Source organism: Pinus tabuliformis, chromosome 4_2 (assembly GCF_031772625.1).
Source record: "Pinus tabuliformis cultivar Carrire ecotype Pingquan chromosome 4_2, CPIR1, whole genome shotgun sequence".
Lineage (NCBI taxonomy): Eukaryota > Viridiplantae > Streptophyta > Pinopsida > Pinales > Pinaceae > Pinus > Pinus tabuliformis.
This window is the reverse complement of record NC_142304.1, coordinates 246,330,374-246,907,089: the sequence shown is the minus strand read 5'-3', so window position 1 is coordinate 246,907,089 and position 576,716 is coordinate 246,330,374. Positions and strand designations below refer to the sequence as shown.

General features: G+C 38.5%; 1 pseudogene; it reads left to right on the top strand.

The window, feature by feature from the left end:
* Window positions 1-351,068: 351,068 nt before the first annotated feature.
* Window positions 351,069-354,669, top strand: LOC149168950 (peroxisomal adenine nucleotide carrier 1-like; annotated as a pseudogene).
* The last annotated feature ends 222,047 nt before the right edge of the window (window positions 354,670-576,716 follow it).

The following is a 576,716-nucleotide window of genomic DNA, read 5'->3' as shown; positions in this document are numbered from 1 at the left end:
TGTTTGAAGATTATGTTTGTTTTTCCTCAGTTCCTCCATGGCCTTTTCTGTGGCTTTCAACTGAAGCTGTAACTGCTCCTTTTCCTCTACTTCTTTCTTTAGAGTTTCATACACAATTTCCACTTTCTTGGAAATGTTAAGCATTGTCTTGTACATTTCTGTTTCATCCTCTACCATTGCATGTTCCATTGTTCACATTGCAATTCACATCAACACAAAGCCCTTCTTTGATACCACTTGATCTAGGTCCGGTGCAAAGAAGGACCTTTCCAAGACCTTTTACTTTCGTGATGTGTTAAAATTGCTTTTTAAAAGAAAATTAAAAAATACAGCTATAGATTGTAAAGAAGAGTAACATAACCATCATCAGCACATGAAAACATAAGCCGTTGTTAATGGGGTTCATATAGGAGGGACTACATCTCTGGGCCCCAGGCAAGATGGTGTAGGCCGCTGCATTATGTGTTGTCAAAATAAGTGATGTACACAAGAGGTGATGTCTCGATCATACAAGGAAGAAGGCCCTCATGCAGGAGTGCCTCTAGGAGATGTTCTACAACTAGAACTCTCAATCAAAAGACTCCTATCAGTATGATGCAAAAACATGCATGGTGTGCATCTCGCCAACAAGGCACAAAAGGGATGTCAAAGAAAAACACATGCATGATGAAAACAAGAGTATCCCAGCAACATACCACAAGGGATTTGAAAGCATAACATAAAGAGTTATGACAACAAGTATATCATATAGAAAGATTTTGCATAACATAAAGCAAGGAATCATGACAACATGAAATAAACAAGATCCTGCATCAATATCAATCAAGGATTTGTAGCATAATGTAAAATAAGAAATATATGAATAAATCATATACCTCACACCAACCATGGGCCATATGAAGATGTGAATGAAGAAGTGGATAAAACAATCCACGGTGAACATAAAGAAGAAATATATGAATAAATCATATACCTCACACCAACCATGGGCCATATGAAGATGTGAATGAAGAAGTGGATAAAACAATCCACGGTGAACATCTGTTCACATTATCAATGCATAGGCACAGTCTGCTACCAATCTGTTATGACCTCATTATGAATGCCCATATGAGGAAGCACTGCTTTGAAGTAATTGTCAAAGTGTTGAAGCTTGCTGGAACACTCGTCTCACATCATCAATATTCAAGAAGGATAAGTTATCAAATAAGAATCGATCAAAGAAGAATTAATCAACAGATGAAACGATCACAAGAATTAGTCAAAGAGGCATTGATCCAAGATCAAGAAGAATCGATCAAAAGATGAATCGATCACAAGAAGAGGTAGAACTGCTCTGGCTCTCGGCTTTTGTAGCTCTTGGCTATCTGGTTTCATAGCATACTGGCTATGTCGTTGTCGCTCTCGATTTGCCTGAATTTCATGTGATGTGCCTCTATGGCTATCTGCGCTACGTATTAAATGGCTCTGTGGCTTTTTGGGGTTTAAGCACTATGCTAGCTTCAAGCTCTCTCTGGCACGTAGGCTCTCTAGCTTCTTACTCACAACCTTTCCACACAGTCTCTTGGGCTTCCCATCATATTGCCCTCACCCATTGTTTACACAGTCTTTCGCCTTCCCTGACTCTCTGCATCCATGCTCTAGGCTCCATTAACAGGATTTTGGGCTCTCCAACACAGGTTCTCTTCCTCTGGCCCACTCCCCTGGCTCTCTAATACCCATTGTGTTTTATAACATGTTTGGGACATGTCCATATCAAAATCAGGGTCATTACTATTCAGAATGGAAGCTGTTTTCTTAGAAGCATTGACAGTTGCAATAATCGTAAAAAATATTCCTCTTATCATTTTACAACGATATGAAAAAAACCCGAAAAAACACTAAAAATATTTTGAAAAATCAGACAGTTCAGATTTCAAAATTTATAAAATTGGACTTATAAATTTATCGTGTCCGGGATATATCACAAGTCAGGATCGGAAGGCACCGATCGACGATTGTCGACGTCGCTGACTAGATATGGACCGTTGATCGGTTCCAGATCGAACGACTACGATTTAATCACTATATCATTATCGTTGTAGCCCGAGTCCTTCACCAATACATGGCATGTGCCAATGATGGTCGTTGATCCCTCCAATCATTGATATCGGTGATCGCTAATCATAGGGTCTAAAGTCCCATTCATCGTTGATCGCATAACTGTAAAGCACTGATATCGCATCTATCAGGCCCCCGACTCTGATATCGGAGATCACTGATTGGGGGTCCTAAAGGCCTATCTTAAGTCTGCCCTTTGGACTATGCCGATTGTGATTTTCCTCTTAAGGCATAAAGTCTAATTTTTATGGAAAATCCTCATTTTCTTGAGGATCAAGTTGAACTTCTTTTCGCGATAACTTTGTCATCCAGACTTGGATTGACGAACCATTCACACCTCCATGATCAGGAAGATGAGCTCTTCTATTTGGTCCTAGTTTGACATCATTTTTATCACTTTGATTTTTGAGTGTTTCCATGCCATGGTGTCTGAAGATCCACCTGGATCAACTATGGCATACAATCTGGAGCTTCATGTAGCTTCCTAAGTGCACTGAGTTTTCCATGTTTCATGTTTAAAGAAGGTTATAGGAGATATTTCCAGAACTTGACGAGGAAGGAAAAATCATATTGGAACCTGAAGAAATCACATAAACAAGAACTTGACTACTACGAAATTGATCAATTTCAGAGTATTTCATCAAGTGGAAGGACTTACCCGCTGACGATTCCACATGGGAGGATGATAATTTTATATAGAAGCATCCAAAACTACTCAAGTGTTGAGGACAAAACTTTTTTGAATGAGAGGGGCATGCTAGGTCCCTATAATACTAGTGATTCCCCCATTACTATTGTCATTGTAGCCTTTCAAAATTCAAGGTATTTTTGTTGCTTGCATGAAACTTGGGAATGATATATTTAATAATTGATATACTCTGCCAGATGTCTTATTTATAAATACCTAAACCGCCAATTTGAATTCTGATTTGTTTCCTAAAAATTTGAGATTTAGAAAATTAAATGTCCTTTAAATCTAAGATGTGTTTGAATCTTTACTTTAATGTTCTACTGCATAGAGATCAAAATGTTTTCTCTTAAAATAAATTAGTTTTATAGAAATCAAGGCAATAAATCTTTGACTATTGATTTTATGCCTGGGAAACGTTTCCACCTGTGTTCTTTGAATGCTCAAAACCTGAATGAAGATCTGAAGTATACTTCTTGGAATCTTGTAGTTGTAAAAATAAACAATGGAAAATTTTCCAGAAGTTTGAAATGTTCTCATGCTCTTGAGAATTCACACTAATTGTTGCATTGAGTATTAATTCAAGGGGTTTTTCTTCCTATACTTTCTCTATACTGCTTTTTAGGAAACTCGTACGTTCTTTCAACATCTTGACATTCTTTGGTATGAATTTTCTTGTAATAAATTTATGGAATATGATAGCTCCAGAACTTAGGCCTTTTTCAAATTGCACTTGTTGCAAAGTCATTTGTATATTCTTAGTGTCTACTTTGATTTAGTTGTAATAGCCCTTAAAACAAATCCTTGGACTATTTTAAATAGTAGTGAAGCCCCATGATCAATCCCAATTTTGGTATACTATTGCATCTGTAGTATTAAAGTATGTATATGGTATGCCTTTGGCACAAGCTTGATCAATAGAGCTAATACAACGCATAACAATGGACCTGAGCTCATTTTGAGATGCAACTTTTAGAAATCAGTATTCTAAATCCATTCACTAGGGAATGTAATTGTTCATCTATAAATTCCATCTTGTGAAAAATATTCATAACAGTATATAAAACTAAAGATGAACCCACTACTAAGGATACTGCAGAAATATCACCATAGGAAAAAGAATCGACTGTGAAAATGCTTCTTGCCATGAATTCATAAAAGGGAACCAATATATTAATTTTTTTTTAATTGCAACGACCATTTCCACACTTCCACTCTTTTGTATTGAAAGAACCAAAAATACTAGCTCTTTCCATGTAGCACTATTGATAAAATGATCATTGATGAAGCTTTCGGGTGCAAAACTTAGAGCTACACCAATTTATTCTCTCCTCTGCCTTCCCACTGCAATGAGTTCATCTATGAAAATAATACAGGGCACATTTTCCTTTGCCATGTTGAAAATATCAGGAACTCTACAGGCTCCTACTCCTATAAACACCTCTATAAATTCAAACCAAGAAATAGAAAAGAAGGGGACCCCTACTTCACCAGTGATTTCCTTTTGCCAACAATGTCTTTCTAGTTCTAGGGAGACCTACCAACAAGACCCCCTTAGGAATTTGCGCTCCCATTGTAGTGAATTTCTTTGGTTTCTTAAAAAATTCTACTATTTCCTTGAAATATTGTTTGGCTTCATCTACACTAGAAACATCAACAAAGGTTTTACTATTATTTGGTTATATATCAAATTTAACTTTTGACCTTCGAAGACCCAAAGGAAATCCAGGTCCTCCACAGTATAAGAAATATTTTCTTAAAAAAACCAAGAACCTTGATTGTGGACTTTCCCTATCAATGTATCTAGTGCAACAACCGTGGTTGAAAATCCATGTTAACAAATATAAGGCCATGGTCCTGGGAGACATATTCCAAGCTAAATGCGGGGCAAAAACATCCTAGTGGTGTGTCACATTAGTTTATTATGGTTAAGGAAATTGGAAAAGATAATGTCAACGGCTTTGGAAAGGTAAGAGGCATCATTTGGAATTTTATTTATGAAATAATGGAAATTAGGAGAAAAGGAAGGTGAAAGGTCACATGTTGCATGTGTAGAGAAGAAAGAATGAAAATAATGGAAATTGAAGAAAAAGAACCCTCATTGATAAAAAGGATTCTGAGGATCAGTTGGTAGGCTTGGTTAATTCAGATTTGGAGCTCTCTCTCTATTATAGCCCTCTCTCATACTCTTGGACCACTTAGATTTATTGGAGAACTCTTGGAGGAGTGTGGAATACTTGGATTTTTGGAGTATGAAGGAAAAGAAAGAGCGGGAAAGTGCAAGAGGATATCAAGATCAACAACTACGACAAGTTTTTCTTGTAGGTACTAAGTTGCATGTATTTTTTCCTCACTAGTTTTGGCATGCATCGCATATGCATGTTAGGTCCCTATAATACTAGTGATTACCCCATTACTGTTGCAATTGCATCCCTTATTAACATTTTTGCACCCCTATTGTCCCCATATTTTTATTACTGTGCCCCATAGAATCCCTCTATTGTTATTTTGTGGCTTTATATTATTATTGTTAGGTCGGCTGGGTTATATTAAGACTCCTTACACTTCTATATATAGAAAGGAGGTTTTGTCATTTGAATAATCCAAGAATTTTTCATTTGTGTAATGTAAAGGAGGTTGCCTCCTCGAAGAGGCTGAATTCTAAGGTGTTAAACTATCTTTTCTATCTTTTTGTGAGCTGGTTTCATAACATTTGGTATTAGAGCTTTGGATTCTAGGGTTTTGCTGCTCCAAATAGGTCATCGTGACATTTTCTCTGTAAGTTTTTTTCTGTGATGTTTCAGAAGCTAAAAACAAAAAACATTTGAGAAGAAATCGCACTAAACCTCAGGTCCAAATTTCAGAGCTTTTCGTGCTATATTTGCGGAGATATGATCTGAGAAAGTTGGTCTTTTTGCAGACTCTTGAATTACATTCCAAACAGGTGACCTAGGGAAAATAGACATAACTTTCTCTCTGAGGATCGGATTGAATTTTCGTAAGAAGCTACAGTAGGAGGATGGACTGTAGTTGCTTATATATATTTTTCATAGCCAAAGGTTGAAACAGGGACACGTGGCATGTTGTACAAGTTTTCTCTACTAAAGTAGTCTATAATTAGGTCACTGTGGGAGATTTGGCATAACTCTTCCTTGGAGAATCCAATTTAGATCAGACTAGTGGCATTGGAAAGAGGACATAGAGGGCTATTGTAGGTCACAATTTCAAAACTGGATGATCCAAAATTACAAAGATACATCAGAGCCAATATCAATCTCCTTCAAAGTGAAAAAAGGTGTGTAGATTTTTTTAAATTTTTTCTTAAGCTTGTTTTGAAAAACTATTTTGAAGAATTCAAAAGGCATAGTAGAGCATTATTATCAATAACTGATTCCCCAAGGAAATAAAATGCAAGCACCTAGTAAGCAACCTGAAAGCACTAGCATGACTCATGAAGAAGAGGAAGAAATGCTACATGATGTATCAAAATTACAAGACCAAGTGCAACAAATGTCACTCTCACAAAAGCTAACAGAGGCTAAGATAAATGGCGTGGAATCTAAGATAAAGGGTGCAGAAGCTAAGATGAATGGCACGGAAGCTAAGATGGACGATTTGAAGACAAATTTGAAGACAAACATGGAGGAATTGAAGATAAATATGAATACGTTGCTACAAGAAATGGTCACTAATGGTGAAAGGGTAGTAAAGGAAACTCATGATGAGAACAAAAGAAATGTTAATCATGATTCCATAGACTCTAATGTTGGATTGAATACCCACCATATTCAAAAAATTGATACGAGGAAGTTTGATGGCAAGGACCCCACAACATGGATATTACAGATGGAGCAATTTTTCGATCTCAATAATGTGCAAAACACACAAAAGGTACGTATTGCAACTTTATATCTGGAACCAAATCAGTTTGTATGGTATCAATGGCTTCGCTCTCGTAAACAAATTATCACTTGGGAAATTTTTACAGAAGAATTGACAGCACATTATGAGGATACAAAAGGCAACACTTTTTTTAGCCAATTGATAAGTCTCAAACAAAAGGGTTCAATAATGAAGCACATTGAGGAGTTCCAAAAATTGAACATAAGAGTAAAAAATATTCCAGAGGAGCATAGGATTGATGTGTTCATAGGGACTTTAAAGGATAATATCCAACATGATGTTCACCTTTGGGAACCTAATTCATTAGAGAAGGCATTCAGGTTAGCAAGAAAAATGGAAAGCAAAATTATGGAAACCAGGAAGCATACCACTCACAACTATAAAGATGGAACTGTTGTTACCCCTAGCCTTCCACAACCTATAAGGTTGACACGACAACAATTGGAAGAAAAAAGAGCAAAAGGGATTTGTTATAGTTGTGTTAGCAAATACACTAAAGTTCATAAGTGTGCTGAGAAGAAATTATTCTACATAGATTGTGAAGAGGAAGAAGAAAAGGAGCAAGAAAGGTCAAAAGAAGAGGATATACTCCAGGAAAAAAGCCTAGATAAAGAAGAAATGAATCCAAACATATATTGTAATCCATTGGCTGGAATTACCACTCCTCAAACCATCAAGATAGAAGGAGAAATCAAGAAGAAAAAGGTAGTAGTGTTGATTGATTCAGGAAGTACCCACAATTTTATTCATTATAAGCTAGCAAAAGAATTGAATTGCTTCCTATATCTAGAACCAGAGTGTCAAGCGATGCTTGCAAATGGAGGAACGATAAATTGCTATAGAAAGTGCCATAATATCAAGCTATCCATGGGAGAATATGTATTGACGAGCCCAATGCTTTCCATTCCAATGGGAGGTGATGATGTTGTACTAGAAGTCTAATGGCTATAGTCCTTGGGTACAATAGCTTTTAATTTTCAGGAACTTTCAATGAAATTTTCCGCGGAAGGAAAGGAAGTTGAATTAAGGGGTATTGCAAGGAAACCGGAAAAATAATCAGCTCTAACGGTATGACAAATCTTCTAAAAAAGGAACAAAGAGGTGTAATTGAACAATTATGTTCACCAGATGTTTCCACATCAGAATCATCTATTTCTCCAGATCTCGAAAATGTCTTGGACAATCATTCCAAGGTATTTGAGACTCCCAAAGGTCTCCCACCTATTCATGATCATGATCATGCTATTTATCTGATTCCAAGAAGTGTTCCTCCAAACATCAAGCCGTACAGATATCCCTATGCCCAAAAGAGTGTCATCATGGTGGTAGTTGACAGACTTACCAAGTATGCACACTTTTGTGCATTATCACATCCATTTAAAGCTAGTACAGTTTCTACTGCATTTATGGAAACAATTCAAAAGCTACATGGAAACCCAAAGATTATTGTAAGTGACAGATATCCCATTTTCACTAGAAATTTTTGGACAGAATTATTTTCTTGTCTTGTTACTCAGTTAGCTCATAGCTCATCTTATCATCCTCAATCTGATGGGAAAACTAAGATAGTAAACAAATTTTTAGAATGATATCTTCGTTGTTTGTCACTGATAAACATACACAATGGGTCAAATGGTTACCTCTGGCTGAATGGTGGTATAACACTTCCTTCCATACAGCAGCAAAAATGACCCCATTTATGTCACTTTATGGATATCAGCCACCATCCATCACATCATATTTAAGAGAAAATTCTAAGGTTCAAGTAGTGGAACATCACATCGAACATCAACAACAAGTCCTCAAACTCTTAAAGGATAACCTCGTGTTGGCACAAAATATAATGAAACAACAGGCAGATGAACATTGCAATGAAAGAAGTTTTGATGTAGGTGATTGGGTATTCCTACGGCTACAACCATATAAACAAATGTCCGTCAAGCAAGCTAAGAAGGATAGTAAATTATCACCAAAGTATTATGGTCTGTACAAGGTGTTGCAAAAGATTGGTACTATGGCATACAAATTGGAGCTTCCTGCAGCGTCTTGAGTGCACCCAATTTTCCATGTTTCATGCTTAAAGAAGGTTATAGGCGACAAGCTCCCAGTTCAAATATTGCCAGAACTTGACGAGGAAGGAAAAATTATATTGAAACCAGAAGCAGTCACAGAAACAAGAACTCGACAGCTATGAAATCAATCAATTTCGGAGTATACCATCAAGTGGAAGAACTTATCCGCTAAAGATTCCACATGGGAGGATGCGAATTTTATACAGAAGCATCTAGAACTACTAAATCGTTTAGGACAACACTTTTTTGAAGGAGAGGGGCATGTTAGGTCCCTATAATACTAGTGATTACCCCATTACTATTGCAGTTGTATCCCTTATTAATATTTTTGTGCCCCTATTGTCCCCATATTTTTATTACTGTGCTGCATAGAATCCCTCTATTGTTCTTTTTGTGGCTTTATATTATTGTTAGATCGACTGGGTTATATTGTGACTCCTTAGACTCCTATATATAGAAAGGAGGTTTTTTCGTTTGAATCATCCAAGAATTATTCATTTGTGTAATGTAAAGGACGTTGCCCCCACGAAGAGGCTGAATTCTAAGGCGTTCAATTATCTTTTCTATCTTTTGTGAGCTGGTTCCATAACAATGCATGTGGTTTATTGCTCATGATCTATCATTGGCATGGACGATTTCCTGGATTCACAGTGCATTTTCTTAGCCTTGCCATTTGTTGGATATCCATGGAGTTGTGTGCTCATTTATTTTTTTCTGGTTGGTCATCATGTTTCCTTTAGCTTGGGTTGAGTAACTAGTTATTGGAGCCTTGGTTGGAAAAATGCTCTGGAGTCCTATTACAGCTTGTGTTGAGTTACTATTCCTAGAGCCTTGGTTGGAAAAACACTCTCGATCCCTTGTTGGGTTGAGTTAATAGTCCTCGAGCCTTGGCTGGACAAACACTCTCGAGCCCAGTATCAGCTGCGGGTTAAGTTACTAGTCCTCGAGCCTTGGTTGGAACAAATGCTTTAGATCCCTAGAAGTTTTGGGTAGAGACTAATTTAGTGATGGTTGTGATGTCTGACTGTGAGGTGGTTTGGCCTCTCGAAGCCCCAAATGGTTTGATTGATGTGTTTGATGAGATCCCACATTCATGCTTGGAATATTGCACAAGGCTGATTGGATGAAGAGGGATCTGGCTCAGCCAATCTGCAGTCGGGTGGAACATATTATTCCCACACCTAGTTAATATATGCATCATTAATATGAGGTCATTTCTCCTCGTTATTTCATGATTATTTTACTGGTTCATATGTGGATTCTATGGCTAATGTATCCTTTATTTTGTTTGCTATTATGCTCGTTACAAGCATGTAGTATGATAGTGATGATGCATTTCTCTCCTCATGCTTTGATTTGTAAATTAATGAACAATGTATCTATGACCTATTATATTATATTGCAGCTAATGATATAAGGGAACAATGGTTCTTGTGATTCTCATATAAGAATGAGACCCCTATGCTTAGATCTGTTGTTTAAACATGTAGATTACATATTTGACTAAATTCTTGTTATGGCTAGTATGTTTTGAGTAAAGCCGTTGTTCAAGTAATTGAATTTGTATCATTATGCAGTCTTTATCTTTCAATTCTAAAAGTTTCATTAAGTTCTAGGAAGTGACCTAGGCTCTGGACTTGAAAAAGTGGCACAACTCTCAGAGATGCGGGAACATGTCTAAGGAGAAAAATCCCTAGACGTATGCATGAGAAAAGTCCCAGGCTGTGGGAACGTCCAAAGCCTCTTGGAAGCATGCATGCCCATATCAAGGGATCCTTTTTAGTTTTAATGGTCTAAAACCTTAATGGGACCTAGGGCCTGGTTACCTAAGAGGTTGGGATGGTTCTTGGGAGTCCTATTGCTGATGTGGATGGTTTGTATGGTGTGTTTTCATTGATTCCACTTCCTTAAGTTGACTTAGGATGTCGAATTAGATCATGGTAACTTCTTATCACATGTTTACCCCGATTGTTGAGTTACTTGTGTAGATGTGGGATGAGGGTGTTGTGGAGTTGTATTAGAGCATGGTTCACCCCTTAGACTGGATGGAAAACGTGTTGGTCATGCATTTATGCCAGTTGCATATTTGTTCCTAATGATTGGAGTGCATGTTCTTGTTTCTTTTTCATGGTGTTGATCATGGTTACAGTTATGTTACCATGTGAATATTGACAGTGTTTTCTTGGGGTGTGTCATCGTGAGTGTATGGTTGTATATTCATTTGTTATGCATGTCAATGTCTATATTTTTTTATGCATGCATTGTCATGGTTATGGTTATGCATGTTTACTAGGTTAGAAATGCATTGTGAAGTCATTGTATGAAATTAATTCATCAGGATAATATTTGTATGTTATGATGCTAATATGTTGGCTAAGATAGAGCAAGAGATGTAGACCATCAAAGTGAAGTTGCAACATTGGACCTCAAGGCTAGATCATTGTGTCATATAGGTTTGTATGTTGGGCATGCTAGTATGTAGGTTGAGGATTGTTATATGCATTATGGTTATGAGTATGCCTTTCATTCTATTGATGTTATGGTAACATATATGATAGATGCAAGTCGATTAGTGTAGTCATATGCACATGTGTCAGATAGTCATGAATGATAGTAACATGCGGTTTCATGCATTTCTATTATTGTTTTATGTTAGATAGCTTGATGATTAGGTTATATGTTTTTTATGAGATTGATATATAACTTGTTGTTGTTATATTGTAGTAACTTGATGATTATGGTTATTACATTAAGAACTTGATGTTATATGCATGATACTAATTTCGATTGGCTTATGCAAATGGTAAGGGTTATGACATTCATGTGTGTGCTAGTATGTTGTGATATTATATCATACTAATCTAGACTGACCATGTAGATGTCATTATTATGTATTAATTATAATTGTTTATGAGTTTATGATGTGAGCATGTTATCTAGTGTCTATTATGGATATCATGACCTTATTTGTGGTTGAGTGGATGTGTTGTGAAGTTATATTATGCTAACTATATCGATTTTGCAGACAATATAACCTCCCCTGAGATACATTAAAGTATGAATTTACTTTTTGTGTCTACTTTGTTTTTTAATTTTGATTATCTCATATTTTTGTTGTTTGAGTGTTTGTGTCTATTATGTCATCTATCTGTTGTTGAATGTTTGATTAATCACATGATATGAGTATGTGTCTATAATATTTCTTGCCGAAATGATATTGTTTTAAGATGGTTGTGGTAATACATATGTATTGAGACAGTTGATATGTACTTGAGTGTAAGTAGGTGATATTTGTAGCATTATGTATTATGACTAATGAATGTGAGTTGATTTTGATTATTACATTGTTGTTAGACTTTGTGAAGGTTGATTTCCAGGCAATAGATATGTTCCATTGATATTTGGAACACGTTATCGACATCTGTGAACAGTTTCAGGAAACATGTTTGGTATTAGCATGACAAAGTAATAGTTGAATTTTTTATATAACTATCCATTGTGTGACGTGAGAGTACATAGTAAGACTTATTTACAGCAAGGTAATAGTAAAAGAAAGGAAGTAGGTAAGAATTCCTCTAGTTATGTTTGGAAACCTTAATTCCAAATGAATTATTGATTTCCATGCATGAAGTCTTCTTAACCTTGATTTTATCTGACATTATGTCGAGATATGTTGTATTCATGAACATGTAATTGATAGGTATATTAGCTAGTTTCTAGTTATAGCTAGGTTTGTCTAGGAATTGGAGTCCCATGAGAGATCGTATGTATGTGTTTAGTTACAGGTCAGTGTCCTTGGTTTAACAAGATAAGGTAACTAGTGTATTGTTATGTTTATTTATGAATTGAGGTGTTATAGACATTTTTGGGCACTGCAAACCCAACCATGAAATGTCCATAAACCAAGGGCTCCTAACTCCCTAAAAGTGTTGTTCTAACCCCTAAATGAACAAGGTCAACTGATTACAGCTTCTCCCATAAGTTCTCCATGAAAAACTGCTCAGAATTGGTCAAAACAGGATCATTTCAGCTGCTCCACAGGCCAAGTGCGTTGCATCTAACCTAAGTACGCTGTGTGGGTGTGTTGCATTTCAAAAAGCCCTTCTATGGGGTGCGATGGGAGAGAAATGACAAATGGCATTGTCATTCCGCGAGGTGGAGAGGCAATGGAAGCTTCCAGAAACTTCTCCTGTTACACTTGCCTCTCTGAATTTGACCAAGGATGAGTAAGAGATCATCACTCTCCAAGTGGAAGAAAGAACTATCAGAGGGAAGACACTAATCAAATCATAACTGACTCATCTCCCTTACAGATATCTATATATGGATCCCTCATCCCAGATATCCAGAGGCTGGAGTTTTGCATATTGTAAGGAATTGTTGTTGGTTTCTTGAGACAAACATCAGATTGTTGGGTGATCTAAGCTTTGTATGAGGTGAAGAGGGGCTTCCTTGCTGAGAGGTTGATGCCGGGTCAGAACAACTGGTTGTAACTCCTCTTGGATTTTTCTTGTTTATCAAGAAATGCTATTCAAGTTTTCCTCCATACTCTTGTGTCATTTATGTTTGCTGCATTTGTATAGTCAATTTCCATCTGATCCTAGATTGTTTATGATTATAGATCCATGTCTTTGTATAGTGCTATGCTACTGTGACCTTATAGGTACTCTGTGAAGCTGGGCGTGCAAGGGAACAAGTAGCGAAAGACTATCAAGGAAGAGAGGAATCAAACAAGGAGATTAGCGCAAGACAGAGGTTGGTCTTCTATGTTCTTCTCTATTTGTACTTTATAAAGGAAAAGTGAAAGTAGCTTTACTTTGTTTGTTTCTAAGGTAGCTATCACACCTTAGTGGGATAAGCAGTTCTGAGTAGACACTTTTCCCTATAACAAAATGGCGACTCGACTGGGGACGAATTAGTTTGTTTGTTTATCTTCCTTGTTGTCTATTTCATAAACTTACAGACGGAGTTTGAAGTCATGCCAGGTAGCATTCGAACTGCATTTGCCATAGAAAATGCAAAGTAGATAAATGCCACTTCAGTCCATCTTCGGGATTTGTTTATGATTTAAACGACTGATTCACAAACTCTCTGATTGCCCTTGTGATAGCTCCTAGATCCTCCTTAGATCTACCCCTGATTGTTGAATTACTGATTACCTTTTGCAAGACCAAAACCCATGAACTGAACTACAAATTGTGACCCGGAACCTAAGCAAAGTCTCTTTTCTGACCCAATGCAGGTACTGTTCTGAGAATCTAAAATTCAGCGCACTTCCCGAGTGTAGAAGGTGCGCTGCATTTAAAATTCCCTGTGTTACAGGTGCGCTGATCAGGCAAAGCTTTGTGCAGTTTTGGTTTCTCTGATTCATTCTTTCCAGTTCTATTCATGAATTTTGCTTCCTGTGATCAGTATATCTCTGTTTGAAACCCCTTTTCCTTGTTGTTATTCTGCCTCCTTTGTACAAAAGAACTGTAAATGTTTTTGTGTGTTTGTTGAGTCATTATCAGTTCTCCTTTGCAAAAGTAGCATAATCGTACTGTCGTCCTTTGATTTGAAAGTGTCACAAGTGTTGATTTCAATCATAGGAAAGAGTTTGATTGCTATTGATAGTCGATTATCCTGTTACTATTTTTTTTGGTCTGAATTTGTAATTTTTCTAGTGTAAAAAACAAGTATTCATTTCAAAATCGTAAGGTGTTGTGATCGTCTCCATTTTTGATTTCGAAAAGAAACTTGTTGATATTTGTCATTGGAAAAGAAATTCAGATTTGTGCATAAACTTTCTTCTTATCATTCATATACTAAGAAAGTCAAAAACAAATACATGCATATGCATTTGCATTTAGACAGTCTGATTGGTTTTATTTTGGAAAGTGCATTTAGAGTGTGTTCTTTGCTCTTTGTGAAAGGATTCTGTCTTTATTTCCTTAGTAGCTAGGATTTTCATTGCACAAAGAAGATAAAAAGATTGTTTATCGTCTTAGATTGCATTTTAGGAATTACATCTACATCTCGCGGTGAACCTGAAAGGCAAACTTCATAAACAAGATCAACTATAAAATAAATTCAATGAATCTAACAACGCCTTGGAACCTAACGCACAACATTTAGAAGTCTAGGCTAGAGACGTATTCCGGCGTCGTAAAGCCTAGTAACTGTTGTTCTCACTGATGGTTGGGTGATTCCTCCACTTTGAGACGATAAGTGACAGTACGGACTTGTGCTCCCACGTACCATCGAGTATATTTTTGGAGACCACAATAGGCTTAATCCTTTATCCATAGGAAGCTGTGTCTGTGCCCTATCGATCGCAATGCACTGAACATAGAATTTGGGAAGATTGACTGCCGCACCGTAAAAGGTATTCTGTAGTTTTGCGATTGGTTTGGTAATCCATCTACCTAGATTTCCATAGCAGTCCCTTTCGTTCCTTTTCAGACTCTTTAACAGAAAATGTCCATCTGAGCACTTGTCACTTCAGGCTCATTAAAAATCGAAGGAGACTAGAGTCATCTTTTGTTTTTTCTCGACTCTTAAAAATTGAAAAAACAAGTTGTGTCAAAGCGTCTAGAATTTATTTTAAACAGAATATTCATTACCCTTTCCTACATTGATCTTGGGTTGAGAAAATGGAATCCACCAACCAAGGAATTCCCCTTGGAGGAAATCCTAGTCCCTTCTCCTCTTGGGGAGATGTTGGTGCACCCCATATGGCCACATTGTCGCTTCCAGGACTGACAATCGGCTTGCCTGTATGGCTCTTCTCAAGCTCTGTCATTCAGAACACCACAATTCTTGAACAATCGAGTCAGCAAATAGACGATTCCAGAGTTACCCACCAACCTTCTACTTCCTCCAATTCTTCCTCTCCTCCTTCCTCTTCACTTGATGGGGCTGGTAAAGCCAAAAGTCAAGTACCTGAGAAGAAGAAGGAAAAGAAGAAGAAAGAGAAGAAGAAGAAGGAGCCAAAGGCGAATGGGGGCAAACGAGCGTCGTCTAGCGAAAATCCACACACTGCACCGACCAGGCCTAAATCGCCATGTGTCATTTGCAAAGGAGACCACTATCATAGAGATTGTCCTTGCATCCCTCGGATCTTAAGCGACTGGTATCCCCGTTTGCACAACTCGGTGTCGTCAACCTCTGATGATCATGTTGAAAACACACCGTCGACTAGTGAAAGTGAAACCCTAGGACAAAAAGGAAAATATAGATTTCCTTGTAAACTGTGCGAAGGCGATCATGCCATCCACTGTTGTCCCTTCTTAGACGAGGCTAAAAGAGTTTTGGATGATCGTCCGATTTCACCGTTACGACTTCCTCCTGGATATAAAAAACTCTTGCCGAGTCCGTCATTAGTTGAAAATCCGGCTGGCCCGCTCAATTGGTCGGCTGAAGCATCTATCATTGAAGACAAACTATCTGAACCCATACCATACGAAAGTCAAAAGGTCAAGGCGGCAGTTGACCCGGTCTTGCCTTCTGAGGTTCCATCTTCAGATGATACAGTCACCGAAGAGAACAAGGATGACATCATCCAAATTCTTTTCGTAAGCACAGACTCCAATGAACATGGGGGAAATTTACCCGTTCCTTTACCGTAGGAAGGAAGTTCATCAAAGTCATACCCGACCATCTATTCGGTCCCACCTCCAAGCAACCTAGTTGTCTCCTTTGATTGGAATCAACTAGGCAGACCCCGTCTACGAGCTAGTGTACCATTCCGAATCATTGTTCAAATATATAGAATGGTTATGGCTGGTACCATCATAGATGAAAGGGCTTCTGTGAGTATCCTTTCCTTGACTGCTTGGAAAGCACTTGGTTCGCCATCGCTTTTGCCTGAGATGAGAAATCTAACAGCCTTTGACAAAGGAACCAGTCGACTGTTAGGGATCCTTCCCAATGTACCCATAACATTGAGAAGGAAAACCGTTCAAATGAACGTAAAGGTAGTTCAAGGACCCCTGTATTATAATCTACTCCTTGGACGAGACTATACTTATTGCATGGGAGTGATTATCTCCTCACTCTTTAGAGTAATGTGTTTTCCGCACGAAGGAAGAGTGGTCAAGCTCGTAGACCAGCTTTCATTTCCCGGATCACACAGAGCATATAGTCATATACCATACCTAAATGGTCTTTTCAAGTAAGAAATGTCTCAACCTCCAGTCCATCCGCCTGATGAGCGCGAGTGATTCAGGGGACATGACTGAAACCCAGGGGGCATGCACCCTGGCCTGTTTCAGCAGGAAAACTTCGGGTATAGGGTAGGTTTCCGTGAGAAAATATGACTAGTTTGTACTCCATCCGTGATTGGAAGAGGGGGTTATTCTAGAATAAGATTCTCTTGTCAAAGTTATGTGGGTTGGCAAGCATCGCCACTCACCTTTGTTTATTTAGAGAAACATTGCCGAAGAAGTGTTTTGTTTACGCCATAAATAGAACAATCTTTGGTAACCTGTAAGAGGTAGACCTCTCCTAGTAAAACAAATGTTTTAATGGAAGGAAGAAGGGGTAACCTTGAAACTCTATTTTATACTTGGGGGCGTGCAAACCTTTTGGCATGCAAGTGAAGAGCGACTAATTTTTTTTTTATTTGTAGGTCCTCTAACCCTTTAAACTCGTAGGATTGGTCGTTTCCTAACTTGCATAAAAAAAGGATGTGGGGCAAAACTCTAAAAGTTGTCGTTTTTATATATGAGACATTCTTATCACACGACTAGATTAATCGAGTAGTTTTAGCACGGGCTTCATGCTCGTTAAAAAATAAACATAAGCAATGAGCACATGTTCCTCCAGAGTTTAAGCTCGTTAAAAAATGAACCAATTTCCAGTAAATAACCATCGTGAATGTAATACCTCAGCCTTTAAAGCCTTGGTCGTGTTTGCACCATCACCTTCACTATTGCATTGGCCGATCATTCACCTCCATTTGATTGTTTACCCATTTTGAGGAACAACTGTGAAGAGTGATCATATTAGCCATCCTTGTAACGCTATCGTGATTGGAAAATTACAAGCCTTACCTGGAATGAGTTGCTACCCATTTTATCACTCGTTCCTCAAAAGATGAGTCTTCTTTAAGTTGTCTTCAATTGACTCGTAAAATATGAAAAGATTGCCGAGCCATTGGCCTCTCCAGCTCGTTAAAGGGATCGGAAGTGCTATCCCTCTTCTAAGTTTTAATCTTTTTGGACGTGAGGGATTATTACACAAAAAGTTCGAGCGCTTGTTTTGTTCGGCTCGTTAAAAGTATCAAAAATTCATCCCTTCTGTATTGTTTTATACATTTTCGGACTTAAGGGATTAGATGACAAAAAAGGAATTTTGGAGTTTCCTTTACGTTCCTTTTCAGACTCTCTAAAATTGAAAAGGACTGAGTTATCTTTGTCGTTAAACTCGTTAAAATTTTAATAGCGACAAACTTGTCTATAGACGAGAACGCGTTTCACTATCGCTAGGCTCGTTAAAACATAACGATGGGTTTGCCCGAAGGGCAAATTATAGAACAAGCATATGTTATCCTCCTCAAGCTTGATAAAAATAAAGAGGTACTGGTCAACAATGACTGTTGTAGACATTTTTGTGCCTTACAACATCGAGCATGAAATGTCCATAATCCAAGGGATCCAAAGTCCCTAAAAGAGTTGTTCCTGCCCCTAAAGGAACAAGGTCAACCAATGACAGCTTCTCCCAGAAGTTCTCCACCAAAAAAAACTCAGCAACAGTCAATTCAGGATCAATTCAGAAGCTCTTCTAGCTACCTGCGTTGCAGTGCACCCCAATACACTAGCTGGGTGCGTTGCAACGCACCTAAATGCACTACCAGGGTGTGCTGAGCGGGAAATGACAAATGGCAAGCTCATTCAACGAGGTGGAAAGACCATGGAAGCTTCCAGAATCTTCTCCAATGACACTTGCCTCAATGAATTCAACTAGTGATGAGTAAGAGGCTCTCAACCTCCAAGTGGAAGCAAGAACTGACAGAGAGAAGCCACAAGTCAAAAAATAAGCTGACTCATCCTCTCTCCTTACATCTATATATGGATCTCTCACCCAGAGGTCCAGGAGGTTGGAATTTTGTACTTTGCAGAGAATTGCTGTTGGTTTGAGATTGAGATTAGTACATTGGGTGCTTTATGCTTTGTTGGAGGAGAGGAAGGGATTCCTTTGCTGGGAGGTAGATGCTGGATCGGGACTCACTTGGTTGTATCTCCTCTTGGACTTTCTTATCATATCAATAAAGCTATTTGAGTTTCTCCTATATGCTTGTATATCAATGATGTTTTGTTATATTTTCATATTTAGTTTATATCTGATCCTAAACTAGTTATGAATGTAAATCTATGTCTTTTGTAGTTTTCCTCTCTTGTGATCTTGCAGGAACTTGATGAAGCTGGACCAGTGAAGGAGTAGGAAGTGGGAAACAAGAAAAAGAGGAGAGTGATTGGATCGACAAGCTAACGAAAGACACAGGTTAGTTACATCCTTCTTCTCCATTTACATTTCATAAAGAAGAATACTCAGATAGTTTTCCTTGTTTGTTGCTAAGGCACTATCACACCTTAGAGTGGGATAGGGGCATTCCAAATTGGATACTTTTTCCAACAAAAAATTGGTGACTCCGCTGGGGAAAGTATCTTGTTAGTTTATTTGTGTTTCTATTTTTGTTCATCTCATAAACTCAAGAGTGCCGAATCGAACTGCATTTGCCATTTACAAATGCAAAGTAGAGATCTGCTACTCTAGTCCATTCACTGGGCCTGTTTATGATCTAAACAATTGATCCACAAGTACTTTAACAACCATTTGTGATATATTTTAGTCCTCCTTTAAATCATCCCTCTAATTGTACCTAATTGATAGCTTTTATCCGGCCAAAAACCGTAGATTAAACTGCAAACCGTGACCCAAAACCCAAAAACAACTCTCGTTTCTGCTTCAGCGCAGACTCTGTAAGGAGGTTCTGCATTTCAACGCAGGTCCCGAGAAGGCTACCTGCGCTGAAGTTTAGTTTCTCTGTGCTGAGGGTGCGCGATCAGCCTTTGCCTTGTGCAGATGTGGTTCCCTGCTTCCTTTTGCTCAGTTTTATATTTGTTTTTTGCAGCCTGTTATCAGTGTGTGTACCTATCTAAAACCCCTTTTCTTTGCCTCAATTCTGCTTCAGTTGTATAAATAAACTGTATTTGTTCTTTGTGTATTTGTTACATCATTTGCAGTTTCCCATTACAACAGTAAACTAGTCATACTGTCGCCCTTAGATCTAGACCTGTCGTAAGTGTCGTTTTGATCTTAGGAGTGAGTTTGTTGCTGTTCACAGTTGATTTAGCTTTTACTTTTGTCTTTTGGTTTGAATTTATGCATTTCAAGTGTCGAAACAAGTAAATCATAAAGTGTCGTAATCGTCTTTTTGATTTCAAAAAAGGAACTTGTTTGTGTTTTTCACTTGAAATCGAATTCAAATTTGTACAACAGCTTTGTTTTTAGGAATCAATATTAAGAAAGTGAAAACAAATACATGCATATGTGCATTTTCATTTTGACAGTTTGTATGTTGATTTAGGGAAGAGTGCATTTACAGTGTGCTCTATGCTCTTTGAGAAAATATTGTGTCTTTCTTTTCCCCTTGTAGCTAGGATTTTCATTGTTGAAAAGATATAAAAGCTTGCTTATCATCTTTAGACTACATTTAGGAATTGTATCATACATTTCGTGGTGATCCAAAAAGGAAAACTTCTAAGAAAGATCAACCTAAAATAAATTGAATGAACTTAATAACGCTTTGTAACTTAACGCACAACATAGAGGTCTAGGCTAGAGACGTGTTCCGGCGTCGTAAAACCTAGTCACTGGTCGCCTCACTGATGGTTGGGTGATTCCTCCTGAGAGACGATAAGTGCCAGTACGGATTGTGCTCCCACGTACCATCGAGTATATATTGGGAGACCCCTATAGGCATAAAACCTTTATCCATAGGAAGCCGTGTCGGCCGCCCTACTGATCGCAATGCACTGAACACAGCATTCGGGAAGATTGACCGCCCGTACCCTAAAAAGTATTATGCGGTTTTGCGAAAAGTTTGGCACACCCTCTACCTAGAACTCCAGAGCAGTCCCTTTCGTTCCTTTTCAGACTCCTTAACGGAAAAGGTCCATCTGAGCACTTGTCACTTCAGGCTCATTAAAAATCGAAGGAGACTAGAGTCATCTTTTGCTTTTTCTCGACTCTTTAAAATTGAAAAAGCAATTTGTGTCTAAGCATCGTTAAAATTTATTTTAAACGGAACAATCACCCCTTTTTCCTGCGTTGATCTTTAGGTTGAGAAAATGGAGCCCACCAACCAAGGAATTCCCCTTGGTGGAAATCCTAGTCCCTTCTCCTCTTGGGGAGATGTTGGTGCGCCCCATATGGCCACATTGTCGCTTCCAGGACTGACAATTGGCCTGCCAGTCTGGCTCTTCTCAACCAATGTCGTTCAGAACACCACTATTCCTGAACAGTCGAATCAGCAAATAGACGAGTCCAGAATTTCCCACCAACCTTCTACTTCCTCTAATGCTTCCTCTCTTCCTTCCTCTTCGCGTGACAGGACTGGTAAAGCTAAAAACCAAGTTCCTAAGGAGAAGAAGGAAAAGAAGAAGAAAGAGAAAAAGAAGAAGGAGCCAAAGGCAAATAAGGGAAAACAAGTGTCGTCTGATGAAAATCCACACACAACACTGACCATGCCTAAATCGCCATGTGTCATCTACAAGGGAGACCACTTTCACAGAGATTGTCCTTGCATCCCTCGGATAGTAAGGGACTAGTCTCCCCATTTGCACAATCCGGTGTCGTCAACCTCTGATAGCCATGTTGAATGTACACCGTCAACTAGCGAAAGTGAAGTTCCTGGACAAAAAGGGAGGGCTAGACCTCCCTGTAGACTGTGCGAAGGCAACCATGCCCTCCACCGTTATCCCTTCTTAGACGAGGCTAAAAGAGTCTTGGAAGATCGTCCGGTTTCACCGCTACGACTTCCTCCTGGATATAAACAACTCTTGCCAAGTCCTTCGTTAGTTGAGAATCCAGCTGGCCCGCTCAAGTGGTCAGCTGAGGCGCAAGTCATTGAAGATGAACCTACTGAATCCATACCCGACGAAAGTCAAAAGGTCGAGGCGGCAGTTGACCCGGTCTTGCCTTCAGAAGTTTTATCTTCAAATGATACAGTCACTGAAGAGGATAAGGATGACACCATCCAAATTCTCTTCATCAACACAGACTTCGATGAACATGGGGGCAATGCACCCATTCCTTTATCGCAGGAAGGAAGTTCGTCAGAGCGATATCCGGCCGTCTACTTGGACACACCGCCAAGCAACCTAGTTGTGTCGTTCGACTGGAACCAACTAGGCAGACCCCGGTTGCCAGCAAGCATACCATTCCGAATTATCGTTCAAATATACATAATGGTCATGGCTGGCACCATCATTGATGAGGGGGCGTCTGTGAGTATCCTTTCCTCTATTGCTTGGAAAGCGCTTGGTTCGCCAGCGCTTTTGCCTGAAATGAGAAATCTGACAGGCTTCGATAAAGGAACCAGTCGACCTTTAGGGATCCTCCCCAATGTGCCTATCACATTGAAAGGGAAGACCGTTCAAAAGAACGTGATGGTCGTTCAAGGACCCTTGGATTATAACCTACTCCTTGGACGATACTATATATATTTCATGGGAGTCATCGTCTCCTCACTCTTTAGAGTAATGTGTTTTCCACACGAAGGAAAAGTGGTCAAGCTCGTGGACCAGCTTTCATTTCCCGGATCATGCATCGCAAATAGTCATATACCATCCCTAAATGGTCTCTTCACGCAAGAAATGTCTCAACCCACAGTCCGTCCTCCCGATGAGTGCGAGTAATTCGGAAGGATATGACTGGAACCCAGGGGGCATGCGTCCTGGTCTGCTTCGGCAGGAAAACTTTGGGTATAGGGTCGGTTTCCACGGGAGAATATGACTAGTCCGTACCCCGTCCGTGATTGGAAGAGGGGTTGTTCTAGAATAAGATTCTTTTGTCAAATTTATGTGTTTGGCGCTCGTTTTCACCCACCTTTGTCTATCTCGGTAGACGTCGCCGAAGAAGTGTTTTGTTTGCTGTGCAAATGAGACAATCTTTGGTAACCTGAAAGAGGTAGGCCTCTCCCGGTTAAACAAATGTTTTTCCTGCAAATTGAGGGGTAACCTTGAAATCGTACTTTATACCTGGGGGCATGCAAACCTTTTGGAGTGCAAGCAAGGGGCGCCTATTTATTTTTTAAATTTTTAGGTCCTCCCTTTAAACCTGTAGGTCTAACCGTTTAAACTCGTAGGATTAGTCGTTTCCGAACTTGCATAACGAAAGGATCTAGGGCAAAGCTTTATAAGGTGCAAGCCCCATAAAAAATGGCATCTTCAATGAGACATTCTTATCATATGACTGGATTAATCGAGCAGTTTTAGCGTATAGTTCATGCTCGTTAAAAAATAAACATAAAATTGAGCAGTTTTAGCACATAGTTCATGCTCCTTAAAAAATAAACATAAGATCGAGCAAGTGTTTCAATCCGCGTTTAAGCTCCTTAAAAAATGAACTATCCTCCGGTAAATAACCACCATGAATGTAACATTATCAGCCATTAAAGCCTTGGTCGTTTTTGCACCGTCACCTCCACTTTTCCATTGGCCGATCATTCATCTCCATTTGATTGTTTACCCATTTTGAGGAACAGCTGCGAAGAGTGATTTCACTAGCCATCCTTGTGACACTGCCGCGATTGGAAAATTCCAACCCTTACCTGAAATCAGTTGCTACCCGTTTATCACTCGTTCCTCAAAAGACGAGTCTTCTTTAAGATCTTTTCATCTGATTCGTAAAATATGAAAAGATTGCCGAGTTTTGGCCTTCCAGCTCGTTAAAGTGACCGGAAGTGCTATCCCTCATCTAGATTTTAATGTTTTTGGACCTGATGGATTATTGCACAAAAAGATCAAGTGCTTGTTTTGTTCGGATCGTTAAAACTATCGAAAACTCATTCCTTCTGTATTGTTTTATACTTTTTTCAGACTTAAGGGATTAGATGACGAAAAAGGAACTTTGGAGTTATCTTTACGTACCTTTTCAGACTCTCTAAAAATGAAAAGGACCGAGTTATCTTTGTCGTTAGACTCGTTAAAAAACATTAATAGTGACAAACTTGTCTTTAGACGAGAACGAGTTTCACTATCGCTAGGCTCGTTAAAACATAGCGATGGGTTTGCCCAAAGGGAAAATTATAGAACAAGCATATGTTATCCTCCTCAAGCTTGACAAAAATAAAGAGGTACTGGTCAGAAATGACTGGGGAAAATTGGGAAGAAACTCAAAGAACCTTTATTGGTAGCAAGTCGCTCTTGAACATGACACTTCCACTCTGTGCCTGAGTCGGGTTGGGTTGTTTTATTCACCGGTCACATCACCATGGTTTCGCCATACCATCCACCTTTGGGGTAAATGCTACCGATCCATCACACAAGTGTCGCCGATATGTTCAAGAGAAGTCATCCAGAGAAGTCAACCGTGTCTCATCCACTACCATACATTATCCTTCATCCTTTCATGACCACCACCCTGAACCATATATCATCAGATCGTTTTCACCTCCATCAAAATCATTTGCTCCGTTCCGTGTCACTGATGTGGGATACATTAAGGCCCTCCTTTGACGGATCACTTCCTGTCGACATCAGCTCATTATCCAAGAAGTTGATCTAGGAACACCCCATTTAGTACTTTGAAGCTTGCATGCCTCAATGGCAAGTTTCTCACTTCCGGCGACAGGTATACATCAATGACCTTCGACCGAAAGATTTTGCGTGGTGTTCGACGCCAAGTCCTTTTTCACACCACGTGAATTGTACTGCAGTACCTTGAGGGTCATTATCATTATTGGTGATTCCTCTCGCGCTTGTTAATAGTTCACATCATTGACTGGTAATCAAGCGATGTCTTTCCATGTTCGACTTCATAACATTTCTCACATGGATCGACTTGTACTTAGAGTGAAGATCGGACGAGATTGAAGACCCCGGATCTAGTTTCATCCATCTGGGCTGCGATATATATTCAGGAAAAATAAATACATTGACATGTACAACATTATAGCACAGACAATCATCCTACCAAAAGGATGATGATTTCATCAAAATCATCAGTCTACCATCAGACGATTGTCAGTTCTATGTACAGAAAAATGAATTTATAAAGCTGAGCATGGGAATGACCGCCTCAGCTAGATCATGAAAACAGTATGAAAAATAATGTATTGTATTGTATCTTATTATAGGTCTCCTCCCAGCATTGAAAGAACTTTGGATCCTCCTAATAAAGCATTTCACCCGATAAACGACCTCATACTTTAGGGGGCAACTGTTATAGACATTTTTGTGCCTTATAGCATCGAGCATGAAATGTCCATAATCCAAGGGATCCAAAGTCCCTAAAAGAGTTGTTCCTGCCCCTAAAGGAACAAGGTCAACCAATGACAACTTCTCCCAGAAGTTCTCCACCAAAAACAACTCAGAAACAGTCAATTCAAGATCAATTCAGAAGCTCTTCTAGCTTCCTGCATTGCAGTGCACCCCAGTACACTAGCTGGGTGCATTGCAACGCACCTAAATGCACTCCTAGGGTGCGCTGAGCGGGAAATGACAAATGGAAAGCTCATTCAACGAGGTGGAAAGACCATGGAAGCTTCCAGAATCTTCTCCAATGACACTTGCCTCAATGAATTCGACTAGTGATGAGTAAGAGGCTCTCAACCTCCAAGTGGAAGCAAGAACTGACAGAGAGAAGCCACAAGTCAAAACATAAGCTGACTCATCCTCTCTGCTTACATCTATATATGGATCTCTCACCCAGAGGTCCAGGAGGTTGGAATTTTGTACTTTGCAGAGAATTGCTGTTGGTTTGAGATTGAGATTAGTACATTTGGTGATTTATGCTTTGTTGGAGGAGAGGAAGGGATTCCTTTGCTAGGAGGTAGATGTTGGATCGGGACTCACTTGGTTGTATCTCCTCTTGGACTTTCTTATCATATCAATAAAGCTATTTGAGTTTCTCCTATATGCTTGTATATCAATGATGTTTTGTTATATTTGCATATTTAGTTTATATCTGATCCTAAACTAGTTATGAATGTAAATCTATGTCTTTTGTAGTTTTCCTCTCTTGTGATCTTGCAGGAACTTGAGGAAGCTGGACCAGTGAAGGAGCAGGCAGTGGGAAACAAGCAAAAGAGGAGAGTGATTGGATAGACAAGCTAACGAAAGGCACATGTTAGTTACATCCTTCTTCTCCATTTACATTTCATAAAGAAGAATACTCAGATAGTTTTCCTTGTTTGTTGCTAAGGCACTATCACACCTTAGAGTGGGATAGGGGCATTCTGAATTGGATACTTTTCCCAACAACAATGACTAGGGAAAAATTGGGAAGAAAACTTGAAGAAAATTTGTTGGTAGCAAGTCGCTCTTGAACATGACACTTTCATTCTGCATCCAAGTCGGGTTGGGTTGTTTCATTCACCGGTCGCATCACCATGGTCCCATCATACCATCCACATTCGAGGTTAATGCTACCAATACATCACGTCAGTGTCGCCGCTATGTTCAAGAGAAGTCATTCAAATAATTCACCTGCGTCTCACCCACTACAATACATTTATGCTCCATTCTTTCATGACCACCACCCTGAACCTTATATCACCAAATCGTTTTCACCTCCGTTAAAATCATTTGCTCCATTCAGTGTCATTGATATGGGATTCATTAAGGCCCTCCTGTGACGGAGCACTTTTTTCAACATCAGCTCATTATCCGAGAAGTTGATCTAGGAACACCCCATTCAGTACTTCGAAGCTTGCATGCCTCAATGGCAAGTTTCTCACTTCCGGCGATAGGTTTACATCAATGACCTTCAACCGAAAGATTTTGCGTGGTGTTCGATGCCAAGTCCTTTATTCACACCACGTGAATTGTACTGTAGTACCTTGAGGGTCATTATCATTATCGGTGATTCCTCTAGTGCTTGTTAACAGCTTATATCATTGGCTAGTAATCAAGTGATGTCTTTCCATGTTCGACTCTAGAACATCTCTCACATGGATAGACTTGTACTTCGAGTGAAGATCGAACGAGATTGAATACCCCGGATCTAGTTTCATCCATCCGGGCTGCGATATATATTCAGGAAAATAAAGACATCAAATGTACATCATTGCTGCACAGATAATCATCCAATCAAAGGGATGATGGCTCTATCAGAATGATCAGTCTACACTCAGACGATTGTCTGTCTTATGTACATGAAAATGAATTTATAAAGCTGAGCATGGGAATGCTCGCCTCAGCTAGATCATGAAAATATTATGAATATAATGTATTGTATTGTATCTTATTACAGGTCTCCTCCCAACTTGAAAGAACTTCGGATCCTCATAATAAAGCATTTCACCCGACATCTAAAGATTAACGACCTCATGCTTTAGGGGACAACTGTTATAGACATTTTTGGGCACTGCAACCCGAAGCATGAAATGTCAATAAACCAAGGGCTCCTAAGTCCCTAAAAGTGTTGTTCTAACCCCTAAAGGAACAAGGTCAACTGATTACAGCTTCTCCCAGAAGTTCTCCATGAAATATTGCTCAGAATTGGTCAAAACAGGATCATTTCAGCTGCTCCACAGGCCAAGTGTGTTGCATCTCACCTAAGTACACTGTGTGAGTGAGTTGCATTTCAAAAATCCCTTCTATGGGGTGCGATGGGCGAGAAATGACAAATGGCAGTGTCATTCCGCGAGGTGGAGAGGCAATGGAAGCTTCCAGAAACTTCTCCTGTGACACTTGCCTCTCTGAATTCGACCAAGGATGAGTAAGAGATCATCAATCTCCAAGTGGAAGCAAGAACTATCAGAGGGAAGACACTAATCAAATCATAAGCTGACTCATCTCCCTTACAGATATATATATATGGATCCCTCATCCCAGAGATCCAGAGGCTGGAATTTTGCATATTGTAAGGAATTGTTGTTGGTTTCTTGAGACAAACATCAGATTGTTGGGTGATCTATGCTTTGTATGAGGTGAAGAGGGGCTTCCTTGCTGAGAGGTTGATGCTGGGTCAGAACAACTGGTTGTAACTCCTCTTGGCTTTTTCCTGTTTATCAATAAAAGCTATTCAAGTTTTCCTCCATACTCTTGTGTCATTTATGTTTGCTGCATTTGTATGGTCAATTTACATCTGATCCTAGATTGTTTATGATTATAGATCCATGTCTTTGTATAGTGCTATGCTAATGTGATCTTACAGGTACTCTGTGAAGCTGGGCATGCAAGGGAACAAGGAGCGAAAGACTATCAAGGAAGAGAGGAATCAAACCATGAGATTAGCGCAAGACAGAGGTTGGTCTTCTTTTTTCTTCTCTATCTATACTTTATAAAGGAAAACGAAAGTAGCTTTACTTTGTTTGTTTCTAAGGTAGCTATCACACATTAGTGGGATAAGAAGTTCTGAGTAGACACTTTTCCCCGTAACATGAGGGTTATGTTTTTATGGCAGTATGATACACGGGATTGCATGGAAAAAGAGACTGCCATGAAATTTGAAGAAGGATCGGGTTGAGATTTCCTTGAGAACCATGGGATTAAGTCATGGAGTTTTTTTCTAGTGTTGTGATTTTTTCTTTGTGATTTGTTGTGTTTGATTACATCTTTGGTATGTGGTGTGCAAAGCATTGCCGCTTTTTTTGTGGGGCTATATTGTTATCAATTTTCATGGTTTTCTTCTTGTTTGTTTATTGCTTTTCGTTTCAAGTTTGAGCCTTGGGAATTGGTTGGGAAAGTGGAAAGTTAGAGGAGCTTGGGGAGAGTTGTGTCAAACCTAATAGATAATGAAAGAGTCAGATAAAGCTTGTGCATGTGTAATGGAAGATGAATGTAAGAGTATGATAGTCGGCTAAGTTGGTTGGGTCCATTATTGTAAATGGACAATAGTAGAGCAGTCATGAAAAAGATAATCAAGAAAGGTAAGGTGAATGGATTTGAGATATCAGATGGCTTGGCTATGTTGGGAACTACTCTTCTCGATGTTGTGCATTTGTTGAATGGAGAAAGGGAGTTCTCTTAACCTTGAGCTTATGATATCTAGTAATTATGTTGTGATCATGATTATGCTGATGTCTATTTATATGTATATGTATATGTATGTATGTATGTATGTATGTCATGTATGTCATGTCTAACAAGGTCATCCTGAATTGTTTTTATGCTAATTTTCATATGTATATGTTTGTATGTGTGCATATCATTGTCTCACAGTATAATTAATGTTTATGCTAATTTATATATATGTATGTATCTATGTATCTATGCCACTGTTAGACAAGGTCATCATGGATTATTCTTGTGGAATAATTATTGCTTATGCAGGTGAATGTCATGAAGAGGTTCCTAGTCTTACGAGGAATTAAGTGGGAAGAGTATGCTTGATAAATTTATGAGGTTAGTATCATGTGGATATGAGTTGATATTATGTTATTATAGTATGTTTATGTTAAGGACAGGCTAGACCAAGGGATATCAGTCAAATGAAAGCAACATGGTATGTGGCATGTTGGGACAAGCATGGATAAGACACTGGAAGCAAGGTTTCTTGGTAGAGACAATGTGGTTTTGGATGTATGGTACTATTGTTGTGCATATGTTGTATATGATGTACATGTTGCATAGGTCATGTTGTGCACATGTGATTTTGTGTATATATATTGTGTATACATATTTTTTATGAAATGTTATGTATAGGGTGGTATAGATAGTGTTGTGTTAATATTCCACATGCTGTGCTAGGTATAGATGGTGTTATGTACATGTTGGATATGTGGTGATGTGTACATATTGTACAATGTGCATGATTGATATGTGGTGTTCTGTGCATATGGTTCTTTGTGCATGTTGGATATGGAGTTGTGTGCGTAGGTTGTTATGTATAAGTTGTATATGCAATGCTATGTACATATGGTTCTGTGTGCATGTTGGACATCTGGTGCTATGTACATATGGTGTTGTGTGCATGATTGTACAAGTGGTGCTGTGAACATGGGGTGTCGTGTACATACTGTACATGTGGTGTTGTCTGTAGGTGGGATGTGTACATGTTATGGATAGGGTCTTGTGTACATGTGGTGTCGTGTACATGTCATGCATGTGGTGTTGTGTACACATTTTACAGGTGGTGTTGTGTACATGTTGTGGAGGCGATGTTGTGCACATGTGATGTTGTGTACATGTTTTGCAGGTTGTGATATGTATAGGTGGTACTATGTACATGTTGTACATATGGTACTGATGTACATGGTGTATTGTGTGCATGTCATACATGCTGCGTTGCAAGCATGCAATACTATGTATGTGAATTGTGTAGTCCTGGTATCATGACATGTGTATTCGTTGTGTTGTACTCTGTGTACATATATGTATTTTGTTGTAAATAGGGTGTAGGTGTATGTATTGTGTGGTGGTGTACACTGGACGTACGAGTATGTATTGTGTTGTCTTGTACACTGGGTGTAGGTGCATATATTGCATGGCATTTTATGTCACGTGTGATTGTATGTGTGTGATGCACATTATGTGTATGTGCACATGGTTGAGGAAAAGGAATTGCATGTTTGTCAGGTGTGGAAATAGATCTGAAGTGCATACTGAATACGAACAAAGGTAGAATCTAAGGATTGATTAAAGGATAAGTATCAACATTTTATTTTAGTTTTATTATGCATGTGATTTATGATTCTGATATATGATGTTTACATGTGATCTAGAATTCTGGTTTATGATGGTTACATGTGATTTATTATTTTGATCTATGATGGTTGTGTTTTGAGATAACCTGATGTGATATGTTTATACATGATTACTTGGTCAAATATGATAGTTTGACTTGTTATGATAGGAAACGAACACAATTGCAAGTATACCTTATTGGCGGGCCACCAATGAGGTATGATTTGAAGTTATTTCAATATATGTTAAATCTAGTGGAAATTATGTGCTTGGTAGAGGAAAGTATGAAATACTTGGTTGGGTGGTTGAAACTAATGACAAGTATTAGCAACAAAAACAAAAGGAATTGGAACATGAAAAAGTATGCTAGTAAAGCATTCACAAGTAGGGCCATTGTGCCACACTGGCATCCAATAATGTCCATTGATTTCCATGAGAATTCTATGACTGGTATGATGGTTTTAAGGCAGGGATATTCCTTGGTTTTTGGACCTTTCGATGTGAGTAAACCTTGCTGAGGGATGGAATGCTTGCGATGGGGGTGCCAACGAAACTTAGAAGGTGTGTGAATGTATGGAAGGGGGTGATCAGATTGTATGATGGACTATGTAGTAGAGAAGGGAAGGTTAGGGACATATTTTTTTGGTCATTAGAATTGCCAAATGCAATCAAATGCACATTGTGAGTGTGCCATAGAACAATGAGCCAGTATTTTCTCGTTGAGAGGAAAAGTCGCATTGGATTATACTACTGGACATTCGATGAAATTGTTACTTTGGTAGTGGATTATGGACTTCTTTGGAAGGAGGTGAATCCTATTGGGTTGTGTTATATTCTTTCCATGACTAGCCCACCTAGTTAACCGGGGGGTTAGAGGGGGGGTAGAGCCCCCCCTTCGTTGTGTCGAGTGCGCAGTGGGGGGGTCATAGTGGGGTTTGAGGGGGGCGGTTAGCCCCCCTTTATGGGGTATGGGACAATAGCCTGGGAAATTCTTTTGGACCCTATATTAGGTTGGGTGGACCTACCTATGGTTTTGTGCATGGTTTTCACACATGGTTTTGGATGCGATGGTTTTCGGTCCATGGTATTGGATGCTTTCGCATGTATAAATATGTATTGTAACATTGAAAGGATCATAATGAAAAATCAAGCTTGTAGTCCCAATTTTGGGATCCAGGGAAAAATCTCTATGTATATGTGTTTTATGTGTTATGCTCTCACATTTTTTATTTTCTATGTTTTAATAAATTGTATGTAGGTAATTTCTCTACGGGGTTAAAACCTACATTTGGCATCAGAGTTATTTTGGCTTCAAGGGGACGCCTTTGTTGCTGAGGGGTTTCTCTTAGGCCTGTGGTAGACCATATTCAGTGGGAGATCTGCGAGATCGATTCTAGTGGTGAAAGAAGATGGGGATCAATGGAAAGATCGAGATTGAGAAATTTAATGCTTAGAGTTTTGAGTTGTGGAAACTCAAGATGGAGGATCTATTGGTGCATAAAGGTCAGTGGATCATGGTAGATCTGGGTACTAAACCAATGAGAGTGTCCAATGAAGAATGGAAGTGGTTGGATCAGAAGGCAAAGAGCACAATACGATTGTGTGTCTCAGATTAAGTATTGTTGAATGTATCAGGGGAAGCTACGACTAAGGTTTTGGGAGACAAGTTACGGACTTTGTACCAATCTAAGTCTCTAGTGAATAAATTGTTCCTACGGAAAAAGTTATATAACTTGAGTATGAAAGATGGAGACTTGGTGACAGAGCATCTGAATGCATTTAATACTGTGGTAAGTCAGTTATTATCTATTGATATTAAAATTTTAGATGAAGATAAGTGCATCATTTTGTTGTGTTCTCTACCGGATTCATGGGATAGCTTGGTTATTGCAATAGGTAAAAATGTAACTGCCTTGTAGTTTGATGAAATAGTCTCATCCTTGCTGAAGGAGGAGATGAGACAGAAAGATATGGAGAGCCATAATGGTGATGCCTTGTTTGTACGAGGACGGTCCCACAATAGAAACAAAAATAAGTCATCGAGTGGGAGATCTAAATCTCCAGGAAAACCTGTAAAGGTGGTTTACTGGAAATGCGGAAAGGAAGGACACTACAAAAGGGATTGTAAATATAAATCTCTTGAAAGAGGAAAGGGGTCTGATGATGCTCCTTCTGCAGTGGAGAAAACCACCTCAGATGAAGGTGGGGATGTGTACTTGGATTCTTCAAGTACACATGTAGATCATGAGACATGGTTTATTGACTCAGGTGCATCCTTTCACTTCATTCCCCATAGAGAGTGGTTCTGCAAATATGAGAAATACGATGGTCATGATCTCTTCTTAGGGGATGATAGGAAGGCTAGAATCATTGGTCATAGAAAAGTAAACTTGAATTTGCAAGGTGGAAGGGTTAGAACACTTTCGGGTGTTTTGCATTATCATACATTGGCCAGAAATTTGATTTCTATAGGCAAGCTGGATGATACAGGTGTAAAAACAATGTTCGAGAAAGATACTTGCAAGCTCATTCGGGGAGCACTGGTGATGTGCAGGGAGTTCGGATTGGAACTCTGGACAAGCTGAAAGGAAGAATTATTGTTGATGGGTGCAATAGTTATGTGGTTCCTAAAAGTGGAGAAGAAAATCTAGTGGTATTTGGAGAAAATCCCATGCTATGGCATCAAAGTCTTGGACATATTGGAGAGAAGGGCCTTCGAGTACTTCAAGGTAAAGGTATGGTATAAGGTATGACTAATATCTCTATGGATTTTGATTTCTGTGAAAATTGTGTATATGGGAAGTAGAATCGGGTGAGTTTACCTTATGGTGGTAAGAGGGCGAAACATATATTAGAGCTTGTGCACAATGATGTGATTGGACCTATGAAGCTTCCATCACTGGGTAAGTCTGTGTATTATGTATCATTTATAGATGACTTCTTAAGGAATACATGGATATATTTCCTCAAGATTAAATCTGAAGTCTTTGACAAGTTTAAAGAATTTAAGGCTTTGGTGGAGAACGAGGCAGAGAAGAAGATAAAGTTGCTCAAGACAGATAATGGTGGAGAGTTTTGCAGTAAGGAATTTGAAGAATTCTGTAAGAAGTGTGGTATAGCATAGCAAAAGACTACTCCATACACACCTGAGAAAAATGGAGTTGCAGAAAGAATGAACAAGACATTGATGGAAAGGGAAAGAAGCATGCTCAGTGATGCCTAGTTAGGATAAGAATTCTGGGTAGAGGTGGTGGAGACAACATGTTACTTGGTCAACAGATCACCTTCATCAACATTGGAGGATAAGACTCCACAAGAGGTATGGATTGGTAAGAAACCCTCTCTTTCACACCTTAGGGTATTTGTATGTGATACAGAAAAGAACCAAGTTGGATAGTAAATCCGAAAAGTGCATGTTTATTGGGTATAAGTATGGTTTAAAGGATTATAAGATTTGGAACCCAGTAACAAGGAAGGTTGTGTACATCCGAGATGTGGTGTTCAGAGAGGTGAAAGATGTTATTAAACATGAAGTCCCATCAAATGAAACTAAGAAGATAGAGTTTGAGCTTAAGGAGGAAGAATCAGACTCTACAACAGAGGAGGAATCAAAAGATGAAGAGCCACAAACTCCGGGTGTGAGAAGATCAGTTCGAGAAAGAAGGAAACCATAAAGGTATAGTCCATCTGCTTTCTGTTCAAAATTTTCTTTATTTATTACTGATGATGATCCCATAAATTTGAAGGAAGCAGTAGATTCAGAGGATGATAAACTCTAGAAAGAGGCCATGGTTGATGAAATGGCATATTTGCACAAAAATGAGGTTTGGGATTTGGTGGAGTTGTTGAATTGAAGGAAACCCACTGAAAACAAATTGGTGTTCAATATGAAGACAAATGTAGAAGGAAAGGTGGAGAAATACAAAGCTCGGTTGGTAGAAAAATGTTATTCCTAGGTGCTGGGAATTGATTTTGGTGATATTTTTTCTCTTCTTTCCCAGGTAGCTTCTATTAGATTACTTTTATATGTTGTTGCTGCTTTTGATTTTGAGGTATAATAGATGGATGTGAAGACATAATTTCTTCATGGGGATTTCAAAGAGGAGATCTACATGAAGAAACCTAAAGGTTTTGCGGTGAACGGTAAGAAAGAATTGGGATGCAAGTTAAAGAAGTCTTTGTATGGGTTAAAATAGTCACCAACGATGTGGTATCAGAAATTTGATACATTTATACAGGGACTTGGCTTCACCAGAAGAAAAGAAGTCCACTCTGTGTATTTTAAATTTTTTGCTAACCGTGTTATTTATCTTCTCTTGTATGTGGATGATATGTTGCTAGTTGGAAATGACAAATAAATTATCCAGGATTTGAAGACCCATTTGTCCTCCAAATTTGACATGAAAGATCTTGGTGCTGCAAACTATATTTTGGGCATGGAAATTAAAAGAGATTGGGCAAAGAGGAAACAATGGTTAAACTAGAGGAAGTATGTCGACACAATACTGTAGAAGTTTAATATGGAGGATAGTAAACCAATGAAGGTTCCTATTCCTGTAGGTGTAAAGTTATTTGTCGAACAATGTCCCAAGACATAAGAAGAGGAATAGGATATGTACCGTGTTCCATATGAAGTGTAGTCGGTAGCTTGATGTATGCAATGGGCTATACTAGACGAGACATTGCACATGCAGTGGGAGTATTGAGTATGTTTATGTCAAAACTAGGGAAGGAGCATTGGAAAATAGTGAAGTGGGTTTTCAGGTATTTGCGTGGAACTAGTGATTATGGATTGTGCTACCAAGGAAGACGAGGATTGGACATAGTGTTGGATATTCATGGATTTGTTGATGTAGACTGGGTTGGAGATCTGGATTAGAGAAGATCTACAAGTGGGTATTTGTTTAAGCTATTTGGAGATGCAGTCAGTTGGATGAGTAAGAAACAATCTATAGTGGCACTATCAACTACAGAGACAGAATACATGGCAATCACTCATGAAAGCAAGGAAGCAGTTTGGTTGCAGAGATTTTGTTCAACTATGGGGTAGTATAGGGAGCTATAAGGATGGACTGTGACATCCAAAGTGTAATTTTCTTGGCAAAGGACCCTGCTTACCATTCAAAGACAAAGCACATTGATGTTCAGTATCACTTTTTGAGGGATATGATAGAAGTCAAAAATGTGTTGCTAGTAAAGGTGGACACTTTGAAGAATATTGCAAATGCATTGACAAAATCTATGAGCTCTAAGAAGTTCCCTTGGTGTAGAGAAACAATGGGCATTTCAGGGCTGGATAAATTACTAAGCTCTCTTGTGGCCCCATGTGGAAAGAAAACAACAAGTGGGAGAATGTTGGGTTGTGTTATATTCTTTCCGCAACTGGCCTACCTAGTTAACCGGGAGGTTAGAGGTTCGGTGACGCCCCCTCCTCATTGCACCGATTGTGCAGCAAGGGTTTTGAGGGGGGCGGTTAGCCCCCCTCTATGGGGTCTAGGGAACCACGCCAGGGAATTTTTTTTTGGACACTATATTAGGTTGGGCGGACCTACCTATGGTTTTGAGCATGGCTTTCGCACATGGTTTTGGATGCGATGGTTTTCGTTTCATGGTATTGGATGCTTCAACATGTATAAATATATATTGTAACATTTAAAGGAACATAATGAAAAATCAAGCTAGCAGTCCCGGTTTTGGGATCCAGGGGAAAATCTCTGTGTATATGTGTTTTATGTGTTATGCTCCCACCTTGTTTATTTTCTGTGTTTTAAGAATTCGTATGCAGGTAATTTTTGTATGGGTTTAAAACCTACAAATCTTGCTACTAATTTGAGGATGGAGGTGTGAGCCTCTAGATCCCTTTTTTCTAGATGCAGGCATCATATCCTTTTATTTTTTGGTTGAGAAAATGTGCACATGTGTATATGTGTATGTTATTGTAAATATTATATCGAGTTGGTTTATAAAGCTCAATGGATAGTATGGCTATTTGCTGGTTGAAGAAAATATGCTTAAGTATATGTGGTTGTTATTGTAAATATCACAATGAGTTGTGTTATAAAGCTTCAATAAACAATATGGTTTTCATGTTTTACCAGATGTTCATTGTAACAAGTTGTGTCATGAATCTCTTGGGTAGTATGTTTTTTTCTCCGGACTTGTTGATTATTAGTTTCATTAAACACTAAGGACGGTGTTCCCCTAAGAGGGGGGGGGTTCTGTGAAAACCCTTGCTAAAAATCCATGTGAACAAATATAATACCATGGTCATGTATTCCAAGTTGAATAGTGGGAAGAAGCATCCAAGCAGGGTGTCACTTCGGTTTATCATGGCTAAGGAAATTGGCAAAGGAAATGGAAAAATCTTTGAAAAGCTAAGAGGCATTAATTGGAATTTAATTTATGAAATAAGGGAAATTAGGAGAAAATGAAGGTGAAAGGTCACAAGTTGCATGTGAGGAGGAAAACCAAAGAAACTAATGGAAATTGAAGAAAATAGAGGCCTCATTGATAAAAAAAAGCTTTTGAGGACTAATGGGTGGGCTTGGTCAGTTTAGTTTTCGAGCTCTCTCTTGGAGGAGTGTGGCGTACTTAAGGTTCTTGGAGCACTCTTGGAGGAGTGTGGTGTACTTAGAGTTTTGGAGCAAGAAGGCAAAGGAAGAGTAGGAAAGAAGAAGAGGACATCGGGATCAACAACTACACCAAGTTTTTCTTGCAGGTACCAAGTTGCATGTATGCTTTCCTCACTATTTTTGGAATGCATGGCATATGCATGTGGTTTATTGGTCATGACCTTTCATTGGAATGGAGGATTTCCTAAATTTGATAGTGGATTTACCTAGCGTTGCCATTTGTTGGATAGCCATGGTGTTATGGGTTCATTTATTTGTTTTTCTGGTTGGTTCTCATGCTTCCTTTAACTTGGGTTGAGATACTAGTTCTTGGAGCCTTGTTTGGAAAAATGCTTTGGAGCCCTGTAATAGCTTGGGTTGAGTTACTAGTTATGGGGAATTTTTTGGAAAAGTTCTCTAGAGCCCTTGGTGGGTTGTGTTACTAGTTTTGGAGCCTTGGTCCAACAAACACTTTGAAGCCCTGTATTAGCTATGGGTTGAGTTACTAGTCCTAGAGCCTTGTGTGGAGCACTGGAAAGGTATGTTTTTGACGAACAATTTAGTGACTTTTCAGTAACAATTGTAACCCTTTCTGCATAATGAACTTAAAGAAATAAAGAATTTTAATAGAATGTGTGAGAATTAGTATGGAAAGCTTAATCGCTGATAATTGTTATTTTTCCATGTAGGAAAGGGTGGAAACGAAGGGCTGCCATTCGAAAGGAAAAGACAAAGGAGGAATAACTGCTGTCCCTTTAGAAGGGAACCAGATGCGAACGAGATCGAACAGATCGAAGCAGAACGACCCAGGAAAGAAAGAAGGGTTATCAATTCGGCGGAACAGGGAAAGAAAAGTAAAGGATTAATGGCTTGGCGAATCCCTCAGGATCTTTGATCCTGACGGATCGTTGTTTTGCTTATTTTTGCTACCTAGATACCTCCGCCATTACTTTTATAAAAAGGAACAACATCGTTAAGCAAAGCGACTTTTTTTATATATGCAACTGTGAATTTCAGACTCAACTTTCATCATCGAATCTCACTAAGACTTGGTTTGTTGTACATTTGTTGATGCATTAATATAAAAGACTTGGTGTTTATTTCGTCTCTGCGTCTGGAGTAATCTAAGGCGGTGTACCATTGGAAGCTAAGGGCCCGACTCTGAAGGACACTTGCTTTTGTATCATTATAATTTGGTTCCTGCGTGGTTTGTTTATCTTTATAGTTTGGTAATCTGACATGTTTTTCATATGTTATTCCATGCTCTGTTACGATTAATTCATTAATGGTTTCTTCAAGAGATTTATGTAGTGACTCTGTATTGTATGAGTGAATCTTTTCAGAGTTGATCGCATGTTATCAATCTAAGCCAACTATTTCTATTACAGAGCTTTCATATTGAATATTGCCGTATTGGATTCATTTGAAATCTCAATTATTGGAATCCGGAAATAGTGTTATTCTATTTGGAAACATAGTCATCTTCTCTTTAATCATCAGATTGCTATATTAAGCGTGTTGTGTATATATGGTTGATGATTGTTGTTCCATAATTCATTTGTGGATACTGTTCCATAAAGTACATTCCATCGAAGTTTCTTTAAGAGAGGAGACTGCTATTTTATTATAGAGTGTGAGTTTGGTTCAATAGAACAAGTTTAGTTTGGACTCGTGAGGCTTAGTTCCATTTATTGCTGTTCCATTTCAGATTTGTTGATCCATTTCCTGTTTGCTGATCCATTTTACTTTCTGTCGTTCCATTTACTTGCAATTGCTGTTTTGGTGTGAGAGAAGGTCTAAGGTTGTAGTGAGCCTCAGCAGTCGCTGCCTAGCTCCCAGACCTATGGTCCATGCTCTAATTTCCTTTCCATCAGTTTCTAGAGGGATGGGTTATTGCTTCTGCACCCTTGACTGATAAGCTGCCTTGTGTGATTTTATTCTTTTAGAGCAATTTAGTCATACTTTAGCATCCGTTTACTCTTGTATTTTTTGAACACTGTACTACTAAGCATTACTCTGACGAATAGCCTTGGATTGAGATACTCTTTGCAATAACGAAGCATTCCCGGATTGACTTATTAATGTGGCATAACTAGAGGTGAAAGAGACCCTTGTTACAACTCTACATTTTGGCGCCGTTGCCAGGGAAAGAGTATAGCCATTTGTCTTTTACAGAGTAGTGTACGAGTCTGCTAGGGGAGAGTTGGATTTTAAAAACGGAAGGTAAGAACCTGCGTACGGAGCATGTAAAAGCCCTACTCCACCGTCCGCTTTCCTGGCAGAATTGTGGGTTGAATAGAATCTGGTAGTTTATAGAGTGCATGACTAAGTAGAAAAAGCCAGAAAAAATTATCAAACCTCCGTTCAAACCCAAAAAAGCCAAAGGGCCGGTGACCCTTGGCCAAACAACCTTCATAGACGAAATATATAAGAAAACTGAATCTCAGCCATCAGCAGGGTTCAGGAAAACCAATTCTAAACAACCTACTAGCTCCCTTCAGGCCGCAGGATCACCATCTGTAGCCTTCGCTGAGGTGCATAGTCAGACTGATGAACAGGACTTTCAAGAAATTGAAAATTCTATTCCAGAACGACTGCAGGAAGGGAATCTAAGCAATCTTTGTGAAGGAGAAGGGGAAACAGGAGAGGTTGAGGAGCCAAGATCTCCTCCTAGGATAATTCAGCCATTAAAAAGCCCAGATAAAGGAAGCACTGCAAAACTCATTGTTGAAAGGATTCAATCTCCTCAAGCAACAAGGACTCTCGTTATTCCAGACGAAGGAATTGCTATTAAAACAATCCCTTTTAAGGCCGTTCCTTCTCCGCCTAAGAATACCCTCTTAGAAATCCCAGAAGGTTACTGGCACATATTCGATCCCATGGCACAGAATCAGCCAAACACTCAAACTTCTACATTGCAATATCCTATAGTGGATTCCGCAGCAAATGCTCCTATGAAAGCAATTCCCCTTCAACACATTCCTACATTTCACGGACTTACATCAGAGGACCCCGATGCATTCTTATTTGAATTTGATGTGTTATGTAGGGGATATGATTACACCACTGACCCCCAGAAATTAAAGTTGTTCCCCTCCACTTTGAAAGGAGTAGCTTTAAGATGGTTTATGGGTTTAGGTGGTGGGGTTATAAATAACTGGGAGAAAATGAAAGAATCTTTCCTAAAGAAATATCAAGATTACTGTAGGTCTAGAGAACTGAAAGATGAAATATTTCAGATGACAGCTAGACCAAATGAAACACTAGAAGAATATGTAGAACGTTTTCAATATAATTTACAAAGATCTCCATATGCATCACTACCTCTGCTTGATAATGTGTTAAAAACAGCATTGATTAGAGGCATGAAGGAACAATGGATTGAAACATTAAATATCATGGGAAAAGGGGATATTTATCAAGAAAATTTTGTTGACATCATCGATTTATGTATCAGGAGCTCGAGAGGTAGCACAAGGATAAAACCAGCAGAATATGATCGGTTTGTCAGAGATAACAAAATATCAACAGAAGGAGTAACACGTGTAGAACTTGGAAATTTATTAGAAAATTTTAAAACTGATATCCTGGGGACATTGACTACACAACTTGATATTGTGCAGGCTAAACAGAAGCAGATAGAGGCAGAACATAATTTGGTGATCTTCTGCCCCCGATGTAGAAGAAAACATAGCCACAAGGAATGTCTACTGGATGTAGTTCAGACATGTGCTATCTGTACAAAAGATCACCTTACTGAGAGTTGCCCCTCACTTCCTGGATTGAAGGAAGTATATAAGGAAGCAGAAGAAGAGCCAGAATCAGCATACTTCATTAACCAGCGTCGCCAATGGCAACCAAGGAAATCAGGTATGTTTTCAGACCCAACTTCTTCTTTTCAGCCTCCACAGTATAACGCTCAGCAATATAGTATGTGGAAAAACCAATCTCAACCCCCATTTCCGAACTGGTCATCACAACCGTTTCCTTCTCCAAATCCATGGATGAATCAGCCAAGCCAATTTGGTTGGTCGAATTTTCCTTACGCCCCACCATATTGGCAGAATAGCTCATATCCTCCACAATGGACCCCCCCTACTTCACAAAGTTCACCCTGGCAGACAAATTGGCCAAGATCGACATATCAGCCAACAGGAACTATTCCGCTCCCTCAACCGACTCTGCCAGCTTTGCAACAAAATCCCCAGTCTAATCTGAGACCGCAACTCCTAGCCCAACCCAATCCTAATCCTAATAATAGGCCGGTCCAATCCCTCCAAATTATAGAATTAGCGGAAATCGGACCTGAACTGAGGGAGTGCAATGATCTTCAGTTAAGATCTGGACGTATAATAGAAACAAAGGGAGATAAAACAGTTCACATTGAAGATCAGTTACCAATAGAACAACCGTTACAACAAGAGGGTGCAAATAAGGAGCAGACTCATCATCAAGCGAATACACCCTCTCCTCCCTTCCCAGAATGATTAGTCATACCACGACCTGTACAATATCCAGACTTTGACATTCTGGGAGAGTTACAAAACCTGTACATAAGAATTCCTTTCCTCCAAGCCATTCAAGACATCCCTATATATGCAAAAACTATAAAAGAATTGTGCATAAAAAAACCAAGGAGGAATGTAACCACTAACCCAAGAGTCCAAGTAGTCGGTACTTTATCTGACCTGTTATCAGGAACACCCATTAAATATGAAGATCCAGGAAATCCAATCGTAACTGTTCAAATCTATGGTCAGACTCTGACTAATGCTTTAGTTGATTTAGGAGCTCCAATAAATATTTTGACAACTTCTACTCGCCAAAAGCTTGGTATTACATCGGTAGAACCCACTTCTACTTTGTTAGAATTGGCTGACCGATCTGTAGTTCGACCAGAAGGAACTCTATACGATGTCATGGTCTCTATAGATTCTTGGGAATACCCAACTGATTTCCTGGTAATTAATCCAAAAACCCGACTGGATGGACACCCGCTAATTTTAGGTAGACCTTGGCTTGCTACTGCCGATGCTTACATTGGTTTCCGGCAGGGGAATATGACCATAACCAGAGGACCAGATATTAAAAATCTAGTTCTATACCCTCCAGCACAGCCAAGTCTAACAATATTAAAAACTAACCAGCACCCTGTATCATACCTTACTGACAATATCAGATCACCATTGACTATACAGAAGGCCCTAGACTTTAAAGACCAAACAGAAGACGATGCTATCAATAACTTCATTAGTCAAACTGAATCTAGACCTCATACACAGTGTTTCATGATAGAAGCTGCATTCGATAGCGAACTAGAAGAAGATCCCTTGAAAGATACACATGACCAAACGATACCTGTGACTTCTGTTGCCAATAGTAAGGTAGTGGAAATTGAACCGGGAAAAACTCTAAACATCAATGCCAACCTTACATCGGACCAAGAAATAAAACTCATCCATCTGTTACAGAAGCATCAAGAAGCATTTGCATGGGATTACCCTGATATGAAAGGGATTGACCCCCAATTGTGCACCCACCATATTTATATAGAAAAAGATGCAAGACCTGTCCGTCAACCGCAAAGAAGACTCAACCCTCATCTAAAAGATGTTGTAAAAGCAGAACTTCAGAAGCTTTTAGATGTTAATTTTATCTATCCTATTTCTGATAGTAAGTGGGTCTCTTCACTTGTGGTTGTACCCAAGAAGAATGGGAAATGGAGGATTTGCGTGGATTATGTTAACACCCAGGTTGTTCCCTTTGACTCCCAAGGGAATACGGCCGGGCTAACCACTAACCAATCTTTGGATTACAGCCTCTAGCCAAACTATAATAAGAGAGGGCTCTCTCTTTATGATTTGTCTCTGTTTTGATAGTATTTCAGGCTAGCTATGATGTTCAGGGTTTTGTTTTATGTTTTGGTTGAGGGATGTCTTCTGCATCTAAAGTGTAAGTTTTCAGGCAGCATTAATCCATTGGGCAATGGAGTCTGTGGCTACAGGTTATCTGAAATATTGAGTTGAGTTGCTGGAATTACAGGGCCATTTAAATTCTTCATGAAACAGCATTGAAATTGTGATGGTGAAGTGAACATAATCAGTGAAAAGCAGTTAAGAATTTTTCACTAGGCTGGGTGTGAGAAAGAGATATGTTGCACAGGAGCAAAATTGAATTCCTGAAACAACAATCACTGTGAAAACTATAGTTTGAAAGTGCAGCAATTAAGAATTACACCTTATGACGATAACTGAAGAAAACATTCATAACAGCATAGATTGAGCTCAGGGTATTCTGTGAATAAGTCCTGAAACTATTCTTGTTCTATGCTATTAAATATAGAACACAGAGACATGAATGAGCTATGAAAAGATAACAAAAACAAATAACGAAGAGTTTTGAGAAAAACTTATTGAAACATGAAGAACGTAGGAATCCTATAACAATCAGAACAACACCACAATGCCTTAGATAACGCAGAGCTTTGGAAATTACATCAGCTTTTGTATTAATCGTCTGGAAATTTATAGCATAAGAAACTCTTGAAGAGAGATCAACAAAAACCCCCGCAAGCTTATGCGAGGGGGAAATATATACAATTGGTTATACAAAATATCTGAGCATTGAGTTATCTCAGAAATGAATGCGTTTACCAACTTTCAAGATATTAGATAAGAAAGTTATTACATCATTGAATACAAAGTCAGTGCTCTTTATGTCTGTCAGAAGATATTTTGACCTTAGGAGGCCACTGAGTCGGTTTGAACATTCTGCTTTAATGCTGGAAAATGTGCCTTTATGGCTGTCGTGCTGTAGCTTTTCGGCCCTGTCACCTGTTAGCTGTCTATGTTGCTTTGCTGGCCGAATAGTTCTGCTGAGTTGGCTCAGCCTTTACCTTTTCATTCATGCTGACTTTACCAATTTTTTCTGTGCATGATCACTTATGAATTTGAATAATAAAAACAAAACTTGATTTTACAGGCTCTGGATTACAATATCAGCTGTATCATTTTGGTCCAGTATTCCTGTGTGGGAAATTGGTGTCTCAAAATTGCATCTAATGTCTCATCTACCTCTGTGTACTTGTAGAAATTGGGAGGCACTTCAAACAGATGTTTGATTTCATCCATGATAAAAAATAAGTTCTCTACTCTGTTGTAGAGACTTTGTCCTGTTGCTGGCCTTGTTTCCTCTGAGGTGCTGGCCTTTTCTGTGATCTGACTTGTGGAAAAGGTGTTCACCCTCTTGGCATACTGCTCATGTGTAAGTAGTTTTCCTGCGCTGTTCAGTAAGCCAGGAAGACCTCTGTTTTGTAATGCCACAAATTTTTCCATGAATCTATTGACCTCTGTCTGCATGTCCTGGGTCCTTCTATCTAGTGTCTGCACCAGGCGTCTTAGTGTTAGGACCCTTTTTATTAACAAAATAGTCTCAGTCCTGTTGGAGATTCCCATAGTTGCCAACTGAGCACTGGTTCTGTTGTTAAGAACATTGATCATTCTATTGGCAACCTGAGGCATATTGCCTAGAGATGCCCTAGCTCTTTGGATTTCCCTATGTGCTTTTGCAATGAGCTCCATCTTCTCATGAATTATCTCAATAAATTTCCATTGGTCAGTGATGGATTGGCCAATATTGGTCCATAGCACTGTTTTGAGCTCAGCCACTACTTTATCCAGTTTGAGCTCATTTTCTAGCTCCTTTATCTTCTCCTTGAGTGCCTTTATCTCTCTCCCTTTCTCAGCCACATTTTGTTTTGATTTATCATATCTTTCATTTACCTTGGCTAAATTCTCCCTGGCCTCATTTAGTTCTGTCATTTGGGCTTCCAAGGCCTGAATTTCATTCCTCAGCTTTTGCATGTCCAGGCTTGGGGCCTGCTCTGTTGTTGGTGCTGGTGCTGAGGTAGAAGGTGATGCCTGTTCTGTTTGTTGAGTAAGGGGAGCAGTAGTTTGAGGAGCTTCCTCAAGGTTAATTATTTTTGGAGGAGGCTGAGATGTTTGCCCTCCTTCCTTTTGTTGTAATGCTGCTTGCAGTGCTGCCTATGCAGCCTCTGATTCTCCCAGCTTCTCTTGTGTCTGGATCAGCTGTTTGTATAAAGACACCAGCAAAGCTGCAACATCTTGATCATGTCTTAGCTGGGTCACTTCTTCCGTTTGAGGGTGAATAGTTGCTGGGACTTTGATCTTTTTCCTCAATGCTGCCAAGTCCGCATCCCTCAATTTCAGTAATGCTTGTATGCCCTTGATGTCTTTGGGATCATGCCCAATTTCTATGATTATATCTTCTAAGGCCCTGATCCTGTTTCCCTTTGCTTGAGAGGAAGCTCTTTCCAACTCCAGCTGGGCGGTGGTGTTGTTTAGGCTATTTTCTAGCCTGTAGTTCACCAGAGTCCTGTCTGCCAAGGAGGCATACACCATCTCACCCGTTTGCTTGTGTAGTTCAATCTGATCCATCGGGTGGATGTCCTTGGCAAAGACCTCAAGATTGGTCCTCAAGTAGTCTGCAGGGGACTGTGGTTGCAATGCAGTTGGCATGAAGTGACTCATGATCATCTTGCCCTCATTGACATCATATGCGGACATAAGTCTTTGCTGGTTAGTAGGAGCCATCTTCAACAAATGATTATATAGTTGTATTTTAATTGGCTCACTTCTCCTCTTTATGTCAATGAACTGTTGTTTGATGCCCAGTTCAACTTCTCTTTGGTGGCTTGAGGAGCTGACTTCTCCTCCCACTGTTCTGTCTTGTCCCTGTTGAAAGGAACTTGCCGATGCTTCTCTACTAGGTGGGCCCATGCCCAGAGACTGCCCTGTTGGCATTTCCTCCTCTGATAGGGGATTCATTCTATGTCTTTTTTCTCCCTGATTGGTGGATTCTGTGAGGGGAGTTTCTCTGTCCCTCTTTCTAATTATATCCTCCTTTTGTGGGGTTTGGAGGACTGAGGTTTCAGTGGTTGTTTCTTGCCTGGGAGGTACAGTGTCCTGAGCCTGCTGCTCAGTGGAAATTGGGGCCCCAGTTGCCTTTTCTTGCTGTAAGGGCTGCTCTTTCTCTTGCTGCCCCTGTTCTTGCTGTTGTACCTGCTGCTGTTGCTGTTCTACCTGCTGCTGTTGCTGCTGCACCTCCTCATGAGGTGGTTGTTCTGGTTCCATTTCCTTTTCCTTGCCTTTGGTAGAGGTTTTCCCAGTAGCTTTGGCTTTTTGCTGATCTGCTGTGGAGGAAGAGGCAGCTGCTCCCTCTTGACTGCTTGGAAGATTGAACACCTGTGAACAAAGTTCTAGGTCAACCATCTTTTTCAGATTTCTTAGTGCTCTCTGATTTAACTCTTCTTGTGTGAGAGGCTCCTCTAAGGTTCCCCTCCTCCACTTTATTTGATTTGCATATTTTTCTATATGAGGGATCCTTACGTTGTCATAACTGGCCAACCTATATTTGACCCTTCTTAGGCTTATGAAGTGAGCGGGGTCATATGGTTTCCAAAGGAAACTAGTTTGCAAGCCAAGTGATTGTAACATTCTATCTGCCTCTTGCCAACCTTCCTCCCTTTTGTTGTAGACAAAGTGGCCTAATTGGTTCTTGACCTTGAGCTGTGCTTTCTTGCCTCTGCCTGAAAAGTGTATCACATCAGCATTCCCAAATTGCCTGAAGTATTCCAAGGCAAATAGTCTCATGGGCACATATTTGGGCAATCTTTATGGGGGCAACACAGACCCATATATCCTTATAACTATGTGGTTCTCGTAGAAGTACCAGTCCCCAATGTTTTATAATTTAGACAACTGAAGTACCCTTTGCATCTCATCAGTTAGTCTTGGAGGGGGTGAGCTCATCAGTAGAGACATGGCTGGGTGGATGAAGAGATCTATGAACTCACAGTAAGTATATGTAGAGTGAGCTCTGTGATGGAAGACAGAGGACCAATAAACCACTGACCTTGGATTGCCTTGGGCATCCACTCTTTTCACAACAAAAGAAAACTTTTCATGTTGATAATATAGGATTAAGTGGTAGATGTAAGAGGTGTATCTGAACACCTTTTCTCTTGCCAAGTTCATCAACTGCTTATGTATTTTATCAGAGATATAGGTGGCATAGTCATAGCAGATTGGAGACTTGCCAGGAGCGAACATGAGCATGACCACCAGCACAGTTTCATCAACATATTCAATTGAATTATAGCCCGGAATGGGACTAATCATGTCTGCAAGATCTCTACCCAATTGGTTGAGGTATACTTGGTTGAGAGGAGGATTCTTCACAGTGTCAGAGTCAATGTACAGCTGATTGAGTTTGGTGACCTGAGCATCTATCAATCTAGCTCCTTGATTTATCAAATCTATCAGTGATAAAGGAACTAGTTTCTTCTCAGTCCTGAAGTGCAGCATCTCTTTGATAGCTTCAGGGGTAATATAGAAAACAACTGAGCTTGAAGGGTCAAGCACAGCCCTTTGAGTGGGGTCATATCATTCGGCACATAGGTGAATGAGGTCAGGGAACTGTCTGACCTGAGGGAGTTTGGAGATGGGGAGGAAAGAATCCCATATGCCCAGTACATCTGTTCCACTCTCATGTTTAGTCTTCAATTCATTTATCAGGTGGATGTGGAACTTGGTTTTCGACAGCATTTCCTCTGATATTTGATAATCCAAGTCTACTAGAGGTTGCCATTCCAATTCTCTCTGAGGGGAATTTAAAGGAGCAATGTTCAAGGCTACAGGAGCTACTGGTGCATCCATGGTTTCTTTTAGGATTGCTGTTTATAGACTGGTGTTACTGTGCAGAGCAACACAAAAGAGTTTTCTTTGACAGAGAAATGCGAATTACTGAGGAACAGAGGATAGAATAGTCAGTTACAGCAATTGAAATGCTGCTCAAAGCATTGATAAGACCAATGTCTAACCTTAATCTCTCTTTTACAGCAAATTGGTACAGTTTGGGTTAGCAGTTCGCGATTGCGTGAACAGAATGCAGTTCTTATAAAAACTTGGGTAAACGAGGCTTAGCTGGTGAATTTCTACCTTATAGGTGAAAATGGGGACCAAGCACAGGGGATTTGCCGGTGAATTATATGTTTCTCAGTGTTTTAAGCTTTTTATGGCAATTCACAGACGAAACCAGGTGCAAGAAGGATTCACAGGGATAAATACCTGGTATACAGAGAACAATGGTCACGAATGCAGGTGGAAATGGCGCGCCAGCGGTCTTCAGGTCGAATTCAGCAGGTTGGCGTGCACTTGGACGTGAAATTCATGCAGAGAAAACAACAGTGTTTTTGGCAAAAAGTGCAAAAAACGCGAAAATTTGGCCAAAATATGGATTTTTGGGACATTGGCGCCTTTTTTGGATGACGTCAGCATGACGTCATCAGGTGGGGTCAAGGTCGGATGACGTCAGCATGACGTCATCGGGTGACGTGGCGGCATACGAGAGGTCCACGGGGATGGTGAGGTGGCGGACAGGTGGAGCAAATGGCGGACAGGGCGCTGACGCGGTGATGACGCTGGCGGTGACGCTGGCAGGTGGGTTCACCGAAACCGGAAGTAGTTAGCGGTTTCATATCGCACCGCCTTTCATACGGACGTGGAATTGTCAGAGGTACCTCTGATACGATGTGGGGGAGATGCGTGGCGGAGGCCTGATGTCACCCTCTGACAGATTTCGGAAGCTATTGTTTGGACGTCGTGGCCGGTCCAAAATGTACGAGGGCCGTCGGATGAAAAGGGCCCGATCCGACGGTTGACGGATCGCAGAGGTGGCCGGATGATACGGATGGGGGCGGGATTAAAATAATATTTCTTTTGGAGATTGAGCCCGGCGGGAACCTTTGGAATATTTGGCGGATTTGTATTGTTTTTTCAATGTTTTTTACAAAAATGCGCATAGCGCTAAGACTTTGGGTAAATGGGAAAAAGTGGGTTTTTATGTGTATTTTGCAAATGAAGCGGGTTAGGGGTAAAGAGGGGTTTATCACAAGGTTTCTTAGCAAATGAAGGGTTTAATGGGTTAGATGACTTCTGAAGGGGGAAAGAGGGGTAAAGCTTAGAGCTCTTAAACTGACCAGATGTCAATTTAATCCCTGATAGTGAACATATGGCTATAATGCCAAGGGGAGGGATATTTATACAATGCTTGGGGTTTATACACCATAGTGTTATAATAGTAGGGAAAGGGTAACATAGGGGATTTAGATAGTAGAAGTTAGGGGTTAGTATGGATGAACAGGTGAATGAGGAGTGATATCACTAAGTTTATTTGAAAACCACTTAGCTTAGAGAGTAGATCAAAATGAAAAGAATTTTAGACAAGAAATGTGGCTTTTAAAGGAATAAGAACCACCATAAGATCTCAAATTCTTCCATGAATCCCAACTGATGAAGGGATGTTAGTAGTGAATGGGAAAGGGGTGAATGGGAAGTTAGACATGCTCCTTTGCTTTGCTGCACATGATGTAGAAGAGGAGCTTCTCCATCGACTAATATTCCTTTGTGACTACGTTATCAAACACTCAATTGACAGGAATGACATTTCTGCAACCCCATCTGCCTACCCATCTACTTGCCTAGCATTTTTTGTTTCTTCATGTAGGGTGCACTTAGACTTGTAGACCCTTATGTGCCTTTTCTTTTCTTTGGCTTTTTTCCTTTTGATTTTCTATCTAAGGCTACCCTTATTGCTTCCAAGGTCCCAGATTAAGCAGTTGGGAACCTTACTTCTCTACCTAGCTACTGGTCTGCCAAGATTAAACAGTTTGGACAGACTTCTTCCTCTATTCTACAATAGAAAATTGAAACATGGCATGATCCAGATTAGGCTGTTGGACCATCCATCAAAATTGGGACAACATCAAGCTATATACACACATTGTTTTCTCTTGGAAATATGGGATCTTTGCATCACCAAAGCAGAGCATATTTGGACCTTTCATTGCCAATCATGAAATATGAAACCTATTTATATAGGTAGCTAACAGTGGCTCCACATGGGGATGGTTTTTTCATTTGAAAGACAAAGAACAGCAGGTCAGAGAGCCTTGGCCTTTGACTTCTTGTATCAAAACTTGAAGTATCCCTCCTTGAAAACCCAAAATTGCGCTCTTCCTATTTTGGTTAAAGTCTAAACTTATTTGCCTTTTGCTGATAACTTAAAAAACTTTGAGAAACTGCATTTTTACATGTCAACAGAAAGTAATATATACACCTGGATATGTACAAGGGAAACTTAGGCTGTACTCATGGATGGTAGTCAAAATAGTGCTTCAACATCATGCCATTTACAGGACCTTCATCCAAATCAGCTTCATCAAGACGTTTAAGGAAGTAAGTATTGTTTCCTTGTACTGTTTGGACAGCAAATGGTCCTTTCCAAAGGGAATCAAACTTTCCATGTTTTCCTTTGTCTTCCCTTCTTGAATCCCATTTGAGGACTTTGTCACCAACGTTGAAATCTTCTGCCTTGGTCCTTCTATCAAAAGCTTTCTTTAACTTTTCTTGTAAAACTTGCACTCTGCTGTAAACTTGATCTCTGGTTTGCTGCAAACATATTATTTGATTTACCCTTCTCTGCATATCATTTGGTTCAGCTTGACTTTCTTGAAGTATTTTCATAACAGGAACCCCTAGTGATGAAGGGAATTTGGCTTCTAGTCCATAGACTAACTCATATGGGCTGACCCCAATTGATCTCTTGGTTGTTAGTCTATCTGCCCATAAGGCATTCACAAGCTTCTTATGCCAATTCTTCTTATTTTCTTCCAATACCTTCTTTATGATGTTTACAAGGCTTTTATTTGATGACTCAGCAAGGCCATTTCCTTGGGGATAATATGCAGTAGAATGGCCCAAGGTAATGTGAAATTTGTGGCAGAAATTCACCATCTTTTTTGATCTGAAGGCAGCAGCATTGTCTGTTATTATCTTATCAGGACAACCAAATCTAGAAAGAATATTGGTCTCAAGGAACTGAATGATAGTGGAATCATTAGCTTGTCTGCATGGAACAACTTCAATCCATTTAGTAAAGTAGTATGTAGCTGTTAGAATCCATCTATGTTGGCCTGAAGATGAGGGATGAATTTCCCCAATGAAATCCAAGCCCCATTGTTGAAAAGGTCTCTCTGTTGCAATAGGCCTCAAGGGAAGTGGCAGTAACTTTCTCTTTCCCTCAAACACTTGACATTTATGACATGAGGTGGTGAATTTCTTGACATCAGAGAAAACAGTGGGCCAATAGTAACCAGCCCTCAGTATCTTATCCACAGTGGACTTCCAATACAAGTGTCCACCACAGTCACCTGCATGAAATTCTTTGGTGACATTGTTAGTCTCATTCTCAATCAGGCAGTTTAACAGTATACCCTCATGGTTTTTCCAAAGCAAATTGCCATCCATGACACAAAATTTTGAGGCTTTCATTTTTAGGAACCTACACTTAGTTCTGGACAACCCTGGTGGAGCACACAGGTTTTGTAACACATAACATATATCAGAGTACCAAGGGGATTGTTCAAAGGCTACATTGATCTTTGGAGTCGCCAGCTCCAGTTCATTGTCCAGCTGGTTTATGTCTAGGGCTTGGAAATTTGCTTCTGTCATTAGTTTGGCCAAACCTTGCCCTTTTATTAATTTTGTAGGTTTTATTTCAATATCAAATTCTAAGATGTTGGCTATCCATTTTCCTCTTCTGCCCTCTAGGTTTTCTTGAGTAAGTATGTCTTTTACAATGGGACTTGGCACATAAGCTATACCATGGGAATAAAGGATGTAAATCCTAAAGTATTTAATGGCCTTGACCAAAGCATAAGCTTGTTTCTCCATGATCTGATATTTCAGAGATGCATCTCTAAGAGCTCTACTGAAGAAAGCAATGGGTTTCTCATTTCCTTGGTCATCTTTCTGTAACAAAACAACAGCAATAGTATGCTGGGAGGCAAAAGAGAAAATGATAAATTCTCTGTCAAATTGAGGATTTGTTAGGACTAGAGTTTGGGTAAGGGCCAATTTTATGCCTTCAAAGGCTTGATTTACTTCCATTGTCCATTTCACTTTTGAATCCTTTTTTAGCATGTTGTTCAATAATCTGATCAGTTCTGCTAAATTTGGGATAAACCTCCTTAGGAAATTGATCTTCCCTAGAAAGGCTTGCAATTCTTTGATGTTTCATGGGTGAGGCATTTGCAAGATAGCTTGTATCCTGTCTCGGTCAATTCTGATGCCATCCTTTGAAATGATATGCCCTAAGAGCTTTCCTTCTTCCATTCCAAACAGTGATTTCTTTGGATTCAAGGAAATTCCATATTTCCTACATGTTAGGAAGATCTGTCTCAAGTGTTTCAAATGTTCTTGGTCTGATTATGAGAAAGGTGTGAGGTCATCCAAATAAATGACAAGGAAGTCATGAATCTCTTTGGCAAAAGCAATATCCATTGCTCTTTGAAATGTTGCCCCTGCATTTTTCAATCCAAAAGGCATTTTTACGTATTTGAAAGTTCCCCATGGGGTTGTGAATGCAGTTTTGTCTTGATCATCAGGGTGCACTAGGATTTGATTAAAACCTGAGAATCCATCAAGTAGTGAGATCCTTGAGGCTCCTACCACTCTTTGGAGAATGTGATCCATCTTAGGTAAGGGATAATTGTCTTTGAGGGACACTTGGTTTAGGTTTCTAAGATCAACACAAAGTATTATTTCACCAATTTTCTTTCTTGTAGGCACCAAATTTGAGATCCAATACGAAAACCTTATTGGTGCTATGATACCAGCCTTAAACATTTTTTGTACCTCTTTCTCAATTGCAGGGAGGAGCATAGGGTTTATTCTTCTCAATTTTTGCTTAAATGGCTTTTGATTTGGCTTGAGAGGGATTGTGTGTTGGATAACAGAGGTGTCATAGGATTTTAAGTCCTCATAACTCCATGCAAAGACATCCTGGAACTCTTTGAAAAGGTCAATGTATTTGGGCTTCTGATCAGGAGGTAGGGATGCAGACAATTTTATTATCTTGGGCTTTTCCATGGTTCCAATGTTGCATTCTTCAATGGCAGAGTTAAGGGGCTGCATTTTTGGTTTTCTAGGGACATCATTTGAATCAAAAATATCCTCTAGTGGAGTTAGGCCTTTTGGAAGAAAATTATCTTTCAACTGTATCACTTCAGCTTCAGCATCAGCCACTTCTTCACAACTGATTTGTTGAATTTCTTGTATGTTGTCTTTGTTGAAAATTGTTGGTTGTAGGATTTGATTAGCAGTTTTAGGTGATATTGGCCTGTGATTCTGTTGATCAGGTATTTGTGATTGACTTGCTCTTTCAAGTATTTGTGATTGACTTGCTCTATCAGTGTCAATATTTAGTCCTACAAATTCTTGTTGCAAGGTCAAGAAATTATTTATTTGTGCATCATCTTCAAATACTTGCCAGTCCTTGACATTGTTTGGGACAGAAGGTCTGTCTTTTACCTCAGCTGTAAAGCAATGGTGGGGCTCAAAAGGTAGCTTGCAGGTACTTGCAAATGTGGCCAAGCTATGGGCATGCAGCTTATGGGTTCTGGGAATCTTGGTAATCTGAAATTCAGTGAAGGACTGCAGTAGTTCAGCAGCAGCAGATTTATAAGATCTCAGTCTTTTATCATTAGTAACAAAATTTCCCTTTACTTGTTGGATGATCAAGTCTGAATCTCCCATAATTGAAACCTTTATGGCTTGTAAGGATTTTACTAGCTTAAGGCCTAACAAGAGAGCTTCATATTCTGCCATATTGTTGGTGCATTTGAAGTTTAACCTATAGGCTCGGCCCTCTGCATGACTATTTTGTTTATTATGTATCCAAACCCCTGCTCCTGCCCCTAATTTGTTGACTGATCCATCAAATTCAAGGAACCATAGGATCTCTTGTTGTAGGGGAGACTTAATCACTTCTCTGTGATCTGGGATTGTGAGTTGAAGTTCAGGTTTTTCATTTAGTTTGTCTTTTAGGACAGTCTCCTCTCTTGGTTGGATCAGCCTGATTTCTAGAGCAGCAACTTTGTTTAATGATTGATCAGCCATTATTTCTGGGGTAACAGTTTGTTGATTAATGTCCTGCTCTTGTTTTAGGTGTCTTGGTTTCATCATTATTTGTAAGACCTGTATTATCGTTGTAGAGAATGTATGAGTCTATATCAGAGTGAACAGCATATATGGGGAAATTTTGAGGTTTTTCTTCACTGTTGACCATGTATTTCATAAGTGTTTCTCTGTATAGTCTTTTTGGTTGCCCAAAGACAGAGATAGTGGCATATGACATGTCTAACTGCAAATAACCTTGGAGTTTAGCCCCCCATGACCTTGATAACAGCATCCCATATTTGGGTGGGATATCAGCAACTACAACATCCATCAGGATTGTCTTATTGGGATATTGGACGAGTGAGACACAGAGATCTTTTATGAGACCTAAACACTTAACTTGGCTGGAGTCAAATGAGAATAGGTCCTTATATGGTCTTGTAATATCTAGATTCAATCTTTCCATGACTGATTTAGGCATCAAGTTGTGAGAGGCACCTGAGTCAAACATTGCATTGTGTAATATCTTATCATGAACATGTAAACTGACATAAAAAGGTAGGATACTTGCAACAGTTGTCTTTCCATCGAATTCTGGACCGAAAAGCAATTCTGGGGTGTCATCTAACACATTTACATTATCTTTATTACGAGTTAGCTGAAGGGATTTCTTGATTTGGTTCCTATAAATGTCATGTTTTGCCAGTTCTGAAAGGGGAACAGCTACCTTCAATTTGCCAATTTCAACTTCTAAGTCAAAGGGCCTTTCAGGTTGGATCCTGGTGGTGTGGGTGGCAGCCTTTTCCTTGTTCACCAGTTTTTCTTCTTGATTCTTATCTTGATCTTGAGGCTTGTCCTTGTTACTCATTTCTTGCGGAGTGTTGCTTGGATTGGGCTGCAAGGGTGATGTAGCCATAGGCTGCTGTTCAGTTATTTCCTCAACTATCACCTCATCTGTAATTGGACCAGTTTTGTTACTTGGTTCTGTGAAAATGGATTTCTTAGGCTGCTGGCTATCCTTTGTTTTTTCAGGTTGTGTTACATTTATAGTTCTACTCCTTAGCTTATATTGTTTATGAACTTCATAAACAGCTGTGTCATAGCCTTGTTTAAAGTCAAATGATTCACCTGACCTGGTTTGGAATTGTTGAATGTCATCATCCTTATGATCCTCTTGACTTAGAAAAACTTGCTGCTCATCATTCAGGCCCATCAGGTTGATGTGGGTGTCATCTGTTTGTTCATCTGAAGTGGATGCCTCAGTATAGTTTTCCTGGAAAGGAGGTCTTATGTCTGGGTCAGAACCGGTCTTGCCAGCGTTTTGGTTTTGATTTCTCCTAAAGTTTGGATTCTTGTTAGGGTTGTTTTGTGGTGCTTCCCATGATGATTTTCTCTCAACTGATTCTACTCTATCCCCAAACCTCTTCATACCAGTGAGTATTGCATCCAGTTTTTGATCAAAGGCTGAGGGTTCATCTTTGAAGGCGGTTCTCTTTTCCAATCTTGCCCTATTTCTCTTGGCAATTAGGTTAGCCTCCACTGTGACATCAACCTTCTGGGCATCTTCAAGGGTTTCAGGGGCTCTTTCCTTCAACTGATATGCCATATCAGGGTCAAAACCATCAGGAAATTTGTACAACGCTAAATCAAGAGGAGGTCTTAAATTCTGTGGTATTGCATTATATACATTGTTGAATCTTGCACAATACTCCAAGACAGTCTCTTGGGGACCTCTTTTGATTGTATCATATTCACCAAGTATGTGCAAGGGATCTTTCTTCTTCTCCCATATATTAGTAAAGGCTTGATAAAGCTCATCAAGAGTTGTGATGGTATTTGCAGCTAGTGATCTAAACCAAGTCCTTACATCCCCTATCAAGCTCTGAACAAAGATTCTCATTCTCACACTATCATCATCTATTTCATAGTTCTCAAAATGGTCTTGCATCCTCTTGGCATGCTGAATTTCTGTGAAAGGGCCAGTGGAGTCAAAATATGTGATCTTGGATTGGTACTCATGAGGCAGAGCTGCAGCATTAGCAGGCAACTGCAGGGGTGCATATCTATTTGCCATGTTTACATGATTTATAGGCTTGATTGGGACAACTGGGATAGCATGAACGACTGGTACTACAGGGGTGATGGGAACGGTGGAAACCAAAGTGTTGGTCAAGGGGATATGTGCAGTGGATGGAGGTGTGAAAGGAGGACTTTGAGAGGTATATGGTGAACTGGGGGAATCAAGGGTAGATCGAAAAAGAACCTTGATTGGAGTTGGAAGTGGTTCCGGGTAAGCTGTCTCAGGGCTCAAATCAGTAGGATCTCCTTGCCTTTGCTGCCTCCTGATGATTTTGGGGATTGTATTGGGGTTTTCAAAAATAGCTGGTGGATTAGGGTTAGGTTTTTACCTAGTGTGCCTAATTTCCTTTTTAGGAGCCATCTTCTGAACTTCTTTTTGGTATTTTTAGGATATTTTTAGGATTGTTTTTAAGGGACTGCTCAAGCTTTTTAGAACCACTGTCTATGGGTAGACAACATTTGAAAAACAATATGCTCAATTCCCCAGCAGAGTCGCCAATTATGTTAACACCCAGGTTGTTCCCTTTGACTCCCAAGGGAATACGGCCGGGGTAACCACTAACCAATCTTTGGATTACAGCCTCTAGCCAAACTATAATCAGAGAGGGCTCTCTCTTTATGATTTGTCTCTGTTTTGATAGTATTTCAGGCTAGCTATGATGTTCAGGGTTTTGTTTTATGTTTTGGTTGAGGGATGTCTTCTGCATCTAAAGTGTAAGTTTTCAGGTAGCATTAATCCATTGGGCAATGGAGTCTGTGGCTACAGGTTATCTGAAATATTGAGTTGAGTTGCTGGAATTACAGGGCCATTTAAATTCTTCATGAAACAAAATTGAAATTGTGATGGTGAAGTGAACATAATCAGTGAAAAGCAGTTAAGAATTTTTCACTAGGCTGGGTGTGAGAAAGAGATATGTTGCACAGGAGCAAAATTGAATTCCTGAAACAACAATCACTGTGAAAACTATAGTTTGAAAGTGCAGCAATTAAGAATTACACCTTATGACCATAACTGAAGAAAACATTCATAACAGCATAGATTGACCTCAGGGTATTCTGTGAATAAGTCCTGAAACTATTCTTTTTCTATGTTATTAACTATAGAACACAGAGACATGAATGAGATATGAAAAGATAACAAAAACACATAACGAAGAGTTTTGAGAAAAACTTATTGAAACATGAAGAACGCAGGAATCCTGTAACAATCAGAACAACACCACAATGCCTCAGATAACGCAGAGCTTTGGAAATTCCATCAGCTTTTGTATTAATCGTCTGCAAATTTACAACATAAGAAACTCTTGAAGAGAGATCAACAACAACCCCCGCAAGCTTATGCGAGGGGGAAATATATACAATTGGTTATACAAAATATCTGAGCATTGAGTTATCTCAGAAATGAATGCGTTTACCAACTTTCAAGATATTAGATAAGAAAGTTATTACATCATTGAATACAAAGTCAGTGCTCTTTCTGTCTGTCAGAAGATATTTTGACCTTAGGAGGCCACTGAGTCGGTTTGAACATTCTGTTTTAATGCTGGAAAATGTGCCTTTATGGCTGTCGTGCTGTAGCTTTTCGACCCTGTCACCTGTTAGCTGTCTATGTTGCTTTGCTAGCCGAATAGTTCTGCTAAGTTGGCTCAGCCTTTACCTTTTCATTCATGCTAACTTTACCAATTTTTTCTGTGCATGATCACTTATGAATTTGAATAATAAAAACAAAACTTGATTTTACAGGCTCTGGCTTACAATATCAGCTGTATCATTTTGTTCCAGTATTCCTGTGTGGGCAATTGGTCTCTCAAAATTGCATCTAATATCTCATCTGCCTCTGTGTACTTGTAGAAATTGGGAGGCACTTCAAACAGATGTTTGATTTCATCCATGATAAAAAATAAGTTCTCTACTCTATTGTAGAGACTTTGTCCTGTTGTTGGCCCTGTTTCCTCTGAGGTGCTGGCCTTTTCTGTGATCTGACTTGTGGGAAAGGTGTTCACCCTCTTGGCATACTGCTCATGTGTAAGTAGTTTTCCTGCGCTGTTCAGTAAGCCAGGAAGACCTCTGTTTTGTAATGCCACAAATTTGTCCATGAATCTATTGACCTCTATCTGCATGTCCTGGGTCCTGCTATCTAGTGTCTGCACCAGGCTTCTTAGTGTTAGGACCCTTTTTATTAACAAAATAGTCTCAGTCCTGTTGGAGATTCCCATAGTTGCCAACTAAGCACTGGTTCTGTTGTTAAGCACATTGATCATTCTATTGGCAACCTGAGGCATATTGCCTAGAGATGCCCTAGCTCTTTGGATTTCCCTATGTGCTTTTGCAATGAGCTCCATCTGCTCATGAATTGTCTCAATAAATTGCCATTGGTCAGTGATGGATTGGCCAATATTGGCCCATAGCACTGTTTTGAGCTCAGCCACTACTTTATCCAGTTTGAGCTCATTTTCCAGCTCCTTTATCTTCTCCTTGAGTGCCTTTATCTCTCTCCCTTTCTCAGCCACATTTTGTTTTGATTTATCATATCTTTCATTTACCTTGGCTAAATTCTCCCTGGCCTCATTTAGTTCTGTCATTTGGGCTTCCAGGGCCTGAATTTCATTCCTCAGCTTTTGCATGTCCAGGCTTGGGGCCTGCTCTGTTGTTGGTGCTGGTGCTGAGGTAGAAGGTGCTGCCTGTTCTGTTTGTTGAGTAAGGGGAGCAGTAGTTGGAGGAGCTTCCTCAAGGTTAATTATTTCTGGAGGAGGCTGAGATGTTTACCCTCCTTCCTTTTGTTGTAATGCTGCTTGCAATGCTGCCTGTGCAGCCTCTGATTCTCCCAGCTTCTCTTGTGTCTGGATCAGCTGTTTGTATAAAGACACCAGCAAAGCTGCAACATCTTGATCATGTCTTAGCTGGGCCACTTCTTCCGTTTGAGGGTGAATAGTTGCTGGGACTTTGATCTTTTTCCTCAATGCTGCCAAGTCCGCATCCCTCAATTTCAGTAATGCTTGTATGCCCTTGATGTCTTTGGGATCATGCCCAATTTCTATGATTATATCTTCTAAGGCCCTGATCCTGTTGCCCTTTGTTTGAGAGGAAGCTCTTTCCAACTCCAGCTGGGCGGTGGTGTTGTTTAGGCTATTTTCTAGCCTGTAGTTCACCAGAGTCCTGTCTACCAAGGAGGCATACACCATCTCACCCGTTTTCTTGTGTAGTTCAATCTGATCCATCGGGTGGATGTCCTTGGCAAAGACCCCAAGATTGGTCCTCAAGTAGTCTGCAGGGGACTGTGGTTTCAATGCAATTGGCATGAAGTGACTCATGATCATCTTGCCCTCATTGACATCATATGCGGACATAAGTCTTTGCTGGTTAGTAGGAGCCATCTTCAACAAATGATTATATAGTTGTATTTTGATTGGCTCACTTCTCCTCTTTATGTCAATGAACTGCTGTTTGATGCCCAGTTCACCTTCTCTTTGGTGGCTTGAGGAGCTGACTTCTCCTCCCACTGTTCTGTCTTGTCCCTGTTGAAAGGAACTTGCCGATGCTTCTCTACTAGGTGGGCCCATGCCCAGAGACTGTCCTGTTGGCATTTCCTCCTCTGATAGGGGATTCATTCTGTGTCTTTTTTCTCCCTGATTGGTGGATTCTGTGAGGGGAGTTTCTCTGTCCCTCTTTCTACTTATATCCTCCTTTTGTGGGGTTTGGAGGACTGAGGTTTCAGTGGTTGTTTCTTGCCTGGGAGGTACAGTGTCCTGAGCCTGCTGCTCAGTGGAAATTGGGGCCCCAGTTGCCTTTTATTGTTGTAAGGGCTGCTCTTTCTCTTGCTGCCCCTGTTCTTACTGTTGTACCTGCTGCTGTTGCTTTTCTACCTGCTACTGTTGCTGCTGCACCTCCTCATGAGGAGGCTGTTCTGGTTCCATTTCCTTTTCCTTGCCTTTGGTAGAGGTTTGCCCAGTAGCTTTGGCTTTTTGCTGATCTGCTGTGGAGGAAGAGACAGCTACTCCCTCTTGACTGCTTGGAATATTGAACACCTGTGAACAAAGTTCTAGGTCAGCCATCTTTTTCAGATTTCTTATTGCTCTCTGATTTAACTCTTCTTGTGTGAGAAGCTCCTCTAAGGTTCCCCTCCTCCACTTTATTTGATTTGCATATTTTTCTATATGAGGGATCCTTACGTGGTCATAACTGGCCAACCTATATTTGACCCTTCTTAGGCTTATGAAGTGAGCGGGGTCATATGGTTTCCAAAGGAAACTGGTTTGCAAGTCAAGTGATCGTAACATTCTATCCGCCTCTTGCCAACCTTCCTCCCTTTTGTTGTAGACAAAGTGGCCTAATTGGTTCCTGACCTTGAGCTGTGCTTTCTTGCCTCTGCCTGAAAAGTGTAGCACATCAGCATTCCCAAATTGCCTGAAGTATTCCAGGGCAAATAGTCTCATGGGCACATATTTGGGCAATCTGTATGGGGGAAACTCACACCCATATATCCTTATAACTGTGTGGTTCTGGTAGAAGTACCAGTCCCCAATGCTGTATAATTTAGACAACTGAAGTACCCTTTGCATCTCATCAGTTAGTCTTGGAGGAGGTGAGCTCATCAGTAGAGACATGGCTGGGTGGATGAAGAGATCTATGAACTCACAATAAGTATATGGAGAGTGAGCTCTGTGATGGAAGACAAAGGACCAATAAACCACTGACCTTGGGTTGCCTTGGGCATCCACTCTTTTCACAACAAAAGAAAACTTTTCATGTTGATAATATAGGATTAAGTGGTAGATGTAAGAGGTGTATCTGAACACCTTTTCTCTTGCCAAGTTCATCAATTGCTCATGTATTTTATCAGAGATATAGGTGGCATAGTCATACAGATTGGAGACTTGCCAGGAGCGAACATGAGCATGACCACCAGCACAGTTTCATCAACATATTCAATTGAATTATAGCAAAGAATGGGACTAATCATGTCTGCAAGATCTCTGCCCAATTGGTTGAGGTATAATTGGTTGAGAGGAGGATTCTTCACAGTGTCAGAGTCAATGTACAGCTGATTGAGTTTGGTGACCTGAGCATCAGTCAATCTAGCTCCTTGATTTATCAAATCTATCAGTGATAAAGGAACTAGTTTCTTCTCAGTCCTGAAGTGTAGCATCTCTTTGATAGCTTCAGGGGTAATATAGAAAACAACTGAGCCTGAAGGGTCAAGCACAACCCTCTGAGTGGGCTCATAGCATTCGGCACATACGTGAATGAGGTCAGGGAACTGTCTGACCTGAGGGAGTTTGAAGATGGGGAGGAAAGAATCCCATATGCCCAGTACATCTGTTCCACTCTCATGTTTAGTCTTCAATTCATTTAGCAGGTGGATGTGTAACTTGGTTTTCGACAACATTTCCTCTGATATTTGATAATCCAGGTCTGCTAGAGGTTGCCATTCCAATTCTCTCTGAGGGGCATTTAAAGGAGCAATGTTCAAGGCTACAGGAGCTACTGGTGCATCCATGGTTTCTTTTAGGATTGCTGTTTATAGACTAGTGTTACTGTGCAGAGCAACACAAAAGAGTTTTCTTTGACAGAGAAATGCGAATTACTGAGGAACAGAGGATAGAATAGTCAGTTGCAGCAATTGAAATGCTGCTCAAAGCATTGATAAGACCAATGTCTAACCTTAATCTCTCTTTTACAACAAATTGGTACAGTTTGGGTTAGCAGTTCGTGATTGCGCGAACAGAATGCAGTTCTTATAAAAACTTGGGTAAACGAGGCTTAGCTGGTGAATTTCGACCTTACAGGTGTGAATGGGGACCAGGCACAGGGGATTTGCCGGTGAATTATATGTTTCTCAGTGTTTTAAGCTTTTTATGGCAATTCACAGACGAAACCAGGTGCAAGAAGGATTCACAGGGATAAATACCTGGTATACAGAGAACAATGGTGACAAATGCAGGTGGAAATGGCGCGCCAGCGGTCTTCAGGTCGAATTCAGCAGGTTGGCGTGCACTTGGATGTGAAATTCATGCAGAGAAAACAACAGTGTTTTTGGCAAAAAGTGCAAAAAACGCGAAAATTTGGCCAAAATATGGATTTTTGGGACATTGGCACCTTTTTTGGATGACGTCAGCATGACGTCATCAGGTGGGGTCAAGGTAGGATGACGTCAGCATGACGTCATCGGGTGACGTGGCGGCATACGAGAGGTCCACGAGGATGGTGAGGTGGCAGACAGGGGGAGAAAATGGCGGACAGGGCGGTGACGCTGGCAGGTGGGTTCACCGAAACCGGAAGTAGTTAGCGGTTTCATATCGCACCGCCTTTCATACGGACGCGGAATTGTCAGAGGTACCTCCGATACGATGTGGGGGTGACGCGTGGCGGAGGCCTGACGTCACCCTCTGACAGATTTCGGAAGCTATTGTTCGGACGTCGGGGCCGGTCCGAAATGTACGAGGGCCGTCGGATGAAAAGGGCCCGATCCGACGGTTGACGGATCGCAGAGGTGGCCGGATGATACGGATGGGGGCGGGATTAAAATAATATTTCTTTTGGAGATTGAGCCCGGCGGGAACCTTTGGAATATTTGGCGGATTTGTATTGTTTTTTCAATGTTTTTTACAAAAATATGCATAGCGCTAAGACTTTGGGTAAATGGGAAAAAGTAGGTTTTTATGTGTATTTTGCAAATGAAGCGGGTTAGGGGTAAAGAAGAGTTTATCACAAGGTTTCTTAGCAAATGAAGGGTTTAATGGGTTAGATGACTTCTGAAGGGGGAAAGAGGGGTAAAGCTTAGGGCTCTTAAACTGACCAGATGTCAATTTAATCCCTAATAGTGAACATATGGCTATAATGCCAAGGGGAGGGATATTTATACAATGCTTGGGATTTATACACCATAATGTTATAATAGTAGGGAAAGGGTAACATAGGGGATTTAGATAGTAGAAGTTAGGGGTTAGTATGGATGAACAGGTGAATGAGGAGTGATATCACTAAGTTTATTTGAAAACCACTTAGCTTAGAGAGTAGATCAAAATGAAAAGAATGTTAGACAAGAAATGTGGCTTTTAAAGGAATAAGAACCACCATAAGATCTCAAATTCTTCCATGAATCCCAACTGATGAAGGGATGTTAGTAGTGAATGGGAAAGGGGAGAATGGGAAGTTAGACATGCTCCTTTGCTTTGCTGCACATGATGTAGAAGAGGAGCTTCTCCATCCACTAATATTCCTTTGTGACTAGGTTATCAAACACTCAATTGAAAGGAATGACATTTCTGCAACCCCATCTGCCTACCCATCTACTTGCCTAGCATTTTTTGTTTCTTCATGGAGGGTGCACTTAGACTTGCAGACCCTTATGTGCCTTTTCTTTTCTTTGGCTTTTTTCCTTTTGATTTTCTATCTAAGGCTACCCTTATTGCTTCCAAGGTCCCAGATTAAGCAGTTGGGAACCTTACTTCTCTACCTAGCTACTAGTCTGCCAAGATTAAACAGTTTGGACAGACTTCTTCCTCTATTCTACAACAGAAAATTGAAACATGGCATGATCCAGATTAGGCTGTTGGACCATCCATCAAAATTGGGACAACATCAAGCTATATACACACATTGTTTTCTCTTGGAAATATGGGATCTTTGCATCACCAAAGCAGAGCATATTTGGACCTTTCATTGCCAATCATGAAATATGAAACCTATTGATATAGGTAGCGAACAGATTATAGAGAGTTAAACAAAGCCACACAAAAAGACCATTTTCCCCTCCCATTCATAGACCAAGTATTGGACACTTTAGCGGGAAAGAAATTCTTTTCTTTCCTGGATGGCTTCAGTGGATACAATCAGATTTAGATTTCCCCTGAAGACCAGGATAAAACTACCTTTACTTGTCCTTGGGGAACGTTCGCCTATAGAGTTCTACCCTTTGGCCTATGTAATGCTCCTGCCACATTCCAAAGGGCTATTCTTAGCATCTTTGCAGATCTAATAAATGATGGACTTGAAGTATACATGGATGACTTTACACCATATGGAGATGATTTTGATCCAGCTTTGGACACTCTAGAAAAAGTCCTACAGCGTTGCATTGCTACCAGGCTTTCTTTAAGCCACGAAACATGTTATATGATGATGAATGAAGGGATTATTCTAGGACATTTTGTCTCAGCAGCTGGCATTCAGGTAGATCCGACCAAAATTCAAATACTTTTGCTTATCCCCACCCCCACTACTCAGACAGAGGTACGCAACTTTCTTGGATTTTCTGGGCATTATAGACGATTTATAGAACATTATTCACACATTGCTGCAGCTCTATATGCACTAACTGGTAATGTTGATTTCATGTGGACAGAGAAATGCGATCGCGCTTTCCAGGAATTAAAGAAGCTTGTATCAACAACTCCAGTCCTTCGAGGACGAAACTAGAATTTACCATTCCAAATCTCATCTGATGCCTCAGACACAGCAATCGGTGCAGTCCTTGGGCAGGAGGAGGATAAAAAACCATATGCTATTTATTATATCAGCAAAAATTTATCCCCTGCTGAATTAAATTACACTGTCACCGAAAAAGAATTCCTCGCTGAGTTCGATATCACAATCAAGGACAAACCCGGCAAGGAAAACCATGTAGCTCATTTTCTCTCATGAATACCAAAATCAATTGAGGCAGCAGCAGTGGAAGATCAATTTCCGGATGAGCACCTGTTTGTTGTTTCTGTTCAAACACCCTAGTATGCTGATGTTGCCAATTACCTTGCAGTAGGTAAGCTACCAAAACACTTAATCCCTAATGAACGTAAGCAGATTGTTCAGAAGAGTACTCGGATTTCGTGGACCGGGAGTTATTTGTTCCACACAGGGGCAGACATGCAAATTAGGAGGTGTATTCGAGAAGATGAAATTTTCGACATCTTAAAAGCTTGTCATGACGGACCATGTGGGGGACACTTTTCCGAAAAAAGAACAACACATAAAGTATTGCATATGAGATACTACTGGCCTACAATTTTTAAGGATTCGAAGAAATTCGTTCAAGCCTGTGACAACTGCCAGTGGGCAGGACGACCTGGTCAAGCCGACGAAATGCCTCTGAGGCCACAATTAGTCATTGAACCATTTGAATGATGGGCTCTTGATTTCATTGGACCCATCAACCCATCATCAAATCAGAGAACATATATCTTGGTAGCCACAAAATATGTTACTAAATGGGTTGAGGCCGAACTGTTGCCTAGAGCTACAGAAGATTCGGTAATACAGTTCATGTTCCATTTGTTTGTACATTATGGCCTTCCGAGAGAAATAATTACAGATGGAGGACCACAATTTGCTGGAAACAAATTAGCCGCAACACTTAACAATTATCATGTCCAGCATAAAATTACTACCCCATATCACCCGCAGGCGAATGGGCAAGTAGAAAGTAGCAATAAGGTAATAGAATCAATTTTAACAAAAACCATTGCTTCAAATAGGCGTGATTGGGCCGCCCGACTACCTGAAGCACTCTGGGCTTATAGAACCACATGGAGAAGTACCACAGGTTATTCACCCTATCAATTAGTGTTTGGGAAACAAACTATTTTCCCCATAGAATTCGAAATCCAAACACTACGAACTGCACAAGAAGCTGGCCTAGATTTAAGTGAGGCACAAATCAATCGACTACAGTAGATTAACGAATTGGACGAAATAAGGCTCTCTGCATTACAGAATACAGCACTTATTGTTGTTGGGAAAAGTATCTACTCAGAACGCCCTTATCCCACTCTAAGGTGTGACAGTGCCTTAGCAACAAACAAGGAAAACTACTTTCATATTCTTCTTTATGAAATGTAAACGAAGAGGAAGGATGAACTAACCTGTGCCTTGCGCTAGTCTGTTGATCCAATCGCTCTCCTCTTTGTTTGCTTCTCGCTACCTGCTCCCTTACTTGCCTAGCTTCACCAAGTTCCTGCAAGATCACAGAAGAGGAAAACTACACAAAGACATAGATTTACATTCATAAATAGCTTAGGATCAGATTTAAGCTAAACATGAAAATATAACAAAACATCATTGATACACAAGCATGTAGAAGAAACTCAAATAGTTTTATTGATATAATAAGAAGATCCAGGAGGAGATATAACCAAGTGAGTCCCGATCCAGCATCTACCTCCCAGCAAAGGAATCCCTTCTTCACCTCCAACAAAGCATAAATCACCCAATGCACTAATCTCAATCTCAAAACCAACAACAATTCTCTGCAAACTACAAAATTCCAGCCTCTGGATCTCTGGGATGAGGGATCCATATATAGATGTATGCAAAGAGGATGAGTCAGCTTATGTTTTGACTTGTGGCTTCTCTCTGTCAGTTCTTGCCTCCACTTGGAGACTGAGAACCTCTTACTCATCCTTGGTCGAACTCAGTAAGGCAAGTGTCATTGGGGAAGATTCTGGAAGCTTCCATTGTCTGTCCACCTCGCGGAATGACACTACCATTTGTCATTTCCTGCTCAGCGCACCCTGGTAGTGCATTTAGGTGCATTGCAATGCACCTAGCTAGTGTACTGGGGTGCTATGAAACAAAGGTAGCTAGTGGAGTAGCTGAAATGATCCTGATTTGACTGATTCTGAGTAGTTTCTGGTGGAGAACTTCTGGGAGAAGCTGTAATTGGTTGACCTTGTTCCTCTAGGGGTAGGAACAACACTTTTTAGGGAATTTGGATCCCTTGGATTATGGACATTTTATGCTTAAAGCTGTAAGGCACAAAAATGTCTATAACAGTTTCCCCCTCAAGTATGAGGCCGTTTATCGGGTGAAATGCTTTATTAGGAGGATCCGAAGTTCTTTCAATGCTGGGAGGAGACCTGTAATAAGATACAATACAATACATCATCTTCAGACTATTTTCATGATCTAGCTGAGGCGGGCATTCCCATGCTCAGCTTTATAAATTCATTTTTATGTACATAGGACAGACAACCGTCTGATGGTAGACTGATGATTCTGATGAAGTCATCATCCTTTTGGTAGGATGATTATTTGTGCTGCAATGTTGTACATGTAAATGTTTTTATTTTTCCTGAATATATATCGCAACCCGGATGGATGAAACTAGATCCGGGGTCTTCAATCTCGTCCGATCTTCACTCGAAGTACAAGTCGATCCATGTGAGAAATGTTTTGAAGTCGAACATGGAAAGACATCGCTTGATTACCAGTCGATGATGTAAACTGTTAACTAGCGCAGGAGGAATCACCGATAAGGATGATGACCCTCAAGGTACTGCAGTACAATTCACGCGGTGCGAATAAAGGACTTGGCGTCGAACACCACGCAAAATCTTTCGGTCGAAGGTCATTGATGTATACCTGTCGCCGGAAGTGAGAAACTTGCCATTGAGGTATGCAAGCTTCAAAGTACTGAATGGGGTGTTCCTAGATCTACTCCTCGGATAATGAGCTGATGTCGACAAGAAGCGATCCATCAAAGGAGGGCCTTGATGTATCCCACATCAATGACACGGAACGGAGCAAATGATTTTGATGGAGGTGAAAACGATCTGATGATATATGGTTCAGGGTGGCGGTCATGAAAGAATGAAGTATAATGTATGGTAGTCGATGGGACACGGGTGACTTCTCTCGATGACTTCTCTTGAACATGTCGGCGACACTTATATGATGGATTGGTAGAATTTACCCCAAAGGTGGATGGTATGGCGAGACCATGGTGATGTGAACGGTGAATGAAACAACCCAACCCGACTCAGGCACGAAGTGGAAGTTTCATGTTCAAGAGCGACTTGCTACCAATAAAGATTCTTTGAGTTTCTTCCCAATTTTTCCCCAGTCATTGCTGACCAGTACCTCATTATTTTTGTCAAGCTTGAGGAGGATAACATATGCTTGTTCTATAATTTTCCCTTCGGGCAAACCCATCGCTATGTTTTAAAGAGCCTAGCGATAGTGAAATTCGTTCTCGTCTAAAGACAAGTTTGTCGCTATTAATGTTTTTAACGAGTTTAACGACAAAGATAACTCGGTCCTTTTTATTTTTAGAGAGTCTGAAAAGGAACGTAAAGGTAACTCCGGAATTCCTTTTTCGTCATCTAATCCCTTAAGTCCAAAAAAGTATAAAACAATATAGAAGGGATGAATTATCGATAGTTTTAACGAGCCGAACAAAACAAGCGCTCGATCTTTTTGTGCAATAATCCCTCAGGTCCAAAAAGATTAAAATCTAGAGGAGGGATAGCACTTCTGGTCGCTTTAACGAGCTGGAAGGCCAAAACTCAGCAATCTTTTCATATTTTACGAGTCAGATGAAAAGAGCTTAAATAAGACTCGTCTTTTGAGGAACGAGTGATAAAAAGGGTAGCAGCTGATTCCAGGTAAGGTTTGGAATTTTCCAAGCACGGCAGTGCCACAAGGATGGCTAGTGAAATCACTCTTCACAGCTGTTCCTCAAAATGGGTAAAAAATCAAATGGAGGTGAATGATTGTCCAATGGAAAAGTGGAGGTGACGGTGCAAACACGACCAAGGCTTTAATGGCTGATAATGTTACATTCACGGTGGTTATTTAAGGGAAGATAGTTCATTTTTTAACGAGCTTAAACGCGGATTAAAACACTTGCTCGGTCTTATGTTTATTTTTTAACGAGCATGAACTATGTGCTAAAACGGCTCGATTAATCCAGTCATATGATAAAAATGTCTCACTGAAGATGCCATTTTTTATGGAGCTTGCACCTTACAAAGCTTTGCCCCGCATCCTTTCTTTATGCAAGTTCGGAAACGACTAATCCTACGAGTTTAAAGGGTTAGAGGTCCTAAAAATTTAAAAAATAAATAGTCACCCCTTGCTTGCATGCCAAAAGGTTTGCATGCCCCCAGGTATAAAACAGAGTTTCAAAGTTACCCCTCAATTTGCAGACAAAACATTTGTTCTATCAGGAGAGGCCTACCTCTTACAGGCTACCCAAAGATTGTTCTATTTGTGCGGCAAACAAAACACTTCTTTGGTGATGTCTACCGAAATAGACAAAGGTGAGTGACTTCGTCTGTCAACTCACATAACTTTGACAAGAGAATCTTATTCTAGAACAACCACTCTTCCAATCACGGACGGGGTACGGACTAGTCATATTCTCCTGCGGAAACCTACTCTATACCCTAAGTTTTCCTGCCGAAATAGACCAGGATGCATGCCCCCTGGGTTTCAGTCATATCCTTCCGGATTACTCACGCTCATCGGGAGGACGGACTGGGACTTGAGACATTTCTTGCGTGAAGAGACCATTTAGGGACGGTATATGACTATTTGCGATGCGTGATCCGGGAAATGAAAGCTGGTCCACGAGCTTGACCACTCTTCCTTCGTGTGGAAAACACATTACTCTAAAGAGTGAGGAGACGATGGCTCCCATGCAATAAATATAGTCTCGTCCAAGGAGTAGGTTATAATCCAAGGGTCCTTGAACGACCATGACGTTCATGTGAACTGTCTTCCCTCTCAATGTTATGGGCACATCGGGAAGGATCCCTAAAGGTCGACTGGTTCCTTTATCAAAGCCTGTCAGATTTCTCATTTCAGGCAATAGCGATGGTGAACCAAGCGCTTTCCAAGCAATAGAGAAAAGGATACTCACAGACGCCCCCTCATCAATGATGGTACCAACCATGACCATTCTGTATATTTGAACGATAATTCGGAATGGTATGCTTGCTGGCAAATGGGGTCTGCCTAGTTGGTTCCAGTCGAAGGATACAACTAGGTTGCTTGGAGGTGGGACCGAGTAGATGGTCGGGTATGGCTCTGATGAACTTCCTTCCTACGATAAAGGAATGGGTGGATTGCCCCCGTGTTCGTCAGAGTCTGTGTTGATGAAGAGAATTTGGACGGTGTCATTCTTATCCTTTTCAGTGACTGTATCATTCGAAGATAAAACCTCTGAGGGCAAGACCGGGTCAACTGCCGCCTCAACCTTTTGACTTTCATCTGACATGGATTCAGTTGGTTTATCTTCAATGATAGACGCTTCAGCCGACCACTTGAGCGGGTCAGCTAGGTTCTCAACTAGTGATGGACTTGGCAAGAGTTTTTTGTATCCAGGAGGAAGTCGTAACGGTGAAACCGGACGATCATCCAAAACTCTTTTAGCCTCGTCTAAGAAGGGACAACGGTGGAGGGCATGTTCGCCTTCGCACAGTCTACAGGGAAATCTAGCTTTCCCTTTTTGTCCTGGGGCTTCACTTTTGCTAGTTGACGGTGTGCTTTCAACATGGCCATCAGAGGTTGACGACACCGGATTGTGCAAACGAGGAGACCAGTCCCTTAGTATCCGAGGGATGCAAGGACAATCTCTGTGAAAGTGGTCTCCTCTACAAATGACACATGGATATTTAGGCCTGGTCGGTGCTGTGTGTGGATTTTCATTAGACGACACTCATTTTCCCTTATTCGCCTTTGGCTCTTTCTTCTTTTTCTCTTTCTTCTTCTTTTCCTTCTTCTCCTTAGGAACTTGGTTTTTAGTTTTACCAGTCTCGTCAAGCGAAGAGAAAGGAAGAGAGGAAGAATTAGAGGAAGTAGAAGGTTGGTGGGTAACTCTGGACTCGTCTAACTGCTGATTCGACTATTCAGGGATAGGGGCGTTCTGAGTAGATACGTTTCCCAACAAAAAAATGGCGACTCCAATGGGGATCGTGTCTAGTTAGTTAGTTTGTGCTTCTCTTGTTGTTTGTTTCATAAACACAGAAGTAGCAATCGAACTGCATTTGCCATTATCAAATGCAAAGTAGCTGCTACTTCAATCCACTCACTAGGATTTGTTTATGATTTGAACAGCTGATCCACAAATGCTCTAATTGCCCTTTGTGATAGCTCTTAGTCCTCCTTTAAATCATCCCTCTGATTGTACCTTACTGATTGCTTTTACTCGGCCAAAAACCATAGATTAAACTGCAAACCGTGACCCAGAACCCGGATAGAAGTCTCGTTTCTGCCCCAGCGCAGGCTCTGTGAAGAGGTTCTGCATTTCAACGCAGGTCCCGAGAGGGCTACCTGCGCTGCAATTCAGTTTCTCTGTGCAACAGGTGCGCTGATCAGCCTTTGCACTGTGCAGCTGAGGTTCTTTGCTTCATTTTGTTCAGTTTTATCTCTGATTTTTGCAGCCTGTTATCAGTGTGTGTACCTATCTGAAAACCCCCTTTTCTTTTCCTTAATTCCGCCTCAGTTGTATAAAAGAAATTGTATTTGTTTTTTTGTATTTGTTACGTCATTTACAGTTTCCCATTGCAAAAGTAAACTGGTCATACTGTCGCCCTTAGATCTAGATCGGTCGTAAGTGTCGTTTTGATCTTAGGAGAAAGTTTTTTTGCTGTTGACAGTTGATTACGCTTTTACTTTTGTCTTTGGTTTGAATTTTTGAATTTCTATTGTCGAAACAAGTGTTTACTTCAAAATCATAAAGTGTCGTAATCGTCTCTACTTTTTTGATTTCGAAAAGAAGCTTGTTTGTGTTTTTCACTTGAAATCGAATTCAAATTTGTACAACAACTTTCTTTATAGGCATCAATATTAAGAAAGTGAAAAACAAATACATGCACAAGTGCATTTGCATTTTGAAATTTTGTATGGCTTGATTTAGGAAAAGTGCATTTACAGTGTGCTCGTTGCTCTTTGAGAAAAGATTGTGTCTTTCTTTTCCCCTTTTAGCTAGGATTTTCATTGTTGAAAAGAGATAAAAGCTTTCTTATCATCTTTAGACTGCATTTTAGGAATTACATCTACATCTCGTGGTGATCCAAAAAGGAAAACTTCTAAGAAAGATGAACTTAAAATAAATTGAATGAATCTAACAACGCTTTGGAACTTAACGCACAACATAGAGGTCTAGGCTAGAGACGTGTTTCAGCGTCGTAAAACCTGGTAACTGTTGTCCTCACTGATGGTTGGGTGATTCCTCCACTGTGAGACGATAAGTGCCAGTACGGATTGTGCTCCCACGTACCGTCGAGTATATATTGGGAGACCCCTATAGGCATAAAACCTTTATCCATAGGAAGCCGTGTCAGCCGCCCTACTGATTGCAATGCACTGAACACAACATTCGGGAAGATTGACCGCCCGTACCCTAAAAAGTATTCCGCGGTTTTGCGATTGGTTTGGCACACCCTCTACCTAGATCTCCAGAGCAGTCCCTTTCGTTCCTTTTCAGACTCCTTAACGGAAAAGGTCCATCTGAGCAGTTGTCACTTCAGGCTCATTAAAAATCAAAGGAGACTAGAGTCATCTTTTGTTTTTCTCGACTCTTTAAAACTAAAAAAACAAAGTTGTGTCAAAGTGTGTTAAAATTTATTTTAAACGGAGTATTCATACCCTTTTCCCTGCGTTGATCTTTAGGTTGAGAAAATGGAGCCTACCAACCAAGGAATTCCCCTTGGTGGAAATCCTAGTCCCTTCTCCTCTTGGGGAGATGTTGGTGCGCCCCATATGGCCACATTGTCGCTTCCAGGACTAACAATTGGCTTGCCAGTATGGCTCTTCTCAAACAATGTCGTTGAGAACACCACTATTCCTGAATAGTCGAATCATCAGTTAGACGAGTCCAGAGTTACCCACCAACCTTCTACTTCCTCTAATTCTTCCTCTCTCCCTTCCTCTTCGCTTGACAGGACTGATAGAGCTAAAAAACAAGTTCCTAAGGAGAAGAAGGAAAAGAAGAAGAAAGAGAAAAAGAAGAAGGAGCCAAAGGCGAATATGGGAAAACAAGTGTCATCTAATGAAAATCCACACACAGCACCGACCAGGCCTAAATCACCATGTGTCATTTGTAGAGGAGACCACTTTCACAGAGATTGTCCTTGCATCCCTCGGATACTAAGGGACTGGTTTCCTCGTTTGCACAATCCTGTGTCATCAACCTCTGGAGATCATGTTGAAAGCACACTGTCAACTAGTGAAAGTGAAGCCCCAGGACAAAAAGGGAAAGCTAGAATTCCCTGTAGGCTGTGCGAAGGCGACCATGCCCTCCACCGTTGTCCCTTCTTAGACGAGGCTAAAAGAGTTTTGGATGATCGTCCAGTTTCACCGTTACGACTTCCTCCTGGATACAAAAAACTCTTGCCAAGTCCATCACTAGTTGAGAACCCAGCTGGCCCGCTCAAGTGGTCGGCTGAAGCGTCTATCATTGAAGATAAACCAACTGAATCCATACAAGATGAAAGTCAAAAGGTCGAGGCGGCAGTTGACCCGGTCTTGCCTTCAGAGGTTTTATCTTTGAATGATACAGTCACTGAAGAGGATAAGGATGACACCGTCCAAACTCTCTTCATCAACGCAGACTCTGACGAACACAGGGGCAATCCACCCATTCCTTTATTGTAGGAAGGAAGTTCATCAGAGCCATACCCGGCCGTCTACTCGGTCCCACCTCCAAGCAACCTAGTTGTATCCTTCGCCTGGAACCAACTAGGCAGACCCCGTTTGCCAGTAAGCATACCATTCCGAATTATCGTTCAAATATACAGAATGGTCATGGCTGGCACCATCATAGATGAGGGGGTGTCTGTGAGTATCCTTTCCTCTATTGCTTGGAAAGCGCTTGGTTCGCCATCGCTGTTGCCTGAAATGAGAAATCTGACAGGATTTGATAAAGGAACCAATCGACCTTTAGGGATCCTTCCCGATGTGCCCATAACATTGAGAGGGAAGACAGTTCACATGAACGTCATGGTCGTTCAAGGACCCTTGGATTATAACCTAATCCTTCGACGAGACTACATTTATTGCATGGGAGCCATCGTCTCCTCACTCTTTAGAGTAATGTGTTTTCTGCACGAAGGAAGAGTGGTCAAGCTCGTGGACCAGCTTTCATTTCCTGGATCACGCATAGAAAATAGTCATATACCGTCCATAAATGGTCTCTTCATGCAAAAAATGTCTCAAGTCCCAGTCCATCCTCCCGATGAGCGCGAGTAATTCGGGAAGCACCTATGATCAGATTTAAGCTAAACATGCAAATATAACAAAACATCATTGATACACAAGAATGTAGGAGAAAATCAAATAGTTTTATTGATATAGTAAGAAGATCTAAGAGGAGATACAACCAAGTGAGTCCCAATCTAGCATCTACCTCCCAGCAAAGGAATCCCTTCTTCACCTCCAACAAAGCATAAATCACCCAATGCACTAATCTCAATCTCAAAACCAACAACAACTCTCTGCAAAGTACAAAATTCCAGCCCCTGGATCTCTGGGATGAGGGATCCATATATAGATGTATGCAAAGAGGATGTGTCAGCTTATGTTTTGACTTGTGGCTTCTCTCTGTCAGTTCTTGCTTCCACTTGGAGACTGAGAGCCTCTTACTCATCCTTGGTCGAACTCAGTAAGGCAAGTGTCATTGGGGAAGATTCTGGAAGCTTCCATTGTCTATCCACCTCGCGGAATGACACTGCCATTTGTCATTTCCCACTTAGCGCACCTTGGTAGTGCATTTAGGTGCGTTGCAACGCACCTAGCTAGTGTACTGGGGTGCTATGCAACGCATGTAGCTATTGGAGCAGCTGAAATGATCCTGATTTGAGTGATTCTGAGTAGTTTTTGGTGGAGAACTTCTGTGAGAAGCTGTAATTGGTTGACCTTGTTCCTCTAGGGGTAGGAACAACACTTTTTAGGGACTTTGGATCCCTTGGATTATGGACATTTTATGCTTAAAGTTGTAAGGCACAAAAATGTCTATAACAGTTTCCCCCTAAAGTATGAGGCCGTTTATCGGGTGAAATGCTTTATTAGGAGGATCCGAAGTTCTTTCAGTGCTGGGAGGAGACCTGTAATAAGATACAATACAATACATCATCTTCATACTATTTTCATGATCTAGCTGAGGCGGGCATTCCCATGCTCAGCTTTACAAATTCATTTTTATGTACATAGGACAGACAATCGTCTGATGGTAGACTGATGATTTTGATGAAGTCATCATCCTTTTGGTAGGATGATTATCTGTGCTGCAATGATGTACATGTCAATGTTTTTATTTTTTCTTGAATATATATCGCAGCCCGGATGCATGAAACTAGATCCGGGGTCTTCAATCTCGTCCGATCTTCACTCGAAGTACAAGTTGATCCATGTGAGAAATGTTTTGAAGTCGAACATGGAAAGACATCGCTTGATTACCAGTCGATGATGTAAACTGTTAACAAGCACGAGAGGAATCACCGATAAGGATGATGACCCTAAAGGTACTGTAGTACAATTCACGTGGTGTAAATAAAGGACTTGGCATTGAACACCACGCAAAATCTTTCGGTCGAGGGTCATTGATGTATACCTGTCGCCGGAAGTGAGAAACTTCCCATTGAGGTATGCAAGCTTCAAAGTACTGAATGGGGTGTTCCTAGATCTCCTTCTCGGATAATGAGCTGATGTCGACAAGAAGCGATCCGTCAAAGGAGGGCCTTGATGTATCCCACATCAATGACACGGAGCGGAGCAAATGATTTTGATGGAGGTGAAAACGATCTGATGATATATGGTTCAGGGTGGCGGTCATGAAAGAATGAAGTATAATGTATGGTAGTGGATGGGACACGGGTGACTTCTCTGGATGACTTCTCTTGAACATATTGGCGACACTTATATGATGGATTGGTAGCATTTACCCCAAAAGTGGATGGTATGGCGAGACCATGGTGATGTGACCGGTGAATGAAACAACCCAACCCGACTCAGGCACGGAGTGGAAGTGTCATGTTCAAGAGCGACTTGCCACCAATAAAGATTCTTTGAGTTTCTTCCCAATTTTTCCCCAGTCATTGCTCACCAGTACCTCTTTATTTTTGTCAAGCTTGAGGAGGATAACATATGCTTGTCTTATAATTTTCCCTTCGGGCAATCCCATCGCTATGTTTTAACGAGCCTAGCGATAGTGAAACTCGTTCTCGTCTAAAGACAAGTTTGTCGCTATTAATGTTTTTAACGAGTTTAACGACAAAGATAACTCGATCCTTTTCATTTTTAGAGAGTCTGAAAAGGAACGTAAAGGTAACTCTGGATTTCCTTTTTTGTCATCTAATACCTTAAGTCCGAAAAAGTATAAAACAATACAGAAGGGATGAATTTTCGGTAGTTTTAACGAGCCGAACAATACAAGCGCTCGATCTTTTTGTGCAATAATGCCTCAGGTCCAAAAAGATTAAAATCTAGAGGAGGGATAGCACTTCCGGTCGCTTTAACGAGATGGAAGGCCAAAACTCGGCAATCTTTCCATATTTTACGAGTCAGATGAAAAGAGCTTAAAGAAGACTCGTCTTTTGAGGAACGAGTGATAAGACGGGTAGCAGCTGATTCTAGGTAAGGGTTGGGATTTTCCAAGAACGAAAGTGTCACAAGGATGGCTAGTGAAATCACTCTTCGTAGTTGTTCCTCAAAATGGGTAAACAATCAAATGGAGGTGAATGATCGGGCAATGGAAAAGTGGAGGTGACGGTGCAAACACGACCAAGGCTTTAATGGTTGATAATGTTACATTCACGGTGGTTATTTACCGGAGGATAGTTCATTTTTTAATGAGCTTAAATGCGGATTGAAACACTTGCTCGGTCTTATGTTTATTTTTTAACGAGCATGAACTATGTGCTAAAACTGCTCGATCTTATTTTAACGAGCTTGAACTATGCGCTAAAACTGCTCGATCTTATGTTTATTTTTTAACGAGCTTGAACTATGCGCTAAAACTGCTCGATTAGTGGTAGAACACCCCTATCCCACTCTAAGGTGTGACAGTGCCTTAGCAACAAACAAGGAAAACTACTTTCGTATTCTTCTTTATGAAATGTAAACGAAGGGGAAGGATGAACTAACCTGTGTCTTGCGCTAGTCTGTTGATCCAATCGCTCTCCTATTTGTTTCCTTCCCGCTACCTGCTCCCTTACTTTCCCAGCTTCACCAAGTTCCTGCAAGATCACAGAAAAGGAAAACTACACAGAGACATATATTTACATTCATAAATAGCTTAGGATCAGATTTAAGCTAAACATGCAAATATAACAAAACATCCATGATACACAAGCATGTAGGAGAAACTCAAATAGTTTTATTGATATAATAAGAAGATCCAGGAGGAGATACAACCAAGTGAGTCCCGATCTAGCATCTACCTCCCAGCAAAGGAATCCCTTATTCACCTCCAACAGAGCATAAATCACCCAATGCACTAATCTCAATCTCAAAACCAACAACAATTCTCTGCAAAGTACAAAATTCCAGCCCTCAGATCTCTGGGATGAGGGATCCATATATAGATGTATGCAAAGAGGATGAGCCAGCTTATTTTTTGACTTGTGGCTTCTCTCTATCAGTTCATGCTTCCACTTGGAGACTGAGAGCCTCGTACTCATCCTTGGTCGAACTCAGTAAGGCAAGTGTCATTGGGGAAGATTCTGGAAGCTTCCATTGTCAGTCCACCTCGCAGAATGACACTGCCATTTGTCATTTCCTGCTCAGCGCACCCTAGTAGTGCATTTAGGTGCGTTGCAACACACCTAGCTAGTGTACTGGGGTGCTATGCAACGCAGGTAGCTAGTGGAGCAGCTGAAATGATCCTGATTTGACTGATTCTGAGTAGTTTCTGGTGGAGAACTTCTGGGAGAAGCTGTAATTGGTTGACCTTGTTCCTCTAGGGGTAGGAACAACACTTTTAGGGACTTAGGATCCCTTGGTATATGGACATTTCATGCTTAGAGCTGTAAGGCACAAAAATGTCTATAACAGTTGCCCCCTAAAGTATGAGGCCGTTTATCGGGTGAAATGCTTTATTAGGAGGATCTGAAGTTCTTTCAATGCTGGGAGGAGACCTATAATAAGATACAATACAATACATCATCTTCATACTATTTTCATGATCTAGCTGAGGCGGGCATTCCCATGCTCAGCTTTATAAATTCATTTTTATGTACATAGGACAGACAATCGTCTGATGCTAGACTGATGATTCTGATGAAGTCATCATCCTTTTGATAGGATGATTATCTGTGCTGCAATGCTGTAGATGTCAATGTTTTTATTTTTCCTGAATATATATCGTAGCCCGGATGGATGAAAATAGATCCGGGGTCTTCAATATCGTCCGATCTTCACTCGAAGTACAAGTCGATCCATGTAAGAAATGTTTTGAAGTCGAACATGGAAACACATCGCTTGATTACCAATCGATGATGTAAACTGTTAACAAGCGCGAGAGGAATCACCGATAAGGATGGTTACACTCAAGGTACTGTAGTACAATTCAGGTGGTGTGAATAAAGGACTTGGCATCGAACACCACGCAAAATCTTTCGGTCGGAGGTCATTGATGTATACTTGTCGCCGAAAGTGAGAAACTTGCCATTGAGGTATGCAAGTTTAAAGTACTGAATGGGGTGTTCCTAGATCAACTTCTCGGATAATGAGCTGATGTCGACAAGAAGCGATCCGTCAAAGGAGGGCCTTGATGTATCCCACATAAATGACAGGGAACGGAGCAAATGATTTTGCTGGAGGTGAAAATGATCTGATGATATATGGTTCAGGGTGGCGGTCATGAAAGAGTGAAGTATAATGTATGGTAGTGGATGGGACACGGGTGACTTCTCTGGATGACTTCTCTTGAACATGTCAGCGACACTTATATGATGGATTGGTAGCATTTACCCCAAAAGTGGATGGTATGGCGAGACCATGGTGATGTGACCGGTGAATGAAACAACCCAACCCGACTCAGGCACGGAGTGGAAGTGTCATGTTCAAGAGCAACTTGCTACTAATAAAGACTCTTTGAGTTTCTTCCCAATTTTTCCCCAGTCATTGCTGACCAGTACCTCTTTATTTTTGTCAAGCTTGAGGAGGATAACATATGCTTGTTCTATAATTTGCCCTTCGGGCAAACCCATCGCTATGTTTTAATGAGCCTAGCGATAGTGAAACTCGTTCTCGTCTAAGGACAAGTTTGTCGCTATTAATGTTTTTAACGAGTTTAACGACAAAGATAACTCGGTCCTTTTCATTTTTAGAGAGTCTGAAAAGGAATGTAAAGGTAACTCTGGAATTCCTTTTTCGTCATCTAATCCCTTAAGTCCGAAAAAGTATAAAACAATACAGAAGGGATGAATTTTCGATAGTTTTAACGAGCCGAAAAATACAAGCGCTCGATCTTTTTGTGCAATAATCCCTCAGGTCCAAAAATATTAAAATCTAGAGGAGGGATAGCACTTCTGGTCGCTTTAACGAGCTGGAAAGCCAAAACTCGGCAATCTTTTCATATTTTACGAGTTAGGTGAAAAGAGCTTAAAGAAGACTCGTCTTTTGAGGAACGAGTGATAAGAAGGGTAGTAGCTGATTCTAGGTAAGGGTTGGAATTTTCCGAGCACGACAGTGTCACAAGGATGGCTAGTGAAATCACTCTTCGTAGCTGTTCCTCAAAATGGGTAAACAATCAAATGGAGGTGAATGATCGGCCAATGGAAAAGTGGAGGTGACGGTGCAAACACGACCAAGGCTTTAATGGCTGATAATGTTACATTCGTGGTGGTTATTTGTCAGAGGATGGTTCATTTTTTAACGAGCTTAAACACGGATTGAAACACTTGCTCGGTCTTATGTTTATCTTTTAACGAGCATGAAATATGTGCTAAAACTGCTCGATTAATCCAATCATATGATAAGAATGTCTCACTGAAGATGCCATTTTTTATGGAGCTTGCACCTTACAAAGCTTTGCCCCGCATCCTTTCTTTATGCAAGTTTGGTGACGACTAATCCTACGAGTTTAAAGGGTTAGCCTACAGGTTTAAAGGGAGGACCTAAAAATTTAAAAAATAAATAGCCGCCCCTTGCTTGCACTCCAAAAGGTTTGCATGCCCCCAGGTATAAAACAGAGTTTCGAGGTCTCCCTCTATTCGAGCTAACAAAATATTCATTTTATCAGGAAGGGCCACCCTTTATTCGAGCTGACAAAACATTAGTTTTATCAGGAAGGGTACTACCTCTTACAGGTTACCCAAAGATTGTTCTATTCGCGGTGCAAACAAAACACTTCTTCGGCGATGTCTACCGAAATAGACAAAGGTGAGAGACTCCGTCTGTCAACTCACATAGCTTTGACAAAAGAATCTTATTCTAGAACAACCCCTCTTCCAATCACGGACATGGTGCGGACTAGTTTTCCCGCGGAAACCTACTCTATACCCGAAGTTTTCCAGCCGAAGTAGACCAGGACGCATGCCCCCTGGGTTTTAGTCATATCCTTCCGAATTACTCGCGCTCATCGGGAGGACGGACTGGGACTTGAGACATTTCTTGCATGAAGAGACCATTTAGGGACGGTATATGACTATTTGATATGCGTGATCCGGGAAATGAAAGCTGGTCCACGAGCTTGACCACTCTTCCTTCGTGCGGAGAACACACTACTCTAAAGAGTGAGGAGACGATGGCTCCCATGCAATAAATATAGTCTCGTCCAAGGAGTAGGTTATAATCCAAGGGTCCTTGAACGACCATAACGTTCATGTGAACTGTCTTCCCTCTCAATGTTACAGGCACATCGGGAAGGATCCCTAAAGGTCAACTGGTTCCTTTATCAAAGCCTGTCAGATTTCTCATTTCAGGCAACAGCGATGGCTAACCAAGCGCTTTCCAAGCAATAGAGGAAAGGATACTCACAGATGCCCCCTCATCTATGATGGTGCTAGCCATGACCATTCTGTATATTTGAACGATAATTCGGAATGGTATGCTTACTGGCAAACGGGGTCTGCCTAGTTGGTTCCAGTCGAAGGATACAACTAGGTTGCTTGGAGGTGGGACCGAGTAGACGGCCGGGTATGGCTCTGATGAACTTCCTTCCTGCGATAAAGGAATGGGTGGGTTGCCCCTGTGTTCATCGGAGTCTGTGTTAATGAAGAGAATTTGGACAGTGTCATCCTTATCCTCTTCAGTGATTGTATCATTCGAAGATAAAACCTCTGAAGGCAAGACCGGGTCAACTGCTGCCTCGACCTTTTGGCTTTCGTCTGGTATGGATTCAGTTGGTTTCTCTTTAATGATAGACACTTCAGCCGACCACTTGAGCGGGCCAGCTAGATTCTCAACTAACGAAGGACTCGGCAAGAGTTTTTTATATCCAGTAGGAAGTCGTAACGGTGAAACCGGATGATCATCCAAAACTCTTTTAGCTTCGTCTAAGAAGGGACAATGGTGGATGGCGTGATCGCCTTCGCACAGTTTACAGGGAGATCTAGCTCTCCCTTTTTATCCTGGGACTTCACTTTCGCTAGTTGACGGTGTGCTTTCAACAGGGCCATTAGAGGTTGACGACACCGGATTGTGCAAACGAGGAGACCAGTCCCATAGTATCTGAGGGATGCAAGGACAATCTCTGTGAAAGTGGTCTCCTCCAAAAATTACACATGGCGATTTAGGCCTGGTCGGTGCTGATTGTGTATTTTCATTAGACGACACTCGTTTTCCCTTATTCGCCTTTGGTTCTTTCTTCTTTTTCTCTTTCTTCTTCTTTTCCTTCTTCTCCTTAGGAACTTGGTTTTTAGCTTTACCAGTCCCGTCAAGCGAAGAGGAAGGAAGAGAGGAAGAATTAGAGAAAGTAGAAGGTTGGTGGGTAAATCTGGACTCGTCTAACTGCTGATTCGACTGTTCAGGAATAGTGGTGTTCTGAACGACATTGGTTGAGAAGAGCCATACTGGCAAGCCAATTGTTAGTCCTGGAAGCGACAATGTGGCCATATGGGGCACACCAACATCTCCCCAAGAGGAGAAGGGACTAGGATTTCCACCAAGGGGAATTCCTTGGTTGGTAGGCTCCATTTTATCAACATAAAGATCAACGCAGGAAAAAGGGTATGAATATTTCGTTTAAAATAAATTTTAACACGCTTTGACACAACTTTGTTTTTTCTGTTTTAAAGAGTCGAGAAAAAACAAAAGATGACTCTAGTCTCCTTCAATTTTTAATGAGCCTGAAGTAACAAGTGCTAAGATGGACCTTTTCTGTTAAGGAGTATGAAAAGGAACGAAAGGGACTGCTCTGGAGATCTAGGTAGAGGGTGTGCCAAACCAATTACAAAACCGCAGAATACTTTTTAGGGTACGGGCGGTCAATCTTCCCGAATGTTGTGTTCAGTGCATTGCGGTCAGTAGGGCGCCCGACACGGCTTGAAATATGTGCTAAAACTGCTCGATCTCATGTTTATTTTTTAACGAGCTTGAACTATGCGCTAAAACTGCTCGATCTTATGTTTATTTTTTAACGAGATTGAACTATGCGCTAAAACTGCTCGATGATAAGTTTGCAATCACTCCATCAAAATCATTTGCTCTGTTCCGTGTCATTGATGTGGGATACATCAAGGCCCTCCTTTGACAGATCGCTTCTTGTCGACATCAGCTCATTATCCGAGAAGTAGATCTAGTAACACCCCATTCAGTACTTTGAAGCTTGCATACCTCAATGGCAAGTTTGTCACTTCCGGCGACAGGTATACATCAATGACCTTCGACCGAAAGATTTTGCATGGTGTTCGACGCCAAGTCCTTTATTCACACCACGTGAATTGTACTGCAGTACCTTGAGGGTCATCATCCTTATCGGTGATTCCTCTCGCGCTTGTTAACAGTTTACATCATCGACTGGTAATCAAGCGATGTCTTTCCATGTTCGACTTCAAAACATTTCTCACATGGATTGACTTGTACTACGAGTGAAGATCGGACGAGATTGAAGACCCCGGATCTAGTTTCATCCAACCGGGCTACGATATATATTCAGTAAAAATAAAGACATTGACATGTACAACATTGTAGCACAGATAATCATCGTACCAAAAGGATGATGACTTCATCAAAATCATTAGTCTACCATCAGACGATTGTCTGTCCTATGTACATAAAAAATGAATTTATAAAGCTGAGCATGGGAATGCCCGCCTCAGCTAGATCATGAAAGCAGTATGAACATAATGTATTGTATTGTATCTTATTACAGGTCTCCTCCCAACATTGAAAAAACTTCGGATCCTTCTAATAAAGCATTTCACCCGATAAACGGCCTCATACTTTAGGGGGCAACTGTTATAGACATTTTTGTGCCTTACAGCTCTAAGCATGAAATGTCCATATACCAAGGGATCCTAAGTCCCTAAAAGTGTTGTTCCTGCCCCTAAAGGAACAAGGTCAACAAACTACAGCTTCTCCCAGAAGTTCTCCACCAGAAACTGTTAAGAAATAGTCAAATCAGGATCATTTCAGCTGCTCCACTAGCTAGCTGCATTGCATAGCACCCCAGTACACTAGCTAGGTGCATTGCAACGCACCTAAATGCACTACCAGGGTGCGCTGAGTGGGAAATGACAAATGGAAGTGTCATTCCGCGAGGTGGACAGACAATGGAAGCTTCCAGAATCTTCCCCAATGACACTTGCCTCACTGAGTTCGACCAGAGATGAGTAAGAGGCTCTCAGTCTCCAAGTGGAAGCAAGAACTGACAGAGAGAGGCCACAAGTCAAATCATAAGCTGACTCATCCTCTTTGCATACATCTATATATGGATCCCTCATCCCAGAGATCCAGGGGCTGAAATTTTGTACTTTGCAGAGTGAGTGGATTGAAGTAGCATCTACTTTGCATTTGATAATGGCAAATGCAGTTCGATTGCTACTTCTGTGTTTATGAAACAAACAACAAGAGAAACACAAACAAACTAACTAGACACGATCCCCAGCGGAGTCAAAGTCCCTAAAAGTGTTGTTCCTACCCCTAGAGGAACAAGGAATTCCTTTTGGATCCTGGGAATGCTCGCCTCAGCTAGATCATGAAAATAGTATGAAGATGATATATTGTATAGTATCTTATTACAGGTCTCCTCCCAGCATTGAAATAACTTCAGATCCTCCTAATAAAGCATTTCACCCGGTAAACGACCTCATACTTTAGGGGGCAACTGTTATAGACATTTTTGTGCCTTACAGCTTTAAGCATGAAATGTCTATAATCCAAGGGATCCAAAGTCCCTAAAAGTGTTGTTCCTACCCCTAAAGGGACAAGGTCAACCAATTACAGCTTCTCCCAGAAGTTCTCCACCAGAAACTACTTAGAATCAGTCAAATCAGGATCATTTCAGCTGCTCCACTAGCTACCTGCGTTGCGTAGCACCCCAGTATCTACTCAGAAAGCCCCTATCCCACTCTAAGGTGTGACAGTACCTTAGCAACAAACAAGGAAAACTACTTTCGTATTCTTCTTTATGAAATGTAAACGAAGAGGAAGGATGAACTAACCTGTGTCTTGTGCTAGTTTGTTGATCCAATCGCTCTCCTCTTTGTTTGCTTCCCGCTACCTGCTCCCTTACTTGCCCAGCTTCACCAAGTTCCTGCAAGATCACAGAAGAGGAAAACTACACAAAGACATAGATTTACATTCATAAATAGCTTAGGATCAGATTTAAGCTAAACATGCAAATATAACAAAACATCATTGATACACAAGCATGTAGGAGAAACTCAAATAGTTTTATTGATATAATAAGAAGATCCAAGAGGAGATACGACCAAGTGAATCTCGATCCAGCATCTACCTCCCAGCAAAGGAATCGCTTCTTCACCTCCAACAAAGCATAAATCACCCAATGCACTAATCTCAATCTCCAAACCAACAGAAACAAAATGGCGACTCCGTTGGGGACCATGTTTAGTTAGTTTGTTTGTGTTTCTCTTGTTGTTTGTTTCATAAACACAGAAGTAGCAATCGAACTGCATTTGCCATTATCAAATGCAAAGTAGCTGCTACTTCAATCCACTCACTAGGATTTGTTTATGATTTGAAGAGCTGATCAACAATTGCTCTAATTTCCCTTTGTGATAGCTCTTACTCCTCCTTTAAATCATCCCTCTGATTGTACCTTACTGATTGCTTTTACTCGACCAAAAACCATAGATTAAACTGCAAACTGTGACCCAGAACCTGGATAAAAGTCTCGTTTCTGCCCCAGCGCAGGCTCTGTGAAGAGGTTCTGCATTTCAACGCAGGTCCCGAGAGGGCTACCTGTGCTGCAATTCAGTTTCTCTGTGCAACAGGTGCGCTGATCAGCCTTTGCACTGTGCAGCTGAGGTTCTTTGCTTCATTTTGTTCAGTTTTATCTCTGATTTTTGCAGCCTCTTATCAGTGTGTGTACCTATCTGAAAACCCCTTTTCTTTGCCTTAATTCTGCCTCAGTTGTATAAAAGAAACTGTATTTTTTTTTTGTGTATTTGTTACGTCATTTACAGTTTCCCATTGCAAAAGTAAACTGGTCATACTGTCGCCCTTAGATCTAGATCTGTCGTAAGTGTCGTTTTGATCTTAGGAGAAAGTTTGTTTGTTGTTGACAGTTGATTACGCTTTTACTCTTGTCTTTGGTTTGAATTTGTGAATTTCTAGTGTCGAAACAAGTGTTTACTTCAAAATCTTAAAGTGTCGTAATTGTCTCTACTTTTTTGATTTCGAAAAGAAGCTTGTTTGTGTTTTTCACTTGAAATCGAATTCAAATTTGTACAACAACTTTCTTTTTAGGCATCAATATTAAGAAAGTGAAAAACAAATACATGCACAAGTGCATTTGCATTTTGACAGTTTGTATGGCTTGATTTAGGAAAAGTTCATTTACAGTGTGCTCTTTGCTCTTTGAGAAAAGATTGTGTCTTTATTTTCCCCTTGTAGCTAGGATTTTCATTGTTGAAAAAGAGATAAAAGCTTGCTTATCATCTCTAGACTGCATTTTAGGAGTTACATCTACATCTCGTGGTGATCCAAAAAGGTAAACTTCTAAGATAGATCAAATTAAAATAAATCGAATGAATCTAACAACGCTTTGGAAATTAACGCACAACGTAGAGGTCTAGGCTAGAGATGTGTTCCAGCGTCGTAAAGCCTAGTAACTATTGTCCTCACTGATGGTTGGGTGATTCCTCCACTTTGAGACGATAAGTTCCAGTACGGACTTGTGCTCCCACGTACCGTCGAGTATATATTTGGAGACGCCTATAGGCATAAAACCTTCATCCATAGGAAGCCGTGTCGGCCGCCCTACTGATCGCAATGCACTAAACGCAACATTCGGGAAGATTGACCGCCGTACCCTAAAAATTATTCTGCGGTTTTTCGATTGGTTTGGCACTCCCTCTACCTAGACCTCCAGAGAAGTCCCTTTTGTTCCTTTTCAGACTCCTTAACGAAAAAGGTCCATCTGAGCGCTTGTCACTTCAGGCTCATTAAAAATCGAAGGAGACTAGAGTCATCTTTTGTTTTTTCTCGACTCTTAAAAATTGAAAAAACAAGTTGTGTCAAAGCGTGTTAAAATTTATTTTAAACGAAATATTCATACCCTTTTTCCTGCATTGATCTTTAGGTTGAGAAAATGGAGCCTACCAACCAAGGAATTCCGCTTGGTGGAAATCCTAGTCCCTTCTCCTCTTCGGGAGATGTTGGTGTGCCCCATATGGCCACATTATCGCTTCCAGGACTGACAATTGGCTTGCTAGTCTGGCTCTTCTCAACCAATGTCGTTCAGAACACCACTATTCCTGAACAGTCGAATCAACAGTTAGACGAGTCCAGAGTTACCCACCAACCTTCTACTTCCTCTAATTCTTTCTCTTTTCCTTCCTGTTCGCTTGACAGGACTGGTAAAGCTAAAAACCAAGTTCCTAAGGAGAAGAAGGAAAAGAAGAAGAAAGAGAAAAAGAAGAAAGAGCCAAAGGCGAATAAGGGAAAACAAGTGTCGTCTAATGAAAATCCACACACAGCACCGACCAGGCCTAAATCACCATGTGTCATTTGTAGACGAGACCACTTTCACAGAGATTGTCCTTGCATCCCTCAGATACTAAGGGACTGCTCTCCTCATTTGCACAATCCGGTGTCATCAGCCTCTGGAGATCATGTTGAAAGCACACCGTCAACTACTGAAAGTGAAGCCCCAGGACAAAAAGGGAAAGCTAGATTTCCCTGTAGACTGTGCGAAGGCGACCATGCCCTCCACCATTGTCCCTTCTTAGACGAGGCTAAAAGAGTTTTGGATGATCGTCCGGTCTCACCGTTACGACTTCCTCCTGGATATAAAAAACTCTTGCCAAGTCCGTCACTAGTTGAAAACCCAGCTGGCCCGCTCAAGTGGTCAGCTGAAGCGTCTATCATTGAAGATAAACCAACTGAATCCATACCAGATGAAATTCAAAAGGTCGAGGCGGCAGTTGTCCCGGACTTGCCTTCAGAGGTTTTATCTTCGAATGATACAGTCACTGAAGAGGATAAGGATGACACCGTCCAAATTCTCTTCATCAACACAGACTCCGACGAACACGGGGGCAATCCACCCATTCCTTTATCGTAGGAAGGAAGTTCATCAGAGCCATACCCTGCCGTCTACTCGGTCCCACCTCCAAGAAACCTAGTTGTATCCTTCGACTGGAACCAACTAGGCAGTCAGTGTTTGCCAGCAAGCATACCATTCCGAATTATCGTTCAAATATACAGAATGGTCATGGCTGGCACCATCATAGATGAGGGGGCGTCTGTGAGTATCCTTTCCTCTATTGCTTGGAAAGCGCTTGGTTCGCCATCGTTGTTGCCTGAAATGAGAAATCTGACAGGCTTTGATAAAGGAACCAGTCGACCTTTAGGGATCCTTCCCGATGTGCCCATAACATTGAGAGGGAAGAAAGTTCGCACGAATGTCATGGTCATTCAAGGACTTTTGGATTATAACCTACTCCTTGGACGAGACTATATTTATTGCATGGGAGCCATCGTCTCCTCACTCTTTAGAGTAATGTGTTTTCCGCACGAAGGAAGAGTGGTCAAGCTCGTGGACCAGCTTTCATTTCCCGGATCACGCATAGAAAATAGTCATATACCGTCCCTAAATGGTCTCTTCACGCAAGAAATGTCTCAAGTCCCAGTCCGTCCTTCCGATGAGCGCAAGTAATTAGGAGGGATATGACTGAAACCCAGGGGGAATGCGTCCTGGTCTGTTTCGGCAGGAAAACTTCGGGTATAGGGTAGGTTTCCGCGGGAGAATATGACTAGTCTGTACCCCGTTCGTGATTGGAAGAGGGGTTGTTCTAGAATAAGATTCTCTTGTCAAAGTTATGTGAGTTGACAGACGAAGTCACTCACCTTTGTCTATTTCGGTAGACATCGCCAAAGAAGTGTTTTGTTTGCCACACAAATAGAACAATCTTTGGGTAGCTTGTAAGAGGTAGGCCTCTCCTGATAGAACAAATGTTTTGTCTGCAAATTGAGGGGTAACTTTGAAACTCTGTTTTATACCTGGGGGCATGCAAAGCTTTTGGCATGCAAGTAAGGGGCAGCTATTTATTTTTTAAATTTTTAGGACCTCTAACCCTTTAAACTCGTAGGATTAGTCGTTTCCGAACTTGCATAAAGAAAGGATGCGGGGCAAAGCTTTGTAAGGTGCAAGCTCCATAAAAAATGGCATCTTCAGTGAGACATTCTTATCATATGACTGGATTAATTGAGCAGTTTTAGCGCATAGTTCAAGCTCGTTAAAAAATAAACATAAGATCGAGCAGTTTTAGCACATAGTTCATGCTCGTTAAAAAATAAACATAAGACCGAGCAAGTGTTTCAATCCGCGTTTAAGCTCGTTAAAAAATGAACTATCCTCTGGTAATAACCACTGTGAATGTAACATTATCAGCCATTAAGGCCTTGGTCGTGTTTGAACCGTCACCTCCACTTTTCCATTGGCCGATCATTCACCTCCATTTGGTTGTTTACCCATTTTGAGGAACAGCTGCGAAGAGTGATTTCACTAGCCATCCTTGTGACACTGTCGTGCTTGGAAAATTCCAAACCTTACCTGGAATCAGCTGCTACCCTTTTTATCACTCGTTCCTCAAAAGACGAGTCTTCTTTAAGCTCTTTTCATCTGACTCGTAAAATATGAAAAGATTGCTGAGTTTTGGCCTTCGAGCTCGTTAAAGCGACCAGAAGTGCTATCCCTCCTCTATATTTTAATCTTTTTGGACCGGAGGGATTATTGCACAAAAAGATCGAGCGCTTGTTTTGTTCGGCTCGTTAAAACTATCGAAAATTCATCCCTTCTGTATTGTTTTATACTTTTTCAGACTTAAGGGATTAGATGACGAAAAAGGAATTCCGGAGTTATCTTTACATACCTTTTCAGACTCCCTAAAATGGAAAAGGACCGAGTTATCTTTTTCGTTAAACTCGTTAAAAACATTAATAGTGACAAACTTGTCTTTAGACGAGAACGAGTTTCACTATCGCTAGGCTCGTTAAAACATAGGGATGGGTTTGCCTGAAGGGAAAATTATAGAACAAGCATATGTTATCCTCCTCAAGCTTGACAAAAATAAAGAGGTACTGGTTAGCAATGACTGGGGAAAAATTGGGAAGAAACTCAAAGAATCTTTATTGGTAGCAAGTCGCTCTTGAACATGACACTTCCACTCCGTGCCTGAGTCAGGTTGGGTTGTTTCATTCACCGGTCACATCACCATGGTCTCGCCATACCATCCACTTTTGGGGTAAATGCTACCAATCCATCATATAAGTGTCGCCGACATGTTCAAGAGAAGTCATCCAGAGAAGTCACCCGTGTCCCATCCACTACCATACATTATACTTCATTCTTTCATGACCGCCACCCTGAACCATATATCATCAGATCGTTTTCACCTCCATCAAAATCATTTGCTCCGTTCCATGTCATTGATGTGGGATACATCAAGGCCCTCCTTTGACGGATCGCTTCTTGTCGACATCAGCTCATTATCCGAGAAGTTGATCTAGGAACACCCCATTCAGTACTTTGAAGCTTGCATACCTCAATGGCAAGTTTCTCACTTCCGGCGACAGGTATACATCAATGACCTTCGACCGAAAGATTTTGCGTGGTGTTCGACGCCAAGTCCTTTATTCACACCACGTGAATTGTACTGCAGTACCTTGAGGGTCATTATCCTTATCGGTGATTCCTCTCGTGCTTGTTAACAGTTTACATCATCGACTGGTAATCAAGCAATGTCTTTCCATGTTCGACTTCAAAACATTTCTCACATGGATCGACTTGTACTTCGAGTGAAGATCGGACGAGATTGAAGACCTCGAATCTAGTTTCATCCATCTGGGCTGCGATATATATTCAGGAAAAAATAAAAACATTGACATGTACAACATTGCAGCACAGATAATCATCCTACCAAAAGGATGATGACTTCATCAGAATCATCAGTCTACCATCAGACGATTGTCTGTCCTATGTACATAAAAATGAATTTATAAAGCTGAGCATGGGAATGCCCGCCTCAGCTAGATCATGAAAATAGTATGAAGATGATGTATTGTATTGTATCTTATTACAGGTCTCCTCCCAGCATTGAAAGAACTTCGGATCCTCCTAATAAAGCATTTCACCCGATAAACGACCTCATACTTTAGGGGGAAACTGTTATAGACATTTTTGTGCCTTACAGCTTTAAGCATGAAATGTCCATAATCCAAGGGATCCAAAGTCCCTAAAAGTGTTGTTCCTACCCCTAAAGGAACAAGGTCAACCAATTACAGCTTCTCCCAGAAGTTCTCCACCAGAAACTACTCAGAATCAGTCAAATCAGGATCATTTCAGCTGCTCCACTAGCTACCTGCGTTGCATAGCACCCCAGTACACTAGCTAGGTGCATTGCAATGCACCTAAATGCACTACCAGGGTGCGCTAAGTGGGAAATGATAGATGGCAGTGTCATTCCGCGAGGTGGATAGACAATGGAAGCTTCCAGAATCTTCCCCAATGACACTTGCCTCACTGAGTTCGACCAAGGATGAGTAAGAGGCTCTCAGTCTCTAAGTGGAAGCAAGAACTGACAGAGAGAAGCCACAAGTCAAAACATAAGCTGACTCATCCTCTTTGCATACATCTATATATGGATCCCTCATCCCAAAGATCCAAAGGCTGGAATATGGTACTTTGCAGAGAATTGTTGTTGGTTTTGAGATTGAGATTAGTGCATTCGGTGATTTATGCTTTGTTGGAGGTGAAGAAGGGATTCCTTTGCTGGGAGGTAGATGCTGGATCGGGACTCACTTGGTTGTATCTCCTCTTGGATCTTCTTATTGTATCAATAAAACTATTTGAGTTTCTCCTACATGCTTGTGTATCAATGATGTTTTGTTATGTTTGCATGTTTAGCTTAAATCTGATCCTAAGCTATTTATGAATGTAAATCTATGTCTTTGTGTAGTTTTCCTCTTTTGTGATCTTGCAGGAACTTGGTGAAGCTGGACAAGTAAGGGAGCAGGTAGCGGGAAGCAAACAAAGAGGAGAGCGGTTGGATCAACAGACTAGCGCGAGACACAGGTTAGTTCATCCTTCCTCTTCGTTTACATTTCATAAAGAAGAATACGAAAGAAGTTTTCCTTGTTTGTTTCTAAGGCACTGTCACACCTTAGAGTGGGAAAAGTATCTACTCAGAATGCCCCTATCCCACTCTAAGGTGTGACAGTGCCTTAGCAACAAACAAGGAAAACTACTTTCATATTCTTCTTTATGAAATGTAAACGAAGAGGAAGGATGAACTAACTTGTGTGTTGCGCTAGTTTGTTGATCAAATCGCTCTCCTCTTTGGTTGCTTCCCGCCACCTACTCCCTTACTTGCCCAGCTTCACCAAGTTCCTGCGAGATCACAGAAGAGGAAAACTACACAAAGACATAGATTTACATTCATAAATAGCTTAGGATCAGATTTAAGCTAAACATGCAAATATAACAAAACATCATTGATACACAAGCATGTTGGAGAAACTCAAATAGTTTTATTGATATAATAAGAAGATCCAGGAGGAGATACAACAGTTGCCCCCTAAAGTATGAGGCCGTTTATCGGGTGAAATTCTTTATTAGGAGGATCCGAAGTTCTTTCAATGTTGGGAGGAGACCTGTAATAAGATACAATACAATACATCATCTTCATACTATTTTCATGATCTAGCTGAGGCGGGCATTCCCATGCTCAGCTTTATAAATTCAATTTTATGTACACAGGACAAACAATCGTCTGATGGTAGACTGATGATTCTGATGAAGTCATCATCCTTTTGGTAGGATGATTATCTGTGCTGCAATGTTGTACATGTCAATGTTTTTATTTTTTCCTGAATATATATCGCAACCCGGATGGATGAAACTAGATCCGGGGTCTTCAATCTCATCCGATCTTCACTCGAAGTACAATTCGATCCATGTGAGAAATTTTTTGAAGTCGAACATGGAAAGACATCGCTTGATTACCAGTCGATGATGTAAACTGTTAATAAGCGCGAGAGGAATCACCGATAAGGATGATGACCCTCAAGGTACTGTAGTACAATTCAGGTGGTGTGAATAAAGGACTTGGCGTCGAACACCACGCAAAATCTTTCGGTCGAAGGTCATTGATGTATACCTGTCGCCGGAGGTGAGAAAATTGCCATTGAGGTATGCAAGCTTCAAAGTACTGAATGGGGTGTTCCTCGATCAACTTCTCGGATAATGAGCTAATGTCGACAAGAAGCGATTCATCAAAGGAGGGCCTTGATGTATCCCACATCAATGACACGGAACGGAGCAAATGATTTTGATGGAGGTGAAAACGATCTGATGATATATGGTTCAGGATGGCGGTCATGAAAGAATGAAGTATAATGTATGGTAGTGGATGGGACATGGGTGACTTCTCTGGATGACTTCTCTTGAACATGTCGACGACACTTATATGATGGATTGGTAGCATTTACCCCAAAAGTGGATGGTATGGCGAGACCATGGTGATGTGACCGGTGAATGGAACAACCCAACTCGACTCAGGCACGGAGTGGAAGTGTCATGTTCAAGAGCGACTTGCTACCAATAAAGATTCTTTGAGTTTCTTCCCAATTTTTCCCCAGTCATTGCTGACCAGTACCTCTTTATTTTTGTCAAGCTTGAAGAGGATAACATATGCTTGTTCTATAATTTGCCCTTCGGGAAAACCCATCGCTATGTTTTAATGAGCCTAGCGATAGTGAAACTTGTTCTCGTCTAAAGACAAGTTTGTCGCTATTAATGTTTTTAACGAGTTTAACGACAAAGATAACTCGATCCTTTTCCTTTTTAGGGAGTCTGAAAAGGTACGTAAAGATAACTCCAAAATTTTTTTTTCGTCATCTAATCCCTTAAGTCTGAAAAAGTATAAAACAATACAGAAGGGATGAATTTTCGATAGTTTTAACGAGCCGAACAAAACAAGCGCTCGATCTTTTTATGCAATAATCCCTCAGGTCCAAAAAGATTAAAATCTAGAGGAGGGATAGAACTTCCGTTCGCTTTAACGAGCTGGAAGGCCAAAACTCGGCAATCTTTTCATATTTTACGAGTCAGATGAAAAGAGCTTAAAGAAGACTCGTCTTTTGAGGAACGAGTGATAAAAAGGGTAGCAACTGATTCCATGTAAGGTTTGGAATTTTCCAAGCACGGCAGTGTCACAAGGATGGCTAGTGAAATCACTCTTCACAGCTGTTCCTCAAAATGGGTAAACAATCAAATGGAGGTGAATGATCGGCCAATGGAAAAGTGGAGGTGACGGTGCAAACACGACCAAGGCTTTAATGGCTGATAATGTTACATTCACTGTGGTTATTTACCGGAGGATAGTTCATTTTTTAACGAGCTTAAACACGGATTGAAACACTTGCTCGGTCTTATGTTTATTTTTTAACCAGCATGAACTATGTGCTAAGACTGCTCGATTAATCCAGTCATATGATAAGAATGTCTCACTGAAGATGCCATTTTTTATGGAGCTTGCACCTCACAAAGCTTTGCCCCGCATCCTTTCTTTATGCAAGTTCGGAAACGACTAATCCTACGGGTTTAAAGGGTTAAAGGTCCTAAAAATTTAAAAAATAAATAGTTGCCCCTTGCTTGCACTCCAAATGGTTTGCATGCCCCCAGGTATAAAACAGAGTTTCGAGGTCTCCCTCTATTCGAGCTGACAAAACATTCATTTTATCAGGAAGGGCCACCCTTTATTCGAGCTGACAAAACATTCATTTTATTAGGAAGGGTAATACCTCTTATAGGTTACCCAAAGATTGTTTTATTCGCGGTGCAAACAAAACACTTCTTCGACGATGTCTACCGAAATAGACAAAGGTGAGAGACTCCGTCTGTCAACTCACATAACTTTGACAAAATAATCTTATTCTAGAACAACCCCTCTTCCAATCACGGACGGGGTACGGACTAGTCATATTCTCCCACGGAAACCTACTCTATACCGGACGTTTTCCTGCCGAAGTAGACCAGGACGCATGCCCCCTGGGTTTCAGTCATATCCTTCGGAATTACTCGCCCTCATCGGGAGGACGGACTAGGACTTGAGACATTTCTTGCTTGAAGAGACCATTTAGGGACGGTATATGACTATTTGCTATGCGTGATCCGGGAAATGAAAGCTGGTCCACGAGCTTGACCACTCTTCCTTCGTGCGGAAAACACATTACTCTAAAGAGTGAGGAGACGATGGCTCCCACGCAATAAATATAGTCTCGTCCAAGGAGTAGGTTATAATCCAAAGGTCCTTGAACAACCATGACGTTCATGTGAATTGTCTTCCCTCTCAATGTTATGGGTACATCGGGAAGGATCCCTAAAGGTCGACTGGTTCCTTTATCAAAACCTGTCAGATTTCTCATTTCAGGCAACAACGATGGCGAACCAAGCGCTTTCCAAGCAATAGAGGAAAGGATACTCACAGACGCCCCCTCATCTATGATGGTGCCAGCCATGACCATTCTGTATATTTGAATGATAATTCGGAATGGTATGCTTGCTGGCAAACGGGGTCTGCCTAGTTGGTTCCAGTCGAAGGATACAACTAGGTTTCTTGGAGGTGGGACTGAGTAGACGACCGGGTATGGCTCTGATGAACTTCCTTCCTGCGATAAAGGAATGGGTGGATTGCCCCCGTGTTCGTCGGAGTCTGTGTTGATGAAGAGAATTTGGACGGTGTCATCCTTATCCTCTTCAGTGACTGTATCATTCAAAGATAAAACCTCTGAAGGCAAGACCGGGTCAACTGTCACCTGGACCTTTTGACTTTCATCTGGTATGGATTCAGTTGGTTTATCTTCAATGATAGACGCTTTAGCCGACCACTTGAGCGGGACAGCTGGGTTCTCAACTAGTGACGGACTTGGCAAGAGTTTTTTATATCCAGGAGGAAGTCGTAACGGTGAGACCGGACGATCATCCAAAACTCTTTTAGCCTCGTCTAAGAAGGGACAACGGTGGAGGGCATGGTCACCTTCGCACAGTATACAGGGAAATCTAGCTTTCCCTTTTTGTCCTGGGGCTTCACTTTCACTAGTTGACGGTGTGCTTTCAAAATGATCTCCAGAGGTTGATGACACCGGATTGTGCAAACGAGGAGAACAGTCCCTTAGTATCCGAGGGATGCAAGGACAATCTCTGTGAAAGTGGTCTCCTCTACAAATGACACATGGCGATTTAGGCCTGGTCGGTGCTGTGTGTGGATTTTCATTAGACGACACTCGTTTTCCCTTATTCGCCTTTGGCTCTTTCTTCTTTTTCTCTTTCTTCTTATTTTCCTTCTTCTCCTTAGGAACTTGGTTTTTAGCTTTACCTGTCCCGTCAAGCGAAGAGGAAGGAAGAGAGGAAGAATTAGAGGAAGTAGAAGGTTGGTGGGTAATTCTGGACTCGTCTAACTGCTGATTCGACTGTTCAGGAATAGTGGTGTTCTGAACGACATTGGTTGAGAAGAGCCAGACTGGCAAGCCAATTGTCAGTCCTGGAAGCGACAATGTGGCCATATGGGGCGCACCAACATCTCTCCAAGAGGAGAAGGGACTAGGATTTCCACCAAGGGGAATTCCTTGGTTGGTAGGCTCCATTTTCTCAACCTAAAGATCAACGCAGGAAAAAGGGTATGAATATTCCGTTTAAAATAAATTTTAAGACGCTTTGACACAACTTTGTTTTTTCAGTTTTAAAGAGTCGAGAAAAACAAAAGATGACTCTAGTCTCCTTTGATTTTTAATGAGCCTGAAGTGACAAGTGCTCAGATGGACCTTTTCCGTTAAGGAGTCTGAAAAGGAACGAAATGGACTGCTCTGGAGATCTAGGTAGAGGGTGTGCCAAACCAATCACAAAACCACAGAATACTTTTTTAGGGTACGGGCGGTCAATCTTTCCGAATGCTGTGTTCAGTGCATTGCGATCAGTAGGGCGGCCGACACGGCTTCCTATGGATAAAGGTTTTATGCCTATAGGGGTCTCCCAATATATACTCGACGATACGTGGGAGCACAATTCGTACTGGCACTTATCGTCTCAGAGTGGAGGAATCACCCAACCATCAGTGAGGACAATAGTTACCAGGCTTTACGACGCTGGAACACGTCTCCAGCCTAGACCTCTATGTTGTGCGTTAAGTTCTAAAGCGTTGTTAGATTCATTCAATTTATTTTAAGTTGATCTTTCTTAGAAGTTTTCCTTTTTGGATCACCATGAGATGTAGATGTAATTGCTAAATTCAATCTAAAGATGATAAGAAAGCTTTTATCTCTTTTCAACAATGAAAATCCTAGCTACAAGGGGAAAAGAAAGACACAATCTTTTCTCAAAGAGCAAAGAGCACACCGTAAATGCACTTTTCCTAAATCAAGCCATACAAATTGTCAAAATGCAAATGCACTTGTGCATGTATTTGTTTTTCACTTTCTTAATATTGATGCCTAAAAGGAAAGTTGTTGTACAAATTTGAATTCGATTTCAAGTGAAAAACACAAACAAGCTTCTTTTCGAAATAAAAAAGTAGAGATGATTACGACACTTTATGATTTTGAAATAAACACTTGTTTTGACACTAGAAATTCACAAATTCAAACCAAAGACAAAAGTAAAAGCGTAATCAACTATCAACAGCAAACAAACTTTCTCCTAAGATCAAAACGACACTTACGACAGATCTAGATCTAAGGGCGAGAGTATGACCAGTTTACTTTTGCAATGGGAAATTGTAAATGACGTAAGAAATACACAAAAACAAATACAGTTTCTTTTATACAACTGAGGCGGAATTAAGGCAAAGAAAAGGGGTTTTCAGATAGGTACACACACTAATAACAGGCTGCAAAAATCAGAGATAAAACTGAATAAAATGAAGCAAAGAACCTCAGCTGCACAGTGCAAAGGCTGATCAGCGCACCTGTTGCACAGAGAAACTGAATTGTAGCGCAGGTAACCCTCTCAGGACCTGCATTGAAATGCAAAACCTCTTCACAGAGCCTGCCCTGGGGCAGAAACGAGACTTCTGTCCGGGTTCTGGGTCACGGTTTGCAGTTTAATCTATGGTTTTTGGCCGAGTAAAAGCAATCAGTAAGGTACAATCAGAGGGATGATTTAAGGGAGGACTAAGAGCTATCACAAAGGGAAATTAGAGAATTTGTGGAGTTGCCATTTTGTTGTTGGAAAAAGTATCTACTCAGAACGCCCCTATCCAACTCTAAGGTGTGACAGTGCCTTAACAACAAACAAGGAAAACTACTTTCGTATTATTCTTTATGAAATGTAAACGAAGAAGAAGGATGAACTAACCTGTGTCTTGCGCTAGTCTGTTGATCCAATCGCTCTCCTATTTGTTTGCTTCCCGCTACCTGCTCCCTTACTTTCCCAGCTTCACCAAGTTCCTGCAAGATCACAGAAGAGGAAAACTACACAAAGACATAGATTTACATTCATAAATAGCTTAGGATCAGATTTAAGCTAAACATGCAAATATAACAAAACATCATTGATACACAAGCATGTAGGGGAAACTCAAATAGTTTTATTGATATAATAAGAATATCCAGGAGGAGATACAACCAAGTGAGTCCCGATCCAACATCTACCTCCCAGCAAAGGAATCCCTTCTTCACCTCCAACAAAGCATAAATCACCCAATGCACTAATCTCAATCTCAAAACCAACAACAATTCTCTGCAAAGTACAAAATTCCGGTCATTGGATCTCTGGGATGAGGGATCCATATATAGATGTATGCAAAGAGGATGAGTCAGCTTATGTTTTGACTTGTGGCTTCTCTCTGTCAGTTCTTGCTTCCACTTGGAGACTGAGAGCCTCTTACTCATCCTTGGTCGAACTCAGTAAGGCAAGTGTTAGTGGGGAAGATTCTGGAAGCTTCCATTGTCTGTCCACCTCGTGGAATGACACTGCCATTTGTCATTTCTCGCTCAGCACACCATGGTAGTGCATTTAGGTGTGTTGCAACGCACCTAGCTAGTGTACTGGGGTGCTATGCAATGCAGGTAACTAGTGGAGCAGCTGAAATGATCCTGATTTGACTGATTCTGAGTAGTTTCTGGTGGAGAACTTCTGGGAGAAGCTGTAATTGGTTGACCTTGTTCCTCTAGGGGTAGGAACAACACTTTTTAGGGACTTTGGATCCCTTGGATTATGGACATTTTATGCTTAAAGCTGTAAGGCACAAAAATGTCTATAACAGTTGCCTCCTAAAGTATGAGGTCGTTTATCGGGTGAAATGCTTTATTAGGAAGATCTGAAGTTCTTTCAATGCTGGGAGGAGACCTGTAATAAGATACAATACAATACATCATCTTCATACTATTTTCATGATCTAGCTGAGGCGAGCATTACCATGCTCAGCTTTATAAATTCATTTTTATGTACATAGGACAGACAACCGTCTGATGGTAGACTGATGATTATGATGAAGTCATCATCCTTTTGGTAGGATGATTATCTGTGCTGCAATGCTATACATGTCAATGTTTTTATTTTTCCTGAATATATATCGCAGCCCAGATGGATGAAACTAGATCCGGGGTCTTCAATCTCGTCCGATCTTCACTCGAAGTACAAGTCGATCCATGTGAGAAATGTTTTGAAGTCGAACATGGAAAGACATCGCTTGATTACCAGTCGATGATGTAAACTGTTAACAAGCGCGAGAGGAATCACCGATAAGGATGATGACCCTCAAGGTACTGCAGTAAAATTCAGGTGGTGTGAATAAAGGACTTGGCGTCGAACACCACGCAAAATCTTTCGGTCGAAGGTCATTGATGTATACCTGTCGCCGGAAGTGAGAAACTTGCCATTGAGGTATGCAATCTTCAAAGTACTGAATGGGGTGTTCCTAGATCTACTTCTAGGATAATGAGCTAATGTCGACAAGAAGCGATCCGTCAAAGGAGGGACTTGATGTATCCCACATCAATGACACGGAACGCAGCAAATGATTTTGATGGAGGTGAAAACGATCTGATGATATATGGTTCAGGGTGGCGGTCATGAAAGAATGAAGTATAATGTATGGTAGTGGATGGGACACGGGTGACTTCTCTGGATGACTTCTCTTGAACATGTCGGTGACACTTATATCATGGATTGGTAGCATTTACCCCAAAAGTGGATGGTATGGCGAGACCATGGTGTTGTGACCGGTGAATGAAACAACCCAACCCGACTCAGGCACGGAGTGGAAGTGTCATGTTCAAGAGCGACTTGCTACCAATAAAGATTCTTTGAGTTTCTTCCCAATTTTTCCCCAGTCATTGCTAACCAATACCTCTTTATTTTTGTCAAGCTTGACGAGGATAACATATGCTTGTTCTATAATTTGCCCTTCGGGCAAACCCATCGCTATGTTTTAACGAGCCTAGCGATAGTGAAACTCGTTCTCGTCTAAAGACAAGTTTGTCGCTATTAATGTTTTTAACGAGTTTAACGACAAGCATAACTCGGTCCTTTTCATTTTTAGAGAGTCTGAAAAGGAACGTAAAGGTAACTCCGGAATTCCTTTTTCGTCATCTAATCCCTTAAGTCCGAAAAAGTATAAAACAATACAGAAGGGATGAATTTTCGATAGCTTTAACGAGCTGAACAAAACAAGCACTCGATCTTTTTGTGCAATAATCCCTCAGGTCCAAAAAGATTAAAATCTAGAGGAGGGATAGCACTTCCGATCGCTTTAACGAGCTGGAAGGCCAAAACTCAGCAATCTTTTCATATTTTACGAGTCAGATGAAAAGAGCTTAAAGAAGACTCGTCTTTTGAGGAACGAGTGATAAAAAGGGTAGCAGCTGATTCCAGGTAAGGTTTGGAATTTTCCAAGCCTGGCAGTGTCACAAGGATGGCTAGTGAAATCACTCTTCACAGCTATTCCTCAAAATGGGTAAACAATCAAATGGAGGTGAATGATCAGCCAATGGAAAAGTGGAGGTGACGGTGCAAACACGACCAAGGCTTTAATGGCTGATAATGTTACATTCACGGTGGTTATTTACCGGAGGATAGTTCATTTTTTAACGAGCTTAAACGCGGATTGAAACAATTGCTCGGTCTTATGTTTATCTTTTAACGAGCATGAACTATGTGCTAAAACTGCTTGATTAATCCAGTCATATGATAAGAATGTCTCACTGAAGATGCCATTTTTTATGGAGCTTGCACCTTACAAAGCTTTGCCCCGCATCCTTTCTTTATGCAAGTTCGGAAACGACTAATCCTACGGGTTTAAAGGGTTAGAGGTCCTAAAAATTTAAAAAATAAATAACCGCCCCTTGCTTGCACTCCAAAAGGTATGCATGCCCCCAGGTATAAAACAGAGTTTCGAGGTCTCCCTCTATTCGAGCTGACAAAACATTCATTTTATCAGGAAGGGCCACCCTTTATTCGAGCTGACAAAACATTCGTTTTATCAGGAAGGGTACTACCTCTTATAGGTTACCCAAAGATTGTTCTATTCGCGGTGCAAACAAAACACTTCTTCGGCGATGTCTACTGAAATAGACAAAGGTGAGAGATGTTGGGAAAAGTATCCAATACGGAATGACCCTATCCCACTCTAAGGGTGATAGTACCTCAGCAACAACCGAATGCAAAGCTATTCAAGATTACTTCTTTATGAGATGTAAGAGAGGGGAAAAGAGATCCACTAACCGTTATCTTCCGCTAATGGTTGATCCAATCTCCCCTCTTCGCTGCTTGCTCCCAGCTCCTTGCTCTTTCACTGGCCCAGCTACACAAAGATCCTGCAAAAGCACAAGAAAGGGAAACTACAAGAAGCATACATCCATAATTGATTCAAGGATTAGAATAAATCAAATATACAAGCATCAATACGCCACAGAGACACAAGCATATAGAAGAACCTCAAATGCTTTATTAATGGAAGAAGTAAAGTTCTGAGAGTGTTACAACCATAAGAGGCCCAATCCAGCAACACCTCCCAGCAGAAAGAAATCTCCTCTTCACCTCCTTCAAAGCAATCACCCAATAGTTCTATGCACAAACCAACAGCACTTCCTTACATTCACAAGATTCCAGCCTCCCTAGACCTCATGAGAGAGCTCTATATATAGGAGATTTGGAGAAAGGATGAGTCAGCTTGAGGCTGGCATGAAGCTGACTAGTGTCCTCTCCCACTTCAGTTATACTTCAGTTCTTGAGTCCACTTGGAGTTTCTTGCTTCCACTTGGAGATCTAGACCCTCTTACTCATCACAAGGCGAATTCCCTGATCCAAGTGTCATTTTGGAAGCTTCCTGGGCATTTGACACCTTGCAGAATGACTGTGCCACTTGGCCAATCTCGCCCAGCGCAGGTAGCCTTCATTACTTTTGACATTCAACACAGGTACAGAGTGGAGCAGTTGACATTCAGCGCAGATGCTCAGTGGAGCAGCTGACATGATCCAGAAATAGCTTGGTTTTGAGTGTTTTCAGGTGGAGAACTGATTTTCAGTGCTGTGGTTTGTTGACCTTGTTCCTCTAGGGGTAGGAACAACATGTTTAGGGACTTTGGATCCCTTAGATTATTGACATTTCATGCTTCATGCTGTTAGGCACAAAAATGTCTATAACAGTTGCCCCCTAAAGTATGAGGTCGTTTATCGGGTGAAATGCTTTATCAGGAGGATCCGAAGTTCATTCAATCGCTGAGAGGAGCCCTGTAATAAAATAAAATACAATACATTATTTTTCATTCTGCTTTCATGATCTAGCTGAGGTGGGCATTCCCATGCTCATCTTTATAAATTCATTTTGGTACATAGAATAGACGATCGTCTGATGGTAGACTGATAATTCTCTGCTGAAATTATCATCCTTTGAGTAGGATGATCATCTGCTGCAATGATGTACATAACAAATGTCTTTATATTTCCTGAATATATATCGCAGCCCGGATGGATGAAACTAGATCCAGGGTCTTCAAACTCTTTCGATCTTCACTCTAAGTACAAGTCGATCCATGTGAGAATTGCGCTGAAGTCGAACATGGAAAGACATCGCTTGATTACCGGTCAATAATGTAAACCGTTAACAAGCGCGAGAGGAATCACCAATAATGACAATGACCCTCAAGGTACTGCAGTACAATTCACATGGTGTGAATAAAGGACTTGGCGTCGAACACCACGCAAAATCTTCTGGTCGAAGGTCATTGATGTATACCTGTCGCCGGAAGTGAGAAACTTGCCATTGAGGCATGCAAGCTTCAAAGTACTGAGGGGGTTGTTCCTAGATCAACTTCTTGGATAATGAGCTGAAGTCGACAAGAAGCGATCCGTCAAAGGAGGGCCTTAATGAATCCCACATCAGTGACACGGAACGGAGCTAATGATTTTAGTGGAGGAGAAAACAATCTGTGAAATATGATTCAGGGTGGCGATCATGGGTGGATGAAGGATAATGTATGGCAGTGGATGGGACACGATTGACTCTTTCTGAACAACATCTCTTGAACATATAACGACACTGATGTGATGGATCGGTAGCATTACCCCAGATGTGGATGGTTTGGCGAGGACCATGGTGCTGAGACCGGTGAATGAAACAACCCAACCCGATGTGATACGGAGGACAAAGTGTCATGTTCAAGAACAATTTGCTACCATTAAAGCTTTGAGGTTCTCCCAATTTTTCCCCAGTCATTTCTGACCAGTACCTCTTTATTTTTGTCAAGCTTGAGGAGGATAACATATGCTTGTTCTATAACCTGCCCTTCGGGCAAGCCTATCGCTATGTTTTAACGAGCCTAGCGATAGGGAAACTCGTTCTCGTCTAAAGACAAGTTTGTCGCTATTTAATCATTTTAACGAGTCTAACGACAAGGAAAACTCGGTCCTTTTCAATTTTAGAGAGTCTGAAAAGGTACAGAAAGTTAACTCCAAAATTCCTTTTTCGTCATCTAATCCCTTAAGTCCGAAAAAGTATAAAACAATACAGAAGGGATGAGTTTTCGATAATTTTAACGAGCCGAATAAAACAAGCGCTCGACCTTTTTGGGCAATAATCCCTTAGGTCCAAAAAGATTAAAATCTAGAAGAGGGATAGCTCTTCCGGTCATTTTAACGAGCTGGAAGGCCAAAACTCGGCAAACTTTTCATATTTTTCGAGTCAGGAGAAAAGAGCTCAAAGAAGACTCGTCTTTTGAGGAACGAGTGATAAACAGGGATAGCGGCAGATTCCAGGTACAGGTTGGAATTTTCCAATCACGGCAGTGTCACAAGGATGGCTAAGTGAAATCACTCTTCGCAGCTGTTCCTCAAAATGGGTAAACAATCATATGGAGGTGAACGATTGGCCAAATGGAGTGGAGGTGGCGGGTGCAAACACGACCAAGGCTTTTATGGCTAATAAATTTACGATCACAATGGTTATTTACCGAGATGGGTTCATTTTTTAATGAGCTTGAATGCGCCAAAACACTGCTCAAAAGCTTATGTTTATTTTTTAACGAGCATGAACTATGACACTAAAACTGCTCGGATCTCGCTTTTCTATTTTTTAACGAGCATAAATTCCGCGGTAAAACTACTCAAACATATGGTCAAATTTTGATTCTTTACCATTACTAGCTTTTCTCTTTTCAAATATAGTACTGCTTTTTCAATTGCTGCAACAAACTTTGTTAGAAATGAATAATATTTGCATGAAAATGAGATTATAACCCTAATATTTCACTTTAAATTGTGTAAAGAGCCATTAAAAGGTGTTTTTACCTCTCATTTACCATTTCATTTGCATTTGGTTTGTTGGAGCTCTGGAGGTGCCTCTTCCCCATTGATTTTTACCAGCTGATTCCGGGAGATTCTGTGGACGATTTTCGGCGCCGTCTGGACCAGGTAGGAGCTGAACCCTAGCTCTTTCTTTTCATGGTTTCATTTTCCTGTTTTTTTCCTGTTTTCTGGTCTTTCTGAGCCCCAGGGGTTTTGCCAGGGCGCCCTAGGATCAGCGCAGGTTTCCCTTTCGAAACCTGCACTGAAGGTCAAGCTGCCTTAGGGCAGCCTGACCTTCAGCGCAAGTGGGAGACTTCCTGTCTGCGCTGGGCTCAAAAAGACTGAGTTCTAAGGTTATTTTTGATGATTTTTTCGCCAGTTTTTCATCAAATCAGGAATTCACTCTTTCTCTTGTTTGCTTTGCAGGGAACCTTGAACAAAATGTCCCTTACATGGCGAGAACGAGAACATGAAGAGGAGGGCATGATTGCCCTCCATGACCCGGTCACGGTGAACGCGCTGCGAAACTGTGGCCTGCTGAAGTTCTTCTGTATCTCTAGCATGAGAGCACAAATTTCTTTACTACAGTATATGCTTGACACTTGGGATCCTGTTAACCAAGTGTTTCAGATTAGGGGAAAGACCATCCCCTTGACTATAGAGGACATGTACTTCTTGACTGGATTGTCAAGACGAGGTGGCCCCATTTCCTTATTAGGTACGGCCCGGGGGACTGATTCCACCAGAGATTATGTCCGTCAGTATTGCAGGGAAGGTTCTCAGCCGAGCAGAGATGGCAAGATTGTTATCCGTGAGATTACTGATCGGGCTCTCAGGTCCATCCTGTTCACTATTGGTAGGATGGCCGGCAGCGCAGCTCTACATGTTGCCAACAAGTCTTATATGCAGCACGCCTTGGAGTGTCTCCAACCAAAAGTATTTAACTGGTGTGATGCAGTACTTGTTCAGATGAAAAGTCAATTGACCAAGGTAAAGGATGGGAAGCTGAAGAACTTTGGATTCGGTTCTATTCTGACTGCCTTCGCCTTGGAGAAAATCCCACTGATGCAGCCTCAGTACATCATACTTGACTTGCCTTCTCCGACCGAGCCACGCATGCAGAGGTGGGTTGACCACATGTCTAGGCATGCAGGTCAACCTCAGATTACTTTTACTGAGGCCTTCTTTATGTGGTTCAAGCGCCAGGAGATGGCGTTTTCTGAGTATCCATATGTGGGTATGGATTTCCGAGGTGATCCGGATTTCGTGTTACCGGATGGCGAACAGTGGGGTGCCATTGGTAAATTCCTTGACCATATTACTGTTTATTGTTCTTACTCATAATGTTGCTGTACTTCATTTTATCAAGACTTTTAATTGTACTCTTGGGTGCATGCAGATATTGGTCCTGTTCGTCCAGCAGTTCGTCCGAGATCGCCACTGCTGCCCCGGCAGGGGAGCCTGCTAGGAGAGTTGTTATTCACGATCTTGACGACACTGAGACCCTTACAGCTGTGCAGGAGCAGGTTGAGAGCCTTACTCGTGGCCTTCCTGATGTACAGATTGACGAGTTACATTTACAGCTGCAGCGGCATACCATTGGTGTGCCTAGACGATGGACTCGTCTCTTGCGCATGATTGCACAGGCCGTGACGTACTATCATGAGCACCACTAGGCTAGGGTGCCCCCTAGCATCTTTTGAGTTTTTAGGTCATATGACCAATTTTGTCTTGGTTACAGAACGTTATGTATGAACTGTATATAAACAGCTTAAATATTTTGATTTTCGGGCTTTATTCTGGTTGATTTACGTGATCCATATGTACAATCTTTGATGATGTGTCCTTTTTATAAATGTTGCAAATGTCTATCTAACACATAGTTCGCTAATGAGTCAGTTAATGTGTTTAAGTTTCTTGAAATATGTTGATATTGAATTGAATCAAATCGTCTTTCCAAGATCTTAACCCTTAGGAACATGCGATAAATAGCTAGATTGCGAACAGAATATATACCATTGAGTTGTAGTATTACGAGCTGTGAGTCTAGCCTGACAATTAGTCGGCGTATGCCACGTGTGATGGCATCAGAGAGTAGTTCTATCAACGCGCTATACTCAGCGATGTTATTCGTTGATTGCCCAATACATACACCTCTGAAACTTACTAACTCGCCGCTTGGATAAAAAATGGCCCAGGCTGCGGAGGATAGGTTCCGCGAACTACGACTCGCTCTGTCGGCATATCCAACACATGTCTCTAGAAGGTTCGACATCTGCAATAAATGAAAAGGTGGATCACTCGACCAGGACAAACACTTTAGCGAAAACAAAATACAACAAAAGCACGCAGGTTAGTATTTAAGCATAGTAACACTTGAGGTACAACCCGTTGCGGGGCTGCGCCAGTGGAATTCCATCGTAATCCATTAACATGTAGGCTCCTTTTGCTAACACCCTTTTAACAATATAGGGGCCCATCCATAAGGACTTGAATTTTCCTGCTCCCAATTTATCGGATTCTTGGTCATAAAGCAAGACCAAATCACCTTCTGAGAAGACACGGGGTTTGACATTTTTGTCGAACTGAGCCTTGACTCGTTTCTTATGAGCTTCGTTAGCCAAAGCGGCATCACGACGGGTTTCATCCAACTGGATTAATTCCAAGAAACGAGCCTCTTCTTCTGAGGTCCTAGGGAGAAGATCGATTGCGAGTTTAAGCGACGAAATTTCGCACTGGATTGGTAAGACTGCTTCCAGGCCATACACCAGTTGAAAAGGTGTGAACCCGGTCACGTTCTTTACCGACGTTCGGTAGGACCACAAAGCTGAGTATAGGATTAGGTGCCACCTTCTTTTGTGAACCCCGATCATCCTTTGCAACATATGCTTCAGGACCTTGTTGATTGACTCAACTTGTCCGTTGGCTTGCGGATAATATGGGGTAGAGCTGTCGTGAGATAGCCCTAGCTTGGCAGCTAATTCGACCATCATGTGATTGCGAAAATGCGACCCATGATCTGTAACTATAGCATGTGGTACACCGAACCTGGCGACTACATGATTAAAAAAGAAAAGGGCAGCTGTTTCACCAGTGTTATCCAATGTAGGCATCGCCTCAGCCCATTTGGTAAAATAGTCGACAGCGACTATAATATACCCGTGCCCCCCGGTCGAGGTGGGGTTACATTGCATGAAATCGATTCCCCACTTGGCGAAGGGCCCAACAGCAACTATCGGCTGTAAAGGTGCGGGTGGTCGTCTGGTTTTGCTATCAAATATTTGACAAGCATGGCAACTTCTGACTGCGCTTATGCAATCCTTGAACATGGTTGGCCAGAAGTATCCTGCTCGTAAGATTCTTTGTGCTGTTGCATATCCAGACTGATGCCCCCCACACGCGCCTGAATGACAATCATTCAGGGCTTTTTCGGCCTCCTCATGGGTAAGGCACCTCCTCAGAACTGTATCGACACCACGACGGTAAAGTGTATCACTGACGATCATGTAGTCTTTTTCTTGGTATCGTATACGTTTTTGTTCGGAGCGAGAGGTGTTAGGCCTGAACCTTTCTGTTTGGAGATAAACTATGATATCTCCATACCACTCATCGCTTACAGATATCAGAAACAAACTTTCGTCCACGATCGACTCTTCCGATGTTTCATCGTTGGACGATGATGGGAGATCGCATAATAATTCTGCGAAAACTAGAGCTTTCTTTGATTTGGATTTCACAAATTCCAGATCAAACTCTTGAAGGATTACTATCCATTTTGAATATTTGCCCCCCAGCAACTGTCGCGACAGTATATAAGTCATGGGGTTGCAATCTGACAAGATGGTAGTTTTCCGAAAGAGGACATAATGTCGAAACCTTTGAATCGCTTGAACAGCTGCAAGCGCTAGTTTTTCCACATAAGAATATTTACTTTCTGTATCATTTAAGTTTTTACTTAAATAATAGATAGGATGTTCAATTCCATCGACTTCTTGAACTAAAACCATCGCAATGGTCGTATCCGCTGCAGCTAGATACAGGTTAAAATCTCTTTAATAGTCTGGGGCGTACATTAATGATGCTTTTACTAGACAATCTTTCAGAGCATCAAAGGAGGGTTGCGCCACCTAGTCCCAGACAAAAGGTACATCCTTTTTCAAAAGATGAGTATAACCCTTAGCAAGTTCTGTGTAATTTGGAATGAACCTCCTCAGAAAGTTTGCTTTCCCTTGGAGTTTCTGAATCTGAAGCAAATTTGAAGGTGGAGGCAAATTAATGATTGCCTGAACCTTACAAGGGTCGAGACGAATCCCATCCTTAGAGACTATAAAGCCAAGTAAACGACCAGAACCGACGCAAAACACACATTTGTGCGGATTGAGTCTTATCTTGTAGTGTCGGCAACGTAGAAATATCACTCTTAAATGCTGCGGATGATCAGTCCGCTTTCGCGAATGAGCCGGAAGATCGTCGATATAGGGTTGAACAATGTTCTTGATGTCATGGAAGGCATAATTTATTGCCCTCTGAAACGTCGCCCCTGCATTCTTTAAACCAAAGGGTAATTTTCGATAAGCGAATGTGCCCCACGGACAAATAAATGCAGTCTTTGACTGGTCCTGTGGGCGGATATTTATTTGATTATACCCGGAAAATCTGTCCATAAATGAAAAGATTTCACATCCGGTGCATTCATCAATTATCTGGTCGATGAAAGGTGTAGGGTAGTTGTCCTTCGGACAAGCTTGGTTTACATCCCTATAATCAACACACACTCTAATCGTCCCTTGTTTTTTCATAACAGGGACAATATTCGATACCCAATTGGTTAGAGGAACCGGGTAGATGAATCCAGCATGGAGGAGTTTTTCAACTTCCGCCTTAATGGCAGCGGCTTTCTTCGGGTGCACTTGCCGAAGTCGTTGTCTTACTGGTTTGACATCAGGATACATTTTAATTTCATGTTCAACGATACTCGAGTCAATGCCCGACATTTCATCATATGACCAAGCAAAGACATCTCTAAATTCGCGAAAAAGAGCGTTATATATTTCCAGTTCTGAAGGGGAACAACCTTTGCCGACATAAATATTCTCTACAACATCTGTTTTAGTCGAGATATTTATGGCTATAGTCTCCTCAATATTGGATAGGTTTCGCTCGGAATCCACCGTATTTACAGTATTTGTTAGGAACTCAAATACTGAAGGGTGATAAAGGTCACTTTGAGTATCTTCTTCATATTCCGGAAGAAGGGAACGATGGTGGTGATCATTCCATGGTGCCCCTTTAATCATCATTGATTGTAAGATTCCTTCGTCAGTCCCATGTACTTTCGACCAAGGATCTAATGGGGTTCCATGTTCTCTAGACCTATCTACCCAAACGCTTGACGAGCGTTGATTTGGGCTCGCCTCCCATGCTTGAAACATTGATTTCTACAATATTTCTAAAGGGCTTGGGGGAAAAACCATTGAATGATCCATGTTGACCTTCGTGGAAGATATCATGTTGCAGGTCGCTACAAACGGTACATTTCCTGTATAAATAGGAGGTGGTAGCGCGAAAGTTCCCATCAATGTGGGGTCTTTCAATAATCCTACTCCGATATCTTGAATTGAATGGTTGCTCTCATGGATCATGGGAATGCTTCCTGTAACTTGCGAACCATTAGGGAGGAAATTCTGTTGGTCGACGATCGTAATCCCTCCTTCAAATGGGAATGCGATCTTCCTAAAATAAGTCGACACGACAGCTGCCATGGCATAAATCCATGGTCTACCCAGTAGGATGTTATAGTCAATATTTCCATCAATGACTTCTACATCAATTTCTACTGTTTTTCCTCCTAGTTCAACTTTCAAGTTATTAAGGATACTGTAAGGGGTATAAGTCCTTCCGTCGAAAGCTTTTAATGTCGTCGAAGATCGCGACAAGGTTGGAGATCCTAAAGTTTTCCAGCAACTCATTGACATAATACATGTCGAGGCTCCCTCATCAATTATTCTTCTGTGAACAGTTTTGTTGAGCGCTTTCACTTGAATAAGGAAAGCTAGCTGAGCTGGTAACTGAGGATCATATCCCTTGTGATCAAAGGATACAAGATTGGAATCCTTAGGATCAACCCCACCAATTGCCGATAACAACGCCTGCCTTTGGGTTGGACAATTTTGTAGTACTTCAAGAGTCGACATAGCGGATGGCGATTGGGCCAAATCTTCCACTATGTTATAATGCTACGCCGCTCTGGCGCGAGGATTAAATGTCGACTTGTGCACTACACCCTTTGGCGGTTTTATTGTTAATTCAAGGATGGTGGGTGTTACAACTTCTGTCGAAGTTGTTGTCGAACTACTTGGTTGATCTTTACCTTTTTCGTTTGACACCTGAGGATTCCCATAATCTTTGTTCCTTGTCGAAATCAAAGCATCATTCTGCTGTTTCGAAACCGACAACATAAGGACTTGCGACGGGGAAGCATTTCCACTATCAACCAGATTTTGACCTGGGTTGGGAAATGGATCAGTTAACACAGCTGAGGTTTGGGAACTTTTAAAGAACCTCTTTAATTCAGCTTTGAATGGGCAATTCTTTGTGGTATGATCCTTATCATCACATATTAGACATGGATAATTTTGTTTCCCTTTGCCAGGAGGGTTTGAAGAATTTTTTCCAGGGGATGACTCACCCTGTTTCTTCTTCTTCCCTTTGTTTTGCTTCTTCTTGCTTCCTGGTTGATTGGTTTCTTTGCCTTTATCTTCCGATACGGCATTTACTTCCGAAGCAAGAATTTCTTCTTTTGCATTTTGATCCGAATTCTTACAGGCTTTCTTTGACGAAGCCTTTATCGATTTTGCGTTTGCTGTGCCAATCACGCCATCACCGGCATGAGAGTCACTATTTGATTTATGAGGGGGAGGAATTGAAAATTCCGGTCTAGGGGCGTCAGGTATTTTGTCATAGAGCGTGCCGGACTGAGTATAAACTAAGTCCAAATATTGCGCACGAGCAATGGCCTGCTCCTCTGTTACGACTCCCCCCTTGGCCACATCTTCCGTAATAACCGGAAGTAACGACTTTATAAACCATTCAGCTAATAGCTGATCGGGAACATATGTTTTCACCATCCTACGACGACGACGCCACTCATGTATATGATCAGATATATGTGTAGCAGTTGTCTGTTTGAAGTTGGTTAATATTTCTGTTCCCGTTTCATACCTTATCGGTAATTGAAAATGGGTCAAGAAAGTCGTGGCTAGGGAACTAAAATTGTCGAAAGAGGCTCTTGGCAATTCAATATATCATTTAGCCGCTGGACCTGTCAATGTCCTCTGAAAAAGGCGAAGTCTTATCGAATCGTCGTTAAGGGTGTTCGAAGAACACCACAGATGAAAAGTCATCACGTGATTCGACAGGTCTTCACCTGGATTTCCATTGAATTTAGGAATGTCAGATGGAAGTTTATGAGGAATCGCTGGCCACCAAGGGGCATAAGCAATCAGATCGTTCGTTAACCGGTGTAAATCGGGTAACTCTAAAGTTGCCACGAATGGTAACTGTTGATTCAGGTTAGGCGAAGCGTAACCAGGGTATGATGGAATTGCTTGAGCAGTGGGTCTTTGCATACCAGCATAATGTAATTGATGTTGGTATGACTGATACGGTTGGTGGACTTGACCACTATAAAGTGGTTGGTTTTGACCGTTTTGGATATACGGTTGTCCACTGTTCGCAAAGATCTGCTGCTCAGAACCTTGGTACACTAGTTGGAATTGCGGTTGTTGGTATTGTACAAGCCATGGTTGTGACGCCATGTTCTGTTGTGCCATGCTAACCATTGGACCAAGGTGTGGGGTAATTGTACCCATTTGTACTTGTGTTGTCCCACCAGTTGGCGATTGTGGTTGTGACCCATGGTCAAGCGACTGTTGGATTACAACCTGAGAAATCTGAGGTTGACATGTAACAGGTATCGCTTGAACTTGCGACACGGTTACAATAGCCGATGTGGTTGGGATGTTCGTCACAGGTACACACTGTTGCATAGAATATACAATCCTTGGTTGTTGAGGTAGCATAGCTACCCAACTACTTGATGCAATTCCAGTATAACCTGAATACTGTTGAGAACTGCCATATGGATATCCTCCCGGAGGAGGTAATGAAAGGGCATACTGCCCCCCATATGGTAGCAATCCGGAACTCAGAGGGATTGTTAGTCCTTGAGGACTAGATGGCCCAAATTGACCTCCATGAGGATCAATCTGTCGAGCCTCAACATAAGAGTTGCCGGGTATTACTCTGGATGAACAGACTGGAACGGACCATACTGTCGAAATAGTCCCTTGGTGGACTCCTTCTAGCTGTTGAGAGCTAGTTGGGACAGCTGGTATGCCGGCAAACATCGTTGGAGTGATGACAGGGGCTTCTGCTGTCGCTGTGTCATTTGACACAGTCCTAGATGATGACGATTGTTCAGACATTTTAAGTCTATCCAATAGATTGCCTAGCGATTCTACAGGGACTTCTACTTGTGGTGGATTAACCTCTGATGAAGGAAAGAGAGTGACCCCTACTCCAAAATGGGTTGGAGTACTTGCTTACGGATCCTCTGCAATTTCCTCTATCGCAATCAAACCCGGTGGAAGAGGGAGACCGTCAGGTCCGTAAAATATTTCTGGTGCCGAAGAAGTGGTTGCTTCGACAACGACAGTTGTTTGAGGAACAAAACTTTCTGGACCGGTTACCGATGGAACTGGTTCAGTTACACAAGTATTTGCCCCTAGACTAGGATCAGTATTACTGTCATTCTGTGGCTGTTGAACTTCTTCTATAGAGGCAGGGTTCCCAGAAATGTTAGGAGTAACCAGAACCTCAGATGTAGTTGGAACACTTGCTCTAACTTTCAAAGGAGATTTTGAACCGGTTAAACGAGTTCGCTTTGCCCGTACTGTTTTCGATTCCGGGGACAAAGACGGTTGACTCGTAAGCCTCCGCGAACGACGGGGTTTCAATTGAATTTCTTCCACGATTGCGGATTACTCGATCAACTAAGATATTAAAAGGGGAAATTTGTGTTTCCGAATTGAATGAATTTTATTAGACGCTTTTAGACACAACTTGCTTTTTCACTTTTTAAGAGTCGAGAAAAAGCTAAAGATGACTCTAGTCTCCTTCGATGTATTAACGAGCCCGAAGTGACAAATGCTCGGTTGGACTTTTTCAGTTATAGAGTTTGAAAAAGGCCAAAAGAAACTGCTCTGGAGATCTAGGCAGAGGGTGTGCCAAACCTTTCGCAAAACCACAGAATACGTTTTACGGTACGGGTGGTCGATCTTCGTGAATGCTATGTTCACTGCATTGCGATCAGTAGGGCGGCCGACACGGTTTCCTATGGATAAAGGCTTTATTCCTATAGGGGTCTCCCAATATATACGCGACGGTACGTGGGAGCACAAGTCCGTATTAGTGCCACCGACTCTCAGGAGGAATCACCCACCTTCGTCGAGATCGACAATCACTACGTTTAACGACGCCGGAACATGTCTCTAGCTTAGACCTCTAGATGTTTGCGTTATGTTTCAAAGCATTGTTAGGTTCATTCAATATATTTTAAGTTGATCTTTTTAAAGTTTGCCTTTTAAGGTTCACCACGAGATGTATTGATACAAATTCCCAAATGCAGTCTAAGATGAGAAGCAAGCCTTTTTCAATCTTTTCGACTTATGAAAATCTTAACTACTGAGGGAAAAGAGAGACAAAATCTTTTCACACAGATCAAAGAGCACTCGCTAATGCACTTTTTCCCTAAATAAACATACAAACTTATATGCAAAATGCAAAGATGCAGGTATTTCTTTTCTCTTTCTTAATGTTTGTGTAATGCAAAAAGAAAGCTGTTGTATAATTTTGAATTCAATTTCAAGTGAAAGCAAACAAGCTTGTCCAAAATCAAAAGACACCTTAAGATTTACTTGTTTCGACACTAGAAATATATAAATTCAAACCATATGACGAAAGCAAAAGCTCAATCAGCTATGAACAGCAAACAATCTAACTCTTCAGATCAAAACGACACTTTATCACAGGTCTAGATCTAAGAGGTCACAGCAAGACTAGTTCGCTTTCGTTATGGGAAACTGTAAATGTACAAGAAATGCACAAAGAAAAAACACAGTTTCTTTATACAACCGAGGTGGAATAGTGACAAGGAAAGTTGGTTTCAGATAGGCACACTGACTGGTAACAAACAACAAAAACAAGAGTGAAAACAGGGCAAGAAACAGCAGGAAACCCCAGTAGCACAAGGCAAGACTGGTCCAGCTCAGGTGGGACACTGCCTGTTTGACCTTCAGCGCAGGTAGCCCCTTCGGGAACTGCACTGAAATGCAAACAGCCTTTGTACAGCCTGCACTAAAGAACGAAACTTTCGTTTCTCTTGGTTTCCGGGTCACAGATTGCTCAAAAATTCACAGTTTTTGCTCAAATTAGAAGCTATCAGTCAAGGACACACTAAGGGATGACAAGGAGGATGAAAAGCTATCACTAAGAGCTTATTAGAGTCCTTGTGGATCAGCTCTTCAAATCATAAACTTGCCCAGAAACTGAGCTAGAGTAGCTGCCCTCTACTTTGTATTTGAAAGATTCAAACACAGTTCGATTCGGTACTCCCTTTGTTTATGAAATGAATAGCAAGAAACACAAACAACCAACAAGATACGATCCCCAGCGGAGTCGCCAATTTTTTGTTGGGAAAAGTATCCAATACGGAATGACCCTATCCCACTTTAAGGGTGATAGTACCTCAGCAACAACCGAATGCAAAGCTATTCAAGATTACTTCTTTATGAGATGTAAGAGAGGGGAAAAGAGATCCACTAATCGTTATCTTCCGCTAATGGTTGATCCAATCTTCCCTCTTTGCTGCTTTCTCCCAGTTCCTTGCTCTTTCACTGGCCCAGCTACACAAAGATCCTGCAAAAGCACAAGAAAGGGAAACTACAAGAAGCATACATCCATAATTGATTCAAGGATTAGAATAAATCAAATATACAAGCATCAATACGCCACAGAGACACAAGCATATAGAAGAACCTCAAATGCTTTATTAATGGAAGAAGTAAAGTTCTGAGAGTGTTACAACCATAAGAGGCCCAATCCAGCAACACCTCCCAGCAGAAAGAAATATCCTCTTCACCTCCTTCAAAGCAATCACCCAATAGTTCTATGCACAAACCAACAACACTTCCTTACATTCACAAGATTCCAGCCTCCCTAGACCTCATGAGAGAGCTCTATATATAGGAGATTTGGAGAAAGGATGAGTCAGCTTGAGGCTGGCATGAAGCTGACTAGTGTCCTCTCCCACTTCAGTTATACTTCAGTTCTTGAGTCCACTTGGAGTTTCTTGCTTCCACTTGGAGATCAAGACCCTCTTACTCATCACAAGGCGAATTCCCTGATCCAAGTGTCATTTTGGAAGCTTCCTGGGCATTTGACACCTTGCAGAATGACTGTGCCACTTGGCCAATCTCGCCCAGCGCAGGTAGCCTTCATTACTTTTGACATTCAGCACAGGTACAGAGTGGAGCAGTTGACATTCAGCGCAGATGCTCAGTGGCGCAGCTGACATGATCCAGAAATAGCTTGTTTTTGAGTGTTTTCAGGTGGAGAACTGCTTTTCAGTGCTGTGGTTTGCTGACCTTGTTCCTCTAGGGGTAGGAACAACTTGTTTAGGGACTTTGGATCCCTTAGATTATTGACATTTCATGCTTCATGCTGTTAGGCACAAAAATGTCTATAACAAGAGACTCCGTATGTCAACTCACATAACTTTGACCAGAGAATCTATTCTAGAACAACCCCTCTTCCAATCACGGACGGGGTACACACTAGTCATATTCTCCCACGGAAACCTACTCTATACCCGAAGTTTTCCTGCCGAAGCAGACCAGGATGCATGCCCCCTGGGTTTCAGTCATATCCTTCCCAATTACTCACGCGCATCGGGAGGACGGACTGGGACTTGAGACATTTCTTGCGTGAAGAGACCATTTAGGGACGACATATGACTATTTGCGATGCGTGATCCAGGAAATGAAAGCTGGTCCACGAGCTTGACCACTCTTCCTTCGTGCGGAAAACACATTACTCTAAAGAGTGAGGAGACGATGGCTCCCATGCAATAAATATAGTCTCGTCCAAGGAGTAGGTTATAATCCAAGGGTCCTTGAACGACCATGATGTTCATGTGAACTGTCTTCCCTCTCAATGTTATGGGCACATCGGGAAGGATCCCTAAAGGTCGACTGGTTCCTTTATCAAAGCCTGTCAGATTTCTCATTTCAGGCAACAGCGATGGCGAACCAAACGCTTTCCAAGCAATAGAGGAAAGGATACTCACAGACGCCCCCTCATCTATGATGGTGCCAGCCATGACCATTCTGTATATTTGAACGATAATTCGGAATGGTATGCTTGCTGGCAAACGGGGTCTTCCTAGTTGGTTCCAGTCGAAGGATACAACTAGGTTTCTTGGAGGTGGGACTGAGTAGACGGTCGGGTATGGCTCTGATGAACTTCCTTCCTGCGATAAAGGAATGGGTGGATTGCCCCCGTGTTCATCGGAGTCTGTGTTGATGAAGATAATTTGGACAGTGTCATCCTTATCCTCTTTAGTGACTGTATCATTCGAAGATAAAACCTCTGAAGGCAAGACCGGGTCAACTGCCGCCTCGACCTTTTGACTTTCGTCTGGTATGGATTCAGTTGGTTTATCTTCAATGGTAGATGCTTCAGCCGACCACTTGAGCGGGCCAGATGGGTTCTCAACTAGTGACGGACTTGGTAAGAGTTTTTTGTATCCAGGAGGAAGTCGTAACGGTGAAACCGGATGATCATCCAAAACTCTTTTAGCCTCGTCTAAGAAGGGACAACGGTGGAGGGCATGGTCACCTTCACACAGCCTATAGAGAAATCTAGCTTTCCCTTTTTGTCCTGGGGCTTCACTTTCACTAGTTGACGGTGTGCTTTCAACATGATCTCCAGAGGTTGATGACACTGGATTGTGCAAACGAGGAGACCAGTCTCTTAGTATCTGGGGGATGCAAGGACAATCTCTGTGAAAGTGGTCTCCTCTACAAATGACACATGGCGATTTAGGCCTGGTCGGTGCTGTGTGTGGATTTTCATTAGACGACACTTGTTTTCCCTTATTCGCCTTTGGCTCCTTCTTCTTTTTTTCTTTCTTCTTCTTTTCCTTCTTCTCCTTAGGAACTTGGTTTTTAGCTCTACCAGTCCCGTCAAGGGAAGAGGAAGGGAGAGAGGAATAATTAGAGGAAGTAGAAGGTTGGTGGGTAACTTTGGACTCGTCTAACTGCTGATTCGACTGTTCAGGAATAGTGGTGTTCTGAACAACATTGGTTGAGAAGAGCCATACTAAGAAGCCAATTGTCAGTCTTGGAAGCGACAATGTGGCCATATGGGGCGCACCAACATCTCCCTAAGAGGAGAGGGGACTAGGATTTCCACCAAGGGGAATTCCTTTCACTCTCACTCTGAACAGAAACGTATATGATACCAAGCAAAAGACTACATGATCGTCGATGATACACTTTACTGTCGTGGTATCGATACAGTTCTGAGGAGGTGCCTCACCCATGAGGAGGCCGAAAAAGCCCTGAATGAGTGTCATGCAGGGGCCTGTGGGGGGCATCAATCTGGATATGCTACAACACAAAAAATCTTACGAGCAGGATACTTCTGGCCAACAATGTTCAAAGATTGCATAACCACAGTCAGAAGTTGCCATGCTTGTCAAATTTTTGATAGCAAAACCAAAAGACCACCCGCACCTCTACAGCCAATAATTGTTGTTGGGTCGTTCGCCAAATGGGGCATCGATTTCATGACATGTAACCCCACCTCGACCGGGGGGGCATGGGTATATCATAGTCGCAGTTGACTATTTTACCAAATGGGCCGAGGCGATGCCTACTAATCCTGGTGGATATTGGTGGCCACCTGCCAAGTCCACCTGGACCCCCACCTTTGTCTTTCTCAGCATTTTCAGTTTCCTTAATTGTAGCACAACTTACTATTTTTAGCAGTTTTTCGGGTCCTGAACTTCCGGAGCCGTTTTGAGGCCCTAAACGACGTTTTTTGGGGAATCCAAGGGCAACATGGGTGCATGGCATGGACCGATGTTGCCCATTCCAACAATGATAGTTCTCGGATAGATCTTTCTAATGAGCTATTGTACGCATCAAACGGAGATCATATGCCAAAGTTACGACCCCGGGATGTTGATGTACCAATTTACCCCCAAACGGGGCCCACAGTTTGGCGTTTCATCTCCTAGGGCAAGGTTTTTGAATGTTAAGGGTTTTCCATTGTTTCTCAACAATAAATAGGCCTTCGAGCCTCATTGTAACACAGTTCAGAGGCATGTAGCCATCACATCTCTTCTCAGAGATAAGCTACCATCGCCCTAGCTGGTTTATTTCCATTTCTGGTTGTAAGCATATTTCAGTATTTTCCATTAATGAAATGAATTATTATTTCTATTACATCTTTGTGTATATGGTTATCTCTGTGATTTGTTGCGTTCTTGTTTAAATCCGGATCAGTGGTATCAGAGCGGTCTGCTTTTTCTCTGTTTTTCTTTGCATGTCCCCAACAAGGTCGGGATATAAGGAGTTAGGGCTTGAACTGGTTGAACCTTTTCAAGACCAGCCTCGCAAATCCCGACGGCCTCCCATGGCGGACGAGAAGAAAGACGAGGGGGTAGGAGATCCCATCAAAATCTTGCTTGAAGAAGCCCTCGAGCGACAACGGAACGCGATGATGGACAGCTTTGCCCAGATCCTTCAGCGGCTACCCAGAAGCAACGCATCGGCTTCCAGTAGCTACTCTGGAAACGCCACACCCTTCAAGGTACAAGTTAATTTTGAAATCCCCATATTCGAGGGTCAGATAGATGCAGATGTCGTAGATAAATGGTTAAATATGCTCGAGGGTTATTTTTCTGTTCATGAATTTTCGAGTCCGGAAAAGATTGTTTTTGCTCTTCTCAAAGCAGCCCCCCACGTCAAGGACTGGTGGGAAACCTACTGCGAGCAGAAGGATGAAAGTACTGGCTCACTATTTTCAGCCGCACCCACCTGGGATTCGTTCCGGGATGCCATCAAGGAGCAGTACTACCCTGTCGGAAGCTATGAGGATGAATACATAAAGTGGACCACGCTGCGGTAGGGAAGGGACCAAGACGTGCCGGAGTTCACCAATCTTTTCCATACCCTTCGCACAAAGTTGGGTATCAAGGATTCAGAGCAACATTTGATACTCAAGTACCGTGGCTGCTTGCACAAGTACATCCAGGAAGAAATACAATTCCTAAACATCCCCTCGCTCGGCGCAGCATACCGATATGCCGTCAAGGTCGAGCAGAAGTTTAAACAAAAGAAGCGAGACTTTGGATCTGCGAATCCAAAGCAGGGGAAAGGTGCCCCTAAACCACAGAACAAAGGACAAAGCCAAGGCGGGACAGCCTAAGACAACCAGCCAAAGCCGCAAGCAAAGAACAACGCCGCGAAGCCGAGAAAGGACACTGGAAAATGGTGCGAGTTCCATAAGAGCTCCACTCACAACACAAGTGAGTGTCGGGCCAAGCAGTCACTGGTGGCTGAGCTAAAGGTTTCAGAATCATATGCATGTTCCGACTCTGAGTCAGAACCTGATAAGGGTTATGAAAAAGGGAAGCAGATCATTGATGCGGATCCCAGCGCCACTGTTTCTACCACAAAGATCCAGAAAAATGAACCCGAAGATCCAGAGGAGGAGGAGCGTCTCTTCCACTCCCAGATGTGGGTAAAGGGCTCCCCGATACAGTTCATTGTTGATAGCGGGAGTCAAAAGAACCTCATTTCGGTAGAGGTCGTGAAGCGGTTGGGCTTACCGACCACAGCACATCCACAACCATACACCATTGGGTGGCTTCACCAAGGACGAGATCTTCGCGTGAGCCAACAGTGTCGCCTTCCATACAACATCAAGCCCTTCACGGATGAGGTATTGTGTGACATTGCCCCCCTTGAAGTTTGTGATGTATTACTAGGACAACCATACTTGTGGAAGCGACATGATGTGTATGAATCAAGGCCCCGTGCTGTTATTATTACATTGGGAAATAAGTTGTTCAGGATACCAGAGGTAGCACCACCTGCCGCCATCTCTTTGATTACTGCAAAACAATGCAGTAAGATCATTTCCAAAACCAGGAAATTTGTTTTCCTGATGATACGCCCTCAAGGAAAGAGGAAGACAGTGGCCGCGGCCTCTAAATGGGGTCCCTCTGCACGACAACTACAGATGGACAAGGTTGTGGAGGAGTACGAGGACATCTTCACCTCCACGGCAGGGGTTCCTCTGCACTGTCAGGTCAAGCACTCCATCGATCTGACCCCAGGTGCGTCGCTACCCAATGGACCAATTTATCGGCGCTCCGTTCTGGAGAACAATGAAATCAAGAGGCAAATTCAGGAGCTCCTGCAGAAAGGTCACATCCGTCCGAGTTCATCGCCATGTGGGAGCCCGATCGTGTTGGTAGAGAAGAAGGATGGGACGTGGAGACTCTGTATTGACTATCAGGAGCTGAACAAGATCACTGTCCGTAATAGGTACCCGATCCCGCGGATTGATGACGTCCTAGACCAACTAAAGGGGGCGAAATATTTCAGCAAGATCGATCTGAAGTCAGGATATCACCAGGTACCAATCGAACCCTCCGATGTGTGGAAGACTGCCTTCAAATCCAAGGAGGGCCTCTTCGAATGGTTGGTCATGCCTTTCGGATTGACGAATGTTCCTGCAACCTTTATGAGGCTAATGGATGACATATTGCGGCCATTCACTAACTCCTTTGTAGTAGTATACTTGGATGACATTCTGATCTTCAGCCAGAGTTGGGAAGAGCATCTCCACCACATCGGACAGGTTCTCCAAACACTGCGACAACACAAGCTATGTGCCAATTTGGAGAAATTCACTTTTGGCATGACCCAGGTTCAGTATCTGGGATATATCATTGATGAACAGGGGGTGTATGTCGATCCAGCCAAGATCCAAGTCATTCGGGATTGGCCCTCTCCAACCACTCTAACAGAGCTCCGCAGCTTTCTAGGTCTGGCTAACTTCTGTCGCAGGTTTGTGTTGGGGTTTTCTCATATTTCTTGGCCCTTGAGTCAAGTCACCAAGGGCGGGGTGAAAGCAAAATTCTTTTGGTCTGAATCTCAATAGAAGGCATTCAGGGAATTGAAGGATCGCCTCTGCACAACACCAGTGCTCACGTTACCAGATTTACAACAACCATTTGAGGTCGAGACAGATGCCTCTGACTATGCTATTGGGGCAGTCCTTACTCAACATGGACATCCAGTGGCATATCACAGTGAAACACTTTCAGACACAGTCCGGAAGTACCCACTTATGATAAAGAGATGTATTCCATTGTACAGGCCTGTCGACAATGGAAGCATTACATTTTGGGGAAGGAAACGGTCATACACACAGACCACCGACATCTGCAGTTCATACAGACCCAATGGAAATTGCAGAATGATCGCCATCAGAAATGGTCTACATACCTGCAACAGTTTCACTTGAATATCAAGTATAAAAAGGGCAGCACCAATAATGTTGAAGATTGCCTCAGCCGGCCACCGATCATGGCACTAACCACCGTGCTCAACTCTTGTGGGCACGAGACTGCTGATTGGCCACTTCTCTACAAAAGAGACCCAGAATTCGGCCACACATACCAGACACTCTTGGAGGGTCGGCATGTTGCAGATTTTCACCTCCAGGACGCCCTATTATTCCACCTCGGTCACCTTTGTGTTCCTTCAAGCGAGCGTGCCAAGATGATTTGGGAAGCACACTACAGTCGGGCTACTGGGCATTTCGGGGTCGAGAAAACAGTGGCAGTACTGCAAAATTATTTCTATTGGCCGAATCTTCGACAGGATGTTGGGAAGTACATCCGATCATGTACTGCCTGTGCCATTGCCAAACCAACCATTAAGAAGCACGGCCTCTATACCCCGTTTCCTACCCCTAGTTGACCTTGGGAATCCATCTCCATGGATTACATGTCAGGCCTCCCTTCCACTAAGCATGGAAATGACTGTGTCTTTTTGGTCGTCGACAGGTTCTCGAAGATGGCCATTATGATGGCCTGCAAGAAGAATATCATAGCAGAAGCCACCGCTAAACTCTTCTTTGAACGAGTGTGGGTGCACTTTGGGATCCCACAGTCTATCATCTCAGATCGGGACAGTCGGTTTCTCAGCACATTTTGGTCTAGTCTCTGGTCAATGCTGGACACCAAACTCACGAAGTCCACAGCCTTCCATCCTCAAACTGATGTCCAGGCAGAGGTTGTCAACATGATGATTGTGCACATTCTGCGCATGTATAACTCAAAGCATCCACGCACATGGGACGAGAGCCTCCCCTATGTTCAGCACAACTACAACCGAGCTCTTCACAGCTCCACTGGCCATAGCCCTTTTTAGGTGGGTTTGGGATTCCAGCCACTATGCCCCATTGATGTGGCCATGCCCCTTGCAGCTACTCACATGAATTCAGCTCATGTGCAGTCCGAGATAGATAAGACCACCAGCTTCATTGAGCGCATCCAACATATTCGCCAGCAGGTCCATGACATTCTTGAGAAATCAAATGCCAAGTACAAGCAACGACATGATCAACATCGGGTGCCACACAAGTTTCAGGTGGGCGATAAAGTCTAGTTGCATTTGCAAAAGGAACGCCTTATTGGAGCCTATCGGAAATTGAGACCACTCCGATATGGTCCTTACACCATTACTAAGGCTATGGGAGACAATGCATTTGAGCTCAGCATTCCCCCATTCCTTGGCCTGCACCCAGTGTTCAATGTGGACCGCCTTCGGCCATACTTTCCACCATTGCTAGACACATCCGACATTGCAGAACAGCTCAAACCCACAGAATTAAATCCATATTGCATGGAACAAGCTGCAACTGATCGGATCATGGACACACAGATCAAGAGCACTCTCCAACAGAATATCCAACTGTATCAAGTTGTCAAAGTAGGCCAACTCCTTCAGCAGGGCAAGTGGCTCACCAGGGAACAAGTTCAGCAGAAGTTTCCTCATCTCATGGAGGAGCTCAACGCAATGGGGACCATTGCTTCCTAAGGGGGGAGGAATGATCCAGGTGGATATTGGTGGCCACCTACCAAGTCCACCTGGACCCCCACCTTTGTCTTTCTCAGCATTTTCAGTTTCCTTAATTGTAGCACAACTTAATATTTTTAGCAGTTTTCGGGTCCTAAACTTCCGGAGCCGTTTTGAGGCCCTAAATGACATTTTTTGGGGAATCCAGGGGCAACATGGGTCCATGGGATGGACCGATGTTGCCCGTTCCAACAATGATAATGCTCGGATAGATCCTTCTAATGAGCTATTGTACGCGTCAAACGGAGATCATATGCCAAAGTTACGACCCCGGGAAGTTGATGTACCAATTTACCCCCAAACGGGGCCCACAGTTTGGTGTTTCATCTCCTAGGGCTAGGTTTTGGAATGTTAAGGGTTTTCCATTGTTTCTCAACAATAAATAGGCCTTCGAGCCTCATTGTAACACTGTTCAGAGGCATGTAGCCATCACATCTCTTCTCAGAGATAAGCTACCATCGCCCTAGCTGGTTTATTTCCATTTCTGGTTGTAAGCATATTTCAGTATTTTCCATTAATGAAATGAAGTATTATTTCCATTGCATCTTTGTGTATATGGTTATCTCTGTGATTTGTTGCATTCTTGTTTAAATCCGGATCACCTACATTAGATAACACTGGTGAAACAGCTGCCCTTTTCTTTTTCAATCATGTAGTCGCCAGATTCGGCGTACCACAGGCTATAGTCACGGATCATGGATCGCATTTTCGCAATCACATGATGCTCGAATTAGCTGCCAAACTAGGATTGTCTCACGATAGCTCTACTCCGTATTATCCGCAAGCCAACGAACAAGTTGAAGCGATCAACAATGTCCTGAAGCGTATGTTGCAAAGGATGATCGGAGTTCACAAAAGAAGGTGGCACCTAATCCTGTACTCAGCCTTGTGGGCTTACCGAACATCGGTAAGGAATGCGACCGGGTTCACACCCTTCCAACTGGTATATGGCCTGGAAGCAGTCTTACAAGTCCAGTGCGAAATCTCGTCTCTTAAACTCGCAATCGATCTCCTCCCCGAAACTTCAGAAGAAGAGGCCCATTTCTTGGAATTAATCCAATTGGATGAAACCCGTCATGATGCCTCTTTGGCTAACGAAGCCCATAAGAAATGAGTCAAGGCGCAGTTCGACAAAATTGTCAAACCCCGTGTCTTCTCAGAAGGTGACTTGGTCTTGCTTTACGACCAAGAATCCGATAAATTGGGAGCAGGTAAATTTAAGTCTTTAAGGATGGGCCCCTATATTGTTAAACAGGTGTTAGCAAAAGGGGCCTACGAGTTAATGGATTATGACAGAATTCCACTGGCGCAACCTCGTAATGGGTTGTACCTCAAGCGTTACTATGCTTAAATAGTGACCAATATGCTTTTGTTGTATTTTGTTTTCGCTAAAGTGTTCATTTTGGTCGAGTAATCCACCTTTTTACATTTATTGCAGATGTCAAACCTTTTGGAGACATGTGTTGGATATGCCGACGGAGCGAGTCGTAGTTCGCGGAACCTGTCCTTCGCAGCCTGGGCCATTTTTTATCCAAGCGGCGAGTTAGTAAGTTTCAGAGGTGTATGTATTGGTCAATCAACGAATAACATCGCTGAGTATAGTGCGTTGATAGAACTTCTCTCTGATGCCATCACCCATGGTATACGCCGACTAATCGTCAGGCTAGACTCACAACTCGTAATACTACAACTCAATGGTATATATTCCGTCTGAAACCCGGCCATTTATCGCATGTTCTTAAGGGTTAAGATTTTGGAAAGACAATTTGATTTGATTCAATACCAACATATTTCCAGAAACTTAAACACATTAACCGACTCATTAGCAAACTATGTATTAGATAGACATTTGCAAAATTTATAAAAAGAAACACATCATCAATGTTTTACATGTGGATCATATAGCTCAACCAGAATAAAACCCCGAAAATCAAAATATATATATATATAGTTGTTTATGGTTTACATATAATGTTCTGTAACCAAGACAAAATCGGTCACATGACCCAAAAACTCAAAATGCTAGGGGGCACCCTAGTCTAGTGATGCTCGTGATAGCAAGTCACAGCCTGTGCGATCATGCGCAAGAGACGAGTCCATCGTCTAGGCACACCAGTAGTATGCCGCTGTAAATGCAAAGGTAGCTCGTCAATCCTCACATCTGGAATACCGAGAGTAAGGCTCTCAACCTGCTCCTGCACAGCTATGAGAGTCTCGGCCACATCAAGATCATGAAGGATAACCCTCCTGGCGGTCTCTCCTGCTGGGGCAACGGCTGGCACTCTCAAGCGAACTACTGGACAAACTGGACCAACATCTGCATGCACACATGAGTTTGATTAAAGTCTTGATAGAATAAAGAACAAAGACATTATAAATAAAAATAGTAAACACTGATATGGTCAAAGATTTTACCAATAGCGCCCCACTGCTCGCCATCCTGCAGTACTAAATCCGGATCACCCCGAAAGTCCATGCCAGCATATGGATACTCGGCATAAGTCATCTCCTGACGATCAAACCACCTGAAGAAGGTATCAAAAAATGAAATCTGAGACTGGCCAGCATGCCTAGACATATGGTCAACCCATCTCTGCATACGTGGTTCAATAGGATAAGGTAATTTGAGTGCAATGTATTGCGGCTGCATTAGTGGTATCTTCTCCAAGGCAAAGGCGGTCAAAATAGAACCGAACCCAAAGTTCTTCAACCTCCCGTCCTTTATCTTGGTCAACTGATTTTTCATCACAAGAAGTACTGCATCACACCAGTTGAATATTTTCGGTTGGAGGCATTCCAAGGCATGCTGCATATAGGATCTATTGGCTACATGAAGAGACGCACTATCGTCCATCCTACCAAAAGTAAACAGGATAGACCTAAGGGATCTTTCAGTGACATCACGAATGATGGTCTTGCCGTCTTTACTTGGCTGAGATCCTTCCCTGCAATACTGGCGGACATAATCTCTCACAGAGTCACTCCCTTGGGCCGAACGTGACAAAGAGATGGGGGCACCCCGCCTCGACAAGCCAGTCAAGAAGTAAATGTCTACTGCAGTCAAGGGGATAGATTTGCCCCTAATCTGGAAAACTTGATTGATAGGATCCCAAGCATCGAGAAAATATTGCAGTAGGTTGATCTGCTGTCTCATGCTAGAGATGCAGAAGAACTTCAGCAAGCCACAGTTCCGCAGCGCGTTCACTGTAACTGGATCATGTAGGGCAATCATGTCCTCTTCTTCATGTTCTCGTTCTCGCCATGCAAGGGTCATTTTTCTTTGAGATCTCTGAAAAACAAACAAGAGAGGAGTTAGATCCTGATTTTGATGAGAAACAGGCAAAAATTTTCATCAAAAACTGTGCAACAAATTCCTTTTCTGCGCCCAACGCACCTGCAGCAGTGTTCCACCTGCGTTGAATGTCAAACTGCCTTCATACTGGTCAACATTCAGCGCAGGTTTCGATATGCCCAGGGTGCGTTGATGGCAGAACGAACCCATCAAACCCCAGGGGCTCAGAAAAGCAGAGAATGAAGCACAGAATGCAGAAAGGAAACCATGAAATGAAAGAGCTCAGGTTTAGCTCCTACCTGGTCCAGACGGCGCCGAGAATTGTCCACAGAATCTCGCAAAATCAGCTGATGAAAATCAAGGGGGAAGAGGCACCTCCAAAGCTCCAACAAACTAAGTTCAAATGAAATGGTAAAATGAGAGGTAAAAACACTTTTTAATTGCTTTTTACGTAATTCAAAGTAAAATATTAGCATTTTAATCTCATTCCCAAGCAAATGTTGTTCATTTCTAACTAGTTTGATGAAGCAATTGAAAGTACAGTACTATCTTTGAAAGGACGAAGCTATTTATGGTTAAAAATCGAAACTAGACCATGTTATTGAGCAGTTTTAGCGCATAGTTCAAGCTCGTTAAAAAATAAACATAAGATCGAGAAGTTTTAGCGCATAGTTCAAGCTCGTTAAAAAATAAACATAAGATCGAGCAGTTTTAGTGCATAGTTCAAGCTCGTTAAAAAATAAACATAAGATCGGGCAGTTTTAGCACATAGTTCATGCTTGTTAAAAAATAAACATAAGACTGAGCAAGTGTTTCAATCCGCGTTTAAGCTCGTTAAAAAATGAACTATCCTCTGGTAAATAACCACCGTGAATGTAACATTATCAGCCATTAAAGCCTTGGTCGTGTTTGCACCGTCACCTCCACTTTTCCATTGGCCGATCATTCACCTCCATTTGATTGTTTACCCATTTTGAGGAACAGCTGCGAAGAGTGATTTCACTAGCCATCCTTGTGACACTGCTGTGCTTGGAAAATTCCAAAACTTACCTGGAATCAGCTGCTACCCTTTTTATCACTCATTCCTCAAAAGACGAGTCTTCTTGAAGCTCTTTTCATCTGACTCGTAAAATATGAAAAGATTGCCAAGTTTTGGCCTTCCAGCTCGTTAAAGCGACAGGAAGTGCTATCCCTCCTCTAGATTTTAATCTTTTTGGACCTGAGGGATTATTGCACAAAAAGATCGAGCGCTTGTTTTGTTCGGCTCGTTAAAACTATCGAAAATTCACCCCTTCTGTATTGTTATATAAATTTTCGGACTTAAGGGATTAGATGACGAAAAAGGAATTCTGGAGTTACCTTTACGTTCCTTTTCAGACTCTCTAAAAATGAAAAGGACCAAGTTATCTTTGTCGTTAAACTCGTTAAAAACATTAATAGCGACAAACTTGTCTTTAGACGAGAACGAGTTTCACTATCGCTAGGCTCGTTAAAACATAGCGATGGGTTTGCCCGAAGGGAAAATTATAGAACAAGCATATGTTATCCTCCTCAAGCTTGACAAAAATAAAGAGGTACTGGTCAGCAATGACTGGGGAAAAATTGGGAAGAAACTTAAAGAATCTTTATTGGTAGCAAGTCGCTCTTGAACATGACACTTCCACTCCGTGCCTGAGTCGGGTTGGGTTGTTTCATTCACCGGTCACATCACCATGGTCTCGCCATACCATCCACTTTTGGGGTAAATGCTACCAATCCATCATATAAGTGTCGCCAACATGTTCAAGAGAAGTCATCCAGAGAAGTCACCCGTGTCCCATCCACTACCATACATTATACTTCATTCTCTCATGACCACCACCCTGAACCATATATCATCAGATCGTTCTCACCTCCATAAAAATCATTTGCTTCGTTCCATGTCATTGATGTGGGATACATCAAGGCCCTCCTTTGACGGATCGCTTCTTGTCGACATCAGCTCATTATCCGAGAAGTTGATCTAGGAACACCCCATTTAGTACTTTGAAGCTTGCATACCTCAATGGCAAGTTTCTCACTTCTGGCGACAGGTATACATCAATGACCTTCGACCGAAAGATTTTGCGTGGTGTTCGACGCCAAGTCCTTTATTCACACCACGTGAATTGTACTGCAGTACCTTGAGGGTCATCATCCTTATCGGTGATTCCTCTCGCGCTTGTTAACAGTTTACATCATCGACTGGTAATCAAGCGATGTCTTTCCATGTTCGACTTCAAAACATTTCTCACATGGATCGACTTGTACTTCAAGTGAAGATCGGACGAGATTGAAGACCCCGGATCTAGTTTCATCCATCTGGGTTGCGATATATATTCAGGAAACAATAAAAACATTGACATGTACAACATTGCAGCACAGATAATCATCCTACCAAAAGGATGATGACTTCATCGGAATCATCAGTCTACCATCAGACGATTGTCTGTCCTATGTACATAAAAATGAATTTATAAAGCTGAGGATGGGAATGCCCGCCTCAGCTAGATCATGAAAATAGTATGAAGATGATGTACTGTATTGTATCTTATTACAGGTCTCCTCCCAGCATTGAAAGAACTTCGGATCCTCCTAATAAAGAATTTCACCCAATAAACGGCTTCATACTTTAGGGGGCAACTGTTATAGACATTTTTGTGACTTACAGCTTTAAGCATAAAATGTCCATAATCCAAGGGATCCAAAGTCCCTAAAAAGTGTTGTTCCTACCCCTAGAGGAATAAGGTCAACCAATTACAGCTTCTCCCAGAAGTTCTCCACCGGAAACTACTCAGAATCAGTCAAATCAGGATCATTTCAGCTGCTCCACTAGCTACCTGCGTTGCATAGCACCCCAGTACACTAGCTAGGTGCGTTGCAACGCACCTAAATGCACTACCAGGGTGCGCTGAGTGGGAAATGACAAATGGCAGTGTCATTCCGCGAGGTGGACAGATAATGGAAGCTTCCAGAATCTTCCCCAATGACACTTGCCTTACCGAGTTCGACCAAGGATGAGTAAGAGGCTCTCAGTCTCCAAGTGGAAGCAAGAACTGGCAGAGAGAAGCCACAAGTCAAAACATAAGCTGACTCATCCTCTTTGCATACATCTATATATGGATCCCTCATCCCAGAGATCCAGAGGCTGGAATTTGGTACTTTGCAGAGAATTGTTGTTAGTTTTGAGATTGAGATTAGTGCATTGGGTGATTTATGCTTTGTTGGAGGTGAAGAAGGGATTCCTTTGCTGGGAGGTAGATGCTGGATTAGGACTCACTTGGTTGTATCTCCTCCTGGATCTTCTTATTATATCAATAAAACTATTTGAGTTTCTCCTACATGCTTGTGTATCAATGATGTTTTGTTATATTTGCATGTTTAGCTTAAATCTGATCCTAAGCTATTTATGAATGTAAATCTATGTCTTTGTGTAGTTTTCCTCTTCTGTGATCTTGCAGGAACTTGGTGAAGCTGGGTAAGTAATGGAGCAGGTAGCAGGAAGCAAACAAAGAGGAGAGCGATTGGACCAACAGACTAGCACAAGACACAGGTTAGTTCATCCTTCCTCTTCGTTTACATTTCATAAAGAAGAATACGAAAGTAGTTTTCCTTATTTGTTGCTAAGGCACTGTCACACCTTAGAGTGGGATAGGGGACCATGTCTAGTTAGTTTGTTGGTGTTTCTCTTGTTGTTTATTTCATAAACACAGAAGTAGCAATCGAACTGCATTTGGAATTATCAAATGCAAAGTAGCTGCTACTTCAATCCACTCACTAGGATTTGTTTATGATTTGAATAGCTGATCCACAAATGCTCTAATTGCCCTTTGTGATAGCTCTTAGTCCTCCTTTAAATCATCCCTCTGATTGTACCTTACTGATTGCTTTTACTCGGCCAAAAACCATAGATTAAACTGCAAACTGTGACCCAGAACCCGGATAGAAGTCTCGTTTCTGAAGAGGGCTACCTGCGCTGCAATTCAGTTTCTCTGTGCAACAGGTGCGCTGATCAGCCTTTGCACTGTGCAGCTGAGGTTCTTTGCTTCATTTTGTTCAATTTTATCTCTAATTTTTGCAGCCTGTTATCAGTGTGTGTACCTATCTGAAAACCCCTTTTCTTTGCCTTAATTCCGCCTCAGTTGTATAAAAGAAACTGTATTTGTTTTTGTGTATTTCTTACGTCATTTACAGTTTCCCATTGCAAAAGTAAACTGGTCATACTGTCGCCCTTAGATCTAGATCTGTCGTAAGTGTCGTTTTGATCTTAGGAGAAAGTTTGTTTGCTGTTGACAGTTGATTACGCTTTTACTTTTGTCTTTGGTTTGAATTTGTGAATTTCTAGTGTCGAAACAAGTGTTTACTTCAAAATCATAAAGTGTCGTAATTGTCTCTACTTTTTTGATTTCGAAAAGAAGCTTGTTTGTGTTTTTCACTTGAAATCGAATTCAAATTTGTACAACAACTTTCTTTTTAGGCATCAATATTAAGAAAGTGAAAAAACAAATACATGCACCAGTGCATTTGCATTTTGACAGTTTTTATGGTTTGATTTAGGAAAAGTGCATTTACAGTGTGCTCTTTTCTCTTTGAGAAAAGATTGTGTCTTTCTTTTCCCCTTGTAGCTAGGATTTTCATTGTTGAAAAGAGATAAAAGCTTGCTTATCATCTTTAGACTGCATTTTATGAATTACATCTACATCTCGTGGTGATCCAAAAAGGCAAACTTCTAAGAAAGATTAACTTAAAATAAATCGAATGAATCTAACAACGCTTTGGAACTTAACACACAACATAGAGGTCTAGGCTAGAGACGTGTTCCGGCGTCGTAAAACCTGGTAACTGTTGTCCTCACTGATGGTTGGGTGATTCCTCCACTGTGAGACGATAAGTGCCAGTACGGATTGTGCTCCCACGTACCGTCGAGTATATATTGGGAGACCCCTATAGGCATAAAACCTTTATCCATAGGAAGCCGTGTCGGCCGCCCTACTGATCGCAATGCACTGAACACAACATTCTGGAAGATTGACCACCCGTACCCTAAAAAGTATTCTGCGATTTTGCGATTGGTTTGGCACACCCTCTACCTAGATCTCCAGAGCAATCCCTTTTGTTCCTTTTCAGACTCCTTAACAAAAAAGGTCCATCTGAGCACTTGTCACTTCAGGCTCATTAAAAATCGAAGGAGACTAGAGTCATGTTTTGTTTTTTCTCGACTCTTTAAAATTGAAAAAACAAGCTGTGTCTAAAGCGTCTAAAATTAATTTAATTCGGAAACATATTTCCCCTTTTGTATTTTAGTTGATCAAGTAATCCGCAATCGTGGAAGAAAGTCAATTGAAACCCCGACGTTCGCGGAGGCTTACGAGTCAACCGTCTTTGTCTCCAGAATCGAAACCAGTATGGACAAAGCGAACTCGTTTAACCGGTTCCAAATCTCCTATTAAAGTTAGAACAAGTGTTCCAACAACATCCGAGATTCCGGTTACTCCAAACATTTCTGGAAACCCTGCCTCTACAGAAGAAGTTCAACAGCCACGGAGGGACAGTGATACTGATCCTAGTCTGAGAGTAAACACTTGTGTTACTGAACCAGTTCCATCTACAACCGGTTCGGAGAGTCTTGCTCTTCAAACATCTGTCGTTGTCGATTCAACCCCTTCTTCGGCACCAGAAATATTTTACGGACCTGACGGTCTTCCCCTTCCACCTGGTTTGATTGCGATCGAAGAAATTGTAGAAGATACTCAAACAAGTACTCCAACGCACTTTGGAGTCGGGGTCACTCTATTTCCTTCTTCATCAAAAGTGGGTCTACCACCAGTGGAAGTTCCTGTAGAATCGCTAGGTAATCTTTTGGATAGACTCCAAATGTCTGAACAACCATCAACATCTAGGACTGTGTCGACTAACACAGCGACAGCAGAACTCCCTGCCGTCACTCCGACAATGTTCGCCGGCATACCATCTGTCCAAACTAGCTCTCAACCGCTAGAAAGAGCCCACTCAGGGGCTATTTCGACAGTATGGTTCGTTCCTGTTTGTTCCTCCGGAATAATATCCGGCAACTCTTATGTTGAGTCTCAACAAATTGATCCATTTGGAGGTCAATTTGGGCAATCCAGTCCCCAAGGGTAGACAATCCCCTTGAGTTCCGGATTACCACCGTATGGGGGGCAGTATGCCGTTTCATTACCCCCTCCGGGAGGATATCCATACGGGAGTTCACAACAATATTCAGGTTACACTAGAATCACCTCAAGTGGTTGGGTACCTATGCTACCTCAACAACCAAGAGTTGTGTACTCAATGCAACAATGTGTACCTATATCGAACATCCCAACTACACCAACTATTGTGACAGTGTCATAGGTTCAAACACTGCCTGTTGTATGCCAACCTCAGATTTCTTAGGTTGTAATGCAACGACCCCTTGACCCTGTGACTCAACCACAATCGCCAACTCGTGGGGCGACACAGGTCCAGATGGGTACAATTACCCCACACCTTGGTCCAACGGTTAGTATAGCGCAACAACACATGGCTTCACCACCGTGGCTGGTGCAATACTAACAACCACAATTCCAACAAGTATACCAAGGTTCTGAGCAGCAAATCTTTGCGAACAGTGGACAACCGTACATTCAAAACGGTCAAAATCAACCATTTTACAATGGTCATGTTCACCAACCGTATCAGTCATACCAGCATCAACTACATTATGCTGGTATGCAAAGGCCAACTGCTAAGGCGATTCCATCGTATCCTGGGTATGCTTCACCTAACCTGAATCAACAGTTACCATTCATGGCAACTTTGGAGTTACCTGATTTATACCGGTTAAAAAACGATCCAATTGCTTACGCCCCTTGGTGGCCAGCGATTCCGCATAAACTTCCATCAGATATTCCTAAATTTAATGGAAATCCGGGTGAAGATCCATTGAATCACGTGATGACATTTCATCTATGGTGTTCATCAAACACCCTAAACGATGATTCGATAAGGCTTCGCCTTTTTCAGAGGACATTAATGGGTCCAGCGGCAAAATGGTATATTGAATTTCCTAGAGCTTCGTTCGACAACTTCAGTACCTTAGCCACGACTTTTTTAACCCATTTTCAATTACCAATAAGGTATGAAACGGGAACAGAACTCCTTACCAAATTCAAACAGACAACGGCCACTCACATATCTGATCATATACATGAGCGGCGACGTCGTCGCAGGATGGTAAAAACGTATGTTCCCGATCAGCTATTAGCTGAATGGTTTATCAAGTCGTTATTACCTTCCATCACGAAAGATGTGGCAAAGGGAGGAGTCGTAACGGAAGAGCAAGTTATAGCTCGTGCACAATATCTAGACTTAATCTATACTCAGTCCAGCACGATCTACGACAAAATACCCAACGCCCCTAGACCGGAATTCTCAATTCGTCCTCCTCCTAAATCGAACAACGACTCTCATGCCGACGATGGCGTGATTGGCAAAACAGACACGAAATCAACAAAGGCTACATCTAAGAAGACCCGTAAGATTTCAGATCAAAATTCAAAAGACGAACTTCTTGCTTCGGAAGTAAATGCCGTATCGACAGATAAGGGCAAAGAAACCAAGCAACCAGGAAGCAAGAAGAAACAAGGCAAAGGGAAGAAGAAGAAACAGGATGAGTCATCTCCTGAAAAACCTTCTTCAAACCCTCCTGGAAATAGGAAACCCTCTACAGGATGTCACATATGTGATGAGGATCATTGGACGAAAGAATGTCCATACAAAGCTGAGCTTAAAAGATTCTTTAAGAGTTCGAAAACCTCAGCAGTGTTAACTGATCCGTTTCCAAATCCAGGAACAAATCTGGTTGATAGTGGAAATGCTTCCCCGTCTCAAGTGCTAATGTTGTCGGTTTCAAAACAGCAAAATGATGCTTTGATTTCGACAAGGAACAAAGATTACGGGAATCCGCAGCTGTCGAACGACAAGGATAAAGATCAACCAAGTAGTTCGACAACAACTTCGACAGAAGTTGTACCACCCACCATCCCTAAATTGACAATAAAACCGCCAAAGGGAGTAGTACACAAGTCGACATTTAATCCTCGCGCTAGAGCGGCGCAGCATTATAACATAGTGGAAGATTTGGCCCAATCGACATCCGCTATGTCAACTCTTGAAGTACTACAAAATTTCCCATCCCAAAGGCAGGCTTTGTTATTAGCCATTGGTGGGATAGATCCTAAGGATTCCAATCTTGTATCCTTCGACCACAAAGGATAAGATCCTCAGTTACCAGCTCAACTAGCTTTCCTTGTTCAAGTGAAATCCCTCAACAAAACTATTCATCGAACAATTATTGATGAGGGGGCATCTACATGTATTATGTCGATGAGTTGCTGGAAAACTTTAGGATCTCCAACCTTGTCGCGATCTTCGACGACGTTAAAAGCATTCGACGGAAGGACATATACCCCATATGGTATCCTAAATAACTTGAAGGTGGGACTAGAAGGGAAAACAGTAGAAATAGATGTTGAAGTCATCGATGGGAATCTTGATTACAACATCCTACTAGGAAGACCGTGGATATATGCCATGGCAGCTGTTGTGTCGACCTATTTTAGAAAGATTACGTTTCCCTTTCAAGGGGGGATTACAGTCGTCGACCAACAAAACTTCCTCCCCAATGTTTCACAAGTAACAGGAAGCATTCCCATCCATGGAAGCCCCCATTCGCTTCAGAATATCGGAGTAGGCCTACTAAAAGATCCTACACTAATGGTAACTTTCGCTCTTCCACCTCCAATCAATCTGGTGGAAGTAGCGTCGATAGGAACCTGCAATATGATATCTTCCACAATGATCTCAGAAAACGATATCAGCATGGATCATGCAATGGTTTTTCCCCCAAGCCCAAAAGAAATATTATAGCAATCAATGTTTCTAGCATGGGAGGCAAACCCAAATCAATGCTCATCAAGCATTTGGGTAGATAGGTCTAGAGAATATGGTACCCCTTCAGATCCTTGGTCGCGAGTGCATGGAACCGACGAAGGAATTGTACAATCAATGTTGATTGAAGGAGCCCCATGGAGTGATTGCCACCATCGTTCCTCTCTAGGAGGAGATACAACCAAGTGAGTCCCAATCCAGCATCTACCTCCCAGCAAACGAATCCCTTCTTCACCTCCAACAAAGCATAAATCACCCAATGCACTAATCTCAATCTCAAAACCAACAGCAATTCTCTGCAAAGTACAAAATTCTAGCCTCTAGATCTCTGGGATGAGGGATCCATATATAGATGTATGCAAAGAGGATGAGTCAGCTTATGTTTTGACTTGAGGCTTCTCTCTGTCAGTTCTTGCTTCCACTTGGAGACTGAGAGCCTCTTACTCATCCTTGGTCGAACTCAGTGAGGCAAGTGTCATTGGGGAAGATTCTGGAAGCTTCCATTGTCTGTCCACCTCGCGGAATGACACTGCCATTTGTCATTTCCCGCTCAGCACACCCTGGTAGTGCATTTAGGTGCGTTGCAATGCACCTAGCTAGTGTACTAGGGTGCTATGCAATGCAGGTAGCTAGTGGAGCAGCTGAAATGATCCTGATTTGACTGATTCTGAGTAGTTTCTGGTGGAGAACTTCTGGGAGAAGCTGTAATTGGTTGACCTTGTTCCTCTAGGGGTAGGAACAACACTTTTAGGGACTTTGGATCCCTTGGATTATGGAAATTTCATGCTTAAAGCTGTAAGGCACAAAAATGTCTATAACAGTTGCCCCCTAAAGTATGAGGCCGTTTATCGGGTGAAATGCTTTATTAGGAGGATCCGAAGTTCTTTCAATGCTGGGAGGAGACCTGTAATAAGATACAATACAATACATCATCTTCATACTATTTTCATGATCTAGCTGAGGCAGGCATTCCCATGCTCAGCTTTATAAATTCATTTTTATGTACATAGGATAGACAACCGTCTGATGGTAGACTGATGATTCTGATGAAGTCATCATCCTTTTGGTAGGATGATTATCTGTGCTGCAATGCTGTACATGTCAATGTTTTTATTTTTCCTGAATATATATCGCAGCCCAGATGGATGAAACTAGATCCGGGGTCTTCAATCTCGTCCAATCTTCACTCAAAGTACAAGTCGATCCATGTGGGAAATGTTTTTGAAGTCGAACATGGAAAGACATCGCTTGATTACCAGTCGATGATGTAAACTGTTAACAAGCGCGAGAGGAATCACCGATAAGGATGATGACCCTCAAGGTACTGTAGTACAATTCACGTGGTGTGAATAAAGGACTTGGCATTGAACACCACACAAAATCTTTCGGACGAAGGTCATTGATGTATACCTGTCGCCGGAAGTGAGAAACTTGCCATTGAGGTATGCAAGCTTCAAAGTACTGAATGGAGTGTTCCTAGATCAACTTCTCAGATAATGAGCTAATGTCGACAAGAGTCGATCCGTCAAAGGAGGGCCTTTATGTATCCCACATAAATGACACGGAACGGAGCAAATTATTTTGATGGAGGTGAAAACGATCTGATGATATATGGTTCAGGGTGGCGGTCATGAAAGAATTAAGTATAATGTATGGTAGTGGATGGGACATGGGTGACTTCTCTGGATGACTTCTCTTGAACATGTCGGTGACACTTATATGATGGATTGGTAGCATTTACCCCAAAAGTGGATGGTATGGCGAGACCATGGTGATGTGACCGGTGAATGAAACAACCCAACCCGACTCAGGCACGGAGTGGAAGTGTCATGTTCAAGAGCGACTTGCTACCAATAAAGATTCTTTGAGTTTCTTCCCAATTTTTCCCCAGTCATTGTGCTGCCACGTACCATCGAGTATATATTGGGAGACCCCTATAGGCATAAAACCTTCATCCATAGGAAGCCGTGTCGGCCACCCTACTAATCGCAATGCACTGAACACAGCATTCAGGAAGATTGACTGCTCGTACCCTAAAAAGTATTCCACGGTTTTGCGATTGGTTTGGCATACCCTCTACCTAGATCTCCAGAGCAGTCCCTTTCGTTCCTTTTCAGACTCCTTAACAGAAAAGGTCCATCTGAGCACTTGTCACTTCAGGCTCATTGAAAATCGAAGGAGACTAGAGTCATCTTTTGTTTTTTCTCGACTCTTTAAAACTGAAAAAACAAAGTTGTGTCAAAGCGTGTTAAAATTTATTTTAAACGGAATATTCATACCCTTTTTCCTGCGTTGATCTTTAGGTTGAGAAAATGGAGCCTACCAACCAAGGAATTCCCCTTGGTGGAAATCCTAGTCCCTTCTCCTCTTGGGGAGATGTTGGTGTGCCCCATATCGCCACATTGTCGCTTCCAGGACTGACAATTGGCTTGCCAGTATGGCTCTTCTCAACCAATGTCGTTCTGAACACCACCATTCCTGAACAGTCAAATCAGCAATTAGACGAGTCCAGAGTTACCCACCAACCTTCTACTTCCTCTAATTCTTCCTCTCTCCCTTCCTCTTCGCTTGACGGGACTGGTAGAGCTAAAAACCAAGTTCCTAAGGAGAAGAAGGAAAAGAAGAAGAAAGAGAAAAAGAAGAAGGAGCCAAAGGCGAAAGGGAAAATGAGTGTCGTCTAATCAAAATCCACACACAGCACCGACTAGGCCTAAATTGTCATGTGTCATTTGTAGAGGAGACCACTTTCATAGAGATTGTCCTTGCATCCCCCGGACACTAAGGGACTGGTCTCCTCGTTTGTACAATCCGGTGTCATCAACCTCTGGAGATCATGTTGAAAGCACACCGTCAACTAGTGAAAGTGAAACCCCAGGACAAAAAGGGAAAGCTAGATTTCCCTGTAGGCTGTGCGAAGGCGACCATGCCCTCCACCGTTGTCCCTTCTTAGACGAGGCTAAAAGAGTTTTGGATGATCGTCCGGTTTCACCGTTACGACTTCCTCCTGGATACAAAAAACTCTTGCCAAGTCCGTCACTAGTTGAGAACCCAGCTGGCCCGCTCAAGTGGTCGGCTGAAGCATCTATCATTGAAGATAAACTGACTGAATCCATACCAGACGAAAGTCAAAACGTCAAGGTGGCAGTTGACCCAGTCTTGCCTTCAGAGGTTTTATCTTCGAATGATACAGTCACTGAAGAGGATAAGGATGACACCGTCCAAATTATTTTCATCAACACAGACTCCGACGAACACGAGGGCAATCCACCCATTCCTTTATCGCAGGAAGGAAGTTCATCAGAGCCATACCCGGCCGTCTACTCAGTCCCACCTCCAAGCAACCTAGTTGTATCCTTCGACTGGAACCAACTAGGCAGACCCCATTTGCCAGCAAGCATACCATTCCGAATTATCGTTCAAATATACAGAATGGTCATGGCTGGCACCATCATAGATGAGGGGGCGTCTGTGAGTATCCTTTCCTCTATTTCTTGGAAAGCGCTTGGTTCGCCATCGCTGTTGCCTGAAATGAGAAATCTGACAGGCTTTGATAAAGGAACCAGTCGACCTTTAGGGATCCTTCCCGATGTGCCCATAACATTAAGAGGGAAGACAGTTCACATGAACGTCATGGTCGTTCAAGGACCCTTGGATTATAACCTACTCCTTGGACGAGACTATATTTATTGCATGGGAGCCATCGTCTCCTCACTCTTTAGAGTAATGTGTTTTCCGCACGAAGGAAGAGTGGTCAAGCTCGTGGACCAGCTTTCATTTCCCAGATCACGCATCGCAAATAGTCATATACTGTCCCTAAATGGTCTCTTCACGCAAGAAATGTCTCAAGTCCCAGTCCGTCCTCCTGAAGAGCGCGAGTAATTCGAAAGGATATGACTGAAACCCAGGGGGCATGCATCCTGGTCTACCTCGGCAGGAAAACTTCGGGTATAGAGTAGGTTTCCACGGGAGAATATGACTAGTCTGTACCCCGTCCGTGATTGGAAGAGGGGTTGTTCTAGAATAAGGTTCTCTTGTCAAAGTTATGTGAGTTGACAGACGGAGTCTCTCACCTTTGTCTATTTCGGTAGACATCGCCGAAGAAGTGTTTTGTTTGCACCGCGAATAGAACAATCTTTGGGTAACTTGTAAGAGCTAGTACCCTTCCTGATAAAACGAATGTTTTGTCAGCTCGAATAAAGGGTGGCCCTTCCTGATAAAATGAATGTTTTGTCAGCTCGAACAGAGGGAGACCTCGAAACTCTGTTTTATACCTAGGGGCATGCAAACCTTTTGGAGTGCAAGCAAGGGGCGGCTATTTATTTTTTAAATTTTTAGGACCTCTAACCCTTTAAACCCGTAGGATTAGTCATTTCTGAACTTGCATAAAGAAAGGATGCGGGGCAAAGCTTTGTAAGGTGCAAGCTCCATAAAAAATGGCATCTTCAGTGACACATTCTTATCATATGACTGGATCCTGAGTAGAGTGGGAAGGATATGACCCTCAAGGTACTGCAGTACAATTCACGTGGTGTAAATAAAGGACTTGGCGTCGAACACCACGCAAAATATTTCGGTCGAAGGTTATTGATGTGTACCTGTCGCCGGAAGTGAGAAACTTGCCATTGAGGTATGCAAGCTTCAAAGTACTGAATGGGGTGTTCCTAGATCAACTTCTCGGATAAAGAGCTGATGTCGACAAGAAGCGATCCGTCAAAGGAGGGCCTTGATGTATCCCACATCAATGACACAGAACGGAGGAAATGATTTTGATGGAGGTGAAAACGATCTGATGATATATGGTTCAGGGCGGCGGTCATGAAAGAATGAAGTATAATGTATGGTAGTGGATGGGACACGGGTGACTTCTCTGGATGACTTCTCTTGAACATGTCGGCGACACTTATATGATGGATTGGTAGCATTTACCCCAAAAGTGGATGGTATGGCGAGACCATGGTGATGTGACCGGTGAATGAAACAACCCAACCCGACTCAGGCACGGAGTGGAAGTGTCATGTTCAAGAGCGACTTGCTACCAATAAAGATTCTTTGAGTTTCTTCCCAATTTTTCCCCAGTCATTGCTGACCAGTACCTCTTTATTTTTGTCAAGCTTGAGGAGGATAACATATGCTTGTTCTATAATTTGCCCTTCGTGCAAAGCCATCGCTATGTTTTAACGAGCCTAGCGATAGTGAAACTCGTTCTCGTCTAAAGACAAGTTTGTCGCTATTTATGTTTTTGACGAGTTTAACGACAAAGATAACTCAGTCCTTTTCCTTTTTAGGGAGTCTGAAAAGGTATGCAAAGATAACTCCGAAATTCCTTTTTCGTCATCTAATCCCTTAAGTCCGAAAAAGTATAAAACAATACAGAAGGGATGAATTTTCGATAGTTTTAACGAGCCGAACAAAACAAGCGCTCGATCGTTTTGTGCAATAATCCCTCAGGTCCAAAAAGATTAAAATCTAGAGGAGGGATAGCACTTCCGGTCGCTTTAACGAGCTGGAAGGCCAAAACTCGGCAATCTTTTCATATTTTACGAGTCAGATGAAAAGAACTTAAAGAAGACTCGTCTTTTGAGGAACGAGTGATAAAAAGGGTAGCAGCTGATTCCAGGTAAGGTTTGGAATTTTCCAAGCATGATAGTGTCACAAGGATGGCTAGTGAAATCACTCTTCGCAGCTGTTCCTCAAAATGGGTAAACAATCAAATGGATGTGAATGATCGGCCAATGGAAAAGTGGAGGTGACGGTGCAAACACGACCAAGGCTTTAATGGCTGATAATGTTACATTCATGGTGGTTATTTATCGGAGGATAGTTCATTTTTTAACGAGCTTAAATGCGGATTGAAACACTTGCTCGGTCTTATGTTTACTTGTTAACGAGAAGGAAGTATGTGCTAAAACTGCTCGATTAATCCAGTCATATGATAAGAATGTCTCACTGAAGATGCCATTTTTTATGGATCTTGCACCTTACAAAGCTTTTCCCCGCATCCTTTCTTTATGCAAGTTCGGAAACGACTAATCCTATGAGTTTAAAGGGTTAGAGGTCCTAAAAATTTAAAAAATAAATAGCCGCCCCTTGCTTGCATGCCAAAAGGTTTGCATGCCAACAGGTATAAAACAGAGTTTCAAAGTTACCCCTCAATTTGCAGACAAAACATTTGTTCTATCAGGAGAGGCCTACCTCTTACAGGCTACCCAAAGATTGTTCTATTTGCGGTGCAAACAAAACACTTCTTCGGCGATGTCTACCGAAATAGACAAAGGTGAGAGACTCCGTCTGTCAACTCACATAACTTTGACAATAGAATATTATTCTAGAACAACCCCTCTTCCAATCACGGACGGGGTACGGACTAGTCATATTCTCCCGCGGAAACCTACTCTATAACCGAATTTTTCCTGCCGAAGCAGACCAGGATGCATGCCCCCTGGGTTTCAGTCATATCCTTCCGAATTACTCGTGCTCATCGGGAGGATGGACTAGGACTTGAGACATTTCTTGTGTGAAGAGACCATTTAGGGATGGTATATGACTATTTGCGATGCGTGATCCGGGAAATGAAAGCTGGTCCACGAGCTTGACCACTCTTCCTTCGTGCGAAAAACACATTACTCTAAAGACTGAGGAGACGATGGCTCCCATGCAATAAATATAGTCTCGTCCAAGGAGTAGGTTATAATCCAAGGGTCCTTGAACGACCATGACGTTCATGCGAACTGTCTTCCCTCTCAATGTTATGGGAACATCGGGAAGGATCCCTAAAGGTCGATTGGTTCCTTTATCAAAGCCTGTCAGATTTCTCATTTCAGGCAATAGCGATGGCGAACCAAGCGCTTTTCAAGAAATAGAGGACATGATACTCACAGACGCCCCCTCATCTATGATGGTGCCAGCCATGACCATTCTATATATTTGAACAATAATTCGGAATGGTATGCTTGCTGGAAAACGGGGTCTGCCTAGTTGGTTCCAGTCGAAGGATACAACTAGGTTTCTTGGAGGTGGGACCGAGTTGACAGCCGGGTATGGCTCTGATGAACTTCCTTCCTGCGATAAAGGAATGGGTGGATTGCCCCCGTGTTCGTCGGAGTCTGTGTTGATGAAGAGAATTTGGACGGTGTCATCCTTATCCTCTTCAGTGACTGTATCATTCAAAGATAAAAGCTCTGAAGGCAAGACCGGGTCAACTGCCGCCTCGACCTTTTGACTTTCGTCTGGTATGCATTCAGTTGGTTTATCTTTAATGATAGACGCTTTAGCTGACCACTTGAGCGAGCCAGCTGGATTCTCAACTAACGAAGGACTCGGCAAGAGTTTTTTTATATCCAGGAGGAAGTCGTAACAGTGAAACCGGACGATCATCCAAAACTCTTTTAGCTTCGTCTAAGAAGGGACAATGGTGGATGGCGTGATCGCCTTCGCACAGTTTACAGGGAGATCTAGCTCTCCCTTTTTGTCCTGGGACTTCACTTTTGCTAGTTGACGGTGTGCTTTCAACATGGCCATCAGAGGTTGACGACACCGGATTGTGCAAACGAGGAGAACAGTCCCTTAGTATCCGAGGGATGCAAGGACAATCTCTGTGAAAGTGGTCTCCTCTACAAATGACACATGGCGATTTAGGCCTGGTCGGTGCTGCGTGTGGATTTTCATTAGACGACACTCATTTTCCCTTATTCGCCTTTGGGTCCTTCTTCTTTTTCTCTTTCTTCTTCTTTTCCTTCTTCTCCTTAGGAACTTGGTTTTTAGCTCTACCAATCCCGTCAAGTGAAGAGGAAGGGAGAGAGGAAGAATTAGAGGAAATATGGTGGGTAATTCTGGACTCGTCTAACTGTTGATTCGACTGCTCAGGAATAGTGGTGTTCTGAACGACACTGGTTGAGAAGAGCCATACTGTCAAGCCAATTGTCAGTCCTAGAAGCGACAATGTGGCCATATGGGGCGCACCAACATCTCCCCAAGAGGAGAAGGGACTAGGATTTCCACCAAGGGGAATTCCTTGGTTGGTAGGCTCCATTTTCTCAACCTAAAGATCAACGCAGGAAAAAGGGTATGAATATTCCGTTTAAAATAAATTTTAACACGCTCTGACACAACTTTGTTTTTTCAGTTTTAAAGAGTCGAGAAAAAACAAAAGATGACTCTAGTCTCCTTCGATTTTTAATGAGCCTGAAGTGACAAGTGCTCAAATGGAACTTTTCCGTTAAGGAGTCTTAAAAGGAACGAAAGGGACTGCTCTGGAGGTCTAGGCAGAGGGAGTGCCAAACCAATCGCAAAACCGCAAAATACTTTTTAGGGTACGGTGGTCAATCTTCCCGAATGCTGTGTTCAGTGCATTGCGATCAGTAGGGCGGCCGACACGACTTCCTATGGATAAAGGTTTTATGCCTATAGGGGTCTCCCAATATATACTCGATGGTACGTGGGAGCACAAGTCCGTACTGGCACTTATCGTCTCAAAGTGGAGGAATCACCAAACTAACAGCGAGGACAATAGTTACCAGGCTTTACGACGCCGGAATACGTCTCTAGCCTAGACCTCTAGATGTTGTGCGTTAAGTTACAAAGCGTTGTTAAGTTCATTGAAATTATTTTAGGTTGATATTTCTTATGAAGTTTGCCTTTTGGGTTCACCACAAGATGTAGATGTAATTCCTAAAATGCAGTCTAAAGATGATAAGCAAGCTTTTATCTCTTTTCAGCAATGAAAATCCTAGCTACAAGGGGAAAAGAAAGACACAATCTTTTCTCAAAGAGCAAAGAGCACACTGTAAATGCACTTTTCCTAAATCAAGCCATACAAACTGTCAAAATGAAAATGCACTTGTGCATGTATTTTTTTTTCACTTTCTTAATATTGATGCCTAAAAATAAAGTTGTTGTACAAATTTGAATTCGATTTCAAGTGAAAAACACAAACAAGCTTCTTTTCGAAATCAAAAAGTAGAGACGATTACGACACTTTATGATTTTGAAGTAAACACTTGTTTTGATACTAGAAATTCATAAATTCAAACCAAAGGCAAAATTAAAAGCGTAATCAACTGTCAATAGCAAATAAACTTTCTCCTAAGATCAAAACGACACTTACGACAGATCTAGATCTAAGGGCGACAGTATGACCAGTTTACTTTTTCAATGGGAAACTGTAAATGACATAATAAATACACAAAAACAAATACAGTTTCTTTTATACAAATGAGGAGGAATTAAGGCAAAAAAAAGGGGCTTTTAGACAGGTACACACACTGATAACAGGCTACAAAAATCAGAGATAAAATTGAACAAAATGAAGCAAAGAACCTCAGCTGCACAGGGCAAAGGCTGATCAGCGCACCTGTTGCACAGAGAAACTGAATTGCAGCGCAGGTAGCCCTCTCGGGACCTGCGTTGAAATGCAGAACCTCTTCACAGAGCCTGCACTGGGGCAGAAATGAGACTTCTATCCGGGTTCCGGGTCACGGTTTGCAGTTTAATCTATGGTTTTTGGCCGAGTAAAAGCAATCAGTGAGGTATAATCAGAGGGATGATTTAAAGGAGGACTAAGAGGTATCACAAAGGGAAATTAGAGCATTTGTGGATCAGTTTTTCAAATCATAAACAAATCCTAGTGACTGGATTGAAGTAGCAGCTACTTTGCATTTGATAATGGCAAATGCAGTTCGATGGCTACTTCTGTGTTTATGAAACAAACAACAAGAGAAACACAAACAAACTAACTAGACACGCTCCCCAATGGAGTCGCCATTTTGTTGTTGGGAAAAGTATCTACTCAGAACGCCCCTATCCCACTCTAAGGTGTGACAGTGCCTTAGCAACAAACAAGGAAAACTACTTTCGTATTCTTCTTTATGAAATGTAAACGAAGAGGAAGGATGAACTAACCTGTGTCTTGCTCTATTCTATTGATCCAATCGCTCTCCTCTTTGTTTGCTTCCCGCTACCTGCTCCCTTACTTGCCCAGCTTCACCAAGTTCCTGCAAGATCACAGAAGAGGAAAACTACACAAAGACATAGATTTACATTCATAAATAGCTTAGGATCAGATTTAAGCTAAACATGCAAATATAAAAAAACATCATTGATACACAAGCATGTAGGAGAAACTCAAATAGTTTTATTGATATAATAAGAAGATCCAGGAGGAGATACAACCAAGTGAGTCCCGATCTAGCATCTACCTCCCAGCAAAGGAATCCCTTCTTCACCTCCAACAAAGCATAAATCACCCAATGCAGTAATCTCAATCTCAAAACCAACAACAATTCTCTGCAAAGTACAAAATTCCAGACTCTGGATCTCTGGGATGAGGGATCCATATATAGATGTATGCAAAGAGGATGAGTCAACATATATTTTGACTTGTGGCTTCTCTGTGTCAGTTCTTGCTTCCACTTGGAGACTGAGAGCCTCTTACTCATCCTTGGTCGAACTCAGTGGGGCAAGTGTCATTGGGGAAGATTCTGGAAGCTTCCATTGTCTGTCCACCTCGCGGAATGACACTGCCATTTGTCATTTACCACTCAGCGCACCCTGGTAGTGCATTCAACAATTCTCTGCAAAGTACAAAATTCCAGACTCTGGATCTCTGGGATGAGGGATCCATATATAGATGTATGCAAAGAGGATGAGTCAACATATATTTTGACTTGTGGCTTCTCTGTGTCAGTTCTTGCTTCCACTTGGAGACTGAGAGCCTCTTACTCATCCTTGGTCGAACTCAGTGGGGCAAGTGTCATTGGGGAAGATTCTGGAAGCTTCCATTGTCTGTCCACCTCGCGGAATGACACTGCCATTTGTCATTTACCACTCAGCGCACCCTGGTAGTGCATTTAGGTGCGTTGTAACGCACCTAGCTAGTGTACTGGGGTGCTATGCAACGCAGGTAGCTAGTGGAGCAGCTGAAATGATCCCAATTTGACTGATTCTGAGTAGTTTCTGGTGGAGAACTTCTGGGAGAAGCTGTACTTGGTTGACCTTGTTCCTTTAGGGGTAGGAACAACACTTTTAGGGAATTTGGATCCCTTGGATTATGGAAATTTCATGCTTAAAGCTGTAAGGCACAAAAATGTCTATAACAGTTGCCCCCTAAAGTATGAGGCCGTTTATCAGGTGAAATGCTTTATTAGGAGGATCCGAAGTTCTTTCAATGCTGGGAGGAGGCCTGTAATAAGATACAATACAATACATCATCTTCATACTATTTTCAGGATCTAGCTGAGGCAGGCATTCCCATGCTCAGCTTTATAAATTCATTTTTATGTACATAGGACAGACAACTGTCTGATGGTAGACTGATGATTCTGATGAAGTCATCATCCTTTTGGTAGGATAATTATCTGTGCTGCAATTTTGTACATGTCAATGTTTTTATTTTTTCCTGAATATATATCGCAGCCCGGATAGATGAAACTAGATCCGGGGTCTTCAATATCGTCCGATCTTCACTCGAAGTACAAGTCGATCCATGTGAGAAATGTTTTGAAGTCGAACATGGAAAGACATCGCCTGATTACCAGTCGATGATGTAAACTGTTAACAAGCGCGAGAGGAATCACCGATAAGGATGATGACCCTCAAGGTACTGCAGTACAATTCACGTGGTGTGAATAAAGGACTTGGCGTCGAACACCACGCAAAATCTTTCGGTCGAAGGTCATTGATGTATACCTGTCGCCGGAAGTGAGAAACTTGCCATTGAGGTATGCAAGCTTCAAAGTACTGAATGGGGTGTTCCTACATCAACTTCTCGGCTAATGAGCTGATGTTGACAAGAAGCGATCCGTCAAAGGAGGGCCTTCATGTATCCCACATCAATGACACGGAACGGAGCAAATGATTTTGATGGAGGTGAAAACGATCTGATGATATATGGTTCAGGGTGACGGTCATGAACGAATGAAGTATAATGTATGGTAGTGGATGGGACACGGGTGACTTCTCTGGATGAGTTCTCTTGAACATGTCGGCGACAATTATATGATGGATTGGTAGCATTTACCCCAAAAGTGGATGGTATGGAGAGACCATGGTGATGTGACTGGTGAATGAAACAACCCAACCCGACTCAGGCACGGAGTGGAAGTGTCATGTTCAAGAGCGACTTGCTACCAATAAATATTCTTTGAGTTTCTTCCCAATTTTTCCCCAGTCATTGCTGACCAGTACCTCTTTATTTTTGTCAAGCTTGAGGAGGATAACATATGCTTGTTCTATAATTTGCCCTTCGGGCAAACCCATCGCTATGTTTTAACGAGCCTAGCGATAGTGAAACTCTTTCTCGTCTAAAGACAAGTTTGTCGCTATTAATGTTTTTAACGAGTTTAACGACAAAGATAACTCGGTCCTTTTCCTTTTTAGGGAGTCTGAAAAGGTACGTAAAGATAACTCCGGAATTCCTTTTTCGTCATCTAATCCCTTAAGTCCGAAAAAGTATAAAACAATACAGAAGGGATGAATTTTCGATAGTTTTAAGGAGCCGGACAAAAAAAGCGCTCGATCTTTTTGTGCAATAATCCCTCAGGTCCAAAGAGATTAAAATATAGAGGAGGGATAGCACTTCCGGTCGCTTTAACGAGATGGAAGGCCAAAACTCGGTAATCTTTTCATATTTTACGATTCAGATGAAAAGGAATTAAAGAAGACTCGTCTTTTGAGGAACGAGTGATAAAAAGGGTAGCGGCTGATTCCAGGTAAGGTTTGGAATTTTCCAAGCACGATAGTGTCACAAGGATGGCTAGTGAAATCACTCTTCGTAGTTGTTCCTCAAAATGGGTAAACAATCAAATGGAGGTGAATGATCGGCCAATGGAAAAGTGGAGGTGACGGTGCAAACATGACCAAGGCTTTAATGGCTGATAATGTTACATTCACGGTGGTTATTTACCGGAGGATAGTTCATTTTTTAACGAGCTTAAATGCAGATTGAAACACTTGCTCAGTCTTATGTTTATTTTTTAACGAGCATGAACTATGTGCTAAAACTGCTCGATAACATGGTCTAGTTTTGATTTTTTACCATAAATAGCTTTGTCCTTTCAAAGATAGTACTGTACTTTCAATTGCTTCATCAAACTAGTTAGAAATGAACAACATTTGCTTGGAAATGAGATTAAAATGCTAATATTTTACTTTGAACTACGTAAAAAGCAATTAAAAAGTGTTTTTACCTCTCATTTTACCATTTCATTTGAACTTGGTTTGTTGGAGCTTTGGAGGTGCCTCTTCCCCCTTGATTTTCATCAGCTGATTTCGGGAGATTCTGTGGACGATTCTCGGCACCGTCTGGACCAGGTAGGAGCTAAACCTAAGCTCTTTCATTTCATGGTTTCCTTTCTACATTCTGTGCTTCATTCTATACTTTTCTAAGCCACTGGGGTTTGATGGGTTCGTTCTGCCATCAACGCACCTTGGGCATATCGAAACCTACGCTAAATGTTGACCAGTACGAAGGCAGTTTGACATTCAATGCAGGTGGAACACTGCTGCAGGTGCGTTGGGCGCAGAAAAGGAATTTGTTGCATAGTTTTTGATGAAAATTTTTGCCTGTTTCTCATCAAAATCAGGATCTAACTCCTCTCTTGTTGGTTTTTTAGAGATCTCAGAGCAAAATGACCCTTACATGGCGAGAATGAGAACATGAAGAAGAGGACATGATTGCCCTACATGATCCGATTACAGTGAATGCACTGCGGAACTGTGGCTTGCTGAAGTTCTTCCGCATCTCTAACAAGAGACAACAGATCAACCTACTGCAGTATTTGCTCGATGCTTGGGATCCTATCAATCAAGTTTTCCAGATTAGGGGAAAATATATCCCCTTGACTGCAGTAGACATTTACTTCTTGACTGGCTTGTCGAGGCGGGGTGCCCCCATCTCTTTGTTAGGTTCGGCCCGAGGGAGTGACTCTGTGAGAGATTATGTCCGCCAGTATTGTAGGGAAGGATCTCAGCTGAGTAAAGACGACAAGATCATCATCCGTGATGTCACTGACAGGTCCCTTAGGTCTATCCTGTTTACTTTTGGTAGGATGGCTGGTAGTGCGTCTCTTCATGTAGCCAACAGATCCTATATGCATCATGCCTTGGAATGCCTCCAACCAAAAATATTCAACTGGTGTGATGCAGTACTTCTTGTGATGAAAAATCAATTGACCAAGATAAAGGATGGGAGGTTGAAGAACTTTGGGTTCGGTTCTATTTTGACCGCCTTTGCCTTGGAGAAGATACCACTGATGCAGCCGCAGTACATTGCACTCGACTTACCTTCTCCTATTGAACCACGTATGCAGAGATGGGTTGACCATATGTCTAGGCATGCTGGCCAGTCTCAAATTTCGTTTTCTGATACCTTCTTCAGGTGGTTTGATCGTTAGGAGATGACTTATGCCGAGTATCCATATGCTGGCATGGACTTCCGGGGTGATCCGGATTTAGTACTGCTGGATGGTGAGCAATGGGGCGCTATTGGTAAAATCTTTGACCATATCACTGTTTACTGTTTTTATTTATAATTTCCATGTGCTTTATTCTAACAAGACTTTAATAAAACTCATGTGTGCATGCAGATGTTGGTCCTGTTCATCCAGTAGTTCGCCTGAGAGTGTAGCTGTTGCCCCAGCAGGAGACGCCGCCGGGAGGGTTATCCTTCGTGACCTTGATGTGGCCGAGACTCTCACAGCTGTGCAGGAGCAGGTTGAGAGCCTTACTCTCGGTATTCCAGATGTGAGGATCGATGAGCTACCTTTGCAGTTACAGCGGCATACTACTGGTGTGCCTAGACGATGGACTCGTCTCTTACACATGATCGCACAGGCTGTGACTTGCTATCACGAGCATCACTAGACTAGGGTGCCCCCTAGCATTTTGAGTTTTTGGGTCATGTGACCAATTTTGTCTTGGTTACAGAACATTATATGTAAACCATAAACAGCTATATATATATATATATATATTTATTTTCGGGGTTTTATTCTGGTTGAACTATATGATCCACATGTAAAACATTGATGATGTGTTTCTTTTTATAAATGTTGCAAATGTCTATCTAACACATAGTTTGCTAATGAGTCGGTTAATGTGTTTAAGTTTATGGAAATATGTTGGTATTGAATCAAATCAAATTGTCTTTCCAAAATCTTAACCCTTAGGAACATGTGATAAATGGCCGGGTTTCGGACGGAATATATACCATTGAGTTGTAGTATTACGAGTTGTGAGTCTAGCCTGACGATTAGTCGGCGTATACCATGGGTGATTTCATCAGAGAGAAGTTCTATCAACACGCTATACAAAGCGATTTTATTCGTTGATTGACCAATACATACACCTCTGAAACTTACTAACTCGCCGCTTGGATAAAAAATGGCCCAGGCTGCGGAGGACAGGTTCTGCGAACTACGACTCGCTCCGTCGGCATATCCAACACATGTCTCCAAAAGGTTTGACATCTGCAATAAATGTAAAAAGGTGGATTACTCGACCAAAATGAACACTTTAGCGAAAAAAAAATACAACAAAAGCATATTGGTCACTATTCAAGCATAGTAACGCTTGAGGTACAACCCATTACGAGGTTGCGCTAGTGGAATTCCGTCATAATCCATTAACTTGTAGGCCCCTTTTTCTAACACCCGTTTAACAATATAGGGGCCTGTCCATAAAGACTTAAATTTACCTGCTCCCAATTTATCGGATTCTTGGTCGTAAAGCAAGACAAAGTCACCTTCTGAGAAGACACGGGGTTTGACATTTTTTTTGAACTGCGCCTTGACTCGTTTCTTATGGGCTTCGTTAGCCAAAGCGGCATCACGACGGGTTTCATCCAATTGGATTAATTCCAATAAATGGGCCTCTTCTTCTGAAGTTCTGGGGAGGAGATCGATTGCAAGTTTAAGAGACGAGATTTCGCACTGGACTGGTAAGAGTGCTTTCAGGCCATATACCAGTTGGAAGGGTGTGAACCTGGTCGCATTCCTTACCGATGTTCGGTAAGCCCACAAGGCTGAGTACAGGACTAGGTGCCACCTTCTTTTGTGAACTCCGATCATCCTTTGCAACATATGCTTCAGGACCTTGTTGATCACTTCAACTTGTCCGTTGGCTTGCGGATAATACGGAGTAGAGCTGTCGTGAGACAATCCTAGTTTGGCAACTAATTCGAGCATCATGTGATTGCGAAAATGCGATCCATGGTCCGTGACTATAGCCTGTGGTACGCCGAATCTGGCGACTACATGATTGAAAAAGAAAAGGGCAGCTTTTTCACCAGTGTTATCTAATGTAGGCATCACCTCGGCCCATTTGGTAAAATAGTCAACTGCGACTATGATATACCCATGCCCCCCAGTCAAGGTGGGGTTACATGTCATGAAATCGATGCCCCATTTGGCGAACGGCCCAACAACAATTATTGGCTGTAGAGGTGCGGGTGGTCTTCTAGTTTTGCTATCAAAAATTTGACAAGCATGGCAACTTTTGACTGCGGTTATGCAATCTTTGAACATTGTTGGCCAGAAGTATCCTACTCGTAAGATTTTTTGTGCTGTAGCATATCCAGATTGATGCCTCCCACAGGCCCCTGAATGACATTCATTCAGGGCTTTTTCGGCCTCCTCATGGGTGAGGCACCTTCACGGACCTGTATCGATACCACGACGGTAAAGTGTATCACCGACGATCATGTAGTCTTTTGCTTGGTATCGTATACGTTTCTGTTCAGAGAGAGAGGTGTTAGGCCTAAAATTTTGGGTTTGGAGATAAATTATTATATCTCCATACCACTCATTGCTTGTAGATATCAGAAACAAATCCTCATCCACGATTGATTCTTCGGATGTTTCATCGTTGGACGAGGATGGGAGATCGCATAATAATTCTGCAAAAACTAGAGCTTTCTTTGATTTGGATTTTACGAATTCCAGATCAAAATCTTCAAGGATTGCTATCCATTTTGAATATTTTCCCCCCAGCAACTGTCGCGACAATATATAAGTCATGGGGTTGCAATCTGACAGAATGGTAGTTTTCCGGAAGAGGACATAGTGTCGAAATATTTGTATCGCTTGAACAGCTGCAAGCGCTAGTTTTTCAACATAAGAATATTTGCTTTCTGTATCATTTAAGTTTTTACTTAAATAATATATAGGGTGTTAAATTCCATAGACTTCTTGAACTAAAACCATTGCGATGGTTGTATCTGCTGCAGCCAGATACAGGTTAAAATCTCTTTGATAATCGGGGGCATACATTAATGGTGCTTTTATTAAGGAATCTTTTAAAGCATCAAAGGAAGCTTGCGCAACCTGATCCCAGACCAAGGGTACCTCCTTTTTCAAAAGACGTGTATAACCTTTAGCAAGTTCGGCGTAATTTGGAATGAACCTCCTCAGAAATTTTGGTTTCCCTTAGAGTTTCTGAATCTGAAGCAAATTTGAAGGTGGAGGAAAATTTATGATTGCCTGGACCTTGCACGGGTTGAGACGAATCCCATCCTTGGAGACTACAAATCCAAGTAAACGACCAGAACCGACGCAAAATACACATTTGTGCGGATTGAGTCGTATCTTGTAGTGTCGGCAACATAGAAAAATCGCTCTTAAATGCTACGGATGATCAGTACGTTTTCACGAATGAGCCAGAAGGTCGTCAAGATATGGTTGAATGATGTTTTTGATGTCGTGGAAGACATAATTCATTGCCCTCTGAAATGTCGCCCCTGCGTTCTTTAAACCAAAGGGTAATCTTCGATATGCGAATGTGCCCCACGGACAAATGAATGCAGTATTTGACTGGTCTTGTGGGCGGACATTTATTTGATTATACCCCGAAAATCCATCCATGAATGAAAAGATTTTGCATCCGGCGCATTCATCAATTATCTGGTCGATGAAGGGTGTAGGGTAGTTGTCTTTCGGACAAGCTTGATTTACATCCCTATAATCGACACACACTCTAATTGTCCCCTGTTTCTTCATAACAGGGACAATATTCGATACCCAATCGGTTAGAGGAACCGGGTAGATGAAACCAGCATGGAGAAGTTTTTCAACTTCTGCCTTAATGGCAGTGGCTTTCTTGGGGTGCACCTGCCTGAGCCGTTGTCGTACCGGTTTGACATCTGGATACATCTTAATTTCATGTTCAACGATACTCGAGTCAATGCCTGGCATTTCATCATATGACCAAGCAAAGACATCTCTGAATTCACGAAACAGAGGGTTGTATATTTCCAGTTCTGAAGGAGAACAACATTTGCCAACATAAATATTCTCCACAACTTCCGTTTTAGTCGAGATATTTATGGCTATAGTCTCTTCAATTTTGGATAAGTTTCGCTCAGAATCCACCGTATTTACAGTATTTGATAGGAATTCAAAAACTGAAGGATGATAAAGGTCATCTTGAGTATCTTCTTCATAATCCGGAAGAAGGGAACGATGGTGGAAATCCTCCATGGGGCTCCTTCAATCAACATTGATTGTACAATTCCTTCGTCGGTTCCACGCACTCGCGACCAAGGATCTGAAGGGGTACCATATTCTCTAGACCTATCTACCGAAACGCTTGATGAGCGTTGATTCAGGTTTTCCTCCCATGCTAGAAACATTGATTGCTATAATATTTCTATTGGGCTTGGGGGCAAAACCATTGCATGATCCATGCTGATATCGTTTTCTGAGATCTTTGTGGAAGATATCATATTGCAGGTTCCTATCGACGCTACTTTCGCCAGATTGATTGGAGGTGGAAGAGCGAAAGTTCCCATTAGTGTAGGATCTTTTAGTAGGCCTACTCTGATATTCTGAAGCGAATGGGGGCTTCCATGGATCATGGGAATGCTTCTTGTAACTTGTGAACCATTGGGGAGGAAGTTTTGTTGGTCGACGATTGTAATCCCCCCTTGAAAGGGAAACACAATCTTTCTTAAATAGGTTGACACAACAGCTGCCATGGCATATATCCATGGTCTTCCTAGTAGGATGTTGTAATCAAGATTCTCATCGATGACTTCAACATCTATTTCTACTGTTTTCCCTCCTGGTCCCACTTTCAAGTTATTTAGGATACCATATGGGGTATATGTCCTTCCGTCGAATGCTTTTAACATCGTCGAAGATCGCGACAAGGTTGGAGATCCTAAAGTTTTCCAGCAACTCATCGACATAATACATGTAGATGCCCCCTCATCAATAGTTGTTCGATGAACAGTTTTGTTGAGGGATTTCACTTGAACAAGGAAAGCTAGTTGAGCTGGTAACTGAGGATCGTATCCTTTGTGGTCGAAGGATACAAGATTGAAATCGTTAGGATCTATCCCACCAATGGCTGATAATAAAGCCTGCCTTTGGGATGGGCAATTTTTTAGTACTTCAAGAGTCGACATAGCAGATGGCGATTGGGCCAAATCTTCCACTATGTTATAATGCTGCGCCGCTCTAGCGTGAGGATTAAATGTCGACTTATGTACAACTCCCTTTGGCAGTTTTATTGTCAATTCAGGGATGGTGGGTGGCACAAATTTTGTCGAAGTTGTTGTCGAACTACTTGGTTGATCTTTATCCTTGTCATTCGACAGCTGCGGATTCCCGTAATCTTTGTTCCTTGTCGAAATCAAAGCATCATTTTGCTGTTTTGAAACCGACAACATTAGCACTTGAGATGGGGAAGCATTTCCACTATCAACCAGATTTGTTCCTGGATTTGGAAACGGATCAGTTAACAGAGCTGAGGTTTTCGAACTCTTAAAGAAATTTTTAAGCTCAGCTTTGTATGGACATTCTTTCGTACAATGATCCTCATCACATATGTGACAACCTGTAGAGGGTTTCCTATTTCCAAGAGGGTTTGAAGAAGGTTTTTCAGGAGATGACTCATCCTGTTTCTTCTTCTTCCCTTTGCCTTGTTTCTTCTTACTTCCTGGTTGCTTGGTTTCTTTGCCCTTATCTGTCGATACGGCATTTACTTCCGAAGCAAGAATTTCGTCTTTTGTATTTTGATCTGAAATATTATGGGTCTTCTTAGATGTAGCCTTTGTCGATTTCGTGTTTGTTTTGCCAATCACGCCATCACCGACGTGAGAGTCGTTGTTCGATTTAGGAGGAGGAGGAATTGAGAATTCCGGTCTAGGGGCGTCGGGTATTTTGTCGTAGAGCGTGCCGGAATGAGTATAGATTAAGTCCAGATATTGCGCACGAGCTATAACTTGCTCTTCCATTACGACTCCCCCCTTTGCCACATCTTCCGTGATGGAAGGTAGTAAAGACTTGATAAACCATTTAGCTAATAGCTGATCGAGAACGTACGTTTTTACCATCCTACGACGACGTCGCCACTCATGTATATGATCAGATATGTGAGTGGCCGTTGTCTGTTTGAAGTTGGTGAGGAGTTCCGTTCCCGTTTCATACCTTATCGGTAATTGAAAATGGGTTAAAAAGGTTGTGGCTAAGGTACTGAAGTTGTTGAACGAAGCTCTATGCAATTCAATATACCATTTTTCCGCTGGACCCGTTAACGTCCTCTGAAAAAGGCGAAGCCTTATCGAATCATCGTTTAGGGTGTTTGATGAACACCATAGATGAAATGTCATCACGTGATTCGATGGATCTTCACTCGGATTTCCATTAAATTTAGGAATATCTGATGGAAGTTTATGCAGAATCGCTGGCCACCAAGGGGCGTAAGAAATTGGATCGTTTGTTAACCAGTGTAAATCAGGTAACTCTAAAGTTGCCACGAATGGTAACTATTGATTCAGATTAGGTGAAGCATACCCAGGATACGATGGAATCGCCTGAGCAGTTGGCCTTTGCATACCAGCATAATGTAGTTGATGCTGGTATGACTGATACGGTTGGTGGACATGACCATTGTAAAATGGTTGATTTTGACCGTTTTGAATGTACGGCTATCCACTGCTCGCAAAGATTTGCTGCTCAGAACCTTGGTATACTTGTTGGAATTGTGGTTGTTGGTATTGCACCAGCCACAGTTGTGAAGCCATGTGTTGTTGCACTATACTAACTGTTGGACCAAGGTGTGGGGTAATTGTACCCGTCTGGACCTGTGTCGCCCCACGAGTTGGCGATTGTGGTTGAGTCACAGGGTCAAGGGGCTGTTGCATTACAACCTGAGAAATCTGAGGTTGGCATACAATAGGTAGCGTTTGAACCTGTGACACCGTCACAATAGCTGGTGTAGTTGGGATGTTCGACATAGGTACACATTGTTGCATTGAATACACAACTCTTGGTTGTTGAGGTAGCATAGGTACCCAACCACTTGAGGTGATTCCAGTGTAACCTGAATATTGTTGTGAACTCCCGTATGGATATCCTCCCGGAGGGGGTACCGAAAGGGCATACTGCCCCCCATACGGTGGTAATCCGAAACTCAAGGGGATTGTCTACCCTTGGGGACTGGATTGCCCAAATTGACCTCCAAATGGATCAATTTGTTGAGACTCAACATAAGAGTTGCCGGATATTATTCCGGAGGAACAAACAGGAACGGACCATACTGTCGAAATAGCCCCTGAGTGGGCTCTTTCTAGCGGTTGAGAGCTAGTTGGGACAGATGGTATGCCGGCGAACATTGTCGGAGTGATGACAGGGAGTTCTGTTGTCGCTGTGTCAGTCGACACAGTCCAAGATGTTGACGGTTGTTCAGACATTTGGAGTCTATCCAAAAGATTACCTAGCGATTCTACAGGAACTTCCACTGGTGGTAGACCCACTTCTGATGAAGAAGGAAATAGAGTGACCCCGACTCCAAAGTGCGTTGGAGTACTTGTTTGAGGATCTTATACAATTTCTTCGATCACAATCAAACCAGGTGGAAGGGGAAGACCGTCAGGTCCGTAAAATATTTCTGGTGCCGAAGAAGGGGTTGAATTGACATCGACAGAAGTTTGAAGAGCAAGACTCTTCGAACCGGTTGTAGATGGAATTGGTTCAGTAACACAAGTGTTTACTCTCAGACTAGGATCAATATCATTGTCCCTCTGTGGCTGTTGAACTTCTTCTGTAGAGGCAGGGTTTCCAGAAATGTTTGGAGTAACCGGAATCTCGGCTGTTGTTGGAACACTTTTTCTAACTTTAATAGGAGATTTGGAACCAGTTAAACGAGTTCGCTTTGTCCGTACTGGTTTCGATTCTGAAGACAAAGACGGTTGACTCGTAAGCCTCCGCGAACGACGGGGTTTCATTTGACTTTCTTCCACGATTGCGGATTACTCGATCAACTAAAATACGAAAGGGGAAATATGTTTCCAAATTAAATGAATTTTAGATGCTTTAGACACAACTTGTTTTTTCAATTTGAAAGAGTCGAGAAAAAAAAAAGATGACTCTAGTCTCCTTTTATTTTTAATGAGCCTGAAGTGACAAGTGCTCAGATGGACCTTTTCTATTAAGGAGTCTAAAAAGGAACGAAAGGGACTGCTCTGGAGATCTAGGTAGAGGGTGTGCCAAACCAATCGCAAAACCGTAGAATACTTTTTAGGGTACGGGTGGTCAATCTTCCTGAATGCTGTGTTCAGTGCATTGCGATCAGTAGGGCGGCCAACACGGCTTCCTATGGATAAAGGTGTTATGCCTATAGGGGTCTCCCAATATATACTCGATGGTACGTGGGAGCACAATCCGTACTGGCACTTATCATCTCACAGTGGAGGAATCACCCAACCATCAGTGAGGACAACAGTTACCAGGTTTTACGACGCCAAAACACGTCTCTAGCCTAGACCTCTATGTTGTGTGTTAAGTTCCAAAGCGTTGTTAGATTCATTTGATTTATTTTAAGTTGACCTTTCTTAGAAGTTTGCCTTTTTGGATCACCACGAGATGTAGATTTAATTCCTAAAATGCAGTCTAAAGATGATAAGCAAGCTTTTATCTCTTTTCAACAATGAAAATCCTAGCTACAAGGGGAAAAGAAAGACACAATCTTTTCTCAAAGAGCAACGAGCACACTGTAAATGCACTTTTCCTAAATCAAGCCATACAAACTGTCAAAATGAAAATGCACTTGTGCATGTATTTGTTTTTCACTTTCTTAATATTGATGCCTAAAAAGAAAGTTGTTGTACAAATTTGAATTCGATTTCAAGTAAAAAACACAAACAAGCTTCATTTCGAAATAAAAAAAGTAGAGACGATTATGACACTTTATGATTTTGAAGTAAACACTTGTTTCGACACTAGAAATTCACAAATTCAAACCAAAAACAAAAGTAAGAGCGTAATCAACTGTCAACAAAAAACAATCTTTCTCCTAAGATCAAAACGACACTTACGACAGATCTAGATCTAAGGGCGATAGTATGACCAGTTTAATTTTGCAATGGGAAACTGTAAATGACGTAACAAATACACAAAAACAAATACAGTTTCTTTTATACAACTGAGGCAGAATTAAGGCAAATAAAAGGGGTTTTCAGATAGGTACACACATTGATAACAGGCTGCAAAATTCAGAGATAAAACTGAACAAAATGAAGCAAAGAACCTTAGCTGCACAGTGCAAAGGCTGATCAGCGCACCTGTTGCACAGAGGATCTGAATTGCGGCGTAGGTAGCCCTCTCGGGACCTGCGTTGAAATGCAGAACCTCTTCACAGAGCCTGCGTTGGAGTAGAAACGAGACTTCTATCCGGGTTCTGGGTCACGGTTTGCAGTTTAATCTATGGTTTTTGGCCGAGTAAAAGAAATCAGTAAGGTACAATCAGAGGGATGATTTAAAGGAGGACTAAGAGCTATCACAAAGGGAAATTAGAGCATTTGTGGATCAGCTGTTCAAATCATAAACAAATCCTAGTGAGTGGATTGAAGTAGCAGCTACTTTGCACTTGATAATGGCAAATGCAGTTCGATTGCTACTTCTGTGTTTATGAAACAAACAACAAGAGAAACACAAACAAACTAACTAGACACGCTCCCCAGCGGAGTCGCCATTTTGTTGTTGGGAAAAGTATCTACTCAGAACGCCCCTATCCCACTCTAAGGTGTGACAGTGCCTTAGCAACAAACAAGGAAAACTACTTTCGTATTCTTCTTTATGAAATGTAAACAAAGAGGAAGGATGAACTAACCTGTGTCTTGCACTAGTCTGTTGATCCAATCGCTCTCCTCTTTGTTTGCTTCCCGCTACCTGCTCCCTTACTTGCCCAGCTTCACCAAGTTCCTTCAATATCACAGAAGAGGGAAACTACACAAAGACATAGATTTACATTAATAAATAGCTTAGGATCAGATTTAAGCTAAACATGCAAATATAACAAAACATCATTGATACACAAGCATGTAGGAGAAACTCAAATAGTTTTATTGATATAATAAGAAGATCCAGGAGGAGATACAACCAAGTGAGTCCTGATCCAGCATCTACCTCCCAGCAAAGGAATCCCTTCTTCACCTCCAACAAAGCATAAATCACCCAATGCGCTAATCTCAATCTCAAAACCAACAGCAATTCTCTGCAAAGTACAAAATTCCAGCCTCCGGATCTCTGGGATGAGGGATCCATATATATATGTATGCAAAGAGGATGAGTCAACTTATGTTTTGACCTGTGGCTTCTCTCTGTCAGTTCTTGCTTCCACTTGGAGACTGAGAGCCTCTTACTCATCCTTGGTCGAACTCAGTAAGGCAAGTGTCATTGGGGAAGATTCTGGAAGCTTCCATTGTCTGTCCACCTTGCAGAATGACACTGCCATTTGTCATTTCCCACTCAGCGCACCCTGGTAGTGCATTTAGGTGCATTGCAATGCACCTAGCTAGTGTACTGGGGTGCTATGCAATGCAGGTAGCTAGTGGAGCAGCTGGAATGATCCTGATTTGACTGATTCTGAGTAGTTTCCGGTGGAGAACTTCTGGGAGAAGCTGTAATTGGTTGACCTTGTTCCTTTAGGGGTAGGAACAACACTTTTAGGGACTTTGGATACCTTGGATTATGGACATTTCATGCTTAAAGCTGTAAGGCACAAAAATGTCTATAACAGTTGCCCCCTAAAGTATGAGGCTGTTTATCAGGTGAAATGCTTTATTAGGAGGATCCAAAGTTCTTTCAATGCTGGGAGGAGACCTGTAATAAGATACAATACAATACATCATCTTCATACTATTTTCATGATCTAGCTGAGGCGGGCATTCCCATGCTCAGCTTTATAAATTCATTTTTCTGTACATGGGACAGACAATCGTCTGATGGTAGACTGATGATTCTGATGAAGTCATCATCCTTTTGGTAGGATGATTATCTGTGCTTCAATGCTGTACATGTCAATGTTTTTATTTTTTCCTGAATATATATCGCAGCCTGGATGGATGAAACTAGATCCGGGGTCTTCAATCTCGTCCGATCTTCACTCGAAGTAAAATTCGATCCATGTGAGAAATGTTTTGAAGTCGAACATGGAAAGACATCGCTTGATTACCAGTCGATGATGTAAACTATTAACAAGCGCGAGAGGAATCCCCGATAAGGATGATGACCCTCAAGGTACTGCAGTACAATTCACGTGGTGTGAATAAAGGACTTGGCGTCAAACACCACGCAAAATCTTTCGGTCGAAGGTCATTGATGTATACCTGTCGCCGGAAGTGAGAAACTTGCCATTGAGGTATGCAAGCTTCAAAGTACTGAATGGGGTGTTCCTAGATCAACTTCTTGGGTAATGAGCTGATGTCGACAAGAAGCGATCCATCAAAGGAGGGCCTTGATGTATCCCACATCAGTGACACGGAACGGAGCAAATGATTTTGATGGAGGTGAAAACGATCTGATGATATATGGTTCAGGGTGGCGGTCATGAAAGAATGAAGTATAATGTACGGTAGTGGATGGGACACGGGTGAATTCTCTGGATGACTTCTCTTGAACATGTCGGCGACACTTATATGATGGATTGGTAGCATTTACCCCAAAAGTGGATGGTATGGTGAGACCATGGTGATGTGACCGGTGAATGAAACAACCCAACCCGACTCAGGCACGGAGTGGAAGTGTCATGTTCAAGAGCGACTTGCTACCAATAAAGATTCTTTGAGTTTCTTCCCAATTTTTCCTCAGTCATTGCTGACCAGTACCTCTTTATTTTTGTCAAGCTTGAGGAGGATAACATATGCTTGTTCTATAATTTTCCCTTCGGGCAAACCCATCGCTATGTTTTAACGAGTCTAGCGATAGTGAAACTCGTTCTCGTCTAAAGACAAGTTTGTCGCTATTAATGTTTTTAACAAGTTTAACGACAAAGATAACTCTGTCCTTTTCATTTTTAGAGACTCTAAAAGGAACATAAAGGTAACTCCAGAATTCCTTTTTCATCATCTAATCCCTTAAGTCTGAAAAAGTATAAAACAATACAGAAGGGATGAATTTTCGATAGTTTTAACGAGCCGAACAATACAAGCGCTCGATCTTTTTGTGCAATAATCCCTCAGGTCCAAAAAGATTAAAATCTAGAGGAGGGATAGCACTTCCGGTCGCTTTAATGAGCTGGAAGGCCAAAACTCGGCAATCTTTTCATATTTTATGAGTCAGATGAAAAGAGCTTAAAGAAGACTCGTCTTTTGAGGAACGAGTGATAAGACGGGTAGCAGCTGATTCCAGGTAAGGGTTGGAATTTTCCAAGCACGACAGTGTCACAAGGATGGCTAGTGAAATCACTCTTCGCAGATGTTCCTCAAAATGGGTAAACAATCAAATGGAGGTGAATGATCGCCCAATTGAAAAGTGGAGGTGATGGTGCAAACACGACCAAGGCTTTAATGGCTGATAATGTTACATTCACGGTGGTTATTTACCGGAGGATAGTTCATTTTTTAACGAGCTTAAACGTGGATTGAAACACTTGCTCTGTCTTATGTTTATTTTTTAACGAGCATGAACTATGTGCTAAAACTGCTCGATCTTATGTTTATTTTTTAACGAGCTTGAACTATGCGCTAAAACTGCTCGATAACATGGTCTAGTTTTGATTTTTTACCATAAATAGCTTCGTCCTTTCAAAGGTAGTACTGTACTTTCAATTTCTTCATCAAACTAGTTCGAAATGAACAACATTTGCTTGGAAATGAGATTAAAACGCTAATATTTTACTTCGAACTACGTAACAAGCAATTAAAAAGTGTTTTTACCTCTCATTTTACCATTTCATTTAAACTTGGTTTGTTGGAGCTTTGGAGGTGCCTCTTCCCCCTTGATTTTCATCAACTGATTTCGGTAGATTCTGTGGACAATTCTCGGCGCCGTCTGGACCAGGTAGGAGCTAAACCTGAGCTCTTTCATTTCATGGTTTCCTTTCTGCATTCTGTGCTTCATTCTATGCTTTTCTGAGCCCCTGGGGTTTGATGGGATCGTTCTGCCATCAACGCACCCTGGGCATATCGAAACCTGTGCTGAATGTTGACCAGTATGAAGGCAGTTTGACATTCAATGCAGGTGGAACACTGCTGCAGGTGCGTTGGGCGCAAAAAAGGAATTTGTTGCACAGTTTTTGATGAAAATGTTTGCCTGTTTCTCATCAAAATCAGGATCTAACTCCTCTCTTGTTGGTTTTTGAGAGATCTCGGAGCAAAATGACCCTTACATGGTGAGAACGAGAACATGAAGAAGAGGACATGATTGCCCTACATGATCCAGTTACAGTGAACGCACTACGGAACTGTGGCTTGCTGAAGTTCTTCCGCATCTCTAGCATGAGACAGCAGATCAACCTACTGCAGTATTTGCTCGATGCTTAGGATCCTATCAATCAAGTTTTCCAGATTAGGGGAAAATCTATGCCCTTGACTGCAGTAGACATTTACTTCTTGACTGGCTTGTCGAGGCGGGGTGCCCCCATCTCTTTGTCAGGTTCGACCCAAGGGAGTGACTCTGTGAGAGATTATGTCCGCCAGTATTGCAGGGAAGGATCTCAGCCGAGTAAATACGGCAAGATCATCATCCGTGATGTCACTGATAGGTCCCTTAGGTCTATCCTGTTTACTTTTGGTAGGATGGCCGGTAGTGTGTCTCTTCATGTAGCCAACAGATCCTATATGCAGCATGCCTTGGAATGCCTCCAACCGAAAATATTCAACTGGTGTGATGCAGTACTTCTTGTGATGAAAAATCAGTTGACCAAGATAAAGGACGGGAGGTTGAAGAACTTTGGGTTCAGTTCTATTTTGACCGCCTTTTCCTTGGAGAAGATACCACTGATGCAGCTGCAGTACATTGCACTCGACTTACCTTCTTCTATTGAACCACGTATGCAGAGATGGGTTGACCATATGTCTAGGCATGCTGGCCAGTCTCAGATTTCGTTTTCTGATACCTTCTTCAGGTGGTTTGATCGTCAGGAGATGACTTATGCCGAGTATCCATATGCTGGCATGGACTTCCGGGGTGATCCGGATTTAGTACTGCCGGATGGCGAGCAGTGGGTCGCTATTGGTAAAATCTTTGATGATATCACTGTTTACTGTTTTTATTTATAATGTCCTTGTGCTTTATTCTATCAAGACTTTAATCAAACTCATGTGTGCATGCAGATGTTGGTCCTGTTCGTCCAGTAGTTCGCCTGAGAGTGCCAGTCGTTGCCCCAGCAGGAGAGGCCGCCGGGAGGGTTATCCTTCGTGACCTTGATGTGGCCGAGACTCTCACAGCTGTGCAGTAGCAGGTTGACAGCCTTACTCTCGGTATTCCAGATGTGAGGTTCGACGAGCTACTTTTGCAGTTACAGCGACATACTACTGGTGTGCCTAGACGATGGACTCGTCTCTTATGCATGATCGCACAGGCTGTGACTTGCTATCACGAGCATCACTAGACTAGGGTGCCCCCTAGCATTTTGAGTTTTTGGGTCATGTGATCGATTTTGTCTTGGTTACAAAACATTATATGTAAACCATAAACAACTATATATATATATATTTTGATTTTCGGGGTTTTATTCTGGTTGAGCTATATGATCCACATGTAAAACATTGATGATGTGTTTATTTTTATAAATGTTGCAAATGTCTATCTAACACATAGTTTGCTAATGAGTCGGTTAATGTGTTTAAGTTTCTGGAAATATGTTGGTATTGAATCAAATCAAATTGTCTTTCCAAAATCTTAACCCTTAGGAACATGTGATAAATGGCCGGGTTTCGGACGGAATATATACCATTGAGTTGTAGTATTACGAGTTGTGAGTCTAGCCCGACGATTAGTCGGCGTATACCATGGGTGATTTCATCAGAGAGAAGTTCTATCAACGCGCTATACTCAGCGATGTTATTCGTTGATTGACCAATACATACACCTCTGAAACTTACTAACTCGCCGCTTAGATAAAAAATGGCCCAGGCTGCGGAGGACAGGTTCCACGAACTACGACTCGCTCCATCGGCATATCCAACACATGTCTCCAAAAGGTTTGACATCTGCAATAAATGTAAAAAGGTGGATTACTTGACCAAAACGAACACTTTAGCGAAAAAAAAATACAACAAAAGCATATCGGTCACTATTTAAGCATAGTAACGCTTGAGCTACAATCCATTACGAGGTTGCACCAGTGGAATTCCGTCATAATCCATTAACTCGTAGGCCCCTTTTGCTAACACCCGTTTAACAATATAGGGGCCCATCCATAAAGACTTAAATTTACCTGCTCCCAATTTATCAGATTCTTGGTCGTAGAGCAAGACCAAGTCACCTTCTGAGAAGACACGGGGTTTGACATTTTTGTCGAACTGCGCCTTGACTCGTTTCTTATGGGCTTCGTTAGCCAAAGTGGCATCACGACGGGTTTCATCCAATTGGATTAATTCCAAGAAACGGGCCTATTCTTCTGAAGTTCCAGGGAGGAGATCGATTGCGAGTTTAAGAGACGAGATTTCGTACTAGACTGATAAGACTGCTTCCAGGCCATATACCAGTTGGAAGGGTGTGAACCCGGTCGCATTCCTTACCGATGTTCGGTAAGCCCACAAGGCTGAGTACAGGATTAGGTGCCACCTTCTTTTGTGAACTCCGATCATCCTTTGCAACATACGCTTTAGGACCTTTTTGATCGCTTCAACTTGTCCGTTGGCTTGCGGATAATACAGAGTAGAGCTGTCGTGAGACAATCCTAGTTTGGCACCTAATTCAAGCATCATGTGATTGCGAAAATGCGATCCATGATCCGTGACTATAGCCTGTGGTACGCCGAATGGTGACTACATGATTGAAAAAGAAAAGGGCAGTTTTTTCACCAGTGTTATCTAATGTAGGCATCGCCTCGGCCCATTTGGTAAAATAGTCAACTGCGACTATGATATACCCATGCCCCCCAGTCGAGGTGGGGTTACATGTCATGAAATCGATGCCCCATTTGGCGAACGACCCAACAACAATTATTGGCTATAGAGGTGCGGGTGGTCTTTTGGTTTCGCTATCAAAAATTTGACAAGCATGGCAACTTCTAACTGCGGTTATGCAATCTTTGAACATTGTTGGCCAGAAGTATCCTGCTCGTAAGATTTTTTGTGCTGTAGCATATCCAGATTGATGCCCCCCACAGGCCCCTGAATGACACTCATTCAGGGCTTTTTCAGCCTCCTCATGGGTGAGGCACCTTCTCAGAACTGTATCGATACCACGACGGTAAAGTTTATCACCGACGATCATGTAGTCTTTTGCTTGGTATCGTATACGTTTCTGTTCAAAGTGAGAGGTGTTAGGCCTAAACTTTTGGGTTTGGAGATAAATTATTATATCTCCATACCACTCATTGCTTGTAGATATCAGAAACAAATTCTCATCCACGATTGATTCTTCGGATGTTTCATCGTTGGACGACGATGGGAGATCGCATAATAATTCGCAAAAACTAGAGCTTTCTTTGATTTGGATTTTACGAATTCCAGATCAAACTCTTGAAGGATTGCTATCCATTTTGAATATTTGCGCTCGAGCAACTGTCGCGACAATATATAAGTCATGGGGTTGCAATCTGAATGAATGGTAGTTTTTCGGAAGAGGACATAGTGTCGAAATCTTTGTATCGCTTGAACAACTGCAAGCGCTAGTTTTTCAACATAAGAATATTTGCTTTCTGTATCATTCAAGTTTTTACTTAAATAATATATAGGATGTTCAATTCCATCGACTTCTTGAACTAAAACCATTGCGATGGTTGTATCTGCTGTAGCCAGATACAGGTTAAAATCTCTTTGATAATCGGGGGCGTACAATAATGATGCTTTTATTAAGGAATCTTTTAAAGCATCAAAGGAAGCTTGCGCAACCTGATCCCAGATGAAGGGTACCTCCTTTTTCAAAAGACGTGTATAACCTTTAGCAGGTTCGGCGTAATTTGGAACCTCCTCAGAAAGTTTGTTTTCCCTTGGAGTTTCTGAATCTGAAGCAAATTTGAAGGTGGAGGAAAATTTATGATTGCCTGGACCTTGCACGGGTCGAGACGAATCCCATCCTTGGAGACTACAAAGCCAAGTAAACGACTAGAACCGACACAAAATACACATTTTTGCGGATTGAGTCGTATCTTGTAGTGTCGGCAACGTAGAAAAATCGCTCTTAAATGCTGCGGATGATCAGTCCGTTTTCGCGAATGAGCTGGAAGGTCATCAAGGTATGGTTGAACGATGTTTTTGATGCCGTGGAAGGCATAATTCATTGCCCTCTGAAATGTCACCCCTGTGTTCTTTAAACCAAAGGGTAATTTTCGATATGCGAATGTGCCCCATGAACAAATGAATGCAGTCTTTGATTGGTCCTGTGGGCGGATATTTATTTGATTATACCCCGAAAATCCATCCATGAATGAAAAGATTTCGCATCCGGCACATTCATCAATTATCTGGTCGATGAAGGGTGTAGGGTAGTTGTCTTTCGGACAAGCTTGATTTACATCCCTATAATCGACACACACTCTAATTGTCCACTGTTTCTTCATAACAGGGACAATATTCGATACCCAATCGGTTAGAGGAACCGGGTAGATGAAACCAGCATGGAGAAGTTTTTCAGCTTCTGCCTTAATGGCAGCGGCTTTCTTGGGGTGCACCTGCCTGAGCCGTTGTCGTACCGGTTTGACATCTGGATACATCTTAATTTCGTGTTCAACGATACTCGAGTCAATGCCTGGCATTTCATCATATGACCAAGCAAAGACATCTCTGAATTCGTGAAACAGAGTGTTGTATATTTCCAGTTCTGAAGGAGAACAACATTTGCCGACATAAATATTCTCTACAACATCTGTTTTAGTCGAGATATTTATGGCTATAGTCTCTTCAATGTTGGATAAGTTTCGCTCGGAATCCACCGTATTTACAGTATTTGATAGGAATTCAAAAACTGAAGGATGATAAAGGTCATCTTGAGTATCTTCTTCATAATCCGGAAGAAGGGAACGATGGTGGCAATCACTCCATGGGGCTCCTTCAATCAACATTGATTGTACAATTCCTTCGTCGGTTCCATGCACTCGCGACCAAGGATCTGAAGGGGTACCATATTCGCTAGACCTATCAACCCAAGCGCTTGATGAGTGTTGATTCGGGTTTGCCTCCCATGCTAGAAACATTGATTTCTATAATATTTCTATTGGGCTTGGGGGCAAAACCATTGCATGATCCATGCTAATATCGTTTTCTGAGATCTTTGTTGAAGATATCATATTGTAGGTTCCTATCGACGCTACTTCCGCCAGATTGATTGGAGGTGGAAGAGCGAAAGTTCCCATTAGTATAGGATCTTTTAGTAGGCCTACTCCGATATTCTGAAGCAAATGGGGGCTTCCATGGATCATGGGAATGCTTCCTGTAACTTGTGAACCATTGGGGAGGAAGTTTTGTTGGTCGACGATTGTAATCCCCCGTTGAAAGGGAAACGCAATCTTTCTAAAATAGGTCGACACAACAGCTGCCATGGCATATATCCACGGTCTTCCTAGTAGGATGTTTTAATCAAGATTCCCATCGATGACTTCAACATCTATTTCTACTGTTTTCCCTCCTAGTTCCAATTTCAAGTTATTTAGGATACCATATGGGGTATATGTCCTTCCGTCGAATTCTTTTAACGTCGTCGAAGATCGCGACAAGGTTGGAGATCGTAAAGTTTTCCAGCAACTCATCGACATAATACATGTAGATGCCCCCTCATCAATAATTGTTCGATGAACAGTTTTTTTGAGGGCTTTCACTTGAACAAGGAAAGCTAGTTGAGCTGGTAACTGAGGATCATATCCTTTGTGGTCGAAGGATACAAGATTGGAATCCTTAGGATCTATCCCACCAATGGCTGATAACAAAGCCTACCTTTGGGATGGGAAATTTTGTAGTACTTCAAGAGTCGACATAGCGGATGGCGATTGGGCCAAATCTTCCACTATGTTATAATGCTGCGCCGCTCTAGCGTGAGGATTAAATGTCGACTTGTGTACTTCTCCCTTTGGCGGTTTTATTGTCAATTCAGGGATGGTGGGTGGTACAAGTTCGGAAATGGCTAATCCTACGAGTTTAAAGGGTTAGAGGTCCTAAAAATTTAAAAAATAAATAGCCACCCCTTGCTTGCATGCCAAAAGGTTTGCATGCCCCCAGGTATAAAACAGAGTTTCAAAGTTACCCCTCAATTTTCAGACAAAACATTTGTTCTATCAGGAGAGGCCTACCTCTTACAGGCTACCCAATGATTGTTCTATTTGTGCGGCAAAAAAAACACTTTTTTGGCGATGTCTACCGAAATAGACAAAGGTGAGTGACTCCGTCTGTCAACTCACATAACTTTGACAAGAGAATCTTATTCTAGAACAACCCCTCTTCCAATCACGGACGGGGTATAGGACTAGTCATATTCTCCCCCGGAAACCTACCCTATACCTGAAGTTTTCCTGCCGAAACAGACCAGGACGCATGCCCCTTGGGTTTCAGTCATATCCTTACGGATTACTCGCGCTCATCGGGAGGACAGACTGGGACTTGAGACATTTCTTGCGTGAAGAGACCATTTAGGGATGGTATATGACTATTTGCGATGCGTGATCCGGAAAATGAAAGCTGGTCCACGAGCTTGACCACTCTTCCTTCATGCGGAAAACACATTACTCTAAAGAGTGAGGAGACGATGGCTCCCATGCAATAAATATAGTCTCGTCCAAGGGGTAGGTTATAATCCAAGGGTCCTTGAACGACCATGACGTTCATGCGAACTGTCTTCCCTCTCAATGTTATGGGCACATCGGGAAGGATCCCTAAAGGTTGACTGGTTCCTTTATCAAAGCCTGTCAGATTTCACATTTCAGGCAATAGCGATGGCGAACCAAGCACTTTCCAAGCAATAGAGGAAAGGATACTCACAGACGCCCCCTCATCAATGATGGTACCTGCCATGAACATTCTATATATTTGAACGATAATTCAAAATGGTATGCTTGCTGGCAAACGGGGTCTGCCTAGTTGGTTCCAGTCGAAGGATACAACTAGGTTACTTGGAGGTGGGACCGAGTAGACGGTTGGGTATGGCTCTGATGAAATTCCTTCCTGCGATAAAGGAATGGGTGGATTGCCCCCGTGTTCATCGGAGTCTGTGTTGATGAAGAGAATTTGGACGGTGTCATCCTTATCCTCTTCAGTGACTGTATCATTCGAAGATAAAACCTCTGAAGGCAAGACCAGGTCAACTGCCGCCTCGACCTTTTGAATTTCGTCTGGCATGGATTCAGTTGGTTTATCTTCAATGATAGACGCTTCAGCCGACCAATTGAGTGGGCCAGCTGGGTTCTCAACTAGTGATGGACTTGGTAAGAGTTTTTTGTATCCAGGAGGAAGTCGTAACGGTGAAACCGAACGATCATCCAAAACTCTTTTAGCCTCGTCTAAGAAGGGACAACGGTGGAGGGCATGGTCGCCTTCGCACAACCTACAGGGAAATCTAGCTTTCCCTTTTTGTCCTGTGGCTTCACTTTCGCTAGTTGACGGTGTGATTTCAACATGGCCATCAGAGGTTGACGATACCGGATTGTGCAAACGAGGAGACCAGTCCCTTAGTATCCGAGGGATGCAAGGACAATCTTTGTGAAAGTGGTCTCCTCTACAAATGACACATGGCGATTTAGGCCTGGTCGGTGCTGTGTGTGGATTTTCATTAGACGACACTCGTTTTCCCTTATTCGCCTTTGGCTCTTTCTTCTTTTTCTCTTTCTTCTTCTTTTCCTTCTTCTCCTTAGGAACTTGGTTTTTAGCTTTACCAGTCCCGTCAAGTGAAGAGGAAGGAAGAGAGGAAGAATTAGAGGAAGTAGAAGGTTGGTGGGTAACTCTGGACTCGTCTAACTGCTGATTCGACTGTTCAGGAATAGTGGTGTTTTGAACGACATTAGTTGAGAAGAGCCATACTGGGAAGCCAATTGTCAGTCCTGGAAGCGACAATGTGGCCATATGGGGCGCACCAACATCTCCCCAAGAGGAGAAGGGACTAGGATTTCCACCAAGGGGAATTCCTTGGTTGGTAGGCTCCATTTTCTCAACCTAAAGATCAACGCAGGAAAAAGGGTATGAATATTCCGTTTAAAATAAATTTTAACACGCTTTGACACAACTTTGTTTTTTCAGTTTTAAAGAGTCGAGAAAAAACAAAATATGACTCTAGTCTCCTTCGATTTTTAATGAGCCTGAAGTGACAAGTGCTCAGATGGACCTTTTCCGTTAAGGAGTCTGAAAAGGAACGAAAGGGACTGCTCTGGAGATCTAGGTAGAGGGTGTGCCAAACCAATCGCAAAACCGCAGAATACTTTTTAGGGTACGGGCGGTCAATCTTCCCGAATGTTGTGTTCAGTGCATTGCGATCAGTAGGGCGGCCGACACGGCTTCCTATGGATAAAGGTTTTATGCCTATAGGGGTCTCCCAATATATACTCGACGGTACGTGAGAGCACAATCCGTACTGGCACTTATCGTCTCACAGTGGAGGAATCACCCAACCATCAGTGAGGACAACAGTTACCAGGTTTTACGACGCCGGAACACGTCTCTAGCCTAGACCTCTATTTTGTGCGTTAAGTTCCAAAGCGTTGTTAGATTCATTCGATTTATTTTAAGTTGATCTTTCTTAGAAGTTTGCCTTTTTGGATCACCACGAGATGTAGATGTAATTCCTAAAATGCAGTCTAAATATGATAAGCAAGTTTTTATCTCTTTTCAACAATGAAAATCCTAGCTACAAGGGGAAAAGAAAGACACAATCTTTTCTCAAAGAGCAACGAGCACACTGTAAATGCACTTTTCCTAAATCAAGCCATACAAACTGTCAAAATGCAAATGCACTTGTGCATGTATTTGTTTTTCACTTTCTTAATATTGATGCCTAAAAAGAAAGTTGTTGTAGAAATTTGAATTCGATTTCAAGTGAAAAAAACAAACAAGCTTCTTTTCGAAATCAAAAAAGTAGAGACGATTACGACACTTTATGATTTTGAAGTAAACACTTGTTTCGACACTAGAAATTCACAAATTCAAACCAAAGACAAAAGTAAAAGCGTAATCAACTGTCAACAGCAAACATACTTTCTCCTAAGATCAAAACGACACTTACGAAAGATCTAGATCTAAGGGCGACAGTATGACCAGTTTACTTTTGCAATGGGAAACTGTAAATGTTGTAACAAATACACAAAAACAAATACAGTTTCTTTTATACAACTGAGGCGGAATTAAGACAAAGAAAAGGGGTTTTCAGATAGGTACACACACTGATAACAGGCTGCAAAAATCAGAGATAAAACTGAACAAAATGAAGCAAAGAACCTGAGCTGCACAGTGCAAAGGCTGATCAACGCACCTGTTGCACAGAGGAACTGAATTGCAGCGCAGGTAGCCCTCTCAGGACCTGCGTTGAAATGCAGAACCTCTTCACAGAGCCTGCACTGGGGCAGAAACGAGACTTCTATCCGGGTTCTGGGTCACGGTTTGGAGTTTTAATCTATGGTTTTTGGCCGAGTAAAAGCAATCAATAAGGTACAATCAGAGGGATGATTTAAAGGAGGACTAAGAGCTATCACAAAGGGCAATTAGAGCATTTGTGGATTAGCTATTCAAATCATAAACAAATCCTAGTGAGTGGATTGAAGTAGCAGCTACTTTGCATTTGATAATGGCAAATGCAGTTCGATTGCTACTTCTGTGTTTATGAAACAAACAACAAGAGAAACAAAAACAAACTAACTAGACACGCTCCCCAGCGGAGTCGCCATTTTTTTGCTGGGAAAAGTATCTACTCAGAACGCCCCTATCCCACTCTAAGGTGTGACAGTGCCTTAGCAACAAACAAGGAAAACTACTTTCGTATACTTCTTTATGAAATGTAAACGAAGAGGAAGGATGAACTAACCCGTGTCTTGCGCTAGTCTGTTGATCCAATCGCTCTCCTCTCTGTTTGCTTCCCGCTACCTGCTCCCTTACTTGCCTAGCTTCACCAAGTTCCTGCAAGATCACAGAAGAGGAAAACTACACAAAGACATAGATTTACATTCATAAATAGCTTAGGATCAGATTTAAGCTAAACATGCAAATATAACAAAACATCATTGATACACAAGCATGTAGGAGAAACTCAAATAGTTTTATTGATATAATAAGAAGATCCAGGAGGAGATACAACCAAGTGAGTCCCAATCCAGCATCTAGCTCCCAGCAAAGGAATCCCTTCTTCACCTCCAACAAAGCATAAATCACCCAATGCACTAATCTCAATCTCAAAACCAACAACAATTCTCTGCAAAGTACAAAATTCCAGCCTCTGGATCTCTGTGATGAGGGATCCATATATAGATGTATGCAAAGAGGATGAGTCAGCTTATGTTTTGACTTGTGGCTTCTCTCTGTCAGTTCTTGCTTCCACTTGGAGACTGAGAGCCTCTTACTCATCCTTGGTCGAACTCAGTAAGGCAAGTGTCATTGGGGAAGATTCTGGAAGCTTCCATTGTCTGTCCACCTCGCGGAATGACACTACCATTTGTCATTTCCCGCTCAGTGCACCCTGGAAGTGCATTTAGGTGCGTTGCAACGCACCTAGCTAGTGTACTGGGGTTCTATGAAACGCAGGTAGCTAGTGGAGCAGCTGAAATGATCCTGATTTGACTAATTCTGAGTAGTTTCTGGTGGAGAACTTCTGGGAGAAGCTGTAATTGGTTGACCTTGTTCCTCTAGGGGTAGGAACAACACTTTTTAGGGACCTTGGATCCCTTGGATTATGGACATTTTATGCTTAAAGCTGTAAGGTACAAAAATATCTATAACACTTATTCAACAGCAGCGAGCTAAATGGCATGATGCACTTATCAAGAACAAAGTCTTTCACGAAGGAGACTGGGCTCTGTTATATGACTCTCGGTTTCAGGATTTCCCTAGGAAACTGCAGACTCATTGGTTGGGGCCATACGAAATCCAGAAAGTACATGATAATGGGACCCTTACTCTCATCACAATCAATGGTTCTGGATATGAATTCAAGGTAAATGGCCACCGAGTTCGTGTCTATCGCAGGCCACTCACTCAGGAATCCTTCTGTCAGCAGCTACGTCAAGACACTGACATGGAAATTTTAGGAGAGGAAGTAAAATCTTCCTCACCTATAATTCAGTAAGGAACGCATTTTTTGACTTGTACATAAGTTCTTGTATATACGTTTTCTTAACATTTCTTTGATCTTTCTTTTTTAATTTTTCTTTTTACAGTCAGCGTGTCTTTGCTGTTCCTTTTCCAAAAGGAACAACAGTTGCTTGTTTTCGTGTTTTTGCTGTTCCTTTTTCAAAAGGAACAACATTTCTGAGTTTTTGCTGTTCCTTTTCAAAAGGAACAACATTTCTGAGTTTTTGCTGTTCCTTTTCAAAAGGAACAACATTTCTGAGTTTTTGCTGTTCCTTTTCAAAAGGAACAGTGTTTGTGAGTTTTTGCTGTTCCTTTTTCAAAAGGAACAACATTTCTGAGTTTTTGCTGTTCCTTTTTCAAAAGGAACAACATTTCTGAGTTTTTGTCGTTCCTTTTCAAAAGGAACAACATTTGTGAGTTTTCGCTGTTCCTTTTGAAAAGGAACAACATTTGTGAGTTTTCGCTGTTCCTTTTCAAAAGGAACAGCATTTGTGAGTTTTTGTTGTTCCTTTTCAAAAGGAACAACATTTGTGAGTTTTTGTTGTTCCTTTTCAAAAGGAACAACATTTGTGAGTTTTTGCTGTTCCTTTTCAAAAGGAACAACATTTGTGAGTTTTTGTTGTTCCTTTTCAAATGGAATAGCATTTGTGAGTCTTTGCTGTTCCTTTTCAAAAGGAACAGCGTTTGTGAGTTTCTGCTGTTCCTTTTCAAAAGGAACAACATTTGTGAGTTTTCGCTGTTCCTTTTCAAAAGGAATAGCATTTCTGAGTTTTTGTTGTTCCTTTTAAAAAGGAACAACATTTGTGAGTTTTCGCTGTTCCTTTTCAAAAGGAACAACATTTGTGAGTTTTCGCTGTTCCTTTTCAAAAGGAACAACATTTGTGAGTTTTTGCTGTTCCTTTTCAAAAGGAACAACATTTGTGAGTTTTTGTTGTTCCTTTTCAAAAGGAACAACATTTTTGGGTTTTTGCTGTTCCTTTTCAAAAGGAACAGCATTTGTGAGTTTTTGCTGTTCCTTTTCAAAAGGAACAACATTTTTGGGTTTTTGTTGTTCCTTTTCAAAAGGAACAGCATTTGTGAGTTGAAAAGGAACAACATTTGTGAGTCTTTGTTGTTCCTTTTCAAAAGGAACAACGTTTGTGAGTTTCTGCTGTTCCTTTTCAAAAGGAACATCATTTGTGAGTTTTTGATGTTCCTTTTCAAAAGGAACAACATTTGTGAGTTTTTTCTGTCCCTTTTTAAAAGGAACAGCATTTGTGAGTTTTTTTTTGTTGTTCCTTTTTCAAAGGAGACAACACTCATGATCTTCGGCTGTTCCTTCTCAAAGAATGACATCTCAACTATTTGTTTGCATGGATTCTTCTCTTTCAAAAGGAACACCATAGCCATGTTTTTGCTCTCTGTGATGATTCATATTGAAGATGCTTTTTGCCCATGTTCTCTCCAGTCTTTAAGATACAGCTATGCACTTATGCAATGAACATAAATTACGACATGCCGAAGTCAGCAGATCATAAGATCGCTATCTTTATAGAGCTTAGTATTGATAAGAGGAAAAGAGGGGGGACATACTTACTTCTCATCTCCGTTGTCATTGACTTATTCCCATTGTTTTGGTTGGTTATCTTTATCATAGCGATTTCCCTAAAAATTTTCTCTGATTATTACTCAGGAATAAGAACAGAGGATTTATATCTTCCTGTTGGGATGATAAGACTTCTTCCACCATTCCCACTCTTAAGGAGTGTTGAACCACCCTTATGTGTAAATAAATAAGAAAAAGTGCTTTGCAAAGAAAAAATGATGAATATGGATTATTAATTGTCAAATGTAGGATAGGGGGTCTCATCAAGAGCCAGCCTACCATGATCATCAGGTTGGAAGCGAAGTGGCATTCCCAGTATGGCCACCACACCAGGGATATGGTCCAAAAGGTACACTAAATAAACAAACCTTGGAACAGGGGGTCTCATCACGAGCCGGCCTGTCCACGTTTTTCACCTTCCTTGTGAATGGCATTATGGCTACCTGGTTACCAAGCCAGCATAATGGCCTGCGTTTTGACAAAATACTCTTTATACACACAAAGGATCATGGTTCCGGGGGTGAAATAAACAACTCTGCCAACGTTATGAACACCTGTCGGCAGCAGAGCTCTATTAATGGTATCGAAGTCATAATGGTTATACCAACAGGGATGATATTAATACCTCTTTGTCTCTTCTATCCTATGAATAATTCATATTTTATTTCCCAATGAACATATCGCACGAACACTAATTACTACCAATCATGGCAAAGGAACTGACAATGACCTTTGGGGATTTCGTACGATTGACAGACGTCCCATCCCTCGGCCTCGCATCATATTACGTAGGCTCTTATGTAAAACGCAATCCACCTTTTTGCCTCGATTTCGGTATTTCGTTGTCCATCTAAAATATGGTGTAATTTTATATGCTGTTCTTTTATGACTGGTTACATGATGGCTTCTGCTCCTCTATTTGATGACTGGGGCAACCTATCACATCACGGGGGGAAGGTAATCTCATTACTCCACGAGTTACGTGTCAGCACACCATTCGGGGTAGATAGTGTACGAAGGTATGGCATGGTTTAACGGTATGATAATTCTATTTTACGCAAAGTTGCCATCCACAATCCATTTTTGTTGCATACTCTGTTTTTTTCGCGACGATCACCTTCTCTGCGTCTCAAAACAGCACAGGCAGTTGCTGTTCCATTGGAAATCCTTAGTGGAACCATGGGAGGAAAGGCAGTCCGAAGCGAACCTCAGGAATTGACAGCCTCTGCTGCTGCCTGGGAGATCCTGGAAAAGGCTGGATGGCTGAATTATTTCAGTCGCCTACAAGAATCAAACGAGACAGTGGCGTTGGAATTTCTGCAAAACTTGCAGGAGGACTACTCCATAGTAAGAGAAAGGCGGATAGCGGTCACTGACGATGTAATTGCAGAAGTCTCAGGACTACCAGCCACTGGACCTGTATGGACGCTGAGGAAAGAGAGACTACAAAAGATTATGGAGATTTTTCAGGATGAAGGCCAAAGCTTGACAGTGAAGGGGAAGGGAGTTCTGCCAGCAACGTTAGGAGAACCCTGGACCGAACTAGCAAAGATAGTACAGAGCTACATTACTTGCGAAGGAAGGAAAGACGTGGTAAGACCACGTCATCTTAAACTCTTAGCTGTTTTGAAAGAAAAATGTTCTGTAAATCTGCCTGCACTTTTAAATTCACTATTGCATGATGCGGCCCGAAGCCTGAAAACGGCACAGCACGTAGAAGCAGTTGTTAGCCACCATGGATTGATTCGATTGATAGTGAGCCATAGTGTCACTCAACAGCAGAGTAGCTGGGAGGAGCTCATTGTATTGATTGAAGGGGGATTGGCTGCACCATCCCCAAAACCTAAACATTCCTCTAGCACACCGGAACGATCAGAGAAACGCAGAGAAGTGGCAGCAGGAAAACGTGTTGCTCCAAAACGTAAGCATTCTTCAAGTACACCGGAGCGACCAGAAAAACGCAGAGAAGTGATAGCAGAAAAACCTGTTGCTTGTACACCTGAACAACCTGAGAAACCAAGAAAATCAGTTCGGCTAGCTCAAATATGAGGGAGGCTGGAAACGATTCGGGAAAGCACCAGCCAACCAATTGAGATTATAGACGAACCTCCAGAACCAGAAGGAGGACCTTCCAAAGAAAATGTTGGACAATCTGGGGCGAGGCTGAGCAAGCCAGAGAAGAAGGTGAGGAGGTAGAAGTGCACTCCGAAACAGAAACAAAAGCTGAACACTCCAAGGCAGTCACTGAGCAGGACAATCGGGAGGAGGAAGTAGTACAGCCAGAAAGCAGCCCGCTGCGAGACCCTGTGGGCGAAGAAGAATTGGCCGCAATCCTGGCCAGTATGGGGGAATATGGCCAACCCTCCAGCCCAGCAAGTCCTCCCGATGGACCTCCAAAGGAATACATACCTGAGAATTCACATGCAGAAGAGGAAGGAGAAGAAAACCCGCCCGTTCATGAGGAAGAAATAAGGGACACCAACCGGGAACAATCTGTTTCCAAGGCACCAGAAGAAATTCTAGACAGAGTATGAGCAGATTTAAGGGCTAGTCGTAAACCCTCTGCTGAGGCAAGGGAAATCAAGAAATTAAGGAGGAAACAGCAGAGGTTACTGAACACTATAGCCCGGCTCCGACAGCAAATTCGGATTCTGAAAGCCAGTCTGAGGATACGAAGGACCACAAGGAAAAGAAAGAGGACCACTGTAGCAAAATCCTGTAGAAAAAGAAGACGAAGGACTTATAGTTGCCCTGTTGGTCGAAACCCGGCTGGAAGACCTACTGCTGTTCCAATTGTCACTGAAGAATAGACTGTTGTTCCAAATGACGCTGAGGAACAAACTGTTGTTCCAATTGTCACTGAAGAACAGACTGTTGTTCCAAATGACGTTGAGGAACAAACTGCTATTCCAATTGTCACTGAAGAATAGACTGCTGTTCCAAATGATGTTGAGGAACAGACTACTGTTCCAATTGACACTGAAGAACAGACTGTTGTTCCAAATAACGGTGAGGAACATACTACTGTTCCAATTGATAATGAAGAACAGACTGCCATTCCAATTGGGGTAGAGGGACAGGATGATGTTCCTTTAACAGAGGAACCACAACAACCTTTCATTCGTGTTAAGAAAGAAAAGGAGAATAAGGAGATCCAAACAGAGGCACCGCCCTCAGGGGTGATCCGGGTTCTGAACTCCAAACAGTATAACAAAAAGGTTCAGGTAAAACTCCTGGCCTCCACGGCCCTATGGAAAAAGGATCTAAAAACAAGAACCTTGCACAAGATGATGAAGCAAGCTCAGCAAGAAGCTGAACAGCTGAGGGAACAAACAGTCCCCCAGGAGAAATATGAAGAGTTGCAACAACAACTTTGGGATATTAGTCAGTCCGAGAGCCAGGCCTTCGAAGGTTGGCAAAAGGAGCAAGAAAAGGTTGCAAAGGTAACTCGTCGATTAGATATTGTTGTTAGGAAGTTGGACACTATGTGTTCTTTGTATAATGACGTTCTGGCCTGTAGGGCCCCTGCTAAGAACTATGCTTTATTTTTGCTTGAACGATATTTACGATTAAAGATCAACGCTGTCAGGGCAGGTGCCCCTATACAAATCAATACTGTTAATGATTTCATAGATTGTTGCAAGCATTATGGAATTAAGATTCAAAGATTATTATGTGAATTTTACCTACATAAACGCGTGCTAGACCAGGAAACTGATTTAAATCCTGGTCCTTTTGTTGGGGACATACAATTGCAAGCCTTCGTTTAATTCGAGGTTAATCAACTAAAATGGCTCAGGGTTTATAACACTTTTCAGAGACAGGAAAATAGCCTAGACTTGTGGGTAAGAGCCGATCCTAGAGACCCAGTGCTATTATGGAGAGCACATAGGAAACTTATGAGAACCCCAGGTGTTATGGAGACATTAGGACCCATGCATGAGGACCTCATCCGGCAAAATTTGGAATATTTTCTGACTATTAAAGACCTCGCCATCGATGCTGCAAAATTCCGATACCAGACTTCGAACCCAAACATCCAGCTCAGGGAACCGTTCAGATATGAAAATTTTGAGCTAGCTGCCAGCCGATTGAACCTTTATGGCGAGCGTATTTTGCAAGCAGGGCCATCCTGGTTAGGGTATCGATTTCGTAGTCCAATCATTTGGCACCCTGAACCCGGATATCAGGCCTTGTATGAAATGCCTGAAGATCAAAAAAATCAGTTCTTTGATGATCTAGTTGCTCACCACGGTTGTAGGCCTCCACACGAGGTTCCCTCTCTAGCCTATTCTCTTACCGCCTTGGATGTCAACTATAATGTTTTCATGAGTGCATGAAACAAGGTAAGCAGGGGGGTGTGTGGAGCACTGGAAAGGTATGTTTTTGACGAACAATTTAGTGACTTTTAAGTAACAATTGTAACCCTTTCTGCATAATGAACTTAAAGAAATAAAGAATTTTAATAGAATGTGTGAGAATTAGTATGGAAAGCTTAATCGCTGATAATTGTTATTTTTCCATGCAGGAAAGGGTGGAAATGAAGGGCTGCCATTCGAAAGGAAAAGACAAAGGAGGAATAACTGCTGTCCCTTTAGAAGGGAACTGGATGCGAACGATATCGAACAGATCGAAGCAGAACGACCCAGGAAAGGAAGAAGGGTTATCAATTCAGCAGAACAGGGAAAGAAAAGTAAAGGATTAACGGCTTGGCGAATCCCTCAGGATCTTTGATCCTGAGGGATCGCTGTTTTGCTTATTTTTGCTACCTAGATATCTCCGTCGTTACTTTTATAAAAAGGAATAGCATCGTTAAGAAAAGCGACTTTTTTTATATATGTAACTGTGAATTTCAGACTCAACTTTGATCATCGACTCTCACTAAGACTTGGTTTGCTGTACATTTGTTGATGCATTAATATAAAAGACTTGGTGTTCATTTCATCTCTGCGTCTGGAGTAATCTAAGGCGGTGTACCGTTGGAAGCTAAGGGCCCGGCTTCGAAGCACACTTGCTTTTATATCATTAGAATTTGGTTCCTGCGTGGTTTTTTTATCTTTATAGTTTGGTAATCTGACATGTTTTTCATATGCTATTCCATGCTCTGTTACGATTAATTCATTAATGGTTTCTTCAAGAGATTTATGTAGTGACTCTGTATTGTATGAGTGAATCTTTTCAGAGTTGATCGCATGTTATCAATCTAAGCCAACTGTTTCTGTTATAGAGCTTTCATATTGAATATTGCCGTATTGGATTCATTTGAAATCTCAATTATTGGAATCCGGAAGTAGTGTTATTCTATTTGGAAACATAGTCATATTCTCTTTAATCATCAGATTGCTATATTAACCATGTTGTGTATATATGGTTGATGATTGTTGTTCCATAATTCATTTGTGGATACTGTTCCATAAAGTACATTCCATCGAAGTTGCTTTAAGAGAGGAGACTGCTATTTTATTACAGAGTGTGAGTTTGGTTCAATAGAACAAGTTTAGTTCGGACTCACGAGGCTTAGTTCCATTTATTGCTATTCCATTTCAGATTTGCTGTTCCATTTCCTGTTTGTTGTTCCATTTTACTTTATGTCGTTCCATTTACTTGCAATTGCTGTTTTGGTGTGAGAGAAGGTCTAAGGCTGTAGTGAGCCTCAACAGTCGCTGCCTAGCTCCCAGACCTATGGTCCATGTTCTAATTTCCTTTCCATCAGTTTCTAGAGGGATGGGTTATTGCTTCCGCACCCTTGACTGATAAGCTGCCTTGTGTGATTTTATTCTTTTAGAGCAATTTAGTCATAGTTTAGCATCCGTTTACTCTTGTATTTTCTAAACACTGTACTACTAAGCATTACTCTGACAAATAGCCTCGGATTGAGATACTCTTTGCAATAACAAAGCGTTCCCGGATTGACTTATTAATGTGGCATAACTAGAGGTGAAAGAGACCCTTGTTACAGCTCTACACCTTGGTTAGAACAAATGCTCTAGAGCCTTGAAAGGCTTGGGTAGAGACCAATCTCATGATGGTTGTCATGTTTGATCGTGAGGTGGAACCACTATTTCATGTGTTGAGGTGGGTTGGCCTCTAGAAGCTCTAGATGGTTTGATTGATGTGTTTTGTGATATCCCACATTCATGCTTGGAATATGGTATGGGGGTGATTAGATGAAGAGAGATCTGTCTCAGCCAATCTATGGTTGAGTGGAACCTGGTAGTCCCATACTAGGTTGGATTTTGCATCATTAATATCAGGTTATTTCTCCTTGTTATTTCATGAGTATCTTATTGTTTCGTATGTTGATTCTATGGCTAATGTATCCTTCATATCTATGTTGCTATTATGATGGTTATAAGCATGCATTATGACAATGATGATGTATGGTTGTCCTCATGTTTGTATTTGTAAATGAATGCACAATGTATCTATGACCTAGTACATGATATTGTGGCTAATGATATAATGGAGCAATGATTCTTAGTGATTCTCAGATAAGTATGAGACCCTTATGCTCAAATGTGTTGCTTAAACCTACAGATTACATATTTGTGACATTTTTGATGAAATGTCTATTATGGTTAATAGGGGTCTAGTCAAGTACTTATTCAAGTTATTGCATTCATATCATTATTCAATTGTTGTCTTTAAGTTATAAGAGTTTCATTAAGTTTTAGGCAGCGACCTGGGATTCATGCTTGAAAAAGTGGCACATATCCTGGAGACATAGGGATAGTTTTGAGGAGAACATTCCATGGATGGATGCATGCCCATGTTGTGGGAGTGTCCAGAGTCTCCTCAACGCATGTACGCCCATATCAAGGGAGTGTCTGGGGTTTTAATGGTCTAAAAACTTAGTGGGACCCATCACCCTATTACTTGAGAGGTTGCGATGGTTTCTGGAAGTCTTGTTGCTGATGTGGAAGGTCTACATGGTTTGTTTCTATCAATTCAACCTCCTTGAGGTGTCTTAGGAGGTCGAATTAGATCATGGTAACTTCTTGTCATATGTTTACCCTGGGTGGTTGGTTACTTGGGTAAATGTGGGATGACGGTGTTACATCTAGGCCCATAATATTGTGATGGCCACTTAGCAAACTTTCTTACACTTTTAACCATTCATTGTCCCAAAAACTTGAAATGGATCGAGAAAGGGGTCCCAGGGGTAGCTAGTTTTTGATCAGGGGTTGATGCAATTCATTTGAGCTTCTAACATAAAAAAATGGCATTGGAAAAATAAACATTACAGGCCCCCCGATGTTAAAGCTCGGATGACTTGGGAGGCCTTCAATTGAATATGAACCATTGATATTTTTAGCACCAATCTTCATCATTGAAAGTGGCCCAGACATTAGCTTATGTGAAATTTATTTTTACGACATATGTGGGATATATCCCACATCTACTAGGTTGAAAACTCAATGGAATTTATATACACTAGAAGTTGGATACATTATTGATGTCTTGAGTACTAGGCCCCTTGTCAGCCCTTTCCATCGCTCGACACCTATGTTGGATGCTAACTTGAATTATAGTGAAATTTGTGATTTCTTGGAATTTGATTTCAAATGGAGACTGGGTTCCAAGCCTAGTACTTTTAAATGCATAAAATTAATATTTTAAATAAATAATTTTATAAAAATATAAGATTATATTTTTATAAAATCAAAATTGTTTTTAAAAATAACCCAAAAGCTTATTAAAAACATTTTGTCACATACATTTTCATATTCCCAAGAATCTAGTTAGGAAATAAATTAGAAAATTAAAAAAAAAAATTGTAGCCTTTCTTTGACAAGAAAAACCAACAACGGGCTACAAGAAGAGACAGAAATTATGTAGTGAGTTTAGATTGGATTGTGCTCTTGTAATTGAGATTTTTGCAGGGTTGCTGAAGTTTTTTTGATTTTTGTTAATGAGTGGTCACACACTATTGTATGGTAAGTCCATGAAGAGATTCGAAAGCTACAATAGACTATATATAACTTGAAATTGGAGTAATAATAATGAGTTTTTTTCTTTCTTTGCACTATTGCAATTAAACTACAAACTTGTTAATAGTTCTTTCATATTGTTGTTATTATCTTGATTTAAATTTTTCTCTCATTAGTATTTTGACTATGAGTATTAATACTGATATAATTCTCATTTGTTTCATAGTAGTGAAGACCTTATTTGATGCTATCTTGACAAGACTAAGAAGGGTTTGAATCAATATTGTTAGAAAATCCATGGAGACCAATTTACAATGATTAAATAATTATTTGTATATCAATCGCAAATTTGTCTTGTTCTTATTTTATGTTGAATAAAATAAACTGCTTTTTTTTTATATAAAGCTTACAGTGGATTTCTTTAACACGATTGTATTTACATATATGCCTGAGACATTTCAATAACTATTTATTGAAATTATCTCATTGCATATTTTCCTAAATGGCCTATTGGTCATTAAATCATTTTGATAACTTGCAGGTCAATATGAATTTTAGATGTAATTATAGTCCCCTCCCATTGTTAGATACATTTAGCACTTGTCTAGGAGTTAAGTTTCTCTTCTCCTTGTCGAGATAAGTTTTCCTTTCCTTTTGCATCATAGGAATTAGATTGCATTTTAATACTTTTATTCTTTCAAGTCTCCTTTTGTACGACCAAGTTTCACTAAGGAAATATTGAGCCCTAGTTTCAGTCACTTCAAAGGGCATCATATTGTCTAAAAGAAATAACCTACAAATGATCCCTCTCCCTTCAGTTTGTTAATCAAAACCATCATCATTCCTGAACAAACTAAGGGTCCTCATTGTGCATATTGTACATATTAGGATAGTATAGGCTAGGTTAACTTAGGCTAATCTTAGGGTAACTGGAGACCCATTAAACCAATCAATATTTCCACTTCAATTGAAAGGAGTTTATTTAGGACTTTGACCAAGAAATTCCTTCTTTGTTGAGACATGACACTTCTAGGCCTCAAAATATTTGGCACTACAAAGAGGGCCACATATTTATACCTTTCTGAAAGTTTATCTATCTAATTACAGCTCATCCTTTGGGTCATGCATTTAGTACAACTGGACCTACTAGAGGTTTTCTTAAGAAACCATCCATATCCTTGATTAAAGTAGCATATGATGGTGAGGATGGTGTTACTTTTGTAGATCATGTTTCACAATTTTTGTCAAACGTAATTATTTTAATACCACTAGTGATAGAGAGATCTACAAGTTATTCACTCTTATGTTTAAAGGTCAGATTACAAGATGGTATGCCACACTTCCAGACAAATCCATACATTCTTTGGAACATTTTTATTGAAAATTTTCTTTTATCACATCAGTTTTATGAATATGATAGTCTATGTCAGATATAGGAACTCTTATGATGCAATAAAATGAATCGATTGATGAATTTTATAATAGCTATAAATCTCTTTGCTTTAGATTTCCCCTTAAAGATCCTCCTTATGAAGGTGCTTTATTACAATGTTTTCAGTTTCTTGTTTCTTCTTCCAGTAAATATAACATATCAAAAATATAAGAACAATATGTTCTTGATCTCTTTCTTAATCCTGTTGGACATTCTAATCAATCTTAGGCAATCACAGTAGGAATTATTATACCTCAAGTAATTGAATAATGAACAATGTGATAATCCTCCTTTGAAGGAAGACTCAATACTATCAGAATATCTACCTTCACTCCATATTGGTAAACACATCGATAGTGAGGAAAATCATATGGATGATATTAATATAATTTACTTTGGAGTCTACTATGTTTTGTACCCAGACCTTTTCTCATATCAGAGTACAAATCATAGTGATATTATAGATATCTCTGATGAAAACCTTCCTTCAACAGGTTCAATTTTATTTGAGGAGCATACATCTTGTGAGGAGGATTATTTTCTTATCAAGAATTATTATAAATTCCTTATCCTTTTGATGATTCCACTTGTTCAAATCCATTAGGTTATCTCCAAGAAATAGAAGTCATTTATGACAGATTTTTTTAAGTTGATTGTTTTGACTGTTAATTTTTCTTAGGGTGACGTTGTTCTTCTCTATGATAGTTGCATTGCATCATAAACACATTAAGTTCAACCCATATCATCATTACATTATTCATATCTACACCATTATATATCAACATATGCAATTACATAGAAGGAAACAACGTCATCATTGTCATCAATGCAACAGAATATAAAAGGAACAGTAGAATAAAGCATGCACATACTTAGAGGCAACAAGATTGGTTGAAGACCAGGGTAAAACCCACTATGTGGAAAACCCTTGCAAATAATCTTCTTCTTAGATCGTCATCAAATGATGCAACAAAAGAGAGTAAAATGATCCATAAATTTGTCTATGCAACAAAACATTAATGATATCTATGAAACAGATCTAATCATGCTAGGAATGAGACCCCTCATAATGATGTTTGTAATGTACTATCACAAACTAATGTCAACTGATGTATAATGTTTTCACTGTGCCAAATACTGATGAGTATTGTTGTGACTGTCAATGAGTCCAATAAATATGTTTACAATGGAAACTAACGAATTAGATATACAGATCTACAAATCTGCATAAAATTAGAGAGAAACCTAGATTTGCCTGGTCACTGAAGCGAATTGATGCCAAGATTACAAAACCCTAGATATGAACTCGGTCTGCGTCATCAACACTATCTATGAGTGACTAAAACTTCTCGGTTACTCTCATGAATATAGTATGTCAGTGAATGTGACTATAGAGTCACTATGAGGAACCTAATACTGAACTAAAAATACCAAAATTCATTCCCTAGCTGAGTGGCTCAAGTGACCTTGATGTCTTGGTCACTCCTAGGGTTACCTGTGTGAGAGACCAGGGACCAGAACCTTTTGATCTACCTCTGAACCCAGAGTCACTCCCATAATACTCTACACTAGCATCCAAGGGCGTATAGTCACTCTCATAGGATTGTGTGCCAACGAAAAGGGACCAGAAGACCTTGTTCTATGCCAACGACCGAGATCCATAAGACCCTAACCCATAGTGAACCTTTCACCTACAATTTTAGACCCTTGAGCAAAATCCTTCCATCAAACATGTGCGAAATAAGACATAAGAGAAGAGAAGATGTGTCCAAGTGTTCTCTAGGTCTCTTGTATTTATAGGATTTCGTGAGGGGTCACTTGGGGTTAAGGCTTACTTAAGTAGTTACTCATGTGGTTAGGGTTGACCCATTGGATAATGTATGTATGAATAAAATAATTCATAACCCAACTTTTTCTTAACCAAATTGGGTGATCTTCAAATTGATTTTGGTCCTCACAAAAAGAGGAATCCAATGAAATCATTATCTCGGTCATTTGATCTGTCCAAGGTGGAATTTTAATGTAGTTACCAAAATTAACAATCCCTTTAAAATAGGGAGAATTCCACCTGCCAATATTTTTCCATATAACAATATTCCATTCTAGAATCTTCGAGTGTCATCACATATCACCGCGGATCATCTTTTTCATGTAGTCATTGTGCCATGTCTGGATATCAAGTGTCTTATGATCACAAATCATCATTGTACATCTCGATCTATCCTTTGTATATTTTTTCTTATCTCTTGATTTTTCCTGCTCATGTGTTGAAAATTATCGGATGTAGAAGAGAAAAAATTTGACACTAGAGGAAATCTCAAGCTACCACCCTGTATCCATGAGGATTGTATCTGGAATGTCTTTCGGTGGGCTACTATCTAGAATTTTTTCATAAGAAAGAATATCATTAGAGAGAACATCTCAACTTGGAATCACATCGCGAAGCAATAACTTCCACCCATACCAAGCAATAAGATACCCCATCACATATGGGAGTAAATTCTAGACCTTGTAATTTTATCGGGGAGCTATACCCTCGACCTGAAATCATATTGGGTCATCTAAACCCATCCTATTTCCTATTGATCTTCCCATCGATGACCCCAAATAGTCACGTGGTAGAAAATATGCATCATAATCACCTTGTGATCTAAACCCTCAAGCATACCCTCAACTCATTGGCTAGAAGAGGAGTAGTATTACTAGCAAGCCCTACTTGTGGGTATGATGCCAACTAGGGTATGCCCTCCTAAGATAAGATAGGGTGAGCTTCAACTCCAACCCTATGGGTAACAAATAGGAGTAACTCCCTATATAGATAGGGTAATTCCTTATTTTCCAGAGTTCCCTCAACCTTAGGAGCTCCCATCTCGATTCCTCACCCTGGGAGATCAAAAAGGGTAGGAAGAGTTGGCTCAGTTTCCTCAATCAACGTTGCCCCTCATTTGAAGGGGATGGTCTTTGAAAAACAAGATTCATTTGAGATAATTTTTTCCATTTTCTTTTCTCAATAGAATTTGTTCCTTGTTCATACAAAAAATTAAATTAAATATCATTTCAGATCATATATAATCACATAAATCACAAAAGGATACCGTAATCAATACCATAATCATCCTCCCTCTCAAGGAGGTGCCAACCGCAAGCCTCATCTTGTTTCAAACAACTTTATTGTCTCAATATATGAGAGTATCTCGGTCAAAACTATAAATATGGGACTTATTGCCAATTTGATCATCACAATGCATCCATGGTAGCCATGTCATATCCATATCATGCCCAAACAACTCTCTAAGGAACTTTTGTATCCTTCCAAACAACTAGCCACACTAGCAACTTCATGATCAAACTCGGTCATGTTATGGACCTCTCATCCAATATATCATGGAATATCACATACTAAAGAAGCATCCAAATATGCTTATTAATAATAATCTCAAATATCAACAATACATCTATGGATATACATATCATAGGATAAATATCAAATGAAGATATTTCAAAGCATGCTCAGTGGAAACTCTATGTGAGTAGAGAAACTCACTCATGAATTCATTAAGGTTTTATGCACATCATACATATATAGATGGATGTTCAAAACATAACATCAATGCTTCAACCATCAAATGCCATGTCAATGTCAATAATGTTATGAACCAACTCACAAAAAGGTAGAAAAGATAGATCAATGAGTTCAAAATCAGCCTCTTCGTGGGGGAAACCTCCTTTACATTACACAAATGAACAATTCTTGGATGATACAAATGACTAAACGTCCTTTCTATATATAGGATTTTGAGGGGTCACAATATAATCAAAATTGACATAACAATAATAACATAAGGGCACAAAAACAACAATAGTGGGCTTCTATGGGGCACACTAATGACAATATGGGGACAATAGGGGCACAAAAATAACAATAAGGGCTACAATGACAACAGTAATGGGGCAATCACTAGTATTATAGGGAGCTAACATGCCCCTCTCCTTCAAAAAATTATTTTCCTCAACGCTTGAGTAGTTTTGGATGTTTCTATATAAAATTCTCCTCCTTAGTAAGTGCTTCCACTTGATCAAATACTTCGAAATTGATCGATTTCATAGCTGTCAAGTTCTTGTTTCTATGGCTACTTCAGGTTCCAATATGATTTTTCCTTCGTCTTCAAGTTTTGGAAATTTTTCTCGAACTTGGATCTTGTCACCTATAACCTTCTTTAAACATGAAACATGGAAAACTAGGCACACTCGGGAAGCTGCAGGAAGCTCCAATTTGTATGCCATAGTACCAATATTTTGCAACACCTTGTATGGACCATAATACTTTGGTTATAATTTATTATCCTTCTTGGCTTTCTTGAGGAATGTTTGTTTATATGGTTGTAGCCATAGGAATACCCATTCTCCTGCATCAAAACTTCTTTCGCTGCAATGTTCATCCTCCTGTTGTTTCATTCTATTTTGCGCCAAAGTGAGGTTATCCTTTAAGAGTTCAGGAACTTGTTGTTGATGCTCGATGTTATCTTCCACTGCTTGAACCTTAGAATTTTCTCTTAAATATGATGTGATGGATGGTGGATGATATCCATAAAGTGCCATAAATTGGGTCATTTTTGCTGTAGTATGGAAGGAAGTTTTATACCAGCATTGAGCCAGAGGCAACCATTTGACCCATTGTATTTGTTTATCAAATAGAAAGCAAGGAATATATCCTTCCAAACATTTTTTTACTATCCCAATTTTCCCATCAGATTGAGGATGATAAGATGAGCTATGAGCTAATTGATTACTGAGACAAGAAAATAATTTTGTCCAAAAATTTCCAGTGAAAATGGGATCTTTGTTGCTTACAATAACCTTTGTGTTTCCATGTAGATTTTAAATTGTTTCCATAAATGCAGTAGAAACTATACTGGATCTAAATGGATGAGATAATATACTTGGTAAGTCTATCAATTACCACCATGATGACACTCTTTCCTTTGGACTTGGGTAAACTTGTGATAAAATCGATTGAAAACTCCTCCCAACATTGGCTTGGAATGGATAAAGTTTGTAATAGACCTGGGGTCTTAATTATTTCAAATTTATTTTGTTTTGAATATCCAATTTAAGGCCATCCCAAAAAAATTCCTTCTTAACCCTGTGGTAAGTTTTTAAAAATCCCGAGTGCCCTCCTAAGGGAGAAGTGTGAAATTCCATAAGAATATTTTTTTTGAGTGGGGAATTATTACATAGGTATAAGCAATCTTTGTACCATAACGAACCGTTTTTGCAACTAAATGTATTAGATATAATGGGATCTTTTTGTAACATTTTAATGAGTGCCCACACTTCTTCATTCTTTCATTCATCCCTTGCTTCATTTATCTAATCTAGTTGGATAATAGGAATGGAGCAAAGCAATGATTCCACATCCTCATCCTTTCTTGAGAGTGCATTTGCCACAAAATTTTGCTTCCCTTTTTTGTATATGATTTCAAAATCATAACTGTCACACGGAATCTGTCAAGGGTGCGGACACGACTGACCTTCCTAGAAGTCTAAGACATTCTAATGACAAACAAGACAAAATGGAGTGATCTTTCTCTAAATACACCTTTTACAACATGAAAACTACAAGTGTTTAGGCTTACCTTATTCCAAAACGCTGTTGTTGAAGTCCGTTCTTGACGATCCGGATGAGCTCCTCCTTCAAGTCAATTCCTGCAACCACAAACAATCAAACAATTACCAAGCACTTGCATTTCATATAATAAAACATATATTCAACATGCAGACCAAGGAACACATGAAATAACTCATTAACACAAGCTATTGAGAAAAATAAACCAGTTTGTATTAATAACGAAACAAAGAAACTCTTACAACCTGGCCTTGGTGTTGTGCAAGTTCCTCCCAGGGTCCATCAAGGGTTTTCCTCTACTTTGACAAAGCTCACCCTCTCCCAAGTAGAATCAAGTGAAGACAATCTCTCCTCACAAAGGCTCTAATGGAAGACCTAAATCCTGCAGCATTTACCCAAAGAAAATGTATAGCTCCAACCTCTTCTCCTTCTGGCTCAATGCCTTTATTTATAGTGCTGTAAAGAGGTTATTCAGGTCCACTATCAATGGGATCATCCCCCTCTTTGGGTGGGATAGCTCCCTTATTGATGGGATAAGTTCCCCCTTAATAGAGATACATGAACCAACTGGAGGCGCATCCATTTCATCAAACCGACCTCTAGAATGTTCTAGAAGTAACCACAAGTAACTTTTTCAAGATAAAACTCGCGCATTTTGCCTTTTACAGAGGGACGCACCTGTCCCTTAACATACAGAGCGTCCATGGACGCAGATTTTGTGAACATGGTCAGCGTCCCCGCAGGTAAGGCTAGAGAGAACCTGCGACCCCAGAGATAAACATAGTTTTTACAAGACTTTCTCTCTTCTTTGAGTTTGAGATGGATAACAGAGGCATGAGACTTGCCTAAGAGGGTAGCATGACTGTTGATTTGAGCCATACTAACTGTAAGTAGTCAAGGTGACATTTTTTAGTGTAACAGATTGCCCCCTAAAGTGCGAAGCCTGGAATAGAATAGGGTTTTGTAATTCTAGGAAGGGTGAAGCGCTTTATCATTTCAAGGATTGCCTTGTGGATGGCCTGGTTGGAACCTGCAATTTTCAACACAAAATACATGGATAAGATTATATCATCACTGAGGTAGGCATTCCCATACTCAGATTCAAAACTTTAACTAATGGACTAACTATTCTGATACAGGAATGATCTTGCAGTACATCATTTTTATAGACTTTTGTAGACACAGTATGGACGCAGCCATCTGTTTATGATTAGTCTACATAGATAATGAATACAAAACTCCTCGCAGCCTGGATGGTAGAAACTAGATCCAGGGTCTTCACTTCTACTTCCCGAATTGGTACGATTCTAGCCATGTGATTAAATGATTCGATGTCGAACATGGTAGAAACCACTTGATTACCAGTCAATGATGTAAACTGTTAACAAGCGTGAGAGAAACCACCAGTAATGTCAATGGTTCTCAAAGTACCAAGCACAACCCGTGAAATGTGAATAGATGTTTTGATGTCGAACACTTCACGGAATCCTCTGATCGAAAGTCAATGATGTAAACTGACGTCAAAGGCGAGAAACCTGCCATTGATGCATGCAGACTTCAAGGTACTGTCGATTCCTAAGTCATCTTTCTAGATAATGTGTCGATGTCGATAGAAAGCGACCCGTTGCAGGCAAGCCCGCAACACGAAATCATTGTTCAAGTTGAAGAAATGTTGCTGTAAGGACTGACTCAGGGATGGTCAAATGGATGACAAGTATTTTGCAGATGAAAGTTTTTGCTTGCAGACCTCTTGAACACATAACGACACAACAGATGGCTTGGTGACGTATAACTCAAAGTTAACCCCTGGAACCCGGTTAAAGACTTTCAAAGTGATTTGGTCAACTGTGAGGTAAAAGATTTCCCAACCCAGGTGAATGAAAAGTGTCGTGTTCAAGAGTGGTAATAAAGTTTCTTTTGAGACAAAAGGTGACAAACAGGTTCATTCTTCTCTCTTTTCCCCCACCATTTCTGGCAAGTACCTCTTTATTTTTAACAAGCTTGAGGAGGATAACATATGCTTGATTATAAGCTCATCCTTCGGACGAGTCCAACCTAGTTTAAATTCGAACCCTAGGAAGGAGTGGTTCGTTCCTGTTTGTAATTGAACAGGTCCTCTACTGTAAAAGTTTAACGAGCCCAGTATAGGAGAAACTCGGCGTTTTTCAATTTTAGAGAGTCTGAAAAAACTAAAGGAGACTCCACGTTGAACTTTTTCGTATATTTGTGTCCCTCAAGCCCGAAAAAGTATAAAATAATACCTGGGGGAACCGCTTGATCTTGCGACCAAGGAGTACTTTCATAATAGTGTCGTTGACCTGAAAAGTAAAAAGCGATCAAGGACACGTCGTTTTATTTCCTTATCGAGTTCGAAACGACAAAAACCCGGCAATCTTTTCCTGATTTTGCGGTCAGAAAAGAGCTAAAAGGGGACCGTCTTTTAATTCCGTTTTAACGAGTGAAAAAGAAACACTCGGCGATCTTTTCATGTTTTAGGAGTCAGAAAAGGGCTTAAAAGATGACTCTGATATTTTTGTTTGTGAAAAATTACAATTTCCCTCGAAATCCCTTTGTCCTGCACAAAAGCAACACATTACTCATACCTGTTTAAAATAGGCAAAAATACATTCAAAAACATCTTTTCATGGTAAAAAATGAACTAATTCATCCAAAAAACCTATAAAAAGACCTTTTACCATGTCATTTTTACCGTTTCACTGTTGAGGTTGAAAAAGGAGCTTTTGACAAGAAACTTCCCGTGGTCGCTGCGGAAAATCTGACCGTCGGAATCGAACGCCGTCTCATCCAGGTATTTTACACATCCTACTCTGCATTTCTATCCGTTTAGAATCAATTTTTAGGTTTTAGTTTCATTTTTTGGGGGGGTTTTGGTTTTGGAATGCGCCTCTCGGCGGACGCAGGTGCCCTTCGGGTGACCTGCGTCCCCCGACTTTTTCTCATACGGGAAAACGGTCGGAAGACGCAGCCCGCCTTCAGGCCAGCTGCGTCCGGGCGCCCTGTGCTACAAAGCCGGGGTGCGTCCTCCGAGAAACGCGCATTTCAAAACCCCAACTCTCTCAAAAAACCACCAAAAATTCCCAAATCAATTTCTAATTGCTATTTTTGATATGCAGGGCATTAATCATGTTAGACTGGAGAGAAAGAGAGCATGTAGAGGAAGATGAAGCTGCAATAAATCATCAACCTTCCCTGGATGCCCTAAGAGCATGCGGATTATACAAATATTGGACCATACCGGGCATGAGGGGCCAGGTAAGATTCTTGGAATGGCTGGTTGAGCGATGGAACGTACAAGAACAATGCTTTTACATAGGAGGGCACCAGCTCGAGATAGAGCCCTCGGATGTATACTTTCTCACTGGCTTGCCAAACAGAGGTGAGCAACTCAGTCTTGCGGGGACTAGGCCGGGTGGCCAATCCCTTGATAGTCTCCGCGAGGATTGGTGCACACGTGGGGCTCACCATTCAAAAGGCATAGAGATAAAACACATCACTCTACCGGAACTCAAAGTCATAGCGTTCACGGTTACCAGAATTTGCGGCGCGGCCGCTTTACACATTGCTTCCGGATCCCAAATGCGGATGGCAATTGACTGTTACCAAGGCACCATTTTCAACTGGTGTGAAGCTGTGTCGGCTCATATGAAGAGCCAACTGACCAAGGCAAAGAACGGACGACTAAAGACTTTTGGATATGGGCCTATAGTCGTGAGCTTTGCCTTGGAGAGAATTCCAATGCTGATCCCTCAGCAACTCACTGTTGATATCTTGGGTCCTCAGCAGCCAAAGCTGATACGATGGGTTGCGGTGATGGCCCGGCATCCTGACGAGGGTGCGACAGTAGTTCGATTCTCAGATAGTTATTTTGACTGGTTAGAGGGCCAGCTTTTTGTGATACAGGACTTTCCGTATGCCGGAATGGATTTCAGAGGTGATCCGGACATGGTTCTTCCACAGGGAGAACAATGGGACGACAGAGGTACTTTTTATTTTCACAAGTTTTCTAGTTATGTATTTTTTGTATTTTTTATATATATCGTCTCAAAACTAATAGTAAACTTTTTCAAAATGCAGATGTTGGTCCACAGCGTCCAGCCAACCTCCGGCCTTATGATAGACTACATCCAGCTGCACCGGTACCGGCCCCACAGGATGCGACAGCAGAAGTACTAGCTGAGTTGGAGCATGATCTAGAGCGTCTCACGGCAGATATACCTGAGACTACTATGGACGACATTCCTATCAGGCTTCAGCGCTTCGTAGTCGCGGTCCCTGGACCGTTTAGGAGATTTTTGCGTAAGGTAGCCCGCGCAGTGGTGTCGTACAGAGAGCACCACCAGTGATTGACTAGTCACTTTTGTAGTCACATGTGACATTTTTGACTTTTTGTACTATCATTTTGCCGATCATAAGGTGTTTTAAACCTATGATCGAAGACGATGTATATATTTTTTGACACACTTCTATCTATATATATCACTATTACCGGCTTATCTTGTTTAACATATGTGATGAAATGTTTTTAAATTTACTTGCATGATTATCGTAAATGTCTGTCCAACATTCGAGAAGCAATTGCATCTGCTAATGTATTCAAAGACCTTGGAATATGTTGATATTCAATGTAATCAAATTCACGTTCCAAGAGACGCACTCTCAAAAACAACCTTAATAACACAGGATTTCTAATGGCATAAACTCTATTAAGCTGTAATACAACAAGTTCAGAATCTAACCTCACTATCAAACGTCGAATTCCAAATGAAATAGATTCGGATAATAATTCAACCACTGCACTGTATTCTGCAATGTTATTCGTTGTTTGACCGAGGCTTACCCCATGCATAGAAACTAACTCGTCAGAGGGCGAATAGATAACCCAAGCTGCGGAAGAGATATTCCGTGTATTACGACAAGCACCATCAGCAAATCCAATGTATGTTTGGAGAGGCGTCGACATCTACAATATCAAGAGTAAAACCAAGATAAGCCAGAATAATGACGAAAAACCACACTCGCTAAGCTAAGCACACTGACTAAACTAACACACTTGCTAGCTAGAAAGGAAATCTAACCTATCTAAAAATTTCTCCATACCCATCATTTTAAGCATAATACCTCTTTAGGTAAAGTCCATTTCTGGGTTTACCCAAAGAGTCCCCATCAAAATCAACTAACTCATAAGCCCCTTTTGCTAGCTTTCGCTTTACAATGTAGGGCCCATGCCACATGGGAACGAATTTTCCGGCACCTAGCTTATCGTTAGCTTGATCATATAATAGTACTAGGTCTCCTTCCGAAAAACTTCGAGGGGTTACATTTTTATCGTACTGAGCTTTCATTCGTTTCGCGTGAGTCTCGATAGCTAAAGTAGCGTCACGTCGAGTCTCATCTAATTTAGCCAAGTATAATAACCGTTTCTCCTCTTCGGAAGTAGCTGGAAGTAATTCGACAGCCATTTGAAGTGATGGGATTTCGCATTCAATAGGTAACACAGCTTCTAAGCCATAAACTAGCTGGAAAGGGGTGAAACCTGTTGAATTTTTCACTGAAGTTCGATATGCCCATAGCGCCGAAAATAACATGTTATGCCAATTCGTTCGATGGATACCAATGATCCGTCGAATCATGATGACTAGAACTTTGTTGATTGACTCAACCAAACCGTTGGCTTGCGGATAATAAGGAGTAGAGCTATCGTGGCGCAAACCAAGCTGGCTTGTAAGCTCAGTCATCATGACGTTTCGAAAATGGCTCCCATGGTCAGTAATGATTGCTTGTGGGACACCAAACCTAGTTATGATATGATTGAATACGAAAACTGCAGCTGTCTTGCCGCTTGCGTCGAATGTAGGCATCGCCTCGGCCCATTTTGTAAAATAATCAACCGCGAGGATGATATACGCATGCCCCCCGGCCGAGTGAGGGTTACAAGTAATAAAGTCAATGCCCCATTTGGCGAATGGACCAGCGGCAATTATAGGGTGGAGAGGAGCAGGTGGAGCGCGCATCTTTCGATCAAACACTTGACAGTTGTGGCATGTTCTGACAGCAAGGATACAATCTTTAAACATAGACGGCCAGAAATAGCCAGCGCGCAACACCTTCTGAGCTGTGGCATACCCAGACATATGACCGCCACATGCTCCAGAGTGACAATCATTCAAAACTCTCTCAGCCTCTTCGTGAGTTAAACAACGTCGAAAAACTAAGTCTGCCCCCCGGCGATAAAGTGTATCTCCAATAATTCTGTATTGCTGGGATCGAAACCGAATTTTTCGACGGTCTTCCTTGGAAGCTTCAGGCCGAAAGGTTTGGGTTTGGAGATAGATGATTATATCCCCATACCACGGATCTAAAGTGCTAATAAGAAACAAAGATTCGTCCGCAATGGACTCCTCTGCCACAGTCTCTGTGTCAGCACTCGGGAAATCACACATCAATTCCGCAAAAACTAAAGATTTCTTAGACTTGGACTTCTCGAACTCCAAGTCGAACTCTTGCAGGATAACAATCCATTTAGAGTACTTGCCCCCTAGCAGTTGTTTTGTCAAAATATAAATCATAGGGTTGCAATCCGAAATAACTGTAGTCTTGCGGAGAAGAATGTAGTGACGAAAACGCTGGACAGCTTGAACGGCTGCCAGGGCCAATTTCTCCACATGCGAATATTTTAACTCAGTGGGATTTAAGGTTCTACTAAGATAATATATCACATGCTCTGCTTTGAATTCATCTTCTTGAACTAACACCATTCCAATGGTGGAATGCGAAGCTGCGAGGTATAAGAAGTAGTCCTGGTTGTAGTTGGGAGGATGCAATAACGGTGCATGGGTCAACGCGTGTTTCAGTGCATCAAAAGATTGTTGGGCAATCTCGTCCCAAAAGAATTGTGCGTTCTGTTTCAACAACCGTGTAAAACCTTTAGTGACCTCGGCGTAGTTTGGGATGAATCGGCGTAAAAAGTTCGCTTTCCCTTGCAAACTTTGGAGTTGGCGCAAACTCGAAGGAGGAGGCAATTTGATGATAGCCTCGACTTTCGAGGGATCGACGCGAATGCCGGCTTTTGAAACAACAAATCCCAGCAATCGACCTGTTTCTATACAGAAAACACACTTGTGGGGATTCAACCGAATTCGATAATGCCTACACCTCATAAAGATTGCTCGTAGGTGGACAAGGTGATCAGCTCGTTGTAAAGAATGAGCAGGCAAATCATCGAGATAGGGTTGCACAATGTGCTTGATGTCATGAAATGCATAAGACATCGCCCGTTGAAAAGTAGCGCCGGCGTTCTTAAGCCCAAAAGGTAATTTGCAATAAGCAAATGTCCCCCATGGACAAATGAATGCCGTTTTTGGTTGATCGGCAGGTAGAATATTGATTTGATTATAGCCTGAGAAACCATCCATGAAGGAAAACATCTCACTTCCGGCACAATCATCAATAATTTGATCGATATAAGGCGTAGGATAGTTGTCTTTTGGACAAGCTCGATTGATATCCCTATAGTCGATACAGATTCTTATTGTTCCTTGTTTTTTATTGACGGGAACAATATTCGATACCCAATCCGTTAACGGGATCGGATAAATGAAACCTGCTTTCAACAGCTTTTCGACTTCTGCTTTAATCGCAGCCGCTTTTCGAGGGTGAATCTGACGCAACCGTTGCCGAATGGGTTTAGCATCCGGGTAGGTTTTGATTTCATGAACAACAATGGCAGGATCAATTCCCGGCATTTCCTCGTAAGACCAGGCAAACACGTCGCGGAATTCTTGGAATAGGGCCTTGTAAGTTTGGATTTCTTCTTCAGTACATGCGGCACCTATATGAATGTTCTCCTCGATTCCGGGCTTCACTGAAATATCAATGGGAATAGTACGAGAAATATTCCCTAAATTCAGCTCTGAATCAGAATGTTTCGTTGGATCCTGAGCGTCTTTGACATATTCAGCGGTAAAGATAGATGAAAAATCATTTTCAAATGCATCATCCTTAGGTAAAAACGAAGATCTGTGATGGAGATCTTCCCATGGTAGATCATCTACACTTAGGATTTCGCGAAGTTGTTCGTCAGATGACACTTCTTCGGGAAACGTTATCCGTTCTAAGGGTGAGGTGAAAAGTGACTCTTCACTGACCACATTCATTTGGTCGGTTTCGGTTGAATGAAAGTCGGTAAAAGACATAAGAGCTTCATAAGCAATCTCATACGGACTCAACGGCATAACATCACCGAGTGAGTCTAGCTCAGAGTCAGAGGGAACATACCAAGGATCATCATAAATAATGTTTTCTGACGTGATCATATGAATTGTTGCAAACGAAGGGTCTGCATTGAGTGGAGGGAGAGGAAAAGTTCCCAGTAAACCGGAATCCTTAACTAAACCTACACCAATGTCCCTATAAGGGATTGTCGTTTTACCAACATGCTGGATAGTTTCTAAAGAGGTTGGGTCGGATGAAAAGTATGTCAGCTGATCAATAGTCACGATCTTACCGTTATGTGGAAACTTAATGACTCTGAAGACCGATGAAACGACCGCTGTCATAGCATATGACCAACTTCGACCCAAAAGAAGGTTGTAGTCTAGAGGGGCATCAACCACTTCCACATCCAGACTAACGGTTTTACCTTCGACCCCTATAGGCAATTCTTGTAGAATACCAAACGGACGGAACCCACGGCCATCAAAGGCCTTAAGGATGGTGGGGGATTGGTTCAACGAAGGAGAACCAAGCGATCTCCAACATTGAATCGACATAATACACGTAGAAGCTCCCTCATCAATCACAGTCCGATGAATAGGCCTGTTTTTGACTATCACTGGAATTTGGAAAGCCATTTGATGGGGGAGACGCGGTGTACTACTTTCTAGATCAAAGATCATTAGGTTCGGGTCCTGAACATCGACAGCTCCAATAGCCGACAAAAGCAATTTTCGTTGCGCTGGACATGATTGCAGCACTTCGAGTGCCGACATTGCTGAAGGTGAAACAGCTAAGTCTTCAACAATGTTGTAATTCTGGGCTGCTCTCGCATGTGGATTGAAAGCAGACCTTCGAAGTACACCCTTGGCGGGCGGCTTAATCACTAAGTCTGGGTTAGGTTTTTCGATCTGTAGTGGATCGGAACCAGGAGCTGAGGTTGATGGGTTAGAGTGAGAAGATTCTGCTTCCTTACCATCAACAGGAGCCTTACTACCATAATCTTGCGATCGAGTCGCAATCCTGACATGAGACATCATCAAAATGGGTTCTTCACTGGCATTCGAAGAAGAACCTATCATCTTATTCTCCTGCTCTGGAAATGGATTTTTTAACACAGCAGGAGTGGGAGAACCTTTGACTATTTTCACTACCTCGGCCCGATGAGGGCAGTCTCTCGTAAAATGATCTTCTTCACAAATAAGACAAGGATATCGAGGTTTGCGTTTTTCGTCATTGGTTTCCGACTTTTCCGTTTTCTCCTTTGGAGCCTTGTCTGCTTTAGCCTTCTTCTTTCCTTTCTTCTTTCCACCGTTTTTTGATTTGGCCGTAGATGACTCTACAGCGTGAATGTCGGCGGTAAGTTCAGGAGGAGAAGACTCTCCTGTCGGAGAATCAGGCAAAGTGATAATTGGAGTATTGGAGGCCTTGGAAGACTTCTTCTTACTCTTCGTAGTCACGATACCAATCATACCATCAGCGGCATGAGATCCCGAAGGAGCAGCAGCGATTTGGTTTGACTTTGGAAGATCCGGAATTTTCTCGTGTAACGTACCCGACTGAGTGTAAACTAAGTCAAGGTATTGTGCCTGAGCAATGACTTGCTCCTCAGTAACTACTCCGGCCTTAGCTACATCTTCAGTAATTCTTGGTAATAATGATTTGACAAACCATTCAGCTAAGATTTGGTCCGGGATAAAAACTTTCACTAATCTCCTTCGACGTCTCCACTCATGGATGTGATCAGAAATGTACGTGGATGTCGATTGTTTTAGCGAAGTTAATAATTCTGTACCATTATCGTATCTGACTGGTAACTGAAAATGAGTTAAGAACGAGGTAGCTAACTGGCTAAAGTTGTAAAAAGAGGCCCGTGGTAACTCAATGTACCACTTGGCTGCGAGACCAATGAGTGTACGCTGGAAAAGACGTAAGCGGATGGAATCATCTGAGATGGAATTTGATGCACACCAGAGGTGGTAAGTCATCACGTGATTAGACGGATCCTCTCCAGACTTACCTTCGAACTTGGGTATATCGCTGGGCAACTTATTTGGCATTGGCGGCCAGAACTGAAGATATTGAATTGGATCGTTCGTTAGGCGCGTCAAGTCGGGTAAATCTAAAGTCGCAATAAACGGTAACTGCCGGTTAGGATCTCTAAAACTCTGAGTCACAATACCAGCCCCAGGAGGAGGATATCCAGGATAACTAGGAACAGGAGTCGCATTTGGGATATTATATCCTCCTGGAAAACCAGGATTAACCGGACCGTACTGGGGTTGCTGAGGTGGTTGATAAGTGTACCCAGGATACGGTTGATACTGGTAAACCGGTTGTTGGGCAGCTTGCCCAGGTTGATACTGTCCCTGGTACGGAGGTTGAACAAATTGAGGTTGAGTAGTAACAACCGTACTTGTACCAGGTTGGCCTGCAGGCATCTGGACTGTGGTTTGAACCGTGGGTCCAGACAACGGTACAGATGTCTGAGGAGTGGTTACAGGGACAGTAGAAACCGGAGCTGCCGATACTCCAGAAGTAAGCATGGTAGATGAAGCGGTAGTTGCTGCAGCCGTGTGAGGTGGAGTACCAGGTGCAATTGGCGGCTGAGTAACTACGGAAGTTACAGGGGTCTGAACACTTGACTGGACAGGTTGCGGTTGCTGGGGTGGACCAGGAACTGCAGGTTGTCCTGCTTGAGGTACCGACTGTATACTTGGTTGCGACATCTGTTGACCCTGTGACGGATCCCATGTTAACATTCCAGGGTATTGACTCGTAACAGGTTGAGGATACTGAGATCCATAGCCGTATTGAGGATAGGGTTGATAACTGTAAGGTGCAGTCCCATATGATTGCCCTTGAGGTGGTTGATAACCTTGACCAGGGTATTGACCCGTAGGTTGATAACCTTGAGGTAAATACGAATACTGGGGTTGACCTTGACCTTGAGGTTGGTATCCTTGAGGTTGATACCCTTGGGGTTGATACCCTTGGGGTTGCCATCCTTGAGGTTGCCATCCTTGAGGTTGATATTGATACTGAGGTTGACTTTGGGGTACATATTGAGGCTGGGGTTGATACCCTTGAGGTTGCCCCCCAGTCACGAATGAAGTACCTTGAGGTTGCCCCCCAGGCATTAACGAAGGTTGCCCCCCAGGCGGTAATTGGCCACCTTGAGGTTGGTTAATGGGAGTTGAACCTGACATCATATAAACGTCACCTATACTCAATGGTACATTACCACTGTTTCCAACTAATAACCCATGATCAACGGGTTGAGGAGATGCTCCCGCAAAGGTACCAGAAAGTGATTGATACCCAGTAGGAACAGAAGGACCGCCATGTAAAAATGATTCAGGACTTTGTGAAAACACAGATGACTGACCAGACATATTTACAGGAGAATGAATTCCTCTAGGTGGAACCGGAGTACGAGGTGTAGAAAAACCTACTGAGTTGTCTAAAAAATTGGTTAATGCAAGGTACCAAGATTCACTTCTAGGAGGACTGTAAAAGATGGATTCACGCTCCCTTAGATCAAGGGTAATTAGATCTTCAGAATCAGAAACGCCTATTTCTTCCTCTGGAACAAGTTCTTCTATAGCAATTAATCCAACAGGAAGATTTTCGGTGATAATTCTTTCTATTCTTGGTGAATCAGGAACACTAGGAGTTGGAGTAACAGGTTCTGAAATTTCAGGTTCTTCGCCTGTTTCACTGGCAGATGAAAAACTACCAGCAAGCTCGGAAACTGTAACAGCTTCGGGATTGTAACCTGTTTCTAAACTTTGGTAATCTGGATGGACTACCAAGGAAGATTCTCCTTCTTCAGGTGATCCTACTCTACTGCCACTAGGAGGAGTTACAAGGACCTTTAACCCTTCTAAATGACCCGGAATGTCTTCAGGAGATTCACCCCGCGATTTACGGAGTTTTCTTAACAAATCTATTCCGGTAACAATCTCAGGAGACTTGCCCCGAAGTCTACGGGACTGTCTCGGTAATTCCGCCACAATTAAAGATTTTAACTACAACACACGAAAACAAAGTAAAAAATTTCAAATCAAACCACCTAAAGTCTTCTAAAGAACCAAACAAATTTGAAGCACACGCCTAAATAATCTAGAGCGTCAAACCACACACAAACAGTAGTCTTCCGGACCAAAAGCGCTAGTTGGTGATTAGGCCCAACCTCGCAGGATTCAGTACAGAAATGGTGGGTGGAACAGTTACCCCGGCAACCTGCTTAATGAATAGACTGGACCAAGTTCCTCCACTTTAACCGTCTCGAAGTGAAGCGAACCCCCCAGAAAATCCAAGTGAGTATAACCGACGTCTGCTCCAGGTACAGTGGGACCTTCCCTCCACCGTCACCTTGGGTAGAATCCTAGATATTATGGCCACTAAGGTTACCAATCACAACAATTACACCTGGGGGAACAGTCTAAACTCCGACAGCACGCAAGGGCAGAGTAGCAAGCTCCAATCCCCTTACCGGCTCCTTGACAACAATCCAAGGTTTACCGATAAGTGACCCCTGGCTCCTCGACAATGGTTAATCCGAGGTTTACCGTTTGTAATACGTACTGCCTGGCGTCGTTCCCAACGAGGGAGGAATGATCCCCTCACTGGTTCGGACACGAGCTCGTGCTTCTCCTTTAAGAGGAGCTTTCCCAGAATGTAACTGAAACAATTGGATTTGTTCTACTCAAGATAGACTATCTGTTTGGTTTTGTAGTCTTGGAGAGTTAAGTACTCACCTACTCCAAGACCCTAGCCTAAGCTATGTTGGTGCTTCAGAGCCCTAGAAAAATAAAGATTACTAGATTGATTTTAATTTAAGCGTTACTTTTAAGGTTGTTTCTTAAGTCAAAAGGTGATGGAAGTGAAACTAGTGGTGTGTTGACTCGACTCGAAACCACTACAAAATGCACCTAGAATGATTTATCCACTACTTTACTTTTTCGATGAATTGCTTAACTAAAAAGTTGAGAGAATGCAATCTTTATAAAAGCAACTTCTTAATTGAAGACAATCAAAGAAACAATTCGTTTGTCTTTTCCAAGCATAAAAACATAACCTCTCTTTACATGCACGAAAAAACTCTTTTCTTCTTTCGAAAACAAAAAGCTACTTGAAACAAGACTTTTTAAGAAGATGTTTTTGTATTTTTCTTTTAATAAAGCAAATAAATCTAATATAACCAAAAATCAATCTTAACAACTCTTAAAATCTATGAAAATGCACTCATAAGCAAACTAAAGGCAAATTTACTCTAAGCAATCTTAACGAGGCCAAAACTAACAATGATTATTTCTAAGGTGTTTTACTTGATCACAATCAAATCAAGGACTAGCTTATTGCAGAATCAAAAACTAGCCAAAACAAAACTCTAATCTTTTTGTTCTTTTTGTAAAATGGAAATCAATACTTTATAAACAAGTAATTCGAAATTTGACCCAAAACAACTCAAATGGCAAGTTGCTCACAAAAGGAGACTTTACGACAGGCCCGACTTCTAAGAAGGTTGACTAACCAGAGAGATCTAAGGCTGGACAACTTTCTACTATCAAAGTCACTACAAAGCCTTTCCAAAAATCAAACCCTAGGTCTAAACTTCGTTGAAAACCACTAAAACACTCAAAGCTCACAAAACTAGTTCAGGTGAAAATTCTTGACAGGGTACTAAAGGATCTGGGCAGAAAACACTAAGGAAAAACAAAATCTAAAAGCAATTTAAAGCAAAAATGGAATTTTCTTAAAGTTTACAGGAAGACGCAGGCAACCCGTTGTCACAGGTGCGGCCCCGCTCTGTGCAGACGGCAACAGCGCGTCCAAAGACGCACTGTGCAGTACTCAGTGGGTGCGTCCTTCTGGAAAAATGAAGAAAAACCAAATCTAACTAAATCTAAAGCTAAGCCACCCAAATACTAATTCTCACAGTCAAAAACCAGAAAATAAAAATGATTTTCTCAAAGCAAAGTTCATATAAAGGAAAAGACTCTCTCATTAATGGATTCCCCAGCGGAGTCGCCAATTTGTCACACGGAATCTGTCAAGGGTGCGGACACGACTGACCTTCCTAGAAGTCTAAGACATTCTAATGACAAACAAGACAAAATGGAGTGATCTTTCTCTAAATACACCTTTTACAACATGAAAACTACAAGTGTTTAGGCTTACCTTATTCCAAAACGCTGTTGTTGAAGTCCGTTCTTGACGATCCGGATGAGCTCCTCCTTCAAGTCAATTCCTGCAACCACAAACAATCAAACAATTACCAAGCACTTGCATTTCATATAATAAAACATATATTCAACATGCAGACCAAGGAACACATGAAATAACTCATTAACACAAGCTATTGAGAAAAATAAACCAGTTTGTATTAATAACGAAACAAAGAAACTCTTACAACCTGGCCTTGGTGTTGTGCAAGTTCCTCCCAGGGTCCATCAAGGGTTTTCCTCTACTTTGACAAAGCTCACCCTCTCCCAAGTAGAATCAAGTGAAGACAATCTCTCCTCACAAAGGCTCTAATGGAAGACCTAAATCCTGCAGCATTTACCCAAAGAAAATGTATAGCTCCAACCTCTTCTCCTTCTGGCTCAATGCCTTTATTTATAGTGCTGTAAAGAGGTTATTCAGGTCCACTATCAATGGGATCATCCCCCTCTTTGGGTGGGATAGCTCCCTTATTGATGGGATAAGTTCCCCCTTAATAGAGATACATGAACCAACTGGAGGCGCATCCATTTCATCAAACCGACCTCTAGAATGTTCTAGAAGTAACCACAAGTAACTTTTTCAAGATAAAACTCGTGCATTTTGCCTTTTACAGAGGGACGCACCTGTCCCTTAACATACAGAGCGTCCATGGACGCAGATTTTGTGAACATGGTCAGCGTCCCCGCAGGTAAGGCTAGAGAGAACCTGCGACCCCAGAGATAAACATAGTTTTTACAAGACTTTCTCTCTTCTTTGAGTTTGAGATGGATAACAGAGGCATGAGACTTGCCTAAGAGGGTAGCATGACTGTTGATTTGATCCATACTAACTGTAAGTAGTCAAGGTGACATTTTTTAGTGTAACAATAACCCAACATCTTTGTGACCCATTTTTTCTACTCTTCTGAAGATAATCATTTTTCTAAAAAGTATTTAAGACTATCATGATCCATTTTTTCCTTGAAGTGTCTTCCCATTAGGTAGGGTCACCATTTCTTAAGTGCATGTAGTATTGCCAATATTTCCTTCTCATAAATAGCTTTGTGTAAATACTTTACTTTGATTAGACAACTTTCAAAGGCAATGGGTCTTTCTTCTTGCATTAAAACAACACCAATTCGATTTCCTGAGACATCACATTCCACAATAAAGGTTGTTGTGAAGTCTGGCATAGCTAATATTGGTGCTTGGCACATTGCCTCTTTAATATGTTCAAAGGCCTTTGCTGCTTTTGGAGCCCGTGAAAATGCATCTTTCTCCAATAATGTTATTATAGGTTCTTCTATTCTCCCATAATTCTTAACAAACTTGCGATAATACCCTGTCAACTAAAGAAATCCTCATAGATTCTTTATGGATGTGCGGATTTTCCATTCCTTAATGGCTTTAATTTTGTTGGGGTCTACCTTAACACCTTCATGAGATATAATATGACCCATATATTCCACCTCTTCTACTCCAAAGAAACATTTGGAACTTCTTGCATATAATTGTTTCTCCTCTAATAGTTTTACCACCTTGTCAACATGTTGAACATGATCCTCCCAAGACTTGTTGTAGATTAGTATATCATCAAAAGATACTTGGAAAAATTTTCTAGGGAAGGGTTTGAAAATGGAATTCAAAAAACCTTGAAATGTAGAAGGTGCATTGGTAAGGCCAAAAGGCATGACCAAAAATTCATAATGACACTCATGAGTTCTAAATTTTGTTTTGGAAAGTCTTTAGTATTCATTCTGATTTGATGATATCTTGAATGAAGATCCAACTTGCTGAAGTAAATTGATCCATGCAATTCATCCAATAATTCATCAATGATAGGAATGGGAAATTTATCTTTAATAATGAGCTTGTTGATCTCCCTATAATCCGAACACATGCACCATGATCCATCCTTCTTGTGCATGAATGCTACTGGAGCAGAGAAATAACATTGATTAGCTTGAATTATACCAGACTCTAGCATTTTTGCAACCATACGTTCGATTTAACTCTTTTAGGAATAAGGATATCTGTAAGGACTGATGTTTGGAGGAACACTTCCTGGAATCAAATGAATAGCATGATCATGACCAGGAATAGGTGGGAGGCCTTTGGGAGTCTAAAATACATTGGAATGATTATCCAATACCTTTTTGAGATCTGGAGAAATAGAGTATTTGGATGTGGAAACCTAGTGAACATAATTTGTAATTACACCTCATTTTTCTTTCTTTAGAAGCTTTGTCATTTGATTATAATATTTCCGAGTTTCCCTGTGATACCCCTTAATTCAACTTCCTTTCTTTCTGAAAAAAATTTCATGAAAAGTTCTTGAAAATTAAAAGATATTGTACCCAAGGATTGTGGCCATTAGACTCCTAGTACAACATCAACACCACCCATTGGAATGGAAAGCATTGGGTTATTCAATACATATTCTCCCATGGATAGCTTGATATTATGGCACTTTCTAGAAAAATTTATGGTTCCTCCACTTGTAGCTATCACTTGAAACTCTGGTGCTAGATATAGGAAGCAATTTAATTCCTTGGTTATCTTACAATGAACAAAATTATGGGTACTAGTCATTTACCCTTATATTCAATTTTTTTAAGTCCTCAATATGCTCCATCATTAAACCCTTTTGTTTGAGATTTATTAATTGGCTAAAAAAGGTGTTTCTTTTTGTATCCTCATAATTTTCTATCATTTGTTCTAGAAATTTCCCATGTGACAATTTGTTTACGAGAGCAAAGCCATTGATACCATACAAACTGATTTGGCTCCAAATATAATGTTGCAATGCGTACCTTTTGTGTGTTTTTCACATTATGGAGATCAAAATATTGCTCCATCTGTAGTATCCATGTTATGAGATCCTTTCCATCAAACTTCCTCATATCGATCTTTGAAACATGGTGGATCTTCAATACAATGTTAGAGTCTATGAAATCATGATTACCATTTCTTTTTTTCTCACAAGAGTTTCATTTACTGACCTTTCACCATTAGTAAAAAATTCTTGTAGCAACTTTGTCAAATTTGTCTTCAAATATTCCATTTTCCCTTCCAGCTTAGCTTCCACATCATTCATCTTAACTTCCACGCCTTTCTTTAAACCATCCATCTTAGCTTCCATGTCCTTAATATTAGCTTCCATGCCTTTCTTTAATCCATCCATCTTATCTTCCACGCCATCCATCTTAGCTTCCACACCTTTCTTTAAACCATCCATCTTCACTTCTGTTACTGTTTGTGAGAGTGAATTTTGTTTCACTTGGTCTCATAATTTTGATATATCGTGGTGCATTTCTTCCTCTTCTTCATGAGTCATGCTAGAGATTTCAGTTTGCTTACTATGTGTTTCCATTTTCTTTCTTCACGGAATCAATTAATGATAATTATGCTTCACTATGTCCTTTTAATTCCTTCAAACTAATTTTTCAAACCAAACTTATGCAATATTTAAAAAAAACTACACACATTTTGAGGATCTCCAAGGTCTGAAATTATGAACTACGGCAAACCTCTGAGTCCTATTTCGAACGCACAAGTGTGATCGAAATTGGATTCTCCAAGAAAGAGTTATTCCCAATCCCCCAAGTTGACCTGATTATACACGTTTTCAATAGAGAGAACTTGTACGAAGTGTCACGTGTTATTGTTTCCACCTTCAGATATGAAAACGATGTACATAAAACTACAGTCCATCCTCTTCTGTAACTTCTTACCAAATGTAAATCTATTACTCAGAGAGAAAGTTATGATGCTTTTCCCAAGGTCACCTGTTTGGGATGTAATTTGGGAGCCTAAAAAAACCCTAACTTCCTTAGATCATATCTCTGTAAATATCGCAAGACAAGATCTGAAATTCAGACTCGAGCATCATCGAGATTTCAATTCAAATGGGTATTTTTTATCTTTTGAAACATTGCATAAAAGAAGTTATAGAGAAAATGACACGATGACCTATTTTGAGCAATAAAACCCTAGAATCTAAAGCTCTCATACAAAATGTTATGAAGCAACTCACAAAAAGGTAGAAAAGACAGATCAACAACTTCAAAATCAATGTATTTGAGGGGGAAACCTCCTTTACATTACAAAAATGAAAAATTCTTGGATGATACAAATCACTAAACCTCCTTTCTATATATAGGAGTCTAAGGGGTCACAATATAATCAAAGCTGACATAAAAATAATAATATAAGAGCACAACAATAACAATAGTGGGATTCTATGGGGCACACTAATAATAATATGAGGACAATAGAGGCACAATAATAACAATAAAGGCTACAACGACAATAGTAATGGGGGAATCACTATTATTGTAGAGACCTAACAAACAACATCTTGAACTTCAAATTAGAGTATCCAAGAATTTTTATTTTCATTATTCAAAACATGTTCTAATAGGTTTGCAATATTGAGTTTATTTCCCAAATAATAGAAATCAATTTGTCATGCCACGATACATTATTTTAGGCTTCATAAACCATCTCCCTCTGATTAGATCATCAAAGGCTCATCACCTGTCACAAGTAGATCATCAAGATATAAAATCATAATATACATCATCTTGACTTCATCATATAATTGTCAAATCTAGACATATATGGATTGCAATGCACTAAGCATAATTCCTAGCTATGTCAACATAATCATCCTTACATAAATCAATGTTGTACCATCAATAACAAAGTAAAATCATCAAATTTTACAAGCTAGATCACGACCATTATCAAATTCATCATTATCATAGTATTAATACTTTCAACCAGGAGACAGGTGGAGCTCATATCAAATCATGCCAACAAGCCATGTATTATCAATCCTAACTTTATCAATTCATTCTCATAAGCATAACATAAGTCATATTGTCAGTAGATGAAAATTCATACATCAAGGATGAGTGGTTCCATTTTTTTCATGCCAAATCACAACTCTCATGATTCCAACCATTGTGCTAAGAATAAGGAGGCCAATCTCGAAATACCCACATAAGTCATCATTCCCTCATAGTATCTATATAAGAAAAATCAACAATCCTCATATTAGATCACTAGTCATTAGGCCAGGTCCAAATTTCTATCATAGGAAGATTTATAGTCAAATCACATGTCAATCATCAATTCAAAGTTATTATCACACTTATAATCATCCTTATTAGCAGAAACATAGTGACATATCTATATGTACGTCTCGGTCATGTTCAGTCTGCATGTTCAAGTTATGGAAAAAATTCAACATTTTCTTGTTAACAGATCTTGTTGTTATTTGCACATTTGTGGTCCTGATATCTTCCAGGTGACTATCTCATTTCATGCACAATACTTCATTATATGATCAAAAATTTAACCCAACAACTTCAGAAATCAGTTGACAGTGGTATAATATGTTAGAGATACTTGATTCAAAATTCAAACAAGCTCAAAAAGCTTCAAATGGTGGTAAAAAAATTCAAACCTATTTTCGATCTCTCCAGGTTAGAATGGGAGTGACTTCATCTTCCTTGACGTTGTCTAGGCCTTAGCATGTGTGCATCCAAGAACGAGATGTCCTAGATCTATGACTGCGTCTGGAGAAGAAACCTTAATTTTTGTATGGGATGAGAGTTTACTATAGATGAATACTATCAGATGCACATAAATCATACTTCCACAACATAGAATACATATAGTAGTAAGGCTAATAATCTTGAGAAGAGATTATCCCTTTGAATGGGGATCTGCATCATTCATATTCATTCATGTAATTAACCTGTCTCTAGTAGAGTCATGCAACAATAGATCTATTAGATCATAAACATATATCTATCATGGCAATCAACACCATGACATAAATATTTCATCAAGTGATTAGACTCAAAGCAACAGATAGATGCAACATCATATCTCAAAGATTATGAATACAATACCATTTTTTGTCAAGTCACTCCATCAAGTTACTGCATCCAGTTTAACCATATTCCATCAAGAAAATACCATAGGAAGTAAGAGATATGATATATCAATATTACAGTTATACCTCTCACATAAAGGTTTCCTTGCACTTCATGACCAATGAGATCATATTAGGTCATTCAATACATATTTATCAAAACAACAAGAATGCTAATCTCTCTTTCCATATACTTTCATCATGCTTTTCAAAAGAATTACTAGAAAAGTCATGTATAGGAGTCAATGAACTATCCTTCTATATGAAATCCATCATGACAAGTATCAAGAGTATCATTTTCTAGAGCCAAGGTGCTAGCCTTCTATATGGGATCAAGATATCCAATAGATAGATCATAGATGTTAGCCAAACATTAAGCGTATCAACGTGTTAATATTAGATAGCCTCATATAATTCAATAAGATAAAAAAATTCAACACCATGTTCATATTTTCATGATAGGAAACATAGATCCAGGTTACTTTCATATATGTGTATGAGTCGTTAAATAAAGATACATTCTCATCATACCTTAGGGCTTACCGGGCTAATAGCTGAGACATACCGTGCATGCCTTGTGGTATTACATGTGCACCTCTTCATTAGACATAGGCCACTTGAAGAAATTTGTCACCTTTTCATCAAGTACCTCTTTGTCTCTTTTTAGATCTGCATCTCAAAATGATCCTCAAGAAGGATCTACACATAACATCTCATCAAGGAGGTAAGAGACATCCATATATATATATATATATATATATATATATATAGATATATATGCAGGAAGTACAAGAAATAACATAATAATAAGATCCATAAGTCTATCAAGTAGGAAGCACCAAAAGTCAAGAAACACTTATCTTCAATAAGAGGTGATCCTCTCCCTCTTGAACCAATCTTCAAGATCCATGAATGTCGATGGTCCATATACCAATTTTGTCTTCGAGTATCCAACCAGATCTGCTAGGGATTATCCCATCTAGGGCATCATACATCAAATCTCAAGTCTTTTCCATAATCCATGGTTTTTCTCTCTAACCCTAACCTCATAGAATCTATCAAACCCTAATCATAAATATGCTTAGGGTTTTCTTAAAACCCTAGAATTATTCTAGGTCTCCACTATCCTCTTCTTTCTTCCATCAATGATGTCATCACTGGGGTGATCTCCATGGATTTGCTTCAGCCCATATCTAATCCCATGTTAATTTTTCTTAGGGCGACATTGTTCTTTTCTATGATAGTTGCATTTCATCATAAATACATTAAGTTCACCCCACATCATCGTTACATTATTCATATCTACACCATTATATATTAGCATATACAATTACATGTAAAGAAACAACATCACCACCATCATCAATGCAATAGAATATAAATGGAATAGTAGAAAAAACCATGCACATACATAGAGACACCAGAATTGGTTTGAGACTAGGGAAAACCAACTATCGGGAAAACCCTTTCAAATCCTCTTCTTCTTAGATCATCATCAAATGATGTAGGAAAAGAGATTACAATGATCCATAACTTTGTCTATCCAACAAAAGGATAATGATATCTATGAAACAAATATAACCATGCTAGGAATTAGAACCCTCATATTGATGGCTATAATATACTATCACAAACTGATGCCAACTATTTTATATTGTTGTCATTGTGCCAAATACTTCTGAGTACTATTGCCACTATGAATGAGTCCAATACATATGTTTGCAGTGGAAACTAAAAAATTAGATCTATAGATCTACAAATATTTATACGAGTAGAGAGAAAATAGGATCTACTTGATCACCGAATCTAGTTGATGCCAAGATGTAAAAACCCTAGATTTGAATTGGATCGCCCTCATCCACTGTGTGTCAGTGACTAAAACTTATGGGTCTCTCTCACGAATATATTATGCGAGCAACTGTGACTGCAGAGTCACTCCTAGGAGGTCTCTATGCGTGCTACTCTCACACTGAACTGCAAAGACCCAAAGTTTCTCCCTACATGAGTTCTGTGAGTGAACCCGATGTCCTTGTCGCACCTAGGACTACTCTTTGTGAAGGATTGGGGACCATAACCTTCCGATTTACCTCTCAACCCAGAGTCACTCCCATAAGCCTCTGTTCCACCATCCAAGGGTCTATAGTCTCTCTCATAACCTTGTGTTCCAGTGACTAGGGACAAGAAGACGTTGTTTTGTGCCAGTGACTAGGGACAAGAAGACATCGTTTTGAGATCCAGAAGACCCTAACCCAGAGTGAACCTTCTGCCTGTAATTTCAGACCCTTGAGTGAACTCCTTTTGTTGAACCTGCGCGAATCAAGACAAAAGAGAAGAGAAGACGTGTCCAAATGATCTTGAGGTCTCTTCTATTTATAGGATTTCCTGAGGTGTCACTTGGAGTTAATATTGACCCAAGAAATTACTCATGTGGTTAGGGTTGACCCATTCCTTAATGTATGTATGAATAAAATAATTCATAACCCAACATTTTCTTAACCAAATTGGGTGATCATTAAGTTGATTTTGGTCATTTCGAAAAGAGGAATCCAGTGAAATAATTATCTTCATCATGTGAGTTGGCAAAGCTGAAATTTTACAACAGTTTCCAAAATTAACATGAACCACTTCCAATAAAAAATGACTCAAATTTAGATCTGTCAATAGATTCATCTTTTACTATTTCACTTCTTTTGATAGATAAACACAACCTTTTATTTTATGATGTACTTGATCATCAACTTTCCAATCATTTTCATATAAATAATCCTATGGAAGCTTGTCACAATAACATCTCTTTGCCTTATCTTCCTAGTGCTGAATCTAACTATATGTATTCCAGTTCTCTTTATAATTTTAATGTCACTAGATTAGATAATCATGTATACACTACTAACATTTTTCAACAATATTTGACATCCAATGGTGTATCATCCCAACTAACCCTGCCAATTTATTCTCCTTGGAATTCTCTTCAAGAGGTATCAAGTATTCCCTCTAACCTCTATCATCCTTTCGACATATTTCTCTAGAAATCATTTCAAGTGAATGTTATTATACATATTTTTTCCTTTTATAGCTTCTTAAGCGTAGATGTACAAAGTTGCATTTTTATTTCTTATATCTTTTTTCTACTACCTTTACTGGCGCATGTTATATCTCTAATTGTAGGGACAAAGCTTATACAATGGTTGCATTGGAAATATGCCTATACTTGATCGGTTTTCCCGATGCAAATTTTATATATAGTGTATATAGTAGGATTATAATTAGTTTTAGAAGAGTTTGATTTTATAATATTTCACATTCTGAATAAAGCAATCATGGTTAATTAGGAATTTAATCAACATAAAGATAATTATTTTTATTCATTTGATGCTTTATCTTTAGATATTAGCCTTAACAATCCTATCTATTTATAATGAATGAACATAAATATCTTGGTGATGACATCATAAACACGTTTGTATACACGATTTCACCATAGTAAGGATTTGGAAAAACCTTATTAATCACAACTCTACAAGACACATGTATTACCATCTCAACCTATCAAAACATGAATGTAAGTTTTTGTTGCTTTATCTCCTCTTGTTTCCCTTTTAAGGCTTAACAATTTGATTTTGGCTTTACTTAGTGTTATTTCCTTTTGTTTTTTATTATTTTTTTCTTGTATACATTTCCTTTTATGGTTTGTATTCAACCTTTTATATGGAGGAACCTTATTTCAAAGAAACACTATTTGGTCTGCAGGAGGAAATACTCACTCTTTATCTATAACTGGATATAAGTTTCCTACTCCTAATATCTTAATCATTTGTCATGGGGAACATAGATTCCTGGTTCAAGTAGTTTGAGCCCATTAAAATAGATGAACAAATGGTCAACAATCTGAATTTTGAATCCCTCCCATCCCCCTCCACATATATAAACTACTCTACTTTGGTAGATGAGAATAGGTATAAAGAGGACAATCTTAAGTAGGTTTCCATCTAGCTTTTAATGCATATCCTTGTGTACCATCATACTCTCTTCACCTAATTGCAAAACAAGAAATACTAAAATAAATTCTGTAAATTATAATCAAAAGGGTGGTCAAAAGAGAGCCTGTAACACCTTGCTCCAATAATTTCCCAAGCTAATCAGTTCATTGAGCTAATTATGTGACAAATAGTTACTATGATATGATTCAAATCCCCAAGTACAACGAAAGAAGTGGGACCGATATACCTAAAACCAAGCTAACCTTCCTTAAGAGATAGACGACCTGAGTGGCTAACCAATCACTCCAGGTGCCCAACCGCTAATTTAGCTTTCTTTTTAACTAAAATAGACCCCCATCCACTCCCATGAAAATCCTTCCATGTGACTAAAATCCTCCAGCTACTCCCACAACAATGCCTCCATGTGACTGCAGTGCTTCTCAGGACGTTTTGTGCTAGCGACCCTAAAATCTGAGCCATTTTTTAAGGGCTAGGACTCAGGCCTCTGCCTAGAAATTGATGAAATTATCATAAATGATAAATAATTATAAGACAAGGCATCAGAAACAAAACTTGAGCAAGGACCTGACTTGACTCATCCTAACCGTGACAAGAATTTCATCAAACACATCATGAACATGAAGTTAACAGGTCATTAAAAAATATGAACATAGGTGTTATAGACATTTTTGTGCCTTACAGCATAGAGCATGAAATGTCAATAATCTGAGGGATCCAAAGTCCCTAAACATGTTGTTCCTACCCCTAGAGGAACAAGGTCAGCAAACCACAACACTTCAGATCAGTTCTCCACTGAAAAACACTCAAAAACAGGTCAATTTTGGATCAAAGCAGCTGCTCCACTGGGCATCTGCGCTGAATGTCAACTACTCCATGGTGTACCTGCGCTGAATGTCAACTTCATCAAAGGCTACCTGCGCTGAGCGAGTTTGGACATGTGGAGGAATCTTTCCTCAATGTGTCAGTGCCCAGGAAGCTTCCAAATTGACACTTGGATCAGAAGATTCGCCTAATGATGAGTAAAGAGGTTCTAAAACTCCAAGTGGAAGGTAGAATCTCCGAGTGGACTCAAGAACTAAAGAACAACTGGGGTTGAAGAGGACAACAGTCACACATCAAGCTGACTTATCTTCACTCCAAAACTCTATATAAGGATCTCATCCCATGGGATCTGGAGGCCGGAATTTTGTGCAAAGAATTGCTGTTGGTTTACAGTTGAGAGTATTGGGTGATTGCTTGAGGGAGGTGAAGAGGAGATTTCTTTCCATCAGGAAGGTGATGCTGGATTGGACCTCTTATGGTTGTATCACCGCCTGAACCTTACTTTCTTCCATTAATAAAGCATTTGAGGTTCTTCTATTCGCATGTGTTTCAATGGTGTATTGTCTTACTTGCGTATTTGATTTATGCTAATCCTTGAATCAATTATGAATGCATGCTTCTTGTAGTTTCCTTTTCTCGTCTTGTTTGCAGGATCTTGTGTAGCTGGGCCCGTGAGAAGACAAGGAGCTGGGAGCAAGCAGCAAAGAGAGAAGATTGGATCGACCATTTGCGCAAGACATCGGTAAGTGGATCTTTTCCTTTCCTCTTTTGCATGTCATAAAGAAGTAATCTTAGATAGCTTTGCTTTGACTGTTGCTAAGGAACTATCACCCTTAGAGTGGGATAGGGTCATTCCGTGTTGGATACTTTTCCCCACAACAGACTGGCGACTCCGCTGGGGATCGTGTCTTGTTGGTAGCTTGTGTTTCTTGCTATTCATTTCTTAAACAAAGGGAGTACCGAATCGAACTGCATTCGAATCATTCGAAGGCAAAGTAGAGGGCAGCTACTCTAGCTCAGTTCTGGGCATGTTTATGATTTGAAGAGCTGATCCACAAGGACTCTTATTAGCTCTTTGTGATAGTGTTCATCTTCCTTTAATCATCCTCTAGTGTATACTTGACTGATAGCCTCTGATTTGGCCAAAAACCATTGATTTTTGAGCAATCTGTGACCCGGAACCAAAGAGAGACGAGACCTTTCTCTTCAGTGCAGCTGCAGTGAAGGCTACCTGCGCTGCAACGCAGGTCCCGAAGGGGCTACCTGCGCTGAATGTCAAACTGACAGTGTCCTACCTGCGCTGAACCAGTTTTGCATTGTGCAACTGGGGTTCCCTGCTTTCTGTTGCCCAGTTTTCAGTATTGTTTTTGCAGCCTGTTGTCAACCTGTATACCCATCTGAAACTATCTTTCTTTGCAATCATTCCGCCTCAGTTGTATGAAGAAACTGTGATTGTTCTTGTTGTATTTCTTATATTCATTTACAGTTTCCCATAACAAAAGTGAACTGGTCTTGCTGTGGCCTCTTGAATCTAGACCTGTGATAAAGTGTCGTTGTGATTCTAAGAGCTAGTTTATTGCTGTTCATAGTTGCTTGAGCATTTGCTTTCGTTATATGGTTCGAATTTCAGTATTTCTTGTGTTGAAACGAGTGAATCTTAAGGTGTTATTTTGATTATTGGACAAAAACTTGTTTGCTTTCGCTTGAAATTGAATTCGAAATCATACAACAACTTTCTTTTTGTAATACATCAACATTAAGGAAGGAGAAAAGAAATACTTGCATTGTGCATGTGCATTTTGACAGTTTGCATGTCGATTTAGGAAAAGTGCATCAGTGTGTGCTCTATGATCTGTTTGAAAAGATGATGTCTTTCTTTTCCCTCAGTAGTTAAGATTTTCATAAGTTGAAAGAATTGAAAAAAGCTTGCTTATCATTCTTAGACTGCATTTAGGAGTTGTATCATACATCACGTGGTGATCCATAAAGGCAAACTGCTAAGCAAGATCAACCTAAAACGAACTGAATTTACATAACAACGCTTTGAAACATAACGAAACACAGTAGAGGTCTAGGTAGAGACGTGTTCCGGCGTCGTTAAACATAGTGACTGTCGATCTCTACGAAGGTGGGTGATTCCTCCTGAGGGACGATAGCACTAATACGGATTTGTGCTCCCACGTACCGTCGCGTATATTGGGAGACCCCTATAGGAACAAAGCCTTTATCCATAGGAAGCCGTGTCGGCCGCCCTACTGATCGCGATGCAGTGAACACAGCATTCACGAAGATCGACCACTCGTACTGTAAAACGTATTCTGTGGTTTCACGAAAGGTTTGGCACACCCTCTGCCTAGAACTCCAGAGTAGTTTCTTTTGGCCTTTTTCAAACTCTATAACTGAAAAATTCCATCCGAGCATTTGTCACTTCGGGCTCGTTAATACATCGAAGGAGACTAGAGTCATCTTTAGCTTTTTCTCGACTCTTAAAAAGTGAAAAAGCAAGTTGTGTCTAAAGCGTCGTCATATAAAATTCATTCTAAACGGAACATAATCACCCCTTATTCCTGCGTTGATCTTGAGGATGAGAACATGGAACACGCCAACCAAGGGATTCCACATGATGGGAACCCTAGCCCTTTCTCCTCTTGGGGAGAAGTTGGTGCGCCCCACATGGCCACGTTGTCGCTTCCAGGACTGACAATTGGCCTGCCAGTTTGGCTATTCTCAACCACTGTAGTTCAGACCACCACGGTTCCTGAACAGTCGAGTCAACAGTTAGACTAGTCTAGAGCTGCCCTACAGCCTTCCGCTTCTTATAGATCTTCCCCTGATCCTTCCTCTTCGAAGGGTTGAGCCGCCGAAAGCCGAGCTCCCATAGAGAAGAAGAAGGATTCCGATCCTTCCTCTTCGAAAGGTCGAGCCGCCAAAAGCCGAGCTCCCATAGAGAAGAAAAAGGAGAAGAAGAAGAAGGAAAAGAAGCAGAAGGAGCCAAAGGCGGCTGGGGGCAAGCAAAAGACATCTAACCAAAATCCACACACAGCACAGACCGAGCCTAAGGCACCATGTGTCATATGTGAAGGAGACCACTTCCACCGTGATTGTCCCAGTATCCCCCGAATACTAAGGGACTGGTCCCCTCGTTTGCACAGTTCGGAAGCATCAACCTCTGACAGCCAGGTTGAATGCTTACCATCGATCAGCGAAAGTGAAGGTTCTAGACGACGAAGGGGAATGAGATTCCCCTACGAACTATGTGAAGGCAATCACACCGTCCGCCGTTGTCCCTTTTTAGACAAAGCAAAGAGAGTTTTGGAAGATCAACTGGTTGCACCGTTGCTACTTCCCCCTGGATATCAAAAACTCGCGCCAAGTCCTTCGTTGGTTGAAAATACAGCTGCCCCGCTCGTGGGGCCAGCTGAAGCATCAGTCACTGAAAATGAACATACTGAATCCGGACCAGACGAAAGTCCAAAGGTCGAAACGGCAGTTGACCCGGTTCTCCCTTCAGAAGTTTCGTCTTCAAATGACACCATCACTGAAGATTCATCCTCAGCTGACACCCTCACCGAAGAGAGTAAGGATGACACCATCCAGATTCTTTTCATCAACACCGATTCTGATGAGCATCAGGGCAATGCGCCCACTCCTTTACCGCAGGAAGGAGCATCATCAGGATCATATCCGGCCGTATATTCGGTCCCACCACCAAGCAACCTGGTTGTGTCCTTTGATTGGAACCAACTAGGCAGACCCCGGTTACCAGCCAGTATACCATTCAGAATTATAGTCCAAATATACAAAATGGTGATGGCTGGAACTATCATTGATGAAGGGGCATCTGTGAGTATCCTATCCTCTACTGCTTGGAAAGCACTGGGTTGCCCGGCGCTTTTGCCTGAGATAAGGAATCTCTCGGGTTTCGATAAGGGAACCAGTCGACCATTAGGGATTCTACCTAATGTGCCTATTACCTTGAAAGGGAAGGCTGTCAAGATGAACTTGATGGTCGTCCAAGGACCCTTGGATTATAACCTACTCCTTGGATGAGACTACATATATTGCATGGAAGCAATAGTCTCCTCACTCTTTCGAATAATGTGTTTTCCACACGAAGGAAGAATGGTCAAGCTCGTAGACCAACTTTCATTTCCGGGATCACGCATCGCAAATAGTCACATACCTATCCTGAATGGTCTATTCAATCAAGAAAGGTCTCTACCTCTGGTTCTTCTTCCTGATGAGTACGAGTGATTCGGGAAAGTAGGGCCGGAACCCAGGGGGCATGCATCCTGGTCTGCTGGGGTCAGAAAAAACCTTGGGTTTAAAGTAGAATTTCCGCGGGAGAATATGACTAGTCCGTACCCCGTCCCCTCCTTCATCTTCGTAAGAGTAAGAGCCGGCAAGAGAGTCCGGCTCTCATGAGGAAGAAGGGGTAGTCAGGAATGGGGTTGTTCTGGAAAAAGATTCTTTTGTTAAAGTTATGTGGGAGGACGGGGGCCCGTTACTCACCATTGTCTATCTTTAGTAGGCATAGCCGAAGAAATGTTTTGTTTGAAAGATTAACGGAACAATCTTTGGGTAACCTGAAAGAGGTAGGCCTCACCCATTGAAAACAAGGGTTTTTTAACGGAAAAGTAGGGGCGACCTTGAAATTAGACTTTATACCTGGGGGCATGCAAACCTCTTGGAATGCAAGCACGGGCGACTTTTTAGTTTTTAGGTAGATCTAACCCCTCTAACCCGTAGGATAAGTCGATACCCAGCTTGCATAAAGAGAGTATATGGAGCAAAGCATAGCGAGATGAAGCTCCTTAAAAAATAGTGAGCAACCTACCAGGAGACCTTCCTACTTTATGACTGGTAAAAACGAGCAGTTTTGGCAAAGTTCATGCTCGTTAAAAAATAAACGCAAAAAAGAGCAGTTTTGGCAAAGTTCATGCTCGTTAAAAAATAAACGCAAAACCGAGCAGTTTTAGCAAGAGATTCATGCTCGTTAAAAAATAAATGCACATGTGAGCAAGCTTCCCCCAGAGTTCAAGCTCATCCGGAAAAAATGAACCGGTAAATAACCATTTGAGACCGTAAATTCATCAGCCATAAAAGCCTTGGTCGTGTTTGCACCGTCACCTCCACTTTTCATTTGGCCGATCATTCACATCCACTTGATTGTTTACCTATTTTGAGGAACAGCTGCGAAGAGTGATTTCACCTAGCCATCCTTGTAACACTGCCGTGATTGGAAAATTCCAACCTGTACCTGGAATCTGCTGCTATCCCTGTTTATCACTCGTTCCTCAAAATACGAGTCTTCTTTGAGCTCTTTTCACTGACTCGTAAAAAATGAAAAGTTTGTCGAGTTTTGGCCTTCCAGCTCGTTAAAAGGACCGGAAGAGCTATCCCTCCTCTAAATTTTAATCTTTTTGGACCTGAGGGATTATTGCACAAAAAGATCGAGCGCTTGTCTAGTTCGGCTCGATAAAGATATCGAACATTCATCCCTTCTGTATTATTTTATACTTTTTCGGACTTAAGGGATTAGATGACGAAAAAGGACCTTTGGAGTTAACTTTATGTACCCTTTTTAGACTCTCTAAAAATGAAAAGGACCGAGTTGTCTTTGTCGCTAGGCTCGTTAAATATTGAATAGCGACAAACTTGTCTTTAGACGAGAACGAGTTTCCCTATCGCTAGGCTCGTTAAAACATAGCGATGGGCTTGCCCGAAGGGCAGGTTATAGAACAAGCATATGTTATCCTCTTCAAGCTTGACAAAAATAAAGAGGTACTGGTCAGAAATGACTGGGGAAAAATTGGGAGAACCTCAAAGCTTAATGGTAGCAAGTCGCTCTTGAACATGACGCTTTTGCCTCCGTAAAAACATCGGGTTGGGTTGTTTTCATTCACCGGTCCCTTCACCATGGTCTCGCCATACCATCCACATTTGGGGTAATGCTACCGATCCATCACATCAGTGTCGTTATATGTTCAAGAGATGTCATTCAGAGAGTGTCAACCGGGTCCCATCCATTGCCATACATCATCTTTCATCCTTTCATGACCGCCACCCTGAATCATATTTCACAGATCGTTTTCACCATCATCACAATTACTAGCTCCGTTCCGTGTCACTGATGTGGGATTCATTAAGGCCCTCCTTTGACAGATCGCTTCTTGTCGACATCAGCTCATTATCCAAGAAGTTGATCTAGGAACACCCCCTCAGTACTTTGAAGCTTGCATGCCTCAATGGCAAGTTTCTCACTTCCGGCGACAGGTATACATTAATGACCTTCGACCGGGAGACTTTGCGTGGTGTTCGACGCCAAATCCTATATTCATGCCACGTGAATTGTGCTGCAGTACCTTGAGGGTCATCATCATTATCGGTGATTCCTCTCGCGCTTGTTAACAGTTTACATCATTGACTGGTAATCAAGCGATGTCTTTCCATGTTCGACTCCAAGAAATTCTCACATGGATCGACCTGTACTTAGAGTGAAGATCGGACAAGTTTGAAGACCCCGGATCTAGTTTCATCCATCCGGGCTGCGATATATATTCAGGAGATAAAGACATAGACATGTGCAGCAGATGATCATCCTACTAAAAGGATGATAATTTAAGCAGAGAATTATCAGTCTACTATCAGACGATCGTCTGTTTATGTACAGAAAATGTATTTATAAAGCTGAGCATGGGAAATGCCCGCATCAGCTAGATCATGAAAGCAGTATGAAAAATAATGTATTGTATTGTATTTTGTTACAGGTCACCTCCCGACGATTGAATGAACTTCGGATCCTCCTAATAAAGCATTTCACCCGATAAACGACCTCATACTTTAGGGGGCAACTGTTATAGACATTTTTGTGCCTTACAGCATAGAGCATGAAATGTCAATAATCTGAGGGATCCAAAGTCCCTAAACATGTTGTTCCTACCCCTAGAGGAACAAGGTCAGCAAACCACAACACTTCAGATCAGTTCTCCACTGAAAAACACTCAAAAACAGGTCAATTTTGGATCAAAGCAGCTGCTCCACTGGGCATCTGCGCTGAATGTCAACTACTCCATGGTGTACCTGTGCTGAATGTCAACTTCATCAAAGGCTACCTGCGCTGAGCGAGTTTGGACATGTGGAGGAATCTTTCCTCAATGTGTTAGTGCCCAGGAAGCTTCCAAATTGACACTTGGATCAGAAGATTCGCCTAATGATGAGTAAAGAGGTTCTAAAACTCCAAGTGGAAGGTAGAATCTCCGAGTGGACTCAAGAACTAAAGAACAACTGGGGTTGAAGAGGACAACAGTCACACATCAAGCTGACTTATCTTCACTCCAAAACTCTATATAAGGATCTCATCCCATGGGATCTGGAGGCCGGAATTTTGTGCAAAGAATTGTTGTTGGTTTACAGTTGAGAGTATTGGGTGATTGCTTGAGGGAGGTGAAGAGGAGATTTCTTTCCGTCGGGAAGGTGATGCTGGATTGGACCTCTTATGGTTGTATCACCGCCTGAACCTTACTTTCTTCCATTAATAAAGCATTTGAGGTTCTTCTATTCGCATGTGTTTCAATGGTGTATTGTCTTACTTGCGTATTTGATTTATGCTAATCCTTGAATCAATTATGAATGCATGCTTCTTGTAGTTTCCTTTTCTCGTCTTGTTTGCAGGATCTTGTGTAGCTGGGCCCGTGAGAAGACAAGGAGCTGGGAGCAAGCAGCAAAGAGAGAAGATTGGATCGACCATTTGCGCAAGACATCGGTAAGTGGATCTCTTCCTTTCCTCTTTTGCATGTCATAAAGAAGTAATCTTAGATAGCTTTGCTTTGACTGTTGCTAAGGAACTATCACCCTTAGAGTGGGATAGGGTCATTCCGTGTTGGATACTTTTCCCCACAACAATAGGAACCTCATACTTATCTGAGATTCATATGATGCACTCTTAAAATAGATGCATTGTAATGTATTAGGTCATTAATTCATTAAAATTTCATCTACTAACCAAAACATGTTGACAGCCTATTGTAGCAGCTACAATCACCCTCCAAAATGTTTCCTTAGCTTCGTCTTGGAGCCTCCCTACCAACCATCCTCAACAACATGTCTTGCACTATCAAGTACACAAGCTTTAGTGGTTTTCTAGTAGATTTCTTGTCTATGCATGATAGCTTGTTGCATCCCCCTCACAGGTTGTTTCTCCAGACTTGGTCCAGCTGTAGGATGAGCATCTCCCTCAAGGAATTGGGCAGTTCTGGAGGGGAACCAACCTTCCCTCCAGAAATTATGCAATCCTAATTGGCAGCCTATTGGGTTCTAGAACTGCATAATTCTACCTCTCAACCTTCACTAGAAAAACTGTGCAATTTGTCCTAGCAAGATTGCCCAGCTCAGAAATTGCGCAATTCTAGGTAGCAGTTAGGTGGTCAGCCTAGAAATTTTGTAATCCTTCTGGGCAGCTAGCCTAGCTCCCTCCCAGAAATGTGAAAATTCTCTCTTAAGTCAGGAAGGTTGTTGCATGTGCCATTGGGTTGACTGGTTCCACCCAGGACTAAGAAAACTTGACTTGCATGCTTGGGCTGCTTTTTCCCGAAATGGAAAAAAGAAACATGCAAAAAGAATCCCTAGATTTTAGGGATCTATTTTTAGCACCTAGAGGTTACATGCAAAGATTGTTTTAGAATCTTTCCTCCAAGTGTTGTTTTCTCCTAGATTTGTGGCTTGCACATCATGAGCCTCAAACTTATTTATTCGATGCTTCATAGCTCACTTATTCACATCAATCTTGAAGCTCTCACATCCCAAAGCACATCCAGAATTCTTCGACACATCCAACTCAACTATTTATAGGTAAGTCCTCTTAACTTGTCTTTTGCAGCATTTCTGTCACTTTTGGTGTTTTTGCTTGTGTGAGTGTTATTTTCTTGATTTATATGAATGCTTGCTAGCGTTTTCAAGGATATTATCTCGTACTAGAACCATTTCAATTTTTGTTAGCAACTCATTGATGTCACATCCATGACACTGTTTTTCTCGAACGGTTGTCGATTCGGTGACTTGATTTACAAACATGCATGTTGTTCCATGTTCTGAATATTTCATTCACTATTTGCATGCGCAATCATTCACTCCTAATTACACCCAGTATCGCCATGGATTCATATTCAAATTTTCTTTCAGTTGCCCGTCGGTGGGTTGGGAAAACTTGGCCCGAACTCTGCTTCCCCAAGACAACATTACGTAATACTGAGAGGGAAGGATCTATCTTCCTCTCAGAAAATGTGCATTTATTCCTAGTGGCTATCCTCGAGTCTTGCATCACACAATTCCGAGAGGCAGTGACTGCTGGTCAAGAAAATTGTGTAATGCAATCACTAGGCTTGCAAACCTTTGCCATCTAGAATTGTCCATTGCTCAATCCTAGCAGTAAACTGGCCAGTCAAGATTGCGCACTACATAATTCCAGTAGCCAACCCACCTCCTAGTAGCCCAAACTACCTTTTGTGCAGTTCTAGTAGCCAGTCTCCTAGCCTCCCTGGAAAAGTTATGCAATCCTTGCTAGTCAATCCCCAGGTATGTTGCATGACTTTCCTTAAGTTTTCTTTGGTTTCAGCTGAAAGATTTCTTGCCGTGCATGTCAATATGTCTCCAGATATAGCAGGTGTTCATCTGCCTATCAATAGTTTAGGATCAATGGTCTCTAAAAGAGTAGGATCAAAGGACACTGACAGAAGTGCAACTCGAGCAGTATTTGAGCGAGTGTCTTCAAATTTGTCAATCTATGAAGAAACAAAGCTAATTGTAGACAAGGAGATCAAGTTGAAATCGCAAGAGGTGAATGGTGCATTTGCAGGCACATTTGGGGAAGAACTCATAGACCACCAAGTATATGTGAACATTCACATGTCCTACTTGTACCAGATTTCATGCAGGTATCTCGTGTTCCCATGCACAGACATGATACGTTGGATCATCTTGCACATTGATCCTGAGACGCTGACATTTAGTAGTGTCAGTGCGACGAACATTGCTACCTTCGCAACACATGATTATGAATAGATGTATCATATGTTGAAGCTAGTGATCACCATGGAGACACCCTTTAGCATACCCAACAACAATGCCAACTCCATGGACATATTGAAGAACTAGTTGAAGGATCTGGCTAAATTTAGGACAACACCCAACCAGGTCTACAAGACAGAGATACTGCAAAAAGTGTATCAATACTTGGTCATCTTTTCATGTCGTTTGTATGACCAAGAGAGAATGGAAACCTTCCTATAGAGTTAGGTGATCGCGTTGGAACAACTAGCTAGAGAAGATAAAGCATGAAACTGGTCCAACATGTTGTCTCACCAGCTGAAGGAACAGGTAACAAGAGCTCGACAGCCACCCAAAATTCAGCAGGCATAAATATACATGTCTCCTTACATCTTGGATGCAATTTACCTATCAGGAGTTCTTAGGCTTGAAGTGAGCATGGACATCAGTAGAGATATCTATGAACACTTATTGTAATATGTTGTCTGAATGCAGCTTCAGAAGGGTTATCACACAGTTGTCCGATCATTTTTTCACCTCGGTGTAAAATATGATATTTTAACAAGATCCACCTTACATGTCGAAAGCAACAATGGAGGCACTGATTCATATAGGATATTGGTATGCCTCACCGTCCAAAACCTTCATACAAATGTATAGCACAAAGAAGCCTCTATATGTTCTACCAAAGCTTCCTTGGACAAACGCATCATGCAGGAAGTATCATATCATATCTCAGTAGGATTGACAACTAGGATGCACCGGAAGAGGAAGGCACCTTTACTCGCTCTTCCGTTGCGGATCCGGTTAAAGGAGATAAGGAATTTTTAAGCATGTGGATGTCGAAGCAAAGGAGATCAAGAAATATCCATTTGATGCTTGAAGCTACAATCCATATGACCCACATTGTCTTGTAAAAGATCACTACATGGGAGTACAATTTCAGTGGATCCACGGGGCATGTCATTTGGCAGTGGAAGATCCAAGGATATATTGTTATAGCTTCTCCAGGCCTAATGAACCTGTCAACATCGTTGTGGAATGGTTAGCGAAGCAGCATCCCGGAGATCACCTGCAACAACAGGAGCATAGGTCAACATACGAGTGCACGACAAGGGAAAGAGGAAGATTGTCGATAACATGGAAGAGGAATAAAGTTGTAAGTTCATAGAAAACCCACTTGTACAGAAAGCATCTTCGGAAATAGAGGCAAAGAGGAAACAATGTGATGAGGAACGTGCAAAGGCAGAGAGAAAAATGGGGAATGGAGGAAATAGAGAAGGAGTTGCATGAGTTGAAGGAGAAACTCTAGAAGGAACAGGAGCTGCGTAGACAAGAGAAGGAAGTGTAGCAAGAATAGATACAAAAAGCGGTGCAACATGTAAAAATACATGAAACTACACCCGTATAGGTAGTTGACTCATCCGAATAGTTGGCATTAGGCAGACAGGGTGAGCCATTGTATGAGCACGACTTTGCTCAAGAGTTTGAACAAGCACTTGAGCATATGGATATGAACATGGAGCAACTGGAGTTAGAGCAAGACATCAACCTCATGCCTCACCATGAAGAGGCTCACCCACTAACTTCAGCATATCTAGAAGAGGAGCAAGTACCAAGTGATGAAGGAGACACTGAAATCCTTGGTGACAATCCAAAGGGAGAAATGCACAACATCTCATTCGATGAGTTGCGACATAGAGTTGTGCAATCTCGTAGAGTATCAACTCCAGATGATCACACATATCCTACACAGTTTGAGGAGTGAGTGATCATGTGTGACGTGCGTAAACATCCAACAACGTTGGCTGATGCCACCAGAGCATATTTCGAAGTCACTAGCTTGAGTGTTCACTTCCTAATAGATGAGAATGAGTGAATGGATAAGGAGCTATCGATGGCCAAGCAGGGAGGAGAATCGGTTACAGAATCCGCCCAAGCAGAGTTGAAGAAGGAAATACTGGATGAAGTATTGTCCCTTGACATAGTCATGCGGGTGTTGTATTCCAAGTTTGGTACCATGCATAAGGAAGTTGTCCATATCAATGGTTGGCAGCAACGATGTGCTAGGAGAGCACATATCTTGTCGAATGTACATGCTATTGTTGATTACATGGAAATATGGAAACTGAGATATAAGGGAGCCCCACTACACTTTCCTAATATGATGAATCCCAGAGCAGTCGAGATAAAGGCACTCATATGGAGTCAGATTCGGAACTATGAAGCTCTCCCATAGCTCATAACTAGTCTACAGGCTTCCCATGCACAGGTATTCAGGAGTATGGATGTTGTTGTGCAAACACATGTGATCCCATCTATTGGGACACTCACCCAGGCGAAGACAAAGGCACAGGTCCAAATGGAGCTTGACTTATACTTTGACGAGTTCATGCATATAGACACTAACCTAGACTTGGTGTTCAATGCAGAGATCATGCACAAGTATGTTGCTGGTCTGGAGACATTCAAGACAAATGATGCGCATCCTATCAGATGATTTGGACAGAGGAGCTCGAGCATTGTACTCGGATGCTATGGAGGCAAGAGTTTATTTCTAGAAAGATGTCACCTTAAAGTACACGGACACCATCATAGACTACTAAGATTGGCATCAGTTCACTATTGTCGACCACCATGAGGATGTTGAATGGTTGGTCTTCTCACAGTTGTCCGAGTCACAGTGATGTCTTGGATGGCTTGCTTAAGCCTATTTTGTCTCAAATAAGTACATGTGTAGAGTGTATGTAATGTTGTGTCAAGTGTAGGTTCAAGTGTTGATAGTTGGATGTAACAATCATAGAGTAGGTGAAGATTCATGAGGGTAGGTGAACTGTCACAAAGAGGAATGTCAAGGGCCACCCCACCCTTTACTATATATAGTCCCTCATAACTCATTGTAGAGGCTTTTGGTCAGCCAGGCTTCTGATAGGAGTATCTTAGAGAGAGTTTGGATAATATTTTAACGAGCCTTGCCTTCTCCACTATGCAGAGCTAGTATATCTCTTTGGAGGAGCAGGCAGTTGTGACTGTAATGTTTCGTTATCGCAACAAGTGGTTCGACATGGATGTATTGTATTACTGGAATTTACACTTCGTATTGTATTCCAACTATCTTTTTTACTCTAAATGATATATGTAATTGTTTGCTTAAACATGCATGTATGGAATATTCAATACAAGTATGTATGAATCTTACTAAAATATGTTGATTCGTTTGACCATCACTTTGGTTTTCTCTCTAACATGATTTCTAGTCTGTGATGCATCTTTGCTCATGTGTTCCCTTCCAAGCTACATGATATCACAGGTTTCCAAGGGGAACACTCACCCCACTTTCCGTTTTTTAGAACTGTTCATGCACCTTCCTTGACTCATGGTAGCTGTCACACCCTTGCTACCAATAGGGACATCTTACATGCCTCTTTGCGAAACTGCGGTCAAGGCGATACCATATGACCCACTGTTAGGACTCCTACAACAAATAGTCTGAGGTCTAATTGGGACTTCTTACAAGGGAGATCCTGTGACATGTTGGCAGGTCCAACACCATCAATAGAGACATAACTGAAGACTATCATAAAACCATACTTATAACCAGCATATAACTGGATAAATAATAACAATAGAACAACCATCAAAACCATATAATAAAAAGCACATTTACACACAAAACATAAGAGGAAAAGAGATCTTATTAACATATGCAAATCTATCCATGTTAGGGACTTCCACGTATCACATGACCATAGATTGGGATGAACCAAATCTATATTTTAGCCAATCACCGATGGGCCATATTCCAAGCATGAATGTGGGATCTCATGGGCTAATCAATCATAAACAAACCATGAATTCCATAGCTAAAACCTCCTCAACCCTCAACCAATCATTCCACCTCATGGTTGGACATCACTTACCATCACCAGATTTGTCTCTACCCAAGCTATCCAAAACTTTAGAGCGTTTGTTCCAACCCATCTTCCAGGACTAGTAACTCAACCCACAGTTGCCACCAGGCTCCATGGAATTTGTCCGGTGAAGGCTTCCAAGACTAAGAACTCAACCCTACAAGGGCTTTAGACCATTTTTCCAATCAAGGCTTTGAGGAATAGTAACTTGACCCAAGTTGTTACAAGGATTCTAGAGCGTTTGTTGAACCAAGGCTCCAGGAACTAACAAATCAACCCAAAACCATAAGGAACATCAACACCAACCAAAAAATAAAATATAAATCGTAAAGAACCTGACTATCCAGGAAATGGAAATGATAGGTAAAACCGTTATCAATCCTAGCAATCCTCCATGCCAATGATAGATCATAACCAAGAAACCACATGCATGTGCCACACATGCCAAAACTACCAAGGAAATCATACATGCAACTCTGTACCTATAAGAAAAAGCTATTGTAGCTACCGAGCCTGATGTTCTCTTGTGCTTTCCTACTCTTACTTTGCCTTCTTGCTCCAAATCCCATGTAAGACAAACTCCTCCAAGACTCCTCTAAGAAAACTATAAGTGTCCAAGAGTATGAGAGAGATATAATAGAATGCGACTGCCAAAGAATGAACTAAGGAAAGCTATGTAGTGATCCTCAGAAGCCTTTTCATTAATGAGGCCTATATTTTCTTTGTTTTCCATTACTTTCCTTCAATTTACTCCTAACATGCAACTTATGACCTTTCACTTTCCTTTTCTCCTATTTTCAATTATTTTCATAAATAGAATGCCAATAAATTTCTCATGCCTTTCCAAAGACTTTTCCATTTCCTTTGCTAATTTCCATAGCCATTAATTAATCACAAGTGATCCTCGTCACTATGTTTTTTCCCAACATTCAGCTTCGAATATGTGTCCCATGACCTTTGTTATTATTTTTCCTTTATTAACTTTATTACATGGATTTTTAACTTGGGGTTGTTATGTACTCCTTTCCCTTATGGGAACACCGTCCTCGGTGTTCAATGAAACCTACAACTAGCAATACCAGTGAAAAGAAAAACATACTACAAATGGATATTTATAACTAATCTTGTTGCTGTATTTACAATGAAAAACCTGTGGAAAAGCAAACCAACATGACAACCATACCTCTTATTGGAGCTTTATAACATAACTCATTGTGGTATTTACATCCATATACATATATACATATACCAAAACTTATTTTCCTCAACAGGAAAACAATGAAGAATACATACCTCACATCTGATAAACTATCTCCCATGTATCTTCATCAGGACCAAAGTACTTCCACTGTAGTTTAACTTGCTTGCTTGCTAGGTTCCAGAGCATGAGCATCTTTCTCTGTAAAGAGAACTGAGGTCCCAATTGGAATTATCCTTCTAGTTCCACCTGTAATACATACCAATTAGTAACATTATCAACTTATTTCACATATCTTTTAAGAAATGAAACATGGAAAACATCATTTACTTTCATTGTCGAAGGAAATGCAAGTCGATTGGCCACTGGTCCAATCGTTTCAAGGATTTCAAAAGCCTGCAATACAGATGCCCCATATTTACACATGATCCAATCCTCAAGGATATATTGTTGACATTGATGTGAAAATACACATGTTCCCCAACATGAAACTCCTTAAACAACCTATGCTGATTTGCATAACTTTTCTTCCTATACTATGTTGCCTTTATATTCTTCTTGATTACCTGCATTTCCTATTCCATCTCTTCCAACATGTCCAATCCTATTAATACCTTGTTCATTGCATCACTCCAACTGATGGTTTTATTAAAAATACGCCCATAGAGTGCCTCAAACAGACTCATCCTTAGTGACTCCTGATACCCATTGTTATAAGAAAACTCAACTAGTGGAATATACTCTTCCCACTTCTGCTACTGATGTGTCACATAAATCCTCAACATGTCCTCTGTAATTCTATTGAACCTCACTGTCTGTCCATCTGTTCGTGGATGATAAGCTGTGTTGAAGGCCAACTCTATACCCAAACCTGCAAATAACTCCTTCCAAAGCTGGGAAGTGAACCTAGCATCCCTATCTAACACAATATTCTTTGGTACTCCATGCAATCCTACTACATTTCGGATGAACACGTATGCTACATCATTATCTGACTAATTAAACTTCACTAGAATGAAGTGTGTTACCTTTTTCAACATCTCCACTAAAACCATGATACAATCATGTTGTCTAGATGTCCTCCACAAACCTGTAATCAAATCCATGGAAACTACCTCCCATTTCCACTATGGGATCAAAATTGGCTATAGTAAATCACTTGGATGCTTACACTCTCTTTTTACTTGTTGAAATTCCAAGCATTTAAAGATCAAATCTACCACTTCCTTCTTCAAATTCGACCAATAATAGAAATTCTTCAACACTATCAATATATTATGATATCCCAAATAACCTTAATATGGCTTAGTGTGAAATTCTCTCAAGATAAGCTTCTTGAGCTCACTTTTGTCCGACATATAGGTACTGTGAGATGATAGTCCACATCCTGGTCACTTGCATCCTTATGTAACCTGTGCCTAAGATCCCTATGCTTGTCATCCCATTGTCCTTCCTGAAAAATCTAATCATGTAGATTTGTCCCATATGAACTCATAGCTGAGCTATTTGATTTACATGTACCCTTTTTCTAAGAGCATATGCAACCCTGTTTTACTTTCCCTTATTGTACTTGATCTCAAAGTGAAACTCACTAATCATGGCCAACCATCTAGCTTTCCTGGCATTAAAATTTGGTTGGTTGAATAACTATCATAGTCCACTATGATCAATGATCAATACAAACCCATGCGAAGAAGATAATGCCCCCAAATCTCAAATCATGGATGATTGCTACCAACTCAAGATCATGTGTAAGATAATTTTTCTTGTTCTCATTTAGTTTCCTTGATTCATAGCACACTACTTATCCTTACTACATCAAACCTCCACCAAGTCCTCTTTTGCAAGAAACTATACACACCACGAACTATTTATATGGATTTACAATTTTTAGAACTGGAAATGGCTCAAAAATAGATACACATTCTTCTGTCTATTCAAATTTCTTACTTTTCCTGATGAACCTCCTATGATAGCCTACTAACCCCATGAATGATTTAACCTCATCCACACTCCTAGGAGTTTCTTATTCCATGAAAGTGCTTAGCTTTTCCAGATCCACTACTATGCCTTCCTTGGAAACAAAATGCCCCAAGTAATGTAACTTTATATGAAATAAGTTTCATTTTCTAAGCTTGGCATACAAATAATGCTCTCTTAGAAATATTAACACTGCTTCTAAATGTTCAACATCCCCTTCCTCATTCTTAGAAAATATCAATATATCATCAATGAAAGAAATAATAAACTTGTCTACATAAGGAGACACATGACTATTCATCAAGCACATAGAAGTAGTTGGAGCATTAGTCAAATTGAAAGGAACTACAACAAACTCATAATGCTCATACTTGTTTTGGGAAGCACTCTTGTAAATATCCTCTTCTTTGATGTGTACCTGATAGTATCTTGATCTCAAATCAATCTTTGATAACACTGTTGCTCCATTCTATTGGTCAAACAAGTCATCAATCCTTGGAAATGGATACCTGTTCTTGATGATCACCTTGTTCAACTACTTGTAATCAATGCATAAGTTGAGAGTACCATCTTTGTTCATCACAAACACCACTAGTGCACCCAAAGGCAACACACTTAGCCTAATGTATCCCTTGTCAATCATTTCCTTGAAATGCAACTTCACTTCCAACAACTCTGGTGTGGTCATCTTGTATGGTTCCTTTGATGTTGTTGTTTCCCCTGGTACTAACTCAATCAGAAAGTCCACTTCCCTATGAGGCAGTAATTATGGACTCTCTGAGGGAAATACATCCTGAAATTTTTGTAGAAATAGGTACCTACTCAAAAATTCTACACCTTCAACATCCTTACCTTTGTCACTGGAAATATGTATTGTAAATAATACACACCCTTTCATGTGACTGTGCTTTACCTAAATAACTGTCACCATTCTAACCGATGTTTCCTTCTTACCCTGCAAGATCCTATGTTTTGCATTGTAATCCAAGAACTCAATAGCCTTGTCATAACAATCCACCTTGGTTCTATGAAGATACAACCAGTCCATACCTAACAACATATTGTATGATCCTAATCGAATCACATTTAAATGTGTTGATGTAAGCATATCATTCTATTCAAATACACAAGCTTTTACCCAATGATGAGATCTCTTCTTAGTACCTTTATCCAATTGCACTAACCAAGACTCTATATGTACTTCTTTATTCAAACCACACTTATCTACCAGGTTAAGATTAACATAACTATAATTAGAGATCAATGAAAATACAAATGACTTGATCACAAAGCTTATCATCCATCTCAATAATAGATGCTTGGTTATCCACCTTCCTATTATCCAACACTGCATAAATTCGAGGAATACTCTGTCAAACATCCTCCACTATCTGTGCTTCCTGAGAACTATCGATTTGTGTTGTACCACCCTGATGCTATGAACAATATCTCCTACCATTATCTTTGCCACAAGTCTAACACTGTAAAGGATTCCTGCCATCACCCTTGTTATGCTCCTCAAACAAAAATACTTGCCCTCTATCATATGCATTAAAATTATTAGGCAATGCTACATTCTATTTATTACCTATGTCCTGAGGTCTTGTTCGATTCCTATCCCATTTTCATTTATTCTTCCCAATACCCTTCCAATCCTACTTAGTTTCATATATGCACTTTGATTGCTCATAACAATGCTTTATTTTTTTGATGGATTCCTTTAATGATTTAGGCTCATCAAACTCAATCTTGTCTTTGAACGCTACCGGTAAACATTTCTTCTCTTTATCCTCCTTAAGATAAGGCACTTACCTTAATAACTCCAAGAATCAGCTAGTTTAGTCCTCATCGGTAATGGATTCCATCTTCAACTCATAGAATTCTTTTTCCCTATCATCATAGTATCTCTCAGATAGATACTTCTTCTTGAAAGGTCTCTCAGACACTCTCCAAGTCAACTCCTCTTCATGAATACCTTTGATATTATTTATATTTTACCACCAAATGTATTCTTTACCTTTAATACTGAACGTAGCTATTATGGCCTTCATGTTCTCCAAGTAATCATGTAATATAAAGAAATTATTCATCCCAAGAAACCATGCTTCTATATCTTGTGAATTCTTCATTTCTCAATCAAATGTCTGTGGATTTTCCTTCTTGAACTCATCCAAAAAATATCCCCTTTCACTCCTCCTATAAAGATGATAGTGATGATAACCATGGTACCTATCTGAACTAGAACTAGATTAAAGTCCATGTCCATTTCCTCATCTATCAGGTGTTTCCAAGAACCTGTCATCTCTAACCATGTCATCTTTATCTAAGTTGTGCCTACCCTGAGACTTTCTACCATATGCTCCATGTCTTGTTCTGGACGTGTCCATGACTTATCCTAGGTTGTCCCTATCTCTACAAGTCTTACAAGTTGTGAAGGATGACTATATTAACCTCTACTTGTTTCTCTTATGCCTTGGAAAATATCTCTTGTGATTGAATGATTATGCCATTATCTTCTTTGCAGCTTCTTATTTCTTCCTTCAAAAATATCAAGGTGCCTATTATGTGAGGGGAGTACTTGTCAACATGATTCTCATTAGATCTGTAGGGAGAGTCTCGGGCACTGTAGTCCACCATTTTCTAGTCATCTTTGATGTTCTTCTTCTTACAAGTATATCATGTCAGCTAAACCAAAAAATAAATATAACCAACATACCTCATTATAGTTCAGGGGAGGATATCTGGTTTGCAAGATCAACTAGATTATCAAAATACATGTATAATCATAATCGTAGCAGTATATAGACATCATCTCAATCATCATCCAGTTACCATGCATGATGCCATAACTATAAACCAACTAGGAACAATTCATACAAAACAACATATAGACACTAACATGCATAACCAATGCATATACAATTGACATGATTTCACGACAAATATATACCAATAACAACATCATCAACTTCTACATGACAACAAAACTATCACAATGACTACTGCCATGTATACATAATAAACACATATGCCACAAGCATAATGAACACATATGAAACCAACATGTATTCATGATAAACACATTCCACCTATCCAGTCCATGGGTTGAAAAATGATCTGATACCACTCTATGGTATCGGATATCACCCAAAGAGAAAGAAACTCGCTCTAATACCACTTTGTAACACCCTCCTCCCACACTTACCCAAGATAACCAATTCACTAGGGTAAATATGTGAGGATGAGTTACCATGATATGATTCAACTCCCTATGTACAGTTAAGGAAGTGGAATCGACAACCGAAAACCAAATTGACCTTCCTAAGGAGCTACAAGACCCCTAGGGGTTAAAAAACAACTCAAGGTGCCCAACCACTGAGATAAATTTCATTTTAACTGAACTAGAGCCCTAGTTGCTCCCATGAGAATCCCCCCATGCAACTGAAATCCCCTAGTCACTCCCACAACAAGGACACCATGTGATTTCAATCTTTTTCAGGCATTCATTAGGGGAATTTTGAGGTATAAAATGGGCCTCCTAAAGAAAGTATGAAATAACAGTGGAAATAATAAAATAAGATTAGATTACATCATCAAAGCTTAGAGGGAAAAAAGAAAAAACTATTTTTCCAACTCGTATTTTCAACTTATCTCCCTATTAGTCTACTCAAATTTCAAGCACAAACACTTGCTGGATGAAAATTTGATTCCTCATCCAAGGAGTACGCATGTTTCATACTTTCTATGGACCCTACTACACGAAAAATGAGCAATACATTAAAAAACATAATTAGAATCACATTTTTCATGTAGCAGGGACCATCGAAAGTATGCAACATGGGTACTCCTTGGATGAAGAATTAAATTTTGCATCCAATAAGTACTGTCGCCAAAAATTTGAATAAAACCTTAAGGAGATAAGTTGAAAATAGAAGTTGAAAAGGTAGTTTTATTATTTTCTAATATTCTTACCTTTTTACTCCAAAAATGGTGAATCATCCCCCATGACTGACAACATCATATTGAATCATATTGGTTCTTATAAAGATTATTTTGGTTGTACATTTTTCTTAGGAGGCCCATTTTTGTCCTCAAAATTCCCTTAATGTCAGTGCGAGTGAGCCTGAAATTTGAGCCACGTTTTCAGGGCGAGGACTCAGGCCTATGCCCAGAAATAAATGAAATTCTAAAAAATGATAAATAACAAGAATACAAGGCCTCATACACAAAACTTGAACAAGGAACTTAGCTGACTCATCCTAATCGTGGCAGGAATTTCATCAAACACTTCATGAACATGTAATGTATAGGTCATAAAAACACATTTGAACATAGATACCTCATACTTATCTGAGATTCGTCATGAAGATCTGATTCCCTCTAATTGTAGATTAATTATCATATATTAGGTCATTCATTCGTTAAAATTTCATATACTAACCAAGACATGATGAGAGCCATAACTATAGACTGCTATAAAACCATACTATAACCAACATATACCTAGATAAATAATAAAAATAGAACAACCATATAAACCAGAGAATAACAAGTACATTTACACACAAAACATAAGAGTAAAATTTCTCTTACTAATATATGCATATCCAACCAAGTAATGGACTTCCACATACCACCCGACCATAGATTGGCTTGAACCAAATCACTCTTTCAGCCAATAACCATCGTGCCATATTCCAAGCATGAAGGAGGGATCTCATGGAATAACCAATCAAAACTAAACTAGTGCTTGAAAAGGCCAAACAACCTCAACCCTTAAAGAGTGATTCCGCCTCATGGTTGGACATCACTAGCCATAACCATATCGATCTCTACCCAAGTTGTCTAGGGCTCTAGAGTGTTTGTTCCATATTCTAGGAATAGTAACTCAACCCACAACTGTTGCAGGGCTCTAGAGAAGTTTTCTAATCAAGGCTTACAGGACTAGTATCTCAACCCACCAAGGGCTCTAGAGCATTTGTCCAACCAAGGTTTCGAGGACTAGTAACTCAACCCAAGCTATTATAGGGCTTCCAGACTATTTTTCCAACCACCACTCTAGGAACTAATAACTCAACCCATGATCGTAAGGAGCATTAGCACCAAATAGAAAAAGAAAAGATAAAACCCACAACACCATGGCTATGCAGGAAATGGAAATGCTAGGAAAAACCACTATTAATCTAGACAATCCTCCATTTAATTGAAAAATCATAAATAAGAAACCACATGCATGTGCCATGCATGCCAAAACTAGCAAGGAAATCATACATGCAACTTGGTACCTACATGAAAAACCCATTATAGCTATCGATCTTGATGTCCTCTTAAACTTTCCTACTCTTCCTTTGCCTTCTTCCTCCAAATCCCAAGTATGAGACACTCCTCGAAGAGTGCTCCAAGAAAAATTTGTGTACAAGAGTATGAGAGAGAGACAGAATATAATGAGAATCCCAAATAATGAACTCACAAAAGTTGTGTATTTATCCTCAATATTATTTGTATTAATGAGGCCTCTATTTCTTAATTTTCTAGTGTTTTCCTTCAATTTCCTCCTCACATGTTGTTACACATAATTATGAAACATTAGGAAAATTACCATCGGTTTTGGATCTTTCTCTATCCACAAATGTGTTACAAAGCATTCACCTGCAAGGTTAGAATTGAATTATCCCAAAGAAAGTGGAATTCCTAGATCCCAAGGTACAAAACCCTGTTTTTGGCTTTCTACACAGTTCCCTATTCAATGTTTGTGCATACGGAGAGGAGTACATTAGGAGTTCTGCATAAGTGTTCAATGTGTTACACTGTGACCTGTGAACATGACTTAACACATGTAAAAATAGAAATTAAATTCTAGAAGAATTGTTGGTAGTATCAATCCCAACCAACAGGATTCAGATGGTTTCCTATTCATTCCTGATCCCTCCCATCATGTAGCAAATCCCTCTCTTTGTGGAATCCCTGTCCCACCATTAATGGATCACATCCCTTCGAAAATGGATACCAAACTTCCCACTCTTGGCCTATAAAGCTAGCTCATACCTCCTCAAGGGACGTGTAACATGAAGCCTACATGGTTGTAAGGCTATTTTCCATTTTATTAATATAAAGGAAATTGTTCTCTCTAAATCACATCTTTGTTGATATAATCTATAGGATTCCTTGATCACCTACATAGATTGTGATTGCATATTGATCAATTTATGATATATGATTCCTTAATTAGTTCATTTATCTTGTTGGCTTGTTGGGGTTTGACCCAGGTTCGGAGGTGATTTAGCCAAACAAATCATAGAGCTAATGGCCCTTTCGGCAATAGTCCATGGAGTACGGATTGAGGTCTCACCCGAAGTTGTATGGGAGGGTGCTAGAACCAGGTTTATGCACCTTGGAGATGTCTGATGCTTTCAAGTGGTTTTTGGTTCGACCCTGCGCTCATGTCGCTACACACACTTACCTGTACCTCATAGCCTAAGATGCTGCCTCCGCAGAGCCCTACTCAGAGGCCAAACAATGTTATTACCAAATTCCTTACTAGTAATCCTATCCGAGTTGATTAACTTATCTTATTTCTATGCTTTCAGTTATACTTAACAATATTCACAATTCATACAAGTGTGCGCAGTAAATAAATAGTATAATTGCAATTCATATCCAATAGATAATAACCCAAGACAGATACACGTAATTCAGATAAAAATTCTCTTAATTATTCTCTTCCTTCAGTTACAGACTCTATTCTACCCTGCGCACTCAGCTGCAAGCGTCCGCACATGCATGGTCAGCATGCATGGTCACCAAGACTCTAAGACCTCCATGGTCAGCATGCATTCATGCATCTGCACATGCATCCCCTGAATTTGTGTGAGCTTCCCTTCAATATTTTCCATAATTGTGAAGGCCTCGTCAATCCATGGCTGAACGCGTGCTTTGAGAACTACTTACTTATGGTGCACCATGTCCACCTGCTCCTTTAATTCCATGGCTTGCTACATCCTCACAAGCTACTGAGTGAGGACTACTATCTGCGTAGTTCCTCTGATGTTATCGTACTACTGTTGGAGTTTGCGTGCTTCTGTCTCCAGGGATTGGATGTTGGGGTCCTCCTGCAAAGTTGTGAGGACCTCAAGTTCCTGTTCCAACATGTTCATACAGTCACGCGCTACACCTCCAATTTCTTCCAACCCTGCTGCAATAACGCTGGCGTGTTGTTCTCAAACTTCTTGGGAGTGGAAGGTTGCGCCTTCAACTGCAGCTCGATGATCTGAAGATTCAGCTCCATCTAAGCCTTTGTCATCTCTTCTCTTACATCATGAACTCCACTTGCCAAACTGTGGATCGACACTTCTACTGGTAGATCTACTACAATGGTTAGCTCCAGGATGCATCAGCAAGAATCATCTATCATGTGCACCAAATGTTGATTCTGCGACACCAACTCGTCACGCTGCAAGCTGAGCTATTCTATGTTTATTTTCTGCTCGCTAAGAACTTGGATTACGTAGCTCTCCCTGACCCGTAGCTTTGCCGTTATCCCATCTTGTAACTCATACAACGTATCCCAAGGAAGGGCAGCCAGGTTAAGGCCAATGTCTTTCATCATGCTAAACGACAATCGATCCATCGCATTGGACAACACTAGAGCTCCCTTGGGAAACACTATTGTATTCGCCATCCTTGCGCACAAAATTTGCTCTACTGCTAAAGTTCCTGCTACGACGTGTGTTGATAGAGTACCTTCTTGAGGGGGCTACACATCTAAATCTTGTAGCTGTGCTTGAGGGCCCCCAACAAAGTCTTATGCTCCTGCGTGAACTCCTGAAGCACTTCACTTATGAAATTGTAGACCATCTCACCGATGTCATGGAGATCACCTTCAGTTAAGGTGATCAGTTCAATGGCCAACTTCGAGGCCTTGACCTTGTTCTTTGGGCCCGATATCTCTGCGATGCACATGCGTTTTAACTATGTGGACGTAGCCCCTGTGTGCATGATCCCTTCTACTATTTCTATTTCCTCTGCCTCCTCCCCTGAGGACATTGCTTGGCCCTCATATGCCTGTGTTGTTGCTGCCTCTGTAGCCTATGCTGCTGTTGCTGCTTCTGCGACATTCTTTTGCTCCATGGCTTTCTGTGTTTCTATTTTCTAGGTCTGGAGCGTGCCATTCGGGAGGTCATGTCTCCAAGACAATAAAAATCGCATCGTCAGTGGCTACAAATGGTAGCTTCATCCACTGCTTCATTGGATCATTTCACTCCCTAATATAGATGTTGTGCATATCAACTTTGAAATCTACAAAACTATGCAGACTATTGTGCACCATTAGTGACAGGTGCGACCTCCGATTAATCCACATCCGAATGATCGCCTCCATGAGTACCCAAAATTTTTTTGTGTCTCGAATCTGTTTCGCATCCTTCGTGTTCTAGACTGAAGCATACTTCTTGGCCTCTGGTAACTCTCTGTCAATGCTGGGAAATTGACTGTCCTCCGGTAGTTCTACCACTACTATTAATATGGATAAGAGCAATGACGTGTAGTGGAAGGTCTTACCCTGCTCCTGGGCTTCACGATAGTTTACCAAAAATTCCTTGCAGAGGAATTTGGCCGAGTTGAATTGGACCTCCTCCATGCACTGCTCGGCCAGTGCGACCACCGGTGCTGTCACCTCATGGGTGCGACATTTTCTCATTATTTTATCAGCCAGGAGTTTAGTTTCTATGTGCACCCCCTTGTCCTTGATGGTGGAGATGATGTAGCCCCTCTTATTTTTCTCCAACTTATACTTTTCCTTCATGGCTTCTACGAGAGCCAAATCGCTAGCTTTTTTGTCTATAGTTGCGAGGGCGTTTCTCTTACAGGGGTGTTGAGAGATACGATCAATGTGGTCTGTCGTGATGGGAACAGTTTCCTCCAGCCATAGTGATCCAGGCAGAGCAGCTGTCTAATGATGAAAATGGTGATGGGCGCATGGTGGAAATGTGTTATCCATAATAAGTGTAGCAACTCGACCTTTTCCACACCCCGCAGTCATTTCCATGGCTCTAACATTATCACCGCACCCTCAAAGTTCTGCTTCATTAAGTTCACGATCTCTAGGTGTGGAAACTTCTCACTGTCAGCGAGGTCCCAGTCTTCAAATTTCATGGTTGGTACGCATCTTAGGAGTGTTCCCTCAAATCCAATGCCATCAGGGAGGAGCGGGGTCTGGAGTGAGCTTTTTGTTTCGTCCAGGTCCTTTGGCACTTTGGTTTTCCCTTTCAGTGGAGGGACATACATTGGTAGTTTTGTTGTAGAGTGCAATGGTTGGATATCCTCCTCCATGTCTTCATCTTCCTCTGCTGCGGCAATCATGGCTCGCAAGTCTTCTTCTTCCTCGACTTTTTCTATTGTTACTGCCTTCCCCTTCTCTTCCATGGATAGTTTGTTGTGCCACGGATTCTTTTGGGACATGCGTATTGAACCCATCACCTGTTTATCCTTCTTGGGCCTCGGTGTTCGTGGTAATTTGGGGATTTCTGTCACCACCCCGGTGCCTTCTAGAACATCCTCCACCATGTAGGTCTACGCGGCCTTGCTGGCAAGTACCTCTTCAATTCCAACCCATCCTTAGTGGTCGTCATCCTTTCTAGGTTGTATTCTATCTCTCGTGAACTTAGGGGCTCAATTATCCCTCGGCTCTCAACGCTTTGTGCTCTGCTCAAGTGCTCAATTGTCAAATGACCAAGTGTCGCTCACTACTATACTTTTGAGTTTTATAGCACCTTTCGAATTCGAATTCAACCGTTCCCCCCAATTTCAGGCCATTAATGCTTAATTGGCGGTAATTTTTCCCAAATCTTTCCCATAACTCACATCTTAAATGCCTGCTGCCCACTCCATTTGACCTCAAATCGGGCATCTCATCATGGATAGTGACACCAACAGTCACTTCCCAATCAACCTATGCGTCAGCACAACCCCGTGTGCGTGGTTGTGAACCCTGTGACGTTTTGACTCTACGCGCATTTCCAATATCGTGCAACTCCCAAGCAGAATAGTTTATAGTTCGTGCTCCCTTTCAATTGCTTGGAGCACTAAGACCGTCCCTCTGATGGCTAGTTAGGTGTTCGCACCACCCATGTGGGGCTCCATCCCATCCTCCAGCATGGTTTGCTGAGAATCCTTATCTCCCATTGTGGTGACCGGCATCACACATTCTACTATTTGCAATGTGCTACCCTGGTTAGTGTGCTTGGAGATATGCGGTCCCAGCTACGGTAGTGGACTAACCAGTTCTCAGCCATAGTCCTTCAATTTGTCAGTATGATCATATGCACCTTTCCTTGCCATCCTTGGTGTATCAACAAGAAATGCTTCCTTTATTTCATTTTCTATCCTCTTGACCTCTGCTTCCATTAAGGTGCTTTTCTCTCTTAGCCATACCCGATCTTTTTCAAGTTTGTGATGTCTAAAGTTTCCCCGTCAAATCCCTTCTTGGAGTCTTATATGTTCTACTGTGTGTAAATGTGTGATTTACTCATTTCGATCTACGCGGATGGTCATATCTACGGGTGTTGTTACGCGAGGACGCGGCATGCTGCACAGGGATTTTAGCCCTTGTTTCATACTTCGGCTTCGGAACTGCTCTTGCGGTCAGGGTTTTGCACATGGTCCTATAGGCCCATCGAATTGTTGGTACGCGCAGGTCCCAGTTAGTGCATTTGACATGGTGGACCTTGTTCAATACTTCACAAACCTTGTCAATGGCTTCCCCATGGATAATTTTTGGTGTGCTTCGTCTGTCCTGCTTTTGCTTGTTGTTCCTATTTTCGATCGTGAGAGTGGTATGCATTTGTGCGAACTGTGTACCATATGCCTGTATCGATCTGGAAAGGTGGGTGTGCGGGCTGTTTTGTCCATCCTTCCTGGCTTCCATCCGCATATGAGGCTTCCCAAATCATAAGTGCATCATCTTTCTGCATTTGTGCCAGTCCTTGAAACTCTACTGGTGTGTATGCCACCACCTTGTGGGTGTAGCGCGTATTGCCCATTTCAGAGCATCGAACGGCTACGGTTCTGGCACTTTTCTTTCGAATTCATCCAAGAATTCATCTACTATTGTCAGCCCATCATACATAGGGAGATCCCTTACCTCTGTTGTCATGCAGTGTAGTGATCTTACCATCATGTTGTAATTGAGTGTGGTTACCTCGTGTAACCGATTCTGCCATCGTTCTGTTTCATCATACGAATATGATGTTCAGGAGCTTTCATGCTCCCACGAAATCCCGCCATCTACTGTAGGATTCACTGAAACCTATCCCCAAGTGGTTATCTTGTATATATAGTCTATCTCATCATCGTACACTGGCTATGTGTAGCGCGATCCTTCCATAGGGTCTAAAGGTACCACTACATGTAGAGACGTTTTCTCAAACCTCATTTTGAGCTTCTTTAGATTTATCACTCCATTCCTATGAGTGGTCCAAACTATTGCCAGTAGCACAGGATAGGGGATTTTTGTCATCAATAATCTCTATCACCTCGAAATCTGCCAGCGCGCTCGCACCTTTAATGTCTACTCTTATCCCTTGCAATCTTCCCATCGATAGGATTTTTTGCTAGTTCACCATTCACAATTGAATAAGAGACAATTGTAACGTGGGTCTACCCATGCATTCCCATGTTTGATTTGGTAGTACATTCATGTCTGATCCAAGATCCAAAATTACTTTATCCATTTCATACTCCCTGATTTGCGCAGTCAATCTCATTTCCTATCCTGTTCACTATGTGTGCTTTCCGAGCATTCACACTACGCGTGGTTCTCCCGACCCAATGCACCTAGTGATAAGTTCCTGTAGTCCCTTCACTTCTTTTCTTTCATGCAACAACTTCATACATGTCTCCAGAATGGTAGTGATCATTGAAGGATCCATCTTCGACTCTAGTTGATCCTTACTACCTGAAGTGGAGGCCTTCGTGAAGCTCTTCTTAGCTTCCATGAATGTCTCCTTTGCATGTCCCAAATCAAATTCAATTTCATTTGTAGGAGCCTTGCAAACCCACACACTTTCTCCAGGCTGCTTACCTTTGTCATCCCCTATCTTGATGCTACTTCAGAGCACTATGTTTAGGTTCAGGTCATCTTCGCACGGCTCAGACCTCATCATTTGCAAATTATGAGTCAGGGGAGGCTAGAGTACTCCTTTATTATGCAACCTTGCTATTAGTGTAGGGCAGTCCTCTGTCTCATGATAAAATTGCATACAATATAAACATGATGCTCTTGTCAGATTTGTACAATCACGGGCATAATGCCCTACGCTTCTGCAATTGTAAGAAATCAATTATCTGTGACCCCTTCCTAGTCTCATTCCACCTCAACCTCGTCTGCGCTGCTGAAATCTATTGCGCTATCCCTGTACTTGGATTGAAGGCTCACATTTTGCTCTACACTCTGTAGGCAGGAGTCTGATCCATTGTCAGCTTGTAACTTCTGCTAGTGCACTCATCTTGGCCTATCGACCTACAGAAATTATAGAACAATTGTTGGGACATCTGCATATACATCTGTAATAGGTGACAATTATCTCTAGCGTGTTTTCCTCCTATCTAAGAAATCACACACCATAATGCAGGCAGTGCGCTTGGCCCTGCTTGTGCCTCTAGTCTTAATGGCATCAGCCATCCTCCCGTCAAGTAGTTTGCGAAGACTGAACAATGGTGCTTATGATGCCCCTGGCCTTTGCATTTTATGCACCATACTTCCTCGCGCGCTTTTGGGCGAGTTGTCCTGTCCTGTTTTAAACTATGGATTTCCAGACACAAATTTTGCAGTTGCGCGTGGATTTGTTGAACTCCCAAGCCCAGATCTTGTATTGGGGTCTCTGCAGTCTCATTGCAATATCCAAAGCCTCGACCTGGGTGGATAACTTCTGTTGCGACAACGTTGTTGTCAAATGCACCGTTAGTGACACTACAAACCATGCATAGTGATGTCCATCTGTCAAGGTCATGTTGGCTTCATGAATCATACTCTTTATTCTCTGATCCAGATCCCATGGGGTCTCACATGGAAGCATCGTGATTTCCTTAAACCCGATAATCGATTGTGTCTCTGACTTTTGCATGCTAAATTCTCTATTCAGCGTAGCCTAGATATTTGCAATCCCTGCATTTGGATGGTCATTAGAATGCTTAATGTATCATGTTAGTGCATGATCCTGCAACACGCTTATGAACGTTGCCTTCTTTATATTTTCATCCATGACTCCTTGTGCTTCCCATACAACTTTTACTACGAACCAAAATTGCTCCGGATCTTTGTTCCCTACTCCTTTGAATACTGACAATTTTATCACGCTTGCCATATTGAACTGTGATGGTGGCGGAGGTGGTGTGGGTGGAGATGGAGGTGACGATGGTGAGACTGGTGGTGGTGTAGGTGGAGGTGGTAGGTGTGGAATTCGCTGCCTTATCAGACTGATTACGCTTCTCAGAGAAAATTTCGCGAGCTCTTCCTTGCTTTCTCACCGAGGCGAAATCAAGGGGCTATTTTCTATCTCTATGCTACCTTCATTTCTATATATCCTCCCACTTCATGTAGCCCCAAACATTAATTTATTCGCATAACCTGCTTTTCACACAATAGCATTTTAATCCAAGTGTTCAAAGATTTAATGTACTTACCTCACCGTCCTTTGAGGAAGCGTCATCTCCAAGAATCAAGTGGAAAATGATCATGTGATGACCCAAGTCCTCGATCCCTTTTATATATATATATATATTGATCCTTAAAAAAAAACCCTTGAAGTTACCTGATGCATTTAAAAATCTTAAATGTTCTATTTAAAAAGATCAAGAATTCAGAAAATTAATCTAACTATGTGAGGGTTTCTTCAAAATTATTTGGTGTAAATTCTTCATTTAAAATATACTCAAGACTAAAAACAAAACACAAATGTTGAAGTGCACATTTTGAAAATTAAATACAAAATTTTCTAAAACATGTGAGGTTCACCAAGTTGTGCTTACATAGTGGGGGCACGCTTAGTATGTAATTGAAAAAAGCACACGGTCATTAAAAACATCACATTTATAACTAAAAATACACACATATCAAAGATATATTACAATGTCTATCGATAAATTTTGATGGAGAGCTTCTTAACACCAATTCATATTTCACAACAAATCTTGAATTAGCATTGCCCCATACAATAGATCCGTAGACATCCTATTAACATTTGGATAATGTCTTATGCTAAATGTTTGAAATTGACTACCAATATTTTTTGCTTCTCCATGCAGTTGTTTTAACCTCTCCTTTTTGAATTGGTACATGCCTTTCATGTGGTTGCACACAAGTTTAGAATTGGTCTAGGCTACAATTCCATTGGATACATACTCCCTAGCTATTCCTAATCCTTCTATCCATGCAATATAGTATGCTTCATTTTTTTTGTCTTTCTAGGCGCATTCCTTTTCTTTTGGAGGAATTTTTTCCTCACTATATTGCATAGCACATAAGTAATCATTGCTTGCCTTGGACTAGGATAACAAGAAACTTCTATGCATATTGTGCATCATTCAACAATGTTTAATGGGTTTTTTTTTTTATCTATGTAAAAACCAAATTCAGTAAAATGAATAATATATTTATTTATTGCAAATTCCTTATTTTATGGGAGAATGATAAAAAATAAATATATATTGTGATTGAATGATGGAATACTAAAAGAAGGATTTAGCCTATAAACTTATATCTAATACCTTTTATATCTTATATGATGATTAACACCAACAAAGGAATATATGATGAGGTCAAAACATAATGACGAAGAAATCATTATATAGACTTATGTGGGTGCATCGAGTTGGGTATGAAAAATGGATAGTTAGGACTTCTTTCCCAATATGCATATCATATCCTAATGTGTATATGTTGAGTTATATTTAATTTTCTAGTTATGATGATAAGTATCTCCTCTTTAAAAGCGCCAAGCACACCTTTGTTTACCCTTTTTTCATTTCATGGACATCTATCCCATGGTCTAAAAACGAAATTTGTCCTCTATTGAGATCATCACCACACAATCCCTCTAAAGTGGGGAACTAATGGCATTTATTCTTTTAACATCCCAGACCAAGACAAGGGGAACAATTATAGGAAATGACAAAGGGGAGTATAATTATAGTTAATTAAACCTATATATGCCAAGACATCTATCCTTTTTGGTTTGGAGGTAGAAACAAAAGTATAAAGGGAATGGTTTAAAACCACTCTGCCAATTATATTATGAGGAAGGATAAAGGGAATGGTTTCAACCCATGCTTGAATAAATATCAAATATATAAATAATGAATCACTTCCTAATGTGAAGTTTAATTGATGGAAAAATACACACTAAAAATGAATGATAAAAATATCAATTGAACAAAACAAAATTGTGATTCATGAGAGTTTTTAAATATGAATATTGGATATGGTCATTATTGATACTAAGATATTATATAACATTAGTTTGACACTCTATTTCCATGTTATTACAAAATAGTAATGGTTAATACCATCTAAAGCCTAGTTTTGCAAGTAACAATATTTCATTATGTGGCCTGACATACAATATTTAAGGCAATGTCAGTTTTTATGATGACTCAAATGAAAAGATATTGTCAACTTATTTTTAAATTTTATTTTTTATCTAATTTGTTAAGATATTTTATAAATGAATTGGAATATATTTTCTCTACTAAAAAATGGATTGAATGAGATTCCTCTCACTTTATGCTATTTTGACATTAATTGAAAATTAATTAGTGGAAAGTAGTGTCCTATGAAGGCATATTGCGCATCACTATTTATGTCTAAATTCACCATGACAATATGTTTCCATGTTTCCATTAGTCTTTCATTGGGATTTGTGTTGGGATATTCTTTGAAATTTTATTATATCATCCATAACAATTTCCATGGTTATAGAAATCTATATTGATGTTTTCTAATGAAATTTACACATGTAAGACTACAATGATAAACATGATATAAGAAGGAAATTGCAAAACAATATTTACATTATATATAACATCACTAAAATTAACATGACAATATTTTCCCAACACAAGAAACACTAGTCATAAATATTTGTCCAACGTAAATAATTTAATTACAAAATTTCACCTAAATATGTAAAGAATGAATCACTTCCTAATGTGAAGTTTAATTGATGGAAAAATACATACTAAAAAAATGAACGAGAAAGCTATCAATTGAACAAAATGGAATTATGATTCATGAGAGTTTTTAAATATGAAGATTGGGTATTGTCATGATTGATACTAAAAATATATATACCATTAGTTTGACACTCTATTTCCATATTATTACAAAACAGTAATTGTTAATCCCATCTAGAGTCTAGTTTTGGAAGTAAATGATATTTCATTATGTGGCCTCACATACAATATGTAGAGCCTCATGATTGTTTTGTTTTTGACACCATTTCCATCCATTTTTTCTCTTTTCATCAGTCCTATCAACTCAAATAAACAGTAAAATTATATAATTTGAAATGGTATGGAACTCAAATGTCTTATCTTTCATATTTATTAATGTGGCTTATTATTAAGTTAAGGATTGTAATAGTGATGAAATTAACACAAATCTGTAGTTATTTTATGGTTCTGCAGGCATCTCCATGGTTTTCCATATTCCAGTATGCTAGCCAAGTAAATAAGCACATGGGAAGATAGGGATTGATCTCCTCCTATTTTCTCGAGCTAAATCATCTAGGAAATCACCTAGTGGTGCAGTCAAGGAAGCAGGTCAACACATGGATGAACAGAGAAAAAAGAGTTAAAATCAATCATGACTCTCTTATTTTATTTCTGAATTGAAAATCACTGGTAAATGTTAAAGCCTCCATTATTAGATTAGCATTTAGATTAGGATTGGTTTTAATCTTTTAAGTCATGAAAGTCTCAAAACTATTAAGCACGAATGCTTTATATATATATATATATATATATATATATATATATATATATATATATATATATATATATATATATATATATATATATGTAAACATAAAACATTACAGAAACATATATGTAATTTTTGATTGACATTTTAAAGTTCCATGACTCTGTTCCTTTTTAATTGAAGAAGCATTCTCATGAATATCATGCACAGTTAGTTGTTGAGATAAAGTTATAAAACCTGTTGTTTTGTGGAGGGTCCCTGCAGACAGTCGAGGTTCATTTTCTTATTATTCAGTTCAATTCATTTCATTTTTGATTTCCAGAATTGCATTATCGTAGTTTCATTTCTTTGTAATTACTTGTTTATAGTTTTTCATTTGTTGTCTCTCAATTTCAAATCATTTGTATGCTTTCTAAAATAGGACTATGTACATAATCTCCTTCCTTTCATAAGTAAATATGTTTTTTTAGATTGCATTCATTCTGCTTTTATTTTTATTATTTCAAGTAAGATTGTTAATTGCAGTGCATAAATCTTAATATACATTTCTTTATAAATTTTATCCTTGAATAGAAGTAATTCTTCTTTAGAGTCAAGGTAATCATCTTTCTAGAACATTAGTTTAGGTAGCTCTGATTTTATCATTTTACATAATATCTAACAATAGTGAGTTAAAGAGGATAATCATAACTTGTCTTATTTTCCTTTTCATGAGTTGATTGTATTGTAAACCTTTAGTTTTCTTTACGAACATAGGAACAAAGAAAATCCTTAAAACCTTCCACAATCATTATCTTAGTAAACTCAAAAAGGCTTCTAGCATATATAGTGCACCTGCACTTCAAAAGTTTATCAACTCCGGTCAATAATTTATGTAAGAAGTTTAAGAACATTTAATTGAATAAAATTTTGGGCGCCATTTTTGGGGAAAAGTAAACAGAAGTCTTGATTTATTTAAAGAAAAACATAATATGCATAAGGAAAGAAACTTTAGGGGTATCTGTGTAGGTAGAGGAAAGAGCTTAATCCCAACAACATCATTTACTCCACCGCGAACTCGTAGTGCCACACCACCCATACAAGCTTAAATTCCATCCAAAAAAGGCAAACATAGACTTCCTAAGATATTAAGATCTGAAATCCAACTGAAAGATTCACCAATTTCATCAACAGAAGTCATAATCAAAGAATATTCCATATCCCCAACAATAAGAATAATTTTCCTATCTTCAACTGGGGAACAACTTCTAGCTCAAGAGTTGGAAGTTCCTACTGAAGAAGAGGAAGAAAAAACCCACTTCAAACCATTGATAGAGGAACCAAAGGAACTAGAGGAGATTGGCAAAATAATCTTAGAATCGGAATCAAATCCTATATTAGTTCTAAAGCATCCATTATGGCTATAGAAGGGGAAGGAGAGGTGAATAATTTGAATGGTGAACAACCTAGAATTGCAGAAGGAAGAGTAGATGGAAGAGATGGAGGAAAATGAAGAGGAGAGAATATAAATCTAGAACATTTTGAATTTACAATCCTCAAAGAAGATACAATTATAACAATGAAAAATATCTCACCCTCTATCCTTCCAAACTTTCATGGATTAAGTAGTGAAGGACCTGAGACATTTCTCTTTTGAATTAGAAGTCATGTATAGATCATATGATTATCTAAATGATGCTCAAAATTTGAAATTATTCCTTGCAACCCTTTAGGATGCAACATTAAAATGGTTTATGGGTTTAGTAATAAAATCCATGAGAACATGGGAACAAATGAAAACTACAATCTTAGAGAAATATAAGGATTAATGTATGCCCCATAAAATTAAAGATGAAGCCGTTAAAATCATACAAAAAAAAAAGATGAAAATCTTGAAGATTTCATTGAAAGATTTGCTTATAATGTAAAAAGGGCAAACATGAATAATCTAGATGAGGAAACTTTGAAATATTTCTTATTAAAATCAATTCGAGATGAATGGATTCATCTCCTCAATCTAATGGGTAAGGGATACATTTTGGAGTTATCAATAGGAAAGAATGGTGAGTTATGCATACACATTTCAGGAAGAAAAGTAAGAACCAGGAAAAATCCAAGAGATCCTCTTCTATCAAGGATTAATAAATCTACAACTCAGAAAATAAGTAGAGAAAAGTTAAGAAATTTTCTTGATAAATTAAAAAAAATATTTTAGGGAGTCTCGGTGAACAAATTGACACCCTTAAAAAAAAAGAGGCAAAACGTTGAAAATGTTGCATTATGCATTTTTTGTCCTAAGTGTAGAGAGAAACACGCCTTTAGAGAATGTTGTCTTGATTTAAAAAGTATAGAAAATTATGTTATTTGTGTGGAAAATCATGATACAAAATAATGTCCCTCAATACTAGGTCTTAAAGTTTTTTATCAAGAAGAAGGAGTATCAAATCAGGTAGACTCTCTATGTTTTATTGTTAAAAGACGTTGGCAGAATCCACAACAAATATAGCTCAAGGTTTTAATCCTCAACCATTTGCATAATCTTCACAAAATAATTGGACTTCCATAATCCATTAGAAATCTTGGCCACAACCTTGGTCATAAGGATGGGAAAATCCTTATGGAAAATTCCCTTAATATCCTCAATATCCACAATTTCAACAACCATATCCTACTTTCCCTCCACAATATTATCCTTAGCATGTTCAACAAACTCAACCTCACAATTTGAATCCACAACTTTCATTACCATTCCTCAAAGACCAAATCAATTTCCTTCCTAGCCACTTCCAAATCCAAATAATAATAAAAATTTACAACCTCCTTACAATATGGAAGGAAAAAAATTTCCAAACCTGCATGATAACTCCACTAGATCTAAATAATGTTCAACTTAGATTTGGTAGAATATTAGAAAAGAAGTCCCCCTCATTTGTTATTCAGGAAAGGGAAAAAGAAAAGATCGTTGAAGAATAAAAGTCTCTTAACAATAAAAAATAAGAAAGTGAAAAACAAGATCTTCTAACAAATCCAAATAACTCAATTCTTATTATGTAACAACCTTCAGTATCTATTTCAAAACTACCCTTCCTTGAAAGATTAAAAATTTCTGAAGGAGTAGTGAAACAATTTTTATTGCCTGATTATGACATGTTAGATGAAGTGAATAATGTTTGCATACAGATTCCTTTGCTTCAATCTCTTAATGAAATACCAATTTTCACAAAACAAATTAGGGACTTGAGCATAAAAAAACCTAGAAGAAAGAGAAAAGAAATCAAAAGAACCTAACTTGTTGGAAAAATTGTAGATGTCATGATGGGTAAAACAATAATTCAAAAATATCTTGATCCAGGAAGTCTAATTGTGAAAACACACATCAATGGTATAGAGATCCCAAATACATTTATTGATCTAGGAGTAATCATCAATATCGTGAGCAAACAAACCTTGAATTAACTAGAACTTTCAAATCTTCAATATACACCTACACTCTTATAATTGGAAGATAGATCTGTAATCAACCCTGATGGTGTATTAGAAGACATATACATATCGTTATATTCTTGGGAATATCCTATTGATTTTATCATTTTAACACCCAAGAATAACATAGGAGGGCATCCATTGATTATAGGTAGACCATGGCTAGCTACAATCGATGCTTTCATCAGTTGTAGATCTCATGATATGTTCATTTCTAATGGTCGTACAACAAAGAAATCCACACTGTATCCATTAGAAAAAACAATAGAGGTTGAAAATTAAGAAGGATAGATGATGACTTCAATATAAGACCAACATTTGTTGTTTCACAATTACATGAAGAAGAACAAATTTTAAATTTAATGGAAAATAATGAATCTTCATTATATTGTGAATCTAGTCAGAGTTTTCAAGAACAATACAATATTGAAAAGTTATCATCTCGTCAACTATCCTTTCCCTATATGGAAAAATTTGGACATTCTACAATTGAAATATTTCTAGGAAAAACTTTAAATATCAATAGTAATTTGGAATAATTTCAAAAGAAAGAATTAATCAAGATGTTACATGAACATTCATTTTCTTATTCATGGGAATATACTGAAATGAAAGGAATTGATCCTAATACTTGTAAACATCATATCTACATTGAAGAAAATACCAAAACAACTTGAGAACCTCAAAGAAAAATGAATCCAACTTTAAGGGATATTGTTAAGGAAGAACTACAAAAATTGTTTAATGTCAATTTCATCTATCCAATATCAGTCAGTTAGTGGGTTTCACCCTTAGTAATTGTAGCTAAAAATAATGGAAAATGGAGAGTGTGTATTGAATATAGAGGATTGAATAAATCCACTTTAAAATATCACTTTCCACTTCATTTCATAGATCAAGTTTTAGATACATTGGCAGGAAAGAAATATTTCTCATTTTTAGATGGTTTTAGTGGATATAACCAAATCCAAGTAGCCCCGTAAGACCAAGATAAAACCACCTTTACCTTCCCATGGGGAACTTATGCTTACCGAGTACTTCCCTTTGGATTATGTAATCCCCCTGCAACATTCCAAGGAGCAGTATTAGGCATTTTCTCTGATATAATTCATGATTGTGTGGAAGTGTATATGGATGATTTTACAATTTATGGAAAGTATTTTAAAGAATCTTTTGAAAATTTGGAAAAATTTCTCACTATATGTAAAGAGGAAAATATCTCATTAAGCCATGAAAAATGTTTTATGATGTTTACTGAGGGAATTGTTCTAGGACACCATATTTCAGGAAATGGAATTAGAGTGGACAAATCTAAAGTAGAAGTTATTTCTAAATTATCAATTCCAACTTGTCAATGAGATGTTATAAGTTTTCTTGGTTTCACTGGTTATTATAGAAGATTTATATAAAACTTTACAAAAATTTCATCCCCACTTTTCAAGCTACTCACGAAAGACTATGAATTCAATTGGAATTATGATTTCCAAAAGGACTTTGAGTCATTAAAAGATAAGATCTCTGAAGCAGCCATTCTTAGAGGACCAAATTTGAAATTACCTTTTTGTATCTCAACTAATGAGTTAGATACAAATTTGGGAGTTGTACTAGGACAAAAAGACTTAACTCCATATTCCATTTATTACACCAATAAAAATTTGACTCGTGCATAATTAAATTATACTACCACAAAATAGGAATTTTTAGCTGTTATTCATGCCATCAATAAATTTAGACATTATGTTACTAACTATGGAACTTTTGTACATACTGATCATTATGAAATTATATACTTAATGAGTAAATAAATCATTAATGGTAGAATCACTAGATGATTTTTATTGATACAAGAGTTTAATATTACTATTTTGGATCGAACTAGGAAACAAAATGCAGTTGCTGATTTTTTATCAAGGATTCAAAAGGTTAACAATGATATGCTTGTATTATCTACTAAATATCCTTGCTTTGCATATATTGCTAACTATTTGGCTACAGGAAAATTACCATCATACTTGTCAACTCGATAAAAAAGAAGGTAATTCAAATTAGTGCATCTTATTCATGGGTAAACGAAGAATTGTATAAAACAAGTCCAAATTTGATCATCCGAGGGTGTGTGAGAGAAGATGAAGCACTAGACATATTGAAAGCTTGTCACGGTGAGCCATGTGGAGGAAACTTCACTAACAAAATAAATCCTTACAAATTCCTTCTCTTAGTAAGTTATTTGCCTTCCCTTTTTAAGGATACCAAAGAGTATGTTAAGAGATGTGATAGTTGTAAAAGGATGGGGAAGCATGTTCCTTCTAATGAGAAGCCTCTACATGTTGAGGTACTTATTGAGCCTTTTGAAAAATAGGCTCTGGATTGTGTTGGTCCAACCAATCCACCTTCGAAAAAAAAAGGTACATTATTGTTTGCACTGATTATGTTACAAAATGGGTAGAACCTAAAGCACTTATTTTTGCTACTGAAAATGTTGTAGTTTCATTTCTTTTTGAGGATATATTTACTCATTTTGGTGTTCCAAGATAAATTGTAATAGGTCAAGGTACTCAATTTACATACATGTTGGTACAAAAGATAATGGAGGAGTACAAAATCAAACATCGAAAGTCTACTCCATATCATCCTCAAGCAAATGGATAGGTGGATTCCACCAATAAAATCATTGAAGAAATTCTCACCAAAACTGTGCATCTGCATAGAAGAGATTGGGCAGAAAATCTTCGAGAAGATTTATGGACATATTGTACACATGGAGAAACACTACATGACATACCCATTATGAGCTTGTATATGGAAAACAAGTCCTGTTTCCTATTGAGTTTCAAGTTAAAACTTTCAAGACAACAATCAAATTGGGCCTTGATCTTTCAGAAGTACAAAAACAAAGAATGGAGCAACTTAATGAACTTCATGAGATAAGAAAAGATGCAATCCAAAGAGCTAATATAGTTCAACAACAAAGATCCAGATGGCATGAAAAATATATCAAAGAGAGAAAATTCCAACTAGGATATTGGGCATTACTGTTTGATTAAAAGTTCAAATATTTCCAAAGGAAATTTCAAGCTCGTTGGCTTGGGCCTTATGAGATTGAAGCGGTCTTTGACAATGTTGCAATTAGAATCAAAACTATTGATGAAAGGATCACTTTTCTTTTGAATCGTCATCGATTGAGAATCTATCATAAGCCATCGACCAAGCAAGAATTTATCAAAAGTTTGAAATATAATACTCAATTAAAGTTGGTGAAGAAGGATTTTCCTTATTTTCCAACTTGATCTCGAAAAAATCTTTTTCTTTATAATTATTCAAAAAAAATATATAAACTTGAAAACCAATAATGGTTCGCATGTTTATACAGAAAATATAAGGTGAAAATCAATTCTTGTCACCTTAAATTTTCTTTACATCTGTTCTAAACCCATTTTCTTTACGTCCCACTCTTTTCTTTTTGAAGATAAAATAGCTACAAAATTGTTGAGTTTTTGCAGCTCCGACAGATTTCTGTAGCCAATTTGAAAGAGATTTATGATGGAATAGTTTAAATAGTGATTGACTCCCTTCACTGCAAGGCACCTAAAGACAATACAGAAAATAACAAACAAAGGTTAGAAAGCAATAATTCAAAGGTATGCATTTCTTTAATTTGACAATAGGGATCAAAACATTAATTGTATGAATTATATAGAAATCATACTAGTAAATTCAAAATCATTATTACTAAACATTGATAGTATCGTGTCAAATCGGATCTAATCTGCCATTCACTCCTCATCATTATACCTACACTCTAACCCAAATCACGATTTTTATCGATTCAATCGCCCAAATCAAGCTCATTCATTCTCTCAATGGCTAGATTATATCACACTTCTTCATATTCATTCAACTCATACTCTCATCCTGATTAATATGAAACACTATGAAACCCTCGTACCCTATAAAACAAATAGTCTAGAGACAAAGCTTCTCATCCATGGGAGTTATAGTGAAAACAGAATCAACAGGAAGAAATTTTTTAGAAGGATATCCACAGACAAGGGAATTGTTGTAGAAAGTACAGTGGCTGGAATTTGTAGAGAAATTTAACAGATTCCACAAGGAAGTAACCAAGTCCTTTGCCAGAGCCTTTGATGGAGTGGAAGTCAAGATAGGGGAAATAAAGTTTACAGTGACATAATCCTTTGCTGACAAAGCTACTGGATTACCTCAAATTGGAGAAAAATGGTTTAAAAACAGAGGTATTGAGAGATAAAACTAGAAAGTTTTTCTAAAGAACCTAGCATGGAAACCACCATTTTCAAGAAGGGCATCCTAAGCACAACATTAAAAAGTAAGTGGAGAAATTTTCTTCTAATAATTCAAAAAATTGTTACTTGTGAAGGGAGGTTTGGATGCATGTTTTTCTACGATATTCAACTGCTGATGAATTTTATTGAGGATAATGAAATAAATCTTTCATATTTATTTCATTTTCAAGAAGGGCATCCTAAGCACAACATTAAAAAGTATGTGGAGAAATTTTCTTCTAATAATTCAAAAAATTGTTACTTGTGACGGGAGGTTTGGATGCATGTTTTTCTACGATATTCAACTGCTGATGAATTTTATTGAGGATAATGAAATAAATCTTTCATATTTATTTCTTAATAGCCTAAGAAATATGTCAGGCAATGTCCAAAGGAAAATTCAGTTTATAGGAAACACTATGTACCACCATGGTCTCATTAAAATCCTTGTTCAATTTCATCTTAGGGTTATGGGTGATAATTGGGAAAGCTTTTTAGTGAGGAACAATTTTGTTGGGTGTGGAGCCTAATTATCTTCTTTATTCAGAGGTATCATTGCATTGGACCCTAGTTCATAATGTGGTGGCAACGTCACCCATAAATGTGCACTGCTAGGGGAGTCTGGGGGGGTGACGACAATTATTTAGGATCCCCCATGGTAGGGGATTAGGGGAAGCACCGCCGAAGCTAAAAATAGATGTAAACTTGCCTTGTAAAATGTTCTAATTTTGTAGTCAATATGGGCCATTCATTAGTCGAAGATATGATGGTAAAAGTTATGTTTGATTTAGGGTTTTTTCCCTAGAATGCAACCCTTCGATATATATGATTGAATTGTATTGCGTTTATGTAGATATGTATTTTGAGTGAGAGAGAGAGAGGAGATTGTGTGAGAGAGAAGAGGGTGTTGGCATTATGACATAGGTTTGGCACTATGACACAGGTGTTGTCCTTGATGGCAACTCACTTAGATGGCATATCACTGTTCAGGCTCTCAGAATGAAAGAAAAAGAGGTATACGTAGGTTCCACTTGATGAAGTCACGTATACACGCGGGACTGCCGATCAAAAAGTCGTGTACGCATATGCACAAACTTTCATGCATAAAAAAGTGTGTACATGTGGGAAAAATTATTTTTACTCCATGGTATTTAGTCCTTAGTATTTGGACCTATGGTTTTGGACCATGGTATCTCATCTGAAGTGTTGAACCCAGGTATTTGGTCCAAGGTATTTATTCTTTATGGTTTTGGACCATGGTATTCTGTAAGGCCCAATACTATAAAAGGGGAAGGAGATCATTAGACAAAGGATTGACTCAGGTATTGAATATTTCATGAAGAACTAGATCTTGAATACTGGTAATTATGCATAGCTGGATCTGAATCAAGGAGGAACCTGAGCGTAAGAAGAAGGATAAGTAAGTTATTGATGTATCAAGATCTTAAGGCTTGAATAGTAGTATCTTTGTGTGATTTTGATCTATTACTTTGGTGCATGACTTGATCTATAAATCTGATAATCTGGGTATAACTGATGTCTAAATGAGTGAAAAGGAAAAATTATCTCTTATAGATCTGTGCACAGGTTCAGCGAAGAAAAGGTGCGTATACACGCTGGTTCTGTAATGCAGAATAGCGTATACGCTGGTTGGCCTTATTTCAGAAGCGTATGCACATAGGTTGTACAAATTGAAGTAGTGTACGTCTCTTGAAATATGTTTTAGCTACTTTTGTCTATTGCTGTAGTATTATGGGTTTAAAGTTGGTGTCTGGTTACTGTCATTGTTTTTTGGGTACAACATTCAGAGAAGTGACTATTTGAATCAGTTTTGTTTGGTGCAAAGGAGATTGGTTGATCCATGTATACTTGATGTTTGATTGATGTTATTCATGGATCTAGCCTGAAAATTTATGAAACATGGTCCTTGAAAGAAAAGAGAAGGTTGTAGCCTTCTGTAGTTCAACGCCTACATACTAGAACCTCAGCTAGTACAAGAGCTAACGGGGTTGTAACTCCCTTCCAGAAGAAGCTGGAGAAGGAGAGAAGGTTGTATCCTTTTGCAGGTAGCAGCCTGCATATTGGTATAAGACTGCACCAGTACAGAATCATTTTAAAAAGAAGTTTCTAATTAAAATAAGATAGAGACGAATTGCAGTAGGTGGTTTTCACCCACATTGGGTTTCCACCTTATATCTTTGTGTCCATGTGTGTGATGATCTGTTCTGTTTTACTACTCCTGTTTACTGTTCTTATGATTAATGAAGTCTTCATGCACTGATTAAAGATCAACAATTAATGAATCTTAAGTTTTCTGATATACGCTGGTTTCTTTAGACATAGTAGCATATAGACGCAGTTTCACATAGCTGAAGTAGCGTATGAAAATCTGTTTGTGAAATGAGAAATAAGTGATTTAATAATACCGATTCACCCACCCTTTCAGTATTATTTCCAGTAATTGGTATCAGAGACAGGTCCTTCAGAAGAGGCTTGATTGCTTGAAGGAAGATCTATCATCATGAACAACTACGGAAAGGGGGCATATACCAGGCCACCAACCTTTGATGGAAGCAACTTCGTCTACTGGAAGGTAAGAACCACAACCTATCTTCAATCTCTTGGTACAAAAGTTTGTGATATCGTGGAAACATGATACACATTTCCATTAGCAACTCCTACAGATACAGTTGGTAAAAAGCAAAATGAAACAAATGCAAAGGTTATCAATACTCTAATAGGGAGTTTATCTCAATCAGAATTCATCAAGGTTATGCAGCTCAAAACCAGAAAACAAATATGGGACAAGATCGTTCTGAGCTATGAAGGAGATGATCAGGTAAAACGTGCAAAACTACAAACTCTCAGAGTCCAATATGAAAATCTCAGAATGCACAATGATGAAAGTGTGGCTAATTATTTATTACGTATAGATGAGATTGTTAATTGTATGAAAAAATTGGGTGAAGAGATAAAAGAATCTACTTTGGTTGAAAAGGTTCTAAGATCTTTGTCTTGTAAGTTTGAATCAAAAGTTTCAGCCGTAGAAGAAAAGCAAAATCTTCAAAGCATTACCATGTCACAGCTGCACAAAATCCTAACTGCTTTTGAAATTAGAAAAGGGGGACCATCAGACATGAGAGAATCTGCATTCAAAGCCTCAAGAAAAGGAGAATACAATGAGTCAGGACATATGTCAGAAGGAGAGGAAGAATCAAACTTTGTCAAGAACCTTCAACGGGGTTTTGGAAGATTCAAAGGTAAGCTACCTTTTAAATGCTTTGCTTGTGGGAGAGTCAGTCACTATGCATCCAAGTGTCCTCATAAAGATAAGCTTGACAAAGGTAAGCAACCAGTTAGATGGAACAAAAAACAGAATGTAAGTAAGAAGAGCTATTATACGCACGAAGACAGTGATGGATTTTCAAATAGTGATGAAGATGAACAAGGTAATGATTATAGAATTTTGATGGCTTTTGAAGATGATAATTTCTTGGATGCTATAGATGAAGAAGGTCTTGATGAAGAAATTTCTAAACTTAAAAATTGTTTAGAAGAAAAGAATATGATTATAGATACTCTGACATTCCAACTTGCTGAAAGGGAAAAACATAATGAAAAGTTAGAATGTGAAACTGTGGCACTTAGAAAAGATATTGAGAAAACAAAAGCTCTTAATCATAGACTTGCTAAAGGATTTGAAACTTTAAATGAGATTATCAAAGTGCAGTGTTCTGCTCTAATCAAGACAGGGCTTGGGTATACCGAAGAAGAATCTCAAGCACAGAATCCATCTACCTCCAAAAGTTATCTTGAAGCAGCAAGGAGAAGTGAACAGGTTGACAATCGACAACAAAGGCACAATAGAGATCACCAGGTAAATTAGGGAAAATTTACTTCAAGAATGAATAGAGATCACCAAGTAGATCGAGGGCAATCTACACTAAGGATGAATAGAAGCTACAACCAACCGCAGGTAAATCATTCTCAATTTGCCTCATGAATGAATGGCTATGAAAATTACAATCACCTGGATGGAATGTTTGATAATCACAATAATTTCTTCAATGGCCAATGTTTCTCTTGCCATAAATTTGGACACAAAGTAGCTCAATGTGTTGCCTGCAAGACCATCATGACTAGAGAAGCACGAAATGAAAGGAGTGTGACTGGAATCATGAAAAGAACCTATAATAACTTTTCTGCTCTTGAAAATGTAATAGAATGTTCTATTTGTAACAACTTCGGTCATGAGGATTCTGAATGCAGTAGTAGGTTTCAGCAAACAACTCAGAAGGAGCAAGATTCATTGAGTCCCAAAACATGGAGGAAGAAGGAACCGCAACCAGAAAGATGTGGTATATCCTCAGATGTGGAAGGGCTGGAAAATCAGTGGTACATCGACAGTGGATGCTCAAAACATATGACAGGTGATAAAGAAAAACTTCAATCATATAGTGCCTTAGAAAAGGAAAAGAAGGTATCATTTAGAAATGACACCCCTGCATTCATAAAAGGTAAAGGTTCTGTTCCTTAGAAAGAAAAGGTCAAAGCTGGAAATGTTATGTATGTTGATGGCTTAAAGCATAATCTATTGAGTGTCAGTCAAATGTGTGATCAAGGAAATGAGGTAATATTTCGATCAAATGGATCTATTGTTTGGGAGCTTGATACAGGAGAAACAGTGATCAAAGGCATAAGAACACCAAATAATTTATACATACTCAAGGGAGGACAACAACAATGCTATCTAAGCAAGAATGATGAACACTCGCTATGGCACAGAAGATTGGGGCATCTAAGCTTCTCTCAAATAAGCAAAGCATGGAAATATCAGGCGGTTCGTGATCTCCCTGACACCAGGAAAATCATGTCAGTTTGGTAAGAAAACCAGAACTAATTTCCCTGAGAAGGAATGATCAGCTAGTATGCCACTTGAACTTTTCCATACTGATGTATGTGGTCCAACTAGGAAGAGGTCACCTCGAGGAGAAGAATACTTCATATTGTTCATTGAAGAATTTTCAAGGATGTGTTGGATAGGACTTTTGAAGGATAAAGACGAAGCTTTCGAAAAGTTTAAAGCATTCAAAGCCTTGGTTGAAAATGAATCAGATCGTAGAATCGAATGCCTCAGGTCTGATAGAGGAGGGGAATTTACCTCAGATGAATTTTTCGATTTTTGTGAAGAACATGGAATAAGAAGGGAATTCTCTACTGCTAGGACTCCTCAAAAAAATTGAGTAGTGGAAAGGATGAATAGAATGGTTCGACAAATGGCTCGTGCTATGCTTGATGAGTCTAGAACTCCAACAAACTTCTGGGGTTAAGCTGCATTTGTTGCGGTTACTATTCCCAACAAGACAATTGTCTGGGTGAACCTCATGAACTTTGGTATGGTAAGACACCCACAGTTAAATACTTCAAAATTTTTGGAAGAAAATGTTACATGAAAGGGACTAATGAAAGCCTTGGCAAGTTTGAACCTAGAGCAGATGAAGGCATTCTCCTTTGTTAATCTCCCCACAACAAAGGATATAAGTGTTACAATAAAATACTTGGAAAAATTGTTGAAAGTATTGATGTAGTGATTGATGAAGAAGGAAACATTCCTAGGCAGGTAAAATCCTAAGATTTCAAAGATGATGAGGAATATCCTTCAACATCAAATTAGACTTATGATGAAGAAGAAACCCATGAGGCACTAGAAGAATAGATAAGGATAGAAGAAAAGACTCCATCCAGGTACATTCAAAAGAATCATCCAGAAACTCAAATCTTTGGGCAGAAAGAGGCGGGTGTAGAAACAAGAAGAACTATTTCAGAAGCTTTAAGCTATCTAGCATTGCTCTCCTCCACTGAACCAAAAAATGTAAGAGAAGCATACAAAGATGAATGCTGGGTCAAGGCCATGAATGAAGAAATTGAGCAGATTGAAAAGCATAACACTTGGGAGTTGGTTCCTAGACCAAATGATAAAAATGTCATAGGGACAAAATGGATTTTCAAAAATAAGTTGAATGAAAATGGAGATGTTATTAGAAACAAGGCCAGACTTGTTTGTAAAGGGTATGCTCAACAATAAGCTATAGACTTTGAAGAAACTTTTGCACCGGTTGATAGACTTGAAGACATAAGAATGTTCTGTGATCTTTCTAGCTTTCAAAAGTTCAAAGTGTTTCAAATGGATGTGAAATCTACTTTTTTAAATGGAGATTTGGAAGAAGAAGTGTATATTGAGAAACCAGATGGATTCATCCTTGGAAATGATCCAAAACTTGTATGCAGACTTAAGAAGGCACTCTATGGTCTTAAACAGGGTCCAAGGGCTTGGTATTATCATCTGGACGAATACCTCCATCAACAAGGTTTTTCAAAAGGATCAACCGATAGCAATCTATATGTAAAAATTGATAATGATAAACTGCTAATACTTTTCATGTATGTTGATGATATCATATTTGGAAGCAATGAAGAATCTATGAGTCAAAATTTTTCTTTGGTGATGCAGAAAGAATTTGAAATTTCCTTGATTGGTGAGCTGACATGTTTTCTTAGTTTACAAGTCCAACAAAATAAAGGCGGTATCTTTTTGTCACAAACCAAGTACCTCAAGAAGATCTTGAAGAAATATGGCATGGAAGATTTGAAACCAGTATGTACCCCTATGGTAACAGATGCAGCCTCAATGCCAATGATGATTCAGCAGCAATACATCAACCAACCTATAGATCCATGATTGGTAGTCTGCTCTATCTGACAGGTACCCGACCAGATATCATGCATGCAGTGGGAATAGTTGGAAGACTCCAGGAAAATCCGAAAGAAGCACGCCTTCAGGCGGTTAAAAGAATTTTCAAATATCTTCAAGGGACACAAAACTATGGCTTATGGTATCCTAGAGATACAGATCTCACACTTCATGCATATACAAATGCAGATTGGGCAGGAAACATGGATGACAGAAAAAGAACTAGTGGTGGTGCATTCTTTATGGGTTCCAGATTAGTATCTTGGTTCAACAAGAATCAAAGTTCAATTGCTTTATCTATAGCTAAAGTGGAATATGTGGCTACTGCATCTTGCTGCACATAGCTCCTTTTGATGATGCAAATTTTGAAAAATTTTCAAATCACTTGTACTCCACCTATCTCCATTTTATGTGATAATACAAGTGCAATCAGTATTTCAAAAAATAAAGTCATGCATTCAAAGACCAAGCACATATCTATCAAATATAATTTTCTCTGAGAACAATTGCTTGAACAAAAGGTCAAATTGGAGTATGTTCCCTCCAAAGAATAGGTTGCTGATATACTCACCAAACCACTGCCTAGGGAGACATTTGAATACCTCAGACAGAAGTTGGGAGTAGTTGATGCATCATCTTGTTGTTGAAACTTGTCTATTTCAAAGAAAAGTGGTTGTACGCGAGTTTAATGAGGAGAATCCACATACATACGCCCATTTATGTGAATATAGTCGCGTATATGTTGGTTGGAAGACAAATAGTGGGCCAGACTCGTCTGACAGAGACCATCTGGCACAGGTTCAGGGGGAGCATACATATTCTTCTAATAATTCATTGTTGGCATTATCCTAGAAGATCTTGGTCCAAGTTCACATTGTTTTGGTTTCAGGGGGAACAGGTGCAGAAGGAGAACATGGTTGCTAGTCTGAATGATGATTGACAAATGTTGCTGATGATAGTTGTTGATAACTATCATAGTCTGGTTGGAGATATTTCATCTCTATATCATGTATTTCTTTTATTATCAAGGTCATGTAACGACCTACTTTGATTTCCCCACTATGCCTCGGATGGATAACGTAATGTTCCTGTTTTATCTTGTGTAAACTTTTGGGTATCCCCACTTGGTTGGGTGGATGAGTCAATCCCCACATGGTTGGGAGATGGATATATGTATGAGTCTTTGGTGGTAGGAAGGTAATTTATGATGTATAAAGTTATGTAGAACATATTCTTGCAGACCTTCCCTACAGTCAAGGGGAGCATGGACAACACAAAAGAGCAGAGATTTCAACATGAACTCAAGGGGAGCATAACCCTTTGCCCTTGATGTCAAAGGGAGAGATTGTTGGAATTATGACATAGGTTTGGCATTATGACACAGTTGTTGTCCTTGATGGAAACTCATTCATATGGCAGATCACTGTTTAGGTTCTCAGAATGAAAGAAAAAGAGGTACAGGTAGGTTCCCCTTGACGAAGTCACGTATACACGTGGGATTGCCAACCAAAAAGTCACGTATGCATATGCACGTGCTTTCATGGACGAAAAAGTGCATACATGTGGAAAAAATTATTTTTTCTCCATGGTATTTAGTCCTTGGCATTTGGACCTATGGTTTTGGACCATGGTATCTCGTCTGAAGTGTTGAACCTAGGTATTTGGTCTAAGGTATTGATTCTTTATGGTTTTGGACCATGGTATTCTCTAAGGCCTAAGACTATAAAAGGGGAAGGAGATCATTAGACAAAGGATTGAATATCTCATGAAGGACTAGATCTAGAATACTCGTCATTGGATTATGGTGAATAGCTGGATCTGAATCAAGGAGGAACCTGAGCGCAAGAAGAAGGATAAGTACTCATTGATGGATCAAGATATTAAGGATTATATAGTAGTATCTTTGTGTGATTTTTATCTGTTATTTTGGTTCATGACTTGATCTATAAATCTGATAATCTGGGTATAACTGATGTCTGAATAAGTGAAAAGTATAAATTATCTTTTATAGATCTGTACGCGGGTTCAACGAAGAAAAGGCACGTATACACGCTGGTTATTTAATGCAGAATAACGTATACGCTGGTTGGCCTTAATTCATAAGCGTATGCACACAGGTTGTACACATTGAAGTAGCGTACGTCTCTTGAAATATGTTTTAGCTACTTCTGTCTATTGCTGTAGTATTCTGGGTTCAGAATTGGTGTTTGGTTACTGTTACTGTCTTTTGGGTACAACGTTCAGAGAAGTGACTATTTGAATTAGTTTTGTTTGGTATGCAGGTATACTTGATGTTTGATTGATGTTATTCATGGATCAAGTTTGAAAATTTATGAAACGTGGTCCCTGAAAGAAAAGAGAAGGTTGTAGCCTTCTGTAGGTCAGCACCTACGTACTAGAACCTTAGCTAGTACAAGAGCTAAGGGGGTTGTAGCTCCCTTGCAGAAGAAGCTGGAGAACGAGAGAAGGTTGTAGCCTTTTGCAGGTAGCAGCCTGCGTACTGGTATAAGACTGCACTAGTACATAATCATTGTAAAAAGAAGTTTCTAAGTAAAAGAAGATAGAGACGAATTGTAGCAGGTGGTTTTCACCCACATTGGGTTTCCACCTTATATCTTTGTGTCCATGTGTGTGATGATCTGTTCTATTTTACTACTCCTATTTACTGTTCTTATGATTAATGAAGTCTTGATACACTGATTAAAGATCAACAATTAATGAATCTTAAGTTTTCTGATATACACTGGTTTCTTTAGACACAGTAGTGTATATACGTAGTTTCACATAGCTGAAGTAGCGTATGCAAATCTGATTGTGAAATGAAAAATAAGTGATTTAATAATATTGATTCACGCCCCCTCTCAGTATTATTTCCAACAGATGGAATTGCAATGGATCTGTTGTAGGTTGTATCTCTTCAGTTTGTCGAATAATATAAAAGGAAAGACTAGCTATTTCTCCATGGATGTAGCCCAAATTGGCTGAACCACGTATATCTGTCTCTCTTTTTTTATGTGTTTTCTGTGTTTATATTTCTATAATATATTTTATGAGTTCCACTTCTCTATAATATATAATTTTCTAACAACTAGTATTAGAGCTGAAGGACTATTTGGCTAATAAACGTAGGAGAGATGGGTTCCTGGTTCGAGTGGGAACAATGGTGAAAGATGGTAGGTTTAGGGTCGAAAAATTTAACGACCAAAACTACCAGCTGTGGAAGATGTAGATGGAAGATTATTTGTATCAAAAAGATCTGTACCTACCATTGAGTGGAAAAAAAAGGAGACGACGATTATGACAAACACAAAATGGGATATTCTCGATAGAAAGGAACTTGGAACAATACATTTGTGCCCAGTGACGTCGGTAACATTTAATATTTCAAAGGAAATGACAACAGCAGGTACAATATTGGCTGGCCAAACTTTATGAAAAAACCTCAGCCTCAAATAAGGTATTTCTTATGAAGCGTTTATTTAACATGAAGATGTTAGAAGGTGGATCTGTTGCTCCTCATTTAAATGAATCTAATATAGTTACCAATCAAATAAGTTCTATAGGGGTCACCTTTGATGATCAAGTTAGGGCTCTGTTATTTCTATGCTCATTTCCATAATGTTGGAATGGTTTAGTTATGGCCATTAGTAACTTTGTCTCTTGATCTAGACTTTAAAGTTTGATTATGTTTTCGGTGCAATCCTTACCGAGGAGATGCGACAGAAAAGCTCCGTTGAGACATGAGGAAATGCTTTGACTGCAAAGACTAGGGGAAGAAAATGGAAAGAGGAAAGAGCCCAATATATCACAATAAGTCAAGGAAAGGTAGATCCAAGTCTAGATTGGGGATAATTTGCCAGAAATGTGGGAAGAAAGGACACCTGAAGAAAGACCGCAAGTCTTGGAAGGGAAAAGAAGGAGATGCCCAACAAGAAAACAATCATGAAGCGAATGTGATAGGTGATTTGTTGCAAGATGCTTTGATTATTTCATTGGAAAATATTATTGATTCTTGCATGGTAGATTCAGGGGCCTCATTCCATGCCACACCTCTTAGGAAACATTTTCATGATTATGTTCAAGGATATTTTGGATAGGTTCGATTGGGTGACAATAAACCCTGTAAAATCATTGGAATGGCTACAATTTTCATAAAACAATAGAATTGAAATAAATGGCCACTGAAGGAGGTAGGGCGTGTTCCAGATCTAAAGAAAATTTTTATTTCAACAGGGAAGTTGAGAGGTGAAGGCTGTGTGACTACTTTTACAGATAAAACCTAGAAGGTCAGTAAAGGAGCCCTGGTAATAGCAAATGGAGAAAAGGTTGGTACATTGTATTTATGCAATGGTATTTCTAAGTATGTTAATGCTTTAACCTCTGCAGGAGAAGATAAGTCATCGTGGCATCATAGGCGTGGGCACATGAGTGAGAACGGGATGCATATTCTTCACTCAAGAAATTTGTTGGCAGGTTTGAAGCATATTGATTTAAAATTCTGTGAAAATTGTGTTGATGGAAAATAGAAGAACGTCAGATTCCTTAGAGAGGGAAAGAAAATAAGAGCGAAAAACTAGAGCTTGTGCATACGAATGTATGTGACCTTCTTAGGTATAATCTCTTGGTGGCTCTTGTTATTATGTTACATTTATTAATGATGAAAACAAAAAAACCTGGATTTATTATATTCAAAATAAATTTGAAGTATTTGATACTTTCAAGAAATGGAAAGCTTTGGTTGGAAATGAGATAAGAAAAGGTTGAAGTGTCTCAAATCAGAAAATGGAGGTGAATATTGCATCAAAGATTTTGATACGTACTGTTCAGAGAATGGAATTCACAGAGAGAAGACAGTTCCAAGAACACCACAAGAAAATGGTGTGTCGGAAAGGATGAAGACAATCATGGAGTGTGCAAGGTGCATGAGATTGGATGAGGGATTGCCTTTACAATTTTGGGTAGATGTTGTAGATACTGTTGTTTATCTAATAAATATAGGACCTTCAAGCTCCTTGGATGGTGGTATTCCAGAGGAGGCATGGACAGGTAAAAAGGTAAAGGGAAGGAGAAACTAGTGTGTAGGTTGAAGAAGAGCTTGTATCGCTTAAAATAGGCTCCGAAGCAGTGGTATCTAAAATTTGACAGGTTTATGTCTGAACAAGGTTATACTAGATGTCACTCTAATCATTATGTATATATCAAAAGGCAGAATGATGGCAGCTACATTATATTTTTATTGCATGTAGATGACATTCTTGTTGCAGGTTCTAACATGCAAGAAATAAATGTGCTCAAAAGAAAATTGGCGAACTCATTTGCAATGAAGGATTTGGGTGCTACAAAAAAAATCCTTGGTATGAGAATAACTAGAGACAGGAAGAATAAAAAATTAACATTGTCTCACAGTGGGTACATAGAAAAGGTGTTGAAAAGATTTAATATGCAGAATGAAAAACGAGTTAGTATAGCTTTGGCTAGCCATTTAAAACTAAGTAAGAAGGGGTGTCCCAAGACTCAGGAATAAAAGACTTATATGTCTAAAGTTCCATATGCATCAATAGTTGGAAGCTTAATGAATGCAATGGTCTATACAAGGCCTGATATTGCACATGCAATGGGAGTTGTAAGAAGGTACTAAAAATCCAGGAAAATACCATTGGATGGTGGTGAAGTGGATTGTCAGGTATTTGAGAGGTACCACGAATCAAGAATTATGCTTTGGTGGTTCAAACATTGTTTTATAGTGATATGTTGATGCAGATATTGCAGGTGATAGAGATATCAGGGGGAGCACAACACGATATGTGTTCACTGTAGGTGGAATAAATATTAGTTGGGTTTCAAAACTACAAAGTGTTGTTGCACTCTAAACAATGGAAGTAAAGTATGTTGCTGCTACAAAGGCTAGTAAAGAAATGATTTGGTTACAAATGTTTCTAGATGAATTGGGTAAGAAGCACGAGTTGGGTAGGTTATAAAGTGGTAGCCAGAGTGCCATACATCTTGCAAAGTGTTGGAAATAATACTGAGAGGAGGGGGTGAATTAGTATTATCACATCAATAAAACTTTTTCATTTCCATATTCAGATTCATATATGCTACTTCCACAACTTCTTATGATTCAGTTAGTTTATCCTTATTGAGTGCATTAGAACATTATCAACCATATTAATAGTAAACAGGTGCAGTAAAATACAACAAATCATCACACATAAGCCACACACATGAACACCATGATATAAGGTGGAAACACAATGTGGGAGAAAACCACCTACCGCAAGTCATCTCAATCTTAATAAGAAAATCCTCTTACAATATTTTTGTACTGGTGCATTCTTATACCAGTACGTAGGCTTCTACCTACAGAGAGATAGAGCTCCCATAGATCTTGTACTAGCTGATCCATTTACTAGTACGCAGGCTGCTACCTGCTACAATGCTCTTGTACTAGCTAAGATACTAGTACGTAGGCGCCAGCCTACAATCTTCTTTCCTCCGGGTACCACATTTCACACATTTTCAGACTGGATACACCTGAAGCACAATACATAATCTGAAGGGCCACGTTAATTTACATACTGGACCGTTTAATATCATTGAAGCACATAATCAATCAATCTTTTGAATCACCCAATCACCAGATCAATAGACTTTACAAGGATAGTATGTATGTCAGCAATCAGATCTAGTCCAAAGGATCATATAAGGATAAGCCATTATGAACATAACCAAATCAATCAATTCTTAGAATGCTGCAAGTGTCTGCAGCTGCAAAAAATTCTTCTTGGCAAATCAAGTATAGAATTACCCAAGCATCAGATCAATATACATGACAGTTATCACCTGATGTAGTCAACAGAGGCTAATATCAAGACCCAAACAGAGGATTTAATTACTGCTGCGCACACGGAGGCTAAACATTGTTACTACACAGGAAACAATTAATATTGCACACCCAGAACCCTTTAGTAAATAGCAGAGGCAGCTAGAGCATAGTTAAGAAATGAATGTAGCTTTGTTAAAGGAAACTTCTGTCTTATGCATGTCTGCGGCTGCATAGTTTCCTTCTCGGAGAATATCTGCACTTACTGCTACAGGTTGCCCATTTCAAGCCTGCGATCCTTCGCTCTGATCTCTAATCTGCGTGGTTTCTCCTCAATTTAGATTCTGCAATCGCTCCACTCAAGAAATCCGATCTATATCTCCTTAATATCTTCAATCCTTTTTTGATGCATTGCCAAAGGATCTCTTTTCTTCTTATATAGTCACGCGTTTGATAAAACCATGAGTTGAAACCAGAGGATCCGAAATCCTGGGGCTCGCTTGCTTTGACCAATCTCTTAAGGAATGATTTAAGTGATAAAAATAGCAGGAAAACGATGAAAACAGTCCAAACAACAAAAGGTGGACTTTAAACTTAATGCACCCATAACAATAATATATCGGGTCCGCTCCTTATCGCTCTATAACATCGTCTATTGCTGATGGTCGATCCAATGGATCAGATGTGACATGGCCATTAACCATGCTTTATATATATGTCGGGTCCACTCCTTATCGCTATATAACATCATCTATTGTCGATGGCTGATCCAATGGATCGGATGCGACATGGCCATTAACCATGCTTTATATATATGTCAGGTCCGCTACTTATCGCTATATAACATCGTCTATTGCCGATGGCCGATCCAATGGATCAGATGCAATATGGAAATTAACCTTGCTTTATAAATATATCAGGTCCTCTCCTCTTCTTTGGCATATATATGTGACATATACATATATATGGCTCCTCTATCTCCTCTTGGCTCCTCTTGGCTCCTCTTGCTCCATCTGTGCCTCTTTGCTTATGGCTTGGCTTTCCTGATGAATCTAGTCTACATCCCATGTATTATGGCCTATCTGATATCTCTTCTGTAGTTCTTCTATGAGTGGGTTTCCATCAAGTACAACACATGCATCATAATGCCAACAATCTCCCCCTTTGGACTTGATGGCAACAACACCAAAATCACTCTCCCCCTTTGACATCAAGGGCAAAGGGCGGATCAAGACATACTCTTTCCTTGATATACATTCGGCTGTCCATACTCCCCCTGAGTATCTGCTGAAGTCTCTCGATGAGCTCCCCCTTTCTATGTGCTAGGGTGTACCAATCTGACCATGCTCTTTCTAAGAACATGCTGAAATCTCTGCTCTACTCAATATGTTTGTTCATGCTCCCTTTGACTTTAGGCAAGGTTTGCAAAAAGATGTTCTTACAAGAAGAACATGACTCTATCATGAATGACCTTTCTATCACCAAGGATTCATACATACATCTATCTCCCAACCAAGTGGGGATCATCAGAAAATTACATATGACAACCAATTCCATTACATGTTTATCCCAGGCATAGTGGGACACCATAAAAGAGATACCACAAAAGCGATACATGACATAGAGACGAAATATCTAGAATAAGACTTATGAAAGTCACAAATAACTGATAGCAGCAACATCTGTCAAACACTTTTCAGATCAACAACTATGATCTCCTTCTGTTCTCCTTTTGCACCTTTTTTAACCAAAACAGCTTGTGTACATGAACCAAGTGCTTCTAAGGTAATGCAAACAATGCGTTATTAGAAGTTAATCTGCTCCCCCAGAACTTATGCCAGATGGTCTCTGTCAGGCCCATATCAGACTCTTCTCACCCAGAGTCTGGCCCACTGATTTTATTCAAACCAACATATACGCGACTGTCTCTGCAAAAACCGGCGTATGTACGCGGATCCTTCCTCAGGCAACTCGTGTACACCCATTTTCAGATCAGCAACCTGTAAACGTCTTGTAAAGTATAAGTCATCAACCTATAACAAGGTATGTCTGCATCAATTCATCCCTTTGAATAGAATTCTGCATATGTCATATAGACTCATTCCCATTATATCATTTGTGAAGCCACCATAGCCATTTTATCAACATCAAGATCTACATGATCCTTGCATCATGATCTTTATGCATATGACGACAGCAGCATATGAGAGACTCATCATCAAGTAATGAAATTCTGTATTCAAGCTTTGTACTTCTCCTTATCCTGATGAAGATCACCATGGAAGCACCATATATGCATCATCAAAGAATCAACCATAAATCTGATCTGAACATCTACTATGTAACCCCAAGACTCATATGAGATGGACAACTCATAGCAAGATATATATATAAGCATCATCACCAAGGACTATTAACCATAATGCCAACAATGCATTATTAAAGGCATATGCTCCCCCTCATCTGTTTACTGTTAGATCTGATCATGCATAAATCAGCAATAAGCATCAAGACATCATCATCATCAAGTTAGGATCAAAACACCTCTAAACATCTTACAAGAATCAAAACTATTTCCACACATCCTCAGCAGACTGTAATTATTAATCCAATAGAGCAAATAATGGAGAATCATATCAAATCTTTTTTCTGAGCCTGTCCCCACTGCTTTTCCTGAGACTGACATAGATGCGACTTTGCAGTGTCTAATTCACGTATATACACGACTTCCCTTTAAAAAACATGCGTATGAGATTCAGGACACTGAAGTTTTACACTTTCAGCTCCCCCTGAGTCTTTTATGTTTGTGCTGTGCTGTGTCTCGGTACATTGTGTTGTGCCACATCTTTCTGACTGTACTTCCTTCTTCTTCCATATCTTCAAGTGTGATGATGTTTTCTCCTTTTGGTGTGATGTCCGTCCTTTGTTCTTGCATTCATTTGGTATATTTTCAAGCTTGTTACATGCATAACATCTTACATGTTTCATATTCCTCCTGTAGCAATCAGCAGCTTTGTGACCAAACATATTGCAAGAAAAACAATATCCATTAAAGTACCTGGAATGTGATGATCTTTCTGTGTGATGATCTTGAACCATTCTTCTTCTACATCTAGCTGCAACATGTCCAAGATTATCACATTCATAACATTCAATGTTATTCATCTGAGTAAATGGCCGACTATTACTTCCATAATTAGGAGTAAAAAGATTTTCTTTGAAGAATCTCTTTCCTTTATTGTTGATGGGGTTGACCTCTCATCTCTCTTATCTCCTTGTTAATCATTTTAGATTTCTCTTTAGAATTCCTTGCCTCACCTTGTGAACTAGATTCACCTTCAACAGATTCATGAAAACCAAGACTAGTCTTGATAGCAGGAGACCTTTGACAACTAAGAATATCATCCAAGGCTTTAGTATTATCTTGAAATCGTAACAGTTTATAATTTTCTTCTAATTTACCTTTCAAGATATTTACCTCAACTTGACGTTGTTCTTCCTTTTCTAGACATTGCTTCTTCATGTCTTCTTTAGCATTCCTTCCTTCTTCTAACTGATGCCTTAGTTTGAGAATCTCCTTTTCTTGTTCTTCATTCAGATCCTGCTGCATTTGATGAATTATGAAGGCACATTCTAGCTAAGATTTTAAGCTAATAACTTCGTTTACTTATTTTTCAATAACTTGGAGTAGATATTTATTTTGCTTCTTTGATTCTTCAAGATCTTCCTTTAGTGAGCGGATCGTGGCTTCAAGACTTTCATAGTAACTGGATCTATCTCTGAGTTTCTTGATGGTTGTGCTTCTTTCACTGACTTCATCTCTTAGAGATGTTACTTGATCCTGCAACTTTTGATATTTGTCCTTGAATAACTTCCTTACCTTGTTTCCTTCCTCTAGTTGGGCTTTTAGTTTGGTAGCTTCTTCCTTGAAGTCACATTCCCTTTTGTTCAATAGATCTTGTTGATCTCTGATTTTATCTGAAAGCCTTTTAAATTTTGCCTCTATTTGATATCTTCTTGTTCACCCATAAGAGCAAGTTCAGTTGTTTCGCTATCACTTTCATCTTTTCCAAATGGATAGATAGTTGGAGCATCAAAGGATAGCAAGTTCATACCTGATAGTTCATCTTCATTCTGAAATGATTCTGAATCTGAAGAGCTTCTTACACCTAATCCCCAATCGATTCTCCCACTATCATAGTTCTTTTGAGATGTCTTCTTCTTCTTAGGTGCTTTCTTCTTAAGCTTCTTTCCCATAGTTCCAAGGATCTCCTTCAAGTGATCAAGCTTCTACCAAAGGACCTGCTCTGATACCAATTGTTGGAAATAATACTGAGAGGGGGGGTGAATCAGTATTATCACATCAATAAAACTTTTTCATTTCCATATTCAGATTCATATATGCTACTTCCACAACTTCTTATGATTCAGTTAGTTGATCCTTAATGAGTGCATTAGAACATTATCAACCATATTAACAGTAAATAGGTGCAGTAAAATAAAATAGATCATCAGACATAAGCCACACATATGAACACCATGATATAAGGTGGAAACCCAATGAGGGAAAAAACCACCTGCTGCAAGTCATCTCAATCTTAATAAGAAAGTCCTTTTACAATATTTATGTACTGGTGAAATATTATACCAGTACGTAGGCTTCTACATGCAGAGAGCTAGAACTCCCGTAGATCTTGTACTAGCCGATCCATTTACTAGTACGCAGGCTGCTACCTGCTACAATGCTCTTGTACTAGCTAAGATACTAGTACGTAGGCGCTAGCCTACAATCTTCTTTCCTCCGGTACCACGTTTCATACATTTTCAGACTGGATACACCTGAAGCACAATACATAATATGAAAGGCCATGTTTCATCCAATTTACATACTGGACCCTTTAATATCATTGAAGCACATAATCAATCAATCTTTCGAATCACCCAATCACCAGATCAATACACTTTACAAAGATAGTATCTATGTCAGCAATCAGATCTAGTCCTTCAAATCATATAAGGATAAGCCATTATTAACATAACCAAATCAATCACTTCTTAGAATGCTGCAAGTGTTCGCAGCTACACAGACTTCTTCTTGGCAAATCAAGTATAGAATTACCCAAGCATCAGATCAATATACATGGCAGTTATCAACCGATCTAGTCAATAGAGGTTGATATCAAGACCCAAACAAAGGATTTACTTACTGCTGCGCACACGGAGGCTAAACATTATTACTACATAGGAAACACTTAATATTGCGCACCCAGAACCCTTTAGTAAATAGCAGAGGCGGCTAGAGCATAGTTAAGAAATGAATGTAGCTTTGTTAAAGGAAACTTTTGTCTTATGCATGTCTGCGGCTGCACAGTTTCCTTCTCGGAGAATATCTGCACTTACTGCTACGGGTTGCCCATTTCAAGCCTGCGATCCTTCGCTCTGATCTCTAATCTGCACGCTTTCTCCTCGATTTAGATTCTGCAATCACTCCACTCAAGAAATCTGATCTATACCTCCTTAAGATCTTCAATCCTTTTTCGATGCATTGCCAAAGGATCTCTTTTCTTCTTATATAGTCATGCTTTTGATAAAACCATGAGTCAAAACCAGAGGATCCAAAATCCTAGGGCTCGCTTGCTTTGACCGATCTCGTAAGGAATGATTTAAGTGATAAAAATAGCGGGAAAACGATGAAAACGGTCCAAACAACAAAAGGTGGACTTTAAACTTAATGCACCCATAACAATAATATATCGGGTCCGCTCCTTATCGATGTATAACATCATCTATTGCTGATGGCCGATCCGATGGATCAGATGCGACATGGCCATTAACCATGCTTTATATATATGTCGGGTCCACTCCTTATCGCTATATAACATCGTCTATTGCCGATGGCCAATCCGATGGATCGGATGCGACATGGCCATTAACCATGCTTTATATATATGTCGGGTTCGCTCCTTATCACTATATAACATCGTCTATTTCTGATGGCCGATCCGATGGATAGGATGCGATACAGAAATTAACCTTACTTTATAAATATATCAGGTCTGATCCTCTTCTTTGGCATATATATGTGACATATACATATATATGGCTCCTCTTGTCTCCTCTTGGCTCCTCTTGGCTCCTCTTGCTCCATCTGCGCCTCTTTGCTTATGGCTTGGCTTTCCTGATGAATCTGCTCTACATCCCATGTATTATCGCCCATCTGATATCTCTTTTGTAGTTCTTCTATGAGTGGGTTTCCATCAAGTAGAACACATGCATCATAATGCCAACACAAAGAACTCTGCATTTCATTCCAAGACTAAACATATATAGCTTAAGTGCCATTTCATATGATCAGTGTAGGAAGATGGACGGTTGAAGCTGGAAAAGGTACACACTAGCCAGAATCTTACAGATAAGTTAAAAAAAGTTGCAATCAAGGAGAAACTATGATTCTTCTCAATTTCAATTGGTATTCAAATATGATGAAGAGGATGAGAAGAAAACATGTCCAAAGTGGATTCATTGTCCAACAAATGAAGTAGCACTAGATTTGATATAATCAGTCTCGAATGGGGAGATTGTTAGGTGTAGAGCTTGATTCTCTTCCTTATTCAGAGGTATCGCCACACTGGACCCAAGTTCATAATGTGGCGGAAATGCCGCACATAAATGTGTGCTACCATGTGTGTCCAAGGGGGGGCAATGAATAAAAATAGATGTAAAATTTCCTTGTAAAATGTTGTAATTTCGTATTTAATTTGGGCGATTCATTAGGTGGAGATCTAACGGTACAAGTTACGCTTAATTTAGGGTTTTTTCCCCCTAGAAGGAAACCCCTCGCTAATATATGAGGGAATTGTATTGTGTCTATGTAGGTATGTATTCTGAGTGAGAAAGAGATAGGAGATTGTGTGAGAGTGAAGGTGGAATTAAAACGGATCTACTGTAGGTTGTATCTCTTTAGTTTTTTGGATAATATAAAAGGCAAGACTGGCTATTTCTCCATGGACATGGCCCAAATTGGGTGAACCAAGTATATCTGTGTCTCTCTTGTTTTATATGTTTTCTATGTTTATATTTATGTAATATATTTTATGTGTTCCATTGCTCTCTAATATATAATTTCATAACACATTTTAAGGAAGATAACCAAGAACAACCAAGCAACAACAAGGCTAAGAGAAGAAGAAAAATAAAAACCGAAGAACCAATAGAACAAGGACAACAAAAATCATAGGAGCAGTTAGAGGATGACATTCCTCTTATAGAAATTTTAGAGAACATGAACAAGAAGGATGTTAGAAGAAAGAAATAATAAATTTAAACTCCTCCTTCGATGAGCTTAAAAAGAAGTATCAGACTGAATCCAACAACAAAAGAATGGCCAACAGGAAGTATGGATCATATCAACCTAGAAGAAGAGGAAGATTCAAGGGTTTCTTAACCAACTTTCATGACACCTCCTCAAAGTCCAGGCCAAAGAACAATTGAAATTTATCTTGTATAGTAGAAAATCAATTACTATATTGATTCTCTTGAGAAAACAAATGCGGAAAAAAAAATCACCTTCAAATCAAGAAGAAGTCCAGTTTAGTAGACCAAAAGAACCTCTAGTAATAAACGTTCTAAAATAAGAAATTCTCGAGATGGCGACACAAAATAGGTACATTCACAAGGAGAATCAAAACCTAAAGGCACAGAGTGAAATCCAAGTGGCTAAGAGTGACAATCTTGTTTTACACATAAGTTTGCGGTACAAGAAAAACAATAAGCTAAAATAGGAAAATAGAGCTCTACAAAGGTAAGTCATAAACATGAAGTACAAGATTCTCATGAAAAAGCCAACGATGGTAGTGGGTGGAAAGAAATTGAAAAAGATGAAGTTGGATGTACTTGCAGAAGTTTAAAAAAAATGCAATAATTAAACAAGAGACATCAATTTTGTGTTTTTCATGAGGACATGCAAAGGCATTAGCATGGGAGAATGTAGAGTCTCCTGACTATTTTGTTTTTGACATCATTTCCATCCATTTTTCCTCTTTTCATCACTAAAATCAAGTCAAAAAACAAAAAAATTGTAGATTTTGACATGGTAGGGTACTCAGGTATCTTACTTTTCATATTTATTAATGTGCCTTGTTATTAAGTTAGATACTGTAATAGCTACGAAATTAACACAAATCTGCAACTGTTTTATGATCTCACAACTATCTCAATGGTTTGTTGGATTCCAGTATGCCAGCCAAGTAAAGGAGCACATGGGAAGAGAGGGATTGATCTCTTCATGGATCTCCTCCTATTCGCCTGAGCCAAATCATTAAGGAAATCGTCAAGTGGCACAATCAAGGAAGCAGGTCAACATGTGGATGAATAGAGAAGCGAGAGTCCAAATCAATCATGACTCTTTGATTTGATTTCCAAATAGAAAATCATCAATAAATGTTAAAATATCCATTATCTGATTATAATTTAGATTAGGATCATTTTTAAGTTTTTAAGTCATGAAAGTTTCAAAACTATTGAGAACGATGCTATATATATATATATATATATATATATATATATATATATATATAAACATAAAATAGTATGTATACATATATGTAATTTGTAATTGACAGTTTGAAGTTCCATGACTCTGTTCCTTTTTAATTGGAGAAGCATTCTCATGAATATCAAGTGCAGTTAGCTATTAAGATAAAGTTATAAAACCTACTATTTTGTGGAGGGTCCTTATAGACAGTTGAGGTTCATTTTCTTATTATTCAGTCCGGTTCATTTCAATTTTGATTTCCATAATTGCATTATGTGTTAGGTCCCTATAAAACTAGTGATTACCCCATTACTATTGTAGTTGTACCCTTATTAATATTGTTGTGCCCCTATTGTCCCCATATTTTTATTACTCTGCTCCATAGAATCCCTCTATTGTTATTTTTGTGCCTTTATATTATTATTTTTAGGTCGGTTGGGTTATATTGTGACTCCTTAGACTCCTATATATAGAAAGGAGGTTTTGTCATTTGAATCATCAAAGAATCATTCATTTGTGTAATGTAAAGGAGGTTTCCCGTCGAAGAGGCTGAATTCTATGGCGTTGATCTATCTTTTCTATCTTTTTGTGAGTTGGTTCCATGGTATCAAAGCTTTGGATTCAAGGGTTTCACTACTCCGAAATTACAGGGATACATCAAAGGCAATATTGAGCTCCTACAAAGTGAAAAAAGGTGTGTAGATTTTTTAAAATTTTTGCTTAAGCCTGGTTTGAAAAATTATTTTGAAGGAATTCAAAGGTCATAGTAGAACATTATTATCGGTAATTGATTCCCCGAGGAAAAAAAATCCAAACACCTAGTAAGCAACCTGAAAGCTCTAGCATGACTCATGAAGAAGAGGAAGAAATGCTACATGATATATCAAAATTACAAGACCAGGTGCAACAAATTTCACTCTCACAAAAGCTAATAGAAGCTAAGATAAATGGCGTGGAATCTAAGATAAAGGGCGTGGAAGCTAAGATGAATGGTGTGGAAGCTAAGATTGACGATTTGAAGATAGATTTAAGACAGATTTGACAAATTTTTTACAAGAAATACTTACTAATGGTGAAAGGGTAGCAAAGGAAACTCATGATGCAAATAAAAGAAATGTTAATCATGATTTCATAGACTCTAATGTTGGATCGAAGACCCACCATGTTCCAAAAATCGGTAGGAGGAAGTTTGATGGAAAGGATCCCACAACATGGATATTACAGATGGAGCAATTTTTCGATCTCAATAATGTGCAAAACACACAAACGGTACATATTGCAACTTTATATTTGGAGCCAAATCAGTTTTTATGGTATCAATGACTTTGCTCTCGTAAACAAATTATTACTTGGGCAATTTTTACTCGAGAACTGATAGCACATTATGAGGATACAAAAAGCAGCACTTTTTTTAGCGAAATGATAAGTCTCAAACAAAAGGGTTTAATAATGGAGCACATTGAGGAGTTCCAAAGATTGAACATAAGGGTAAAAAATATTTTAGAGGAGCATGGGATTGATGTGTTCATAGGGACATTAAAGCATAATATCCAACATGATGTTTGCCTTTGGGAACCTAATTCATTAGAGAAGGAATTCAGGTTAGCAAGAAAAATGGAAAGCAAAATTATGGCAACCAGGAAGCATACCACTCACAATAATAAATATGGAAGTGTTTTTTCCCCTAGTCTTCCACAACCTATAAGGTTGACACCACAAGAGGTGGAAAGAAAAAGAGCAAAAGGTATTTGTTACTATTGTGATAACAAATACATTAAAGGTCATAAGTGTGCTGAGAGAAATTATTCTACATAGATTGTGAAGAGGAAGAAGAAAATGAGCAACAAATGTCAAAAGAAGAGGATATACTCCAGGAACAAAGCCTAGATAAAGAAGAAATGAATCAGACCATATCTTGTAATGCATTGGCTAGAATTACCACTCCTCAAACCATCAAGATAGAAGGACAAATCAAGAAGAAAAAAGTAATAGTGTTGATTGATTCAAGAAGTACCCACAATTTTATTCATTGTAAGGTAGCAAAAGAAATGAATTGCTTCCTATATCCAGCATCAGAGTGTCAAGTGATGGTTGCAAGTGGAGGAATAAAAAATTTCTCTGGAAAGTGCCATAATATCAGGCTATCCATGGGAGAATATGTATTGACTAGCCCAATGCTTTCCATTCCAATGGGAGATGCTGATGTTGTACTAGGAGTGCAATGGCTACAATCCTTGGGTACAATAGCTTTTAATTTTCAAGAACTTTTCATGAAATTTTCTACAGAAGGAAAGGAAGTTGAATTAAGGGGTATTGCAGGGAAATCTGGAAAGATAAGCAACTCTAAAGGTATGACAAAGCTTCTAAAAAAGGCACAAAGAGGTGTAATTGCACAATTATGTTCACTAGATGTTTCCACATCAAAATCATCTATTTCTTCAGATCTCCAAAAAGTCTTGGATAATCATTCCAAGATATTTGAGACTCCCAAAGGTCTCCCACCTATTCATGATCATGATCACGCTATTCATCTGATTCCAGGAAGTGTTCCTTCAAAAATCAGGCTGTACAGATATCCCTATGCCCAAAAGAGTGAAATTGAACGTATGGTTGCAGAAATGCTAGAGGCTGGTATAATTCATCCTAGTCAAAGTTCCTTCTCTGCTCCAGTAGTATTGGTGCACAAGAAGGATGGATCATGTCACATGTGTCTTGATTATAGGGAGCTCAACAAGCTCACTATTAAAGATAAGTTTCCCATTCCTGTCATTGATGAATTACTGGATGAATTGCATGGATCAATTTTCTTCACCAAGTTGGATCTTCGTTCAGGATATCATCAAATGAAAATGAAGACTGGAAACATTCCGAAAACAACATTTAGAACTCATGAGGATCATTATGAATTTTTGGTCATGCCTTTTGGCCTCACCAATGCACCTTCTACATTTCAAGGTTTGATGAATTCAATTTTCAAACCCTTCCTTAGAAAATTTGGGTTAGTATTTTTTGATGATACACTAATCTGCAGCAAGTTTCAGAAGGATCATGTTGAACATGTTGATAGGGTGCTACAACTATTGGAGGAGAAACAATTATATGCAAAAAGATCCAAATGTTTCTTTGGAGTACAAGTGCTGGAATATCTGGGTCATATTGTATCTCATGAAGGAGTTAAGGTAGACCCTGGAAAAATTAAAGCCATTAAGGAATGGAAGATCCCGACATCCATAAAGCATCTGGGAGGATTTCTGGGGTTGACAGGGTATTATTGCAAGTTTGTTAAGAATTATGGGAGAATAGCAACACCTCTAACAATATTATTGAAGAAAGATGCATTTCCATGGACTCCAGAAGCAACAAAGGCCTTTGAACATCTTAAAGAGGCAATGTGCCAACACTGGTCTTAGCTACACTGAACTTCAAAAAATCCTTTATTGTGGAATGTGATGCTTCAGGAAATGGAATTGGTGCTATTTTATTGCAAGATGAAAGACCCATTTCTTTTGAAAGTCGTCCAATCAAGGGAAAGTTTTTACACAAAGCTATTCATGAGAAGGAAATGTTGGCAATACTACATGCACTTAAGAAATAGCGACCCTACCTAATGGGAAGACACTTCAAGGTAAAAACAGATCATGATAGCCTTAAATGCTTTTTAGAACAAAGATTATCCTCTGAAGAGCAATAAAAGTGGGTCACAAAGATGTTGGGTTATGACTTTGAAATCATCTACAAAAAAGGGAAGCAAAATGTGGTGGCAGATGCACTCTCAAGAAAGGATGAGGATGTGGAAGCGTTGTTGTGCATCATTTCTATTATCCAACTAGATTGGATAAACGAAGCAAGGGAGGAAAGGAAGAATGATGAAGAAGTGTGGGCACTTATTCAAAAGTTACAACAAGATTCCAGTACATCTGATACATTTAGTTGGAAAAATGATTCGTTATGGTACAAAGATCGCTTATACCTCTGTAAGAATTCCCAAATCAAACAAAAGATTCTTATGGAATTGCACACTTCTCCCTTAGGAGGGCACTCATGAATTTTAAAAACTTACCATAGGGTTAAGAAGGATTTTTTTTGTGATGGCCTTAAATCGGATATTCAAAAGTTTGTGGCGGAATGTTTGGTTTTCCAACAAAACAAAGTTGAAACAATTAAGACCCCGATTTTATTACAACCTTTATCCATTCCAAGCCAACGTTGGGAGGAGGTTTCAATGGATTTTATCATAGGTTTACCCAAATCTGAGGGAAACAGTGTCATCATGGTGGTAGTTGACAGAATTACCAAGTATGCACACTTTTGTGCATTATCACATCCATTTAAAGCTAGTACAGTTTCTACTGCATTTATGGAAACAATTCAAAAGCTACATGGAAACCCAAAGATTATTGTAAGTGACATAGATCCCATTTTCACTAGAAATATTGGGACAAAATTATTTTCTGAGTTAGCTCATAGCTCATCTTATCATCCTCAATTTGATGGGCAAACTGAGATAGTAAACAAATGTTTGGAAGGATATCTTCGTTGCTTTGTATTTGATAAACAGACACAATGGGTCAAATGGTTGCTTCTGGCTGAATGGTGGTATAACACTTCCTTCCATACAACAACAAAAATTACCCCATTTACGGAACTTTATAGATATCAGCCACCATCCATCACATCATATTTAAGAGAATATTCTAAGGTTCAAGCAGTGGAACATCACATCGAGCATCAACAACAAGTCCTCCAACTCTTAAAGGATAACCTTGTGTTGGCGTAGAATAGAATCAAACAACAGGTAGATCAACATTGCAGTGAAAGAAGCTTTGATGTAGGTGATTGAGTATTCCTACGGCTACAACCGTATAAACAAATGTCCCTCAAGAAAGCTAAGAAGGATAATAAATTATCACCAAAGTATTATGGTCGATACAAGGTGTTGCAAAATATTGGTACTATGGCATACAAATTGGAGCTTCCTGTAGCTTCTTGGGTGCACCTAGTTTTCCATGTTTCATGTTTAAAGGAGGTTATAGGTGACAAGCTCCCAGTTCAAACAATATTGCCAGAACTTGATGAGGAAGGAAAATTTATATTGGAACCGGAAGTAGTCACAAAAACAAGAACTCGACAGCTACTAAATCGATCAATTTCGGAGTATCTCATCAAGTGGAAGAACTTATTCGCTGAAGATTCTACATGGGAGGATGAGAATTTTATACAGAAGCATCCAGAACTACTCAATCGTTGAGGAAAACACTTTTTTGAAGGAGAGGGGCATGTTAGGTCCCTATAATACTAGTGATTACCCCATTACTATTGTAGTTGTACCCCTTATTAATATTGTTGTGCCCCTATTGTCCCCATATTGTTATTATTGTGCCCCATAGAATCCCTCTATTGTTATTTTTGTGCCTTTATATTATTATTGTTAGGTCGGCTGGGCTATATTGTGACTCCTTAGACTCCTATATATAGAAAGGAGGTTTTGTCATTTGAATCATCAAAGAATCATTCATTTGTGTAATGTAAAGGAGGTTTCCCCCTCGAAGATGCTGAATTCTAAGGCGTTGATCTATCTTTTTTATCTTTTTGTGAGTTGGTTCCATAACATTATCATAGTTTCATTTCTTTGTAATTACTTTTTTTTTATAGTTTTTCATTTGTTGTCTGTAGATTTCAAATCATTTGTATGCTTTCTAAAATAGGACTATGTATATAATCTCCTTCCTTTCATAAGTAAATATGTTTATTTAGATCACATTCTTTCTACTTTTGTTTTTATTATTTCAAGAAAGATTACTAATCGCACTGCGTGGATCTTAATATCGATTGATTTACAAATTTTATCCTTGAATATAATTGATTCTTTTTTTAAGTATAATTAATTATCTTTCTACAACATTAGTTTAGGTAGATTTGTTTTTATCATTTTACATAGTAACTAACAATAGTCAGTTAAAGAGGATCATGATATCTTGTCTTATTTTCCTTTTCAAGAGTTGATTCTATTGTAAATATTTAGCTTTCATTAGGAACAAAGAAAATCCTTAAAACCATCCACAATAATTATCTTAATAAACTCAAAAATGATTCTAGCGTATATAGTGCACTTTCACTTCACAAGTTTACCAACTCCGGTCGATAATTTATGTAATAAATTTAAGACCATTGAATTGACTAAACATAATATTTAAGGCATTGTTATATTTTATGATGACTCAAATGAAAATATATTGTCAACTTGTTTTTAAATACTATTTTTTATCTAATTTGTTAAGATATTTTATAAATGAATGGGAAGATATATTCTCTACCAAAAAATGGATTGAATGAGATTTCACTCACTTTATGCTATTTTCACATTAATGGAAAAATAATTAGTGGAAAGTAGTGTCCTATGAAGGCATATTGTAGGTCACTATTTATGTCTAAATTCACCATGACAATATGTTTCCATGTTTCCATTAGCCCTTCATTGGGAGTTGTGTTGGTGTATTCTTTGAAATGTTATTATATCGTCCATAGCAATGTCCATGGCTATAGAAATCTATATTGATGTTTTGCAATGAAATGTACACATGTAAGAATACAATGATAAACATGGTTGCACAAATCTATATTGATTTTTTCCAATGAAATGTACACATGTAAGACTACAATGATCAACATCATATAAGAAGGAAATTTCAAAAGAATATGTACATTAGATATAACATGAATAAAATTAGCATGACAATATTTTCCGAGCAAAAGAAATACTAGTCATAAATATTTGTCCAATGTAAATAATTTAATTAAAAAATTTCACCTAATTTTACTTTTTTCATTAGGAAGTTATTTGTAAATAATTCAATTAGAAAATTTCACCTAATGAACTTTTTCAATAGGCAATTATGTATAGAGTTGTTATACTTTTCTATGAAAAATTGAATGTTCACTTACCTTATTTGGACATCGAATATGATGTTCATCTCATTTATAAACTCTATAAACATCAAATAATTTTTTCTTTATGAATCACCATGAAGTGTCTATCCCAAATAATAAACATCGAAAATAATGTTTTCAAAAATACTATAAATAGAAGTTTTGAGCTTGAAGTACACCTAGTTTTTAATTATATTATATCAAACAAATCATGCTACTCTATATCATTCCCAAAGGAAATAAATTCAAATATTTTATAATGGCGTGGGGCTTGTCAAAATATCCTAGAAATTGGATATACATAGAAACACATTTATTTAAATAATATTATCACATACATGCGTGTTACTATGCATTCTTATTTCAACCTTTCAACCATAATAGATAATTTCAATCATATGATGGGACTTGATAAAATAATTTAACATATAATATAACTATACTTGATAATTATTCACAATAGTGATGGCATGAGTATTAAAAATTTACTTATTAAATTCCCAATTGCATACTAAAGTGATGAGATGATTTAACTATTAAATTTGTTTGGATGTGTGAAAGAATGTGCTCACTATGTCCCTGGATTTTGCACCAATGATGAATTAGAAACAAATTTATTTTACTCTGTGAACTGAGGAAACCTAACCCTGCATTGATGAATGAGATTTCATGCAACACCTTTCATAGTTCATTTAGTTATGCAGGTGACAACACCTTATGTATTAATATTTCTTTTGAGTGAGGAGAGAACACCTTCGATTCGATATTGGAAAAAGTTATAAGATGCTTATACCCAAAATTTCATTCAGTTCAGTTCTTGGGAGCTCATTCGTAGTAATATCAATCATACATATGTGAGATATCCAAAGCTTATGTAAAGTTGTCTGACCCTATTACTGGTGCTTCAGAACATGATATTAAAATATTAAGCACCCTTGAACATTATCGTGTTGTCCAGGCTAGGATGGGAAGCTATGCATCTCTTCAACCATATGCCACAACATACTTACCAAGTTCGAGTATCCGAATTCGATACGATAAAAAAATGAATGAAAAAACTTCAATTAGAAAAAAAAAATCAATAATTATTCATATTCTATTTATTTTTGTTTTTTTATTTCTGTATATGCTTTATTTATTTATGTTATTTTTCCTTATTTTACTAGCATTTTCACTCTTTCCTTGTATAGGATCTATTTATTTATGTTCAAAGGACATCATATACCAACTAATGAATTAATATGATCAATTAATTAATCTATGCCATTAACTTGTTAGGTCAATGACTTATGCTACGAATTGGATCAAATTTAAGCCAATTATTAAGCCAATTATTTGGCACTTTAACTGAATTTAACACCAACTAGCTTTTTTTTCCATAGCCACTAGGATACCACAGACAATTCCCATCGATTTTTTGTGGAGGTGAATTGTTTTTTGTTCACATATTAATTTGTGACTCCTATGATTTATCTTTTTTTTGTAGATATAGAGTTTGGATTATTGTCCACATTTGGATTTTTTTTTTGCTATCTTTTTAAGAGAGAAAAAACTTCTTTCTATTATGGAAAATAAAGTACATATTTCAGTGAGAGTAAATGTCAATCGCCATAGAAGTGTTCATATCAGTCATCATCTATCTACTTACACAAATATCCATAGAGAAAACAAAGAAAATATAATTATCCAGACCAAACATTTATATGTCTACTGACTGCCTACAATATATAAAACTGAAAAATGTCATAAGGCCAACATAGTAAAAAAAAAATCACTCCTAAGAGAGAACCTTGACAGAGAAACCTGCATTCAAAGATCCATGTTATAATGGGATGGAACCTTCCCCTATCATTGAGTCATAGCAAAACTACTGGAAGATGATGCGATCCAAGACAAAAGATGATGCTGATTAAAGAAAAATAAAAATAATAAAAAGGAAAAGGAATTTGGTATGGGGATTCCCAGTGGTCACCTGAATAAATCAATTGGAATGTAAGTTATGAGATGGGTATACACAATAGTGCAGTCAGTTAAGTTCTTAGAAGAGGTGGTAGTAATATTTCACACATACATGAGATGTCTGGAGCTTTTATAACGTTGTGTGACCATATTATTTGTGCTTCAGAACATGTTATTATAATAATAGACAGACATAGATATCCACATACCTGATTTTTAGCTGTTGTGTGGTTTAGACGAGGAGGTTGACATAATTTCTCCAGCAATGATGAGGTACAAGAAATCCTATAGCACCAATCACTCCTAACAAAAAACCAACAAAAAGTTACTATATACTAAAAAAACAAAATAAAGGTAATGAGTCACAATCATGCATGCAATGAACAAGGACATATGTGGTTTCAGTTCCACCCAAACAACTACAAACCAATGAGCTAACAATGGGCCACCTAAACAACTGCAAACCAACGAAATAACAATGCAGAAAACTTTGTATGAACCTAAGGGCCATCATATATATATAGATGTTCTTTTGACCTAACAAATAGTTCGATCGATTTATTTTTTCGATCGAATAAATAGTACAACTGAATTGTTTGTTTGGCAAAAAAAAAAAAATTATTTATGATTTTTTCACCTTCGGTAAAAAAATCCGTTAATCAGTTGGTGTTAATATAAACTACCAATTGTTTGGCCTAATGTTCATATAATAGCGCGGTAGAATAATTGTAAATAATTCACCCAAAGAAATTATTTGTTTTGCTGAAAAATTATGATTATGAACTTTTCATGGGAAATTCTCCCAAAAGTGTAATCGAGCTTCACATTTTGACCCCAAAGGATTGACCTTGAACCTTTATTGGTGAATTTGATCATTGTACTCTCTTTGTTGAACATTTTATGACAATCCAATATGAAGAATAATTTGAAATGTTTTTCCTCCTTATGGCATTTTCTGCTGGCCTTTGACCAGTCCTGGTATCTCTTGTTATTACTCTTGATCATCTTCTACGATACATTGCATTTACTATTGCATCTACAATTATTATTTATCACTGAGAGATTTATTTGGTTGCTAATTGAAGTTGATTAATAATTGGGCCAAAGTGATTGTAACAACATATAATAGTGAAAAATTAAGAGGGACACATTCCTGGTATTAACACAAAGGGGTTGGTTTTGTTATAGACATTTTTGTGCCTTACAACATTGAGCATGAAATGTCCATAATCTAAGGGATCCAAAGTCCCTAAAAATGTTGTTCCTACCCCTAGAGGAACAAGGCAAACTAACCACAACAATTCACAGAAGTTCTCCACCTGAAATCACTCAAAAACAAGTCAATTCAGGATCATGTCAACTGCTCCACTGAGCATTTGCGCTGAATGTCAACTGCTACACTGTCTACCTGCGTTGAATGTCAGCTCCAACACTAGCTACCTGCGCTGAGCGAGTTTGGACATGTGGCAGACTCATTCCTCAAGGTGTCAGAGCCCAGGAAGCTTCCAAAATGACACTTGCCTCAGGGAATTCGACTGGTGATGAGTAAGAGGTTCCAAATCTCCAAGTGGAAGCAAGAACCTCCAAGTGGACTCAAGAACTGAGAGAGGGAGAGGACACTAGTCAGATCTCAAGCTGACTCATCCTCCCTCCAAAATAACTATATATAGATCTCTCCTCCATGGGATCTAGAGGCTGGAATTTTGTTATTGCAAAGAATTGCTGTTGGTTTGAGACTGGAGACATTGGGTGCTTAATTCTTTGAAGGGAGCTGAAGAAGGAATTCCATTCTGCTGGGAAGGAGATGCTGGATTGGAGCCCTCTGGGTTGTATCTCTTCCTGAACCCTGTTATCAATCAATAAAGCTATCTTGGTTCTTTCCTATATGCTGGTGTGTTTTGTATGATTGCATTAGTGTATTTGATTTACTTTTAATCCTGAATCATTTATGAATATGAATATTTGCCTTTGTGTTGTGTTCTTCTCTTGTCGCAAGTAGCTGTTCTCTTGTCACAGGTAGCTTTTCTCTTGTGATCTCGTGGGAATCAAGTAGCTGTTCTCTTGAGCAAGCGAGGAGGCAAGTAGATGTGAACACCCAAAGAGAAGAGGATCTAGATCGAGGGACAAACGGAAGACAACGGTAAGTCTATTGATCTCCCCTCTTTCACATTTCATAAAGGAAGAAACCAGTGTAGCTGTATTCGTTTGTTGCTAAGGCACTGTCACACCTTACGTGGATAGGATCATCCTGCATAGGCATTTTTCCCCACAAAAAATTGGCGAACCCGCTGGGGAGAATTTGTTTATTCATTTCATTTGTGTTTCAGTCATTTGTTTACTTCATAGACTTGACAGCAACAATCGAACTACATCTTTCCCGGATGCAAAGTAGAAAGTTGCTGCTTTGATCCAGTTGCTGGACTTGTCTATGATCTAAACAATGGATCCACAAATGATTTGATGATCCTTGTGATAGTCTTTAGTACCCTCTCAAAGCATCCCTCTGTTTATACCTTGCTTGTGTTTTTGATTTGGCCTGAAACAGTTGATTTTTGAGCATTTTATGACCCAGAACCCAAGGGAAACGAGAGTTTCTCCTTTAGCGCAGACACTGTGAAGGCAGTCTGCATTTCAACGCAGGTCCCGTGAAGGCTACCTGCGCTGAATGTCAACTCCACAGTGTTGGACTTGCGCTGAACCAGTTTAGCCTTGTGCAGCTGGGGTTCTCTACTGTCTGTTGCCCTGTTTTGATCTCTGTTTTTGCAGCCTTTAACCAGCATAGGTACCAGTCAGATAACTTCTTTTCTTTGCATAGATTCCGCCTCCTTTTGTACAAAAAGACTGTGAATGTTTTTATGTGTTTGTGGCGTCATTTACAGTTTTCCTTTGCATGAGTAAAGTAGTCATCCTGTAGCCTTTGTTTCAGATCTGATTGATTGTGATCTTAGAAGAGATTTCATTGGTTGTTTGCAGATTGATTATAGATTTACTTTTGCTTATTGGTTTGAATTTGTCTCTTTTGAAGTATCAAAACAAGTCTTTATTTCAAAAATCGTTAAGTGTTGTAATCTCTTCTATCTTCTCTAATTTCGAAAAAGTGAACTTGTTTGTATTGATCATTTTAAAAGAAAATTCAAAGTTGTACAAAAAGCTTTCTTTGTAGGCATTTATACTAAGAAAGTGGAAAACAAACACCTACATTGTGCATTTTGCATTTGATAGTTTGCATGTTGGATTTAGGAAAAGTGCATTAGAGTGTGCTGATTGCTCTTTGAGAAAAGATAGTATCTTTCTTTTCCCTTAGTAGCTAGGATTTTGAAAGTTGAAAAGATAATAAAGCTTGCTTATCATCTTTAGACTGCATTTAGGAATTTGTATCATACATCTCGTGGTGAACCTTGAAAGGCAAACTTTAAAAAGATCAACTTAAAATAAACTGAATGAACCTAACAACGCTTTGTAACATAACGCACAACATAGAGGTCTAGGCTAGAGACGTGTTCCGGCGTCATTAAGCCTAGTGACTGTCGATCTCGTGGAAGGTGGGTGATTCCTCCTGAGGGACGATAGCGCTAGTATGGATTGTGCTCCCACGTACCGTCGCATATATATTGGGAGACCCCTATAGGCATATATCTTTTGTCCTTAGGAATCCGTGTCGGCCTCCCTACTGATCGCAATGCAGTGAACACATCATTCACGGAGATCGACCGCCCGTACCCTAAAAAGTATTCTGTGGTTTTGCAAAAAGTTTGGCACACCCTCTGCCTAGAACTCCAGAGCAGTTTCTTTTGGCCTTTTTCAGACTCTATAACAGAAAAAGTCCATCCGAGCATTTGTCACTTCGGGCTCGTTAAAACATCGAAGGAGACTAGAGTCATCTTTAGCTTTTTCTCGACTCTTTAAAAGTGAAAAAGCAAGTTGTGTCTAAAGCGTCGTTAACAATTTATTTTAAACGGAAAAATCACCCTTTAATCCTGTGTTGATCTTTAGGTTGAAAAGATGGAGCACATCAACCAAGGAATTCCTCTTGGTGGAAATCCTAGTCCCTTCTCCTCTTGGGGAGATGTTGGTGCGCCCCACATGGCCACATTGTCACTTCCAGGACTGACAATTGGCCTACCATTTTGGCTCTTTTCGACCAATGTCGTTCAGAATACCACCATTCCTGAACAGTCGAGTCAACAATTAGATCAGACAAGAGTTGCCTCCCAGCCTTCCACTTCATCTTCCTCCCCTCCTTCCTCTTTGCTTGACGGAATTGGTCGAACAAAAAACCGGGTTCCTAAGGAGAAGAAGGAGAAGAAGAAGAAAGAAAAGAAGAAGAAGGAGCCTAAGGCGACTGGGGGCAAACAAGTTTCATCTAACAAAAATCCACACACAACACTCGTAAGGCCTTAATCGCCATGCGTCATATGCAAGGGAGACCACTTCCATAGAGATTGTCCCTGTATCCCCCAGATACTAAGGGACTGGTCCCCCTGTTTGCACAATTCGGTAGCATCGACCTCTGATAGCCATGTCGACTGCTCACCATCAACTAGTGGGAGTGAAGCCACAGGACAGAGCGGGAAAGCTAAATTTCCCTGCAGACTGTGTGAAGGCGATCACGCCATCCACCGTTATCCCTTCTTAGACGAGGCAAAAAGAGTTCTGGAAGATCGCCCGATTTTACGAGCGCATCTCCCTCCTGGATATCAAAGACTCTTGCCAAGTCCCTCACTAGTTGAGAATCCGACTGACCCACCCAGGTGGTCAGCCGAAGAACCTGTCATTGAAGATGAACCGTCTGGATCCATGCCTGACGAAAGTCAAAAGGTTGATACGACAGTTGACCCGGTTTTGCCTTCAGAGGCTCCATCTTTGAATGACACCATCACAGAGGAGAATAAAGATGACACCGTCCAGATTCTCTTCATCAGCACTGACTCTGATGAACAAGGGGGCAATGCCACCATTCCTTTATTGCAGGAAGGAAGTTCGTCAGAGCGATATCCGACCGTATATTCAGTCCCACCACCAAGCAACCTAGTTGTGTCCTTTGACTGGAACCAACTAGGCAGACCCCGGTTGCCAGCCAGTATACCATTCAGAATTATTTGTCAAATATACAGAATGGTAATGGCTAGCACTATCATTGATGAAGGGGCATCTGTGAGTATCCTTTCCTCTATTGCTTGGAAAGCACTTGGTTCGCCAGCGCTTTTACCTGAGATGAGAAATCTATCAGGTTTTGATAAAGGAACCAGTCGACCTTTAGGGATCCTCCCCAATGTGCCTATAACATTGAAAGGGAAGACCGTTCAAATGAACGTGATGGTCGTTCAAGGACCCTTGGATTATAACCTACTCCTTGGACGAGACTATATATATTGCATGGGAGCTGTACTCTCCTCACTCTTTAGAGTAATGTGTTTTCCGCATGAAGGAGGAATGGTCAAGCTCGTAGACCAACCTTCGTTTCCTGGATCACGCATCGCAAATAGTCATGTGCCATCCCTAAATGGTCTATTCATGCAAGAAGTGTCTCAACCCACGGTCCGTCCTCCTGATGAGCGCGAGTAATCCGGGAGGATATGACTGGAACCCAGGGGGCATGCGTCCTGGCCTGCTTCGGCAGGAAAACTTTGGGTATAGGGTAGGTTTCCGCGGGAGAATATGACTAGGCCGTACCCCATCCGTGGTTGGAAGAGGGGTTGTTCTGGAATAAGATTCTTTTGTCAAAGTTATGTGAGAGGGCGGGGGTCGTCACTCACCTCTGTCTATTTCGGTAGACATTGCCGAGGAAGTGTTTTGTTTGAAAGATTAACGAAATAATCTTTGGGTAACCTGAAAGAGGTAAGCCTCTCCCGGTGAAACGAAAGTTTCGATGGAATTGAAGTAGGGGTAACTTTGAAATCGTACTTTATACCTAGGGGCATGCAAACCTTTCGGAGTGCAAGCAAGGGGCAACTATTTATTTTTTAAATTTTTAGGACCTCTAACCCTTTAAACTCGTAGGATTAGTCGTTTCCAAGCTTGCATAAAGAAAGGATGGGGAGCAAAGCTTAGTGAGATGAAGCTCCATAAAAAATAGAATCTTGATGAGACACTCTTATCTTATGACTGGGTAATCGAGCAGTTTTAATGCGGAATTTATGCTCGTTAAAAAATAGAAAAGCGAGATCGAGCAGTTTTAACGCGGAGTTTATGCTCGTTAAAAAATAGAAAAGCGATATCGAGCAGTTTTAACGCAGAATTTATGCTCGTTAAAAAATAGACAAGCGATATCGAGAAGTTTTAACATAAAGTTCATGCTCGTTAAAAAATAAATGCAAGATCCGAGCAGTTTTAACGCGGTCTTCATGCTCGTTAAAAAAATAAATATAAGCAGTGAGCAAATGTTTCCTCCAATGTTTAAGCTCATTTTTAACTAAAAAATGAACCTATCCCGGTAAATAACCACTGTGAATGTAATATTATCAGCCATTAAAGCCTTGGTCGTGTTTGCACCTGCCACCTCCACTTTTCATTTGGCCGATCGTTCACCTCCATATGATTGTTTACCCATTTTGAGGAACAGCTGCGAAGAGTGATTTCACCTAGCCATCCTTGTGACACTGCCGTGATTGGAAAATTCCAACCTGTACCTGGAATCAGCTGCTAACCCTGTTCATCACTCGTTCCTCAAAAGACGAGCCTTCTTTAAGCTCTTTTCAATTGACTCGTAAAATATGAAAAGATTGCCGAGTTTTGGCCTTCCAGCTCGTTAAAGGACAGGAAGAGCTATCCCTCCTCTAGATTTTAATCTTTTTGGACCTGAGGGATTATTGCACAAAAAGATCGAGCGCTTGTTTTGTTCGGCTCGTTAAAGCTATCGAAAACTCATCCCTTCTATATTGTTTTATACTTTTTCGGACTTAAGGGATTAGATGACGAGAAAGGAATTTTGGATTTAACTTTACGTACCTTTTCAGACTCTCTAAAAATGAAAAGGACCGAGTTATCCTTGTCGTTAGACTCGTTAAAATTATTAAATAGCGACAAACTTGTCTTTAGACGAGAATGAGTTTCACTATTGCTAGGCTCGTTAAAACATAGCGATGGGCTTGCCCGAAGGGCAGGTTATAGAACAAGCATATGTTATCCTCCTCAAGCTTGACAAAAATAAAGAGGTACTGGTCAGCAATGACTGGGGAAAAATTGGGAGAAAATCGAGAAAACCTTTGATGGTAGCAGGTCGCTCTTGAACATGACACTTTTCCTTCGTAGCACAATCGGGTTGGGTTGTCTCATTCACCGGTCACATCACCATGGTCTCGCCATACCATCCATATTTTGGGTAATGCTACCAATCCATCGCATCAATGTCGCCATATGTTCAAGAGAAGTCGTTCAGAAAGAGTCAACCGGGTCCCATCCACTGCCATACATTATCCTTCATCCATTCATGACCGCCACCCTGAATCATATGTCACAGATCGTTTTCACCTCCATTAAAATCATTAGCTTCGTTCCGTGTCACTGATGAGGGATTCATCAAGGCCCTCCTTTGACGGATCGCTTCTTGTCGACATCAGCTCATTATCCAGGAAGTTGATCTAGGAACACCCCCTTCAGTACTTTGAAGCTTGCATGCGTCAATGGCAAGTTTCTCACTTCCGGCGACAGGAATACATCAATGATCTTCGACCAGAAGATTTTGCGTGGTGTTCAACGCCAAGTCCTTTATTCACACCACGTGAATTGTACTGCAGTAACTTGAGGGTCATTATCATTATCGATGATTCCTCTCGCGCTTGTTAACAGTTTACATCATTGACCGGTAATCAAGCGATGTCTTTCCATGTTCGACTTCAGCGCAATTCTCACATGGATCGACTTGTACCTAGAGTGAAGATTGAACGAGTTTGAAGACCCCGGATCTAGTTTCATCCATCCGGGCTGCGATATATATTCAGGAAAAATAAAGACGTTCGACACGTACATCATTACAGCAGATGATCATCCTGCTCAAAGGATGATAATTTCGCCAAAATTATCAGTCTACTATCAGACGATCGTCTGTTCTATGTACAAAAATGAATTTATAAAGCTGAGCATGGGAATGCCCACCTCAACTAGATCATGAAAGCAGTATGAATCATAATGTATTGTATTGTATCTTATTACAGGTCTCCTCCCGGCAAATGGATGAACTTCGGACCCTCCTGGATAAAGCATTTCACCCGATAAACGGCCTCGTACTTTAGGGGGCAACTGTTATAGACATTTTTGTGCCTTGCAGCATTGAGCATGAAATGTCCATAATATAAGGGATCCAAAGTCCCTAAACATGTTGTTCCTACCCCTAGAGGAACAAGGCAAACTAACCACAGCAATTCACAGAAGTTCTCCACCTGAAATCACTCAAAAACAAGTCAATTCAGGATCATGTCAACTGCTCCACTGAGCATCTGCGCTGAATGTCAACTGCTACACTGGCTACCTGCATTGAATGTCAACTCCAACACTAGCTACCTGCGCTGAGCGAGTTTGGACATGTGGAAGACTCATTCCTCAATGTGTCAGAGCCCAGGAAGCTTCCAAAATGACACTTGCCTCAGGGAATTCGACTGGTGATGAGTAAGAGGTTCCAAATCTCCAAGTGGAAGCAAGAACCTCCAAGTGGACTCAAGAACTGAGAGAGGGAGAGGACACTAGTCAGATCTCAAGCTGACTCATCCTCTCTCCAAAATAACTATATATAGATCTCTCCTCCATGGGATCTAGAGGCTGGAATTTTGTTATTGCAAAGAATTGTTGTTGGTTTGAGACTGGAGACATTGGGTGCTTAATGCTTTGAAGGGAGCTGAAGAAGGAATTCCATTCTACTAGGAAGGAAATGCTAGATTGGAGCCCTCTAGGTTGTATCTCTTCCTGAACCCTGTTATCAATCAATAAAGCTATCTTGGTTCTTTCCTATATGCTGGTGTATTTTGTATGATTGCATTAGTGTATTTGATTTACTTCTAATCCTGAATCATTTATGAATATGAATATTTTCCTTTGTGTTGTGTTCTTCTCTTGTCGCAAGTAGCTGTTCTCTTGTCACAGGTAGCTGTTCTCTTGTGATCTCGTGGGAATCAAGTAGCTGTTCTCTTGAGCAAGCGAGGAGGCAAGTAGCTGTGAACACCCAAAGAGAAGAGGATCTAGATCGAGGGACAAACGGAAGACAACGGTAAGACTATCGATCTCCCCTCTTTCACATTTCATAAAGGAAGAAACCAGTGTAGCTGTATTCGTTTGTTGCTAAGGCACTGTCACACCTTAGGTGGATAGGATTGTCCTGCATAGGCATTTTTCCCCACAACAGGTTTATAAGCAAATTTCTATTTTTAAGGATTTTTTTGGAATATGTGTGTTGACGGAGTAGTGGGGCTGAACCAACTTAGAACACCATCACACATATAGATGATCCAAGAGAAATGTGTGATTTAGATCTCAGGATATATGCGGGTACACATGGGGAATGGACCCATACATATTTGTGTGGTTCCCATTACGAATTATAACTAAGCATGAAGATAAATATCCAACTTATTCAAGGTTTCGTTGGACCACCAATAACTCCCCTATAGTTTGTCTCAAATGAAGCCCCCCCCCATTGAATTTATTGGAAGTTCCCCTTTATTGCACTTGAATGGTGAATGGTTTCCCCTATTACCATTATCACGCTTCATATGCTTCTTTATACATTGGGTTTTACTCATGTCTTGGTATATCTTTTGACTCTTGGAAGTTATCCCTTGACTGTTTGGCTTCAAGTGGTTTCCACATAGTCGCCTTATTAATTTGGGGATGTGTTGATTTCTTTCTACGAAACTGTCATGATCACATATTTGATGAATTTCCTAATGAATGGATTTTAGAGAATTCCACTAGAAATTTTGAGCTATGGCCACTTTCATCATCTTTCCACCTTGCTTTGATGACTTCCTCCTTTGAGTTATTTGACAACATTAGTTTAACTTCATCTCCTCATAGCATCTTCACAATTCTTTCCCCTTTAAAGATATTCAAAAGTAAATGTATATAATTAATATAAAATATATATTATATAAAATTAGTTGTAAATACTTTATATTATGTATTATACTTGTACATAATATAATGTATTTTATTCAGGCTTTATAAACAATGTTTTCTTTTAGTTTGTATAATATACACATAAGATATTAGTAATGCATTTATATTAATACATATCCATTTGTGTTATATTAAGAAAACATTCTGAACTTACACAAAACACACGATTCTTTATTAACACACATACACATATATTGTTAGTATTATTTTCATTATGTGGTTGTTAGGTTATAAACAAGGACAACATGTAGACGGGAGTGCCTGCGTCTACATAATTTTTTTTGGCTTACCCTCTAAATAATTTTATCTTGACATTTAAGTGACGATAGAAGTAAATGCTAGTCATTATTTGTTGTTTTTTTAATGTGCTTATCAACAAAGCATCCTCCAACCACAATGATAGGGGTTCTATCACACAATAGCTACCCCTGGTTTTGATAATATTCTACTTTTAATTGTTTAAAACAAATACAAATTCTTAAAGCACTTTAACGTTATATGAAAAAAATTCAACACCAGTCTTCCCTCGTTATGATAATATGTTATGATTAATTATTTAAAACAAATAAAAATTCTTAAAGCACTTTAACATTAAAGGGAACAATGGTTTAATTCACTTTAACATTAAATGGAAGAAAGACAGAAAAATTCTACGATGATTTTATATGAAACATTTTAAAATAGAAAGTTTGGGGTTCCCATAACAAATAAAAAGAAAAAGGGGCCATTATTCATATCTAAGACGAAAAAGGTAGTGAATTGGAAGATGAGAAATGAGACTAGATATAGGAGTAGAAGAAAAAGGCTTTCCATAATTAGAGGAGGATGGGGCCGAAAAAAATCAATTCCACAACATAGGTATGCACATAAATTTTGGAAAAATATATATCTATATTTATATCCCTATCTTATATATATATATTTGAGGAAGAAACAACTGATGACTCACATCTTACTCGAAAAAATAGAACGTCATAGACATATACTGAAAAGGAGTAATCCCTCTTGTAGTTTCTCATAGAACACTAAGAAATAAATAGAATTTATGATAAAAAAAGGCACTAGGAAAGAAATCTAACTTATAAGTAGAGGTAGTCCGATAGGTACACTGAAGAGAGAGAAATTCTTCATGAAGCAACAGGTCAATGCGACTTGGATTTTAAGTTTGTCCTGCTTTACGAGATACCTACCCATCAATATGGAATTGAGATGAGACTCAAATTTATGAAGAAAGTATATGGATTTAGTCCTTACCATATTTCTCTTGAGTTATTCTCAAGAGAAATAGAAATATAGAGAAATGTACTTTGTTATACAGTTATATAAAATACATGTATTACAAATATGCATTTACATAAATACATGAGTTCATGGCTGTGAGATTGAAATTGAATTGTGAAGAAAGTATGTAGATTTTATATAATATACCTCATCATTAACATACTATATAATAAAGCAAGTTTGACGAAATTAATGGGAAAAGTTACTTAAAAAAAGGTATTGTTGATAACAAAATTATAAAGATAATAATATTACAATGATTTATATAGTCCATTATTATGGTTTTCCTCAGAAGAGGTCATGGAATAATTTTCATTTTTGCTGATAATTTTCTAGTCGAATACAGTAAAAAATCTAAACAACTAAGGAATTTTTGAGTTCAACATTTTACTATGAAGATTCTGAACCTTCTCTGAATTGATTCATAGTTTGAAAAGTTCAGAATTCAATTGGTTTAAAATCTTAAAATTAGTGAAACTTTACCTCTAATATTTGGTTGAATTCAAAAATAGTTCATTGACCATAATAATATCACCTCCCTGCTTCATTAGTAGTAATTGCAACTAGTTAAAATATCACCGCAGTCAGATAATGTGAATGCATCCATCCTCCCAAAAGGTATTTATTAAGATTCTAAATATTCAATAATATTCCTTTAATAGATATATTTTATCAATCTACCTCAAAAAATGCTTCAAAAATTTCAATACTTGGCTAATGAATAGTGCAAACTATTGTCCTTACTGTGTCCACTAAATGACAATAAACTATATGAATTCGTTTGTGAAGGTTGAATATTCTTCTAGAAAACAAGAATTTAAGTTGTAAATGTGATGTTTAGGACAAGAAATTCCTACCCCCTGATCGAGAGAGGACTAAGATCGATTATTGCAATGCTACAGATAAAAATGGAGCCTCGGGTCTACCTCCACAAATTTAGAGAAAATAGATAAAACCCAATAGACATAACAGGCTTGGGATGACCTCAAATAGCTTAGGGACTAACAATAAGACATTATGAATGACATTAATTTTGGTTATTTCCATGCAACTATGAACATAAACAAAATTAAAAAAATTAATAGAATAAATAATAAACATAAAATGACAAAAAAAAAGATGTAGGGTAGGCACAAAACACTAGGCACAAAACACTTACATGTAGCCCATGTTCCCCCACCTCCACTTATCCAAACATCATCTGGAAGCTAACCCAAGCAACTCGATCATTTGCGTTGACTGCATCATATCCCTTTTGGACCTAGGTCGATGTAGGGTAGGAAAAGGCATTGGAATGGTAACAAAATCTTTAACATGTTAAGATATGGGCTTTTGAATGGACGATGAAAGTGAATCAAATACTCTTGCCTCTGCATCATCCATAGGAGCTATCAGTTTTTTCATAACATTACTAGTAGGACATATTCATGTTGCAATCAGGAATCGGGTCTTGGATAAAATGTAATTGGCTACCTCATTGTGAGAAGAAGACTAGGACCACCTACATTACCCATTGAATTTCATTATTACATTACAACAAAAAAAAGGTCATTGGTGAGGGTTATCCCTATGACATACCTTTAAGGTTTGTCACAAATGTTGTATATGGTTATGGTACTTAAAAAGGCATTGTTGTAAGTGCATATAGTGATGTTCCTTTAAGGTTTGTCATCAAATCCATTTCCAATGAAACTTTTGGTGAGGGTTGTTAAAGGCCCATCACTAATACTCTCTTTGGTGACACTTTTAGTGGTGATATTTTATTTTCCCTCACTTATGGTCTTTTTGGTTACTTTTGGTGATGATCAAAAAATGTTTTTCATCATTGGTTATTCCAATGAGTTTTTGATGACACTATGTGATTGTTTCTATATTTTTTTCAAAATATAATGATTTAAGACAATTATTATGGAGTGTTTCTCATTATGTATCTAAGTCCATAGTGGTTAGAGTTAATTAATTTGTAAAGAAGTAATTAGTGCGTATAATTTCCCACAAGCAATGAGAATATAGTTTTCCTATAATTCAAAACAATATTAACCTTTGTTAGGTTTATTATCTAGCAAACTCCCTTTAGACGAAGTTCCACTACTGTGTGTAGGAACCATATTATTTAATACATAATCAAGCTAGATTAAATCTATTAATGATAAATATTTGACACTCCTCAACACTCTTGGCACATCTTGACATGCTTTGGCACATGCTAAAATTCCTTGGATCCTCACATGTCTTTGAACACCTTTCTAACTAGAAGATATTTCCATGACTAGGGCGTGCAAGCCCATGTTGGCATGCATTAGCACAACATAACACTCCCCTAGCATGTGTTGGCATTCCCTAGAACACCTTGGCATGTATTGACATACATTAGCATTTGGAACGCATTGGCACTTGGAATGTATTGGAACCTATTGTTAGTGTGCCCAGAATGCCTCTTTTGAAAAAGGTAAAGTTATGACTTATTAACCCTGTCATGTGTTCATTTCCTTGCATTTGATCTTGGTTTGCCCTTTTGTTTCCGTGACACTCCTTGACATATGTTGGCACACCCCAGATTCTTGCACATCCTGAAATGCCTTACCACTTGGCATGTCTTGCCATTCCTTGGCACTATTCGACACATGTTGGCACACCCCAAAAATCCCTATCACACTATAACACTTCTTGACATATTTTGGTATTCCCTAGAATGTCTTACCACTACCTAACATAGCTTTTCACTCCCCCATTGTCACACCTAACATTCATAAATACTCCCTAGCATACCCTCATATTCATTCATTTCCATGCATTTTGACCTAGTCCTCCCTTTTTTTTTCCCTAGTAATCACTAGCACTCCTTGGTATGAATTAATACTCTTTGGTACCCCTTATCACTATTCGACATGCCCTTTCACTCCATAGCATGGGTGACACTCCATGACACATATTGTCACTTGGAATGTCTTAGCATGTCTTACATGCCTTGAGATTCCTCGGAATGCTTTGGCATGTGTCAGCACTTGGCAAGTCTTAGCATGCCTTGCATGCACTGAGACGCCTTGGTATGCTTTGGCATGGTTTAAGATTAAAGTTATTTGAGATCAATTATTTGGAATTAGGAAGGAAGTAAAAAAGGAATATTGGCACTTAGAATGCACTAACACTTGGCACTTGGAACATATTGACACCTACAATACTACAGAAAGCACCTTTAGGGGTGGTTTGGCTTGAAACAATCTTCCAAAAATAGCCTTTAAAAGTGTTTTTTTGGATTTAGGGGTGGTTATTGAAAACCCCTTGAAAATCATGAAAATTTGAAATTTTTGGGGATGTTTTCTAACAATCACCTCTAAAAGTGTTTTCTCATGAATTTTGGATGGGGTTTTTAAATTATTGCCCAGAAATATGTTTTTCATTGTGATTTATTTAAAAACCTCCTACAAAGTCATCAAAATTGAACTTTGTTCGGGGGGGGGGGGGGTGGGGGGAGGCATTTCTAAAAACCACCTATAAAATGTTTTCTGATCAATTTTAATTTTAATTTTAATTAATTTATTTATTTTTTGTTTTTGTGGGGGGGGGGGGGGGGGGGGGGGGGGGGGGGCGGTGGGTGGGGCGCGCGGGTGTGGTTTAAATGACTTCCCTATATATATTTTTCATGGTGGTTTTTAAACAGCCCCCCCCTTGAAAGTCATGAAAATTGAACCTTGTCTTTGTGGTGGGGCATTGATTATTACCACCCCCTAAAGTGTTTTTGCATGAGTGTTTTTGGGGGCCAGGGTTTAAATAACTACCGCAAAATACAATTTTCATGGAGGTTTTTCAACCACCGTGACACCCAAAAAAAAGAAGGTCATGAGAATTGAACATTTGGAGGTGGTCATTTAACAACCATTTCCCAAAGTTCAAATATTGGGACTATTATGGAGGGTTTTTTGACAAGTCCCCTTAAAAGTAAAAATAATGTAGCTTTTGGAGGCATTTTTGGACAACCCCAATCCTCCCTCCGCCCAAAAAAAAGTCATTGAAATTCAACTTTTAGAGGTGGTTGTTAAATGAGAGCCTCCAAAAGTTCATTTCTCTTTGGTGGGGGATATTTCGGAGTATTCAAAAGAGTATTGGTGGTCCAAGATGACCTCATCAACATGTAAGGGATACCATCTTGATAGGACCTTAAATAAGCTCCTTTTCCATTTGGAATGGTGGATTTCATTGGTTCAATTGGGTCCAGTTACCCTTTCTCTTACTTTGTTGGCTTATAATATATCTATTACTTGCCAATAGAAAAGGGACATCCAATCTTCACTCTTACAGAGCTCATGCAATAAAGTGATCCTTAAGATGGATTTATGGCTAAGCCAAATCACTCTAAAGTTCGCTCCTCTCTAAGAGGACTTCTAGAATGCAATAATAAAAACTAAATGCAAAACTAATCTAAGTAAAAAAAAGTAAATCCTAAATATATCTCGATTGAAATAAGGATTAGTCCCCCTCTCAACCAAGAGCAAGGAAATATGGTATTTGAGACAACATTAAATTTGGAATAAAAAAAGAAGTCAATAAGTGAAAGAAATAGTTCCAAGACTTATTACTAGTTCAAGCAAGTATATGTATTCAGTTGTTTGATGAATAGGTTGATGAATAGTCATCAGATATCTGGTGCACATACATATAATTCAAATATAATGAATTAAAAATAAAGAATGTATGACTGCATTAAGTAAATATTTGTAATAACACAATCATTATTAAAACACTCATAAACTTGACATGAATTTGGTAAATAGTTAACAACTATGTGGTGTTTACCTATTAAAATTTATTATTTAAACTGATAGTAATTAGATCCATCATTAAAAGACAACTTTCAAATGATTAAAACAAGCATATATTAAATGAATTTACAATAGTGAAAAACTTCAAAGACATATGCTTATCTAGATCAAGAATTTCCTCAAATTTTATTAAATGCAAATAAACAATCAACCTCTATCTATGACAATAATGTATAAGAATTAAAGACATGATCATATCCTTTGAGTACATGAAATTATCAAAAAATTTCATGACAGCATGAAATTTTTAAAGCTAAAATACATCTCTTTTAATCTCCACAAGCCTGGTCCAAACTATCTAATTCTCTATAAAAATATTTCTCCCTGGCGCAAAAAACCCTCTCTTTATAGAGAATTTGTTCCCCAAGTTTCAAATCTAAAGCCCCCTCTCATGTGTATTCATATGCCTTTTATAAGTATTTGGGGTTTGTTCTGGTCTTCTTGATTTCATGCTCCAAATCCTCCACCATCTACTTGCAATCTAAATCCTACCCTATTAAATTTAAAGTAAAATAAATCAAATAAAAATTAAATAATAATACAGAGAATAAAAAATAACAGATCCACATCCAATCCATTGTGTAATGAATAGGGCCATGATTTGGTGTTTTCCTCTTGATGGAGTATTTAAAATTTCTAGTTGTAGTGGCTTCAAAACACTGATTTCACGATAATTTTTTTCTTTTGGAAAATTTTTGTGACATGAAATTATTCTGGATGACTCATTATAGTTGTTACAATTTGATAACTTCCACCGAGGTTTTATAGTTTTCATTCCTATCTCCATTGAATAGGAATCATTCTCGTAGCTTCCCATATCATGAAGCTACTCAAATTTTATCTGGTATATTGTCTCGTTTTGTTTTGGCAATACGATAAATTCACTAACCTGCTAGGTTAGATGGTATTCTCGTGCTGCTTGGATCTCGTCACAAAAATTATATAATCTCTAATTTGCTCAATCGAACTCCAAAGAGTGTGTTATTGGCCAATTGATTTTGCTCTAATCTTGCTGGAGTGAGAGGAATCAACCGATATCCAAATTGGGAGTTTGTATTTCCTAACTGGTTTGGTTTAGCATAGATTTTGCAGTCAAATCCATGATTGCCAAAACTGGATTCAAATTGATTTGTTGAAGGAAATGTCTAATCTCATTCCTTACTTAGCATTCTTTCTTTCAACTGTGCTAATTTTTCGAATCATAATCCTAGTTTAATTGTTTCTATCAATTCCAAATCATCGATCTTGTTCCATTTGTCCCATATTCTCAGCTTAATCTTCCTTTATCTGTGGCATATCTGCATCATATCAGTGTAGTTAGTTATGTCGTAATCATGAAAACAAAAATTTAACTAATAAAATAATCACAACATGAACGAAAACTAGTTTAACTTGAAATTCTTGCACAAACTAGAGTTTAAATAATTGAAAGCTTGCATGGATGTTTGCATCACTTTGACCGTTATGATGCTCGGTACTAACACGAATGTATGCATGAAAACTCATCTAGAAATTAAATGTGGCCTCATCAGTGGTTTTTCCAAGATTTCTTAGCGTTAATTAACCACTTTGTCATCCACATATTCTTTGTATTATTATGGGAAATCTCTATAGATATACAATTATGTGACTTGAGTTAAATTTTTCATTAAATGACTGTTTGAGAGGTTGTGACCTTTACATCCCTAGACACCTCGATAGTTTAATGATATCATGTAATCTTATGAGATTTGGAAATATGTAAAATAAGGTGGCATGGCATATGTAAGGAGAGTGCAACATATGTGTATGGATGCATGAAAGAGCACAATGGTACTGTGATGGTTTTTGTTCGCCATGGATTTATAACAAAATGGCATAAGACTTATATCAAAGGAATAACTTTGATTTCAATGCATTAAAGCCTATACAATGTTTACATAATCTAATCAATTTTACAATGAAGCATCTCTATTAAGTCACATGACATAATCTCAATTAATTAAAATTAAATAAATCAAGAGAATAATTCATTTTATTTACATATTAATATAAATACAAGTTTATAGACATTGTTAAATACATATTTATATACCATTAAGGCATAGATAGTAGAAAATGACTAATTTTGACCAATGAAAACTTTTAAACCATGTAAAGGATTCACATGAAACCTCATCCATTGAAAAGTGTGCGAGAAGACAAGAATAATGGATCCAAAAGTGACCAAAATCGAAATATGATGTAAGCATTGAGAACAAAGGAAAACAATGTAAAAATGATGTCAACCAAGTTAAATGAAGGGTCCCCATTATTATTATGAAGATTATAATGTAAAAAAATCGGTGGTTTTTGTTTTTCCACAATGATGGTGACACATGGGGAAAAAGAAATAATCTCACATTAAAAAGATAATGATCTCAAATTTACCAAATGTTAAAAAATATATCCTTTTGAAATTTTCCTCTACATAGCATCATTCTTCAAATGGTCCCACATGAGACAAGATCAAGATAAAAGAAACTTTAATAGATAAAAGAATTTAAATTCTTCAATATCAACATAGTGAAACCAAATATTGGAAACATTGTTATCTTTTGATTTAATCTACTATTGGATAGCAAAAGTTTAACCATGCATTTTTAGATTAGCATACATCTATCAAATATAGGTTACCTCTCTTTCCTGCAATTTCTTCACTTTCATCGAGCATCCATAGCCGCAATGAAAGTGTCTTAGTACCATACAAGCATGGCCCAGTTTCCAGCGAGCATCAATAGCCTTGACGAGTTTATTTGTATATCCCACACTTATGTGCTTTCATTCCCTTATGCACCACCATTTTGATCAACTTTAAAATAGATAATTGCTTTTTGCAATTGGGTGAAGAGAGTGGGGTGATACAAGAGGTGTTGTATTTAAAGATAATAGATGCAATACTAGTTGAAGTTGACCCCATTAATTTTCTCTTCATCTACCCAAGTAGAGGATTTTAAGTGTGGAGGCGTATGGGAGGTATTCAAAGGCAAAATATGGAGACAACTCATTCCTTTATAAAGATGATCTTATTCAAATTGGATCATAACTCAATGTTACCCATGATCATGATTAATGCATGAGAAAATTAAAAACTGAGTATGGATGACTTTTGGGTAAATATAATACCATTGTATAGAGAGAGTGAAGATTTACCCATTTATTCTAACAAATGTTGGGTGAGAAAAATTCTCCATATAAAGCTTTGTGATATCACTTGAACCAATCCGAAGAAAATCTAAAATGAACAACAAAAGGAAGAGAGGAATTCAAACCAAAAGCAAAAGAAACCAACATACCTAAAAAATGTCAAATAAGCAAAGGAAAAATGAAAGACAAACCCAAATTAAAAAGTTAATGCCAACAAGACTAACTATAAACATGTCTCAATAAAACAGTAAAATAAGGCACACACACATGTGTGTGTGTGTGTCTTATGTTGAGATTTTAATAAATTTTTTCTTACAGAGTTATAAGTACTTAGGTTCTCAAAACATAAGGTGAATAGTAGTCATAAGAAGAAATTAAGCCAGCTGAGAAGTCTCTGCCTGCTGCAATTTTTTTTGGTTTCAAAACAAAGTTTACATGAGAATACATGAATAATTTTAAGAAAAAAATAAAGTTTCTAAATTATATTTAATGTTCAGGAACTCCCCTCTTCAGCTAATTTGATAAACATTGTAACTTCACTTTGAAGAGTCAAAATAAAACAACAAGGAGAATGAATGCAAAATATAAGCTCGTAGAGGTGCAAAATAATTCTTGGAGAGTTGAAAAATAGAGATATATATCAACAAAATTAAAAATTAATCTAAAAAAATGCAAATAAATGGAAAAGGATGAAAGTGGGCATATGAAACTTACCATTTGAAGATTTTTGTTAAAATTTTACGTAAAAGATGTTGATTTTTTCCAAAAAAAGATGTTGTATTCTATGAAGTTCTCATTGACCCAAAATCATAACTTATTAAGTCTAAACTAGATCGAGTATTAAGGCTAGAAAAAATAATGATTCATATTCAAGGAATCTGAAGTAAAAAAATCTATCAGAAATGAAAATGATGGCATGCTTCTCTATGAATTGTAGCGGTAATTACTTGTTTTTTTTTTTAGATTTCATATCAACTCCAAATTATTCATCCATTCTCACAAATGAGGACCAAGTCCCAACTAATGTAACACTTGTGTTTATATGGAGAGGAATTAAATTTTGTATGTTAACTATGGAGCAATGTTTCAAAAATTCAAACAAAAGAGAATTCAAACATAAATGTACCACGATCCATTACCTTTGTGTGTTCTGAATTTGTTTACCAATTGATTGTATTACCATAGTTATGCATGAGCATCTCGACTTAGCCAACAATGTGAAAGTTTGTTCACATGTTGTGGTTAAACAAGTTGAATTTCACTAACCTCAGTGGTCAAAAAGTCATTTCTTTACCGAAAGGGTTGGATCTCTCAAGAAATGAGTTTTATTTCATTATTGTAATAAGTAGAAATTGTCTTATTTTAGATTCAAAGATAAGTTGTTAGCATATGTGTGTGATATAGCTGGAAAATAGTGATTTGACTGTTAAATTGTTTAAGAATAGGGATTGAGTTGTTAGACAGGATGGGATTGACAAAATGAAGAAAAAATGTAATATAAAAGGATTGGCGGGGATGAGAGAGGATGAAGTAAGAGTCGCGTGATAGAGTGAGTACTTTCATATTGAACAGAGGTCTTAAATCATTGTAATTGAGCCGAAGGGTGAGAATCTGTAACCATTACTATAATGAATAATTGATGCCGTGTATATGATTATATATTAATGTTGCGTGTGATTATACATAAGATCTGTGGAATCTCTCATTTGCCTTTGTTTATTTGTATTCTGGACACAATCAAGTATTTCTCTCTTTTTATGGTTTATGATATAAGCTCAAAGTTCAATAGAATCGTAGACTTTCATATTATTAATCGTATTAAAGTCGGTTAAAAATCCCAACCGTTGATTTCCATTCGAACCAACGATGTGGAATGCCACCAACAGTTGGATCCCTCATATCGCATCGCAAATATGTGTTACACACGGTTGGTTCACAAGTCTTAAGGATTTCCAACGTGCGATCATTGAAATCCCGTATCGCAAGGAAGTCTTGTGTGTTATCGGAACCCCGGCCGTGGAAACACTGCGATATGCAATTATGACATATCGCATCGCAACATTCCACTCAAAAGCGAGTGGGCCTGGAATATTGATGAATCGTGATATGCGATGGAAGTGGGACCACTAAACATATCGCATCGCAACACTCTATTTGTATCTACCGAAACTTGAATACTTTCCCAGAGCAACTTGCGATTGCGATAAAAGATGTGGACCGTTAGATCTAAATGTACTATGATCTACAGTGAATCATGAACAATTCTATTTAAAAGGGGAAATAACATTGGTTTGGTATGTTACAACGGAGATCTCATCATAGAAGAAAAGTTGGGCTGTAAGGGAAATAATAAACACGGGGCTGATTGTTGAGATTTCTAAAAACAATTGTCACCTGCATCATTTGTGGTATCAGACCAGGGATTAAGGTTGATTACAGGAAAACATACCACCAAGGAGAGGAGCTGGCATTGGTCGAGGAGGACTGGAAGAAAATGCAGTTCTACTGGAGGAGATCTGAAGTCTGCGTACGAGGATGGAAACAATTGAGACTGCTCAGAGAAGAACACCTGATGAAGGGGAAGACAATGCTAAAGAAGAATCTACTGAGGAAGAATAAGAGGAGGAAAATGCAACTAACAGAGTTATTAAGATGATGTGGAAAGTAGGAGGAAAACCAAAGGTGGAAGTTCCCACATATGAAGGGAGTCCCAATGCAGAAAATCTAATGGATTGGATCAAGTCATTAGACAAAGATTTTGACTATGATGAGGAAGTTGATGACAAGAAGAAGGTTAAATTGCAGTTACCAGATTGGAGGGTCATGCAGATATTTGGTGGGATGAGCTACGGACATCCAGAAAGAGGAAAGGAAAGTCCAAGATCAGGAAATCGGACTAAATGGTGAGTAAGATGAGAGCCAAATTTATGCCTAAAATTGTTAATTAAATATTTTTAAACAGTTGCAGAATTTATGGCAAAAAAGAATGTCTGTTAAAGAGTACACATAAGTGTTTTATAGATTGAGTATTACAGAAGGACATGAATAAGTTGACGTGGAGAAGGTACCCAGATATATCAATGAATTAAGATATGACATACAGGATGAGATCACCTTGCTGAGTCTGAAGACTATTGAGGATGCCTATCAAGAAAGTTTGAAGGTAGAAGAGATGATGTTGAGAAAACAGAATCAGAGGAATAGAGGAAGAATCTCAGTGAGAGGTAGAGGGACTCCCGAACCAAGGGGACAACAAAATCAACATGAAGTAGGCAGTTCAAGTAGTAGACCACCATAGAGAGGGGATTTTAATAGAGGAATATTTGTGCCCAGAGGAAGGGGCCAAGGTAAAGATATTCGGTGCTACACATGTGGAGAATGGGGAAATGTGTCATGGGACTGTCCTCATAATAAACCAAAAAGTCAGATGAATGTGAATGTGGCTGAGGTAAAGCGAGAAACACCTCGACTTATGGAAAAGGAAGAATCTCCTGAAGTAGGAGAATTCCTGTTGTTGAGAAGGACATTACTTAAGGCAAAGAAAGAGATTGAAGAACCAGTGCAGAGGAATGTTTTATTCAGAAGACCTGTAAATCCAAAGGTAAGTGTTGTAAAGTAATAATTGAGAGTGGAAGAACTGATAAAATTGTTTCTACAGAGATGGTGGACAAGCTTAGATTAGCGAAGACAGTACACCCTACTCCTTACAAAGTGTCTTGGTTGCAAAAAGGAAACCATATTATTGTGACAAAAAAATGCAAGGTTGAGATACAAAATGGTACGTATAAGGATGTAATACTATGCGATGTAATGCCAATTGATTTATGCCATGTATTACTGGGAAGACCATGGAAATTTGATCAGAAAGCTACTCATGATGGGAGGAAAAACACTTATACTCTGGAGAAGGATGGAACTAAACATACATTGCTGCCATTGAATGATGACGCTGACAAAGGAGCACGTGGAAGTAGTGTTATGTTGATGACCAGATAGGAGATATTGCAAGAGATTGGAGAAGGTGAAGAAATGCTTTTTGTTGTCATAGCGAGACCGAAGGTAATTTTAACTTCCATGAACTTGGATGATTTTCATGAACATTGTTGTGGATGAGTTGCCGAACGTGTTACCACCTGTTCAGAGTATCAGTCATCACATTGACTTAATACCAAGAGCAATTTTTCCAAATAAAGAAGAATATAGATTGACACCTCAAGAGAATGTAGAAGTTGGAAGGCAAGTGCAGGAACTAATGGATAAGGGACTAATCAGAGAAAGTATTAGTCCATGTGTTGTACCAACAATACTCAGTCCAAAGAAAGGGGGTGAATGGCATATGTGCACAGATTCCATAGCCATAAAAAAGATCATAATCAGGAATAGATTTCCTTTGCCACTCATGGATGATTTGACGGGTTGTTTGATTGGCTCGAAGTATTTTACTAGAATAGATCCAAAGAGTGGATATCATCCAATAAGAATTCGAGAAGGAGATGAATGGAATATTGCATTTAAAACAAACAGTGGGTTGTATGAGTGGTTAGTGATACCTTTTGGACTCACTAATGCACCTAGGAAATTCATGAAATTGATGAAAAAGGTATTGAAGGAATATGCATGCAAGTTTGTTATTGTTTATCTTGATGATATTATAGTTTTAGTAAAAGTAAGGAAGAACATCTAGAGAATCTTAAATTGGTTTTAAGAACTCTGCAAAAAGAGAAACTACTGATAAATATGAAGAAATGTAGATTCATGAAGAAAGGATTAATTTACTTGGGATTTGTAGTGTCTAAAGAAGGATTGAAATGGATTGGGAGAAATTCCAAGCAATTTAGAACTGGCCTATTCCCAGAAATATATTTGAGGTAAGAAGCTTCCATGGTCTTGCAAGATTTTACAGAAAGTTTACCAGAGGTTTTAGTCAGATTTGTGCACCAATTCTTGAAACAATTAAGGAGATCAAATAGTCGTTCAAGTGGACAGAACAAGTAGACAGGAATTTTAAACTGCTGCAGAGGAAAATCACAGAGGAACCAATTTTAGATTTTCCTGATTTTGAAAAGGTATTTCAAGTTGAAACAGATGCTAGTGGAGTTGTAATTGGTGCAGTTCTGAGTCAGGAACAAAGACTGATAGCGTACTTTAGTGAGAAATTGAATGAATCGAAGAAGAAGTATTCTTCTTACGATAAAGAGTTTTACGCTATTGTACAAGCCTTGAAAAAATGTAGACATTATTTGCTGCCAAAGTAATTCATATTGTATTCAAACAATCATGAATTATAGTTCATAAATAATTAGCTGAAATTGAACCAAAAACATGCCAAGTGGGTAGAATTTTTGTAGAGCTTTACTTATGTGATCAAGAACACAACTGGTAAGTTGAACAAAGTTGTTGATGCATTGAGCAAGGTAAGTTTTAGTGTGCAAGAATTCAAAGTTGGTGTTGTAGGATTTGAAGAAATTATTGAAATGTACAAAGATGATGCATATTTTAAAGATGTCTATACAATAGTTCAAATCCAATAGTTCATAACGAAAGTCAATGGTTAGATTATCTCATCCAAGGAGGCTTATTGTTTAAAGGCAATAGGTTGTGTATTCCCAAATTTTCTATGAGGGAAAACGTAATAAAGTAAAAACATAGTGGAGGATTGTCTGGTCACTTTGGACAAGATAAAACCTTTGCTGAGGTGAATGCTTTTTACTATTGGCCAAAAATGCAAACTGATGTTAAGAGATATTTTTAGAAGTGCAGGATATGTCAGCATGCTAAAGGGAGAAGTCAGAACACAAGATTGTATCAGCCATTACCAATACCAGACCGACCATGGGATGCAGTTAGCATGTACTTTGTTTTGGGATTACCAAAAACTCAGAGAGGAAATGATTCCATTTATGTCATGGTAGATAGATTTTCCAATATGGCACATTTCATTGCTTGTAAGAAGACTGGTGATGCAACACATATATCTAATCTACTTTTTCAGAAATTGTAAGATTACATGGATTACCTATAAGTATCGTGTCTGATCGAGATACAAAGTTTTTAGGGAATATCTGTAGAAATCTTTCGAAGAAATTAGGAGCTAACCTTAGTTTCAATTCAGCATACCATCCTTAAAAAGATGGATAGACCGATGTAATAAACAAGAGCTTGGGAAACATATTGAGAAGTTTAGTGTATCAAAATCTTAAACAGTGGCATTTAACACTTGCTTAGGCTGAGTTTTCTTATAATGAAACTCCAAAATGAAGTACTAGAATGAGTCCATTTCAGATTATTTTTGGAAAGAATCCAAGAGGTGTGCATGAGCTCAAATTTTTTGGTAAACAGGAGATAAGAATTGCAAAAGCTGGAGAGTTTGCAGAATAGATGCAAAGACTACAAGAAGATGTCAAATGTAGATTTCAAGAAAGTGGTCGTGAATACAAACAGAGAGTGGATATGAAAGGAAGAGAGAAAGAATTCCAAGTGGGAGATCTAGTGATGGCATATTTTAGAAAAGAAGATTTCCTACTAAGACTTACAATAAACTAAAGTTGAAAAAGATATGACCATGTAGAATTGTAATTTTTTTTTGATCTAATGCATATGAAATTGAATTGCCAGAAGCGATTGGAATATCGCCTATTTTCAATATTGCAGATTTGAATCCATACAAAGGGACAAAGATAAAGCTATAGGAGGAAACTATATAAGATGAAGTTCAAATCTTGAACTGGGAAGAACGAATGCTAAATATAATTAAGAAAGAAGTAGAAGTTGTTTTGGAGAAAAGAGTATCCAAAAGGACTGGAGGACAGACTTATTTTCAATATCTAGTCAAATGAAAAGGACAACCAGTGGAGGATGCTAGCTAGTTAACAACAACATAGTTGCAGATGTATGGAGTAAGCCTTGAAAGTCTGAGGGATGATTTGCTTCTTCCCCGAGAGTCTAATGTAGGAGCATCTGGACTTAGCCAACAATGTGAAACTCTGTTCACACGTTGTGGCCAAATAAGTTGAATTTCACTGACTTGAGTGGTCAAAATGTTAGTTTTTCACCGAGAGGGTTGGATCTCTTAAGAAATGACTTCTATTTCCTTATTGTAATAAGTAGAAATTGTCTTATTTTAGGTTCAAAGATAAGTTATTAGCATAGGTGTGTGATATAGCTGGAAAATAGTGATTTTAATGTTAGGTTTTTTAAGAGTAGGGATTGAGTTGTTAGACAGGATGGGATTGATGAAATGAAGAAAAAATGTAATGTAAAAGGATTGGCAGGGATGAGAGAGGATTGAGTGAAGTAATAGTTGTGTGACAGAGCTAGGTCTTTCATATTGAGCAAATTTCTTAAATCATTGTAATCGAGTCGAAGGGCGAGACTCTGTAACCATTACTGTAATGAATAATTGATGTCGTGTGTATGATTATATATTGATGCTGCGTGTGATTATACATCAAATCTGTGGAATCTCTCATTTGCCTTTGTTTATATATATTCAGAAAAAAATCGAGTGTTTCTCTATTTTTATGATTTATGATATAAACTCAGAGTTTAATAGAATCACAACCTTTCATATTATTAATCGTGTTAATGTTGGTTAGAAATCCCAACCGTTGATTTTTGTTCGAACCAACGGTTTGGAACCCTGTTAATCATTGGATCCCCTATATCGCATCGTAAATGTGTTACACAAGGTCAGTTCACAGGTATTAAGGAGTTGCGATGTACGATTGCCAAAATCTCACATCGCAGTGAAGGCTTGTGTGTTATCGGAACCCCTGGTGTGGAAACACTGCAATAGGCGATTGCGACATATCGCATTGAAACATTCCATTGAAAAGGAAGTGGGCCTGTAATATTGAGGAATTGTGATATGCAATGGAAGTGGGACCACTAACCATATCACATCACAACACTCTGTTTTTATGTACCGAAACTTGAATACTTGCCCAGAGAGACTTACGATTGCAATAAAAGATTTGGACCGTTAGATCTAAATGTGTTATGATCTACAGTGAATCATGAATGGTTCTATTTAAAATAGTAAATATCATTATTTTTGGCTTTTACAATTGAGATCTGATTAGAGAAGAAAAGGTTGGACTATAAGGGAAATAATACATGTGGGGTCAATTGTTGAGATTTCTCAAAACAGTTGTCACCTGGGTCACATAGTCACTACTCAAGATTTCATTGGAAAGAAAATGAGGATGCGCAATAAGAAATGACACGTATGATGAAATGAGCATCCAATAGCGAGACAAGGACAAAAGCATAAATGAGCCATAGGTGATGAAATTTTCATTAGCTAGGAAGGTTTTCATGTAAAGTAAAGAGATGTCCAACTATACATGTGAGAATGTATGTTCCATGAAGGTGCAATGATAAGATCCATGTGCACACACCATGAAGAAGGGATGTCCATAAAGTCACTGAGTCATCTAGAGAAATAAATGCTTGGAAGTTTGATGAAATTATGAATAAAAATTCATCCAAGATCTCAAACATCATGATAACATGGAAGTCAAAGTTGAACAAAGTACAAAGACATAGAGATAATCAAAGAGGACTCCATTTTATCATAGTGATAGGTTGAACTGACTACTGATGGATGAATTGACCAGAAGCTCATGAGAATACATAATCTAATATCTCGAGGTTTCAAGATAAGAGGAGGCTTCAAAAAATATTTCTCGTAAAATTTTTAAATAAGAGTTATGATAAAAAGGAGTACAAAGATTATTATTGGAGAGAAACATAATATCAAAAACTTTGATACTATGATAATTTAATATACCTTTATGAGATTTTGAGACCAAGAAATTCAAGCAGAGAACTAAAATAGGCCACGTGCATCTCGAGGAATTGGATTTTTTTTAAATACTTCTCATATAGTACAAACCTGAGAATCAGATAATTTAGAAGATCTGAAATTTTGAAAGAAATAATCTTCGAAAAATTAAAACCAGAGGAATGGGATTCCAAGATTTACCAGTTAGAGGCTCTGATTCATTTAAGAAGAAAGAAATGTGACTAAAGTGGATGCAAGATGAATGAGTGTGATGCAAAGTTTTAGCTCAACACACAAATAGCAAGATTTGGAATGGGAAGAGATAAAACCATGGATAATATCATTTTTTAACGGCTACAAGAATTAATTTGTAATTTTGCTTTGCTTGTAGGATCTTTAATTTATTATTTGAAATGTAGGAATCTATAGGCACGTGACAAATTAGAGTGATAAAATTCAAGAATTTCATTTAAACTTCATCCATGAGAAAGAAAAAATATTATGGTGACTCATCTCATAATGATTGGAAAGAAAAGGAAATGGTAGAGCACAAAATTACTTGTTCTGATGAAAAAGAAATACTTCCTTGAAAAATGTCTGTGACTTCAAATATGCTAGTGACTTGTTATTTCTAAAGATAATTAAATTTTCTTGTAAAAATCAAGTGTCCAAATGAATTCAATGAAGACTTGAAAATAACAAAAACAAAAATATGAGGTAAACTATGAAAAAGAGAAAATTAATAACAGATGAAGATGAACATGTTTATGCATAACTGGAAGAGACTAATTGTAAGTTTACATTATTGACATTGGCATTCTCTTCTGTATTATCTTTGATTTTGTATATGCTCAAAATCATATACTTATTCAATATCAATTAAATATTGAGTAATGAGCTATTGATTTGCATTTACTTCATAATAACATTGAGGGAAAAGAGTGGGAAAAGTGATCATATAGAAATGCTTGTGAAATGAAAATTGATTTTTTTAAGAGCGCTTGATTGTAAAGATTCTTTGGAACTTCACCCATCTAGATTTTCTTTGAAAATTCCAATAATGTGGTGAAGGCTCATCAATAAGAATAAACAAGCAGGACGTAAGAATAATTTAAGAAATAATGCTTTTCAAACATTCTTTTTTATATAATGGAGTAAATAAAAAAGAAGCATCGTAGGATCATTACATATTTATTAAAAATATGTAATAATGAAATAAATACAAATATGAAAGGAGTTTAAATCTAGATTAATCTATCTCTAATCCTAATTTAAAGAGGAAATCGAAATTAGGTGAAATCATACTTCAAATGTATCCATACTCTCATTTTATTTCCTACATGTATACGTCACACAATAGTAACAAAAATACAATTATAATTCAAATAATAGAAATAAATCTCAGTGCAGTATATACGCTTATTTATATTATATTTATAAAAATAAACTTATTTATAATCAACTTCTTTTAAAAAATTTCCTCCAACCAAATGTCTTTGGGGTCATAAAAATAATGATGAATAATTGAAAGATAATGGTAAAATATTAAATGAAAGAAAAGTTGAAAAACCATGAAGCAAGTCATTAGGCAAATTATTAGTAATCTTTTGTGAAAATGAATATTCCAAACAACATTGAAATGGATCAATGAAGTGTGGATGGAGTCTTAGTGCATATGGAACACAATATTCAATTGGGTTAGATAGCTGATCATATTGGATCAATGCACTCAAAAGGGATAATTCATGTCGAAAATGCACTCTGGAAAGAAGAGTAAGTTGATACGACATAACCATCAAATGAAATTGGAAAATCAATAGCTCTTGATGGTGATTATCCGAATTTTGAGATTCATTTCGACATTCTAACAATGCATATTGCAATTTTTTAACACCTAATTGTTCCATATGCTAGCAAATGACATCTAAAAATTGAAAAATGCAAACAGAAAACAAATCTGAAATCAAAGAAAATAGATGAAGGAAAAGAATGAAATCAACTAATAATTTACACTGTTGTTACAATTAATGTTACAACACAACTGGGACTGATTTGAAATAACTTCCTTTTAATAAGCACTAGCCAAGATAATACCATTGGAATGATCATATTGTGAAAGAGGGAAATATTCATGACTATGAATACGAGTGAGAACTTGATCATCATAAATATCATAAATTGGGATGAATTCTTAAATATTTAAATCACGAAAATGATTAATTGTTTGAAAATAAGAATTTATTGGAACAATTTCTAAATTAGAGTTTTCTTCATTCTCAAATATGATTTGACTTTGATCATGATGATTTAATGGAGAGTAACATCTTCAATTTCAAAGTAATCATCATAAATGACTTCATGGCATTCTCTAAAATTATTTTCATTCAAAAATTATACATCAAAACAAGGAGAATTTTTGAGCACATGTTCATCTATGTCGGAAGAATGATCAATAAGTTCTTCTCTACCTTGATAAAAAATAATACGAAATTAATTTTTTTGATCAAGTAAGAGTAGGACTTCTATTAAACTCAGCCAGATATACATAATTTAGAAGAAGCCACACCCTCTCTGTGAGAGTTCAATAGTCAGTTGAGTAGGCTGATCCAAACCAATCATCCAAAACCAAGAGAAACCTTAAACAGGAAAGCCGGGGAGAATCGCCAAACTATAAGGCACAAGGTCATCTGGAGGTTCTGCATGCTTCAAATGAGCTAGTCCATCGAACTGGAGGTCAAAAAAGGCCATGAATGACTCGCTGTGGGTCCAGTAGAGGTCCCACCACTAGCCAAGCTTAAAATTGTCAAACAGACTCTACATAAATTAAAAGCATAACATTCTAATCTTTTTTCTTGGGTCTGACCAACTAGCACAAACACATCACCACCGTTGATCTACTGACTAAGATCCAATGCTCTTCTTGAATATCAGAGGGACGAGAAGTGCGAGAGATAACTGCCCGATGAGGGTATCGGGAGGTTTTCTCTCTCCTCTCTCTGCTACATGTCGCTTGAAGATTGGTATTAGAGCCAAACTCAGAAAAACCAAAAACCATTTGGACCTCACCCGATATACCGCTTGTGGTATTGGAAAGGTTGACTCACGGGAAAAAACAAACATGTCCTTTACCCACATGTTTTCCTTCAATTTCGTCCAGCGTGTAGTTCTTGAGCCAGTCCCGTCCACCTAGATTTTCTTTCATAAACCACCTAAGCCATATGAAGAGGGACACCTCATCCTATGGAGCTATCTAAGTGAACCCTTTCATCACTTAATCAAACGGGTTCCTGACTTAGGGAAGTAACCGAAACGAGGCAAGTTAGACTGTGTGGGGTTCTCCAACCTCCTGCCAGTCTTGTGGGTCCCTTTGATCCATCCTGTTACTCCATGGTTCCATATCCTGTGTTGGCTGACAGAGACAGTCCTCTTGCAGTTTTCCTGGAGGTAGCGAATCCTAAGCATACCTAGAATCCTTGTCCCTAATTGTGACTCCTTCATTCGCCAATCGATCCGCTAACATTTTAGCTTTCCTTTTCAGTTGAGGAAATATGACAATCTTAATGGTTCGTAGATGAGCATAGATGCGATAAGAAACCTGCAAAAGCTTCCAGTGCTTCGACACTTTATCTAGAGAGGTTCCATTGCTAATTTTCTTAGTCACTCTAATAATTAATTTTGAATCTGCTTCAATTATAACATTGTGGGAGCTAAAATTCACCAGGATTTACAATCATTTCTCTAATTCCATGAGCTCAGCCATGTTATTAGTGGCCTTCCCCAATTGGCCATGGAATATTTCCCGTATTTTTCCCTGATCATCTCTTATGTCACCCCCAAAGCCCACTAACCCTGGGTTGCCCTTAACTGCTCCATGAATATTAACCTTTAAGAAACCATGAGGAGGGGGCTTCAAAATGTTAACACTCTTGTTTATAAGGCTCACTACCTTTGTTGTTCCCAGAGGACTAATAGATTAAAGACCCAAGTGAAGTATAATTCTCTCCTCTTGGGGCAGTGGAGGATCTTTAGGAAGGGTCCTCAGTAAGATTCTTATTGTGTCTTTGAGTTGCCTTAGAACTTTCTCCATTATGTGTTGTGGATTATTTGTTTTGTTTTTGAAGACCTGAATGTTGCGTTCTTTCCACACATCCCAGATGACAAAACCTGGAATAAAAATCTAGGCTTTATTAACTATCTCATTCCCTGAGAAGTTTTTCCTCCATTTCTTTAGAGTGTTGCATATGCTGAGACTATCCCTATCATTTTGTCTAAAAATATAGGCCACCCAGTCCCACACCTTTGAAGTAAAAGGATAGAGCTTGAGAAAGTGTTCAATTGTCTCCTCATGAGTGCCAGATAGGTAACACTTGGAAGGACCAATGATGCCTTTCTTAAGGAGATTCTCCCAAGTTAAGATCTTCGTTTGATGCACTAGTGAGACGAATAACTTTATTTTCATCCAATGTGGACTTTGCCAAAGTATCTTCTAGTATTGATCAGGATTGAAAAAGTTAAATCTTGTGACTTTTTGTTTAGCCTCTTTGAGGTTAAAGTTATCCTCTGTATTCTTACCACATCTTAACTGATCCATTAAGAAAGAAAATAGAAACCTTATATGCTCTAGCTCCTTGGTGAGAGCTTCTGCCTTGGTCTTTAGTGGGATTTCATCATTGTATCCTAGATCCTTCCACTTCCTCCATTTTCCATTTTTCATTCCCTGATCCCAGAAGCCTTTTACCAAAACCATACCTTTGCTATCTATGTCACTTTTGAGAGCTACAAGTTCATCCCTATAAAAGGTGCGTTCTTGTTGCCAGTTATCCTCCCAAAATTGAGCTAGGTCCCTTGCTCAAATTTCCTGAAAACAATGTTGCTGAATGATATTTTTATTATCCTAGGCAAGGTTCCAAATATGGGAGGCCCTGAGTTGCCCTGAAATTCTAATATGATCCTTCTCCTGCCAGTACTTGGCATACTTCTATTTCCAAAGCTTAGTGCAGGGGGCATTCGGTTCCTTAATCCATCTCCACCAAAGCTTGGCTCCCGAAACTCTGTTGAGGGTCTCAGGATCGTGAAGCCCCAATCCACCATGGCTCTTGGGTTTGCAAAGCTTTTCCCAGGATACTAAAGTCCACTTCTTTTTCTCTTCCCATATGCCCTACAAAAAGTCCCTTTGTATGATTCTTATCTGTTGCTTAATACCTTGAGTAGTAGGAAGAGCTGAATACATAAAAATGGGAATGGCCTACAAGACCACCTGCGTGAGTACAACGCGTCCTGCCAAATTTAATGACATGCATGTCCAGTTTCTTGTTAGGATATTCCGACACATAGGATATAGTTAAGTTCAACTTGGTCTAGTATAGAGTTAGGTTAGAGTTAGGTAAAGTGTGTTTCTTTACCGTTGTACATTTTGTAACTTACAATCCGACGGTCACGATATGTAGTGATCCGACGGTTCACTCTCACCTCGGTATTACCGACACTTGATCCGTGGCTTGACACCCGATTGGTCCATGAGTTCTATTTAAAGCGCATGGAGGGTCATTGTTCGGGTAATCCGTGCATGAGAGAAGCTTATGTAAATTTTCATTCTTTGATTAATAAATTGTCTGTACCCACGTTGGGACAGGCCGTGGACTGTTTCCCTCCTTGCACTCTGAGGGTTTTAACCACGTCAAAAATACTGGTGTATTGATTTGAGATCTGGTTGTGAGCGGTGTCCTCTTGGTATTCTTTCTGAGGAACTTACCCTGTAAATTCCTACATGGTATCAGAGCTATTTGAGGGCCGCGTCCGTTGGTGATCCAAATCTGAAGCCGGTAGAACTGCATGCGGCTGTCGTTTCCTAGATCTGCTGTTTTTGACTGCTTTCGGGCCGAGAGGACTGCTCTGTTGCGTTCGGAGCATCTGTTTCAGTGAGGAACCCCTTTCGTTTCACGCGAAAAGGTTTCCGGTAGCCCTAGCTGCGTCATTTTTCAGATCGGGAGGTATACAGTGTTTTTTTTTGCAGTTTACTGTCATTTTCTCTCTGCTTATTTCGGTTTCGGTTTATTTAGCCTTTTTTTTCCGGATCTATACCTTTCATTTCTGCGTATGCTCTTTGCCCTGCGACTCTGTGCGATCTGGGCAAATCAGAAACAGAAAGAAAGGATTTTTCTCATGCGTATGCTCTTTTCCCTGCACCTTAGTGTGATCTCGGAAAATCAGAAACATTGAGAAAAATATTTAGTTTTTCGGCTAAAAGCTAACTTTGAGATTTTTTTTTAAATTTCTAGTTTTTTGGCTAAAGCTAACTTCGAGCCGTAAGGTTCGTTTTTCTTTGGATATTCGTGTTGGGTTTTGTGTTTTGTGTTTTGTAGGGGAAAAGAGTCTTCCCAAGGCAAGCACGCAAATCGAGGCCCCCCCCCCCTCTCTCTCTCTCTCTCTCTCTCTCTCTCTCTCTCTCAAATATTTTGTATAGATCAATTGGTTCAAAGACCTTTTAAGAGAGTAGAGGTCTTGGGTTCAAGTCTCCATTTTGTGGGGGCGGATTTTTTCATTCCCGCACATTCGCGCACTTTGCCGGCAACGTCAACAATTTTTTTTCAAAAAGCCATAACTTCTTCATCCGGAAGCCTTTTTCAGAGCCGTTTTTTTTAAAACCACCTATTTTTTCGAGATCTATCCATTGGACCACTTACTTTCAGCATCTTCAGCTTCAGTTGTTTTTCAAAAAATGGAAAGTCCATGCCAAGTCATTCTTGACAGCACTAACTACTTCCAATGGGTAGCCTACATGGGAGATTTACTTAGAAGTAAAGGTCTCTTCAGAATAGCCACAGACCAAGAGAAGAAACCCAAAGATGAAGACAAGGCCGAAAAATGGGAAAATCGACAAGATCAAGCACGTGGTTTGATAGGAATGTCTGTTTCTCCTGATCTTAGATTCCACATTGCAGAAATTGAAACTCCTCATGAAGCATTAGAAAAACTTGCTAAAGTTTTTGGGATTAAAAATGAAATTAGAGCCCATCAACTTGAGAATGAGTTGCTTACTTTGGATCCTAATAATTTTTCTTGCATTGAAGATTTCTTGTCCAAATTCAAGACCCTTAGATATCTCTTGGAAGGTGTTAAAGTTAAGAAAGAAGATGGTAACCTTATTTATTCCATCCTTACTAAGTTGGGACCAGCCTACTCTGTATTTGTTTCCACTTTCCATTCTACCAGGGAAGCTTTCATTTGTCAAGGCAAAGACTACAAGCCCCCTTCCTTTGACTCCTTTTGTGATTCCTTAATAAGAGAACAAGAAAAACTCTTACACCTTGGTCTTCTTAATCTTGGAAACTCTTCCTCGAAAGCGTTAGCCGCCCAGCAGCAACCAAATTCAAAGAATCCTAAGAAGTCTTATCCTCAAAGGAATGGTCCTAAACCAACTCAGCCTCAAGATGAAAGATCATTTCAGCAATATGACAAGACCAATAAAAACAAATGGAAGAAGACTGACAGACATTGTAACTTTTGTAATCGAGATGGCCACTTAGAATCTAAATGCTTTAAGAAGATGGAAGCCTTGGAAGCCGCAATGAAGAAACATAACATCCATCTGGAGCCTACTTCAACTTCAACTTCCGGAACGGCATTTTCTGCATGTCATCGTCAATCATCTCAGTCTGGTTATGCATTAAATGTATCTTCTTCTTCTTCTCATTCTCATGAGTGGCTCATTGATTCTGGAGCCTCTTGTCACATGGCCAAAAACCAAGCCATGTTTTCTTCTTTAAATGATTGTAACACCAAAAATATATATGTTGGTGATGATAGATCTCTTAATGTTGTAGGGACTGGAACTGTTCATCTAGACAATGGTCAGTTCAATGATGTATTATGTGTTCCAAACTTATCCTGCAACCTTCTATCTGTCTATCAGATAACTCATTCAGGTGAAGGTAAAATTGTTGAATTTTCACCTCATGATGTTGTAATCAAGGATCTAAAAGATCCTAAACAGATTCTAGCTACTGGTCTTGCTGATGATTCCAAAAGGTTGTATAAGTTTCACAACTTTGGGTCATCCCATCTTCCCTCAGTATTTGTTGCTCATAATGATGAAGTGAGCAAACTTTGGCATGAGCGGTTTGGTCACTTAAACTATCGCTCCCTTCAGCATCTATGTAAAGAAAATATGGTGACAGGTCTTCCTATGGTATCTTGCAAAGATGGTGTTTGTTCCGGATGTGTACTCGGAAAACATCATCGGGACAGTTTTGACAAACGTGCCTCTTGGCACGCCTCAGCCCCTTTACAGCTTGTGCACAGTGATTTATGTGGTCCTCTTCCTGTTGCTTCATTCTCTGGCTGCAAGTACTTCTTAACTTTCATTGATGATTTCTCCAGACGCACTTGGGTATACTTCTTAAAACTCAAGAGCGAAGTATTTACCACCTTTTTGGCCTTCAAAGCATTTGTTGAAAAACAATCTGGACATCAAATTCTTAAGCTAAGAACTGATAATGGTGGAGAATATGTTAAAAATGCATTCATCAACTTTTGCACCGAAAATGGAATTCAAATGCAACATACTGTTCCATACACTCCACAACAAAATGGTGTAGCTGAAAGGAAAAATCGCACCTTAAAGGAAATGGCTAATTGTATGCTGCAATCTAAAGGACTCAGTCTTAGTTTTTGGGCCGAAGCAATTAATTGTGCAAATTATATAATCAATCGCACTCCTACTAAGGTTCTAGAGAATATCACTCCAGAAGAAGCTTGGAGTTCCATTAAACCAGATGTAAGTCACTTTCGTGTGTTTGGAAGTGAAGCATGGGCCCATATTCCAGATGAAAAGCATAAAGCTTTAGAACCTAAGAGTGAGAAATGTACTTTTGTTGGATATTCTGAAGATGTAAAAGGTTATAGACTTATTCCATTTAAGTCCAAAAATGTTATCATTAGAAGAGATGTAAAATTTGATGAAAATAAATCGGCCTGCGAGCCTAGTCCGGCGGATGTGCCACCTCTTCCTATCTCTTCTATCTTTGAAAACATTTCTTCTTCTGATGATGAAAGCGAGGATGATAATCCTTCCCCACCTTCTCAGGATCCTCAACTTCCAAGATGGGTCCGTGCTACTCGGGATGCAGCAGGTGATCTTGCCGGTGATCCTACAGATCAGCGACGTACACGTTCTCAGTTTGAAAGAGCCTCTTCTTTACTGGCTCAAGCTCCAGTAAATCATGATCCTGACACTTTTGCAGAAGCTTCAGGCCATCCACATTGGGAAACAGCTATGAATGAAGAATATCATTCATTGATGACAAATGATACATGGGATCTTGTTCCTCTACCAAAGGGACGCAAACTTGTTAGATGCAAATGGGTTTACAGAACCAAGTATGGACCAGATGGGAAAGTTGATAAACATAAAGCTCGTCTAGTTGCTAAGGGCTTTTCACAGGTTGAAGGCATTGACTACACTGAAACCTTCTCTCCAGTTGCCAAAATGAACTCTATCCGCCTTGTTCTTTCCCTTGCTGCCTCTTTAAAATGGGAAGTCCATCAAATGGATGTTAAATCTGCCTTCTTGCATGGGGACTTGCAGGAAGAAATCTATATGGAACAACCCATTGGCTTCATACAAACAGACTCCAGCCTCGTTTGTCGACTTAAGAAATCCCTTTATGGCCTCAAGCAAGCTCCTCGAGCTTGGTATGCCAAAATGGATAGCTTTCTTTTAGAATCTGGCTTTTCTAGGTGTCATTCTGACAATACTGTCTACACCAAGAAAGTGGGCAACTCTCTTATCATCCTTGTTCTTTATGTTGATGATCTTATTCTTACTGGTAGTGATCCCAACCTTATAAACCATGTGAAGTCCAGCCTTAAAAAGAAATTTGAAATGACAGACTTAGGACACTTACACTATTTTCTCGGTCTTCAAGTCTTGCAATCCCAAGAGGGTATTTTCCTTTCCCAGTCCAAGTATGCTTGTGATATTCTTCGTCATTTTCACATGGAAGACTGTAAGCCAGCCCCTTCTCCCTTTCAGTCTGGAGTCAAACTTTCAGTCTCTTGTACTTCTCCTGAAGTTGATGCTACCTTATACCGTCAACTTGTCGGAAAACTCTTGTATTTAACCCATACTCGTCCTGATCTTTCCTTTGCTGTTGGCCTTGTTGCTCGTTTTATGCAAAACCCCCGTGAAAGTCATTGGAAAGCAGCTAAAAGAATACTTCGTTATGTTCGAGGTACAGTACAGTTTGGGATTCATTACAGTGCCAAAGCAGCTCCTCTGTTAGTTGGTTTCACTGATTCTGATTGGGCTGGTGACCTTGATGATCGGAAGTCTACTGCCGGTTATGTCTTCACTCTTGGTTCAGGACCTATTACATGGGCTTGTAAGAAACAGGCTGCCATTTCTCTTTCATCAGCAGAAGCAGAGTATCGTGGTGCCGTGGAAGCTAGTAAGGAAGCCTTGTGGCTTCGTCAGATCCTATCAGAGTTTGGCTTTGAGCAGCAGCATCCAACCACACTTTGGTGTGATAATCAAAGTGCCATTCAGCTATGCAAAGATCCAGTCCAGCATCAGCGCAGCAAACACATTGAACTACACATGCACTTCATCAGAAAGCTCATTCATGACCATGTTCTTGAAGTGCAATATTGTCCAACAGATGATCAGGTTGCAGACATCTTCACAAAGGCTCTCACAGAGGCGAAGTTCACTAAACTTCGATATATGCTTGGAGTTCAGGAAGTTGTCACTAAGGGGGGATAGGCTCTAGTGCCTCCTTCCTTCTCCTATTGTGTCATATTTGTAAATCCTTCAATCCTATCCCAAGTTGTTCTTAAGGGGGGATGTTAGGATATTCCGACACATAGGATATAGTTAAGTTCAACTTGGTCTAGTATAGAGTTAGGTTAGAGTTAGGTAAAGTGTGTTTCTTTACCGTTGTACATTTTGTAACTTACAATCCGACGGTCACGATATGTAGTGATCCGACGGTTCACTCTCACCTCGGTATTACCGACACTTGATCCGTGGCTTGACACCCGATTGGTCCATGAGTTCTATTTAAAGCGCATGGAGGGTCATTGTTCGGGTAATCCGTGCATGAGAGAAGCTTATGTAAATTTTCATTCTTTGATTAATAAATTGTCTGTACCCACGTTGGGACAGGCCGTGGACTGTTTCCCTCCTTGCACTCTGAGGGTTTTAACCACGTCAAAAATACTGGTGTATTGATTTGAGATCTGGTTGTGAGCGGTGTCCTCTTGGTATTCTTTCTGAGGAACTTACCCTGTAAATTCCTACATTTCTCACCCTTTCCTAAAGTTTATTTAATATTGGTTCCCACATTTTCTTGCTTAAAGGTTTGACAGTAAGAGGAATGCCAAGATATTTGGAAGGTAGCCATTCCCTTTGAAATCCAAGAATTCTGGTAATGCTTCTCTGAATAGCAATATTAGTGATAAAGAAAAAAAGTTTGGATTTGTTAAGGCTTACCTATGTGCCTGCTGCCATAAAAAACTCATTTAAGATGATTTTGATTGCTTTGGCTTCCCTAACTGTGGGTATGCCCTACAACATGGTATCATCCACAAATTGTTGATGGGTGTTTGCCTCTCCATCTGTGGTGACTTTGATACCCTGAATTTGTCCTTCAACATTTTCCGTTTCAATCACTCTTCCTCGCCCACCAATCATGAGGACGAAGAGGAGCGGGGAGAGTGGATCTCCTTGTCGAAGCCCTCTGGAGGGTGTGAAGGTCCTTGATGGAGCTCCATTAAGTAGTATGGAAAAACTAGTTCAAGTAACTAATGCCATGACCTAGCTTCTCTAATTCAAAACTAATAGTAAATTCATTTATGTTAGCCTCTTTTTTTTTGGAACATCATTAATGGAAAGAGGGGATAAATTACTATCAACAAAAATATCAAGATAAAGAGAGAAATGAGAGTCAGAAGAAATGAACTTGAAAACATGTCTATTTGTAGACTCACGTGCATTTTATTAATTGTAGCATTCATATTCCTGATCATTCATTTATCTACTTAAACTTTCTTGAAGATTGTCATTTGACTACCTTAAATTTTGTACTTCATCAACATGATCAAATTCAGAAATTTCTACAACAAATTACACATTGTCATAATCTTCGATTTCTACTTGTTCTTTCTAATTTATTAGTTGATATTCCAATTTCATTTCAGGTTGATTTTTAGATTTCATGGCAGCTGGGTTTTCAATTTCATTGTTTGTATCTTCTTGCAGTTGATTAACAAATTATTCCAATATTTGTGATTTTTTTTCTTCAAGATGTAGGAGAGTATCATGCTCATCATTAATACTATAAGAGGTGTGCACTAAATGAAGGAATTTATCATACATTGTAGAGGTCATTTTATCATGGTTAGTATCCATGTTCGTATTGGAGTTTTTGATCATGTTAATAGAATTTGAGGAAGATTCATCAAAACTTGCAACTATTTCATATGGATTACGAATGAAGGTAAGAGAACAAACATATTCAAACCATCCCATCAATTCAATATGTGAAGGTTTATCTTCAACTATGAATTTTAAATAATTTAATCGAAATCTAATAGTAAAATTTATAAGAGATTCATTTTCAAACCTTCATAAATACTAAAATTCATTGCATACTTGTTTGTAATCATAACCATCAAATTCATAAAGGAATTTTGTGATAAATTGATCCGAACTACGAATAGAGGCAATTGGAAGATATTGACACCATCTTCTAGATTTTCCTGAAAGTGTAAGAGTAAAAATTTTGCATAAAATACCTTCATCAATATCATGAAAAGCAGAATTTGCAAAAAAAAAGGAATAAACTATAAGGCATTGTCAAACGCTGGAGAAATATTCTTATCGTTAAATCTTACATTTGACAAGTGTGTTACTATTTCGAGTGGAGTATTGGTGGATGCATATCTAGAGGTACAACTCTAAATTGGAACTTTGGTAGGAGCCATTATGATTACATAAAAAATTTAAAATACAAGAACTCCAAATGACAACAATTCCTTAGGCCCTCCTTCTAGTGAATAAATGTTGATGGTCCAAAATGACCTCATTAGCGTGTAAGGGATACCACCCGGTCCGGACCTTAAATTAGATCCCTTTCCATTTGGAATGGTGTTTTTGACTAGTTCAATTGGGTCTAGTTACCCTCTCTCTTACTCTGCTGGCTTATAGTATATTTATTACTTACCAATATAAAAGAGACATCAGATATACCTTCTTGGAGAGCTCATGCAAGAAAATGATCCTTAAGCTGAACTAATGTAAAGTCTTCCCCTGTCTAAGAGGACTTCTAGAATGCAATAATTTAAACTAAATATACTCTAAATAACAAAAAGTAAATCCTAAATGTATCTTTATTGAAAGAAGGATTAGTCCCCCTTTCAACCAAGAGCAAGGTAAAATTCAATTTGAACCAACTTTGAATTTGGAATAAAAAATGAAGTCAATAAGCCAAAGCAATAGTTCCAAGAGTTATTACTAGTTCAAACAGGTATATGTATTCAACTATCGGATGAATAGTCATTAGATATCTAGTGCACATACATCCAAATTCAAATATAATGATTTCAAACGAAAGCATACATCACTGAGTACGGAAATATTTATCATAAAACAATCAATATTGAAACACAGATAAACTTGACATGAGTTTGCTAAATAGTTAACAATTTTTCCATGTTTATCTATTAGGATTCATTATTTAACCTGATAGTAATTAGATCCATAATTAAAAGATAGATTTAAAATGATTAAAATTAGTATATATTAAATGAATTTAAAATAGTGCAAAACTTAAAAACATATACTTATCTGGATCAAGAATTGCCTTAAATTTTATTAAATGCAAGTCATCAATCAACCTCTATCTTTGACAATAGTGTATAAGAATTAAAGATCTAATCATAGCCTCTGAGTACATGAAATTCTCATAACATTTTATGATAGCATGAAATTTTCAGAGCTGAAATACATCACTTTTAATCTGCACAAGTCTGGTCTAAACTAGCTAATTCTCTTAAAAAATATTGCTCCCTACAGTAGTGCAAAAAGCACTCTCTTTGTAGAGAATTTCTTTACCAAGTTGATAATATCTGAAACCCCTGTCATGTTTAGTCATACTGCTTTTATAATTATTTAGGGATTTTTTTTGTATCCTTGATTTCGTGCTCCAAATCCACCATCATCTATCTGCAATTCAAACCCCACATTGAATAAAAATAAAACGAAATAAATAGAAGATAAATTAAATAAAACTAGACAGAATCAAAACCCTGTCAATTAACAAATCCACATTCAATTCATTGTGTATTGAATAGGGCCATTATTTTGTGTTTACTTCCTGAAAGAGTATTTAGAATTTTGAGCTGTAGTGACTTGAACAAATTGATTCCATGACAAGAATTTTCTTTTGGCAAATTTTGGTGACACGACATTCTTCTGGAGCACTCCTTACAGTTGTTATGATTTGGTAACTTCCACTATGGTTTTATGGTTTTTATTCCTATTTACATTGAATATGAATCATCATCTTAGCCTCCCATACCATGAAGCTACTCAAATTTTATCAGGTATCTTGGCTAGTGTTGTTTTGGTAATACAGAAAATTCATTAACCCACTAGGTGAGATGGTATTTTGGTGTTTCCTGGATCTCTTAACAAAAATGCTATAATCTTAAATTTTCTTGATCTGACTCCCAAGAGTTTGTTATTGGCCAATTGATATCGATGTAATATTGCAAGGGTAAGAGGAATTAACTAAGTTTCTAATTGGGATTTTGTATTTCCCAACTAGTTTGGTTTAGTGGAGATTTTGGAGACAAATCTATGATTGTCAAAACTAGATTGGAATTAATTTGTTCAAGGCAATTTCGAATCCTCATTCCTTACTTAGCATTGTTTCATTTATTTTTTCTAAGTTTTCCAAACAGATCGCTCTTTTAATTCTTGTAACGTATCCAAATGATCAGACTTGTTACATTTGTCCCATATACTCGGCGAAATCTTCTTTTATCTATGGCATATCTACATCATACCAGTGTAGTTTGTTATGCCATAATCATGAAAACAAAAAAACTAATAAAATAATCACAACAGGAACAAAACCTAGTTTAACTCCAAATTCTTGCACAACCAGAGTTTAAATAATTGAGGCTTGCGTGGATGTTTGCATCACTTTGACTCTTATGAAGCCCAGTGATAACATGACTATATGCATGAAAACTTATTTATAAATTAAACATGGCTTCATTGACGGTTTTTCCAAGATTTCTTAGCATTAATTAAGCACTTTCTCATCCGCAGATTCTTTGTAGTATTATGGTAAATCTCTACAGATATACGTCACCATGATCTGAGTTAAAGTCCACATGAAATGACTGTTCGAGAGGTTGCGGCCTTTTGCAGCCCTAGACAACTCAAAAATTTAATGATATCATGTAATCTTCTAAGATTTGGAAATCTCTGAGAGAAGGTGGTTTAGCATATGTATAAGGAGAGTGCAGCATGTGTGTATGGACACATGAACGAGCACAGTGGTACCGTGTTAGTTTTTGTTGACAATGCATTTAAAACAAAATGTCATAACACTTGTATCAAAGGTATAACTTTTATTTCAATGCGTTAAAATTTATATAATGTCAACATAATCTAATAAATTTTACAATGAAGCATCCCTCTTAATTCACATGACGTAATCTCAATTATTTAAAAATAAATATATAAATAAAATAACCCAATTTATTTACATATCAATATATTTACAAGTTTGCAAAAATTGTAAAATACATATTTATGTACCTTTAAGGCCCAAATAACAAAAAATGACCAATTTTCACCAATCAAAACTTTTAAACCATGCAAAGGGGTCACGTGAAACAACATCCATTGGAAAGTGTTCGAGAAGACAAGAATAACGGAGCCAAGGGTGACCAAAATTGAAATATGTTAACAATCTAAACAATATTTTAATCAAAGGGTCCCCATTATTATTATGTAATGTAAAAAAATGGGGGTTGTTGTTTTTCCAAAACAAGGGGCAAGGGGACATAAGGGTAACTACTATGAGACCTGCAGCTTCTGGTCTTCATTTCCAGCTAATACAAGCTTCTTTTGCTCTTGATTTCTCAATTTCCACTTCTTCTTCTTGTTCCAAACTGTGCTTGTCATGTATTTACTCATGTGTTGTTGATGTTTAGCATTAGAGGGGCTGTCATCCCACCTCTGTGTTAGAATTTAGCATGTACCATTGAATTTGTATTCAGGTTTCTGTTTGTTTAATGCCAGAGAGCTGTCATCCTCTGTGTGTGTTAAGAAATAGATTTACAGACCTCTTTACTGGTTGTAGCTGGCCATCACAGGGTCTTGTGCATCTGCTGGTGTGATTAGTATTTTCCATCATCACATTTTCCTCAAACTATGAGTAATTGGTGGTGAAAATCTTTGTAGTCTGGGGGTGTTCACCCATGTCTGGAGTTAAGCATAGTAGAAGTGGTTATTTGGCTTGAATATGCGACGTTTATTTCATTCATCCACCAGTTTTCCAACATTTTGTTGAGTTTGTAATGTTCTCGAGCATCTCTCATATAAAACCTAGGAGAGTTTCTTGGGGTGATAACATTAATTGGCGTCATTGCTGGGGAGAGGATAATTGAAGCTTAGCTTCCTTGGGAGAATGACATAGCTTTAAGCTTTTATGATAGACAAGGTTTGAACACAGTTTCTGGTTGTAATCATTTATCTGGTGACTCCATTGGAGGAAGACCATCATTTTGTGACTCCACATCGAAGTTCTGGCTTAGTTTGTGAGACACACTCGAAGAAATCCTCAAAAATCACTAGCTGAATTAGTGCCTAACCCTGAGAGAACTGTTAAATCAAAGAAATATTCACAGATAGGGGCATCAAGATCAGGTAAGCCTAAGAAGATTCATTTATCTCTGAAAGATAAAGTTGTAGCTGAACAAATACAATATGAAGATTTAGAACCTATCACTGTTTATAAGGAAATTCCTTTAGAGATTAATTCAGCCCCTTGTACAGTTAGTTCCCTTTTGAATATCAGTCCAAAGAAAGCTTCCAATTTAGTCCAAAACATCTCTTTATATCTCTGCCATCTATGTTGATAACTTAGATATAAGTGAAAAGGATGTGTTGATGAGAGTTTTTGTCTGGAGCCTTGATGGAGAGGCTAGGTAGTGGTTTAGAGAACTGCCCAGAGGTCTATAGCATATATTGATGCATTAGATGATGCATTTTGGAAGCAAAGGGGAGATAAAAAGGATCTACTATATTATCATACTGAGTTTGGTAATCCGAAGAGGGAAAATGGTGAATCTTTGCCTGATTTCAATAAAATATTCAATTGAATGTATAGCAAGATACCAGCTGAGGTAAAGCCTACCCCCACCTCTACCAAACTCACTTATGCCAATGATTTTGACTCTGATTTTTGCCTATTGTTGAAAGAAAGAAGATGTTCCACCCTAGCTGATATGCAAGATGCAGCACTAGAGATGGAATCTAATATTATGGCTGCAGAAAAGCTAAAAGGTCAAGCTGATAGAAGGAGGTAGAAAGGCCAGGCTTCTACCTCCTCTATTTAATATTTAGAGCCTAAACTAGACAAGATTACTAAGATGATAGAGTCACTGGCTACTGGAATTTCTAAGCTAAGGGTTGAACAGAATTCAGGGAAAATAAGGAAGCAGAACACATTTGCTCCAAGAAACCAAAATCCTTTCAGAAGAGCAAATGAGTAGCTATAAATAATGCAAAGGGGTGAACAATCAAAGGAAGATCAAAAAGTTAAAGCTCCTTTCCAAAATGTGTTCATGGAGGAGGAACAATTTGAAGAAGATGTGGATGAAATTCACTACATGGAGGATAAAGGCAGTGCTACCTTTTTGACCTTGGCTGCATATGAAGAGTCTTTACTGCAGGAACAAAATAGTCAAGAATGGCATAGAGAAGCTATCCTACAAGTTGAACAACAGTAGAGATATAATATGAGGTCCAATGCAAAGAATTTCAAAGAGAATCTTGCACAAAGAGCTGTTGTCCAAACAGAACCACGAAATATCAAACGGAGAAGACGAGCAGCTGATCTAGTCATCCTCAAAGCTACAGTTCAAGAGGTAAAAAGTTCTAATAAGTCATCTTCTTCTTTCAGCTTTGAGTCAGAAGTTCAGAAATTGAAAATATTTGTGCCTCTGGTTGAATTAGTAAAGAGTGAAGTGTTTAGAAAGCCCATCCTTGAAGCCCTTGAGTTAGAAATCAAACAAACCTCCACTGAATTTGTTAATTTGCAAGATGACAAGCCTGCCATTGTGCTTAGTCCCATGATTGAACCTGTTGATAATAATTCTCCATCTTTTTATGTTTCATTGACCATTCATGACAAAATCCTCCACAAATTCCTGCTAGACACAGGGGCCAGCCACAATCTAATGCCTAAAACTGTCATGGAAGAGTTAGGCCTTGATATCACTAGACCCTATCATGATTTATTTTCTTTTGATTCAAGGAAGGTGAAATGTCTTGGATTGATTAAAGATATGGCCATTACCTTAACTCAGCTCCCCATGAAGAGTATGATGATGGACATTGTGGCAGTAGATGTCCCTCCTAAGTTTTGCATGCTGTTGTCGAGAGGGTGGATTAAGAAACTAGCTGGGACATTACAGAATGATCTTTCTTATGCCACTATCCAAGTTTTTGGAGGTAAAAGCAAGAGGTTATATAAAGAAGCACAGCTGGCATAGATCATCAGTGATGAGAGAAATCCTACAAATCATCCCATATATGCAGGCGACATTGATTTTGGAGCATGTATTCTCCATATAGAAGAATCTAAGAAGGCCTGATTGCAGATCAAGAAACCAACAAATCAGGCCGAAAAAGAGCAAGGAAGTCAGTTTTGGGAAATGTTTTTTGATGGATCATGTTCTAAGGAGACTGCAGGAGTAGGGGTGGTGCTACTATCTCCAAAGAAAGAAAGCACTCAGCTGTCTTTTAAGCTGGTTTTTCAAGTCACAAACAACATAGCAGAATATGAAGCTCTGCTATTGGGCCTTAATGTAGCAAAAGACAGAGAAATCAAGAATCTGAGGGTATTTGGAGATGCTGATTTGATCATTCAACAAGTAATTAAAATGTTTCAAGAAAAGCACGCAAGGTTGAAAGCATATAGAGAAGATGTATGGAGAATCAGAGACTCTTTTGATTATTTCTATATTTCATACATTCCTAGAGGTCAAAATCAGTTTGTTGATTACCTCGCTGTTTCTGCTAGTCTATTTATACCTCCCATGCCTCCCAAACTATTTTATGAAGTCCAAATGAAGTATAGACCCTCCTTGCCTGATAATGTCTAGAATTGGAAAGTTTTTGAAGATGATGATGAATTGAATAGGTTCCTTCAAGTCATTGAAGAGTTTTCCAAAGTGCAAATTGACCAAGAAAATGAAGCCTTATTAGAAAACCCCCAGTACCAACATAGAAATAAAATTGGTAGAAACAACATTGTCTAGCTTCATAGTAACCATATTCCTAAGGGTTTAATTCATATTGAAAGATTGTTTGACCAAAATGATGTCCCTTACAAGGCTGCCCAGAAAGAAGACCAATCTGCAGTTTGTAAGCATGATATAGGAAGTCCAGGTCAGCCTAGATATGTAAATCTCGCCACTCATTTGTTAGCTGATCAAAGTGTTGAATACTATAATTTAATGAGGCAATTTGCTGATGTGTTTGCTTGGGAGTATAGTGATCTGAAAACATATGACAATAACATAATTCAGCATAAAATCCCTTTGGAGAAAGATTCAAACAGAGGTTGAGACCAATAAATTCTATGCTTATTCCTTTAATTGAAAAATAAATTGAGAAGTTGTTGGCTGCCAAGATCATAGTACCTCTCAGATATTCAAAATGGGTAGCCAATCTAGTGATGGTGAGGAAGAAAAGTGGTGAAGTGAGACTGTGTGATGATTTCATAAATTTGAACAAATGCTCAAAGAAAGACAACTATCCTTTACCAAAGATGGACCATTTACTGCAAAAAGTCTCAGGTGCCAAAGTGATGTCATTTTTGGATGGATTTTCAGGCTTTAATCAGATTGTTGTGCACCTAGATGACCAAGAAAAAACTGCATTTACCACTCCTTGGGGCACTTTTATGTATGCCAAAATGCCATTTGGATTGATGAATGCTGGAGCCACCTTTTAGAGAGTTATGGATATAGCATTTGTGGGAGAGAAGGACAAATTTGTGCTTATGTACCTTGATTATATAAAAGTTTACTTGAGCAGCCATCAAAGTCATTTGCAACATTTAAAAAGAGTGTTTTTGAAGTGCAGAAGGATTGGAATTTTAGTCAATCCCAAAAAATCTCAATTTTCTTGAGAAGAAGGCAAGCTGTTAGGACACATTGTGTCTGCTTCAGGTGTTCAGATTGACCCAGAAAGAGTCAAAGCAATACAGACTCTGTCTATCCCTAGATCAAAGAGGGATATCCAGTCTTTTTTGGGCAAAATTAATTTTGTCAGGAGGTTTATTCCAAACTTTGCAGAACTGGTAAAGCATGTTACCTCCATGTTGAAGAAAGGGGCAAAAATCAAATGGACACATACACCAAGACAATCTTTTGAGTCTATTAAAAAAGCTACTATGGAGGCTCCCACATTAATAAGTCCACACTACAGCAAGGAGTTCCACATTTTTTTTTGCCTCTGAAGACACCATTGCAGCAGTTTTATTGTAGCAAGATGAAGAAGGTTTAGAACAACCAGTTGCATTTTTCAGCAAGAATTTGAGGGATGCTGAATTGAGGTATGATATGATTGAAGAACATGCTTATGCCCTTATTAAATCCTTGAAGGCTATTAGATTTTATATCCTTCACTCCAAAATAGTTGCACATGTACCCTCTGCTGCAACTAAAGATGTCTTGACACAACCTGGTGTTAATGGAACAAGGGCAATGAGGATTGCAAAAATGATAGAATTTAATATAGAGCTAAGGCCCACCAAGTTGGTCAAAGGTCAAGGTCTTGACAAATTATTGGCTGAAGAAAATTGTAGGTCTTTCGATATTGATTTTTTGTGCACAACTGTAGAAAATAGTTAGGCAGAAGAGGAAAAAACAGCTGAAACAGAGAGAAAACAGTTAGTGGCCAAGAATCTAGCTTCTTGTAACAGGTATGCTGAAATAATTAATTTTTTGCTGAAGCTAGAGATCCCTTAAGAACTTACTCAAAGTCAAGCTAGAACTTTGAAACTTAGGGCAACAAAGTATTGCATCAATGAAAATCTGATTTACTGGAAGGATCTGTCTGGAGTACTTTTGAGGTGTCTGGACAAAGAATAGTCAAAAGAAGTTATGCAACAGTTTCATAACAGCATGTGTGGAGGGCGCCATTATTGGAAAACCATAGCCCATAAAATTCTCAGAGCTTGGTACTATTGGCCCACTTTATTTTCTGATGTATTTTTTTTTGTTAAATCTTGTGATAGGTGGCAAAGATTTGAAGGAAAATAGCAGTTGAAGTCGCTGCCTTAAAACCAATAATTGCAAAAGGACATTTTTAGTAGTGGGGTTTGGATTTCATTGGAGAAATCAATCCACATTCTAGTGGCCAACATAGATGGATATTTGTAGCCAATGATTATTTCACTAAGTGGATTGAGGCAGTCCCTACCAAGAAGGCTAATCATAATGTGGTCTTGAAGTTTTTAATTGAAAATATCTTCAGTAGATTTGGTTGTCCACATAAACTAATCACAGATAATGCAGTTGCTTTCAGGGCAAAAGGACTGGTGGAAATGTGTGATTGAATGGGTATCAAACTTGTTCATTCCACCTCATATTATCCACAAGGAAATAGTCTGGCAGAATCCTCTAATAAAAGTCTAATCAGGATAATTAAAAAGTTGTTAGAGGACAATAAAAATAATTTGGATTCAAAGCTCAAGTATGAACTCTGGGCTGATAGAGTGACCATTAAAAAATCCACAGGTAGTTCTCCTTTCAAGCTGGTATATGGCACTGAAGCTGTATTTCCAATTCAGCTAACTCTCCCTGTGGCAAAATTCCTTCAAGAAGAGCAGGATGAGGAAGAGGAAATGGCAAGCAGGATCACTGATCTAGTAGAAATACATTAGATTAGAGAACAATTGGTTGAAAAAGCTACAACACATCAGAGAAGGATCAAGGAAGCCTTTGACAATAAGGCAAAAACAAATAGTTTTCAGATTGATGACTTCGTTTTGAAGTGGGATGCATTAAAAGAAAAGAAAGGAAATCATGGGAAGTTTGATGCTTTCTGTACAGGCCCTTTCATCATTTCACAGATTCAAGGGAACAACACCTTCATACTGAAAAGTATGGGAGGAGAAGCAGTTTTTGATGGCCTAGTCAATGGGCATTTTCTGAAAATTTATGTGTTTTAGGGTCTTTGGGCCTTAAAAGTTGTAAATATTGTGTTTTATTCAGCTTTAGTATAGTTGCAGTAGACTCCATGCCCAATGGAACACTAGGAATTTTGGTTAACTTGTTTTCAGTTGGAAAGGCAATGGTCTGCAGGTTCTTGAGACCTCACAGGGAGGATCTCATGCCCAGAAGGAGCCAGTGTTAGCTTTGCTACATGCTGCTGATTTTCTAGGAGAAAGAATAAGTTTGGTCCTTGGTTGCTGGTTCAGAGATGGTTTATAATTCTTATCATTGTCTCTCCCTTTTTTCCCACTACCTCCATTTACCCCTTTGTCCTTGTTTTCCTCCCATAACCCCACATAAGCCTTTTTATTTTAATACTATTAAACCCCGCTTAAACCCTTTTTATTTTTACCCCTGGCGCTAAAAGTCCTAACCTATTATAACTACGTGACTTTACAATTTACATAACCTATTGGCGGGCCCCTTACCTGTCACATCACCTGTCATATCAACAAAAATGCATGTTAATTCTCCGCCATCCGATCATCCCGCGAAGATCCAACGATTGATGCTTCCCTCGCTCAGTGAACCCACACTACTAATAACCCATGAGGAAGTGGTTTCCCGCTAGCCATGTGTCGCAACCTTACTTGATCGCATGCCCTCGTACGTAAACCACTTTTCCCATAAAGCGATGCGGGGAAACTTCTTATTTCCCTTCTAGTACGATCCCCGCTCGCTAACTTGTGTGCATCTTCCTCGTGCGATGGCCGTCGGATCGATCATGCCCTGATCTAACAGCTCTCGTCTATCCCGATTTTCTAACCTCCCGATACCCCTCATCAAACGATCTCCACCATTGATTTTTGTGATCCGACGGTGGAGCTTCATTCATCCATTCTCGTCTATGCCCGATAGCTCCCTAGATCCAATCTGCACTGTTCATTTTCGCGATCCGACGACTGATATTGCTTCTGTGTCTTCCATCGCCTCCCGACAGTTTTCAATGCAATTTTTGTGTTTTGAGCAGTCCTGCGCACCCGAAGGAGAAAGGAGCCCATGTTCAATACTCTGCGTAGTTAATTTTTCAGCTGCCACATTCAAAGACAGCACGGTCAAGGACAAGAAGGACGGCTTCGAGCAGATCAAGGTATTAATCAGTCATGGAGCCTTGTACACATTACATTCCATATGCTCAGAAAAGGACAACAGAGTAGAAAAAGGTCGATTTATTCATTAAGACCATCAGATTGTAGCAGACAAATTATCAAAAGAGTTAATATGAGTGGGTGGTCCATTATGACCCCTCCTCGTGGAACTTAGCAGAGTGTTTTTGTAAACAAATTGTATATATACCCAAAAGAAAAATGTAATCAGATTGATGAGTGTTATTTTGTTGTAAGCTTCAACTTCTAGAGACTGTAACTACGATGACACCTGCAGCTTCTAGTCTTCATTTCCAGCTAATACAAACTTCTTTTCCTATTGATTTCTCACTTTCCATTTCTTCTTCTTGTTCCAGGCCGTGCTCGTCATGTATTTACTCATGTGCTGTTGATGTTTAGCATTAGAGGGGCTGTCATCCCAACTCTGTTTTAGAATTTAGCATGTATCATTGAATTTGTATGCAGTTTTCTATTTATTTAATGCCAGAGAGTTGTCATCCTCTCTTTGTGTTAAGAAATAGATTTACAGACCTCTTTACTAGTTGCAGCTGGCCATCACAGGGTCCTGTGCATCTGCTAGTGTCATTAGTATTCTCCATCACCACATTTTCCTCAAACTGTGAGTAATTGGTGGTTAAAATCCTTGTAGTTTTGGGGTGTTCACCCATGTCTGGGATTAAGTATAGTAGAAGTGGTTATCTGGCTTGAATATGCAGCATTTCTTTCATTCATCCACCAATTTTCCAACATTTTGTTGAGTTTGTAATGCTCCCGAGCATATCTGATATACAACCTAGGAGAGTTTCTTGGGGTGATAACAGGAACCCCAAATAGTTGTTATAAGGGGATAAGGGACCCCGCTATCACAATCCATAAGCCTTGAAAATATAAAAATTAAATTCCCTATCGCCTTAACCCTAATTCCATAATCCCCTAAACCCTACGCTCATAACTCATAACCCACTAACCCCTTGATCCATTAAACCCTAATCCACTAACCCCTTAAATCTAACCCCTAACATAAATCCTTGAACCCACTCATCCCTAACCACTTATGCTCTTTAACCTTGGCCCTTAATCCTTAACCACTAACCCCTAATCCCTTAACCCACAGACACCTAAATCCCATAACCCTTAAGAACTTACCCCCTAAATATTGTGACCTCTAAGCCCTTGGTGCTTAATTCTTAATCCCTGGAGCACTTAACCATTAAGACATTAGTGTCCAACCCCTAAACTCCCTAGACCTGAACACCCTATCCCCTAAATGCCCTAAGCCCTAACTCCTTACCATTAACCCATAACTCCTAAACCCCTTAACTCCTAGAACCCCTAAACCTTTCTCCCAAACCATAGGTGCTCCAACACTAATCTACTTAGTCGTATTAGATATTTTTCACTGACCCCTCCAAATGAAACCATCAAGCACTACTTGGGTCCAAGGAAAAGAGGCAGAAGGTCCTGAAATTTGATGTTTAGAAGAAAACGTCTTAGAGGTGGAGGGCTTACCTCCAGTTCCCCATTGTAGACAAAGAACCATAAAAATAGTCACAAATTAACCAATGTTGTAAAATGAGACAGGAGTAGAATCATTCAATTGTTTACCTTAAAAAGTTAGGTGTTCCATGCCAAAGGGGATACTCACTCAGAGCTCTAAATAAATCTTGAGATTGCAAACTAGATCCGAGGAGAAAATCTTAATGAGCAGTAACTACCCAGAGGGGATCTTGACAAAGATTTGATAGGAAGTTGAAGAATTTGGAACATGGAACATGGACCCCTTAAACTGAGAAGAAATGATAGTCTAGGCTTCCATGAGGGTTTCTAATTTTTTTTTAACCATACATAGATCCTAAAAACTCTAGAAGACTATTAAAAAAACAATAAAAAAATAAAAAAAATCAAATCCATTTTAAATATGAATTTATTAAGAACATCATTTTTTTTTTACCTATATAAATTCCATATAAAATTATGCCCCGGTGTATCTCAATTAGAAAATATTGAGATATTTATTATTATGTAAACAAGGAGATTCAAATTTCAAATCCACGTGGGTCAAAACCCCAAAATAAATCCATACAAAATTAAATGATTAAAAAATTTATATATAAGAAATTTAATTCCTCTCAATACTTAATTAATCCAAATTTAAGATAAATTTAAACTTATGAAAAATATGAAATTATATTCTGATTTCCTAAAAATTAAATAATTAAAAAATTTATACATATATTCCCTAAAAATAAAATATTAAAAAATATATACATAAAAAATGTATTCCCTCTCAAACTTTATAAATAAATAAAAGTCACCTCAATCCTTTCAAATTGAAAGCCAAGCTTTCAGGTTGGGTATGCTATTCTGATTAGGGCGAAGGGAAACAAACTTCACATGGAAGTTTTGAATGTTCCAACTATCCTTGTACGCTTTTGGTGAGACGTATCTTCAAATTACAAGGGAGCTGCCCAACCCTTCCAAGGAAAAGAAGTTATTATTAAGTGGGTAACGATAGGGTTGCAGTAGAAAATGCACAATGAGAAGTCAATAAGGATGGAGAGACACAAATGCAAAGGAATTTCACAAGTGAAGATGAGTGATCACCATGGAAACAAGCAATATTGGATTTGGACTAGGTGCAAATAAGTAGCTTGTTCACATGGAGTTTTTGGGTCTTGGGATGGAAGGTTTCAAGACAATGATTTGGAAGCTTCATGATGGAGTGATAAGAATAACGTGTAGGTGGTGTTGCAGGTTGTAAGAGATGGAATTTATGTGTTTTCAAATATATTAGGTGGTTAAATATCTCTTGTTTAAGTGATTGTTGGTCTTCTGAAGGAATATTTCTCCCCCGACACATTTGTTTTATCTCTGGTGTCCAATGTTATATTGGAAGCCTCTCTATAAAGCTTTGTTATAGTTGTAGTGAGTCAACAACCAAGACTAAGAGAAAGTGTGGACTATGCATCAATATGGGATAAGGGAGGTTATCATACAAAGTAGAGGCTCTTAGTTGTTTAAGGGATGAAAAAGAATTGTTAAGTATGAAGCATGGTGATTTGAATATCTTTTAGTTCATGATCACCCATATTGGTGGAAGCTTCTATTGTTTATGGGCCTTATTGAGATGTAGTCTTTGGGGATGATACATTAGGTTCTGGGGGATTTATTGTCTCTTGGTCTTATGTTTATATCCTTATATTATGGTTATGAGGAATTTCCATAACTTTTCTTGTCTGCTATAGGAAGTGGATTAGGGTTTCATCTATGTATCTGCTCTATGGTTCAAATATTTCTCTTTGGGTATGGAATAGTTCAAATATTCTTTATGGTAGTTGTTTTCATGTCGGGTGATATCTATTTTAGTGGTTCAACATTTATGTCTGATTTATTGGTGAACGAGTCATTTTGTTTGTTTTTTGAATTCATGTCCTTTTCCATTACTATGAGCATTAGCATATTAACAATTGTTGACATCCTTCATGGGGTTCTAATTAATTCTATCTATTTTCAAGATTGTTTGGTTGCATCCTTAGGATTTTGTCGTATCTCATTTTAGATTTTTCTGATGAATGCTCAGAAGTAGGGGCCACACAAAATTCTATAGTTCTGTTCTTTCTATGTTGGAGTCTTGCATGGTGGCTTTGGGTTCAGTGGCACATTGGTAGAGGAGGTGGTAGTTTATGACAATGTTTGTGTATGTCGGGGCTACATATGGAGGGTAGATGGAATTAAATTTTTTTGTGGTTTGGCTCATGGCAGGTGGGTGGTTGATATTATCTTTTCTTATGGGTTTGGATCTGGTGACAATTGGGGAAGGTGAAGGTATTCTCATCCATTTCAATGGTTTCCAGTGATCGGTTTAGGTTATAATTTAGAAAAAAGGAGTTTTGCGAGTGGGGACTGTAGTTCACATGGTTTGGGTTACCATTAAGGACCTTGACATGGCACAGTGTATGTATCTCCTTTGATATTTATCGTGAAGAGAGGAAGATATCGTGGAGGTTAAAAATAATGCCCAAAGGTTTTCGAGGCATTGTGATAATGTTTCTTAGCTTGTTAAAGGAGTGGTAGAGTGATCTTCCATTGAGATCGACTGTGAAGTCAGAAAGTAGGACTTTGATGGTATAGATTCAATGTTTTAAAATACATAGCCTCGTAAGCAGAAGTTGATTAAGGTTGCGACACAAGTATAATGTTTGGTTTTATGGGTGGACGTGTTCTAGGACAGGGTGGAAATCCTCAATCAACATGATCTAGTCGATAGGTGGGATTTTACTAAGATGTTTGGGGAATATTTTAAGCGATGGATCAATAAAAGTTGGGAACCAATTCTCATATAGAATCTAAAGGTCAATATCTTACTCAATGGGTGGTTTTTCTTTCATTTTCTTAGCATAGAGGATGGAGAGAAAATTGTACAACTTCCTTGGTTTAGCATTAGTGTGTTTATACCTCTCCAGAGGTGGACTGTGGGTTTTAACCCCCTAAATGAATTCCTGCATCATAAAATATTATGGATGAAGCTTCTTAGAATTCCTTTGGAAATCTGGTCTAAATAGGCTATAATGGAAATTGCTAACAAGATTGGACTTTTTTTTGTTGAGGAGGTGTGTTTGGGAAAGTTGGACAAGAGGGTAGCATGGGCATTGGTTGAAGTGGACTTTAATGGATGTTTTATGGAGTAGATAGACTTATATTTTGGGGATTTTTCCATCAGACGGACCATGAATTTATGGTGTGTCCCATTTATATGCCTTGGGTGTCATGAAATTGGTCATCTAATCACGGTCTTCCCGAAGCTACTCAATTCCAGTAGAATGTTTCAATCAAGGAACTATGACAATGATGTGGATTCCATTAGTTTTATACAAAATGGAAAGCTCAATGATCCAGAATCCTATGTCTTAATGGTTTCGAGTACTCAATTATATGATCATACCTTCTCTTGAAGATAGTCCTCTGAAGCATAATGATGTACGAGCTTCTGATGTCTTGGATTCAAATAAATACAATATTCAATTAAATCATGGAAATAAACTTCCTCAGATATTTATTAATCTTATTTTTCAGCATATCTATAAGTGATCCTCCTAGACCTACTATGTTTCTCGTCCTCACATTCTAGTCATGTTTAACTTAGCTCCCATTCACAAAGACTCTCCTTCCATCATCCACGTCTTGGGCAGGGAGGATGAACCGTCTAGTACTTCTAGTCATCTAGATCCTCTATCCTCTAGTATCAAATTTGGGTATTTTATGGGTAACCTCTCTTCTCTGGTCTAAGAAGACCCTAAAATTTGTTTATTAGCCCTCAACGAATAGATCATCCTCGAGGCACTATCTATCAAAAAATATTTCTTCACAAGGATGATGGTATTGTTAGACACAACTATAAAAGGAATGTCACTATGACAAAGAAGACATGTACTCAATTTAAGAAGGTTTCAATCTTTACATCAGTATCCTCAGACCTTCATTAATATTTTCAATCCACCATGGGTTTTTCTCTCTCCCCTCCACTAGAAGTTCTATATGCCTCTTCTGTTATGGAAGATTATGAACTCATTGTTTCTCGGGACCTTAGAGAGTCTATTACTGATGACTTACAACCTTTATGATATTTTTGTCTTTTAATGTGAGGGGGTTGTGTTCTACCTCAAAAATAAGATCTATTCGTAGTATTATAACTATATGTAATATGAAATTAGTCCTTTGTCAAGAGACTATGTTAGATAAATAAAATGCGTGGGAATTTTAATTGAAAATATGCTCCGAGTGGAATGTATGTGCTTTGAGTGCAACAAGGCATTGGAGTGGTTTGGTGACTATTTGGGATCCAATAATCCTTAATCTTCGAGCTTATAACTCATGTGTAGGGATAATCCTATCTAGTTTCTCGATAGGTTCTAATATCCTTTGCACATCATCAAAATTTATGCACCTTACTCAGATAGAAAGTGTTTATGTATTAGCTAGATAATAGTGGTGTGATGGAGTTAAGTTCATTAATTGTGGAAGGAGACATTAATATGATGATGGAATTCGATGAGGTCTGAGTATCCGATTGTAAGAGGGATAAGCGGGGAGGATTTTTTAAGGCTTTTTTTGCACAAAATGTATTACAAGACATTGCCACTTGCCCAAAGAGGCCTACACTTTTGAATGGTCGGTTAAGAGATCAAGGATATCCAAGAGGGTGGAAAGTTTTATTTTTATATTGGATCTGATAGGTAGATTGGATATCTTACATTCATGGATATATAATTCTTCCATATCTGACCACGATTTGATTTTCCTTGAGTGGATCGAGGTTAATGAGCATAAATCATATCCTTTTAAATTTAACCATTCATGGTTAAAAGAAAAGGAATTTTATGCTTTAGTTTGACCCTCGTGAAGTAAACCTATGAGAGTCTTGATGCAATTTGGTATGGAGGTTATCAATTACAAATTAAAATTATTGAAGCAAGATGTTAGGCTCTATGCATTGTTATGGAGTTGTTTTCTTTATACAATGATCAATGCTTTGAAGAATCCAATAGATCCAAAATATTTTGAGAGAGGCCACGAAAAATAATATTTTGTTTCTTGAAGAGAGAGAGAGGGATAAATTCTAATGTTTCAATAGGAGCAGAAACTAAAGATCCAAGCCATTTTGGTTTTAGGAGGAGACAAAAGTACACTTTCACAAACAAGCATCTAAAAGGAAAAAGGAAAATAGAATTTGGAACATTAGGTATGAACTCAGGAATCTATACACAACACAAAAGGATATTCAATGTGAGGCACTGTCATTCTTTATTGACCATTTTAGAGAGCTAGAAGGAGAAAATTTTGAAAAGCAAATGTATTTCATCAACTTATTTCCTAAAATGTTAGATTTAGAAGAAAATATACATTTGGCCTGAACCATATCCATGGAAGAATTGACAGTTGTCCTAAAATCTTTGGCTAGGGAAAAAAACCCTGGACTAGATGGATTGTTTGCATAAATTTTTTTACATTTTCTAGATATCATGGATAAATATTTGTTAGTAGTGGAACAATAATATTGGCGCCTATGCTTGATTAGACGTCCATCAATGCCACTTTTATAGCTCTTATTCCCAAAGTGACTAGCCCTTTTTTTTTTTTACTTTAGGCTGATATCTTTATGCAATGTGATATATAAAATGATTTCAAAAATGATTTCAAGTCAGATCAAAACCTCATTATCTAAACATATTAATTCAGGACAATTTAGCTTCTTAGATAATAGAAAAATATAAGATGTTGTGGAAAAATTCAAGAATATTTACATTCTATTAAAACCCATAAGTTGGAGGTGTGTCTTTTAAGGATCAACTTCGTAATAGCTTCTGACAGTGTGGACTAGGATTTCTTGCAGTTGATTCTACACAAGATCGATTTTGGAGCCATGGTCATTGGATGGATTATGGTCTGTATTTCTTCTATGAAATACATTGTCATCATCAATGGACATAAAATGTTTTAGTAAGGCTTTAACTGTCAAGAACTTATGGAGAATTTTCCAGGGTCAAGCTATTTCACAATAGGCTATTAAAGATAGATATCTAAAAAATAGGTAGATTGAGGAATGGATTAAAGATGGGGGCTCCAAAGAAGAAGGTAGCATCTTATATATGGAGAAGCATGATGATAAACAAACACTTGCTACTAGAAAATTTGATATGGGAGGTTGGAAGAGGGGATATGATAGAAATTCCACACGATGCTATCAAAGGAGTGGAGAGAATACATACTCTTTCTATTCCCATCCTGGAGCATTTACATAACAAAAGGCTTTGTTTTATGGACCACATATATTCTGACGAAGGATCTTCCTCTGTTACAGGTTATTGGCTTAATGCATATGAACTTTAATTTCTAGAGGATCTATCAGTGGAATGGGAATGTTTCACAACAAAATTAAGTCTAGCAGTTTTAGAACTGATCGAGAAAGAAGAAAAACTCTCATGTGAAAGTGTTATGTATAATGAGTATATATTCATTAAATAGACTTATAAGAATATTTCTTAGGGATATAACCAAGATGATAATTCTTTTTGGTTTCATAAGACATGGAAATGGGATATACCTCTCAAATTAAAATGTTTAATGTGGCTGGTGATCCAAAATAAGATTTTAACTTGGGATAATCACCATAAAAGGGGCTTTCAGACTCGTGACAAATCCTCTTTATGCAAAGGGGATATAGAAGATGTGGAACATCTATTTCTGACATGTCCTTTTGTGATCTCAGTATGGAGTGGGCTGTTTCAAACACTTAAAATACATGCATTACGTGGCTTCCATTGAGATATGTATTACATAGTGTTTTGAAGGTTTCAAGACATATCGTTCCCTGCATTTCTATAGTTTATAGGGCATATAGAGAAAGCATGAATGATTTTTTTTTGAAATAGAATGAGATACTAGAGGCATCTGTTTAAATATCTCTACATAATTTACGGAGATAGGGCCAATGAAGGTAGAATAACCTAGAAGACATTTTGAACTTAGGGAACTATGGTCACACTTTCCTCTTATTTTTATTTTTTTTATTTTTTTTTATGGATCATCCACTAACATGGTTTGCAAAAGTGGGGTACATTTAGTTTCTTAGTTGGAAAGTGCCTTCCATTTTAGTTGGTGTAGTGGCACAAGGTCAGATAATAAGTTGATCTAATCACACTTTGGGGGGCTCTTCTATGTGGTAACTCGATTGAAATTGAAAATTTCGCTGTGTTCAAAGATTACAAGGTGATTTTAGATTGGGTATAGTCGAGAAAATATTTGGACCACCTTCCCTTACCTTTTGGATGCAACACATAAGATCTATGATGAAGAATTTTAAAAGACTAGCCTTTAATCATGTCTATAGAGAGAAAAGTCAAGTGCCATATCTCCTATCAAAGAAGGGATGAAACTATGTGCCAGGGAGGTTTGTCTACTCATCTTTTGACAAAGGAATCATTTTCAGCTCAGGGAATTTAACTTATAAAGGGATGCCCTTGATTTTTTTCCCTCATTTGGTTTATTTGTCATCAATGCATGACAATTTACATATATCATGATATGTTTTTGTCATTTTTAAATTAAATATATTATATTTTTCATCATGAATAACTTTAAGATCACATACGAATATTCTGTTGTGAAGACTAATATAAGAGAATATTGTTATTGTCACAAATAAAAAAAACCTACAATTTACAATAGTAAGATACTTATAAATTTAGACATTTCTTTTTGAGATCTCATATGTGACTCACTAATGAAAAAACATGAGCAATGAAATACCATAATATGTATCTACTTTTTATTAATGGAAATATTTTTTTTCCTTATGGAAAGAAGGAAATATAATATATCTAAATATTTTTAGCTTTTAACCTCTCTTAATAATTGATTAATCCTAATTAAAAAAAAAAAACCGAATAACAATGGATAACGTCCAATTCCAATTCCAATCGACTAGTGCATAGGAACTCATTCAATATTGTTGTGAACCACACCATGTAGTTACATGGAGTAGTCCCACCCAAATGTATACCTTCGATTGAGACCCACACTAGGATCCGAATCTAAATTTTCACAAATTAATTAATTGAGACACTAAACATCCAATGCTACAGTATACCACACCGTCAAAATAATCAGCAACTTCTGCAATCTAATATTCACCGTAATTGGTAGCCAGATAAGTCAAGAGATGGCATCATCACTTGTGTCAAATCCCCATACATTTGATTCATTAAACACGCTAAGTTTCCTCCATTCGAATCCCTCAGGTTGTTCTTGAGTTTTGATTCGGAATGTCAGTTGTGAGAAACCAAACTTCTTATGATTGGACCTCCAACATCAATAATTGATTATCAATACTCGCACTAGGAATGTAAATTTCAAATTGGGCTATGAATACCTGATTTTATACCCCCACTGCAGACAAATATATAGCAAATTAGAGATCTTATTTGGTGAAATTTATATGTAATGGGGGTTAATTTCAAATTTGTGACAGAGGAAACTTTAGGAGCCATAGGGGGGATCGTCAACTTTACCATATTCTATTACTTAGATACATGTAAGATACATACGAGGAAGAGTTTCATGCCAGGGGCCAACTAAAATACTGGTTTGTAGCTCCAACGCGTATTTTCCTTAGAATTATTCTGGGTCGTTTATTTTTTTTGGAATGGGTTTTGTAGAATTTGGTATATAACAAATGTGTTTCCTTAGAAATCATTTGGGTTGAGTAATAATTAATTTGAAATATGTTTTTTGTGTTGGGTTGAAATTTGGGTCACTAGATCCTTAGGTTAGTGTGCTTAAAATTGTTGGGGTTGATCCTCTTGTAAGGATGCGTTGAATCTAGATGGTATATTGGGTACATTGAATATGGATACTAAATTTGACCCATATAAACCCTGCATATCTTGAATCCATGCAATATTCGACATTCAATTGTTAGAGATAGGTGCAACCCCAATGTGCATATAATACCTTGGTTTAGATGGTTCTATGCCAATAATAAGTCATTTCGCTTTTAAGATTAAAGATTGGCTGAGATTGAAATGCATCCAACCTATATATTTTGTTAATTATCCAAATGGATGGTTTTTGATCTAGGATTTATTGTCCCACTCTGGAATTTGTGTGTTTACTTTGGTTTTGAGTCTGAAAAAGAATTGTCTAGTTGTTTTTCTTTGGTACATGATTAATAGGTCCATGGATTCACCACATTATTTTTGAGTTGTCGAATTGCAGGGATTAAAAGTAACTCCATGCTAATTAGGCACTTATATTCTCACCATGTCTTAAGAGGGTGACATTGTTTCCTTAAAGTTTTTGGACCATCATAGCCTATCTGTCTAACATTTTATGCATAATAGTCATAGTAAACTATGGTACTTTCCAAATCACCCAATCCAAAAGCATCCAATAAATTGTTTCACTATGGAAGAGAATATCTATTTTAGGAATTAGGTCCTTGAACACCCTGACTACTATATTTTACTCTATGTTGGCAAAGGATAGGGCTTAAAGATAGCTCCATGTTTACCAGGAACCTAAATTTTTAGTGTGCCTTAACAATATTTTGTTGGTTCCTTATGATGTTTTGGTCATCATTGTTTATCTACCTAAGATTTTTCTCTAAATGGTCATTGTGATTATGTGAATTCATTGAATTACCCTCCCCAAGGAGATCCAACAGATAGTCTCACCATGGAAAATGATGCATCCTTTTTAGGAAATTGGTCCTTGAACCCCCTAATTTAAATCAATAATATCACTCAAATTGAGTGCCTTAGGTCCACAAGTGTGCATTCTAGGTGAATTCATTGCTCAGAGTAGTTGTGGTGGACAAACTGAATATAGTATTTTACTATTTTGGATAAATAATAGATGTTATAACTTTTGAATTTTCAAATGTATGAGGTTTTCTTCAAAGCTAGTGGCTTATAAAATAATAATTTAGTTATTTATATATTTTGGAAAAACCCCAATACTTATATATCACTGAAAAGGATGTTATTGTCATCTCTCCAAAGGTTGCATGCTAAGCTATCATTACATCAAAATAGCCTAGTCCCTACCTACCCCTATGCAAGTGCGGCCTATGTGAAATTTAGCTCACCTATCTACCTTGTTGTGGTCTTTTCTCAAGACAATCAATTGAGCAGAACATTGAATAATTGTAGAATCCAAAATCAATAACTTATTAATTCTAGCTCTCCTTTCTTTGGGAAAATATTCAAAATTCTTGTCACATCTAGTTTGCCATAAGAAATGGAGGGAAATCGTCTTGATTATCTGCGAGACACTCCAGAACAAATTATGGTGGTACAAGGAGTTATTGTGAAGAACCAAGAAATGATTTATTAACATTGTTTGTTTGTCTTGACCTGCAATTATTTTTGTTTGCATCTTTTATTTAGTTGTGTTTAGTGTATTTAGTCAGATGGATCAATTAATAGTAATTTTTGGTATGAGAGACATAAGTATTCATTGCCTATGTTTGGGGACAAATTATAATATAGTTCTCCACCATTTGAGCGAAAGTTGCAAAATATTTTATAGTAATATTGTTTAGACAATCTGATAACATTATTTTCTATCACCTATAATAGGAATCAATAGATGAATATGATAAGGATTGGTTTAGTTATAATGTTATGAGCTTTTCCGTTTTTCTATTGATGATTACATTTTGACCTTGTCGAGGTTTGTTTCTTTGGCACATCTTTGTTTTCATTACCTATTATGATTTCTCAATGTTGAATGTTGTTGTTGAAATTTTTGCATACACTATGTTGTTAAGGTTTTGGAATTCACCTTAGTTTGAAATATTTTAATGATTCCATCTAATTGTAAGTAAATAGGATTTTTCATCCTATTATTTGAGGATTATGAGGGGTATTAGATAAATTATGTCTTCTTCCTTACCATAAGCTTGTAGAATAGTCATGCATGAATAAATCTAGAACCCACACTGTAAACATGAGTCATTTTTACCGTAGTATGCAATTTCTCTTATGGAAATGAATTTTCAATGAAGCTACACTTTTTACTGATTCTCATTATATTTTGTGCTTGAATGTGTAGACATCTATCTCATGTATTGTGTGAGGCCGTTTCCACTAGGAAAATTCATTCTTTGTGTCAGGGCCTTGGAACCAAAAATTTACAACCATTCATATCCCAATTTATTTCTTTCATAGATATAGTTACTTTAAGGTATTTTACTTGAAACAAAGTAGGAACAAGTATATGTGAACAAAGGAGAATTTGGTTGTAGTTGCTGTAGCTAGAGCTTGTACAACTATGGTAACACAAGTAAAGCTCCCTTTCTTCCCATGTTGTCCTTGTGATTTGGATTTTGTAGCCAAAATTGGTATTTTGACTTGTACATTTCTTATGAAAATTTATACATCAAAAATTTGCTTGTGGTGGTTTATTTTGTTTTGTTAAGCCACTGGACATAATTTCTGATTGGATGCAAACAAGCACATTTGGAAAATCAAAGGCACTTTGCCAAACTCTTATTGATAGTTCATGGAAATAGGAATTCGATGGACTTGGTGTGTCCTTACTCATGACATCAAATCTTGCTATACAGGTACTATTAGCACCACATTGTCTATTCAGTTTATGAGTTAAATCTTTCCATTTTGAATTTTTATATCCTTTATCAATTATATTTTACATGTTTAGCTCTCATTGATATGTTCTTTCTATGCTAATGTTTTGTTTTATTTCTTAATTGGTATGCTTAAATTCATATTGAAACTAAACTATGGAAAATATATAAATCCAGAAAAAAAACCCTTTAACTATATGTCACCATGATCAAAATGAGAGACTCATTATAGGTTGAACATCACTTTAGGATTATATAGCATTAAACCAACACCTATGAGCAATTGCAGATGGAGCTTAACAAAATACTAAAATTTTGTTGTATATTAAGTCAATTTCCTTTTTTTTTTTTTTTGTAAGTCAGATTTTTGTATTAAAAGGAAAATATGATACAAAACAGCTACGACTGCAGCCAACGGGCCGTAGAACATCAGGCCAAGCGTCCCAAGACTAAAAAGAATGGACAACACACCACACAGGGTGGCATAGAACCAAAAGACCTGAGAAAAGAGACAGGTAAACAAGTAGGATCTGTTACAGATCCCTGCAGACCAAATGGCACGCCGGAAAGGATAGAAAATCCACCTCGGCTGCCAAGAGAAGAGAGAACGAGAACAGAGCTGAAAAGAAAGAAACCAAAAGAAGAGGGAGCAGGATCCAAACCAAAGATTTCACACAGCGAGGGTGGAGTCATTTGGTCGACCTTTTTTCCCTTTCTTTTTACCGACTTTGACCCAACCATTTGGACACTGCTGGTCTAGCACGATTTGTAGACTGCGCTGGGCTGAAGGCGAGAGCTCCTTGTCTGAGTCCGAAGGAGAAGACTCATGAGTTCGTTTCTGAGATATGGGCGGGACAGTTGCTTCTTCGTGACAATCCGAAGGAGTAACCTGTTCTGGTATTTCGTCCATGACTTCCTCATCATCCTCCTCGTCCTCTTCATCTGAGCTAGAACTGACATCCATTGGGGGGGGATCATGAGGTTTCCAACTTTTGGATTTTGGCTTGGAGTTAGCTTTCTTTTTTGGGAATGGCATTGAAGGACATGAGCTTTGAAGGTGCCCTGTAAGATGACAATTTCGGCAGCGGAAGGCTGTATTCTCGAAATCCAGGGGTTGAGTCCAGTGGAAATCACCTATTTTGAGAATGATCTGATCAGGCAGTCCTTTGCTTATGTCTATTTCTGCGCAAATTCTAGCGAAGGTATAAATTCCTTTTAGCCCTCTTGCTGCGTCTGTGTCGAGGTAGCGGCCTAAGGTGTTGCCGATAGCTTCAAATACCACAAAGTTCCATAAGTGCGCTGGAAGGTTAGGAAGTCTGACCCAGATGGGGAGCTTGGTGATGACTGCTGTGGCTGGATCGAACTCTGGGAACCACGGGGTGAGGAATAGACCCGCAGAGTTCCAAAACCAGGGGCCTTCAGTTAAGACTCTTTGGTAGTCCTCACTATCAGCAAACACTGTTATAAAGAAGCCTTTTGAACAGAGAAGAACCTTGCACTTGTTGGTCCAGTTAGCGTGAATCCATTGATACAGATCTGCTGTGCGGGGCCAGAGACCATTGAACCTGCAGATGATGCCAAACTCAGCAAATATCTGGTGTTGCTTATCCAGCAAGGGATGTGTTATTTCAATGGATGGGGTTTCCTCCAGCTTGTCCACTAAGAAGGGTTTAGGGGCATGAGTTGGAGAAGCTTTTTCCTTGGGTTTCTGAGCATGGACAACATCTTTATAGGAGAAAGCAGCAGCAGAAGAAGACTGACCAACAGCTCCTCCTCTAAGACGAAGGGATAACGTGATGGAAGCATTTCTTTGAATATTATAACAAGACAGGGGACAGGAATCCTCCAGTTGTTTACCTTCAAAAAGGAGACGCTGAAAGGTTGTTGGAACACCCATTTTACTTTCCAGGAATAGCTTAAGGTTCTGCACTAGATCTGAGGATCTCACCCATTGCAGCAAAGATTTACCAGAAAGGAGTACGATCAGGATCTGAAATGGTTCTGAGATTTCTGTTTTCTGCTTGCCGCTGTGACCCTGATTGCAGAGAGGCCTGGTGCACGCATATCTGTCCGATGGCACACTCTGTACTGGTTCTGTTGGTCTCTGTACAGAAGAGCATTCACAAAATCTCTCAGCATTTATCTTGCTTGGGCGAGCAGCACTCCTGCAACTCCCGGTTGTTAGATCTGAAAGATCATGCTCAGGCCAAATCTCCACTGAGCCTTGTAAGTTCTGCCGGACACCTACTACCTTTCCAGCACATTCCTTTTGGGCTAAAATGTAAACCAGGCCCCTGTTTAGAGAAAAATCTGGGTTGGGCATTTTGTCAAACACTTGCCCCGCAACCTTAGAGGTTCCTGACTAAAGAGGTTTTTGAAGCTGGTAATGGAATTCCAAGCTCCTAAGCATACCCACTCTCCATCTCCTTTCTCTATGGACCCTGATGGTCGCAATAACAACAACAACAGGGACTGCAATCGTCGAATCTGGACAGAATCGAATGAACAGATCTGCCCTTATGCACTGGATGGCTCTTCCCAGGGAATCGCCTGCCGCTTTTTCCTTCAACCTCCTCGAGGCATAGTCTCTCAAATGTTTCCCGCAATGATCCGCAATGGCTTTCTCCGGAAGCCCCTTCGAACCGGCGTGAGCCTGCAAGTCAAAAGTATCGGCGAACAAGGAGGAAGCATGCTGAATCCACCATGGATCGCGCCCTGTAGCGTGTGCAGTTTTGCCCTTGTCGTCAGACAGCATAACGAGCCAGGAGGCCACGAAACCAGCAGCTCCCGTTACACAGACCGTGGTTCCCTTGCAGTCCTAACCATTAACAATCGTTGCCGCCATTTTCAGAAGGTCTCGGCTCGTCTAGAAATCGCAACCGAATGAATTCAGCACTAAAAAAAAATGACTATACTCCTAAGTCAATTTCCTTTCAATATTGGGGTTCGAAACAATTTATTTTCCCATTGACATGAATTTTCTTAGAACCATGTAGTAAATATTGTGTTATCTATGGGAAACATTTTTGAAAATAACATTAAATAATGCAATGTATTGAACCAATATTTGATCTATACTTCATTTGACTTAACTATGTCTTCCCATGCTAGTCTCTCTTTTAATGGTTTAATTTATCAAAGATAATGTTTTTTTGATCAGTTGGTTCATATCCTTTGTCATATTTCCTACCTTGTTTTACTCTTACCATCTTGTCCATAGTACCCGATTGCACTCTATCGATAGGTACAATAGTAGTAAGGTTGTACTTTTTACAATTCCATACAACAACAATAATGGCAACAATTTGTCATGGTTCATGTTCAAATTATAGTATGACAGAGGTGTTTTTATGTAGGAGAGTAGAGGGTATATTTCTAGTTTTGTTACACTTAGCTAATTTCAGATTGAATGTTGTTTAATATTTAACAATTCCACTTTTGGTTTAGCTCAGTTCAATTTGTAGTTCAGATTCTGTTCATTTCAGTTCTCCATGCATGAAATAATATTTGGAGGTCATAGAGCCCTATTTAAGTAGAGAACTTTTTCATGGTAAGGTTCCAATCTAGGTAGGGGGCACAGTTCTCAAGGAATGGGACACATCCTTTTATTTTTCTTCTAGTTGATATGCACATACCTAGCACACTTATCCATCCAACTAGGGTACACTAGATGATTAAACCTGGACTAGGGTTTGAATGAGTCACCTTGAGTGCTTCATGCATGTGACCAAATATTATGTATTTCTTCTCATCTTCCTCTTCTATAAAGGAGACGTAGGACACATTGCCATTTGGTTATTTGTTTTTTGGTTTTGAGGTATCACAGTGTATTTTTTTTCTATGCATTCAATAGAAGATAGATGTGATTGAGAGTTTAGATCCTTGTACATGCTCTTATTATTTTTCTATAGTGTGTTTTTGTAGATTCTAGTATACCCATCAAGGGCTTTTAATTACCTAGGATTTTAGGATTATTATTTTAGTTCAAAATTTACTTACTATTGTCTAGATTACATGGTATCATAGAAAATTCACTAAAACTAATAGGAAGTCGTGCATGGATAGGATTGCAACTTGTTAGATGGAGTTGTTGAAGGGTTTCAAAGGCGAGATGCTTGAGCTTTGGTAAGTGAAGCAGAATTCAACTGTAAAGGTTTTGGAACATGGGGTGTGATGTATCGATTGCTCTAAAGATTGGAGTGATGTTTTTCATGTTTATGAAAGGTGGCCCCCACCTATAAGAGGTTGTGGGCTTGATTCTTAGTTGTCGATATTTTTTCATGTTTGTTTGAAGAGTTGTAATCATGAGTAGTGAAGGTATTTAGGATTGTTACAAGTTGGAGGGAACCTCCAACTCTATATCATTATAGTTTAGGCTACAACATCCCTTGGAAGGGTTGAAGTGTGGTACCTCATGGAGAAGGAGGTCGTACATTCCACAGATACCAACGTGTTTGATGAGCATGATTAGAAATTGGTCTAACTGGAATGAATAGTTTTGAATTTGGTGAAGGGTAATCTAATCACTTTCATTTAGAGAAGAAGATGGATAGGGAAATTAATATTGACTTGATTACATTATATTTTCGTGAAGGAATCATCCATTACCTAGATGGGAAACACAGCTATAGTAGCTAGCTATCTGATAAAGATCAAGGAGTTTCTCTTGGTGACAAGGTATAATATAATGGACTAAGTTGGATTAGTTTAAATGGATTTGATCTATCTTGGCACCATTTTTTATAGTATGTATGTGCTCATGGGAAGCTACCCTCAGTCAAAAGCTCTTGGGATGCATTTATCGAGGAGGAAATGAGAATGGAAATGGATTCACCTACTAATGAGGATGTACCAGAGCTAGCCCTGATCAGGAGGGTGAGGAGAGGAGGAAATAAAATAGGATCTGTGAAGGATTAGAATAAGAAGGAAGATTGAAGCTATTCTAACCAACAGTAGAGGAATTTGAGCCATATCAAGTGAAATAAGCAAGGTCATTATGGTTCTCAGTATCTTGAGAAGTAGGGGAAGGGAAAACAACAATAACAATAAAATAATTTGCAAGAAGTACAGAAGCTTCAATTATGGATGGACAGTATGCTTCTTAGTGTTCTAAGAAGAAGGGTAAGGGTAACCAACAACATCGATAGAAATAGTTTGCAGGAAGTCCATAAGGTTCAAGTGCATAAAAGTTCATTAACATGTGTGGTGCAATCTTTTCCATGGTATCATGCATTTCCACCAACACATTGTCGAGATTTGTGTCCTTTACACATGCAAAGGACGGTGACACCTATGCAAAGGACAATGAAACCTATGCAAAGGTTTATGTTCAAACTATATGAATACCTAGTTACAAACTTCTTATGATCATAATAGAAAGGAATTCTTATGAACAATATTGAAGAGTTGCCTTGAGCCACCATGACGAGAAGTCTGATTTTATTATGTGCATATCTCCTTAAAACGGTGTAAAGAAGTTATATTTTGGTATACTAGAAGGAAAAATGGAGAAAAAAATGAGGCTCAACATGTAATATTCAAGAGGTATGTATAATCTCTTGCTATCATATCTAAAAAATTGGGCATATATTGAAGTCCATTCCATGTTCTGTTGCAATTAATGACTACTAAGTTCATCTAAATCTTATATGACTACTTTGCATGAATTCGTGCTACAATTCATTTGCTTCTTGTCCTTAAGACAAATACATAATGAATATGTCAAGTGATTTATCCTCTCCTTACATATTTAGGCTAAAGTTTTAATAAACTCCATCTCATATATAGAAGGCTCGTCAATGGTATTTCTAGTGTTTGTAGTTAACACTTTATCTTACATGTAGAACTTGTAATTTGAAAGGTGATGGGTCCTTATGACTTTGGCTATTGAAGCATTTAGGGTTTGTAAAACCTAGCGAAGGTGTGAATAAGAAAAAACCTAAGGACATAACCCTATGGATAATCATTTCCACTAAAAGAAGAATTTGTAGTTTTTGCAAGAATGATATTATATCATGTTGATGATAAGGATATGACAAGTTGTCCCTTATTCTTCACATTTAGATGTAGAATATGTCAAAATAGAGATAGTGGAGCTCACCCATTTTGTCTCTAGTTTGGACTGACATGTGTACACATTCTTAGGGATGACCTATATCTTTCAATGAATAATGTGTAATATGTAGAAAAATAGACCTTTTACAACATTTTATTAAATGCGGGCTTTCATGGAATTTGAATTTTAACTTGAATACACACATACACACACAATTTTGGGAATAGGCTCTAATATGTCCACTACCTTGATTTCATCAACGCCATGATTTAAATATGTTATAAATCTAGAAGTAGATTTAATTTGGATACTTGTTGATGGATGCATCACCTAAATATCCATCTGAGGTTTGTCTGCAAAGATTCCACCATGTGATAAAAAAATGTTAAGGTGTTTCAAATTATAAACAAATGATATGAGTCTAATGCGCTAGTAGTTGGATCCAAATAATAGACAAATTATTAGAGTTTGAAGTGGTTTAATACTTTTCACTTCAAGTAGAAAGTATTGAATTCAAATCCGTAGACCGACGATAATTCAAAAATTCTCAAAGCCAACAGGTTTCTATTGTTTTCATTATTGCCAAACCCTAGGGTGCCAAATATGCCTTATTTAGATGAGTATACCTTACGACTTCTAATCAATTTTTTATGCCTTTGGGAAAAAGTAAAAAGTGCAGTCCACATGACGTACATGATGCTATCTACATTTAGGAAAATGAAAGCAAATAACTCCACACCAAATCCAAGTATATTTACAACACTTGCACACATAATTAGCCTACATGATTTGGAAATTACCTCTTAAATGATCCTTAATAACCTACAAGACATTTATTAGAAGCATATGTTTAGATGTGAGTAGAATTCGTCTTACATGTAAATTTAGTGAAGGATGCATGATTCTCCTTCCTAGATATTGCACATTTTAATATCATTTAAACAAAAACATTATAAAGGTAGCCAAGGTACCACCCAAACTTGTAACATAATATTACCTATTCTATAGGTGCAATGCAAGAAGCATCATAAGATCAACATCAACAAAATCATGATAAAAATATGTCGTGTTTAGATTTCCCCTATATCTTGTGAGAAAACAAACAACTACAGCTACCCAACATTCAATACATTCAAACTTGGGCAAAAAATGATCTGTATAGGATGGATACACGAACATGCAAGAGGATCTTATATTCAAAATATGCATAGTCATGCCATCACAACTGATAAGTAATGTTGTGTCAGGATTTAAATTCCAAGGAGAGCTCCTTTGACATATGATTGCTATGTCAATATTTCTTGTTGTAGTCAGCCATTCCCCAAAATCATACAACATTTCTCAATCTAAACACATCTAAATAACAACCTTAACCATCCATTGTAATCATTTAAATGTTGGAATTATGCTCCAAGAGACCACATTTTCCTACAGATCATATCTAACTTGTATATGACAATGCACTCTCAACTATATGAGGAGTATAAGAGTATGTAAGGGATTTCTTCAATTCTTCATGGTGTGTGTGTGTGTGTATTAATAATGGAAATATTAAATAAAGATTATGTTATAAACAGAAATGTCATATAACCACAAGAAGACTAATTGATAGCCCATAACACAATTATGGTGTCTTAGCCTTGTTCATCTTTAAAGAAATTTCTATTAATTGAATATATACATACATACATATATATATATATATATATATATATATATATATATATTTCTTAATCATGGCAGTATGGTATAAATCTTCTGTTATAAACAACAATGGTATATAGCCACAAGAAGTCTAATTGACAGCCTGCAGAGCAATGATGGTATCTTAGTCTTGTTCATCTTTAAAGAAATTGCTTTGAATTGAATATTAAGTTCAAAGAGTCTATTGAAATTTGAAAAAAATGTGTATTCCCATCACTGACATACGTATTGGTATTCCTAAACTAAGAAACTAAACACCCTCACTTGGTATTTAGAGATTAGTGAGAAAATGAGTTGCACTCGTAAATGCATTGAATATAGAAGCAAAGGAGAAATCAGCTAAGAGTCCTCATATGAATTCAAGGCACTTTGATGATGGAGTTACTAAACCAAGGTACACAGAGGTACAATAACATTATGATATTCATGAAGACATGATAATAAGATTATGGTGCTTTCATTCTATTTTGGAATTATGTGATTTTCGCTAACAAAGTAGAGAAGAATTACAAGTGCAACCTATTATCTAAATGATAATATTTGTGCAGAAAATAGCTTTGGATTGGTATACTCACAAATAGGTAGCAGTTGGATCAACAAGGGGAATTATATATGTGCATCACCAATGTGACCCCTAGATAATTCATTGTGATGTGGAAGTAGAAAACATATTACTAAATGAATATTTTGAAGCCATCGTGGGAGACTTTGGATTGGAAAAGCTTTTAGACCAAAGGGATTCACATATCACTATTGTTATTTGTGGTATTGTGGAGCACATAGCGCTATAATACCTTTCAATAGGACAATGATTAGGGAAAACTAATGTATTTCGTATAGAGGATATATTACTATTGTTACACTATATTATTTAATTATTCAAAGGTTTTTATCTGTGCAAAGAGAATTTTGAGATCAACCTTCGCCATGATTGTTGGTTGTTTCTTTAGTGATTTTTTTTACTATGTATCATATGGTTTTAGGGTTTCATTGCAACCTTAGGGATTATCATGAAACAACTTTATTATTTTAGAGAAGTTATGAAATAGGTCTCCCAATAGATTGAATCTATAACTATTTTAGGTACATTTTCCAGGGGTATTTTCAACTACAACATGATAGTTTTAGTTCTTCTACCATATAAGCACTTTTAGCAATAAATACTTGTCCCAAAGCATATTATGTTATAACATATATTCACTAATAAACAAACATCTCTTCATTACATATATAGTTAAAGATATATTTGTTGGCCTTTATGATTCCTATTAATATTGATTTTGTATTAGAGTTTCAAAAATAAATTAGAATTATATAATGTGTATTCGAGTTTGAAAAATACATAGGATGTCACATGTAATCTATTATGAAACCAACTCACAAAAATATAGAAAATAAAGATCAACACCTTCGAAATCGGCCTCTTCGAGGGGGCAGCCTCCTTTACATTACTCAAATGAACAATTCTTGGATGATACAAATAATAAGACCTCCTTTCTATATATAGGAGTCTAAGGGGTCATAATATAATCAGAGTTGACATAACAATAATAATGTAAGGACACAATAATAACAATATGGGGACTACATGGTCTCAACAATATAATAAGGGGATTGTAATAATAACAATAAGTGGTTACACTAGTAGTATAGGGAGCTAACATGCCCCTCTCCTTCAAAAAGTGTTGTCCTCAACGCTTGCGTAGTTCTTGATGCTTCTTTATAAATTCTTGTCCTCCAATGTGGAATCTTTAGTGGGTAAGTTCTTCCACTTGATGAGATACTCTGAAATTGATCTGTTTCATAGCTGTCGATTTCTTGGTTCTGTGGTTGCTTCAGGTTCCAATATCACTTTTCCTTCATTGTCAAGTTCTCATGATACTATTTGAACTGGGATATTCTACAACTTTTGAATGAGTTTCCACTCCTTTGGGCATATGAATATCTGTAAGGCGTGATGTTTGGAGGAACACTTCCTTGAATCAAATGGATATCATGATCATGATCACGAATAGGTAGGAGGCCATTGGGAGTCTTAAATACCTTGGAATGAGTGTCCAAAATGTTTTGGAGATTTTTAGAAATACACGATTTCGATGTGCGATCCTCTAGTGAGCATAACTGTGCAATTACGCCCCATTGTTCTTTATTTAGAAGCTTTGTCATGCTGTTAGAGTTGATTATCTTTCCCAGTTTCCCTTCGATGCCCCTCAATTCAACTTCCTTTCCTTCCAAAAAAAATTTCAAAGGAAAGTTCTTGAAAATTAAAAGCTATCCTACCCAAAGAGTGTAGCCATTGGACTCCTAATAAAACATTAGCACCACCCATTGGAATGGAAAGCATTGGGCTATTCAATACATATTATCCCATGGATAGATTGATATTGTGGCAGTTTCTAGAGAAATTTATGGTTCCTCAACTTGAAAACATCACTTGACACTTCAATGTTGGATATAGGAAGCAATTAAATTACTTGGCTATCTTACAATGAATAAAATTATGGCTACTCCCCAAATCAATCAAAACTATTACCTTTTTCTTCTTGATATGTCCTTCTATCCTGATAGTTCAAGGAGTGGTAATTTCTTCCAATGCATTACAAGATATTATTGGATTCATTTCTTGATTCTCGATGTGATATTTCACTTCTTGAACATTTTTCTTCTTGATATGTCCTTCTATATTGATAGTTTGAGGAGTGGTAATTTTGGCCAATGCATTACAAGATATGGTCAAATTTATTTATTCTTTCTTGATGCGATCTTTCACTTCTTGAACCTTTTTCTTCTTGATATGTCCTTCTATCTTGAGAGTTTGAGGAGCGGTAATTATTTCCAATGATTTACAAGAACTGGTTGGATTTATTTATTCTATCTCTAGGGTGGGTTCCTGGTGTATATCCACTTCTTTTGATGTTTCTTGATCCTTTTCTTCCTCCTCTTCATAATCTATGTAAAATAATTTCTTCTCAGCACACTTATGGCCTTTAGTGTATTTTCTATCACAATTATAACAAAGACCTTTTTCTATTTTTTCTTCAAATGTTGTGGTGTAAGCCTTGTAGGTTGTGGAAGGATAGGAGAAAAAACACTTCCATAGTTATAGTCGTGAGTGGTGGGATTCCTTGTTTCCATAATTTCTCTTTGCATTTTTCTTGCCAACCTAAAGTCCTTCTCTAATGAAACAGGTTCCCAAAGATGAACCTCGTGTTGAAGGTTATCCTTTAAATTCCCTATGAAGACATCAACCATTTTATTCTCTGGAATATCATTTACCCTTATATCCAATTTTGAGGTCTTCAATGTGTTGTAGCATTGAATCCTTTTGTTTGAGATTTATCAATTTGCTATGGGTATTTCTCTATGTATCCTCATAATGTATTATCGTTTCCTTCGTGAAGATTGACCACGTGACAAGTGGTTTACGAGAAAAAAGCCCTTTATACCATAAAAATTGATTTGATCCTAAATAATTAGATGCAATACATACCTTTTGTAACAATGGTACACCATGTAGATCAAAATATTTCTCCATCTCTAGTATCTAATTTACCAGATCCTTGCCATCAAACTTCCTCATCTCGCTTTTACTTGATTTTAGGAGCTCGATCTTGAAATGACGGTAACTCTGTACTTTCAGATATCTAAGTTCCGAAGTTGTAGTTTGCAATAGCCCTCTGAGTCATCTTTCTAACTCGACAAGTCTGATCACAACTGGATTCTTGAAGAAATATTTATTCCCAATCTCCCGTGATGACCTAATTATAGACTAGTTCTATAGAGTTAAATTGTACGATGAACCATGTATCATTGCTTCAATATTAGGTTCTGAAAATTATACCCAAACAAGATACAGTCCGTCCTCTTTCTATAACTTCTTATAAAAATTCAATCTGATGCTCAGAATGAAAGTTATGACGTGACCTATTTGGAATGTAATTCGGGCGTCTACAAAAACCCTAACTTCCTTAGATTATATCTCAAAAAATATAGTGATACAAGAATTGAAATTCAGGATCGAGGTTCAGATTGACTTCTTCTAAAATGTTTTTTTTTTTTTTAAGCTTCTGAAACTTCATAGCAAAAGCGTTATAGCGAAAAATCCATGATGACATGTTCTGGATGAAATTCTGGAGCTTGCCAAAACCCTAGCTTCCTGAGACCATGTCTCCCAATATATAGCGAGAAAAGATCTGAAATTTGGATCCGAGGTTCATCATGATTTCGTCCCAAGTGGGTTTTTTTCACTTTTGATAGATCGCAGAAAAAGTGTTATAGCGAAAATTCCATAATGAGCTATTTGGAGCAGCGAAACCCTAGAATCCAAAGGTGTGATACCAAATGTTAGGAAACCAGCTCACAAAATGATAGAAAATAAAGATCAACACCTTAGAATGCAGCCTCTTCGAGGGGGAATCCTCCTTTACATTACACAAATAAAAAATTCTTGGATGATACAGATGACAAGACCTCCTTTCTATATATAGGATTCTAAGGGGTCATAACATAATCAGAGTTGACATAACAATAATAATGTAAGGGCACAATAATAACTATAGTGGGCTTCTATGGGGCACAATAATAGCAATATAGGGACTACATGGGCACAACAATATAATAAGGGGATTGTAATAATAACAATAAGGGGTTACACTAGTAGTATAGGGACCTAACATAATCCTAAGGCTCAACTTCCCTAATGACTAGGCGGCCTTAAAACTCTACTAGTGGTTTTTGCACTAAATGTAGGCATAATTGATTGATAAAAATGGGATCTTAGAGAGACTTATGTGGAAGTCATCTGTAAGGAGAAACCAAATTTATAATTACAAATTTGACATAAGTGCACTCTAACAAGACTAAAAATTAAACAAAGTCTTTCGGTAGAAATCACATGATAGAATGTTTTGGCTGACACCTTTTGAACCAACAAGTGTGGTTCATCATGAGGACCAGATGAAGAGGCAGACCATGGCAAAGGCTTAAATAGAGAGCAATGTAGAGACATAATTTCAAGTAACGACTATATTTGAACAATAATTTTTAAATTATAATATTAATTTATTAATATATTAAAAACAAATATTATTAAGTAACGACTATATTAAATAGTTAGTTTTTGAAAAAAATATTTAAATAATGATATTATTTCATTAATTTATTAAATATATTGATAGGTAATGGCTATATTAAACGGCTAATTTTTAAAAAATAATATTTAAATTAATTTATTAAAACCAAATATTACTAGTTCTTGAAAAATAATATTTAAACAAAGTCTTTCGGTAGAAATCACATGAGAGAATTATTTGGCCAATGTGTTTCGAACCAACAAGTGTGGTTCATCATCAGGACCAGATGAAGAGGCATATCATGGCAAAGGCTTAAATAGAAAGCAATGTAGAGACATAATTTCAAGTAATGGCTATATTTGAACAATAGTGTTTAAATTATAATATAAATTTATTAATATATTAAAAACAAATATTATTAACAACTATATTAAACGGCTAGTTTTTGAAAAAAATATTTAAATTAATGATATTATTTCATTAATTTAAAATATTTATAGGTAACGACTATATTAAATGGCTAGTTTTTGAAAAATAATATTTAAATTAATTTATTAAAACCAAATATTACTAGTTCTTGAAAAATGATATTTAAATAAACTAATATCATTATTTAAATATTATTTTTCAAAAACTAATCATTTAATATAGCCATTACCTATCAATGTTTCTAATAAATTAATGAAATAATATTATTATTTAAATATTTTTTTAAAAAACTAGCCGTTTAATATAGTTGTTACTTAATAATACTTGTTTCTAATATATTAACAAATTAATATTATAATTTAAACATTATTGTTCAAATATAGTTGTTACTTGAAATTATGTCTCTACATTGCTCTCTATTTAAGCCTTTTCCATGGTCTGACTCTTCATCTGGTCCTGATGATGAACCACACTTGTTGGTTCTAAACACGTCAACCAAAAAATTCTCTCATGTGATTTTTACTGAAAGATTGTTTAATTCATTATGGACCATAGAAGCTTGAATACAAAAATATAACTAAAAATGCTTCTCATTATGCTTTCAGGGTAGTCTATAACATCCCTATAGAATGGTAATCATTGATTTTACATTCTAGTCTCATTGGCATATTTTTTTGCCATTTGTTGGAGATCAATAAAATTACATTTCTTTGCCTACTATAAAATTTTTTTTATTAAAAAATTATAGCTTGATATGAATTCTTTGAAGGAAGGTCTCCATGTTGCATAACACCTTCTTCTTTTTTATGAAATAAGGCAAATGGCCATCAACGCATTCCTTCTCTACAACCTGGTTTTCCTACAACTAAAGTACATCCTTTGAGTTTGTATCTTCCTTCCTATTAAGTTGTTTGAACACATGAGAGATTTTTATCATCTGGAATTTCCTAGAGAACTCTTTCAGCCGAGCAACTAAGGGAGATAAGGAAGTACTCTGAATCTGAACCTGTGCATTTATCCAATTAATTTCCAGTGTTGAGTCCCCAAAGACATGTAGATTACCAATATCTTTTTCAAAGGAAGATGTTACTAAGGAAAACAAAGCCTTCAACTTACCCAGGTTATTTTTACCATTCTCCATGTTTACCTTAGTTTGGAAATAATGAGTGTCGGAGCAATAAAGCAAGAACACATTACTATAAATCCGATGATGGTTTTGGCAAGAAATTCTACATGTAGTAGAATTTATGTTTGTGATTTAGTTGTATTTCCTTTAAGTTATCAAACTATAATGTTATCAAAGTATATTAGATACATGTGTTAATGATAATTATCACAATTGTAAAATATTCAATAGTAAAAGTTTAAAACCATTGCTATGAGGATTGTGTTCTTTTAGTCTCATTTGTGTTATTGTTTTCCATCAAATAAATACATGAAAAATACAAATTCGGAGAAAAATCCAAAATTGTCAATTATTTTTTTCTAGGATTCTTTTGAAACAAGAAGAAATATTCAGTATAAAGTGTGCTAACATGATTCATCATGATTTCATTAAGTATATTGTTTTTGAATTTGTCATTTGTTCTTGTAGAATGTGGTACTGACCCTATTTCATGTGAAAGGGTTTTTATTCTTGGATTATGACAACTCTAGTAATATGTAACCATTTTGTACCCCCATGATTATTTTTTCAAGATGCATGTCTTATGTGGACATAAATAAGCATTAAATTATTACCTCCTAAACTAAAGAACTATTTTTCGTATTAGGTGCCAACAATGTATGCTCGGTCAATGAAAGGTTATGATTTGATTGACCCTGGGTCTCAAAAGGTTGTTGCGTTAGCTGCACATCAATTGTGTGTTATAGTAAATAAGCTCTCTTCAATGTCTAAAATGTTATGTCCTTTATTCCGCACCCCTATATTAAAATAGAGAAATCATCTCTTTTCTAGTTGAAGTACTTGTGGGAGGACATAGTTATCATTAAAATGGAGAAATATTAAAACCTTGCAATTCTGCTTTCCAATTTATCAAATACTAGCTCTTTTAATCCAACATTAGACATGACAACACCCATGAAAACAATGCGTTATTATTTTTTGACTTTTGTTTAATGTAATATCAAATGTTATGCACTATGTACTAGTTAGAAAATGATGTGCCATTTAAATGTGTGGTGTCACTTGTTAAATTTTTTTGTCAACAACCTATTGGTGAAGTCAAATGTCAACCACCTATTGATTGTGAACTTCTGAGAGATATTAGAATAAAGTAAGGTTTAAAGGTCATACCGCATTTGTTAATAGATATTTCCACCCTAGTCCAACGATGCGTCACAAGAGAACCATTTGGAGTATAAACACATCCTCGTCTTGCATTCAGTGTCATCTATATCTTGTATCCTTAATCTTTCCTACTTAGAGGAGAGATCTTGGAGGGATTCCGTATTTAATAAGTTATGTTGTCATTCTTGAGTATTTATTTTTGAACATTGTAAGTGACTTATTGCATTAATTACCATTATCATTTCACAACACCTTTGGAATTTATTCTCCACTAATTTCTAAGACCCAATAGATAGTGCATGGTAGATTACCCATTATGATGAATCTGTATAACACAATAATACACAAGGTTGACCTTTCCTAAAGATGTTAAATTACACCAAGGGAAAACTTAAGTTTGTTGTCCCAACATTCCTTATTGTCTTTGATGGTCTTCTTTACAATCTTAATCAAGTTCTTGTTGCTACATTTGTCTAATATTATCACTTAGGCATAATAATTTTATGAGTGGTAGAAATTCCCATAATTCAAACAAAACCTTTCCAATTCATTAGAAATGAATCCTTTGGCATTGTCTATAGTGATTTTAGTAGGAACTCCAAGTCTTATGATGATCTATTCTTTTATGAAGTGAATTATCATTTTTGTGGATGCCTTCATTGTAGGGGATTCTTCCACCCACTCGAAGAAATAATCAATGACAGTGACGATCCATTTATGCTAATTACTAGAATTTTCATGGAATTATTCCAAACCCCATTGTTGGAAAGGTACCTTAGCCAACATAAGCTACAACAACAAGGTTTCCACTTTTTGTTTTCTTGTAAATTGTTGAAAGGATTGGCGTGATCTCATAAATATGGGCATATCAGACAATATAGTAGGTGAGTAGTAACATGCTCTCAAAATTTGTACATAGTAATATTTGCTAAATACTTTCCAACATAGAACTAAATGTGAATTTCCTTCATTTTTTTCGTACTTCCAGAGGATACATACATATGAAGATTAGATGTTCTAGATTCTTCCATCCTAATCCTATATGAATTAGCCAATATTTTGCTGCATCTAACCTCAATGATCTCTATCTGTCACTAGGCAAGTGACCAGGGCATGATAAATTCTACAAAAAAAACAATTGTAAAAGCATATTTAGGACTTATTAAGACTATTGCTAAAGAAATTTCCTCTCCTTAACTTCTTGAAAAGCCTGCTTGGTTTCTTTATTCTATTTGACCTCTTGATGTTTCTTCAACATGGTAAAATGGGTTTAGTAATTTCAACAATTTTGGTATGAACATTTTGATGAAGTTGACAAGGAATGATTGAATTTTGATCTTATTGGTTTGAAAGGTTAGATGTTGAATACCTTCCACCCTTATAACTCCTCACAAAATATTTTGATGCAGTATGGCCCAAGAGTTTTCTCCATTAAAACCAAAAATCAATTTCTTTGGATTAGGTGAGATAAAAAATTATCTACATATTCCATAACACCTGCTTGAGATGCCAAACATGTGCACTACTATATTTAGATAAAATTTCCAGGTTACTCGATAAATGAAAATAATCTTGTTGATGATGTCCTTCAATGCATAGTCCACACTGCTTTCAAATGTAGAACCAATGTTCAACAATTTGAATATCATCCTTAAGTGCATGAAGCCTTTCCATGGCATAGTGAAAGTAATCTTATGTTGAATTTCTTATTCTATCAGAACTTGCTTATATCTTTAAAATGAATCCAAGATAGACATGGAAGTTTCCCAGTGAATTTTTGCAACAAACGGTCCAAATTTGGTAGTGGGTAGCTGTGTTTGAGAGACAATTGATTCAATTTCCTGAATTCAACACACACACACACACACAATATTTTACCATTCTTCTTTCCTGGATCCAAATTATTACCCATGATGAATACTTTGTGGGAATAATGAGATTAACCTCTATCTTCCTCTGTAATTCACTTTAAATAATTGGAGCTAGTTTATGATTTGTAGGCCTATGGTTTTGTATGAAAGGCTTAACTCTCAACTTCACTAGAGTTGAAGTGCTTGTGGGAGGACATAGTTTCCATTGAGAGGTAGAGAGTGATTTTGTTGTATGCATGCAATTGAATATTTGGATACTCGTGCTTGGTGTGGATTTGGAAGTGTTTGAATGCCCCTTGGATATTTTGTTTGTGTAAGGGATATTACCCAAACTTTCTGCTTACAATTTTAACATATGTCTAGTGGTTACATTTCAGGATCATTGTGATTGATCATTTTATTTTGGCATATTAAATTAATTAATAACCAGAAGAACTCCCAATTAGTTTACTAGACCTCATAACCAATAGGATTCAAGAATGTATTTTATTACTCATGATTGCATCATATATACTTATTGTTTTAACTTTTTGGCATGCAGATTCATCTTTTAGAGACAATCTGTTTTATGTCGGCACAACATATTTACATGATTTGGAAGGCGACAAATCAATATTTGGTGTGATTGTAGATTTTAGGTTTGACAATTATAGGTCATTTATAGGCTATAAATGTCATCAAACTTTCACTTCTAATTTAGTGTTATTGAGCATATTGAGTATCTTATACGAAACTATTTTCCCCTCCACCCACTTTTCATAACTTCCATAACCATTAGGTAGGGATCTATAAATTCGATACTATTTTGTGTGTTTAGTAAAATATTTGCCAATACTTTACAAATTTTTATAATTTATTGAAAGTTGTAAAATTTACAATTTATAATGTTTCAAGTTCTAATTTTTTAAATTCTTATTATTTAAAGGGTGCTAGCTCAATGGAAGAGCACCTACTTTATAAGTAGGAGGTTGGTGGTTTGATTCCACCATGGCCTAATATTTATATGGAATGGAGACAAACAATTTTTGGTGATGGAGGCTCTTTGACCATCACCAATGAGCTTATGGTGACATTTCTTGACCCTAACCATGATATGAAATGGTGACGGTTAACATACTACACCATATATATGCATCAATAGTGATGACCGTGAAAGGTCCATCACAATAAATCATTGTTTTGAAATGTTCATGATCACTATCCATCTTATAATTATTATTCATGACAAACATTGAGTGCCATCACTAGAATTATACTTGTGGCGATGCCACCTTTGATGATACTCAGCTTTTTGGTGACAGAGGCTAAAGTTTTTCAAGTGTTCATATGAAATGGTGACGGTCAATATCGATCATTATAAATCATTATTGGTGATGGACATTGAATGTCACCACAAAACCTATACTTTTAGTTGTGCCGCCTTTGGTGACGTTTATTTTTTGGTGACGGAGGCTCTTTTGACCATCACCAATGAGCTTATGGTGACACTTTCCGAACCTCGCCAATGACTTTTTTTATTGTAGTGTTAGCTACTAGATTAGATCAACACAGTAGATACATCATAAAAGTGGGGACTTGGCTGGTTAAAATGTGGGAAAATAGTAGGAACTAGATGTTAGAGGTCTATGCCATGCGGGAGAAGGACTAGGTCCAGGTACACCTAATGTCTCGGTCAAGATCTCTATTGGAATTACATGTAGGTTAAACCATTTCAGTTGCTACTGGTTCTCAATATCTATCAACAAAGATCTCATCTACACGTTGCTTCATCCTCATGGATATGAATCTCCCCCTTGTTTGGTTAGGAGAAACCAGTAATGTAAGTACTCATCATTTATATAGTAAAATGCTTCATGCTCCATATAACGCTCCATAAATAGCTTCCTGGGTGAGAATTTCCGTGCCTATGCAATTCTCTTTCCTACAATTTCACGTGAATTAAGGATCCTTAGAATGACATGTGACATGGGTACACATATTTTGATATTTGTTTTATGGATAATAAGTTAATATCATTTACATTATTGTGAAGTTCCAATATCTTTATATAAACCAAGAAGAGCCCAACTCTATAGCTAACAATGGAGGTATGCACAACCAACACTTTGAAATGATTAGAGCTCATGACTGAGGTAAAATTCTTATTCCTTCAATGAATTTTAAATTATATTTTTCTTTTTTCATGAACTCGTGTACCTAGTGAATTGATTTGCATGTATAAACATAGAATCAACCCTGGAAAATATAAATAGGCATTTGTATTACATTTTTTTCAATTATAACATAATTACTAGTAATAAGAAGGGAAAAAAATTAAAAGAATTGAATTGGTTCTTCATTTTCGCATACAATATAAACATAAATAGGTATTTGTATTTTTTTTTGAAATTATAACAAAAGTAATAGTAATAGGAAAGGAACAAAAATTACAAGAATTGAATTTTTTCTTCATTTTAAGAGAAAATATAAACATAAATAGGTAATGGAACATGTATTGATATTTCTTTATGTGGGTTATAACATAATTACTTGTAGTAAACATACGGTTTGGTATTACCTTTAATCCAAGCGTTAATGGCTTGTTCATGTATTCTCCTCCAGCTGCTCAACGTCCATGTGGATGCTCTTCTTGTTGCTCAACATCTTTGCATATCCATTCATTTATTTATCATACTTCTTGACTATTTTGGGCCAGCCTCATGGTGAATTAATTTTATGCTTGTAACACTTACTTCTAGTCACTTTGTAAGAAAGAAAATAAGTGGTGGGTAGATGTTTGGAAAAAGAGGAAAAGACCCTCAATCGAGATGTGACAACAGGAATAAAAAATGGGCAAGTAGTGGGGAGTGATACCAAAAAATGGCCAAGTGGTGGTGTGGCCAAGCGGTGGGGAGATGGGAGATCAAACTAGCATGTATATCACTATTTAGTTAGCATTTAATGTCAGAAGACTAATGCTAGCATTAGTTGAGTTATGAAAAATATGAATAAATGAACATGTTAGAAGTGCAATATAATCTTAGGATATCTATAGTAACCTTTCTGCAAGGCACGTGAAGTCTCCAATAAGAGGTGTGATTCGAAACTTTTGTTAAGTTTAGGTGAAGCCAAAATTCCACTTTGTTGTAGTGGCTACAACTACCCTCCAAAATTTTGCCGTAGCCTATTTTGGAGCCACCCTACCAACCTTACATAGTAGCTTGCCTTGCTTCATCAAGTTCAAAAGCTTCAGTGTGTTTCTTGCACAAAGGAAGCCTGTTGGTCACAGCTTGATCTGTTCCCCTCACAGGTTGTTCACCCAAACTTGGTACAAATACAGGTTGAAAAGCTTCCCTTGAAAATTACGCATTTCTGGAACGAAACCAACCTTCCCTCCAGGAATTTCGCAATCCTCTCTGACAGCTTGCTCGTCTCTAGTATTGTGCAATCCTGCCAACCAACCCTCCCAGCAGGATTTGCACAAATTTTCCCAGCAGCAAGCTATTTAGCCCAGGATTTGCACAAATCTAGGCAACAGTGAGCTGCTCTACCCAAAAATTGTGTAAATCTCCTCGGAAACTAGCCAAGCTCCTAGCCAGAAATGCACATTTTCCTCCAGTAGTCTAACAACCTCTCGCATGTGCAGTTGAGTTGACTGGTTCCCTCCGAGACCGAGAAAAATAGACTTGCATGCATAGGCTACTTCTCCTAAGGTAGCATGCAAAGGCATCACTTGTCTCAGGGATCTATGTTTAGCAGTCGAAGGTTACATGCAAGGAGCAATTCAGAAACCTCCCACCAAGTGTCGCTTCCCCTAGATTTGTGCCATGCGTGTCCCAAATTCGATGTTATCAAAACTCATGAACCAGATGCTAGAGATCTCATTCCTCACATCAACCTTATAGCTCTCACATCCAACATGACATCTAGGAGCAGTTGGCACATTCACCTCAACTGTTTTGCGGTAAGCCCGCTTCACATGCCTTATGATGGATTTCTATTATTTTTTGTGTTTTCGCTTGTTTGAGTACTATTTGCTTGATTTATTTGAGTGCTTGCTAACATTTACATGTATTCTAGCTTGTCCAAGCTCTCTTTCAGTTTAGGTTCCTATCTCACTGCTGTCGCATGCATGAAACTGTTTTGCACGGATGTTTGCCCAACCGACGAGCTACCTCACTCACATGCACGTTGATCTATTTGCTAAATCTTTCATTCATGTTTTGCATGCACTGTTAATCACTTTTTCTATCACTTAGTCTCACCATTCATGTATTTACTTACATGCTTTTAGTTGCCCATTGGTGAGTCATGCCAACCTTGTCCTAGGCTTTTCCTTCACCAAGGTTTCATTGTGAAATCTGGGAACGGAGGGCTGGCCTTCCTCTCCAGTTTAGTGTATTCCTACCCAGCACTAGCCTCCAGGATTGTTTTGCACATTTATGGAGGACAGTGGTTTCTTGTCCCAAGAAATTGCACAAATCTATCATTAGGCCAGCAGTCCTTCCCATCTAGAATTGTGCATTACAAAATCCTAATAGTTAGTAGCAAGACTGGACTATGCATTGTCTACATCCAATAGTCATTCAGTCTCCCAGTAGCCTAGACTGTCCCTTGTGCAATCTTGGCAGTCAGTCTCTTGACCTCCCAAGCGAAATTGTGGAACCTTCATGATCATGCAACCAGGTATGTTGCAAGTCAGTTCATTTTGGTTTTCGACTGACAGATTTCTTGCCATGAGTGTTGCCATGTCTTCAGGTATCCCATGCGTTCATCTACCTCTCAGTTGTATAGGTACAATTGTTTCCAGGAAGCAGAGACGAAGGAAACATTGAGAGCACACTTAGGGATGCAGTCAATCAAGTTTCCATGGACTTGCCTACCCACGAAGACATCAAGTTGTTCGTAGGCAAGAACATCAAGCAAAAACATCATAGTGAGAAGCATCATGAACAATAGCTGAAGGCAGCATACCAAATGTAGTGAATGCATTAAATGCAAGAAAAAGGTTGTTGACAACATAGAGGTGGAACAAAGGGGTAAGATCAAGTAGATCCACTGATAATGAAAGCAGATTTTTAGACTTAGGCTATGAAGTGATGACGTGACGTGAAGATAATGCAAAGGAAGAATATTAAAATAGGAAAGAGTTTCATGTGTTGAAGCAGCAACTCGGGAAGAACATGAAGTTGTACAGACAGACGAATGAGTTACAGTAGGATCAGAAACAATCGTGGGTGCAACATGCACTTACGGATGAAACTGTGCCCTTACAAGTTAAAGATCCATTCCAGCAGCTAAGACGGAGCAGACAGGGTGAGCAATGTTTTTGATCACATGCAAGGGATTCAACAACATGCACGTCATTATGTGCATGCCTGCAACCTAACTCATTTAGCACACTCAACAAGGCGAAGACAAGAAGCAAGTCCAATTGGAGCTGAACATGTACTTTGGCAATTCGATGCGCATGACCACCAACACACACTTGAATATCAGCACGGATCGTACACATCAGTGTGTTGTTGGTTCAACGGTACCCTAGAAGGCCATGCACATGTTAGAAAATGAGTTGGATGAATGAGCCAAACCAATGCACCATTGCAACAGAGGCAAGAGTTCGCTTCAGTGAGGTGTCAACATGAGGTGCATGCACACGATCACGGATGACCAAGCTTGATGTCAACTCACCACCCTCACCATCACAAGCATGTCAAAGAGTTGGTCTCATCATAGCGGATCGAATGTCAGTGATGTCTTGCAAGGCTTGCTCAAGCCATGTTGTCCCACATGAGTACATGTGCATTGTAATGTTGAGTCATGTCAAGTGTAATTCAAGTGTCAATGGTTGGATGTAACAGTCATAGAATAGGTGAAGAGTCATGAGGGTAGTTCAACTGTCACAAAGAGGAATTTGGTTAGCCAAGCTTCTAGTAAGACTATTTTGAAGAAGGCTTGGACAATATTGTAATGTGCGTTGGCTTCTCCACTGCATAGAGCTAGTACATTTCTTTGGAGGAGCAGGTGGATATAATGTCGTTCCACTATTCGGGCTAACAGGTTTACACGGATGTATTGTATAGTTGTGACTTACACTTCTTTATATAATAAAAGCCAACACATTTTCATGCCTATGTTGTTATTGTAGTGGGACTACTTTGATTGCTTTAATGATATGTGTTGTTTAACTTACGTACTTATGTATGAATTGATTCACATGCAATTATATGAATCTTGTTCTTAATGTGTTGCATATGTTGTTAATGTTTTCACCATCTGTGTCGACTTCTCCACCCAACATTAGACAAACATTTCACTTGAACCTTGATATAAAAACCATCACACTCATCATAGGTTGATCCATTAGTGTTGTACATGTTATCATACCTTGTATGATGTGACTGCCACATTCGAGTGGACTGCTCCGTCGGAAGCTATGTATGTCCTTTGTGTTGTATGTTCCGAGCCGAGTTGGGGCTGATCCCTTTCAACCTGGAACCCACCTTCACCTCCTTCCCCTTTAGAAGTGTTGGAACTTCTCATACACTTTCCTTGACTCACTGCCTCAGCCACACCCTTGCTGTTGACAGAGTTATTCTACTTGCCTTCATACAACACACGGTCAAGGCATTAACTTATGACCGACTGTTGGGGCTCCTACACCAAACGGTCTGAGGTCTAATTGGGACTTCTTACCATGGAGATCCCCTTGACATGTTGGCAGGTCCAGCACCATTAACATTTCTGGCGCTAGATGGAGGGCCTGATGACAAGTTGTGTCTTGTCATCTAGTTTTGAACCTTTGCATATCTTTCATGGAGTCTTGCAATATTCTTCCCCCGAGGTGTTTTCCAAATCATGAAGATGTCTCCATATTGGGGAAGCTTTTCAATCTCTTGTCTAGTCACAAGTATGATGGTGAAGGGGAAGTGGCCTGGCCTTAGCACTTACATAACTTTCTTTTTGTGATTTATGAGGAAGATGAGTTTTTTGACGAACATGTCAGTTTGCTGCTTGCATACACACTTCATGAATCTCCATTTCGTTGGGTGCTTAGCCTACCAGCTAACATCATGCACTCATTTGACCACTTCTGTGATCTTATTGAAGACACGTTCTATCATTTTGATGTAGACTATCTTCACTGGAAACTGTTACAACAATGGAGGGCTCCACATGAATTAGTTATTGATTTTTGGCAGTGCTTCCGTGACTTACAGTTTCAAGCTCTGAGGAGTGAGATGAAATTTGATTATCTTTGGGACTGGTTCAAGTATTGCCTTAAAAATATGCCTGTCTTAAGAGAAAGTTTGAGATCAAGCCTCACTCAACATTATTCGTTGATGGAGCTGCGCAATCTCATGTGGAAGTGGGCACCGTCTCAACTGACTGTCCACCTTCATCTTATTTAACAGCTCCATCACTACCCAGTGATGTTGAGGATCATGCTCACAGACCTATTCATCCTTCACACCCTCCGAACATCACTTCACTCAATTTTTGTGCAGATTTGGTTGTGAGTCCTTCGAGTTCTCATATGCATTCTTTTCTACAACCTCTATCTTTGCACTTGGATGTTCCTCTAGATGATGGTGTCTTGTGTTCATCCATTCCAGACTCTTCAATTGTTGTGAACAAGGAACAAGCCACTAACGGAGTTGGTGTTGCACAGCCAACATGCATTTCCATTCATGAAGGGCATGAGTGCGAACTTGAGCATCATCACTCAATGAAGGATGACTCCCTTCCATCCGAGCCCACTCTGTTCTTTCCTAACATCATTGGTAAACCTGCCATCCATTATTTGACATGTGTGTCTTCATCCACGGATGCACCGATTATCGTTCTTTCACAGGACACATTATATGTTAGCCCATCGTCCAACAATGGAGAGGACTAATAATTCATTGGAAATCCACTTGATCTGTCATCTAGTTTTTCCAAAAACGCAGAGGGTGAAAATCCTTCCTCCTCATCTACCCATCTATGTGGTTCATCAAACCATGAGGATGCTAACCAACATCCTAAAATTTTTGATCTTGGTTTTCCTAACCTCTTCACCTCATTATTTGATCACGACATTGATTTACTCGGTGTTAATCCGTTAAAGCCACTAGTCTACAAAGATCCATCTATCAATGAAGTTGAGATGCCACAGACTGCCGAGGCACTTCAGCCTGAGTTGATGGCTATGTTAGGCTTGTTGTAGCATTTTTTGGTTTTGGTAAGTTAGAATCAATTAGTCAAGAAAATATTTTCAAAAAAATGTTAAGCTAGGATATGGACACAAAGAATATTGAATAAAAAATGTGCCACTACTTTTAATTTATTATGCAAAATAATGGTTGTGTGTAGCTTGTCATAAATGCCACAACCCATGACAGTCAAATAGTATAATATTGACTAGTTCATGCTTTAAATTTCATGTTTATAGTTAGAGAATAAAAATCTAACCAAACTGTTTAATCTTCAAAGATCAGTAGTTAGGTAGAGATAATAAGGTTCTAATCAGTTTAATCTAAGCCCTTGTATGTTAGAAGGTTAGAATTAGATAGTCTGCTTTCCAAAAGAAAAAGGAAAGAAAAGGGTTTGCTAGCCTAAATGCACCCAATTAAGTGAAGAAATAATGTTAGGGTAAGTAAATCGGTAGGGAGAAGAAAAGTTGTAGAAGTACATTTACCATGCTTCATCATGTGTTTCAGTGTGCAGGAGCAGTTATGAAACTGAAAATGTGTTTACAAGTTGATTTGGTTAACTTCCGCTCATTTCATTTCATCCCTCCACTACATATTTACTAGTTTCCTCATTCCCCTACCTAAAGATCCCTTTTCTTTAGTGTGAAACCCATTCCCCTCTGAAGAAATCACATTCCCTTTTAAATTCCCTAAAAACCCATAAAAAATCCATAAAACCCCTTTAAGCCTAAGTTTGTTTTACCTCTAGTTTATGAAGTTAACTCCACCAATATACCCATCTAACTCATATCTATAGTTAAAACCCTGATCCCACTCCATTAACCCATTGCGATATGATTAATCTGCACATTATTCATTAAAATAATTATGAATCCTTTGTAATTATTCCCTGGGCCCGCTAATTTCTGCACCTGCTCCCTCTATGCATCTCGACCACTCGATAGACCTCCAAACACCTATTCCTAGATCTAACGATCCACAACCATATTGTGTGCTCTTGATCTTTGAGGTTTACCTGCCCGATAGCATGTGAAATTCATGGTTTTGCTCGGGCTCCTTTTGGTTACGTGGTAGTCCCATGTTAACTCGCGTGACCTCAGAGAAAAACCACCCCATAGCCAAAAGTGGTCCGATGAGCCTCCGAAACTGCTCCCCACATATGGCAAACCATCCACTAGTCACTTTGTGCCAAGTTTTAAAATGTTAACCCTTTACCCATTTAAACGTGAAACCCTCGTTTTCACTCCTTTCACTCGTTTCACTATAACCTGTATAACCTTCTTGCGCCACTCTAAGCCTATGCAACCAATTTAACAACTGTCTACCTCCCAAAAATGCTTCGGACTCCATCCACACACCTTTCAAACTCAAATGAAGCCATTTTGCCCCTCCCTGTCAACCTATTTTTTTCTTATAAATTGTTGTATTTGCAGGTGATTAGCAGAAGACAAGGAGACTAGATAAATGGTTTTTATACCAGTTAAAAACTTTTTTCTTCTAGATTCTCGAGAAATCAATTCAAATGATTTTCCTGTACAAGTAGAAATCAGGTCTAAACCAAAGATAGAGCAGAATAAATCATTTAGACAGTAAATGTTAAAACAGAAAATTTACAAAGTTAAAAGACAAAACAAAGGAGGAAGATAAAACATACATTTAAAATACAAACAAATGATCAATATCCAATCTACCTGATGCTGAGACATAAAAAAAACAAAATGATTTACTATTGCAATACATAGTAAAGACTTGAAATGTAGAGTAAAAGTAAAAAATACAGTAAATGTTATTGACAGGTCAACAAGGTCAAAGAGTATTAGATGAAAGGTCATAAGTAAATATGACATCCAACATGAAGATAAAAAAAACAAGTAGCTGAAAGGGAAAAAAATCAAAGACCAAAGCTAGCAGAACCTCAATAATGGGGACAACAAGTAACAGTTCAGTAGCTGTCTCTATCTTCTTTCATGAAGTTATCTCCTTTTCCTAGAATAAATACTTAAACAATTTAGGATATTTTCTTAGTTATACTATTGTATAAATAACTCTCTTATTGAGTTGTTAAGGGTTCATTATTCATCATTGAACTAGGTTGACAATTGAAAGGGAGTTCACCCTTGAAGAAGCATTTGTAATCATTTGATGTACTAGCTTTTCTCGACCATTAATACAAAGCAGAGGATTCTGAATCTAGTTTTACATTGTTTGTGTTTCTTGTAAGTTTTTCCAGTGTTACACATTATGTTTTTATTCATATTCTTATGTCTTACAGAGATACCTAGGTAGGAATAATTGTGTCTCAATCTATTTCTATAAGCTTCTGAAGTGATAATCATTAAAGAGAATGGATTAAGGAACAATCTGTTTAATTATTTCCCTCTGAATCAATAAATCATCAGCATCTTGTTGTAAGCATAAGCATATTCTCTTGAACCTTTTGAAAATGAGTCAGAGGTTTTCTTACTTTAATCATATTATTTTTTTGTTTTTGCTCACCACTATTGAAACTTTATGACTGTGTGAAGTTTTATAGCAACCCTCTACTTTGGGATTAATATTATCCAAAAGGTTAGGCATTATAGTGCTACATATTTTTTATTCATTGGTCTTCCAAACTAAAACTAAAACCCCAAAAAAAATTACATTAGATGCTTTGGCATTGATAGATTACCACTATTATCTCAGAGGTACAACATCAGCCTGGCGCCATTGCTGGGGAATCGAATTCCATTAAGTTTTTCTGGGACAACGATATTCATTCCATTCCTTTAAGGTGATTAAAGGTCTATAAAGGTTAAAATATTTCACCTGGCAACTCCAGTAGCCCAAAATGGCACCTTTTAAACACACCAGATCTCATTCAGAATCTGACTTAGTTAACCCTCTGTCAGATCCTCAAAAAGTTCTAAGAAAAGCTAGTTCTAAAAGGAGACAACAACCGTCTTCTCCTTCCTATTTAGCCTTGCAATATGAAGAGTTAGTATCATTTGATCCTTTTAGTAATATTCCATCTAATCCTAATTTGACACAAATACCTCCCAAGGTTTCTGAACTTTTAGACAGGGGAGTTGATTTAGATTCAACTTTCCCCATTCATTCTTTTGAAAAGCATCCAGAACCCCCATTACCACCAGGGTCACCTAAAACTGAGTCTGACTTGGATGTTCATTTACCTAAATACAAACCCACAGATTTCATATCCCCTACCACTTATTCATTCCCTTCCACTTCTGAACAACTTGAAGCTTGTACTTCTCAACAACTTGAAGAGACCATCAGTATATATTCAAATCCATTCTTTGAACCAAAAGAGGGTATTCCTTCACAGGTCCCAAAGTTAGTTCTTAAGACTCCTTTAAAGTCATTTAGGAGATGCCCTCCTTATTCACCTCCACATAGTCACACACCCCCTCATTCACCTTCTTCTTCCTCTTTTTCATCTTCTTCTTACTCTTCATCCACATAAAATCCTCATACAACACCTGCCACTATGGCATTCCAACCTATTTTACAGGCTAGATATGAAACTTTAGACTTACCTGCTAACCTCGATGCATTCCCAGCTGGATACTTGAAATACCTTCCCAAGTATAGCGGAGAAACTGGTCCCACAACTGAGGATAAACTTCAAGCTTTTCTAGAATTTGTAGGCAATATGAATATCGAACAAGAAAATGTTTACATGAGATTGTTTGTATAGTCACTTGAAGGAAATGTAAGAATCTGGTTTAGGTAGTTACCTGTGCATTCCATTAGAAATTGGGAAGAGCTTACAAACATATTTTAAAACCAATGGGGTGTAAAGAAAAATCCTCTTTAATTTTTGATTGAGTTTGAAAAACGTAAAGAAACTTTGGTGAAACTGTATTAGATTTTATCAAAAAGTTCAATAAACTTTATCATAATATGTCCCCTGATTGCAAACCCCCTATATCAGTAGCTAAGTCTAGGTTTTCAAAAGCCTTTGACGATGATTTTTCTATAATGTTAAGAGAGATAACTTCAAGAACTCTTGAAGATATGCAAACAGATGCTATAGAGGTGGAAACAAATAGGGATACTTCGACTTTATTGAAAGCTAAAGAGGAAAAGGCCCAAAGAAAACTCAAATCTATTCAAGGAGACTCTATTTCCTCTAGTTCTTCTATGACTAAAGCTGAAGATTCTAAAATAGATGAAATAACTTCTCTTCTTAGAAATCTATATGATAGAATTTCCAAGATTGAGACTCAACCTAGGATAGTTCAACAAACAGTTACTAGACCCCAAAATCAAAATCAAGGTCAGTATAGAAGGAATCCACAATTACAAATTCTTGAGAGACCTAGTAATGATCAACAGGTTTCGACTCCTTTACTGATAGATGACCAACAACCTGATGAAAATACTATGACTATTACTGAGATATCAATAACATGGAGACCTTTTCTAATCAAATAGTTATGATTCCTCTCTCACAACAAAATCAGGTTCAGGAAGATCGAGAATCCTCACAGGTTTCTAAATACCATGCCTTCTCTGAATTTTTAATTGCAGAGTTGAACACGAGATATGATCTTAGGCCTAGACCTAGCCCTTGAAGACCTCCTAAGGAGACTCCAATAATTGAACCTCATACCAAAGTTGCTAAAACTAAAACAACTGTTATTTGACCATTGAATCAGTCAACGGATATTGCTCAAAATGACAAAAATTCCTTGACTACATTTAATGTTGAAAAAGAGGTAGAAATAGGTAAAATCACAAGTCCACTTTCAGAACATTCCAAAGACCCTGTGTACCAAAATCATGTCTCCAAATGGATAGAAAACACCTTGGTTGATGCTGAAAGTGGTATCATTAGTCTGCAAGATGAAAAAATAGCAGTTTTCTTTGGTCCTAGCTCAGATATGATAGATGGAATGATGTCCCCTTTCAACATAACTCTTAAAACAAATGATTCCATGTTATATAATTGTATGTTTGATTCTGGAGCATCACATAACCTCATGCTAAAAACGATCACGGACCATTTGAAACTTTACATAACTAGATCCTATCATGACTGTACTCCTTTGATTCTAGAAGGGTGCCGTCCTTAGGATTAATTAAGGATTTAGCAGTCACCCTTGCCCAAATTCCAGTGAAAAGTGTAGTGCTTGATATAGTTTTCATAGATATCTGTCCCAAATTTGGAATGCTCCTTTCTAGGTCTTGCTATGCCAAATTAGGGGAACTCTTCAGATGGATATGTCTTATGCCACTATTCCAGTTTATGGGGGAGAAGAACTAAGGTTATATAGAGAGGTAAGATTTACGCACACTGTTTGCAAAACTGACCAGCCAAGGAACCATCCAATTTATGCAATTGATCAGGATTTTGGTTGATTTCAACTCTCTTCAAACCAAATACATGAAAAACAAGTTAAATTACAAGAATTAATTGAAATTCCTGAACCAAATCAAACTGATGTATGGAAGCTATATTTTGATGGTTCTTGTACAAAAATTGGAGTAGGAGCCAGGGTAGTTTTAATTTCACTAGAAAAAATAAAATATCAGCCAATCATGCAAACGCGACTTCGGAGTTACAAATAACGTGGTTGAATATGAAGCTTTCCTTTTGGGACTTCAATTAGCCAATAAATTAAAAGTTCAAAAATTAAGTGTTTTTACTAATTCAGAACATATTGTCAAACATGTGAGAAATATCTTCCAGACTAAGCATCCTAGACTTAGGTATTATGTAAATGAAGTTTGGGATTCAGTTGAAAAAATTCTTCGATGCTTTTAATTTGACTTATATTCCAGGAAATCGGAATATCATGTAGATGCATTAGCTATTTCTGATAGTTTATTTAAAAGTCCTTATTAGACCAATGTACTCTATTAAATACAAGTCAAGTATAGACCATCCATCCTAGACAATATAAAACACTGGTAGATATTTGAAGATGATGAACATTTGAAATCTTTTCTACAGGTTATAGAAGATTTTTTCAGTTCTACAAATTGATTAAGATAAAACAGAAATAGATGAAAATACAGATGGAAATGATACTTCAAATTTCAACTCAAAAATTTTTGATCATGACATTATTCAATTGTCTAACAATTTTATTCCAAAAGCCCTCATTCCTTTAGAAAAATCGTTTGATCAAAATGATGTCCTCAGAAACCCTTAGTTGATTTCTTCACAAGGTGACATAGAAGAAATTAATATTGGAACAGATGATGATATTAAAAACATTAAAATTTGTGCATCTCTAGATCCTGAGGTAAAAGTTCAATATCTTATGTTACTTCAAACTTATGAGGATGTTTTTGCATGGACTTACACTGATCTAAAAACCTATGATACTTCGTTAATATAGCATAAGATTCCTTTAAATCTAGAAGAAGTTCCTTATAAAAAAACTTAGGACGATCAATCCAGCTCTTCAGCCAACTGTAGAAAAGGAAATTAAGAAAATGTTAGATGCCCAGATCATTCTACCTCTTAGATATTCTAATTGGGTTGAAAATTTAGTTCCTGTTAGAAAGGGGAATGGGGAAATTAGACTTTGTGTGGACTTTAGAAATTTGAATAAAGCATCATTAAAAGATAACTATCCTTTACCCAAAATGGATCAGTTACTTCAAATTGTTTCAGGATCACAAAGACTTTCTAGGCTTGATGGTTTTTCAGGCTATAATCAAGTAAATGTTGATTCAACAGAAAGAGAGAAGACAACCTTTACTACACCCTGGGTACATTCATGTATGCCAGAATGCAATTTGTCTTAAACAATGTTGGGGAGACATTTCAGAGAGATATGGATGTAAATTTTGCGGGTTAGGTAAATAAAATTGTGGTTATTTACCTTGATGACGTAACTGTTTTTTATAAATCTGATTAGAAACATCTAAAGCACTTGATGAAGGTTTTTGATAGGTGTAGAAAATTCATAATATCATTGAATCCTAAAAAGTCTCTATTTTCTATCAAAGAAGGTAAACTGCTGGGCTATATAATTTCAGAAAAGGAGTAATGAGTAATCCCAAGTGTAAGTCTATCATTGAAACATTGACCTTACCTAGAAACGAGAAGGAAATTCAAGCTTTTCTAGGCAAGATTAATTTTTTGAGGAGATTCATCCCAAATTATTCTGAGATTGTAAAAGATATAACTAACATGCTCCGAAAGGATCATGAAGTTAAATTGAATCTCTTCTAGGCATGCCTTTGATCAGATCAAGAAAGCTATCTCTGAAGCTCCCACCTTCGCCAACCCTGATTACACTAAACCATTTAGTATCTTTTCCGTTGCCTTAGAAACAACCCTTGTTGTTGTTCTAGTACAAAAGAATGAAGATTCCCATGACCAACCCATAGCCCTTTTTAGTAAGGTTATGAGAGATGTCGAACTTAATTATGACATAATTTAGGAACAAGCCTATGCCCTTATTCAAGCCCTAAAATCATTCAGGATGTATTTCCTACATTCTCCCATTACTGCTTATGTTCGTAATAGTGCTGTGAATTTTTTTTTAACCCAACCAGACACTGATGAAAAGAGAGCTAGATGGATCATTCAAACACTGGAGTTTGATCTAGCGATCACAACTACAAAGCTAGTAAAAGGCCAAGGATTATCTAAGCTTCTAGTTGGATCCAGCTGTAAAGTGCTTGGGATCAATTCTATTTTAGATATACAAAGGAAGAATCCACAAGAACCTTTTGTCCTTGCAGAAGAGGAGAATCCACAAGAACCTTCTGTCCTTGCAGAAGAGGAGAATCCACAAGAACCATCCCCTAATCCTGAAGAAAATAATCCACAGGAACCTTTACCTTCAGATCAGATCATCCCTTTACATATTGATGAAAATTTTTTGTTGTCAGATTCATACCAAGACACTGTAAATTTCTTGATCCATTTTGAATGTCCAACATCATTCTCCAAAAGCCAGTGTAAAACTCTCAAACTAAAAGCAGTCATGTTCTACATCATAAATGCAAATTTGTACTAGAAAGATCCACTAAATATTTTGTTATTATGTTTAACAAAATCAGAAACTAAAGGAATCATTGACCAATTTCATATAGGACTTTGTGGAGGACATTATGCTTGGAGAGCAGAAGCATATAAGATATTAAGGGGAGCATTTTATTGGCCAACATTGTTCTTACAAGTAGGAGCAAAGGTAAGAGGTTGTGTTCCTTGTCAAATTTTTGCTGGTAAGCAAAAATTAGTAGCTCTTCCATTGGTTCCATCAATAATATCAGAACCTTTTAGTCAATGGGGATTATATTTTTTTAGAGAGGTTCATCCTAATTCAAGTAATCAACATAGATGGATCCTTACTACAATAGACTACTTCACTAAATGGGTGAAGTAATTCCAGTAAGAAATGCTACCGATTTAGTATTAACCAAATTTATTCAAGAGAACATCTTCTCTAGATTTGGTTATCCAAGTCAAATTGTCACTGATAATGCAACAAATTTTTCTAGTGTTAAAATGATTGAGTTTTGCTAGAAATTTCAGATTTGGTTACTTCATTCAATGCCATATTACCCATAAGGTAATGGCCTTGCAGAATCCTCCAATAAAAGTCTGGTAAAGGTAATGAAAAATACTCTCGCAGAACATAAAAATAGCTAGGACTCTCATTTAATTTATGCACTATCGGGCAATAGAATTACTCCAAAGATATCTATTGGAAAATATCCTTTCCAGTTAGTTTATGTAGAAGATGCAATCTTCCCTACCAATTTGACCTTCACTGTTTTAAAATTCCTGTAGGATTCATCAGATGAACCTGATGATTTTTCAAGGAGAATAAATCAAATTATTGAACTAAATGAAAACAGAGATGAAGTTCAACACAAATTGAAAAAGTATCACGTTAAGATGAAAAACCTGTTTGACAGAAGATCTAGGGAAAGGGACATCAGGAAAGTGATCTAGTTCTAAGATGGGATGCCAGGAGAGAAGAAAATGGAAAACATGACATGTTTGACAACCTCTGGTTCGGGCCTTTAGCAATTGTTGGAGTGAAGGGAAACAAAAATTTTGTGCTACAAAATCTTGAGGGGCTATATTCCACTTACCCTGTAAATGGAAGGTTTCTCAAGCATTACATTCAGTACTGAGTAGTTGAAGCAGATTTCGTAGCTATCATTGTAACAATTTTGGTTTCTTTTACTTTTCAAGCTGTTAGTGTGATTTTTTACAAAAAAAGACTCCATTACCTAAGGAAAAGGCACATGGATCTACATGTTCTTTGAATTCTATAAGAGAAAGCAGTCCCTAGTTGGAGCCAAAGTTGTAGCATTTTTTTGGCTTTGGTAAGTTAGAATCAATTAGTGAAAACATGAAAATATTTTTCACAAAATTGTTAAGCTAGGATATGGACAAAAAGAATATTGAATAAAAAATGTTAGGAAATATCTTGATAACATGTCCATGCCAAAGAAAATGTTAGAGTAGATGCCCTAAAGAATGAAGGAAAAAATAAAATGTTAGGTTAGAGAGAAAAGCAAAAAGCAATAAACTCTGAAAGTGTGCAAGTACAAGTGCCACTACTTTTACTTTATTAAGCAAAATAATGGTTGTGTGCAGCTTGTCATAAATGCCTTTAATGTTGACTAGTTCATGCTTTAAATTTCATGTTTATAGTTAGAGAATAAGGTCTAGCCAAACTGTTTAATCTTAGCAGATCAATAGTTAGGTAGAGAATAATAAGGAGCTCGTCAGTTTAATTTGAGCCCTAGGATGTTATAAGGTTAGAATTAGATAGTTTTCTATTCAAAAGAAAAAGGAAAGAAAAGGGTCTACTAGTCTAAATGCACCCAATTAAGTGAAGAGAAAATGTTAGGGTAAGTAAATGGGTAGGTAGAAGAAAAGTTGCAGAAGTATATTTGCCATGCTTGATCATGTGTTTCAATGTTTAGGAGCAGTTATGAAAGTGAAAAGATGTTCACAAGTTGATTTGGTTAACTTCCTTTCATTTCATTTCATCCCTCCACTACATACTTACTAATTTCCTCATTCCCCTACCTAAAAACCCCTTTTCCCTAGTGTGAAATCCATTCCCCTTTGAAGAAATCACTTTCCATTATAAACTCCCTAAAAACCCATAAAAAAAACCATGAAACCCCTTTAAGCCTAAGTTTGGTTTACCTCCGCTTTATGATGTTAACTCCGCCAATATACTCGTTTAACTCATATCCGTAGTTAAAACCCTGGTCCCACTCCATTAACCCATCATGATATGTTTAATCCACACTTTATTCATTAAAATAATTACAAAACCTTTGTAATTCTTCCTTGGGTCCGCTAATTTCCATGCCTGCTCCCCCTATGCATCTCGTACGCATGATAGCTATCTGATCACCTATTCCCAGATCTAATGATCCACATCCATATCGCGTGCTCCTGATCTCCAACCTTTACCTGCCCAAGAGCACATGAAAATCGTGGTTTTTCTCGGGCCCCTTGTGGTTACGTGGCAGTCCCACGTTAACTCACATTCCCTCGAAGAAAAATCATAAGATAGCCAAAAGTGGTGTGATGAGCCTCCAAAATCACTCCCTGCATATGGTAAAACCATCCGCTGTTCACTTTGCGCCAAATTTTAAAAACTTAACCGTTTACTCGCTTAAACAAGAAAACGCTCGTTTTTCACTCCTTTCGCTAGTTTTTTCGGTAAAACCTATATAACCCTCCTATGCCACCCTAAGCCTTTGCAACCGATTTAAGCACTATTTACCTCCAAAAAATGCTTTGGAGTCCATCCACAGACCTTTCAAACTCAAATGAAGCCATTATGGCCCTCCCTGGCAACTTGTGTTTTTCTTATAAATTGTTGTATTTTGCAGGTGATTAGCAAAAGGCCAAGAGACTAGATAAACAACTTTTATTCTAGATAAAAACCTGTTTGTTCTAGATTCTCAAGAAATCAATTCAAATGATTTTCCTTTACAAACAAAACTTAGGTCTAAACCAAAGACAGAGCAGAAGAAATCATTTACATAGTAAATGTTAAAACAAAAAATTTACATAGTTAAAAGACAAAACAGAGGAGGTAGATAAAACATACAGTTAAAAGACAAAAAAATGATCAATATCCAATATATCTAGTGATGAGACATAAAAAAAGCTAAATGATTTAATATTGCAATACACAGTAAAAACTTGAAATGTACAGTAAAAGTAAAAAGCACAGTAAAGGTTATTGAGAGGTCAACAAGGTTAAAGAGTATCAAATGAAAGGTCATAAGTAAATATGACATCCAGCGTGAAGATCAAACAGACAAGTAGCTTAAAGGGAAAAATATCAAAGACCAAAGTAAGTAGAATCCAAATAAGAGGGACAAAAAGCAGCAGTTCAATAGCTATCTCTATCTTCTTGCATGGAGATATTTCCTCTTCCTAGAATAAATCATTAAATATTTTAGGATATTTTCTTAGTTCTACTATTGTATAAATAAGTCTCTTATAGATTTATTAAGGGTTCATTATTCATCATTGAACCAAGTTGACCATTGAAAGAGAATTCACCCTTTAAGAAGCTTTTTTTTCAATTGATGTAATAGCTTTTCTGGACCCTTAATACAAAGCAGAGGATTCTAAATTTAGTTTTTCATGGTTTGAGTTTCCTGTAAGATTTTCCAATCTTACACATTATGTTTTTCTTCATATTCTTATGTCTTACAGACATACCTAGGTAGGAATAATTATGTCTCAATCTATTCCTATAAGCTTCTAAAGTGATAATCATTAAAGAGAATGGATTAATGAGCTATATGTTTAATTAGTTCCCTCTAAATCAATAAATCATCAACATCTTGTTGTAAGCATAAGCATATTCTCATGAACCTTCTAAACATTAGTCAAAGGTTTTCATACTTATGATTGTTTAATGTTCTATCTGAGAACTGTAATAATCATATTATTATTTTTTTTCTGCTCACCATATTCAAATTTTATCACGGTGCGAAGTTTTATATCAACCCTCTACATAGGGATTAATATTATTCAAAAGGTTAGGAATTATAGTGTTACATCTATTTTATTCATTGGTCCTCCAAACTAAAATGAAAACCCCCCAAAAAAATTATCTTAGATGCTCTGGCATTGATAACTATCCACTATTATCTCAGAGGTACAACAAGGTCCTTGCTGACTTGAGGTTAGTTTTTCTTTCGATTAAGAAATTGTTCAAACACTCAAAGCTCCTCGTCAGTCATATGTATGCATTGAAGATCCATCTCACTCACATATCATACTTCTTCCCCTCAAACTGCATGATCCCATTGCTCATGCATTGGAGGAGTCTTACATTGCAAGAGGTCATTCATGATGCAAGTTATCTTTGTTTCTTTCGTTTTCTTGCATGTCACATTCAAGAGCATGCTTATGCTTCAAAGTTGCATGTAGTGTCACACTGTAGGTTTTAACCCTGTACAGAAATTACCTGCATACGAATTCTTAAACAAAGAAAACAATGCGAGAGCATAACCCATAAAACACATATGCACAAAGATTTTTCCCTAGATCCCAAAACCGAGACTACCAGCTTGATTTTTCATTATGTTCCTTTCAATGTTACAATACATATTTATACATGCCGAAGCATCCAATACCATGGACCGAAAACCATCGCGTCCAATACCATGGACCGAAAACCATTGCGTCCAAAAAACATGTGCGAAAATCATGCACAAAACCATAGGTGGTTCCGCCCAACCTAACATATGGTCAAAAACCAAAATTTTCTGGGGCGCTGCCCCGGACCCCATAAAGTGGGGTTACGGGTCCCCTTCAAACCCCCTATTAACTACGTGGAAAGAATATAACACAACCCAACAATCTCCCACTTGTTGTTTTCTTTCCACAGGGGGCCACAGGAGAGCTTAGTCATTTTTCAGCCCTGAGATTCCCATTGCTTCTCTACACCAAGAGAACTTCTCAGAGCTCACAGATTTTGTCAATGCATCTGCAGTATTCTTCAAAGTGTCCACCTTTACCAGCAACACCTTTCTGTCTTCTATCATATCCCTCACAAAGTGATACTGAACATCAATGTGCTTTGTCTTTGAATGATAAGCAGGGTTCTTTGCCAAGAAAATTGCACTTTGGCTATCACAGTCTATTCTTATAGCTCCCTGTACTAACCCCATACTTGAACACAATCTCTGCAACCAAACTGCTTCCTTGCTTGCATGAGTGGCTTCCATGTATTCTGCCTCTGTATTTGATAGTGCCACTACAGATTGGTTCTTACTCATCCAACTTACTGCACCTCCAAATAGCTTAAACACATACCCACTTGTAGATCTTCTCTGATCCAGATCTCCAGCCCAGTCTGCATCAACAAAGCCATGAATATCCAACACTCTATCCAATCCTGGTCTTCCTTGGTAGCACAAATCATAATCACTAGTGCCACGCAAATACCTGAAAACCCGCTTCATTGTTGTCCAGTGCTCCTTCCCAGGTTTTGACATAAACCTGCTCAATACTCCCACTGCATGTGCAATGTCTGGTCTAGTACAGACCATTGCATACATCAGGCTACCCACTGCACTTGCATATGGAACACGAGACATGTCCTCTTCCTCTTCTTGTGTCTTGGGACACTGTTCAGCAGATAACCTCACACCTACAGGAATAGGAACCTTCACCGGTTTACTATCCTGCATATTAAACCTCTGGAGTATTGTCTCGACATACTTCCTCTGGTTTAACCAGAGCTTCCTCTTTGACTGATATCTTTTAATTTCCATGCCCAAAATATAGTTTGCAGCACCAAGATCTTTCATGTCAAATTTGGAGGATAATTGGGTCTTCAAATACTGGATAATTTCTTTGTCATTTCCAACCAGCAACATATCATCCACATACAAGACCAGATAAATAATACGGTCACCAATTAATTTAAAATACACACAATGATCTGCTTTGCTTCTGGTGAAGCCACGTCCCCATATAAATGTATCAAATTTCAGATACCACATCCTTGGTGACTGTTTTAACCCATACAGAGACTTCTTTAACTTGCATACCAGTTCTTTCTTACCCTTCACCGCAAAGCCTTCAGGTTGCTACATGTAGATTTCCTCTTCCAAATCCCCGTGAAGAAATGTTGTCTTCACATCCATCTGTTCTACCTCAAAATCAAAAGCAGCAGCAACAGATAATAGTAATCTAATACAAGTTACCTTGGCAATAGAAGAAAAAATATCACCAAAATCAATTCCCGGCACCTGGGAATAACCTTTTGCTACAAACCGAGCTTTGTATTTCTCCACCTTTCCTTCTGCATTTGTCTTCTTCTTGAACACCCATTTGCTGCCAATGGGTTTCCTTCCAGCCGGCTACTCCACCAGATCCGAAGCCTCATTTTTGTGCAAAGATGCCATTTCATCGACCATGGCCTCTTTCCAGAGTTTTCCATCCTCTGAATCCACTGCTTCCTTCACAGTTCTGGGATAATTATCAGTAACAGAAAAAGCAAAATTTGAACTGAAAGCAGATGGACTATACCTTTCTGGATGCCTTCTTTCTCGAACTGATCTTCTCACAGCCGGAGTTTGTGGCTCTTCATATTCTGATTCCTCCTCTGTTGCAGAGTCTGATTCTTCCTCCTTTGGCTCAAACTCTATCTTCTCAGGTTCCTTTGGTTGGACATCATGTTGAATAACATCTTTTACCTCTTTGAACAAGACATGTCGGCTGTACACAACCTTCCGTGTGACTGGGTTGAAAGCTTATAACCCTTTAAACCATCCTTATACCCAATAAAGATGCACTTTTCAGATTTACTATCCAACTTGGTTCGTTTCTCCTTTGGAACATGTACATATGCATCACATCCAAATACCCTTAGATGTGAAAGAGAGGGTTTCTTACCAGTCCATACTTCTTGTGGAGTCTTATCCTCCAATGCTGATGAAGGTGATCTGTTGATCAGGTAACATGCAGTATCCACCGCCTCTGCCTAGAATTCCTGTCCTAACCCGGCAGCACTGAGCATGGTCCTTGCCCTTTCCATCAACGTCTTGTTCATTCTTTCTGCGACTCCATTTTGCTGAGGTGTATATGGAGTAGTCTTCTGTCGTTCTATATCACACTTCTTACAAAATTCTTCAAATTCCTTGCTGCAAAATTCTCACCATTATCTGTCCTCAGCACCTTTATCTTCTTCTCTGTCTCATTTTCCACCAGAGCCTTAAATTCTTTAAACCTATCAAAGACTTCAAATTTCTCCTTAAGAAAATATATCCATGTATTCCTTGAGAAGTCATCTATGAATGATACATAGTACACAGACTTACCCAGTGATGGAACCTTCACAGGTCCAAACACATCACTGTGCACAAGCTCTAATATCTCTTTCGTCCTCTTACCACCAGAGGGGAAACTCACCCAATTTTGCTTCCTATATACACAATTTTCACAGAAATCAAAATCCAGAGAGCTATTATTCATACCTTCTACCATACCTTTACCATGAAGTATTCGAAGGCCCTTCTCTCCAATATGTCCAAGCCTTTGATGCCACAACATGGTCTTCTCTCCAGAGACCACTAGATTCTCTACTCCATTTTCAGGAACCATAGAACTATTGCACCCATCAACAACAGTGCTACCTTGCATCTTGTACAGAGTTCCAATCCGAGCTCCCCACATTAATATCAGTGCTCCTCGAACCATCTTGTGGGTATCATTCTCAAACACCGTCTTTACACCTGCATCATCCAACTTGCTTACAGAAATCAGATTTCTGGCCAATGCAGGAATATGTAGAACACCCGGAAGTGTTCTAACCCTTCCACCTTGCAACCTCAACTTTACTTTTCCCCGACCAATGATTCTAGCCTTCTTATCATCTCCTAAGAAGACATCACCACCATCGTATTTCTCATACTCGTAGAACAACTCTCTATGGGGAGTGAAGTGAAAGGATGCACCTGAGTCAATCAACCATGCCTCATGATCTACATGTGTACTTGAAGAAGCCACCTACACATCCCCACCTTCATCTGAGGTGGTTTTTGCCTCTGCAAAAGGAGCATCATCAAATCCCTTTCCTTTATTAGGAGCTTTAGATTTACAATCCCTTCTGAAGTGCCCTTCCTTTCCGCATTTCCAGCACACCACCTTTGTAGGTTTTCCTGGAGATTTAGATCTCCCTCTAGATTTAGATTTCCCATTCGATGACTTAATTTTGTTTCTGTTCTGGGACCGTCCTCGTACAGACAAGGCATCACCATTCTGGTTGTCCATATTTTTCCGTCTCATCTCCTCCGTCAGCAAGGCTGAGACTATTTCATCAAACTGCAAAGCAGTTGCATTGCTACCTATTGCAATAACCAGACTATCCCACGAATCTGGTAGAGAACACAACAGACTGATGCACTTATCTTCATCTGAAATTTTAATATCAACAGATAATAACTGACTTACCACAGTGTTAAAGGCATTCAGATGCTCTGTCACCAAGTCTCCATCTTTTATCCTCAGGTTATACAGCTTTTTCCGCAGGAACAGTTTATTCACCAGAGACTTAGATTGGTACAAAGTCCCTAACTTGACCCACAAAGCCTTTGTCGTAGCTTCCCCTGATACATTCAACAATACTGAATCCGAGACACACAATCGTATTGTGCTCTTTGCCTTCCGATCCAACTTCTTCCATTCTTCATCAGTCAATCTTGATGGTTTAGTACCCGGATCTACCGCGATCCACTGATCTTTATCCAACAACAGATCCTCCATCTTAAGTTTCCACAACTCAAAATTCTGACCATTGAACTTCTCAATCTCTATCTTTCCATTGCTCGCCATCTTCTTTCACCACCAGAATCGATCTCGCAGATCTCTCACTGAACAAGGTCTACCACAGGCCCGAGCGAAACCCTTCAGTAACAAAGGCGTCCCCTTGAAGCCAAAACAGCTCTAATACCAAATTTAGGTTTTAGCCCTATACAGAAATTACCTGCATACAATTCTTAAACAAGGAAAACAATGCGAGAGCATAACCCATAAAACACATATGCACAGAGATTTTTCCCTGGATCCCAAAACCAGGACTACCAGCTTGATTTTTCACTATGTTCCTTTCAATGTTACAATACATATTTATACATGCCGAAGAATCCAATACCATGGACCGAAAACCATCGCGTCCAAAAAACATGTGCAAAAATCATGCACAAAACCATAGGTGGGTCCGCCCAACCTAACATATGGTCCAAAACCAAAATTTTTCGTGGCGCTGCCCCGGACCCCATAAAGTGGGGTTACGGGTGCCCTTCAAACCCCCTATTAACTACGTGGAAAGAATATAACACAACCCAACACACATAACATGATGAGAAGTCCACGGATTGTCCATCATGCACTTGCACTCACTTATGTCACGTGGGCAATTTGAAACACAAAGTGTGGTTGTCTTCATTGTTATATCTTTCTGGCTTGTTGGTTCACACCACCAAGTTGCTTGTGGACTGAGCCTTCACCAACATGGATCTACCAATGTGTTGGTGGTTGCATTAGAAGTATCACCTCACGTGATTAGGCGCATTCACCATTAGTGTAGGAGTAGGAGTAGTGTTTGCTTTTAGTTGTTTTCTTGCATGCTTATTTCCTTATATGCTTTGTTTGCTTGTTTTTTTTCTTGCTTGTTTACTTACCTTCTTTTATTTCACTTTCAGCTATGCTTTTTCTTGGCTTTGATCTTTGTTTGGTTTTTTGTTTCGTTCGTAGGTTAGCATTGCATGAAACCATGTATGACTCTTGAAGCATGATGGGTAAAGTACAAGAGGACTTGTATAGTTATCACTACTTCATTATCTATCATCTTACCTCTGTATAATGAGCTGGTTACTCTTAGTCCATGATACATTGAAGGAAAATACATACTATTCGAAGTGAACTTTGGTGTAAACACAACACTGTGCCAACTAGTGTCACCTTCTCTAGTTGATTTCTTTTGGGTTAGTCCTTGTCAGCTTAGTCAAGTAAAGTAAGGTGAGGGGGAAACCTTAATAGGCATGTCAGAGATATAATAAAATTATTCTCTACTGGAACAACCTCCTCTAATCTTAATAAGTCAGGATCCCTCTTCCACCTATGAAGTGAATATGTGTTATGCATAGTGAAAATGAAAAATTAAAAGTAAAAAAAGTTCAAAATGGAAAATAAATAAGGCGAAAGAAGAGAAAGGCTTCCTGTGTAGGAAGGTGATGCAAGTAACTCTATTAGGGTACTGACCAGGCTCACTGGCAACGGAGCCATGCTTATGTTCCTATGTGACTCCACCGGGATACTGTCGAGGCTTGTTGGCAATGGAGCAACATCAGAAAGGAAACTAAGACTCCGACGTCTATACTACTTGCGCACCTATATACCCCTCAACCCCAATCAAAATAATTGTGTTGCCTTGGCTTGGAACGTTTTTCCATCAACCAAGGGCTTGGAAAATGCTACACATTACAATCTAGTTAGTGTGAAACCATGATGAGGTAAGAACCTACAATACTTCCAGAGGTGTTGGACTTGCGTTTCACAAGCGAGGTATATCCACAAAGCTGGAGTTCTACCAGTGTGTCGCCAAGTGTTGTAGAAGCTACAACCACCCTTAAAATTTTTGTGTTAGCCTATTTTGGAGCCTCCCTAGCAACCTTACACAACAACTTGGCTTGCTTCATGAAGTTCACAAGCTTCAGTGTCTTTCTTGCACAAACGCAGCTTGTCTATCACAGCTTGATCCATTCCACTCATAGGTTGTTCACTCTGACTTGGTACAACTACAGGTTGGGCAACTTCCCCTTGAAAATTGTGCATTTTTGGATGGAAACCTGCCATCCCTCTAGGAATTATGAAAACCTCTCTAATAGCCTGTTGGGCTCTAGGATTATGCAATCATGCAAGCCAACCTTCCCAACAGGATTTGTGCAAATTTTCCCATTAGTAGGCTGTTTTGCCTAGGATTTCCACAAATATTGGTAGGAGTCAGCTGCTCTGCCCAGAAATTGCGTAAATCTCCTAGCCACCCAACCCTGCTGCCAACCAAAATTTCACATTTCTCTCTAGCAGTCGAACAAACTCTTGCATGTGCAGCTATGTTGACCGATTCCCTTTGGGACCGAGAAAAATAGACTTGCATGGAGAGGCTACTTCTCCTAAGGAAGCATGCAAAGGAATCCCTTGTCTCACGGATCTATGTTTAGCAGTCAGAGGTTACATGCAAGGAGCAATTTAGAAACCTACCACTAAGTGTTGCTTCCCCTAGATTTTTGGAATGCGCGTCACAACCCCGATGTTATCAAACTCATCAACTAGACACTACAAAGCTCATTCCTCACATTAACCTTGTAGCTTTGACATCCCACAACACATCTAGGAGCAGTCGACACATTCAGTTCAGTTGTTTTGGAGTAAGCCTACTTCCCATGCCTTGTGATGAATTTTTGTCACTCTTTATGTTTTCACTTGGTTGAGTACTATTTTATTGATTTATTTCAGTGCTTGCTATCATTTACATGTATTCTATCTTGTCCTATCTCTATTTCATTTTACATTTCTATCTCACTGTTGTCGCATGCATGAAACTGTTTTGCACGGACGTTTGCCCAACCAATGAAGTACCTCACCCACATGCATGTTGATCTGTTTGCTGAATATTTCATTCATGTTTTTCATGCATTGTTAATCACCTCTTCTATCACTTAGTGTCACCATGCATTCACAGACTTACTTTCTTTCAGTTTCCAATTGGTGAGTCAGGTCAACCTTGGTGCGGGCTCTGCCTTCACCAAGGCTGCATGATGTAATCTAGGAAAAGAAGGCTCACATTCCTCTCAATATTTTCTCATTCCTGCTGGGCACTGGCCTGCCAGACTATTTTTGACATGTATGGAGGATAGTGGTTTCTTGACCCAAGAAATTACCCAAATCATCCCTAGGCCAACTATCCTTTCGAGTTGGAATTGCACATTACGCAATCCTGGCGTCAAAAGCCAGACTGGACTATGCATTGCATAGTTCCAGTAGTTAGCCAATCTCCTAGTAGCCTAGACTCTTCCTTGTGCAGTCTTGGCAGTTGGTCTCCTGACTTCCTGGCGGAAATTGCGCAACCTTCATCATCATGCACCCAGGTATGTTGCAAGTTAGTTCTCATGCTCTTTTCGATTTTCAACTAACAATTGTCGTGAGTGTTTCCATGAACTTAGGTATCCCAAATGTTCATATGCCTCTCAGTAGTATAGGTACAATGGTTTACTGGAGAGCAGAGATGAAGACACCATTCATAGCACACTTGGGGATGCAGTCGATCAAGTGTCCATGGTCTTTCCTACCCACGAAGACATCAAGTTGTTCATACTTAAGGACATCAAGAAATATCATCATAGTGAGCAGCAACTGAAGGCGACATACTAAATGCAGTGAAAATAATGAATGCAACAAATGCAAGAGGAATTTTGTTGACAATAGAGAGGTGGAACAAAGTTGAAAGATCAAGTAGATCCATTAATAATGAAAGAAGCTTTGGAGACTCAGGCTATGAAGTAACGATATGAGATGAAGATCACGTGAAGGCAAAATATGGAACAAAGAAGGAGTTGCATGTGTTGAAGTAGCAACTTAGGAAGAACATGAAGCTACAAATACAAATGAAATAGTTACAGCAGGATCAAGAACAATAGTGGGTGCAATATGCACTCATAGATGAAACTACACCCGTACATGTTAACGATCCATTCCAGCAGCTAACGCGGAGTAGACATGGTGAGTAGTGTTGTTGAAAACATGTAAGGGATTCAACAACATGCATGTCATTGTGCACACCCATGCAAGCCAACCCATTCAACACACTCACTAAGGTGAAGACAAGAAGCAAGTCCAACTAGAGTTGAACATCTACCTCGATAAATTGATACGCATGACCACCAACACACACTTGAAGATCAGCACAGACACTATACATCAGTGTGTTTCTGGTTCACTCGTACCTAAGAAGACCATGCACATGTTAGTAGATGAGTTGGATGAAGGGGCCAAACCAATTCACCGTTCGCAACGGAGGCAAGAGTTCGCTTCAGCAAGATGTCACCATGAGGTACATGTTGGGCCATGCAACAGGTATAAATTCAACCTTGATTACATTATCTTTTTTCTCCTTTCTACGCATTTGTGCCATGATGTAATAAGGTTTTGATAGAATTTTGATATAAAGTGGATGAAACTACTTTTGATGTGATTTGGCTGTCAAAACTAAATTTCGTTGCTTTTTATGCAGAAATTAGTGAATGGGACAATTGTTGTTCAATCTATTGAACAACAAAGGCTAAACAAGGAGAAAAGAGCACGTCTTTTGTGTTCAAGTTGAGAAGAGAATCAGTAGGATCAACACAAGATGGAAGATTATGTGATAATATTATTTAGTTTCAAATTCCTTAGGATCTCCTGATCCTGAGGAATCATAGTTATCTCTTTTCCTCTTTGACTATAAGAGGGGAAAAATGAATAGAATAGAACAACTTTTGCCTTTTTACTTTGATTGTAATTTTAAGAGACAAAGTGTTATTCTGAAGAACACATCGTGATTGTAATGACATTCAGAGTTAATGAGTAACATATAATTTGTGTTTTAGTTTTTTCGTGATATTCTAAGTAACTAAGCAGTAATCATTGATGGCTTGGGCTTGGTCACTAATGGATTTAACTGTTTTTCCCTATGTTATATTTTTAGCATTCTTTATTGCAAGTCTAATTACTTTGTTTTATAATTTATGATTGATCTGTTTGATATATAAATCACCAGTGTTGATTTTGTACATTCCACGCGTTATTTCTTATTTCTAATTGATCGGTTTCATTTATTGATGTCATAGATTGATTCAATTATTAGATAAGAGTTATTTCCTGTTAATCGAGAGAAAGAGTATCATTGGTTAGATCAAGTGCATTACTATTTTTATTTAGTTGAAATAGCTCTGTTATAGCTATGGTACACTCGGTTGATGTGCTTATGGTTTGTAATTGCAGTTAGACTTTTCGATTAAGATTGAGTTTGTATGCTTGAATAGTTTAATTTCTTTAAAGTTACAAGTTTGGTAGTTTATGATTTGATCTGTTTACTCTTGTATTGAAATCAATAAGTTATTTTATAGCATTAGTCTATGTAGATTCAATGATTTCCATCACTTGCACATATAGTGTACACACTTGAAACAAAAAGGCTTACCTAAGTCTATAATTAATGTGAGGCATTTAGGAGTTCTAAAAGACACCTTATTTGTGCCCAAAATTTTGGCTTCGTTGTCAGGGAGAGTGTTTCTACTTCACAAGAGGTGATGTATGTTTGATATTTATTTGCTGTGAAAGAATTGGGTATTAAAAGTGGAAGGAAAAAACCTGCATAGATCAAGTAAAGTGCTTGCTCCCTTGCCCAATTTTTAGCACAATTGCGTAGGAATTAATGTAGAAATAGATGTTTGATGTTCGTTTGGTATGAAACAATTGGGAATTAAAAATGGAAGGTAAGAACCTGCATACGAGCAAGTAAAGTGTTTGCTCCCTTACCCGCTTTTCAACGAAATTTCATAGGAATTGAAGTAGAAATAAATGTTTGTATTTCTATATGAATGACTAAGAAGAAAAGAGTAGAAAAAGATATAATTCCTTTGCCTAGATCTGAAAAGAATAAGGAATTGGTGCCCCTTGGACGATCAACCTTCATTGACGAAATATTACAGAAAGCTGAGTCTCATTCATTAGTAGGACCCCGAACCATTTCTATAAAAAATCCTACTGTAACCCTTGAAGTCGCATGATCACCATCTGTAGCTGACACTAAGATTCACAGCAGGACTGAAGGGTCTGAACAGAGTTTTCAGAACACTGAAAATTTACAGCCTAACCCTTTACAAGAAGGGAATTCTTGCAACCTCTCTGAAGGAGAAGGAGAAATAGGTTGCGCTGAAAATATTGAATCATCAGAACCCGAATCTCTTGAAGTAGTAGTTGAATAGAGGATACCTAATATTCTGGACCAAGGTAGTACTGTTAAAATCATTCTAAAAGTCTCTTCTGAACCCCCAGGAACAAACCTCTAGCTCTGAAAATCCTTGAAGAATATTGGCATATTTTTTACCAAATGGCTCATAATCAGCAACATCCTCAAACCTCTATAGTATAATATCCTATTGTTGACACAGTTTTCAATGCTCCCACGAAAGCTATTCCATTACAAAATATTCCTACCTTTCATGGCTAACTTCAGAGGATCCTGATACATTCCTTTTTGAATTTGATGTTTTATGTAGGTGATATTATTACACTACTGACCCCTAGAAGCTGAAGATGTTCCCCTCTACTCTGAAGGGAGATGCTCTGCATTGGTTTATGGGACTTGGTGGAGGTACCATTACTGATTGGGACCAAAAGAAAACAACCTTTCTAAGAAAATACCAAGATTATTGTTAGACTAGGGAACTGAAGGATGAAAGCTTTCAAATGGTAGCTAAGACTAACGATACTCTTGAAGAATATGTAGAACATTTTCAATATAATCTCCAAATATCTCCTTATGCAAATTTGCCCCATGAAGTTCTTACAACTACAATGATCAAAGGTATGAAAGATAAATGGGTAGAAACACTAAATTTAATGTGGAAGGGTGATATTTATCAAGAGGATTATGACAATATTATACAATTGTGCATCAGGTGTTCCAGAGGCAGTACAAGGCTGGAAACAATGTGGTGTGATGTGATCACTAGAGACATCAAAGCTTCAGGAGGAAGCATTACACAAGTTGAAATCAATAATTTGCTGGAAGATTTCAAGACCGATATATTAGGGACCTTGATGACACAATTGTATATCATGCTTGAGCCAAACAAAAGCAGGTCAAAGCAGAACAAAATATAGCTATTTTCTGTCCATGTTGCAGAAAGAAACATAACCATGGAGAATTTCCATTATATATGATACAAACATGTGCCATTTGCACTAAGGATCATGCTATGGAAAGTTGTCCATCACTTCTTGGATTAAAACAAGTTTTCAAGGAAGCAGAAGAGGAAGTGGAACCAATATATCTTCTGAACTAGTGTCGTCAATCGAAAGCACCTCCGATAGGTATGCCTATAGAACCATCTTCATTATTTCCTTCCTTGCAATTTAATTCTCAGCAGTATTTAGGGGTAGCATCGCAGAACCAGCCACCTTTCTCTTCCTATCCACCTCAAGTATTTTTTGTGCCACCATGGCCCAACCAATCAAATCCAAATAATAATTTGCCAAATTCCTCTTACACTCCACCATTCTAGTAGAACACCCCCTATTCCCCTCAGTGGTCTCCTTCCACATCACAAAATTAGAAATGGCAACCAAATTGGGAACGATTTGCAAGCCAGCCTATGGGGAGAGTTCCTCTGCCTCAACCAACCCTACCAGCACCTTACAAGTTGCAGCAAAATCCTCAACCTAATATATAACTGCAACTCCTAGCTCAACCCAACACAAATCATAACAACAAACTGATCTAGTCAGTACAAATTATTGAGATTCTGGACCCTGAAGTTGAGTTGAGAGAATGTAATGAACTTAAGTTAAGATCTGGATGCATAATTTCTCCAAACGAGCACAAAATATGCAACCTGAAGTTGAGGAAACGCATTTGAATAAGCCTTCGACTATAGAGGATGAACAAATAAAATAGGGAGAAGATACAGTCAGGTAGAAAGATGCTGAGAAAATTATAATTACTTCTCCCCCGTTCCCAGAAAGATTGATAATACCTTGACCAATTGAATATCCTTGGTTGGTGTTGAGGGAGGGAGGAACTGGAGCTGGGGTTGAAGTTAACACTAGGGTTTTGACATTGGGAATCATGGCGAGACACGCAGGGGGAATGTTGATCCCTCCTACAGTCATGCAGTTATAGGACAGAATAAGGAAGCAGGAAAGCAGCATTTTAAAAAACCTCTTGGGAAGGTAGTAGATGCAAGAGGCAAAGGAACATTGGAAGGAAATCGACTTCAGGAACAAGATGGGATCAGCTGGAAACATATAAGGAGAAGGAGAATGAGGGAAAATATGGAAAACATACTTCCATAAGGACAATAGGGGTCTGCAAACCAAAGTCGAGCACCATTCCTCAGGTCATATTAAGCGACCCTACGCTTCAAGCTCATAGGGATCATATGGTGGAACATGCGATCATATGCAAATTTATGGGGTTATGGCTGATGGAGAGGGTGCATGTCTGGATAAGGAGTCATTGGAAGCTAAAGGGTGAAATACACCTACATTTGTGTTCTAAGGGCTTCTTCACAGTGGTGTTCATGGGCCTAGGGGATAAGGATAGAGTGTTCAAAGGACGTCCATATTTCTATGCAGTGGCAGGACTCTACACGCAGCCATGGAAAATGAACTTTGTCCTGGAGCATGAAATTTTCACATCGGTACCGATATGGATTAGACTTTACCCCCTTCCTCTCAATTCTTGGCTACAAGAATCTCTAAAAATAATAGGAAACAATCTGGGGCATTTTCTAAAGATATCAGTGGCAACTCTGAAAGGAAAATATACCTCCTTCACCTGAATCTGTGTGGAAATGGACTTATATGGAGCCCTTTCAGAAGCGATAATTTTAGAGGTATATGATGAAGAATGGGTCTAGACTGTGGTATATGAGCACATCCCATTTAGGTGCCGAAAATTCCATCAACATGGGAATTTATTCAGAGACTTCCCAGAAAACACTATGGAAGGGAAGGCGAAAACTGCTGAGGATAAGAATCATGAGGGTCTCACCAAGTTTTGAAACAAAGGGAAAGGTGGTAAACGTTCACAAAAGAAGATGAATTAGGATAGATAGGCAAGACACAATTGGTTCAAAATCTTAGAGGAAGAAGAGGGGAACAAGGAAACAGTCCAGGATAAGGAAAACTTAATCAATGAAAAGGAAAAGGTATCTGACATGGAGGGCATCATGATAGACAACCAACAAAAGGATGAGCCACAAAGCTATATGGAGATCAGTAGGGACCAGGAGATGACTCCAAGTGAAGTGGGAAAGGAGAACTATGAACTATAGGATATTCAGGATAAGGAAAATTTGGATCTAGAAATTTTTTTGTAACAAGGGATGACCATAGGAGTGGATTCCCTGCCAAAAGAAGATTAAGATAGGGTACAACAGCTCTTTCTATGGAGATCACAAGTGAAGAGAGCTAGGGTCAAAAGAAACCATGAAAGTCAAGAGCATAGTGGGGTTGTAATGATGGAAAATTTAAAGGCACAATCTTCAAAGAATTCAGGAAGGAAAAGAGGAAGGAAGAAACAACATGAGTTGCTCAACGAATGTGGGAAACTACTAATTAATTTAGGTAAGATGAAAGATCTCACCATTTACACCTTTACTAACCTTTCTTAATGAAGCTCACAACATAGAATATTAGAGGCATAGGAAATAAGGAAACTAAGGACTCTCAGTAATAGAATCAAAAAAGAAAAGCCATACATGATTTTTATTCAGCAGACAAAATTTTCGATGGAGAAGATTAGAGAAATTCATAAGAAGTGGCTAATCAGATATGGGTATCTAGAGGTTAAGGAAAATAACTTAGCGAGGGGGATTCTGACACTATGGGATCCATAGAAATTTGCGATCCTGGATGCTGAAGCATCAAGAAACTATCTTTCTGTGGTTTTTCAATCTATAGGTGACAAGGAAGTATACATGATCACAAATGTTTATGGACCAGAAAAGCTAGTAGACAAACTCAAGCATCTCATCTCCCTTGAGAATCTCAGAGCAAGACACTACAATACACCCTGGATTGTTGCAGGAGATTTAAATATGATAAGATATCTCTTAGAGAAAAGGGGGGGTATGAGACAATTAGGAAGAGATTCCTTTGCCTTCCAGAATTTTATAATGAACACGGGGCTAGTGGACACTGAAATAATAAATTGAACCTTCACCTGGAACAACAATAGGGGAGGGGATTTCCAAGTTTCCTCCAAACATGATAGATTTATTATTTCAGAGGAACTCCTACACATAGGCCCAACCATGATAGCTTCTATTCTGCGCTTTGGAGGATCAGATCAGTAGCTTGTATAGTTGGATGCCACCTTTATGGGAACACCAAGAAACAAACCTTTCAGGTTTGAAAATGCATGGCTATCTCATCCTAAATTCACCAGTAATATTGGAAAATGGTGGAGTGAGGATTTGAACATTCAAGGCACTAAAATTTTCATTCTCAATCAGAGACTTGAATACATCAAATCCAAACTTAAAGAATGGAATAAAAATGAATTTGGGGATATCTTCAACGCCAAAAGAGAATTTTAGCAGAAGCTCCAAGATATCAACTAGATAAACATCATATAGGGCTTTACTGAGGAGAGGCGAAAGATTACTAACTCCTTGCAGGAAGAATGGGAAGAGTGATGCTTGCAAGAGGAAATTTTCTGGCGACAGAAATCAAGGATACATTGGATTAGGGAGGGAGAAAGGAATACATTTTTTCATAAATCCACCATGGCTCACAGGGCACAAAACAAAATCATGAAGCTAAAATATTCTCAACGGATAAAGCTTGTTTCTCACAATGATATGGAATCAATCCTTGTACAACACTTCCTCAATCTAGCAGAGGAGCCTCTGGAGGACAGATCCAGGTTCATTGAACAATTCACTCAATATATCCCTCAGTTGGTCACTAGACAGGATAACCAAATTTTAAGAGGCCAGTATCGGAGGAGGAGGTCAGTGGAGTGATCAATGAAATGAAAAATGGAAAAGCCCCCAGCCCGGATGGGTTCAATATAGATTTTTTCAAAGCCTACTAGGAAACATTCAAATAGGATATTCTTGAGGTCATGGAATACTCAAGAAAATATAAAAATGTTCTAAAGGCTCTTAATACTTCCTTCATAGCTTTTATCGCAAAAAAGGATAAATCCATGACTCTGAATGGCTTCAGACCTATAGCCTTATGTAATGTGGTGTACAAAATCATTTCCAAAGTGATAGCCAATAGACTCAAGCACCTTCTACTGTCTCTCATCTCGGAGGAGAAAACGGGCTATGTAGAAGGAAGAAAAATCCTCAACAACATCATGAGGCACATGAGGTAGTACACTCTCTTAAAAGCAACAAACAATCTGGTATGATCATTCAATTGGACCTCATGACAGCCTATGACAATCTATGTTGGTCTTATATAAGAGCAATTCTAAGGGCCTATGGCTTCAACAAAAATTGGATAAGATGGGTTATGGCACTCGTCACCAGGACCAATTTTTCTATACTGCTCAATGCGGTTCTGTCAAGAACCTTCACACCTTCCAGGGGTCTCAGACAGGGAGATCTTCTTTCACCTTTCCCTTCATTCTCATGATGGAAGGGCTAGGTAGAGCGTTTAAAATGGCAAATGGAGAAGGACGAATCCAAGGTATCAAACTCACCTTAGATGGAGCGGCAAACACACATCAACAGTTTGTGGATCATAATATGCTACGGGGTATACCCACAATCAGGGAAGCTAGAGAAATCAAACACATCTTGGATGACTTTGCTGTGACAGCAGGCATAGAGGTAAGCCTCAACAAATCCAATTTTTTTTTCTTTTACACCAACATTGCTATTTAGAGAAATATTACTATAATTCTTGGGTTCTAAAGGGATCAACTACCTTCCATGTATCTAGGCATATCGCTTACTAACAAACCTTTGAGCAAGGGGGTGTGGGAGACAATAGTAAACAAACTTCAAGACAAGGTTAGGAAATGGATGCACAGATCTCTAAATTTGGTAGGGCACCTTGTACTCACTCAAGCAGTTTTGCAAGCAATTCCCATTTCATGCTCTCATCTCTTCCTACTCCTAAAGGTATTATGCAAGAGATTAGAAGCATTCAAAGGGATTTTCTGTGGGGTAAAGGTGAAGGGAAGAAAATGTGGGCTTTAGTAGCTTGGGATAAGATTTGCAAACCCAAAAGCCATGGTGGCTTGGGGCTACATGACCCCTAAACTTTGGTGGAGATGGATTAAGGAGTTGGCTTCTCCCTAGACAAATATATGCCAAGTATTAGCAAGAGAAGGACCACATTATAATATAACGGAAAATCAGGGGCTCCCATATTTGGAATCTGTCCTGAGAGAATAAAAGTATTATTTAGCAACATAGCTTTTGGGAAATTGGAGTAGGGAATCGAACAAGATTTTTGGAGGAAAATTGGCAATAGGAACCCAGCTTATATAGGGATCATTTAGTAGCTCTCAAGAGAGACACAGATAACAAAGGGATGATTATGGTTAAAGACTTTTTGGACCAGGATAGCAATATTGGAAAATGGAGGAATTGGAAGGGTCTAGGCTATAGTGATGAGAGCCCTTTGAAGGTCCTGGCTAGAGCCCTCACTCAGGAGCTAGAACATAGAAGAATTTTGGTATCCTCCTTATCTAACCAATTAAGATGGGGAAAGAGCACCGGAGGAAACTTTAACCTCAAAGAAGCTAAACAAGAAGTAACAGGCTTTAACTATCTGAATCCTAATCATGTTTGGAAGAAACTTTGGCAAAGCTCCCACTAGATTGAAATAAAGTTATTCATCTCACTAGTGCATGAAAGGAAAATATTAACCTTGGAGAATCTCAAAAAGAAAGGATTTATTGGTCCATCCCAAAGTTACCTGTGTGGTTCTCAAGAAGATATGATGGAGCACCTTCTCAACCTCTATGATTTCACATCAATCATTTGGGACTAGGTGGCCGCAATCTTCAAGAAAACAGATAGGGATAGTCTCAGATTTCCAATAGTTTGAGGAATTGGCAGGTAAACTTCTCAGGGAATGAAATAATTAATAAAGCCTGGATTCTGGTTCCAAGGTTTGTTATTTGGAATGTCTAGAAAGAGCACAACAATTTGATCTTCAAAAACAAAGCATGTGAGCCCCAACACATAATTGCCTAAATTTTGAGGTAGCTCAAAGACACAGTAAGAGTATGTTGAGAAATCTTCCTAAGGATCCGCCTCTGTCCCAAGAGGAGAGCATTATTCTGCATCTGGGTCTCTAGTCTATAAACCCATAGGGCTTAATCAAGGGAGTAAGCCAAATAAATGCTAATATCAATATTTGGAAACCTCCTCCTCATGGCTTTCTAAAGGTTAATATAGACAGAGCTTCTAAAGGAAATCCAAGGTTAGCTGGCTTTGGAGGTGCTATAAGAGATGGAAAGGGTCAAATAAAGAAGATCTTCCATGGAAATTTGGGTAAGGCTACTAAAAACATGGTGGAGCTCATGGCACTAGAACAATGATTGGAAATTTTGTTCGAGTCAAATTCACATAATGTCATCATTGAAGCAGACTTCGAACTAATAATTAAAGCGACCAAGAAAATATGTAATAGTACTTCTCCAGATAAAGTTTCGAAGAATTGGAGGCTTTTGTATATCTTTCACTGTATCCACTCCCACCTACAAACCTTAAAAATTGTTAGATTTGTCCATGTGAAGAGGAGAGCTAACATGTTAGCAAATCACTTGGAAAATGAAGGAGTCACCAGTTTGGATAGGGATTCCCTGTATTATTGGGATTTGGTTCCCCTAGGAAAAATAGTGGAGGATTGTCTCTGTCAGGTAGACAAAGATATAGAGCTATGGATTCATAGGTAGGACTGAGGAGGTTCAGGAGATAGACAGGTAGATAGGGCATCCTAAACTGCCTACCCTCTTTTGGGATTGGCCGCAATCGACAGCTCAATATTCCTTCGAATGTGTGGCCAGAGAACCAACGATGGAAGTATCACATGTTTGATCGAGCATGGAACAAAATATTGTGTGGAAATTTTGAAGGTGTTTTGGGTCTGACAAAGATTTTGGGAGGATGACACAAGAACCATCCGATGCATGAGATCAACGACTACTATTGGGAGAAAAAGTTCACAAGTTATTCCGCAAGGTAGTGTTTTCTTAAACCACAAGTGGTTTATCAGACAGGGGATAAGTGGTAACTAGTTTTTTGAGGGAGGCTTTGATGCCACTCTTCGATTGACACGTAGTAGATAGAGGTGAGAGAATGCCACTCTCATTGGGTGGTTATCCCTTGCGTAACTTGTCCACTTGATATCACTGTAAACTGTTGGATCCTCGTTGGGAGATCAACAGTGTAGGTTCAGTTGTGTAAATTGGATTGGTGTTTCAGACCCGAAAAAAGTGTAGATGGTTGGCATAAAGTTTTCATTGGCTCCATAAGAAACGTGTAGGTGTGGATCTAATGTGGGCCCATAATCCAGCGATCAGAACATACAGTTTGTGACTCTACAAGCTTACTGGAATTTCTAGTTGGTCTTTTTAGTAGTCTTGTGGACCCCCACTTGTAACTATTTTTTTTGTGAGCCTGAGTTGTTTTGGTGCTAGAAAGCTTGAAAAAATGATCTACTGCCTGCATTTGTTGTTAGGGCTTCGCATGGTTTTGGATGTGTGGTTCGGTTCTTAGTCTGCGCAGCTGTCTATTGAGCTCTCATGGGGCTGGTGCGGCTACTTGTAAATTATGTATTATTCATTAGATAAATAGAAGGTCCTACTGTTACCTGATCAAAAAAAGAATATCCTGACTTTGATCTTCTGGGTGAACTCAAAAATATCTGTATAAAAATGCCCCTTCTCTAGGCCATTCAAGATATTCTGATATGTGCTAAAACCATTAAAGAATTGTGTGCAAAGAAGTTTGTGAGGAAAAAAAATAACACCAATTGTCCATGTCATCGGAACTTTGTCTGATTTATTACTAGGCAAAGAGACACCTATAAAATACGAAGACCAAGGGAATCCCATTGTCATAGTCCAAATAAATGGCCACTCTTTTCGTAATGCTTTAGTTGACTTAGGGGCATCCATTAACATTCTTACAATAGAAACTTGCGAAGTGCTTGGCATCACAGCCTTAGAACCAACCACTACCTTGCTGGAACATGCTGACCATTCAGTCATTAGACCAGAAGGAACATTACAAGGTGTGATGGTTTCTATAGACTCTTGGGAATATTCGAGAGGTCTTTTGATTATTAACCCCAGAAATTGGCTAGATGGACGTCCCTTCATACTGGGAAGGCTTTGGCTAGCAACAGTTGATTCCAGTATAGGTTGTTGAACAGGTAGTATGACCATAACCAGAGGGAATGCAGTGAAGAATCTAGCTTTATACCCTCCTGCACAGCCAAGCCTAACCATTGTAAAAACTAGGAAACAACCAACAACATATTTAAAAGAAAATATTCGTTCACCATTGACTGTGGCAGATGCACTTGAATTCAAAAATCAAACAGAAGATGATGTCATTAACACCTTTATCAATCACCCTGCTGTAGTGTCTAATTTGAGATGTCACATGATTGAAGCAGTCCTTGACAATGAGATTGAAGAAGATTCCTGGAGACACATCAATGACCAACCGATACCAACAACCACTGTCTATAATAGAAAGCCTATTGAAATTGAACAAGGTAAAATCCTAAACATTAACAGTAATCTGAGTAATGATCAACAACAAAAACTTATCCAAATCCTTATAAAATATAAAGGGGCTTTTGCATGTGACTACCCAGACATGAAAGGGATTGACCCTCAGTTATGCATGCACCACATTTACACTGAAAAGGATGAAATACCCATTCGACAGCCACAACATAGATTAAATCCTCATCTAAAGGATATTGTGAAAGAAGAACTTCAAAAACTGTAATATGTGAATTTTATTTATCCTATATCTGACAGTAAATGGGTTTATCCATTAGTATTTGTCCCCAAAAATAATGGAAAATGGCGGATATGCATTGACTACAAAGAACTCAAGAAAGAAATTCAAAAATACCATTTTCCCCTTCCATTTATCAACCATGTCCTTGATGCACTAGCAGGAAAGAAATTCTTCTCTTTCCTTGATGGCTTCAGTAGCTACAACCAAATTCAAATTTCCCCTGAATACTAGGAAACAACTACTTTCACTTGCCCCTGGGGAACATTTTCTTATAGGGTATTGCCTTTCGGATTGTGCAACACACCTATTACATTCCAAGGAGCCATACTCAGTATTTTTGCAAACTTGATAAATGAAGGATTGGAGGTGTACATGGATGATTTCACACACTATGGGAATGAATTTGGTTAGGCATTACAAACATTGGAGAAAGTCCTAGAGCAGTGTATTGCTACTAGGCTATGATTAAGTCATGAGAAGTGTCATATGATGATGATAGAGGGCTTGATTTTGGGTCATTACATTTCAGCAGCTGGAATTCAGTTAGATCTAGCAAAGATACAGGTAATCCTCTTATTAGCTACTCCCTACACTCAAACAGAGGTACGTATGTTTTGGTATTTGTTGAATATTATCATAGATTTATAAAGAAATTTTCTCAAATTGTTGCACCTTTATATGCCTTGACAGGAAATGTTGATTTTATATGGACTGATAAATGTGACACAACCTTAACAGATCTGAAACAGTTAGTATCAACAACACCAATACTATGAGGCCCAGATTGGGATATATCTTTCCAGATTTCATCAGATGTATCAGACACAACCATTGGAGATGTTCTTGGCCAAGAGGAAGACAAGAAACCTTACGCTATATATTATATCAACAAAAACCTTACTCCTGCTAAGTTGAATTATATAGTAACAGAAAAGTTGTTTCTAGCTGTTATTTATGATATAAACAAATTTAGCCACTATATAACCTGATATCCTATATTTCTATATACTAATCACTCCACCATTAGATATCTAGCCAACAAACCAATTACAAATGGAAGAGTGAGTTGATGGTTACTACTTTTGTAGGAATTTGACATAACTATAAGGGATTGACTAGGGAAGGAGAACCTCGTAGCAAACTTCCTCTCTCGAGTGCCAAGAACATATGATACAGTGGCGGTGGATGATTAGTTCGCGGATGAACATTTTTTTGATGTGGCCGTAAAAATGCCATGGTATGTAGATGTAGCAAATTACTTAGCAGTGGGAAAATTGCCCAAACATTTGACACCTAGAGAAAGGAAATTGATTCTTCAATGTAGCACTCATTTCTCCTGGATTAGAGGATATATTTTCCACACAGGTTCTAATAGGCACATCCACAGGTGCATCAGGAAGGACGAAATTTATGATATCCTAAAAGCCTATCATGATGGACCTTGTGGGGGACACTTTGTAGACAACAGAACTGGACATATAATTCTACAGATAGGCTACTACTGGCCCACTATTTTTAAATATGCTAAGAAATTTGTCTAGGCATGTGATAGTCGCCAAAGGATGGGTCGCCCTAGCCAATCTGATGAAATCCCCCTGCATCCACAGCTCGAGATATAACCCTTTGAGCATTGGGCATTAGATTTCATTGGGTTGTTCAAATCACCATCGAATGAGAAATCGTATATATTGGTTGCAACAGATTACATAAATATGTGGGTTGAAGCAGATTAGTTATCAAGAGAAATAGAGCAAACAATTATTAATTTTCTTTTTGAATTTTTTGTGCGCTATGGCTTACCCAAAAATGTAATTACTAAGGGGGGGGGCCAAAATTCATGGGTCACAAGATTGTTGCTACATTGATAAATCATCATATCACACATACAATTACTTCCTTGTATCACCTGTAGGTGAACGGGCAAGTGGAGAGCACCAACAAAGTTATTAAAGCTATTCTAACCAAGACAATTTCATCACATCGATGAGACTGGATTGCTTGACTAGTATAGGCCTTGTGGGCGTATCGTACAAGTTGGAGAAACACTAATGGATACTCTCTGTATCAACTGATATTTGGTAAAGAACACATTTTTCCCATAGAATTGGAAATACAAACAATAAAGACATCCAAGGAAGTGGGACTAGATTTAATTGAAGCCCAGGTTAACAGGTTACAGCAGATGAATGAATTAGATGAAGCTCAGCTATTGGCTCTATAGCGTACGACACATATTCAACAACAAAGAGCCAAATGGCATGATGCCATATTTAAGAAAAAGACATTTCATGAGGGCGACTAGGAACTTCTTTATACTTCCATATTTCAAGACTTCCTTGGAAAACTGCAGACTAGGTGGTTAGGCCCCTATGAAATAAAGCAAGTACACAACAATGGTAGTCTTACACTGACTACCATTGATTGGTTTGGTTCTTATTTTAAAGCGAATGGGCATCGGGTGTGCCTCTACCAAAAGCCACTTACCAGAGAATCTTTCTACCAGTAGATACATGAGGACCCCACCATGCAAGTTTTAGCTACAAAAGACAATCCTTTAGCAACTTCATCTTTATAAAAATTATTTCTTCTTTGTGAAATATGTAAATATGATTGTTGAATTGAGTTTTTTTCTTTTTTCTTTTTCTCAGCTTGTTTTTCTATTCAATCTGTTGAACAACTGCCGTTCAATACAATTGAACAACACTTTCTTTTCTGTGTGATTTTGTTGTTCATTTAATTGAACAACTGCTATTCAATCTATTGAACAACTGTTGTTCAATCTATTGAACAACCACTATTCAATCCAATTAAATAACACTTCCTTCTTTGCGTGATTTTGCTGTTCAGATAATTGAACAACACTCTATTTTTTGTGTTATGTTGTTCAATTAATTGAACAGTTGTTGTTCAATCTGTTGAACACCTATTGTTCAATCTATTGAAGAACTGTTGTTTAATCCAATTGAACAACACTTCTTTTTTTGGCGTGTTTTGTTGTTAATTTAATTGGACGACTGATTTTCAATATATTGAACAACTACTATTAATCTATTGAACAACTGATGTTCAATCCAATTGAACAACACTTTCTTTTTGCGTTGTTTTGTTGTTCAATCGAATTGAACATCACTTCCTTTTTCGCGTTGTTTTACTGTTCAATCCAATTGAACATCACTTTCTTTTTTGTGTTGTTTTGATGTTCAATCTATTGAACGGCTACTGTTCAATCTATTGACAGCTACTGTTCAATCTATTGAACAATTGTTGTTCAATCCAATTGAACAACACTTCCTTTTTCACATTTTTTTATTGTTCAATCTATTGAACAAATGTTGTTCAATCCAATTGAACAACACTTTATTTTTCGCATTGTTTTGTTGTTCAAACAATTGAACAACACATTTTTTGAATCGATGTTGTTCAATTCATTGAATAATTGTTGTTAAATTCCAATTGAACAACAAAATTTTGCTTTTGTGTGATTTCTTTTCGCTTGACTGAATGATTGATGTTCACTCAAATTCTCATCCCCATTTTTCTTTTTTGTTTCATTTTGTTTTCTTTTCATGGCATGAAGTACATTACTTTTATGAGAACAAGGATTTATGGATTCTATTGAAGGAATTTAATACCATTAACGTTATGATCTTTTACAAGACAACTTCTTGATGATAGATTATTTTCAAGAAAGGGACATAGTTATTTATATATTGCTTTGTTGGATAGCTTTCTATTGCACTTGACACTGATTGACCATCTTAATACCATGCTGGTTCCACCCTTCCTAGTTATAATCTTCTCTATTTATTAATAAATAAGACTATGGGCATACTTTTTTTATTGACATGTTAAACTTCTTCCACCATCCTTGCTCTTAAGGGGCATTGAGCCTCCCTCTATTTATCATAAAAAAGTGTAATAATAGCAAAAATTTATTTTCAAATGGAGGATAGTGGGTCTCATTACGAGCCAACCTACCATGTTCATAAGGCTGTAGCAAAGTGACATTCCCATTATGGCCACCACACTAGGGTTATGATCCATCGGATAGCCTAAATATCCTTGGAACAGGAGGTCTCATCACGAGTTGGCCTGATCACTTTTTCTACATCCCAGTGAATGACAGTGTGGTCATCTAGTTACCACGCCATCATACTAATCTCTTCTGTAGAACAACACTAGAACTCTCCATCTATAAATTGAGGATCTTGGCTCATATCGGTTAAAATGAAACCATGTTGAGGCTATGGATTCCTGCTGGCAGCAGAGGCTCTGCTTATGGTATTGAAGTTATATCTTATCATCAAATATTACTATAATGCCCTCTTATTATTCTTTCTTTTTACCGGGGAAGTTATTTCCTTAATTTTTCCCTGTTTTGAACCCTTACGCGTGAGATATTGTTTTTCGATCAATCATATCATGCTCGTCTAGAGAACCATGAGCAAAGCATATTTTTGGCATATTGCTGTCCTTTTCTTTCTCGCATAACTTATCATCAATCCAAGCATCTTATCTCTTATTGATAACTATCTTTACACACTCATCTCTCATTATAACCATAACACTTGTCTTCCTATCATTTATATGCGTACTTTGTTTCATTTAATTTTGTACTATTCTTTCCCTTGCCTTGCCATCAGAACAACACTTTCCCTGCCTATTTGGTCGTAGGAAACCTCCATTTTTAAGGAGGGGGACGATTCCCATTACACATTTGCATGCGTTATATTTATTCTGCTTATTACACTTGATATGTTGCAATGAGATCCCATGATCAAATGACATGTGGAAGTACGATAGTCTTAGAATTAATATTATTAATTCTCATGGAATTTTCGCTTGACATTATGGAATTTAGTTGTTACGTCTACTTGTTGTTCCATTTTACCAAAGCAATTTTTTTTCTCTGCTACGCTTTTTGTTGTGTTAATCTTTGAAAATTGTAGGGTGAATATTGGAAGAATTCAAGTGTTATGGGTGGAAAATCGGTTCGCCGAGAACCATTGGTGTTGGAAATTTCTAATAGATCCAAGGAAATTCTGGTGCACATGAGATGCATTTCATATTTCACCAAGTTTCACCCCCCTAGCAGTGAAATCGCTCTTGAATTTTTACAGCACTTACAAAATGGGAAATTGATATTAAAAGGTCTAAGAATAACAGTATCAGAAGTTGTGATAGTCGAGGTTTCTGGGCTATTAGTAGAAGGAGTGGCATGGCTTGAAAAGCATGGAATGTTGCATGACGTAGTGGAGATTTTAAAATACGAAGGTGAAAAGCTAACCTGAAAAGGAAAGGGAATTCAACCGTCCTCTCTGGGAGAACCATGGTGCGAATTGGCGAGTGTCGTCCAATAGTAAATCACGTATGCTGGTCGACGGGATGTGCTAAAACCACGAAAAACTAAACGTTTAGCCATTAAAAAAAAAGATTATTATCTATTTGTCAATTTTCTTAAATTCATTGTTGCATGATATAGCTGATAGAGTAAGGTGAGCTAAACATCCTGATACTATAGTTAGTCATCATGGGTTGATCAGGCTGATTGTTATTCATAGTTTTTCTCATTAAGTTGTAGCATGGGATAATTTTATAGCTCGACCAGAAATTAGGCCAAACCCTCTAATCCAAAATTCTGGAACCTTGGAAATTGAACAGCAGAACCCCGTTCCAAAGTGGAAAAGAATTACTCGAATAGTAAAAGGACCTACTAAGCATAGGTGTTTTGCAAAGATAAATCCATTTCATAGGAATTTCATAGATCCTCAGGGTAGCGCTAAGCACTCGACAAAGCTATCTGGTCGAAATGTTGTGCATGACTCTAAACCTGAACAAGAGGAAGAACCCAATTCCAAACCAGAATAGGAGGAAGAAATGATTTTGACCCAGAACAAAGGGAAGCACAATACTTTTCTCAAGATGATGGTGAACCAAAAAATGAATCAAGGCCCTCTCAAAGACCACCTATGAGCCCTCAAGATGATTTCTTACAGGAATTTGAGGAAGGGATGGCCGAGGTTCTTGCAAATTTGAATGCATATATAAAACATGAACGGTCACTCGACCAGAACCTGAATAGGTCTCAATCCATAGATTATTATGGTCACACAGAAATGTTTCCTTCCCCGGAATCTGCAGACCAGGCTAAGGAAGTGGACACAGAAGTAATTCATGAATCTGATAACCAGTCAAGTGACACAGTTATAGTGGAACATAGCCAAGACAAGCACCAAGATCCCTCAGATATAAAGCCTATTGATAAACCTGTTCCTATAGAGGATGCTTCTCAAAAGGAGCCAGTAGCTAAAATAAGCATAAGAAAGTTGAAGAAGAAATACCGGAAGCTTTAGAAGACGATTAAGTGGCAGTGTCAGAAATTAAAAGAAGATGAAAAAGGGGAAGTTCTGAGCATTATTCTTGAGTTAGTCACTGTGGCCATATAGGCAGAAGTATGTGAAGGTAAGTCAATAGGAACCCATATCAAATCTATTTCTACATAGATGATCACCACACAAATGAGCTCTCATATAGATTTGATAGATATCGCTATTCAGACAGAGGGTTTATCCTCTCACAATAAAGGCACCCAAATAGAATTGATATTCAATGATGCTCCATCAAGTAGTGATCCTATTCTTCTATAGTTACAGGAGGAGTTGGTATAGACCCAACTTTCTTTAGCGCAATGTAAGAAGGATATGGTTGCTCTACAAAAATATTAGGAGCTACAAAAGCAATTCAATGACTTGACCATAACTGAGAGTTGAACATTAGATAAGTCAAGGAAGGAGGAAGAAAAGATGAGGAAAGTAAACGCCAAGCTAGATAAGGTTGTGTGTCAGATTGATGTTATTTTCTCTTTATATTCTGATGTCTTATCTTGCAGATCCCTTGCTAAAAATTATGCTCTATTTTTATTAGAAAGATATTCACTGTTGAATATTAAAGTCGTTAAGGCTGGAAAGTCAGTTGAATTGAAGACAACTAAAGAATTCATAAAATGCTATAAGGAGCATGGGATAAAATTCCAATGTATTCTCTGTTAACTTTATTTTCATATTTTTTTATTAGAAGGGGCGGTGGATAACAATCCTAGCCCTTTTGTTGGGGACACTCAGTTCCAGGCTGTTAGGTCCCTATACTACTAGTGTAACCCCTTATTATTATTAGTATAACCCACTTATTATATTGATGTACCCATGTAGTGCCCATATTGTTATTATTTTTCCCCATAGAAGCCCACTATTGTTATTATTATGCCCATACATTATTATTGTTATGTCGGCTCTGATTATGTTATAACCCCTTAGACTCCTATATATAGAAAGGAGGTCTTTTCATTTGTATCATCCAAGAATTGTTCATTTATGTAATGTAAAGGAGGTTTCCCCCTCGAAGAGGCTGAATTCTAAGGCGTTGATCTTTCTTTTCTATCTTTTCTTGAGCTGGTTTCATAACATTTGGTATCAGAGCTTTGGATTCTAGGGTTTCGCTGCTTCAAACAGGTCATCAGGGCATTTTCGCTATAACAGTCTTTCTGTGACGTTTCAGAAGTCGCAAAAAAAACCCATTTGAGAAGAATTGGCGCTGAACCTTGGGTCCAAATGACAGAGCTTTTTGCGTGACAGTTTTAGAGATATGATCTGAGGAAGTTGGTCTTTTTGCAGACTCCTGAATTACATTCAAAACGAGTGACCTGGGGAAAATTGTCATAACTTTCTTTCTGAGCATCGGATTGAAATCTCGTAAGAAGTTACAGAAAGAGGACGGACTTTATTTTCTGTTTATATATTTTTTAGAGTCAAAGGTTGAAACAGTGACACGTGGCACTTCATACAAGTTTTCTCTACCGAACTAGTCTATAACCAGGTCACTGCGGGAGATTGTGCATAACTCTTTCTTGGAGAATCCAATTTGGATCAGACTTGTGGCATTGGAAAGAGGACACAGAGGGCTACTACAGGTCACAATTTCAGAACCTAAAGATCCAAAAGTATAGAGTTACAGTCATTTCAAGGTAGAGCTCCTAAAATCAAGAAAAAGCAAGATGAGGAAGTTTGATGGCAAGGATCCGGTAAATTGGATACTTCAGATGGAGCAATATTTTGATATACATGGTGTAAAACTGTTACAAAAGGTATGTATTGCATCTTCATATTTAGAACCAGATCAATTTTTATGGTACAAAGGTCTTTGTTCTCGTAAAAAACTTGTTACGTGGTCAATTTTCACGGAGGAAATGATAGCACATTATGAGGATACAAAGAGCAACACCTTCTTTAGAGCAACACCACAACAATTGGAAAGATTAAAAGGGCTTTGCGACATAATGGAAAGAAAAATTATGGAAACCAGGAAGCATACCCCTCACAACTATAAAGATGGAAGTGTTGTTTCTCCCAGCCTTCCACAACCTACAAGGGTTACACCACAACAATTGGAAGAAAAAAGAGAAAAAGGACTTTGTTACAATTGTGATAGCAAATGCACTAAAGGTCATAGGTGTGCTGAGAAGAAGTTATTTTACATAGAATATGAAGAGGAGGAAGAAAATGATCAAGAAACATCAAAAGAAGAGGATATACGTCAGGACACCACCCCAGAGAAAGAAGAAATGAATCAGACCATATCTTGTAAAGCATTGGCAAGAATTACCACTCCTCAAACTCTCAAGATAGCAGGACATATCAAGAAGAAAAAGGTGCAAGAAGTGAAAGATCACATCGAGAAAGAAGAAATGAATCCAACCATATCTTGTAATTCAATGGATGAAATTACCACTCCTCAAACTATCAAGATAGAAGGACACATCAAGAAGAAAAATGTTCAAGAAGCGAAAGATCACATCGAGCATCAAGAAATGAATCCGACCATATCTTGTAAAGGATTGGAAGAAATTACCACTCCTCAAAATATAGAAGGACATATCAAGAAGAAAAAGGTTCAAGCAGAGAAAGATCATATCGAGCATCAACAACAAGTTCTCCAACTTTTAAAGGATAACACCACTTCAGTGAAAAATCAAATGAAACAACAGGCAGATCAACATCGTAGTGAAAAATGTTTTGATGTAAGTGATTGGGTATTTTTACTGCTACATCTCAAGCAAGCTATTTATGAGAAGGAAATGTTGGCAATACTACATGCACTTAAAAAATGGTGACCTTACCGAATGGGAAGACGCTTCAAGGATGAGGATGTGGAAGCATTGTTTTGTGCTATTTATATTATCCAACCAAATTGGATAAACGAAGCAACGGATGAATGGAAGAAGAATGAAGAAGTATGGCCGCTTATTCAAAAGTTGCAAAAGATCCCAATTCAAGCAATATTGCCAGAAATTGAAGAGGAAGGAAAAATCATATTGGAACCTAGAGCAGTCATAGAAACAAGAACCCAACAGCTATGAAATCGATCAACTTCAGAGTATCTCATCAAGTGGAAGAACTTACCCACTGAATATTCCACATGGGAGGACAAGAATTTTATATAGAAGCATCAAGAACTACTCAAGCGTTGAGGACAACGCTTTTTGAAGGAGAGGGGCATGTTAGGCCCCTATACTACTAGTGTAACCCCTTATTATTATTAGTATAACCCACTTATTATATTGATGTACCCATGTAGTGCCCATATTGTTACTATTTTGCCCCATAGAAGCCCACTATTGTTATTATTATGCCCTTACATTATTATTGTTATGTCGGCTCTGATTATGTTATAACCCCTTAGAATCCTATATATAGAAAGGAGGTCTTTTCATTTGTATCATCCAAGAATTGTTCATTTATGTAATGTAAAGGAGGTAGCCCCCTCGAAGAGGCTGAATTCTAAGGCGTTGATCTTTCTTTTCTATCTTTTCTTGAGCTGGTTTCATAACACAGGCCTTCATTTCCTTCGCAGCAAACCAGCTCAAGTGGTCTAGGGCTTATAACACCTTTCGAAAGAAAGAAGATGGAATGGATTTCTAGGTAAGGGGTGAGCCTACTCAATCCTTACATCTTTTTGTTAGACACAAAAGGCTCATGAAATAGGAGTGATTAATTAAGACTCTGGGGCATATAAATAAGGAAATTGTGCAAGTAGGAAGGGTGTATTTCTTATCCATACAGGAAAGGTCCTTACTTGCATCTAAATAGAGATGGATGGTCTCCACCAATAGTGTCAGGAACAAAGAACCATTTGGATGTAGGAATTTTAAAGCTGCCACAGTCCGTTTTGTCACATACAGTAATATTATCTCAAGGAAGGGACCACATTGGCTAGGATGTCGATTTAGGAGCCCTATTATTTGATACCCTTCTGAAGGATACCATTATGATTACGAGTTTCCTGAAGGTCATGAAGGGATAGCCTTTGAAAATTTAATACAAAAGCATGATTTTAGGTTGTATAAAGAAAAATTCTTTCCTTCTTACTCTTTAACTGCATTACATAATAACTACTTCTTTTCATGAGGACATGAAACAAGGTAAGAAGGGGAGTATGTTGGGTTTTTCAACAGGTATAAATGTACCCTTTATTACATTATATTTTTCCTCCTTTTTATGCATTTGTGCCATGATGTAATAAGGTTTTGATAGAATTTCGATACAAAGTGGACGAAACTGTTTTTGATGCGATTTGGCTGTCAAAACTAGCTTTGGTTTCTTTTTATGCAGAAATTAGCGAATGGGACAATTGTTGTTCAATCTATTGAACAACAAAGGCCAAAAAAGGAGAAAAGAGTGTGTCTTGTGTGGTCAATTTGGGAAGAGAATCAGAGGGATGAGCCCAAGATGGAAGATTGTATGCGGAATCACACTTATCTCTTTTCCTCTTTGACTATAATAGGGGGAAAATGAATAGAATAGAACAACTTTCGCCTTTTTACTTTGACTGTAATTTTAAGAGGAAAGAGTGTCATCCTGAAGAGCACAACGTGATTGTAATGACATTCAGAGTTAATGAGTAATATATAATTTGTGTTTCAGTTTGTTCATGATATTCTGGGTAACTAAGTAGTAATCAATAGTGGCTTGGGCCCAGTGATTGGTGGATTTCATTGCTATTCCCTGTGTTATATTTTTACCTTTCTTTACTGCAAGTCTAATTACTCTATTTTATAATTTACGATTGATCTATTTGATATATAAATCACTAGCATTGTGTTTGTGCATTCCACATGTTATTTATTATTTCTGATTGATTGGTTTCATTTATTCATGTCATAGATTGATTCAATTATTAGATAAGAGTTATTTCCTATTAATCGAGAGCAAGAGTATCATTGGTTAGATTAGGTGCATTATTGTTTTTATTTAGCTGAAAGAGCTCTGTTACCACTACAATGCACTAGGTTGTTGTGCTTATGGTTTGTAATTGAAATTAGATTTTTCGATTAAGATTGAGTTTTGATGCTTGAATAGTTTAATTTCTTTGAAGTTACAAGTTCGGTAGTTTATTATTTGATCTGTTTACTCTTGTATTGAAATCAATAAGTTATCTTAGAGAATTACTCTCTATATATTCTACAATTTCCATCACTTGCACATACGGTGTATAGTCTTGAAACAAAAACACTTACCCAGGTTGATAATTAATGTGAGGCATTTAGGAGTTCTAAAAGACACATTATTTTTGCCCAACAGTGCATGCACACCATCACAGATAACTAAGCTTGGGATTAGATCACAACCCTCACCATCACATGCATGCTAAAGAGTTGGTATCATCACAATGGACCAAGTGTCAGTGATGTCTTGCAAGGCTTGTTGAAGCCATGTTGTCTCACATGAGTACATGTGCATTGTAATGTTCAGTCGTGTCAAGTGTAAGTCAAGTGTCAATGGTTGGATGCAACAATCATAGAGTAGGTGAAGAGTCATGAGGGTAGTTGAATTGTCATAAAGGGGAATGTCAAGGGTCACCCCACCCTTTGCTATAAATTGTCCCTCATAACTCATTGTAAAGGCTTTTGGTCAGCCAAGCTTCTACTAAGACTATTTCCAAGAAGGCTTGGATAGTATTGTAACGCTCCTTGGTTTCTCCACTACATGATGCTAGTACATTTATTTGGAGGAGTGGGCAGATGTGGATATAATGTTCCACTATTGGGGCTAGTAGGTTTACATGATGTATTATATGATTGTGACTTACACTTCTTTATATAGTAAGAGCCAACACATTTTCATGCATATGTTGTTATTATAGTTGGATTGTTCCAGTTTATTTACTGATACTTGTTGTTTAACATACCTACTTGTGCATGAACTGATTCACATGAAATTATATGAATCTTGTTGTTAATGTGTTTCATATGTTGTTAATGTTGTCAACTTCCATGTCGACTACTCTGCTAGACATCAGACAAACCTTTCACTTGAACCTTGCTATAACAACCATAACATTCATCGTAGACTAATCTATGAGTGTTGTACGTGTTATCGTACCTTTTATGATGTGACTACCACATCTGAGTTGACTAATCCACTGGAAATTGTGTATTTCCTTTGTGTTGTGTGTTCTTGTTGGGAACGATATCCCCCAAGGAGAGTTTTGGGGATAAAAGCCCATGTTTTGGGTCAAAATTTGTAATAAAGTTGTAAAGACTCTGCATTTTTTGGTTGTGAAGTGCGGAGGTGGAATGAGACATAAAGTGTTGAACACCCTTATTTTGTAAAGTAAATTTGGCTATAAAAGATCTACCTATTATATAAATAACTCTCTTCTCGAGTTATTAAGGGTTCATTAGTCATCATTGAGCTAGGTTGACCATTTAAAGAGAGTTCACCCTTGAAGAAGCATTTGTAATCATTTGATTTACTAGATTTATTGGACCCTTAATATAAAGCAGAGGATTCTGAATTCAGTTTTACACAGTTTGTGTTTCTTGTAAGTTTTTCCAGTGTTAGAAATTATGTTTTTCTTCACATTCTTATGTCTTACAGAGATACCTAGGTAGGAATAATTGTGTCTCAATCTATTCCTATAAGCTTCGGAAGTGATAATCATTAAACATAATGGATTAATGAACATTCTATTTAATTATTTCCCTCTGAATCAATAAATCATCAACATCTTGTTGTAAGCATAAGCATATTCTCTTGAATTTGAACATTGGTCAGAGGTTTTCAAACTTATGATTGTTTAATTTTCTATCTGAGAACTATAATAATAATAATATTTCTTTTGTTTCTGCTCACCACTATTCAAACTTTATCATTGTGTGAAGTTTTATAGAAGCCCTCTACTTTGGGATTAATATAATTCAAAAGGTTAGGAATTATAGTGTTACATTTGTTTTATTCATTGGTCTTCCAAACTAAATCAAAAACCACCAAAACAATTATCTTAGATCCTATGGCATTGATAGCTAACCACTATTATCTTAGAGGTACAACAAGGCCCTCACTGTCCTGAGGTTAGTTTCGCTTCCGGTCAGGAAATTTTTCAAACACTCAAGGCTCCTCATCAGTCATCTGCATTCATTGAAGATCCATCTCACTCACAGATCATACTTCCTCCACTTAAACTACACAATCCCACCGCTGATGCATTGGAGGAATCTTACATTGAAAGAGGTCATTCGTGATGCAAGCTATCTTTGTTTCTTTCATTAGATTGCATGTCACAGTCAAGAGTCTGCTTATGCTTCAAAGTTGCACGTAGTGTCACACAACACCATGAGAAGTCCACGGATTGTCTATCATGCACTTGCACTCACTTATGTCATGTGGGCACTTTAAAACATGAAGTGTGGTTGTCTTCATTGTTTTATATTTCTGGCTTGTTGGTTCACAACACTGGGTTGCTCGTGGACCAAGCCTTCACCAACATGGATCTACCAATGTGCCGGTGCCTGCATTGGAAGTATCACTTCACGTGATTAGGCCCATGTTTCCTTATATGCTTTATTTGCTTGTTTTTTTCTTGCTTGTTTATTTACTTTGTTTTCTTTCAATTTTTGTTATACTTTTGCTTTGCTTTGATTTTTGTTGGTTCTTCTTTTTCATTCGTAGTTCGCCTTGCATGAAACCATGTATGACTCTTGAACCGAGATGGGTAAAGTACAAGAGGACTTGCATAGTGATCAATACTTAGTTATCTATCATCTTGCCTCTGTATGATGAGCTTATTACTCTTAGTCCATGATATGTCAAAGGAAAATACGTACTATTCGAAGTGAAATTTTGTGTAAACACAACACTTGTGTGCTAACTGCTCTCACCTTCTCTAGTTGATTGTTTTTGGGTTAACCCTTGTCATCTCAGTGAAGTAAAGTAAAGTGAGGGGCCAAACCTTAACAAGCACATCAAAGATATAATAAACTAATTCTTTTCTAGAACAACCTCCTCTGCTCTCAATAAGTTGGGATCCCTCTTCTGCCTTTGAAATGAATAAGTGTTATGCACAACGAAAATGAAAAATGAAAAGTCAAAAAAATGAAAAATGAAAAATAAATAAGGCAAAAGAAGAGAAAGGCTTCCTACGCAAGGAGGTGATGCAAGTAACTCCATTGGGGTAATGACCAGGTTCACTAGCAACAGAGCCATGCTTACGTTCCTATGTGACTCCATCCGGGTACTGTCATGGTCTATTGGCAGTGGAGCAACACCAGAGAGGAAACTGAGACTCTATTTACTATACTTCTTGTGCACCTATATACCCCTCAACCCTAATCAAAACAATTGTGTTGCCTTGGCTTGGAATATGTGTCCATCGACCAAGGGCATGGCAGACTCTACATATTACAATCATTTTAGTGTGAAACCATGATGAGCTAAGAACTTACAATACCTCCATAGGTGTTAGACTTTCCTTTCACGAACAATGTCTATGGAGAGAGTTAGAGTTCTACCACTGTGTCGCCAAGTGTTGTAGCAACTACAACCACCCTTAAAAATTTTGTGTTAGCCTGTTTTGGAGCCTCCCTACCAACCTTACACAACAACATGCATTGCTTTGTGAAGTTCACAAGCTTCAGTGTCTTTCTTGCACAAAAGTAGTCTGTTGATTATAGCTTGATCCATTCCCCTCATAGGTTGTTCACTCGAACTTGGTACAGTTGTAGGTTGAGCATCTACCCCTTGAAAATTGCACATTTTTGGAGGGAAACCAGCATTCCCTTTAGGAATTTTGAAATCCTCTCTGATAGCCTATTGGGCTACGGGATTGTGGAATCCTGCAAGCCAATCGTCCCGGTAGGATTTGTGCAAATTTTCCTAGTAGCAGGCTGTTTAGCCCAGGATTTGCACAAATATAGCCTAGAAGTTACACAAATATCCTAGGAAACCAGCCCAGCTCCTAGCTAGAAATGCACATTTTTTTCCAGCAATGAAACAACCTCTTGCATGTGTAGCTGAGTTGACCAGTTCCCTTCGGGATTGAGAAAAATAGAATTGCATGGAGAGTCTATTTCTCCTAATGAAGCATGCAAAGGCATCCCTTGTATCACAGATCTATGTTTAGCACTCAGAGGTTACATGCAAGGAGCAATTTAGAAACCTCCCAGAAAGTGTCGCTTCCCCTAGATTTGTGGAATGCGCATCACAACCTCGATGTTATCAAAATGCATCAACCAGACATTGCAGAGGTCATTCCCCATATCAATCTTGTAGCTTTGACATCCCACAACAAATTTAGTGGTAGTCGGCACATTTAAGTCAATTGTTTTGGGATAAGCCTACTTCCCATGTCTTGTGATGAATTTATGTCTCTCTTTATGTTTTCTCTTGGGTGAGTATTGTTTGCTTGATTTCTTTGAGCGCTTGATGTCATTTATATGTATTCTAGCTTTTCCTAGATTTGTTTCAGTTTTTGTTGCTATCTCACTACTGTCACATGCATGAAACTATTTTGCACGGACGTTTGCCCAACTGATGAACTGCCTCACCCACATGCATGTTGATCCATTTACTGAATCTTTCATTCATGTTTTTTATGCACTGTTAATCACTTCTGCTATCACTTAGTGTTGTTGTGCATTCACTGAATTACCTTCTTTCAGTTTCCAATCAGCGAGTCGGGGTAACCTTGGCTCAGGAGCTGCTTCACCAAGGCTTCATTGTGTAATCTAGGAAAGGAAGGCTCGCCTTCCTCTCAATATTCCTCTTTCCTACTAAGAACTAGCCTCCAAGACTATTTTTGCATTTATGGAGGAAAGTGGCTGCATGGCCAAGAAATTATGCAAATATGTACCTATGCCAACAGTCCTTCCTAGTTGGAATTGTGGATTATGCAATCCTGGTAGTAAGTAGCCAGACTCGACTGTGAATTTTGCATTTCTAGCAGTCAATTAGTCTCTCAGCAACCCACACTATTCCTTGTGCAGTCTTGGTAGTTGGTCTCCTGACCTCTCGGCAGAAATTGCACAACCTTCATGATTATGCAACCAGGTATGTTGCAAGTTAGTTCTCATGTTCGTTTTGGTTTTCAACTGACAGATTGCTTATCGTGAGTGTTTCCATGTCTTCAGGTATCCCGGGTGTTCATCTGCCTCTCAGCAGTATGGGTACAATGGTTTCTAGGAGAGCAGAGATGAAGACACTGTTCATAGCATACTTGGGGATGCAGTTGATCAAGTGTCCATGGACTTAACTACCCATGAGGACATCAAGTTGTTGTACTTAAGGACATCAAGAAGTAGCATCATAGTGAGTAGCAGCTGAAGGAAACATACCGAATGCAGTGAACATAGCGAATGCAACAAATGCAAGAGGAATGTTGTTGACAACAAAGAGGTGGAACAAAGTTTAAAGAACAAGTAGATCCACTGATAATGAAAGCAGCTTTAGAGAAATAGGCTATGAGGTAACGGTGCTACATGAAGATCATGTGAAGGCTGTAGATGAAACAGAGAAGGACTTGCATGTGTTGAAGCAGGAACATAGGAAGAACATGAAGCCACACATATAGATGAATGAGTTACAGCAGGACCAGGAACAACAGTGGGAGGATCATGCACTCTCGGATGAAACTGTGCTCGTACAAGTTAACGATCCATTCCAGCAGCTAACACGGAGCAGACATGGTGAGTAGTGTTGTCGATCGCATGTAAGGGATTCAACAACATGCATGTTATTGTGTGCACACAAGCAACCCAACCCATTCAACACACTCACCAAGGCAAAGACACGAAGTAAGTACAACTAGAGTTGAACATGTACCTCGACAAGTTGATGTGCATGACCACCAACACACAATTGAAGATCATCATGGACACTATGCATCAGTGTGTTTCTGGTTCAGCCATACCCAAGAAGACAATGCCCATGTTAACAAACAAGTTGAATGAAGTGTCCAAACCAATGCACCGATTGCAACACAGGCAAGAGTTCGCTTCAGCAAGATGTCACCATGAGGTGCATGCACACCATCACGGACGACCAAGCTTGGGATCAAATCACCATCGTCAACATCATAAGCATGTCAAAGAGTTGGTCTCATCATAGTGGATGGAGTGTCGGTGATGTCTTGCAAGGCTTGCTCAAGCCATGTTGTCTCACATGAGTACATGTGCATTGTAATGTTCAGTCATGTCAAGTGTAAGTCAAGTGTCAATGGTTGGATGTAACAGTCATAGAGTAGGTGAAGGGACATGAGGGTAGTTGAACTGTTACAAAGTAGAATGTCAAGGGTCACCCCACCCTTTGCTATAAATAGTCCCTCATAACTCATTGTAAAGGCTTTTGGTCAGCCAAGCTTATAGTAAGACTATTTTGAAGAAGGCTTGGACAATATTGTAATGCGCCTTGGCTTTTCCACTGCACAGAGCTAGTACATTTCTTTGGAGGAGCAAGTGGATGTAGCTGTAAGCCACCATTAGGGCTAGCAGGTTTATATTGATGTATTGTATGATTGTGACTTACACTTATTTATATAATAAGAGCCAACGCATTTTCATGCATATGTTGTTATTGTAGTTGGACGGCTCTGGTTGCTTTAATGACATTTGTTTTTTAGCTTATGTACTTGTGTATGAACTGATTCACATGAAATTATATAAATCTTGTTCTTAATGTGTTGCATATGTTGTTAGTATTGTCACCGTCCATGTTGACTGCTCTGTCAGACATCAGACAGACCTTTCACTTGAACCTTGTTATATCAACCATCACATTCATCTCAGACTGATCTATGAGTGTTGTACGTGTTATCATACCTTATATGATGTGACTGCAAAATCTGAGTGGTCTTCTCTGCTGGAAATTGTGTATGTCCTTTGTGTTGTGTGTTCTTGTTGGGAACGAGATCCCCCAATGATAATTTTGGGGCTAAATGCCCATGTTTTGGGTCAAAATTTGTAATAAAGTTGTAAAAACTTAGCATTTTGTGGTCACGGAGTGTGGAGGTTTCATGAGTCATAAAGGGTTGAACACCCTTATTTTGTAAAGTAAAGTCGGTTGTAAAAGATCTACCCATGGTCTGCGGACCATGGGATTCTATAAAAAGAGCTAAGTAAGTAAGCTCTAAGTAGTGGAGATAAGTCATAGATGGAAAAATAAGTCTTGAGCGATAAGGAGAGAAGTCTAAGTTTCAGGTCTTAGTGTAGGTAGACACTCTTTAGCTGAGTGTGTAGAGGCCTAGGGTAGATGTCTGCAGCTGAGTTTGCGGACCCCTGCAACTATGTGCGCAGGGCAGATAAAGTCTGTAATCATCTGAAGATATCAACAAAGAGAAACATTTTACAAATATTATGTCTTTGTGTCCTATTAATGCATCTTGCCATATTGGATATGAATTTCATTTCTAATTCTTATATGATGCACAAATGTACGTAATCAAGTTTGATAATTGAAATAAAGTAACAATATTGGTTATGTGGTGCTAACTCTGATTGTTTAGTAAGATAATTAAACACTTAAGGGTAACTTGCAAACCCATTCTATATGCTGCTTTAGCAGTGGGAAAAGTACCTAAACCTCAAGTTAGGGTTGGGTGAAGGCCAATTGTACCCCTCTACAGAGGTACTGAAGGGCAGAATAAAGGGCTAGACTGAAAAAGCCCTAGAACTTAATGACCTGCGTGAAAGTAGGAATATGAGAAATAAATCGACATCACGACCCTATCAGGGTGCGGAAACTTGGTTCCAACATCCCCCCATATTGCTTTAGGTGAGACTTCAGTCTGTGCTCCACGGGCTAATGCTGAAAGGGCCAGTAGTGTGGGGATTTGTTTGGCTAACTAACACTGAACCTGGGTCAGGCCCCACCAAGCCAACAAATGGTTCCTATGCCGAGACCAAAATTTGCATAAGAGATGTGTGATGTCGTATCACTAGAATCCAATTAAGAAAGTGATCAAGATTGGTTGGATAGGAATATCCATGAATTCTCGATGCAGGAGAAAAAAATTGGTGATTAACAAAGGATCAGTGGTTGAATAGGTATCTATACACAATGATCCACGAGATCTTTTTCTGTTCCTTTCCAGTTGAGCTATACGAGTGATCGCAAAGCTAGAAGATAACTAAGGAAGGTGGAGACTTGACGATCTTATTGTCTGGACCCTAGAGTTAGTACAGAGATTGGAAGCCTCTAAGGGTAAGATTGCCTACGTTGTCGATCATTGGTTCGATCGCATCATAGGAGGATTTGTGACTGAATTCGAGGTCGATACCTCAATTAGCTACAGTGAGGCATAGCGACGGCTTTTCAAAGGTCCGCGAGGTAATTACTTGAAATATTTGAATACCTAGATTAAAATGTTATTGTGTGAAAAATGGGTTATGCAGCTACCTTGATGTTTAGATCTACAGAAGAAGAAAATCTTACAGGAACGAACAAGGAAAGGGTACTGAATATAATCCATTAATTTCACCTCCACGAGGTGACGAAGAGGGAATAGGGCAGGCTTCTCCACGAAGTCCTATTCGGTTAATAAGACAAGGTTCCCTGTGACTTCCACCTCCACCCACACCACCTCCAACTTCACCACTATCACCTGTGACTTCACCTGTACCACCTCCACCATAGTTCAGCATGGAAAATTTAGTGACACTGCCTTTCTTGAAAGGCTTTGGTAATGAGGGCCTGGACCAGTTCTGGTTGATCGTGAAAGTTGTATGGGAAGCTCAAGGCATTACAAATGATCACATGAAGAAAGAAACACTGGTTAGTGCTTTGCAGGATAGTGTGCTAACCTGGTACATCAAGTACTCTAATGATAACCCAAATGCTGGGGTGGAAGACATCCAAACTGCATTGAATAAAGAGTTCAGTAGGCCCAAATCCAAGGCACAATTGACTATGGGGTTCAAGGAAGTCATGATGAAACCAGGTGAGACACCTTGGGAATTAGATTAGAGATTGAAGTGTAAAATCCGTGAAGCTAATATGAACTTAATGGATGGATAGCACCACGAATGGTTAATGTCTTTGCTCTTGCCACACCTAAGGGTTTTGTTGTCACAACAAAAGCTAAAAACTCAAGTAGAGGCCTTGGAGATTACAACAAGACTACATGGAACACTAATGCAGGATCCAAATATAGGGTTTTAGCAGATTGATGCGCAGTTAAAAAATGTTTGCATTGAAATGAAAAGCTTGAAGCAGGACATGACAGTTTGACTAGAGGTGCACGAAGAGGTATGGTGCCTAAAATGCAAGGGTTATGGGCATGACAAGGACCATTGCCTGGTATTTACGAATTACATTACAGGAGGGGTCTAATGTCTTTGAGGCTGGAAGCTCAAGCAGGACCAAGTGCAGGGCCTGCATTGTGGTGCGCTATATGTCATGTAGCAGGAAAACATATGATGGATAACTATCATTTACTGCAGAAGTTTGTACAAACCCCGTAAAAACTGTTCTACAACTTCTCTAGGTCAGTACGGCATGATGAGCACACCTATAGAAGTTATGAATTGATGATGGATAGAACACCCTCCTATAGGGTTTAGGCAAAAATGTGCCCCCCTGACCAAAGCGTAGGGATGGCACGAATAGGCTTTAAGGGGCGCGAACGAGGCCGAGGCAGAGGAGGATGTGGCAGAGGTCGGGGAAAGTTGATTTGCTACAATTGTGGAGGATCGGGACATTATTCCCATGATATCACTAACCCACGTGTCTGTCATGCAAATATTGCACTCTCTTGGATCATGAGATGGAGGACTGTCCTATGCTGATAGCGAGGATACGTGACAAAGGGCCGTTACCACCTCAACCGACTCAGAACTTATAGATGATGACATTTGAGTTTCGCGAAGAGGATCCAAATGTGAATATAGTGCTCTGAGGTGGAATTGCAATAGGATATGATAAGGGGAAACAACCCAAAGAAAGCCCATGGGTTCGCAAAGATCCTGTGAGGGAGGCTAAATTCGATTTGGAGCATGCACGTGAAAAGTTCATGGAAGGCAAGAAGAGATTCACTGAGGCCCCCACCTCAGGGAGCAAGGATAAGCCTGATCAGGAAATGGACCCTTCTATTCTTACAACCTTCCTAGAAACCTGCATGAAGTTGTTGTGTGATAGCAGGGTTGTGAAGGGATTACAAGAGCTTATAAATAGATGTGCCAGAAACACTCCAGGTGAATTGCGCGTGGTATGAAGGATTGGTAAGCATAAATCAAGGATAGGACGAGAGATGAAGCTCACCATGCATATAGGAGAGTATGAGATGTACCAGGTTATTTTGGACCTGGGGTCAGACATGAACGTCCTACTGAAGAAGACTTGGGAATGGATGGGGAGACCGATGCTGCAGTGGTCTCTGATTCAGCTAAGGATGGTGAATCAGTAGAAGATCATCCCCATGGGGTGACTAGAAGGGGTGACTATAGATATTGAAGGTGCAAGCGTACTGGCTGACATTGAAGTAATAGAAATTATGGATGATAAAATCTCGTACCTTGCGATCCATGGCATTGATTGGATTACTGATATGAATAGGGTAATCAAACTAAAGAAGCAGAAGATTATATTTGAGAAGAAATCACTCCGCATAATAGTACCCCTTGATACTGCTGAAGGATCGCGCTATACTGAACTAGTCCATGATTATGAGATCGACGATGATCTAGACTGTATCTATAAGGTAACAAGGTGAGACCAAGATTGTGTGAATCGAACAGTGGATGGACGAATTACATGGGATCGTGAGAGTTCCTACACCTTGGACTCAGATGAAGAATTAGAGCATTGGTAGAATCGGTTACATGAAGTAACCACACTGAGTTGTAATGTGATGACCTAGTTGTTGCAATGTGTGTCATATGAGGTAAGAAATGTGCCCACTTATGATGGTTTGAATGATGTAGATGTATTTTTGGATGCATTCGAGAGGGAGGTACCAGAGAAGTAGAGCTTCTAGGCTTTGGACTAGGCATAGCGCACTACGCCCACAAAGTGGTGGGGTATGCACAAGGGTAGTTTTGATGATTGGCTCGAATGTAAGAGGATGATGAGAACATGCTTTGAGAATGTTGTGTGTGGAGCATGATTGTTCAGAGGTCTTTGTGTTCAGCTGGATGTATACCCCAGGAAGTTTTGTACACCCCTCCACGCGGGGGGGTGCGGGGGGACTTGTCCCCCCCGCGGGGGTCCGAGGGGGCCCATCCCCCCTGGCTGGGGGGTTCGGGGGCCAGCGGTCCCCTGAAAGGGGCTCGAGTGCAGCGTCCCCAAAACCAAAAATAAATGTAAAACTGCCTTGTAAAAGTATAGTAATTTCTAGTCAATCTGGGTCGTTCATTAGGCGGAGGATCTGACGGTAGAACTTATGTTTAGTTTAGGGTTTTTTTCCCTAGAAGGCAACCCCTCTCTTTGTATGAGGTCATTGTATTTGAGGCTGTGTGATAGATGTGTATTCTGTGAGAGAGAAACAGAGAGGTGAGACTGTGAGAGAAAACAGAGGATATTATAGCGGATTTTCTGTAGGTTGTGTCTCTTCATTTTGCTGGATAATAGAAAGGAAGGACTGGTTGTTTGGTGTGCACGAAGCCCAAACTGGGTGAACCACGTATATCTGTGTCTCTCTTGTTTCGTGCGTTTTCTCTGTTTATATTTCTGCAATATTTTATGTGTTCCATTGCTCCGTAATATATAATTTTCTAACAGAGAAGTTGAAGGTACGAATGACAGAAAAATATGATGGGAAGGATGATCTACACACGCACTTCACCAAATGGGCTCAGGCTTCTCTAGATAAGCCCCAATATGAATTGGTGAACTTCTTTTGTCACAACCTAGATGTCATCCCAATGAACTAGTACTTAGAATTAAAGCTTCTCCATGGTACAGGTGAATGGGATATTCTACACGAAGGATTCATAATTTTTCTGTTGTGTTATATTCTTTCCAAGACTTGCCCACATAGCTAACTTGGGGGTTATAAGGGGGTCGGAACCCCCCCTTCATTTTGCTGATTGTGTAGCAGGGCGAGTCACAGGTGGTTTAATTTGTGCAACTAACCCCACTCTATGGGGTTCGGGGTAGTCCCCCGGAAAATTTTGGTTTTGGACCCTATGTTAGGTTGGGCAGACCTAACTATGGTTTTGTGCATGGTTTTGGATGCGATAGTTTTCAGTTCATGGTGTTCGATGTGATGGTTTTCGGTCCATGGTTTTGGATGAGATGGTTTTTGGTCCATGGTATTGGATGCTTCGGCATGTATAAATATGTATTGTAACATTGAAAGGAACATAATGAAAAATCAAGCTGGTAGTCTGAGTTTTGGGATCCAAGGGAAAATCTCTGTGTATATGTGTTTTATGTGTTATGATCTTACATTGTTAATTTTCTGTGTTTTAGAATTCGTATACATGTAATTTTTGTACGGGGTTAAAACCTGCATTTGGTAGGAGAGTTGTTTTGGCTTCAAGGGAACATCTTAATTGTTGATAGGTTTCACTCAGGCCTGTGGTAGACCCTATTCAATGGGAGATCTGCAAGATCGATTCTGGTGGTGAAAGAAGATGGTGAGCAGTGGAAAGATAGAGATTGAGAGATTTAATGGTCAGAGTTTTGAGTTGTGGAAACTCAAGATGGAGGATCTCTTAGTGGATAAAGATCAATGGATCACGGTAGATCTAGGTACTAAACCAATGGGAGTGTCCGATGAAGAATGGAAAACGTTAGATTGGAAGGCAAAGAGAACAATATGATTGTTTGCCTCAGATTCACTATTTCTAAATGTATCAGGGGAATCTATGGTGAAGTCTTTGTGTGACAAGTTAGGGACTTTGTACCAATCTATGTCTCTGGTGAATAAATTGTTCCTACAGAAAAAGTTGTATAACCTGAGGATGGAATATGGAGACTCGGTTACAGAACATCTGAATACATTTAATATTGTGGTAAGTCAATTATCATATGTTGATATCAAAATTTTAGATGAAGATAAGTGCATTATTTTGTTGTGTTCTCTACCAGATTCGTGGGATAGTCTGGTTATTGCAATAGGTAGCAATGCAACTTCCTTGTAGTTTGAAAAAATATTCTCATCCTTGCTGATGGAGGAGATGAGATAGAATAATATGGAGAGCCAGACTGGTGATTCCTTGTCTTTACGAGGATAGTCCCAGAACAGAAACAAAAATAAGTCATCTAGTGGGAGATCTAAATCTAGAGGAATATCTAAATCTCTAAGAAAACCTGTATAGGTGGTGCACTTGAAATGCGAGAAGGAAGGGAACTACAAAAGGCATTGTAAATCTAAAGCTCCTGAAAAAGGGAAGAGATCTGATGATGATCCTTCTAGAGAGGTGAAAATGACCTCAAATGAAGGTGGGGATGTGCACTTGGCTTCTTCAAGTACACATGTAGATCATGAGGAATGATTGGTTGACTCAGGTGCATCCCTTCACTTCACTCCCCATAGAGAGTGGTTCTGCAAGTATGATAAATACAATGGTGGTTGTCTTCTTAGGGGATGATAGGAATGCTAGAATCATTGGTCGCAGAAAAGTAAAGTTGAAGTTCGAAGGTGGAAGGGTTAGAAAACTTCTCGGTGTTCTACATATTCCTACATTGGCCAGAAATCTGATTTCTGTAAGCAAGTTGGATGATGCAGGTGTAAAAATAGTGTTCGAGAAGGATACCTGCAAGATGGTTCAGGGAGCTCTGGTATTGATGTGGGGAGTTTGGATTGGAACTTTGTACAAGCTACAAGGTAGCACGTTCATTGATGGGTGCAACAGTTTTGTGTTTCGTGAAAGTGGAGCAAAAAATCTAGTGGTCTCTAGAGAGAAGACCATGTTGTGGCATCAAAGGCTTGGACATATTGGAGAGAATGGCCTCTGAATACTTCATGGTAAAGGTATGGTAGAAGGTATGAGTAATAGCTCTCTAGATTTTGATTTCTATGAAAATTGCGTAAGAGGGTGAAATCGATATTAGAGCTTGTGCACAGTGATGTGTTTGGACTTGTGAAGGTTCCATCACTGGGTAAGTCTATGTACTATGTATCATTTATCGATGACTTCTCAAGGAATACATTGATATATTTCCTTAAGAAGAAATTTGAAGGCTTTGACAAGTTTAATGAATTTAAGGCTCTCGTGGAAAACTAGATAGAGAAGAAGATAAAGATGCTGAGGACAGATAACAGTGGAGAATTTTGTAGTAAGGTATTTGAAGAATTTTGTAAGAAGTGTGGTATGGCATGGCAGAAGACTACTCCATATACACCTCAGCAAAATGGAGTTGTAGAAATAATGAACAAGATGTTGATGGAAAGGGAAAGAAGCAAGCTCAGTGGTGCAGGGTTAGGACAGGAATTCTGGGCAGAGGCGGTGGAGACAACATTTTACTTGCTCAACAGATCACCTTCATCAGTGTTGGAGGATAGGAATCCATAAGAGGTATGGACTGGTAAGAAACCCTGTCTTTCACTTCTGAGGGTATTTGGATGTGATGCATATGTACATGTTCCAGTGGAGAAACGAACCAAGCTGGATAGTAAATCTAAAAAGCATCTTTATTAGGTATAAGGATGGTTTAAAGGGTTATAAGCTTTGGAATCTAGTAACAAGCAAGGTTGTGTACAGCCAAGATGTGATGTTTAGAGAGGTGAAAGATGTTATTAAACATGAAGTCCAACTAAAGGAATCTGAGAAGATAGAGTTTGAGCTAAAGGAGGAAGAATCAGACTCTACAACAGAAGAGGAACCATAAGATGAAGAGCCACAAACTCTGAGCGTGAGAAGATCAGTTCGAGAGAGAAGGCAACCAGAAAGGTATAGTCCATCCTCTTTCTACTCAAGTTTTGCTTTATCTATTCCTGATGATGATCCCACCACTGTGAAGGAAGTAGTATATTCAGAGGATGGAAAATTGTGGAAAGAGACCATGTTTGATGAAATGGCATCTTTGCACAAAAATGACGCTTGGGATCTGGTGGAGTTGCCAGCTGGAAGGAAACCCATTAGCAAAAAATGGGTGTTCAAAAAGAAGACAAATGTAGAAGGAAAGGTGGAGAAATACAACGGTCAATCCGTAGCAAAAGGTTATTCCCAGGTTTCGGGAATTGATTTTGGTGATATTTTTTTTCCTATTGCGAAGGTAACTTCTATTTGATTACCTTTATCTAATCCTGCTACTTTTGATTTTGAGGTAGAAAAGATGGATGTATAGACAACATTTCTTCATAGGGATCTGGAAGAGGAGATCTACATGAAGTAACTTGAAGGCTTTGCGGTGAAGGGTAAGAAAGAACTGGTATGCAAGTTAAAGAAGTCCCTTTATGGGTTAAAATAGTCACCAAGGATGGGGTATGAGAAATTTGATACATTTATACAAGGACTTGGATTCACCAGAAGAAAATCATATCACTGTGTGTATTTTAAATTAATTGGTGGCCATGTTATCTATCTTGTCTTCTATGTGGATGATATGTTACTGGTTGGAAATGACAAAGAAATTATCCAGGATTTGAAGACCCATTTTTCCTCCAAATTTGACATGAAAGATTTTGGTGCTGATAACTATATTTTGGGCATGGAAATTAAAAGAGATTGGACAAAGAAGAAGCTCTGGTTAATCTAAAGGAAGTATGTCGAGACAATATTGCAAAGGTTTAATATGTAGGATAGTAAGCCGGTGAATGTTCCTATTCCTACAGGTGTAAAGTTATCTGCTGAATAGTGTCCCAAGACACAAGAAGAGGAAGAGGAAATGTCCCATGTTCCATATGCAAGTGCAGTCGATAGCCTGATGTATGCGTTGGTCTGTATTAGACCAGATATTGCACATGCAGTGGGAGTATTGAGCAGGTTTATGTCAAAACTAGGGAAGGAGCACTGGATAGCGGTGAAGCAGGTTTTTAGGTATTTGTGTGGCACTAGTGATTATGGTTTGTGCTACCAAGGAAGACCAGGATTGGACAGAGTGTTGGACATTCATGGATTTGTTGATGAATACTGGGTTGGAGATCTGGATCAGAGAAGATATACAAGTGGCTATGTGTTTAATCTATTTGGAGGTGTAGTCAGTTGGATGAGTAAGAAAAAATCTGAAGTGGCACTATCAACTATAGAGGAACAATACATGGCAACCACTCATGCAAGAAAGGAAGCACTTTGGTTGTAGAGATTGTGTTCAAATATGGGGTTAGTCTTGGGAGCTATAAGGATAGACTTTGATAGCCAAACTGCAATTTTGTTGGCAAAGAACCCTTGATATCATTCAAAGACAAAGCACATTGATGTTTAGTATCACTTTTTGAGGGATATGATAGAAGGCAGAAAGGTGTTGCTGGTAAAGGTGGACACTTTGAAGAATACTGCAAATGCATTGACAAAATCTCTGAGCTCTGAGAAGTTCTCTTAGTGTGGAGAAACAATGGCCATTGTAGGGCTGGACAAATGACTAAGCTCTCTTGTGGTCCCCTATGGAAAGAAAACAACAAGTGGGAGAATGTTGGGTTGTGTCATATTCTTTCCACAACTAGCCAATGTACTTAACCAGGGGGTTAGAAGGGGGGTGGATCCCCCCCTTTGTTGTACCGATTGCATAGTGGGGGCAGTCATAGAGGGTTTGACGGGTGTAGGTAACCCAAAAAATTTTGGTTTTGGACCCTATTTTAGGTTGGACAGACCTACTTATGGGTTTTTACATGATTTTCACACATGGTTTTGGACACGATGGTTTTTGGTCCATGGTTTTGGACACGATGGTTTTCGGTCCATGGTATTGAATGCTTTGGCATGTATAAATATGTATTGTAACATTGAAAGGAACATAATGAAAAATCAATCTGGTAGTCCTGGTTGGATCTAGGGGAAATTCTTTGTGTATATGTGTTCTATGTGTTATGCTCTTGCATTTTTTATTTTGTTTGTTTTAGAATTCGTATGCAGGTAATTTCTATATGGGGTTAAAACCTACAGTAATGACATTCAACTTTGAAGACAATTTTGATTGTATTGACGAAGCGCTACAAGAAGTGAAAGCAACGATATTTAGGATACCGCAGGATCCTTTAGACCTAATTCAACCCGATTGGACTACTCAACTGAGTCACGCACTGGAATTATATAATGTGACCACTGAAGATGGATATGAGGATCCATGAAAGATTAACATCCATGAAACAGAAGGTCCCTGCGATGTTGAACTACCACAGATTGAGAATCCTGATATAACTGTGCTAATAACAACGAGACAAGTAAATATTGCTAAGGGGGAAGAGACCAAATTCGCGAAGATTGGAGACGACTGGGACAATGCAATGGTGGATAAAGTTGTTGAATTTCTCTATGAATACTAGAATTTTTTGCCTACCAAGTTTATGGATCTAAAAGGAATAATCGGGGGCCTAGGTGTTATGAAGATCACATTAAAGCCCGACGCAAAACTGGCTAAGAAAATACCTCACCATCCGAATCTAAAGTTTAAGGAGAAGGTATGCTTAGAGCTAGACAAGATGATCACGACATGCATCGTTGAGCTTACGGAAGAATCTCATTGGGTAATTCCAATGGTGGTAAAGGAGGAGAAGAAGAAGGATGAAACAAGGATATGCATAGATCTCAGGAAATTGAATGACGCTTGTGTACATGACCCTTTCCCGACTTTGTTCACTGATAAAGTGTTGGACAATGTAGGTGGCCAAGAATCATATTCCTTCACTGATGGGTTCTTTGGGTGCCATCAGATCAAAATCAAGTCGAAGGGTAGGAATAAGATGACCTTTGTGACTGAGTGGGGATGTTTTTAGTACACTGTAATGCCTTTCGGACTGAAAAATGTGCCTGCACTTTTTTTGCGTGTAGTCATTGCGTCATTCAAGAAATTTATTCATAAGTTCTTGGAATTGTACTTTGATGGTCAGATTGTGTTTGGGCTAGTGAAATGCCATGTTCCCAGTTTACGTCTGATGCTAAAGACTTGTTAAAGACACAAGATCACGCTCAATCTGAAGAAGTGGATGTTTTTTGTTCCTTTTAGGATCTTGCTGGGTCATGTGGTTTGTAGATAGGGAATGATGGTAGATCCCATGAACATCGAAGTGATACTTAACCTGGAAGCACCGAGGATTGTGAAACAACTGCACACTACCCTAGGAAATACAAGATATTATAGAAAGTTTATCAAAAGCTATGCCCAAATCACCACACCTATGGAAAAGTTGTTGAAAAAGGATGTCACATTCTACTAGAACAAGTAATGTAAGAAAATATTGGATGCATTAAAGGAAAAGATGGTCACCGCGCCAATTTTAGTATTCCTAGATTGGAAGAGGGAGTTTCATGTACATGTTGATGCATCATGTATAACGTTGGGAGCAGTACTAACACAGGTTGACGGAGGAGACTTGGACCATCCTATAACATTTTCAAGAAGAAGGTTATCTAAGGCAGAGAAGAACTATTCCACCACCAAGCATGAAGGGTTAGCCATGGTATATGCACTCCATAAGTTTAGTTACTACTTGCTTTGTGTTCATTTTAAGATATATATGAATCATTTTGCATTGAAATACCTGGTCAATAAGCCTGTGCTGTGGGGGAGAATCTCCAGGTGGTTCTTATTGTTACAGGAGTATGATTTTGAAGTTATTGTGAAGCCATGATGATTGAACACGAGACCAAACCATCTATCGCGCATCGAAACAGGGGAAGAGCCCACTAATTTGGAGGATGGATTTCCTAACACATAGTTATTTGCAGTGCGCGTTTGGGATGGTCATTTTGATGATATCATACACTTCCTAACAATAGGAACTACCCCAGAAGGATACACCATCCAGTAGAAGAAGGAGTTAGTGGTGCACACCACAGACTTTTTTTCATTGCCGGGTCTGTACAAAATGGGGTCTCATGAAATATTGTGACAATATGTACCAAAGTTGGAAAGATGCAGTATCCTCGCACACGCTCATGGTGGTGCCATAGGAGGACATTATGCAGGATGAGCAACCACGCAAACCATTCTACGTGTAGGGTTATGGTGGCCAACCCTCCATCAGGATTCAAAAACTTACTGCAAAGCCTTTGATGTGTGTCAAAGGATTGGCAGGCCATCGCCGAGGGATTAGCTACCTCTGAATTCACAGATGATGCTACAAACCTATGAGAAAAGGGTGATAGATTTTGTGGGACCTATCCAACCCCAAGGAAAGAAGGGAGCAAGGTACATTATCACCACGATGGAGTATTTGAATCGATGGGAGGAGGCATAGCCTGCGAAGGATTGCACAAGTGCTACTGCTGCAAAGTTCCTCTTTGAGTATGTACTGACATGATTTGGGTGTCCAAATATTTTGAAGAGTGATCGCGGTACACACTTTCTGAATGAAATGATTAGTGCACTCACGAAGGAATTTTAGTTATATCACTAGAAGAGCACACCTTATCACTTGCAGGCTAATGGGACAGTCGAAGCATTCAATAAAGTGCTATAGAACATGCTGACCAAGGTTTGAAATGCTCAGCGAAGTGATTGGGACCTATGCATACCCACAGTACTATGGGCCTATCAAATGACATGCAAGAAGTTGACTGGACAAACACCCTTTAGGCATGTCCATGGCGTTGAAGTGGTGATTCCCATGGAATCATTGTGCCTAGTTTTTCGCATAGCGTCAATCATAGGTATGACGGATCATGGAGCCCTAAAACAGAGTCTCCCACAATTGGCTGAGCTTGAGGAAGAATATTTCTAGCTGGATTTCACCAATAGGTCCAAAAGTAGCACGAAAAAGCATCGCATGATTGACACATTAAGTTGCACACGTTTAAGGTAAATGAACTGGTTTTTTTATATGACAGCAAGTTTGATAAATTTCAAGGGAAATGCAGAATGCACTAGTTAGGGCCCTATGTCATTAAAGAGTTTACCGATGAAGGAGCGGTACAACTGGTGAAATTGAATGGCGATCCCTTCCCACGAAAGTTGAAAGGAACTCGATTGAAGCCATACACCAGCAGTCTCGCCATGTGACGATATGTAGGTAGCATAGTCTTAGTGCTCCAGGCAGCTATAAAGAGGCATGGGGATATAAAGTACACTTCACAAGTTGGGGAGCTGCGCGATTGGAGGATTGTGTGAAGCAAGGAAGTGTCACAGGGTTTGCGGTAGCACAAAGGGAGCTACACTAACCAGGGAGAAATCACGTAAGTCTTTTCGAAAGTGACCCTCAAATTCAATGTTCATGATTTGATAGTAGAAATTTAGCCAAATGGAATGGGAGACCGACATTTAAGACGATATTTATGGATCAGATCGTTGAAAATTTCCCACCAATCCGGTATTAATGAACTGAATTTGGGGGGAAAGGTCGGATTTGAATTCAAAATTCCCTATAAATTATAGGTGGTCTTCTAGCGAAAAACACTTGGCATTTCAAGAATTGAGTTGTTGAGTTATTAGGCAGACATGAACCACGAGCACTTCGAATTTCTGATGGCTAGTTCAGTATTTGAGACACTCCTGAAGGGGACATAGGAGTTCTTGCAGAACTTCATGCGGGTGACCATAGAAGCTATAGATACTGAAGGAGAGGAACCCGTGCCGGAAATTGAGATGGAGGCTGAAGAATCAACTCCCGAGGTTGCCGAACTATTAGACGAATTCCCTTAATCACCAAGGATGCCAAGACCAAATCCGACCCCAACCAAGGAGAGCGTGAAGGATAAAATGGGAAAGAAACCTATGATACCAGTGTGTGCATCATCGAGAAGAAACCCACTAAAGCCCACTGCACAGGAGAAGGGAAATGACATCAATCTAGAGCCAGAGGAGGAAGAAATCAAAGACATCCTGATGGATGATGAGGATGTGGGAATAGATGTGGATGAAGTTGAAGCCCAAGGTGCTAACCATATCACACGGTGGCTTGAGTACGTCCCTCGGCATAATCGCAAGGCCAAGGTACCGAAGGATATCGATGAGAGCAAGGTCCCCATGCAAACCCCTTTGCTGCTGGATGAAATTGTCTTTGAAGGACCGCACTTGGGGTGGGTTCCTCTACTAAAACTCGAAAATTGGTACTTGGTTGATCATAAGAATTTCCCACAGTTGGTGATCGAGCAATTGATGTGTCACAACATTGATACAACCATTGGAGTAACCACATTGGAGCCACGAAGTGGCTCAGAGGAGTAGACAAGGTAGGGTTACTCAACCTGCCATGGGTGCCGTACTACAACCATGCCCCAACTACAGTATTGGTCATCAAGCAACTACTATGCTTGGTGCATGATGGGTGTTTGTGGATAGAGGATCCAATACCCATCAATGATAGGTTGATCCATAGGATCACAGAGTTTCCTTACATAGGCGAAAATCCAACCATGATATTTGGCAGAAAAGGGGGTGAGCAGGACCTTGTGGAGGCCATGAAAGAGAAGTTTAAGTTTGTAAAGAAGTTGCATGGATATGCCATATCCAACATCTATGACCCTGCTGTAAAGGTGGGTACGCAGATTCTAGCAGTGAAGTTGATGAGGAAGTGTCATGTCAATGAGGTGTCGGTTCCTATCGTCGTGCTAGCAGCCTAGTGTGCCAAAGGGGTTCAGTTTAATTGGGCAAACTATCTCCATGGAGAGTTCCTAGAAAACTATCACGAAAGCATAGAAGCTCAACAAGACATTCAACTATGCATGGCTCTTGCTATCAGTTGTGCTGGTAGCTTCCAGAGGACAGCCAATTCCCTTCAATTGCACGAGACCTACAAGTAGGAGTGAAGTACGCTTCACTCTAGGCGACCAAGGATGTGCAACGAATCAAGGAAAATAAGATATTTTGGATATTTATGGAGATGAACATCTGCATGGCCATCAATCACAAACCATGATTGTCGCACATGGTGTTTTCTAACCTGTAGTGCTATGCAGATTCCAAAGCATATTTTCACCATTTGGCCATTAGGGCATGGAAGGACCTTGTGTAGAAATGGTATAACATGCCTTACTTGGCAATGAATGATGCTATTGATGCAGTACTTGATCGATGACCAGCAGAGTGGTACACTATAACACACTTAGTGGTGGGAGGGAGAATGTCCGCCATGTAGAGAAAGAAGGAGGCCAAGCTAAATATGACACAATTGGCTGAAAAGAGATAGGAGGAGGTCACTGACAAGGCCCAGGCAGAGCACGATGTCGCTCAGTAGGTAGAAAAAAATAGGAGGAACAAAGTGGGGCTCTGAAAAAGGCACAAGTTCGCCTTCACCTAAGAGAGAGGAGGAGATAGATGAGCAAACAAAACAACATAATGCAGACCCACAAGCAATGTCCACCTGCATCAAGCGTCCGAGGGAGCAGGAGAAAGGAGGGTCTAAGAAGAAATCAAAGGCTACTTAAACATAGTTGGACCTAATCACCCTCATTGAGTGTGAGTAGCAACAACTAGTATTGGGGGCTATCCAAACATGTCTATAGGAGATGCATCCCTGCTTGCCACACGCTGGCCCGGTGTTTACCAGCCTTTCTATCGACACTTTAGAAGTTGCCAAGATGCTGTTCGCGAAGGCCTCTAGTGCGATAGTGCTTGCTGATGGAGCACTGATAACGAAGAATGAAGCTGACAGGCCCATTATCAGCGCCCTAAAGGGAGTAGGGTTGAATCTGGGAGCACTCCCTAGTGAAGCACTCCACCTATTGCAGGATGCGGTGATTGCAGAATTGAGGGGCCGTGGGAACCATGCCGTACAGGTGATTAGTGAGTAGCAGATTAACAATGAGAAGATGGCACTACAATGAGCCTCTTCCATCATCATTGTGACTGAGGTGACCAATCAGAACAAGCGTATAATGTAGGTGGTCGAGGAGGCATGCCGAATAGTCCCAGAGTTGGCCATTCCTAAGGAAGAACCAGTCATTGTGTGTGTCTGCAAGATGGCCACGTGGGTACGTGACACTCATATAGAAATGGTGAGGGTTCAGTTGGAGTTGAACCTGCAGATCATAGAGTTATAGTTGAAGTCCTAGCCTTCAACTCTGCCAAGCGTAAAGGAGCAGTTGGTGACCATTGTCACAGAAGCAGTAATGGCAGTTGGTAACGTAGTAGCAGACTGCACGCAACTTTTTGAGTAGTTGTTCGAGGTCCTGACAAGCTTGGAGGATGAAAATAATGAACAAAAAATAGAGACAGAAGCGCACAAGCTACAAAAGTGCTATGATGAGGTCAAAGGCACAATGCAAACCGTCGCACTCACACAAAGATTGGCGAAGCTACAGGAGGCCAAGCCCCTAAAAGAATAGGTGAATGTAGTGCCACACAAAGAGGTAGTTTTGAAGGCACATCTGAAGCCCTGATTGGATGAGGCTTACATGGTGACAGCGTTTATTGAAGGAAAACTTGTGTCTCCACAAGAAACTCAGCAAAAGCTTCAAGCCGACAGTTCAAGGGTAGTGAGCGAGCAAATGGTGGAAGACGTGAAGCAGGTAGCGACACAGTGCACTGTTGAGGTTGCAGTCATATGGGTCAAGTTGAGAGGTCTTTGCAATAAGATCTTCATGCCTAATCAGTGACTTGAGGGTGAGTCATGATGTTTGTGTTGATGGCCTGTTTAGAATGGGATCCCCCAAACATAGTTTTGGGGTTAAAAACCCATGTTTAGGGTCGAATTTTGTAATAAATTTGTAAAGACTCCGCATTTTGTGGTCACGGAGTGCGGAGGTGTCATGATTCATAAAGGGTTGTCTGCCCTTATTTTTTAAGGTGAGTTCGGTTGTAAAATATCTACCCATGGTCTGCAGGCCATCAGATTGTATAAAAAGAGCTAAGTAAGCAAGCTCTAGGTAGTGGAGATGAGTCATAGGTGGTAAAATAAGTCTTGAGTGATAAGGGGAGAAGTCTAAGTTTCGGGTTTTAGTGTAGGTAGAGGCTCTGTAGCTGAGTGCATAGAGGCCTATGGTAGAAGTCTGCAGGGAAGCGTGCGGACTCCTGCAGCTGTGTGTGCAGAGTGAATAGACTATGTAATCATATGATGATATCAATAAAGATAAGAATTTTAAAAATTATGTGTCTATGTTTGCTGTTAATGCATCTTATCATATTGGTTATGAATTTCATTTGTAATGCTTATATGATGCGTGAATGTATGTAATTAAGTTGGATAATTTAATGCAAGAAAGAATATCAGTTACGTGGTGCTAATTATGATAGTTTAGTAAGATAATTAAACACTTAAGGATAACTTGGAAACTCGTTCTATACGGTACTTTAGCATTGCAAAAGTACCTAAACCAGAGGTTAGGGCTGCACGAAGGCCAATCATGCCCCTTCGTGGAGGCACTGAAGGGAGGAATAAAGGGCTAGACTAACAAAGCCCTAGAACTTAACCACATGTGCGATAGTAGGAATGGGAGGAATAAACTAACATCACGACCATCTCAAGGTGCAGAAACTTGGTCTGAGCATCCCCCCATACCTCTTTAGGTGAGACCTCAGTCCATTCTCCTTGGGATGATACTGAAAGGGCCAGTAGTGTAGGGATTTGCTTAGCTAACTAATGCTAAACCTCGGTCAGGCCCCACCAAGCTAATAGTTGCTAAATGAGGTGGGACTGATCCCTTTCAACCTGGAACTCACCTTCACCTCCTTCCCCTTTCGAAGTTTTGGGATGTATCATACACCTTCCTTGACTCACTACATCAGTCACACCTTTGTTGCTCACAGAGTTATTCTACTTTCTTCTGTGCGACACTGTGATCAAGGAATTACCTTACGACCCACTGTTGGGACTCCTACACCAAATAGTCTGAGGTCTAATTTGGACTTCTTGCCGGGGAGATCTCCTTGACATGTTGGCGGGTCCAGAAACACTCCTAAAGTTGGTTAAATTTTGGTGCATAGGATTGGTCAACTCAAATTAATATGAATTCAACGACAACCAATCACTGTAGAAAGAGACTAACAAGAACACACACACACACACACACACACACACACACACACACACACACATATATATACATATATAGATATATATATTTTTAAAGTACGATATGAATATATTATGGTGTACATAGGTATGTATATAATATATTTTTAAACTGGTATATGATGTGATAAGACAAACGAGAATAGTTAAATACTACATATATACATATAAATATACATATACACACACGCTACATGGCTATTACATTTTATAAAAGAAAGAAAGGGATGAATGGAGTGGATTTCCAACTAAATGATGGTCAAATTAAACATATAGTGTCGCAACCCGAATGAAATCATGCAAAATTTCTATAAAACAAAAAGGAGAACTGAAACGTAAAAAAAATCAAATGAAAAGGGAATGAGATCTAATTAATCGAGAATATTTTTCTTAAGTCATTTTAAATCAAGAAGCATTAAGACTTAACCGCATAAATGAAACAATGAAATAGATGATCACCACATTATATTTGTTTCATGAAAATTGTTACCATACGTCGACGTCATGTTATTAACCCACTACTAGCAACTGTATATTTTCCTTTCAGTCTTGGAAAAGTTAACATATTTATCAACACGGGAATGAAATAATAAAAACTACCAAATTACCCAAAAATGATGACACACTGAATTTGTTGGCATTTAAGCCTCACACATGGGATTTATTTATTAATTGATTTATTTTGCATATATTTTTTGATAAATTTTGAATTTTTTTCTTGATAGGGTCCGTTGTTATAGACTATCTAATGATTGGTGCATTAAGTGATGTAGGAGCATCCAGCTAGGGCACCATGACCAGGTGTTGATCTCCACCAAAGTGGAAAGTTTTATTGGCGAATTGGTTTCTTTATGTTCAATTTGTCAAAGTAGGATGTAGGACTTTGTTTTCTTTTTAATCTCAGTATTAGTTAGGAACAGTCTAGCCAGTTAGGGTCACTATTTTGTTTGTCTTTAATAGACAGTAGTTTAATAACTCTTTTTTTTTCTCATTTTAAAGAAAGAAAATAGACATGGCTAATGTAAAATATTGCAGTACTGACAGAACCGAATTCATAATCAATTGTGTAACTAATAGAATAGAAACTAAAAAAGTAACTACGCATAGTTTAGGTAATTATGGATAGAAAGTATAAATGTAAAATCGAAAATCATTCTGGAGGTTCAGCATTTGCATACAGTAATAAAAGACAGAGAATAAGTTTATTTTCGAATCCATCCAAATATGGTGCATGCATACAGTTTTATTCGTTTCCTCCCTTAACGAACAGAGCATTGACAAATCGAAATGTATACAAGTTTCCAAAGACGAGAATTGGAAAACAATAAACAAAGTTCGTGGCCAGAAGAATCTAATGCAGCACAATAGTCCGAACAAGAAAACAAGAGCCTGAGCGCTAAGTGGTCAAACCCAAATAGAGGTAACCAGTAATAATCCATACCATGTAGTTCTCTTTTCATTTCCAACAGAAAAAGAAAAAAATATATGTTTGTTTATAAATAGCAGTCAAGAGTTAATTCGCTAGACGGAGCAAAAAGAAAACAACAATCCTAGTCGAGGGTTTTGGAATAGTCAACCCTTGAATCCAACTTTATAGTTACAAAGAAACAAACCACAAACAAGGGCTGTGACAAGTGAACCTAGGTCGCATAGCGACATTAGAGAAGAGAAAACAAACAAGTGTTGTGACTCGACCAATGAAACCTACAAACTCTAGTTTTAACCATGAAATGAAGACAGTGGCAGACCCTACTGGGTAGGAACCAAGGAGCTCAAAATTTACCATGTCTAAGAGCAAACCCTGACCTACAAGACCAGAACAGGGAAAACCTCTTAGGCTAACTGTGAATAGAAGAGGATAAACGAAGAGCAATACAACTTGTAAAAAGTGAGGAAAAAACCGTTGCCTGGAGACTTATTCTTATAGAGAAAATGCAGGCCATTGAGCCACAGACCACGGAGACCACCTGAGACCAAAGGGGAAAAATATTGTTAGAGCCAAAATTAGACGAGAAAAGAAATGAAGCATGGATAGCTAATTTACCTAAATAATATGAGCAGAGTGAGGTCACTGTGTCTGCAACCTGGAGCATGCAGAGACATTAACCAAAAATTAACAATAGAAACGTAACAAAACAAAGAAATAGCAGAACAGGTAATAGTTGAGAGACTGGACAAGACCAACCAACGGTCATTTTCTTGCTTGAGTAAGCAAACCAATAGTCTGTGCCCAGAAGCCGAACAGATAAGCCGCCAAAACGAGTGACAAAGTCGCACTAGCAAAGAGCATAGCCATCACCAGTGCATGCAGAGCCTATGGCTCATTTCCATTCACAGATAGCATAGAGAGCTATTTCCAAAACAAACCCTCACTGAGTTCACCATGCAGAGAAGAAAACCAAAATGATGGAATACCAAAATGCCAAGGGTTTTGCGAAGTTGAACATGCGGGAAACGAGGACCGAGGTAGGTACAACTCAGCTGTCACATTAAAGCATTGTCATAAATGATCCAGCCACTGTTGAAAAAATATCTTATGTTCAATGTGTGATTAGTGAGTAATCACAAGCTAGACACATATTGTTAATCAACACCAAATAGACATGAAATAAGGTCGTACATCGTAGTGTGGGTTGGTCTCATCATAGTGTTATTAGAGCAGAATTTAAAGTTGACTTAAGAAATGGAGGTAGGAAGATGAGGTCATGGAAGAGGTGTTCAGAGGATAGAAGAGGAAGCACTGAGAGAGGAGATGAGGATTCTTACTGCTCATTTGGAGGCAATTGAAGCAGGGAGAAGAAGGGATCTAGAGGTAGGTGATGATACTGAAGAATAAGCTGTAGCGACAACAGATGGATCGGATGAAGAAGGTTCGGAAATGAGACTGTTGAGGTCGGTTTTATTGGCGAGCAAAAAACCTAAACCAGAACTCCAAAATTATGATGGCAGCTTGTCCATAGAGGTTTTGTTGGACTGGATCAATGAATTGGATAAGTATTTCGAGTGTGAAGAGATCAGTGAGGACCGTAGAGTTAAGTTCACTATGACAAAGTTGAAGGGACACACAACCCTGTGGTGGGATAGTGTCCAAACAGAGAGAAGGAGGTTGAACAAGTTGCCGATCAAGAAATGGTCAAGGATGGTGGTCAAGTTGAAAGGCAGATTTCTACCTAAGGATTACCAGATTGCACTACACAGGAAAGTGCAGAATCTGAAGTAGAAAGGGATGACAGTAAGGGAGTACACTGAAGAGTTTTACTGAGTGAATTTAAGGGCCAGTTATACAAAGGACATCCCGGAGAAAACAACCAGGTATGTAAATGGTTTAAGGTTAGAAATCTTAGATGAAATTAACATTCATTCCCTGAAAAACATTGAAGAAGCATATCAGAGTACTATGAAAGCAGAGGAGAAAATTACCAGAAAACAAAATGCTAGGAGAGGATGGGGAACCGGTAGAGGAAGAGGAAAGTCTTATGGTAGAGGGAAAACTGCTAGTAGTAATGAGGAAGGTATTAGTTTTAAAGCTTCTGGAATAGCATAAAAAGGTGATAGCATGAGAGGTGGTAGGCCATATCAACAAGACATGGGAAATAGCTGAGGCAGAGGAGCTGGTTATCAATGTTACAGGTGTCGCAAGTTGGGACACAAATCATTTGAGTGTCCTGAGGTGGAACAAGCTGGACAGACGCGTGGGTATGTTTCACAGCCAGAGGAAGCAGAGGCACGTCCCCAAGAAGTAGAAAACGTGCTAGAAATAGGGGAAGCATTAATGTTGAACAAGGTGTTGTTGAAACTAGCCAAAGAAATAGTTGAACAAACTCAGTGGAAAGCTTTCTTTCAGACGGTTTGTAACTCACACGGTAAATGTTGTAAGATGATTATTGACAGTAGAAGTAAAAATAATTTGGTGGCCATAGAGATGGTGGAAAAGTTGGGGTTGAAGTGGTTGAAACACCCCACTCGTTACAATGTTTCATGGCTGCAAAAAGGCCATCAGTTGCTGGTAGATGAGCAATGTGAAGTAGAGTTTCATATCGGCAAATATAAGGATAAAGTCATTTGTGACATAATACCGATCGATGTATGTCACATACTGCTAGGCAGGCCATGGCAGTATGATAGGAAGGTGGTACATGATGGGAAGACAAACGATTATCAATTTGTCAAAGATGGGATCAAGCATATGCTTGTGCCCATCAAGGAGGAAGAGAGAGCAGGGACAAGTGAGACGAGAGTATTGTTAATGGGTGGAAAGAAGTTTTGGAGACAAGTTGATGATAGTGAGGTGAGCTATGCTATTGTAAGAAGAGCAAAGATGGTACTGCTACACAAAGAGGTGTCAAATTTACCCATAGAAATTCAACAAATGTTGCAGGAGTTTATTGATATAGTGGTCGATGACTTGCCAGATAAATTGCCCCCTAAAAGAAGCATAAGTCATGATATTGACTTTATACCTAGAGCCATCTTGCCAAATAAGGCAACATATCGTATGAGCCCTAAAGAAAATGAAGAGATTAGAAAGCAGGTGCAGGAATTTCTAGACAAAGGATTGATAAGGGAGAGTTTGAGCCCTTGGGAAGTTCCAACAGTTCTCGCTCGCAAGAAAGGAAGAGAATGGCTTATGTGCACAGACTCGAGGGCCATCAACAATATCACCATTCAGTATATATTTCCATTGCCACGAATGGATGACATGATGTATTGCCTAAGCAGGGCAACATATTTTTCTAAGATTGATTTAAAGAGTGGGTATCACCAAATTCGAATTCAAGAGGGGGATGAGTGGAAGATAGCTTTCAAGACTAATAAGGGACTGTATGAGTGGCTGGTCATGCCATTCAGAGTGAGAAATGCACCCAGTACCTTTATGCAATTAATGAATGAAATGATGAAAGAATACATCGGGAAGTTTGTGATAGTGTACCTGGACGACATATTAATTTTCAGCAAAACGAGGGAGGAACACTTTCGACATGTTCGGAAAGTGCTGGAAAAATTACAGCAGAATAAATTGCTGATAAATCTGAAAAAGTGTACTTTTCTGCAAAATCAATTAATTTATTTGGGCTTCGTAATAGCACAAAATGAGCTAAAGATGGATTCGAAGAAGATTACAATGATAGTCAATTGGCCATCCCTGAAAATCTTATTTGAGGTATGTAGTTTTCATGGGCTGGCGAGTTTTTACCGAAAATTCATAAGAAATTTTAGTGAGATTTGCGCACCTATGTCAGACACTATCAAAAAGGCTAGTCATCCTTTTCAATCGACTGATGCAGCAGAGAGGAGTTTTCAGCTACTAAAGAACAAGATGACAGAGTAACCGATCTTGAGACTGCTATATTTTCAAAAGCTTTTTTGGGTTCACTGTGATGCAAGTGGTATGGCTATTGGTGCTGTACTTAGCTAGGAGGATAAACCTGTTGCATTTTACAGTGAGAAATTGAATGAAAGTAGGCAGAAGTATTCATCCTACGATAAGAAGCTCTATGCTGTCATCCAAGCGCTGAAGCATTGGAGACAATATTTGTTGGGGAATGAATTCATGTTGTTCTCGGACAACTTTGCGCTGCAGTATGTGATGCAACAACACAAGCTGAATCACAAACATGCTAAGTTGGTTGAGTATTTGCATAGTTTCACCTTTGTGTTGAAACACATGAGCGGGCAGGCCAACAAGGTCATGGATGTGTTGGGTAGGAGGGTGTTACTCTCGCAGGAGAGTACTATACAAGTGTTGGGTTCTGAGCACTTGAAATATTTGTATCATACTGACACAAATTTTAAAGAGGCTTACGAAGCATCCCAGAATCCTTTAGTGAGGGACAATAGTCCATGGTTGGACTATAATTTGCAGGAGAAGCTGTTGTTTAGGGGAGGATAGCTATGTATTCCTGATTGCTCGATGAGAGAGAATATTATTCGGGAGAAGCATAGTGGAGGTCTAGTTGGACATTTCGGCATAGGCAAGACATTAGAGAAGCTTAGCCATTTTTACTCTTGGCCAAAAGTGCGAAGGGATGTGTAGAGATTTGTGAACAGATGTAAAGTGTGCCAATTGGCAAAAGGTCATAGTCAAAACATGGGACTTTACACACCATTGCCAATTCTATGTAGACCGTGGGACTCAGTCAGCTTGGACTTCATCTTGGGTCTACCAAGAACACATCGGGGTTATGACTTAGTGATGGTAGTAGTGGACCGGTTTTTGAAAATGGTGCATCTCATCCCTTAGAGAAAAACCAACGATGCCACTCATGTGGCCCACTTGTTCTTTACAGAGATTGTCAGGCTACATGGTTTGCCTAAATCTATTCTTTTTGATAGGGATGTGAAGTTTAAAGGGCACTTTTGGCACACCCTATGGAAGAAGGTGGATATGTAGTTGAGCTACAGCTCTGCTTATCACCTACAGATCGACGGGAAAATAGAGGTTGTAAATAGAAGTCTAGGGAACCTCCTACGAAGATTGATTGGTGAAAATTCATGGATGTGGGATTGAGTACTTGCTCAAGCAGAGTTCGCTTATAACAACTCGCCCAATCACAACATGAGTTGCAGTCCTTTTCAGATCTTGTATGGAATGCATCCTTGTGGAGAGAATGAGTTGCGAGATCTAGGACAGCAGGAAAGGCAAAGTGCAGATGGGGAAGATTTCGCTAATGCAATGAAAGATTTGCATGAGCAGGTGAAAATTAAATTGCAAGACAGTAGCCAAAGATATAAGCAGCAAACAGATTTGAAATGGAGGGAAGTGCAGTTTAATGTGGGAGATGAAGTCCTCACACATTTACACAAGGAACGCTTCCCTAGAGGTGCATACAACAAGCTGAAGTACAAGAAGATAGGTCCCTACAAAGTTCTCCGGAAATTTTCAGTGAATGCCTATGAAATACAACTACCACCACAAATAGACATTTTGCCCATATTTAATGTGGCAGACTTGTTTCCCTACACTGCTGACCTAGAAGAAGAAAAGAGAACCACATGGACTATACGGGACACCCAAGATGGAAGTAAAACTTGGATAAGATAAATGCCTTATGTTTAGCCTCACGAGATCGAGAGGATCCTCAACACTCGGGTGGCTAAGCGAACTCGGCGGAAAGAGTATCTGCAATATCTAGTCAAGTGGAAGAACTATCCTATCGAGGACAGTTCGTGGCTTGATGCCAAATAGATAGAGCAAGTGGGTTATTCAGTTGAGAAGCTCATGGACCGGAGTCATGATTTCTTTTTACCCTGGGAGCTTGATGTAGGAGCATCTAGCTAGGGCACCATGATCGGGTCTTGGTCTCTGCCAAGGTGGTAAGTTTTATCAGCGAATTAGTTTCTTTATGTTCAGTTTGTCAAAGTAGGATGTAGGAATTTTTTTTATTTTTAATCTCAGTATTAGTTAGGAACAATCTAGTCAGCGAGAGTCATTGTTTTGTTTGTCCTTAATAGACAGTAGTTTAATAACTGTTTTTTTTTTCTCATTTTAAAGAAAGAAAACAAACATGGTTAATGTAAAATCTTGTAGTACTGACAGAACCAAATACATAAAATGTTGTGTAACTAATAGAATAACAACTGAAAAAGTAACTACGCAGAATTTAGGTAACTGTGGATAGAAAGTATAAATTTAAAATCAAAAATCATTCTGGAGGTTCATCATTTGCATACAGTAATAAAAGACAGAGAATAAGTTTATTTTCGAATCTATCCATCTGTAACAATCTTGTATTGTGTATTTATATTTCCTTTTTCTTAACCATTAAATAAATCAGAACGACAAATATGTTGCATGCGTATAGTTTCATTCATTTCCTCTCTTAAATAACAGAGAATTGACGAATCGAAATGTAGACAAGTTTCCAAATATGAGAATTGGCAAACTGTAAACAAAGCCTGTGGCCAGAAGAATCTAATGTGGCACAACAATCCGAACAAGAAAACAAGAACCTGAGTGCCAAGTGGTCAAACCCAAACAGAGGTAACCAATAATAATCCATATCAATGTAGTTCTCTTTTCATTCCAATGGAAAAAGAAAAGAAATATGTTTGTTTATACACAGTAGTCCAGAGTTAATTTTCCAGAAAGAGTAAAAAGAAAACAACATCCACAAACTGGTAAACCTTAGTCGAGTGTTTTGGAACAGTCGACCTTTCAATCCAACTTTATAGGTACAAAGAAACAAACCACAAACCACAAACAAGGGCTGTGAGAAGTGAACCTAGGTCGCATAGTGACATCAGAGAAGAGCAAACGAACAAGTGTTGTGACTTGGCCAACGAAACCTACAGACTCCAGTTTTAACCATGAAATTAAGATAGTGGTAGAGCCTACTAGGTAGGAACCGAGGAGCTCAAAACTGACCACGTCCAAGAGCAAACCTTGACCTGCAAAACCAGAACAAGAAAAACTTGTCAGGTCAACTGCGAATCGAAGAGGGCAAACGAAGAGCAATACAACTTGTGCAAAGTGAGGAAAAAAACTGTTATCTGGAGACTTATTTACGCAGAGAAAACGCAGGCCATTGAGCCACAGACCATGGAGACCACCTGAGACCAAAGGGGAAAAATATTGTTAGAGTTGGAACTAGACAAGAAAAGAAATGAAGCATGGATAGCTAATTTACCTGAAGAATATGATCAGAGTGAGGTCACCGTGTCTGCAACCTAGAGCATGCAGAGACATTAACCAAAAATTAGCAACAGAACCAGAACAAAACAAAGAAATAGCATAGCAGGTAATAGTTGAGAGACCAGGCAAGACCAACCAGTGGTCATTTTCTTGCTTGATTAAGCGAGCCAATACCTTGTGCCCAGAAGCTGAACAGACAAGCCACAAGAACGAGTGACAGAAATGCACTAGCAAAAAGCATAGCCATCACAGGCACATGCACAGCCTATGGCTCATTTCCATTCACAGACAGCATAGAAAGACATTTCTAGAACAAACCCTCACTGAGTTCACCATGTAGAGCGGAAAACTGAAATGGTGGAATACCAAAATGCCAAGGGTTTTGCCAAGTTGAACAAGTGGGAAACGAGGATCGAGGTAGGTACAGCTTAGCTGTCGCATTAAAGCATTGTCATAAATGATCCAGCCACCATTGAAAGAATATCTTATGATTAATGTGTGATTAGTGATTAATCGCTAGCCAAACCCATATTGTTAATGAATACCGGATATACTTTAGATAAGGTCGTACATCATAGTGTAGGCTGGTCCCATGATTAAGTCGAATTGATCTACATAGGTTGCAAATGGTTCAATGAACAAGATTCATCGGATATCTTCTTTGCCCATTTGAATCTCCTTTTGGAAATAAAATGTTAAAAAAGGATTTAATCATGTTATGTATGTATTATTATATAACGAGATCAAATCCTTGTAAAGTCGATCAGTATTGGTAGTAGAGATAATGCACATACCAGGGAGTTAGTAACATTGTTGAAGAAGGGAATATAGGAAAGGAAATGTTGTTTAACATTACAGTGCCTAGGTGTTTTTGAAAATTGTTATGCAAGTGTTGTTAGTTTGATTGGATTCAGTTAATTTTCACTTATATTGTTCTTCTTTTTCATGGCCATGATTATCTATCATCTTCTTGATGTTTTATGATTTTATTCTTGACTATCTAGAAGATAACATGCTATCACTTTTTGATTTGATTCCATGAACAAACAGTAAAATATTTTCACTTTCTTTTATTTCTTTTGATTCAATTTCAATTGTTTACAATTGATCATATCATCCTCTAGTGAATTTTGTCATGAGGTTGATTTTAATATGAACATTATTCCAATACCGATGTATGTGATGTGGTTCTATGAATTAATATTTTAAATAATGTTAATTTTTGTATGAATTGAATTAGCATAATTTTTGTAGTAGTTTCTAATGTGAATTTACATTTCATTGTTTATTTATTGATTTGATTCGTAATTGGATAATTGAAACAAAATTTAATCTTAGGAAATTTTTATAGTCATCTTTCCACTTTATTTCAGGCCAAAGCTAAAGAATAATTAGTATTATTTAGTTGATTTTTTAGTCTTGAAATCTGATGATAAGTCTTGATGTTTAATTATTTAAAAACTAGTCTAGTTTGGTCTGTCTCAATTTAGAGAAGTTGAAGGCTTACAATTTTGTAGTTTTCATCTTTTATTTTTATCATCAAGAAGTATCAACATATTAGATTTATAATTGCATTCTAGTTTAGATCTACTTTTTGTTTGTATCTAGAACACTTGACATAATATACATTAATCCTTATATATTCATTGTTAGTTACAGTGGTTCCTGGAATTTGTTATTTTGTATTATATTTGGTATTATATTTTATGGCATACTATATTGATTTGTAATAATTTTGATCTGTAGTATAGATAAATTAAAATAAATAACAGTTTTAGATTAACTACATGACAATGATAGGATATAACCCTTTACCTTTTCCTTCAAAATAGGAAGTTCTAAAAGGATAATGGAGACATAAAACTTGTCAAATGTGACCATCACAAACAACTTGAGCTTTTCAAAGAGCCCGGGTCTCGGTCACATCTCCCTTGCTAATAAATGTCATAAAAATTGTGTCCATAAAATGATGCTAGAAATATGGGCTAAGGCAAAATTAATTGATTAGAACATTGAACCCTCAACCTTTTTTATTTCCATATATTTTCCTTCCTATTTTTGTCTTTTCACAAGTACTTGAAGGTAGGTTATATGGAAATATAACCTATTTGGAGTCAGTGTCTTTATCGTTGCATTTAATAAATGGATTCTCCCCAAACCTCTCTATGTTAGGACGTTTTAGCTTCACACTAATAGATATTTCTTATGAGACAACTCATCCCTTGTCAAAACTCCATGTTACACATCATTTTGTTTCATTATCCAAATGACCATCAGTATAGATCTTTTGATATCCATAAAGGTATTCCAAAGCATCCCCATGCAAGGTTAGAACTTAAATAAACCCAATGGTACTAAAATTTCTAAATTACAAGGCCCCAAAACCTATTTTTGATTACTTGCATTATTTTGTAGCCAAATTTTACACATTCAAATACTTGACCATTAAAGTCCAGTCAAAATTGCACTCTTTCTTACACTATGACTATGCACATGAATGAACGCAAGTAAAAAATAAAGATTAAAGTCTAGAAGCTTTGTTAATCAAATATTTCCCAATTAACACCTTTGAGTTGCTGCTTACTCAAGCCTAATCCCTCTCATCATGGAGCTAATTCCCCCACTTTTTGGATCCCCTATCCCACCATTTGTGGATCTCATCCCTTAGGAAGAGCATCCCAAACCTCCTCCTCTTGGTCTATAAATAAAACACATTCCAGAGGGTTGGGGAAGACCACTATAGGTAGGCTTATATTGCAAAAATATGGCTAGAAATCTTTTCATCCAAGGAGAAGGTTGGAGATCATGGGAAGATGATTGTGACATCAATCCAATCAAGTTGTAACCTTGTTCTCCTTTTAATTCAATGAAAACAATTATTATTTCCTAATTATGTATATTATGATAATATTTGTGAGATTCCTTGATCAATCATATGGTTTATAATTTGTTACTGATTTAATTTATCATGTATGTTGAGTTAAGAACTTCATTTATCTTCGATTCTATATGATATATGCTCTAATCATTTGTGTGTTTCTATCTATGAATATCTCCTTTGGAACATGATAGAGAAGCTATGGAAAGCATTGGAAAGGCCTCTAAAGCATCGAGGAGAACCTAGCTATGGAAACCACTAAAAGGACATCAACATGCACTTCGTTAAATCAATAAGTGATTCTTTGAATATTACTTGTTTCAATTAGTGATAAGCTAAGGAAAGGTAGCAATTGTCTTTTTGTTTTTTACTATATTTTTTTTTGAGATCTAGGGAGATGCATCTTCTCTACAAGAAGGATTAGTCCAGCTAAAAAATTGGAGACCATACTGGGGAACGTATCCCACTCCATTATATCCTTTTTTTGACCTTTGATCCTTTTGTCATAGCCTCTTTAGAGTGTTTGAAATATATTGAAATTTTTGATTTTGTGATTTGTTTGGTTTACTTTTATTTTTTCTAAAATTTCCCCAAGGTGCACACTTTATCTTTACTCACAAAGCATATTTCTGTGCACTTGGCCTTTAGCAACAATGTGTATGTGCATTGGATTGAATTGTTGCGTGCATACATACCTGACATTTTTGAAAATTTGAATTTTCCCTTCACTAAGTCCAGGAATTTAGGTTTTTTATGCTTGATTACACTAGTTTACACCTTCAGAAAGCCTATGTCAGTTAAGCTGAGCGTTGTGAAAGTGTCTTGTTGAAATTTTCTTGTTTTCACAAATTAGGGTAAAAGCATCATTTGGTGTGTTATAGATCTATCAAAAGATAGATCCATTGGTCTTGATTTTCTGTCTTCCTATTTTTCTTCTTTCGAACATATTAGATATTGTGTTTATTTTACTACACTGTGAAAGATTTTTTCATTAATAAAAAGAAATTATTTTCGAGAATGAGTATTTTTATGAAAGTTCTTCTTATGCTGAACTTGAAACAAAAAGCCATCCTTCTTTCATTGCTGAAATTTTTCAAAATTATACTATTGACAACATTAAATTCATAACATTTATTGAAAGAAATTCATTTTAATGTTTTTATATGTTTCCTTGTCCATTTTGAAAATTTTGAGTGATTGTATCTTAACGGAAAATTCCATGATTTTTGAGTTATTAAGTGAATTGAAATTTTAAAGGTTAATTTTTGCATTTTCTTTGAAAAATCCTTACTTCAGTTAGAAATTCATTGAAAAGAAAAGATTACAATATCATGTTCGATTGCATTAAGGTTTTGCGTCATGTCATAACACCATCAATTTCACATTAATTTACACTTTGAGTAAGTAACACCTTTAAAAAAAATGCTAATAAAATCAATTTATATTTTTTGAATATTTTAGGGCTCTTTTCCACCTACAATATATTATCTTCTAGGGATTTGGAATAGGGAAGTGAGTTAAGTTTGAAAAAATTCAAACAAACTTTAGAATCTTGAGTTAGGTATTAAATCCATTTATTGCAGTTTTGCTCTAGGATGTTCCGATTACAAAGGAGTTAAGAATGAGTTCATGTCAGATGCAATGGAGTGATTGACCCCACTTCATTAGTTAGGTTAGAGTGATTTACACGTATTAAAAACAATGCCAAAAGGTACTTGGGAGTCATGTGGAAGTAATCCTCAGATTAACCTTGCTCAGAAAATTTCAAGGGGATTGAGCTTTGTTAATCTTCCCTTGCGTGTAGGTCTGATTTGCGACTGCCTCCCCAGGTTAAATGGTATTAAGTGGTAGTCATAGAGACCATAATCTTAGGGATATTAGACAAGGTGATGGTGGAGGGGAAGTCTCTATTTTAACTAGAACAGACATTGGCTAGACTCACTTGTACCTTTTTGTAGGGTATTCTTCACTCGATATGGCATAAGAGAAGTTACTTGCACTAGATCGTGTACATTAAGCAGTTTTTTAGCATAACTGGTTCTAGCCACTCTATCTTTAGCCATTTTTTAAATTGATCTTTATGATGTTCGATTTCATTACCAACTAGTGATTTCTCTATGAAAATCTTGTTCGCATGGTTTGATTCCTTAGATTTACTAGCACATGTTATTTGATTGTTTTTACTATTTAGATACCTTAGGTGTGAATTTTGAATATTATTTGGATTCTTAATAAAATTTAATTGTGGCCTATTCATCGAGATATTCATGTAGAATGGAGGTTTTATCCCCTGAATATACACCTACTCAATTGGAAAATATTAAAGCTAAGAAGTCAACATCAATAGGATCTAGAACCTCACAACAACTTGAAACATCTATAATTGTAGAATCTAAGACAGTAGAAGCTGAAGTGATTCAAACCCAAGAAATAGATTCTAGCTTAGTTCAATATGGGTAAGAAGTTATTGGAGTTTCTCAAATAGAATTTGATACTAGAGAATTTTTAGACACATAACTACTTGAACCAGAAGTTGAGGAACCTAGATTTGATATTTTTGAACATAAATCACCTTCAGCTGATACATCTCCTACTCCCGAACCACCTTCATTTCAAAGGAAGCTCATAATTACAACTGCACTACCTCTTGGTCTAATTAGTATTGAAGATATTATTGGGAACAAGGAGGAAGAATCACCATATATGCCTCTTACTACTGGTGAACCAATATTTTTCCCAATACTTCCTTGCGATCCTTTCTAACTAGATCCTTTGTATTCTACCCCCTTGGATGTTTTAGGTCAAGGTATTCCATGTTACTACACTCATTTTTACTTTTCACCAAGATGAAACATGTCATACTTGAAGTTTTGGAGCCGCTCCTTCCCCTAAATCTTCTACCTGGTCAATTGGTTTATATATTGCTACTATTCAAAGCATGACATCCATACATGAAGCACCTTTAGCATCATACTAATATGTTCATATGATATTTCATAACTTAGGTAATCCTCAAGTAACCCCAACTAATGTTTATTACCCACCTCACGGAAACCACCTTATCTTCCACATGGAGGAAAACCTATTGTCAGATCATATTTTACGGTTGGAGGACAATGTTTTACTCTAACTTACTGTCAGATACATCAGGTTGGTCCAAGTCAACCTGTTTTCCCTCAACCCTTGATTGTTCCTCTTTACCATGGGATGAATACTATTTGAAACCCTGCTTTTTCTCAAGCACTGATTCCAATTTCTCCACAAGTTCCAGTTTATTAGCCCGTTCAACTTACTGGACAATATATTTCACAAATACATATTCCAAGTATTTTATTACTTTTCCAAAGACCTATCTAAGGGATTCCATAAACACTTGCCTAACAACCTATGCAAGGAATTCAACAAACACCTGTTCAAAAACCATTGCAACAACCAGGTCAAAAACCTATCGAAGGTAGACCTCTAACAACTGTTCATTCTACTATTTAGACACATGGTCGACAATTGGTTCGAAGTTCACTTCAGACACCTATCTGAAGAGTATTACAAATGACTACCCCTTAGATACCTATCTCACAACCTGCACAGGTTATCCCTTAGGCATTTTCTTATCAAATTGGTCCTACTTTCTAGTCTACAACACATATTATTATCAGATAACCTAGTATAGGGATAGTGCAAACATGGTATCAAGGTCAAGCTTCTAAAGGCTCACCTATTCAAGGTCACACTTTTCAAAGCCAACCTTTTTAAGGTCAATTTTTCCAAAGTCAACCTGTTCAAAGTCAATTTATGCAAGGTCAAACTTTGCAAGATCAAACTTTACAAGGGAAATACTACTTGGGTCAAATGGATAAAATTCCACCTTTCTAGAGTTAACAATACCCTGGTCATACTTTTCAATTTCTATTTCAAACAAAAAACTCATTATGAATCACCCTGGTTACCCTAAAGGAATGAAACTACCAACTGCACAAATAATTTCACAATTCCCTAGGTATCCTCCTCTGTGGGTTGGAATTAACCCTTAGGATTATCAAAATCCGCAACAAGAATTCACTCGATAGTTACCATTCATCGCAACCTCAGATTTGTAATAGTTTTCCCGACTAACAAATTATCCTATTGTTATAGACATTTTTGTGCCTAACAGCATGAAGCATGAAATGTCAATAATCTGAGGGATCCAAAGTCCCTAAACATGTTGTTCCTACCCCTAGAGGAACAAGGTCAACAAACCACAGCACTAAAAATCAGTTCTCCACCTGAAAACACTCAAAAACAAGCTAATTCTGGATCATATCAGCTGCTCCACTGAGCATCTGCGCTGAATGTCAACTGCTCCACTCTGTACCTGCGCTGAATGTCAACTCTAATGAAGGCTACCTGCGCTGGGCGAGATTGGCCAAGTGGCACAATCATTCTGCAAGGTCTCAAGAGCCCAGGAAGCTTCCAAAATGACACTTGGATCAGGGAATTCGCCTTATGATGAGTAAGAGGATCTAGATCTCCAAGTGGAAGCAAGAACCTCAAAGTGGACTCAAGAACTGAAGTATAACTGAAGTGGGAGAGGACACTAGTCAGCTTCATGCCAAGCTCAAGCTGACTCATCCTTTCTCCAAAACTCCTATATATAGAGCTCTCTCATGAGGTCTATGGGGGCTGGAATCTTGTGAATGTAAGGAAGTGCTATTGGTTTGTGCATAGAACTATTGGGTGATTTGCTTGAAGGAGGTGAAGAGGAGATTTCTTTCTGCTGGGAGGTGTTGCTGGATTGGGCCTCTTATGGTTGTAACACTCTCAGAACTTTACTTCTTCCATTAATAAAGCATTTGAGGTTCTTCTATATGCATGTGTCTCAATGGCGTATTGATGCTTGTATATATGATTTATTATAATCCTTGAATCAGTTATGGATGTATGCTTCTTGTAGTTTCCTTTTCTTGTGCTTTTGCAGGATCTTTGTGTAGCTGGGGCCAGTGAAAGAGCAAGGAGCTGGGAGCAAGCAGCAAAGAGGGAAGATTGGATCAATCATTAGCGGAAGATAACGGTTAGTGGATCTCTTTCTCCTCTCTCTTACATCTCATAAAGAAGTAATCTTGAATAGCTTTGCATTCGGTTGTTGTTGAGGTACTATCACCCTTAGAGTGGGATAGGGTCATTCCGTATTGGATACTTTTCCCAACAACAAATTGGTGACTCCGCTGGGGAACGTATCTTGTTGGTTGTTTGTGTTTTTGCTATTCATTTCATAAACAAAGGGAGTACCGAATCGAACTACATTTGGATCTTTCAAATGCAAAGTAGAGGGCAGCTAATCTAGCTCAGTTTCTGAGCAAGTTTATGATTTGAAGAGCTGATCCACAAGGACTCCAATAAGCTCTTAGTGATAGCTTTTCATCCTCCTTTTCATCCCTTAGTGTCTACTTGACTGATAGCTTCTGATTTGGCCAAAAACTGTGAATTTTTGAGCAAACTGTGACCCAGAAACCAAGAGAAACGAAAGTTTTGTTCTTCAGTGCAGGCTGTGTGAAGGCTGACTGCATTTCAGCGCAGTTCCCGAAGGGGCTACCTGCGCTGAAGGTCAAACTGCCTGTGTACCACCTGCGCTGGACCAGTCTTGCCTTGTGCTACTGGGGTTTCCTGCTGTTTCTTGCCCTGTTTTCACTCTTGTTTTTGCTGCCTGTTACCAGTCAATGTGCCTATCTGAAACCAACTTTCCTTGCCACTATTCCACCTCGGTTGTATAAAGAAACTGTGTTTTTTCTTTGTGTATTTCTTGTATCATTTACAGTTTCCCATAACGAAAGTGAACTAGTCTTGCTGTGACCTCTTAGTTCTAGACCTGTGATAAAGTGTCGTATTGATCTTAAGAGTTAGTTTGTTTGCTGTTCATAGCTGATTTGAGCTTTTGCTTTCGTCATTCGGTTTGAATTTATATATTTCTAGTGTCAAAACAAGTAAATCTTAAGGTGTCTTTTGATTTTGGACAAGCTTGTTTGCTTTCACTTGAAATTGAATTCAAAGTTATACAACAACTTTCTTTTTGTGTCGCACAAACATTAAGGAAGAGAAAAGAAATACCTGCATTTTTGCATTTTGCATATAAGTTTGTATGTTGATTTAGGGAAAAAGTGCATTAGTGTATGCTCTTTGATCTGTGTTAAAAGATTTTATCTCTCTTTTCCCTCAGTAGTTAAGATTTTCATAAGTCGAAAAGATTGAAAAAGCTTGCTTCTCATCTTAGATTGCATTTAGGAATTTGTATCAAAACATCTCATGGTGAACCTTGAAAGGCAAACTTTAAAAAGATCAACTTAAAATATACTGAATGAACCTAACAACGCTTTGAAACATAACGCAAACACATAGAGGTCTAAGCTAGAGACGTGTTCCGGCGTCGTTAAACGTAGTGACTGTCGATCTCGACGAAGGTGGGTGATTCCTCCTGAGAGTCGGTGGCACTAATACGGACTTGTGCTCCCACGTACCGTCGCGTATATATTGGGAGACCCCTATAGGCATATACCTTTTATCCATAGGAAGCCGTGTCGGCCGCCCTACTGATCGCAATGCAGTGAACACAGCATTCACGAAGATCGACCACCCGTACCGTAAAACGTATTCTGTGGTTTTGCGAAAGGTTTGGCACACCCTCTGCCTAGATCTCCAGAGCAGTTTCTTTTGGCCTTTTTCAAACTCTATAACTGAAAAAGTCCAACCGAGCATTTGTCACTTCGGGCTCGTTAATACATCGAAGGAGACTAGAGTCATCTTTAGCTTTGTCTCGACTCTTAAAAAGTGAAAAAGCAAGTTGTGTCTAAAAGCGTCTAATAAAATTCATTCAATTCGGAAACACAAATTTCCCCTTTTAATATTTTAGTTGATCGAGTAATCCACAATCGTGGAAGAAAGTCAATTGAAACCCCGTCGTTCGCGGAGGCTTACGTGTCAACCGTCTTTGTCTCCGGAATCGAAAATAGTACGGGCAAAGCGAACTCGTTTAACCGGTTCAAAATCTCCTTTGAAAGTTAGAACAAGTGTTCCAACTGCATCTGAGGTTCCGGTTACTCCTAACATTTCTGGAAACCATGCCTCTATAGAAGAAGTTCAACAGCCACAGAAGGACAGTAATATTGATCCTAGTCTGGGGGCAAATACTTGTGTAACTGAACCAGTTCCATCTGTAACCGGTCCAGAAAGTTTTGTTCCTCAAACAACTGTCGCTGTCGAAACAACCACTTCTTCGGCACCAGAAATATTTTACGGACCTGATGGTCTTCCTCTTCCACCGGGTTTGATTGCGATAGAGGAAATTGCAGAGGATCCGCAAGCAAGTACTCCAACTCATTTTGGAGTCGGGGTCACTCTATTTCCTTCATCAGAAGTTAATCCACCACAAGTGGAAGTTCCTGTAGAATCGCTAGGCAATCTATTGGATAGACTTAAGATGTCTGAACAACCGTCATCATCTAGGACTGTGTCAAATGACACAGCGATAGCAGAAGTCCCTGTCGTCACTCCGATGATGTTTTCCGGCATACCAGCTGTCCCAACTAGCTCTCAACCGCTAGAAGGAGTCCACCAAGGGACTATTTCGACAGTATGGTCTGTTCCAGTTTGTTCATCCGGAGTAATACCCGGCAACTCTTATGTTGAAGCTCGACAGATTGATCCTCATCGAGGTCAATTTGGGCCATCCAGTCCTCAAGGACTAACAATCCCTCTGAGTTCTGGATTGCTACCGTATGGGGGGCAGTATGCCCTTTCATTACCTCCTTCGGGAGGATATCCATATGGCAGTTCTCAACAATATTCAGGTTATACTGGAATTGCATCAAGTAGTTGGGTACCTATGCTACCTCAACAACCAAGAGTTGTATATTCTATGCAACAGTGTGTACCTGTGTCGAACATCCCAACCACACCGGCTATTGTAATTGTGTCACAAGTTCAAGCGATACCTGTTACATGTCAACCTCAGATTTCTCAGATTGTAATGCAACAACCACTTGATCATGGGTCACAACCACAATCGCCAATTGGTGGGGCGACACAGGTCCAAACAGGTACAATTACCCCACACCTCGGTCCAACGGTTAGCATAGCACAACAGAACATGGCGTCACAACCGTGGCTTCTGCAATACCAACAACCGCAGTTCCAGCAAGTGTACCAAGGTTCTGAGCAACAGATCTTTGCGAACAGTGGACAACCGTATATCCAAAATGGTCAAAACCAACCACTTTACAGTGGTCAAGTCCACCAACCGTATCAGTCATACCAACATCAATTACATTATGCTGGTATGCAAAGACCCACTGCTCAAGCGATTCCATCGTACCCTGGTTACGCTTCGCCTAACCTGAATCAACAGTTACCATTCGTGGCAACTTTAGAGTTACCTGATCTACACCGGTTAACCAACGATCCGATTGCTTATGCCCCTTGGTGGCCAGCGATTCCTCATAAACTTCCATCTGACATTCCTAAATTCAATGGAAATCCAAGTGAAGACCCATCGAATCACGTGATGAATTTTCATCTGTGGTGTTCGTCGAACACCCTTAACGACGATTCGATAAGGCTTCGCCTTTCTCAGAGGACATTGACAGGTCCAGCGGCTAAATGGTATATTGAATTGCCAAGAGCCTCTTTCGACAATTTTAGTTCCCTAGCCACGACCTTCTTAACCCATTTTCAATTACCGATAAGGTACGAAATGGGAACAAAAATATTAACCAACTTCAAGCAGACAACTGCCACCCATATATCTGATCATATACATGAGTGGCGTCGTCGTCGTAGGATGGTGAAAACATATGTTCCCGATCAGCTATTAGCTGAATGGTTTATAAAGTCATTACTTCCGGCTATTACAGAAGATGTGGCCAAGGGGGGAGTCGTAACAGAGGAGCAAGTCATTGCTCGTGCGCAATATTTGGACTTAGTTTATACTAAGTCCGACACGCTCTATGAAAAAATACCTGACGCACCTAGACCGGAATTTTCAATTCCTCCCCCTCCTAAATCAAATAGTGACTCTCATGCCGGTGATGGCGTGATTGGAACAGCAAACGCGAAATCGATAAAGGCTTCGTCAAAGAAAGCCCATAATAATTCGGATCAAAATGCAAAAGAAGAAATTCTTGCTTCGGAAGTAAATGTCGTATCAGAAGATAAAGGCAAAGAAACCAATCAACCAGGAAGCAAGAAGAAACAAAACAAAGGGAAGAAGAAGAAATAAGGTGAATCATCTCCTCGGAAAAATTCTTCAAACCCTCCTGGGAAAGGGAAACAAAATTATCCATGTCAGATAGGTGATGATGAGGATCATTACACAAAGAATTGCCCATTCAAAGCTGAGTTAAAGAGGTTCTTTAAAAGTTCCCAAACCTCAGCTGTGTTAACTGATCCTTTTCCCAACCCAGGTCAAAATCTGGTTGATAGTGGAAATGCTTCCCCGTCACAGGTACTTATGTTGTCGGTTTCGAAACAGCAGAATGATGCTTTGATTTCGACAAGGAACAAAGATTATGGGAATCCTCAGCTGTCAAGCGAAAAAGGTAAAGATCAACCAAGTAGTTCGACAACAACTTCGACAGAAGTTGTACCACCCATCATCCCTGAATTAACAATAAAACCGCCAAAGGGTGTAGTACACAAGTCGACATTTAATCCTCGCGCCAGAGCGGCGCAGCATTATAACATAGTGGAAGATTTGGCCCAATCGCCATCCGCCATGTCGACTCTTGAAGTGCTACAAAATTGTCCAACCCAAAGGCAGGCGTTGTTATCGGCAATTGGTGGGATTGATCCCAAGGATTCCGATCTTGTATCCTTTGATCACAAGGGATATGATCCTCAGTTACCAGCTCAGCTAGCTTTCCTTATTCAAGTGAAAGCACTCAACAAAACTGTTCACAGAACAATAATTGATGAGGGAGCCTCGACATGTATTATGTCAATGAGTTGCTGGAAAACTTTAGGATCTCCAACCTTGTCACGATCTTCGACGACATTAAAAGCCTTCGACGGAAGGACTTATACCCCATACGGTATCCTTAATAACTTGAAAGTTGAACTAGGAGGAAAAACAGTAGAAATTGATGCAGAAGTCATTGATGAAAATCTTGACTATAACATCCTACTGGGTAGACCATGGATTTATGCCATGGCAGCTGTTGTGTCGACTTATTTTAGGAAGATCGCATTCCCGTTTGAAGGAGGGATTACGATCGTCGACTAACAGAATTTCCTCCCTAATGGTTCACAAGTTACAGGAAGCATTCCCATGATCCATGAGAGCAACCATTCAATTCAAGATATCGGAGTAGGATTATTGAAAGACCCCACATTGATGGGAACTTTCGCGCTACCACCTCCTATTTATATAGGGAATGTACCGTTTGTAGCAACCTGCAACATGATATCTTCCACGAAGGTCGACATGGATCGTTTAATGGTCTTGCCCCCAAGCCCTTTAGAAATATTGTAGCAATCAATGTTTCAAGCATGGGAGGCGAGCCCAAATCAACGCTTGTCAAGCGTTTGGGTAGATAGATCTAGAGAATATGGAACCCCATTAGATCCTTGGTCGAAAGTACATGGGACTGACGAAGGAATCTTACAATCAATGATAATTGAGGGGGCACCATGGAATTATCACCACCATCGTTCCCTTCTTCCGGAATATGAAGAAGATACTCAAAGCGACCTTTATCACCCTTCAGTTTTTGAATTCCTAACAAATACTGTAAACACGGTGGATTCCGAGCGAAACCTATCCAATATTGAAGAGACTATAGCCATAAATATCTCGACTAAAACAGATATTGTAGAGAATATTTATGTTGGCAAAAGTTTTTCCCCTTCAGAACTGGAAATATATAACGCTCTTTTTCGCGAATTCAGAGATGTCTTTGCTTGGTCATATGATGAAATGCCAGGCATTGACTCGAGTATTGTTGAACATGAAATTAAAATGTATCCTGATGTCAAACCAGTAAGACAACGGCTTCGGCAAGTGCACCCGAAGAAAGCCGCTGCCATTAAGGCGGAAGTTGAAAAACTCCTCCATACTGGATTCATCTACCCGGTTCCTCTAACCGATTGGGTATCGAATATTGTCCCTGTTATGAAAAAACAAGGGACGATTAGAGTGTGTGTTGATTACAGGGATGTAAACCAAGCTTGTCCGAAGGACAACTACCCTACACCCTTCATCGACCAGATAATTGATGAATGCGCCGGATGGGAAATCTTTTCATTTATTGATGGATTTTCCGGGTATAATAAAATAAATATCCGCCCACAAGACCAGTCAAAGACTGCATTTATTTGTCCGTGGGGCACATTCGCTTATCGAAAATTACCCTTTGGTTTAAAGAACGCAGGGGCGACGTTTCAGAGGGCGATGAATTATGCCTTCCATGACATCAAGAACATTGTTCAACCTTATCTCGACGATCTTCCGGCTCATTCGCGAAAGCGGACTGATCATCCGCAGCATTTAAGAGCGATATTTCTACGTTGCCGACACTACAAGATAAGACTCAATCCGCACAAATGTGTGTTTTGCGTCGGTTCTGGTCGTTTACTTGGCTTTGTAGTCTCTAAAGATGGGATTCGTCTCGACCCCTGTAAGGTTCAAGCAATCATTAATTTGCCTCCACCTTCAAATTTGCTTCAGATTCAGAAACTCCAAGGGAAAGCAAACTTTCTGAGGAGGTTCATTACAAATTACGCAGAACTTGCTAAGGGTTATACTTGTCTTTTGAAAAAGGATGTACCTTTTGTCTGGGACCAGGTGGCGCAAGCTTCCTTTGATGCTCTGAAAGATTGTCTAGTAAAAGCATCATTAATGTACGCCCCAGACTATCAAAGATATTTTAACCTGTATCTGGCTGCAGCGGATATGACCATTGCAATGGTTTTAGTTCAAGAAGTCGATGGAATTGAACATCCTATCTATTATTTAAGTAAAAACTTAAACGATACAGAAAGTAAATATTCTTATGTTGAAAAACTAGCGCTTGCAGCTGTTCAAGCGATTCAAAGGTTTCGACATTATGTCCTCTTTCGGAAAACTACCATCTTGTCAGATTGCAACCCCATGACTTATATACTGTCGCGACAGTTGCTGGGGGGCAAATATTCAAAATGGATAGCGATCCTTCAAGAGTTTGATCTGGAATTTGTAAAATCCAAATCAAAGAAAGCTCTAGTTTTCGCAGAATTGTTATGCGATCTCCCATCGTTGTCCAACGATGAAACATTGGAAGAGTCAATCATGGACGAAAGTTTGTTTCTGATATCTGTAAGCGATGAGTGGTATGGAGATATCATAGTTTATCTCCAAACCCAAAAATTCAGGCCTAACACCTCTCGCTCCGAAAACAAAAACGTACACGATACCAAGCAAAAGACTACATGATCGTCGGTGATACGTTTTATCGTCGTGGTGTCGATACAGTTCTGAGGAGGTGCCTTACCCATGAGGAGGCCGAAAAAGCCCTGAATGATTGTCATTCAGGCGCGTGTGGGGGGCATCAGTCTGGATATGCAACAGCACAAAGAATCTTACGAGCAGGATACTTCTGGCCAACCATGTTCAAAGATTGCATAACCGCAGTCAGAAGTTGCCATGCTTGTCAAATCTTTGATAGCAAAACCAGACGACCACCCGCACCTTTACAGCTGATAGTTGCTGTTGGGCCCTTCGCCAAGTGGGGCATCGATTTCATGCAATGTAACCCCACCTCGACCGGGGGGCATGGGTATATTATAGTCGCTGTGGACTATTTTACCAAATGGGCCGAGGCGATGCCTACATTGGATAACACTGGTGAAACAACTGCCCTTTTATTTTTCAATCATGTAGTCGCTAGGTTCGGCATACCACAGGCTATAGTTACAGATCATGGATCGCATTTCCGCAATCACATGATGGTCGAATTAGCTGCCAAGCTAGGGCTATCTCACGACAGCTCTACCCCATATTATCCGCAAGCCAACGGACAAGTTGAGGCAATCAACAAGGTCCTGAAGCGTATGTTGCAAAGGATGATCGGGGTTCATAAAAGAAGATGGCACCTAATCCTGTACTCAGCTTTGTGGGCTTACCGAATGTCGGTAAAGAACGCAACCGGGTTCACACCTTTTCAACTGGTGTATGGCCTGGAAGCAGTCTTACCAATCCAGTGCGAAATTTCATCGCTTAAACTCGCAATCGATCTTCTCCCCGGAACTTCAGAAGAAGAGGCTCATTTCTTGGAATTAATCCAGTTGGATGAAACCCGTCGTGATGCTTCTTTGGCTAACGAGGCCCATAAGAAACGAGTCAAGGCTCAGTTCGACAAAAATGTCAAACCCCGTGTCTTCTCAGAAGGTGATTTGGTCTTGCTTTATGACCAAGAATCCGATAAATTGGGAGCAGGTAAATTCAAGTCCTTATGGATGGGCCCCTATATTGTTAAAAGGGTGTTAGCAAAAGGAGCCTACGAGTTAATGGATTACGATGGAATTCCACTGGTGCAGCCCCACAACGGGTTGTACCTCAAGCGTTACTATGCTTAAATAGTAACCTACATGCTTTTGTTGTATTTTGTTTTCGCTAAAGTGTTTGTTCTGGTCGAGTGATCCACCTTTTTTCGTTGCAGATGTCGAACCTTCTGGAGACATGTGTTGGATATGCCGATGGAGCGAGTCGTAGTTCGCAGAACCTATCTTCCGCAGCCTGGGCCATTTTTGATCCAAGCGACGAGTTAGTAAGTTTCAGAGGTGTATGTATTGGGCAATCAACGAATAACATCGTTGAGTATAGCGCATTGATAGAACTACTCTCTGATGCCATCACACATGGCATACGCCGACTAATTGTCAGGCTAGACTCATAGCTCGTAATACTACAACTCAAGGGTATATATTCTATTCACAATCCAGCTATTTATCGCATGTTCCTAAGGGTTAAGATCTTGGAAAGACGATTTGATTCAATTCAATATCAACATATCTCAAGAAACTTAAACACATTAACTGACTCATTAGCAAACTATGTGTTAGATAGACATTTGCAACATTTATAAAAGAAGGGACACATCATCAAAGATTGTACATATGGATCACATAAATCAACCAGAATAAAACTCGAAAATCAAAATACATATAAGCTGTTTATATAAGTTCATACATAATGTTCTGTAACCAAGACAAAATTGGTCATATGACCTAAAAACTCAAAAAGATGCTAGGGGGCACCCTAGACTAGTGGTGCTCATGATAGTACGTCACAGCCTGTGCAATCATGCGCAAGAGACGAGTCCATCGTCTAGGCACACCAATAGTATGCCGCTGCAGCTGTAAAGGTAACTCGTCAATCTGTACATTCGGAAGACCACGAGTAAGGCTCTCAACCTGCTCCTGCACAGCTGTTAGGGTCTCAGTATCGTCAAGATCGCGAATAACAACTCTCCTAGCAGGCTCCACTGCCGGGGCAGCAGCTGGCGATCTCGGACGAACTGCTGGACGAACAGGACCAATATCTGCATGCACCCAAGAGTACAATTAAAAGTCTTGATAGAATAAAGCACAGCAACATTATGAATAAGAACAGTAAATAGTAATATGGTCAAGGAGTTTACCAATGGCACCCCACTGTTCGCCATCCGGTAGCACCAAATCCGGATCGCCTCGGAAATCCATACCCACATATGGATACTCGGAAAACGCCATCTCCTGGCGCTCGAACCACGTAAAGAAGGCCTCAGTAAAAGTAATCTGAGGTTGACCAGCATGCCTAGACATGTGGTCGACCCGCCTCTGCATGCGTGGCTCGGTCAGAGAAGGCAAGTCGAGTATGATGTACTGAGGCTGCATCAGTGGGATTTTCTCCAAAGCGAAGGCAGTCAGAATAGAACCAAATCCAAAGTTCTTCAGCTTCCCATCCTTTACCTTGGTCAATTGACTTTTCATCTGAACTAGTACTGCATCACACCAGTTGAATACTTTCGGTTGGAGACACTCCAAAGCGTGCTGCATATAAGACCTGTTGGTAACATGTAGAGCTGCACTGCCGGCCATCCTACCAATAGTGAACAGAATGGACCTGAGAGCCTGATCAGTAATCTCACGGATAACAATCTTGCCGTCTCTACTCGGCTGAGAACCTTCCCTGCAATACTGGCGGACATAATCTTTGGTGGAATCAGTCCCCCGGGCCGTACCTGACAAGGAAATGGGGGCACCTCGTCTTGACAGTCCAGTCAAGAAGTACATGTCCTCTATGGTCAAGGGGATGGCCTTTCCCCTAATCTGGAACACTTGGTTAACAGGATCCCAAGCATCAAGCATGTACTGCAACAAAGAAATCTGTGCTCTCATACTAGAGATACAGAAGAACTTCAGCAGGCCACAGTTCCGCAACGCGTTCACCGTGACAGGGTCGTGGAGGGCAATCATGTCCTCCTCTTCATGTTCTCGTTCTCGCCATGTAAGGGACATTTTGTTCAAGGTTCCCTGCAAAGCAAACAAGAGAAAGAGTAAGTTCCTGATTTTGATGAAAAACTGGCAAAAAAATCATCAAAAAAATGACCTTAAAACTCAGTTTTTGAGCCCAGCACAGGCAGAGAGTCTCCCACCTGCGCTGAGGGTCAGGCTTCCTTAACGCAGCTTGACCTTCAGCGTAGGTTTCGAAAGGGGAACCTGCGCTGGAACTAGGGCGATTTTGAAAAATCCCTGGGGCTCAGAAATATTGGGAAACAGGCCTAAAACAGAGAAATGAAACCATGAAAAGAAAGAGCTAGGGTTTAGCTCCTACCTGGTCTAGACGGCGCCGAAAATCGTCCGCAGAATCTCCCGGAATCAGCGGGTGAAAATCAAGGGGGAAGAGGCACCTCCAGAGCTCCAACAAACCAAATGCAAATGAAGTGGTAAATGAGAGGTAAAAACACCTTTTAATGTCTTTTTACACAGTTTAAAGTGAAATATTAGGGTTATAATCTCATTTTCATGCAAATATTATTCATTTCTAACAAAGTTTGTTGCAGCAATTGAAAATGCAGTACTATATTTGAAAAGAGAAAAGCTAGTAATGGAAAAAAATCAAAATTTGACCATATTATCGAGCAGTTTTAGCACAAAGTTCATGCTCGTTAAAAAATAAACGCAAGATCCGAGCAGTTTTAACGCGGTCTTCATGCTCGTTAAAAAACAAATAAAAGCAGTGAGCAATATTTCCTCCAGAGTTTAAGCTCATTTTTAAATAAAAAATGAACCTATTCCGGTAAATAACCATTGTGATCGTAAATTTATTAGCCATAAAAAGCCTTGGTCGTGTTTGCACTTGCCACCTCCATTCCATTTGGCCGATCGTTCACCCCCATATGATTGTTTACCCATTTTGAGGAACAGCTGCGAAGAGTGATTCCATTTAGCCATTCTTGTGACACTGTCGTGATTGGAAAATTCTAACCTGTACCTGGAATCTGCTGCTATCCTTGTTTATCACTCGTTCCTCAAAAGACGAGTCTTCTTTGAGCTCTTTTCTCCTGACTCGTAAAATATGAAAAGTTCACCGAGTTTTGGCCTTCCAGCTCGTTAAAGTGACCGGAAGAGCTATCCCTCCTCTAGATTTTAATCTTTTTGGACCTGAGGGATTATTACACAAAAAGGTCGAGCGCTTGTTTTATTCGGCTCGTTAAAGTTATCGAAAACTCATCCCTTCTGTATTGTTTTATACTTTTTCGGACTTAAGGGATTAGATGACGAAAAAGGAATTTTGGAGTTAACTTTCTGTACCTTTTCAGACTCTCTAAAAATGAAAAGGACCGAGTTTTCTTTGTCGTTAGACTCGTTAAAATGATTAAATAGCGACAAACTTGTCTTTAGACGAGAACGAGTTTCCCTATCGCTAGGCTCGTTAAAACATAGCGATGGGCTTGCCCGAAGGGCAGGCTATAGAACAAGCATATGTTATCCTCCTCAAGCTTGACAAAAATAAAGAGGTACTGGTCAGAAATGACTGGGGAAAAATTGGGAGAACCTCAAAGCTTTAATGGTAGCAAGTCGCTCTTGAACATGACACTTTGTCCTCTGTATCACATCGGGTTGGGTTGTTTCATTCACCGGTCTCATCACCATGGTCTTCGCCAAACCATCCACATTTGGGGTAATGCTACCGATCCATCACATCAGTGTCGTTATATGTTCAAGAGATGTGTTCAGAAAGAGTCAACCGTGTCCCATCCACTACCATACATTATCCTTCATCCACCCATGATCGCCACCCTGAATCATATTTCACAGATTGTTTTCACCTCCACTAAAATCATTAGCTCCGTTCCGTGTCACTGATGTGGGATTCATTAAGGCCCTCCTTTGACGGATCGCTTCTTGTCGACTTCAGCTCATTATCCAAGAAGTTGATCTAGGAACACCCCCCTCAGTACTTTGAAGCTTGCATGCCTCAATGGCAAGTTTCTCACTTCCGGCGACAGGTATACATCAATGACCTTCGACCAGAAGATTTTGCGTGGTGTTCGACGCCAAGTCCTTTATTCACACCACGTGAATTGTACTGCAGTACCTTGAGGGTCATCATCATTATCGGTGATTCCTCTCGCGCTTGTTAACGGTTTACATTATTGACCGGTAATCAAGTGATGTCATTCCATGTTCGACTTCAGTGCAATTCTCACATTGATCGACTTGTACTTAGAGTGAAGATCGAACAAGTTTGAAGACCCCGGATCTAGTTTCATCCATCCGGGCTGCGATATATATTCAGGAAATATAAAGACATTTGATATGTACATTATTGCAGCAGATGATCATCCTACTCAAAGGATGATAATTTCAGCAGAGAATTATCAGTGTACTATCAGACGGTCGTCTGTTATATGTACCAAAATGAATTTATAAAGCTGAGCATGGGAATGCCCGCCTCAGCTAGATCATGAAAGCAGAATGAAAAAATAATGTATTGTATTGTATTTATTACAGGGCACCTCTCAGCGATTGAATGAACTTCGGATCCTCCTGATAAAGCATTTCACCCGATAAACGACCTCATACTTTAGGGGGCAACTGTTATAGACATTTTTGTGCCTAACAACATGAAGCATGAAATGTCAATAATTTGAGGGATCCAAAGTCCCTAAACATGTTGTTCCTACCCCTAGAGGAACAAGGTCAGCAAACCACAGCACTAAAAATCAGTTCTCCACCTGAAAACACTCAAAAACAAGCTAATTCTGGATCATATCAGCTGCTCCACTGAGCATCTACGCTGAATGTCAACTGCTCCACTCTGTACCTGCGCTGAATGTCAACTCTAATGAAGGCTACCTGCGCTGGGCGAGATTGGCCAAGTGGCACAGTCATTCTGCAAGGTGTCAAGAGCCCAGGAAGCTTCCAAAATGACACTTGGATCAGGGAATTCGCCTTATGATGAGTAAGAGGATCTAGATCTCCAAGTGGAAGCAAGAACCTCCAAGTGGACTCAAGAACTGAAGTATAACTGAAGTGGGAGAGGACACTAGTCAGCTTCATGCCAAGCTCAAGCTGACTCATCCTTTCTCCAAAACTCCTATATATAGAGCTCTCTCATGAGGTCTATGGGGGCTGGAATCTTGTGAATGTAAGGAAGTGCTGTTGGTTTGTGCATAGAACTATTGGGTGATTTGCTTGAAGGAGGTGAAGAGGAGATTTCTTTCTGCTGGGAGGTGTTGCTGGATTGGGCCTCTTATGGTTGTAACACTCCCAAAACTTTACTTCTTCCATTAATAAAGCATTTGAGGTTCTTCTATATGCATGTGTCTCAATGGCGTATTGATGCTTGTATATATGATTTATTCTAATCCTTGAATCAGTTATGGATGTATGCTTCTTGTAGTTTCCTTTTCTTGTGCTTTTGCAGGATCTTTGTGTAGCTGGGCCAGTGAAAGAGCAAGGAGCTGGGAGCAAGCAGCAAAGAGGGAAGATTGGATCAATCATTAGCGGAAGATAACGGTTAGTGGATCTCTTTCTCCTCTCTCTTACATCTCATAAATAAGTAATCTTGAATAGCTTTGCATTCGGTTGTTGCTGAGGTACTATCACCCTTAGAGTGGGATAGGGTCATTCCATATTGGATACTTTTCCCAACAACACCTATCTATTATTATCCTTTTTAGCTGGCGATTCCTACTAAGTTACCAAGTGGTATAACAAAACTAAAAGGTAAATAAAGAGAATACCCATCAAATCACGTCATGAAATATCATCTTTTGGGTCCATTGAGTTCACTGATTTATCATTCTATCAGACTACGCCTTTTCCAACGAGCTTTAGTAGTTTGGCAGCAAAATGGTTTATTGAGTTACCATATTCTTCTTTCCATAATTTCAACTCCTTATAAACAACATTTTTGACGCATTTTCAGCTCCCAATTTGATATAACATTGGTAATGAACTGTTGAATTCCCTAAAAAAAATCGACATGTACTTACATTTTGGATCATATATAGGAATGTAGATGTAGGCATCGTTTAGGCAAGATTTTTATTCCAGATCAAATTTTGGCTAAATGGTTAAAAAAATAATTACTTCCAAATATTATTGGGGATGTTGCTAAAGGAGGTGTTTTAACGGAAGATCCAGTTATTTCTCGTGCCTAGTACCTATACTTATTCTATACGCAATCTAGCACCTTGTACAAGAAAATCCCAAATGTACCTCACCCAGCAATCGCAGATCAACCAGACTCAACTCCTATTGGATCTCACATCAGTGATGGTGTAATTGGCTATCTCAACCATCAATCAAAGGGTGAAAACAACAATAATAAAATCATTCATACTTTGGCTATACAAGTTTCAACCAGTGAAATACTTTCTCTGGAAACTACTTCTGAAATTAATGTCATAGAATCATCTACTGGCAAGAATCAACCATCGAGAGGTAACAAGAAGGGGAAAGGTAACACAAAATAAAATGATCCTCATAACAAGAGACCAACTAAAAATGAACCTACTTACGAGAAAAATAAACCTCATTATTCTCATCTAATATGTAATGAAGATCATTGTACGAACGAATTCCCACATTAGACAGAAGTTACCAAATTCATAAAAGGTTCTCCAAGTCCTTTTGTTTTGAAGGATACTTTTCCTTCTCAAGATAGTAAAATAGATTCACATAATCCATCTTCTTCTTCCACATTGACAGATATCCTAATGATGTCTTCACAAGTTATGGTAGTAACAAGACCAAAAGATTATGGATCTAAGGGTCATGCAATAAATGGAAACGATGCTAGTCCATCTAGTCAACCTTCCACTTGAATTCCTCCACCTTTTGAACTGTTGCAGATTAAGAAACTAAACCTTGACATGATGATTCAAACACCTCCCAGAGATGTTTTTTGAAAATCAATTTCCAGCCCACATGCTAGAGTTGGTCAGAACAACAATATTGTTGAAGAGCTAGTGATGTATCCTTCAACAATGTAATCTCTTAATTGTTGTAAACGTGTCAAACAAAAAAAAAAGTTATTTTTGTTAGTTATTGGAGTAATTGATCCTAAAGATTATAATCTTATCATATTTTACTTTAAAGTCATATATGTGGACTCCCACATCAACTGGCATTCCAAATACCAGTTTTTGTCAAAACCAAACAAGTTTTTCACATAGTTATTAATGAAGTAACCTCTATGTGTATCATGTATGTTGCTTGTTGGAAAGATTTATGTTCTACAACTATCAATCAGTCTACTACGACTCTGAAAGCCTTTGATGGAAGAGGTTTTCATCCTTACGGGATTTCAAATGATCTACCCATAGAGTTAGAAGGTAATACGGTCACAATCAAAGTTGAAGTTGTTTATGCCCAAGTCGATTAAAACCTTTTGCTAGGCTGAAGTTGGACCTATGCTATGTTTGCAATGGTCTCATCACTTTTCGACATGATACTATTTTCTCATCAAGGGACAATAGTAAAAGTAGACCAGTTATCTTACTATACTTTCTACCCTAACTCTACAGGTACTTTACCTTTTTTGGGGAAAATGATTACTCCCTATACGGATATTTGTGTTGGTTTGCTTAAGGATTCATGACTAATGGGAATTTTTTCCATGTTAACATTTTCTCATCAAGCACTATGGAATCCTTTTATCCTTGGATTGTGCATTTAGAATATGAATTAACCTTGTATGGCAACAAAATGCCTTTAAGTCCACTTGAGTTGGCTTATCAAGAAGTTCAAATGTTTTCCAATCCATCACCCTCAAAAATTGATCGAGTGAATGCGATCACTGATGATTACTAAGTTACATTAGTTAGAACCAATTTATTTCCTGATCCTTTCAATAATACATTTCCAACTGATGAAATTATTATGTATATAATTACTTTGGATAAAATTCCATCGGGTGATTATCACCATTGTTCATATTTTCTTCCTAACCTTGATAAAATCAAGAATGATTTTTCTACCATATTTTCGCCTGAGATCGTAGATAACCCTAAATGGCCCATGTTAGTTATTTAACCTAAATGTAAAAGGAAATTAGGAAATATATCTACAATGATTTCAATTAATATCTCAGTCAAATTAGGAATTTCGATATCATTCACATCGGTCCTTCATGCTTACTTGAATAAACTCAAACGTACAAATCCCTATTTCAAGAATTTATTGACATTTTTCCTGGACTTATGAGGAAATGCGAGGAATTGACTCAACTATTGTTGTTCATGAACTAAATACTTAACCAGATGCCAAACCTATCAGACAAATACTATGTTAGTGCATCCATGAAAGGTTGTTGCTATCAAAGCTGAGGTTGAAAACTGCTTAAAGAAGGTTTTATCCATCATGCTCCCTTGATTGATTGGGGTTCTAATATTGTTCTTGTTAACAAAAATCAAGGGAAGATCTGAGTATGTTTATATTATAGGGATAATAATAGGCTTGTCCCAAAGACAACTATCCTACCCCCTATATCTACCGAATCATTGACGATTGTGTCGGTAATGAAATATTTTCTTTCATGGATGGATTTTCCAGATACAATCAAATCAACATACTCCTTACTAATCAGCACAAAATTGCCTTCATCTATCCATGGGGGACATTGTCTTATTATAAAATACAATTTGAATTAAATATTGTCAGCGCAACCTTTCAATGGGCCATGTCCTACACATTTCATGCTATCAAGCATGTTATACAACTCAATTTGGATGATTTACCAATTAATTCACTGAAACAGGAAGATCATCCAACGCATTTGAGAGATATTTTTATTAGGTGTTGGCACTACAATATAAACTTGAATCCCCACAATTTTGTTTTTTGTGTACAATCTAGTCAATTACGGGGATTTGTCGTATGAAGGGAAGGGATTCATGTTTATCCACTTAAGGGAGAGGCTATTCTAAAATTTCCACCTTCCAACTTGCACCAACTTGAAAGTTTGCAATGGGAAATGAACCTTTTAAGTCGATTCATCCTGAACTATGTTGAGCTAACTAAAGGTTTTCCTTGAGTGTTGAAAAGGGCATCTCATTTACATGGGATGAAGTTTCCCAAAATGATTTTCATGTACTCCAAAATGTGTTGACTCATACACTATTGTTGCATCCTCCTGATTATCATCAAGACTAATTTTTGTATTTAGTTGCATTCGATGTCACCATTAGCATGGTTTTAGGTCTGGAAGACGATTTGAAATATGAACATGTGATATATTATTTCGGCAGAAATCTTATGAAAACTAAGATAAAATATGCCCATGTGGAGAAATTGGCCTTGGAAACCATTCAAGTTTTCCAAGATTTCCTCACTACATTCTCTTATGTGAAACAATAGCGATTACAGACTGGAACCCTATGGTTTACATTCTTACGAGACAATTGCTAAGGGGGGAATATTCTAAATGGATAGTTATCCTCCAAGAATCTGATTTATAATTCATAAAATCTAAGTCCAAGAAATCACTTATGTTTGTTGAATTGTTAGGTGACTTTCCCTAGACTAAGATGGAAATCGTTGTAGATGATTCTCTTCTAGATGAATCCCTCTTTCTTATCATTACTTTATACCCTTGGTATGGAGATATTATGATGTATCTTCAAACCCAAAATTTTCGGTCATAATTGACTCGAATCGATCATCATGATATTTGGCACCAATCCCAAGGATACACTATTTTGGCGATATAATTTATCATTGTGGTGCTGATTGCATCTTCAGAAAAAGTTTGACTCATGAAGAATCCAAAAAATCATTGAATGAGAGTCATTGTAGAGCTTGTGGCATTCATATGTCAAGGTTTGGTACTCCCCAAAAGATCTTGCGTGCTTGGTATTTCTGGCTTTTGATGTCTAAAGATTGTATAACTGCGGTCCAAAAATGGCATAATTGCCAAATTTATGACCGCAAAATTCATGCACCTCCAACTCTTCTCCACCCAATAATTGTTGCCATTCCTTTTGAATAATGGGGAATTAATTCCTTACATGTAATCATCACTCATTTGGGGGGCACGGGTATATTATCCTAGTAGTGGATTATTTTATGAAATGGGTAGAGGCAATGCCTCCATATAAGGATGATGGAAAAATGATAGCTATTTTCATATTCAATCATTTGATTCCTAGTTTCGGTGTTCCAGAAGCCATCATCATGGACCATGGTAGCCATTTTCAAAATTTTATGATGATTGAACTTACTATGAAGATAAGCTTGTTTCATGAGAGTTCTACTCCATATTACCTGTAGGAAAATGGCCAAGTAGAAGCCGTCAACAAGATTTTAACCAAAAAGATTAAATATATTATTAAAATTCATAAATGAAATTGGCATCTGATGCTTTTCTAGCCTTGTGGGCATATTGTACCACAGCAAAAAATTCAATTGGTGTTACTCCCTTCCATCTAGTTTACGGTTTGGAAGTAATCTTGCCTATTGAATGTGAAATACAATCATTAAAACTAGCAATCAAATTATTACTAGCCACTTCTATAGAAGAGAAATTATTTTTGTACTTAGCAAAGTTAGATGAGACTCACCCTGATGTTGCATTAGCTAATGAGACTCATAAGAAATGAGTTAAGGAACATTTTGATAAAAATGTAAATCTTCACTCATATTTAGAGGGTGACCTATTCTAGTTTATGGTCAAGAGAACGATAAGTTAGGTGCTGGTAAATTCGAGCCCATGTGGCATGGTCCTTATATTGTAAAACATGTACTCAGAAAAGGGGTTTATGAGCTAGTTGATTATGATGACACTTATTTAGGAAAGCCCAAAAATGGTATTTACCTAAAGAAATACTATGCTTGACTCACCTCTGTTAAGAATTTCTATATTTCTATATGATATTTTTTGTGTGGAAATTTTAACATCTTTTTACGATTTTTTGCTACTTCTTCTACTTATCTTCTGTTACACTTGATTTTTAGATGTCAATACACCTTCAAACTTACATTGGCTTTTCCAATGGCACTAGTCATATTACTCAAAAAATTTCTTTTGCAGCTTGGGCTATTTATTCACTCACTGATGAGTTAGTTTCTATACATCGAATATGGCTTGTTCAAACAACGAATAAAATCGAAGAATATAGTGTAGTTATTGAGCTATTATCTGATGCCATTTAATTTGGTATTCACTGATTGATCCTTAGGCTAGATTCTCACCTCATAATATTACATTTAAACGGTGTCTATTCACTAAGAGGTTCTATAATGTTAAGAATTTTTTGTTGGTTCTTATCCGAGAAAGAGAGTTGGATTACATCAAATATCAACACATTCCAAGACATTTAACCACATTGACTGATGCATTGGCTAATTATGTGTTAAATCAACATTTGTAACGTATGTAAAAAGAAAAAATATGCGCACCACATATTGTACAAGATAAACTAAGATAATAAGTAGTAGTTTTCATTAGTCAAAATTTCTATAAAAAGTGTGGCTTTACAAAATTTATTTGAAGACATGGGGCCCCATGGCCTTTATTATCTAAACATGTTGATACATCAAGAAATAAAATCTAGCACTAGGACTAGCAGCTAAGCATGATGATCATGGTGGCATGATCTACTCGTCATAGCAAGTGACTAATTATTCTAGGAACTCCCACAGTATGCATCTGGTAATGAAGAGTAAAATCATCAACCCCAGCATTTGGGTTATCCAAAGTCAACCTCTCTAGGTTGTGCGCAAGCTCAGTTAAAGCCTCTGCTGCATGAGGGTTCTGCACCATGAGAGTTGTTGGTTTCTCATTGCATCTGTCAAGTCAACGTATTCTTTCTAGTCTCATCGGGCCCACATCTGCATGATTATTTTGGATAGTTAGTTTTGGATGCCAAAAAACAAAACAAAAAAAATAAAAAACACAAAGCAACAAAAGTGTGAAATTTTTACCTATGTTACCCCATTGCATTTCAACAAAAAGTGGCATATCTGGATCACCATTGTAATCCATGACTTCATATGGATATTCATTGATATTGATGATTTGACGTTCCAAACATCCAAGGAGTTTAGGAGTATATCTAACAATTGGTCCATCACCATCTTCGTGGCACACATGGTGTACCATCAACGTAACCCACTTCAACATATGAGGGTCTCATGGTCCTCCTGCATTTATGGATAATTGTGGGTAAAGAAGGGGGATCGTCTCTAGAGAAAAGGAGATCACAATGGAACATACCCAAAGTTTTCTATTTTAGCAATTTTCACTCTATTTAGTTGCCCTTTGACATTAGCAACAACCCCATCATCAGCTGAATATGTAATTTGTGAGCACACTATAGAAATCTACATTTGAGCCTTGGTGTGTAAATGAAGTGTTGTACTTCCACACAATCATGCAACAATAAAAGAAATAGCCTTCAAATGAGCCTCTCAATGGTTTTGATGTCAACTCACCCGTCTTTGAGCTAGCTCACCAGAAAACAATGTTGCCATAGGTAAGTGATAGTTGTTTCTCCACGTCAACTCCATGGCGTGAAAGCACTCTTATTACACCTTCCATGTTCTCACCATCCATTCAAGAAAATTTAGCTAGACCTTCATGCCCGAGATCACGAAAAATTTGTATAGGCCACATTCTCTCAAAGCCTCTAAACCTTTTGCATGATTGAAAGTTATTGCACTCTGATATTCATGTCCTCTCTTCCTCCACTCCATTTTTGTAGATAAAAACCCTAGAAATAAACATGGGGGATCATTAGAAAACATTGTGATAATTTTTTCAAATAAATTTAGGTGTTTTATCTAATTTTTAAAATCCCTCGGCACTGTGCACGACCATATTTTACAAATAGTGTGGATTTGCATAGTTTTAGCTCAAAAAGTCATGCAAAACACATTTGTAAGTGAAAAAAATTAGATCAGTGCGTGGAAACTTGATGAGGAGTGATTGTGCACACTTAAGGTCATTTTTTAGTTGATAACCCCCCCCCCCCCCCCCCCCCCCCCCACACAAAATAAAAATAAAAATAAAAACAAATCCTAAATTGAGAGTGAAAATAAAAATTAAAGCAATTAAAACAAAGATAACATAAATACCTCTTACCTAGAGAAAGTGGTTCATGATTTGGTCTATCGATTTGGTCAAAATATACCTTTGAAGTTTTTGGTGAAAAATGCACTCAATGACTCTCAAATGGTTAAAACAAAAATGGTAAAAGATTTTTTACTTTTTGGACTTTATAAGATTTTAGGCCCATTAAAATATAATTTTTTGCCTTTAGCTTCTCAAAGTAAAAAATTTTAATGTTTTTAGTATGTGTTTGAGCAGTTACGATAATTTTTGAGATTAAATGTGTAGAACATAGGTTATTTACAAAAAAGAATCATTTTTGCAATGATTACATTTTTATCACTTTTTCGAACTCATTAAAACTTTCAAAATACAAAACCATAGATTCTTGTTGAGTACTTAACTATTTGAACTCGTAAAAGTAAATGAACAGCCATTTATTTTGCATAAGTTTACCCCTTTTACGGACTGAACTAGAATATTAATGAAAAGGTATACATTCACTAATCATGGTCAATAGGGGTCTCTCGTCCATTATTTTAATACCCTTTTTTGGGCTTGAGAGACTAAATTTACAAAAAAAGACACTATGGAGTTTACTTATGTTTTTCTCCTGACTCCCTAAAAATGAAAAATATCAAGCTTTACTTTCTTCGGGCTCGTTAAAATTTTATTTTCAAATAACTAAACGATTTTTTTTTCATGTATTTTCAAACTTTTTAAACATGAAAATGAAATCAAGTTACCCCTTCACTGGACTCGTAAAACTTAAACAATGTAGGACTTATTAATCATGATGAGACCAAACCACTCCTTCCTAGGGTTCATTAAAAATACTCCGAAGGACTCATCCAAAGGATGAGCTTAAAGGACAAGCATATTTTATACTCCTCAAGATTTCACAAAAAATAAGAGCTACTCAAAAGTAATGGTGGGGGAAAATTGGAAAAAGACATTTATTTTTATTGTAAAAGGAACTATGTCACTCTTGAACATGACACTCCATCTCCTTTCTATACAGGTAAGGTAATCCATTTGTCTCTAAGTTGACCATACCTCCTTGAAATCCTTTGAACTAGTTTTTGATCCTATTTTTGAGTCAAATGCTGCCAAGTCAAAATGTCGTGTCACTGATATGTTCAATAGAAGTTCAACCTCAGTCAAAATTACCTTTCAATTCATGTCCTTCAATCAAATCAATCATTCCTAAGTTAGTCCTGTATTACTCCAAGTTGTTTTTCTTCAAAACTTGACATGTGTTTTATGTCTTAGGCCCTCATGCGACGGGTTGCTTCCTATCGACCTCAACTCACTATCTAGGATGTTGACCTAGAAACCTTCTTCAGTACCTTGGAGCCTGCATGCCTTAATGATAGGTTTCTCACCTTTGACGACAGGTTCTCATCATTGACCTTTGATCAAATATTCTATGAGTCTTCAATTTTAGGAAATGTTTCCACACTTCATAGATTGTACTGGAAGTACCTTGAGAACCATTTTCATCGTTGGTGGTTTCTCTCGCACTTACTAACAATTCACATCATTGACTACTAATCAAGTGGTTTCTACCATGTTCAACTTCAATACATTCACTCACATGGTTAGATTCATACTACAAATCAAGAGATGGAGATCAAGACCATGGATCTAGTTTAATCCATCCAGGTTGCATGGAGTTATTAAATATTCATGATTGTAAACATAGATCCATTGATGGTTGCGTCCATACTGTGTCTTTTGTTGACATGGATATTTATATGTATTTTCATACTTATTTTTTGAGATATTTATGCTTTCAGTATGGGAATTCCTACCTCAACGATGATTATATATTTCATTGTAACATTTAGTTGATTCTTTCAGGTCTACAACCATGGTTTCTAACATGAACCTCAGCATAAGAAATCAGTTCAATCATCAAATATATTTTTTGAATTTCACTTTAGGGGGCAATATATTACATGTCATTTTGTTGCATTAGGGAAATAACCATCAATATGGATCTTTTGATATCCATAAAGGTGTTTCAAAGTATCCTCCTACAAGGCTAGAACCTAAATAATGCCAAAGAGAATGAAATTTTTTTATTACAAGGCCCAAAAACCTATTTTCAATTTCTTGCACAGTTCTCTAGCCAATTGTTGTGCATACACGTACTTGACCATTAAGCTTAACACAAAAGTGTGCTTTGTCTTATATTATTGCCTGCGCACATGACTCAGTGCAAGTAAAAAATAAAAATTAAAGTCTAGAAGCTTTGTTAGTCAAATATTTCCCAACTAACAACTTCGAGTTGATTCTTACTCACGTTTGATCCTTATCATCACAGATCTCATTCCCTCTCTTTGTGGATCCCCTATGCCACCATTTGTGGATCTCATCCGTTCGGAAGAGGATCCTAAACCTTCTCCTCTTGGCCTATAGATCAAACACATGCTACAGGGTTTGCGAGGATCACTGAAGGTAGGCTTATGCTGTATAAATAGGGCTAGAAGTCTTTTTATCCAAGGAGAAGGTTGGATATCATGGGAAGAGGCTTGTGAAATCAATGCAATAAGCTTGTAAGCTTGTTATCTATTTAATTCAATAAAAAATATTTTTTCTTTCCTAATAATATCTATTATGACATTATTTGTGAGATTCCTTGATCACTCACATGGTTTATAACTGGTTATTGATTCAATTTATGATGTATGTTGAGTTAAGAACTTTATTTTGTTATAAAATTATATATTACAGAGAAATGGAACACATAAAATTTATTAAAAAAATATAAACACATAAAATGCATAAAAAAAGAGAGACACAAATATACATGGTTCAACCAATTTGGGCTACCTCCACAGAGAAACAACCAGTCCTTCCTTTTATATTATCCATCCAAATGAAGAGATACAACCTACATCAAATCCACTGTAATTCCCTCTTTCATCTCACACATTATCCTCTCCTTTTCTCACTCAGAATATAGATCTACATAGACACAATACAATTCCCTCGTATATAGCGAGGGGTTGCATTCTAGGGAAAAAAAACCTAAATTAAACATAGCTTCTACCATCAGATATCCTCCTAATGAATGACCCAAATTCACTAAGAGATTACAACATTTAAAAATGAAATTTTAGATATATTTTTAGCTTTGGGGGCATTGTCCCCGATCCCTCGCCAAGGGGGAGATCCAAATAATTGTCATCGCAGCACATTACGAATTGTGGTCCAATTTGGCAATACCTCTAAATAAAGAAGATAATCATGCTCCACACCCAACACATTTATTTTTGATTATATATGCTAGATGTTTTGATCCTTAATGTGTTTATGCCTATGTAAATCTCTTTTGGAGCATCATGGGGAAGTTATGGAAAGCACTAGAAAGGCCTCTAAAGCATCAAGGATAAGTTAGCTATGGAAGGCACTAAAAGGACTTCAACAGGAACTTCATTAAATTGGTAATTGATTCCCTGCATATTATTTCTTTCAATCAGTCATAAGCTAAGGAAAGGTAAGAGTTATTTTCTTGTTTGTTACTAGATTTTATTTTGAGGTCTAGGGAGGTCCATCTTTTCTGTAAGAAGGATTAGTTCACCTAACACTCCAATTCCATGTTGAAGGGAGTATATCTGCAATGAAAAATCTTGATAAGTTTTTATGTAAATGTATCAAGTATAAGACTATTGATTTAAATATTTTGTGAAGGTTATTTTATTTAACATTCTAGGTATTAGACTCAGTCTTGTTAGTCCTTTGTTAGAGTCAAATTCACCAAGGTTCATTTCTCATCATTTTCAGTCATCAAATGCCATTTTGGTCAAAAAGAGTCATTTTAATTCTGGAGTCCAGGGTTTTGTCTCCAGAAGTGTGAAGTAACGCTTGCAGGCCAAAGGGAAGTTCAGTAAGTGTTTATTTCAAGAGTTTCATCATCATTAATGCTCAAAGATATTTCTTCTTCAAAACTCTGTTTTGAAGAAGAAATTGTCAAATTTGTTTTATGATACGCTCCATTCACAAAATTAACTCTTGGCAAATCATCCTAATTGTCGAATATACAACATGCTCAGCAGTTTGGTGGATTTTGATGGTTATTATCTTGAAAGTGAACCCTATGTGGCTTGTAGCTGTCCAGAAGTGCCTTATACAAGAATGAAGTTGGACAATCTGAAATCTGAGACCAAGTTCACTGACAACTGAAACATTGTCAAATGCACAGGATGTATCAAATGAAGTAAGTGCAGAGCTGAAAGGTCAACCTGATCTGATTATTGGAAATTACAACGATGGGGATTTAGTCGCATCTTTGATGGCACATAAACAAGGAATTACTCAGTGGAACATTACTCATGCTTTGGAGAGGACGAAATACCCAGATTCAGACATATATTGGAAGGATTTTGAGGAAAAATACTACTTCTCTTCCCAGTTTACTGCAGATCTAATTGCAATGAATCACACACATTTCATTATCACTAACATATCAAGAGATTGCAGGAAGTAAGGATACTGTTGGACAGTATGAAACCCACATTGCTTTCACCCTTCCTGGTCTCCACCGTGTGGTTAATGCAATTAATGTTCTTGATCCAAAATTCAACATTTTTTCTCCTCGAGCAGACATGCAGATTTATTTCCCTTACACAGAAAGAAGCACCGCCTTACTGCTTTACATGATTCAAATTGTGGAACTCTTGTTTAATCCTGAGTAGACAGTTGAACATATGTGTGCCTTGAATGACCATAAAAAACCCATTATATTTTCTATGGCAAGACTCGACCGAGTGAAAAATATGACAGGATTGATTGAATGGTTTGCAGAATGTTCAATAATGCCAAAGGCACGTAGAGAGGATCGAAATAAGTCTTCACGGTTTCAGCAGCTCCAACACCTGCAGGAAATCAATCAAGAAAAAGTCATCATTTCAAGGCCAAAAGTCAGAGGAAACGAGAAATCAGAGTTTGTGTCCAAGTTGTCAAAGTGCCAAGACTCTACAACTTTACAAAGTGAATTTGCCAAAATCAAAGTCATCAAGATATTTTCATTGATTGAAGGGCCATTTGCATCCAAAAAGATCTAATTGAAGGGTTAAAGGACAATTTTTTTTGTTTTGAGGCCAGAATTGTGCTGACAGTCAATGCGCGACGCATACAAAGAGCGCGCGGCGCATAGAGTGCACGCGGCACACTGGGCATCATTTGTCAGTGCATTTTTGTGTGTGCGCGACGCACTGGGAGTGCGTGCGGTGCGTTGAGCCTTTCACCCTGCATTCATCACTGTTTTGTGATTTTTCAATTCAAATCATCTTTTCGACAGCGCTATCATACGTTCTTCAGTTCAAAAGCGGTCCACATATGAATTGGACCCGGATGGTCTATCCAGTGTTTGAATCTGAAGTTGAAAGACATCCAAAGAATGTGTTTTTCTATCAGGATTCTTCTGATACAGGTTCCTTCATTCTGGGTATTCAAACAGAATGGAAATTAAAGCAAACGATTCGCTTTGATAAAAATAGTCTCATAGCAGCTGACACACAACATTTGCAATTAACAAGCTCAAGTATCCTTTGTACACTCTTCTCGTCTTTAATTCAAACTACCATGCTCTCCATGTGGCATGGTTTATTACGCAATGTTTTGAAAGTGATGATGTTCGTGGACCAAGACACTTCGTATGAAAGCATTGGACAATTGCAGTTGTTGGCATCCTCAATGGATGTATCATATTGTTCTAGTTTAACAGAGCTACCGGATGCGTTTTGCAACCTCTCCTCTATCACAGACCTTTCCTTGTACGAGTGTAAGAGTTTGCGTAGGCTTCCAGATCAATTTGGGAATTAGCAGGTTTAAGAGTGCTGAACTTAGAAGGATGTAGGAGTTTGGAGAAGCTCCCCGAAGGTTTCCGTCTTCTACTATTTTTGGAGGACTTGAACTTAGCAGATTGTGAAAATCTTGGAAAATTATGTAATGAATTCCCTTGCCTCTCATCATTGCGAATTTTGTACCTGGATAACTGTCGCTATTTAAAGAATCTCCCTAAAGATTTTGATCACCTCATCGCATTGCAACAGCTATACTTGTGTGGCTGTAAGTGCTTGGAAATCCTCCCTGAAAATTTCTATTGCCTCCCCTCTTTGGAAAAATGGCATCTACATGATTGCCCCATGTTGGAAGGGAAATGTATGGACCACCTGATAAAGATAAACAAATTACAGCATTTGTATATTCAAAGAAGCCCATTTTTGTTGAAGAGATGGGCAAAAATTGACAGAGAAGGTGATCAATCATGGCCTTTTACAGTTCATACAGGGCAGGCTTTGTTAGAAGAGGAGGCGACCATATGCAAAAGAAATTTTTATTGAATTTAGATGGCCTTCTCACTCCTGGAAAAGGGAACCCGTTCCATCTATCTAATTGTCCTCCAAACACCTCCATACTTATTATGTTCGATAACCGTGCAATTTTCAATTCTGACCACCCTTGGCCTCTAATTGAGGAGATGTTAAATGACATCCAAATAAAATTTGAAATTGTTTATATTGGCAAACATTTTGACAAGTTGCCTATGCAAGTTGAAAACAAAATTTTGGGTTATGCTCCTTTTAACTCACAGGTCATGGCATTGATTGGTAATTTGCGTAGAGCATCACAGTTAAAGATAGCGCCACCCTCAGAGGGAGATTCAGATGATTGGGACGAGGACGGTAACATAATTTATAGGCAATGGAGTGCTATGATTGTGGGAAACGGTGGAGGAGTATCTGCTGCCTTATATTGAGCAGGCTCTCAACGAACATGAAGAAGAAATCATTGTCAATGCATTGAAATGTTTGGCATTTCATTAAAAAGAAAAATTACTCAGGAAAGGATTGTTTCTTGATGGGGTTCAGCGGGCTGCTCCTCTACTTTTTCATCCAAGACAATGGGTTAGGAGTTCATCTGTTAAATTTATTGCAACAAGTAGTGGGGATTTACACCCAGTTGATTCTCATGTCTATCTTTCACCAATTTTGCAGCCTTTCCTTCGTCGGGAGCCAACATATTTAGACTCTGAGACTGATTTGTTGTCGTGTTTGAAGTCTCCAATGTCAAGAAAGGATTTCCATAACGTCCTAGAAAAAGTCAAGAATTTGCAGTGTTCCGAAATTTCAGAAAGGGACAACAACCAGAGCAAACTTGGGCAGATTTCAGCTTCACCCAAAACAGTGGGGTTTGTTTCAATCTCGTTAAATACAGATGTTTCAAATAAAAGAATTCCTGAAAAGGGACCTTCTGTTTCTCCGACATCTGCTGATCTGGCATTGACTAATAGCTGGCCAGTGAATAAGTTGGATTTAAATGCAAACATACTTTGTCTCAACATATGGAATGAAGTTATAATCTTGGTGAAAGTATTTCAAGAAACTACATGGATATTTCCATTTTGGGCACGAAAAGACTACTCAGGGGGATAAAGGGTGCATAATCATACGCCTTGATCCTGCTAGACATAGTAACGAATTTGTTGCGATTTGGGTGCACATGGTATTAAAGGAGAAATTGTAGCTTGGACCGTGGATTATTACAAAACCGTAGATGTACAGGTGGAATGTCGGCATTCTTATGGCAACCAAATTCATGTCACCGATGGATTTTTTGGCAAAGTCTTCATTCAAAGGGGCGTTTATTGAAAGGTTGGTTTTCATTCAAATGACAAATGCCGAGCGCACTGAAGCTGAGAAATAACAGATCTCAGTGGATTGTCCAAGGACTGTGCCAAATGTTACTTTCGTTCACCAAGTAAACATGCAAGCATCCCCCTCGTTGTTATATATGCTCTTACATCTGGCTTAGCAGGCTATATTGCTGCTGGAAAGGGCGGTTCCCTTTATTCAAGGCGGAATTTTAGTTGAAAGGCTATTTTTATTAAAAAATTAGTTTTATTCAAAAGGCCCAAGTAAATGAAAAGAGAACAATCATAGATTGAAACGCCTACATTTAAAACAAAAACAGTTGTCATAGCATAGAAACAGGAACCGACGGTCTATTTTTAACTGCAGTTACAAATCAAAAGGATTTACATCTACAGATGCCACCTCTCCATTGGTCATCAGAGATTTTCAAAGGACTAATGTAACGCTACTCTGTCCCTAGCACAAATGGACAGCTCTTTTCCTATCTTTTTCGATTGGTTTTCCAGCTCCCTACTCCCAATCGATCTGTTTTCTCATTCCTGAGTCTATTTATTGTATGAAAATTATGTGTAAATGGTTCTGAGTTCTGGGAAACGGTGGAGGAATAACTCAGCGTTTGGTTGTATAGATTGACAGAGAAATAATTAAATGGTGTAGCTTTGATTCATAAGATTCTTGTGGTATGAGTTTTGGCATGTGTTTTTCTCTCTGTTTCATATGTATTCTGTGATGTTTTGAATTTCAGTCATGATCGTTTCGAGCTGAATACTTTTAAGTGAGAAAGGTAGAATTCAGTCGTTGCTCTACCTTGAGGAAGTGTTTAGTCTTTATGTGTTTTCTTCTGCCTGTAAAGGATTCATACATTTAATGCCCTTTTCAGCTTTCTTAAACAGTCTTTTCACCCCATTTAAATTAAATTCGATTGCTAAAACCTCATGCTTATCTTGCCTTATGAAATATCATGTGCCTTTGGTTAAATCTCTTCTCATGCTGTCCTTGCCCCATGTAGCCCAACAACTTAGTCATTAAATAGAATATCCCTCATTCAAATTCATTTTGCTAGCCTAAATAAGTTCCCATTTCAAGCCATCTCGGCTCTATTGATCATTTTATCGAGATAGACCCGGAGAGAACCCTCTCCTGTCCTCATAGGGCTAGCTACGAGGCTGAGCTTGGTTTGATGTTGCCTTGAACCTCGCCTTCATTCAGCCTGAGGCAGATTCGAGCGCTAACACTAGGAATGAATTAAAGACTAGTTTGAAACCTTTCCACCTTATTCTATTTTAATTAGTTTCAATTATTGGAAGATTTTTTAGTTGATTTTGAAATGTATGATCAAAATAAGATGTGGGAGGAATCAAAGGTTTTATTAATTAAGGATGATTAATCTTTACAAAGATTTACAGCAAAAGTTAACCATGTTCTTTTTAAAATGTCTTAGTGTTTTTCCTCATATCTTAGATATCATTGATGATACTTTTGCCCATTTCATTAATTTCAATTCCATTTCATTTGGTAGATTAGGAAAATATTGTAACAACAAATCATAATATGAATATTCTTTATAAATTTAGATGGCTCCTTTTGGAAATTTACATGCTCAAAGTTTCATTGAATAAGTACAAGGGATAGAATCAATTGAGCACAAATTTGTTGATAAACACACTAATCTCTCTTTTGAACAATATTTTACTAGGAACATATGGAAGAAGGTTTAATTATTGATCAAGATGCATCTTTGATTAATTATCACTCTAATTTGCTATCAAATTTAATTGTTAGGGAATATACATATAATGATATTGATTGTTTTATTATTTTAATAGAACATGTTAGGGATGCAAAGGCTCCTTTGGAAAAGGAAATTGTAAATCTTAATGCGCAATTTTCATCTCAAGAAATATTAGATTCTTGCCATAAATTTTCTCATGAATCTTTTGACTTGTCAAATATACAAGAGGAAAAAATTAACGATCATAAAATGTTTGATTTCTCATCACCTAAACATAATGAAACAAATGAGTTAAGTGAAGAAGTCTATATTCATAATGTGTTTAGTCATAATTGTGATACTGCAAGAGAGCCTTTCCATTTCATTGTGTTCAATTCTTTTTACAATTCATATCCTAAACTTTTTACAAATTTGGGTGGACCTTACTACTCATCTATTTTATATTGCAAGGAACGATCAGAATTCAATTCTTCATATATAATAAGTATAGGTGATGTACTTATTGAACATGATATTTATATATTAGAAAAAGGTCCTCTTTTTCTTCAATCACTCACAACGAAGAGATGTATGTTTTATGAATAATTTATTCCATTAATTCCTAACAATACACCCTCCCTTATTGAATTTTCATATTCCACATTCCTTAATCATCCATTGATTGAATATAATCTTCGTTCCTCACCATCACATTTTGAATAAAATTGATAAGAAGGCTAAAACCGGTGATTTCATTTCCTCGATGAATCCTAAAAATATACACTTGACATTTGTTTAACCTATTCAAGTAATAATTTGTGTCATATGCTTTATGACAGAATTGCGAAATGGATTGAGGATTCATATTTAAAACAATTTCATACAAGTGGTAACATGATACTTTCTTAGTTTCTAAATGAAGATCATATAGGTAAGTATGGTATTTTAAATTCTAAAATGCTTCAATTCTCTTTACTGATTTGAAACCATTTTGTCATTGTGGGATTGGAGCTACTTAAATGGATACATTGGATATGACTACACTTAGTATTGTGACCATTCGCTAGTTTAGGGTAGGTTTAGAATTATATTGGTTTACATTTGATTTTTACTTTTTCTTATTGGAATAATGCAACCATGGAAGCTTTATTTGGGGTTGAAGCATCATTTCAACACCACGAGGGAAGTTTTCTTGACTGTCTTTTATTTTATTTTATGTTCTAATACTTATTAGAAATCATAAAGATATTCGAACAAGAATGCTTAAAGTGAAACAATTTACTTTTCATTACTCATAAAATTTTATTTTCATGGAGTTTTTATGGCAAGTTAACCTATTCAAAGGTATCATGAATGTAGGCCTATTGGCTAAATTGTGCACTAAATGACAAAACACAAACCCGATGGAATTTTATCGAATATGTTGATTGACATTATGATATTTCAGAGTTGTACGTGTTCAAAAATTTGATGTCTCGTTCTCTTCAAGAAAAACTATTGTTTTGGTGTTCAAAAAATTTGGTGTTGCATATTAAAATATTAGGTGACCATTTCTTTTTAAAAGGCATGAATTTTAAGTGATTTAACTTCTGAAAATTGTGAATGCAAAAAGACATAAGTTGATATAACAATTTATGCATCGAGTTGCAATAGAGTTTTTTTTTCTCATTTTCTGATAAAAAATTAACAATGTGAGAGAAAGAGAGAGATAATCAACAGAAGAAGATAATGAAAAAGATGTAAAATGCCAAAAGCCTGAAGCATACTAAGAACAAGAGGAGAAATAATAGAGGCTGTAGGTGTAAATTGGGTGAAAACTAATTTTTTTTATAAATAAAATAGCATAGCATTAGAAAAAGAGAGAGATTTGCATAAGAAATATCATAAGTACTTTTCAGAATAAACTTTTACTTCATTTATCATGGGATTACTATCTTATTTAGGTAGGTGCCTTGAAAGGATAAAGAAGTTGGTGCCTGTAAATAGTGAGAGTTGGTGCTTCGATAAAGTAGGTGCTTGCAACGGAAAAGAGAGGTTGGAGCCTCCCATAGGTTGGTGCCTATATATTATGATATAAAATTAATTTGGTGCTTGCATTTACATCAAAACATAAATATCTGTGTTTTTTTGGCTTTATAGGTTTCCATGTACATACATTGTCTCTATGTTCTGTTATGTGTGTAGTGTTGATAGTATTGGAGTGTATTGGTTTCATGCTTAATCTTTGCATATTTAAATATCTCTATTCACGATTAATTAAATTGGCTACAAAATGTTAAAAAATATAAAACACCAATTCATCCCCCACACCCCTCCCTCGATATCTTCCTAGTTTCAGGCAACAACCTCCTAACTATGCCCATTACATTTATTAAATATTAACTTAAGTAATGAACCTTTTTTGAATATAGTGTACCTACTCCACCTTATATTGAGTGGTCTCTAATATTATTACTCAACCATGGGCCATTTGGTCCCCTATTATACCATTTAAGAGGATCCTGACAATATAATTATTATTCACTTGGGAAATATTAAAAAATGAGAGAATAAAATAACTTGATTTTTGTGACTCTCTATTTAGCGAAATGCTCTAGAACTCATTATAGGGGACATATTGTCATGAAATAATGTAACATTACAATAAAAAAATAAAAAATAACAACATACATATATGTATGCGATAACATAAAATAAAATAAAATCAATTCAAATCCATCTTAAATGTATATCTACCAATGATGTTTACGTTTCTCAATGTATAACTTTTTTTATCATTTAATAAAAAAACTTAATATATGATATGGAATTGTTTAATTCAAAAAATTATATATTAAGAAATTTGATCCTCTCTATACTCGATAAATTTTATTTAAAATGGATTTAGGTTAATACGAATAACTCACTCTTTTAAATATAATTTTTAATATAACAAACCTTTAACAAAGTTGTTTCTAACCAAACAGGTAAAATTTCCTTAAATTATAATGTCAATGGACCCTAACTTAGATCGCAATTATTTTGTAAGTATTACTACTTTAGAGCATGAGGAACAAAGAGTGAATTCATCCATATAAAATGAAAGAGCCTCTATCTCACCTTACCATTATTTGTAGGCCCTTTTTTAAAGTATTTAAAAACGGTTGTGGAGGAAGATTTAATAGATCCAATATTAGTTTATAACCTATAATCTCAAGATTAAAGGAAACATTCCCTACCCTATCCTCTTGATTGAAGAATGTCTTTCACTCATTAAAATAATGTATATGATGATGTATCTCATGTATAAGAAGAATTTATACAACATGGAAGCCAAGGTGTTTCATAAAATTTCTTATAACTCTAGGAAAAACTCCCACCTCCTGTGAAAGAAAGGGTGGCATAGGGATGTATAGTGTTGGCTAGACCATTGGGGGGTAAACGAGGATATCATTTTATATAGCAAGGATAATATTAAAATTAATATTATTTATTAGAGGAAATTTCAGCCTAAAAGTACCCATGGAAGTTTCAGGTAATTTCCATGTCAAAATATGTAAACCAATCAAAATCATTTAAATTTAAAAAGAGGTACATGTAAATATTTTTTGAGGGAAAAGAAGAGAAACTATTTTTTTAATTGTATTTTTGGTTTATCTCCTTATAGGTTTTCTCAAATTTCAAGTGTAGATAGTCATTGGATGTGAAATCAAATTCCACATCCAACGAGTATCCATTATCCATACTTTTGAGGACACCCACATTGATAAAAATTGAAGATACATTAAAAAAGGTGTGTTCAAACCACTTTTTTAATGTATCTTCATTTTTTATCAATGTGAGTCTTATCAAAAGTATGGACAATGGGTATTTGTTGGATGTGTAATTTGATTATGTATCTAACGCATGTCTATGCTTGAAATTTGAGTAAACCTATAAGGAGATAAGACAAAAATACAAGTATAAAATGCAGTTTACTTCTTTTCCCTCTAGAGTTTATAGCTATTATTTTATCATTTTAAATATTATTTTATTATTTTTCCTTAGGAGGCCACTTTTAGGCTAAAATTTTCTCTAATGTTAAAATTTAAGGAAAAATTGTGGATACATAAAGAGTTAGAGGAAAAAATGAAACTAATATATTATAAGAAGGTGATCAACCTCCATATCAAAAATTATATATATATATATATATATATATATATATATATATTCGTTGATTAATATTAAGAAGAAAATGAACATTCCTAGGACTAACACAACCATATAAATTGAATCTCTAGTAAAAGCGTATAGAAACCATGGATATAAGTATCAAAATGCCTACTTCATCAAACATTTCGCAATGCAAAACTAAAATAAAAAAAATCATAATATTAAACTATATTATTAGTTATTAAAAATTTAATATATAATTGTTGTTGAAGTGTTATTTTCTTCTTCTTCTTCTTCTTCTTCTTCTTATATATGGTATTGAGAATGTTTTTATTAACTAAAAATTTGTGCCCAAATAGCAGTTGTACATCAAGAGTTAGATTATAATTTGCCTCCATCTTTAGTGTCATCTAGAGACTCCTAAACTAAAATTTTCCTCTGAAGAGGAATACAACTAATACTAAGCATATATGAGTATTTGGAGGTGAATACATTCCAATAGAGCCCCAAATTAAAACATAACTTGCTATTCATATAACCTACTTCAAAATGTTATCCTTGATTATAGCATGTTTTCTCATATCCATATTTACTAGTATTCCCCCAATCTTTTTTGGTATTTGAACATAATATTGATACTTAACCCGCTAAGGATTGGAGGATGGTATTAATTGACCATTAATCATCAAGTCTTCAAAATTCAAATTGAAACCTTGGTTGCCACATTGGTATTCTTCTTGGTTATTATCATTCAGAATGTACTTGAAACTAATATTTGAGATATCTTTTGATACTTTCTTAATTAGATTTTGCAGATTATCTAGAAATTTGTCTCGAGGGGAAGATACTTTGACCAAATATTGAATTATTAAAATAGAGTCACTCAACACAATGAGAGAAGATGCTTGAAATTATTTTGTAGGAATAATTCCTTGTAGTAATCGATAGGATTATGCCTAATTATATGTCACCTTCCCCAAGCCCCATGAATATTCTAAAATTTTGATTTCTTCAGGGCCGTAAAGGACCACTCACCCTCCTGCAACCCCCGAATTTCCTTTCGATGCACCATCAATACTGAAAATGTAGTCATAAGAGGCTTGCCTCTAACTCTTGAAGTCCATCCACCAAAGACAAAGCTTCCATGTCATTGCATATGGATTTTTAGCAATGCCCTAAATTTGAGATTTAGTTGAACTAAAGGAAAATTTTGAGAGCCACGCAACTTGAAAAGGAGCTAGTCAATTGGCTTTCTTGCAATACCCATGTCTAAAATAATAGTAATTCATTTGATATGACACTTGTCCATTTGACATTTGACATAAAAGGGAAAAAGGTCATGTAACTACTTTTGATTTGTTACTACTACTAAGAATATTATTGAATATTGGATAGACATTAAATCCCTACAGTCCACCTAAAAATGATTGATATTTAAATTAAAATTTTGGAAGCCATATTCCAAAATAGTCATGTCTATTAGCACAATAAGAACCAATTCTTATGATCTTCATAGTGAAACTAGGCATTAATCAATTCAAAAAGTACCATGGGATGAAAAAATCTATCCCCTTTGCAATATTAAGTAACACTAATATTATGAATTTGTCAATTGAGCTTTTAAGGTCTTGAAATTTAAAAGTTATTCAATCAATAATTTCTAATTTTTTAGTGAAGATGGGATGGAAATGAATACAATGATAACGTATAATAATAATAAAAGTATGGAAACAATAATTCTAACCTGGAAACTTTCGCACGAAAAAGAAATGCGAATAATAGATCTACTATTAGTGATCCAAAGAAAAATTTAATTGGAATATTAATGTGTTTAGATAGGATACATTACATTAAAAAATCCATAGGTTATCAAAACCTAGAGCCCAAAAACAACCAAGAGTAAAGTGACTCTATGACTGAGTAAAGTTTATCTAAACTACCCTAACAATCCCCATCTCCCCTACTTTTAATGACATAGAGAGATTAGCCTGCTCCCAATAATTTTACTGATATCCATATAATAAATTTATCATCCATTGAAATACAAAGGTAGGGTAAGGAGCAAGACATATCCACCAATTTTCTCAACTACATTTTCTCATACATCCATATAATACATTTATCATCCATTGAAATACATAGGTAAGATAAGGAGCGAGACATATCCACCAATTTTCTCAAATACATTTTCTCATACATGCTGTTGTAGCTGATTTTTTCCATTTCGAAATTTTTTCTCACCTTTTAAAATTTCCCTTTCTCACTAGCACGAGTCTCTTTCTAACCCTCGAATCATTTTATTATTTTATCACTAACATGAGACTCTCTTTAACCAACAATCATATGCTCATTATTTACCTCTTAATGAAATTGATGTTCCACTCATTTTGGAAATAATCATTATTATTTAATATATGTGCCTTTTAATATTTAATTTACACATCTTATCACATTTTATCATTTGATTCTAGGTTAACTACATTGAATTGAGGGTTAACAGTAAGGCATTCCTTTAGAAAAGAGTATATCCTCCTATCTTATATGCTCTCCTTTATTATTATTAATCACCATGCGTTTTTGTCCAATGACATCACTGTAAATATATTGCTTCATGGATATTATGTAATGTTAATATAGATCCATTGTAATTATGGATTTAACATGAATTCAAAGATCAAATTTTCTTGGGTACGAATTTGAATTTATTTTATAGGGTCAAAAACGTGTAATTTTTTATTTCTTAAATTATATTTTTGAATGTCATAGATATTACATAACATCTCTATTGAAACATTTATATTTTTAATTATACTTCAATATTAATTCATATTAAATTATTTTATTCATAACTTACATTAGATATTTTATTCTATACAACATTAAATTAATTTAGGCCATATGGAAAACTAATTAAATATCCATGACATATATATGGACAACTAATTAAATATTTATGACATTTTTTTTCCTTTTTTTTAATAGAAGGATATTTTTCAACTGTGGTTTATGGTCACTAAGTGGCCATGATATGGGCAGATTCACTCGAAGGGATCTACCATGGTCACTGAGTGGCCACTACATCCATGTGTAATAATCTGGGAAGATCCATCATGGTTACTGAGTGGCCATGACATCCACTGGTAATAATATGGGCAAATCCATCATGGTCATTGAGTGGCCATTACATCCATGGGTAATAATATGTGCAGATCCACCCCACCTAAACGGATGGTCATTGAGTGGCCACTACATCCACTGGTGGATCTAGCTGCATGCTTATCTAGTCAGGTCTATCCCCAAAAGCATCAAGGAGAATTGACCAAGAGACCTTCCAATTGGCAATGTACTTAGCAACGATTATATTCACACGTATACGTACCAAGGGACCTTCTAATGCTATGCTCTGTGTCTCATTATATTCACACGTCTAGGCCGTGGGTATTTGTTCTCAGGAGGCATATATCTGCAAAAAATAGAGTAATATGATTCGATACACTGGCCTGGAAGTGGAATCATATTAGTTTGCCTGCATTTATCGATTCCAAGAAATTCGAAGAGCTTTGCAGTATTATGCTGAACGTTGAGGAGGGGAATGGGATCTTATTTTACCTCACTGGACGTCGTCTTAACTAAGCTTTGAGTTTTGTAAGTCCAAAATGTAAATGGGAGGAGAGCCCTCACATGAGCTATTGGATCCACGAAAAATCATTATCATCAATCTATCCACCTGACTACGTAGCGAATAAACCAGTTTCTTTATCATAAATGGATCCACCAAACAAGTTTCTTTATACAAATCAATTTCGATTGTACTTTCAGTGTTTAACAAGAAGGATGATGCTATGGATGGGAATCCTCTGGAATTTTGTATGAAATTTGAAATAATTTTACAAGATTGTATATTTTAGTTTCAGACACGGTATCTGAAATTTGATTTAAAATTTTAAAATTACATCTTTTAACAGCATATGAAATTTGATTTTAAAATTTGATTGTATATTTTAACTACGTATGAAAATTGAATTTAAAATTGAAATTTTAAGATATTTGAATGGTTCTGAGACGTCCATGATGCCCTAAGGACCGGTTGATTTTCAAAATCAAACGGTGGTTTCGTAGAAAAACGTAATTTATACTGAATACATTCTAACCTGGAAGATCTATTGCTCTTAAGTATCGAAGTACCCTGTGGGATTGGAACATCATTGCCTTCCATCAGAAAATGTTTCATGTTGATTAAGATGTGAAATGACTTGGTGAAATTTGAAATGTCTATCTACATTCGGCATTTTCATATTTTGGGTTTACAATTTTAATGAAAAGACGTAGTGAAATTTAATAAATACAATATCGAAAAATCTTAGTAAAATATGACATGTTCATTTGTGTTAATAATTTTTATATTTCCGATAGAAAAGACCTTATAATTCGGATTGCAAGCCCTTTTTCAAGGAAAAAATTATATATATGTGAGAGAATTGCAGGGTTTCACCACATTAAAAAATAAAATATGGAGAAGGTTTAGTAAAGTGTGAGATGCTCATTTTAGTTGATAATTTTTAATGGCAGACTGCGAATTCTTTTCAAAAAAATGGGTTTCGACCCGTTAAAAACATATTCTCAAAAAAATATATATGTTAGACAATGGTAGGATTTCAACTAAAAACATTTATGTAGGAATATTAAATTACATATTTTATATTTTGGGTGGTAAGCTTATATATATTTTTAAAAATATTTATGTAGAATTATTAGTATATATATATATGTATGTGAGCATTTTATGTTTTTGATTTATTTAGAAATTTTAGATGTAATCATTAAAATATATATCAAAAGCTGAGAAGGAATGCTCATAAAGAAAAGAAGAGGAGATAGTTTGGTTATTGACATTTTTCCAAGTTTGAGATAACAATTATTTTTTATTTCTAAAAAAGATAACAAAAATTGTATTTTTCAAAAATATTATCCACTATTTACCTCAAAAATAATTATTATTTTTATAAAAAAAAAACTACCATGAAAGAGTTAATAAAAAAATTAATTTTGAATTTTAAAAAATTATATCAAATTTAGATAAATGAGAATTAGTCAATAATATTGGATAGTATTGTTAGCAACAATAATTTTTCTAATAATAAATATTAATTAAGTTAACTAATAATTTCTCTAATGATAAATATTAAAATAAATTAACATATTTCACTAAATTAAACTTTATAATCATACTTTAGTTGAGAATCATGGTATCTATAAGTGACTTATAGTGAACCATAGTGGATGGTCGTGGTCAACCATGGAGGCTTATAGTAGATGTCGATGATTAATAATATTAGTCCTAGGGTTTATAATAATATCATGCTTATAATATTAGGTTAATATTATTCTTAATATTATGGTCAATCATGGTCAACCATGTTCAGCCATCGTTCAACGTCACATTGTATGAAAGATTATCTCAAAATGAAAATCAACCATGGTGAACCATGCTCAATCATTGTCAATCATGGTCAATGTTCAACCATGGTCAACCATGATAATTCATGGTCAACTATTGCCAATCATGGTTTATAATATCAATTCCTTGGGTTTATAATATTAACTTGTTGGGTTTAATATTATTCCCCTTGGTTTATAATCTATTGGGTTTATAACATTAATCCCTTGGATTTATAGTATTAAATGTAATATTTAATTTAGTTTTAATTTTAATATAAAATATAAAATTTAATATTAAAGGTTAATATTAATAATAACATATATTAATTACTAGTATCATTAATATTAAAAAATAATTTTATATCAATCTTATTTTAATGAGATTATTAATAGTAATTAATATTAATAACAGGGTTTATATTAGTGATAGTGATTAATAGTACTTAATATTAATATAAAGTTTATTATATACGGTTTATTAATATGGGGTTTAATATTAATATTGATAAGCACATGGGATTAATATTATAAACCCATGATTAATTATGGTTAATTATGGTCAACCATAGCCAACCATGGTCTAACATCATGATGGTGAATAGTGGTCAATCATTATCAACTATAGTCAATCATGGACATCCATGATAACAATGGTTAATCCTGGTCAACCATGATCAATCATTGTCAACCATGATCAATCATTGTCAACCATGGAAAATCATGGTTCAACGTCACATTGTGACAAAGATTGTCTCAAGATGAAAATCAACGACGGTGAACCATGGTGAACCATTGTCAACCATGGCCAATCATGGTCATGAATGCTCAACGATGGACAATCATGGTCAACCGTGGTCATCTTGATCAACAAAAGTGAACCATGGTCAATCATGGTCAACCATGGTTTACAATAGTAGACCCTTCGGTTTTTAATATTAATTCCTTTGATTTATCAATCCCTTGGGTTTATAATATTAATACCTTGGGTTTAATATTATTCTCCTGGTTAATAATCCATTGAGTTTATAATATTAATCCCTTGGATTTATACTATTAATCTTTTGGGTTTATAATGTTAATCATATAATTTATAATATTTATATGGGGGTTTATAGTCCTAGGGTTTAATATTAATTCTAGGGTTTATTGATAAAACTAATATTTTTATTAATATTAACCTAATATTAATATTATAAATTAAACCTAGTATTAATATTAATTTAAATGTAATATTATAAATTATAAACCCAATATTAAACTTTAATATTATAAACTCAATATTAAAATACTTTAATATTATAAACATAGTATTAAAGCCATCGTCAATTATGATCAATCATAATTAACCATAGTTAATCATAGTTAACCATAAAATTATTAATTTATTGTTATTAAATCTCTCATTATTTGTAAGATTAGAATCTCTTTATATTTCATGAGAAAATGTTTCATTAAGCTAAAAATTTCATATTTCTAAAAATGTGAAATGACATGGTGATATTTGAAATGCCATCTACATTCAGGATTTTCGTATTTGAGTTGACAAATTTAACTCATATTGATGAGATATGGAAAGATGTAATGAAATTTAATAAATTATTTCAAAGTCTTAGTAAAATGTGAGATGTAATTTGTGTCAAAAAAAAATTATATTTCGGATTGCAAGGTATTTTCAAGAAAAAAATATATGTGTGAGAGAATTGTTTCGTATTTTGAGTTTACAAATTTAACTCATATTTATGAGATATGGAAAGATGTAATGAAATTTAATAAATTATTTAAAAGTCTTAGTAAAATGTGAGATGTAATTTGTGTTAAAAAAATTATATTCCGGATTGCAATGTGTTTTCAAGAAAAAAATATATACGTGTGAGGGAATTGTAGAATTTCGACCGGTTAAAAAATTAAATATAGGAAAGGCTTAGTAAAATGTGAGATGTTTATTTGTATTAACAATTTTGTATATTTCGGATTCTAAGTTTTCTTTTTTGAAAAAAATATATGTGTGAGAGATAATTGTAGGGTTTGGACCCTCTAAAATCGATTATTAGAATATATATCATTTACGTAGGTTCATTAGAATATATATTTTATATTTCGGATTGTAAGTCCATATATATATAAATATTTTATGGTTTTGATTTATTTAAAGTTTTTAAATACAATGAATAAAATATATATCACGTGTTGAGAAGGAATGTCTATGATTGTTTAAATGGTTATATAGGGTTTCATTTATATAATTTAATATTAATTTTAGAGTTCATTATTAAATATAATAATGTTATTAATATTAATGTAATTTTATAAAAATAATATTAATATTATAAATTAACATTAATATTAATATTAAATGTAATATTATAAATTATAAACTCAATATTAATCTTTAATGTTATAAATTTAATAATAAAAAGTTCTAATATTATAAACTTAGTATTAAACTCACAGTCAATCATAATCAACTATAGTTAATCATGGTCAATTTTGGCTCAACATCATGATGATGAACCATGGTCAATCATTGTCAACTATGCCATGAGTTAGCGCCCTATATTTTATAGGATGAGCTGACTGTTAGGTGTTGATTTTTGTATATGAGATGTTGTAAATAATCATTCATTCTACAAGTTATTTGAAGAAAGAAATATAAAAAAATAGAAAAAGAAATGAAAAGAAAAAACAAAGGGGGTAATATATATATATATATATATATATATATATATATATGAAAAAATTGAAAAATATGTAAAAAAAACCCCAAAAAGTGAGAAAGTCTAAATTTCAATGCATTTCAACAAAAAAAAGGCATGAGAAATGGTTTTAGAAAATTTGAATAATGTGCAGCTAGTTAAAATCCCACATTAGAGTTAGATAAATAGGAAATTACTTAGTTTAATCACATTGTTTAAGCATGATTAAACTTGTTGAATAAGATTAGATTAGTCATAATAAAAATGCTTTGACCACATAGTTTAATCATGGTCAAAGTTGGTTTAGTTAGTTTAGTTAAGGTTTTGTTAATTCACCACACCGTCTAAACATGGTTAAATTAGATTAAATAAAGTTTATGTAATAAAAGTGTCGCATTGTAGAAACGTGATTTTGTATTATGCTCAAATAAAGTGATTTGGTATGATATTCTGTCATTTTGTAATAACAAAGGTGGAGATTTCAATGGCCGAGATCTCACTTGCCCGGATCAACGACGGGTAAGGAGTCCAAACCCCCCCTCGTCATTCTGATAGTTAACCAAGGGAGGGGCCTGAAAAGCGGTTTCCCCCGCTAACCACTCTTGCGACGTGTCCTCCTCTGGCAAGTTTCAGGCTGCCTAGCCTAATACGATATACCATCCACCCCCCCCTTGAAAACCACCTTTCCACTCTACTCCCACTCCTGCCTATTATGACCATTGACCCTCTTGCTCCGTCACCACTCTTCTTCCACCACCTCACATCACTGGACCCACTTCCGTTCCGCTAAATCACTGTCAACCCCATCCCTACCTCACTCCTATACGACGCTGCCACATGGCATTCCTCTATTCTCTCATCTCTCGTCACCATCACTTCTCATTCCCAGTTCACCCCAATGCATTGTTGTGACCTAGCACCTCCATCACCTCGTCATTAAACCGTTAAAGCATTTAATAGCCACCCATTCCTAGCATAACGTACTTGCTTCGTTAAATAGGTAATTACAATGGTAAAGCCATATTTTCCTATAATATCAACGAAAACTTATTTTGTCGCCCTCCTTTCACTGTTTCAAGGTAACAAGTGATCAGAGTTATTCTAGTGCATAGTCAACTAGACAGAGCCTATCTCAGTTCCCAATCAGCAGAACCTGTCATTGCAACCATGCATCTAGCCGCCAATCACTATTTGACCACTAGTCCACATATAAATTTTCCTAGGTAATTCAAATATCTTGTTCATTCCTTTCTCATCATGGCTCCTAAACAAAAATATAAGACCTTAGATGATAACCGCCTGCTACCCCTTGTCGTGGATTTAGATCGCCAACCCCTGGTAGACCAAGAATATAAAATCTTGGAAACCAGTTGTGAATTCAACCTTTATGAACTCCATAATTGGTTAAAGTAGAACTTTATAGACCTCATGGATGAATTGGGTATGTGGGAATCGTCCCTACCCCAATTCATTTTCCCTCTGACCTATCACTTCCTTGAGTTTGTTTCATCATGCCATTTTTTTCTATATTCCTAGTCAGAGGTAATTATGGCCTAGAATAATGACGTCCTCTTTACTATTACATTTGAATCCATCTCCAAATTTCTTGAATTGGAAAGCTCTACCTCTCTGAAACCATTTACTATAGATTCCCTCATGGAATTATACAAAAAACTCAGCTTCCCACACAGGGCTAAGATTTTCGAGACTTTTCTCCTTGAGGATGCCCAATTACCGAAGAAAAACCTCCCATATTCATCCTCTATGTTCCCTGAGATGACTAAGGAAATTATTTCTATTGTTTCATGTCTACTTGACCACCAACCTGATCAGTGGGTTGATAAGGCCATCATTGGCTTCCTATTAGTCTTTACCACAGTTTGAAAACCTTTCATCTTCAACTACAGTCAGTTTTTAGCAAATGTAATCCATGTGCAGTTCCTCAAATTCTCTACTGAGGGAATTGCAAATATGCTTCAGTACTTTTTTATTTATTTCTTTACCATTAGGTAGATAGGTTTCAATTTCCTTTGTAGAAATTGGATGAGCACGACAGTGCTCAATCACTAATTCATTGGACTTCCTTAGCAAGGAAAAATTCCAATGAATTCACCTTAAGTGAATTTTTTGATAAGTTTTTGTACATAGTATCTTGCTTATTAAACAACAATGTGTATCCAAGAATAGGAATATAAATTAAGAGATTCCTTCATTTGAGCGAGCATACCAGAACATGTAACTGGTACTTGTACCATAACTACACAGAGATCAGTGTCTATGGTTGTGAGTTGCCACCTTATAGGTTACCAAAGTTTTTCCCAATTAGAATTTTCTCAATGGAGTACATAATATAGATGATCCCTATGGATGTGTTGCATTTTGTGGAAGCAAAGAAGAAATCACAGTTCAACATAAAAACACAGGTGGGCCCATTCATTTGCAATAATAGAGTAGCAACCAAAGAAGTAGATATCCTTCTAAAGCAAATGAATTTCATACTCAACCCCTTGGGGATTATTTCAGAATTAAGACTAGAATAGAAGACTACTCCTTACTCACACACTCCTATGCGAGAGATTGAGATGTACATGAACCAGGATCAGTGGCAAGAAAACACCCCACAATAGGCAGAAGAACAGGTTATTTCTACAACTACAACACAGACTCCTACACCACATGAGAAGCAAGACAAGAAACCAAGGGAAGATCCCCGCCCCCCCACAGTCATAAAAATTCCTAAAAAGGAGTTTCAATTCTACAAGAAAAGGAAAAAGACTACTCCAACAACAGAAGGATCCTTTGAAGAGGAAAATGTACAAACAATAGTTTTGAGAGGCCCCCATGATTCAAGGAGAACTGAGAATATTTTTGTTGGATCTCCATCCTCTTTGGCCTCCCAAGATCCAGTGAACACTTCTCAGGGAGGAGAAGTGGTTCATGACCAAGTTGAACCAAACATATTTGCTAAGTACAGAGAAATGAAGAAGAAAAATGAGTAGTTAAAAGTTAGAAAATATACATAGCTTTGGAAGATAGCCTTTCTGCAGGATCAAATTCCTTTCCCAAAGACTCATGAAGATTATAAGAAATGTATTTCTTAGTTCAGCATTCATCAAATTCATCCAATTGATAAAATAGACCTGCACAAGACAACATGAGAGATGTTGTACTCTACATTGACAATGTCGGAAATGGGAGCTTCTACGCTACAAGTACCTATAAATAACATTAAGTATGAGCTTAAATTAGAGAAATTATCTTCTCTAGCCAAAGATACCAAAATGAAATCATTGGAAGACATTGTAATCAAACTAGGATATGATCCCAACAACGTGAAAGAAGCATAAGATATTGTCAAAAGGAAGAATGTTGATATTGTAGCACTCGAGAAGTAGCTCAAGCTTCCATCCACAGAAGACCCATAGGCTAAGGAAGTTGGACAACTTGAGAAGGAAAAAGAAGACATGTGAATGATCCTTATTGAATATAATGGACAGATCAAAGCAATGGATTTTGAAACGGAGAAATTATTGAAGGAAAGAGAACAAATGACACAGTTGGTTGCCATTCCATTGACAATGGTCTTGCTTGCATCTACATCAGCAATAAGGGCATCCACTTCAGCAACCATTACACTTGAGGGGAAGTCAAAAGATTCCTTAGAGGAACTTATCAAGGAAATGGATGACCTATGAATCAGAGGACAAGAAGTTGAGAAGTTGAAAAATCAACTGAAGAACATTCAGGAGCAGAAACTGAAGGTTGATAGTGTATACTTGGCTGAATTGCAGAAAACTCATAAATTAACACAGAAGATTGAACAACTACAAAGTGAGCCTGCAATGGCACAAACGTTCACACAAGCAAAAGAGAGTATATGGAAAGAAATAAATGAGGCCATGACTAACGTATGGCCCTCAAATTAGATTATTTTTTAGCAAGAAGAGTTAATACAGAGGTCCAAAGAGGTAATTGAAGAGGTAAAAGAAGATTTAGGGCAGAATCCAGGTGAAACTATTGCTCCGATCAAAATTTTGAATTCGAAGACTGTAGACAAATTAGAAGAGTTGGAAATTGTAGATAGGAAAAAGACTATTTTGGAAGTGATGAGGGTCCTTACAAAAAGGAACCTTATTCTGCAATTGGAGAAGAAGTGTTGCAATATGGATTCCAACATTCAAAAGTTCTACAAAACATTTAATGTGCTAAATCAGAAGGGACTGCCAGGTTTGATAGGGATTGGGGAAAATCTAACCAGTTTAGAAGATTATCACCAGAAGGTATATACCATAGCAAGGGATATGTCAAAGTTTTCTACCATCAAAGGAAGTATCACAAGAAAAGCCTTCATGGAATATTTTGGATTTGATCTGCTGATCAAACATGAAATAAATAACTTTTTCATTATGAAGCCCACATTTCAAAAGTATATCAAGGTGGATGAAACCTGAGGAAAACTAGTCAAATTCACCACTCCAAGTGAAGGCCGATGGGACAATTTGTGTGATTTACTTGGGTAAAACTATTTTTACTTTCAAATAGCAAGGGAACACTTCTTCAGGCCGATTCATCACATGCATCCTCGAAAATAGTGCCAAAGAACTACAATAGTTTTAGCTACCTATTTTTCTGTACTATGTTTGTAATCAGTTTAGGATATTTTGTGATAAATCTTGAGATTTGTATTCTAGATATTTTTGATACTGTTTGTATAAGTACTTCCCAAATTGAAGTACAAATGTTGGGACTTATATCAAGAAAGCACATTTTGATGTAAAGTTGATCATTGAGATGAAAGTGATCATTTCATTAATAGAGAAGATTGTTCTAGGATTCATGTGTCAACATAATTGGTGATGTCTTTCCTTCTGTAAATTTCTTATATCTCAGTTTTCATATTTTTTTTCTTATCTTAATTGTTTAGAAGAAGATGAAGGGTTGAACTTGTTTAATCAAACTTTGTCCTAGATCTTAAGCCATTTATATGTTTTGAAACTGAAGTTAAATATATAATTCATGTTAAAATTCTCTATATTTAATGGAATATGAATATATTCCTCCCTCTCACTCCACAAAGATACAAAGATCTAATAGTTTGCCTACCTTGCCCTATGTCAATATATTATGATATTTCTACATATAATCACCCTAAGACCTTTGAATCCATTGGCCAATGGATTTTCCTTGCAGTTTCAACCAAACATTTCAAAAAACAAAACTCTGAACCTAATATCTAGCCTGAAATCCCAAAACAACAAATCTAAATCCAATGGAGAGATCTCTCTCTGAGTTTAGAAGGGCTAGCTTCTAAGATTGAATGTGGTTATGTGGTTACCTCTGGGTTTCTTTCACAACCTTAAGAAATTATGGAGTGATAATATCCTGGCGACCAAACTGGGGAATTCAAGCAAGTCTAATTTGTATTTAACTTTCCATGGTCAAATTATTATTTCAGTGCTTAAAGTTATTTCTAGGTTTTTGGATGAGAAGTATATCTAATTTAAGGCTTCATTCCACATCAAATTTGAACATATTTTATATCTGTAAATATTCTATAGTAGATCTAAATCCTAAGAAGATATATACTATGGGTAATCCAGATCCAAATCCACAAAAAATTATAGATAACCCTGAAAAAATTATTAGAAATAGAAGTTCAGTCAAGATATAGGCAAGTAATAATCCTATCCCTAGGGTTAATTCTCTATAGGAAGCTTTGAAATGGTAGAATACATAGAATTTGATTTAACATTTGAACAGTCCCTTCCGAACTAAATTTGACAGCTTTGTAGTTGAAACTGTTTTTTATGAAAACATATTAAAACCCTACATTTCAAAGCATAAAATTGTGAAATGAGACTCTGACGATGATGTAATCAAACTATTTAACAAACTTAAAGTGTTGGTATCTGAACTAGATCAAGATGTACATAAATCCCTTCAATCACCTAAATCCTCACGTTCTTCTTTTTCTACTTCATCCCCAACCCCACCATTAATTCCGCCTAGTGATTCTATCCCACTTGAAGCTCCTCCTATTCATACTACCCTTCCAAAGATTTATCCCATTTCCATTGTTCCTCCAAAGATTCCTCCTATTTATACTAGACCTCCATCTATTCCCCCTATTTCTAGTATACCCATTTCATCTACTATCCCTACCACCTTTACACCAACCCAGCAAAATTCTACTCCACCTCCTTTAATCTCTCCCATATCCACACCTGTTATAGTTACATCATCTTCCCATTCTCATTTACCAATCATGGAAGCTCGTTATGCTCCCTTGGTCCTACCTAGACAACTCAATGTAATGCCTCAATATTACCAGAGTAGGATACCCCAATATGATGGCACAAGGCCAATTACTACTCAGCATCATATTGATAAAATGAATGATTACTTAGACCTCCAAGAGATTGATGGTGTTGATGTTAAAATGAGATTTTTTGGTCAGAGTCTAACTTGTGAGGTTAAAAAATGGTTTAAAGGATTGCCAACTCTTCCTATCCCGGACCTTACCCAATTTCAAGAAACTTTCCTCAGAGGATGGGAAGTGAAAAAAAATCCTCTACGAATCTTAGCTGAGTATGAGAGTATTAAAAGAGCCCCTGGTGAAACAGTCCAGGACTATTACATCAGATTCAACAACATTTATAACTCTATCCCCACTGGCATACAACCCCCACCAGGTCAAGCTCTGATCAAATTCTCAGATGAATTTTATCCAGACATGTATTACCAACTCAGAGAATGAAATCCTGCTACCCTTGAGGAGATACAGAGAAATGCAGTTAGTGTAGAAGCCATTCTATTAGCCAAAAGAGCCAGGCTAAAGAAAAAAGGAGGGTATCTATTAAAGAGGAACCTTCTTATTACTCATCTGATGTTAAGTTGGATAACTTAGTTAGGTCTATGGAAATAATGGTAGAGAGAATACATTTAACTAATAGAGCTCCTCCAAGAGACAATCAAGGTGGCCCTCAAAATAGAAATCAAAATCTTAGGATAAATCCATCCTTAATCAAAAAAAGAGAACAAAGAGGCCTAAATGATCAACAATAGATTATGCCTCCCTTCTAAGAAAACTATGTTGATGAACAAGTTGATTTGACAGAAGATCCTGAAGTAAACCAAATAAACTTATTTGAAGAAAGTGAGATAAATCATATTATCTTGAACAAATAAGAGCAATATATGTTCTTCTTACCACAACCAGAAGCCCTCCCTTCAAATTTAGATGAGTATAAACAAGGATACCAAAATTCTATAATGGAAGTGCATAAGAAATACAACTTAAGAATTAAAAAGACTAGAAGAAATCCTCGCAACAAAACTCAAAATGATGCTCCTTCGAATAGCCAAACAAAGAATGAATCTCAAAAAGAGGCTCCTAAAAAACAAGATCATAATACGAAAGAGATAGACAAACCTCAAACCTCTTTCAAAATTAAGAGCGAGTTCGTAAAATTTAAAATTTCAATTCTGTTAACATAATTAATCAATAAAAATGCATATAGGTCCTAATTTATGAAAGCCCTAAAAGTAGGGGAGCCTGACTGATGACCAAACTGAGTTTTTATTTGGACTTGAAGTAAAAGGAAAATATTAGGATGGAACTGTCACTCCTTTCTACATTAGTTTGAATATTAATGACAAGATTATACATAACACCATGCTTTACTCTAGTTCTTCTCACAGTTTGATGCCTAAAGCCATCATGGAAAATCTAGGTTTAGATATCACAAGGCCTTACAAATATTTGTATTCATTTGATTCTAGAAATGTCAGATGCCTAGGTATCATCAAAGACCTGTGTGTCACTTGAGCCCAAATCCCAGACAAAAGTGGAGTCATGGACGTTGTAGTAGAACCCATACCCCCTAAGTATGGAATGTTACTATCAAGGCCTTCTAGAGCAATGTTACAAGGTACCTTACAAATGGATATGACGTATGCTACCATTCCTTTTTTGTCCAATAGAGAAGACTATAAAGGGGGACTTTCATGAAATACATGATCAGTAGCCAAGAAAACAAAAACAGTTAGCCCATGTACTCGATGCATTCAGATTTAGACTCCTTTATTTTATACAATGATGAATCTGTAAAGGAGGAAGTTTCGTATTTAGAATTTGAGTTGAGTAAGATAGAGGAAATAATATTTGAACTTGGTAAATCAAAGGAAGAGAGTGAAACCCTATGGAACATGGAGATTTATGTGGCTATAAGCACGGAGGGAGCAGGGGCAGATGTCTGGACTCTAAAGTCATAGACAGGGATAGCTAAAGGACACTCTTACAAACTAAACTGTCAATCACAAATAAGGATAGCTAAAGGACACCCTTTCAAACTAAACTTTCAATGTAAAAATAATATAGCTGAATATGAAGCATTAATCTTAGGACTGAAAATTTTAAAGAGGTCAGGGGCTAAGGGAATTTATGTGCATGGATATTCAAAACTCATCACTAACTAGATTAAAGGTGAGTATTCAGCCAAGCACCCTAGATTGAGAGCCTATAGAAATGAAGTTTTAGATTCTCTTCAATGTTTCATGGAATATCAGTTGTCTCTTATTCCTAGAGGGCATGATATTTTTTCAGATGCTTTAGATACTTCAGCTAGTACTTTTAAGTTGTCATTCCATCCTAACAGAAAATATGAGGTTGAAATAAAACATAGACCAATTGTCCCGGATAATGTAAGATATTGGTAAGCTTTTGAAAGTGACAAACAAGTAGATAATTTTTTACAATTAAAACATGATTTTGAGTATGTAAATATCAATATAGATAACGATGTAGGTGAAACTAAAAAAGAAACAATGTTAAATGAAATTGATGAAAACCAAGAAGAACTTGAAGTTCTGCAACTAAAAGACAATGTGTTGCCAAGAGGATTGGTACCATTGGAAGAGATTTTTTAATTCAATGATTTAGCCAAAAAGCCAAAAATAAAACCAGTAGGAGATGAGGTAGAGGAATGTAACATAGGAACTACAGAGAATCCTAAAATTGTGAAACTATCTAAATCCTTTCCTCCTAAGGAAACAAGCAAAAATACATTGAGCTACTTAAAGAATTCTCTGATGTGTTTTCTTGGAGCTATGAAAATTTTGAAATCATATAACACTAGTATCATACAACACACCATTCTCATCAAGGAAGATCAAAAGCCCTTCAACGGAAATTGAGGAGAGTCAATACATTCTTATTACCTTTGATAGAAAAGGAGCTCAATTTTTTTTTGATGCAAAGATTATTGTACCCCTCAGATTTTCAAAATGGGTATCTAATCTAGTACCTACTAGAAAGAAAATAGGTGAAATTAGGGTCTGTGTGGATTTTAGAAATCTAAACAAGGTCTCTCTTAAGGAAAACTACCCCCTACCCAAAATGTATCACATCCTACAAAAAGTATTTTGTTCCAACAGAATCTCCTTTCTATATGGTTTCTTAGGATACAATCAGGTTCTTGTTCATCCTCATGATCAACATAAAACAACATTTACTACACCTTGGGGAACTTTTATGCATGTAAAAATTCCCTTTAGCCTTATGAATGTTGGGGCCACATTCGAAAGATAAATGGACATAGCATTTTCTGATGAAATAGATAGATTCATTGTGATTTACCTTGGTGAAATAACTATGTTTTCAGAGACACATGAAGAACATTTGCTACACTTAAGAAAAGTTTTTGAAAAATGAAGAAGATATGGTATTTCCTCAAACCCTAAGAAAACTCTTTTTGGTATAGAGGAGGGAAAAATTCAAGGCCATATCATTTCAACAGAGGGTTTTAGGATAGATCCTAACATAGTTGAATTCATACTAAAAATTGTCCCTACCAGAAACAGGAAAGAAGTTCAATCCTTCATTGGTAGGATAAATTTCCTTAGAATATTTATTCTTAATTTGGATGAAATCTTAAGAGTCATTACAAATATGCTAAAGAAAGATATTGAAACAAAATGGAATACTAAAGCCAATAAATCTTTTAGTGATGTCAAGTTATCTTTAACAACTGCTCCTATTTTGATAAGCCTTGACATTACAAAGGATTTTATGATTTTTTCTTTTGCATCTAAGTATAGTATTGCAGTGTTTTTGTTGTAGAAAAATAGTGAAGGATATGAACAAACCATATCTTTCTTCAACAGAGCTTCAAGGGATGCCTCATTAAATTATAACATCATGGAGAAACAAACCTTTGCTTTGGTGAAGGCACTCAAAGACTTTAGAGCTTACATCCTACATTCTCATAACATTGCATTTGTCCCAAGTGTCATTGTAAAAGATATTCTGACACAAATAGAGCTAGATGGTCAGAGAGGAAAATGGATTGCAGTCATCCTAGAATATGACATTGATATCAGACGTACCAAACTCATCAAAGGTCATGGATTGGCTAAGGTAAAGGATGAATCCAATTTTCATGCAGTAGATATTAATTTTATAGGTGCACTTGATGAAAAGGAAGATTTGGTGACTCCACAGGTATTGAAATCCTTTTATACCTCTCCATGGTATGAAAACATATATTTGTGTTACAAAATTTACAATATCCTCCTAGTTTAACCAAGACAAAAGCTAGATTTCTAAAAATGAAAGCTATGAAATTTATTATTTTATCAGATTGTATATTTGAAAGATCTTGGAGGTATTTTGCTAAATGTTCTGTTGAAAGATGAAGCAGACAGGGGGATGGAAGAGTTTCATCAAGGAGAGTGTGGAGGCCATACGTATTGGAAGACCATAGCCAAGAAATCCTGAGGGATGGTTTTTGCAGATGTGCATAAGAAAGTCGCCTCTTGCTACCAGCGTCAAATTTCTGAAGGCAATAGAAAGACTTTTCCTTTACCATTGAAACCCATTTTAGTTGAGGTTCCTTTTCAATAGTGGGGTTTGGATTTCATTGGTGAAATCCACCGAAGTTCCTGAGGTCAACATAGATGGATCTTGATAGCCACTGACTACTTTACTAAGTGGATTGAGGCTATTCCAACCAGACAGACCATAGAGAGTGTAATCATTCAAATTTTAGAAGGTAACATTTTATCTAGATTTGGATGTCCACTAAAGGTTATCACTATCAATGGTGTTGCCTTTAAATCAAAGAAAATGGTGTTTTCTACAAATAACAGATAAAATTAGGACACACCACTGCCTATTATCTACAAGGGAACTGGTTAGCTGAGTCTTCTAACAAGGGTCTAGTAAACATCATCAAGAAATTGTTAAACGAAAATAAAAAAATCTTAGCATAAGAAGTTGATTAATACCCTATGGGATGATAGAATTAGCACAAATAAATCTATTTGGACGTCTCCATTTCAATTAGTATATGGATTAGATGCAATTTTCCCTACTGCCCCAAGAATACTTGTGTTAAAGCTATTGCAGGAAGCAAAAGTAGAAATAAATGATTTGCAAAGAAGGACCAAGCAGACCATTCACCTGTAACAATCCAGGGAGCAGGTATACAAAAAAATCAACTCATTCAGGATAAAATTAAGAAGATCCAAGACATGAGGACAAAGGCATATGGCTTCCAAATAGATTACCTAGTGTTAAAATGGTATTTAAGGAACGAATACAAAGGCAAGCATGGAAAACTCGGCAGTTTGTGGAAAGGGCCATATAAAATTGAGACTTCAGAGGTAACAATGCACTTTTATTAAAATACTTGACTGGTTTATTATACCTAGGGGGTATATTCTGGGGTAGAGAGGGAGTTACCCAAGGGAATAATGTAATAATGAGATGGGTCATAGTTATATGGTAAGCCCATGGTATTAGATATATGGTATTGAGAGAACCATGGTAATGACCCATGGTATTGTATGTATGAATCATATATAGAGGCTAGAGACTCCCCATTGAGGATGTCAAGAATTATTGTATTGGCAAGCATATGGCTTGTGGAGTGTTCTCCTTCCTTAAGGAGTAGTTGTATGGTGTTACTCTACCTCAAGGGTGTTGATATTAATAAAAATTTGAAGTTTATCTATTTTGATCCTGTATTGGCTCTTGGGTTTAATTGCAATATTGGGTATATTTTATATTTTTATATATTTTCAGGTCATATCTATTACAAGTGGTACTAGAGCACTTTCTTGGGCAAAGCAGAAATTGTTTTTATTATTATTTTTGCAGGAATTTTTTGGGGCAACGAGTTTGTAGATCAGATTTGTAACTTTTGGTCCAAATTTTGAAGAAACAAATTGAAGCTATGGATTATTTGTGAAAAAATACCCAATTTCAAAAAACAAATCCGTCGAATCGGAGTCGTGATGAGGGAGATATTGCTGATTTAAAAAAAAACTGTGTTGCAGAAATTCTTTGTCGAAAATTCATGGATGGCAGATCTCTAGTTATTCTTCTTATTTTTGTGGGAAATTTTAGAAAATAGTTACTAATATGATATCCTCTTGTAAAATTTCCCAATTTAAAAAAAAATGGTCGAATCGTTGTCTGGATGAGGGAGATATCGCTGATTTAAAATTAGCTCTTCTTTCAGAAATATTTGTGAGAGCGGGACAGTTGTAGCGCAAATCTAAAATTCTAGTGCCTAGATCAAGATTTCTATAACATGGGAAGATGCATAATGGCTGTTCCATTTCTAAAAATATGTGATAATAAGGATTATGAGCAATAGTGACTGAACTGTGGCCATTTCAAATTTTCACCAAGTAAGTGATTTTTTTCAAAAAACCCTCTTCATGGCTTCTAGCAAGGAATTTCTTACAGGGAACAATAAGGGTCGTACTATTGAAGAATTCATAAAAACACACAAGTAATTATTTCCAAAACATTGTAGAATGTTCATAGTGGCTAATTCTAAAGATGAGGTAGCCACATGGTGGGAATCACTTAATAGAATAAAGTGGTTAAACCCGCCCTTTGAAGAATTTGAAAAACTCCTTTTAGACAAATGGGTTATTTGCTACTGGTATCTTCCTATTACAAGTTCATGGATGTATTCAGAAGGAGAAGATCACTGTGTCTATAAATCCTAGTTGCAAGCAAAATTTTATAAATGTTGATTTGGCAAAATATTGCAAATCCTAGCCAAACAAATGGAGCACACACAGGTTAATAATGAGCAGTTGCAAGTTTATAAATATTTGAAGATTTCTGTGGAAAGTATGTATTGGATTCTGACTTTTATGCATCAGACATGGATAATGTGGATGTTGTTTTGGGATGCCCTTGGATGGAATCTGTTGCTACTATCAATATTAATGTGTAGAAGGAATTCCTAAAACTCTAGTATAAAAAGAAGAAAATTTCATTACAGGATATTTCCACCAATAAACATTTAGAGTCCAATGAGGATGAAGCAGAAAATATTACACGTACTGATACATCAGATGATGAATCTGTGGTTGAATTAATGTTGGAGGATAAGCAACAACCGTAGGCGCCACAACATGTACCAGATACCAATCATGCTCCATTAGGTGGTGAATTAAAGAAAGATACACTGTTGACATATCATCGCCCACATCACCCAGTAAGAAAACAACCAACAAGATGGCAATGAATCAACAACAAGGGAAACAACCTCTAGATGACAGAAAAAGCAGTGAGATAATCCACCCATAGCACATCAACACAAAGGAACAACCATGAGGCACGAGCAAGATCGAGGCATGAGAAAGATCAAGATCGAGGCATGAGCAAGATCAAGGGTTCACCATTCTCTTGGATAGCTAGATGCATGTGAATGGTACAAGTGGAATACTCTTTTGAGTAGATCTTATTATTTGTGTTCTTCTTATGTTTCGGGGATGAAACATGTTTAAGGGGGGTGGAATGTAGTATACCTAGGGGTGATAGTATGGGGTACAGAGGGAGGTATCCAAGGGAATAATGTAATAATGAGATGGGTCATAGTTATATGGTAAGCCCCTAGTATTAGATATATGGTATTGAGAGAACCATGGTAATGACCCATGGTATTGTATGTATGAATCATATATAAAGGCTAGAGACTCCCCATTGAGGATGTCAAGGATTATTGTATTGGCAAGCATATGGCTTGTGGAGTGTTCTCCTTCCTTAAGGAGTAGTTGTATGGTGTTACCCTACCTCAAGGGTGTTGATATTAATAAATATCTGAAGTTTATCTATTTTGATCTTGTATTGGCTCTTGGGTTTAATTGCAGTATTGGGTATATTTTATATTTTCATATATTTTCAGGTCAGATCTATTACAACTAGAGAAGGATTACCACATGGACCTGTCAATGACAGACTACTCAAACATTACTTTCTTCTAGAATAGATCAGTTTAATTTACAATTATTGTAAACATCATTTTACTATTCAATTTCAAGAGTGAGGGTGGCTCACATCAAGAGTTGAATCCTCGAGAGAAGGCCGCAAGCTTCTGATGATTTTTCCCCATGTTTATGGATAACAATAGGTAAATCAGTTCAAGTACAGAATAAGGACAACTTTCCCAATGGATGAAGGCTACTAATCTACAACGTTATTGACTTCTCACAAGGAGGATGCCATCCCCATTGGACCCATTGTTAGGGTCCTATATTTTATAGGATGAGTTGATTATTAGCTGTTGAATTTTTTATATGAGATGTTGTAAATAATCTTTCATTTTGCATGTTATTTCCAAAAAAGAATAGAAAAACAAAAGAAAAGAAAAAACAAAGGGGATAAAAGGCATATATATATATATATATATATATATATATATATATATATATATATATATATATATATATATATATATATATGTGTGAAAAAATGAAAAATGGAAAAACATGAAAGAAATATGAAAAAAAAGCCCAATAAGTGCACAAGTCTAAATGGCACTACATTTCAAAAAAAAAAAACATGAGAAATGGCTTTAGAAAATTTTAATAACATGCAACGAGTTAAAATACCACATTAGAGTTAGATAAGTAGTATTAGTTAGTTTAATCACATTGTTTAAGCATGATTAAACTTGTCAAATAAGATTAGATTAGTCAAAATAAAAATAGTTTGACCACACAGTTCAATCGTGGTCAAATTTGGTTTAGTTATTTTAGTTAAAGTTTGATTAATTAACCACACTGTTTAAACGTGGTTAAATTATATTAAATAAAATTTATGGAATATAGTTATCGCATTGTATAAATGTGATTTTGTATTATCGTCAATTAAAGTGATTTGATACGACATTTTGTTGTTTTGTAATAATGAAGGCACAACTTTCAATGGTAGAGATCTCACCCGCTTGGATCAACAGTAGGTGAATAGTATCAGACCCCCCCCCATGCTTCTAATAGTTAACTAGGGGGGGGATCCAAAAATTGGTTTCCCCCGCTCACCACTCTTGCGACGTGTCCTCCCCTAGCGAATTTCGGACCCCCCGGGCCCAATACCATATACCATCGCCCCCCTCTGAAAACCACCTTTATACTCCTCTCCTGCTCCTGCCTATTATGATCATTTAACCCCTTGCTCATACACCACTCTTCTTCCGCCACCTCAAATTAGCAAACCTCACTTCCCTTCCGCCAAATCACTATCACCTCACAACCCTACCTCACTCCTATACAACCCTGCTACATGGCATTCCTATATTCACTCATCTCTCATCACCATCACCTCTCGTTCCCACTTCCCCCAACCACTAAATCATTTAATAGCCACCCATTCCTAGGATAATGTACATGATCCATTAAACAGGTAATTATAATGGTAAAGCCATATTTGCCTATAATATAAACTAAAACTAGTTTTGTCGCCCTCCTTTCACTGTTTCAAGGTAACAAATGATCATACTTGTTCCAGTACCTGATCAACCAGACATAGCCTATCTCAATGCCCACTCAGTAGAACATGTCATTTCAACCGTGCATCAAGCCACAAGTCTACATCCGGCCTCCAGTCTTCATCAAAATTTTCCCTAGTAATTCAAATATCTTGTTCATTCCTCTTTCATCATGGCTCCTAAAGGAAAATCTAAGACCTCAGATGATAACCCCCTTCGACCCCCTGTCATAGATTTAGACCATTAACCCCTCGTAGACAAGGAATATAAGATCTTGGAAACCAGTTGCGAGTCTGACCTTTACGAACTCCACAACTGGTTAAAGCAGAACTTTATAGACCTCAACGATGAATTGGATATGTGGGAATCCCACTTACTCCAATTCATTATCGCTCAGACCTATCACTTCCCTGAGATCATTTCATGGTGCCAATTTCACTATATTACCAGTGAGAGGGAAATTGTGGACTAGAATAATGACATCCTCTTTACCATTACAGCTGAATCCATCTCCCAAATGCTCCAACTAAAAAGCCTTTCCTCTATGAAACCATTTACTATAGATTCCCTCATGGAATTATACAAAAACCTCACCTTCCTACACAGGGCTAATAATTTTGGGACTTTTCTCCCCGAGGATTCCCAATTACCCAAGAAAAACCCCCCATATTCATCCTCTATGTTACCTGAGATGAGTAAGAAGATTATTTCTATTGTTTCATGTCTACATGGCTACCAATCCGATCAGTGCGTTGATGAGGACAACGTTGGTTTCCTATCACTCTTTACCATAAGTGAACAACCTTCCACCTTCAACTACAATCACTTTTCAGTAGATGCAATCCATGAACAATAACTCACATTCTCTATTGAGGGAAATTTCAAATATGCTTCAGTACTTGTTTATTTGTTTCTTTACCTATAGGAAGATAGGCTTTATTTTCCTTTGTATAAATTGGATGACCAAGGAAATGCTCAATCAATTTTTCATTGGACTTCCTTGGTGATGAAGAATTCCAATGAATTCACCTTTAGTAGAATTTGTTGATTAGTTTTTGTACACAATATCCTGCTTATTAAACAAAAATGTAGAGCCAAGAATAGGACCAAAAATTCAGAGATTTCTTCATTTGAGCGAGAATACCAAAACATGTGTTTGGGACTTGTACCATAACTACACAGATATCAGGTTCTATCACTGTGAGTTGTCACCTTAAAGGGTACCAAATTTTGTCCCAATTAAAATTTTCCCATTGGAGTACATAAGACAAATAATCAATATGGATGAGATGCATTGGCAACAAAGAAGAAATAACAGCTCAATATAAAACCACAGGAGGGCCCATTCATTTGCAATAGTAGAGCAACAACTAAAGAAGCAGATATCCTTCTACAAAAAATGAATTTCACACTTAGTTTCACCTATTCCGATGACCCCCCTGGGGATTATTTCATAATTAAAAGTAGAACAGAAGACTACTCCCTACTCACACACTCCCATGCCAGAGATTGAGAAGTACATGAACTAGGATCAGTGGCAAGAAAACACCCTACAAGAGGCATAAGAACATGTAATTTCTACTACTACAACACAAAATCCTACACTAGAGCAGAAGAAAGACAAGAGACCAAGGGAAGAGTTTTCCCAAACAGTCACAAAAAATCATGGAAAGGAGTTTCAAATCTACAAATAGGCAGAATACAACAAAAACATAAGGATCCTTTGAAGAGGAAAATGTACTGACAATAGTTTTGAGAGGCCCTCATGCTTCAAGGAGAACTGGGGATATTTTTATGGGGTCTCTATACTCTTCGGTGTCCCAAGATCTATTGGACGCTTCTTAGAGAGGAGAATTGGTTCGTGACCAAGCTAAGCCAAACATATTTTCTTAGTAAAGATAAATCAAGAAGAAAAATGAGCAGCTAAAACATACAACATATACACAATTTGGAAGCAGACAACTTCCTCACAACATAGGCTACTATCTACCTTTGACACATGAAAAAGGGAAAATGTAGATAGCCTTTCTGCATGCTCAAATTCCTTCCCAAAAGACTAATGAATATTATAAGAAATCCATTTTTGCATTCAGTATTGATCAAATTCATCTAATTGATCAAATAGACCTGCACACGCAAACGAGAGAGATGTTGTACTCTACATTGACAACTTCGGCAATGGCAGCTTCTAAGTTGCAAGCCTCTATAAATAAAATTCAATCTCATCTTAAATTAGGGAAATTATCTTCTCTAGGGAAAGATACCAAAATCAAATCATTGGATGACATTGTAATCAAACTGGGATATGATCCCAGCAATGTGAAAGCATCAAAAGAGATTGTCAAAAGGAACAATGTTGATATTGCAACACTTAGGAAGAAACTCAAGCTTCCATCCATAGAAGGCCCACATACTAAGTTAGCTGGACAACTTGAGAAGTAAAAAGAAGACATGTTCAGTATCCTTATTGAACAGAGTGGACAGATCAATGAAATGGAGGTTTAAATGGAGAAATTTGAAGGAAAGGGAACAACCAACACAGTTCGCTCCCATTCCATTGATAGCAGTCCCTATTGAATCTACATCAGTAGTAGGGGCATCCACTTCAGCAACCATTATAGATTAGGGGCAGTGAGCAAATTCCTTAAAGGAACTTATAAAGGCAATGGATGACTTGTCAATCAGAGGACAGGAAATTGAGAAGATGAAAAATCAGTTGAATAACCTTCAGGAGAAAAAAACTAAAGGTTGACAATGTACACTTGGCTAAATTGTAGAAAACTCATTAATTCATGCAGAATATTGAACAAATGTAAAGTGAGTCTGCAATGGCACATACATTGGCACAGGCAAAAAAGAGCATATGGATAGAGATAAATGAGGCCATGACTGAGATATGGCCCTAAATTTAGAAAATTTTTTAGCAAGAAAAGTTAATATAGAGGTCAAAAGAGGTAATTGAAGAGGTAAAAGTATATTTAGGGTAGAATCTAGGTGAAGCTACTACTCTGATCAGAATTCTAAATTTGAAGACTAGAGAAGAATTAGAAGAGTTATAATTTTCTAGGGCAGAGATTATTTTGGAAGTGAGGAGGGTCCTTACAAAAGGGAATCTTATGTTACAATTGGAGAATAAGTGTCACAATATGGAGTCCCAGATTCTGAAGTTCCGCAAAAAGAATAATGTGCTAAATTAGAAGGGGCTTCTAGGTTTGATAGATATTGCAGAAAATCTTATTAGTTTAGAATATTATCACCAGAAATTATATACGATAGCAAGGGATATGTAAAAGTTTTCTACCATCAAAGGAAGCATCAGAGGAAAAGCCTTCATGGAATCTTTGGAATTTGATCTTCTGATCAATCATGGAATAAATCACTTTTGCATTGCTAAGCCCACTTTTCAAAATTACACCAAGGTCGATGAAACCTGCAGGAAGCTAGTCAAAATTCACCACTCCAAGTGAAGATTGATGGTACAAATTATGCGAGTTGCTTGGGTAAAATTCTCTTTACTTTCAAACAACAAGGCAACACTTCTTCAGGCCGAGTCATTACCTGCATGCTCGTAAATATTTCCAAAGAACTACAATAGTTTCAACTACCTATTTTTCTGTACTATGTTTGTAATCAGTTTAGGATATTTTGTAATAAATTTTGATATTTTTATTCAATATATTTTTGATAATTTTTTTATAAGTAATTCCCAAGTTGAAGTACAAATGTTGGGACTTGTATCAAGAAATCACATTTTGATGTAAATTTGTTCACTGAGTTGAAAGTGATCATTTCATTAATAGAGGAGATTGTTCCAGGATTCATGTGTCAACCTAATTGGTGATCTATTTCCTTTTCTAAACTTTTTATATTTTTGTTTTCATATGTTTTCTTGTCTTAATTGTTTAGAAGAAGATGAAGGGTTCTACTTTTCTAATCACACTCTATCCTGCCTTTTAAGAAATTTATAGGTTTTCAAACTCAAGTTAAATATAGAATTCATGTTAAAAAGTTGTATGTTTAATGGAATTTGAACCTATTCCTCCCTCTCACTCCAAAAATCTACAAAGATCTAATAGCGTGCCTACCTTTCCCTATTTCAATCTATTCTAATATTTCTACATATCATCACCCTAAGACGTTTGACTCCATCACCTAATGGCCTTTCCTTGTAGTTTCAACCAAACATTTCAAAAAACAAAAATATAAACCTATAATCTCGCCTAAAATCCCAAAACAACAACTCAAATTCCAATAGAGAGATCCCTCTTTAAGTTTAGAAGTGCTAGCTTCTAAGCTTGAAAGTGGTTATGTGGTTACCCCTAGGTTTCTTTCACAGCGTTAAGAAATTACACAGTGATAACACCATAATCGATGCTTGACCATGGTCAATCAGGGTCAACCATGGTCAACCATGATCAATCATGGTCAACCATGGTCAACCATGATCAATCATGGTCAACCATGGTCAACCATGATTAATCATGGTCAACCATGATCAATCATGGTCAACCATGGTCAACCATGACCAACCATGGTTCAATGGCACATTGTGACAAAGATTTTCTCAATCTGAAAATCAATGATGGTGAACCATGGTCAATCATCATTAACCATGGTCAATCATGGTCATTGAAGCTCAATCATGGTTAATCATGGTCAGCCATGGTCAACTATGATCAACTATGATCAACCATGGTCAACCATGGATTATCATGGTTAAACATCATTTATAATATTAATCATGTCGGTTTTTAATATTAAGCCCTTGGGTTTATCATATACTTAGGTTTATATTATTAATCCCTAGGGTTTAATATTATTCCTCTTGGTTTGTAATCCATTGGTTTTATAATATTAATCCCTTGGAATTATAGTATTAAGCCCTTGGGTTTATAATACAAAACATAAGGTTTATAATAGTAATCTTAGGGTTTATATTCCTAGGGTTTAATGTTTTTCCCTTTGGTTTATAATCCCTCGAGTTTTTAATATTAATTCAATGGGTTTATTAATCCATTGGACTATAATATTGATCCTAGGGTTTGTAATAAAAATCATAGGTTTTATATTTCCAAGGTTTAATATTAAGCCTAGTGTTTATAATATTAATATTATTACTAGGGTTTAATGTTATTCCCTTGGGTTTATAATCTCTTCGACTTTTAATATTAATCCATCCGATTTATAATATTAATCCCTCGGGTTTTGACAAATATTTTCTCAATATGAAATCAACCATGGTCAACCATGGTAAACCATGGCTAATCATGGTCAACCATATGTTGAAAATAACAACAAGAAATGTTAAAAATATCATTAATAAAGATCCTGATTTTATTTGTCCTTCAATTTAAATTAGGAATAAAACTGTAATTCAACATCTCATGACAACTTTTATTAGTTAACTAAATTAATTTGACTTAGTTATCTGCGTTAATTAGAGTTGAGGGTCTAACTACAGTCATGTAGAGTGTCTCCTACATTATAGGAGCCCTGGTTGAGTTTATTTTCAGATGTAATTAATTAATTTAATCTAACTGAGTTAAAGTTAGTTAAACTAGTTCCAACTATTGGAGGAACTAGTGGGAGGTCTAGTAGTGTGGTGTTTCCTGTAGTTGAGTGTGATCTTGCCTGAATTATAGTGTGGTGCTACCAAAAGTGCAGTGTGGTGCTGCGTGAAGTGTAGTATGGTGTTACCTGAGGTGCAGTGTGGTGATGCTTCAGGTAATCAATTAATAAACTAATGATTCACTTATAAACAACTCATGCATGTCATATATGTGAAAGAACCAGTTGAGATTGGTGTTCAGGGATAGTGTACTATGAGTTATATAATTATTAGAATTTTACAAATGGTGTATGCAATCAGAGGAAAAGCCTAAAGGAACTGCACAATCTAATGGAGGAAAACTTCTATTAAATAGGGTCCTAATTCCTCATTGAAAAATGCAAGGAAGTAGGAGCTTAGAAGGCTAGGAAATTGGCTAAGTGTTGGATATAGTTAGCCTACGAAAGAGTGAGACAAATAGAGATAGTGCATAGGTTTCTCGAGCTTGAGAAAAGAATTATAATCTTCACATATTTTCTGACTAATGCAATATACAAATGACATGGGTGTTTAGTTGTGGCTTTCCCTAGGAAATCATTTTGTAATGTGTTGATTGAATTATTCCTCATGTATGCTTCATTACTTCATGATCGTTTAATTGTTTCCATTGATAAGTAGAGTAGATTCAAGTGTATTGTTTTAACATATTACAATTAGCACTTTGAATCTACAAGGAATTTCTACATGGTATTAGAGATATATTTGTAGAATTTCTACATGGTGTTAGAGTAGGAATCACTATCAGAGCATGATTCACATTAGATCAGGAATTTCAAATTGCAAATTGATGGAGGTCTAGTTCAGGACAATTCTAGAATACCCTATGTGTAGACTTCTTAATGGAACTATAAGGCTTCGAGTGGGTAGATCAGTGAGTCGATGTTTAGTGGCACGAAAAGGAGTTGTGATCATTAATGTTGGTAGATTGAGGAGCATAGATATTTCCCATAGGGACATCGAGACTCAGAGGGAGTCTAGTATTTATAGGGAAAATCACTATGGAAGCTAGTACTTCAGGATATGGGGAGATAAAACTAATTATTGCATTAGTTCCATCAATAGTGTGAAAGAAATAATAGATCAATAGCAGCAGCAGAGATGTAGCAACAACAATATGAGTACATGAGAGTTCTCTTTGCATGAAACTATACCTCTTGGTGTGAGGTGCGGAGATGTGAAGCAATAGTCCCAAGAGTTGTAGAAATTTGGGTAGGTTCCATTAAGGTGTTTTTGTCTCATGCATCATTACCTTGCTATTGGGGCCCATAATATTGAGTAGCAAGAGGATCAATGTGGGTCAGATACTGAGGAGTGCAGTGGAATGTTAATAGCAGAGGAGGAGGCTCAATAGCTGAGTTAGCAACAGCATAGTTTTCCCAATAGACAGTTGCAGACTCAGTTGATTCAATTTATTCTTCGGATGAACTTGTAGACACAATTGATTCAGTTTTCTTTTTGGGTGTATATAGGTGATTGTTATGCCCCTATACTACTAGTGTAATCCCTTATTGTTATTAGTATAACCCACTTATTATATTGATGTACCCATTTAGTGCCCATATTGTTACTATTGTGCCCCATAGAAGCCCACTATTGTTATTATTGTGCCCTTACATTATTATTGTTATGTCGGCTCTGATTATGTTATAACCCCTTAGACTCCTATATATAGAAAGGAGGTATTTTCATTTGTATCATCCAAGAATTGTTCATTTATGTATTTTAAAGGAGGTTTCCCCCTCGAAGAGGCTGAATTCTAAGGCGTTGATCTATCTTTTCTATCTTTTCTTGAGCTGGTTTCATAACATTTGGTATCAGAGCTTTGGATTCTAGGGTTTCGCTGCTCGAAATAGGTCATCATGGCATTTTCGCTATAACGTTTTTTCTGTGACGTTTCAGAAGTCGCAAAAAAAAACCCATTTGAGAAGAAAGCGCGCTGAACCTTCGGTCCGAATTTCAGAGCTTTTCGCGCGATATTTTCGGATATATGATCTCAGGAAGTTGGTCTTTTTGCAGACTCTTGAATTACACTAAAAACAGGTGACCTGGGGAAAATCGTCATAACTTTCTTTCTGAGCATCGGATTGAAATTTCGTAAGAAGGTACAGAAAGAGGATAGACTGTAGTTTTCATTTATATATCTTTTAGATCCAAAGGTTGAGACAGTGACACGTGTCACTTCATACAATTTGGCTCTTCTGGAAAGGTCTATAATGAGGTCATCTTGGGAGATTGTGCATAACTCTTTCTTAGAGAATCCAATTTGGATCAGACTGGTGGCATTGGAAAGAGGACACAGAGGGCTACTATAGTTCACAATTTCAGAACTTAAAGATCTGAAAGTATAGATTTATTACAGTCGTTTCAAGGTCGAGCTCTTAAAATCAAGAAAAAGCAAGATGAGGAAGTTTGATGGCAAGGATCCGGTAAACTGGATACTTCAGATGGAGCAATATTTTGATCTACATGGTGTACAACTATTACAAAAGGTATCTATTGCATCTTCATATTTAGAACCAGATCAATTTTTATGGTATGAAGGGCTTTGTTCTCGTAAAAAACTTGTTACGTGGTCAATTTTCACGGAGGAAATGATAACACATTACGAGGATACAAAGAGCAACACCTTCTTTAGAGAAACACCACAAAAATTGGAAAGAGTAAAAGGGCTTTGTGACATAATGGAAAGCAAAATTATGGAAACCAGGAAGCATACCCCTCACAACTATAAATATGGAAGTGTTGTTTCTCCCGGCCTTCCACAACCTACAATGGTTACACCACAACAATTGGAAGAAAAAAGGGAAAAAGGGCTTTGTTACAATTGTGATAACAAATGTACTAAAGGTTATAGGTGTGCTGAGAAGAAATTATTTTACATAGAATATGAAGAGGAGGAAGAAAAGGATCAAGAAACATCAAAAGAAGAGGACATATGCCAGGACACCACCCCAAAGAAAGAAGAAATGAATCAGACCATATCTTGTAAAGCATTGGCAAGAATTACCACTCCTCAAACTCTCAAGATAGAAGGACATATCAAGAAGAAAAAGGTGCAAGAAGTGAAAGATCACATCGAGGAAGAAGAAATGAATCCAACCATATCTTGTAATTCAATGAACGAAATTACCACTCCTCAAACTATCAAGATAGAAGGACACATCAAGAAGAAAAATGTTCAAGAAGTGAAAGATCACATCGAGCATCAAGAAATGAATCCAACCATATCTTGTAAAGGACTGGAAGAAATTACCACTCCTCAAAAGATAGAAGGACATATCAAGAAGAAAAAGGTTCAAGCAGAGAAATATCACATCGAGCATCAACAACAAGTTCTCCAACTTTTAAAGGATAACGCCACTTCGGTGCTAAATAAAACGAAACAACAGGTAGATCAACATCATAGTTAAAAATGTTTTGATGTAGGTGATTGGGTATTTTTACTGCTACATCTCAAGCAAGCTATTTATGAGAAGGAAATGTTGGCAATACTACATGCACTTAAAAAATGGCGACTTTACCGAATGGGAAGACTCTTCAAGGATGAGGATGTGGAAGCATTGTTTGTGTTATTTATATTATCCAACCAGATTGGATAAACAAAGCAAGGGATGAATGTAAGAAGGACGAAGAAGTATGGCCACTTATTCAAAAGTTGCAAAAGATCCCAATTCAAGCAATATTGCCAGAAATTGAATAGGAAGGAAAAATCATATTGGAACCTGGAGCAGTCACAGAAACAAGAACCCGATAGCTACGAAATCGATCAATTTTAGAGTATCTCATCAAGTGGAAGAACTTACCCGCTGAATATTCCACATGGGAGGACAAGAATTTTATACAGAAGCATCAAGAACTACTCAAGCGTTGAGGACAACGCTTTTTGAAGGAGAGGGGCATGTTAGGCCCCTATACTACTAGTGTAACCCCTTATTGTTATTAGTATAACCCACTTATTATATTGATGTACCCATCTAGTGCCCATATTGTTACTATTGTGTCCCATAGAAGCCCACTATTGTTATTATTGTGCCCTTACATTATTATTGTTATGTCGGCTCTGATTATGTTATAACCCCTTAGTCTCCTATATAGAGAAAGGAGGTATTTTCATTTGTATCATCCAAGAATTGTTCATTTATGTATTGTAAAGGAGGTTGCCCCCTCGAAGAGGCTAAATTCTAAGGCGTTGATCTATCTTTTCTATCTTTTCTTGAGCTGGTTTCATAACAGTGATTTAGTTTATTTTTTGGATACAGTCTGTTTGTTGTTGATTTAGTTGTAGATGTTGTGGTAGAAGCAACAATAGAGATAAGTGTTGCATGCAATACATTCCAAAGGTGTCTGATCAATTTATATGTGAATCCCTTTCTTTTTGAGAGGGAGTGTTGAAAATAGCAATAATAAATGCTAAAAATAACGTTAAGAAAGATCCTGACTTAATTTTACCTTGAATTAAATTAGGAATAAAATTGTAATTCCACTTCTCATGACAACTTGTATTAGTTAACTAAGTTAATTTGACTTATTTGGCTCAGTTAATTCGATTTGAGGGTCTAACTAGAGTCATATAGAGTGTCTCCTACATTATAGGAGCCTTGGTTGAGTTTATTTTCAGTTGTAATTAATTAATTCAGTCTAACTGAGTTAAAGTGAGATAAACTAGTTCCAATTTTTGGAGGAAGTAGTGGGAAGTCTAGTAGTGTGGTGCTACCTCTAGTGTAGTGTCGTGCTGCCTAAAGTGCAGTGTGGTGCTGCCTGAAATGATCAACTAGTAAAACGATGATTCACTCAAAAATAAATCATGCATGTCAGATCTGTTAAATACCCATATGATATTGGAGTTCAGGGACAATGTACCATTAGTTGTGTAATTATTCGAATTATAAAAATGGTGCACATAGTCGGAGGAAGAGCCTAAAGGAACTTAAAAATCCAATGGAGCAAAATTTCTATTGAATAGGGGCCTAATTCCTCAGTGAACAATGCAAGTAAATAGGAGTTTGGAAGGCTAGGAAATTGGCTAAGTGTTGGCCAGAGTCAGCCTAGGAAGCATCGAGACAAATAGAGATAGTGCAGAGGTTTCTCGGTCTTGATAAAAGCATTGTAATATTCTCATATTTTTTGACTAATTCAATATACAAATAACAGATCATGGTGGCCTTCCCTAGAAAATCATTATGTAATGTGTTTATTGCATTATTTCTCTTGTATGCTTCATGAGTTCATGATCGTTTAATTATTTCTGCTGATGAGTAGAGTATATTTAAGTCTATTGTTTTAGCATATTACAATTAACAGTTTGAATCTACAAGCAATTTTTACACCATGGTCCAAAGTCACATTGTTGCAAAGATCATCTCAATATGGAAATTAACCATGGTCTATCATCACAAACCATGGTCAACCATCTAAGGTTCTTTACATTACAAAACTTGGGTTTAATAGTAGGTTTATAATATTAGGGCTTTTTAATATTGAGTTTATAATATTAATGTTTAATATTTCATTTAATAATTTAGAATATTGGGTTTAATATTAATATTAAGTTAAATTTATAATATCAATATTAGGTTAATATTATTTTGAATATTATGGTCAACCATGGCCAAGCATGGCCAACCATGGTTCAATGTCCCATTGTGACAAATATTTTCTTAATAGAAAATCAACCTTGGTCAATCATGGTCATTGATACTCAAGCATGGTCAACCATGGTCAAGCATGTTCAATCATGGTCAACGATGGTTTATAATATTACTCCCTTGGGTTTTTAATATTGATCCCTTCGGTTTATCAATCCCTTTAGTTTATAATATTAGTCCCTTGGGTTTAATATTATTTGCCTTAGCTTATAATCTATTGGGTTTATAATATTGATAATGAGGTTTATAATATTAATCTTAGGGTTTATATCGTGAGGGTTTAATATTAATCCTATTATTTTTTATTATTCCCTTCGGTTTATAATCCCTTATGTTTTTAATATTAATCCAACGAGTTTATTAATCCACTGGGCTTACAATATTGATCGTAGGGTTTCTAATATTAATCATAGGGTTTATATTCCAAGGGTTTAATACTAACCCTAGGGTTTATAATATTAATCTTAAGGTTTATTCTCCTATGGTTTGATATCAATCCTAGGGTTTAAAGTTATTCCTTTGGGTTTATAATCCATAGGACTTTTAATATTAATCCCTTGGTTTTATTAATTGATGTGTTTATAATAGTAATCCTAAGGTTAATGATAATAATGTTCAAGATTAATGTTTATTTTAGGGTTTATAATATTTATCTCACGATTTATATCCCTTGGGTTCCTAATATTAATCCCTTAGGTTTGTGAAAGATATTGTCTCATTATGATAAAGGACCATGGTCAACCATGTTCCAACGTCACACTATGACAAAGGTTGTCACAATATGAAAATCAAACATGATCAATCATGGTCAACCATGGTCATTATTTGGAAATCATGGTCATTAATAAAGGTTTAATGTTTATTTTAGGGTTTATAGTAATAAGTTAAAATTATTTTTAATATTATGGTCAATTATGGTCAACAGTGGTCAACCATATCCAACCATGGTTCAATGTTGCATTGTCACAAAGATTGTCTCAATATGAAAATGAATCATTGTTAACCATAGTCAAGCACGGATATTGTTTCCTAGACATGTTCAACCATGATTGGCAATGGTTGACATGGTTTATAATATTAATCCCTTTGATTTATAATATTAATCCTAAGGTTTATAATAATAATGTTAGGGATTAATGTTTATTTTAGGTTTTATAATATTTATGTTAGGATTGATATCCCTTGGGTATATAATATTAATCTCTCGGTTTTGTGATAAATATCGTCTCTTATGAAAATCAACCATGGTCAAACATGGTCTAGCATCATATTGTGACAAACATTGTCCCAATATGAAAATCAATTTTGGTCAACCATTGTCAATCATGGTCAACCATGGCCAACCATTTTTCAACGTCACATTGTAACAAAGATTGTCTCAATAGTATTAATAATAATCCTTGGGTTTATAATATTAATCTCTTGGGTTTGTCACAAAGATTGTATCAATATGAAAATCAACCATGTTCAACAATGGTCAATTATCATTAACCATGATACAATGCCACATTATGACAAATATGGTGTCTATATGAAAATCAAGAATGGTCAACCATGGTCCAAAGTCACATTTTGACAAATATTGTCACAATATGAAAATTAACCATGGCCAGTCATGGTCCAATGTCACATTCTCACAAATATTGTCTCTACATGAAAATCAAGCATGGCCAATCATGGTCCAACGTCTCATTGTGAAAAATATTGTCACAATATGAAAATTACTCATGGTCAATCATGGTCCAATGTCAATATGTGACAAATATTGTCTCAATATGAAAATCAAGCATGATCAATCATGGTCAACCATGGTCAACCATGATCAACCATGATCCTCCATGATTAATCATGGTTGACCATGGTCAACAAATCTTGGTCAACCATCGTCCACTATGCTCAATCATGATCAACCATGATCAACAAAACTTGGGTTTAATACTAGGTTTATAATATTAGGTTTCTAGTATTAAAGTTTAATATTGGTTTTATAGTTTATAAAATTAGGGTTTATAATATTTATCTTAGTGTAAAATATTAATCCCTTGGGTTTATTAATCTTAGAGTTTATATTCCCATGGTTTATAATACTGATCCTCCGGTTTAATATTAATCTCATGGGTTTATTAATGGCCTGAGTTTATAAAATTAACAATATGTTGGGCTTATTAATCCCTTACATTTTTAATATTAATCCCTTTGGTTTTATAATTTATAATGTTTATAATTATAATGACTAATATAAATATAATTATGTATTTCTTAATATCAATATTAATATTAATATTAAATCCATATCATTGATGCCTATTAGTGTATATCAACCACCTTTAATAATGTGGTTGTGCATGTGATTGATATATGCCTATCAGCATATATCAACCACATTTATTAATGGGGTTGCGATATTATTAAGTCACTAAATGGCCTTTAAAGTGGTTATATAATGAAAAAACTAAAAGCTAACTCGAGGAGGAAAATAAAAGGAGAGGTCAAGGACAAAAGGTGCTTGTTAGAGGGGCATTCATTCTTAGACTTTATTTTTTTAGTGTTTTAACATCTCTACTTTGTTATTAACTCTTCACATTTCATCTTATTTACCATCGTGAACTTAACGATCTAAAAGGTTAAGTGAATTGTTTTGAGGTAACTCAAAACGATTTTCATTTGTGATATATTGGGGGTTACCTTCTATTGTCCCAAGGCTATATTAGGACCTAAATTGCGGAATTTTTCTAAATTTCCATAAGATGTCTTAGCATCGATCCTTAATGAGATAAATCCAATTAATAATAGAATTTTCATCAACAATATCACATATTGATATTTCACATCTTCCCGTCAAGCTAGTTTATGAGTACACCTGCCCTTCCACCTATTTAAGTGATTCAATCCACAACTTGATCTTACATAACTCCATGTGCCATCAAACTCTACATTTATGCTTAATTAGCAATGCTTAAAACAAACTAATCTCAATCTAGCATATGACTACACCTGTAACCATCATTACCAATTCAAGTCTTTCATTACACAAATTGAGACATCATGTCATGTTGCACTACATGTATGCTTAAAAAAAAGGTCTTACAACAACCTTGGGGAATATAGCTTGCCTACTTCTATGATTTATAGCTTGGACCAAAAACCTTTAGGGTGTTCACATACCATCGCAACTCTCCATCATATGGTGGCTCCTATTGGCATTTTAGTGTTGCCATTTATGTCACCTGATGTATTTCATGTATCCATGAGTATTATGTTATGTACTAATTCCTATATATTTCTTTTCAGAAGGTTGTAATGATGTCAAATTGATTATGCAAGGTTTTCATGATGTATCGAGCTCACTTTTGAAGATGAGTTGCAAGTTTTATGTCAATTAATGCATGCCTTGTTACAATCCTTAGGAGTGAGATCCACATAGAGAGATTATGGGCTCCTAGTCATTGGGAGGTCAATGGAAAGGGAGCGACTAAAATCTCTGGGAGCTAGTATTCATCATAGCTATTGTGCCTGTAGTTGATTTTCTCTGGATTAAGTGCACATCTGATGTGTTATTATTGGTTTTTCTGATGTTTTTTTTTGATATTTTTTATTGTAAGGGTTGGAAAAGGTTAACTAACTTTTAGGAGGTGTTTAAAGTAAATAATATTTCTCATTAAATTAAGTTAGTGGCTAGATCTAGTAAAGGTGAAAAAATGTCTGAGTATGAATAGGAGTATTTGGACGTACATATCTGAGCATTGTTATTGTTTAATCCAAATATTTTATTTATAGGAGGAAGCTATTATTTCTTTTTATTAGTTCTTTTGTGAGAGTGAGAGTGTGCAATTGAGAGGGCATTGAGAGCGAAAAAATGTGATTTTATCATCTCATATAATATCATCAATAATATGAGCATTGTATGCCGATAGTAATGATCAAATTTGATGTGAAGATGTAGAGATTGAATTCCATCATAGCAGATGCTATGTTATGATTTTCTTTACACTATAATTGATGGTTGGATGGATTGAGAGAGTGATCCATTGACGGGGAATATAGTATATCAAGTGTAAATTATATTTTGTTTTTCAGGTCCCATACATTATTGTATGCATGTAGCAGTGATGAGTTTAAGGAGAAGTTGTAGAGGATTCTGTGATTGAGAGAGGAATTTCTTTAGAGTTATTTTGCTACTGACTTATTCCATTTTCTGCTATAGAGAAAGTTTCTATGATGACTGGGGTACTACTTTGAAAAAATTTCAAAAGTGTCCCTAGAGAGTTTGAGGGGTGGTCACCCCTTACTAGTGGTATCCAGCTAAATTATTTAAGGGGTGGTGGCTTGTTTCTGGTGGTGGTCAACTAAATTATTTCAAGGGTAGTGTCTAATTATTGGTGGTGGCCATTTAAATTGTTATAGGGGTGGTGGATCCTTGTTGGTAGTGGCTAGCTAAACTTTGCATGAGAATAATTTTGAGTAAAAGATGATTCAAAGTAGTGAAACAACAACAAGCCATTTTTCTCCCCTTGAGGGTTTCCACCATAAATAATTTTGTCTCCTTGTGCATGCTTGTGTTGATGATTTTCATGCCTTTTATGTGTTGAGTTTATGGTCTTTTACATTCAATTTACGTTCATATCTACTAATAGTATTCATGTGCTTTTCTATTTATTAAACTGATGACAATAAATTAAAATTATATAAAGATCATCATTGTTGATTCACCCCATGATTCACCCCCTCCCCCCAAGTAGTGACCTACATTTCTAACAAGTGGTATTAGAGTAGATAATTTTGTTGTAGCTTAATCATTGAAAGGTGGAACTGTGAGAATAATGAATTACCAAGGTTCTCAACAACTCAATGCTAGAAATTTTTGAGCATGGAGGGATAAGGTAAAGGCAAATATTTCTACTCAAGGAGCTGAAGTTTGGAAAATGCTGATAATGGTCATAACAATAAACCCTTTTCACAAAAAGATCAGTTGTTAGATGCATTAGCTAGATGTGTAATGTATGGTAATCTTCACAATTGGTACATTGATAAGATCAAAAATCTCAATACTACAAGAGAGATCTGGGATAGGTTTCATGCACTACATGGAATAAAAATGTTGAGAAATGTTGAAGAAAAGGAGAAATATGTTGAATATTGAGCCCAATTGAGTGCAACATTAACAGAAATAAAGAATCTCTTAGAAGAGAATAGATATTTGGAAAGGCTTCTCCAAATACTTGATGAGAAGGAGTGTGCCTTAAAAGAAGAAATAATTAGATTAAAAGCCTAGTTGGAAGAAGGTAGGCGAGTTGAAGAGGGAATGAGGAATTAGTACCGATAAAATGAGGATCAATGTGACAGATTAGAAGATGAAGTGGTTTCATTAAAGAATGATTTAGAGAAGAAAAAAGTTGTAGAGAAGCAAAAATTTCACATTTTCAAATTAGATCGCAACATGCATAAAGGAGAAACCAAATTAGTTGCAACTACAAGAATAATAGGTAATATTAGTAGCGGAAACTATAAGTGGCAAATCCATAAAAAAAACCTATAGTCAAAGAAGGAGCTCAATGAAGAAAATCCAAAGGTCATGGCAACAAATGTACCTAGAAGATCATTCTCACCTCTGGGAGATGTAATATTCTTCAGTTGTCAGAATATTGGACATATTGTAGCAAATTACAAGAGCATGCAATAGAAAAAACAATTGGATAGAAGGCCCAATCAATAAAACAACCAAAGAGGACGTCCCCCTCCACAAAGTTCAACAACGATTAGGTATAACAATTCTTTTTATGGTTACTACTACTCATGCAATGATTTTAGCCACAAGGTTGTTGAATCTAGGTTTTTTGTAAAGAGTAGAAGGAAGATAAGAAGATATCGGCCTTTTCCACCATTTCTTGGTCACAATAGATGTTTTACATGTGATAATATTTTCCATGTGGTGAAATATTGTAAGCTACCAAGGATATTAAGGTCATCTAGTCAAAGAGAAAATATCATGCAAAGTAGTCGAGACAAGAAGACAAAAATAGATTTGCATGTTAGAGAACAACCCCTCAAAATTTAGAGGAAAACGGAGTAGTCAGAATCCACAAGGAGAAACTCAGGCTTGCATGGCCTTAAGGGAGGGATATGGCACATCATGATATTGCATGTAGAATTATTGAAGGTGTTTCCGTAAGAAGACTAGTGTGCATGAAAAGATATTCTTTTTTATAAGTGCATTAGCTCAGGGGGAGCTATGCAAGGTTACGTTACTGGTTTATATTTGTCTTCAACATTAATGTTTATTGATTTAGTCATGAGGAGTTATTTTTTATGCATGCAACTAGGTTGTATTGATGTCTAATATTTTTGCTGATTGATTATATGGTGCAATATTTATGCTACTAATATTGGATTTGTTGAGGCTATTGTGATCAAGATTTGATGGAGGTTTCGTGATGTGAAAATGGGCAGACGTCTCTCATCGAGAGAATTTGCAAATGCATGGAAATAATATGGATATGACAAATGTCCATGGGGAACATCTAATATGCTTCCAGTGTTTCAATGGTTTATTGATGGCAACATGGATCCTTGCTAGAAGAATAGGAAAAATATATTATTTAGAGGTGTTTTCCATGTCACCCATGTTATGTGTTTATTTCACATTGATTTGTTCCAGGAGTATGTGCTTTGATTTTACATGGATTATATGTTGTCCCAGAGTGTTGAATGAATTAATAAGGATTTTTTTTTGTATTAATTTGAGGTAGAAATTTGAGTTCAGATTGATGGTTATTTGAGCTCATTATATGCCATGTATAACTGCCATTATATGATAAATTTGTGCATGCTGCTAATGAGACTGAGATTATTATGATTTTGTTGTAGCTATGGAGAAAAAAATTATGGTAGTTGCAACTATTTGTTTTGTTATAGTGATAGAGACCAGTATGTAGAGGCATTAGGATTTGATCATGATAGGTCTATGTCATGTGATTGTTGTTGTTACACAGATCTTGGTGGTTGTTTGTTGCTCATTGATATGTTACCTCATTGGAAACTCTCCCATGTTATTGATGATTGAGTTCTACTTTAGGTTTTCGTGAAGATGCTTGTTGTCTATGCAATCCTCTCTATGGACATAGACGATCCCTCTAGCTCAATGAGTGGGACTAACCACCTACCTGACAATCTACTAGACACTTTCCTAAGTTACAATTGAAATGAGAGACGAAGAAGATGGCCTACCTCATTCTGATGCTATCACGTCCTCCTTTGTTGAAGACATAGAATCACTTGTGTCCTAGGATCGGTGTTGCTACTCATAGCATTTAAACAACTACACAAGAGATCAAGACACAACAAGGCATGCAAATACAAATAACATAATCAAAAGTAACCTACTTAAAAGATCAAGGAGCATTAAGATAAATGATACATAAGCATACCCAATTATGGAAAATGAACCAATAGTTGTATATTAATATAATAAAGGAGTAAGCATACAACTAAGACTTGTCAATAGGCTCTCCTTGAATCAATGTCCAAGTCCAACCTTAAGCTCTCCAAGAACGTCTTCTCCAAGCCAAATGAGTAGCATATAGGTACAATCTTAGTGTACGAGTGCAAATAGACAAAGACCAACCATTTGGGAATGAGAGAGGATGAATATATAGGGAGGGAAAGGGAGTTAGGATCTCTATAAATATAGGAGAAGGCCCTCATCTCAAGGAGGTAACTCATAAGGATAAGACCAAATGGCAAAGTTGAGAGAACTCGACCTCATTCACACCGAACAACATCCAGCTCATCGCTTTGGAAGCTTCTAGATCATGAAGCTTCTCATCCTCTCTAGGAAAATTTCCTTTTAGGGATCATCATGGGTATACAAACAAATAGAGCGATGACATCGTAGGGCTAGTATAGTGCAACTAGTTACCATCGGGGTTTTCAGTATCATAAGAGCGATGATTCTAAAATTAGGGTTTAAGAGCCATTTCCTTCATGGGAAGCTCAAGGCATTTTCATATCAGTGTTTTAAGGAGGATCTCACCTACATATCTAAATGATTAAACTAGATGATGGTCATGTTTCGGGCACTTTGGGGTATGTCACAGTGAAGAGCGAGAGGTGTGGCAACATACTGTGTAACATATGCCCCCTAAAGCATGAAGGCAAAACATGGTGTGATGATTGATATGCTTTATGAGCTTTTCCAAGGACGATAACAAACACTATCATGAGACCTACAAATCAAGGATGCATATGCATATACATATCTAATATCAAAACATGATTCCACAGTATTGGCGAAGCCATCTGAATGAGAAGGATCATCTATAAATCTAAGATCTAAGGTATGGACGTAGGCACCCTATGTAAAAGGATCATCATAAATGTAAAGTCCAACGGTATGGTCACAACCATCCATATAGAAGAAACATGAGTACAATCATGAATAACACATAACTCCACGCAACTTGAGCTATATAACACAAGTCTCAGGGTCTTGCGCTCCATCCCAACCCAATAAAAGTATGAATTCTAACATGCGAATGAATATGTTGAAGTTGAGCATGCTAGAAAATCACCTGATTACCATCCAATGATGTGAACCGTTAACAGGTATGAGAGAAGCTACCAATAATGATAATGGATCTCAAGGCACAACAGTAAAATCTGTGAATGTGAAAAAGAAGCTAAATTCAGACACTCGTGGAATCACTTGATCGAAGGCCAATTGTGAAAACCTGTTGTAGGATGCGAAGAAATTTCCATTAAGGGATGCCAACTCTAAGGTATTGAAATGGAGTTTCTAAGTAATCATCCTAGATAATGAGCTGAAGTCTACAGGAATTGACTTGTCAAAGGAGGGCCATGATGAGTCCCCCATCATCAACACTAAATGAGGAATAAAGTGGAATGAAATGAATAAGATCTAAGACTATAACAAAGGTTCAGATAGTGTATAGGTAATAGACTATAGATAGGGCTTCTCTTGTACATTGTCGACACTACTTCGGAGTGTGGTAGAATTTTACTCAACATAGGACTAAAGGTCATGATGACAAAGTGGAATAATCAAATGAGAGGCAAAATGGATCACCCAAACTTTGGAGGACAACTGATTGAGTAACGATATCCCAAACCTAACACGAGAAGTAGAAGAGTGTCATGTTCAAGAGTGACATGTTGTCTATACAAAGGATGTTTCATTTTCATTTTTCCCCACTATTTCTATCGAGTACCCCAATTATTTTTTATCGCAAGCTTGAAGGGGATAGCATATGCTTGTCATATAAGTTCATTCTTCGAATGAATCCTTGCTAGTAAGTTTTACGAGCCCTAGGAAGGAGAAACTCGGTCTCATCACAGTGACGAGTCTTTCATCGTAATATTTTTAATGAGTCCGATGGAAGAATCACTCGGTATCCTTTTCATATTTAGAGAGGTTTAAAAAGAGACAAAAAAGAAATCTCCATCATGTTCCTTTTCGTAATTTGTCTCTTGAACCCGAAAAGGTAGAAAACAATATTCATGAGAACCTCTTGAACATTTCAACCAAGGTGTACCTTTTTAGTAAATAGTCAATCTTAGCTCAAAAATGGGTAAATGTATGCTGAGATGACGTCAATTCATTTAATTTAATTAGTTTGAAAATACAAGTACTCAGAAATCTTTTCATATTTCAAGAATAAAAAAAGAGCTTAAATATGAGTCCATCTGGAGGAATGAGTGTTATAAAAGGATAACAACTAGTTCTGGTGATTATGGAACTGATAAAAACATATAATAGTGAAGAGGGTGGCTAATAAGACCACTCATCACAGATGTTCCTCAGGTAAAGCTAAAACAACCAAGTGAAAGCGTATGATCTGCCAAAGAGATGGTAACGATGGAATGAAAAAACCAAAGCTCATCTGGAAAAACAGTCCGATAAAAATGACAATCACAAGATGTAAAGAGAGAAATGGTTCGATTTTTACACAGGTTTGAAACATGGAAACTATGGTTGAGTATACTTGAGGATGGTTTTATTTTTCACAATATTAAAACATGAGAAAAACTATGCTTGGATTTCGTTTCATTTTTACACAAGCTTGAAACAAAGATAAACTATGTTTGAGATAAGTTTGAATGCCCCCAACATAATGAATCAATTCGAGGTACATGTCCCCCAAGCTTCATTTCATTCACCTAAGTGTATGGAATGAAGGTTCACGTACAAAATCAAGTGAAAGACTTGTTGTGGCCACAACCACCACCCTATTAAAATTTTCCCTGGTAGCAATTTTGAATGGGTCCCTTAGAAGTTGATCTTGCACCCCTCCGAATGATCTGTTTTATCCCAGGGATTTTAACTCTTTCCCAAGTCAAATATTCATTTTTTAAATGGTTAAATCCCCTTGACAAATCCCTATCGTATGATTCATCTATAACCCTTTCTAAGCCCTTCATTCATATCCTCATCGGGACCCTTTTCAACCCTCAAAACCCTCTATCGCACCTTATTCCCATTATAACTCTTTAGAATGAAAATCCTTTATAAACATGCATAAATCACCCCTTGTCGCCTATCGCAATCAACACTAAGGCTTATATACATATGGCATGCCACTATACTCTCAACCTGATGACGTTATTAACCATATTTTATACATATGTCGGGTTCAGGGTCATATCGTATACCGCTATTGGCAGGGTCCGGGAATTTTTTACAAGGCGCTCTGCTGCCTTCCGGATGTGATGGCATTATTAACCATATTTTATATATATCGAGTCTGGGGCCATATCACATATCGCAATCAATGGGAGTCAAAGCTAAGTCATAATGCCGATGCGATATAGTGGACCCGACATGGCTATCAACTACAACACATATATTATTGGGTCCGTCCCCCCCCAATCGCTTATGCAATCGGTGGAACCCAGGGGTTATATATGTGTGCGCTATGTCATATCGGACCTGCTGATAACTATGAATTCGAGCTTATATTATTTCAAGTCTCGCCTTATGGCCGGCCACAGGTTTTCCCATGTTTTCCCTTGTATTTCCAATAAAACGTTCGGGACCCGATTTTCAAAGGAGAGTGTTATGTTGTGGACCCGAAAGGATTATTAACCCAGCTCATATGTATTTTGGGTCTTCCTCCCCAATATCTTATCATAATCGACGGATTTCATGGTTCATATATAAATCGATTTGCAATACAGCAGACCCGCTGATAACTATAGGCTCCACTATAAAAATTTTGAAGTTCGGTTGTACGGCCTGACTGCAGGTTTTCACGTATATTCTTGTGTATTCGATAAAATGTTGTGGTCACTATTTTTAATCGAAAATCCCATATGGTAGACCTGATAGGGTACAGGTTCCCATCTATAACCTTTCAAGTTTGGATTTCGAATCAAGTTCGGTGTTATGCAATGATTTTCAGTGTAAATCGGATTTTCGCTTACGGGACTTGATCAATGCATGGGTTAAGAAATCGGGGGTGATTCTTTCATGCTTGTCCCTTTTGATGTTATAAACACTTAATGAATGCAAGATTTTTGTTTTTTAAGCATTTTTATCATATTTGTATAAGTATGATTAATGTTGGTTATCTCTGCAGGCGAGGACAGAGAGAAGGCAAGCGAGATTGAAAAATGGATGCATAATCTTCAAGTATGACTCCAAATAAAAGATGCATGAGCAAATATGAAGATTTATCTATGTGGATCTATTCTACTTAAATATTTGGCTTCAAGCATTAGTGGTCATGTTTCCAGGTGTTTCCTGTGTATCTCGAAGGTGAAATTGCCCCAGGTTTCATCATGAAGAGATGACACACGGTCATCCTCTTGTAATCAACATCTATTCATTTCCCCAGGAAATGAAGTGATCCAACGATAGGAAACGCCTTCTACATGTTAACAGTGACATTGATGGCTCTACATCTGTGTATTTTGATTGGTATATTTAAAAGAAGAGGAGAAGACAAAGGGTCATTGACCTGAGGCATAAATATTACCTCCAGATAGGAGAGAGGAGCTTTTTGTTTGGAGAAAAATAGTTTTGATTTATTATGAATAAAGGACACTGTTTGGTTCAACGGGGACCCTTTTGTTTCATATTTAAGATCCTCTAATTTTATCTGTTTTGAGATAGGGTGTTGTTGCTAGCATAAATACAAATGTGTTTTTCTTTTGTGCACATTGATAACGATACAGCTTATAATTAGCCTTGGTTGTTTGAATGTAATCCTTCATCATAGTTAATTCATAAGCAGTCCTTGATTTAAAACTCTGTTAGACATCAGTTGCAAGCTTTACTTCCATAAAAGGGAATGTGTGTTCCCATATGAATGATTAGATTGCAATTAGGATTTAATGCAACCTTGTTATTGTGTGGACCAGTAATTGATTCATTTGGACTTGGGATTTATTTATGATGTTTAATCTCCTCTTTTTTGCTCCTGCAGGATAGATTGGGATAGTTAAGACTAGAACAGAGTAGCTAGAAGTGGTATAGATAGGATTTAATACATAGAGATTAGTTGTTTTATTTTGTTGATTTAATTGAAGTCTTCCTCCTAGAACCAATATTTCAACGCATTTAACAACTTACGGGGTCCCTTAAAACCTGTTGGAACTAGCTATTCCAGAAAAAAGCAGGTCTAATTGGGGCTTGTGATCGTGTTAGTTCCCCTTGTTGGTATAGCGAAAATTTGCCATGTCAACAAATTGGCACTAGAAGGAGGGCCTGAACCGCCATCCACAGATTTTCAGGATTTCATCTATAAATTCCACGCATCGATTCAAAAGGATTAATGTATGGATCATAGAGGTTGAAAAGATCATTCCACCCATTTGAAAGAGCCTCATTTTGAAGAAACAGAGACTCTTCTAAGTCCTGTTTATGGGTCACCCAAGGAAGAGAGACTGTGGGAGTACCCTGTCACTCAGGAGACTTACTCAGGCTTTTGCTCGTTTCCTATCACAACTCTCTATCTTTTAGTCTTTACCTCTGACAGCAAAAAGAAATCCAAGGGTCTATCACATAAACGAAGAGACATGTGCAACCCCTTCTCTTGAATATATTGTGCTTGATTCTTTATAGAGTATCGACTCCCCTTGAGAAGAAATTCCTGAGGATTCCCCTTCTGAAGGCAATCCTTGACCTGATTTGGAAAATCCTAATGAAGAAACCCTCAACCAGAACCTCCATATCCATAACATGGCTAACATTCCCCTTCTAGGTGGGAATCAACTTCCACCACGTCCTCCAGGTGGGAATCAACCTCAACCTCCTCTGGGAGAACTCCCTCCCTAGCTTTCACAGGATGCCATAGTAGTACCTCGGTGGCAACATCCCTTGCCCAAGAATGCAGAAAGAGTATTTCCTAAATTAGACCCTGAGAGGGGAGACACTATCGATAACCATATTCACTCTTTCTTCCTAGCCGTGCGCATGTTGGGGGTATCTGGTGAGGATGTGGTATGTCGCTTGTTCCCTTTTACTCTGATTAGTTCGGCTTCCACATGGTACTTTAGCTTGAGAGTAAGATCGATCACCTCACGGGCTGCCTTTCAGTAGGCCTTCTTAGACAAGTTCAGTGATGAAAAAACACTTGTGGCCTTACTTTTAGAGCTATCCCATTTGAAAATGGACACCAAAGAAAGGGTCAAGGACTTTAACATCTGGTTCAATATTTTGTTCAGCAGAATCTTGGCTACTACTAGACCTACTGATGAGGTGCTCATGGAATTGTACATCTCCGCTCTCCCCATCCCTACTGCAATGTGGGTCAAGAGAATTAATGCACAAAACTTACAAGGTGCAATCGATGAAGAAATAAAAGTTGAGAATGAAATGATTAGTCTCACAACATGTCATCATACAACTGAAGGAAAGAAAGCCTCTCAGTCATCCAAGAAGATTAGTGGGAATGATAACAAAGTGGCTAAGGTCAAAGAAAGGGAAACCACAGATGTGGAAGGTTTGCATCGGATCATTAAGAAATTGAAAAACACAGTCATAGATATGAAAAGGAATTCTGGAGAGAGTACTAATGGTAATGGAGGAGGTTATAACAACAGAAAACCTTTCAAGCGTTTCTATCGTAAGAAGACAGAAGGTGGTCATGGTCAACTCGTGTTCCTTGCTCCACCCAATGAAGGGAATCTAAATATTGAAGAGCTAGCTCTTATTGGATTGCTCCTTAACAAAGAAGAACCTATAGTGGAACTGGAGCCAGAACAAGAAAATGAGGTAGAATACCAAGTAGAAGAGCCAGTGGACGAAGAATCTCAGATCAATGTACTGTGGGATTTCTATACAGATGAAAATTATGATGATGAGGAAGATAGCACGGTAGAAATCCACACTAATGAAATCCACACACGAAGTAAAGGGCCACTTCCAGGTGCGATGAAGCCTGTAGACCAGACAAAGAAAGATGTTCACCCTGTGAAAGCATCCACTCCCAAAGTTTCTGTTGAGAAGGGCAGACTTAGTGGTGAGTCCAAGAATACTCCAGTTGCAAACTATCTAGAGAAAAAGAACACATATTTGACTATAACAAAAGAAACTCAAAATGGTAATCCTCCACCTAAGAATGGATAAAATAGTATGTTTACTCTACCCTACCCGGTTTATAAAATTGATTACAAAATTGTGGATGATCTTAAGAAATCTAGGGCTAATATCACATACTTTGATTTGCTAAAATTAATGCAGCAAAGAGATTTCCTCCTGAAAGCTATGAATGAACGGAACTGCAAAACTCCCACCATCCCTTGCAGCCAAACTAAGAAGCCAGTGTCTAGACCTATCAGTACCTCCAGTACAACCCAAATACCATCAGCTATGGAAGCCACTCTATCCAAAATGAATCGAAATCCCTAAGATTTTAGTGTAACCATGATAGGGAGAAAATCAAAATCCATGACTCCACTTTTCCTTATCACATTTGAAGTCCTCAACATGAATGTACAATTGCTTGGTAGATTTCGGTGCCTCGTCCACTATCATGCTTTATTCTGTTGCTAAAACACTGCGTGCGATACCCGAGAAAACTGGGACTCGAATTATGCAATTGGACAGGACAAATGTGAACGTAATTGGAGAATTGAAAGATGTGTTGATTTGGGTGGCTGCTAAACCACAATATACACAAGTCATTGATATAGTGGTAGTTGATATACCCGAGGCTTATGGAATTCTTCTTAGTAGGGACTAGTCAGAAAAACTCAATGAATATTTCTTGACTGATTGGTCCCATCTCTTGCTACCTTAGAAGGGGAAGGGTGATATGCTGAGAGTAGATCGAGAAAGATACATGAAATATGTGGTGACAGAATTAAATGGCCCCAATGGACCTATAATGTTTACCAACTCGATCCTTTGGAATTATATTTTCAATGTTTTCACCATGGAAACATGTCTTAGGGAATTCCATGCAAAAACAATTGAAGAAACTGCAATAAACACATGGTTGGAAGCTCTCCCCCATAGTCCACTGATGAGCTACCCTGTAATATAGTAGATGATAGGACTAATTTCGTAGAAAGAAATTCAATTGGTGTAACATTAGACTCTATATTTTGGACACTCTATTATGATAGATCTAACTCCCTAGAAGGTGTAGGTGCTGGGAACATGCTCATTAACCCGTAAAGGGACCAACATTCGATGGCCAGCTGGTTGGAGTTCGCATGCACCAAAAACACGGCAGAATACAGAGAGTTGCTACAGGGCTTGAAAAAAGCCATTGATATGAACGTGAGAAATCTTAGAGCTTCTGGAGACTCACCGATAATTATGGACCAGGTAAGGGAAAGGATACGTTGCAATTCTTCAGATTTGGTGAGATACGAACATGAGGTATGGAGCTTAACTGATAGTTTTGATGCTTTTCATATCATACACATACCCTGATGGAAAAATGAAGATGTTGATCTAATGAATGATATGGCTGCAAAACTTTTGCCTAATCTTAGATTAAACAAAAATAAATATTATTTTGGATTGATTTTCAGACCTTCCGTGCCTAATAACATCTCAAATTCACAGGCGTTCGAAGGTTACAAGCAGATCCTTGACCTCCGGCATTGCGAGAAGACATTCGAAAATGCACTCATTGATGAAAAAGAGCATGATAGTATTGTGAATGAGAGTGAATACGAGGTAATATCCTTCATGGAGGAATTTACTGTCAATAGATTTGGCATCCCTGACATTCTCATGTTTGATAACGCTTCTTATTTTTCATCACTAAAGTTAACCGAATTTGCTATTGGTAAATCAATTCACATAAGGCATTCATCAAGTTGTTACCCCCAGGGAAATGGAGTTGCAAAATCCTCAAATAAAAACCTCATTCGCGTAATCCATGCATCTGTCGCCGACAACTAGGGGAAGTGGCACAATGCTCTAACAAATGCTCTCTGGGCCAATAGGGTCACCCCAAAGGGTAAGCATGTGAAACTTCAACAATTATGGTTGGGCCCATTCCAAGTTGTGGAAAAAATTGGTCAGGGAACTTACAGATTGAACACTTTACAGGGAGAAACTGAAAAGCTACCTGTTAATGGCCAACATCTCATGAGATACTTGCAGTAGCCACCACATGGTGGTTACCTCCTGAGTAGGTTAGGATTCATTTTATTTTTGCTGTTAGTTTAGTTACATTTCCATCTTTTCGTTTCTTGTTTTTCTGCAAAGTTCATTTTCCTTCTATTTTTCAATTGCAGTCCTTTTCAGCCTACTGATTTCGGTCCTCTAGTCTCATTTTTACCTTTTCTAGATTGCCCTCATTCTCCACCTTTAGATTTTGCCTCCCTCATTAACCTGCTGATGAGTCTGCTGATCCTAAATCCATCATTACCCTGTAAATCAAACAAATTTTCAATGATCCCATGAGAACTAAAAAACTTAGCCGGGAATTTAAACCGAAGCCACTCATTTTCATCTGTTGAGAACTAGGTGAGATTTATTGATAACTTGGACATCTGGAGCACGTAGGGGCATCTTTATAAAATAAAGAATGTGTAACTACGACTGGACTAGCATGGGGGAACACTGCATTTTTAAATAAATCCGACTTAGACCTAGCTTATACTTTCTTGTAAGGTTTACAGGAATTCTCCGTTGGTCCCATCCACCACACTAAATTGTCCAATACCAGTTATCTACAAGTAAGCCTCCTTTCATGGGCTAAGCTCGATGTCATATACCCTATGGAAAATCCAATTGTGCTCTAGTCCTTGTGCCTGAAACTGGAAGGACGTATTTAAAGAAAATGAAATATCAAGTCCTTATGCCAATCTGGAGGATAGGTTGTTTGGGAAGCCAGTTAGAGTAGGGATTGTTGCTGGGCTCAGAGTACCGGTTGACACAAAAAGCCCAACCTTGCTTAAGCGGTTTAAAAATATGGCATGATCCATGAATTCTCCCCATTCAATCATATGTAAATATAACACTCAAATTCTTATATAAAATGCAGATAAACACATCTACATCAAGTTTGATGAGAAATAAAGAGCTGAGGTACACAACTAAACAGGTATTGACATACCAGTGATGGCCCCAAAAGGATTTTTGGAAGTGGGAAATAGGTAAAGGAAGGTCAATAAATCCCATAACACTGCCATTGGAGAATGCCTGTCAAAACCATATCAGTAAGTAGAAGCTATTTGTCTCTATCCCACCTGAAGCAATTAATGTTGAAGTGGAACCCATGCCTGTCCATCTATATAGTTTGCATTTCAGGTTTATCTTAACACCCTAATATTCTGGTGATCCAAGGTTTATTTGGAAATAGAGATAACCGGTTCGCCATTTGTTGTGGCCACAACCACCACACCATTAAAATTTGCCCTCGTAGAAATTTTGAATCGGTCCCCCAGAAGTTGATCTTGCACCCCTCTGAATGATTTGTTTTATCCCAGGGATTTTGACGTTTTCCCAAGTCAAATCTTCAATTTTTAAAGGGTTAAGGCTCCTTGACAAATCCCTGCCGTATGATTCATTTATAACCCATTCTAAGCCATTCATTCATATCCGCATCGGGACCCTTTTCAGCCCTTTTCAACCCTCTATCGCACCTTATTTCCATTCTAACTCTTTACAATGAAAATCCTTCATAAACATGCATAAATCATCCCTTCTCGCCTATCGCAATCAACACTAAGGCTTATATATATATGGTGCACCACTATACTCCGGACCCGATGACGTATTAACCATATTTCATACATATGTCGGGTCGAGGGCCATATTGCATATCGCTATCGGCGGGGTCCAGGGATTTTTTATAAGGTGCTCTGTTGCCTTTCGGACCCGACGACATTATTAACCGTATTTTATGTATGTCGGGTCCTGGGCCATATCGCATATCGCAATCGGCGGGAGTCAAAGCCGAGCCATAAGGCCAATGAAATATAGTGGACCCGATAGGGCTATCAACTACAATACATATATTATCGGGTCCCCCCCCCCAATCCGCTTATTGCAATCAGTGGAACCCAGGGGTTATATATATATGTGTGCAATGATATATCAGACCCGTAAAAAACTATGAGTTCGGGCATATATTATTTCAAGTCTGGCCTTACATCCGGCCATGGATTTTCCCGTGTTTTCCCTTGTATTTGCAAAAAAATGTTTCAGACCTGATTTTCAAAGGAGAGTGTTATATTGCAGACCTGTAAGGATTATTAACCTAGCTCATATGTATTTCGGGTCCACCTCCCCAATCGCTTATCGCAATCGGCTTAGTTCATGGTTCATATATAAAGCAATTTGCGACACGGCGAACCTGCCGATAATTATAGGCTCTGGTATATAACATTTGAAGTCTGGATGTACGGCCTGGTTGCAGGTTTTCACATATATTCCTGTGTATTCGATAAAATTCTGTTGTCGCGATTTTTAATGGAAAATCCCATATGGCGGACCCGATAAGGTATAGGTTCCCATATATAATATTTCAAGTCCATATTTTGGATCCGGTTCGGTGTTATGCAATGATTTTAAGTGTAAATTGGATTTTCGCTTGCGGGGCTTGATCAATGCATGGGTTAAAAACCTAGGGGTGATTCTTTCACGCTTGTCCCTTTTGATGTTATAAACACTTCATGAAGGCAAGATTTGTGTTTTTTAAGCATTTTTATCATATTTGTATAAGTATGACTGATGTTGGTTATCTCTGCAAGCGAGGACCGAGAGAAGGCAAGCAAGGTCGCGAAATGGATGCATAAGCTTTAATTATGACTCCAGATAAAAGATGCATGAGCGAATACAAAGAGTTATCTATGTGGATAAGTTCTATTTAAAGATTTGCCTTCAGGCATTAGCGGTCATGTTTCTAGGTGTTGCCTGTGTATCCCGAAGGTGAAATTTCCCCAGGTTTCAACATGAAGAGATGACACATGGTCATCCTCTTCTAATCAACATCTATTAATTTCCCCAGGAAGTGAAGCATTCCAGAGACAGGAAATGCCTTCTATGTGTCAATAGTGACACCGATGGCTCTACATCTATGTATTCTGATCGATATATTGAAAAGAATAGGGGAAGACGAAGGGTCATGGACCTGAGGCATAAATATTGCCTCCAGATAGGAGAGAGGGGCATTTTGTTTGGAGAAAAATAGTTTTGATTTATTATGAATAAAGGAGATTGTTTGGTTCAATGAGGAGCCTTTTGTTTCAGATTTAAGATCCTCTGCTTTTATGTGTTTTGAGACAGGGTGTTGCTGTTGGCATAAATACAAATGTGTTTTGTTTTTGTGCACATTGATAATGATATTGCTTATAATTAGCCTTGGTTGTTTGAATGTAATTCTTCATCATAGTTAATTCATAAGCAGTCCCTGATTTGAACTATGTTAGACATCAGTTCCAAGCTTTACTTCCATAAAAGGGAATGTGTGTTCCTGTATGAATGATTGGATTGCAATTAGGATTTAAGACAACCTTGTTCTTGTGTGGACTAGTAATTGATTCATTTGGACTTGAGATTTATCTATGATGTTTAACCTCCTTTTGTTTTTCTCCTGTAGGATAGATTAGGATAGTTAGGACTAGACCAGAGTATCTAGAAGTAGTGTAGATAGGATTTAATACATAGAGATTGATTGTTTTATTTCATTGATTTAATTGAAGTATTCCTCCCGGAAGCATTCTTTCAACGCATTTAACAGCTTACAGGGTTCCTTAAAACCCGTTGGAACTAGCTACTCCAAACGAAAGAAGGTCTAATTGGGGCTTGTGAATGGGTTAGTTCCCCTTGTTGGTATAGTGAAAATTCACCATGTCGATAAGACTCGACTTGGATTTTATGATATCTAATCAAAGACGCGAATTGGAAGGGGATTTGTTTCATTTTTTAACGAGATTGACATAGGTAAAGGAAATATACTCATGACACCTTGTTTCATTTTTTCACGAGCTTGACACAATTAAAATAATTTTTCTCATAGGAACCTATTTAAATGAGGTCCAAATAGTAAAAGAACTATGCTCATGAGTCTTGTTCCCTTTTTCAACGAGCTTGACACAAGACAAGGAATGCTCCTCCATCCCTTTCATCACATAGCAAAACAGGCAATGTCTTCCAAGAGGTTCTCATTAGATGGGAGAACAACACTTTGGAAGGGATACATGTCGAGGGATCCAATGGAAGAATCATTCTCCAATGCCCCCAGTTTATGGTGTACTACATCACCTAGTAGATCATCAGTAGATGTGGGCATGGAATAGGTGGAGATGTAATTAACCTGTGGTGGGGGTGATACTGCTTGCACATAAGAACCATTTAGGGATGAGTGGGAGATGATTTAGGACCAATGAATGTAGGTTGATCAATGATCACAATGTTTCCTTCATGTGGGAAACACATCACTCGAAAGAGAGACGAGACAAGAGCTCCCATAACATAACCATAGTCACAACCAAGGATTAGATTAAAATATAAAGGGCCTTGGACAACCATCACATCTATATAGACAATATTTCCTCCCAAAGTAATAGGTAACTTAGGAAGGATCCCTAATGATTGACTGGTTCCTTTTTTAAAAGGTAACAGATGCTAGGTGACGGGGACAAGATGATGAGAACCTAAATATTGCCAAGTAGTTGAGGATAGAATTCTAACAAATGTTCCCTCATCTATGACCATGCTAGGTACAACCATATGGTAAACTTGTATTGTATTCTAGAAAGGCACATAAGGCGGAAGATGATATGCTGCCAGTCGACTCCAATCAAAAGAAGTGACCAAACTTCTTGGAGGTGGTGTCATAGGAATGGGAGAAATTCTCTCTTGCACTACGGGGACATGAGAATTGTTCTCATGCCCCTCGGGAACAAGAGGATTTACCTCTAGTTCATTCAAAACTGAAGAAACCAGAAGAACCTAAGCAGTATGAGGTTCACCTTGAACTGGAAAGGTCTTTCAACTGAAGGTGTAGTCAAGTCTATTGGTCTATCAACTAGTGGTTGGTCGAGAATGGACTCACAAGACTCACTGTCAGAGAGAGTGGGGTTGACCAAAGATGAATTATGATTAATTACTTGATTAACTAGCGAAGGATCAAGGGAAAGCTTTTGATAACCAATTGGAAGATGAGGTTGAGAAGCTATAAAGGTTTTCCAAATATTTGGAAGCTTCATCCATAAGAGGACAAAGGTGAATGGGATGATTACCTTCACACAACTTACAAGGAAATTTGACTTTTCCCTTTTTCCCATGAGCTTTATTATTACTAGTTGAGGGTTTATCATGAGCATCATTGTGAGAGGATGATGAAAAAGGTTAATATGAACCTATGGACCACACCACTAATACCTTGGGAATACCAAGAAAATTCTGAGGAAGGTGGTCACCCTTACATAACATGCAAGGGAATTTGACGTTTTGAGGCTAGTTGGAAGATTTCTCTACATCAGGTGCATCCGTAGCAATGACTGCTTGGTTTCCACCTTCCTTATTTTGAATCTTCTTCTTTGTCCTCTTCTTATTCTTCTTAGCCTCCTTCTTACTAAAATCCTAACTTTCACCAGGTGAAGAGGAAGAGCGGGGTGAAGAAATAGGCGAAGTCCACTTTAGCATGAACATTAAGTTGATGTTGTTCAAGTGGAGGAGAATCCGGTTGAAAAGAAGTTTGGACACTCATAATCACCAACGCAGAAAATAGCCAAATAGGTAGACAAAAGGTCAATCCAGGAAGGGAGAGTGTTTCGATATAAGGAGCACAAATATTTCCGAAAGAAGAAAAAGGACTATGATTCTCATCGGAGGGGTTTCCTTGACAGGTAAACTCAGGAAATGTTTCCATTGGTATCAACCTAAGATATACTAAGGAGTATTTCCACAGGAAGGATGTTTTTCTGCTGTCAATTAATTGATTTTATAACTTTAACAAGAATAAATAAAAAATGGGTAATTTAGGAACCATGGTTTACAAAGTATCTGCGAAATGCAATATAAACCTTAGCCGAAACCAAGGACTTAACGTATTTTTGTCAAGGTTAATCCTCTATGCGAACAGAGATCATCCCTCTAGCCCAATGAGTGGGTCTAGAAACTTGAGAGGACGATCAACTACACATCTTCCTAGATTATGATTGAAAAATAGAACAAGAGAGGAGGCCTACCTTCCTCTAATGCTAATATGATTCCTTTTGTTGAAATGCTCAAATTTCTGGTGTCAATGTCTTGTTCCTACTTCTTTCATTGCTTATGTACCTGCATAGAAAACCAAGAGACAACAAATCATACCAAAAGAAATAGAAAATCCAATAATAAACTATCCAGGTGATCAAGGAGTGCCAAACAAATACATACACAAATATATATATTGGGAAGATGAGACAATAGTTGTATTATTATTTAAATAATAAAAGGGAAGCTTACAACCATAGCCTTGATGTTGAAAGGCTCTCCTTGAGTGGTGATCCAAGTCCAAGCCAAGAAACTCTCCAACACTCCTTCTCCAAGTCTAATGAATGGCCTCTAGCACAAACTCAACATAAGGGTGAAAATGGACATTGATCAGCCCAACCTCTAACCTAACCAACCATTTTGGAATGGGAGAGGAGGAATTTATAGACTGGGAAAGGGAGTTAGGACTTCTCCAAAGACAGGATTAGGCCCTCATCTCAAGAAGGTAGCTCATAGGGATAAGAAAAAGAGGCCAAGTTGGGAGGATTCGGCCTTATCTATGTTGAACAACCTCTAGCTCGCCGCTCTAGAAGCTTCTAGATCACGAATCTCCAAATCCTCTTAGCGAAAATTGCCTTTCTTTTATCATCACAGGTATATGAGCAGACAAAGCAATGTGATCACTGGTCAGGTATAGTGCAACATGTGACCATCGTGGTTGTTAGCCTCATAAGAGCGATGATGCTTAAATTAGGGTTAAAGAGATATTTCGTTGGAGGGAAGCTCAAGGAATTTTCCAATCAATGTCTTAGGAAGGCTCTAAACTTCATATATGAATGAGTACACTGCATTACAGTCATATTCAAGGCACTTTAGGGTATTTCATATGGAAGTGCAGGAGGTGTGACAAAATAATGTGTAACAGATGCCCCATAAAGCATGCAAGAAGAACAGGGAGTGATGGTTGACATTCTCTACAAGCTTTGTCAAGGATGAGGACACACTGTCAGGATACCTGCAAATCAAGGACTCATATACATATACATATCTGAGAGAATGGGCACATCCATATGGATAATAAGGACTATATGAAAGGATCCATGGCATGGGTGCAACCATCCAAATAATAAGTATCATCTGTAAATCTAAGATCCAAGGTATTGATGAAGCCATCTAATAGAGAAGGATCACCATAAACGTAAAGCCCCGTAGTATGGTCACAGCCATCCGTATAGAAGAAACAAGTGTACAATCATGAATAACATATAACTCCACGTAGCCTGAGTCATATCAGACAAGACTCATGGTCTTGCGCTCCATCCCGACCCAATCAAAGTACAACTTCTAACATGCAAATGAACATGCCACAGTAAAAAATGCTACAAAACCACCTGATTATCGACCATTGATATGGACCATTAACAGGAAAGATAGGAACCACCCATAATGACAATGGCCCTCAAGGTACAATAGTATAGTCCATGAATGTGATAATGCAGCTTAAGTCAAACACTCGTGGAATCACCCGATTGAAAGCCAATGATAAAGACCTGATGTCGGATGCGAAGAACTGGCCATTAGGGCATGCCATGTCTAAGGTACTGAAAGGGAGTTTCTAGGTCATCTTCTTGGATAATGAGCTGAAGTCGACAGCAAATGACCCGTCGAAGGAGGGAAATGATTAATCCCCCATCATCGACACGAAACAAGGAATAAAGTGGAATAATTGTGAATACTGTAACAATGACTCAAACAGTGTATAGATAAATAATTATAGATTGGACTTCTCTTGAACATATTGGCAACATGACTCCAAAGTGTGGTATAATTAAACTCAACATAGGACCAAGGGTCATAATGACGAGGTCGAATAGTCAAATGAGAGGAGAATGGATCGCCCAAACTTGGAAGGACAAGTGACTAAGTGAGGATATCCCAAACCTGATATGACAAATAGATAAGTGTCATGTTTAAAAGCGACATGCTTCTTATACAAAGGATTTTTGATCTTCATTTTTCCCCACTATTTCTACCAAGTACCTCTTTATTTTTACACAAGCTTGAACAGGATACCATCTACTTGTCATATAAGTTCATCCTTTAGATGACTCCATCCTAGTAAGTTTTACGAGCCCTAGGAAGGAGAAACTCGGTCTCATCATGGTGACGAGTCTTTCGTCATAAATTTTTAATGATTTCAACGTAAGAATAACTTGGTATCTTTTTCACATTTAGAGAGTTTCAAAAAGAGATGAAAAAGAAAACTCCATCATGGCGCTTTTCGTAATTTGTCTCTCGAACCTGAAAAGGTAGAAAACAATTTTCGAAACAACCTCTTGACCATATTAATCAAGGTGTACCTTTTTCATAAATAGTCAATCTCAACCCAAAAATGGGGTAAACGTGTACTGATGTGACATCAATTAATTTACTTTAACGATTTCGAAATGGAAAGTAATCGACAATATATTCATATTTTTGGATTCTAAAAAGAGCTAAAAGAGGACTCCACCTAGAGGAAACGAGTGGTATAAAATGATAGCAACTGGTTTCGGTAATGATGGAACTTCCCAAAACCTATAAAGGTCAAGATGCTAGCTAACAAGACCATTCATCACAGATGTTCCTCAGGAAAGGGTAAAATACCCAAGTGAAAGCATATGATCGGCCAAATAGATGGTGGCGTTGGAATGAAAAAACCAAGGCTCATTTGGAAAAAATTAGCTGAAAAAATGGTAATCATGTGATGTAAAGTGAGAATGGTTTAATTTTTACACAAGCTTGAAACATGAGAAACTATGCTTGAGTATACTTGAAGATGGTTTAATTTTTAAACAAGCTTAATGCAGAAACAAACTATGCTTAGATTTGGTTTCATTTTTACACAAGCTTTAAACAAAGATAAACTATGCTTGACATAAGTTTTCATGCCCCCATCATAATGACTCAATTCGAGGTGCATGTCTGCCAAGTTTCATTTCATTCATCTAGGTGGATGAAATGAAGGTTCAATTACGAGATCAAGTGAAAGAATCGACTGGGATTTTACAAGATCTAATAAAAGACTTGAATTGAAAAGGGGTTTGTGTAATTTTTTAATGAGCTTGACACAGGAAAATAACCATGCTCATGCAGAACTATTTCATTTTTTAACAAGGTTTACATAGTAAAAGAAATATCCTCACAACCCTTGTTTCAATTTTTAAGGAGCTTGCCACGGGACAGGGAACTCTGCTCCATCACATTGATCACAGACCAACAGAGGCCATGGCTTCCAAGAATTTCTCATCAGTCAGGAGAAAATAAACTCTAGAAGGGATACATGTCTAGGGATCCAATTGAAAAATCAGGTTCCAATGCCCCCAGTACATGGTGTACGACATCACCTACTATATCATTAGTATATATGGGCATGGAATAGGTGGCCACGTAATTAACATGTGGCGGGGGTGATACTGCTTGCACATAGGAACCATTTATTCAGGACCAGTGAATGTAAGATGATCCATGATCAGAATGCTCCCTTCATGCGGGAATAACATCACTCGAAAGAGGGAAGAAACAAGAGCTCCCAGAACATAAACATAGTCATGACCAAGGAGTATATTAAAATCTAAAGGGCCTTGGAAAACCATCTCGTCTATATATATAGTCTTTCCTCCCAAAGTAATAGGCAACTTAGGAAGGCCCTAATGGTTGACTAGTTCCTCTGTTAAAAGCTAACAGATTCTAGGTGATAGAGACAAACTAAGGAGAACCTAAAGCATGCCAAGCAGTTGACGACAGGATACTAACAGATGCACCCTCATCTATGACTATGCTAGGTATGACAATATGGTAAGCATGTATTGTAATCTGGAAAGGCACATATGACGGAAGGTGATATCTTACCAGTTGTCTCCAATCAAAATAAGTGAACAAACTGCTTGAAGGGGTTGTCACAGGAATGTGAGAGCTACCCTCTTGCTCAATGGAGACAGGAGAAATTCTCTCATAAACCTTGGGAAGAGAAGGATTTGCATCGATTTCCTTCTAAATTGAAGAAAGCAAAAGAACTTGAGTTGTATGAGGTTCACTCTCTACCGGAAAGGTACGCTTTAATGAAGGTGGAGCCAAGTCTACTATTTTTCCAACCAATGGTTGGTCGAGAACAGACTCACGAGACTCACTTTCAGAGAGAGTGGGGTTGACCAATTATGACTTTTGATCAATCACTGGATGAACTAGGAAAGGATCAGGGGAAATATTTTCATAACCAACTGGAATACGAGGTTTAGAAGTTGTAAGGATTTCCAACTCTTTGTATGCTTCATCTATAAGAGGAAAAATATGAATGCCATGATTACCTTCACACATATTACAAGGAAATTTGACATTTCCCTTATTCCCATGGACATTATTGTCACTAGTTAAAGGTTTATCACCAGCATGATTGTGAGAAGTTGATGAAAAATGTCGATGTTAACTTGTGTACCACACTTATAAGACCTTGGGAATACCAAGACAATTACAAAGAAGGTGGTCATTGTTATGAAACCAGCTCAAGAAAAGATAGAAAATATAGATCAACGCCTTATAATTCAGCCTCTTCGAGGGGGCAACCTCCTTTACATTACATAAATGAACAATTCTTCCATGATTCAAATGATAAAACCTCCTTTCTATATATAGGAGTCTAAGGAGTCACAATATAATCCAGCCGACCTAATAATAATAATATAAAGCCACAAAAATAACAATAGGGGGATTCTATGGGGCACAGTAATAAGAATATGGGGGCAATAGGGGCACAACAATATTAATAAGGGGTATAACTACAATAGTAATGGGGTAATCACTAGTATTATAGGGACCACACATGCCCCTCTCCTTCAAAAAAGTGTTGTCCTCAATGCTTGAGTAGTTGTGGATACTTCTGCATAAAATTTTCATCCTCCCATGTGGAATCTTCAGTAGATAAGTTCTTCCACTAGATAAGATACTCTGAAATTGATCAATTTCGTAGCTGTCGAGTTCTTGTTTCTGTGACTGCTTCTGGTTCCAATATAATTTTTCCTTCCTCGTCAAGTTCTGGCAATATTGTTTGAATTGGTAGCTTGTCACCTATAACCTTCTTTAAACATGAAACATGGAAAACTGGGTGCAATCGAGAAGCTGCAGGAAGCTCCAATTTGTATTCCATAGTACCAATCTTTTGCAACACCTTGTACGGACCATAATACTTTGGTGATAATTTATTATCCTTCTTAGCTTGCTTGAGGGACATTTGCTTATATGGTTGTAGCTGTAGTAATACCCAATCACCTACATCAAAACTTCTTTCACTGTGATGTTGGTCTGCCTGTTGTTTCATTCTATTCTCTGCCAACACGAGGTTATCCTTTAAGAGTTGGGGGACTTGTTGTTGATGTTCAATGTGATGTTCCATTGCCTGAACCTTAGAATTTTCTCTTAAATATGATGTGATGGATGGTGGTTGATACCCATAAAGTGCCATAAATGGGGTCATTTTTGTTGCTGTATGGAAGGAAGTGTTATACCACCATTCAGCCAGAGGCAACCATTTGACCCATTGTGTCTGTTTATCAGATACAAAGCAACGAAGATATCCTTCCAAACATTTGTTTACTATCTCAGTTTGCCCATCAGATTGAGGATGATAAGATGAGCTATGAGCTAACTGAGTACCAAGACAAGAAAATAATTCTGTCCAAAAATTTCCAGTGAAAATGGGATCTCTGTCACTTACAATAATCTTTGGGTTTCCATGTAGCTTTTGAATTGTTTCCATAAATGCAGTAGAAACTGTACTAGCTTTAATGGATGTGATAATGCACAAAAGTGTGCATACTTGGCAAGTCTGTCAACTACCACCATGATGACACTCTTTCCCTTAGACTTGGGTAAACCTGTGATAAAATTCATTGAAACCTCTTCCGAACGTTGGCTTGGAATGGATAAAGGTTGTAATAGACATGGTGTCTCAATTGTTTCAACTTTATTTTGTTGGAAAACCAAACATTCCGCCACAAACTTTTGAATATCTCATTTAAGGCCATCCCAAAAAAATTCCTTCTTAACCCTGTGGTAAGTTTTCAAAAATCCTGAGTGCCCTCCTAAGGGACAACTGTGCAATTCCATAAGAATTTTTTGTTTTACCTGGGAATTCTTACAGAGGTATAAGAGATCTTTGTACCATAACGAATCATTTTGTCAGCTAAATGTATCAGACGTACTGGAATCTTGTCGTAACTTTTCAATAAGTGCCCACACTTCTTCATCATTCTTCCATTCCTCCCTTGCTTCATTTATCCAATCTGGTTGGATAATAGAAATGGCACACAACAATGCTTCCACATCCTCATCCTTTCTTGAGAGTGCATCTGCCACCACATTTTGCTTCCCTTTTTTGTAGATGATTTCAAAGTCATAACCCAACATCTTTGTGACCCACTTTTGTTCTCTTCAGAGGATAATCTTTGTTCTAAAAAGTATTTAAGGCTATCATGATCCTTTTTTACCTTGAAGTGTCTTCCCATTAGGTAGGGTCGCCATTTCTTAAGTGCATGGAGTATTGCCAACATTTCCTTCTCATAAATAGCTTTACTTAAAAACTTTCCCTTGATTGGACGACTTTCAAAAGCAATGGGTCTTTCATCTTGCATTAGAACAACACCAATTCCATTTCCTGAAGCATCACATTCCACAATAAAGGTTTTTGTGAAGTCCGGTGTAGCTAAGACCGGTGCTTGGCACATTGCCTCTTTAAGATGTTCAAAGGCCTTTGTTGCTTCCGGAGTCCATGAAAATGCATCTTTCTTCAATAATGTTGTTAGAGGTGCTGCTATTCTCCCATAATTCTTAACAAACTTGCGATAATACCCTGTCAACCCGAGAAATCCTTGCAGATGCTTTATGGATGTGGGGATTTTCCATTCCTTAATGGCTTTAATTTTGCTAGGGTCTACCTTAACTCCTTCATGAGATACAATATGACCCAGATATTCCACCTCCTGGACTCCAAAGAAACATTTGGATCTTTTTGCATATAATTGTTTCTTCTCCAATAGTTGTAGCACCCTGTCAACATGTTCAACATGATCCTTCCAAGACTTGTTGTAGATTAGTATATCATCAAAAAATACTAACACAAATTTTCTAAGGAATGGTTTGAAAATTGAATTCATCAAACCTTGAAATGTTGAAGGTGCATTGGTAAGGCCAAAAGGCATGACCAAAAATTCATAATGACCCTCATGAGTTCTAAATGCTGTTTTCAGAATGTCTTCAGTCTTCATTCTGATTTGATGATATCCTGAATGAAGATCCAACTTGGTGAAGTAAATTGATCCATGCAATTCATCCAGTAATTCATCAATGACAGGAATGGGGAACTTATCTTTAATAGTGAGCTTGTTGAGCTCCCTATAATCTAGGACACATGCGCCATGATCCATCCTTCTTGTGCACCAATACTACTGGAGCATAGAAAGAACTTTGACTCGGTTGAATTATACCAGCCTCTAGCATTTCTGCAACCATACGTTCAATTTCACTCTTTTGGACATAGGGATATCTGTACGGCCTGATGTTTGGGGGAACACTTCCTGGAATCAGATGAATAGCATGATCATGATCACGCATAGGTGGGAGACCTTTGGGAGTCTCAAATACCTTGGAATGATTGTCCAGGACTTTTTGGAGATCTGGAGAAATAGATGATTCCGATGTGGAAACATCTAGCAAACATAATTGTGCAATTACACCTCTTTGCTCCTTTTTTAGAAGCTTTGTCATACCATTAGAGCTGATTATCTTTCCTGGTTTCCCTGCAATACCCCTTAATTCAACTTCCTTTCCTTCCGTAGAAAATTTGATGAAAAGTTCTTGAAAATTAAAAGCTATTGTACCCAAGGATTGTAGCCATTGGACTCCTAGTACAACATCAGCACCTCCCATTGGAATGGAAAGCATTGGGCTAGTCAATACATATTCTCCCATGGATAGCTTGATATTATGGCACTTTCCAGAGCAATTTATTGTTCCTCCATTTGCAATCATCACTTGACACTCTGGTGCTGGATATAGGAAGCAATTCAATTCTTTTGCTACCTTACAATGAATAAAATTGTGGGTGCTTCCTGAATCAATCAACACTATTACCTTTTTCTTCTTGATTTGTCCTTCTATCTTGATGGTTTGAGGAGTGGTAATTCCCACCAATGCATTACAAGATATGGTCGGATTTATTTGTTCTTCATCTAGGCTTTGTTCCTGGAGTATATCCTCTTCTTTTGACCTTTCTTGCTCCTTTTCTTCTTCCTCTTCACAATCTATGTAGAATAATTTCTTCTCAGCACACTTATGACCTTTAGTGTATTTGCTATCACAACTGTAACAAAGCCCTTTTGCTCTTTTTTCTTCCAATTGTTGTGGTGTCAACCTTATAGGTTGTGGAAGACTAGGGGCAACAACACTTCCGTCTTTATAGTTGTGAGTGGTATGCTTCCTGGTTGCCATAATTTTGCTTTCCATTTTTCTTGCTAACCTGAATGCCTTCTCTAATGAATCAGGTTCCCAAAGGCGAACATCATGTTGGATATTATCCTTTAAAGACCCTATGAACACATCAATCCTATGCTCCTCTGGAATATCTTTTACCCTTATGTTCAATTTTTGGAACTCCTCAATGTGCTCCATTATTGAACCCTTTTGTTTGAGACTTATCAATTGGCTAAAAAAATGTTGCTTTTTGTATCCTCATAATGTGCTATCAATTCTTCCGTAAAAATTTCCCAAGTGATAAATTGTTTACGAGAGCAAAGCCATTGATACCATACAAACTGATTTGGTTCCAAATATAAAGTTGCCATACGTACCTTTTGTGTGTTTTGCACATTATTGAGATCAAAGAATTGCTCCATCTGTAATATCCATGTTGCGGGATCCTTGCCATCAAACTTCCTCATATCAATTTTTGGAATATGGTGGGTCTTCGATCCAACATTAGAGTCTATGGAATCATGATTAACATTTCTTTTTTTCTCATCATGAGTTTCCTTTACTACCCTTTCACCATTAGTGACCCTTTCTGGTAGCAACTTCTTTAATTCTCCCATGTCTGTCTTCAAATATATCTTCAAATCATCCATCTTAGCTTCTATGTCTTTCTTTAAACCATCCATCTTAGCTTCTACATCATTCTTTAAACCATCCATCTTAGATTCTGTTCCTTTTTGTGCAAGTGACACTTGTTGCACTTGGTCTCGTAATTTTGCTATATCATGTTGCATTTCTTCCTCTTCTTCATAAGTCATGCTAGAGCTTTCAATTTACTTACTAGGTGTTTGCATTTTCTTTCCTTGGGGCATCAATTACCAATAATAATGCTTTACTATACCCTTTAAATTCCTTCAAACCAAGCTTACGCAAAAATAAAAAAATAAAAACTACACACCTTTTTTCACTTTGTAGAAGCCTGATATTGAATCTGATGTATCTCTGTAATTTCAAATCATCCAGTTCTGAAATTGTGACCTGTAGTAGCCTTCTGTGTCCTTTTCCAATGCCACTAGTCTGATCCAAATTGGATTCTCCAAGAAAGAGTTATGCACAATCTCCCGCAGTGACCTGATTATAGACTAGTTCAGTAGAGCGAAATTGTATGAAGTGCCACGTGTGACTGTTTCAACTTTTGACTCTCAAAAATATATACAAGAAAGCTACATTCCGTCCTCTCTCTGTACCTTCTTACAAAATTTCAATCCGATGCTCAGAACTAAAGTTATGACGATTTTCGCTAGGTCACCTGTTTGGAATGTAATTCAGCAGTCTGCAAAAAGACCAACTTCCTCAGATCATATCTCTGCAAATATAGCGCAAAAAACTCTGAAATTTGGACCCGAGGTTCAGCACGATTTCTTTTAAAATGGGTTTTTTTTGCACCTTCTGAAACATCACAGAAAAAAGTTATAGTGAAAATGCCACAATGACCTGTTTGGAGCAGCGAAACCCTAGAATCCAAAGCTCTGATACCAAATGTTATGAAACCAGCTCAAGAAAAGATAGAAAATATAGATCAACGCCTTGGAATTCAGCCTCTTCTAGGAGGCAACCTCCTTTACATTACATAAATGAACAATTCTTCCATGATTCAAATGACAAAACCTCCTTTCTATATATAGGAGTCTAAGGAGTCACAATATAATCCAGTCGACCTAACAATAATAATATAAAGCCACAAAAATAACAATAGAGGGATTCTATGGGGCATTGTAATAACAATATGGGGGAAATAGGGGCACAACAATATTAATAATGGGTATAACTACAATAGTAATGGGGTAATCACTAGTATTATAGGGACCCAACAGTCACCCTTACATAACATGCAAGCGAATTTTACTTTCTCAGGCTCGTTGGAAGATTTTCCTACATCAGTTGCATCTGTATAAATGACTGCTTGGTTTCCCCCTTGCTTATTTTTCTTCTTCTTCTTCATCTTCTTCTTCTTCTTCTTAGATTCCTGGTTACTAGAATCTAGACTTTCACTAGGAGAAGAGGAAGAATGAGGTGAAGAAATAGGCGAAGAATGGAAGGGGTCAACTTTAGGATCGACATGAGCTTGATGTTGTTTAGGTGGAGGAGAACTTGGTTGAAAATTAGTTTGGGCACTCGGAACCACTGAGGTTGAAATTAACCATTCTGGAAGACGAATGGTTAATCCAATAATGGACAACATCACCATATAGGGAGCACTAGTATTTCTAGAATAAGGAAAAGGACTAGAATTCCCGTTAGACGGGTTTCCTTGACTGGTAGACTCAAGAAATGTTGCTATTGGTATCAACCTAAGATCTACTAAGGAGTATTTCCATAGGAAGGATGTTGTTCCACAGTCAATTAATTTTATAATTTGAAGCAAAAACTTTTCCTTTTCATCTTTTAACAGTCGAGAAGAGGACGAAAAGGTGACTCTAGTCACTTTCGTAGGTTTAACGAGCTTTAACGGACAAGCTGCTAGATGATCTTTTCAAATTTAACGAGTCAGAAAAGATCAAAATGACCACTCAGGTAACTCTCGGCAAAATATGTACCAAGTACCTTTGAACTCCAATATACACCTCAACAAATAAACTTACCAAGGACTTGACGTATGTGCAAGTAATCTCCCCAAATGTTGTGTTCAGTGTATCATGTTTATAGGGCGACAGACTTGGCTTCCTATGGATATAGGTTTGCAACCTATGAGGGTCTCCCTTTATATACTTGATGGTATAGGGAGAACAATTCCATGCTAGCGCTATCTAATGCAAAAGCGAATGAAAACTACTAAGTTTTAAAGACGCCCGAAGACGTATCTAGCATAGACCACTAAGTATGAGCCTTAATGTTTCAAATGTGCTTTAGATTAATTGAGGTAAATTTTAAGTTAATCTTCAATTATGTTTTAGTTTTTAGGCTCAAAATGATATCACCTGAACATCTATGATGCAACTATATGAGAAAAGGAAAACTTTCCATTTTAATGAAATCTAGACTAATCAAGGGAAGAAATTCGAATCAATGAGGCATCAAACAAAATGCGTCATGTAAAATGCCTGCCACTAACTTTCACTTTCGTCTTCCAAACACAATGCCAAAAGTAAAAAATACTTTCACTTTTCAGTATCCTAAATGCAACTTTTCAAAAGCAAAATTATTTTGAATTTACTAAGATGCATTTATATTAATTATGTTTTTATTTTCGTTTTGAATGATTTGATGCACCTAATACAATTTTTAGCTTTCAATCATCAAAAATATGTTATCTATTTTCAATGATGAATCTCAAAAAATATCTTTTCAATGAAACTAATCTAATGCATTTCTATGAAAAGTAAATTTCGAAATGCAAGCTAGAATAAATGCAAAATATTGTTTTCAATGATTTCCACAGAAAAAAAACACTCAATCAATCAGAAAGACAAGCATCTCAATGACACCAAAAAGAAGCAAGCAATGACCAATGACTAGAAACCCTAGAATTCAGTCAGATTTCAGTTTGAAGCCAATGAGAATTTTTTTGCAAATTAATCAAGGCAATCAATCAAAACATTGAAAAATCCAAGAATATAGGATAGGAAAAGACCTTAGGGGCCAAGACACACTGGATTGTAATGAAGAAATCTTAAAAATTCTCATATTCAAGGATCATCGCTACTTTATATACCCAAACCAATGATTATCTCTAATTTTCATAGGAAAAGCCGTGATGACATCACTACTATGTATAGCAAAAGTAGTGATGGTTCCAGCACGACTAAAAAAATGAAGATTTTTTTTTCATCGCGACTGTAAAGGTAAAAACCGTGATCATCACGACTGTAAAGGTAAAAAAATCAAAGCTATTATGAATGTAAATGGTAAACCCGCAATGGGTGAGGAATATGGGAAAAAATTAAAAATATTCCAAGAAACAACTGAGACTTAACACTCTAAGGCAGTAACCAGTGATGGTATAAACCCAGATTGATGCAGACAAGCAAAAAAATCAACGGTTGGTCAAACTAGACAAAAGATCAGGGTGAAATATTAGATGGAAAGGGTGATAGGCTCCCTAGCAGAGTTTCCATTTTGTTGTCAAGGTTAATCCTCTCTACAGACAGATATGATCCCTCTAGCCCAATCAATGGGTCTGGCAACTTGAGAGGACAATCAACTAGACATCTTCCTAGATTATGATTGAAAAATAGAACAAGAGGGGAGGCCTACCTTGCTCTGAAGCTAATCCGATTCCCTTTGTTGAAATCCTCGAACTGTGTGTGTCAAGGTCTTGTTCCTGCTTCTTTCAATGCTTATGTACCTACACAAGCAACGAAGAGACAACAAAGCATACCAAAAACAATAGAAAATCCAATAATAATATATTTAGCTGATCAAGGAATGCCAAACAAATACATACATGAACATATACATTGGGAAGATGAACCAACAATTGTATTATTATTTAAAGAATAAAGGGGAAGCTTAAAACCACAACCTTGATGTTGGAACACTCTCCTTGAGTGATAATCTAATTCCAAGCCAAGAAACTCTCCAACGCTCCTCCAAATATAATGAATGGCCTCTAGCACAAGCTCATCATAAGGGTGAAAATGGACATTGATCAATCTAGCCTCTAACGTGACCAACCATTTGGGAATGGGAGAGGAGGAATTTATAGACAGGGAAAGGGAGTTAGGACTTCAACAAATATAGGATTAGGCCCTCATCTCAAGGAGGTAGCTTATATGGATAAGTCAAAGAGGCCAAGTTGGGAGGATTTAACCTCATCTATGCTGAAAAACCTCCAGCTCGCCGCTCTGGAAGCTTCTAGATCACGAAGCTCCTCATCCTCTTTGGGAAATTTTCCTTCTTTGGATGATCACGGGTATATGAGCAAATAGAGCGATGCCATCATGGGTCAGGTATAGTGCAACATGCGATCATTGTGGTTTTTAGCCTCATAAGAGCGATGGTGCTCAAATTACGGTTAAAGAGTTATTTCCTTGAGGGGAAGCTCAGGAAATTTTCCAATCAATGTCATAGGAAGGCTCTAACCCACATATATGAGTGATTACATTGCATTATGGTCATATTATAGGCACTTTAGGGTATGTCACAAGGAAGTGCAGGAGGTGTGACAAAATACTGTGTAACATGTAGGACGACCAATCTTCTTGAATGTTGCGTTCCTTGTAGCACGTTTACAAGGACGCTGACTCGGTTACCTATGGCTAAAGGATAGCAACCTAATGGGGTCTCCCCATATATACGCTACGGTATGGGGAGTACACATCTATGTTAGCACTTTCTAATGCAGAAAAATTTGATGAGAGCATCGCTATATACTTATCATACTGAAGTGCCTCCAATATACCCAAAATTATTGGAGAACCTTCTATATATTTCCATACTGGGATGGGATTTCATGCCCGAGATACATTGCAGGTAGTTAACAACAACTTCTATGTTTAAAGATGCCAGAACACATCTCTAACCTAGACCTCTAGATATTTGTGTTAAGTTCCAAATGCTCCTTAGGTTAATTCAGGTAAATTTTAACATTTATCTTCAATTATGTTTCATTTTTGGGATCCAAACTATGCCACCTGAATTCCTAAGATGCAACTATATGAGAAAATGAATTTTTCCACTTCAATGGAAGCTAGATTAACCAAGGGAAGAAATTTCAATTAGTAATGCATCATGAAAAATTCCTTCCACTAATTTTCACTTTCGTCTATCTAATGCTAAAAGTGAAAATGATTTTCACTTTTCACTATCCTAAATGCAACTTTTTGAAAGAAAAATGGTTTTGACTTTACTAAGATGAACTTATATGAATTATTATTTTACTTTTAGTTTGAATGATTTGATGCACCTAATACAATTTTTAGCTTTCATTCACTAAAAAATGTGATCTATTTTCAATGATGAATCTCAAAAAATAACATTTCAATGCAACTTATCTAATGCATTTTCACAATGTTGGCATTATGGTACATGTGTTGTCCTTGATGGAAACTCACATATATGATAACCATATGTATCCACATGTTAGTTCATAAATGATAAAGTGATGTATGATGGCAACTCACATTGTAACAGGCCAATTCAAAGGTAACAGAGTAATGGCACAAAAGAACAGGATGATGGGACAAAGGATTATAGATCAGAATCAAGAAATTGAGGAAAGAGAATGTTTTAAGTTGTATATGTTGTTTAACCTAGTCCATGTCATGTATACATGTGGGCACATAGAGTAAAAGTTGTGTATATGTATGCACACAGTTTCACAAAAGGAAAAACATGCATGGGATGGAAAATTAAGGCTAAAGAATACCAAGAATCCATACCACGGTATTAGCTCACAACGTTGAGTGGAATAACGATTACTTGATCCCAGCTAATAATACCATAGGTTCTAAGTGTTATTTTGGTGCATGGTATTGACAAAGGCTCTAAGTATATAAGGAGGAGAATATCAAAGGGATAAATGTGCAAGTGAAAGGATTTTTCATGAATATTTCTATTTGAAGTATATTTTGTGTTGTAAGGGATATGGTTGTGATATAGATCTGAAATATCTTCTGCACCCTTAGATACAATGTTGGATCAGGATCATGAGACTTGAAATGACTTATCATTGTATGATCTAATAATTGATAGGCTATATTTGAGTGCTAACGCATATATTATAATTTAAATGTTATGATCTGAGTATATCAAACCCTTGAAAAGTTGTGAAGTTATAAGTTATTATTTGTATATCTATACATAGGTTCACCTCGGTGAAGGCGTGCATACACTAAAATGACTGATCTCCCTGATCAGTTTTTTTGTTTTACTATTGTTTGTAAATGATGTCTTCAGTATATATGAAGTTAAACTGATTGTATAAGGATATTGAGTCTGGCTAACTGATTGATTGAATAAGAAGGGTGATCTTTGTTGCTATCTATTTAAACTTTGTAATATGATAGTAGATCTTCAGAATGTCTTTGGTTAGTACAATTTTTGCATCAGAAGTTTTATGATACAATATCTTTAGAGGTATACACAACTTGGGTTAGAGAAAGTAGCATATGCACACAGGTTGTTCTCATTGAAGTGGCATATACATTCTAACATATTATTTTTGAGGTTGTAGTTAGTTCTGGTTGTTGATGTAGTGTTCTCGGTTCAGCTTTGTATTTTAGTGACATGGATTAGAGTGTTCAGATTGATTTATTTTTTTTACTTCAGAGTTTATGGGTTTTAGTGATTGGTTGATGCAGTTGTGTTTGAACATTTTATCACAGTGGTGATTTATTTTGAGATTCAATGTTACTGATGGGTCAAGTCTAAAAATTTGATGAAATGTGGCCTACATATTGTGTTGATATGTACCAGGAGTATCCAGTCTGAAAATTTATGTAACGTGGTCCCTGGAGAATGAGTGAAAGTGGTAGCCTTCTCTAGGTCGGTTCCTACATACTAGTAATCATATTAGCCAGTAGAAGAGCTAGGGATTGGAGCTCCCTTCCAGTAGAAGCTGGAAAATGGGTGAAGGTTGTAGCCTTCAGTAGGTAGATGCCTGTGTAGTGGAAATAGTGTCCACTAGTAAAAAACTTGTAAACACTTTTAATAATAGGAAGATTGAAGATTGAGATGATAGCACTAGTGGTTTGTTCCCACATTTGGTTTCCACCTGAAAATTCCTGGTTTTCATGTGTGTTGCTTATGTGTGTTTATTTATTCTATTCTTACGCATCTATTTACTGCTTAGTAAATGAATCACGCTCTGATTTAAGTTCAATAGACAATGATTAGTTGTTTTACAAGTTTATTATCTATACATTTTCTTCATTCATTATAGTCGCAGACATACACTTTTTCGTTTCTGTAAAATCACATATATAGTTTGAAAAAGAAAATTATTATTGTGAATGTTTAAAATATTGATTCACCCCCTAGTATTTTTCCCAAAAATTGATATCAAAGAAGGTCCTTCAGAAGAAGCTTGATCTCTTCAAGGAAGATCTTTCAAGATGAGAAATCAAGATGGAATCACATCTATCAGGCGAATAATCTTCAATGGAAATAACTTAGCATATTGGAAGATAAGAACCAGAGTGTATCTTAAGTCACTTGGAGCTGATGTTTGGGGAATTGTGGAAGGAGGATACAATATCCAGTAACATTCCCCAAATATCCAATAGAAAATAAATCATATGAAACCAATGCCAAAGATATCAATGCATTATTGGGAAGTCTATCAGAATTAGAATTCATCAAAGTTATGTAGCTCAACACAAACAAAGCAATATGGGACAAAATCATTCAGAACTACGAAGGAGACTCCCAGGTAAAACGTGTTAAAATCCAAACTCTTGGAATTCAATATGAAACTCTTAAGGTGCATAGTGATGAAATTATTTCTAATTACTTTTTATGAGTAGATGAGATTGTAAATCGTATGAAGAATTTGGGTGAAGAGATAAAGAAGGCTATTGTAGTAGAGAAAATTTTAATATATTTATCTTTTAAATTTGAGTCAAAAGTATTTGCCATTGAAGAGAAGCATGATCTACAATCTGTTACCATTGTTCAACTTCATGGAATTTAAATTTCCTTTGAAATGAGGAAAGGAGGTCCATCACAAATCAGGGAAGTTGCTTTCAAAGACTGTGCAAAGGGAAAATAAAAGGAACATCTTAAGGAATCAAGATATATATCATAAGAAGATGAGGTAAATGTTTTTAAGAAACTTCAAATAGGTTCTGAAATATTCAGAGGTAAGATTCCCTTCAAATGTTTTTCTTGTGGTAGAATTGGTCATTATGTTGCTAAATGTCCTCATAGATATAACCATGACAAAGGAAAGGATTCTGCAAAAGGTAATAGGAAACAATTTTTTAATAGAAGAAGTTATTATACTCATGAAGATAGTGATGGCCCATCTAATAGTGATGAAGGTGAATATGATCAAGATATTAAACTACTAATGGATTACGAAAATGATAAATTTGTGGATGCCTTAGAAGAAGAAGAATTTCTTGAAGAAATCACTCAACTCAAAATCTACTTGGAAGAAACAAATACAGTCATAGGCAATTTGACACATGAACTCACGGAGAGGGACACGCAGAATGAAAAATTAGAGTGTGAAGTAGTGAGTCCAAGAAAGGAACTCGAAAAGACAAAATCTTTGAATCTTATATTTTATAAAGGAACAAAAACCTTAGATGAAATCATCAAGGTTCAGCATTATCCTCTTATAAAGAATGGTCTAGGATACACTGGAGAAACATCCAACCCATACAAGTATTTAGCCATCACCAGAAGCTATCTTAATGCAGCAAAAACCAGTCAACAATGCATCAATCCTTAGTAAAAGCCTAAAGTTACTCTCTATGTATATCATGATCATTTTACTCTAAGGGTGAACATCAATAGAAGCACTGACCAAAAGGTGAACAATACCAAAGGAATTTGTGGTCACAAAAAAATATTCTTTAATGGACAATTATTTTCATGCCCTAAATTTGGTCAAAAGGTTGCTCAATGTGTTTCTTACAACACTATCATGAATAAAGAAGCAATAAAACAAGCGAGTGTGGCAGGAATCAATAAGAGTTTTTATAATAATTTTTCACCCCTTTAAGATTAAATTGAATGTTCATTATTCAATAACTTTGGTCATGAAGAATTTGAATGTAGGAGAAAATGTCGACCAACATATCAAAAGGAGAAAACATCATCAAACTCCAAGGTACGGAAAAGAAGGAATTACAGGCAGAAATATATGGTATAGCTTTGTTTACAGAATGAAAAGAAAATTAGTGGTACCTTGATAGGGGATGCTCAAAACACATTACATGTGATAAAGATAAAATCATTTCATACAATGCTTTAGAAAAGGAAAAGAATGTCTCTTTTGGAAATGACACACCAACTGTCA